Source organism: Monodelphis domestica, chromosome 3, assembly GCF_027887165.1.
Source record: "Monodelphis domestica isolate mMonDom1 chromosome 3, mMonDom1.pri, whole genome shotgun sequence".
In the NCBI taxonomy this organism is placed as follows: domain Eukaryota; kingdom Metazoa; phylum Chordata; class Mammalia; order Didelphimorphia; family Didelphidae; genus Monodelphis; species Monodelphis domestica.
The window spans coordinates 111,883,527-112,408,019 of record NC_077229.1 but is presented as its reverse complement, the minus strand read 5'-3'; the positions used below and the strand labels follow the sequence as shown (position 1 = coordinate 112,408,019).

The window sequence follows — 524,493 nt, the reverse complement described above, 5'->3', positions numbered from 1 at the left end:
TACCCATTCTAAAGGCTAATTAACTGGTTGATAATCAATGAGAGTTTATAAACCCACCTAGAACTCTTGAGGGCAGAAGGAGCTACTTTTGGGGTGACTGATGTCCAAGCCAATGACCCTTAGGGAATCCCCTCCAAAGCAGGTGCTACATAATGAGTTTAAAAGACTTCTGAAAGTCTGTGAAAGAGTTAATTCTCCTGATGTGTTTGAATGGTTTAAAGGGAAAAGATAGGATTTTATTTTTTCCAATTTCACCAACAGATCAGACACAATCCAAGTTGATTGCCTTGAAGTTTTCTATCTTTGAAAGACTTTGTGAATTTCATTAACTTAATGTTAAGATGGCTGCTCCTTTAATGAGGTAGGTTTTAATTAGGTGAGCTTCTGAGTAAAGAGAACAGGTTAATAAGAACATTCTTGCCTAAGTGTCTAAAAGGATATTGCTTTAGTGAAGAAGCTGCAGTCATTTGGCAAGGTCTTGCTCATAGGAAGGAGCTGCCAGTTGGATCTGTTCTTAATCTGATTTCACTATGGGCAGGACAAGTCACTAGAAAAGAACAGCTGATAAATTATTTGACAATACCTAGAATTTAGAGTGTCTGAATAATTAAGAGGCGAGGCATACTGGGACACAAAGCATTGCATTTGGAATCTGAAGAGCTGGGTTGGAATCTTGGCTACAGTACTGGCTTATTACCTCTTCGACCTTGAGTAATTCGACTAACTGAATATTTATGAAGTGCTTTCTATATGCCAGGCGCTGTCCCCCCAAAAGAAAAGCCATACCATGCCCCCTGGGAGCTTCCATTTTGAGGAGTTGTTGCTGCTATTATGGTTGGTGAAAATGTATTCATTTCTCTCACCTTGACTATGAGTTGCCAAGACTAAGAAGGCCGGAATCTTATCTAAACTCTGTATTTCATCCAGGTCAAGGCATAGATTCCTACACACAGTCACCTAAGACATGTTTGTTGAACTAAATTGAATTAAGTAAGGGAGACTAGGCTTTGTAATTGATCCTTCTCAGTCTTCCAGCAGTACCCATTTTTGAGATGGTGGCTTAGGTTTAGGAGTACATTTATTTGTGACTATAGAACAGTCTTTCCTCCCCTCTCTGTCTAAAAGGCAACTAACTGATCTGTGCTAGTAAAGAATGATCCCTTCATCTTGGCTTCCTTCAGAACTATGCTGAGTTAATTGGCTTAGATATAACCTAAGCTGTCCAGAACTATTTCCAAAGTGTAGCAAGGGCTGTTAGACTAAATGGGATGATTAGAGTTGAGTGGTTATTAATAACACCTCTATAGTTCTTTGTATAGAGGTAGCACAAGGGACTGAGCGCTTGACCTGGAGTTAGAAAGATCTGAGTTCAAATTCTGACTTCAGTTACTTAATAGCTGTGTAACTATGGGCAAGTCACTTAATCTATTTACCTCCATCTCCTCATTTGTAATATGAGAACAATTAGAAACCTACCTCCAGGGTTATTGTGAGGATTGTCAACCTGAAATCTGGAGACCCCAAGTTTGACCCTGTCCCCAAAGAACTCACCCTCAGGGAAGTTCCAGACTCCCCTATTTCAGACAGAACAATAGACCTAAAGGTACACCTAATCAAATGTTTGATTTTTTTTTTTGTGCCAGTAGTTTCTCCCTTTGTAAAAAGTCCTCTCCCAGGTAGCCCAGCCCTGGGCTGGATCTTTCCCTTAAACCTGTCTGGACCTCTCATTTCCTTGTAGCCATGGTAATGCCAATCAATCATACTTCCCTGTCTCTATTTCCCCAAATGGTATATAAATCCCCCAAGTTCTATTGTTCTTTGGAAAATCATCTAGCAAGGTGCATTCTCCCAGGATTCTTCCCAGAGCCCCAGGGTGTTGACTTTTTCCCAGGGTGTATAGTTTTTGGTGCTTGGCTCTGTGATAGTGGCCCATACTGGACTATCTCTTTCCTGATTAAAGACTTGGTTTTTCTGACTACTTTAGTAGTTCCTAGTTATTTCCAAGTTAACTGGATCAAATGACATAATATTTGCAAAGCACTTTGTAAGCCTTAAATTGCTATATAAATGCTAATTTTTATTATCTTAACAACGAGAAACAATATAAGAAATTGAGTCTGAGAAAGGTTAAGAGATTTGCTCTAGGTCATACAGCTAGCAGATGTCTGAGGCAGAATTTGAATTCAGGTCTTCTTGGACAACAGGGTGAACTCTAATTACCATTGGGCTAAATTAAGGATTCCAAGAAGAAAGTGAGTTTTGAGATTATATTCTATCTGGCTGTTTGGATATGAGAAGTGAGGGAGAGGGAAGAATCAAAGGTAACCCCCAAGTTTTCAGTGTGGAATATTGGGTGAATAACCCCAGAGAGAAGATATTTACAGGGCAAGGTTTCCGAAGTGTTTAGATAGAAACTACTCCTTAAATTTGTCCTACCCCTGTATCCCATTTTGTGTGATGGAGGGGGACAGAAGTAAAAAGGTGTGGTGTGTGAGGGGAGGTCCCTCCCTCTCTCTGGGTTAGGGCTGCAGTGAAAGATGGTCTTGAGTGGGAGCTCTGGTACCTGCTGTGCACTCTAAGGTTTTGGGGTGACTTTGGTGGGTTTCCTGATTCAGCTTAGGAATTTAGCTAGGTAATATTTTCTGACTCCTTCTATATTTCCTCCTTTTTGCTTTATCTCCATTTTGATGAAAACATTAATTGTTAAGAGCTGCTAACAGACTCCTGACTTGAGAGTTAATTTTATACACAGTGACCACAATCTTTTTTAAAATTAATATTACATTTAATAATTTTACTTTCATTTATTACAGAAGGGAGAAATGTGTGAAGACTTGAGCAGTAAGCAGATCTGACTTTCCACTTCACAGAATAATAACAAATGAGGGCAGTTTGATTAGGAGGAACCAGGTGGTAGAGGGCCATGAAGTCTATGCTCTGAAGAATTTGTCTCATTAGCTTTTATCTGTAAGCCCCTGTGCAGTGAGTGACTTGGGAGGAATGTTGACTAGAAAAAACCACAGAATTATTGAATAGTCAAAATAACTCTTTAACCAAGGGCAAAAGGGGTTCAGCACTAGTAGGCTTCAACACAGAGCTGCACACTACATACGACTGCACAGAGTCCGAGGATTGAACTCTGGTTGCTCTGGTCACTGACCCCTGGGTGTGCCACCGCTCAAGATGGACTCCAGGGAACAAAAGAATTTGGTGAACTTATATACCATTTGGGGAATTCAGGGGCAGGGAAAGATGATTAACATCACTATATCTACAAAGAAAATGGAAGTGTTAAAACTACATTGACAGGATATAATCCAACTTGGGAAATGAATCATAGCTAGTATGAATCTTAAAATTGCTCAGACTATACTTTAGAAGATTTGGTTAAGCTATTCCCCTATTGTAACAATGGAGGTACTTGGTCAGGAATGTCTTGAGAACTTTTAAAATTACTCCACCCTGCTCAGATAGTGCCTTAGGGGAAGATAAAGTTGTAAACTCCTGATTGAACAATGAAAGTCCCTAACTCATACTTATAGTAAAGCTAGAACCTTAAGCTAGGTCTATTTTTAGATCTAATACAAAAAGGTGCTAACTACCTATAAAGGTCAAATTAATCACTAAAAGGTCAAGCAACTTACAAAAGGCAAGCTTAACAAAAGAGGTGTGAAGTACTCAGTAGATTTTATCTACCCAGAGAAGGTGAGATCAAAAGAAGATGTGAACTAAGAATGGGCAGTCCTGGGAAAAAGTGTCTATCTGTGATTGGTAGATGTGAGAATTTAGGGGAGGTGACATAAGAGAAAATTTCTTTAAAAGGAAAAGGATTGAACTCAGTGGAGGAGTTCAGGAGTTCAGTGGAGGACTGGAGCTTGCTTGAGATGATCTTGTGGTGAGTGATAAAGACTGATTCGCTCTCCCTTAGGCTCAGGTCTAGGTCATTTGGCCTAGGCCCTTTCTACTATTCTCTCTCTTTCTCTCTCTCTCTCTTTCTCTCTCTCTCTCTCCTCTTCCCTTAATTCCTTCATTTGTATTAATTAAAATCTCCATAAAATCCAGCTGACTTGGGTATTTTCATACTTGGGAATTTTTCCATGGTGACCACTTAATTTTAGATTTTAAATCAAGACACTAAAAATTATCTTTACAGTTCGGCCAAAACCTTTACAGTTTTGGCAATTCATAGTCTTGGAAAACCACATTTTAATGGTTACACTAGAGGCTAGAGTATAAGAGAAGGGGCTACTTACCATGGATACTTAAGGATGGTTTCTGCCCAGGTGTGGTTCTTCTTGCGAAAGGATGGGATACAATAGGGGAGACTACTTAAAACACAGAGGGTCCTTAGCATGTGCTTAGTCCCACTCAACTAGGATTGTCATTCCCCTGAGGGTCCCCCACTCAGTCTGAAACTGCTAGCCTGGGATTCCCTTCAGGGTAGATTCCCAAGGGAAAAGGGAACAAGTACAACTTTGGGGTCTCCAACCTATAAGCTAGTCCTGAAACTTGGGGTTCATCAGATCCTACTAGGCCACTAGTTTGGGATTCCTAGATTCCATGTTGACAAGAGGGACTATGGGAAATGATGGTAATAAAGCATTCTTTCTCCTTATGAAAAGCCCTACTTTTCCTTTTATCTGTACTTATTAAATAAGTTTATTAAATCACTTGATTTTTTAATGTATCTGTGATTTTAAAATAAATCTGACTTTTAAAAAAAGGTTGAGGCACCCACACAGATACAAAGGTCAGATAAAAAATTGGTTCTGACTTCAGAGAATTTACTTTTGTACTTTAAAACAATATCTTCTTTCTATTGGTGTTATATTTTTCATTGCTTCATATATTTCTATATTCTTACCATCAAAAAACAGGCTCTTTGTTCTATGGAGATGGGGAAACCATGATGTGCTGCTAATATCTCAAAAAAAGAACACTAGCCTCTTACTCCAAGGCTAACTGGAGGCACCATTTAACAGTAGTCTCTGTAGGCCTCTAGGCCTGTAGGCCTCTAACTGGCCCTTTAGCCTGGGACTATAGAGCCAAGGATATTTAAGAGGGAGAGCTAGGTGGACCTTTTCATGGAAGAGAATGTGACATTGGAGCTGTCAACATGGAACCTAGAAACCTCAAACTTGTAGCCTAGTAAGATCTGATGAACCCCACATTTTAGGACAAGCTTGTATGTTGGAGACCCCAAAGTTTGTACTTGTTCTCTGTTCCCATGAAAATCCACCCTGAAGGGAATTTCAAGCTAGCAGTTTCAGACTGAATAATGGGCCCTAAGGCAGGGGTCCCCAAAAAAAAAAGGCCACATGAGGCCTCCTGAGGCCATTTATCCAGCCTCCACTGCACTTACTGAAGGGGCACTTCTTTCATTGATGGTCAGTGAGAGGAGAACTCTATGTGGTGGCACCGCAAAGCATGGCTTCACTCTTATACAGTACTACTTCCGGTGACATAATCCTTTGTGTGGTGCCATATTCTGAGAATAACTGAAAGAGAATGAGGCGCTGCGCAAAGGATTATGGGCAAGGTGTGACAGGCCCATCACAGCCAGCACTGCCGCCTCCGCTGTCCCAGACAGGGACATACAGATTTGTTCACAGTTTTGTTTTGTTTTTTATAGTCTGACCCTCCAATGGTCTGAGGGACAGTGAACTGGCCCCCTGTCTAAAAAGTTTGGGGACCCCTGGTCTAAGGTAAAGACAATCCACTTGAGGTGGAAGCTAAGCTCATGACAAGTGATTTCTTGTTTCCAGAAGGCTCTCCCAGTATATCACACCCTCATTTTGGAACTTGGGACCTTCAGCTTACAAGACTGCCTACTGCACTAAAGAGTTAGTTGGTTTGTGCTTAACATCCACCTCAAGTGATTGTTTTAGCGTCCATTATTCAGTCTGAAACTGCTAGCCTGGGATTCCCTTCAGGGTGGATTCTCATGGGAACAGGGAACAAGGACAAGCTTTGGGGTCTCCAACCTATGATCTAGTCCTAAAACTTGGGGTTCATCAGAGCTTACTAGGCTACATACAGGTTTGGGGTTTCTCGATTCCATGTTGACAGAGTGAATAATCCTTGGACTAGAAAAGGCAAAAAGCGGCCCCTAAGGAGAAACCCAAGAGAAATTGAGTGCTAATAAGAGAGTCCCTGGTTGCCTTAAAGAATGGCATCCCAGGACACTGAGAGAACTAGAAGATGGAATGGTATTCTTTGAAAGATTATGGGGAACAAAAGAAGTGGCATAGAACTGGAGAAGTGAACATATTGTCCTAATTTTCCAAGAAAAGGGGAGAAAGTAGAATCTAAAAACTAAAGACCAGTGAGTTGGACTTAAACTCCTGACAAGGAGATCCAAGATCGTTAGTGTCAATGTGGGAATCTAGAGATCCCCAGTTTATTTAGTTGGGAGGTAGAAACCCCAGGTTTTGACCTTGTCACAGGAGAGTTTTCCCCCTGAGGGAAGGTCCTACTTTGCCAGACAATAGACATCCACTTCAGCTTTAGCAGGAGGTAGCCCATCAGTCTCCAAGCTGAAGGTCCTCGGTTCGATCCTTGGAAGGAGGGTGTGATATACTGGGAAAGGTTTCTGGTGACAAAAGAGCTACTTGACTTCAGATGGGGTCTACCTCCCACCTGAAGTGGATGTGGGACCTTCCCTCAGGGTGAAACTCTCCTGTGACAAGGTCAAAACCTGGAGTTTCTACTTTCAAACTAAATGAACTGGGGATCTCTAGATTTCCACGTTGACATTAGTGAATACTTGGAAAAAGAGTAGTGATTACAGAGTCAGCATGGCTGATTCATCAAGAACTGGTCTTGCCAGATGTCCCTCATTTTCTCTTCCCTCCCCCAACAAAATTAATTTATTATGTTTTTAAAGAGTGTCTCACTGTATAGAGGACAGTGGACATTTTCTCCCATAATTTTGTGCAGCTTGGACTACAGTGATGGAATTGCCTCTGCCTTATAGCTTCAGATTAACATCCTCAGGTCATAACAGTAAGTCTTCCCAAAAGGAGCCTTCTGAGAAAATAAGCTCTTTCCTCCATTCATGTTCCTTTCCTTTTATAGCATATACCAACAGTCTAACTAGGAAGAGTAAATTGGGGCACAAGGAGGGAATCCACCAGCAAGCCCACAGCTGTTGACAGTTGGAGAAAAGTACAAAAGGAGAGAGCAGATTCTGGCAAAGAATCCAATGGCAGCCTGGGAATAACTCTTCATTTCACTCATGGTGAGAACCCATCTTTCCAGTGCATAGGTTTGAAAAGGTAGGTCAATGAATTACAGAGCCTCAAAGAAATGATGCTACTCAAAAGTTGAGAAATAAGACTCACAAAGAATCCTAGGCAGCTTTTCTCTTAGTAAATAATTATTATGGAGTCACATAGTAATTGCTTTTTTCCAGTGAATTATACCATAGACCTCAGGGTAAGTTCTTGGATGTGTGACTAGGGTAGCAGCAGAATGAGCCATCAACTCTTGAGTAGTCTCCTTGACAACCCTGCCAAAGCTGGAAGGGACATCTTTCAGGGCACAAGGGAGTGCGAGTCTTTGTTTTAACTCCTCAGGCCTGTCACATTCCTGGTATCAATGCAAAACTTGATAGTGGATCACAATTCTGTGGTTCAAGAATACTGACAGGAAAGTAAGCTTTTGAATAGCTCACACTCTTCTATTGATGTTCATAATATGCTGGGCCTAACAAAAATGTCAGGGAGTTGATAGGTTCGTCCAAAAAATGTTTCTTCTTAGAGTTGGAGAAAGATATAGATTCTACCCATATGAGCACCTTCACATACATAAGTAGTGATGAAGGAGATGAAGCTATACCTATCTGGCCTCCTCTGCCATGATGTCACTCATGGATGGATGGGAGGGATGGATGGATGACTGGATGGATTAATGGACAGATTGACTGAGCCACCATGAACTTGCCCTGTTCTAAATTTCTCATTAGAGCTAGTGGCTTTGTCTCTCAATTCACTTTATAGGTTTTTCACAAGAATGCTGGAGGTATCATTTACTTGGATTTGAGCAACACATTTGACAAAGCCTCAGGCTATCCTTTTGGAAGATATGGATGAATGTGGAATTAGAAGATAGCAGATTAGGAAAGTAATGACTAAATTCTCAAGGGGCAGTATTTAGTATTTCTCAATTTATAAATTATTTATTAATCAGCCCCTCACGAAAATCTAAACTAGCTAGTAGACTCTCTCCATAATGTGAATGAATGCCAGGCAAAAGAGTCCTGGGGAAAATGAGAGTGGCTGGGCAAAAGAAAGCTAGCGAACTCTGATGCATGTCTTATATCCCCTTTGTGACCTCATTTTCTCAGTCCTACCCCAGGACATCCCAAGACATCTCTGATTGGCAAACAGCCACAGAGAAGGTAGACTGAGACACCCTAACTCCTCCCTCACTACTTCATCACCAGAAGAGGAACCATCTTCTTTCCTCCTAGGTCACAGCAGTCCAAAATGGCAGGTACAGCTCTGACTTCCTTGCCCAAGAGAAATAAAGAACAGGAAGGTCAAATGGAAAAACATGCTCTAAACTTCTAGTAATAATGAGATATCTGCAAATTAAAGCAGCTTTGGGGTTCCACTTCCCACTCTTCAGATTGGCAAAGATGAAAAAAATGAAAATGACAATCACTTATTATTATGATGACAGATAAAGCAATTAGTAAACACTTGTTATATATCAGGTACCTGCTAAGTGTTGTGGATGCATAAAAGTAAGATGCTCTCTGCCCTCTAATAAGGCAAGGCTACATATAAAGAAGAGCTGTCATGGGTAGGAGAAAGACATATATGGTGTTGAGTGGATGCAGAAGCCAATTAGAGTTTGTATTAGCAAACATATATAATTTACATATCTTAGACAAATTGTAAACAATGAGGAGTTTGTGGTTTTGTATATATTTTTTTGCATTTGTTGTTTGCAACAATTAACGTTTTGCATCAAATGTTTTTTGTTGGTGATGATGGTTACTAAGCATATAATAAAAAATAGGGAAAACTTAAAAAAGGGGGGGGGCTGATGGAGTGGAGATCATGGATTATCATGGGGATTTTAAAAATACAAATAGTCCATTATAGTACTATATTGGTCCAAAAAAAAGGTAAAATAAGAGTTCAAGATACATATTAACTTCCTCCATTACTTATAAGTTCTCTAAGAGAATTTTGTAGTGCCAATATCCATATCAAAGAAATTAAAGACAACTAACATACAAAAAGAAAAAATCCAGGGGGCAGCTGGGTAGCTCAGTGTATTGAGAGCCAGGCCTAGACCCTAGGTTCAAATCTGGCCTCAAATACTTCCCAGCTGTGTGACCCTGGGCAAGTCACTTGACCCCCATTGCCTAGCGCTTACCACTCTTCTGCCTTGGAGCCAATACATAGTATTTACTCTAAGATGGAAGGTAAGGGTTTTTATTAAAGAGAAAAAAAAAGGAAAAGAGAAAATCCAGAGTCAAGGGATGGAGACTTTACATTTCTCTCTAATTAGTTTCATCTTAGATTCAACATAATGTTCTAGACCAATAGTTCTCAATGTGTAGTCCAGGAGTCTTGAGATGCTTTTCAGATCAAAACTATTTTCATGATTTTACTTTCTTTTATGGTGATTTCTTATATGATAAATATTAAATTAATAACTATAATCTACATAAATAAAAACTCTTTGGGAGATCCTCACTAATTTGTAAGAAAATTAAAAGGGTTTCCAAACAGAGATTAAGAACCCTCATTCCAATCTTTCAAGGTCTTTTTGGATCGTGACTTTGTAACTGAGTACATTAGCTATCCCTCTGGTCTAAGAAACCCGCAAATTTTGATAACCAGGATCTACATTTGACTTTATGCAAGCCATTGATAAAAAAATGTAAAATAGCATAGGGCCAAGAACACATTCCTGGAGACCTTCCATCCAGTTGACATTTAACCATTAAAAAAAATATTCTTTGAAGGGGGGCAACTGAATGGTTCAGTGGACCGAGAGCCAGGGCTGGAGATGGGAGGTCCTGGGTTCAAATATACCCTCAGATACTTCCTAGCTGTGTGACCCTGAACAAGTCACTTAACTGCCATTGCCTAGTCCTTATTGCTCTTCTGCTTTGAAACAGATATAAAGTACTGATTCTAAGATGGAAAGTGATACATAGTATCCATTCTAAGAGAAAATAAGGGTTTCAAAACACAAACAAAACCCCATCTATTCGAGTCTGTTTTGAATCTAATTGTGTAATCTAGCCCAAACCTATTCATCTTATTTTTTCAAGAGTTTTATGAATTACTTAATCAAACATCTTGTTAAAAATCTATAGCATTCATTTAATGTCCTAGACTAGTAACTCTCACAAAAGGATATAAAGCTAGTCAGACATAGTATCTTATTGAAGAAACCTTTGGATGGATAGATACAAAGATGAAAATTAAACAGTTTCTGACTTTAAGGAGCTTACATTATATCAGGAGAAATAATATGTATATGCATAAGTTAATAGAGAGTAAATAGGAAATGCATTTAGGGGCAGCTAGGTGACTCTGTGGATAGAGTACCCAAGCCTGGAGTCAGGAAGTCCTGAGTTCAAATCTGTCTCTGATGCTTCTAGCTGTGTGACCTTGGGCAAATCTCTTATCCTCATTTGCCTAGCCCTTGCTCCTCTGTCTTAGAGTTGTTAAGAAAAAAAGTAAGACATGATTAGAGAAATGCAAACAAAACTGAGGTACACCTGATATCTATCAGATTGGCCAATATGACAGTAAAGGAAAATGAAAGATTTTGGAGGGGATATGGCAAAATTGGGATACTAATGCATTGTTGGTAGAATTGCAAACTAATACAACCATTCTGGAGGGAAATTTGGAACTATGCCCAATGGGCTATAAAACTGTGCATACTCTTTGATGCTGTAATACCACTGGGTCTGTATCCTAAAGAGATAATTAAAAAAAGGGGAAAGGACCTACTTGTATAAAAATATTTATAGAAGCTCTTTTTGTGATGGCAAAGCATTGGAATTTGAGATGTCCATCAATTGGAGAATGACTGAACAGATTGTAGTATGTGATGGTGTTAAAATACTGTTGTACATTAAGAAATGATAAGCAGGATGATTTCAGAAAAATCTGGAAAGATCTACATGAATTGATGCAGAGTGAAAAAAGCAGAACCAGGATAACATTGTACACAGTAACAACAATATTGTATGATGATCAGCTATGAAAGACTTAGAAACTCTCAGCAATACCATGATCTGGGACAATTCTGAAGGACTTAAGACAAAGAATTACCATTACCAGGGAAAGAACTGTTGTAGTTGAATGGATGCAGATCAAAGCATACTATCTTTTTTTTTCTTTATAACTATTGAAGTAAACCCAAGTTTATTACAGGAAACCTCTGTTTTGGTGTCCTAGATAGTATGTTTTTTAAAATTAATAAAAAAATAATAAAAATATATTTTAATATTTATTTATATATGATTAAAACTATAAATTATAAAATAAAATTCTAAAAATATAAAATAATATAAAAATATAATTAAACATAATTTTTAAAAGTTTTAATTAAAAAAAAACTTTCCCCATGGTTACATGATTCTTCTTGTCTCCCTCCCCTTTTCTGTCCCTCCTCCCAGATATGACCAGCAATTTCACTGGGTTATAAACATATTATCACTCAAATCCCATTTCCATATTATTCATTTTTTTCATAAAGTAATCTTTTAAAACCCAAACTCTAAATTCTATACCCATATAAACAAGTGATAAATCATATATTTTCTTCTGGGTCTCTACTCCCACAGTTCTTTCTCCACATGAGGATAGCATACTTTCTCCTAAGTCCCTCAGCACTGTCCTGTATCATTGCATTGCAAAGCATATTATCCTTCACGTTAGTTTATTTATGGTTTTATTTTTGGGTTTTGATTTTATATGAGTATTCCCTTACAACAATGACCAATGTGAAAGTACATTTTGCATGATAATACATGCATAACCCAGTTCAAATTACTTTCCCTCTCCATGAAGAGGAAAGGAAGAAAGGGACGAAGACAATTTGGATCTTATAATTTCAGAAAACATACATGGAAAATTGTTATTACATATAATTGGGAAAACAAAACATTTTTGAATAAAATTATAATAAAATAAAAAGGAAAGTCAAGGTTTCAAAAAAAGTCACTTCACATTAATTTTGGTATGTGGGATTTAGGAGGTGGGGGACCAGGAAGAATGATGTGAGCTGAGCTTTAAAGAGATCTATCTTAAATAAGAAGCAGATGTGAGCAATACATTCTGCTTTCCAGCTATGGGGAGAATGGCTTGTATGAAATACATGACAAGAGGAGATATAATATCACATGAATAGGCAGGCTGGTTTGGCTGGTCATACAGATAGTTTCTATTTACTCCTAGAAATAATTAGAAGAAAATTTATTGGACAAGGGAGTGACATGGTTTGATGGAGGCTTTAGGGATTTCATTCTAAGAAGTAGTTGAAAGAAGGATTGGAATTGGGGGGTGTGGTGAACATTTATTAGCTGAGACACCACAAAATAAAACAAAGTCTCCAAGCCAAAAAGAAATAGATTTGGGGGTAGCTGGGTGGCTCAGTGGATCGAGAACCAAGCCAAGAGATGGGAGGGCCTGGGTTCAAATTTGACCTCAGACACTTCCTAGCTGTGTGACCCTGGGCAAGTCACCTAAGGCCCATTTCCTAGCCCTTAACCACTCTTCTGCCTTGGAACCAATACACAGTATTGATTCTACAATGGAAGGTAAAGGTTTAAAAAAAAAAGAAATGGGTTTATTGAGAGAGGGGCAGTTTCACAATAAAGCCAGACTCCGGTCCAGACTGAGACCCTGAAACTTGTGAGTGGCCTCCTTATATACCCCAAAACTTATACTAAAGATACAATAATTTTTCAGTTATGATTATAGTTCCCCAAGAATACAGACGTCTCTACATATATCTCTATAGATCCTCAAGCATCAAACAAAATCAGATAACATGGGTATATTTGAACTACAACTTTACATAATAGAGCAAAGAGAGGAAAAATGACAGAAAACTATGCCTGCTGTGTGATTTTTCTACATGATTCTTTCAGATTTATGCTTACAAAAATGCCTACATGATTAAGATACAGAAAATACTTCAGATAAAATATCTTGATTATTTTTAGAAAGTTTAAGATCTATGATCACAGAATAACCAAATTGGGGAAAACTGCTGATACTGATGTAATCATGAGGCGGGTAGAGGGTTTCATGTTCACAGCAGTAAGATTTGAGGCAGGGAGAATCAATGAATCAATGCAGGAATCAATGAACAAAGATTTATTAAGGGCTTACTATGTACAAGGAGGCATTGTCTTAGGTGAGAGGGATTAGAAAACAAGAGAAATTTTCCCTGTGTTCAAGGAACTTACATTCAATCAGGTGAGATCCATATAGTTATAATATTAACAGCTGCATGGTAATTGGGAATGAGGAGGACACTAGTATGGGGGAGATTCGTGTAATGATAATAATAGCTAATATTTATATATTTACTACTCTATCCAGCCACTGCTAAGCATGTTACAGATATCTCATCTGATCCTCACAATAACCTTGGAGGGAGGTGCGATTATTGTTCTTATTTTACAGAGGAGGAAACCAAGGCAAACAGCAGTTCAGTGACTTAGGATGGTCACACAGCTAGGAAGTATCCGAGGCCACATTTAAACACAGGTGCTCTGTGTTCCATGTCACCTAACTGCAAGGACTGCCCAAAAGAGACCTAGTACATGCAATCTTCTTTGAAGTGCCAAACCACACAGATGCTTGGAATTGGGGTTTCTGGAAACGCCACCTGATGAAATTGTGATTCTATGTGTAAAAGTTAAATTGGTTTTTCTACTAAATGTATTATATTTTTATGAGGTTTATTAAGATTTTTAGAAATCAAGGATAAAGAAATACAAAATAAGAAAAGCATATGCCTAGGGCACATTAGCCCATTCACAACCTATATCACTACATATTGCCTGTCCGGTAGAGAGACGCGTGTGCTTAGAAGTGGGAGAAGAGAGCTCAATAGGCGTTACAGCCAGTTTAAATACAAATTGTGTTCTCACACTCAGGTGAGGACTCAGGTGAGATTATAGGGAATTCTGGGAAGTACCAAGGACTTCTGGGGATTGAAGCCTGGGGTTCAAAATCTCCATTTTTACATATGTCAGATTACTGCCATTTTTACATATGTCAGATTACTGCTTGATAATGAAAAGCTTTTAAAATGACTTTGAAACTAGACTTTCATATGCACAAACAGGGCTCCTCTGGAGGGAATTTGAGCTCTGTGCCTGGGGGTTTCCAAGAGAGGAAGAATTATTGTACACCTCAGTGTAGTGGGAGGAAGTGGCTATTGGGTTGGCGGCTCTATCTCCCCATGTGGGCTGCCTTGTGGCCTGTGAATATTTGGCTCTTCTTGTTTTATGTCAATAAGCATTCATTAGTTCCCTATTATGCATCAGGCACTATGCTAAGCTGGGGATACTAGAAAAAGTAGTTCCTGTCCTCCAGGAGTTCACAGTTTAATGTGAGATAGAACATGTAAACTACTTGTTTTTTTTAAAAAAAACTCTTACCATCTATCTTAGAATCAAAGGCAGAATAAATGTAAGGGCTAGGTAATGGGACTTAAGAGACTTGCCCAGGGTCACACAGTTAGAAAGTGTCTCAGATTAGATTTGAACCCAGGAGCTCTTAACTGCAGACCTGGCTTTCAATCCACTGAGCCACCTAGTTATTCCCCATGTAAACTACTCTGTACAGGCAATTTTGTGATAACAGAAGAAAGGTATTAACATTAAGGGGGGATTAGGAAAGGCTTCTCCTTGAAGTGAGATTTTAGCTATGCCTTGAAGGAAGCCAGAAAACCAGGAGACTCTTCCTGTTGTGTGTGTGTACATTTTTTGTGCTTTGAATCTGCTTATAACTCCTCAGGAAATATTCCTCTGTAAAGACAAATTGATATTGATTGTTGATGATATCAGAGATATCAGCTGGTTGAGTTATCCTTGGGAGTTTTTAATTGGCAATGACAAACAATAGGATAATAATCAGAAGCAAATGATACTGCAGAGAACAGCTGCACTAGAACTCCACAACCCTTCTGGTAGAATCCTAGAACCTTAAAGAGAGATAGAAGCAGTAATAGGCTTTGCTCTTGGCACTTAAACCGCCAGGGCTGGTGTAGATTAGAAGATCAACGTCAAAGTGGCATCACATTAGGAAAGGCTTCCAGTAGAAAGATGCATGAGCTGAATCTTGAAGGAAACTAGGAGTTCTAAGAAGCAGAGTCAATCAACATATATTATTAAGCACAGGGACTATTCTAAATCTGGGGATACAAAAGGAGGCAAAAAATAGTCCCTGCCCTCATGGAGCTTGTTATCTAAAGGGAGAAACAATAGAAATCAAATACAAGTATCCCTTCCACATTATAACTTTCCCCATCATGATTTTAATATATTGTGGGTCAGCATAAGAAATTAAATGGGGATTTGGGGGAGTTTTGTGAAAGCTGCAGAGGACACAGGATGGCCAACAGACAACAAAGTAACAGTTTAGAAACTCAGAAATGCAGAATATATACAGTATTGTATAGCATCAACATATTTTATCTTTTAATTTGATACGGTTCATTTTAATTTAATATTACAAATATACACAATTTATTTTTTAGAGTTAAAATAAATTTATAAAGTTTTCAAAAATAATGTGAAAGCCAGCAAATGACACACAAAGGCTAGAAATGTAGAAATGTCTTAATATTCACCTACATATAGTCAAGTGATGGTGAACCTTTTAGAGACCTTAAAGACTGAGTGCCCAAACTATAACTCTCAGGCTCATAAACTATGAGGAGCCCCCTGCCTTACCCTAGATAGGGGAGGGAGGAAGTGCACCCATTGGGCTGCTGAGCAGAGGGGCAGGTGATGTGGGAAATATTGTCAAGTGTGTGTGAAGAGGGGGAAGGGAGCAGTCTCTTCTGGCATGCTTCAGCACACTTGCCATAGGTTTGCCAACACAGATATAGCCTATGATCAAATACTTAACCCAAATTTTACAATAAGATTCCATAAACATCCCATAAAAGAAAAAGAAAAAAAGTCAGACATCTTCTCTGGTATGAAAAGAGGGCCAAAAAATTTTACAAATCTTTTCCAGATTGAGATGGTGCTGCACTCTGAAACCTGGAGGCTTAGAAGGGATACCTATATGTACAAAGTAAAAACAGGATATATAGGAAATAATTAACAAAGAGAAGGCATTGCATTTAAGAGGGGTTGGGGAAGGCTTCCTGTATAAGATGGAATTTTAGTTGTGATTCAAAGAATCCCAGGGAAGTCAATGGTGAGAGTTGAGCATTCCAGACTTGGGAGATAGCCAGAGAAAATGGTGGGAGTTGAGAGTGAGTGTCTTGTTTGTGGAGGCCAGTGTCACTGGGTTAAAGAAAGATACATGTGGTAGATTAAGGTGTAAGGACTAGGAAGGCAGAATTCATATCTGTTCTTTGAAGTCAGAATATTTGTAGTTTATTATTATAATATTATTATTGACATGGCCAGCTGAGCTTTTGGAAAATAATTCTGGCATGGGTGTGGAAAAAGACTTAGAATGGGATGAGATTTATGTCTGAGAGACCAATGAGGAGGCTCCTATAGTAGTAAGAGCTGAGAGGGGTCTGAACTCCTTAGGGACAAAGAGAAGGAGATGGATATGAGATATGCAAAGGTAGGACTGATAAGACTTAGCAACACAAGATTAGCTCAAAGCGATGGCATTTACTAAGATAGCACAGAAAAAGCATTCACTTATGACATTCCACGCCCTTAAATCCAGAGGGCTCTCTCTCACAAATACATCTGTGTCTGTGAGCACAGACTTGGAGGAGGATGATAGTGAGACCCATAGAAGGAACATGTGGTCACCAACTCATGGCTCTGATAGCTCAGGGGCTCCGTCTTCTTTCTCTCCTCCTGGTAGCCTCACCTGGCTCCTCCGTGGGCACAGCCTATCTCCCAGGTGGGTCTCTTCTCTCTAGACTGACTCTTAATTGACAGGAGTAGTTTTCTCACATCCATTGTCTGGTCTCTGCTTTGCTGACACCTGCTCTTTGAGGCTGCCACACTCAACTCCTTCCCTCTGTGTCTATCTGTCTGGCTTGTGTGTCTGTTCTCTGCTGAATGTGGTATCACCCGACCTATAGGGCTTTAGCTCTGCCACCTTGGCCAATGGGGATGGGGGAAGATGGGGAAAGGGGGCTGGCTGTGTTCTCAAAGAGGTATAGAGGCCACACTCTATGAAGGGGCTCCAGGCCTCACCAGAGGCAGCTGGCTTAAAAGTTATCTTTTAAAAAGCCAAACCAGGCAATTCCCAAAGGCTAGGTGCTCCTTCTAACATTCCCCTCCTCACTTGCCTACTTCCAGGTGATAGCAAAGGGTTCACATCTTGTCACCACATTCACACTGGGGCATTGAAGGCAAGATTAATGTCTGCACCCTCTTGGTTCATGTTCAATGTTGGGACCAAATGGGGCATTTGGAAGTCACTGAACATTTACCAAAGGAGCAGGTTCCCTTTGTCCAAACAGGGCAAGGACATGCAACAAATACAAGTGATCTTTAGCTTCTGGCCTCTAGGACCCCCTTGTCTCCATGCGAAGAGAGTGGTTGAGTATCAGGGTCTGTTAACTCACAGGCAACTACCAAGTGTGAAAGACCCAATTTGGCTGGGACTTGTATGTCTCTTGAACAGGAAGCTTCCTCCGGGGAAGCCGGGGTTAAAGGAAGCTGCATCAGGAAAATGTTGATCTTCTCTCAGTCCCTGTCATCTGTTTACCTGCCCTTTTACTTGTCATTCCAGATCTTTACACTTAGTTAAACATCTGTATCTGTAGTAAGTTGGTGAGAGCCCACCTCTCCCTTCCTTTTTACCTGCCCCCCCACCTCACCCCATGTGCATTTCATAGATCCGCTTTATCGCCTAGTTTTTAACCTATTTGCTCTTTTATGATGAGTGGCAGAAATGGTAGTTGTAATAGCTTGTATTGTTATTTAAAGATAGTGTAAATTTCTTTTTGTGGCTGATGGCTCTGTTGACCATCTCCCTCTGCTGGATACCCTTTTCTCCCCAGGATTTTTGCTACACTTTGTCACAGTTCTCTTCCTGTCAGAATGTTCCTTCTCAGTCTCCTTTTCCAGCTTATCACTAACTCCCAGAGCTTTGTGTTGAACTCCAATCTTTTTTTTTTTAAAACCTTTACGTGCCATATTAGATTCAATACTGTGTATTGGTTCCAAGTAAGAAGAGTGATAAGGGTTAGGCAATGAGGGTTAAGTGACTTGCCCAGGGTCACACAGCTGGGAAGTGTCTGAGGCCACATTTTAACCCGGGACCTCTAGATCTGGCTCTCAATCCACTGAGCCACCTTGCTGCCCCAAATTTCAGTCTTAAAATGGAATCTCATAAAAAATATACTCTACTTGGTTTTAGAATACCTATGTTAAGAAACCTTGGGCAAATTCCTGTTCTGTTTCTTCATTATAAAATGAAGAGGTTGAAGTGTAAAAGGAGGGGCTAACCTTCTGAGTTCTCTTCTGGATTTAGGTCTATGATTTCCAGTTGCCTGCTTGACATCTCCAACTGCTATATGTGAGGCATTACAAAATCAATATGCTCCAAACAGAACTCATTATTTTTGTTTCTAAACCCAACCTTTGTCTTCACTTCCCTATTTTTGTGGAGGACAATATCATTCATCTCTCAGGTTCATGATGGAGGAATTATTTGATTTCTTTCTGCCTCAGTTTCCTTTTCTTTAAAATGGGGATAATAATAGCACCTATTTCCCAGTAAGATAGTGTTTATAAAGTTCTTTGCATACTTTAAAGTACAATGCAAATGTTAGTTTAAATCTCAAGTTTAAGTCACCACTCCTAATCCTTCTTAAATTCTAGACACAACCAGCTCACATCTCTTATATCCATTCCCTTTTCTCTACTTATCTGGATTAATGCAAAAGCCTTCTCATTTTTCTGCTTGTCTCCAGTCTGTACCTTCTCCAATCTATCCCCTACATGGATTCCAAATTAGTATTCCTAAAGGGCAGGACTGACCATATTATGCCACTACTCAAGAAGTTTCTGTTGCTCTTCATTGACCTCAAGTCAACAAGCATTTATTCTTCATTTGTGTGCCAGGAACTGTGCCAAGTTGTGAGGTTACAGAGAAAGGTAAAAATAGTCTGGCCATCCAGCAGTTCATATTCTAGTGGGTGAGACAACATACAAACAACTATGTATGTAGAGGATATATACAAAGAAAACTGAAGGTAGTTTCAGAGGGAAGGCATTAGTGCTAAGGGGTAATGGAAAGTATCTCTTGTAGAAGATGAGAAATACCAATTTCTTGGGCATTTAAAGTCCTTCATAGCATCTGGTTCCCAACTCTTTTTTTCAGGCAGATTATACATTGTTCTCCTTTGCCCACTGCATATTGAGCCAAGCTAGGCTTCCATATGTAAAAATAAAAATGGCGAGCTAAATAAATATAGATGGAAAACAGTTCAAAACTGTTCAAAAGTGTTTGGATACTTTTGATAAGTGCAATCAAAAGTATCCTCAGTGATGAAGTGAAGCTCAAATGTGAACTTCCCTTCAGGGCCAGGATCAAGGACACTAAAGAGGCTCTTATTATAAACATAAAATATTTATTGAAACATATAAGGTTAAATAAAGGATTTCTAATTCTAAGGGATTTTAAATCCACCCAAATAAACTCCCTGGTTCCATAAGGAATCACTTCTCCTGTATTTCACAGGCTACATTAATCCTTCCTGATCTGACTAACCCAAATTTATACTATCTAAACAAAACTACCACCATTATCCTTATAAATCTTAACTTCGCCTTCAAATTAAAAAATAGCAAAGGCTAGCTGGTTGAGTCTCAACAAGAATCAAGTCTTAACAGACTCAGAGTCCAAACCAAAGACCAGGTGTTGGTTTTTTGTTTGTTTGTTTGTTTGTTTGTTTTGTTTTTGTTTTTTGGTCTTCTCAGAGTTAAGCAATCTATAAAAACCACAATAGATATTCAATAGTGTTTCCCAAATTGGGAAAGGAAAACACTGAGCTCCTTCATATCTTTCCCTCAGACAGAGAGAGAGGCAAAGATGTTACCTCTTCCTGCCCTGAGAGAGAGTCTATTTGCTTGCCTGTATTATGAGACTATAGGGATTATCTCCTTGCTACAGAGCCAGAGCAGAAAATCTTGCAAGGCCAACATTCCAGAACTCTTAGGAACTGAGGAACTGTTTACACAGACAGTTTCTGGGAGCAGTTGGCTTCTCTGGAATAGAGAAAGTTGTTGGTGTTAGTATTCTCTGAAGGAGATTTTGAAGCTGCCAGGAGACTGGACTTTACTTTAATCAAAATCATCTTAAGGAAGTGGTATAGATAGTGGATAATATTACTCCGGTGGACGGTGTGTGTTATACCATCATTCCCTTCCTGATCCTGTGTAGTTCTGCAATGCTGCTCTTCCTCCTGGGACTTCTGCCAGACCCAAAGAGGACTCCAGTTTGTGAGACTATTTTGGCCCTTATCCTTGCTCCTATCAGCTCCTCCACTGACTTTTGTGGGTTAAGATTAGATTTTCCAAATCCCCTTCCCTTGACTCTCTTAGCTTAATAAATAGTTAATTAGTTATAATTACTTGTTCTACCTAGTATTTTAATCATAATTATTTCAGTTGGCAAGTCATTGGTCAAATCTACAAAAATTGGCCTAGACCAGGGTAGTTGAGAAAGGTCTGTGAGGTTGGCAGTTAGTATGTCTTGCAAAATTCTATTCTCCTTTTCAGCACCTGGTTGCTCTCCAAGGTCCTGGAACATGGAAGTTATTTACTCCTGAGGATTTAAAAACTATTAAGCTTAGAACTCCTCATTATTTTGATGAACCCAATAAAGTAATAAAGGAATTTCAGAGGGCAATTGAGATCTTTGACCTGGACCACATTGATTTTTTCTTACTGATGAAGAAATCATTTACTAAGAGAGAGAGGAACCAATTTATTGAAGAGACCAGAAATAATCCACCTATAGGCCCATGGCCTAGAGATTTTGAGGGCATAGATATGAATTTGGTCCCTGATTATAGACGGATGAAACAAGCAAGGAGAACAATAATAGAAGTAATGAAAAGGCATTCCAAATGCCCAAATGCATGGCCAAAATTTGAAAGTATAAGGCAGAAACAAGATGAAACACCAACTAGCTTCCTAGAAAGAATTACAGATGCTGCAGAATTAAACTTAGGACTGGATGTGTTGGCTGAAGACACAATTGCCCTCATCAAAAGCCTATTTGTTAAAAATGCCTGTCCCAAGATAAAGCAATTTTTTAAGAACAATTGCCCTGACTGGGAAGAGATGAGTTTGGAAGAGTTAAAGAGAAAAGCAACTTATTTCTGTTTAGATGATGAGCATAGATCATATGAAGACAAAGATACAGTAATTGAAGATTTGAGAAAGAAATTATGGGATGCTAAAAGTAAAGCTAGAGATAGTGAGATCAAAGAGATAAAAGCAGTGGCAGTATATATCCCTGTAGAATGTAAACTTCTTTTGAGGTCAGGGACAGTTTTTATATTGTTTTTGTATCTCCAGTGAAATATCTTCTCCAACATTGTACAAAAGAACAAATAATTTCTAAAAGACTGATTGGTACATACTAAATGCTTAATACTTTTTGTCTTCATAGAGAATGTCCATATCCTTCATGAAACTTTCCTAAATTAACTCAGATAATTCTGAAACTCATTATAAATTCTTTCTCACCCTTTCCCTTCAATATGCGTTTATTTATTATTTTTTTCATGAGTTCATACTTTAATTGGGATAAACAGCAGATAAAAGGAAATTTAACTGCAGGGCAGATGGTAAGTCCTGGTAGTCTTCCATTTTACTAGAGGGGAATAGAATTGGAGAGTCTCATCTCATCCAAACCATGTGAGCCAGAAGATCTGATCAATATGCTTTTAAGAATATGTTAATAATAGTTTTTCCTGTCTGATCTACCATCATCGTGGATGTGGATTATGTTTTTTTAAGCTGTGTCCCAAGAATCTTATTGTTAAGTCATTTTAGTCATGTCTGATTCTTTGTGATCCCATCTGGGATTTTTTTGGCATAGATACTGGAGTGGTTTGCCATTTCCTTCTCCAGTTCATTTTACAGCTGAGGAAATAGAAGCAAACAGGGTCACACAGCTAGCAAACATCCAAGGCTGGATTTTAACTCAGCTCTTCCTGACTCCACGAGTGCCTGGCACTCTATCCACTGTGCCACCTGTGTGTCCTCACAAGCATCTAATGAGCTTTTATTGAACTCTGTGGTATTCCTAGAAATGCTTGGAGACAGATCAACTATAAGGAACTTTAGGGTATCCCTTTTAGTGTTCTCTAAGGTGTTTCATTTTTATATGCTTGACACATACAGGACAATTTACTGCTCTATTATCAAGCTGGTCTTGCATTACCATTAGTAAATCTTGTTCCAAGGTACTAATTGGTCCCCAAGTGTCATGAGGCAACTTGACTGATGGTCAATGGTATTCTATTTCTGCCTTAGTCCTGGAAGTCATTTTCATTTTAGGTTCACCCTGACCAGTTCCATCTTTAGTCAGAACCCATTTCCTGTCCACTGGCTTTATCCACAGAAGCTTTGGAAGGCTTGATGATTGCTGTTAAAATGAATGGACCATAATATGAAACTCAAAGCTTTTTTCTCATAAGATCATAAGGATCTAGGTTGTTTGTAATAGGACCTATTGTTTCAGATTTCAGTCCTGTTTTCTAGTCTTTTGACTGCCTCTTTAAATTCTTATAATTTAAAAAAATTCTGCTTTAAGGTGGTTGTTGAGTTATAATTATGTTAGCCTTTTATATTCTAAGGCACGAGCCAGAAAAATATGTTTCCATCCAAGGGCTTAACAAATAAAAGACCATCGGTCAATACAAAGCCCTGGGGTACCATCCAAGCTCGGGGTTAACAAAGAAAAGGATGACAACATATTAACTCCCCACAGAAAGTTGAAATCGAGAGGATTAACCTGCTCATTTGAGTTGGGTATTGCTTAGTATTGAATTTAGTCTTCCTTTCAAGTTAAGATGGATGAAGGACCAGTACCTGATTTCTTGAAAAGTTCCTAGTGCTCAGTTTAACATTATTTGGAGGTTAGAGTTCAGCACTTCATATGTTACAGGGCCAGCAGAGTAAAGATGAACCTGTCTTAGAGGTTTCTCTCCTTCCCTGAACTCCCACCTGAAAATAAATTCCTCCTCAAATTTCCCTGTGGTATTTGCCTAGATCTCTCCTTGCCCTCCCTCACATCCAACACTTAGTTTTATAATAGTTTAATAATTATGTACATTTTTCTTTTGTTCCTATCCCCAAAACGTAAGCTCCATAAAGGAAGGACTGTGTCATTTAAAAATATTTATATTCTTAGTGCAACAAAGTCTGCCCTCTGTACGGAAAATCCTATGTAGAGTTTGTTGCATGGAATTAATCCCAAGCTTCCCGCAGTCTGGAGGAGACTTTGAAAGTTCCCTCCATTTCAAGGTAAATCTAAAGGTCTCAGGCACTCTGTTTGTGCTGGAACAATGTTTTGGAGTCGGTGAATCATCTGATGACTAGGAACATCTTAGCTGTTAATCTTCTTTATGGTGAATGATGGCGGTATTTTAAAAAGTACTTATTGGCATTTTTATTTGCTCAGAGCCTGAGATCTATTATTTTTGGCCTTATTTATTTTAGGCTCTGTCATCCATAATTCAAGTAGAGTCTGCGCCTTGATCTTTGGCAAGGACCAATCCCACCCAAGAGAGGGAACCCAGAACACTCTCCTTTATTTTGTTTTGTAGTTGTCTGTGCATTCATTGTATCTCCCTACTGGACACTGAGCTCTATGAGAAGAAGTGAACTTGGGACCTGGTTTCTACAATGTATTCTAAGTGTAGTTTTGGTAATGAAAGCTGTTGGAACTGGTGAGGAAAAGGACGAGGCAATGGCAAGGAATATTTAAAAGGTTGAGGTGGAGGGCAATTACCAATAATACCAAAATAGGGCTTGATCTTTTTTTACACATGTAAAACCCAGTGGAATTGGAAAGAACATGAATCATGTAACCATGGAAATATATTCTAAATCAATTAGTTAAATAAAAAATTTTCAATTAAAAAAAGGTTGAGGTGGGGGGCAGCTGGGTGGCTTAGTGGACTGAGACTCAGGCCCAGAGATGGGAGGTCCTGGGTTCAAATGTTGCCTCAGACACTTCCTAGCTGTGTGACCCTAGGTCACTTAACCTCCATTGCCTAGCCTTTACCACTCTTCTGCCTTAGAACCAAACACAGTATTGAATCCAAGATAGAAGGTAAGGGTTTAAAAAAAAAAGGTTGAGGTAGGTTGAATATATTCGAACTAAGATCATATATTTTAATAATCCTCATAGTTTTATAGATGGGGAAGCCACTTAACATTTGTTTGCCACAGGCAATTGTAAAGTGAGGATAATAGCATTTATTTACTAGAGTTGTCATGAGGATTCAATGACACATTTATAAAAGTGCTCAGCGAATAGTAAATCCTTTAATGTGTTTTCTTCCTTCTTTTGAGGGCAAGAACCTTCCTAATTTTGACTTTATATCCATGTGTGCCAGGAATATAGTAGGTGCCTAATAAATGTTTGTTGGTTCTCAAAAAATACCGCTTGTTCTCTCAGTCTCCTGCTTCAGAATTCTAGAACATTAGAATACCTATTTCTATGATTGCCTAGATCCCACTGCTTAGCCTTGATTCTTCACCCTTATTTACCCCCACATACCTAATCTTGTCTTTTTCTCTAACGTTTTTAACTAAACTAATTTAACTATATTAATTTATGACTTTTTTGTCCACATCAGTATACACTTATTCTTTACTGATTTCTCCATCTTGGAGGAATGAAATGATCATATCATGATTTTTAAATAATAAATTTATAATAATAATTTAATTCATCTCTTCTCTCCATATACATAGCCACTGCCTGAAATCAGGCCCTCATCACCTCTTGCCTGGGTCACCTAATCATTCTTCCTAGTGTAAAGATTAAAATTTAGGCAGGTAGAGGCAGGTAGAAATTAGTTTCTCTCTGCAAGGAGTATTATATTCTATGAGGTTTATTAAAGGATTAAAGAAAATACAGGATAAGAAAAAACCTGTGCCTAGGCCAGAGGCCTAGACAAGACCTCACCTACATTATGGAAAGAGCCACCTCTGCCACAAAACAGAAGTCCAAGAGCCAGAAAAAGCCTTTGTAATCAGCTTAAATACCTTCTCGATCTCGCCCACCTCAGAATTCCATGGGATTACAAAGCATTTTGGGGAAGTGGAGCAAGGGCTTGTGGGGATTGAAGTCCAGAGTTCAAATCTCAATTTTACACTAGCTCAGGTATCTGTTTTACAGATTCTATATATGGCCACCAAAGTGATTATTTAGTGGTTCCCATTTACTACCAGAATCAAACCTAAATGCTTAAGTTTGTCATTTAAAACTCTTCATACATAACCTGGCTCCTCTCTACCTTTTTCAGTCTACTTTCACGTTATACCCTGTATGGCCAATTGCTGTTTTTCATACCTTATGCCCAATTTTCCATCTCAGTATCTTTGCACTGGAATATCTCTGCCTCTTGGAATCCCTAGGACCTTTCAAGACTGCTGACAAAACCACTTCCTGCAAGTGCCTCTAATTGCTCATACCTTCCCTCTCAAAACTATCTTGTATTCATTTCATGTATGTTCTGTATGTACATACATACTTTATAAATATATGTTCTATGTGTCTATTTTTACATGATATCTCTATTAAGAATGTGAGCCCTGGTGTCCATTAATTGGTAAATGGCTAAACGAGTTATGGTTTGTGAGTGCAATGGAATATTACTGACCCATAAGAAATACAAATGAAAGGGAGATTTGGGAAGATTTGTATGAACTGATGCAGAATGAAGTGAATAAAATCAAGAGAAACAATTTTTACAATAACTTCATAGCAGCTTTGAAAGACTGAAGAATTCTGTTTAACAACCAACTGTGAATTCCAGAGGAAGGACACCATCCATTTCTTGACAAAGAGATGACAGACTCAGGGTGCAGGATACAGGATTTATTTTGGACATGACTAAAGCAGGAATTTGTTTTGATTGACTATGCATATTTCAAAGGTGAGAAAATAATGCTTGTTAATTGAATAACAGTTCAGAAAAGAATGTTAGCTCCTTGAGAGCAGGATTGAGGTAGAGAGAAGTTAGAAAAGGAAGGAAAGAAATATCAGTAGAGAAGAAGAGAATGACTTTTTGTTTTATTAGCTATCCCGAAGGATTAATATAGTTTTAATTAGGCACTGAATCAAAATTTGTTGAAATGAATTGAAAAGACACACTTTTGAAGTATTAAGGAATATTGATCGATTAAGAGTAAACAAGGTTTTCTATTAAATTCTTATGATGTTTATCTACACTGGAAAGGACAGAACAAAAATGACATAGAGGGAGTTGATGAGATAGTCAGAGTACCTAACCTCGATGTTAGCAAACCTTTGGATAAAGTATCTCATGGAGAATATGAAGAAATGTGGACAATAATCTAATCAGGTGGATTCAGAACTGGTTGGGCAGAATCAAAGGGCGACAGTTGTTAATGGTTCAGTGTCAATAATGTTATATCAGATCTCCAATGGAGCACCTCAGGGGTCTGTCCTAGGCCCTGAATGATTATTATCAGATAAATGATTGGAATAATTATTATCAGATAAGTTATTGGAATAATTATTTATATCAGATCAATTATTGGAATAATTATCAGATAAATTATTGGAATAATTATTTATATCAGATCAATTATTGGAATAGTTATTATCAGATAAATTATTAGCATATTATCAGATAAGTCATCAGAATAATTATCAGATAAAAATGCTCATGGTATGCTCATGAAATATGCAGATGACCTGAAGCAGAAGGGGGTCACTAACACAGTGGAATATGGAGTCAGGATCTAAAGGGATTTTGATAGGCTAGATCGTGGGGCTGAATCTGATCTGAGGAAATTCAACAGGAATGAATGTAAAGTCTTGCCCTTGGTTACCACCAATTAAACAATAAAAGTTTATTAAGTGCTCATATGCCAGGCACTGTGCTAAGTACCGGAGTTACAAAGAAAAAGCAAAAAACAATCCCTGCCTTCCCAGAGCCTACATCAGAAAGGGAAAGACAACACACACATCTAGGTAGAAATTGGTATGTATAAAAAAGATAAAAGCAGAGCAGATTGAAGGGAGCTTTAGAGGGAAAAAACACTAGCAGCTGGGGAGTGGGATGGGGACCAGGAGAAGCTTCCTTTAGGAGATAATGCTTGAAACAAAACTTAAGGAAAGTTTTTGGGGAGAGCATTCCAGGCAAGGGGGACAGCCAGGGCAAAGCGCGCTGGAGAGGAGAGATTCAGCTGTGGGCGAACCATAGGTAGGTCAGTACTTGTTTGGGGCAGAAGGGGTGGGAAGGAGATTACTGAGCGGGGAGTGTGGTCAGACCTATATCTCAGGAAAATCCTGTTGGCAGCTCTATGGAGGGTGGATGAGAGTGATTTAGGGTAGGGAGAACAATCAGGATGTTGGACTAGTTCAGGTGGGAACTGAGAAGGGCCTGAACTGTAAGTGGAGAGAAGGGAGGACGGGGCATCTGTCTGCATCTGAGGAGTGAGGAAGAGAGGAGTCAGAGACGACACTGGCTGGTGCCCTGGGTGGTAAGGGGGAAGTTCTGAGGAGTGCAGGGTTTCATGGGAAAGAATGGGGGCTATTTCTGACCCGCGGGATTTGAGGTGCCGACAGGACGTCCAAGCATGGCACAGGCAGTCGATGATAACCCACTGATCTTAGTTGTGGATAAACTGACCTGGGAGTGAGTCTGTTTGCCCAGAGACAAGCCTGGTCGGCCTGGGAGGTACCCGAGTTGGGGAGGTGAGTGGCTATTGGCCTGCCAGCTACCCTTACCCAGCCAAGTGCTGGCTTCTGCTGCTGTCACATCTGCTCCCTCCCTGCCCTTCTCCTGGGAGCTGATTGGTCCCTGTGGTGCCGCACTCCATTAGCTAAATTAATTGAGAGCTCCTGCAGTCCCCCGAGCGAGCGAGCGCTGCCTTTCAGGATTTGGAGCCTGCAAACTTGGCGCCACGCAACAACAGTCAGTCCCTGTGTTTCTGTGTGAAGGCGAGGTGCCAAGCGTGTGGGTAATGCAGATGTCATTTCCATTTGGCTCTCCCTATTTACATTGGAAGGAACTGCAGAACCTCCGAGTGGAGCGGAGCGGGGAGGGGCCTCGGATCATCCAGTCCAGCTCCTGCCTGGAGGGAGGAGGAGGAGGAGCCTGCGGGGAATCCTCGGCGAGGGAACTTGTATTGATGGAGTTACCGCTGGGTGTTCGGTCCTGCAGGGGGCCGGGAGGGGATTCAGAGGAAGTGTGAGACTTGGCATAGAGCATCTAGGCTCCAGTTATACAATTTGGACAGGCAGACAAGGCTTTCCTAACCTTCATCGGTCTACATAGACTTCTGTTTTGTTCTCCAATGGCATGTTTGGAACCAGAACCCTTGACCACTGGGGTGACTATTTTAGACATCATTTACTACCAGTCTTCTCTCTCTAGCAATTCCTTTCTGTGTGCATACGAATGAGTATGTATTGCATGTACATATGTGGTTTTTTAACCCCTACCTTCTGTCTTAGAATCAATTCTGTGTATCAGTTCCAAGGCAGGAGAGAGGTAAGGGCTAGGCAATGGGGGGTAAGTGACTTGTCCAGGGTCACACAATTTGAATGTCTTTAGGCCTGCTTCTCAATCCACTGAGTCACCCAGGTGCCCCTTACATCTACATAGTAACACACATACATGTAGCTAGCTAGGTGGTATAGTGGAGGGAAGAGTACTGGAATGGTAATTAGGAAACCTGAGTAGAAATTCAGCCTCAGATTACTCACTAGCTATATAACCTTGAGTAAATCATTTAACTTCTGCTGTCTCAGTTTCCTCATCTGTAAAAATGAGGATTATGATAGCACCTCCTTCTCAGAGTTATGAAGACCAAATGAGAGATATTTGCAAAACACTTGGCAAACTTTAAAGGGCTATATAAATGCTAGCTGTTATTATTAAACAAACACATGTGCATGAAATCAAATACAAAACTCAGGAGAGACAGGCTGGAGTAGAGGATAGAGAGCTGACCTTGGAACCAAGAAGACCTAGGTTCACATTCTGTTATTAAAATATATGGTGGGACAGCTAGGTAACATAGTAGTGTCAGGCAAGGAATGGGAGGAACTAGGTTCAAATACTTCCTAGCTGTGTGACCTTGGGCAAGTCATTTAGCCCCAGCTGCTTAGCCCTTGCTGGTCTTCAGTCTTATAATTGATACTAAGGGTTAAAAAATAAATACTGGTAGTGCCACCCTGTGCATCACCAAACTTCTCAGTGCTCTAGGAAACTCTCTGGCATTATATATTGAAAAGAGAGCACTGAATGACAATGAAAGGAGTTTGCTCATCCAGGGTTTACCTCTACAACAGAAATCAGTCTAACCCACTTCCCTTAGCCTTCCATCATGGTGCACATCATGCTCTACAGGTATTGAAACCATTCAGAGAAACGACTATCAATAATCCGAGGCCTCTTTCCCAGAGTATTAAATGTTTCTGCATGATCCCAGCAACTAGGACAAGAGATACAGTGAATGGTCAGCTCAAGGATGCAGAATTTGGCGTCCAACAAGGGCAGTTTCCTGAGACTAGCTCAAATAGAAGGGGCAGCCTTGGGAAGCAGAGTTCCTCGTGACTAGAAGTGTTTAAGCTACTTGTCAAGGAAGTTGGGAAGCAGGTTTTATTTTCATGCCAGAGTTGGATTAACTGATCACTGAGGCTCCTTCCAAGTCTGAGATACTATGAAGTAGCAGACTGTATAGACTTGCATTTGCACCATAGGCACACCATCCTTAAGATGATATGCTGGGGCAGAATCCTGGGCAGAAGACAAGAGACCTGGTTCTAGTACTGCCTCTGCCCCATACATTTGATCTGAGAACTTGATCAAATAAGCTTCTCTTTCTTTATTGACAGAAAGGGAGGTTGCAGGGAAGACCTTGAAGTCCCGCCCAGTTCTGTGGGATCAACAGTCTTGACAGACGGTCATCTGATGTGGTTTCTGGACCCCTAGACATTCTGGGGTCACCTCAACTACATTTTCTTCCTTTTTTAAAAATTAGATTTTATTTTGTTTCTTCCATATTACATGTAAAAACAGTTCCCAATATTTTTTCAGAGAATGTTGATTCTCAAATTCTCTCCCTCCCTATTAATTCCCCATATTAATCCTTTTGTGAAAGGAAACTCAACTAGAAAAAAAATGAAGAAGGAAAGCGAGAAAGGTTTGCTTTGGTCTGGATTCAGACTCTAGCAGTCCTTCTCTGGAAGCAGATGGCATTTTAAATCATGAATCCTTTGGGATAGTTTTGGATCACTGTACTGCTAAGAATAGTTATTATGGCTGTTCATTGTACAGTATTCCTGTCATGGTACAATGTTCTCCTGGTTCTGATTATTTTATCTCAGCTTCAATTTGTGTAAGCCTTTCCGGGTTTTTCTGAGCTCTTCCTGCTTATCATTCCTTATAGTATAATAATATTCTATTATAATCGTATACTATAACGTACTCAGCTATTTCTCAATCGATAGGTACTCCCACATTTTCAATTCTTTCCTCCCCCATAAGACCTACTTTAAATATTTTTGAACATATAGATCACCCTCCCACACACACCCCATCTTTTTTTGTGATACAAAACTAGCAGTATCACTGGGTCAAAGGGTATGTATGCACTGTTTTATAGTCCTTTGGGTATCGGTTCAATTTACTTTCCAGAATGACTGAATAAGTTCACAACTGCCCCAACCGTGCATTTGTGTCTCAACTTCCCCATATCTCCTCCAAGTTTTGTCATTTTCCTTTTCTGTCAGAATTGCCAATCTGACAGGTATGGGGTGTTACCTCAGTTGCTTTATTTTGCATTTCTCTAATTAATAATGATTTAGAGATTTTTTTGCACAACTATAGAGCTTTAATTACGTTGTCTGAGAACTGCCAGTTCATATCCCTTGATCATTTATCAACTGGGGAATGACTTGTATTCTTATATATTCAATTAATTTCTCTATGTACTTGAGAAAACAGATCTTTATTAGAGACTTGTAAGAAAAATTTTCACCATTGTGATTACTCTGTATTACTTTTCATCCTATTCACCACTGTTTAGTTTTTGACCTCCATCTCCCCCAATTTACTCTTTTTCTATCAGCCCCAACCCTTTCTATTATCCCCTTCCCCTCCTACTTTCCTATAGGGTAAGATAGCTTTCTATACCCAATTGATTATGTATGTTCTTCCCTTATTAAGTCAATTCCAATAAGGATAAGGTAGTGCTCTTTTTTGCCTAATAATTTGCTCCATTGTTTTTTCTTTCCCTCTCCTCCCAATGCATTCCTCTTTCTCATGCCTTAATTTTATTTTATTTTCAGAGCATCTCATTATGTTCAGCTCACACCCTCACCTTCGGTCTATGCATATTCCTTCTAATTGCTCTAATAATGACAAAGTTCTTTGGAGTTATAAGAATCACCTCCCCATGTAGGGATGTACACAGTTTAACCTTATTGGATGTCTTTTGATTTCTCCTTCCTGTTTACCTGTTTATGATTTTCTTGAGTCTTGTATTTGAAAGTCAAATTTTCCATTTTCATCAGGAATGTTTAAAAGTTCTCTATTTCATTAAATATCAATTTTTTTCCCTTGAAGCATTATGCTCAATTTTACTGGGTGATTCTTGGTTGAAGTCCTTAACTCCTTTACCCTCTGGAGTACCATATTCCAGGTCCTCTGATCCTTTAATGTAGAAGCTGCTAAATCATGTATTATCCTGATTGTGACTCCATGATATTTTAATTGTTTCTTTTTGGCAGCTTATAATATTTCCTCCTTGACCAAGAAATTCTGGAATTTGGCTATATTATTCCTGGGAGTTATCATTTTGGGATCTTTTTCAGGAGGTAACTGGTGGATTCTTTTAATTTCTATTTTGCCCTTTGGTTCTAGAATATCAGGGCTGTTTTCCTTGATGATTTCTCAAAAGATAATGTCTTGGCTCTGCCTCTCTCTCTTTTAATCATGGCTTTCAGGTAGTCTAATAAATCTTAGATTATCTGTCCTGGATTTATTTTCTTTTTTTCCCCCCTGGATTTATTTTCTAAGTCAGTTGTTTTCCAATGACAAATTACACATTTTTCTATTTTTGTATTCTTTTTACTATCATTATTTCTCAATATCTCATGGATTCATTAGCTTCCATTTGCCCAATTCCAATTTTTAAAGCATGATTTTCTTGAGTGAGCTTTTGCATCTTCTTTTCCATTTGGCAACTTCTACTTTGTAAAGAGTTCCTTTTCTCAATGAACTTTTGTACCTCTTTTCCTATAGGACCAATTCTCTATTTCAAGAAGTTCTTCCATGCATTTTATTTTTGTATATCTTTTTCCATTTGGCCAATTGTGCTTTTTAGAAGAGTTCTTCTCTTCAATGGATTTTGGTATCTCTTTTACCAATTGGCCTATTCTTTTTTTTTTTAAAGGAATTAATTTGTTTGTTTTTGCTTCTTTTGCTAAGCTGTTGACTCTTTCCCCCCACTATTTCCTGTATCACTCATTTCTTTTCCCAATTTTCCTTCAACTTCTCATATTTGATTTTTAAAATCCCTTTTGAGCGCCACCATTAATTTTTTTGGGGGTTTGAGAGCAATGTTTTTCTTAGACAGTTGGGTGCAGCAGTATTGACTTTGTTGTCTTCTTTTGAGTTTACATTTTGATCCTCCCTGTCAGCAAAATGGCTTTCTATGTTGCTTCTTTCTTTCTTTTTTTAAGTTTGCTCATTTCCCAGCCTTTTTCTTTTTCTTTTTTTTTATTTAAAAAGCTGCTTAAATTGGGTTGTGTAACTGTGAAGGAAGCAGTATCCCAGGCTTCAGATTCTATGCACAGCTGCCTTCAGAGATAGCTCTGGGGATCTATCTGTTTTTAGTTCTTCCAAGGTATGTGAGGAGAGGTGGGTTTAATATTCTCTTGGCTCATGCTCTGGTCTGTGAATAACTCCAAGCACTCTTTCCCTCCTTGGAACTATAGCCAGGGTCTCCTGCAGCTGCAAATGCTGGTGGAGGCTAATGCTCTTTCTCACCCTGTCTATGATCTGCTTCTCTGTGTGGATAATGTGACAGGAGTCTTGCCCCCAGAGCCAGCAAGCACAGAGACCCCTATAATGTTCTTGTGAGCAGTTAGTTATCCACCCTTCCTCGACTCCCCTTAACGTTTCTAGCTGAGAGCTTTGGAAGCTGCTGCTGCTGCTGCTGCTTCAGCTGTTTCCAAGGCTTGTTGTCCTATGGTGGGGTCTGCCCTGGTGAGTTCCACCTCTGCCCAGGTGCGCTGGATACCTTGTGCTGGCCTTCTAAGTTGTTTTGGGCTAAAAGATTACCTTGTCTTATTGTGTGTTATATTTTTCCAGGATTCATTCTGAGGCACTATATTATAGCTTTCTTTTTTGTTTTTTAAACCCTTACCTTCCGTCTTGGAGTCAATACTGTGTATTGGTTCCAAGGCAGAAGTGGTAAGGGCTAGGCAATGGGGGTCAAGTGACTTGCCCAGGGTCACACAGCTGGGAAGTGTTTGAGCCCAGATTTGAACCCAGGACCTTTAATCTGTGGGCCTGGCTCTCAGTCCACTGAGCCACCCAGCTGCCCCCTATATTATTGCTTTCTGGTAGAGATCAGATGGATCCATGTACCTTCTCTGCCATCTTGGCTCTGCCTCCTCTTACGTATATTTTCCTAAAATGTGGCACCCACCATTGGACAACATATTTCACATGTAGTATGAATTGAAGCCTAAGATCTATTTTGGCAGCTATGTTATGCTGTTGGTTTTATAGCTTGCGAACTGGGTCTCTGGGTGCTTTTTACCTGAAATGTCTGCCATTGTTTTGTTTATGTAGTTAATTAAAAAAACCCCAAACCCAGGACTTTATGTTCTACTCTTCTGTTATTAGTTCATTTTATCTTTTTGATTTACGCATACAAAATCAGTCTTTTGAAATATCTTTGATTCCTGGTTGTCATTGAATGTATCAATCCTTCCTTTCAGACTTGTCATCTGAAAAAATCAGTGTCTACTTTTGGCCTTCTTCCATGCCTTGATAAGAATGTTGAAGAGGACAGTGCCAAGGCAGGCCACCCTCCCAAGTCCACCTCCAGGTTGCCATGGGTTCATTTAACAATACTTTTGGGGTGTGGTTGTTTAGCTCATTATGATGCTAACCTATCGGTTTGCCCATGGTGGAATTACAGAAATGTAGAGATGAAAAAAGACATTAGAATTCATTTAGTCTAACTACTCCTTTAATTATTTAAATTTAAAAAATTTAAATTTAAAAACTTTAAATATTTTGAGTGATGGGGAACTCACTACTGTAAAAGGCATCTCATTTCATTTTTTGTCAATTAAATATTAAGAAAAATTTTTTTTGTTGAGCCCTAATCTGTTTGACTGTAATTTCCCATTTATTGATCCTACTCCGAAATGCAGCAGCCAAGAGTGACTTTGAAGTCTCTTCTGTCTGACAGCCCTTGCAGAGTGAATATGGTTGCTTAAAGTTTAACCATGTTGGACATCCCGACTTCTCCTCACCATTCTTGAAATATGTTACACTAACATCAGGTCTGCCTTCTAATTTGAAGTCCACAATGATATTATGAGGTCCACTGTGCCAGCAGGATCTTCATTTACTGAGGAGGAAGGATGTTCAGAGGTGAAGCAACTTGTGCAAGTTGCTGCCAGCAATGCCACGATTCAAACCCAGGCTAGAAGGGTTGAAGTTAGTGAATTGTATCATGTTCTCCTACCAATTTTTTTTTTAAAGCCTTCCCTTCTATCTTAGTATCAATTCTAAGAAAGAAGAAGGAGGCCTAGGCAATGGAGGTTAAGTGACTGGCCCAGGGTCACATGGCTAGGAAGTGTCTGAGACCAGGCTCGAACCCAGGACGTCTGGATTCCAGGCCTCGTGTTCCATTTACTGAGCTCCCTGGCTGTGAGGTATTTGAAGGCGAGGCCTATTTTACAGCATTAGACAATTGTCACTAAATGTCCTTTCAGCCACATCATTCTATGAGTGAAAAATGATCAATCAGTGGCCTCCACAATGGCCAAACCCGCAGGGTAGATGAACGCGAGGGCACAGCGCTTTCATTTGTTATCCCCTATTTTTGTGTGTCAGCTCGTTCTCCAGAAGCAACATCATCGTTCCATCCCCAGATGTGGTTTCATACATCTGAAACATCCTGGCTCTTTTCTTTCTTGAATTTACAGAAAGTCCCATGAAATGGAGGCCAGGATGTTCCTGGAAAAATGTCAAATCATGATGTAAGCTCACCATTTTCAAGTAATTTATTACCTTTTGAAAATAAACAAAGGGTAAATTAAACTCCTCTCGGATTTCGGTAACGCCAGGCTGCTGTTCCCAATTGTGAATCCCTCCGGATAGTCATCCACTCGTTGGTTTCCTCAACTCCCATGATTGGTGCTCGGTCCAGGCAGGCCCAGCTCTTCCTGCAAGATGATGAGGATGAGGAGGAAAGGGCTACAAAACGCCAGGCCTGCATTAGCCTTGAGAAGGATAGTGGGGCGACGATGCCACGTCAGAAGAGCACAGCGCGGATGTCACCGAATGCTAGATACTGATTTGGGTTCTTTGAATTGTGCCAAGAGAGAACTATCCACGGAGTAAAAACTTTACTAAGACAATGCAATTCACAAAGTGAAAAGCAGCATATTCATAAACCTGTTTTTTTCCCCTTTGTTTAGTCAGATCTGAACCCAAAGTCCTCTTTTTAAGGAAATTTTGGTGACTGGTTATCAACGAGAGGATTTGTGGAAATAAGTTTTAAGGCGAAGTCTAAAAGATGAGTTGGCTTTGGGATAAATACATGGATACCATTTAAAAAATGAAACCAGACTTGCAGGGATCCAGGAGAAAAAAACACCATTCATAAGCAAAGGATAAACTATGGGAGTGGAAACACCGAGAAAAAGCAACTTCCTGAATACAGAGGTTGAGGGGACATGACAGAGGAGAGACTCTAAATGAACACTCTAATGCAAATACTATCAACAAAGCAATGGGTTCAAATCAAGAAAACATCTAATGCCCAGTGGACTTACCCGTCGGCTATGGGGGGTGGGGGGGGGGGAAAGAAAATGATCTATGTCTTTAACAAATAATGCTTGGAAATGATCAAATAAAATATATTAAAAAAAAAAATGAAACCAGGCAGGCCAATCTCTTTTTAATGTTTTCAGGGCACGGAGCATTGGGAAGAAGTTTTAGCACAAAACGTCTCATTAGAGAAAGAAGTTCCTTATTTATAGAATAAAACTTCAGGGAATGAGTGTCTTGGTCAAGAAGTGAAGAGGGCAGGGAGAGGATGTTTTAGGGTGATCATTCCTAGAAGCAGAGCTCTCAGTCGGCAGGGTCTAAGAAGAAAGGATTGGGAAATATTTGGAAGTAAGGGCAAGAATCCAAATTTTATGTTAACAAATCACTAAAGGAACATTCAGGCACAGTGCCATGGTTTGAGTTTTAAACAGGGAGAGAACATAGGAATTTAGCCCATGATCCTTATGAAAAGAGTTAAAGTCAAGGAGAATGATGAAGGGATAAGAATGAAGGTCAGAAACAGAGTCAAAGCGGGCCAAGTGTGGAATTTTTAAATGCAGCAACAAAATATAAGCATTTAATGGCTGTCTGAAGGCATATGAGACTCTCTAGGAGCCAGGGATCCTCATCTTAACGACGAAATGGAGAAGTCAGAAAAGAAACACACATTTTATAGTTGTTTAAAAAGAGAAGCAGTGAACCATAATGTTGGAATCTATTTCCTTTAAGAGGAAACTGCTAACGTGTTCGTTAAAGAGTATGTGTCACTGGAAAGGATTCTGCCGTATTTTTCGTATCTGGATGAAAGCCTTTCCTTTCTCTTAGGAAGAACCCTTTTTATTTAGTCGCTCTCCATCCTGTGGCCATGCTCTTATGGTTCACTTAGATGTAGCAGTCTCTGATTCTAGAATCACAGGAATTAAGTGGAGATCATCTGGTCAAAATCTCTCATTTTACAGGGAAACAGAGGCCCATAGAAAGAAAATAGGTGGTTTGACCAAGATCACCAAGCTAGTAAATAGAAGAACAAGGACTTGAAGGGGATCTTCTTACTCTAAATTCAAGGCTGTCTTCCTAAATGCTGGGCTATTGTGACCTGACCCACCTCCATCCAGTGTTAGCCCTGGTGATTTTAATATTAACAATATCTTCCCCCACCCCACCAAAAAACCCTAGTTCTCATGGAAATATCTTGCTTGACTAGAGCTTTATTCACCCATTGTTAACCAAAGTTTCCTAAAGTTAACTGGAGGACTATTTTTGAATTTGATGACATAGTAAACAAAAATATTTAAAGCAGTTTCCCTTTCCAAGGCAAGATCTTTAAGAATGCCCCGAGGGGAAAACGGAACATGAGCCTTCTTAAAAAATGAAGAAGTATCTGCACTGAGGAGCAGAACCAAAAGAAAAGAAATTACACCATGCACTTCACTGGTAACACCTTTTTAATAGGTCAAAGTAACTGTACAGTTCATTATATTCTTCCTGAGAATAATTTATTTCCCCCAACAAACTAAAGGGAGTGTGTTTTTTCATTATTATTTAACAGAAAGGATGGAATAACTCGAAAACAAAGGAAAACACAACCACTCTATGGGAGTGCTTTCCCCAGAAGGAGGACACACAATGATGGGTTAGTTAACTACAGCGGCTTTTTAAAATATTCAACATGGCTTTAATCTTTCTTTATAAATTATATAAAAATGGGGAACAGGGATGGGTACAGAACCTCTTTTCCAAATGCACTTTAAGTGTGCTCTGGTACAAAGCAGCATTTCTGCTTTCATGGAAAATAACATTGCTACAAAAAACTGGCACATTATTCTGGTGAAAAAAGAGAAGAGTTTTTTCAGTTGTGTTCTATAGCTACTTTCCGACCAAATGCTTCACACATCCACATGAAAGGAAAAGGCAGGAAAGATGGAAAGAACTTTAGTTTGTTCTGAAATGACTGAAGTCTTCAAAATATAGCTTTGATTTTCTTTCTCTGTAAATTGGGATTAACATATTGCAACTTAAAGTATTTCAATTTTAAAAATTCCAGTCTGGATAATATCTGTACTGTAGGCAAAAGAATTCTCAGCCCTTTGGGTTTCCCAGAATTCTCCACTTGACAATACTTTTTCTTTTTTTCTTTTTTCCAATCTACAGCTTGTACAGGCCAAGCTATAAAATTTTAATCCCTCGACCCCTCTGGGCCACACACATCCTCTAGAATGGTATGGAAAATGAAACTGTTCTTTGTGAGTCTTACCAGCTTCTGCTGTATAAACTTCATTCTCAAAAAGTCCCATTTCTGGATCCCAGGACATTTGAACATCATGATCAAAAAGAAAAAGGAAAAAAAAAGAAAAAAGAAAAAAATTCCACGGTTAAACTTGAATTGAGCAACAGTTTTCTACCAGCTGTCATTCTACAAGACGGAGCAGGAGTTGGTGGCAACCCAAGGAACACACAGGATTCATCTTCGCTGCTGGTGGAAGGCTGGACAACATCTTCAAAGAGTGAGACGGAGACGAGGCTCATTAATGCTCTCAGTGCGGCCTGGCCTGGCCCAGCATTTTCAGTCTGGCTTGATCAATGACGTCTAGTAAGTTTTTGGCATCTACGGCCAGCGCGTGGGCGGCAGTGAGCATTTGCTTTTTGTATTCCTGCTGGAGGCTGGTCATGACGTATTGTTGGGCCAGTTTCATCTTGTTGATCAGCTCACCCAAGTCCGAGTTCAGCAGCTTTTGGGCCATCTCAATCTGGGAGGACAAGAAACTCGGGTCAAGATGGCACAGATGGCAAACGGCAATCATTTAGTGATTTCTCTTTGGATGGGCTTAAAATGAACAGGAGCCCCTCTGGGAAGGGACTCCCTGAGCCCTTTTCGCATACTCTTCCCTCCTGCAGGGCCACTTCCCAGCCCTGAGGGTCCTGTGATTTTTCTTTCTTGCCCATCTCAAAAAGCACCTCACCTGCTCCCCAATAAATTGACCACGAGATGCTAATGTTATTACGGGTCTCCCCACCGCAGGCATTCACAAAGCAGCCTGAACGCCCCAGCCTCTTCTCATCGCGCCCACAAGCCCCCCAACTCCTAACCCACACGGCATCTTTCTGTGGGCCTGGCCTCGGCCTCCTCTCCATCTCGCCACGCTGGCCAGGGGAGGACTCTGAGATCTGTGAAGGTCTAAAAAATTGGAACTTTTTCATCAGGGTTCTGAGGACACTGAATCAAGAGAAAAGGGTGCACTGGAGGATCAGCAGATTGAAGGGTTTCAAAGGAGCCCCGCAAAATAGTTCTCCCATTCCTGGGGGAACAGCTCGAGGACCAGAGCAGAAGAGTTTCTAGAGGCTGTGCTCCCCCTTTGTCCCAAGGGCTTGAAAAACTTGAATCCATTTCCCCACAAACTCTCTATGCACTTTTATTCTTTAAACCCTTCTTTACCTTCTGACTTAGAACCAATATTAAGTGTTGGCCCCAACGCAGAAGAGGGGTGAGGGCTAGGCAATAAGGGTAAAGTGACTTGCCCAGGGTCACAGAGCTAAGAAGTGGCTGAGGTCAAATTTGAACCCAGGACCTCCTGTCTCCAGGCCTGACTCTCTATTCATGGTACCACTCCGCCACCCCTCTGTGCACTTTTGTGAAAGAGTTTGGAGACTTTTTTGGGGACAGGTAGAGGGGTGGGAGGGGAGGATGTTTGTATGGAATAGCCTCATAAACATCTAACTCATAATAGTAATTGCAGCCATTGCAGCCATTGCTCATGAAGAGCAGGGCTAGGAAAAACAGCTCCGAGGATGGAGCCCTGTTCAGAGCTAGGGGACAGGCGGACCCAGCGAGGCCACCACGTGCGGGACGGCAGAGCCTGTTCCCACTTCTCCTCCGGGTCCCGCTCTCAGGGCCCACCCAAGAGTCTTCTTCAGAGTTCACGTTAAGGACGGCTCTCGAGACACCACACTAGACTTAGCCTCCCATACACGTTCTCCTGAGTACCTTCTGTGCACAAGGGCAGCTTTAGGAGAATCTTCATGGAACAAAGAGCCGTAGGAAAGGCAAGGGAACGGGGCCCCCTTAGTGAGGACTAGAGCCCGAGCGAGACGCACATCATGTTAGCAGAAAAGAGCATCAGGACTCCCATTCACAGGCCGAGTGACTCCAGGTGAGTCCCTGATGCTCTGATGGCTCCAAATGAGGCTACATGGAGAGCGGAGAGCACGTCCTTTGGAAACACCCAAGGAGTATTTATTAACTAATGTTGGTTATCCATATTTGGGGTGAGATGATGAAGAGTGATGGGAAGGGAACTGATGTTATCAGGGAAGAGACTTCTCCAAGTGAATGATCAGAGGTCTCTTCCAATTCTGGGATTCCTCAATCCCAAGAATTTAGTCCAGCACCTTATTAGGGAGTAGAAGGTGCAAGGCCCTAAGCTTTCCAGGAACTCAAGCCAAACAGGCACACCCATTCTCAAGGGCATTTTGTCCCCCCCCCCCCCCCCCAGTGTTATTTATTGCCCTTAAAGTTTTGAGGGCTTGGCAGCACAGGAATGTGCCTGGCTCACTAGGTAGAGAGAGATTGCTCAATTTAAGCCAGTTCAAATGCAGATGGGAAGGCTGTAAATAGGAAATAGGGAGAAATTTTTGTGCACTGTAATGTTTTTTCTTGTGATTCTCTAACTTATTTCATCAAGACAAAAAGATGTGTGGAAGTCTTTCAAACGATTCCTGTCGTCTCTCCTAGTCTTATATCACTCTTTATCTGAGAATGCTAGTATTTTATTAGGTTCAAGTAACTAACAGCAAAATCAGAACAGGCAAAGAAAATAAAAATAAAAAGAGCGCCTCCTTTACATGGCACTTAGAGGTCTGCAAAGTGCTTTAACTATAGTATTTCTTTCATTTTCACAATTGTCAGTGCTACAGCTAATACCAACCCCATTTTACAGAAGGAGATAATGAGGTACAGAGGGATCAACAGACTTGCCCAGTATCACATGGCTAGGAAGTGTCAGGGGGAAAGATCTAAATTCAGGTGCTTTCCCCCCCTCCAAAACTCTCTCTGCCATGCCTTTCAGTTTGTGGAGAAGCTAACCAGGGATGGCTCCTTTCAATGTAAGGTCAGGATCCTGAGAAGTGACCGGCACGTTAGACTTTGCCTTACCTCTCTGTGAGTGCTTGCTGGGAGCACAGGAATGGTTTCATCCACTGTTGCTAGCAATGTTCTTAGGGCCAAACCAACTTCCTAATAGACAATAATCACAAGAAGCAGCGAAATTAAAGCATCAACAGGAACAGGACAATAACTCAATGATCTGTTTCTTGTTTTTCTTTTTTTAATTGCCTGCATTTCACTCCACTTTAGGAGCTTCCTTCTCTTCACTACCATCCTGTTGGTTATGGGAGATAAAGGCTAGAGGTCATTTACAGATAAGAAAACAGAAACCTAGAGAAACTGAATTCAGTAGCTCTTGTCACTTTACTCATTTATGACACAAGCAGGGCTGAAACCCAACCAAGTCTTCTGACCCTACACCTAGTGCTTTTAAATCAAGCAGAAATATACCCACCCTAATTAGTGCTAATACTTCCTAACAACTCAAAATACCATCTTCATACCTAATCTTATTTAAAAAGCAGTTCATTTTTAAGTTAGAAATATTCAAATAAAACAAAAATTCTTACATATAATCAGTTTTAATTATTCATAATCTTAGATAATAAATCCTTTAGAATTGCATTTAACAGAACAATAATAACATCCTGTTTTGTTCCTCGCTTATTATTTTCTGAGGCATTTTAATTTTCATCCTTTCTTATGGCCTAAAAACAAACTTATTAAAATTGGTTGGAAAGTGTTATTATTCCCATTGAACAGATAAAGCAAGTGACAATCAACAATACAAGACAGTGTAAAGAAAGGGCAAAAGAACCAAATTAACTAAGTCCTTAAACTGCAGTAATGTTTCTTTAAAATGTATTTGTTAAGCTAGGAAAGAAAATTATCTAAATGATGAAGTCCTGTAGAAAAGTGGAAAGGATGCCATAAAAAACCATGACTAATAATTGTGTCTACCATGCATCTTTCCATTTTTTACACAATACTAGTTTTTCTATTGATCTGAAAGTAGAACTGCCATAGTGCAGCTTGAACCTTTTCTAGAAAAAAGTCCCCAAACCATCTACCAAGAAACATATCAGCACAGTGCTTTTTGTTGATTATCAGAATGTGTTACAAACATATGTATAACATTGATCGATATTATGTAATTAGAATTGACTCCCTAGGACTTCAATTCCCAGCATCCTACTTTTCTTCTCACGTTAAGTGCTGATGTAGGGAGAATTCTGTGTAGCCCTACCTCTCTCTTCCCCTGATCGTGTAGGTGGTGTGAGGTGAATGGCAGAAGAATTTACTCACATGGTCTTATTTTTGTTAGATAATTAGGTTTTTATTCCTTCTACTTCAAGTGATTATTAATAAACTTTGTAAAATTAATACTTGGAATTATTGGACATTAATTTAAATTTTATAATATGTAAATAATGTGGGTTTTTTTTTTACCTTTACCATAGGAACATATTCCTCTGGAGGCGCGGGCTGGATTTTGCTGGACATTTCTATTACAGCTTTCACCAGGCCAGTTACATTCTCATAGACTTTGTCATTGGAGCGGTCCAGATTGGCAGTAGGAGGGGGGCTGATTTCCTGGGGCTGCAGCTGAGGAGGAAAGGCAGTGATTTCTTGTTTCTCCAGCAGAGGGGGTCACATCACTTTTATTAAATCAAGATAGACTTTCAACAGAGCTCAAAGCAGACAAGAACATGAGCACATTTGGTTTAATGCACTGGGCATTTGGTTTGAAGATGACACTGAAAGCAACTGATCTAGACCATACACAATGGAGTTTGCATTTTCTGACTTTGAGCTCAGTTAATGAAAGAAATGACAATCACATAAGCTGTAAAAAACTCAAGGGTCATTCAAAGAGGTGATCTAGGATGCCCAACAAAACAATTGATTTGAAGAGATTTGGCACATTTTATTTCTCTCTCAGGAGACATCAGATTACAGATAGGTTCGATTTAGTGGGCTGACTTTCTACTCCCAGAATCTTTCTGGGTCTGCTTAAGTGGTAGAGTCACAAATTGAGCTCTACTGCCCCCCTGGTCTGTAGCTAAATGTAAGGAATTTGATGCAGGGGGAATGACATATTCAAAGGTGATTTGAAGAAGTTTTCTTTAAGAGAGGATTATTTATTTCAGAGAATGACAGAATGTTAGAGCTGGAAGCAGAAACCATCTAGTTTAATCTCCTTATTATATATAAGGAAAAAAGCTGTGAGAACATAAGCAACATGTCCAAAGTCAAATACATCCAGGACCTGAACTTGGGTTTCTTGACTTCAAGACTAATGTTCTGTCTCCAGAGAGCTTTGAAAGTTATCCAGTTTATTAAAAATAACAGTATGCTAAAAATGACTAAAGGGAGAGAACATAAAGTTTGGAGTTATACCACCCAGGCTGGAATCCCAGCTCTGCTATTTTCCACTGTGTCATTTTGGGCAGATCCTTTCCCTTCTCTGAGCCTCAGTTTATTCATTTGTAAAATGGGGGAAGGAGTAGAGGAGACTTTAGAAGTAAACTAGTTCAACCCTATCATTATATAGATGAGGAAACTAAGGCCCTGGGAGGTGGAGGACTTTTCTATATTCATAGACCCGTGGAGTTGGAATTCAAACTCAGGTTCCCTAACTCCTGCATGATCATGCAGGGTTCCTTCAATCTTGAAATGCAGTGTAATGATCTCATATACGAGCACTGCAAAATTGACAAAGTGAATGCACCATGTCCCCTTCTGTAAATCTCCAAAAGTAACTAATTCCATTTGATAAGGTATTTAATCTACCACAAATAGGATGATATGTTTTTAAATGCCACCACCCAAGAACCACATGTACATATAAATTTATTCATGAAACTGTTTCCAATCGTACCCCTGTGAATGAATGTCTTTGATTATTTGGATGTGTTATGCCAATAGAGCATAAATTTTGTTCTTGGCTGTAGGCAGTGTTGCTATGAAATATAAGAGGACAAGAGGGGTTCAGTTATTGCAAAAATGCCTGGATTTCATTTCTGGGAAAATGCAAACATTGATTTTGGCTATGCTGTAAGTGAAAGGCTGTGAATTTAGAGTGTGTTTCCATGATCAAGGAAAAGAAATGTAATACTTGTTTCTTCCTTATAATGGGTTACAGAATTGCATGCAAAGAGAACATGGATATGACAGAAGAGAAGAGCAGACATACAGATACATAATGTGCTTACCCTCCATGGCTATTGTTGAACGGAAGGTGAGGAAAAGTTAAAGGAGTTTACAGACGAAGGGGAAAAAAGAAAAAAAATATTAATAAATGTAGCAGAAAACAACCCCACAACAAAACATGTGCAGGACAAAAAAGGAGCTAGTTCAAAGAGCCTGCAACATAGATGCATTTCATGATTCTCCTGTATATTAGATGCTGTTCTGTTGGTTATGGAAGCATGGTGCCTGTGAAATCTGTTCCAGTATATCAGCAGATTAAGTCAAAGAGGTTTGCCATGCATCCCATGCTTACTTGGTATAAAGTAAACAGCGAAAAAAACATGCAAAGCTGGAGAGCAACAAATCAATCTGGCAAAAAGAAAAGGTCAACAGAGTTAGGCATCTTTTCAAAGTAGGAAGTATTGTACAACTTGATACTGATGAAACCAACTGAATGCCTAAACATTCAGAAAAAAAACTTGGTAACCCTTGTAGGAGCTTACAAAACCCCATTTAAAACTGGATTTATTTACTCAATCATTCATTAATTCGATTGACCAACATTAAGCCTTGATGATGGGTAATGCCTATTTGTTAAACACTGATGGAGATGGACTGATAAGAGATGGTTCCTGGTTTCATAAATGCAACTGGCTATATTCCTAGAGTCAAGTCTCCTGATGAGGATATTTAACTTCTTTCAGAGTGATTTCAACGATTGGGTTCTATAACCTTAAAAAGGAAGTTGCCATTACTCCTCGCAACAGAATTTATTTTTTCATTTGTTATTTCTACAATGAAATACAACGACTATGCTGCTGTAACGAAATAGACCAGAGTAAATTAATGTAGAAAGAATTCTCCCTTCTGCAGGTTATTTTGCAAAGTGAAATTTCTGGTGCATGAATCTCAGAGATTCCTAACTTAAAAGAGTTAAAAATTTCTTCCACACAAAGAGAGAGGAACAAATTTCTACTAGTCCAATTTCTAAGTGTTGCTTCCATCTAGCTATTACAAACTGTGCACTGTGGACCACAGAATGGGCTTTTTGTTTTTAGTTGGTAGTAATGTTTGCCCAAGTAAAGTGGCATTAATGTCCAGTGTAATTTGTATAGCTTTCTGATGAGGGTGCAAGTTTCTACAGAAAAACAGATCATTTCTGGGAAGGACTAGTCAAATGTACAAGAATGTATGTACATATTGAGAGAGGGAAGGTGGTATTTGTTTGCATGAAGCCTGAAGTTTTTATTCCTTTGGGGTCTGATCAGTAGTTGGCCACTATGTGATGAGACTTCTCCATGGTGACCCATGACTAGCAGGACAGTCCTTGAAGGACTGCAAGGGGAGGGGTATGCATTTGTATGAAATCTAAAGATAATTCCTGACATTAAATTCTACTTCACCAGTGATGGGGAAATTCTGGAAATCAAAGTCGTAGGCTGTAACGTATGTTCTTATTGGATTCTGTACTTTCTGAGGGTCGGCAACTTGGAAAATTCCTGGTTGCATTTTACTATGAACTACTACACTGCACACACATAGCTATCTTTACTTGTACTGATGTGAGATACAAATCATTTCAAAATCAAAGAATCAAGTCCTCAAAGAAGAAACCAGAAAGATTTGGGGCTCATAACTATTTGAGTGAATGTACCATTTCCAAATTTCTGAGCTAAGTAGCTACTTATGAAAATTTCACTTTCTTTTTCAGGTCAGTATCTGAATTTGGACTAACACAAAATGGGGTCTAAGAGACAAATGATCATTTATGCTTGTGAAAATGATTCATTACTCAAAAATTCATACCACCTATGTTTTAAACAATCATCTTATTTTCTTAATAAGGTTTATTGTTAACTTAGAAAATTATGCATCAGGACCTCTTCTGGTATCTCATCATGGAACAGAAGAGACACTGGGCTCTCAAGCGCTATTGCTGGTAGAATAAAAAAGCATGTCTTACCAAATGAAAAATCCTTGAGCACTGGTGGATTAGTGTATCTGTCTTCTGAGAACTAGTATAGTTAATTTTGGGGCCTAACCCAATTACTTATGAAATGTATAGGAACCAATGTCAGAGGAAAAAGCACTTAATTAAACAGATTTCAAAGTAATCATGTAACAGTTAAATAACCTTTTTCATGGATCTTATTTGTATTATGACTTGTGAAAACACAGAATCCTAGTTGCAGATTTATTACTAAAGTTATTTTTCCCTTTAAGTAAGAGTTCACTGAATTGGATCATTATGGCTTGTTACAATAACCATCAAAAATATCTCATTGCTTTTGCTTTTTTGATGACCTTTTATTAAAAGAATTATACTTGCATGGATGACAGACTGCCACTTCAGAGCTTTGGTTAAAGATACAAAAGTCCAAGACTGTCTTTGCTAACTAATGACACCAGAAACTCAATTTTAAGCTATAAAAACCCCAAAGAACTCTGAATATCCAGCTTAAAATAAATGTCTGTATGTATCACTTCCAAATAAAAGATGTGTTAGGAATTTTTATTTGTTTACATGCTGAATACCTGAAGAACTGACATGGTTAATATATATATTTCTTTATTTTAACAAGTGGTACTTTGACTTTAAATAGAAAAATAATTTGAGTTTCTTGGATTCATGGAGTCAGTAAGCCTAGAGAATGTCTCAGGCATTTCAGTTTGTTCTTTAAGACTAGAAGAAGCTAAGTTGGCTCTGCATTTTAATGAATAAACAAACTGACTCACTGGGAAAGGAGAGAGATGCTCTCAGAGAAACTACAATATACCAATCACATTAAACCATAAAACATATAATATTTTAAAATGTTTATCCTCCATTGGACAAATGCTTAATTAAAATGTTGTCAGAGTTGGAGTCAATGAGCTGCTTATCTCACAAAACTATAATCATTACTCCCCCCCGCCCCCCTCTTTCAGCACTGACTTAAGGAATGAATGTCTCAGATACAACCCTGGCTTTTATATGCCTATGACTGGCATTTAAGGCCCTTCATGATAAGCTACTATTTTACCTTTTTAACCTTCTCTTCTATGGATATTAACTCCCCATGTTCTAGCCAATCTGAACCATGTTCTGCTCACCAAATGCATTTTGTTGCATTTTTAAATATTTCCCTCTTTGCTAATGCTGCTTCTTAGGCCTGGCATATCCTTCTGACCCATATTCCCATTCTTCTTCCTTGCCTATGGAATTCCTATCTACTGAAAGCCAATTAAAATGCTACTTCCTTCTAGAAATTTTATTGGATCTATTTTCTTCCTCCTACTAGAAGTAATGAGCTTCCCATTCACATCTGACATGGTGCTGTATTTTGGAAATCTCTACTACACTTATCCTATAATATTGTGTCTAGCTTGATGTCTTCTCTCCCCATTGTACTATGAGCTTAAGAATGGCCTGTCTCTCAGCTGAACTCGATACCTTTGTGTGCTCTGCACACAGAGAACACTTGAGAAATGTTTGATGGCTGTATCATAAATGTGATATGGACCAGAAACTCCATTCTGTAGTGTGGACTGGATATATCATAAAGGTCTGGAGAGACCTACCTTCACTCCCTCATTATAGCTATCCACGGGGCTGCTGAGGCTGGCGAGGCTTCCCAGATGGCTGGGTGCTCCTGGGCGAGGGGGTTTCTTTGGTGGAGCGGCATGATCTAGTTAGATGAAATGATTTATGATTATATATATCTATAAATCCCATAAGATGAGAAAACAAAGATGTTTGTGATATATGCCAGTGGTGGAAGTACCCATATTGAGGAGATCATGCATCCACAGCAGTACATCTGAATAAAAGCCAGCGCTAGCCACACACTGGAATGTATTACAATCTGAAACTGATCTTGGGGATGACATTCTGTTGAGGTGTTTGTTCTCTATGTGCAGCACCGACACTGATTACATTTTTTGATTAAGATTTTTTAAGGTTCTTATGAGTACTAGTGAGGAGGGGAATCTTATGAACTATTAGATCTGCTAAGGGACTTGTGGAAAGGGGAGGAAAGCAGAGCTAGGGCATTTAAAACCTTGACATCAGTCTATCAGATAATACCCTGCCCATTTTCTAGAAACCTTGTATGGAAGGTTAATTACATTTCCCAAGCTTATAAAAAATATATGAAAATATATCTGACCTTACCTGGCTTACCCACAGGCTGATATATGTGCTGGTTACCAGTCTGTGGAAAAGAAAAGGTTCAGTGCACATTTTGTTTACAATGTATAAATCCACTAAAAAGTCACAAAAAGGGCCAGCAAGGTTGCACAGTGGATAGAGCTGGGCCTAGAAGTGGGGGTTCTGAGTTTAAATCTGTCCTCAGACACTTCTCAGCTGTGTGACCCTGAACAGGTCACTTAACCCTAACTGCCTACCCCTTACCACTCTTCTGCCATGAAACCAAGATTTAGTATTCATTCTAAGATAAGGGTAAGGGTTTAAAAAACGTCACAAAAAGCCTAGAGTTTGGAAGTGGGGAACTGATCTGGAGATCAAAGATTCGGAGCTGAAAGATGTCGGAGTCCAACTCTCTCTTGGTGAGAGGAAGAAACTGAAGTCTAGAGAGATTAAATGACTTACCCAGAGTCATGCCACTACTCTGTAGCAATATCTGAACCCATATTTTCCTGACTTTGGTACGGTTACAGTATGTGGACATTTTATGGAGAAGCATCCCAGGTGTACCTCCTTAAGGGTGGCAGGGGTGCCTGCCTATGCCAGTGCCTTGCTTCCAATCTAGTGACTGGCTAACTAGCACTTGGGAGAATGGACCCACTGGAAAAGTCACTTGTTTCTGTGTCTATGAAAGTAATGTGAGAGACCATTTTTTTTTCTCTCTTCAGGACTATTTCTTCTGTTTTCTTTGAGCTTTTCTTTAGGAATACCACAAGGTGAAGGGGAGAAGGGATTTTCATCCCTTTTCTTCCCTCCCCTCACCAGTCTGTCATGTCTGAGAGTTGCATGTGCTGGCTCATAGCCCCTGAGTAAAGATCAGAGACTAGTATTCCAGAGAACAAGAGTTACTACTCAAAAAAGCCCCTGCCTATAATTTCAACAGGTTGAATGGAAAATTCAACAAAATGATCCAGAACTTTCCTAATTAACTCTCTTATATCCTTTAAAAAATTATGGGGGGGGGGAGAGGAGCTGGGTAGCTCAGTGGATTGAGAACCAGGCCTAAAGGCGGGAGGTCCTAGGTTCAAATCCTAGCTGTGTGACCCTGGTCAATCACTTAACCCCCATTGCCTAGCCCTTACCACTCTTCTGCCTTTCCAAGACAGAAGGTAAGGGTTAAAAAAAATTATCCTAATTTGCTTCCCAAACATTAAGTGTACAGGTTCTTTATTCATCATTAAATCAAATTATGGCATTTACTTGTACTGAGGTCTAGTAGACTCAGTTCTCGATTATGTGGCAGGCACAAGAAAATCAATGTCCAAACAACCCAGGACCTTCATTCTGGGGTAGAGCTGTCCTACTTAAATGTGCCCCTCTGGAGGAAGCACTGACACCCTAGGGTTGTTATGAGGATCAAATGAAATAATATTTGTAAATTACTTAGCACAATGTCTAGCACAGAATCGGTACCCAGCCATACTCTTTTTTTGGCCTCCTTTCCAACTGCTAATATGCTTATTTGTGAGCTTTACAACTTTTTGTGCTATAGGAAAAATTGTCTTCCTAAAAATATAAGGAAGTCTTATATGTACATAGAGGCAAGAGCTGAATCAATTAATTCTTCGGAAAACAAAATTTAATTCAAGACAGTTACTATGTATCACCGATTCCTCAAAGCTTTAAGAATAGCAATTCTGCATAATGAGGTTCCTGATAGCAAACTAATTCATAAAGATCTAATGCCTTTATAATTTCTTCACTGGTATAGGACTGATTATTAAGACATTTTGAAATACATTGGACACCTACTTTAGCCTCCCATATGAAGAATAAAAACAAAACCAAAATTTTATGAAAGAAACTTAAAAATTCTGAGTCAGCATTTCACAGGTGAGTTATTATTTAAAATTAGTTAAAGACAATGGCTCTTCTGTCCTTTCAGGTAAAACATCTGTAAAAGAGCTCTTAAGTGATATTCCTAAAAAATTTCATATCGTCTTTTCTCATCTTCAGTACCTTTACTGTGTTTCTTATTAAATAGACAAATAAGTGGATTTAAATCAGCCCCTTTGAACCTAAAACCTTTTTTATGTTGTAAATATAGAATTGTCGTTTAGTTGTTTTTCTGTCAAGCCCAACTCTTTATGATCCATTTGGAGGTTTCTTGACAAGGATACTGGAGTGTTTTGCCATTTTCTTCTCCAGCTCATTTTACAGATGAGTCAAACACTTAAGTGCCTTGTCCAGGGTCACACAGCTTGTAAGTGTCTGAGGCTACATTTGAACACAGGAAGATGAGTCTTCCTGTCTCAAGGCAGAGGGCTCTATCCATTGTGCCACTTGGACAATTCAGTTGACATCTTTTAAAATCCATATTATTTTCTTTATGCACACACAACAGTGTAATTACTTGCTTTAATCAACTGTTAGTAGCTTGTAGATTGTGCCAGTTGGATTTGGAATCTGAGGATCTATGTTGGCCAATGAAGCAGTCAGTCAGCATTTTATTTTGGAAGTATATTCATGGAAACACAAAGTAAGAAGGGAATCTTAGAGAGAATCCAGTCATTCTTACTGAAAATATGAATCTGGTTTACAATAAACCTTACAAGGGATTATTCAGTCTTTACTTTTACTGATTGACCAGGAACTCACTAATCTAATTTCTGGGCATCTCTCATTTGTTAATGAAACAAACCTGCCTTTCTAAACTTTCTCTTATTTGTCCTTTCTGTTCTCTGTGGCCAAAATAAATCCCTTCCCTTTTCCACATGAGTATACTTCATATAATGGAAATTATCAATTCTGTTTTCTCTACAAGTGAGCTACATTAGCCTGTTTACTATGCCCTGAATATGACACTTGACACTTCCAACTCCAAGTCTTTTCACTGGCCGTCCTTCATTAATGGAATGCTCTCTTTTTTCTCTATTGCCTCTTGGCTTCCCTGACTTTCATGAAGAGTTAGATGAAATGCCACATTCTGCAATAGGCCTCTCATGGTTCTCTCAACAGCTACTGCCTTTTTACTTCCCATTTACATTTACTGTCTGTATGTCTATATGCTGTTATTCGTATGTTGTGTCCTTCATTACAATGGGAGGTCCTTGAGGGCAGTTATTATGTTTGGGCTTTCTTTATATTCCCAGAATTTAGCACGAGGTAAGCATTTAATAAATGCTTGTTCGGACTGATCTCAAATCAGTGGAATATAAAGAGACTAAGATGGGGAGAAGATATACTGAGGGAAAGTGAAGTCACAGGACAAATACATAAGAAACATCACAATATCCTATTAAAATGCTCAGTGGCAAATAACATTACTTTATGGCAATCTGCTTTTGTTTGTTGTGCTGTAATTACAATAGAGCAGTTTTTAAAAAGCTGCAGGTTGGATTAAAGTTGCTCAGTAATAATGGTTAAAAGTAATTCAATAAAAATGTATATATATATATATATGTATATATATGCATATAAATATGTTTGTCCAAGTACATTGATTTATTTTGACTCCAATATCTTCTTTGGGACTCTGAGTAGAGCACAGATCTCTAAAGCAATTACTGGACCAGAGCAAGGCAAATTTGCTTTCTTATTAGAAAGGATGCATGTGTACAGTTGACTATGCATCTGTTTATGGAAATGAACAATCTTTCATTACTAGAAAAATCAGTATTTCTACCAGATGAGAAGCATATTTGAAATTACCTCAAAACTTTTCCCATAAGGAGAATTTTAGTTATATTTGAGGAATTCCAAGAAGGAAAAATACAATGTGAATAAATTTTATTTTTGATGCTGTTTCTACATAAAATCAAAATGCTAGAAGCTCTTATGATTTCACAGAAACCGGAAATTTGAGTAAATGCAATACAACTTTCTACACAAAATTAGGAATTACATGCAGAGTGCATATTTTGTTAAGGCACAAAGAAATCAGCTTGTTGTTTCTGTTAAAAGGCTCTCATGTTAATATACTGCCAACTACATTTCTTTAGTTTTGTATGAAAATTCTAGGTTCAATTATTTTGTCCACAGAAGAAACTTGCATTCCAAAACATGTATGTTTGTGGCCTCATATTACAAATCCTGACAATGTTGGAAACTTTATGTGGCAAACTTTGATCCACGTTTATAAAAACTAGAAATTTAAAAAATAAGTCAAAGGCTCTCCTTGTATTTGCTTACCGGACCCTGAAGACTTCCATCTTCTCTGTCAATGCTGCCTCGAGAGAGCCTCACATCAGGTTTCTAAAGGAAGAGAAACCCCCAACAGTTTCACTTTCTGTTTTACAAACCATTATGCAAAATTGAAATAAATACCTGTGTATTAAATGCTCCTTGAGTCAGGAAAATAAACTTGTGAACCAAATTCGCTAAACTTGCCCAGTTTCAGAAATATACTCAAAATGCAGCAATATAAACATTGCAAAGTGCCCTTATCACTGCCTGCTCAGGCATGCTGACAAAAATGCTGACTATATCATTGTCCCAACACAACATCATGGGGAAACTGTCATTTTATTTCACTTAGTGGCAGTCAAGCACTTTCACAAGGGATGTGTTTTCTCTTTAACAAGAGAAAAAAATTTCAGTTTAAGATTAGATATATGGCACATTCATTGCTGTTCCTATCTAGGAGTAAGCTTAAGTGAACTTGTTTTGGTAAAATGGCAAATGGGGCCAATTTCATTGAAAATTACACCCAGAATCCAGAAAGCTCATAAAAAAGCTGGAATTAATCTTGCTCTAGGTTCTTCAAATAAACAAGCTTTACATTAGCAGAGTGAACAAGTTAGTTTACATAACATTTTAGGGAAGGAGGAAGCACAAGGCTGACTAAAAACACAAAAACATATAATTAAAGAAAAGCTATAACAAAACCATTTCTGGGAAAATGGGATCTAGGCTTGGAGCACACACAAGAAAAGCACAGGTGTTCAGAGTTGGAAGAGACCTTAAGAACCATCTATTTCAATCTCTACCCAAAGAAAGATCTCCACTATAGTATATTTGACCAACAATCACATGGTCTCTGTGGGAAGACTCATAATGGGGCAAACTGACTTAGCCAGTTAGTAAGCATTTATTAATGCCTTATATCTGCCAGGCACTGTACTAAGCCCTGGAGATACAAAGAGAGGCCTGCTTTCAAGGAGCTCACTATCTACATGAAAACAAACATGTAAAAACAAGACACAGACAGGATAAACAACTGAAAGTATCAATAGAGGGAAGGCATCACTAAGGGACATAAGAAAAGATTTTAAGAGATGGAATTTTGCCTGGGACTTGAAAGAAGCCTGTAAAGCTAGAGGTGGAGATGAAGAGAACATTGCAAATCTAGGGGACAATCAGAGAAAATGCCAAGAATCAAGAGATGGAGTGTCTTGTCTGTGGAACAGCCAGCAGGCTAGTAGTACATCACTGAATGGAAAAACACACTAGATGGTAGTTGGGTTTATGAAGCCTAGAAAGGCAGGGGAACTAAATTATGAAGGGCTTTGAACACAAAATAGAGTATGATCTAGTTCAGCGGTTCTCAATCTTTCAATTTGTAGCAATGAGAATACATAATGCACATCAGGTATTTACATTCCGAATCATAATTGTAGCAAAATTACAATTTTGAAGTGGCCACCAAAATAAGTTTTTGGTTTGGGGTCACTGCAACATGAGGAACTGTATTGCAGGGTCATGGCATTAGAAAGGTTGAGAACTAGTTCATCTTAAAGGTGATAGGAAGTCACAGGAATTTAGTGAGTGTGGGGATGACACAATGACATCCTGGGGCAATCTATATCACTTCTGAATTGCTTGAATCAATCTTAGTTCTGTTCTCTGAGGCTAAGCAGAAAAGTAAATTCAATTCAATTTCCAAATGACCACCCTTCAAGTATTTAAAAAGAGCTATCCAGTCTTCCCTGAGTGTTTTGATCTCCAGGTTAACCAGGTATAGCCTAGTTATTCAACTAGTTCTCTTTGTGCCATCTCAGAATTCCCCTCCATTCTAGTTGCAATCCTTTGTACTAACTAATCAATGTCCTTCCTAACTGTGGCACATAGAACCCAAATCAATGTTTTGGATGGAATATAACTAGGGCAGTTTTACCTTCCTCCTGGAGACTATACTTCTTAATGTGGCCTAATATCACGAGAGGATTTTAGTTCTGGAAGGTATCAAAGACGCGTCTTTTTATTTGTGTGTTAGAGGCTTCTAATTTTGGTGTTTAAAAAAAAATTGACATTTTGACCAGAGTTAGTGTAATTTTGAATACTGATTTCCTTGATCAAATTTATTTTGTTTCTTTTTTTAGTGTATTATCTTTAATGGTTATGATTATGAATATTAAATTGATAAGCAGGAGTCAGAAGACCTAGCTTTGATCTGGCTCTTTCATTTGCTACCTTCTTTGGGTTTTAATTTGTTCAACAATAAAACTGGAATGCCAATCCTTCTAATGCTTACCTCAGAGGGCAGCTGTGTACATGAAGTGAAATAATCTGATACAAATGAAATATAATAGTTTAAAGTAACCTATAACTGTAATGTACTAAATAATTGACATACTAATTTGACTTAAATTTCGATCACTAAAAAAGTGAATCACTCAAACAACTGAATGGACATGGTAGGTGTATAAAGGAAAATGGAGACTCAAGGATGACAAACTGTGAACTTGGTGACTAGAATGATAATTTTATCCTTCAAAAGGTGGAAGACCAAGAAGGGGAAATCATATTCAGGATCTGATTCTGCCAAACAAGGAAGATGAGATTTCAAAGGGTTCTGAGGAAGGATAGGTATGATCTTATGGACTAAAATTCCAAAGGAAAATTTATCCTAAGAGGGATGGAAGCTCTCAACAATGAGGTTCTAAAGATAAAGAATAAATTCTGATAAGGAGCAAAACCAGAAATGATCTGAAAAGAATGACGCGGATACACTGAGAACTCGCTAATCAATTAAGATAAGAAAAAAAATGGTATGTACAGAAGACAGAAACCAGGATTTGTAAAAGAAGATGGATATACAAGTGTTGCATGATTCTACGAAATTGTATGAGGAGTGCTAAAGCTCAGAATCAACTGAGGCTGGTGAGGAAAGCTAAAAACTAAAAAAGTTATATTGAAGAAACATGTTTAATGGAATGATGATAATGCATAATTGAGACAAGGCAGAACTAGTCAAATTCAACTTTACATTTGTTTTTTTTTCCTGCAGAGAGTAACCTTTGTATTGGAATGGTCAGAACAAAAATGGCTAATAGGGAGGTGATAGTCAAGAGAAATATAGACAGTAAGAAAGGGCTGATGCCCTGATCCAGAAGGCTGATAATTGATCTAGTGGATTAGAACAATGGGCTTGAAGTAAGGTAGACCCAAGTTTGAATCCTGCCTCAGATTCTTATTAGTTGTTTAAGTCTGGGCAAGTGACTTAACTTTCTCAGCTTTTTTCTTCATTTGTAAAATGAAGCTTATAATAACACTAACCTAATGAGGTTATGAGAACCTTATAGCACTATATAAATGCAAGCTATTATTACTGATATATTCATATCGCCTGGCCCATGCAAACTGTATTTTACTTTCTTGAGAGAAATGGCAGATATGATTTCAACTTGAGCCACTTCTAGTGTTCTTTAAACATTTACTGAGAGTGGAAAAGGTGTTATTCACAATGGTGAAAGGCAAATGTGATCTAGATTTTCAAGAAGTGAAAAGAACAGAGTTTATAAACTATAATCCATTGAAATTGTTACCCTAATTGAAAATGTTACCCTAAAAAAGAACTACATTTCCAGGGAGGCCATTGATTTCCTGTCATTACATACTTCCTGTAGACAGGGAATAAATATTCAGTGGGCAGTCCTGCTCCTCCTCTTTGGCTTTTAGCCAGCGTGGTGATGGTGGTGAATAGGTATTTTGAAAATGGCTAATCAGTCATGGGCATGTGGCCTTTATTTTGTATCCTCTTTATTTCTTGATTTCTAATGATCATTAATAAATCTCCTAAGATATAATATTTTTATTATTAAGATTAAATTTAAAACTTTACACCAGTGAAATGGATTTCAATTCATGGGAAAAACTTTAGAGCATATTATAAAATTATGATGAGCAACTTTCTTGAAAATGAGTGGTGGTCCCTGTAAATGCCAAAACTGTAAGGATAATTTTAGTGTTTTGACTTAAAACCTAAGTAAGTGGTCGCCATGGGAAATTCCCAAATATGAAAATACCCAAGTCAGCTGGGATTTATGAAAATTTTAATTAATAAAAGAGAGAGAGAGAGAGAGAGAGAGAGAGAGAGAGAGAGAGAGAGAGAGAGAGAGAGAGAGAGAGAGAGAGAGAGAGAGAGAGAGAGAGAGAATTAATACTGCCCTGGCTCAGGCTGAGCCAAGTAGTAGAAAAGTAGTAGGCTGAGCCTAAGGGAGAGCGAGTCAATCTTTATCACTCACCACAAGACTGTCTCCAAGCTGGGTTCTTCCACTCCGAACTGAAATTACTCTCCAAACTGAATTCAATTGTAACTGAATTCAATTGTCCCTGAACTGTTCCTTCACCTTCTTTTAAAGAGATTTTTCTGTTATGTCTCCTCCCCTAAATTTTCATGTCTACTAATCACAGTAGACGCTTTTTTCCAGGACTGCCCATTCTTAGTTTTCACCTTCTCTGGTTGGAGTAAATCTTCTGAGTACTTCATACCTCTTTGTTAAACTTTCCTTTTGTAAGTTACTTGACCTTTTTAGGTACTAATTTAACCTTTACAGGTACTTAACACTTTTTTGTATTAGATATAAAAATAGATTTAGCTTAAGGTTCTAGCTTTACTATAATGTATGAGCTGGGGACTTTCATTGTTCAATCAGGAGTTTACAACTTTATCTTCCCCTAAAGCACTGTCTGAGTAGGGTGGAGTAATTTCCAAGTTCACATCCCAAATTTAGTGTGGCATTAGCAAAAACATGCCATGCTAACACTGATACTAATCTTATCTAATCATATTCTTCTATGACAGGCTTACCAGATTTAATTAATGTTGGTTTACTTTACCTAGTTTTTAATGATCATTTGATAGTCACTTGGGCCATTTTTGTGGAAATGATAGAGAAATTTGGGATACAAATGGTAAAATTAGGTGGATTTAAAGTCAGTTGAATGGCATGACCTCAAAAATATTAATATTTCAATGTCAATTTGGAAGGTCTTCAGTGGAGTACCTCTAGTATCTGTGATGTTTCCATTCTATTTAACCTCAATCAATCAATAAACATTTATTAAGCATGCAGTATATGTCAGGTATTGTGCTTCTTGAGGGAAAGAGGAAGCCAGTGGAGTTTGGGTAAAGGGGTAATATGATCAGACATGTGTTCTAGGAAAATCACTTTAGTCCTGAATGGATAAAAGTAGCTGGCATAATTATGAAATTAGCAAACGATACAACATTAGAATGAATATTAATATCTCAATGTAGATAACTACCAGATTTCTGAATCCATCACTAATCTCTCTCTTGATCACCAGATGATCTTGCATCAGCTATTATCATACATCCTAACTGGGTGTTCCTTAAGGCTCTGTCAGGAGGATATTCTCTTCTCTCTTAACTTTTTTTTTCTCTTCTCCTCCTATAATTCTCTCTATGACCCTGCTAGCCCCAAAAGGTTTAATTATCATCTCTATATAGATGACTCACATATCTTTACATCCAGACTCAGTCTTCTTTCCTGAATTTCAGTTCTGTATAAGCAGCTGCTTACTAGGCATTTCAAACTAGATATCTCAACAACATTTTATACAACTCAATGTTTCCAAGAGAGAACTTATTTTCTTTTCCCTCAAACCCACCTCTCTACTAAATTTCACTATTTTTGTTGAAGGCATATCCATTCTTCTAGTCTCCTAGGTTGACTTCAGTGTTATCCTTCACTCTCACATCATGAATCCAATCAGTTGCCAAATCTTGACGTTTCTTCCTTTATAACATCTCTTCCATCTAACCACATCTCTCTACTCATACAGTTACCATCTTAGGCCAGGCCCTTATCACCCCTTGTCCAGATTACAATGGTTACCTAACTGGTGTAATTTCTTCAAATATCTCCCTAATTCTATCTATCTTCCACATATATGTCAGTTTCCTGAAATACAGATATGACCAAATCATTCCCTTACTCAATAAACTCCAGTGTCTCCTTAGCATCTCTAGGACAACTCCATTTAGCTTTAAAAATCCCTGCATAGTTCGGCCCCAAACTCTCTCTTGCTTCATTATACATTGCTTCCTTTCTCACATTCTATGTTTTGGTCAAACTACCCTTTTCTCTGGTTCTCAATCCCTATTTCTTCTCTGAGTTTTTGCACTGATTGTCCTTCATGCTTGGAATTTCTTCCTTCCTCATGTCTGCCTCAGATTATTTTCTTGCTTCAATATTTGGCTCAACTTTATATATATATATATATATAGTCCTTCTGGATCCACCCTATTTTAAGTATCTAAATATCCTTTCTAACTACCTGGCATATATTTTGTATCTGGTATGTTTATATCTATCTATCCATCTATATATCTACCTATATATACACACACACATAGACAGACATACACAGAGTATACATACTTATCTTCCCTGAAAGAATGTGCAGAGATTGTTTCATTTTTTTGTCTTTGTATTCTCAGGCCTATTGCTTGGTAACAGCCCACAGAACATTTCCAACTAAATGTCCCATATTCAGCGTAACAAAGAGAAGGCTATCAATCCCTTCCTCCCAAACAAACAAGCACAAATCCTCTCCTAATTTCTCTCTCTTCACAGAAGTTACAACCACCTCCAGTCACCAAGGTTCACAATGTCAGTCAATCTTGACTGCTTACTTTCCCTCACTCCCATGCCCAAACAGTTGCCAAATCTTGATGATTCCATCTCCACACTTCTTGCTTTCATTTACCTCTTTCCAATCACATGGCCACTTTTCAATTTCAGGCTCTTATCACCTTATGACTGTATGAGATCAAATACCTCTAATTTGGATGCCAGGGTTCTAGTTTTCCTTCTTTAGTTCTTCCTCCATATTTATAACTGACAGCTTAGAGTTGACAAAATAATCTTCCTAAATCATAGGACTTGCCATGTTGTGTCCCTAACTGAAGACTTTCGTTGGCTTCCTATTGTTTTACTTTGTTTTTTTATTGTTTGATTCTGGTTTACATTTCCTAGTTTTTTAAATATTATTCCTTTTTGTCATCTTGTGCTTTTGGCTTAGGCTGTCTTCCATGACTAGAATAAATTTCCTCCTATAACTCTTAGAATTCCTCCCTTCATTTTAAGACTCAGTTCATGTACTGCCTCCTAGAGACTGCTAGGTGGCGTAGTATATTTACTGGGCCTGAAGTCATAAAGATGAAGTCAAATCCATCATCAGACACTTATTGTTTGACGTTGGGCAAGCCTTTTAAGTATTCTGTGTTTCAATTTCCTTTACTGCAAAATGGTAGGGGTCAGATGAGATATTTGTAAAGTAATTAGCACAATACTTGGCACAGAGTTGGCACGTAGTAAATGCTTATTTTCTTTGATCCTAAAGGAAGCCTTTCCTCTTTCTCCTCAAATTATGCATACTTTTAAAATGTATTTTTTCCTTAAGTTTAATTTAATTTTTCCAATGAGCAGAAACCGACTATTTTCTCCTTTCTTCAAGTTCCAGCTATAATCCCATTTTTTTACAAAGAGACTTTCCCAAATCTTCTAGTGTCTTTTTTCTGTTGATATTTCCTATTTACCAGTTTATAGCTTGTTTGTACCTATTTGCTTGCTTGATGCCTTCCTCATTAGATTGTGAGCTCCTTGGGAGCTATCTTTTGCCTTTTTCACAGGTACTTAATGAATATTGACTGACTCAAATATAGTGGAACAAAACAAATTACTCCTTTGGCATCCCCTCATGTCCCCATATTTCATAATCTGCACCTTGGGCCTATCACCTTTCTGTCAGGAAATGGAGAGTATGTTTCACCATGAGTCTTCTGAAGTCAAGGTCACTCACTGCACTTAACTAGCGTTCTTAAGTCTTTCAAAGTTGTTTTTCTTAACAATGTTAGCTCTTTCTCTTAGTTCTGTTCTACCTTTTATATGTTTTATCCTTCTAGTGAAATGCAGCTTCCTTGAAGGTGAAGACTTTTCTGTTTTGTCTTTGTATCCCAGCACAATACCTTGTGCACAGTAGGTGCTACTTAAATGCCAGCTGGGCAGCAGTAGTAGATAAGCTAAGCTAGTAATTAGAAAGTAGCATGGCTGTGCTTCCCCACAATTATTCCACAAGTGCATCTAGGAAATCCATCAGACCAATTCATGATTGGGAAATTCAAGGAAAAATACAGTTGGTCATTTTTCCAGTCCAGGTTGGCAAAGGGAGACAGAGAGGTCTATAGACACTGGGGAATGGGTATGGCCAAGAGGGGCTTAGTGTGGCACTCCATGTAGGAACTGTCCTGGGGAATACCTGTGGTTGCACACCAGGGCAAGAAGTGAGTGGGCAAGACGGGACTCGGCCCTGTACAGGAAGGAGGAATAGGTAATGGCTGGTACCTGATGCTCACTCCCTACTGCTAGGTCACAGATCCAGGGAAGAAGGTGCAAAGTAATTGCACCTGGGGATGCTGGTCCAGGACAGGGAGGGGGCCAGCCATAGGCTGTGCACTGAGCTAGACCTAAGTACAGAAGCAAGTAACAGCTGTGTGGCTTTGCTCCTAGGAGAGAAAGAAGGTCTCAGAAACAGTCCTCAGACCAGACTGAAGCCTTTGGCAGAATAAGAAAGACCAGACAAAAGGGGTGTCTGCACAACTTTCTATCTGGCTAACAGTGGCTGATTCAAGTCTACTGGCATTTGAAACAGGGGAAAGGTCCTAGTTATGTTGTTTAGGCTCAAACCTACATCAGCTAGATTTCCAGTTGGCCAGTGGCATCTTGGATAGAGCATTATGCTTGGAGTCAGGAAGACATGAAGTCAAGTCCAATCTCAGACACTAATGTGTGACTCTAGGAAAGTTACTTATTTCTGGTTATCTTAGTTTCTTCAAATATAAAATTGGACTAATAATAACACTTACCTCTTAGATTTCTGAGGATAAGATAATATTTGTAAAAAGTGCTTAGTACAAGGGGCAGCAAAAAGGCTCAGTAGTTACAAGAGCCAGACCTGGAGACAGGAGGTCTTGGGTTCAAAGCTAGACTCAGATACTTCCTAGCTATGGGACCCTGGGCAAGTCACTTAACCCCAATTTCTCACCCGTACCACTCTTCTGCCTTTGAACCAATACACAGTATTGATTCTAAGATGGAAGGTAAGGGTTACCAAAAAAAAAAAAGTGCTTAGTACAGTACCTCTCACATAGCAGGAAGTAAAAAATGCTTTCCCCCCCAACTATTATTTTCTACATAAGACCTAAAGTTTAGCACTAAAGCTCTTTTGGATCAAACTGCTCTGGCAACACTAAAAGCTTGTAGGTCTCTAGCCTGAGCTGTCTCTAAGATCCTAGACTAATATAACACTCAATATCCCAAGAAAACATCAACAAGAACCAAAAGGACACAGAACAGGACCACTTCTCTTCTCCAGAAATGCACAGAATCTGGCCCTGAAACAGTCTGTCAGGAAGCAGAACTGGAAGAATGATCAAACAAATATGAGGATAACAAGGATGCTCAAGAAACAAACAAAAAAGAACAAGAAAATGATTCCAAAATATCTACAAGCAAAACGTTAAAGAAAAACATAGCATGGACATACGTTCAATTAGAATTCCTAGAAGAGATGAGTCGAGTGTTTAAAAATGTTTTTAAAGTGTTAAAAATTATTTTACAAATAAAAAGAGACCACTAGTGGAAACAATTGAAAAAAAAAATAAGTGCTTTAGAGTACAAGGAGAAAAAAATGAAAAAGAAAAGCTGTGGAAGAAATAATTGGAAAGAGAATTAACAGTTTGGCAACATGGTATAAAACCTTACCAAATAATTGGAATCCTTGAAAATTAGAATGAAATAAATATCACTTGGGTCAAAAAGCTGATAAAATAGAAGAAACTATTTTATATATAAAACAACTAGCCTAGAAAACAGATCAAGGAGAGGTAATTTAAGAATCACTGGATTGCCTGAAAGTCATGACAATAAAAAGCCTATATATCATTATTTCAAGAAATTCTAAAACGATTCAGACCTCTAAGAACTAGAAGAAAAGATTAAAAAATAGAAAGAATCTACTACTGAAAGAAATTCCCAAATGAAAACTCCCCAAAACATTATAGCTAAAATTCAGAACTTTTTAGGTAGCTAAAAAGAATTTAAGAAGCAAGAAGCCATAGTGGAGGTAGTTGGTGGTGATAGAATACTAGGTCTAAGAGTTAGGAAGTTCTAAAACACATTTATTAGCTATGTGACCTAAATCACTTAATCTTTCTGTCTCAGTTTTGCCATCTGTAAAATGGGGATAATAATTGCACCTACCTCCTAGGGTTGTTATGAAGATCAAATAATACAATAATTGTAAAGTACTTAGCACAGTGGCTGGCTCAAATTAAGTGTTATGTAAATGTTAGCTATAATTATTATATAACAAAATTTAGTAGATAACACTATAAAGGAGAAGAGAACCTGAAATACAATATCCCCAAAGCCTAACAATATAAATTTAGAGTCAAGAATAATTTACCACAAAAAAATGAGTACAATTCTAGAAGGGAAAATAGACCTTTAATGAAATTAGAAGACTTCCAAGCATTCCTGATGAAAAGATCAGATTTTTCACAGAAACTGAAAAATACAACCACAGGAGTTATAATAAAAACAAAAAGGCAAATAAGAATGAGCAATCATAAGGGACTAATCTAGGATAAACTATTGACTTTTTTAAATGGGTGAGAAAATAGCCTTCCTAAAATATGGTACCCAGGACTTGTGTGTGTGTGTGTGTGTATATATATATATTAAAAAAAAACAAGAAAATAAGATCATCTCTCTTAAGGCAGCCTGTAATCACATTGATTTTCTTGGCTATTGCCCAATAGAATTGGTTCGTATAAAGCTTTTGGTATACTTTTTAAAAGTCATCTTTTTCAAAGATATTGATTGCTGCCTAGTCATGCCTCTTCTATCTTGTGAAGGTGATTTATTACATTCAAGTTTAAGATTTTACAGGAAAGGGATTAAGATTTTCATTTTATTAGATACAGACTGATGTTCTACCCTATTAAAGATCTGTCTAACTCCTAATTGTGATTCAGGATATTAACAATTCAATCCAAGCCAACAAACATTTTTTAAACTTCATTTTTTTCAATGACTACCTTCTCTCCTTCCTATTTTCTCCCCTCCTAGTAAAAAACAAAATAAAACAAAACTTTTGTAATATATATTCTTAATTAAGCAAAACAGATTCCCACAATGGCAATGTCAGCTAGCTCTGAATTTGGGCCCTCCCACTTTTGCCCAGATGGAGCTGCCTCCCCCAGGATAGTCTTTGAAATGGTCCTATTATTTGTATTCACACTGTATATTTAAATTGGGTTTTTATGTAATTTTATTTTATTTATTTTTTATATTTTATTTTATATATTTTATATAATTATAATTGTAAATAGTGTAAATTCAAATATATTTCAGGGATGCATTATTAGGTGGGTAGCAAATTTCATCATGAATCTTGTAGAATCATGGCTAGTGACTGAACTGATCAGTTTTTCTATTCCAGCTTTATCAAGAGAAAAGGGTGGTTAAAGGAGTATGTTTAGTACATATGTTCTAAGTTTAATGCAATTTTTGCTCCAATGTCCTCTTTCAGGATCAGAGGATACAGAGTATAATCTTCTTATGTATCCAAATTATGTGAGGTAATTGCCCTTATCCTCTCCTTTTCTCCCCTTAGTGTATTACTTCTCTCTTCCCCCTTTTCTTCTTTAAAAATCATCAAAACATAGCAAAACTGCTCCCAGGCCCTCTGTTTTATTAGACTCCCTCTATGAAACCCGATGATGATAAGTTCAGATGAGACAAAATTGCTCATCTCAAGAAGCTAAATGCTAAATGGAATTGCTGATATCTTGGATGACAATCAAGATTTAAATAAACTGTGAACAGGGTAGAACAATGGGCTGAATCTACTAAGATGAAAATCTATCTCCCCTGTAAATTCTTACATTTGGTTGAAATAAATCATCTTTACAAGACCGAGAGAGAAGAGGCATAGCTAGACAGCAGTTTCTCTGAAGAGGTTTGGGCCTTTTAAAAAGTGTACCAAAAGCTCTATGTGAACCAATAGTATGATAATAGTAGCCAAGAAAGTCAATGTACTCTTAAGAAATGCTGTGTCCAGGACAAGAAAGGTGATCATCCTTTTTCCTTCTGCTATGGCACAACCATTGTGGAATATTTTAGCAAGGGTACTGATAAATTTGAGAGAGTTCTGAGGAAGGCATTCATGATGATAAAGAGCCTGAAGATCATGCCATATGAGGAATACTTAAAGGAAAGAAAGATGTTTATTCTGGAGAACAGAATAATGAAGAGGGGCACAATTAGGTATTTTCAAGTATTTCAAGGGTGACCCCATGGAAAAGCATTCAGAATTATTCTGCTTGGCCCCACAGTCTGAACTGGGAGTAATGGGTAAAAGTCACAAAGAAGCAAGTTTAAGCTTTCTATGAGAAAAACTTTAACAACCATTGTCAACCAAAAGTAGAACAGATTACTTGGGAAATAGTGGGTTTCCTCCTCTCTGGAATATTCAAGTGAAGACTTGAGGATTATTTGTTGGATATAGTGGAGAAGATTCTTGTTCAGGTATGAGCTTGACTAGAGGACTTCTGAGGTCCTAGCAACTCTGTGATTCTGGGAAGTGTGTAGCTGGATATACTTTATCTTAAGTTTTAACCTAATATATTTGACAGTGTGCTTAAAAGACTCTTGTTGATGCCCTTATTCTTATTGTTAATATTAACTTAATGTGTGCACACTCATTTCTTGCAGATGTGGCAATGGTAAGTTGGGCTGTATATACATATGGTTTACATAATTTGAGACAATAAGGATGATCTAGTGTGAATAGAAAGACTAAGTGAACCAATGATAAAGCATGATACATTTTTTTTTTTGGAGAAATGTGTCAGCAGCAGACAGACAAAACAGGTGTGAATCAGCAATGGGGTGGGGTTCATTTGAAGCTTGTGAACAATGACAGATCTTACGGGAAAGTAGATCCTGAGGAATTTCATTCTTCAAATAGCAGAGGAAACGAAGTCTTCTCTTTTCTCCTCTTTTTTTTAAAAAGAAGTTCAAAAAAGGCTTTACTACAAAGTACTACAGAGGAAAGATAAAACTCACTTAAATCAGTATAAATTAAAAAGAAGAAAGTCACATTGTTACATTTTTGCTCAGTCTCTCCTATACTTCTAGGCAAATGCCCTGGGAATCCAGGTTAGTTCGGCCTCATTCCCTGACTCTTCCAGATTTTATTCCCAAAGTTCAGGCACCAGAAATTATTTTGAATATCAGTGCCAGGTTAATTACTTCATTTTGGCGATAGATGTTCAGCCCTTCTAGAATTCACATTCCTTTAACAATTAAAAACCTCTTTTTCAAACAAAATACTCTCATTTCTTTTAATCAATCCTCACATGGCATATTCTTTAATCTTTTCACCAACTTGTTTGTCCACTTTTGGAAACATTCTAGTTTGACTATGTCTTTCCTTAAATATGGTTCCCAGAACAGACCAGAATATTCTTAGGTGTGGCTGGACCTGGGTTGAGTATGCAGGAACTATTATCACCTTTATCTGGACACATTAATAGTTTTCAACAATGGGCAGCCAGATGGCACAGTGGAGAGAATTCTGGGCCTGGAGTCAGGAAGACTGATCTTCCTAAATTTAAATCCAGCCTCAAGACACTTACTATCTATATGACTCTGGGCAAGTCACTGCACTGTCTGCCTCAGTATCTTTATTAATGAAATGGGCTAGAGATGGCAAACCACTCCATTAATTTTGCCAAAAAAACTTCTAATGCAGTCATGAAGAGTCAGACATGCTGAAAAACAACTGAACAAAAATTACAACACAGGCTAACAGAATATTAGAGTTTTTTTTATCATATTACATTGTTGACTCAAATTATGTTCAAAATGCATATCCTGATGATTTCCAAAGTAAATTTATAATCATGTTTTCTCCTTCAGATTTTTTGTAATGACTTTTAGAATCAACTTTAGAATTGGACATTTATTCTTGTTAAATTCCATTTTATTTGATATTGCCCATTGTTCTAGTTTGTCCCATATATTTTTTTGGATCTTGAAGGTTTATCCCTTCAAACTTTTTAGCATGATCGATTTGGGCAAAAATGCCAACTATGCCCGGAACCAAATAATTTCATCTGTTTCTGAACCCTTTCAACAACATTGTTATTTAGCTCAAATCTATATATCTTATCCAAAAGTACAAGTTTGTAATTTGTAAAATCTAAGTATATTTATATACGACATTCTCCTAACTACTAGTCTGGTGGTCAGTCAAATAAGCAAGGAACGAAGCCTGGTATGACTTGTTCTTGATGAATCTATCTTCTTTTTTTTGGATCATCATTTTACTTTCTAAGCACTCACAAATAGTCCCTTTAGTAATATGTTCTAGAATTTTGCCAGAATAAGGAGAAATAAGGTTTGGAACTGAATGGTGCTCCTGTCCTTTCTTTGATTTTTCTCATGCTTACAGCACAATTATTGCTTTCCTGCTCCCTCATCATCATTTATTCACATACTCGGCTCCTTCTGAAACAATACTTACACTTTTTTGTTACACTCTTGCATCAGTCAATCAACATTTATTAAGTGCCTATCATTAAATCTTAAGTTTTGCCAATACAGAAAAGGCTAAAGATAGTCCCTACCCTTGAGAGGCTCACAATCTAATGGAGGACACAACATATATACAAATGGAGAAGAACAAGCAAAGTGCAGGGAAAATGGGAAATATTCAGAACAGGCAAGGCACTAGAATTAAGTGGGGCTGGGAAAGCTTCTTGTAGAAGGTATTTTTTTTAAAAAAATGTTTTGAACTAGCCTAAGAGATTCAGCTTAATTGCTGATGAGGCAATGTTAGTTTAGCTCCTAGGTACTATAGTAGAGTACTTATCCTAGAAGTAGAAAGACTTGAATTCAAATCTGGTTTGACTTTGGGCATAAGAGTTAAATGTTTAAGCTTCAGTTTCTTCAGCTGTAAAAGGAGGATAATTGTACCACCAACTTCCCAGGGTTGTTTGGAAAAATGAGATACTTGTAAGAAAAACTCTTAGCACAGGGCTCAGCAGATAGGATGTATTTAATAAATGCTTGTTTTCTTTCTTCCTTAGATACTTGCCTTATACATACCTTTTTTTTTTTAATTGGTTCCAAGTATTGGTTCCAAGGAAGAAGAGCAGTAAGGGCTAGGCAACTGGGGTTAAGTGATTGACTCAAGGTCACACAGGAAGTGTCCGAGGCCATATTTAAACCCAGGACTTCTTGTCTCCAGTCCTGGCTCTTTACCCATTGTGCCACCTAGCCATCCCTATATGTGTTTCTTAAAATCAATGACTTTGTTGTATATCTACCATTTGTTTCTAAGCAACTCTTTGGCCTATGTGTCTTATGAATTTCTTATGTTAAATGCCTCTTTCCTGGGTCAAATTGCCCTGAAATAATAGGTTCTTGGATCAAATCTATCTTTTTTCTGATATATTCAAAGCTTTCTCTCTCAAAAATCAAAGCAGAGGAAAGAATGGTACAAAATTCTTATTACCAACATTTTGAATAAAACATTAGCAAAGAGATAAGAGAAACATATGAGAAAGATTATACACTATGATCAAATTGTATCTATACCAAGATTACAAGACTGGCTCAAATGCAGGTAAATTATTAACATAATAGATCATATTAATAATAAGAATAACAAAAAATCATTCAATTTTTATCAACAGATGCAGAAAAAGCTTTTGACAAGAAAGAATATCTAATCTTGTTAAAATAGAAACACAGAAATAACAAGATCTTTCCTTAATATATGTACACAGATACAGATAGATATGATAATGATAATTATCTATGTAGATAGCTGTCATATGTAAAACCAAAAACTCCCATTATATGTGATAGGCATAAACTAGAGGCTTTTCTAATATGATCAAAGGCAAAACAAGGATGCTCATTATTACCACTAAATGCCAGTTACAGCAATAAGATAAGAAAAAGAAACTGAGCAGGTGATATTTTGGTTTAGTCCCTCCAGAACCAGAGGACTGGAGAAGAGCAATCAGTCAACAAGGAAGAGTGGGGATCTGAACTCTCAATCTCTTGGGGCCCTCAGTCTCTGGAAAAAAATGCCACAGAACCTATAGTATTCACTCTATCCTGTGTCACCCAACAGAAAATATAATACCATGGTTCTCTACTCTGCTTCACTAACTATTTTGTTAGAAATAACCCATAACCTTCCTATAATCATCAGACACCAGAGCACAGATGTTACCTAGTGATAGAGACAAGGTCAAAAAGGAGCCAAATGTAAGTTGTGCTTTCTGGGGGTACATTATCCCCAAACATTAAGGTATAAAGCAATAGAAGAGACGTCAGGTCTCTTACAGAAACAGATGCCAACTGAGTGACCTGTTGGCTCAATTCCTTCTTCCTGGCATTTAGAGCCAGAATAGATTGAACCTGTTCTGTGTCAACATAAGATCTTGGATGGTAGTAATCCCAGGCAATTGATAATTCCCTCTTTCTATGAGGAGCAAATTCCCATCACCAGGTCTTCTTTGATTCACATTTGCAACTGGCTGAAGCAAAATCTTCCTTTTTCCTTTCCTTAGCCTCTCAGCCTCATTAGGCTCAGCCTTATCTCGGCCAGGTACTGACCTCTGACAGTTCTTTCCACTCTGCTTTCTGGAATCATTGATAAACTGTTAATACATTTCATTTTATCTTAGATCACTTTGTCTTTCTACATATAGTCACAGAAATCTGGTTCTGTTCAGAACATAGTGCAGGTATCCCTTCCACATCACAATTTCCCCCACTATAGATTTTAATATAATACAGGTTGGCATAAGAAATTAATTGGGAATTTGGGGGTTTTGCAGAGGCCACAGATGACATGTGAAGGCCAACATGACACAGAAAAGTTTAAGAAATTCATAAATTCTTAAAATATATTTATAGTATTGTGTCATTAACATATTTTATTTTTTAAAATCACAAATATACATAATTTCTTTTACTATAAACATTCCATAAAAGAAAAAGAAAAAATTCAGACTTCTTTTCTGGTCTGAAAGGAGGGCCCAAATATTTTATGTGCATTTTCTAGATTGTGGGGTTGCTACACCCCCTATTTCCCATAAGGAGGAAAGTGTACTTGTTTAAATTTCAGTCTCTGAAGGTAGTGATGTGGCACAGTGGTTAGAGTGATGGTCTCAGAGTCAGGAAGATTTGAGTTCAAATCCAGTTTTGGGAAATACTTATGTGTCCCTGGGTACAACACTTAACCTTTGTCTGCCTCAGTTTCCTCATGTGTAAAATGGGAATTATAAGAAGCACCTACTCTAAAGGAGTATGGTGAAGATAGAATGAAATAATATTTGTAAATACTATACATATGCTAGCTAACAGTGGTTACTAGGTGAAGCACTGTATACATTGAGCCAGGAGTTAGGAATTCTCGAGTTCAAATCCAGCCTCAGACACTTACTAATTATATGATTCTGGGCAAGTCATTTAATCTGTCTTGGTTTCTTCAATTAAGGCATTAATCTCTCCTGGTTCTTCTCCTATTTGACTGATCCCCTTCTTAGTCTCTTGTTGGATTTTCATCTAAGTTGAGTGGGTGTCCCATAGTGTTTTGTCCTTGCCATATTATTTCATCTGCTTTCATGCATTTAATCAATATCTCAATGCTGATGATTCTCAAATCTACATATTGAGCCCTCTCTGCTGATCTGTAATCCTCTATCTCCAAATGTCTTTTAGACATCTCAGTCCAGATGTCCTAAACTTAATCTGTCCAAAATGGCATTATCTTTTCTCTTAAACGCTGTCCTCTTCCTAACATTCTAATTGTTGGGAGGGCAGCTGATCATCAGGATAGCAATCGAGGTGTTATCCTCCACTCTTCACTCACTCTTGCCTCCTTATAACCATTCTGTTGCCAAGGCCTGTTGATTTTCCTCTGTAACATCTTCCTATTTACCACTTTCTTCCTCTCTTCCCCCAGGTCCAGGCTCTCACCACTGCGCCCCTATTCTGCTACAACAGCTTCTAGTGGTTTCCCTGCTAACTGACCTTTCCTCATTCCAGGATACCTTCCATATGGCCATGAGAGTGATTTTCCTAAAGTTCAAGTGTGGCCCTTCCTACTCAATAAATTTTAGTGGACTCTAATCATCTCTAGGGTGCAATCTAAAATTCTGTTTGATCTTTAAAGTGTTTCATAGCCTGCCCTCACTCCCCAACTCCATTCTTCTATCCAGTGACATTGACCTGGCTATTCTTTTCACAACACACAAATGACTATAGGCATTTTCTTTATTTCTTTTAAAATAAACAAAACTCTTACCTTCTGTCTTAGAAGTGATGCTAAGTATGGCTCCAAGGTGGAGTTAAGTGATTTGCCCAGGGTCACATAGTTAGGAAGTGTCTGAGGACAAATTTGAACCCAGGACCTCCTGTCTCTAATCCACTGAGCCACCTAGCTGTCCTGACTATAGATATTTTACCTCCATGCCTGGAATGTTTTTTTCTCTTGGTTTCCTTCAACTTTCATATAAAACTTTACCTTTTACAGTAGAAATCCTTACCTTAATCTCCCTTAGTTCTAGTGCCCTTCTTTTGATTATTTCCACTTTATCTTCTGTAAAGCTTGATTATTCAGTTGTTTGAATGCCATTTCCCTCATTAGCCTGGGAGTTCCTTGAGAGCAGTTTTTATCACCAGTGCTAAAGCACAATTCATGGCACAAAGTAGGTACTAACTAAATATTTACTGACTAATATTTATACAGAGTAGTGTCAAGGTAACTTCATTACTTCTTTCCTAATTAGTCATGGCATTGAATTCTTCATTGAAGGTCAGATCTATGGTATAGTTTGAATAAAGATGACTTAGGATACTAGAGGATGCAAAGTATTAGAGATATAGAGTACAGCTGGGAAAGTGGGTCAGAAGTATCATAGAAAAATTGGGGTTTGAGCAAATTTTTTTGAGAATGAGGGAAATAAAGAATAAGAAGAACTTTATAAGTAGTCTACGAAGTTGAGAGGTAATATAGTATACTGGAAAGAATGCTGAATCTGCAATCAGAAGGTCTGAGTTTGAGTTTTGGCTCAGCACATTGTCTTGGGACACGTCTCCTTCTTTGGACCTCCATTTGTGCATCTATAAAGTGAGGGACTTGGATTATCTTTCAGATGCCTTTTCCAACTCTAAATCTGCCATCCAATGATTATTCCACTCCCCCCTCAAGCCCCCAATTTAATAGAAGAGTATACTGGAGTCCAGAGAGAAAAACTGACTTATATTTAGTTATCCATAGCTATTCAGTGGTCAAGCTAAAACAAGGACTTGTATCTAATGACTCTAACTCTTATACTTATTAGCACTCTAGGAAATTGTAAGGAAATGGAACAGATATGGGTATAGAGTGTGAAGATTAAATTTAACTCTCCCCTGATTATATCAATGAAATTAATTAACTCTCCTCTGATTGTGAAGATATAATTGTAACCCTTGCCTATTTTTTAGATTTAATCACCCAAAGTGTAAACACTCTACTTACAGTAGTAGGGAGATCTGCCCATTTTTTAAGATTTAATCACCAAAGGTATAAACACTCCATTTCATACATTAAGTGGGAGATCTGTGACCCAGGTGTGAAATAGTGGATGATGAATCAAAATCAACTGACTGCCCCATGGCAGTCCTAAAAGCAAAAGTGTCAACTGTGATTGGTAGATGTAAAAATCAGGGGAAGTGATACAAAAGCAAGTGTCTTTAAAAGGGAGTGACAACTTCCTGAGTGTAGTTCTACTGGAGACTTCTTCATTCTTTAGAGTGGAGGTTGTAGGAGAAATCTGCTGACTGAACCTGAGACCCTGTTCCTGATGAGACTATTGGACTGATATGTGGTGAGTGAAAGAGCTGACTACTTTCGTGGATTTCTTGGAAGAAACTAGCTTCAGGAGAGACTAGCCTCTTGAGAGACTTTTTCCCCAGGTCCCGAGGCCAGCTAAGAACCAACTCTCCCTGCACAGGTTGGGCTAGGGGTCAGAAGTAAATTCTTAGTGCTTAGGCTAGATCTCTTACCCTATCTTCTCTCTGATTTTCCTTACTTCACTCTTTCTACATTTTATAAATAAATTGTAAATAAATCTTTTTGGAATTAATATAAATTCCTGGTGACCACACTCTTAAATAATCTAGTCCAACCTTTTGAAAATTAACCCCTTTACCCCCTTACATGAGGCAGTCTTGGAATGTTTGCGCAGAGTTTAGAAACTGAATAGATTTAGACCCTGACTTGTGCTTTAATTGGATTCTAAGGGATAAGAGGGGTATGGTCAAAATAACCAGATGATGAGGTAGCTTTGGCAATGGCACTGAGGATTTAATACATGGGCTGGTGATGGAGGGGGTTGCTAGTAAGAAAAAAATTTTTCTATGATTAGTTCACAAGCATTCCTTGAATGCCTATTTTGTTCAAAAGGACTTCATGAATTAGGCACTGGTGAAAAGAAAAAAAAATAAATTCTGGCTACAGGGATGGGGAGAAAAGGAGAAAGAGTCTGAGATGGATATTTGTTGGGAAGGAGAAAGCAGCAGGATCTGGCGACAGCTAGTCGTGAACTCAAGAATAGAACCCAAACCCTCTTACTACCAGCTTTCTGGCACTCATTCTAACTCCCTGTCTCTTGGCATACATCTTTCATTCACACTGGTTTTGTCTGCTTGGTGTGGAAAATGCCTGTATATTTCCATTCCAAGAACATATAAAGCAAATCTATTTAAAAGAAGAGGCATATCTCAGGCAAAAATAAAACTCTATTTTAAGCAAAGTAATACATTAAAGAATGACATTAAAAATAAGATAAGCAAGCTATGTATGTTATTTTTCTCTAGCTATGACTGGGAGGAAATGAGAGCCTATATTTAGTTTTTTGTTCAAAATGATGCTATTATGAACTGAGCTTATTAGAGAGAAGTACACAGAAAGCCCAAGGTAGTAATGGGAAAGAAATTGTATGGTCTAGGAATCGGGTCTGAATCCTGCCTTTAGTAAATACTAGTTGTATGACACTGAGTTTTCTGAGCCTTATTTTGTTATCTATAAATTGGGGATAGAAAAGTTACATTACTTATATTATAGTTATGTAAGGAAAACTTTATTAATCTTAAGTCCTATATAAATATGAGGTATTCATTTTATTCTTTATTAGACCTAATAAGAATATGATAGGGCAGCACCCCATTTTCTCACCACTGAACCAAGAAACCATAAAGTCAACATTACTGGAGAATCCAAGCTATTCAAAATACACCTATCTCCGGGGAGATTATTTTAAAGTTTTAAATCCTAATTTTCTCACATTTTCACATATCATTCTATTCAGTAACTTTGGAAGACTGTTATAGTTACAGAACAAAATTCTTGAGCACTGATGGTATTTCCTTTAAGGTTGAAAATGATCCTTGAACATGCTGTATTGAGATCATCCAAATGCTAATTCCCACAGGAATTTGCATTTAGGAGTCAACTGGAGCAATGAGGCTGCTTTATGCATCTGTTATAGTGTTAGACATATAATATGAAAGGCTTATAGTAAAGTCTGGGTTCAAGTCACTGATGTGGTCTTGTCTACCAGCAACAAAATGACTCACATTTGTTTAACTCTCATAAGTTTTATCAAATATTTCTGATGACAAAACTTCATTTGACTGAAGAGGAAACCAGAGGGGTTAAACTGGTTGTACTTGAAAGAGTAAGATAATGGAGCTGGAGAATGAACCTGGTTGAGCACTATTTTTACCATATCATATGCTTTCTAAACCCCAGTTTCCCCTTCTATATGATATCTTTAATTCTGACTTGTTAAGAAATAAAATACTTAAAAGGAAAATTCAGTCCCATGTACTGTTGTCTGCCCATCTTCTCAGGAGGGAAAGAGAATTCTTTATTCTCTTTGTCTATTTTGCGTTAACACTAACTTAAGTACCCCTACTTAATACCTCACCAGACTGTGAAGTGTGAATCAGACTTTCTTTTAGTACCCCTCCTTAGTACCTCACCAGACACTAAATAAGAGTATTCAAGTGGATAACAACTCAATCAGTCAGGAAACTGTGAATCCTTTTGAAAAGAGTTTACACCTCCAGAGGATGAGAAGTGAATCCTGCAAGACACTGCCCCTATGGGCAGTGCTAGACAATTTGAAAGCTGTGATTGGACTCTGTGAGGAGGGGAAGGGACAAGAAGTCACTATAAAAGCCCTGAATTTCTGGGGCTAGAGGTTGGCTTCAGGGGTCATCCTTGACAGGTTTTTGTCTTCAGCTTGAATTGCCTCTTAGAAGGGAACTTGGGTGAGTAAATAGTTGGCTTTCTTTTCCTGACTTCTGGAGAGAGATTAATTCCACTCAAGGGTTAACAAGTTGTGCCAGGCTGAGTCGAGCACCAGAATAATATTTAGTGTGATATCTTCTCTACCCTCTTTTTGCATTTCTCAACTTTCTCAACTCTCTCCACCTATTTTGTAAATAAAAACTATTGAAAGTCATTTTGACTTGAGCTTTAATATTTTAAATCAGTGATCACAATATTATTTCTGTTTTTCATATATTTTATTCAAACCCTAAATTTTAATTCCTTAAGACAGCAAGAGGATTGATTTAAATAAAGGTTGGCAAAACATTGTGAAATATCAAAAATATATACAGACATGAAGAGATCTTATTGTTGCTCCTCACAACCAATGGAATAGGGCTTTGTCTAGCCAAAATGGGTTATGCTGATCCTATACCCTTCTACCTCTGGGCATTTGTGCTATCCATTTTATGCCTTCCTTTTTTTTGAAATCCTTCTTCTTTAAAGCCCCTCTCAGTTGCTAGTCCTTTTTCCCTCTTCAGTTAATTTTTCCTTTGCTCTTATCAGATTTTACCTTCTAACATCAACCCATTAACTAACAAGGATGTACTGTGTACCTATTATATGTAAGGCACTATTCTAGATGCCAGGAATATGAATACAATAAATGAAATAATCTTTACTTACAAAAAAACTTGGCATATGTTGAATAAATACAAAGTGTAGTTAAATAGAAAACTGGTTGAGAGGGAGGTCAATGACAATTAAGGGGATAAAGTAATATTTCATAGAGAAGTTAGTGTTTGAATTGCATCTTGAGGGAAGAGAAGAATAAATCTATGAGTGAGTCTATTCCAGTAAGGGAGTCTACTCCAGGAATGGAGAAATTAAATGGTGTACCAACAGCAAGGAACAGAAAGAAGGTCAGTTTGAATAAATCACTTAAGGTGAGAGTTGGTAATATATAATGAGACTTGAAAGACAAGTTTTTTTTTTAAACCCTAACTTTATCCTCCTATTTTAGTATCAATTCTAGGCCAGAAACTGGCAAGGACTAAGCAAAAGGGACTAAGTGATTTGCCCAGTCACACAGATGAGAAATGTCTGAGCTCAGATTTAAACCCTTGTCCTCCTGACTCCAGTCTTGCCATTCTATACACTGTGCTACCTACCTGCCTCTATGAAGAGCTTTAAAATCTAAGTAGGATAGTTTTTCTACTTGATCCTAGAGGTAACAAGGAAGTCATTGGAGGTTACTGAGTGGGATAGTGAGTTGATTAGATTTGTGCTTAAGAAAAATCAGATGGACTAGAGTGAGAGAGACTTGGGGCAGGGAGAGTAAAGAGGAAATCATGGCAAAATAGACAAGAGGCAATGAGGATCTGAACAAACATGTTAGTTGTTTAAGTAGTTTTGTACAGTAGAGAAAGAAGTTGAGCTCACTTGAGGAAAGAGCACTGGACCTGGAGTTAGAGGATCCAAGTGTGAATGCCACTCTGAAAAGCTGTGGGACCCAGTGTGAATTTTAGTTTTACTCCATCCTGCTTAGTCTTTAGAATTCTAGCAACCAGGAATGTATACACCCTCACTTAAGGATGACGTGTGGGGGAGGAAGGTCTATGACTCATGTGTGCTAGCAAGTGACAAATCAGAAACAACTGACTGATCCCCTGGACGGTCCTAAGCCAAGTTTAATCCACCATTGGTACATGTTAGACACAGGAAGTGATGTAAAGAATTGCCTTTATATTTCCCATCACTTCCTAGGAGAGGGACCCTTTTGCAGACTTGGCTGTGGAAATTGACCCTGGAGTAGCTCAGTGTGAGACTTCAGACTGCTTTCCTTTAGACAGTCACGTGATAAGGCTGACTTCCCTTTTCCTTGGCTTTCTGGAGAGGCCCCTTGGCCAAGGCCTCTGAACTCCTGCTTGGCTCAGATCAGGCCAGAGTAGATCAATTCCCTTTTCCCTCTCTCTCTCATTCTTAATTTTTTCCTTCTATTGTAAATAAACCACAATAAAATTCCATTCTGACTTGAGTATTTCATTGGGATTTAGAATTTAAATCCCTGGCGACCAACAAAAAATATATTTAGTCTCAACCCTAAATTTACCCCTTATACCAGGAAAAACCAATTCTTATCTCTGAGCCTCAGTTTCATCATTTGTAAAATGAGGAGGTTAAACTTGATGACCTTTGTTTATCTATTTATTACAAATTTCATGTAATAACAATTTCCACGTAAGTTTTTCAAAGTTAAATGATTCAAATTGTCTCCCTCCATTCTTTTTCTTCACCCCCCCCTCCCTCCTTCCTGGAGCTGGCAGGTGATTCAATCTGGGTTATGCGTGTATTATCATGCAAAATATATTTCCATATTATTAATTTATGTAAGTCAATAATCTTATAAAACCAAAATCCTAAACATATACCCAAATAAACTAGTGATAAATGATATGCTTTCATTCAATGGCCTTTAGGGCCCTAAATTTCTAATTCTAATAATCTACAAATCTGTTCTATGCAGCTATGACTCTGATGGCATTTTTAGATAGGTGAGAAACCCAGCCTAAATATTACCAAAATCCCTTTAAAGGAGGAAATGCAACATGCTGAAAACTACTTTTGAAAGTCCATTAAATGAAGATTATCAACTCGTACAAGATGCCGAACAATCTATTATGTTGCATAGCTAGTTCAGTCTGTGGAATTCGATTTGATAACAATCCAAAAATGAACCAAATTCATTTCATTTCAGAAACATTTTTAAGTGTCAAACCAACTGTGTACAGAACTCTCTGCTAGGTGGTGGACAATGCTAATGATTGCTTTAGATCAAAGATAACTATGAAGATGGAGGCCATGAATCAGCCTGTACTGTGGAAATGCTACACAAAACCAAGGATTTCCATTGTCAGCAGAGATGTGTAAAAATGTTCACCATATTCGACTTTCTGATTAACAATTCATGGATCGATATAGAAGAAAACAAATTAAAAAGTCCAGGATGTGTCCTGAGAGGCTGGCTAAGTTTGGTGCCATTTTGATATCAAGCTTTTAAAAGAAATAAAGATCTATAAAACAGTATCTAACATTCTATTTCAGTTCTTAACCTTTTTTTTCCCATTGATTCCTTTAGAGGTCTGGTGAAGCCTACAGATTCATTAGAATAGTGTTTTTAAATGAAATAAAATGCATGCTGTTATAAAGGAAATCAATTATATTGAAATATAGTTCTCTAAGGTAAAAAACAAGTTCACTCAATGTGGGCTTAATACAAGCTTATTATATATATAATAGAAGGCCTAGAAATGTCAAGGTATATCAAGAAGTTTAATATTGTTTAATATTATCTCTAAAATATAATCAGTTATTAATACAATATCCTTTTATACTGTATAAATCTATAATTTTTATAGTGAAGGTACTTACTGATGTAGACTACAGTCCCAGAATCAATCAACTGCTCAATCAACAATCATTTAATTAGCCCTACTATGAGCCAGGCATTATGATTGAGGACATAAATACAAAAGATAGTCCTTTTCTCAAGGATCTTACAGTTCACTAAGGCATATAACATATACACAAAGAAGTAAATACAGGATGAATACCAAATAAATACAAAGAGCCTATTGAAGGGGGAGAACTAACAATTAGGAACATCAAGGAAGGACTACTGAAAGTACGGTCCCTTAAGCTGTGCTTTGTAGGGAGGTAGGGGTTCCAGTGTGACAGAGGCTGGCACTAAAGAAAAAGTGCCAGGCTGAAGGGTGTGTGGATCTGATCACCTCGACAGGGGAGGGGCCCCAGGAGGTTGGAATCTTGAGGAAGCAAAAAGTTTCTTCTGAAGAGCAGTTGGTCTCTCAGTCTGGAGAAGCTGAAGAGGGAGGGGTGAATAAGATTTTTCTCCTGAGGGTTACCACTTTTTCCTGCTTGTGACTGGAAATCCTTCCCCCCAACATTTCCCAATTGAAAAGACTATTGAAGAGAAACCTGAGAAAGGCATTTTGAATCTGTCAGACTACCTCAGCTCCTGGTGCCCTGGGTCTGAACTTATATTCCTATGTGGTTGATTGTAGAGGTTAATGATATTTTAGTCTAGGCTTGAGATGGAGATTTGTATATATGATTACCATCTGTGTTGGGCATTATTCTGTTTCGGTTTCACTGTTGTTCTCGCTGTCTCTATTCAGTATCTCTCTTTCTTCCTGTGCATTTTTGTTGGATTCATGGGTAGGGCCCCTTAAGCTGTGTTTTGTAGGGAGGTAGGGGTTCCAGGAGAAAGTGGTAAGGAGGGTCAAGGAGATTCTGTGCAAGGAGATGGAGATGGAACGTCATGATCAACACATGGCAAATAAATCAATTTGACTGGAGTGTAAAATATATAAAGGAAAGTAATATGGATTCAGACTGAAATATGGTAGGCTTGAGACACTGTGAAGATCTTTAAATGCCAGATAGAAAAGTTCATATTTTATCTCAAGAGCAATGAAGCATCTTAAATAGGGGAGGGACATGGTTAGACCTTTGTGTTCCTTTAACAACTATTTGGAGGGTAGACTAGAGGAAGGAGAGTCTAAAGACAGAGGGTATAATTGTTATAATAGTCAGAAAGCTACTGAAATAGTTGAGGTGAGAGGTAAAGAGGGGTTGAATCATGAGGGTCATGTTTGGAACTTTCTCCATCTCTCCCTCTTGACTTTCCTGGCTTCCTTCAGTGAGACAAAGGGGGAGAGAGATGAAAGGAGAACATGAAAATGGAGAGAGAAGGGGGGGGGGGGAGAGACAGAAAGATAAGAGAGAGGAGAGGGGGAAGGAATGAGTATTAAGATAAAAGAATATTCAGGACAGAGCCTTAGGGGTTCATGGATGATGCATTCACAAAGTAGACTAAAAAAATTAAGTTTAAATATAGGAAATGGGTCATCATAGAACAGTATTACAAAACCCAAGGGTTAAGAATATAGAGAAGGAAGACATTAGTCAATACTGTCAAACAGTACAGTGGAATTAAAAAGGAAAAGGTCTGGGAAAAGGCCACTGGATTTAGTAATAGAGATCATTACAAAAGCCATTTTCTAATAGAGAAATGGTTAAAGGATATTAACATAGTTTTCATAATACAAATAAATTACCATATCGAGGGTTACTTCAAAGGAAAATCAAAACTATCCTGAGGTTTTATCATCTCACGCTCAGAAAAACTGGTAAAGACAAGAGAGGAACATGCAGCATTGAAGGGATTAGGAAGAGAAAGACAGGTATATTAATGTCTTGTTGGAGCTGTGAAAGGGATGAAAGTATTCTGGAAGCAATTTGGAATTATGTAAATATAGTGACTTTGACCCAGAAATTCCATTGCTAGGCATATCCCTCAAGTTGGTTGTGAATGAAAAGAATGGTTTCATATAACACCAAAATATTTATAATGGCATTCTTTGTGATAGCAAAGACCTGGAAACAAAGTAGATGCTCATCAATCAGGGACTGGCTAAACAAATTGTGGCACATGGAAATGGTAAATATGACAACAGAGAAACAGGTAAAGACTTTTATGAGTTGATTCAGAGACATAAGCAAAACCAGGAAAGAAATAGACACAATGACTACAATGATATAAATGGAAAGATCAACTACCATAAATCAAAGTAAACAATATTATGAAATTATAAAGTTCAAGCTTGACTGCAAAGAGATATAACAAGACTCTTTTCCCCACTATTTTGAAGAGGTAGAGGTTCATGAATATAGAACATAGCATACAATATCAGATTCTTGAAATGTATTGAGTGATTTTAAATATATTTTTCCTTCTTTTATTCCTTAAATTAAAAAGTTATATCAAAGATATTATTATGTCTTTGGATATATCGATACATTAATATATCATTGGAGACTTTGAAAAGAGCAATATTGTTCTAATGATGAGGACAGAAGTTGAACTGAAAAGTGTTGAAAAGTGAATGGGAGCTGAGAAATTGGAAACAATGAGAGTTAACTTTTTCTAGCAGTATGATTGTGGAAGGCAGTTGATAAAAATATAATCTTGAAGAGATGGTATGATTAAATGAGGTTTTGTTTTTGCTTTTGTTTTTTAAACCCTTACCTTCCATCTTGGAGTCAATACTGTGTATTGGCTCCAAGGCAGAAGAGCGGTAAGGGCTAGGCAATGGGGGTCAAGTGACTTGCCCAGGGTCACACAGCTAGGAAGTGTCTGAGGCCAGATTTGAACCTAGGACCTCTCATCTCTAGGCCTGGCTCTCAATCCACTGAGCAACCCAGCTGCCCCCCAAATGAGGTTTTTTAAAAGATGAGGCTGATCTAGGAATTTTTGGAGGCAGCAGGAAGGGAGCAAGTAGATAATCAAAGGTTGAAAATTAGAAAGGGAAAAATGATCAATGCAAGTCCCTTGCATTGAGGAGATGCTAAAGGATAGGATCAAGGACACAATCAAGTTCACAAGAAGGGCCATGTCATTCTTCAAGATTGGGAAAAAGAGGAAAAATAGAATTGTTAGAGTTACTTTAAGGGTGTCCTGTGTAGAGGGAGCTTGAGAGAGATATAGACTTAATTTTATCAGTGAAATATGTTTTTTTCCTTTTTGGGTTAAATCAACTATTCCAAACTAATGGAAAGAGTAGTATTTTGATTAGTAGCATTATTTCTTTTATTTCTTTTTTCTTTTAATCCATATACTAACTACACGAAAGGTTATCTATTACCAAAAAGCAATATTTGACTGCCTTATCAGAAAAAAGGAAGGGGGTCAAAGGACAGGGCTACACTAGGCAGCTTGAAAGCTTTTCCAGGGATGACATTCTTAAGAGTTTCTGTGGCTAAAAAATTCATTACCTTGTAGCCAACCTGGTAGTAACTTTTTACAAACTTAGCCAGGTCAGGATTCAGACAAGGAACATACAGTCCAAGGTTGAGTGTATATCTGGAGCATTTACATTTGGAAAGGCTAGTCAGAGACTTGTGCTGAAAACCCAGTCAACTAAGTCATAGTGAGGATTACTTTAGGTTTTAGGTATGCAGGAAATAGATAACAGCGGAATCTCCAAGCATAAATGCAAAGAATCTTAGATTTGTAAAGATGTTATCTAGTTCCACCCTTTCCTGAAACCTGAATCACCTATACAACATTCTCTCCAAACTTTAACTTCTGCTTTAATAATTTTGGTGAAAGTGAACTTTCTATAAATAGAGACAGTTTTGCTTGGAAGTTCTTCCTTAAATAGAGTTGAAATCTGTCTCACTGTAATGTTTTTTCTCTGATCCTAGTTCTGTCCTCTGGGCCCAATCAAGGATGTCTAATTCTTCTATTCAGGTAGTAGGGAGGGTCACAGGATAATAAGACATAGAGCTGAAGGACCTTGGAAGTCATGGAGTCCTTCACTTACAGAAGAGGAAAGTGAGACCAGAGAAGTTAAGTGATTTGCCCAGAATCATACAGCTAATACAGGTGTCTGAAGTGGGATTTAAACTCAGATCTTTTTGCTTTCTAGTCCAGCACTCTATAGAACAGTGCCTGTTAGATGTGCAGACTGTAATGGAAATGAAGAAGAGAATCAGACAAAGTGCTTTAGGAAACTATGAGGTATAATATAAATATGAACTATTATTATTAACAGCTTGTAAAAAGATGGCAGGTTTGGTGCAGAGTTTATCTGCACAGGGGAACAGGGTGCCCACAGCTCTTGCAGATTTCACTAGTATGGGTACCCCCTTATACTAAAGCAGATTTACCTCCTCTGTGCCTTAGTAGAAGGTTGTTTTTTTTATGAATTGCTGTGGACCCTCAAAAATTTATCATCTGGTGAGGTGTCTCTTGAAATTTTAGCTAGACTGGACTTTGAATAATAGAAGAGCAAAATCACTTGGGCAGATTTGTAAAGAATGGATCTGAGTGAGGAAAGACGAGCAAGATGACCAATTATGCGAGATTTCAAAAGTTTAGGCAAGAAAATGATATGGGCTGGAACTAAGGTACATATTGATGGTATGAGGGAAAAAAATGAAAAGATCTGCCAACTGGCTATGATTAATGCAATGAGTGAGAGTGAGAAACTGAGGATGACATTAGGGTGTGAGCTAAGAGACCAGGAGGATAGTAGCACCCTTGAGAGAGAGAGAGAGAGAGAGAGAGAGAGAGAGAGTGAGAGAGAGAGAGAGGGAAGTTCATAAAAGAGGTGTTAGAGCATGAATGATAATTAGGATTTTTAAAAAACATATTAAGCTTGAGATTCCTACAGGACATTCAGGTTGAAAAATTCACTAAGTAACTATAATGTGGGCTGGGGGCTCAAAAGAGAACCAGAGACTAACTAAACAGATTTGGGAATCAATTATCTGTATTGAGATGATAATTGAATCCAGAGGAGCTGATGAGATTCCTAACTGAGATAGTATAACAAGAAACAGAAACAAGGACTTTGTTAGGGTGGCGGCTTGAAGTACTCAGAAGAGCTGGACATAGATGAAGGTCCAAAATAAAATAGAGTAATAATGAGGCAGGTAAGAAGGTAGAGCATTGTCACAGAAACTTAGAGAGAAAAAAGAATCCAGGAGGTTGTCAACAGTGTCAAATTGTTAGGGAAGATGAAGACTGAGAAAAACAAGAAACAAGAAAAACAAAATCAAGAAAGGAAATATGGGCAAACTCAAAATGTCTAAAAGTGAACTCTTCTTTCTTTTTCTAATGCACCTCTCTTTAGAAGTTCCCTGTTCTGTTGATGGCACTGCCATCCTGACATTAATCCAAGTTTGCAACCTCAAAGCCATCTTCTGCTTTTCACTCTCACTTACCCCATATAGTTAATCTGTTGTTAAATCTTGCCATTTCTTTTTCCACAACATCTCTCTCCTATGTCTCTTTCCCTCTAATCACACAGCCAATGCCACTCCTCAGGCCTTGTTATGTCTAGCCTGGGCTATTGAAATATTCTTTTAATTCACCTCCCTGTTCCAGGGATTGACTCTTCTTATTCCACAGTCAAATATTTGCCAAATTTTGTTTTTTCTAATTCCAAATTTTTTATATTCATTCCACTCACAAGTCACTATTTTAGCTTGGGCCCACATCACTTCTCATTTGGACTATCATAACTGTTTCAGAAGTAGTCCTTCCCATTACCCTCAGAGTCACTCAGTAATGGGATTTTCCTAAGCCTTGAATCTGAACATGCCACTCTTCCATTCAATGTACTCTAGGGCCTAGTACTCCTAGGATCAAATATAGACTACTCTATTTGGCATTTAAAACACTTTGCAAATGGTCCCCAGCCTATCTTTGCAAATTTATTATACAATATTCCCCTCCCCACATTGCAGGATTCAGCCAAGTTACACTACATATTTTTCTTGATACACAACATTTCATCTTCTCTTTATTTCTTTGCAGTTTTTTATACTTAGAACACACTCCCTTCCCCACCTCGCCTTCAGTATCATCTTCTACAGGATGTCACTCCTGAACCTCCCTACTGTTAGTGCACAATTCTACATATATACTGCATGTAAGTACATGTGTATCTATAAGCTCCTTGACAGCAGGGACTGTTTTGCTTCTGTTTCTCTATTTGACATATTTGACATAATGCCTTATACATGAAGAATGTTTAATAAATGTTTACTGAGTCAAACTAAATTGGTTTTGTTTAACTGTTTTTCCTTTGTCATAAGAGGGTTAAGTGGAGAAGAAATATATCAGGGAAATAAATGACATACCCCCCCCCCCCAATCAATGACTTAAAAAAAGTAATTCAAAAAATAATGAATTTCACCTAACAATATAATACATCGGTTCACAAAATTAATATTTGTGTCACAATTTTATCAGTGTTTCAAAATGTAAATACATTAAAAAAAAAAGAAAAAGAAAGTTCAAAATGAACATGGAGAAGAGGAGATAGGGAGGTACCATAAAATGTCTTAAAAGGAAAGAGAAGAGTCTTTACTGGCAAAATTTTGGGAATAAATTTCTAAAAAGAAGCTTTGTGAATATATAGAAAAGGAAGTAGTGGTACAAATAACTTGCGTACCTTCATTATAGCCATGTCAGGCAAATCTCATTTGCTTTTCTAATAGGATATATTTTACCTAGATTTTAGCATTTGGAAAAAAAAAGTCTCTTCTGTTGTGATCAAGGGCCAGAGATATGAACTAGGTGAGGAGGGTATAGCTATATAGAAGTTTATCTGGAAAAACTTAGGGGTCCAATGGAATGTAAGCTCATTATGAGTCAACGGAATGACATGGCAACCCCTGCAAAAAAGCTAATGTGATCTTGGGCTATGATTGTGAACAGAATGAGGGAAATGATAATCTCACTGAATTATATGGCAACTAGAATACTGTGCTGAGTTCTGTGTGCCATATTTTAAGAAGGATATTAACAACATGGAAACAATTCAGGGGAAGGCAACCAGGATAGACAAAGGTCTTGAGATAATGCCATGTGAGGATCAGTTGAAGAAAGTGTAATTATATAACTGGGAGTATCTATCAAATATAAGGTAGTCCTCCTTAAATATATGCAGGGCTGTTATGTAGAATAGAGATTAGATGTGTTCTAAATTCTCTGTTGAATTAATAAGCCTCACAGAATCTCAAAATTGGATGGGATCTCAGAGGTCATTTATTACAACTGAAAAGGCATTCCTATGACAACATCCATGACAAATGGTCATCTAGCCTATTTTTGAAGACTTCCAGTGATGAGCAAACCACTATTTCCAAGGCACTTGCAGAGAACTTGAAAGTTTTAGGAAGTGCTTCCTTCCTCTAAGAAGGAATCTGCAATTTTTGCCCCTTACTCTCAGTTCTGCTTTCTGGGGCCAAGCACAAGAGAGATCATATCCTTCAAAAATATAAGAATCTACAACTATTGGACAGGGTTTTCAAAATGGCGAGGTATAGTTCTTTGAATATAATTACCAAAAATCTTTCCTCCTTCTCAAGCCAACGTTGATCTTCTTCCATTTCTTGCTGCTGCCGTATCAACCTCTCTTCCATAAGATGTGCTGGAAGGACTTGGCTTAATCCCCTCATGTCCAATGTGGTAGAGTCCTGAATGATGAGAAAAAACAAAGCCCATACCTTTATTATACCAATATGTTCTCTGTACCACTGGCATATTTTTCTGAATGAATTTCAATTAGTTGAAGCAAACGAAACCTTGGATAGACACACATTTGTGTTAGGATCTAACTCCAAAGAGAGGATAATAAATTGTGAATAAAAAAAACAATTTGATGGCAGACATAGGCAATATTCCATAACTTAAAGAAATACTTAAAATCAACTTTCTGAGTTAACAATAAGTCTTAATTTCTTCAGTGAACTAGAGAGGAATTGAACATAAAAATCCTGCCCCTCCAAATTGTTTTATTTTGAGCAATCCATTTAATCTTCCTGAGCCTCATTTTTCTCTTCTGCACAGTGGGGACAGTTTTCCCTGCTGTACCTTTTTCATAGGATACTGTTAAGATCAAATGAGAAGTATTTTGTAATGTCAAGGGATTATATAATGGTAAACTTTTATTTCAAAGGCTGATTTAAAATATTTTGTAGTTCTATAAGTCAAATAACAACTGAAAAGGAAAATCATAATAGGGAGATGAATGGATCCTGTATAACTGAAAATCTGTTAATCTAAAAAAAAGAACTACATTTCCCAGGATCCCACTGACTTCCTGTCCTTATGTACTTCTTGTAGACAGGGGATATTAGGCAAGGATGTGAAGGGTCCCAGCTCTTTACTTTTGGTCCTGAGCTTGGTGGTGGTAAGGCTAGTCAGCCATGGGCACATGGTCATTATTTTGTATCTTCTTTATTTCTGGATTTCTAATGATCATTAATAAATCTCTTAAAATATAATATTTTTATTATTAGAGATGTAACTTTAACTTTTACAATTCTCCTGATAAGTTACAATCTTTCTTCAGACCTCACATAGCATCTGTCGATACACTTTAAATGTAATGTTCTACATATTTTACCTATCTTTGTTTTGGCTTTATCTCCTTACTAGATCAAAATCTCTGTGAGGGCAGACACTATGTCTTCTCTTGTGCCCTGAACAGAAAGAATGGCTAATAAATACTTGTTGAATGAACAAAGAGGACCAGGCCAGAGAAGCTATAAAATCTTGGGAAGAAAAAAATGCTTCCTGTCATACAGTATAAATAAAGCAGGACTGTCTGCTTTAGATATAATAGGAATCATAAGTCTAGCACTGAGTCTTCCTAATATGCCAATTTCCTGTAGCTATGGGGGTTTTGGGTTTTATTTATATGCCAACTATCATCAACGTGGTGTTTTCCTCTCCAGGAAAATAAATGAGAGATTACAGAATCTCCCACTTGATATTTCTATAAACACTTTTCACAGAACCTTAGAATCAATCTTTGGTTTTGTGCAGAACACTGAATAGACAGCACAGAGAAAAAAATGTTTTTCTGCATATGTAGGAATAGGCCAGATACAGAACACTGCAGAATTTTCAGTCTGAAAATGATCTCAGTTAAACTTCTGTTTTAATAAATTGGACTTTTAATATTGTACAAGAAATAACAAAGATTGTAAATTTTAGATTTACTCCACCCTGCTTAGTCTTTAGAATTCTAGCAACCAGGAATGTATACACCCCCCACTTAAGGATTAAGTGTAGGGGAGGAAGGTCTATTATCTGTGTGTGTGTGCTAGCAATTGACAAATCAGAAACAACTGACTGACCCCCTGGACTATCCTAGGCCAAGTTTAAGCCACCATTGGTACATGTGAGACACAGGAAGTGATGTAAAGAACTGCCTTTATATTTCCTGTCACTTCCTGTGAGGGGAGCTTTTGCGGACTTGAGCAGTGGAATTTGACTTGGAGGAGCTCTGAAGCATGAGTCTAGGTGAGATTGCTTCCCTTAGGCGACTGCGTGGTGAGTGTTAAGGCTGACTTCCCTTTCCCTTGACCCTTCTGAAGGTTCCAGTTTCCAAAGAGGCCCCTCATCTTGGAGGAGGCCTCCTAGCTGAAAGCCGAGCTAGATTTAATCTTCTGGGAAGGCCCCTTGGCCAAGGCCTCTGAACTCCCCCTGGCTCAGGCCAGGCCAGGCCAGAGTAGATCTTTACCTCTTTCCTTTTTTCTTCTTCTTAAAGTCTTTCTTCCATTGTAAATAAACCACCATAAAATCCCATCTGACTTGAGTATTTGATTGGGATTTTGAATTTAAATCCCTGGTGACCACTAAATAATATATTCAGTCTTAACCCTAAATTTTACCCTTAACAATATGAAGAAATTAGAAGAATTCAGAGAAGTATGAAAGGATATATGAAGCACAGTGAAATAAATAATACAAGGAAAATAATATACATAATGGCTACAATAATGGAAACAAGAACAATAAATTTTTCTAAAATTAAACACTAAAGTTTGAGGAAAATAGAAAAATGCATCTATCTTCATTGTAGTAAACGGGAGACAATGGATATGGAATTTATAGTTACATATGGCTGATGGGTTGATTGGTTTTGCTGGCCTGCTTTTCTCTTCATTTTTAAATCTTTCTTACAAAGGATGTTTCACTAGAGAGAACTGTGATGTATTGCAAAATGATACAAAAGCAAAAATCATTAATAAGAACTAAAAAAAGAAACATTGATTTCTTAAGAAAATCTGATTACTCTAAATGAACACTATAATGCAAATTCCAACAACAGGGAAATGGGTTCGAGTCAAGAACACATGTGATAACCAGTGGAATCATGCGTGAGAGGGAAAGGCGGGGGGGGGGGGGGGGGGGGAAGAAAACGATCTTTGTTTCCAGTGAATAATGTATGAAAACGACCAAATAAAATAATGTTTAAAAAAAAAAAAGAAAATCTGATTTACCTCCATGTTGGGCTGCCACATTGATACCTCTTGAGGTCGATGGTTCCAAGACTCTGTTTGATCCAACAGAGATGCCTGACCAGGATAAATGCTACCAGCCATGGCTGTTATTCCATGAGAACCAGGATAGCCAGAGACCTGTGAGTGAATTATATATGACAGTTTAAAATTTCTGAGGATCTTGATCGAGTAGCTTTGGTTCATGTAAGGAAGAAAGTAGAAGAAAAAATGAGGCCTATAAACAACCAGATAAGAAATAATTTATTATGGAACTATAAAAAAAAAGTTTTTATTCAAAAGGTGAGAACAATATATTCCTCAGATAGACAGAGGTACAGGATATACAAATATGGCTGTGAACCTTAAAAATTTCCCAGACCCTACTTCATAAGGCTGGGTTAAGACCATTTCCCATTTGGGCAGTGAAGGTACTTGATCAGGAATGTGAGAACTCTACTTCACCATACTTAAGCATGCCCTAGGGGAGGATAAAGTTGTAAACTCTTTGCTGAACAATGAAAAGTACTTAAACCCATACTTATAGTAAGACAAAAAAGTTCTTAAGCCATGCCTATTTTTGGATATAATACAAAGGGGTGCTAAGTACCTATTAAGGTCAGGCAACTTGTGAACTTACAAGGAGCAAAGAGGTGAAAACTTACTCAGAGATTCTAGTCTACTCAGGTGTGAATTACTCAAAAGATTAGTCTTCTTAGGTGTAAACTAAGAATTGTCTGTCCTTTGAAAAACGTCTACTGTGATTGGTAGATGAGAGAACTTAGGGGAGGTGACATAGGAGAAAATTCCCTTCATAAGGAGAGAAAAAGCTGAGTCTCAGAACAGTCAGAAGAATCCCTCTCTGGAGAAGGATGGTTGGCTGAACTGGTGTCTAGAATCCTTGCTTGGACAGATCTTATGGTGAGTGATTAAGGACTGACTGATTTCTCTCTAAAGACTCAGGTCTAGGCCATGTTGGCTTAAGGCCCTTCAAACTTATTCCTTTTTCTCTCTTTCTTTAATTCCTCATTGTATTATTAGTTAAATTCTCTATGAAACCCAGTTGACTTGGATATATTGATAATTGGGAATATTTCCCTGGCAATCACATTATATTTGATTTGAAACAAGACACTGTAGTGAAAACATATTTTCTGTGGTCACAATTTACTCATCCACTCTTTATAGTTATCACAATTTATATCTTCCACTATTTTAATCATTACAGTTTACTACCTCAACCATTTTAATTATTACATGGCTAAACAACATCTGGCTGCCGGCACCTCCCCCATAACTCTAGGATAAAGACTTTACTAGGACAAAGACTTTAACGTAGGATCACAGAATTACAGAATTAGTCCACATGTTCAATCTCCTTGTTTTATGGATGAGGAAATGGAGGTACAGAAAAGTTAAGTGACTTGTCCTGTGTCAGAATTTGAACTCAGGTCTTCTTGACTTCAAATTCAGTGTTCTATAGTTTCTAGGTAGACAAGAACCTAGACTGACCCCAAAGCTTGAATAAGTACTAATCATGAAGCAGTGCACATTGAATATCATAGATTTGGAGGAGGTCAATCTAAAGCAGAGGAGGAAAAAGACTATACAGTTTCTTTCCCACAAAGGGCACCAAAAAGAGAAAGAATATAATTGATATTTTATATGCTGCTTTAATTCCCAGTTCTTCATCTAACTGCCTGCAGGAACTTAGGCAAATCACAAATCTCAATTTTCCTCATTTATAAAATAAAGAACATTTACATCATAGGTTTGTGAGGATCAAATTAAATAAAATATGTAAAATGTTTCCTACTCACAAAATTATAAAATATCAACTATTGTGATAATTACCATTCCTTAGACTGGTGCTGTCAAATAAGATGTAACCACAGAAATAGAAAGACCAAAATGCTAGGATTGAGTGAAATAATATGTGCCTAGACTATATTTCTCCAATTAAACCAAATTGTCTTTAGGGTTCATGGGAATTTGTTATATTCCTTTCAGTCTCTTTTCATTATTTCCTACCCAAATTTCTAATGGGTTTGAATTCAATTATGCTTCTAAGATGGGCCAATAGTCTTAATTTTATAGAAATCAAGATATAACTTAAGTGGAAACATCTTAATGATAACTAATACTTCCAGGATGCTACTTCTTCCTAATCACCATCATCATCACTATTCATATCTATATCTATTTTTTCCCCAAGAAGGAACCTCTTGCTGCTAGAGAAATTTTAGATACTTTTACAGTAAAGAAGCTGTCAATGTTTTATGGCAACATTCCAAGTAACACAAATAACTATGGGAAAAGACTTAAACAGCTATTATTCGTTCTAAAAAAGAATATGAAATGCCCCAAAGAAATCTCCTACTTATAAAAATAAAATAAAAATGTTCTCAGGAAATTCACATACCATGCTATGCCTTAGCCTTAAGGGCTTCCCTGCTTCTTTTGGATTTTTTTTTTTTTTTGGTGAAACCCTTACCTTCTGTCTTAGAATCAATACTGTGTATTGGTTAGACAATGGAGGTTAAGTAACATGTCCAGGGTCACACAGCTAGGAAGTGTCAGAGGCCAGATTTGAACCTAGGACCTCTATCTTTAGACCTGGCTCTCAATCCCCTGAGCTACCTAGCTGCCCCCTTTGAACTATTGATAATACTTATTGTCTGGAGCACTCATTTGATAATTAACATTCTGTCCCTGTGAAAGTACTAATGCTGAGGTGTTAACTTAATTTTTCAAATGCTTGTGTCTTATTTCTTTGTAAACCCTAAAAAGCAAGAGAAATATGTACTAGTATTGCTTCTTTAACTAACCTTATTCTTTTATAAGAAACAGCTCTTAAAATAGTTGAGGTCATTTAAAATTTTGCTTCTACTTTCCAAAATGTGAAGATTCCCAATATAGGAGCATCTTCAAGTCTGATGTATCCACTTATTCTTTTGCCTTTCTTCAATTTTGAACTCCTTACTTTTTCAGTCTCCCAGGTTTTTAGTGTTCTCACCACCATGTTTACATGTTGAATTCCTATTTCCCTCCCCTTTACTGGAATGCAAATTCCTGAAAGACAGGAACAACTTGTTTGTTGTTTTGTATTCCCAATACTTAATAAATGTTTGTTGAATTGAACTGAATTATCCAAGTTATCCAAAGAAACAGTGTTTAGAACCGGCCCTAGAAATGATAACTGTGAAGTTGTATAACCTTCTAAGTGTGGAACTCATCATCTTTCCTATTCACTTAATAGTGTAACAGTGAAAATTTAGAGACCCTAAGTTCAAATCCAGTTTTGTACCATTTAATTCAACAAAAATTTATTAAATGTCTTTTATGTTCAAGGCACTGTGCTAGGGTTACCGTTACAACAATGAAAATGAAACAATTATTGTACCTGAGAAGTTTACATTTTACCTACTAGATATGTGACCCTGACAGACCATTTTACCTCTAAGAGTATCAGTTTTCTGAAATGCAATTAAGATTTCTGTCAGCTCTAGATCTTTTAATCCTATGATTCCATTTGGTAGAGTCTCTCACATGAGATGGTACAAAAATACTGAAAATCAATATGGAGTATGTTCAACAAACATTTCTTCCTTGTCTATGTGGTAAGGCACTTTAAGAGAGTAGGGATTGACTCTTCAGAAAGTCATACTGACTTTTAAGTAGTATGGCTCCTCTGGGTGATCAGGCAAATGAATCTGTAATTTACTTTGATCATTATTCTCTTTTTCTTCCCAAGATGGATATTACATCTGTCCTTTTCTAATCTCAAGAAATTTTTCTTGCTTGTGACTTCTAAAAAGTAAAGGCCAGCCAAATCATTGGCTATCCTATGGTTTCTGTGATCAGATCTTGTTGATTTGGATACAACTATTATTCATTAAACCTATTCTTTGATTTATTTTAACTTTGGCTATTTACCCTTCCACCTGAACTTGACAATTTTTTTTTAACCCATCTCTTCTATCTTATAATCAATATTATGTATTAGTTCCAAGGCAGACTTACTGTTAGGGCTAGTCAATGGGGGTTAAATCACTTGCCCAGGGTCATATACCTAGGAAATATATGAAGCCAGATTTGAATCCTGGACTTGAGGCCTGGCTCTCTATCCACTGAACCACCTATCTACCTCCCAGAACTTACTCTTAAGGAAAGTATATACTAAAGTGAATGTCTTTTATGACTATGAAAAATATAAGGAAGGTGAAAGATGCATTTAACATTTTAAATAGGATCCAGGTAACTTAGAAACCTAGAAAAAATAAACAAAGATATAATAAAAGAATATATATATATATATATGTGTGTGTACATATATATATATACATATATATATATGTATATATATATATATATATATATATATATACACATACACCCCTCTAAACAGAATTTTCTTTAAACATAAGAGATATAAGATGATATTCTTCATTCTTTTACCTGGTAATGATTGGCTTGTACCATATGTTGTGGACTAGGATAAAAGCCTTCACTGGATCTTGGACTAGGATAACCAGGTCGGCTGGGCTGTGAACAAATTATAAACAGTAGTAAATAGATAAATATTTTAGTTACTTTAATAGTCTATTTCTAATTAAATACCATTTACCATATTGTAAAAAATATGCCTCTCTAATTTAAGGGAGTCAACATGGTATAGGGCAGTGTTGGGGAAGCCGTGCACAGCTGGTACTCAGGGAGCTGCTCCATTTTCCCCCCTTCCTAGCACCAGAGGACATTTTTCGCATGCCCCATTTCTCTTTCCAGCTGCCCAAAGCAAGCACTTTCTCCCTCAACTCTCTACCTGGTAATCTGGGGGCTTACCGCCCTCTGGGCACTCAAACTGCCAGCAAGGGATAGGAGCACTTGGCATAGAATCATGAGATCTGGATTTGATAGCCCTATTACTCTGACCTGGTGAAAGATACTTCCTTTCTTTGTCTCAGTTAATTTTTTAAAAAAAATCTACAAAATGGGGAGAAAATTCTTTGATTACTCCTATAGGGAAAAGATCATGGACATAAAGGGCTTTGCAAAACTGAGATTTTTTTTGTATCCTCAGGATCTAGAAGAGTGCTAGGTACATAGAAAGTATTTAAAAACACATGCTGAATAAATGAAATAATATAACTAGATGAAAGACTGTCAGATTATTTAATATGATGAATGACAGGAGAAAGAGTCAGTAAGTCAGAGTTTTAATTCTGGTTCAATCATTGAGCAACCTTCAGTTTGGTGGTTTTGCCTCTAAAGGTCTTAATTAAAGAAATGTGAGTGAAATGTAAAATGAAAGAGTTTAAATAATTTTAAATATCCTTTTCCTTTCAAACATTTTATAATCTAGTTAGGGAATTTATATTGAAATTCAAGTTAAAGAACCAGAAGGAATACTCTAAGCCGGAGCAGAAAAAGATGAAAGGTGACAAGTAAATAGGGTCCATTGACTCTGAGGTGAGAATAAAAGAAATGGGTTTTAAGTGCAACAGGAAGGAAAGTTTTATGAGGGAGGATTTCTAAATGGTAACTGTTACTGGACATTGGAAAGCGTTATCAGATGGTTGGACTACGCCTTTTCCTACTCTGTGTACTGAGGCATTCTAGTAGCACTGAAATATTAATGTAAGAAGTTATAGGAAGGCCAGTTTCAATTCAATATAAAAAATGTAACAATTCAGTTTTTAAAAAATGGGACAGGCTATCTCTGGGGTAAGCTACATATCCTGTACTTTCTGACCTCTGTGTATTTGTGTATACTATTTCCCCATGCCTGGAACATATTCTTCTTATTTCTACCTGTTGAAACACATGTTGAAATACTTCAAACCTCAGCTCAGTGACAGCTCAGTTACCATTTCTTCCATTAAGACTTCCCTGATCCCAACTTCCCTAGGTGAAAGTGGTCTTTCCTTTGCCATGGTTATATTTTACTATATGTCCTTTTAATTTGTATGCAAATCGTATCCCAATTATTTGATTTTTAAGCTCCTTGAATGTATGGACTATGAAAATTTTTCATCTTGTATCTTTTTGATATAATCAGGTACTTTGCATATAACAGGAACTTAATAAATATTTAAGGAATCACATTCACAGGGATACCATTCTTTAGCTGAGAATTAGATTATATGATTTCTATGATACCTTCTAATTTAAGATTCTATGAATCACTGGCTAATGTAATACTGACAAAATAGGAAACATTTATTAGGGCAAATGCTCCTGAAACCCTACTGGTGAAAAGATGGCACATCCACAAACTGGCATTGTTCAAATGGGAACATCTGGGACACAGATTTGTCTATCTTTTGGCTTAAGTTTAAAAGGCTGATTTTTTCCCCTCCTAGTATATAAAATATACCACATAATAAATGTTTTCTGCCTACCAAATTGAAAATTGAAAAAAAATGAAAAAAAAAATGAAGAAAAAAAATAATCCAACTTCTTTTATAAGAGTTCTAGAATGGAACTTTAGAGATCTTGTAGTATTAAGAACATCATTTTACAGAACAAAAGTACAGAGAGGAAGTGATTTGTCCAAGGTCATCCAGCTAGCTAGTGGCAGAATCAGGATACAGAGGATCAATCTTGTGAATTGTTTGGAGATTGGAGGTGGAAAGATAATACTTCAGGCTAATGTCTTGAAAAATTGTTTCTAAAAAGTGGTAGTACTGTCATGCTCCCAGTTACCCAAGTTTGCAACTTAGATGTCTTCCATGATTCTTTACTACCACCCTCCCCCAAGCCATATCCAATCTATTGCCAAGAGCTATTGATTTTTCTTTCAAAATATTAAAGTGCTTAGCTTAGCATTGTGCCTAGAAAATTGTAGATGCTTAATAAATGCTTATTCCCACCCTTCCATTCTCCATGACATCTCTCAAATATGCCTTCTTCTCTCCTCTAATACTTCCCCTTATCACTGCACATCTAGACTATTGCAGTTTCATCATAGTTGGTTCTTGAATGCAAGTTTCTCCTCTCTTTGGGCCATCTTCTATTAACTTGTCAAATTAATCTTCCCAAGGTGTAGGTGAAATTATGTTATCCCCCTATTCAATAAACTCCAATGGCTTCTTAGCATCTTCAGCATCAAATAAAAAATCTTCCTTTGGTATTCAAAGCCCTTTTTAATCTGGCTTCTTCCTACTTATTATTCCAGTCTTCTTACATTTTACTCACTCTCCCATTCCCCTTACCCCAGCTCAACATAGTCTGTGATCCAGTGACACTGGCTTTCTGGCTGTCCTTTGCATAAGACACTCACTCTCCCAATTCTAAGCATTTTTAATGGCTGCCCTTCATGCTAGAAATTCTCTCCCTCTTTTATGTGTCCTTGGTGTCTTCAAGTACCGGATTAAATCCCACTTTCCTAATCCTCCTTAAAAATGTGCTTTGCTGATTATCTTAAATCTATCCTACTTATGTCTAGTTTGTACATAGTTATTTGTATGCTGTTTCATTAGAATGTGAATTCCTTTCTACTCTTTTTTGTTCTGTTCCTTCACAGTAGGTACTTAATGGGGTGGGAGGAAGGTAACTAGCATTTGAATAGCATCAACTATGTGCCAGGGACTGTACTAAGGGCTTTATAAGTATTACCTCATCTGATTAATAAAATGCTTGTTTGCCATGGCTTGGTGGAAACAGTATGACAAAATCTGTACAAAAAACTAAAAGCAAACATTATCAAAAACATATTATTAAAGTAGGAATGCTGTTGGAGGGCCATTTTTCTCCATCCTTTTTTGAATCTGAATGGAGGATTCATTTTTCCTACTTTTTGTAAATTCTCCTTCCTTCCATTCATTCATGATATTTAGGTCTAGAAGCTGCAATGGAACTGAAATTTGGCTGTGATAAGAAGCTCTTGGGAAGAAATATTGGAATTGAAAAGGGCCTGTGAGATACCACTTCATACAGAGAGGACAGCAGTTGTCATCCAATTTCAGAGTAATTTAATAACTTTCTGAGGTGGAAAAGTCTGTAAACATGAAAATAGAGGGAATCTGTCTGTGAGAATGCTTATTGAGAAGATAAAAACATGGGCTGACTCCTGAATTGCAAAAACATTCAATAATGTGATGGTGGCTTGTTTAGAATTTGCCATGTCTCTCTACTTAAACCATCTGGAAGATGTAGAAGAAAAAAAGACTGCCTTTGGTATCAGAGAAAGCAATGACAATGATAATAGCGTTTATATAACACCTCCTATGTGTCAGGTAGGCACTGTGGTAAGTGCTTTACAAATTTATCTTATTTGAATCTCATAATAATTCTGAGAAGCATGTGCTAATATTTCACATTTGAGGAAACTGAGAAAGACAAAGGTTAAATGAATTAGCCAAGGTCACACAGATACTTCCGAGGCAGAATTTAAACTTTGGTTCAAATCTTAATTTCTAATATACAACCTATATAGAGTGCGAGAAGTCACTTTGGGTGTTGGCCTAGAGAAGGTCCCTTCCAGCTTTAAATCCAGTGGCTAGCTAATAGGAATTGTGTATCTTAGGGGGAAAAATATGACCAGACAGACACAGCCTAAGAATTTTATAGGCAGGAAATTAAGGTAAATTTTGTCACAGAATTAAGGTTATCTCTATTTCTGGAACAAAAAAATGTAGTTTTGCATTCCTGTTTAATCTCTCAGTGACTCAGTTTTTCCATATGTAAATTGGGACTTGCAGGGATATTGGATGGACCAAATGAAGTAATGTGCTCTGTAAATAGAAAGTGTTCTATGAATGGCAGTTATTATTTCTGTCTCATTTCACAATGAGACTTCATTATACTGGTGAAATCAGAATGGTCATCACCCCATTCAAGAAAAGTTTTTTTAACTTTAAGATTTTTAAGTATAAATTACTTAACGTAAATGTTTTTTTCTAAACTTTGACACCAAAAAGGGGCATTTCCATACACACAGAACATGAAAATAGAATTCACTATGAAATTCTGAACAATTATAATACTTGATATAAAAAGTATATAATAAATTCTATATATTTAAAAACTGTTCTGTGTGTTCTCCCTTCTGAACTTTTTTTCTGTTCCCTTTGGGATATTAAAATACTGCAATAGAACTCATAGCATCTCCCTTTAATTTGACTAAGAGAAAAGAACCACCAAAAAACCCTTACAAGAAAGAAGTATAGCTAATTCTGTTCACAAGTGAGGAAGGGGTCTTGATCTGCACTTGGTTATGACTGATCCCTTGCCATGAGTTGCTTTCCCTTAGCTCCTTGAATAAGCCATTTGAAAATAACTGACCGTGAGTAAAATTAATGACTATAAGGAAAGATGGGGAGCTGGGTTGAGGAAATCGGGGTCCCTGATTTCTAACCCCAGAAGGTTTTTGGCTCTGGCAGCTGAAAAGCTAAATCCAGAATTTCACTTCCCCTTCCCCCTATCTCTCACTCTTAATTTAGTACTTATAGGGCCAAGGAATAAACAGGGAAGGTGCAATAGGCTAAGGGAGGGTCTGGCCTTCTCTGGCCAAGAGTCCAAGGTCCAAAGAGACTTGACTCTCTAATTAGATATTGTCCAAAGTACTATGATGGTGAAATACTCTTCAGGAGAAATCTTGGAGTTGGATACTTGGAGATCTTTGGTCAGGCTCTTGGCAAATCTCTGGTAAGGCGAGATGCTTCTGTCCACCTTAAGATCTCCACTTCAAAAGCCCAGAGTTCCTCTCAGAGCTCTCCCAGGTTAACCACCTTCTCCCATGATCCTCTGTTACCAATGGTCTCTTGCTGTCAATCACCTCTTCTTTCAATGTTCCATCTTTTCCTTTGCAAGCTGACCTTACAGGGTTATTTTTTGTGGTGTTGTGGTTTTTGTTTTTGTTTTTTGCTTTTCCCCTTTTAAGGACCATTCAGAACAGGAAGTTTGCTTTGCTTGTGGCCATTCCCTTCCTCCTACTTAATTTCCTCCTTTCACTCTAACTAGTACACCCCAATCCTTGCCTTCCCCCCTACTAATTATGGGGTTTTTGTATAAGTGTTCATCCATTTATGAGTGGAGTTTATATTCTTCTTATGTGTCCCCAATATGAGAAATAGCAATTCTCATTCCATTCTTCTTTCTACACAGAGAAATTCCTCCTTTTACTCTCTCTTCTCTACCCCCTTTAAACACTCAGGGTAGATACATCCTAACCCCAGGACTCATGTCATTGAATTTCCTTACTCTTTTTTTTTTAAACCCTTACCTCCTGTCTTAGAATAGATAACTTATTATCAGTTCCAAAATAGAATGGCAATATGGGGTAGGCAACTGGGGCTAAATGACATGCCCAGGGTCACATAGCTAGAAAGTATCAGAATCTACTTTGGAACCTGATACTTCCTGTCTCCAGACCTGGTGTTCTATCCACTGTGCTACCTAGTTGTTCCTTCCTTAATGTCTTTTAGATGTCAGTCATTAAACATTTATTAATCACCTACTATGTGTCCTGCACTATGAGATTGGTTTTAAGGGATGGGGTGGCTTGATAGCATAGTGGATAGAACACTGGACTTCGAGTCTAAAGGATCTGGGTAGGCTCAGATGCTTTCTAACTGTGTGACCCTGGGCAAATCACTGAACTCCAATTGGCTCGCCCTTACTACTCTTTTGTCTTAGAATTGATACTAAAATAGAAGCTGAGTTTTTAAAAAAAGTTTTAAGGAGATACTTGTTTCTTCTACTTTTAGAACTAGATCCTAACCTCCTACCAATTGTTGAATCACATTTACCTTTTTAGGTTTCTCTAGACAATTGTGTTTGTATTTTAAAGTTCCTATTTATCTCTAGTCTTTTCATCAGAATGGTCTTTATGTCCTAAATGGATTCATATAGGATTATATTCAACTTCGGAGGGTAGGTCTTTCTTGGCTATGTAATTATATCTCTTTGGTCTTCTGGAAAATTCTATCCTATGATCTCCTCTGGTTTTAAGAAGTTTCCAATGATAAGATGACTTTTTTTTTGGGGGGGGGGTTCTTGGTACTAAACTATTTCTGGATATCTGCTGTAAAAATTTTTTTTTTAATATGAGTTCTAAATTTTGGCTCTAATATCTCTGGGACTTTTTCTTTTGGACATTATTGGTGAGTTCTTTCTATCTTTACTTTGCCCTGTGGTTCTAATAGATTGGGATAAATTTAATTTATGATTTCTTGAAGTGTATATAGGCTTTTTGTTTTCTTAAATCATGGTGGGGAGTCCTTTGACTCAAATTCTCCCTGACTTGTTTTATAGGTCAGTTGTTTCTGATATATATTAAAATTTCTTCTCCTCCCCACCCCCATTCTATTGATTTTTTCTACTACTTGTTGTCTCATGGAGTTACTGATTTCTGGTCTATTCGGTTATCCAGGGAGGCTATGATCTGGCTGGGTAAGTTTATTACTTTGTCTTTATTCTTCCAGTCCTTTCCTACAAAGTTTTTATTTAAAACCCTTAAAAAAAACTTGTTTCATTTCTTCTAGGTATCCAACAGTCTTTGGGGAAAATGCATCCTTTTCCTTTGAATCTTTGCTTGCACTTGTTAGGAAGCTATAGTTTTTGGGGATCTTCAGATTTGCAATAATTTTGATAACGGTAGGTGTTTTCTTAAGATTTCCTGAAATGGGACTTTGGGATAAGACCAAACTTATCTACTGATAGCTGTGCTTTCAGTATGAATTTTTGCCCTGATGGGATTTTGGTCTCTCCCCAAGTTATCAGGGTTCTTATGGTGATCTTTACTCTCTGGGCTTAGATAATTTGTCTGGAAACTAATGGCAATGTGGAAGGCACCTTGATGTCCTTGGGTTAGGTCTGTAGATTCTCATTCTGAGCACTGCTCTTTCACTCCAGCACTTCAAAGTTTCCTACCTTGGGGACTTCTTCTAACTCCTTTTGCCTCTGGACACGGAAACTTACAGTCTATACAAGTCACTGGTAATAAATGTTTATTTATATCCCATACTTAGCATAGGGCATAGTGAATAACAGACACTTCATAAATGTTTATGGACCATGTCTATGACTATTTAGTCTAGCCAGGAGGCTATTCTACTTTGAAGCCCCCCTTGCTATTGTATTCATCATCCCAGCTGACCTCTTCTATAGTTCTAGGATGGAAGAAATAATTTATTACAGTTTCTCAATATATTCCTTCATCATGGTTTGTTCTGATGCCAACTCAGGGTTTTGTTGGAGTAAGTATGAGAGCTGGGCAGTCTAAATCCTGTTCAGGAGACATTTTGTGATATGATAAATGATAAACATTCACATGGCACTTTGTGGTTTAACAAAGTACTTTATATATAGTATCTCATTTGATCTTCTCAACAATCCTATGATGTAGGTAATGTTGTTATCCCCATTGCACAGATGAAGAAATTGAGGTAGAGGATGTCAAAGTGGCTTGCCCACAGTCAAACAATGTATTAGTGGCAGGATTGGAATCCAGGTATTCCTGCTTCTAGGAAGGAAATCTCCATGATGGTCTTATTGTATATGACAGTCTTATCCTGACAAGAAATGGTCTCTGGGTACACAAAGGCTATACAATCCTGAGGCACAGACTCTGGTAAATTCTCCCTACAGGAAGGGTACAGTGATAGACTGACTACATATCCATTATTCAAGAACAGGTCTAGTTTAAGTTCAGAGAAGCTCATTACAGTCAAGCTGTAGGGTAATGGATTTTTCAGTCATATAATTTTCAAAGATCCTAAATTAAAGATGAGTTGTAATATGTGTTGGTGAAGGGAGCACTCATTCCAAAAAAACTACAGATCCTTCAAGCTCTGAAGTACTAAGAAACAAAAATCTAACTGATCACATTTTACAGCAATTTTAGAAAAACAAAAACTAGCCTAACAAATTGCAAAAACCTAAAAACAGTTGAGAATTTATTCAACATAATGTTCCTGAATCCAGTGATTTTTAAGTTAATAACATATTAGACAAGGAGCTCATTCATCATCAAGGAAATGTCCTGTACTGTAGGTCTACATGCAGAGGGACATGCTAAGTACTATTCTTAATAATACAAAATAGTAATAGTAGTTAATGTTTTATATGGTGCTTACTATGAACTAGGAACTGGGTTAAGAAATTTTTTCTTATGCTGTCACTACAATTTAAAATGAGAAAAATATTTTCTGTTGGATTTTACTGTATAATAATGCCACAGATAAACAAATTGATCCCCCAGGGAAGGGAAGTTACTGTCCAATATCCCCCAACTGCAATTCAGGTCTCCTGGCTCCCAAAGCATCACTCTAGTTGTTTTTGATGGCCATATTGCAATAAACCAGGGATTTTAATAAGAAAACGAACAAAGAAGGCTATCATATGTCTGTGAATTCCCATTCCTCCAGTTTACTAAAGCAATCCTAATTTCCAAGCAATCTTTGTTAGTCAACTATTACTAAACAAAGGTTTAATTTACACCTTTACAAAGTGACATACTTGCTCTAGCAATTCTACCATTAAAGATTCTAGTTTAATCATATGGTAAGGTATCATCAGAAAGGCAAAGGATACAGTAAGCAAAACCATCATTATGGCAGTTTTCCCATAAATTGTAAATATGTTCTATTGAGTACCAATTACTTGGCTTGGTCTATCACCTAATCAGTTTGATCAAATAGCTAGTTTTGGATACATCTCTGAGTGGTTAGTGCAAATAGATTTACACTTTTTAAACTAAGGCAATGTTTCTAAAAGTAAATTCCCTGTTTCCCTTCCCATCCCTTTTTCAAGGGGTCCAGGTCAAAACTGTTTTATACTAAGATATTTTTATTTTTAGAATTTCAACATGGTAAATACTAATAGATATAACCTATACATCCTGAGACCAAAAAGTCTGAGGGGACTGCTTGACTAAGTTAGTATCTAAGTCCATAAGAGAAGGCAGCAGGTAGCACCTAATTTCATTTCAACGTATTTGTACTTTGGAAAAAACAACTTAACAAAAAGACATGCATCGGATTAACTAGGTTTTCAAAGAAAAAAAGGGATCTATTGGACAGGAATGTAAAGTTATTTTCAAAATACAGTATAATATAATGAATGCTTTTCCAGTCTGACCCCACCTTCTACTGTAAGCTTGAATTTACTGATTAGTGGAATCCCTGACAACCGTAATTTGCTAAGGACAAAAATGTTTGTTATGAGCCAGGTTCTTCTATTTCAAGTTTCACAGATGAAGAGGAGGGAAAGCAAGCTAAGTCACAAAGAAACAAAAAAGTTTTGTAGCCCTGATTTTAGGGTTGAGACAACACCTATCAGAAAGCTGTCTATTGACATATTTATGGATGCTGATAAGGCTAAAATGGGAAATAATTAGTAGGCATGGCAATTTGTATTGTGAGAACAAAAAAGATCTAATATAATCTCTATAGTAAAAAACATGATCCTCTCACTTTTCTGCAAAGATAACACTAAAGCATTGTTGACATCTTTAAATGACATACAAAAAAGCTTTCAATAATCAATAAGTAATGACTACCTTGGGAGGAGCTTCGTCTGAGCCTCCTGAATCCCAGGACACAGTGACCTGTCTTCTTGATTCCATTCTCATTCGTTCTTCTTGCTGAAGCTTCTCCTCCTCCAGTATTGTACTAAGGAGACAATAAACGGAGTTAAGGAGAACTGACATTTGTATGTTAGTGCACTCTAAACCCCACCCTGAAAACCTCCTTAAGACAGTTCCCTCAATGCCAGTATGCTCAAAGTAGTTGAGGGAAAAAATTAGCAAGGTATTTTTTAACAATGGACCAGTAAGGAGAGGGTTTCAAACCAATCACGTTTTGATTGTGAACTATTTCAGTTTTAAATGGGAGATTTCACTTAAAGCATAGGCATGGGGGTAAGCAAGAGCAGACAAACCAGATGGCAGTGAGCAGGGTTTGGGGGAGGGGAAGTAAAGAATAACAAAATCTCTGCATTTAAAAATTCATTTTGTGCTTATGGCAAAGTATAATTACCCCGAGAAATCCCAAGAAGCAATTTATCAAGTAGATACATGTCTAGAACCACATATTCTTCATATGGAAAAAGTCCAAACTTTTACAAAACTCAGAAAGGTAAAAATAAAATCATTAGTACACTATGGGGACCCACGGTTAAGTTTCATTTAATTGGCCAAATCTGAACTTGACAAATATCTAAGTACAGTTTTTTAGCTACATTTCAGTATAGCAATTCCCTTAATAGACGAATAAAGAAATATGCAATAATTTCAATGGAGTTTTAGACAAATAGATAATAAAACTTTGTTTTTTAAATTGGAAGAAAAAACAGTAAATAATGCAGCAAGTTACTTACCAAATTCTAGAAAGCTATTACAGTACATTTTTGAAGTTCAACATTATACTACCACTTCCTCCCTGTTCTGCTATGCAGATTATTAATCTTGGCTCTCTGCCATTATTTAAATTACTTAGATGCAGTAGAAGTTACAAATCTAGTAGATTCCCATAGTGTAGGAATTCTTTGGAGTTCTCAACAAAGGCAGAGCTAGGCAAAACCTACACTACAATGGTAAACAGTCCATTTCCTACATATCTTAACACCAGCATGGTAGGGTTCTAATAATGAAGCTCATTGAAAGTTTATAACTTCCCAGTTTATTGCACGAAACAACTACTCAGAATTACTCATGCAGAGTGAGCTCAGTTGTACCAGAGCCTCTTCTAATCTGGGAATTTGCCTGACTGTTTCCAAAATACATTCCTGCTTGACTCTGCTCTGCTGTTTCTCTCATAGACAAATGCACATAGTCATCTTTTTAAACTGGGGGAAAAAAAAGGCAAAAGAACAAACCAGCTTTATTAAAACTTACCATGGAAAGGGCAAACCATGGTACAGCTATAAAACATATATATATTTTCCCAAAAGAAAAAGGAAAGACCATATTTTATTAAAAGTGATCATAAATCTCATAATATCAAAATATTATTCAACTATCAACTACAACTACTCCAGAGGAAACTTCATCCAAAGTATCCCAAACATTATTTTGTCTCCCTGTTTCTGCCTGAGGAGTCTATCAGTAGAAAAACAAATATAGCTGGGATACTTTTTTAGAAATTTAAGAGTTTAACAGCAACCTCAGACTTTTAATAGAAAGTTGTAGTCTATCACAACAGTTAAAGAAACTATTAATGACCAAAAAGCACAAGGAAATGAATTTTTATTAATAAGGATGCCATGAGTTCTGCATAAAAATAGAATCTATTGTATATTTTAAGATGTTTCCAATAAAGTGATCTTTTGCTACAGGGGGCTGGTTGTCCAGGGCTAATAATTGCTCAGAAAATAGTCTTGATTGTACTGCTGTTATGCAGGGCACCACACAGATCATTATGGGAAATTAGAGAGAAAGTAGAACTTGATGGGAGTTTACGCCTGAAGAGGACATAACCCCTACCTCTTCTCCAGTCCACCATATACACTGTGAGGCATAAATGTGAAAATATATCCTCCACTAAAAGTTTTTTTTTTAATACCACATGATGGTATAGAAGTGATCCTGGGTTATTGAAGGCTAGATCCAGTAGTCTACAAATTCTAACAGTGTCTATGAAACTTCAAAGGCTTCCAGGTACAGGCCAGGAGGCAGACTGTAGGTGTATAAGTCCAAGCCTAAGCTCAACTAGTTTTAGAAATGCTCATCACCAGAAGGTTGCATAATTCATTATTTAGGCCACAATAAATCAAGTAATGACATGACAAACCAATGATAGAATCCATACCATTACAACTTATCAAAATCTATTAGATATAAAATAATTAGAATCACAGATTCTTGGTTAGAAAGGTTATTAGTATAAGAAGCTAGTCTAACCGTTTCTTGATGCATAAATTGCCTTTTCAAAATCCCAGAAAAGTTGTAATCAAGACAGCTCATTTGTAGTAATAGAGAACTCACTACCAAACCAGGTAGTTAATTTAACTCTAGGACAACTCGGAGTGTCAGAAATATTTTTCCTTAAGTTGGAAGTCTGTTTCTTCTACTTCTTACTCAACAGCCCTTCAAATATATAAAATGGTTAACTGATCACATCCTCCTAAAGTCTTATTTTTTCCCCCAGACAAACAATTCTAAGCTCTCTAACATGGTTGCTAGTTCCTTCACCATTACAGTCTTCTTCTTTGGGAAGAATTTCAGTTTAATCAGTGTTTTAAAGGGGATGTCCAGAATTCTATATAATACCCCATGTGTGGTATATTCAGCACAGAAATGGAACTATCATCTTATGGCCCACAGTGTGATGACTGTGGCTACAGCTTGGGTTCAAATACCATGTCAAATACTCACTAGCTACTAATCCTGATCAAGGCACTTCTTGGTTATGATCAGTTTTTTAACCATGAAACAAGGATAATATCTTTACTAGTTAACTCAAGAGGATTATTGAGAGGACTGAATGTTTACCAAGCTATTTTTAATATCAATTTAATTACCATTATCTCATTTTCCTTTGTTTCACACAGTCCAGATAGAAAAGAGTCAAAGATAAATATTGTTATTATTCTTTTACATTTCATATTTTGTGAACTACTAGCCAAGTGGATAAAATGACTATTTTAGTGGTACTACTTATATTAATGCAGCCCTCAAATCCTATTAGCTTTCTTTGGTATAGCTACTATACACTTTTGACTTAAGGAACTTGCAATCATCTAAATTGTGAAGTTTTTTTCAAATCAACTCTGTTAATTCATATCTCTCAAATTTCACTAACCCACAATTAAAATAGTTTGTATTCTGAGCCTCCCTTCCATCTCCAATCTCCAATCTCTTTCATTCCTCTGGTCAGGTAGTGCTACACAAAAACCTACTCCAGAGTCACATTATAGAATGGAAAAAATACTAGGTTTTTAAAGGTTATGCCAATAGAGTATTAGCTCTTAAAAGTCTCAAAAGGCTTCAAGCATAATCAAAATGTCAGTTTGCTTTCTGAGGATCAGACTACTTAGGTTTAGAGAGGCTTATCACCAAAGAAGCTGACTACTAAGTGATATATTTTTTGTTCATAAAACAAAAAGAAAAGAAAATTAAGAAATGGCCCTTATTCCCATTTGGCTTTTGTGGAAACAGTGACAAGAATTTTGAAAAAGGAAGCAGAGAGTACTGATCCACACTCTAATTTTAAGTCTTTATGAGATTACACATATATGGAGGATATCCCTGAAAAAGGAATGAGAAAGGGATGGGTAGCTTTCCATAAATCATATTCAACAGGTGACTATATCTTTAAAGCTATATATTTGTGAAAAGTAAAGAGGAAACAAAATTCCACTGTTATTGACTGAACAAATTAGGTCAGAGATCATAGAGAATAAGAATTCAGAGGTGGGAGAAGCCTTGGAGATTATTTAGTTCAGTTCTCAGTGAGGTTAAGGATTTTTTCAAATTCACAATCTAGTTAGTTAGTGATAGAGCCAGTATTGTAACTCAGATGGCCCTTTCTGAGCCCAAGTTAATTTTTACCTTCTTTATTTGGAACCTGATCTTAAAGACACTTTGATTGCAGGGAATTATTATACCAAAGAGACAAAAGAGAACAGCCAGATTTGGGGCTTAATGATATGTAGGCATTGTTGTGGGGTGTAAGAAATATCACTATCCTTAGGCATTGACCCTTCTTTCCAATAGACTGCCCCAAGACCAAGATTCTCCATTATACATGAATGATGTATGTTTGAAAAGAGAACACTTAAGATACTCCTTGTTCTGCTTGGTACCAGAGAGCAAAACTATATTAATGGGTAGAAGTTGAAGAAAGATTTATATTTGATATAAGGAAAGATTTTCCAATATTCAGGGCTATACAAAAATGTTAATGCTCCATTTCCCATTCCCTCCTCCTAAAGGAAAATTTCGATGGAGTTCTTTTACCAAAGATGGAGAACCAGCTGTCAGATGTTTTAGAGGGAGACCTATTCAGATATAGATTGGACTTGATGAACTGAGTTCCTTTGATTTTACTCTATAATCTTATTGGGTCTATAATGTCCATAAACAATATATATGCTATAATACATATATTCATGTTAAGTGTTGATAAGAGTTGTAAAATTGGTAAAATTATTTTGGAAAGCATTCTGGCAAAAGATAATAGGGATGTAAAATTGACCATATTCTTTGACCCCACTACTAGTTTTTTTCCTAAGGATTTTATTAAAGGAGCAGAAAAAAAGAACTATTTATACTGCATTATATTATAAGTATAAATTAACAGCATTATTTGTAATATTGTATCAATACAATCTATATCTATATCTGTACCTATATCAATACAAAAGCATATTTCTGTGGCAGAGGAAATTATAAGAATATAAAGAAATAAGTTGTAATGATAATGAAAAAAGCAGCAGCATACAAACTGATTATATAAAAATAAGGACAATAAATTCTGATAAATACAAAGATGATACAGAGATCAGAAGCGAACAGTCAAGCAAATGCAAGATTGTTTTATTAAAAGTAAACAAGTATTTTTTTACCTCAAGACTGTAAAGTTTTCAGTATTTTATTTTTGTTATTTATTTTGTTAGATTTTTATTGTCCTAAACTATTATTTTATTATAAAACTAAATTACTTTAGAATTTTAAACAAATACATGTTGAACTGAACAATTCTAATGTAAGAACTCAATGAAATCTGGTAAAGAGTAACCCCATTTGTTTAGGTCTTTCATTCTTTGTGTTTCTTACTTACTACTCTCTTACCAAAAATAAGATGTAAAATGCCTCTGAGAAATTTTAATCTATGCTGGACAGGAAAGAATATAAATAACCCACAAAAATGTCTTTGTTTTTGCATTGGGAAGACCATGCCATAGATGGAGTAAAGAGTACATGGAGAGATATTCCCGACCTTTTCCTCTCTCCAGCTGCTGAAGAACCTAAAGCAGTTACTTAGAATGTGCAGATGGCCACAAGGGTCAGATTTAAGCATACTTTCTCAAACTACAAGTATTTTTAGCAACAATAAGTTCAGAAAATATTTCTATTCCAAAGTTTTTGCTGCAGAATAATGAAGCCACATATTCTAGAATGGAGGAGGGGTTCCCATGAATTTCCCCCCTCTTCTTAAATTTCCTTAGTTCAGTCAATAAAAAACACACTGTATGAAGGGTTTTTTTTTTCCTTCAACAACTGTTAGAACATTTGGAAGGTTTTTTTGTAGGATTGTACAATATATACCCATGAGTCACAGATGAAGCAAAGAATAAAGGGGTGAGGAAAATAATTGTGTGTTTTTTTAAAATGCTGCTCTCAGTAAAACAAAATAAACCCAATTATTCATAGCACAAAGGAGGTAATGCAAATGAATTAGATATTTCAAGTAAAACACAAACCCTGAATTCTGTAGCAATAAAATATCTATATGATTTTATTCTCCTATAACATAAGAGACTAATGTATTTTTGTTGCTTTAGCAACAATGGGAGTTTTTATCATAAGCTATTTTGAAGGAGAATTAGTAGTTATTAAAGCGGTGCTATGATAATTCTTTTGTTTCCAAAAGCATTGTTTGAGATATAAATTCAGAAAAAAATATTTTATTACAAAGAAAATGAATCATGCTGTTTTAGGTAGTAAGTCTTGAATGTAAACATAAAGGCTGATAATTGTAGAATGGGCTTAAGAGGTCTGATTCATACATAAAAAATGTCAAGAGTTCTAAGTGCCCTTAAAGATCAATGATACAATAAAATGGGAGTTCAAGTCACTCAATTGACAGATGAGTCAACTAAATCTGAATGGGTTAAGTGATGTATTTATGCATGTATGTGGTCAATAATAGCACTAGTCTTGAATCCAAGTCTCCTGACTCTCAAATCTAGGGGATGAATGAAAGAACTTTGCTGTCTCACATCACCATTCCAGAAAATTCAATATATAGCCCCCAAATACAAACTGTAAAGAAATCATTCAATACTCCAAAGGTTATTTTGGGAGATATAATTTTAAGTTTGGTTTTGCCACTACCTTTCTTTGCTGACACAGCAAAACCTTCATATCTATAGGTCTCAGTTTCCTTGTCAATAAAACAAGGAAGTTAAATCAAATTAGGAGTTGTTTGCTCTAGAGTCCAGGGGTTGATGAAGAAAGTTTGGGGGGTCTGTAAACTTGAAAGGGAAAAAAAAACCATCTTAATTTTCACTAACATTTGGTTTTCTTTGTAATCCTACATGCTTCCTTTTGTGTATTTAATTATATTATTCTGAGAAATGGTCTATAGGTGTTACTAGCCTGATAAAGGGGTCCATCACACATGAAAAGGTAAAGAATCCCTAAGTTAGATGATCTCTAAGATCTTTTTAATCAATAAGTCTGGACCAATAAAACTTTCTAATCAATGAATTAATAATAAATATTTATTAAGTGCCAACTATGTGCCAAGCACCATGCTAACTGCTGGGGAAACAGAAAAAGCAAAAGAGAAGCCCCCTCTCTCCCAAGTAGCTTAGAATCTAATGAGGAAATCACAAGAAGAAAAAATATGTACAAGGAAATCATTAACAGAGGGAAGGCATTAGAATAAAGAGGAGTTTGGAAAGGTTTCCTATAAAAGATGAGATTTTAGAAGGAACTTAAAGGAAGCCATAAAAGTCAGTAGTTGGAGTTGAGGAGATAGAGCATTCTAAGCACAGGGGACAACCAGAAAAAATGCCTGTAGTCATGAGACAGAATGTTTTGTTCCAGGAACACCCAGGAGCCAGTGTCATTAAAAAGTACATGTTGAGGAGTAAAGTATTAAAAGACTAGAAAGGTTGATGGGGTCTAAGTTATGAAGGTTTTAAATACAAAACAGAGCATTTTATATTTGATTCTGGAGATGATAGGGAACCACTGGAGTTTACTGAGAAGAGAGTGACATGGTAGGATTTGCATGTTAGGAAAATTACTTTGGTAGCTGAATGAAAAGTAGAGGGGGGAAAAACTTGAGGCAAACAGACCCACAGGACACTATAGCAACAGTTCAAGAGTGAGGGGATGAAAACCAGTACCAGCATGCTGGCAGTATCAGAAGAGAGAAGGAAGTGTATTTAAGAGATGTTACAGAGTTGAAATTAATAGGCTTTGGCAACTGACTGGATTTTGGGGATGACAGTGAGGAACCCAGAAACAGGGAAGATAGGTGGGTGGGAGGGGGTTAGGAGGAAAGATAAGGACTTCTGTTTTAGACATATTTAGCTTAAGATATTTCCTGTACATTCAGCTTGAGATGTTTGAAAGGTCAAGAAAGATTACTGGTTGAAATGCCACTGCATCTGGAATGTGAAATGAGAATTTTAACTCTGCAAATGAAAGTGAGGTAATAATAAAATCTTCTTTGGAGCACATAATTAGTAAAGGCTAATAGCTTCTAAAACTGGTCTGGAAAGTATCCAGAAAAAATAGCATGAATGAAATTTGGGGAGGGGGGGGGAAGGGAAGCAAAAAAAAAAAAAACAACAATGATGGTAATGAGGAAGTAGGGAAACTTGTTTGAACAAGGTTGTGGGAATACCAGTTTTGAAACATGATCTTTTATTACTACCCAGCATTGTCTCATCATAATAGAATTGGGCTTTCTAAAGAAATAATGGGTATCTATGCAGAGTGGATGAGGTTGGAGATGGCATAGCCAGAAGCTGCTACCTGAAATCTGGAATTCACTTTTTCATTCAGTATTTTGAACTGCATATTTAGTTTTCTAAAAATAATGCCAAAATTACATTTTTTCTCTTTTCTGTACAGTGGAAATTATTTGACATTATAAAGAAAGGGTAACTAATACCATAATATCCAGCCTAGAACCTTGGTAAAAGTGAGATCCTTGAATGGATGCTTCATTCTTGGAAAAGATATTCCTAGTACTGGTGGAAAAGCACTGAGCATTGGAAGAACTCAGTTTAATAGTCAGTTTCATTTCATATTGATAATAATGCATAGTTGTAATACTTTCAGATTTGCAAAACATATCCCCCCACAACAACCCTGTGCAGTCTGTAGTACAAGTTTCAACAATTTTATTTTTACAGATGAAGAAACGGCTTAAGGCTGAAAGAAGTAATAGGTTTTCAGGATCTTAGACATCATTTTGCTCATGGTCATACAGCTAAAGGTCAATGTGAGATTCTTGGTAGGATTTGTTTTTACATTTGTTGGCTTTGTATTTTTTAAAAATTGCATTCCCAATTCATTGAACTGCACTTTTTACTTTTGCTGATGAAAATTGTTTAGAGATAAAATTTTCTCTTAAGAGTTACTTTGGCTAGATCTCCAAAATTTGGTATACTATCCCATCGTTAAAATTTATCATGAATGAAATTACCAATTGTTTCTATGATTTATTATTGACATAAATTCTTTAGGGTTACATTATTTAGTCTCTAATTTTTAATCCTTAAAAAAAACCCTTACCTTCTCTTAGAATCAACAGTATTGATTCTAAGGCAGAAGAGCATTAAGGGCTAGGCAACTGAGATTAAATGACTTGCCTAGGGTCACAAAGCTAGGAAGTGGTTGAGGCCAAATTTGAACTCAGGTTGTCTTGATTTCAGGCATGGCACTCTATCCACTGTATTACCTAGTTATCCCTGATTTTTAATCTTTTGTTTTAATAACGTCTAGCATTTATATAGCATTTAAAGGTTTGCAAAGTGTTTTACAAGCATTATCTCATTTTATCTGCATAATAAACTTGTGATGTGGTAATACGGTTATCTCCATTTTGCAGATGAGATAAATCAAGTTAACTGACTTGTTTAGGGTCACACAGATAGTATTCCTGAGGCAGTAATCAAACTTAGGTCTTCTCCTCCATCCACAGTGTTATCAACGGTCCTTTATTGAATATAATATTGATTGCATTGTAGTTTGTAAAGGATGTTTTTTTTTAATACTTGTTTTCTTGGTTTTTAAGTTTTTATGACAATGCTCTTTTCAGTTTTTGTAAAGATGCTATGTTAAATGAGAGTTATATATTCTTTGTATTCCCATAAAAATCAGTGGAAAAAATTATGTTTCTTTATCTAACATATCTCTACTTCCATAAAATTCTATTAAAGTACTATGTGAATTTTTATGTTTCAAGTGTTTCTAGACAATAGAATATGGTTGCATTCTACTTTTTTTTTTTTAATCCTTACCGTCTGTCTTAGAATCCTGTGTATTGGTTCCAAGGTAGAAGAATGGTAAGGGCTAGGCAATGGGGGGTAAGTGACTTGCCCAGGGTCACATAGTTAGGAAGTGCCTGAGGCAAAATTTGAACCTAGGACCCCCATCTCTAGGCTTGGTTCTTAACCCACTGAGCCATCTAGTTAGTTAGCTCCTGCATTTTGCTTTTTAATCCTTTTTCCTATCCTCTATTTTTGTGAGTTCACTGCTATCACATTTATGATCATCAACTGTGATTTTTTTCCATCTTATACGGTTATATTTTCCTCTTGAGAAGTGTTTCATCAGTAAAAGTTACCTTTTTCTAATCTTTGGTACTCCTGTATTTGTACTGTCTTACCCACAACAAGCATTTTCTTTATACCAATGATTAGCAGTTGTTTTCCACAACTCCCACTAATTTTCTCACAGTTCATCCAATAAAGGTCAATTCACAGCAATAGTAACCAGTTCTTGGAGTTAATTTCCATCTTTTATTCTCTTTTCCTTTTTGATCCTATTTGACTATATACTTGAAATGACTGACTTCCTCACACCAAGGTCAGACATTCTGAGTGAGTCCAGTATGCATGAACATATGACCACAACTGTTATAAATCAAAACCGTATCGAAATGTGTATGCCATTGCATTGGCTCACACAGATCAGACAGCTAATAAATTCCTTTTCATTAACTGACAAGATGAAGAGCAATTGGTGAACTGACAGGTGAAGTGAATTTTTCATCAGTTGAAAATCTGTACCTAAAGAATGGTGATTACTAGAGCAACAGCAACTAAGAGCAGTGGTGTAAAACTCACATAGAAACAGATCCCAGAGGCAGTATGTTGACTCGGAAAATGACAAATTAATATTATCTATGTTGCATTGTATTTTTATTTATTTTGTTAAACATTTCTCAATTATGCCTTAATTTAGTTCAGTTCTCAAAACACTTTTAATTTAAAAAAAAAAAAGCCTCTAGTGGAGTACTACAGGGCTCTCTAGCTGGCTGTGTTCTGTTCAATAATTTTATTAATGGCTTGACAGAAGCTTACTTATCAAATTAGCAGATTTAGGTAATTTAGCTAAATCTTAAATTTAGCTTAAAAATTAGCACAACCTTAAAAGGAATAGCTAACATCATGGGTTATAAAATACAAATCCAGAAAAATCTTAATGGGTTAGTATGAGAGGTTGAACTGGCTCGTTATTGCTCTGTCATCTCCAATTCCTCACTCTGATTCACACAACACATCTCATTTGTTGCCTAATATTGTTTTCTCTACAGTTACATTTTCCACACAAGTCATCTCTTTATTCACATAGCTGTAACCTTGCTTCAAGGCCTCATCAGCTCACACTAGACTCTTGAAACAGCTTTCTAACTCATCTCCCTGCCTCAGGTTTTTTCCCTACTCCAATCCATCCTTCGCTGCTAAGGTGATCTTTCTTTCTTAAAACCCTTTCTTTCTATCTTAGAATTGATACTAACTAACTAACTAACTAACTAACTAACTAAGTACTGGTTCCAAGGCAAGAACAGTAGGGGTTAGGCATTGAGGGTTATGTGATCTGCCTTGAGCTCACACAGATGGGAAGTGCCTGAATATAGATTTGAACCCAGGACCTTCTGTCTCCCAGCCTGGTTCTCTATTCACTGGGCCACCCAGCTACCCTCAAAATGATTTTACTAAAGCTTAAGTTTGACCGTATCACTTCCCTGCCCAATGAATTCTAGACTCTGTTACCTCCTTTCCATAAACTTCTGTTTGGCATCAAAAGCCAGCCCCTTCCTAACTCTTCCAGTTTTCTTACACTTCACTCTCCTCCAAGCATTCCATGATTTAGCAAGAGTAGGCTATCTGTAGTCCTTCCAACACATCATCCATCTCTGGCCTCTATGCTTTTGTACCCAAGCCAGGAATTCCCTGCCCCATCGCTTCTCTTAATTTTGGTTTACTGAAAAAACAAAACAAAACAAAACAAAAACCTCAGTTCTAGTCTCACCTTTTAGAGGACTTTTCTGGACCCCCTCCACCCCCAGCTGCTGATGCCTCTCAGATGGCTTCTGTTTACTCTGTATATATCTTGTACAGTGTTGTTGTTCAGTCATTTCAGTCATGTCTGACTACTGACCCTATTTGGAGTTTTCTTGGCAAAGATACCTGAGTGGTTTGCCACTTCCTTCTCCAGCTCATTTTACAAATAAGTAAATGGAGACAAACAGAATTAGTGACTGGCCCAGGGTCACACCACTAGTGTCTGAAGCTGGATTTGAATTCAAGTCTTCCTGACCCCAGGCCTGGCCTTCAATCCACTTTGCCACATAGCTCTATGTACCCTAGTGATTTACAGGTAGCCTTTCTCATTAGAATGTAAGGTCCTTGAAAACAGATATTGCTTTTGACTTCTCTCAGGGCTTCGTTTAGTACCTAGTAATAGTAGGAAATGGATGCTTGTGGTCTATGGTGAATACTTAAATGTAAATTTGATCTTGGGATGACTATTAAACTGAGGGTAGCATTTACATCTTAATGTTTAAATAGTAAAAGGAATTTATAGTTTAGGGGTACCATTGCCATGAAAACTGTCAGATGAATATAAGATGCTTAGAGAAAAAAGATTATGTTTTATTTTACATAAAACGAATGGGGAAATCAGGCCATATGAGAGATGAATTAAGGAACCAGGTTCGGGCTGAAGAAGCCATAATGTTTAACTTTTTGATGAACTCTTTGATGGGCTCTCAAATGGAAAAGGGACTAGACCTATGCTGCTTGGCTTCAGAGAGAAGTGAGAGGAAAATTTAGGTTTGGAGCAAGGAAAAATGTCCCAACAATCTGGGTTTTCAAAAGGGGAATTGGTGGGGCAGCTGGGTGGCACAGTGGATTGAGAACCAGGCCCAGAGACAGGAGGTCCTGGGTTCAAATCTGGATGTAGACACTTCCTAGCTGTGTGACCCTAGGCAAGTCACTTAACCCCCCATTGCTATCCCTTACCAACTCTTCTAAGAGTGAGGTTAAAAAAAAAAAAAGGAATAGGCTGTTTTCAGATTTCTCTTTACTGGATGTCTCTCAGAAGAAACCATATAGCCACAGGATAAGTATATTGTAGAATATTCTTGTTCAGGTTTAGAGTGAACTGGATAATCACTAGGTCCCTTCTAACTCTGGGATTTCTGCAACATGAGAACTCATTAGGATCACAAGAAAAGGGAACAGACAAGCATGATGACTAAGGAAGAATTCTGACACCACCTTGGGAAGGAATTTTGGATGCATATACAAAACCACTTTTCAAAAAACAGAATAAAACAAGCAACTTCATGCCACCGATCAAACTTTGAACTACTAGTTTAAGACCAAATTATAACCTTAAATAGGGGATCAAAATTGTTTTTGAAAAACAGGATAAGAATTGGTTCCCAGATTGTAAAAAAAAAATTTGGGTTCCACTACCAGGAATTTGTAACAACAAAAGGGGCCTATTTGTATTAAGACATTTATAGTGATAAGGCAGCAAGATATTGTAGAAAGAGAATTACCTTTAAAATAAAAGAGAACCTTGGTTTTCAAATCTAGCTCTGTCAATTATCATCATACGACTTGTATAAAAATATAAAGGAGATGATATGACCATTAAGATAGAAAGATGAAAAAGGCTAATGAAATAAGCAGAGCTAAGATGACCCTATTACACATTTACTATAATTAAGTGAAATAATCTGAAGGATCATAATAGATTGAAGTATTTGTCACAGATGCTTTCATTTTTGTAAAAATTAATGTTTTCATAAAAGTTGATTATAAAGGCACCACAATCCTTTAATGCCTGAGATTCATGATTTTGTTGGCATAGGTACTCTCTCTACTAGCACACACTGAAGGTCCTCCATGCCTTTGGAGAAATTAATCAATAGACAAACATTTATTCAGTTCTTAGTGTCAGGTACTGTGCACCACACTGAAGATATAAAAAGACAAAAGCAAAACTGACTTGAACCTCAAGGAGCTTATATTCTAATAGGGAAGACTGCATGTACAAACAGAAGATTTAGCTTGAGCTTAATGTAGAAGAAAGGGAAGGATTCCAAGAGGTGATTGTGAGAAGGGAGAGAATTCATCTTAAACTCAACATGTCCAAGCCCACCACTCTTCATGAGTTGCTGCAACTGAAGTTCACCACCCTAGAGATTTAGGTATTTTGTTCCTTAGACAGGAGATATGCAATACACAGGTGAAGTCACATTCAAAATCTTTTTTAGCTTCCTAAGACATGCCAGAGCTTGTATTCCTCTGGTATAGGCTTCAAGAACCCAGGGGTATCTCTTTATATTGAGAAGGCATTGGTGCATGACTTGAAGGATATGATTAAACTTATTTTGATACTTTGACTAATCTATGATCTCATCATTGTGGGTGCTCCCTCCAAAGAAGCAAATCACAACTTATTCATACCTGTAGAAAATTTAATTTGTATGTAAATACTTCATAGGGGATCTACTCAAAAGTGCAGGTGGCATTCCTTGGGGTATCGACATCAAATGGGTACTAATAGGGCCTATAAATTAGGTTAGTCTCTCACTCTACCTACAGGACTGTCCTGTCTAATCTGTTTTTTTTTCCCCAAATGAAAGTCCTCTAAATTTATCAAGCCAGTTATCATGTCCTACCTAAGACTCCTTCTCTGGACTGAAAACATTCTTAATTACCTAAAATCATCCTCATATGTCATGCTTTTGAGGTTCTACACCATCTTAGATGTTCTTCAATTTATTAGTAGACTTGAAAACAAAACAAAACAACTCTTACCTTCCACCTTAGAATCAATACTGTATATTGGTTCCAAGGCAGAAGAATGGTAAGGACTGGGCAATGGGGATTAAGTGAGTCGTCCAGGGTCACACAGCTAGTTAGTGTGTGAGGCCAGATTTGAAACCAGGACCTCTCTAGGCCTGGCTCTCAATCCACTGAGCTACCCACCCACCTGCCCCCTAGACAAAAAATGGCACCCACAACTGAATGCAACATCACTAATCTTAAACCAGGGGAGAATGCAACAGGATGATTACCTTCCTAAACCTCAATGTTTTGCTTTGCTAAATGCAACCTAAGACTGCATTAGCTTTTTTGGCTACTACATTGTATTGCTGATACATAAGGAGTCTGTAGTCCACTAAAAGTCCCAGATCTTTGCTAACTTGATAGGTGTAAAATAACACTTTTGGGTAATTTTAGTCTGTATTCTCTGATTATTAGTAATCCTAAACAATTTTCCAGGCTACTGATAGTACATTTTCCTCTTTGAAGAACATGTATGTCCTTTGACCAGAAAAAGAGAATAGGGAAAATTGATCACAAGTCTAACATAAAGGTCTAACATGTAGCAATAGTTTCAGACTTGGTTTAAATTGCCCTAGAAGATAGAATTTAAAGCAGTCCTATTCTGATCGAGTCTATTTCTTTAGGTGTATTTCTGCTTACTGGAATAATTTTTGGCTATTTCTTTCATATTAATTAACTTTTATAATTCCAGAGTATTTTATTTTTACACTGTTGCATTTTATATCTTTGAGAATCCTGTGAGATATGTATAGAATACAAATATTATTATACTCATTTTATAGTTAAGTAAATTGGGATATAGGGAAGTTAACTGACGTCCCCGGTCATAAAGATTGCATAAAATAGAGTTGGGCCTTGAGATTTATGTCATAACTTTTTAAATCCAATTGTTACTATTGTTTCCCTCACTATGCTCTGGCTGGATGCTAAGTTATTTTACCTCTTATAGTGTCTTTAGAAATAATTAGGTTTACTTGTTTCATGGGTAAAACCTAGAAAAGCTAAGTTACTTGTCTCAGGTAATTCTGGTTTCCTAATAACCAGGTCAATGGTCTTTTATTATTTTTATCTCTACTTTTATGTATTGATATTCACTTAAAAAAATCCTTACCTTCTGTCTTAGAATCGATAGTTTCAAGAACCATTAGAATTGATAGGCTCCAAGGCAAAAGAGCAGTAAGAGCTAGGCTAAGGTGGCTAAGTGACTTGCCCAACTAGAAAGTATCAGAGGCCAAATTTGAACCCAACCGGGACTCTGTCCCCTGAACCACCTAGTTGCTCAGTTTTTCATGACCTTCCAACATATATGGAAAGATTTATCTTGGTAGAATCTTTGCATAATATGAAATGAATTTTTTAAAAAAATGAAATGAAGTTTTATCTTTGCATATTTATAATGCAAGATTTACAAATGAAAAAATAAAGTTTAGCTTTATAATATACAGTTTTACTTATATAGCCACATATATTGTTCTTTTAATGAAAAATCAACATTCTCTAAATCTTGAGCTGTTTAATGACTTAAGATGAATAAATAATAAGTTTTATGTTTCCTTTATCCCAGGTCAGCTAAGAATACATTTCTCAATTCCTTTGTTCTTAAAACTATTCATTATTTAATCCTTTGAGATCTCATTCATTTTTAACACTGACTTTGGCTACAATTTGTCTTTCAGTAATATTTGAAGAAAGTGGGTTTCATGATGAAGCTTGTTAAACAATTCCATAAGAATAGTAATGTGGTCATACTTTCGGTAGGTGATTTCCTCATGACTCAGATTGTCTTCTTTACATCCTGTTTTATGTTTGTAAGGTATGAATTGTTTTTAACAGCTTAACTTTGAGTTATCTGTTATGAAGTAAAAAATAAGTATTAGTGAGGTTTCTTGAGGTATTGATCACTAAGTCTCTTGAGTATTTTTGTATTTGCATTGTATCATTGCCAAATAATTCTTGTTAGGTGGCTAGGTTTTCATAATGCTGTGGTAGGTGCTACATAAAGCATGTTAACCAATGGAATCATTGTCTTTAGAGTTATAGAATTCTAAAACTGAAAGGGATCGCAGTGATTCTAGAACCCAGTCTCTCATAGACAAAGGACTTGGGCTTAAATATTGCTAATTTACTTATTGCCTGTCTGGCTTTGGAAAAGGCTCTGATTCTCTCTGTACTTCAATTTCTCATATCTAAAACAAAGGTCTAGGAGTAAATGATCTTAACACTTCTTTTCACTTCTAAATTTTGATTTTATGTTCTTAATAATCTAAAATATAATGCAAGTATAATATTATTGAATTTAATAGGTATAAATGCAAAGTCACACAAATGGCTTAAGAAAAAAGATTAATAAATATAAGATTGGGGAAGGAATGGCTATTTAAAAGTACATCTGAAAAAGTCCTGAGTTTAGTGGATATGTTCATTATGGAATAAGTAGTACAATATGGCAGCCAAAAAAAGCTAATGTAAATTTAGGGTGCATTAAATAAGGCAAAATATCCAGGTTAGGATGAGAATAGTCCTTTTGCATTCAGCCCTGATTAAATTATATCTGATTATAGTGTTTAGTTCTGGATGCCACATTTCAAGAACTCTGATATCAAATGCATCCAAGATGATAAATGGCCTCCAAAAAACATCAGTTTAAGGAACTAAGAATGTTTAAATCTGGAGAAGAAAAGGCTTAGGATAGCTGTCTTCAAGTATTTGAAAGGCTGTCATGTGGAAGAGGGATTAGAGTTGTTCAATCAAAGAGGAAAGAAATAGGAAGAATATGTAAAAATTTTAACGAAATCAGATCAGGCTTGTGTAAAGGGAAAAAATTTGCCTTATAATTAGAGCTATCCAAAAATAGAATGAACTGCCTTGGAGCTAATGCGTCTGTCCTTATTGTAGGTCCATAAGCAGAGTGCAACTCTAATGGGCTAATAAACCATACTGCTTAATTTTAAAAAAATATTTTTATTTATTTTATTTGCCTAAAAGATTATCTTGTTGGGAATTCACACAAAGCAAGTTCTAATCCAGAAGTCAGAGGAAGCAACACAATGACACTTTCAAGGTCTCTATGAAGAACTCTGGTATTGATTGTGAGGCATTGGAGACACTGGCACAGGACTGTCTAGGATGGTGTGCCCACATCAAAGAAGGCACTATGCCTTATGGGCAAAGAAGAATTTCAGTTGCTCAAAAGAACACTGCACATTGAGCTTGACATAGTTGCAATTTTGGTCCTCTGAGGACAAAGGACAATGGCCAACCAACTGGGTCTACCAGCAAGGACTGAATGATCCCTTTTTCAAGAGGCTATAGAGAGGATTCTTATTTAGGCAAAGGTTTGATTTTGATGGCCTGGGAGGAACACTCCAACTCTGAAATTCTGTGAATCTATAAATCTGTGAGATGACCAAGAGTTTTCAAAAGCAATGCGATCAAATTATTTCTGTAAGGTTTTCCCACAAATTCAAAATGCTGAGAACATGAGTTTGCCAGTAGAATATGATGAACTATTTGGTTATGAAAATTCACGAAATAGAAACTTTAAAAAAATGGCTCTTAGTGCTGGCCAGTCCTCTTCTCTTTCTCGAGTGATGGTGAGAGTGCATGCTAAGAATTACAATATTAAGATAACCTATAAACATTATCCCATTGACACTTGAAGGATGAAACACTTGTTTAATGGCCATGCTGATATACTACTGGAGGAATCTCATCTTAGCAAAAATAATAGGTTATATATGAAGTCAGAAGTCATAAGAATGTTATGGGTAAATAAAAGAGTGAGTGCTCAGAGATTCTTCTGTGAGAAACAACAAAATGGGCATTATTGGTTTTATTGGAAATTTATAGGAATATAAAATAAAATATCATAGGATACTTGGTATCTAACATTATAGGAGGGGCTCAAGCACAAAAGCAAAAAGAATATGATGATAGCTATAATCTATCAAAATTTGTTGAAAATGTTGAAGAAGAGAAAAACCTAAAAATAATTCATTAATAATGTCTAAAAAACAAACAACGCCCCCCAAAACCCCAACCTTTTACACTTTGAAACTTTAATGCAAATGTAGGCATAAGGAAAAGTCAGCAAAAATGTTGAAAATTAGAGTCAGGACTAATGAAGGAAAGAGGTCAAAGTCCTAGAGAACCTCAGTGGAACAAATATCTCCTATTAAGGGTAAAGTTCTCTAGATGTTCCTGTTTGAAGATAATATTGTGCTAATTTCATCAAGTTTAGAAACATCACTTTGGTTCTTAAACAATCTAGAGTCTTTAGAAGTGATTCTATTCAGTTCGATTCCATTCAACAAGCATTTATTTAGCATTCTGAAGGCACCAAGTGTTATGTAAGGAGCTGGAAATACCAAGTCAAAAAAAGGAAAGAAACCAATCCCACCCCCAAGGAGTTTATACTCTCCTAGGGAATACAACATGCATACAAAATAAGTGTAAGGTAATTTTTCTGAGGCACTAACAACTGGTGGCATTAGGAAAAAACCTCATGGAATAAGTGGCCCCTAAATAAGATAAATCTCTAAGGAAGATACAGGTTCTGAGAAGAGAGGAGTGAGGAACAAGGCAAGGCACATGAAGAACAAAGAGAATGTCATACAGAAAGATCAGCAACAGGCCAGTAGAACTGGAAAGTAGAATAAATGAGGGGGAGAAATGATTAATGATCCTAGAAAGTAATGTGGGAGGCTGACCATAAAGTACTTTCATCAGGGAAGATTTAAAAAAAAAATCCTAGATGGACATAATATGTTTTAGCTACAGAATTAACAGGATTCTACAACAGATAGTATACATAGGTGGTGAGAGAGAGTGAGAAATTGAGGATAACTCGCATTTTCAAATCTGGGTGCCTAGTAGAATGGCAGTGAAATTAATAGAAAATAGGACAGTCAAGAGGAGGGGAGGGTATAGGGTAAATAATAATGAATCCATTTTTGGACATATTGCACTTGAGATGTAAATGAGATATTCAGAAAGATATGTGAAGCAAGTAAATGGAGATGAGGAAATGGAGCTTAGGAGGGATGAGGTCTTGGATATACAGATTAGGAATCATGTACAAAGAGATAACAAAGCCCTGGGAACTGATGTGACCACCAAAGAGCCCATGACGGAATCTGAGGTATAACCATGCATAGTAGATAAGATATGGTTTATGATCCTCCAAAAAAGAAAGAAGTATTTACCTCCAACAAGCAGGAATAGAAACACAATTGAACAGTGTCATGAAAATATAGGGAGGAGATTTCTTCAAGAAGGGTATGGCCAATAGTGTTTAATATTGCCAAGAGGTAGAGGATGATTACAAAGAAGGTTACTGGATTTAGTAATCAAGAGAGCACTACTAACTTTGGAGAAAACATAAATGTATAAATCTGTATGCATGTATGTGTACATGACAATGAACTACCCCAAAACTGAACAGAAGGAGGAAAATGTGCTGGATTGCAAATATAAAGGTATATGGTCAATTACTCTAAGCTTCTCTAGTAATGAAAGACCTGTTTTTAAAGATGTTTTTCTGGGGATTATCTGTTATAGTAAACCACGTGATATCACAGCCTCTGAAGGAACCAAAGGAAAATGGAAAGACATATGGTGGATGTAAATAGGTATGTAAAAATCATATTAGAAATGATGAAATAAATGTATGGAACAATGCAAAAAATACCATTACAGAGATGTAAGAATATATAATTGAATGAAGGGGGTAATCTGTTTGTAGAACAAGAGGAAGGATTATCTAATGAAGAACCAGTATGCAGCATTCACACACTCAAACCATGGCACCCCCAGATCCATAATGAGGTGTTGACGAGGCCTAGTTTGGGGTCAGAGATGTAGTGTAAACTGATGAGGGGACCTGTGCCTGGGGGTGGAGTTCTGCCTTGGATGATCGCCAACAAAGTAGCAGGTTCAAAAGTAAGTAGTAGCATCAATGAGTCTCAAGCTGCAGAGGAATAACCAAAGTAGCAAATCTAGGCCTAATTCCTAGTTGATTGACAGTGTTTGAGCCAAAAAAAACAATTGGTTGTTGCATAGACCCAAATTCAGGTCAGGAACTTTCAGATCTCAGACATGGAGGACAATAATTAAACTTTATCTTGGCTCAGACCATGTAGGAGTCCTGAAAGTTACTGCATTATGCCTGAGATCCTGAAACAAGACAATACTCCATTCCCTGGTGAAGATTGGATTTAGCTCTCCCCTGATTGTAACAATGAAGATACTAGCTCTTCCTTCATTGTGAAGATTAAATTGTAATCTCCTGATTATAACAATGAAGGTATTTAGCTCTTTCTTTATTGGGAAGATTGAATTGTAATCCACAATCTATTTTTAGATTTAATCTACAAAAAGTGATAACTCAGTATTTTAAGTAGACCTACCCATTTTAACTACAAAAAGGTGTTAAGTAACTACAAAAGGTGAACTAATCAAAAAAGGTAACCCAAAAGGTATAATCTAACCAAAGAGAGTGTGAACTAAAGAGTGGGCAGTCCCGGGGAAAAAAGTGCCTGCTGTGATATTGGTAGACATGAAATTGAGGGGAGGTGACACAAGAGAAAAAGATGTTTAAAAAGAGGATGAGAGGCCAGAAGAAGATAAACTGACATACTCAATTTGATATTCGATTCTAGGAGATCGAAGAGCTCTCTGATTCGGAGGAGAGACTGGAAGACAGACACCCAGACTGCTTATCCTTTTAGATGGTCACTGTTGGCGAGTGAAAGTCTGACTTAGTGACCCTATGTTTCTCTCTCTCTGTCTCTGTCTCTGTCTCTGTGTGTGTGTGTGTGTGTGTATATCTTCCCTCTATTGTAAATAAACTACCATAAATTCCATTTACTTTTATTCATTTTGGGATTTAGAAATTAAATCCCTGATGATCACCCAATTAATATATTTCAGTCTCAACCACAATTAAATTTAATACCCCCAAGAAGGAACAGGACCAGTCCAGACCTTCCATTCACAGAGCTCTGCCCTAGCTTCAAGTCAGAAGTCAGCTATCCCTTGTTAAGGTTCTCATAAGGTTCCCATATTAAGGGAAGAATGGAAAAAGAGGGGAAAAATATACTGAGAGGTGGGGAGAAGAGAAAGGAAGGCCAGAGAAAATCATTCTATATAATCAGGATGTGCAAATAGATATTTATACAATGAAGAGTTAGGGGTAGGAAAAGCAGCTGACATCTGAACTGGTTAAAGGAGAGAAGAATATATACATGTAGTTGGGTCCCCAAATACATCAGTTTTGGGAATGGGAGAAGGGAGACTTAGTGAGAGGGTACTTTATGGGCTTTGGGCTAATAAGCTTTGAGCAAAACAAACTAAGAATGAGCAGCTGATTTTCATAACCCTTTTTGGGGTGGCAAAAAAAGCAAAGAATTCCTCATAAGTTGGGGAATAACAGAACAAATTATGGTATATAAATTGATAGATGAAATCCTACTGTGCTATAAGAAATGATGAATAAGATGGTTCCAGAGAAATCTGGGAAGACATATATAAACTGATGCAGTGTGGTGAACAGAATAAAAAGACAATAACAATATGATAAAGACAAACAACTTTTGAAAGAATGAGCAGCTCTTATTGGTGTAAATTAATCATGATTCTAGAGGACAAGTGATGAAGCATGATACCTACCTCTTGATAGAGAGGTAAAGTGCAGAATAAGACAAAAATCATTGTGAAAATTTGTTTTACTTGACTATGTATATTGGTATACACTGGTTTTGTTTTTCTTTTGTTCTCACTGTGGAGGGGAAAGGGGGAGGCAGTGGATTTTTTCTGTTTTAAAAAAGATAAAATATACTGGAAAAAAAACACCACCATATACCCTACCTGAGCTGTGCTTTGAGTTCAGTAAACCTGGGTCGTCTGCTGGGATCATATGCCCAGCATTTTGTCATAAGGCTGTAGAGGGTAGGAGGGCAATTTGGAGGCATTGGTAACCGTTCACCATTCTCAATTCGACCAATTACATCATTGTTCTTCACTCCTTGGAAAGGCTTTACACCATGCATCAAAATTTCCCACATGCATACACCTGTGAAGCAGAAGGAAAACAAAACAAAAGAAGCAAATTAATTTTAGTTTCCAATAAACTTAAATGTGCTTAAAAAAAATACAGAGTACATAACACAGCAATCTCAAATTATAAAAACGCAACATTCAAAATGACCTCTTAAGGGCATAGGTTAATGGGAAAATATATGGCATTTTACAATCAGTGGCAATATTTAGTAAGTACCTATGTGTAAGATACAGTTGTAAGACAACTAGCACACCATAATGATTAAGACTCAATTCCATCTTTCACAGAGTGTAGAAGTTTGTAGGGAAGAGATTCACTGTGATATATGCCAATGTTTAAGGAAATGTGCTATAATAAGGGGGTAAAGACCATTAGACATGATATCCTGTGTTCCTGGATTGTCAAATTTGGACATAAAAAGAACACCTTTTCCTACACATATATATATATTTTTCCTCAGAGATCCAAAGGCATTTGATTGGAGTTTATAGTGCCATACATTCTTATTTCTGTGGACTCTTCTAAGGTTTTTGGGAGATGCCTTGGAGAGGTGCCATGGTCTATTGTGTCAGAGATCAGAAAACTTGGATTTGAATTTAATCCCTATTACTTTTTGTACAGGGTACAAGTTATTATAAATCTCTAGGCTGCTTCCTTTTTTATAAACTGAGTGGAGCTGGTCTTGATATCTCTATGGCTCTTCTCAGCTCTAAACCCTATGATCTTATAAGTAATTGTATTGAGAATTCAAACATCATCAAGTTTTCCACTGAGCTCTGTCTCAATGTTTGACCTAAGGTAAAAAATTCTTTCCAGTACACTTTAAATAAAGCAAGTAGTTTTTCTTAAATAGTTTGATTATTGGAAAGTGTGTTGGATGGGGCATCAGGGAATCCAGTTTCAAATCCTGGCTCTATTATTTACTCCCTATAGTCTTCAGCACATTACTTCTAAAGGGCTCCTCCATAATATGCAAAGGATGGACAAGGTGGCCGTGGAGTTTCCTTTCAAATCAAAATCTTTGAGATTTGAATGTATCTAGCATCATTTCATGATCTATGAATTCTGGGAGAAAAGTGAAGGAACTGAAGAAATAATATTGTCTTATAGAAGACAGAAAATGCAATATAATTGGATGATAGATTATAATAACTGTATATAAGTTCAGGAAATCTCTGAAGAATATTGAATATATTTCAGGAAGGAAAGTTAATAACTTTCCTATCACAAAGTTTTAAAGCCACTGTCTTTGAATATGACTTAGAATAAGGTTTTAATGATCAATTTTGATACATATGGAAAATGAGCTACAGACCCATTGACATGTTAAATTTGGTTGGCCTTGAAATCTACTCTTTTGACATTTAAAATCAATTAAGCAAACATTTATGACTTCCTTCTATATGATTGTTTTTGATAAATACTGCATCCTAAGTCTTCTTCAGTTTCTTGACTAAGTAAGAGGGCATTTCATATGATAATACAACATTAAAGACTGGAAAAAAACCTTGGAGATCAAATTCAACTTTAAAGAAGTAAAAATACAAAAAGTAATTAGAGGCATAATAAATCTCTTTCTACTATATCATCTGATCATGGATTTATCCAAGACACGTAAATGACATAATACCTGGACCTTAGATGGGAAGAGAAGGTAATGGTAGCATATATATTAAAATCAAATGATGTCAATGTCTTTCTGGGCAACTTAGTGGCACTGTGAATAAAAGTGCTGGGCCTGGAGCAAGGAAGACTGATCTACTTGAGTTCAAATTTGGCCTCAGACAGACACTTACTACTTGTGTGACCCTAGGGAAGACACTTAATTCTGTTTGCCTCAGCTTCTACATCTGTAAAATGAGCTGGAGAATGAAATGGAAAACCATTTCAGTATGATAGGTTGATGTATGTGATGATAGGCTGAAACCTCAGTTTATATTTATTTATTGAAACCTTAGTTTTTGATTGAGAGGTAGACTGATTTTAATGAGGTTTTCCTTCATTTTTATTCTGTGTATGTCTTTTGTTTTTTAAAAGTGTTTCTTGTAAGCAAAGTATGCTGCAGGGTACTATTTTTTAAGCCAATCTTTCACTTATTCATTTATTATATTATTTAATCTATACACATTTAAAATTGTGTTAAGTTTATATTTTCCTCTACTGTTCCTAATACTGTTTATTCCCCCCTCAAGGTATGATTTTATTCCTTCAAATTTCTACTTAAGTAAACAAAAAGTGTGAAAGTTAAATTTGACTTTAACATATTGTTTTTAATTTTCTTTTTATTTTTTATTTGAGATCTCTTCCACAAAATAGCTAATATGAAAAAATGTTTTACATGATTGCATATGTAAAATCTGTATCAGATTGCTTATTGTCTCAGAGAGGTGAGGATAGGGATAAAGAAGGAGGATCTGAAGGGAGAAAATCTGGAACTCAAAACTTAAAGATGAATGTCAAAAAATTATTTTTACATGTAATAGGGGAAAATAAAATATTATTAAAAAGTAATGAAGTAGGTACAGAGGCTGGCATATCAATACATGTTAAATGTAAATATTCTACACATGGTTTTCCTCTAAGAATGTAGTTTAATGTTATAATCAAACCCTATGATGACTTGAGATGCAAATGATCATTATATTATACCTGTGTGCATAATTGCCCCCATTATGTTATTTTTTTTTCTGAAACATGTTAAGAGCAGCTATGAGGCACAGTGGATAGAGAATGGGATTTGGAGATAGGAAGGTCTGAATATGAATCTTGCTTCTATGTGACTCTGGTAAAGTTACTTAACCTTTGCCTGCCTCAGTTTCCTCATCTATAAAATGAGGATAATAATAACATCTACCTCTCAGGGTTATTAAGATCAAATGAGTTCGAATTTGGAAAATACTTTGGAAACCCTAAAGTGCTATATAAATGCTAGTCATTATTAGTAGGTGGGATATACCTAAATAATTTTTAGAGAAACATAGTAAAATATAATAAGCACAGATTCCCATATCCATTTGTGAACTGTTAGTCAAATTCCCAAATAAAAGGTTTTTATAAAAAATGTTTTCTTCCCCGGAAATCCAATTTAAAAAATACTTCTTTACCTTTAATCTCATTATTTTTAAAAGTAATCAGTGAATGATTTTTCATCAAGAATGAGGAGAAAAAAATAAAAATCCACACAATTTGGAAATCATCTTCTCGGAATACTTTAAAATAATCTAAAACAACAAATGCAAAAATATATACAACTAAAAAAGCTAATCTGGCATGTCAAATATTAAGCAGCTAGAAATAACTCAATGAGTACAGACTAAAGCTAGTAATAGTTTGCTCCTAGGACATGCAGGCTTAAAAAGATCAGTAGTAAATCAACACTTACCAAACATCCACACATCACTCGCTGAGGTAAAACGTCTAAAGTTGATTGACTCTGGAGCCATCCATTTAATAGGTAATTTTCCTTTGGAAGCTACAAGAAAAAGAACTTTCATTTTAAAAATGAAAAACTTCCTATTTTGCATGCTTGAGAATATTACAGTCCTCTCTAGATTAGGAATTCTTAAATGTTTTTTGTGCCATGGATCCTGTTGGCACTCTGGTGAAGTCTATGGACCTCTTCTCAATGATATACATCTCTAGATGTACTGTGAATAAAATTTTTAAAAACTCATTATATCATTTGGTCTTTGGTGTCTCTTAAGAGATGGAACCACTTATTTAATTGTCTTGAGACAATTTACCTAGAGAGGTCTATCAATCTCTTGTCTATGAAGTGGAATCTGAAAGAAAAGTCTAAGCAGAGTAATGATAACATATGCTTCCTTGTGGGAAAAATAGGCAAAATATAGAGATGGAGGCCATGGTGGCAACAACTGACTAGGCGATTTAACACATAAAATTTCAACACTAATTAGTATATCCTGAATTATTGGCTGGACTGGAATTGAGTCACCTTTGTTGATTATATACTTTTACCTTTGTGTGAATAAGAGAAAAGGGAAAGGGCAGTAGTGATATGGAAGGAATTATAATCTTTATTCTCACCAACTAATCAAGGAATCAATAAACATTTATCAAATGCTTAGTATGCCCCAGAGATTATACTAAACTCCTAAGAGTAGAAAGAAATAGCTCCAGCCCTAAAGGCATTTACCTTTTAAAGGGGGAGATAACATGGATGTAAAAAGTTATATATGAAGTATTATAGTAGATGGGACCAAAAAAGGTCTCCTGAAGAAGGTAGTATTTGAACTTAGAGGAAGCTAGGAATGTTAAGATATTTGGAAATTAGGAGGAAGAACATACCAGGTAAGAAGAGTCAGTACAATGGTACTGAGATGAAAGTGGTATGCCATTTATGAGAAACAAAAAGTAGCTACTATACTACAAAGAGGAAAAGTAATTTGTAAGAAGTTTGGGCAAGGAGAAAGGGTCTATATTATAAAGAGTTTTAAGAGACACACAGAGAAGTTTCTCTATGATTCCAGAAGTAACAAAAAAGAGAGACAATGGATTTTATTTTGCAGAGGTTGATAGAGTCAGATGTACACTTTAGGAAAACCTCTTAGAAAGCTGTGTAGAGGAAGACTAAATAGAGCAGGAAAAACATGAAGCAGAGAGATCAATGAAAAGGTTACTGCAACAAGCCAGGTATAAGGTGATGGATCTGCCAGGGTGGGGTCAAAGTGATTTAAAAGAGATATATATGAGATCTGAAGGCAAGACTTGGCACCAGGTTGGAAGTGTTAGGTGTGTGAGTAAGGTGTTAAGGATGACACTATATGTACACAGCAGTATGCACATCTTCTCCCTTACTAGACTATGAACTCCCTGAGGGCCAGGATTGTTTTTGCCTTCTTTGTATCAAGAGCTTTATACAATGCCTAGGCTGTGTTATCTGATTGTATTTTTTAGAATCTCTCATATTTCATGGACTGACTTTGGTAGACTCTTAGGCCAAAGAATTCTAGTTATATTTTCAAGGAATGCTTCAAAATCTCTCCTCTCAAAATGTTAATGTTTTAGGATGTTTATCTTCCCCATGATAATTTTCACATCATTATCACAATCTCTTAGAAAATTCTGACCACTTCTCTTTTTCCTTGATATTCTTTTCTATACATTTATGGGCCTCTCTACTTTATTTTCAAGGCACACTTGCTACCTACCACAAACCTGTGGTAGATGGTTTGCTGGATATTTCCTCCCAGAACCTCAATTTTATTTTTAAAAATTCAAAAAATTAATTAATTAAGAATATTTTCCCATGGTTACATGATTCATATTCTTTCTCTCCCCTCCTCCCACCATCCCTTTTGTAGCTAACAAGCAATTCCACTGGGTTTTACAAGTATCATTGATCAAGACCTATTTCCATATTAATAACATTTGCACTAGGGTGATCATTTAGAGTCTACGTCCCCAATCATATCCCCATTGAACCATGTAATCAAGCAGTTGTTTTTCTTCTGTGTTTCTACTCCCACAATTCTTTCTCTGGATGTGGATAACATTCTTTCTCATAAATCCCTCAGAATTGTCCTGGATCATTGCATTGCTACTGGTAGAAGTCTATTACATTTGATTATGCCATAATGTATCAATCTCTGTGTACAATGTTCTCCTGCCAGAACCTCAATTTTAAAGAAGAGCCCAGACCAGTCACAATTCATTCTCAGGACTTCATCACTATGCCAGTGAGCAGGTTACCCCACATATTCCTCCCTGCTTTTCAGCATCCAAATATATATGGCCTCACATTTGAACATAATCTCCTTGAGGGCAGAGACTTTTTGTTTGTATTTTTATCTTCAGCACTTAGTACAGCACCTGACAAAGTAAGGGCTTAATAAACACTTGCTGTCTTGACATTTGTGAGCAATTTTCTTATATCTTTAATTTTACTTTAAGCCTTCTTAATCAGATCAGTTTCCAGGCAAAATAATTCTTCCTAGGTTTTGTTAGAGTATATATTTCCCCATCTGCTTACTTCTCTATGGGTCCTAAAGGTAAACATCTCCAAAGTATTAGCACCAGTTCCACAATGGTTCTCTTAATTTACCATGTCACATTTTCTACTCTCCAATCTACTTATATAAATTTAGATTCTCTGTGTTTTGGTACAGTAGGTTTTTTTAAAATTTTAATTTTTTTAAACAAATTATTTAATTGATTGATTAACAGTCTAGTTTTTGATGCACTTTCTGCTTTAAAATAATACTTTATTGTCTCTGTTAAGTCAGAAAGTAGAGAAGCATTTCTCTAGTAGGAAAACTAACCTTCACTTTGTACATGTATAAATGATTTGAAATAGCAAAAAGCACACTTTATGTTACTGACATTCTTAAATTCTTTCTATTTTTGATTGCTAACATTTTGGCACAAAGTTATTCTCACTTGATCTGACCATTCTTGTTGGCTCTCATTCTATCTCTCCCCATTTTCTCTATTAAGCACCTTGAGAAGGCTGTTTACACTAGGTGCCTCTACTGCTTTTTCTGTCAAACTCTTTTAATCTCGTTCCTGATCCCACCATTCAACCAAAATGCCTCTGCATTTAGGTTTTAAATCTCATTCATTCTCTTTGACTCCTTTCTTATACTTAAACCAGATAGCTACTCTATGGCCAGACTTTGTTTCTGTCTTCACAGGCACTACTAGACATTGCCTTCTCACTACTCCTACTCGGGTACTGTTCCTCATCATCTAACACATGGACTACAGTGACGGACTTCCCATTGCTTTTCCTGTTTCAAGACTGTACTCCAGCCTAATCTTTACTTTGCCATGATCCCAACCTGGTAAACTTCAATGACTCTCTATTACTTCGATAATCAAATACAAATTGCTCAGTTTGGAATTAAAACTTCTTTATAATCCATTAGTCTTAAGTCTGCGACTCCTACAAAGAGTCTGTCACGCAGCTACTGGCCTACCTGCTACTCCAAGCATGCCCTTAATGGTCTTTTTGCTGGCTGACCCTCATACCTGGAATGCTCTCCTTTCTTACCTCCTAGGAGAAGAGAGTTCCTGGTTCCCTTCAAGATTTAGCTAAAATGTTGTATTACAAAAAAGGCTTTACCCAGCTCCATCTATAGATTGTGTCTTCTTTCTGACATAAGTTTTCTACAGATGTAATAGTTTCTAGGTTGTCTGACTGATTGGATTTTCTAAGGTCCTTGATAGTAGGGACCATGGCTTTGCCTTTCTTTTTCTCTCCAGTGCCTAGTATGTGCTTGATGTTAAGTGCTTGGGGATAATGGTACCTCCCTCCCAGGCTTGTTGTGAGGATCAAATGAGATCATATTTGTAAAGCACTTGGAATAGTTACTGGCACACAGTAGCATAAATTCAGTGGTGATGATGTCTTTAAGGTTTGCATTTTACATAGGATAGGAAGTTTGTGTGTAGATGTGTGTGTATATGTATGTATGTATGTATGTATGTATGTATGTATATATAAATTATAGATATTTTCATTGTTAAGTAGGATATGAGAAAGAATAATTATAAAGTAGGTAAAATAATGCCATGAGCCAAATCAAGAAATGAAGGTCACTACTTAGTGTTACTCTGATAACAATAATAAAAACACTATCTAACATTTATGTAGCACTTATTGTGTGCCAAGTACTCTACAAAGCACTTTATAATTATTATATCAATTGTCATTGTCATCACCTACCTCAAAATAACCCTGGGAGGTAGGTGCAGACATCATTCCTACATCAGATTGAATGTAAATCACACTGATTTAATGAAACTTTACTAATGGAAAAATTACCAATAATTATATAAAATTATCATATTTGAAACACTAATTTAGTTGGGAGAAACATTTTTTTCCTGATTTATCTTTATTTCATGTTTCTTATTAGTAATTACTCTGAAACTTATCTTTTCTGGTCATATCTACCACATCCTCTCATTTCTCCATCCTAGGAACATTTTATCCCAAATTAAACATAAAATTGCTTTAAATGGGCCAGGTTAATATATGCTTTGAGAAAAAATTTATTTTACCAACACTTCCCTATTTTCCTATGTATAAAAGAGTGGTGATATCTTCCTTCTCTCTCTTATTTCAGATATGATTTTTTAGTTTCAACTGCATCTTCCTACCCAACTTTGCCATTTTTTTTTTAAACTTGGTCTGTGATTTCACTGATACTGGGAACTCTTGATAAGCAGAAAACTCTGTCATCTCTATTTCAGGGTTGGCAGCCACCTCAGTCTGTGTGAGAAATAAATATAAAGTTTTCCATTCTTCCCTCCTCCTTAGGCTATTTCTAACTCATGCCACCCAAAATTCTGAAATTCATTACCTGTCTTCCCCTCCCTGGCCTTTCTTTGTGCTCTGGAGATTCCATGGCACCCTCTCTGGAACTGGGAATAGCATCATTAAGAATGATCTATTTGTCCAAATGGCAAGTGGAGCCCATGGGAAAAAGTGCCAACTTTGTATGATGAGATAGATATTGAATGGGAGTTGAGTGAGTGCTCTAAGGCCATTAGCTGAACAATGCATTTGTATAAGGCAGATTTGGGAACTTCGTTTTGTTCAGACCAAGTCATTATTAGTGCACAATGAGCACTAGCATTACCACTATTGGACAAATTTCTAGACATGAAGGGATACTATTTGTCGTACAGTTTAACTAGACATATGGTGAAATGTACAAGGAGAAAAATTTTGGCTTAATATTAGCAATGACTTCCTAACAATTAAACTGGATGCAAAATGGAGCTGCCACTGATATGGTGGACAGTTCTCTGGCACTGGAAGTGTAGAAGTAGAAACTGGGTAATGATCTCTTGTCAGCTGGGACGTTGTAAATAAGATGCATATTTTAGGGAAAGAACAAACTCAGTGACCTCTGAGTTCAATTCCAAGATCCCAAGTGAATTCAGCTGGCCTTTATACAAAACTGAGAATTATGGAAATTTTTCTCATGTACAGATGGGAAATTTTAAATACATCAATTCAAAGTTCAAATAATATTTTAAGATAACTTGAAAATATAAAGCATTCAATAATGAGGAAAATTTATGTGCCAATACTTAAAAAATTGCAAGTGGGCCAAGTTTGGTGTAAGAAAGGATTAATCAAAAGCTTTAATGTATTTCATCTCTAATTCACAAATTTAATTCTACTGGTAATTATAGTGGTTGTGAAAATGACTTGGGAAAAGGCTCAGAACAGAATTTTAATTCTTCTGGCCTTAAATTTTCTATGGTGATTTTAAGGCTTTTATTAATTTAAGAGAATTTTTAAAGCTGTTTTTAAACTTGTCAAAACATTTAGGTGTGTCAAAATATGTATTTTTTAAAGATACAGATATTTTTTGTTTGCTAGTAGTTCAAATCAATTATGCAAAATTATAAAAAGTTCTAGAGTTCCTATATGCTCAATCTCATTTCTTACCTTTGTAGTAAGTACTATCTTCCATATATCGAGACAAACCAAAATCTCCTAATTTTACACAGTCAGCTGATGATACCAGCACATTTCTAGCAGCAATATCCCTGAGAAAGAAAGATTGAAATGAGAAGTTATGCTATAAGAAAAATCGAGATTCAGTCTATAATTATACATAAATACAAGAAAGAATCATGGATTATTAGAGTTGGTGGTAATGGTGACAAATCTTATAGGTAATTTAATTCAAAACTTTCTGTTTACAGATGAGGAAACTGAGGCCCAGAGAGATTTAGGTGACTTGACCAGTGACACAAAGGTAGTAAATAGCAATACTAAGGTTTGAAGTCAGGCCACCTGACTTCAAGACTTAAAACTTTTTCTATTTTGTCCCTTTTTATATATATATGATATTTATACCTCATTACATATATATTTGTGTATATATGTGTATATATGTGTGTGTGTATATATATATGTATATATATATATGGTAAGATAGGTTTGACAGCGTAGGTATTGTTAAAAAAGGACGTATGTAACATAGCATATAACCTTTTAGCAACTTTTATACAAACTAGCTTCTAAAATTCCCCTTTAAAAATGAAAAAAAATCTCTTCATATAGTCAACATATATTAGGAACATGTTTCTCCTTTCTCAAAAGCAGGATGCCTGGTATAGTGGGAAAAACATCATTAAAGTTAGGACTACATTCTGTATCTGCCAATCATTAGTTATATATAAGGCTTGGTAAGTCACTTACTTTCCCTTTATCTAAACTAGTTTCTTCATCTGTAAAATGGGAACAAGAATCCTTTTATTAACTGTCATAGGGTTCTTATGAAGATAAAATGAGATATTAAAACATAATATAAATCTGAGTTAAGATCACATTCTCCACAATACTGATGACAGTAGTTGTTGGAAAAGAATATATAATTAGTAGCTGATTAAAAAAAAACAACTAAACATTTTTCCTTTAAATTAAGAGGCTCTTTCACTAGTTAGTTTCTGAATAGACTGCTGAACTGCTAGTGTTTGAGGCTTAGACCCAATTTCTCCCTCCTCTTTACATTCCTCATTCTTAGCAAATCCTTAACACTGCAAAGAAATGAACAGCTATAACTTTGTTACTAAACACTAAAAGAATTAACTTCAACCTATATAATAAAGAGGTCCAGAATATAAATTCAGCATGATCCCAGCAGATGTCACCCTTAACACAGTGGATTTAATTTTACACTCTTTTACACTTAGTATACACTTAACTCTCTACTCTGTTTACCTTTTTATAGAAAGAAAATTTGCATAGGATTCTTTTTTAAATTTATTTGAAAAAATAAGCTCTAAATAAATGAATATCTAATTCAGTATAGTTCTATTTCACAGCCACAAGAAACATATTAAAATGGAATGCAAGTCTTGAGGAAAAAAGTGAACCTCATTTCCAGTACTTCTTTTTTTTTCCTGTAATACCCATAAGATTTAAAGTGAATATGTCATTCAGCATTACTTAAAAGTGGGAAACAAGCATTAAAAGTTGTACAAATTTAAGAGTTTTTTTTTGTTTGTTTCTCTTACCTATGCACAAATCTTTTACTTTCTAGGTAGGCAAGGGCTGTACTAAGCTGGTAAGCATATAGAATCAAAGATGCCAGATCCAAACTGTATTTTCTCACTTGTAGAAATGACCTCAGCTTTCAGAGCAATGATTAAAAAAAAACACACACACACACATAAGACAAAATTATCAGAAACAATCAAGAGAAGACTCTAATAAATGGCTATATTCATCAGTGTACTGCACATTTCAATGGCATTTTGTACAATTTCAGAATGTGATTTTTTTAAATAAAGGTACTACTACTACTATATTCAAGTGAAATTATATTGATTTACTAAAAATACAGAAACAACAAATGGAAGAATATATTTGAGTAAAGCAATAAAGTTCAAGATATATATAAGCAATATCAGACTAAAAGAGGTAGAGCAAAATGAGAACATACAGTTCATACAAATTTGACATCTCAACTAAGACATTTGGGTATAGAAATTAAAATTTGGCATTTTCTTGTCTCCCTCGAGTCATTATTGTAACTTTAAAATGCAAAGAATTCATGCTTTCATTGGTAGGGTCTTCTCTTTCCTAACACATAGAAATGTCATTTATAATTCTGTAGGCTATCTAAATGAATTGATATGGCTGAAAAACATTCATTCTCCAGTGACCAAGTTTCTGGTGATGAACCTCTCTGAGCTGAGCAAGGGTGGTCTTTGCACTAAAGACATATGCCAGCAGGTCCTGAGTATATATCTTTAAAGTCCTTTCAAGTTGGCAGAATCTGCCAGAACTGATACTCAGGGAACAAAAATCCATGGTCGATTCTACATCATAATGATATATTATAGTAAGACAGGTGGAAGAGATTGTTGAATTTATGTTTTCCTATCATATATAATGTGAATTAAACCCACAATATAATTCTATAGAATTCTATGCAAACTAACACCAGATGGCTTGTGTTTAAAAGTCAAAAAAATTATTTCTTTGCAAAACAATGAAGCACAAATTAAACATTTTCTTTCCTACTATGTACTAGGAACCCATTTATGAGGAAATATGACTTCTAATTAAGTTGTATCCAAGTACAACTTTAGGGAAAAGATAATGATGGAAAAATAGCTGTCAGGGAAGCCAAATTAATCTCACTATCCCTTGGCTCATAATTTGGAGTTTACTGAATCTTAATTTAAACAAAATTCCAATGATATATATTATTGTCTCAGAGGATACAATATTAAGAACAAATTAGAATGACAAAAGAGCTTCAATGGCCAGGTACTCTGACAACAGCAATGCCAACTGATGGTCAGAGAGCAAAAGGCGAAAAACTCAACATTATGGCAAGTGCTGGCCATAATGGTGATTTTGTTATTAAACATTCTTTCTTAGCATCTTGTTTATACAAAAGGTAATATAATATTTTAAAAAGATTTCCATCAAAAATGGATAAAATTACAGAAATGCTGATATTTCAATAGAAAGGTTGGTTAGCTGGAAATTATCATGAAAAATAGAATCTTATTATCAAAGATACAGGATAAAATATTTTACTCTATTAAAATGTTAATAAAATAAGTGGCATTCATGTAGACTTTAATTAAAAAACTTTTTTTTTTTAAACCCTTACCTTCCTTGGGGGCAGCTGGGTAGCTCAGTGGATTGAGAGCCAGGTCTAGAGATGGGAGGTCCTAGGTTCAAATGTTGCCTCAGACACTTCCCAGCTGTGTGACCCTGGGCAAGTCATTTGACCCCCATTGCCTAGCCTTTATCACTCTTCTGCCTTGGAGCCAATACACACTACTGACTCCAAGACGGAAGGTAAGGGTTTAAAAAAACAAACAAAAAACCCCTTACCTTCCATTTCAGAATCAATACTGTATATTGGTTCCAAGGCAGAAGAGTGGTAAGGGCTAGGCAATGGGGGTCAAGTGACTTGCCCAGGGTCACACAGCTAGGAAATGTCTGAGGCCATATTTGAAACTAGGACCTCTGGTATCTAGGCCTGGTTCTCAATCCACTCAGCCACCCAGCTGTCCCCTACATAAGACTTTAAGATGTTTTCAAAATACTTTAATTCTATTTGTTTAGAAAATTTGTCAAATGGAAGAATAGTCTAACAAGGACATCTTGTCCTTATTCAGTGAAAGGCTGCCACAAAGTGATGAGAATCTATTTGATTCACACATAAATTTATCCCACTTTCCCATTCCAATTATGTTAATTTAATTTAATTTAATTTAATTAATTCTCCCTGCAGACTCATCAAAGTCATGACCTATTCAGCATCAATATAGTGGGTCAGTAGGTAAAATGGTATCTAAATCTCAAATTTTCTATTTAGTTTTATGCAAATAAAAATTATGAGGGAAGACTTAACTGTTAACTAAAGAGAATTTTATTTATTATTTCTCATTACAATAAACTACAGAAGACAGGCTAAGTATCCAGTGAGAGTAATAACATCATTATGGACTGTTTCATTCAAATAAAGTTCATTTACTGAAATAAGTTACTACTGAGATTGTTTATGAAATACTAGAAAGAAATGAAAGGTAACATTAGAAAATTTATAGTACCTCCCCTAGTGTGCAGAGCTCCATGATTATCCAGACAGGATTTTCTGTTATAACTCCAATCAACTTCACAATATGTGGATGGTCAAACTGACGCATTGTTACTAGGGAAAAAAAATCCAACAATGCAGTTTTTCATAATCGCTCCTTTAAAAACCAAACATCATTTGCAAAATAGTACTTTTATGTACTACATGTAGTATAGTTATGAATCCAACTCCATGGGCTTTCTTTGCCCCATGATATGGCGATAGCTATTTCACAAATGCATACATACAGCTCACATATAGTGCTTATTAGTAGTAGTAAAATGTCAAGTAATAACTCACTTGGCCTTGACTTCAGTAAGGGAATCATTCTACTCCTATTTAATCTTTTTTTTTTTTTAAACCCTTACCTTCTGTCTTGGAGTCAATACTGTGTATTGGCTCCAAGGCAGAAGAGTGGTAAGGGCTAGGCAACGGGGGCCAAGTGACTTGCCCCGGGTCACAGAGCTGGGAAGTGTCTGAGGCCAGATTTGAACCTAGGACCTCCCATCTCTAGGCCCGGCTCTTAATCCACTGAGCTACCCAGCTGCCCCCTACTCCTATTTAATCTTGACTTGCCCATTTTGAAATCTTCCTGCCTTTCCTTAAGCCTCTCCTGGCACCTAGTTCCCTTGCACTTTCAGCTGAATATTGAAGACCCTTACTTCCTTAGAGGAAATGAAGGCCTTTGCAGACCTTCTCAAATCACTAATCTGTCCCTTTCCTCTACTATCAGGAGATTCTAGTTTCTGATGAAGAAGTGATTCTTCTCCTTTCTAAAGCCAGACCTCTATATGTAACCTTGATCCCATCATCTTGCTCAGCAGATTTCCCCCATGCAATACTCCTATTAGCTTCTTTCCCTTTTGCTTAAAAGCATCTCAGATCTTCCCAATCATTAAAAAACCTTCACTATATCCAATCTTGGTCACCAGAAAATGTCCTATATTTCTCTCCATTCACCTGAAATTGCTATCGGTAAGGTTGCAGTCCTCTTAAATTGTTAAATCTCATGGCTCTTTCTCAATCTTCATCCTTTCTGACCTCTCCATAGGACAATGTTGATCTCCTCCTTTGGATAGTTTCCTCTCTGGATTTTTGTGACACTGCTCTCCCTTGAATCTTTTGTTCCCCTGTATGTCTTCTCCCTCACTGGATCGTTATCCATGCCACCCATGCAAAACTGCAAGTACCCCCTGAAGGTTCTATCCTGGGCCTACTTCTCTTTTCTCTCTTAACTGTCTCATCTGGTGATCTCCTCAGCTCCCATGGGTTAAATTATTATCTCAGGCAGATCTGTATGCCTAGCCTTAGTGGACTCTGGCACTTCAGTAACTCATCACATCTGACTAATGCATGCTGCCAACTACGTCAAACTCAACATTTTGAGAAGAGATTTTACCATTTTCTAATCTGTTCCCTGTTCTTAATTTCCTCCTTCTTGTTGAAAGCATAGCCATGCTCACGCTTTACCACTTTGGTGTCATCTTTAACTCGTCCCTCTCAACTACACAACACACGGAAGTCCATTGCCAAATCTGGATGTTTCTACTGTTACATCTCTAATATAGGGCCCCTTTTCTTAACACATTATCACCACCTTCATTCAAGCACTTAAAATCTCTTGCCTGAACTATTTATTGCAAGAACACTGTAATTGCTCTCTCCACCTCAAGACTATCCCCACCACAATCTAGGGGTGCTCTGTTACCTCCAGGAACAAATATAAATTCCTCACTTTTGCCATTTAAAGCAATTTTTCATCTAAAGCCAAGTTGCTTCAGGTTTTAAAGGTTGAAAATAATATTTTATATTTGATATTGACAGTAACCGACTAACTATAGTTTACTGAGTCAGGGAGGTGAGCAGTGAGGCTTGTGCTATGGATCAGTTTGACAGCTTACTAGTGTGGGAGAGCCCAGAGGCCTAGACCAACCAAAAGGCTTTTGCAGGCCAGCTGTGAGATGAGAGATGGTGCTGTGGATCAGAGGAGAGAAGAGGGTGTCTAAGAAGAATATTATAAAGTAAGGATTGACAGTATTTGGCAGTTCATTGGATGTGGAAAGCGAGAATGAAATTCCTATCAATTATAGTTATCCAAAGATGGAATGGACAGCTTTGTAAGTCTGTGAGTTGTCCTTCCCTGGAGGTCTTCAGGCAAAGCTTATTATTATAGATATTGTAGAGAAGGCTATTCAGAAATGAATTATGATTAGATTATATAGAAAATCCCTTCTAAAGCTGAAATTCAGTTTGTATTTTAAGGCATATAGATATAATAATTCATGTCAATATATTCTCTTTGAAAAATAACTATATTGATTAAATAGCTAGCATTTATATGGCGCATACTATGTGCCAGGCACTGTGATAAGTGCTTTAAAAAAATAGTATCTCATTTGATCTTCACAAAAATTCTGGGAGGTAGATGCTGTTATTGTTTCATTTTACATTTATGGAGACTATGGCAAATAGAGATTAAGTGACTTGACCAAGGTCATACAACTGGTGTCTGAAGTAGGCCTTAAACTCAGTTCTTTCTGACTTAAGGACCAGTGCTCTATTCAGTGTGCCTACTATATTCCAGACAAATAAGTTTTTAAAAAATTGTTATTAGAATAAAGAGTAGGTAGGATTTAAAGTGAGGAAAACTAATAAAGCTATAGTAAAGCAGACATAGTAACTAAAAAGGAATCAGAAGACCTGGGTTCTTAATCTTAGCTGGACTAACATATGGCACAACTGTAATCATTATTTCAGCTTTCTGTGTTTCAGTTTTCTCCTCCTATCTGACCTCCTTCAGGTCAGATAAGACAATCAAAAACTCTGACCTCTGTATTTTTTTTTTAAATTTTAAACATTATTTTATTTGGTCATTTACAAACATTATTCACTGGAAACAAAGATAATTTTCTTTTCCTCCCCGACCCCCCTCCCACCACCTTTCCCTCTCCCATAGCCGACACACGATTCCACTGGTTATCACATGTATTCTTGACTTGAACCCATTTCCCTGTTGTTGGTATTTGCATTAGAGTGTTCATTTAGTCTCTCCTCAGTCATATCCCCTCAACCCCTGTAGTCCAGCAGTTGCTTTTCATGGGTGTTTTTACTCCCAGTTTATCCTCTGCTTGTGGATAGTGTTTTTTAGATCCCTGCAGATTGTTCAGGGACATTGCATTGATACTAATGGAGAAGTCCACTACCTTCGATTGTACCGCAGTGTATCAGTCTCTGTGTACAATGTTTTCCTGGTTCTGCTCCTTTCGCTCTGCATCACTTCTGGAGGTTGTTCCAGTCTCCATGGAATTCCTCCACTTTATTATTCCTTTTAGCACAATAGTATTCCATCACCAACAGATACCACAATTTGTTCCGCCATTCCCCAATTGATGGGCATCCCCTCGTTTTCCAATTTTTGGCCACCACAAAAAGTGCAGCTATGAATATTCTTGTACAAGTCTTTTTCCTTATTATCTCTTTGGGGTACAGACCCAGTAGTGCTATGGCTGGGTCAAAGGGCAGACAGTCTTTTATCGCCCTTTGGGCATAGTTCCAAATTGCCCTCCAGAATGGCTGGATCAATTCAAACTCCACCAGCAATGAATTAATGTCCCCACTTTGCCACATCCCCTCCAGCATTCATTACTTTCCATAGCTGTCATGTTAGCCAATCTGCTAGGTGTGAGGTGATACCTCAGAGTTGTTTTGATTTGCATCTCTCTGATTATAAGAGATGTAGAGCATTTTTTCATGTGCGTATTAATAGTTTTGATTTCTTTGGCTGAAAACTGCCTGTTCATGTCCCTTGCCCATTTATCAATTGGAGAATGGCTTGATTTTTTGTACAATTGATTTAGTTCTTTGTAAATTTGAGTAATTAAACCTTTGTCAGAGGTTTTTATGAAGATTGTTTCCCAATCTGTTGCTACCCTTCTGATTTTGGTCACATTGGTTTTGTTTGTACAAAAACTTTTTAATTTGATGTATTCCAGATTATTTATTTTGCATTTTGTAACTCTTTCTAATTCTTGCTTGGTTTTGAAGTCTTTCCCTTCCCACAGATCTGACATGTATGCTATTCTGTGTTCGCCTAATTTTCTTATAGTTTCCTTCTTTATGTTCAAGTCATTCACTCATTTTGAATTTATCTTGGTGTAGGGTGTGAGGTGTTGATCTGACCTCTGTATTTTAAAGAAACAGAACACCCAGATTATAGAAATTTTTTTTTAGTGCAGAGGCTTGGGACCAGACTCTAGTTCTTAAGTGATGGATTTGTGAATATTCACAGAATTTATAGTTAGAAGATGCTACTTATTTCTCAGAGTTTTCAGCATGCTGGATTCCTAAACTATCTGAGCGAAGTGGCAGTTTGTGTGCAGAACAACTGATATGTTGAATAAACAATAGTCTTATTCAACAACTATTTGCCGAGTGCCTACTTTGTGACAGACCATGCTAGAGGAGGTGAAGGATATAAAGATAGATAAGTCTAATTTCTTGCCCAGAAAAACCCAAATTGATTACAGAGATAACTCTAAGGGGGAAAACTGTAACACTGAAGTACCACATAAAGGACACTGAATGTCATTTAAGTGTGATATGAGTTTGGAGGGAGGCGACTGTTCATTTTTATGGCAAGAAGTAATGGATGATCTGAGGTAGGACTTGCTATCTACTAGTGCTAATTCCCCTGGTAGTTAATATATTTGCTATCCCCATATTTCTCACTGCCTATGCACCAACATTATCTTTCTGAAACTGTTGTTTCACTTGAAGTTGTGTTTTTTACAGAATCAATTTAAAAATAGGAAAAGTATACCCACTAATGATTTTCATGTGTTCTGAAAACCATGTTAAAATAGTGTTTCCAAAAAAAAAATCACTGCTGCAAAATATCATCTTGTTTTTGTTTCCTTTGTTTTGTTTTGTTTTTCAATCTCAGGATAGGACAAAACTTTCAAATTATATGACTTTATAATTTTGGAATTACAGTATGCGATAAATTTGGACTTAATTTAGTGGTCACTTATCAGTTCTGATTAGGATGATAGGATTTTGACTATATATCACCTAATTCACATCACTGTTACTTAACTAAAGAAGAAGAATGAGGTCTAGATGTGAAACAACATGTTCATGATAATATAGGTAATATAGGTAGTAGGGAAGCTGGGATTTGACCCAAAAGCACTGACTCCAAAATCCATTACTCTTCCTACTACAACACATCTACATTTCTGCATTCAACCTTCTAGTGTCTCTACCAGTGTCTCCCAGTGTCTTCTAGTTTCTCTAACATTAGCTAATAAAACAAAGCACTAAAACTGGTGTGCATTCAATACCATTAATGACCCAAATACAAAAGATGGCAAGAAAAAGCAATAATTTAAGAAGGCTAATACAGTAGAAGGAACTTGGAATAAAAGAAAACATAGGCCAAGGTCCCTAAAAGTTAGGACTAATATCACAACCTCTCCTGCTTTCTTTTTTTCAGTCAATTAGGCATGTGACAAATGTTATAAAATTAAGAAACATTCCTTAGTTGACATTCAAGGTCTTCTAAAAACTGGCTTTAAATCATCTCTGCAGCCACATGGCACAGTAGATAGAGGTGGATCTGGAGGCAAGAAAGCTTGAGTTCAAATCTTACCTCAGTCACTGAGAAGCTGTGAAACCCCAGGCAAGTCATTTATCTTGCCTGTCTCAGTTAATGGTTAACTCAGTTAACAACATTAACTTGTCTGCCTCAGTTTCCTTACTTATTAAAGGAGGAATAATAATGGCATCTACTTTTGAGAGTCTCTATGAAGATCAAATGAGAAAATATTTGTAAAACACTTAGCAAACTTTAAAGTGCTACATAAATGTTGATGATGATAATGGTGGTGGTTTCCATCTTGTTATCTATGCTTTAGCTAAACAGCATTTTAAATGGTCCTGAACATGTTATATAATTTCCTTCTTCCAGAAATTTCTCTCACTATACCATATTCTTGGCATACTTCCTGTTTGCCACAGGGATCAGGGAGCATGGGGTAATTAGAAGAGTAATGGATTTAGATTCAGAAAACCTGGGTTTCACTTCTTGTGTGTCTTGCTCTTTTTACCTCTTTGGACCTCGTTTTCCTCACTTTTAACATAAGGAACATGGAATAGAAGAGTCAAGTCTCTTACAGCTCCAAATCGTACAACTTGTACTGTGGAGATGCTTTATATTTTGTACAAGCTCAAATATACTCCCCAGCTCAAGAATCACCTCTCTGAGAATTTCCATTATCTTCCAGTGAGAAATGACTGGTCACTAACTTAAACAAGACTAAAATTCAAAGGGCACTTTTTAGCTTAATCATTTTTTTAAAAAACCCATATCTTCTGTTTTAGAATCAATACTATATATTGGTTCCAAGGCAGAAGAGTGGTAAGGGCTAGGCAATGGGGGTCAAGTGACTTGCCCAGGGTCACACAGCTGGGAAGTGTCTGAGGCCAGATTTGAACCTAGGAACTCCCATCTCTAGACCTGGCTCTCAATCCACTGAGCCACCCAGCTATCCCCAACATAAACCCTTCTTGACTCTATCACCACCACTTACTCATTGCTCCTTAAACTTCTATTTTTTGCCCTGTCTCGGGCACCCAGCTGCTCCCTAGCCTAATTGTTTTCAATGTCCTAGACATGTATCAGGGCAGACAATGTTGGGGCATTTTGAAAGTTACCTTTTTTTATGAACAAACAAGCAAATACCTATCCTACAGAGTTTGAGTATATTCCTAATGAAAGGGATTATTTAAATGTAAAACAAGTTCTCCATTATTACTTTTTATTTCACTGTTCTGAAGTATTAGTCTATTTTGGATTTTTAAATTTGTCTATTTTGGATATTCCCGAGTTTGGCATTCAAAATTTTCTAAAATTTGGCTCTATATCATCTTTGTAGCTGGAGAGTACAGTTGATGAGGGCTGGATCTGCAGTCAGGAAGGCCCGAGTTTAAAACTTGCCTCAAGAAATTAATAGCTATGAGATTCTAGGCAAATTTAAATGAAATATGGAAATGGCCATCAAAGGAAAAAAGCAAACATAGCCATCCCCCAACACATTATGACAAGTATCTTAGTAAAAGTTGTACAATTTTCCAATAAAATATTTTAATTAAAAGGACTACAAATTCGTATATATATCTTATGATTGTATACTCTGCCAACAAAAAGCATCATATAAAATAATTAAGATTAGGTACTTGGACTCTCTGAAGGAGAAATTCTATTTACTTTAAATATCACATGTATCTTAATTAACTGAAAAAAAAATCAACAATTCTATGCTTGTACCAGCATAGCAAGATAATAAACAATAATGTCTTATCCAAGAGAAGTAAAAATATGCTCTTTAATCAATAAAAAGACCACTTTAATTTTATAAAAATCAAAAAGAAATTAAAACTACTTACAGGCTTCTTGAAGAAATTTTTCTCTCACACTGTCTGAGGTACAGTTTTTACATGTTTTAATTGCAACTGCCATTGCTGGATTCTCCTGTGGAATTTACATAAAAACACAGAAGTTTTCTATATTACTTATGTGTATATTTATAAACATTATATATTGCTTTGCTATGAGAAAATTAGCAAGTTAGAATCACAATTGTATTTTATTTTGTTGATTGATCAAAGAGTGGAAATGTACTTTTGTAGGTCATCTAGTACAATTTTCCACCTAATGCACGTAAACCTTAAAATTGCTTAGACTTATGAATGTTGGAAATTTCACCATTGGGAAATTTCATACTTGGAAAAATTTCCTACTGATAGTAAGAACTCTATTGGAATGTGAAACCCCTTGGCATGGGAGGATCCTTCTCTTCCCTACTTAAGACTACTTTAGGACAGAAACTTTTTGCTAAACAATGGAAAGGGCTTTGACCTATGCTTAAGCATAGAACAGGAAGTTCTTTGAGTCATGATTGATTTTAGAATTGATACAATAGAGATACTTGGAATGACAGAACCAGGTCTTGGAAACTACAATCTCTACCCTACTCAGAGTAACAGGATTTAGGAAGGACTGCAACAAAGATCAAGATTTAATTATTTGAGAATATGACCTTCAACAGACATGTGCAAAGGGTAGAGACCTCTGGGCAGTCCTGGTTTAAGTTAGAGCCACCATTGGCACAGGGGAGACACATCGACAGGGATTGGTAGATGTGAGAACTGAGGGGAGGGGACTTAGATGGTGTCCTTAAAGATAGCAGGCTCTGAAAGAGGAGGGGAAGAGGTTGCTCTGAAGGAGAACTCAGGAGGTTGCTCTGAAGGAGCACTGAGGAGGTTTTTTGCTCTGAAGGAGGTCTGAGAGGAGAGAGGTCCTGGAGGGAGAGCTCCTGGAGAGGTCTTGAAGGAGGCTGTGGAAGGAGAACTCAGGAGGAGTCAGGAGGAGAATTCTCTGGAAACATTTCTTGAAAGGAGGCTCTCTTGAAGGTGGAGCCTGAGGTTGGCATGAGAAGCCTTACCTAGAGAGATCTTGGGTGAGTGATAAAAACAACTGACTGATTTATCTCTTAGGACTGAGGTCTAGGCCTTATTGGCTTGAGGCCCTTCATTCTTATTCTTTTCTTACTTTCTCTCTTTTTCTATTGATTGATCAGTGTATTATAAATTAAATTTCTCTATAAAACCCAGTTGGCTTAGGCATATTCATAAATTGGGAATATATTCCCTGGCGACCATCTTATATTTATATAAAACCAAGACACAGTAGAAAACATTTCAGCGGTCATAATTGATATATATATTTCCCTTGCTCCTAAACATTTTAATTATCACAGTTTATGGCTGACCACAAATTTGGTGAGAAAACCCTCAAAATATTTCTGTGAAATCTCTTTCCTTTATTTTTTTTGCTTTATTACTTGCATATCAGTCAGTTTTGTTTTCTTTTTTTTTTTAACTTGACTTCAAATTTACAGCTGCAAGAACGGGTGAGTAAAAAACCTTTTTTCTCCTTCAATTAAGCTGTTTTAAATCTCAGCAACAGGACCCTAAAGTCCTGGCTGGAAGAGCTGTTTCTAAATATCCTTTCCCTTAAGGAACAACTTCCTAAAATAGAAAAAAAAACAAAAAAGCAAAAAAAAAACCCTGTGGAAAGTTTGTTGCTTTGCCCTGCTCCCCACGTGTTTTGTGAAGACTGTTAGAGAAATAATTACAAAATATATATATAAAAATGAGTACTACATTCTTTGACATTTATATGGCAGCTGAAGAATTAGGGGCATTGAGGAATGCAGGATACCTCCAAATTTTTATATTAATAGGTACTGTCATTTTTGTACTCCTCAATACTATATTTAGAGATGCTAAAATAAAAAATATTGAGGATAAAATAGAAAATATTGAGGATAAAAGAGAAAAAATTGAGGATAAAATGCAAGCCCAATTAGAAGGTCTAAAATGTTTCTTACAGGATCAATTGGCAAACACCCACTCTACCAGAAACAGACCTGTTTCTGAACCTTTGAATGAGGAAATTTCCTTCCTTGAAATAGAGATGGAAAACACCTTCCTTATAGCCCAGTTAACAGACTGCTTCTCTCATGTAGTGCAAATCTTGACTGAATTTAATCCCCAAAACCCTTCCCCTGCAATCCCAGTTTCTCATGTTCCCTCTCCTACAGAAAACCAAATTCCAACACAAAGGAGATCTTGTCCTCCTAGAGAAACCTGTCCTTGTCAAACTCACCCACAGGTACAAAATTCAACTAGAGACCTGTTTCCTCTAAGAGAAGTACCTGAAATAGGACGGAATGGGGATGTGGTGACTTTAAGACATAGGATACCGTTTACACCCCAAGAAATAAATGAATTTACACGAAATATCCCCACATATGAACAAGATCCTTTTCTAGTAGCAAAAAAGATGGGAGACATATTTTTTCAGTATAATCCGTCTTACAAGGACGTTGAGAACTTGCTACAGGCTTTTTTAACTGAACGTGAAAAAAATAAAATAATTGCTCATGTCAACAAAACCCGGGGGCGTAATGCAGCACATTGCCCATCTCAGGATCCCGAATGGGACTATAACAATCCTGAGGATTATCTACAACTATACCATTGTAGAGAGGCCATCCTCACAGCAATGAAGGAATGTGCAGACAGTACAGATAAGTGGATGGAACTGGAAAAAATTAAGCAAAAGGAGGAAGAAACACCCTCCAGATTCATGGATAGAATAATCGAGTTTGGGGACAGATACTTAGATTGGGACCTAACTAAAGAGAGTAGCTTAAGACAAGTTAGAAGGATCTTTGTAAATAACTCTTGCAAAGCAATTAAGAATTATTTTAGAACACAATGCCCAAGATGGTCAGATATGGACCTTGAAGAATTGCGAAAAACAGCTATATATGTTTTAAAGGTAAACAAAGAAAAGGAGGAAGAAAATAATGATGACATGGAGGAAATGAAGAAAAAAATGAGATATTTAATAGATAGGATAACTAAATTAGAAAGTGGGCATGATAATGAACCAACGACAACTGCCCCTCTCCAGAAATCTAATTATCAATCCATTACTTGCCACTTCTGTGAGAAGAAGGTCCACAAAATGATGGAATGTAGAACCTTTCTTAAGATGATTGGAAGGAATACACAATTTAATAATAGCTTTAGAAATAATAACTATAGAAATGATGATAATGATCATAGAAACCAGAATTCTAGAAATTATAATAATAATGACTATGGAAATAACTATAATGAATATAGAAATAAGAACTTCAGAAACCAGAATTATAGAAATAGGAATTGGGAAAATAATGACAATGCTCCAAATGAAGAAAATTATAATGATAATGAACAACAACAATATATGAGAAATGGCGCTCGTCCAAAAAATACTCGAGGTACTAATGACCCTCAGAGAAGTGCCCTTCAGGTGGGTGCCCAAGGAATAACCCAAACACAATGATGGTGTCTGGGGGGGGGGGGCTGGGACACAGGAATCAGAGGATACAACCTTTGATTTCCCGGACCCTGATGTCCTACTACCCATTGTCCCTATCCACTGCCCTCCCCATACTAATGAACCCCATGTTACCTTAAAGGTAGGTAACACCTATTATGATTGTCTATTAGACACAGGAGCTTCCTGGTCTGTATTAAAGAGAACACCTGATTTATAATGTTATTCTGTTGGCTCAGAGAATGTAATGGGAGTATCAGGAATAACCCAAAGAGTTAAAAGACTTCCTCCTAGAATGGTGTCTGTAGGACCCCTACAGGTACAACACTCCTTCCTTTTGATGCCTGACTCCCCTTTAAATTTGCTGGGGAGGGCCCTTCTATGCAAACTCAGAGCCACAACAACCTGCTCCCCAGATGGCTCATTATCATTAGAAGTACCAGAGGAATCTTTAAATTTACTCCCTGTACTTCTCTCTGAAAACCAGGAGGCAAAAGAGCCTTCCACTTTTGAAATACCTAAAGATATACCGGAGTCTCTTTGGGCCACATCTTCTTCCGATGTAGGCTTACTTAAATCTGCTTTTTCCTGAGCACATAAAAACTAAATCTAGTACACCTCCTTCTATCCCTCAGTATCCCCTCTCAAAGGAGGCAATTGAGGGTATTACAACAGTTATTAACTCATTAATAGAACAGGGAATAATAGTCCCTTGCAAATCTGAATACAACACGCCCATCCTGCCAGTTAAAAAACCAAAAAGAGGGCCCGATGGCAAGCACCTCTATAGATTCGTACAGGACCTAAGGGCAGTGAATAATCACATTATAAAGAGACACTCCGTAGTTTCTAACATACATACATTTATTTCATTTATTCCTAGCACAGCTACATACTTTACAGTAGTAGAGTTGTGTTCAGCTTTCTTTTCCATACCTATACATGAGAACTCCAGGCATATTTTTGCTTTCACCTGGAAGGGCTCACAATATACCTGGTGTCGGCTGCCTCGAAAGTCCAAGCTTATTTGAGCAAATTTTGAGCCAAGACACAGACAATATAACATTTAAAAATAGCAAATTAATCAAATATGTAGATGATCTACTCTTGGCTTCAACAGATGCAAAAACATGTCAAGAAGATAGCAAATACCTTCTTTTCAAATTGCACAAAAGAGGACATAAAATCTCTAAGGATAAAGTTCAGTGGTGTCTCCAAAAAGTAGAATATTTGGGATTCATCTTGACTGCGGGTGCTCGTTATATTTCTCCAAAATGAATTGAGAATATTCAAAAATTGAGTGCTCCTACCACTAAGAAACAGCTGAGAGCAATTTTAGGAGCAACAGGGTTTTGCAGACAATGGATTCCTTGCTATGGGGAAATTACTAAACCCCTTATAGCATTAACAAAGGATTTGGTTCCTGAACCCCTCAAATTAGAGCCTTAACACTTGTCAGCTCTATCAGATCTGAAAAAGGCTATCATGTCTGCCCCTGCTCTAGGCATCCCAGATTACAACAAGCCATTTACTTTATATGTGCATGAGCGAAGAGGAGTAGCCTCTGGTGTGTTAACTAAGACTTTGGGACCTTCTCAGTGCCCAATTGCTTATTATTCTGCCCAACAAGACCCAGTAGCAGCAGGAGCACCACCATGCCTTAGAGGAGTAGCTGCTACAGCCTTACTAGTAACAAAAACCGTTGATTTAGTATTGGGATGTCCATTAACAATAATGTGCCCACATGAGATAGAAGCATTATTGATAAAACATAGAACACAGGCATTCTCAGATCAGAGAATTACAAGGTATGAAATAACCTTATTAAATAGGGAAAATATTACCTTGAAACGCTGTTCAACTCTTAACCCTGCCACCTTGCTTCCAGATTTACCTACTTCAGGAGAACCATTACATAACTGTGAAACATTAGTGTCCATGGCAGAAAAGCCTCGAGATAATCTCTTGGACATTCCCTTAGACAATGCAGATCTGATTTTATTTACCGATGGTTCCTCTTTTATGAGGGATGGCATACGTTACACTGGAGCTGCCGTAGTCTCAGAATTTGCCACTGAATGGTCAGCTTCACTACCTTCTAACATTAGCGCTCAAGGAGCAGAACACATAGCCCTAAAACAAGCTTGTATAACTGCCAAGGATGAAAAGTCAACAATTTATACGGATTCTAGATATGCTTTTGGCATTTGTCACTCAGTCGGGATGCTATGGCTCCAGAGAGGATTTTTAACCTCAGCTGGAAAATCCATAGCTAATGCAGAAATTATTAATGAAGTTCTTTCTGCTCTCAAACTGCCTAAAGCCCTAGCTGTAGTTCATTGCTCTGCCCATACAGGTGGCTCTGACCCTGTCTCTAGAGGAAATGATCGAGCAGATGCAGCTGCAAAACTAGCAGCCGTAGAAGGACCTGGATTAATTTTAACATTAACAACCACTGATAATTTAAATTTATCACTTTCCTATAATGAAAAGGAAGTGGAAAAATGGAAACAAAAATTTAAAGCAAAACAGATTAATGGAGTATGGGTGTCATCTGAAGGAAAACCCCTGCTCCCTAGAAGTTTCTATAACCAAATTTGCCAATCTATTCATAAAAATGGTCATTTTGGCACCCAGGGCATCGTGGACTCTGTCAAGAGAGTATGGATAGCCCCTGGTATAACTACTATAGCCTCTAAAGTATGTTCAGCCTGCTCCATTTGCCAGGCATATAACCAACATGCATATCGTGGAAAAGCCTTTGGGGGACATCCTCTGGCTTACACACCTTTTGAACATCTACAGATAGATTTCATAACGATGCCAAAGGCTGGACGTTATAAATTTTGTCTAGTAATTGTAGATCAACTAACCAGATGGCCGGAAGCATTTCCTACGACCCGAGCCACAGCAGATTTTGTTGCAAAGATACTTTTAAAGGAAATTATTCCTCGTTTTGGCCTGCCAGCATGTATTGACTCCGATAGAGGGAGTCATTTTACCGATTCTGTCTTAAACCAAATATATTTTTGCTTGGGGATAACTCCAAAATTCCATGTTCCATATCACCCCCAGAGCTCAGGCCAAGTGGAGAGGATGAATAAAGAACTTAAGACTATGATTAGCAAATTATGCACTGAGACCCATTTAAAATGGCCTGAAATTCTCCCTCTGGCCCTATTTTATCTTAGAAGCACTAAGGAGGAGACTTACATATTTCACCATTTGAGATGCTTTTTGGACATCCGCCTATACAGGCTAAGCCTTTCTCCCCGGCTTATACATCGCTATTAGGGGGAGATATTACTATTGCTTCCTATATACAGGAGTTACAGCACAAACTACATGAACTTCATGAATCCGGAGCTGCAGTACAAGCTGGACCATTAGACTTTTCTCTGCATGACCTGAACCCAGGAGATAAAGTTTATATCAAGAATTTCAAGCGAACTGGAGCAACTCAACCTTCATGGGAAGGACCATTCCAAATATTATTAACTACTCCAACATCTATAAAGATTGGAGAAAGGGACTCTTGGATTCACTGCTCACATGTGAAGAAAGCATCTTCTGCTGAGACTGATTGACTCTATCCTATCATATGAATTGTGACTATATCTTATCATATGAATTGGAGATAATAATCCATAGACAAATGAATGCTGTTTTTTCAAGAACACATTGAATTACTGATTTTCTTTCTTAATTTTATTATTTCTTTTCTTTTCTTTTTTGATCAGAATATTTGATTTTTTTTCATTTTTTGTACTGAAGGTACACATAATTAATATTAATATTATTTTTTCCTGCAGTAATACAAGTTAATATATATACTCTTGCTATAATATCAATATATGCCTAAAAGCTTTAAACTATGGGAACCTGCCATTTATTGATAAAATATTATAGGACTGTGATTAATGTTTGTGTCTGATTCCAGGAAAAGGGATAAAAACAAGGAGCACAGACTAAACCTGAATAGTGCCAATAGAGCACACGAGAAATATTAAAGTGAGACTTGAGGTTGCGACGCTTAACTTATGTTTAAGTCGTAGGACTTCCTTGTATCTACACTCTTTATGAAGTACTCAAACAAGTACAAAGCTTGACTATCATGCTGGCTCCCTATATCTCTGAGAATAAAAAAAAATCAGACGAGGGAATGACCCCATCAAAATAGAATTCTAATTTTTTTCTTTCTTATATTATGGCAACTTCCTGTAGTCTTGGCTACAAATGGCTAAGTGAAATATTACTGCATTCTGTCCTACATACTTGTGGGATAGAAATTACTTTAAACTGGACCTATACAAGGCCTATTTTGAATTTTCCTTATGTTTTTGATTATTTTTCTATTCTTTTGATAATTGATACATACACCCCCATAACTGAACATTGCATTCTGAGCTAAACGATATTTTTTTAATACTTACTTCAGGGGGGATTGTATTTTAATTTAAAATCTAAGAATTTTTTTTATTTTTGAATTTTTTTTGTTTGAGATTGTATTTTTATAAAAATCCAAGAATTTTGAATTTTGTTTAAGATTTTACTGTTATAAAAAATCAAAGATTTTGATTCTATCTGAGAAAAGATCTTCAAGAAAGAAGCTTGAAAATTTTATAACCAGAGAATGAACTGTTGCAGAAAGATGCCGAAAACCTACACTTCATCAAGAAGATCAAGAATGAACTTTGGATATGATTGATAGGACTGAACTTTTGATTGAACATTTATTGTAATTGTACACATTTATGCCAAAAGGGACTGCCCCTAATTTGGCTTTCTGTCAATGCGCCTAGCAAAACATTGGTTTTGCTTTCTTTTCTTTTCTATTTCCTCTCTCACTATTCTAACTTCTCTTAGAAAATTGAATATTGTGTATATCTATAGTTAGAAGTGCATTTAGAACTACAAAATGATTATGTTAAATGATCAATGGGGAGACTAGTCTCCCAATGATCATCAGGGGGTATTGTAAACCTTAAAATTGCTTAAACTTATGAATGTTGGAAATTTCACCATTGGGAAATTTCATACTTGGAAAAATTTCCTACTGATAGTAAGAACTCTATTGGAATGTGAAACCCCTTGGCATGGGAGGATCCTTCTCCTCCCTACTTAAGACTACTTTAGGACAGAAACTTTTTGTTAAACAATGGAAAGGGCTTTGACCTATGCTTAAGCATAGAATAGGAAGTTCTTTGAGTCATGATTGATTTTAGAATTGATACAATAGATACTTGGAATGACAGAACCAGGTCTTTGAACTTACAATCTCCACCCTACTCAGTCTAACAGGATTTAGGAAGGGCTGCAGCAAGGATCAAGATTTAATTATTTGAGAATATGACCTTCAACAGACATGTGCAAAGGGGCAGACCTCTGGGCGGTCCTGGGTTAAGCTAGAGCCACCATTGGCATAGGGGAGACATCGACAGTGATTGGTAGATGTGAGAACTGAGGGGAGGGGACTTAGAGGGTTTCCTTAAAGATAGCGGGGTCTAAGGAGAGAAGGAGGAGGTTTTGCTCTGAGCGAGGTGGCTCTGAAGGAGGACTGAGGAGGTTGTTCTGTGGGAGGACCAGAAGAGAAGGCTGGCTCTGAAGGAGGAGAATTCTCTGGAAACATTTCTTGAAAGGAGGCTCTCTTGAAGGTGGAGCCTGAGGTTGGCATGAGAAGCCTTACCTAGAGAGATCTTGGGTGAGTGATAAAACCAACTGACTGATTTATTCATTCTTATTCCTTTCTTACTTTCTCTCTTTTTCTATTGATTAATCAGTGTATTATAAATTAAATTTCTCTATAAAACCCAGTTGGCTTGGGCATATAAATTGGGAATATATTCCCTGGCGACCATCTTATATTTATATAAAACCAAGACACAGTAGAAAACATATTTCAGAGGTCATAATTGATATATATATTTCCCTTGCTCCCAAACATTTTAATTATCACATGCAGAAATGTCAACTTTGAGGATTCTTGAGATGTAAACATTCACTTATGATTGTACACCTTTATCTAAAAGGTGCTTGCTGCCACATGAGACAACCCAGTCCATTTTCTGAATAGCTATCAGCTTTACAAGTTTTCCCTTGAACTAGGCTGAAATCTGCTTCATTATGATTCCACTTGTCTTTGACCTGTCTTCTGAGAGCTAGGCAGAATTATTCTAATCTCTTTTCCTCTGAAAATGATATCTTGCTTAACTTATTATAAATCTTTTCTACTGCAAGCTTGACAATCAATAAATGTACATTTTGATATACAAATAAGAGGCATGGAAAATTCTTACATACAGTTTATAAGTTTTCTTTAAAAAAGCATACGTAAAATTAAATTTAAGGTGATAATAAAATTGCCTTTTTGTTTTGTGCCCTTTTGTACTTTTTCTTCAGTGCATTTCTTTTTCTCTCTTTTTAAAACCCTCACCTTCTGTCTCAGAACCAATACTGTACATTAGTTCTAAAGTAGAAGAACCTTAAGGGTGAAGGAATGGAGGGTTAAGTGATGTGCCCAGGGTCACATGGCTAGGAAGTGTCTGAAGCCACATTTGAACTCAGGACCATCTGTCTCTGGGCCTTACTCTATTTGCTGAATACTTAGTGCTTACTTCAGTTCATTTCTTTAAAAAAGTTTTGTTGTTTTGCCTATTTATCACTAGTTACCAACATTATACTCCCAATATGCTCCTTATTGAGGAGGGCCTTCCTTTTTAATAAATAATCTCCTTTACATATGACAGTCCTTCAAATACACAGATAATGATCACAATTTTTTTTTCTATATTGTCCCTTTTCCAGGCTAACCATTGATTCTTTTAATCAACCTTTGTATGGTATGGTTTTGACCATCCTCCTCTGGATATAATCCAGTTTTCTAAGTATGCCTCTTGTATTCCTACTCATCCTTTTGAGGCCAATCAAGCATCACTTACTCTAGGAAACATTCCCTGATTCTTCTCTTTCTCAAGATGGTATCTACACTCCTTCTAAGCTATAATAGCACTTTGTTACTCTGATGCAATTATGTAATACTGAGTGCCATCAGTATTTCTGACTTAATTCCCCTATTACTCAGACAGTTCTTTAAGGGAAAAAATTATGTTTTAGCTCTTATTACCTAAACTTTGTATATCTCCAGCATCTAGCACAATAACCTATACACAGTATGTGCTTTATAAATGTGTTTCATTTGTATTGAGGTAAGTTAGTATTGGTGCACAATATTGCTATTTCCTATAGTAACATCTTCTTGAGGTTAATAAAACTAAAATCACTAAGGAATACTATTGAGCTCTAACAAATGTAAAAGATAAAAATTTCTTTGTAGCACTACTCTTAACCCTAAAAAATGACTAATTTTACATTTTACAATAATGGAATAATCTCTTATAGGCCCCATTAGAATTAGATATATTGAAGAAAAATATGGATGCTACAGTTGAAAAATGAAAATTAATTGACTTCTCTGGGGCCATGATTTTGGGAAAGACTATAATCATGCTCCATACCTACCTGTATTCCCTCCTCATCTATTACAATGCCCTTATGGGTTTCATTCTACCCCCAAACCCCTCGACCCTTCTTTCTGGCACTTCTACTTACTCCTCCCTTCCCCCACAGTGCTTGAAAGTTTATACTTGTATATCATCTTATGCAAGCTCCCCCCAAAACCCAAGTCCTTAGTCTGCTTCTTTGCTGCTTCATCATTCATGTCACAAAATCCTATGAGTGAATATACCTCTCAAGGCTCATGCAATAACAAAATTACTTGTTCAGTGATAATCCAAATATTCTCCCCTTCTTGTTGCTGGATTTTATTATATAAGCATAGCTAATTAATATGCAAAGCTATTTCCCTTCTCCTTTTGCCTCTTTTCTTTCTTTGCATTAAGGAATACTCATGCATTTATCATAGGAATCATCCCAACTTGCATCCTCAATTTAGGTCCTTTTACTTAATCTTTTTTGCTCTCTAAATTTTGGGCACTTCTCTAGGAACATTTAAGCCCATTGATTTTACTACTAGGTTTTCTCTCTTCTTAGAAATTTTTCCTACATTATAACATTTTCCTTTGATATATAGCTTGGTAGATATGCATTACACAATTGCCTTTCTTCCTTTGACTGAGCCTCTATGCTGGTACCTCACTTAAATACCCTCACCCCAACATCTATCTCTGTCTTTCTGTCCCTTTTCTTTGTCAGTCAGTCAGTCAGTCTCTCTGTCTATCTGTATACAATATGTTTTGCCAATGAAGGGAAGCTCCTCAAAGGAAGGGAATTAATTTTTGTAGCCTCTGTGACTAGCTCAGAATTTAGTAGTTTTCAAAAATGCTTGTTGATTGACAAAACATAGCTAGATCCTCTTTTACTGTATTCTCATTAATAATGAGTTAACTCCAGGGGGCAACTGGGTAGCTCAGTGAATTGAGAGTCAGACCTAGAGATGGGAAGTCCTAGGTGCAACATCTGACCTTGGACACTTCCCAGCTGTGTGATCCTGGGCAAGTCACTTAACCCCCATTGCCTAGCCCTTAGCACTCTTCAGCCTTGGAATCAACACACAGTATTGATTCTAAGACAGAAGTTAAGGGTTTATTAAAAAAAAATTAGTTAACTCCAGAACAACCTTTTTATTCTATCCTTTGTTTGGGCTTGGGAGCAGGTCTAGTTGTCTGGAGTGTGCTTGCTAGGATTTACATGTATGATGGTGGCAATTAGTCAGTACTTGGTATTGGTGGCAATGATAGTGGGCCCCTTCTTCACAATGACTGCTCTCTTAAATGTGGTTATGGAGCCTAGGCTGAAAGCAGGAATTAGTGGTTTGAGTATTATAGTTATTCCTAACACTCTTGGCTTAAGAGTCCTTGGCTATTTCCTGTGGAGTCTAACAGGAGTGGTGGTGATTTGACTTCAGTAGCATACTCTACCTCTTGCTTTTCTCCTAGGGTACCTTGCTACTTTAGTTATATCTGATAGAATAGCGGTGATAGCTAAAGATATGTGCTTGAATGGCAAAGGAAAAATAATGGAGAAAGAAGAGAAGGTCAAAGACAGAATCTAGGAGGACATCCACTTTGAGGGGGCAGGAAGAAAATGCAGTCACGGTGATTTTGAAGGAACAGTTAGGGGCAGGAAAGAAACCAGGAAAATGGAGCAACTCAAGAAATAATGCAAGAAGCATTCCATGATTCCCTCTTACTACAAACATAAATTCTTTAAAGGCAGGGGTTGGTTTGTTTTTGTCTTTGAACCTCCACTGCTTGGAATACAGAAAGTAATTAGAAATGTTTCAAGGAGTGGGAGTGATTAATAGTTTCAAATACTACAGTGGTCAAGAAGGATGAAGACAGAGAAAAAATGTCACAGTGGGTTTCTTGGAGATACACAGAAAAAAGCTTAGGTCTTGTTGGTTGGTATTAATTGTACTTCTAGATGTAAAAAAATACAAATTTTATTCCCTTAAAATAACATCCAGAAAAATTAGAAATATTCCTAGAAATCCTAGATGCAGTAAGATATATTTTTGTTTATTCATTCAGTCATGTCTGACTCTTCGTGATCCTGTTTGTGGTTTTCTTGTCAAGATACTGGAGTGGTTTGCCATTTCCTTCTCCAGTTTAGTTTATAGATGAGGAACTGAGGCAAATAAGGTTAAGTGACTTTCCAGGGTAAGTGTCTGAGGCCAGATTTGAACTCATGAAAACCAGTCTTCCTGATTATAAGCTCAGTGCTCTATTCACTGTGCCAGCTATCTGGCCTGTAGATATATTTGAGAACATTTAAGCTTCTAACAATACAACTTGATATTATCTTAGTTATATACAATAAAATTTATGACATTAAATTGTTTTCCTAGAATTATTGAAACTTAACATATTATATGAGCTCTATCGTCTTTGTTTCTACCCTAGTACATCTCTGGTACATGTATCTCTTTCTCCTCTGACACTGCTGCCACCCTGGTTGCAAGCCCTCATCACCTTTAATCTGGAAAACTGCAAATAACTCCACACTCCAGTTTATCCTTATTGTTAAGCTGTCAAATTGATCTTCCTAAGAACAAGTCTGACATGTCAACTCTCTTTCCTCCTTTTAATATATTACAGTGGGTCTTATCTTTAAGTTCAAATATGAAATACAGTTTGGCTTTCAAAACTCTTGTAATCTGGCCACTTCCTAACTTTCCAATTTTCTGACACATTGCTACTCGTTATAAGCTATTCAAATTCAGCAACACTGGCTTCCTTGTTTTTCATAGGAGACACTTGATTTTCACTTGTCTGGAATTCTCTCTTTTCATTTCTGCCTCTTGATAACTCTGGCTTTAAGTTTCTGCCAAAGATTCACCTTTCAAAAAAATCCTCTTCGATTTTGTGCCTTTCCTTTCAAATTACCTTGAACTTATTTACAATTATCATGTTTGTACATATCTCTTTGCATTTTATCTCTCTTTTAGATTGTGATTACCTTAAGAGTATGGATTATATTTTTTCTTTGTTTTTCCTGTATCCCCAGGGTGTAGGACATCTCTTGAAAATAGTATAAATTTAATAAATGCTTGTTGATTTGACTTGGAAAAGAGCTTTAAAAAGTCCATCCATATAAGTCATGCCATTTCCTAGCTAATAAAACAAAATTCAATAACGATGTAACACATGCAAGATCATGAAAACTAGCTGGTGGTTTAAGGCAGAAAAGGTTTGTCAAAAATTCCAAGAAACTTACAGGACTCATGTAAACTCCTTGATGCACATCTCCAAACTGGCCTTCTCCAATACAGCGTCCAAGTTCTATCCTTTCTCTTTGTATCTCATAATCCCTGGCTGTAAAAGACAATCCATAAGTGGCAAGGTATTTGACAACATCATTTCTGGTGTGGAAAGAATAATAATTAAAACATCTCATTTTGATGTAATATAATATATAAATAAAATCTTAATTTGTGGCACACCAATCTATGGAAATGTTTTCTATATAGTGGAATCCTCTTAAACACACAGTTTGAAAGGAAAAAGCTGCTAATGCTGATCAGTTGCAAAGAAATATTCAGTGGTGATAATGCCATAAAAATTAATTAGGATTAAGGTGAATTTACATATATTTCACCAGTTACTTAAATTTTCTTTCTCCGATGTGGAAAAGATTTTCGGAATCATCCTCAAATGGGTGATCATAATACATCATGGAGAAAAAACCCTTAAACTATATTTTCTGAATAGTTGCTCAAAATAAAACTTAGATGCTTGATGAATATTAGTATTGCTATTCATATATTTTCCCTATAGTCAAAATTTACTTAACACAACTATATTATAAAAAAGGAGTTTATTATTCTTACAGAAATATGTAATATAACTCATAATTTGAAAGTTTAAGAGCTTTCCACTTAATGATATCATATTCTACATTACCCACTGAGCTAAAAATAATTTTAAAGAGGTTGTCTCTAAAAATCAATTCTAAAACCAGATGAATGAAAAATTAAGGTTTATAACATAAAATAAATATTTTTGAAGATGTTATACTAATATGTAATTACTCCAAATTAGCAAATTAAGTTATTGAGATTTACATAATATAAACTATTTAGTAGGAATGGGTAGGCTCAGAGAAACTTAATTCAAGGAATTCAACAACTAGATTCCAATATATTGATTTAAATGCAATTATTTCAGTTAAGAAAAACTCTGAAATGTATCTCAAAATCTCCATATATATTCAGATATAGATATCTACACCTCCCATTAGTCTAAATACTATTACCGATGGGATAAATATATTTTTAAGCTATCTTAAGAACTCATTCATATCATTGTATACCTAGAGAAATATTGACCTAGAATTTATGTTTTAAGAAACAACACATTTTCCTCTTTAAAATAATTTTAGCTAGTAGTAAATCCATTGATTTAACTATGTAATTAAACCAATGAACGTAAAAATTTGAAAATAAAATAAAGAGTTGTAAATGGAAACATCCCATGTCACTCCACAGGTTGCAAATGCAGGCAAACACAATTATTTTAAGGGAATCCTGTTACCTTCATCTATTCCATAGCTTTCTGTAGTGCAATTAAGAGAGAAAAAAGTTGAAGACCTTGCTTAGAAATATCTAATATTAATTACATCAATTACAAGAAATGTAGAAAGTTTGTCTAAACAAAGTTTACTAATGAAATATCTTGAGATAATGACATTAAAATGAAAAAACTTACCAAGTAAAACAAAAATGCACATATACATATAGAATGCATTCATAAAACAACATAAGCTTTTACAAATATTTTAGAATTACATAACCACCCTGCAAATCACTAAATCACTTACATACTTTGACCCAGGGATAAGACTATTAGTATAAAGCCCAAAGGAGATAAAAGATATTCCCCATTTGTACAGAAATATTTATAGCAGTTATTGGTTTTTAACAATGGCTGAAAAAATTATGATATGTGCATGAAATGGAATAGTATTATAAAAAATGATGAAAGGGATGGAATTCAGAGATCTAGAAACACTTATGTGAAGTGAGTAGAACCAGGAAAACAATTTATACAATGACTACAACATTATAAAAAGAAGCAATTTTCAAAGGCTTACGGATTTTAATCAACCCAAATAATTTAAGAGGATGCCAGGGGACAGATGATTAAACATGCCTCCCTATTCTTGATAGAGAAATGATAGAATAAATGTAAAGAATAAGACATAATTTTTTTAAAGCCTTACCTTCTGTTCTAGAATCAATACCGAGAATTGGTTCTAAGGCAGAAGAGCAGTAAAGGGATAGGCAATTGGGGTTAAGTGACCTGGCCAGGGTCACTCAACTAGGAAATGTTTGGAGCCACATTTGAACTCAGGACCTCTTGTCTCTAGGCTTGGCTCTCTATTTCTGCTGAGCCACTTACCTGCCCCAAGACATATTTTTTTAATACATTTATGTGTGAATTTTAAATCATTCATGCAGTTAATTTGTTACAAAGGGTAATTTAAAAAGAAGTGGGAGAAAAGAACTGAGGCAGTCAAAAGTGATAGAAATGACAAAGAAAAAAAATATCAATTAAGCAAAAAAGAAAGCAAAGAAAACAGAAGTTCAAAGGAAGATGGAACAGGCAGAGCAATTTTGAAATTTAACAGGGGGAATTTAAAAAAAGGAAAAAAGATGGCCATACTAGAGATTTACAGATTCACATGTAATGCACTTTCCCCATGCTTTGTATACATGAAAATATTTATTTTGTTTTTTAATAAGAATTAATTTAATAAGAATTTAGGAATAAAAAATAAAAAATAATAAGAAAATAATTTAATAAGAATTTAGAAATAAAAAAATTTTTTAAAGGAAATTTGAGCTTAAAAAGGGTAGGCCACCAATTTTAATGAAATATCACTTTGAAACAAGATATATTAATTTTTAACTTATTTTTATAAAATTAGATTTTGAACTTCCAGGAAAAAAATGCCTTGAAAGAATCAATATTTTTAACTGTTCAGTTGGAAACACATACCTTAAACTTTAGTATTAAACTCTTGATACTTAATGGAGATTAGACAATTAATGGACATACATAAATAAATGAATTTTAACTAATAAAATTTTCATGACATCTTGTATTATTGACCTTAATGAAAGAAAAAGAAAACCATGATTCCATCAAAAAGAGTCTAAACATTACACTAGTCTCCATGATTTTTTGGGGGATTTTGGGGGGAAGGTAAGGGTGAGACAACATTTTGTCTTCCTAGCTTTCTCAGGATGGAAGGACAATAGTCTCATATGAGCTGAATCCCAATGCTGGTCAGTATAGAAGTTTAAACTTGCTCCTTTTTGGCCCTGGCTGGTTCCCCACACCTCTATTTAGATAGCAATTTGTGCTGTCTCTCCTAATCCCCCAAATTAGTGCTAGATGAAGTATTGACATTAAATCAACTTTAGCTCTATGGCAACTCAAAATTCCTGAGGAATCTATCATCTGCCTCCTAGAGCAACAAGGGTTACAGGTGTGTACCACCATGCTCAGCCTCCATCAAAAGTTAGGTTACAGAGAAGGGCTCAAAAGTGTTTGGTAGATGTTCTATTAAGGATTTATGGGAAGACAGACTAGAATGATAAAGGTTGAGAATGTATGAATGCACTGCAGCCTAGGATTACTTGATCCTAGATATTGAAAAGAACTATGAATACTAAGCAAAATTATCAGATTACAGTCTTGACTCTAGATCCTTTCCCTCTAGCCTCTAAATAGAGGATCTACCAAGAATTAAAAACACTAAAAGGCAGACAGGGGAATCAGTGTGCATGATCTAGAATGTTAGATAAAGAGCTTTCCCATCAGAACTAATCCTAGAATTCTTTAGCAGTAACTGCTGATTAGATGTCTATTTTAAATTTAGGGTATAGAACTGTTCAAAATATGGAGAAGCAAGACCTTAATATTTGAAACATTTATTTTTTAAATGTGTATCTAAGACACATCAAGTCAAATACAATATCGATTTCTTAGAACTCATTTTCCTGAAAGTAATGGAGATCTCTTTTGGAAATAAATCTGAATGTTTTAAGGAAATAAAAGTGAAGGGTATGGTCAGTATAAATTTGGGACTATTGGGTTCTCAACATATGACAGAACTATTGATTACAAGTTGTCACCTTGAAAGAAACAAATAATTTGTTTACTATTTTCTCAAGTGTAAGGTTCAGGCTTTATTATATTTAAACTAAAGGGATATGTTTCTACTTAATCCAATATTGTATTACTGAGGGCTATTAATTTTCAATTTGTGTGTGTATAGTGACTCTTAGATTAATTAAATTATTCAATTAATTTAAATATGAAGTTGGTATTTCAAGTAATGAAATTTCAAACAGTACTCTATTTTGTATATAGAGGGAGAAATACCATGACTCTGATTTAAAATGTGTTGTATTTTAGTCAAGGTACTCAGACTGGCCTTTTATTTCTTTGGAAATGGAACCTGACAAATGTTACACAACATAAAATTATTTAAGTTGAAAAGTATAACTCTGTTAAGTGACATAGGACTAAGATAATTTTCTACTTGAATACATTACATGAAACTTAAAATTCAAAATAATATTTGTGAAATATAAATAAGTAAAAAAGACAAAGGCAAAAGTTTAAAAATTCAGATACTTACTTGAGGGCATTGTATAAGTATCTTCTTCATCTATAATCTCAGCATAGTCATCTGTTTCTGTAAGCAAGAAATCAAACATTCAGAAAGAGAAAAAATTTAAACTTATGCCATAAAATTAGAATTAGAAAGCAGGAAATAATTTGCTTAAATCTCCTGCTTTGTTCCACTCTGGTGAAATGCACTTAAAACAATGTGACTCAACATTTGCTCATGTTTGAGTCACTCATGGAAAAAAAATCCTAACAACACTGTTCACTATGGTATAGTACACAGACTTGTTTATCGGGGAGCAAAACAAGAGGAAAAATGGAGAAAGTTCTTTGAAAAGAAAGGCTAAAGGACTCTATATGATTCATAGAAACCAAATTTACTCTAACTAAAGAATCTTTGCTCTTCTAAAAGACACTTTATAACTCCTCTATGAATTCAATTGGGAAATCCTGAATAAGACTTCTACCAAAAGAGGTATATTTGCCTTGTTATATATACCTGCTCTAAATCTAATTTTTAAAAAATCACAACTGACAAAAAATTAGAAATATCAACTAAGAATGGATGAACAAATTATAGCAAATGATAGTGATGAAATACTACTGAGCTATAAGATATGATAAGCCAGATGATCTCTAAAAAATCTGGTAAGAATTATATAAACTGATGTAGAGTGAAGTGACTAGAACTAGAACAATACATATAGTAATAGCAGTATTGTAACAATAATCAAATGTGAAAATATAGTAACTATGATCAATATGATTTATTATAATTCCAAAAGACTGATGATAAAAAATGCTGTCTACCTCTAAGAGAAAACTGATGGACTCAGAGTACAGACTGAAGCATGTATGTTTTTCTTTTTCTTGCTCCCCCTCCCCAGAATTTGGATAATATGGAAATGTTTTATATGCATATATATGGTTTAATCATATTTCTTGTCTTCTCAGTGGGCCAAAAGGAGAGGGAGAGAGAGAATTTGGAACTGAAAATAAAAATGTAAAACAAAGAACCAAACTACATCTCTATGATACTGATCTAGTCTCTTGAGTGTAGAGAACATGATTGCAAGTAAACTCAGGGGAATTTAAATGATTTTCATTTTCTTGGACAAGAAGAGACTCTGTATGGAATTATTGTACACATAATTTGTATATACATGTGTGTGTATATATATATACATATATATAATATACATATATATATATATATATATGTATATACATCCACCCGCCCACCCATCCATCTTATCTATTTATCTAGGTGCATGAATATATGGATATATTTTTCCATATTTCCTTGTTATTGAGGAACTATCCCTTAATAAGAGTCCCTGTTATTTTCCCTTATGATGACAGAACATTCAAAGAGGAAAATATCTACAGTGTTAACTTACACAGAATGGACTTATTAAGCATTTTGGGGGGTGGGTTGGAGACTATTGCTAATGGAAACTCTATCAATGAAAGCAGAAGCTTCAATTATTTCCTATTATATTTTTCTTCAAAGAACCTATGATTGTTTTCTCAGTTCTGGGTGCCACATTTTAGGAAATTCATTGATATGCAATACAATATTTAGAGGATAGTGAAGGGCTTTGAGAATTTAATGCATGAAGATAGAGGGTAAAGAAGATGTTTAGCTTGATTATAGTTTTGCAGCATAATAAAACTCAGGCAAATGTGAGAAAACTGATTTAGCTTTGGTTCATAGAGCAGAACTAGGAGCAAGAAATAGTGGGAAAGACAGAATTAGGATTAATACAAGGAAAAACTTAACAAATAAGAGCTATCCAAAAGTAACGGGCTCCTTTAACCCTGCAAAGTCATAATCATACAAATTTCTAGCATATGGGGAAATTATATGGATTTATATAATTTCTGAGTATTTTTTAAGATACAGTCCCAAGTATTTTATAGCTTCTGTAGTTATTTTGAATGGAATTTCTCTTTCTAGCTGATCTTTGGGAGTTTTGTTGGTAATATAAAGGAAAATTAATGATATATATGGATTTATTTTATATATTTCAACTTTATAAATTTATTGTTTTGATTATTTTTTGGTTATCCTTTTGGGGTTTCCTAAATAAATCATACTGCCCTTAAAAAGCAGTAATATCATCTCCCCTTGTGTTAACAATACAGTGAATAAGCCTAATCTTGTGAAAACTCACTTTACAAAACATGACATTTTCCAGTCTGCTAAGTAAAAATTCTTTTGGGGATGATGTATAAAGGATTTTTATTCAGGTACAGTTTGGAGAAGATGGTTTTAGAAGTTCTTTCCAGCTCCTGAAATTCTCTGATTATTATTATATTAAATTATTATCAAATACTTCCACTCAAAAAACACCCCCAAACAACATTTGGGACATGAACTTCTTAAAGTACTTATATATCAGAGAATATATTCTTGCAGAGCACAAGCTCAGGCAGATTCTACCATGTTGGAAGATCTTTGTGATTTAGTGGGTCTGCTGTACAGACACCAGTCTAAGTATGGAGAGGCTCATCACCAGTAAGCTGGCTACTTGATATTGAAGTCTCTGGCCATGACAACTCATGAAACAAAGTAAACTATTAAATGGCTATTAATACTGTATTGTTCCTTTTGACTTTGGCAGTGAGAATAGAAGAAAATATTATAGCTTTAAATTAAGCCTCAGAATGTTCAGGGACCTAGTGAACATATTTACTGAATTATCTAAATTCAGCAAATCAAACATCATTTATTAAGCCCTGTTATCTGCCAGGCACTATGCTAAGTGCTGAGGATACAAATAAAGGCAAAAACAGTCTCTACCCTCAAGAAGCTCTAATGGAGAGGACAACATGCAAACAACTGTATTCATACAAACTAAACACAGTATCAATGAGAGGTAATATCAGTGAAGGCTCAATTAAAAGCTTCTTGTAGAAAGTGGATTTGGGCTGAGTTTGGAAGAGAATTTCAGGCATAAAGAATAGCCAATGTCTTCTAGATTTTGGAGATAGTGTCATATGTGAGGAATAGCAAGAATGCAAGTATTTTTGGATTATGTGGATGGAAGAATGGTATAAGAAGACTAGAAAGGCAGGAAGAAGCCAGGATGAGAAGGTCTTTAACGACTTTAACAATTATAGCTATAAATAAAGCAAAACAAAAAGAAGGAAGTTGTGATAAAAATCCTCAAAATAAAATCAACATATATTTTGATATTTATGGCTTTAATGTATTAGTTGAAATAGGTTGGAATAGCAAAAAATACATTGGAAAATATGTACCAGGAATAAGGAATGAGAGATGAAAGAACAGCTGTTATATAAGTGCTTCACAGTTATATATAATGAATATTTTCTTTAAGACAAGAATTGGAAGGCACTCAGTATTGGAAAGGCTGAATATCATGAAAAATGAAATTGATTCTGTTAATGGACTCTGATATGGGAGTCATTCTTCAATCAATTGTCAGACCTCCAACATACAGGATCAAAGATGAAAAGTTGCATAAAATTATAATAAAGAAAGATGGTATATATTTAAAATAAGCAAAATCATACCTAATTACTGATAAAAGGGGTATATATATATATGGAAGAAATAAATAATAATAATTTCAAGTTTAACTGATGCAAATCAATTATCACAACAAAAAGGACTAAGAGCTTTAAAAGTGACTCAATAAACACTTATTTGACTTGTCAAATATAAAGCTATGAGGGCAGCTGGGTAGCTCAGTGGATTGAGAGCCAGGCCTAGAGATGGGAGGTCCTGGGTTCAAATGTGGACTCAGACACTTCCTAGCTGTGTGATCCTGGGCAAGTCAGTTAACCTCCATTGCCTAACCCTTACCACTCTTCTGCCTCGGAACCAATACTAAGTATTGATTCCAAGATGGAAGATAAGGGTTTAAAACAAAAAAACAAAAACAAGTAACAAAATCAGGAATAAAAGTATCAAAGTAAATAAAATCCAAAGGAAACTCAAAAGCAGAGGATGTCTATAATGGGGGCAGCTGGGTCGCTCAGTGGATTGAGAGCCAGGCCTAGAGATGGGAGGTCCTAGGTTCAAATCTGGCCTCAGACACTTCCCAGCTGTGTGACCCTGGGCAAGTCACTTGACCCCCATTGCCTAGCCCTTACCACTCTTCTGCCTTGGAGCCAATACACAGTATTGACTTCAAGACGGATAAGGGTTTAAAAAAAAAAAGAAAGAAAACTATGGTAGCCAATGGCAAGACAAGCTTCAACTATAAGCCCATATGTAAAATCTAATAGGGTAGGATGGTATGAGATAATTAAGAGTATCACCTCATAGAACAGAGAGATCATGGAGGGCCAAACACCTTTATCAAAAGCTTAATAAGGGGGTCAACTAAAAAAAAGGCATACAAAGGATGAAAATGAAAGGAACAAAAGAAAAACAGAAAGATGGAAGGATCTGAAAAGATCTTTATAAAACTTCCTGCTCACCCAAACTCCCCAACAACCTGTCAAAGATAGTAAAACCACCACACCAAATTCTTGGCATTTTCATCAGCTGTCCCTGATGCCTAGAATGCTTGACTTCATTGAATTCTTTCAACTCTCAATAAACCACCTTTTTTCTATACCTCTTATACCTCTAGTGCCTTCCTTCTCTTGATTATCTCCGTTTATCCTGAATTTAGCTTGCCTGTACATAGTTGTTGGAGTGTTTTCTCTGCCATTTGATTGTGAACTCTTCAAAAGCAAGGACTATCTTTCTTAGTGTAGTGTCTGGTACACAGCAGGTGCTTAAAAATGTATTATGTATTGGTTAAATGTACTATGTATTGGTTCCAAGGCAGAAGAGTGGTAAAGGCAAGGCAATGGGGGTTAAGTCACTTGCCCAGGGTCACATAGCTAGGAAATGTCTGAGGCCAGATTTGAACTCAAGATGACCCCCTACCCCTAGTCTCTGAGCCTGGCTCTCAATATACTGAGCCACCCAGCTGCCCCCTCAATGCTTAATTCTTCTTTTTAAAACCCTGCCATTCAAATTTATTTTCCTTTGTTATATTTTTCATGAATACGAATAGTAATCTCTTCTCTCTACATTTACTTCTTTGAATTTGTGTTAGGGCATTTAAATGATCAATTTGTTGGAATACAATAATTGGCACCCTGGAGAGAGTGCCAGCCCTGGTATCAGGAAGACTCATTTACCCAAGTGAATATCTGGTCTCAGACATTTAATAGCTGTGTGAGAAATTGCTGAAATTGCACTTCATATTGGTGGTGGAAGTAGAAGTGAAATCCAAGTATTTTATCTCCTATCTAATGCTCCTTATAGTATTCTACATATCAGAGATGACTGCAAACCTTAGGTCCCCAAAGTTGCTTTCTAATCACTTGTAAATCCTGGAGTGTTCTATGTTGATTTACCACTTGGACATTTCTCAGCTATTAACAAACAAGAGGTGAGTCCTATGGGCAAATACTCAAGATTTTGACTGCTATCTTCTACAATGACCAAACTGAGTGTTTAACTTTTAATACTCTTTTCTTAAAGAACCTAAAATAATCAAGACAGAGTGAAAATAAGATGGTAAATATACACTAGGCTGACATGGAGAATTGTATCATTCTAATCTGGAAAAATATTTACATGACCAGCCTCATTTATTTCAACTCAATTAACAAATTCACCTGAGACCCTACAGAAATGCAACTATTAAGAAGTTCAGTGAATAAAATGCTTATATCACGTTGACATGTAATATTAATCACTTTTTGGTAGATTAGTCTATTTAGATAAATATAGTCAGGAAACTGAGATTTAAATGTGAGCCTCCAATATCTAATAGCAATCTGATCATGAGCAAGTAACTTAATTGCCTTTCTGAAGATGACAATAACTCACAAGATTGTGAAGTGCTTTGTAAAATCTTAATGCATTATATAAACACAAACTGTTTTTTCAGTAGCATCTCCAATTTAATAACTTCTAATTCAATGCTGTTTTTTTTACTATCAAAAGTATATTTAATTATAGGAGGAGGCAGTAAAGTATATAGAAAGATCATTTTACTAGCAGTCAGGAAAACTAGTTTCTAGAAATGTTCCACTATTACTTATGTGACCTTGGGCTAGTCTTTCCAAGTCTCAGTCTCTTCATTAGGTAAAAGGGGGAGAATAATTATACTAAACTATTGTACCTACAGGAAAGAGGGTGGTAGAATGGAAAAGAAGTAGGTTTTTGGAACCAGAAGGCTAGAGTTGAGATTTCCCTACAGATTCTTAATACTTGTGTGCTCTTGGGCAAGTCATTTAACTTTCCAAGTCTTATAAATCTGCCTCAGTGTCCCTAAGACTAAATGTTGCATGAGAGCCCTTTCAGGTTTAGCTCCTAAGGCATATAACTAAAATCTTAGAGACTTGTGATGATAAGATTAGAAAACAAGTAGAAAATCATAAAAATGTCTTTAAGTACATGAAATAGGAAAAAGGCACTAATTGTCTTCTCTATCAAAGCAGCATTATATTTCATCACAGAAACATTTTGTAATAATAGAATTGTTCCAACTTAAAGTTGTAGCCTTTGTATGAATTAAAAAAATTTTTTTCCAAGCATGAACAGAAAAATGGTGTTTTTAAAAAAACAAAATTTGTGTACATGGGCATTATAATCAATTACACATTTACAGAGGTGACAGATTATGATAGTGATGCTTTTCTTATTATATCTCAAAGTAAATCAATGGGTTCATGAACTCGGATTGGGGGAAAAAAATCATCTTTATTTTTCTACGAATCTCTAATAAAAATTTAACATTGTTTCAAATTTCGAATTAAAAAAAAAAACAAAACACAACAAAATACATTGGTCTGAGAAGGGAGCCACGGGTTTTACCAGATTGTCAAAGGGATTCATGACACAAAAAAAGTTGAAGAACCCTTTGAACTAAATAAAAAGACTTTTTTTTCCACAGCCACAACTGTTTAGGATTATTATGACACCTCCTTTAAATACTCTTAAATTGATCATGAGCCCTTCCTGTTTTAAACACATCATACAAATGTTGGTAAAACTTTTTCAATATGCATTAGTTCTTTAATAAAGATAGAAAAGAAATGTTATTCCTGTTGCCATTTAATTATAATTTACAAATTTTTAATTCTTTCAAATTTACATTATATCTGGACCACTAAATGATGCATATTACCAGATGAGAAAAGTGACAAAATGTTACTCCAAAAAATGATGTCATTTTGAGGAGTAATTATCTCTCATATATATTGTTTAGTCTTTTAATTTTTGTTTTTTACTATTAGTCTAGTGTTACAAAGTCAATACTATTAAAATGTTATTATTATAATAGATTGCATTTATATAATACTTCACAGTTTTTAAGTGAATAGCTCATGCTGGGACTATTAAAAAACTAAAAGGATTAGAAGAGAGGATCCAGTGATTTGGGTAGTTCCTATAAGAAAATTAAGGGAAGGTAGGGACAAAAATTGTATAAAATGAGATTAGGTGGAGTGAGCTCAGTACTCCTAGAAGAAATAGCCACAAGGAAATCATCTTAGTTTGAATTACCAGGGTAATTATGATGTGCTGTGACTCAGAATTAAAAATATAATCAGACCAGTTTTACAGATGAGGAAAAGGAGTCTCAAAGAGATTAAATGATTTGTCTAGAAGCATTCAACTACTAAATGACAGAAGAGACCTGAAGCCAAGTCTTCTGATTCCTAGGCCAGAGCTCTTAACATTGTACCCTATATTTAATTATATTTTCATGTTCTCTTCTCATGCATTCTTCTAATATCCATAGACTGCCAGGAATTTAAGGGCTTGGAATTTAAACTTGATATATGGCATGAATTTCATTCATATTAAAATTTTTTCTAATTTAAAATAAAATAAATGTAAATATTTTCACAAGGATTTTGTAAAACCTTAAAATCCTACAACATTAATGCAAATGCATGCAACTTGGATTTCTTACTGAATTACAACAGAAATCACTACTTCAAATAATTAAGTGTCAAACTTTCCTTAAAGTCACAAGCTTTATATATATACATATATATAAAGGCTCATTGTTGAAAAACATTTTATCTGTGTGATTTGAGGCTGAAGCACATTCTGCCTTTTAAATCCTTTGCTCTGGGCTTAAGCCAACCTCTGAAAAGTATTAGTAAAGTTTCATAAGCCATATTAGTAACACAAATGTGAAAATGCATATTACCGTCCCCACTAATTTCATCTGCAGATCCAGGTGGCATGCAGAGAGAGAGAGAGAGAGAGAAAGAAAGAGAGAGGGAGAGAGAGAGGGAGAGAGAGAGGGAGAGGGGGAAAACAGGGAAGGAAGGGGAAGCAGGAAAGAGAAAAGGAAAGAAAGGGAAAAATTCACTATTAAAATCACAAGTAAATCAAGAGTAGAAAATCCCAGCTTTTAAAAAACGACCAGCTCAAGAGATATAAAATTGAGTGCAGCATTTAACTATCTTAAAAGAAAAATTTTTTTCCCTATCTCCATATTAATCTTCCATGTCCTATTCAGGAGGAGTAATCTTTGGATAAGATAGGTGACATTTATTCTAGTAACTTGGGAACATATACTGGGCTACATGAATTCAGAGTTAGATTATGCAACATTATGCAGTGGAAATGTTAAATTTAAACCAATCCTTTAACTACAAAATAAAATGACCTTGAAAGTTTTCCATGGTTAGATGCCTTAGATATACCCCCCTTTTAATGGAATTTATTCTTTTATTGTTAATTTACTACTTTTAAACTACTTGAAACAAGCAGACTATTCATTAAAATGTATTTTAAGTAATAACCAACAAAAATAAGTCCACAGGAATCCCATTCAAATGAATCACTGATATTCTGAATAGAGTATCCTGGCAGCAGGCCAGTTGATGTAGAATAACCTCTTCAGACATTCTACTTTAAGCCTTGCTTACAAGTAGAAACTGTTGTTTAAATGAATAGTGTTTGGTGAAATTCATATACCAACTATTATAAAAAAACCTTTCCTAGGCCATAAAACTGAACAGATATCATTAAATTTGTCTATATCCTCAGCATCACTCAATATTCATTACAAAGAATGAAAAGCAGTCTATTTGAATTCACTGCAACCATTCTATTTCATTCATCTGCATGCTTTTTTAGGGAATTATGAATGAAAAAAACCTGCAGTGCTCCTAAGGAAATGCTGGGGTCACATAAACTCCAAAAGTACTTTTTGAATTAACATGCATTTAAAAAAAACCCAAATCAAAACTCCTGTAAATTGCAGCCAAGAAGATTATGAGGCAGGGCTCCTACAGCACAATTCTCCAATAGAAGGTAGCGCATAAGCAATTACTGAATACTACTGCTCTAGTAGCCAGGTTTGGAGCAATGTAAACAAACAGTGACAAGGTTTGTTTATTTGAAGGGTTTGAGGACTAAGATAGTCCCAGCAAATATCAGTGCAATACCCGTGGGTGGAGGCTCATGGGAACAGAAGACCAAGGGAAGAAAGCGCTTGGTTTTCTTAACTTTATGCTGACAGTGACTGACTCCTTCTTGGCAAAAAAAAGAAGAAAAGAGAAAAATAGAAACATTATTTTTAAAGTAAAAGAAAATTTATAATACTTTTTAAACACAATGTACAAATACTTAGGTATAAAGATAAAATATTTGCTTTAGGTTAGCAGCACATGTGGTTTCCCATTCTACTGTACTTTTGCCACACTAGTACTTCAACACTTTAACCATCTATTTATTGGTGTTTTATGTATTAATGGAGAATGATGACAGATAAAATACTCATAGATCTAGAGTTATAAGGGATTTCTGACACCATCTAGTCCAACTCCTTCATTTTACAGATGAAGAAACTAAGGCCAGGGAGTTAAACTGCCTTGCCCATTGGAAACATAGGTAAAATAGTAAGTACTCAGGGTGGAATTTGAATCCAGAGCCTCTGAATTCAGTCAGTGCTCCATCTATTTGTTTCACCAAGTCACCTCTCTTCATTAGCAGGGGAGCTACTCTTGACCTGTTAAAAAGCACATTTCCCCCATACCTATTCTGATCTCTCATCTTGAAATAAAAAGTTTGAGACTTGAGGCTGAAAAATTTATCAGTGAAGTCAATGAGTTAATAAGTCCTCTGAATTTAGCTCATCTGTCCTTAAGATGAGGATCATCAAAAAAAAAAAATCATAGGCAAGCCACTCCTCTATTCAATTAATGCAAAGAGATCCCTCTTAAAGCTAGGATCAGATTTAAACCTTGCTTGGCATTTAAATTCATCAGAATTTGACTTTAACAAAACTTTCAAGAGTTATCTCTTTACAGAGTTTATAATCTAGCTAAGTTGTCATTCTTACAGGAGGTCCCAATTCTCATTACTGTAACTGCACTGGCTGTCCTTCATGCCTGCAATATGCTCCTTTCACCTTTGCCTCTAGAATTTCTAGTTTCCTTCATACTCAGCTCAAGCTCTACCATCTAATTAAAGCCTTTATTTCCTTCCCCTAATCCCCTCAGCTAGCGCTTAAAAAACCCCCAACAAAACCCTAACCTTCCATTTTAGAATAAATTTTCAGAAAATTACATAGCTAGCTCTGTCATGGATAGACTGGAGAGAGAGGAAAAACTAAAGACAAGAAAAAGAAACAAAATGTTAATCTAACTTCCAAAGGGCATCTCCTGCAAGGTGTTTTTTTTTTTTAATTTTATAGTATTTTATTTGATCATTTCCATGCATTTTTCATTAAAGACAAAGATCATTTTCTTTTCCTCCCTCCCCCCCCCCCCCCCCCCCCCGTGGCCAACGCGTGATTCCACTGGGTATCACATGTGTTCTTGATTCGAACCCATTGCCATGTTGTTAGTATTTGCATTAGAGTGTTTGTTTAGAGTCTCTCCTCTGTCATGTCCCCTCAGCCATCTGCAAGGTGTTCTTGGAGGTGAAGTGGATAGTCTAATGGAAGGGTAATGACAGAATTTTCCTCCTGAGCTGCTACTATACTACATGTATCTTGTAGCCATAAGATTATAACTTTCCTGAGTCTGGTTCAGGAGATGATAGGAATATGGAGAGGTGTGATGGTGTTAAAAGACAAGGTCTAGCATTGGTTATTGAATTCATTTTACTTCCATACATTTGGGACAGATATAGGGCTTTGGTCCCTACTATGGAAAACTCTGATCTAGAAAACTTCTTCAAATTATAGCTTCAATTTTTAGCAATAAGTGAAGACTGGCAGAGATTTGTTCAAAACAAACATTTTGTATCTACTTTGTTAACGAAAGGGTATTTTTTAAAAATGGCATCTAAGTCAAGGATTATAACAATAATTTAAAAGTGGTTTTAATTTTTGAAGCCAACTTTTGGTCTTCTCAGCTGAAATTACATTGCAACCTTTATTTTTATCTGAATATTTAAAAAACCATTCTAAGTCTAGATGAAATCTCAGATAAGAACTTCTCAAGCAAAGAATAGTGGCTCAGCTAACAAATTAGGGAAAATATACTGAATTTTGGAAACTATTTCTTTATGTCTTTGTAAGTTGTTGCATCAAGAAGCTCACTCAGGTAGTTTTGAAATTATTGTTTATATCAAAAGAATCATTTTAAAGAAATAAACTAAAAATATTTATGGAGAGGCACTTTGGCACAGTGGCCATGGTTTTGGATTTGAAGTCAGACAAACAGGTTTAGAATCCTAGTTCTTTCACTTGCTATGACTTACTGTTACTTTTGTGACCTTTATAAAGTCATTTTTTTTTCCTCCTGACCTCTTCGAAGACTTCTGAGGTCCTTTGCTGCTCTAAATTGATGATCTTATCTATTTGGCCTTGAGAAAACCAATTACTCTGAGAGTTACCTTCTTCATCTATAAAACAAAGGATTTGGGCAAAAACCAAAAAACAAATCTTAAATTGAACAATGTGCAGTAATACTGTCCAAGCTAAGCACTGAAGGAGATAAGGAAATGTACCACACTCCCTTCTTTCCAGAGATGGGGTACTATGTGCTTGCCAAACTGCATATTTTGTCAGGCTCAGATATATTGGTTGTTTTGTTGAATTGCTTTTTTTCTCTCTTTCTCCTTTCCTCCTTCATTACAAAAGGTGACTGCTTTAAAATGGGAAAGAGGAAGAAGAGAAAAATATGTATAAAATCTGTATAGAAATAAGCGTGACAGGCAAACAAAAATATAATACATTTTAAAACAAAATTATGGGGTTGGGTTGTATGATGTTTAAGACTTTTATGCTATAAAAGTTTTGATAGTACACAAGTCTCAGAACTTTTCAATGAAAAAAAAGTTTTAGTAAAAAAACCTCCAAAGTCCACTGAACAACTAAAATTGGGGATTGCAAAAAGCTACTGAATTGGAACAAACAGAACACTGTCTTCAGAATATTTCAAGGGTTTAACCAAGATTCAGCTATCCTCAGATCTAGATAGATTTAAATATTCTTTTAGTTTAAGAACTTTTATAAAAACAACATTTATAAATACATCTACTCTGTAATTAGTGGGCTTTTAGTATCTGGGATTTGTTCCAAAAATCAACAAATCACTGCAAAGGATCAATATGACAATGTCAAAGTGACTCTTCTTTCCTCATGGTATCATTAGAGCTGCCAAATAACAGAATTTAAGGTATCAAAGGAAGGAAGGAAAAATATAGAACTGTCAAGAAGATCCTTTTAAGGGGGCAGCTGGGTAGCTCAGTGGATTGAGAGTCAGGCCTAGAGACGGGAGGTCCTAGGTTCAAATCTGGCCTCAGCCACTTCCTAGCTGTGTGACCCTGGGCAAGTCACTTGACCCCCATTGCCTAGCCCTTACCACTCTTCTGCCTTGGAGCCAATAGACAGTATTGATTCCAAGATGGAAGGTAAGGGTTTAAAAAAAAAAAAGAAGTGGGACTCGAAATCCTAGACCAGTTCTTTCTGCATGGTGCCCAGGAACCTCTCTACTGGGAACTTTCCTTCCTTTGTCTTTTTTCTTTATCCCTTCCTGCCCAGAAATGATTTGTACAATTCCTAAAATGGCTTGGATGAGATGGCAGTGACAACTCTATTCTTTCCAATGACGGAAGGTTTCTAGGTCTGCACATCTGCCCTGTCTTTGGGCTCTGTAGAACCTCTACTCACTGTTACTTGACCTACTGACATAACCTAAAAGTATCTAAGCCTAGCCACCTGCCCTATTCATGTACCATAGGACTTGCAGTCTTTTTGTCTGTTCTACAGCTGAACTTATGCTGTCTCTTCCAAATTAAATTGTAAACACTTTGGGAGTCAGGCTAATCTAAGTTTTTCTGTCTCTCTCCATAGCACTTAGCATAGTATTTGACATATAGTAAGTATTTAATAAATGCTTTTCATTCATTAATTCACTCTGTAATAAGATGTAAAAATATACACGCAAAAAGATACATACACCCAAAATTTAAAAATGCTGTTAACATATAAAGTCCATAGTGAATTTAAAAGCACTTCAATGAACTCTCTCTAAGTTGAACATAATTTTTACACATAATATTTCATATGTCATAAAGTTAAGTTTTTAGCTAGGAGACAGAAAATACTTATCCCATACAACCATCAAAATGATAACTAGAACATAATTCAGACACAAGAAATTCCTTCAGTCTTAAATACAGGGAAAATATTGAGTTTTAGCACTGGAAACACAACAGTTGGACACTTGGTACATGAGATCTTAGGGCAATTTTTACTTAACTTTTGGTCTTCAGATTCCCCATCTGTCTCTTAGGTCTATAATCCTATGACTATATGACTATGAAAACTGAGGTGGATAGGCTAAATAATTTCTGAAGTTCCTTCTACCTTCAACATTTATAATTTAGTATACTTTGAAAGTATAAAATATAAACAATGTATTTGAGCTACTTTATAACTTCCTTAAAATTAATACTTTAAAACAAAAGCTGTAAGATATTGTAACTTCTAAGAAATCATATGTATGTGAGATTTCACAAAAGCTTGTCACAAGGGCTCCAACAGACTAAAGATAAGTAAGATGATATAAAAATATTTCCACCCTCCCCCAGCTACAGGAGAAAAATAGATAGAATCTTAAAGTATCTGAAGGTGCAGAAGAAAAAAAAAACATTCAAACTTTATTATTATCAAAAAAAGATGTCCACAAGAATACTGACAATTACTGGTCAGTTGTCCCCTTTTATCTAAAGGATCAATTACATAATCCTCAGTTAAGTTTTCAAAGAACTCCATGGTCTGGCCCCCTCATATTTATCTAACCATCTTTCACATATTCTATGATTCAGTGACCCTGGCGCCTTTGCTGTTTCTTAAACAATACACTTGAATCTGACTCCAGGCATTTTCAGTAGTATCTCCCATCCCTAAAATGCTCTCCCTCCTTGTCTTCAACTCCTGGCTTCTGCACTTCAAAATGCTTACTGATTGACCTTATTTAAGACCCTTTGATCCTAAATATCAGGCAAGTCATAAAATAGGGAGATATAGGCTTGCAAAAGGTGAAGATAAAAAAATCAAAACTGAAGAAAGATCTCCTATACAGTGAAGTCCTTTGGATATTCCCATTTGTAGATGACATTGTGTTAGGTCATTATAGAACTACATGGAAGTGATCTGTAACCATTTAAAAGAAATTGGCCTGAATATCAATGCATGAAAAAAAACAAAACCAAGTGTGAAGTATGTTTAGTGTTCATATGTACTAGGCTAAAAAAATCTATTGGTCCATTAGTTTATATACTGGGGGCATACAGTACAAATAAACAGTGAATTGTCTTACAGTTAATTTGAAGAGAGTGGGCTATATTGCTTTCAGGAAATTTCAATGTTTCTTTAATGACTCTAAATGTCACCATGAAACAATGGCCCTTCTTTTAGTATTCTCATGTTATGGTTTGGCTGAAGGCTCAAAAGAATTAAAAATGAATATCATATAGAGAACAATGCAGAGATGCATAGTAGGTATGAGTGATACAAAACAAATGGAAAAAACTTTGCTGAAGAATGGGAAAGATTATTGGAATAAAATTGGAAAAATTTGTAAAAAAATACAACCAAAACTTAAGATAAGCTGGTCAAGTAGTAAAAGTGAGTTTTAGTTATGAGGCCCAATTATTCCACTTGTATGCTACTAAAGTCAGGAAAAATGGAGGAGGACATTCAGCACGAAGGGCAAATATTGATTGGCTGTAATCTTCCTTATTGGAGGTGTAATAGTGGGACTGAAAGAGGGGACCTCAAAATGCTAGGAACAGGAAACCAGCTGCTGGAGAGGGCTGATTAATGTGTAGCCACTTCCTCCTTCCCCACTAAGCTTAATGGAGTCTGGACCTGACCAAGAGTGAGTCAACCCCTTTCAACCTTCTTCTGTATGTTGACAATCTTCCCTCCTATTACAAACTTCAGAGATAGTCTTTGGTATACTAAATAGCTAATTTATTTCTTGGGAAAGAAAGATAAAAGGGGAAAAGGTAGGACAGAGGGACTGGAGAGACCCTATTCCTATCTTTTCTATAGTTATATTTGATGGGAGACCAAACTATATTTCAAGGGTGAAATGATGATTCAGGATGACCTTCAATAAAAAAAGAAACACTTTTCTTCAGCAATAACCAGGTAAGGAAAAGGTATATGGAAAACCTACTCTGCTCCCTAGTTCTGGCCAGAGTCCCCGGTTGAGAGAGTAAGTCAGTGAGAGAAGTGAGAGACCAGACCTAGTTCTGGCCAACAGTTTTTCTCCTTTGGAATTCCATGGAATTCTCTTCCCCTGCTGGCTCATGACTGTTCCATCTGCTTCTCTTGGGTCCATTTTGATTACATTTCAGGTTTTACTATGCTTTTTGCCATTCTTCCTTGATTACAGAGGGAATATCCAAATCAATGAGATTATCAATTTGATTAGCACATAAAGTCCCATATTTTAGTTAGAAGGGAACCTGGAGATCATGTAGCCCAAACCTTTTTAGTTTATAAATGGATCACAGAATTTGAGAAATGAAAGAATGTCAGTGGCCATACAGTCCAAATCAACTATGAAAAGAATAACTATTACAACATATTAAAGAAGTGGTAATACAGTCTTTTCTCAACCTCAAAAGAGGGGCACTCATCCACCTCTTGGAGGAGTCTATTCCACTTTTGGATACTTCTAATCATTAGAAAGTTTTTCTTGACATCAAGCATAAATCTGTCTCCTTGCAACTTTAACTCATGGCTCTTGGTTTATTTTGCAGGACCAAACTGAACAAGTATAATCCCTCCTTGACTGCCACGTCACACTGCTATGTGAATGGCATGCCATGAAACACCTAGATCTTTCTCAGAACTACTATTAGGATTAATTAAGCCATGGGGCTAATGAGGACCATTTGGAGTAATTGGGATCTTAGCAGGTAAGGACAGGGTAAAGAATAGTGGGTAAGGTTTCTTTAAGGCCAGACAGAATCTTGTGAAGGTAGCTGTTTAGAATTCTGGGTAGCCTGAGTCAGATGGTTTTCCAATTGCCAACAGACTCCTGGAAGTTTTTCCTCTAGAAGAAGTGCTGGTATTTCTGTTCCCTAGAACACTGAAAAAACCCAGTGGCAGGTGAAGGGGAACAAGTTAGCATTTCTGGAATAAGTTTGTGGGGGAAATCAAGAGGAAACAGAAAGAGAGAAACATATTTCTCTCTTTGAAATATATTTGAAACATATATTTGAAATATATTTATTTCAAACACTGACCTTTGGGCAAGAAATGGACTAAGGGATATACCATAAAATTGATAAAGGAGTTAGTTTTGTCACATGGCAATAGTGAAGGATAGCAGACTGAAAGAATGAATGCTGCTCTGGTATATCTGAAATGTTATAAGAACTAAAGGTGAAGTTTCTACAGCACTTTGGTAAAAATTATTTGTGGAGAATGGATCTTTTAATTTATTAATTTAAAAGCTTTTACCTTCTGTCTGTAGTAAGCAAATCTCCTTGATGCAAAATTATTCTGCAAAATGATTGGCAGGGACATGTGACAAAGAATCACATGAGAGACTAGGTCAAGATTCTAAGGGGGTCCCAACTGAAACCAACCTTCTGGGTGAAGCTTTGGAAGTTAGCTGTGATTTTCACCTATCTACAAGATTTCTGGCCTTTCTGAGATACCAGCTTGAGAGGAGAAAAACTGCTTGAACTGGCTGTTGGCAGCTAGACTGAAGACCAAAGAAGAACCATCACTTCGCTTCTGGACCTACTTTGGGACTTTACCTCTGGGATCTTGGCTCATTTACTGGACTCAGTTTGTGAGGTTCTGTTTGGGGGATACTTAACTTAGTTAGCCTAGATAAGTTAGCCTATAGGATAGTATTAAGGAAATTAGTTTGAGGATAAGATTAAGAACTTTTCCCTTCACCTTTGTTACCCTCCATCCTCTCCCATTTCCCATCAATAAACTTAAGATATTTAGATGTGTCCCTCTTGTCTCTTTCCCTTAAACAATCACATAAAAACATGTCTTAGAATCAAGACTATGTACTGCTTCCAAGGCATTAAGAGAGGTATGGACCAGGCAATGGGAATTAAGTAGCTTGACCCAAGTCACACAGCTAGGAGGAATCTGAAGTCACATTTGAACCCAGGACATCCCATCACTAGGCTTGGCTCTCTATCTACCGAGCCACCTAGGTGCCCCATCATTTATTTTTACTATATGGGAAACAATGAGCTAAACAAATAGACCTTCATGGAACTTAATTCTAATGAAGAAAAACAATACATGAAAAAGAGCTAAGTAAGAAAGGAGGGTGTATCCCCACAAAGGCAAAGCTAGGGAAGATATCAAGAAGAAATTTGTTAAGTTAATTGATGGGTGAACTGAACACAGCTGGTATTTCCAGAAACAGTGGATAAACAAGGTCAATGAGGGCTCAAGGAGGAGCTATCTCCAAAATATGATGAACATACATAATAATGCCATGGATATGTTGTGAATGGAGTTGATGGGGAGATTTTAAATCCTAAATCCATTGATAAAATTAAGCTAAAACATTTCAAAATTTTGGAAATCTCTGATATAACTACAGTCTGCCGATTTATTTAGGGACTTGATAGTACAAAAAAGTCCTAATCCAGAAAGTTAGAAAAGGGGGTCCTTTCACATATCCTAAAACCACACTTAAAAACCCCCAACGAAACCCTAACCTTCCATTTTAGAATAAATTCTGTACATTGGGTCCAAGGAAGAAGAGCTATAAGGCCTAGGCAATGAGGGTTAAGTGACTTGCCAGGGTCACAGTGAGAAAGTGTTGGAGATCAGATTTAAACCCACAACCTCAGATTTCTAGGCCTGGCTCTTAATCCACTGAACCACCTCACTGCCCCCTAAAACCACACTTCTAAAACAGATCTATTTGAACTTCAAATTCCAGAAACAGAGCACTGTAACTAAGAGAATTTTCAAATCTCATAAGAGCTTAAACACGAATTTTACATATGAGGAAAGTAAGGTTTAGAAAGGGAAATTTATTCAGAGGAAGTAGTTGATGTGGAAAGTGCTCCCTTAAGGTCATGACTTTATAAATCACAATTAATCAGTCTTGTAGTTCCTTAACTTTACTAAATTTGGAAAACACAAAAGACTGCTTGCATCACATGTGCTCAAAGTTCTAATACATGTTCCTTAAGAAAGCTTATTAAAAATTATTAATAATTTTTGAGTCCCATTATTGTAGGATCTAAATGAGCATTTAACCTTCTTCTGGGTCCTGGACCCTTCTGGAAGTCTAGTGAAACCTATGTACCCCATCTAAGAATAATATTTTTAATGTAATTTTGCCTAAAAAAATACATATGATTCCAAAGAAACCAAGGATACTGAAATGTAATTATTGAATTAAAAAAAAGTTCATATACCCTAAATTAAGAACTCCTGGTATTACATTAAAAAAATGTATCTTCAAGTTTGTTTTTATATAGAAACCTTTAACAGGGGATTTAAAAGCACATAAACATAACTGTTGCAACTAAGTATCCACATCAAAGATTATGTATGGAATAAGTACTTTACATTCAAAAGATCAGAAATTTAGAGCTAAAAGTGAGCTAAGAGATGATCTAGATAAAGATTATTTACTACATGCTAGGCACTGCCCATTCAAAGACAAAAACAAAAGAAGTCCCAATCTCAAGAAACTTTCATCCTACTGGGAGTAAACAACATTTATACATATGTAAATAAGAGGTAATTTTGGTTGAGAGGAAGTTCCAAGTGTTGGGGAAATCAGGAAAGCTTGATGTAAAAGGTAGGGAAGCAAGCTAGAGATTCTGAGGCAGAGGTGTGGTGAAAGTTGATTCCAAGCATGGAAAATGTCTATATAGATGCTCAGAGTTGGGAGATGGAGTGTTTTGAAAGAAGTGAAAGCAAGCCATTTTAAAGGACATAAAAGGAAGTGAGGTTCAAAGACAGGTCGGAGCACATTGTGAAAGGCTTTAAGTACAAAATAGCAGAATTTGTATTTGATACTAAAGACAAAAATAAGCCATAGAAATCTTTTGATGGAGTGAGGAGTTCAGATACATGCTTTAAAAATATTAATGTTGACAGGTAGAGGATATTTAAGTGGATTAAGACTTAAGGCCAGGAGAAGAATCAGGTTATAAAAATAGTAGAGAGTTGCTACAGGATTGATCTAGGGTGATAGCTATGTGAATGGAGAGAAGTCAAGTCAGTCAATAAAAACTAAACTGTGCTAAGCATGGAGGCAAAAAGAAGAAAAAGACCATCTTTACTCTCAAGGAGCTTACTCCAAAGGGTGTGGGGGTGGGGAGGAGAAAAAGCAAAGAGATATGCATGAACAAGCTATATATAGGATAAAGAGGAAATAAAAGAGGGAAGGCACCAGAATTAAGAGGGTTTGGGAAGTTTTCCTGAAGAAGATATGAGTTTAGTGGGAATTTGAAAGAAGCCAGAGAAACCAATAGGCAGAGAGATGAGGGAGAATATTCCAGGCACAGAAGACAGCCAATGAAAATTGTGAGGTTGAGGCAGAGATGAGAGACAAAGCATCTTGTCATGAAATAGCAAGAAGGCCAATGTTAATGGATCCAAGAGTTTGTGGTGAGGAGTAAGGTATAAGAAGACTAGAAAGGTAGAACAAGGTAAGTTATGAAAGGCTTTGAATGCCAGAGGAGTTTATATCCTGGAGGTGATGAGAGGAAATGAAGTTAGGTGAATAGTATGGGAGCAGAAAATGAAACAGTTGTATCTGTGCTTTGGGAAATCATTTTGGCAGCTTAAATGGAGGATGGATCGGAATGGGAAGAGACAAGGTAGGCAGACCCACTGGTAGACTATTGCAATAGTCCAAGTGTGAGGTGAGAAGGGCTTGCTCTAGAATTGGATGGTGGTGGTTGTACTTGAAAAGGACCAAAATGATATCACTCTGTTGGGTCAATATACTGGTTTATCAGAACAATATAAACTTGGAAAGCTCTAGTACAGGATGGGTCCCCAAAACACCTATGAATATTTGGGATGGAGATGTTTCTAAATTTGCACATCTCATGTTTCTTTTGAGCTATTGCAATTCTACTTTGCTGAAAGGGCACAGCACCTTTTTTGATGCAGGTACACAATAGTGGATGGTCCAGTGCTGGTGTCTTCCTTGTCTCATAACTGATACCAAAATTCCTCAGAGACCTTGAGATTGTCCTTGTATTGCTTCTTCTGACCTCTGTGTCAGCATATGAATTGTGTGAGTTCTTCGTAATATGGTCTTTGAGGCACATATGCGTTTAGTATCCAAACAACATGGCCAGCCCACTGGAGTTGTGCTCTCTGTGGTAGAGTCTGATTCTTGGTTGTTCAGCTCAATAAAGGACCTCAATATCTAGTACCTTCTCTTGCCAGGTGACCTTCAGAATATTCCTAAAACAATTCAAATGGTAACGATTCAATTTCTGGCATGGTGTTGGTAGACTGCCCAAGTTTCACAGGCTTACAAAAATGAGGCCAACAGAATGTCTCTGTAGACCTTGAGTGTGATAGGCACCCCAATACCTCTTTTCTCCTACACTTTCCTTCAGAGCTTTCCCAAAACACTGAGCTACCTCAGGCAATGCTTATGTCAACCTTATTATCTATGTTTGCATTCCTGGAAAGTACACTGCCAAGGTTAGTGAACTTATTCACAAAATGTCTCCATTTATTGTAATCAATGGTCCCATGTATGAATGATGCAGTGATGGCTTTTAGAAAACCTCTATTCCTTGGTGTTAATTGTCAGGACAAAATTAGCACAAGAAAAGAATTGATTCATATAGTGTTGCATCTCTATTTCAGAAGTCTTCATTGAGTGTATAGCCATCTGCAAACAGAAAGTTGTGTACCATATCTCCTTCCACTTTAGTCTTGGCCTAGAGCAGGGGCCATTTCAAAGGAAAGAAGAGCATGTATTTGAGAGATGCTGCAAAGATAAAATCAATAGGCTTTGGTAACAGATGGGATATGCTGTGTATGTGAGAATGAGGAATCAATGATGACATTAAGACTGCAAGAGAAATAAGGAAATTAGGAGGGGAAGGGGAAACATTTTAGGGGGGAAGAATAATGAGTTCAGTTTTGGACATCCAGTTTGAGATATCTGAGGGGCACTTTGAGATATAAGATTGGAAGTCAGCAAAGAGGTCAATGGGTGTGGCATATGTAGATTTGAAAATCTTAACATAAAGATGGTAATTAAATCTATGGAAGTTGATGAAATCATTAAATGAAGTGGTATAGAGAGAGAAGAGGAGAGGGTCCTATGTAACATCCATGGTTCATGGATATGATTTATATGAAGATACAGCAAAAGATACTGAGTAATAGGAGGACCAAGACAGAATGATGTCCTAAAAACCTAGAGAAGTATAAGAGAATAGTGCACAAGACCAGACAAGATTTGAAAAATACACCATTTAACAATCCTGACTTACAGATATTTTCTGATGGATCCTCTTACATTTATAAAGGGAAAAGAGTTACAGGATCAGCTGTAGTAACAAATGACAGAACACTCTGGCATGCTTCATTACCAAGCCATGTTAGCGCTCAAGGTGCAGAGATAAAAACACTCATAACAGCTTAGGAAAAGATAAGAAAGTCAACATTTTCTGTGATTCTGTATATGCATTTTCTACACTACATTTGTCAGGAGAAATTTGGAAGAATAGAGGATTTGTCACAACATCTGGGAAGAAAATAGCATATGGAAATCTGATATCAAACTTCTTAGATTCAGTGACATCGCCTAAAGAAACTGCAGTAATACAGTGCAGGGTACACTCTTTTGGCAATGATGAAATATCCCAGGGCAACAACAGAGTGGATGTAACAGCGAAATATGCTGCCAGATTTGGTCTCATACATGTGCTGAAATTTGTGCTAGTTGAAAAGCACAATATCACACAAGATTACAACGAAGAGGAAGTGCAGTCATGGAAAAGCCAACTAGGAGCCAAATTGTTAAAAGGAATTTGGATAGCAAGGAGGGAAACCTATTCTACCCAAAAGATTATAACAACACCTCTGCAATGTTATACACTCCAAAGGTCACTATGGAGTAAAAGCATTGTCAGATGAAATTAGAAGATTTTGGGTAGCACCAGGGATATCCATACATGCAATAAGAGTTTGTCAGGCATGTAACCTTTGCAGACAATTCAAACAAGGTTGTTTCAAGAGGAAGGCATTGGGAGGAACACCACTAGCTTACACACCATTCCAATTCTTGCAGATAGATTATATAAAGATGCCTAGTGATAGAGGATACAAATATGCATTAGTGATAGTGGACAGACTTACAAGATGGACAGAAGCATATCTGGCTAAAAAGAACAATACAGCTATGGTAGTGAGAAAATAACTAAAAGAAATAATCCCAAGATATGGCATACCAGACACTATTGACTCAGATAGGGGAACTCATTTTACATCACATATGTTGCAAAAAGTTTATAAGAATCTGGGAACAAAGGGAAGCCTACATGATATATATAGGCCAGAGAATTCAGAGCAAGTAGAAAGAATGAACAAAGAACTAAAAACCACAATAGGGAAACTGTGCACAAACTCAAGTGGATACAAGTTCTTCCTCTTGTGCTATTCTATCTTAGAGGATACTTGCATATTTCCCCTTACGAGATACAGTATGGAGAAGCTTTATAGCATGGAAGGGCTGCTAAACTATCTTATATATCCATGCTAGGAAGAGAATGCCAACTACACACCTATCTGACAGAAATACAAAATAGGCTGGAAGACCTGAGAAGATGGGGATTGTGAGTACAAAGGGTATCACTAGATTTCTCATTACATAACATCAAGCCAGGAGATAAAAGTATACATGAAAAATTTCAGCAAAAAACACCAACAGAACCAAGGTGGAATGGACCATTTGAAGTCACTCTCACTATACCTACTTCCATCAACGTTATGGGAAAAGAACTGTGATACCATGCTTCTCATGCCAAACATCATTATGCTCACATTGACACACCAGAAGATACAACAGAAATCAATCCAGAACCTATGCAAGAAACTCGAGCTGCCTCAGAGGAAACCAGCAGAAAACTTTCACAAAACACATACGTGGACAAAATGCCCCAGAAAAACAGAGACATTGATTGCCCCAGAATACAATCAAGAAACCCACACTCCAAGACAAAATGCAGAAGAAGAAGAAACACTGAGAATAGGAAGTCCAACCGAAAGCGAAAACAAAATAGAATAATACACAATACAAAAAGGACATCAATTCTCCATCTCAAACCTCTGCAAACTCATATCATAAGATAACACACAATCACACATGAAACAACACAGATATGCTCTACAAAATATCTCATTAGCACACACCCAATACAAAAACCACTCTTACTAGCACACAAAAACCAAAACAATTTTACATGCATGCATGATCCCGTATGTTCCAATAATCAGACGAGAGACAACATTCAAGGTGAGACAACTGACAAGATGGGTTGCAGTAAAGGAGAAGAAATCTAGACCTAAGAAAACTCTAATCAACACCAAACACTACAAATGGACTTAAACAACAAGGAACTGACTGTCAATCAAGGGCAATATAGAAAATGAACTTCCATAGAATGGGTCACGTAAGATTAACTGTCATACAAATTAACACCACACTTAGGGAATTGCACACACATGCACATAAAACCTGGCACAATAAGAAAGAAAGTGATCAGATTTATCAGACAACATGTTTAGAGGAAATACCAGATGGTACGTGAGTATATGCATCCACATTACATACTTAGAACATAAACACAATATCATACTGATTTTTAGGGACTATCGTAAATAGGAACAATCCATTACATGAAAAAGAGAAAAAAAAGTACATTTGTAAATAAGCCTCTGCCAGAATTCATATAGGCAAAAAGGGAATAATTTTTTGTCTGGATGACTTCAAAACAGAGCTTATATATGTATGCATTGTATGCAATAATTGTATAGGAAACATACATGTACATGATGTGTATTACTAATATACTAATGGACTGACTTAGAATAGGAAGGAATTAATATATTAACCCATAACAGATAGGGACAAAGGGAAGAAAAGGGAAGTTCTGTACACATAGAAAGTTAGCGTTAGGGAAAGAATGAATCAAACTGTAAATAAGAAAAACAGTATATACATAAACATTATAATTAATACACTTTATATAAGCATAAAAGACATAAGGAATAGAAGAATATACATTCACTTTATAGTTACATAGTACATTGTCATTGCATAACTTTATGCACTGTTGCACATTGTTAGAAATATTGACAACCCCAAATCAAAATTGTTACATTGTTTAAGAACCTTATACCTATATACCCAACCTAAAATTATTTTCCCACAACCCAGATTTAGCATAGGTTTAAGAACAGGACAGAGAAGATTAGGCTAAGATTTTTTATTTTGGGTGGGGGTATAAAGTGGAATTAATAAGTAGAATAGATAGGATATCATAGTAATAGAATAAAGGTAAGTAAGACATTACTGTGTGGAGTCAAGGTGACAACTATGCGGAAAGACAGAAGGAGGAGATGTAAGAGAAGGTTTGACATCTTGGAGAGAAGAGCTGAAGAATCCTACAGCAGTGGGGGATGGGTGGAAAAAGGAACTCAGAACTCTGGAGAGGGAGGAGAGCTGAACTGATCCAGCAGTTAGCCAACTAATTTCTGTCTGGTACTACAGGCCAGACAGGTAGCTACAGCTGGCTCCTTGATCCAGTGATCTTCATTCTGTGATTCCTGACCCACATCACATCAGAAGACAAGCTAATTGGACAGGACTTTGAAAAATAAGCTGTCCAACAAGGAAGATTTCTATCTACCTCCTTTGAATCTGAACTTGGGATACTTCCCTGTGTGGCCAAGAACCAGCGTCCTTTTTATTCTGATCCCAAGTGGGTCAAATGAACCAAACTTGATCTGCTTAACTTTGGGAGGAAAGATATTAGCTAGTTAGTGACCCCTTCTCCCTCTTTCCTTCCTGAACACTAAATCTTTACCCTCCATCTGCCCTGTATCCTTTTCTGTTTCCCTCCAATAAATTTTAGTTAAAGAAAGACTCAAGAACTGACTCAAATATTACTAGAAGGAAACATGAGAGTAAGGGGGAGAGAAGTGACTTTCCCCAAGAAGAAGAGAACTTACCACCATAAGCCTCTTCAATAAGATTCTTCATAGAACCCAGCATGCAAAGCTGAAGGCAACCTTAGAGGGGGTTTGGGGGGAAAGACACTATTCCCTTTATCATCCTTTTCCCTTATCACAAATCTTTCCCATTTTACCCTCTATTACAGAAGATAGCATCATTAACAGTGTCAAAGTCTGCAGAGGGGTCAAGAAAAATGAGGATTAAGAAGGCTATTAGATTTGGTGACTAAGAAGTCACTGGTAACTTTAGAAAGAGCCATTTCAACGAAACAAAGAGAATGGAAGCTAGATTGTAAGATGCTTAGCAATGAGAAGAGAGAAAGCAGAGGCACTTCTTGTAGATGGCCTTTCAATCAAGGACTTTAGCCACTAAGGACGAAAGAGATATAGGACAATAGTTACCGAGGTCAGAAAGATCAAAGTAAGGGATTTTTGGGGAAGGGGGAGAATGGGCAGTGGAGAAGAAGCTTTCAAAGTCTTTTAAAAAAATGCAAATCCTACCTTTCTAATTTTATTACATCTTGTTCTTTCATCAGGAGCTATGTGGCTGATAGGGTGGTAAGCCTGGAGTCAGAAAGACTTGAATTCAAATGTATATTCAGACACTTTTTAGCTATGTGACCATGAACAAGTCATTTGACCTCTGCCTTAAAATAATGGAGAAGGAAATGGCAAATCATTTCAGTATCTGCCAAGAAGACTCCATAGACAGTATTGTTTATTGGGCCATGAAGAGTTGCATATAACTGAATGACAACTTCTATCTCCATACTCTACAATCCAGTGACATTTGCTTCCTTCTTTGTTCCTTTCACAAGATACCCCACGCCTCAAAGTCAAGAGTTTGAGGGTTTCAGAATGACACTAAAATTATACAATGCTCACTAAGAACCAAAGAAACAAAGGATTTGATTGTTTAATGTGGTTTCAGTAGCCATCTAGTCCTATCTATGTATAAAATAATAATTTTACATTGTTATATATTTAGCATTCACTTGAAGATGAGGAACCTTTCCCTCATTACCCCTCCAGGCAGTTTATGATGCTTTTAGATAGTTCTAATAACTAGAAAGTTTTTCTCCTGATATAAGGCCTAAATTTGCCATTTTTTCTCTCATTGTTCTTTGTTTTGCAGGTTCACTGCATTAGTCCTCAACATGATAGCTTTTCATATACCTTAAGATAACTATCAGCAAGACCACAAGCATTTACGAAATGCTTGCTATGTACCAGATATTATATTAAGTGCTAGGAATATACAGGCAGAAAGAATTATAGTCCCTGTCCTCAACGAGCTTAAATTGTAATGAGGAAATGAAATGAGGGTAGGTGACGGAAAGGGTATTCACATAGTGGGAAGAACAGAAAAAGTCCAGTGTGAGGTGTGGAGCCTGGAGAATGTTTTTCCTAAAAATGGAGTGCACTTTTAGTGTAAGAAGACCATAGAGAGAGTGAACTCCCAGGGAGAGGAGGCTTTTGGGTCATAGTAGAGAAAGTCTAGAGAACTGAGAGTGGAAACTGGAAAGGAATGAAGACATGACTGGTTTGGGTGCTCTTCTCTAAAAAAAAAAAAGTTGTAGGAGGAATTAGACAATACAGTGTACTGGTTCTAAGGCAGAAGAGCAGTAAGGACTAGGCAATAGGAGTTAAGTGAGTTGCCCAGGGTTACACAGCTAGGAAGTGTCTGGGGCCAGATTTGACCCACGGATCTCCCATCTCTAGACCTGGTTCTCAACCCACTGAACTATCTAGCTGCCCCCTAAAATTTTTTTTGAGTTCCAAATCTCCCCTTCTCTCCTTGAAAAGGCAGGCAATTTGATATTATACATGTATAGTAATGCAAAACATATTTCCATATTAGATATGTTGCAAAAGAAAAGAAAACAAAGAAAAAACACAAGAATAAAGTTTTTTACAAAAGTGATCTGCATTCAGATTCCATTGGTTCCTTCTCTGGAGGTGGATAGCATTCTATTTCATAAGTCCTTTTTAATTGTCATGGCTCACTGTACTGCTGAGAATAGCTAAATCTTTCACAGTTGATCATTGAACAATACTGTTCTGGTTCTGTTCATTTCAGTTTGCACCAGTTCAAATAAGTCTTCCCAGGAAATAGCAGTCTTAAAATGTGGCACCAAGAAATGAACACAGTGTTGTAGATGAAGTATGGCCAGAGTGGAATAGATAATCACTACTTCATTTTTGGAAGCTATGACTCTCTTAATGCAGATTAAATTCTGTTTTTAAATTAAAAGTTAGTTTTTCTCATGGGCACATAAGATTGCTGAATCATAATAGTAGTATATAAATATAACTATATAAATAATTATATAAAACACATAAAATATAAATAAATAAATAATTATACAGTGCATCAAATTTTATAAAATGTTTTACATATAATGTCATTTGATAATATATAAGCATGCAGACCTTTGAAACCCAAAGATTTTTCTTTTTGGAACTTCAATCAAAACCTACTTCTTTCATTCTATATTTAAAAATTTAATTTAATTTAATTTATTATATATATATTTATGTATAAATATATATAAAATATAAATTTATTATATTTAATTTTTAAAATTCTGTATAAAAATGCATATTTTCCCTACTAAACTGCATCTTACTAGAGTCAGCCAATTGTTCTAATCTGTCACATTACTTTTGGATTCTATGTCCAGTGCTTGTCATTATTCTAGCTTTATATCATTTACAAATTTGATGAAAATGACTTTAACTGAATAACTGATAAAATGTTAAATATAGCACAGGGTCAAAGATAGATCTATTAGTCACTCCACTAGAGACCTCCTGCCACATTATCGCTACATTAACTACTCCTTTGATTCCTGCAATCCAATCAGTCCTGAATTACTCTAATGGTACTCTAGTCTACATTCTTCATCATCTCCTCATGAATAATTGATTTAAAGCCATACAGTCAAACCACCAGAGGAATATTTGATAAAGCTATATAAAATTGCAATGAAATTTATTTTGAAGAACAAATGATCTAGAAAACAAAGGGAGAAGAAAAATGAGGGGACACTTCTAGACCTCAGATTATAAAGCAGCACTCATTAAAACCATTTTAAAATAAAAAAAGTTAAAAAGTAGAAAAGTTAAAAAGGGAACCGACTACACATGAAAGAATCAGAAATAATGGAATTCAGTATCAGTGTAGAATAAACTCCAAAGCACAAATTATCTAGCAATGAATTCCCTATTTTATAAGACCTGTTGGGAAAACTGGAAAGCCATGTGACTTATAACATCTTATACTCTATTTCACCAATAATTTAAAAATCAGTGTGTAACTTGAATTGTAAACACCATGATGTATCAATCTATGAGTAAGCTATACATTCTTAATCAGACAAGAGATAGAAACAATTATAAAAGATAAAATAGTTATTTTTATAATACAAAATTTGAAGGCATTTTTGCAAAGAAAATTCATACAGCTAGGCTAAGAGAAGAAAAAGGTAAATGGAAAATAATCTTTGTATCAAGTATCTTCAACAAGGGTTTGAAAGCTAAGATAAAGACAAGTAAAAAGAGAAAGGTGAGACTAAAAGTCATTCTTTAGTAGATAAGTAGTCAAAAGAAACAATTCTCAAAACATAGTGGTAAATTGTTGACAATCACATAAAAGAAGGTTGCAGAATAATTAATAATAAGGAATTGCAAATAAAAACCAAAATGAATTTTTTACTATTGTAAGCATTATATCTCTTGTTTCACAACATGACAAAATAGGAAATATGTACTGTATGATAATATATGGACAACCCATATAAAATTACTTGTTTTTGTGGGGAAAGAGTAGATTAAGAGGGAAAGGAAAAAAAAAGAGAGAGGGATTAAAAAAATCCTTAACTTCCACATTAGAATCAATATTATGTATTAGTTTCAAGGCAGAAGAACAATAAGGGCTAGATAATAGGAAGTAAGTAATTTGAACAGGGTCATATGGCAAGGAAGTGTCAGGCTAGCTTTGAATCAAGTCAGGATCTCCCATCTCTAGGTCTAAGACATAGATTTCTGTACATAGCTAATGTGAGAATTTATTACATATTTAAAACAAATAATTATATAATATTATTATGTTACATATTATATTATGTAATTTGTTTTACAATAGCTATCTATGCTTTCACACAAACACAAAAAAATCCTTGGGGTTTCATCTCACATCCACAAAACTGGAAAAGATGGTAAAAAAGGGTAAATGTTAGTGTTGAAGGAAGTGTGTTTTTTTTTTTGGTGGAGCTATCAAAGAGGTATAACCATTCTGGAAAGCAATTTGGAATTATGAAAATAAAATGCCTTTGACAAAGAGATTCTACTGCTAGATATTACTGTCTCCCCATACCCTTTCCCTTAGGTCACTGACAAAAAGGCTTACATATATCAAAATATTTATATAAGTACTTTTTGTGGTTGAAAATAATTGGAAAAAAGGAGATACTAATTGTTTGGAGAACAGCTTAACAAATTGTAGCAAGCGAATGTAATGGAATACTTTTGTTTCTAATGAATTGTGAATACAGAGATGAATATATGATAAATTTAGAAAAACATGCAAAGATTTATAGGAACTGTTGCCACTAAAAGAAGCAGAGCTAGGAAAACAAGATGCACAATGACTTCAACAAATCAAGTAAATGGAAAGAAAAACTACCACAAAACAACTGAAACTGAATATTGCTAAATTATAAAGAAAAAGTTTGCTATGGAAAGAGATATGGGAAGATTCTTCCCATATATCTTTTGAGAATTTTATGGTTCACAGGTCTGGGTTGTTGTTTTTTTTTTATTTTTACTGAAATTAGGATGTTTATCCTCAAGTTTTGTAGCAATTTTCTCATCTTTCATAATCTTTTAAATATTACTGATAGCACATCAGTAATTACGTCTGCCAGCTTTTCCAGGAACATAGTTTCTCAGGGTCAGATGATCTGAATTCATTGAGGGCAAAAAGGATACTTTTATCTTGGATGTGAACTTCTGCTAGTCATTTGTGTTCTATCTTTTCTAGTACACAGGTCATTCTCCATGTCAGAGAAAACAGAAGCAAAATAGAAACTGAGCATCTTGTTTCCTCTTCACTGTTGTCTATATCATTGCCCTAGTAGCCACATGAAGGAAAAATCCTTCTTTGGATAATCCTTTTAACTTCCAATAAAACTGTTAAAAATGCTCTTTTTGTTGTCTATAGCTTCCCATTCCCATGATCCCCAGATGCTAGGTAATCAGTAATCTGATGATAAAGTTCAGGTACAAAGATAAGGTTCCCTATCTTCCCCAAACCTGCTAAGAATAAAATAAACAAACAAACAAAACAAATCCTATGAACTCAAGGGCTGGTAACTGGCCATAGTGGTGCTATATTACAAAATTTATGATTATGTCTAGACCAAAGTACAGAGTACTTTCTAAGTCAGTTACATCAGTAGTAGACCAGCAGGGGATGGTCATTGTCAAAATTAGTTTTATGGTTCAAGGTTTTTAATTTTCACAGATCTGTGGAGAAATGCTTAAGACTTAAGTTTATGAAACAATTTGGCTGTCACAGTCCTATACCAGTAACTATTATATTATAGCTTCTCTTTTCTGCAGAAAATCAACAACTGTTATCTTTCCTTTCACTAGTAGCACTTTTCTTAACTAAATAGAGACAGCAATAATCTTAAACCACAGAATAAAATGTGAAATTTAGCTGATTCTAAAATCAGGATATCTTACATTAAACTCACCTGGGATTTATTATTAAAAGTACATAAAAGGTGTTTATGAACTTACAAAACAACAACTAAATCATGATGGTCAAATGACAGTTGTCAATATACATTATTTCAAATGAACATTGATTTATATTAAAGTAAAACTCATAAAATAAAAAATAATAAAATAATGTTTCTGCTACTTTCAGAAACCTATAACCACAATTTTAATTTTTCTTATTTCTCTTGTCTGCTTAAGACATGAATTCTGACTCAAAATTTAAAAATCAAAGTATTCTGATATAAATCAAAATGATTAGTCTTTCAATTGGAAAAACACTTCTGAATTGCATAGCATTTTCTTTACATTTTCAAACCACACATAACCTTGGTTAAAAAGTATATTAGAAAAAAATAAACAATCAAATAAAAAATTAAAAGTATATTCATCAAACAAATCAAATTTAGGAGGAGACTACAGAAATCTATAACATGGCAACTATTTATTGAATTGAATGTTTATTGAATTATTAATAAATTTTACATTTATCAACACTTACCTGATACAGAGACTGTATGTGTCCTTACTCCTTGCTTCTCATTGTTGGCTAGCCTAAAAAAGAGAGGTTCAAATCTTTTGAATACTCTATATTTTTCATAGTCAGACAGACTATGAATTCATTCTAATAGGAAACCCATTGTAATTAGAAAGACTAATTCATTTTTCATAGATATAGAATTATAGAGTGTAGGATATACAAAGAGAAAGAAAAATTTGGATTCTATCACTCAGGTCCACCTGAGTAATTAAAACTTGACTGCTTAAAAAATATTTAGCTCTTAAAACATTCATTAAAACACCTAAATAGTAAGGCAAAAATGTTTGAGTCAACCTTACATAATATTTTAAATGGTATCATGATACAGTTTACAAAATTTAAATGTAATATAGATCTGGATTAAAATGTAAAATTTTATATGAGAATATAAGAATATAATAAAATTGCTTTAAAGCAAAAATGGAAAATTTTAAAATAAAATTGGAAACATTACTGAAATAAGATTAGGCATTCTCAAGCTTGGTATGTTCTTTGAAATTTAAAAGTATGTAACATGGATTAATATTGCCAACATTTATTCCAATAGAGAAAAGTGACTTAAAAACATCTTCTTGCCTGTTACATAATGTGGCCAAAAAAGGAACAGAATTTCCACTTTACATATACAGTCAACATTTTATATATATATTTTTAGAATCAGAGAATGAAAAATTATGAGTTTTATAATGGAAATTCTATCATTTATTAGTAATTCCATTTATTAATTTCCTAAATCACTGTTTTCTTTTTGAAATGAAGGAAGTCAAAAGGGATTGGCAGAACTGTAAAAATGAAATGTTTTCCTGATGTACAACATGGCTGCTAGAAGCGTCATTTTGAAAATTTCAGGTAATTAGCACAAGAAAAAAACACATGTACTTGCTATGATATTACTAAATTTTCTGAGAAGAAATGAGTTGAAAAAAGGTACAAAATTTTAAAGTGCCTACTGAAAAATATTCATCAGAAACTATCCCATATTTAAAATTAACTTGTGGATGCACCTTTCCTTTAAAAAACAAGAATGAAAATATCTAGACATCAAATAATTTTGTTTTGTGGAAAGAACAGTTGATATGAAGTCAGATTACTTGATACTGAATCCTGGCTCTTGATTTTTTATCAAACTGCATCCCTGGGCAAATTGTATTATTTCAACTTCCTCATTTATGAAATGAGATGGGTTTGGATTAGATAATTTCTAATATTACTACATTTATTATACTCTCAAACCATTTGGCCAATTATAATAGGTGAATACAGAACTTTAAAGTTTATAAAACACATTGCTCATAACAAGATTGTGAGGCATTGGGCAAATTCTTATTATCCAATCCTACCTATGAGTTAAGAGAGTTAAAGTCACATACAACTTCTATTCATCTATTGAATGGTATCTTTAAATTGAAGCCTACAACTTACAAATCAGGACATCTGGGCTCATAATTCTAGCTCAGATTTCACTGGCCATGTGAAGGTAGACAAGCCACTTAATCTCTAAACTTCAATTTTCTTGTTGTGCTGACCCTGACATGCTTAATTTTTTTTTTTATAAGTGACTTGGATAAAGATCTAGATTGCATATTTATCAAATCTAGAATATGTACTCTGCCCTGTTTAGACCTGATTTGGAGTACAGTGACAGATTCTGGAAGGCACAGTTTAAGATGGACATGATAAGCTGAGGAGTATCTTACTTGAATGATCAGTGAAGGAACTGGAATCTGTATAGAAGGAGTATGACATACACAGAGAAAGAGCATTTGCTAGGTGCTTACTATGTGTCAGATACTCTGTTATCTTCAAGTATTTGAAGGACTGTCAAGGAAAAGCAGAATTAGACTTGTATTTTACCATGAGCAATGGGAAGAAGTTTCAAAGAGACACACTTTGCAGTTCATGTCACAGAAAATTTCCTAACCATTAGAACTATCTAGGGAGATGGTAGTGTTCCTGTCACTGGAAAACTTCAAGAAAAAAGATATGGTTTGGGGAAATAACTACACCTCCCTGGTGATCCTCATCTTTTGAATGTGTATACCAAAGTTCTGTGCAGGGCTCTCTTTTCTTCCCTCTCTCCAGGTGATCTCATCCATTTCCATGAGTTCAGTTATCTCTGTGCAATTTAGTGGTGCCAAAGTGCAGGACCCAAACTAGATAAAACATGGTTTCTATCTGATTTTAATGTGTGATGTATTCATAAAAGAAATCTAAAAAGATGTGATTTTTGAAGTCAATATTTGGCCCCCAAGGATAATTATGTATGTTTAGTGGCCTGTTTCTATTTGAGTTGGACACCACTGATGTAAATGATTTTCACAACTATATATCCAACTCTAAAACTATCCCATTTTGAATTATCTATATTAGATATTTTAAATTGTACGTCCTTGATGCTTCAACTCAAAATGTCTATAGAGAGGAACTTTTTATCTTTTCCCATAAACATGTTTATTCTTAATTTCTCCCAATTTGAATTTTACTTATATTAGGAGAAAATCCATGCTCTACATCACCAAAATGATATTAATTCTGCTTTGAGCCACTTGGGAGCAATCAAGTGAAATAAAGCACATTGGCTCTGTAATCAGCAGAAGTCCTTGGCCCTTCTCCATATGTGATTTTGGTTAGGTTACTTAATTGGACAAATTTCTTCATCTATAAAATAAGGGTTTGAGTCAGATGGCCTTGAGATCCCTTGCAGCTAATAAACATATGATCCAAAGATTTTTCTTGTTTTTTTTACTCATCATCAGAGATTATCAGAAGCTTCTCCCACCAGGCACTGAACTAAATGTTCTCCAATGTTTGTGATTCTAATTCTGTTCTTTGATTCAATAATACATTTTTCATTTTTTATTGTGCTGCTACAAACTGTTCAACCAAGAACCTGTATTTATCTCTAATATCTCCAATATTCTCCCTTTCTAGTCATAGATAAGTGTGTATGAGGGAAAAAAAAAACAACTTGACTTCTGTCATAAAAGACAAATGAAGGAGATGCAAACATTTACCAAAAAAAGTATCTTTACTTGTTGCTATCTTTTACTAAGGATACATTGCACAATTTTTTACAATCTGGCTTGTTTGCCACTTAGATAAAAACAGTACTTAAAAGGTCCCACTGATGATAGTTCTACTTTAAATTTCTCTGTGTAATATCATACATGGTTGAACAACTCCTTCAAGAAAAATGACCCTACTCGAATTCTTTGTGAATACACTCATCTAGTTTGATACCTCTCAGTCTGTTCTGCCCCAGTCTCACTTAATGTGACATTTTCTCAACAATACATCTTAAGGGGGCAGTTGGGTAGCTCAGTGGATTGAGAGCCAGGCCCAGAGATGGGAGGTTGTAGGTTCAAATCTGGCCTCAGACACTTCCCAGCTATGTGACCCTGGGCAAGTCACTTGACCCCCCATAGCCCTTACCACTCTTCTACCTTGATGGAAGGTAAGAGTTAATAAAAAAAAAGGAAAAAAAAGAATATATCTTAAGTTTTTTGTTTTTTTTCCCCCCCTTAATTCTATCTAGTCATAACAGTGACATGATTTACTCTATTGGCTATAACTATTTGGAACATCTGGATGATTCTCAAATGTTTTATCTTGAACCCCAAGAACTACAATAAATTCAACACCCATTTTTCAGATGGCCTAATCTATATATCTCAGAAGTACTTTAAATATATCTAAAACTGAGATTATCTTTCTCCTAAAATATAACTGTCATTTTTATTTTCATAGTTTTGTTAATTCTCTAACCAACTCACTATTTATATTTAGAAAGTGCTTTGACTTTAAATACTTTTTAAAGCAACATTTAATTGATAAGCTAGATCAATTCCACCTTTTAGCTTCAAACAACAAGACTGATTATCAAACACCTACCACCTATCCAGAATTAGGAAAAGCAGATTGTCAGGGGTTTCAAAGATGAAATCCCAAGGCCTAAAATTCTCTAGAGGAAATTATACTAGAAGAGAAAGTTAGAATTAAGAATGAAATTTTAAGACACTAATACATTTAGTGATGAATAAAAGAGGAGGTATATGATATAGATAGAAATGAAAAGTGAACTTATCAAATGCTTCAGATTTTAAAAGCAAATGCAGTAAACAGGGATAGCTAAGAGAAGGTGGAAAACAAATAAACATGGTTCAAAGGAATCATAATGGAAGTTCCAAATCTAAAGATTAGCTTAGATTTCTCTCCACAAAGCTATAGCTAACAGAATGAATTTTTCTAAACCACATGGGGAAGAAATCAGAAGGTTAAAAAAGACAGAATTTTCTGGAAGACGAGAAAATAAAAACCGACAGGAGGTAGAACTGTTCAAATTATATGACACAGCTCTGCTTTCTCTCCCATCTTGAAAGATCATATTTTAAAAAAAGGGAGGGCTATAGCGCAGGGAGTTGATAGTCTACTTATGGACTTGGCTTGATAAGTAAGGATAAAGTTAGTCAATAAAAGTTTAATAAGAAACAATTATGTGCACATGTGGTGAGAACATGGGTATGGCACATTGCAGATGTTTTTAGACTTTTAAAAAAATATTAATCACTTCCAAGGCAGAAGGGAGGTTAGAGCTAGACTGGCCCAGGGTCACACAGCTAGGAAGTATCTAAGGACACATTTGAACCCAGGACCTCCTGTCTCTAGGCCTGGATTTTTATCCATTGAGTCACCTAGCTGCCCCATGCTTCATGCTGTTATGACTGATTTGATGTACCAAGGCAGGGAAGAAATACTTATCACTTTTTCAGATGACATATGATAAAATAAAAAAAAAATATGAAGTTCTACATTTGTGTTAAAAAAATCAACTTCAAAAGTGTGATTAAAAAAATCACAGTGAGAGAGTAGATGTATGAAAAGGATCTGGAGGTTTTAGTGCACTGATAATAAAGCCAGTAATTATTGCATAAAGTATCATGGTCCCAATAGTACTTTCTTTTGATAGAAGAAATATTTGAAGAAATAGATTGAAAACAGTAAAGTTAATGCAGTTAGTTAAACTAATAGTTTAGGCAAGAGGTGATGAAATTCTGAGTTAAGTGGAGAAGAAAAGGTTTTTGTTTGTTCTTTATTTTAAATAGGATCAATATATTACAGTATGATGTCTTGACATATGTGAAATGGAATTAGTGAGGCAGAATTGCATAAAGTCATCTGTCTTACTCTTTCCTGCAGTCATCCTAGTCCAATGGCAAGAGAAATGTCAAGACAACTGGTGAAGGCCCAGGATGCATTGTATCACTTTGGTATCTTCAATATACGACCAAGCTCTACACACTCCATAGTGCCAACTCTTCACATTCAACCATTCTGCCAGGTAATATCTTCACATGCTTTGGATAGACACTGCCTTACTCACAAAAGGGTTTGAGGTCTACTGAGGCCTCACTGTCTGTAAAGATGGTTTTACCTGGGTGTGGCTACTGTGCATGCTACAGCTTCTTGGAACCACAGAAGCAAGAGTTGGATGAAAGATAAGACACTAAAGGTAGATGAGCAGCCCTAAAAGGGCTTAGCAAACCCTTCCACCATGGGTGCTAATTCTCCTTGAACACCTTATCCACCTGGGGGGAAAAGTACAAAAGTGATAGATACTAGAGAGCTGAAAATGAAAAGACTTGGCAACTGAATAGAAATGAGAAATAAAATATAACAGACAGTCAAGAATTATTTTAAGGTTGCAAGCGGAAAGATGAATATGTTCTCTTCCAAAAATAGGGAAGTTTGGGAGAGGAGTGGGATGGAGAAAATGAATTCCATAATGGACATTAATGAATCTGATGTGCTTAAAAACTTACATTACAGGTATTAAAAAAAAAAAAGGTTTAGTCAATCATTTTGATGCCAAATATACACCCTGAAAAATCATAAATAATAAATGATTAAAATAATACTTACTTTGGTATGGATGGTAAGGCTCGTTCACCTTCTGCAAAAACAAAACAAATAAATAATAAAAAAGAGGTACACAGGTGAGATTAGCTTTTCAGTAAAGATTTTTTTTTCTGCTAAAGATCAACTTCTGGTGCTTACAATGATAACATCAACTGTAATTCCAGTGTTTTAGCAAGACCACTATTGAAAACATCTTGTTTATTAGATTACTTATTTTAGCTTTTCCCAATCTTATTTTCAACTTTCAGAGCTCTGTAATTTTAACTGGCTAGTCATATTTCTTTGAAAGGATCACTTTATTCAAAAGGACAAAGCAAAGAAATATGATCAAAATTCTCTATTTCTATTAAATAACATTTGGTAATTTATTAATTATATAATATTTTCTTCACAGCAATTCTATGAAGCAAATTGTGTAAAAATGCCACCTTTTGCCTTCTAAATTTGAGTCTACTAAAATCTAAAAGGCATCTGCTTTTTGAGAAAATAAGCTTACTTTTTCCAATTATATATAGTTATTCTTCTAATCTTTATTGTACTGGGCATTAAATATGATGAAGAACAAATCATCTGACCCAGGCTAGATCATAAAAACAAGTATAATATTGCTGATTATATACTAGCAATCACTGGGAATAATGATAAAATAATTCATATACAAATAAAATCTAAGAATACCACAAATTTATTTATCCATCACAAAAAAATCTTGGCCAATAGCATAAACCTTCAACCATATGATAAAAATAACACAGTAATGGAATACATTAATGCCAATATTGTACTAATATAACTTTTTCACTTAGGACAGTCTCAGACTGTGCAGATAGCATGAGTTCTCTTAGGAAGTATAATGGTATCACATATACTAACTGGTGAGATGCCTTAATATAGATTCTTATACTAGACAAAAGAAAGGTGATTTACTCTAAATAAATGCCATCACGAGATTCCTTCCTCAAAAACAGATTACTCTATGGATTTACACAGTCTCTTGCACATTGGATGAATTCAAGTATTTACTAAATGAATGAAAAAAATCTCATACTGTGAATCTTAACATTTCTCAGACTTGTGAATCTTAAAAATTCTCAGTCTCTACCTTAGAACATTTGGTTAGGACCATTCCCCATTTTAAAACAATAAAGGGACTTTGGTCAGGAATGTGGGAACTCTAACATTATTCCACCCATACTTAGGCATACTTTAGGGGAAGATAAAGTTGTAAACTACTGATAACAATGAAAAGTCCCCAACCCATACTTAAAGTGAAGCAAGAACCCTTAAACTAGTTCTATTTTTAGATCTAATACAAAGGGGTGCTAAGTACCTATGAAGATCAAATTAATCAGGCAACTTGCAAAGGACAAGATTAGTCTACTCAGGTGTCAATTACTCAATTAAGAATGGTCAGTCCTTTGGAAAACATCTATTGTGACTGGTAGATGTAAAAAGTTAGGGGAGGTGACACAAGAGAAAATTTTCTTTAAAAGGAAGGAGCTGGAGGGCTCTGAAAAAAAAAATGCAGCTTTGGAGCCGAATTGGAGGTCAGGAGTAAGAGGAGACTGCTGGGGCTCTGAACTGAGTGCAGCTTCCTGAGCTAAACTGGAGGGTCTCTCTGAACACTAGTGTTTTGCTTGGAAGGATTTTGTGGTGAGTGGATTAAAGACTGACTGGTCTCTCTCTCTCTTAAGGCTCAGGCCTAGGCCATGTTGGCCTAGGCCCTTCATACTATATTTCTCTTATTCTCTCTCCTTTTCCTTAATTCCTTTTATTTGTATTAATTAAAATCTCCATAAAACCCAGATGATTTGGGTATGTTTAATATTTGGGAATTTCCCCATGGCGACCACATTTATTTTTGATTTTTATAAAATCAAGACATTAAAAATTATCTTTACAGTTTGGAAATTCAAAGTCTTGAAACCATATTTTCACGGTCACAGTTTATGGGAACCACTCTTTTATCTGAAACAATATTAACTGAACTTTAAACAATAACAGTAATGATGGATATGCTGTTTTAAACATTCCTAAATCATTTAGTTGGGGGCAGCTAGGTGGCTCTGTGGATAGAGAGCCAGGCCTGGAGATGGGAGGTTCTGGATTCATAGCTGGTTTCAGATACTTCCTAGCTGTCTGACCCTGAGCAAAACACTTAACTCCCACTGCCTTACCCTTACCTAAGTTGAAATAAGTTTGTTTCTAGCAATAAATAAGATATAACAATAAGGCATCCTAATGTTCCTGACCATTTCAGTTATTTAATTTTCCTGACTCAAATCTCTCCACACTCTAAATCTAGCTCTCTGTATAGATGCCAAAGAGATCTTCCATAAGCACAAATCCTAACACAATACTGGCATTCTCCTACTCAATAAACTTTTAAAGTCCTTCACAACCTGGCAAAGACCTTCATTCTCAGCTTTTTTACTCTTTGCCCACATGGTCCAGCCAACTTTGTCTTTTTGCTATTCCTCACACATGGCACTTGCTCTTCTATTTTCATGCCTATCCTAATCCTTGGAATGCTCTCAGTCTCAATGAAATCTTTTATTTCCTTCCATCAAGACTTACATCAAGCTCTGCCTTCATCAAAGCCTTTTTTGATTCCCCTACTTGCTAGTACCTCTATTTCTTAAACTAGCTTGTATTTTGCATCAATTATGTGTTTGTATAAGTTGTCTATCATGATAGAAATTAAGCTCCTTGAAAGCAGTAACTGTTTCATTTTTGTCTTTTTATCATTGGTATGTCAGAAAGTACCTGGCACATAGTAGATGCTAATTAATATATGCTTATTAAAAAAGAGAATAATTAAACTTATTATTAACAATTATATGCTAATAAGCCTACCTCTGTCATATTTTCTAGCAAATTGTATTTTTTTTCCTCCTTCACTTTCCTCCCTCTAATATTCACCTTCTCCCTATCTATTAGTTCCTTCCTTACAGCCTTCAGTCAAATATCTCCAGCCTAAAAAAAAAAAAATCCCTCATTATATGCTATCATCTAAAGTTATCTTATCTTTTTTTTTCTTCCTCAGCTAAACTCTTTCAAAAAGCTATATACGTTTGCTACTCATTGTCCAACTATAATCAGTCTCCTTTGCTGGATCTTCATCCATGCTCAAGAGAGGGAAAGTGTGTGTGTGTGTGTGTGTGTGTGTGTTGCTATAGAGCTACAGTCTCACACCAAGCACTGTCCTTTGGATATCTCAAACTCTTTGTTCTGTGGGTATTTAAAATGCTACCTATCTAAAGTGAAACTCATTCAACTCATTCTCCCCCCTCACCCATTAATTGCCTTCAAAATATGTATAAGCCTTTCCATCCTTAAAAAACTGATTAAACCTCTACCATCTCCTCAGGTTACAATCCTATAACTCTCCTTTTTCCAGTCAAATTCCCTCAAAAAACCATCTGTACTCTCTGTCTTTACTTCTTTTTCTCTTATGTACTTCTCAGTTCTTTGCAATCTAATTGATAACTTCATGACACAATGAAAACTGTTCTTTGCAAACTTATCAATGATTTCTTAATTGCTGTCTGATGGTCTTTTCTTAGTCCTCATTCTTCCCAACCTTTCTGCTAAATTTGACATTGTTCATTACCTTCTCCTGGATATTGTATCTCTTTTAGATTTTCATGAAACCATGCTTTCCATGATATTGGTCTTTTAATGGTCTGACTACCATTACTCAGTCTCCTTTGCTGATTCATCATTTATAATGCCCAATAATTGTGAAAATTTCCCATGTTGTAGTCACTTTTGTCTTCCCTAACTACAATTTCTCTCACTGTAATTTGATCATCTCCCATGGATTTTGCCATTCTTGTTATGCAGACGACTGTTATATTTATATATTTATCTCCAGTTTCTCCCATGAACTTTTAGCTTAACATCAGCAGTGGATATTTCCAACTCAATTTCCTATAGACATCTTGACTAAAATGATAGAAGGGGTAAAGGACAAATGTTGGAGGGGCCGCAGAAAAATTTGGACACTAATACACTGTTGGTGGAACTGCAAACTGATCCAGCCATTTTGGAGAGCAATATAGAATTATGCACAAAGAGTTATTAAACTGTGTGTAACTTTTACCCAGCAATACCAATTAGGTCTGTTTCCTAAGATAATCAGAGAAAAAGGAAAAGAAAGTATATGTTCTAAAAATTTATAAGAGCTCTTTTTGAAGTGGAAAAGAATTAGAAATTGAGGAGATGCCCATCAAATGTGGAATGGTTGAACAAGCAACAAGGCTAAGAAATATTCCAGCAAGTAAGATGGTGTGATTCTAAGTTCAGTACTTTTGCCATTATCCTACATAATTGTGAAGATTGAATTTAGCTCTTCCCTGATTGTAACAATGAAGGTACTTAGCTCTTCCTTGATTGTGAAGATTGAATTGTAATCCTCTGTCTATTTGTTGATTTAATCCCCAGAAATGTAAACACAGTACTTGAAGTTGCTGTGATTGGTAGAAGGGAAATTTAGGGGAGGTGACACAAGAGAAAAAGATCTTTAAAAAGAGGACCACAGAAGGAATTGGGGAAAGAGATCTCTGACTCAGAGTTGGACTGGAGGAACTAGACCCCTGGAGGCCTCCAGGAAAGGCCCATCGTCTTGAGACTCTTTTCCCCTGGCTGGGGATTAGAATTTCTAACTGGTATCAGAGGAAGCCAGACTGCTTGCTTGCTCTATCTCTTGCTCTAGTGCGTTCTCTCTCCCCCTTTCTCTCTTCCTTAATATCTTCTCTCTATTGTAAATAAACTGCCATAAATTTTATTTACTTTAGTAATTCATTTTGGGACTTAGAAATTAAATCCCTGGCAACCACCTAGTAAATAGTCAGTTCAACCACAATTAAATTTAACACAATGGATTACTTAACTAACTCAATATCATTCTGAAGTTTCAACTTACATATTTTTTTCTTTTAAGAGGCTCAATACATTTGATTAAAATGTGCAGCAAATCATCACCTCTATCTTTAACAAAGGAAATCTTGAGCATCAAGGTCAATCAGTAGGTCAGTAGCAGAACCCACATGGGTAGATAAGCCTTTCTAGTCTCATTTGAACTCTAAACCTTACTGCCTTCCATCTTAAAATCAATACTATGAGGGTCCCACAGCTAGGAAATGTCTGGGGTCAGATCTTAACCCAAGACCTTCCATCTCTAGACCTGGCTCACAATCCACTGAGATACCCAGCTGTCCCACCAAATACTTCATCTGTAAAATGAGAAGATGAATTGAGAACTTATTAAACACTGTCAAGTACTGTGCTAAGCACTATGGGAAGTGGGATAATGGTTTAAATGGAGTTGGCATGATTTCGAACTAGTAGCCAAAATTTATCCTCATGCTAGTTTTTTAATAGGGTTATGAGACAAATGAAATAATAAATGTGAAAATATTTCTTAAACCACAAATCACTCTGTGTATTTGTTTGTGTGTATGCATACATATGTAAATGCACATATATATTTTTCAAGCTGTGTTGTTTTCCTTTTTTTTTTTAAATCATGTTGGTAGAGTGCTAAAAGAGTAGACAGTTATATAACTAGCCATGTATCCATTCCACACTTGTCCACTCACATATTCTTAGAGGACTATAACACATACACAGTTAAACATTCAATATATATGTTATATATTTGTTTTTATACATATATGTGTGTGTGTGTAGATACATATGGAAGTTTGTGGGTATGCAACAAATATAGTTTTTTTTACAAGGAATTATGAATTAGGAGGAATTAGGAATGGTCTCTTGTAGGAAGGGATTCTTGAAGAAAGTTAGGGATCCTAAGAGGTGAAGGTGAGAAGGAAGAGTGTTTGAGAAATGAGGGACAATGGTATGGAGGAAGACGTATAGTAAACAGTCACCAGGTCAGATTAGCTGGAATTTAGAGAGCACGAAGATTAGTGTGAGATCTTTCTACAAAGATAGGCTGTAGCCAGAGTGTAGGAAAACTTTTCATGCCATAAAGGAATTTTTATTTTATCTGAAAGTCACCAAGGAGACAGAAAATGGAACAAAGAGTGACAAGGTATGAATGAAGATGGACATCAGAATATAAAGGGGATTCCTAAGACTATGATAAAAAAGATGAGAGTTACCCAACCACTGGAAATATAATTAATTGTAGGTAGAAGTGCAAAGAAAGAAGTAACTATGAGCCATTTTCATGTGTGAAATCCTATGTATTATTCTTTGGTGTCCTGAAATATTGCCAGAAGAAAAAAAATAAAATTAATTATCAAGTCCTTAGTGGTAAAATAAGAATAATAATAATTCCCAATTCTATAGTGCTCTGCAGTAAATAGAGCATTTTAATTAAAATAATCTAAAAAAATAGAATGTTCACTTTCAAATTAAATCAACCAATGACAATAATTGTAGCTATAACAAAATATTTAAATATATATCTTTATATACACATTAACAGATGACATTAAATTGGTAGGTCAAAACACACAGCTCTCTGAAGAAAGAGTAAGAACTACCAGTTATTGCCTTTACATTTTTCCCAGTCCCTTACATTATATATTTAGTCACTAAACCTTTATTTCTAAGTAGAATAAAAATGATTTTCTTTTAACTTTTGAAATATTTTTGTATGTTTTATGTATTTGTATAACATTCTTAGATAAAGAACTGGCTAAAGCTATGATGAACTATAGCTTCAAATTTGGTACCCTGCCTAGACTTATCTTTTAGAAAAGCTAAAACCTACTGGTATTAACTGTTATATACCTACTGGCATATTTCAAACAGAAAAATAAATAACAAAATAGATATGGTACTGTACCTTTCTGGGGTCTAATGATAAAAGATTGTGTGGCTCCATTAACTAGTCGGCAATATCCATCTATTAAGTCAGCCATATTCTCTGCAATGGTTAAAGATGGGGCTGTCACTGTGAGAGGCTAAAGGGGAGAAAAGAGACATTATTGTTGTTACTCATATTCAAAAGAACAGCTGTGCCATGACATCAGGACTCGGTAGAAATTTCAAAACAGAGTAGAAGCAGTGATCAAACATAATATATTAGAATATATGAATGAAAAAGGAAGTATGACATTTAAGAACACAATTCCTGAAAATGCAAGAGGAAGAAAAATAAAATAAAAAATTCATTTGGTGAAATGTAGAACCATCTCTTAGGAAATGAAAGGCTGAAAATCCTTTTTCTTATACAGAATGTATACAAGTGTAAAGAAAAGAAGTTATGATAAAATAAAAGTAAAAAGTTTTGAGTTTTTAAAAAAGTTTCAAACAATTTAGAGAAAGACAGGGGTCATAATGTGCAAAGTACACCCTGACTGAAGTTATAGACTCTAAACTCACACCTATTCACTATTATTCTATGTATGGCTAAACTCACTTAGCTTTCTGGGGCCTCAATTTCCTTGCATAGGAAGAGGGTTTAGTCTAGATGATCTCTAAGATTCCTGACAGCTTTAAGTTTATGGTCATGTGATACTATGGTCCTAGGCGTTGTTGTTCAGTCATTTCAGTCATGTCCAACTCTGTGATACCCTGAATTTAAATTTTTTTTTTTTAAACCCTTACCTTCCATCTTGGAGTCAATACTGTGTATTGGCTCCAAGGCAGAAGAGTGGTAAGGGCTAGGCAATGGGGGTTAAGTGACTTGCCCAGGGTCACACAGCTGGGAAGTGTCTGAGGCCAGATTTGAACCTGGGACCTCCCATCTCTAGGCCTGGCTCTCAATCCACTGAGCTACCCAGCTGCCCCCCTAAATCTAAATCTTAAATGAACAGGAAATCCCTCCACAGCATACCTGTGTCAGGTGGTCATCTATTAAATTTTGAAACTTGAAGTGGAAGGGAACTCAAACTCTGAGGCAGCTCATACTATTTTTAGGTATTAAGAAACTTTTCCTTACTTCAAGCCTACAGCTTCCTCTTCCTAATTTTCATTCATTGCATGAAACATTAAAGAAAATTCTTTGGTTCTCTTTATTAATTTTTTTCTGAAATATTGTAATGGTATCATTTGGCTCACATTGCTCCATCTTTTCTATAAAGATAGCATTTGTTCTGGCAAACCACAACATTCTCTTAATCTATCAATTTAGTAACCTTGTCAAAAATGGAAATCAAGTTAAAAATGCATGATCTATTCTTGAGGATACAATGGTGGCTCCATGTCTTTGAAGCTATCTTTTCTAGATATTATCTTTGGGATAATAATAATGCCACCTGAAACCATGAAAGGAACTGAAGTCAATAAATTGATCAATAAGTATTTACTAAGTACAGATGTGTCAGGCTCTGTGCTGAGTATTAGAGACATAAGCAAAAATGAAACTCCTCTTCTGTCAAAGAGATTACCTTCTATTGGAGAAGATAATTATATATAAAATAATTACAAGGTCATTAAGGTGACAAGGCCCTAGTGATTGGTGAGGCTTCATGAAGGAGGTAGTACTTGTCTGGTTCCACAAAGAGGTGAGAGGTGCTTTGTGGCAGAGATAAGAGTAGGTCTCTCTCTCCCCCTCTCTCTCTCCTCTCTGTCTCTCTAAATACACCTAATATCTAGTACATCTAGTTCAAAATGAGCAGACAGTAGTTGTTGGTATGGGAATGGAGCACAGAAGAGACTTATGCTAGATACATAAGTGTAATATATAATTTGAATAATATTTTAAAAGACAACTTTATCTGTTGCTTAATCATTTTTCTTATATCTATTCTGGGTGCAATCTATGGGAAATAATATTTTAAAAGTCTTGTATCAAAGGGAAAGTAGATTTACTACCTGTAGCTAATATTTGAAGATTTTATAATTTGTTATAAAAAGTATAAGATACTTCAGCAACTAATTCTTTTTATATAGTTAAATTTTATGTATCAAAATAACCAGAGGAATTCTTATATTTTTAGTCATTTTATCATTGTTCTTAAAGGAAACTTTTTCTCACTAATTTTTGTCTACATTTGCTAATTCAGACCTTACCTGAATTGCTCCCAGTTGTGCCCTACTTCCTCCTCATTTTAGTCTCTCACAAATTTTATTTTCTTTCAATTCTCATGGTCTCTTAGTCAAATTACTTTGTATTTAGTTATCTACACACCCTGCCTTTGTATACAGAGTTGAATGGGAGCTCTCCTTGAGGGCAGGGATTAGTTTTTCTTTATCCTACACTGTCAGTGCCTCCAGCTGGTAATTTGTAAACATTGTTTTTCTTGAATTGGGAGGAAATTTGATATAGTCATCTATATATATGATTTCTATAGTTCCTTACATTTAATTTTATGATCTTATTTTGTCATAAGACAATTTATCTCCTAACAATTACAGTACTTCTAAAGTTCTTAAACTTAAAAAATACCCAACAATACTTTTGTGAGGGACAATTTGAATTGCACACTAACTTGATATGATAAATAAAAAAAAACCCTCTAACTTTCAGTTAATGTCTTAGGTGAAAATTGTTAGTGATCATATGTCTGGGTGGAAAGAATTACCAGTTATATTCTACTGGTCTGTTATCTATTTACAATCAATCAGCAACCACTTGTTCATTCTTCATTTCAGAAAAGGCCCAATGACATCAAGAGATAATATCTTGACATGAATATGAATTGAAATTAGGTGAGGCAGAGTTGTGCAAAGATATCAGCCTCATTCTCTCTTCTAGAATCATCAAAGTCCAGTGGTAAGACAAAAATTAAGATGACTGATGATGGCTCTGATGAAGTAGATGACCTTGGTCTCTTGGATGCTTAACTGTGAGCTCTACAGAAGCCAGAACACCTGTTTCAGCTGCCTTTGTGGTCACTGTGTAAAGGGAATCCCTTGCTCCCAGATCATGAACTTTCTGCTCATTTGAGCCAGCCCATTAGTGACCCGGAGCTAGGGGTTATGGGTTGGGTCAGAGACTTTGATTGGTTCTTGAGATAGTGTAGACCAAGGGAGAGGGAAATGATTGACCTGGAGCAGGAGGTCTATAAAAATGAGACCATAGAGGAGGCTGGGCCTTTTTTTTCTGGAGATTTTTGGCTGGGAGCTTGTCTGCAATTTGGCGCTGGTGGCTGGATCGAAAGACACTCTTATGGGCTGGTAAGATTAGGGTGGCAGGCTAGGAAATATTTTTTTCTATTTCTTTCCCTCCTTATTTCTTTCTTATATATTAAAATTAAATTCTTAAAAGCTACTATCATCTTCATAACTTGAGTTAATTACTTTTATAAACAGCAACCACAATATAATCTTTTTAAAAATTAATATTACATTTCCAAACAAATTTCTAAATGTTAAATTTAGCATATTACATTTGGTATATATTAATTTTTCAATATTACAAATGGAACAAAATGTTCTTATCTGTCCATTCTGCTGGGGAATGTTTTCAAATGCTTGGGCTAGGTATTGGCCTAATTCACTAATGAATATGAGGCCTATCAGTTACCTTCAACCTAGTTTAGTTTGTCTGCTAGAATGGTTTTATTTTTGGACATCAGCAACCAATAGACAGTAGGCAAAGTTCTTTTTTTTTTAATTGCATTATATAATATTTTAGAATTTGTGGTTTTGTGTACTACTTGTAGGACCCTGGTCAAGTACCTTAACCTTTTCATGACTTGGTTACCTTCTGTAATAATGAGCAGGGTTGGACTAGTAGCCACTGAGGTATTTTCCAGTTTTAGATCCATGGAACCTATGGCTCACTATTCTGAACTAAGAAATAATTCAGACAGTAATAAAACTGAAATAAGGAAAGGAGCCTTACATCTAGATCTAGCCTTGTTCTAATTCTCTGATGTTTCACCTTTAAAAATGGATGGATAAAAAGAATTAGAGAATAAGTTGGATCACAATCACAAATTCTATTCTATTCCTATAATAATTATATATATAAGCATAAAAATATACAAGTACATATAATATTTCAAATACAATGTTAATGTTGACTTGTCTTTCATTTCAATGAATACATTCAAATATTTAACTAAATTATATCCTCACATTTTATGTCACTGAAATTCATGGTATCTTTCTTTCATCATGCATTTTCTTAAACAGCTGATATTTAATAAAATGACTATGATCATGTTGGGGATCTGTTAATTTTTTTTTTTAGTTTAATAAGAAGTATTCATATTGCAAGAGATTGGGAACTGTATAGACTAAAGTAGTCTTTATAAAGAGTGGGCAGCGATGAATCCTGAAGTTGGTATTCTATTTCTTTAGTTTCTAACTCTTATTAGCTCTTGGGCTTTGACAAATCACAATCTCTAAGGGCATCAATTTCCTCAAATGTAAAATGGGAATAATAATACTTATAATATACCTGTCTAGAGGGGTTGTTGTAAAAAAATTCCATGTAACAACTAAGGGCTATATGAATTGTGAGTCATGATACTGTCATTAAATTCTTATCTTTGACAAGCATCATTATTAGGGATAAATAATATTTGAAGAATAGACTTGGAGATTATACTTAAGTTAAGAATTTAATGATAGTATCATGACTCACATTCATATAGCCATAATTGTCCCATTTATTGTCTTTTCTTTATTGATAATGTAGTCTCTTACCTCAGGTGCTCCTGCTATTTTGAGTTGCAGCATTCCTTTTCTGTCTTTGTCATCACTGTTTGAATACTGAATGGTCTGAACTTGATTGAAGTCTGCAAGATGTGTAGGCTGTAAAGGTAGAGGCTTTCTAAATACTGCTATACATAATTATTGCATTGTTAAACTGAGATATATGCTGGCTCAAAAACTTCTTTCAATGTTGATTTTTAGAAAGTTAGGGGTGGTGGTGATTTGACCTCATTCTTCTAACAGTCTATCTAGAATTTATTTCACCTCTTATCATTTGTTGATACTATCTTTCTCCCATCACAGTGATGCCTCAGCAAATGAAAAACTGAGATTTAAAAATCAGTAGAAGGTACTGTGTAAAGAACCATTCTTTTTTTTTTTAAACCCTTACCTTCCATCTTGGAGTCAATACTGTGTATTGGCTCCAAGGCAGAAGAGTGGTAAGGGCTAGGCAATGGGGGTTAAGTGACTTGCCCAGGGTCACACAGCTGGGAGGTGTCTCTGAGGTCAGATTTGAACCTAGGACCTCCTGTCTCTCAATCCACTGAGCTACCCAGCTGCCCCCTAAAGAACCATTCTTAAAAAGACAAGTTAACTAATGCTTAAGAGAGTAAATGGCCCTGATGCCAATTCATCTGTCCTTGGAATTAAAGTAAAATAACTGTCTTTACCGTGGTATTAATGACACTAAATGTCATTTCGTATTAATAGTCAAATGATTAATATTAATAGCATAACATTATGCTAAAAATATTAGTTCTTAATATTTAAAACAAATATATCTAATAATATAATTATATAATATTTAAATATTAGTACATAATAATATAAGATGATTTAAAATAATAAGATTATCAAAGTACTTTAAGCTAAAGGGTGAAAGGTTTTAGAGTGGAATGTCTACTAGTGACACTTTCATTTGTAATCATATATTGATCTTCTCTAAACTGAAGTGTCTTAGGACAAGTCAGATTTCAAACAAAAAACTATTGTGGGTCCTCCTTGTGATAAAAAGAAATCAAAAGATATGTATATATTGATATGCACATAAAGATTAGAAGGCAAATAATGGACAAAGAAGAGGTAAGACAAAATCTTTGATGCTGCTAAAGTACTGAACACGTCAAAACCAAAGAGATAACCATTAAAGACAAAGATTCCTATCTGTAATAATGGAAGACCCTTGAATCAATTCTAGTGCACCCTAAACCAGAACTAGGAAATGTTGCTGAAGCTTATCTTTTTTAAAAAATAGTTAACAAAAGGAGATTTAATTAGCTATATTAGGAGAAAGATATTCAACATTCAACTTGGTATACATAAAAAATATTCTGAACTGATTCTGTTGAGCCTGCCTGAGTTCCCCACTGTAGTCTATAAAGCCAAGCATTAAAAGCACCTTGTGGATGTTTTTTACTAAGGTGACCAGGAAATTATTTCAAAAGCTAGTTCTTAAGCAGTCTCAATGCAATCCTTAGGAAAAAACTGGTTTAACTTGCATTAGTGTGAAGGTGAGTGTGTGTTAGGATATTATTCCCACCATACAGTAGGCCTAGATATTAAGGTATGTAAGGGTATCTATTTTTAAATTATATCAAGGGCAGGTCAGCTCTGATGTACTTGGCTTAAGAAGCTTTGATATAGGTACCACTCAAGAAGAAAATGAAGAACTAAAGAAGAAACAAAACAAAATAATCAATGTAATAGTCTCTAACTGGAAACAGGAGAAAGAAGGCCAGAAATTCCAGAATCCAGTATTGATCCAAAGTGGTGATCAGGAGATGGTAGAGACCAGGGATAGAGAGAGTAAGGATCCCATTGATCCTATATAAATGAAGACTTTGAATCTTTGACTTCATTCCCCAGAAATCCTTAGTATTTCCCAAAATTCCCTATAATCTCTCCTGTGTCTCCACTTCAGTGAGATCACGTTATTGGTATTTAACTGGCTGTAACTCCTCCCACTTGGCTTTTTTTTTCTTTCACATGACCAGGCTGAGTTCAAGTACTTCCTTTTACTTTAGATATTATTAATACAACTTTTAAAATATAATACATAATTATTGATTTTTAATTTTAATGTTTACAATCCTCTGGACTCAAGACTCTGACTTTCATTACCTGGAGGGCTTTTTTAATAATATATGTGGATTTGGGTCAGGGAGTGATTTATATGGTTCTTCTTGCTATAACAGGATGGGTGGCCAATGGCAAAATGGTTCCTCTGTCTTTATTTGTTGCAAGTGATTTCTTCTTCACAGGACTGCTAACATATTTTATAATAGTGCAATCTCTATTATAATTATCTTTATAATTAGATAACAACTCCTAAAGGATAGGGACTAACCATGTTAGGTATTTATATCTTCTTACGTTCAGTTTTGCATATGAGACACTTGATAACATATATGATTGAATGAATATCCTGAATCATAATCCATGTATTTCTTGACCTACTCTTACAATGATTATATCCCAAATATACTTGTATTTCAGAAAAAGTGCTTCAAAGTATGAAATAAAAATCCACCATGCCATAATTATGTATAGTATATACAACACCCAAGTTAGAACAAAAAAATCAGAAAAATAGTTGTAGGTTCCAGCATCACCACCGACTAGCTCTGTGACTAGTCAAGTTCAATAGGCTCTCTGAATTTACATTCCTTACCTATAAAATTCAGACAATACCTGTTTTCCTACATAAGTTAGAGAAAATTCTAAATTTCTAAAATTCTAAGTAAATAAATAACAAATTTTCAGAAAATACAGTAATTAACCTAACTATTTCTCATAAAAAATGCATGGGAAGAATCACTGAGCCCACACCGCAACTAAGGAATTTCAGTGACAGTCTCCAATTGTTCTTTATGTCTGTTTCACTGTGCACTGGAAATCTTTCCATGACAAGAATCAATGGCAGAACTACAATTTCTACTAAGAATGACCTTGTTTTTCTTACTTTGACTCAAAGATTAAATTATTCATTCACCTTTGTTGAAGATTAAATAGACAACACAGCGGGCACCCTTTCATGGGCAGTTACAGTGACAAAACAATAGAGAGAGACTTACATTGGAGCCCTTGTCTGTAAGGTAACTGATGCCTTCTTCTGGGCCAATTGCCAGCTCCACAGAAATGATCCAGCTTGACTTTGGGGGGTGAATAGATAAAAATGAGAGGTAGGGAGAAGAATAAGGACAGGATCATTCACAAATGAATAAAGGACATGAAGTAGGTATGTTTATTCACAGTACATGGAGCATTTAAATACATTTTGCCAGTATAAAAGTTAGGTATGTTACAGAATCAGCACTGAATATGGAGCCAGAGGATTTCAGTTTAACTTCTAACTCACAAGACTTATGCAATACTGATAAGTACATTAGCTTAATATGGCCTGAGCTTTTTGATCTATAAAACAAGGAAGTTCATTAAGATGAACTCTGAAAGTCTCTTTGCAGTCTATTTGAAAATAATAAATATCGGGGGCAGCTGCGAGACTGAGAGCCAGGTCTAGAGATGGGAGGTGCTAGGTTCAAATCTATCCTTAGACACTTCCTATCTGTGTGTCACTTGGCCCCCATTTCCTAGGTCCTACTGCTCTTATGCCTTGGAGTCAGTACACAATATTGATTTGAAGACAGAAGGCAAGAGTTTTTATAAATAATAATAATAATATCAAATATGTAAAAGCCACAATGATCCAATGTGGCTTCATACTATCGTAAGATCTTTCATAATTCTCTAAAGAAAAACAGTGACTTTTTTACACTCTGTGTATGTTACGGTAACTTTTTGTTTGTTTTGCTCTAGTCTGAAGCTATGATTTTATTTGCTATAAGGAAGGCATGTTGCTGAAATTCCCTTTCCCAATTCACATCAGCAACAGTAACAGAAATTATGATCTTAAAATATTTGAGAGGGCACTGGAATGTGGGGGTTACATAATGTGCACCAAAAGTGAGATTTAAACCAAGGTTTTTGTGACTCTAAGAAGTAGTTCTATATCTGCTCTGACAACAAATAAGTGCTAAGTAAATACCTTTTTTCCTCAAACAGCATTTCAGTTATGTAATTTCTATTACCTTAATTTGTTTTTTAAAGCAGTTTATTGAGTTTGCTAATCAACTATGTTTATATTTACCCTTATACTTAAAAAAACAAACATACTTTGATGTGTTGAGACTTTGAGGAAACCAGTTAAATGAATAACCCAAATCAAATGAAAACAGAAATGTCAACATAAAAATAATTTCATGAAAAGGGAAATAAAGTTTCATTTCTATCTAGATAGCATCATTGAAAACAATTTTTTTGCCCAACTCATAAGTAAAATCAATACATCTCATGATTAAATATCAAGGCAAAACTTTCAATTAGAAATGAAAGCATTCTCCATAGATAATGTTTTAATATAATTTCATAATAATGCATAAATAAATAATAAACTCTTCACCCTATAATTTTGTTCTACCAACTGTGAAATTAAAACAGAATGTTCAATGCTTATTCTAAGTAATATTTGATCATTTTCAGTTGTGTCTGATTCTTCAACACCTCCAGGACTTTCTTGGCAAAGATAGTGGAGTGGTTTGCCATTTCTTTTTTCAGCTTGACAGATGAGGAAACTGAAGCAAACAGAGTTTTGGGACTTGTTTAAGGTCACATAGCTAGTAAGTTTCTGAGGCCAGATTTGAAGATGCTTCTTTCTGACTCTAGACCAAGTACTCTATCCACTTTGTCAACTAGTCACCCTTCTAAGTAATACTTGAGCCCAAATGTATCTCCTAGCTACTTATTGCCACTCTTAGTACATATACATCAATATCATTCCAATAGAACAAACTGTTTTGCTGTAAATAGTACTTTACTGAATATCATGTTTTCATGGAACCAATTAAGAGGTTGGACAAGGTATGCCTGTGAATATATCGAACTGACTGTAAAAGAAAATGACCTCCCAGTAATATGATTGCCCACTTGGCTTATTCCTTATTACTCACCCCAAGAGCACATTTGAAGCATTCTTTATCAAATCTGTATACAGGAGAGAGAATCTCAAAGAATTTTAGAATACTTTCTTCTCTATTAAGATTGGCAAATTGACGAAATGTTTGCTGTATCAGTTTTCGGAGTGTTTTGGCCTGCATAACAAAATAACACAAAAGGAATTTGTATAAGCAATTTTTAAAAACCACCATCCATTAGATACAGAGGACACCTAAAGGTGCCAATATATTTTTTCCAAATTGTTTATCTCCAATCACTCATCACAAACTGCTTCAAGGATATCTTGACCTGGACTAGCTAACAGTAAATATATCTCTTTCTAATCTAACATAGTGGCAGTTGATAAGAGTAATATTTCTATACTGACAGATGCCCCTTTGAGCTCTATCAGTCTAGGAAGCTCCAAATTAAAAATAAAAAGTCAGTCTATTAAATAATTTGATAATAATAAAGTAATAATTTGAAAGCACTTTAGGCCCCAAACCCTACTCAACACAGAAAATAACTTTTAAAAATCAGTAGTCCTTGGTTTTCACTTATAAAGGATTTAGTTAGTCAGTAAACAAGTTTACAAAGCACTTATTATATGCCAGATCCTCTGATAAACACTAAGGGTACAAAGACAAAAAACATGGTTCCTACTTTTAAGGAGCTCACATTTTAATGTAAGATGACATGCAAATAACAATGTACATAAGAGATATGGAGTAATAACAGATGGAAGCATCTGAGCATCCCCTCTGGCACATGTGCCATAGGTTCGTCTCCACAACCCTAGAGTTTACTGAGTATGAAAATGATATGGTGCTTTAGGAAAATCTCTTGTCCAGCTATATGGAGGATGGATTGGAATAGGAGACACTTGAAACAAGGAGACCAATTTTAAGTTTCATAAGTTCATATGGTAGATGATGACATCCCCGAAGTATGGTGGCTGTGTTATTAGAGAGAAGGGGACAAACATGAGAAATGCGAAGATAGAAAAAAAAAGCATATATGGCAATGCATGGGATATGTGAGGTGAGTGTGAGCGAGAAGACTAGGAAAACATTGAGATTAGGAGCCTAGGTTCCTGGGACAATGATGGTGCCCTTGAAGTAATTCTCTATCAGCAGCTGTGCTTGGTTTCTACTCTAGAGAACATAATTCTCTATCAGCAGCTGTGCTTGGTTTCTACTCTAGAGAACATAATACCTACCTCCTGGATAAGCTGATCACCCAAAATCTAATCACCATTCTGAGTGACTCAGTTTACCTTTTGAACTCCCTCTGCTGCCTCTTTGATGAAAAGGCTGAAAGGTAGGAAAATAAATTCCTCCCAAAGCCTTCCATTATAGGGAACTGAAAATTCACAATATTTCAGGGTACTTTATTCTTCATCAACAATTTTGCTTGGTTTCAGCTGCATGGAACATCATGCCCTACTCCATAAGCTCAGGTATTCTGAGTGTGCTTTCCCCAAATTTTCAGCTTCATTTTTTGTGTTGTCTTCTCCCATTAAATTTTAAGATTCCTTCTTATTTGTATCTCCAGAGCTTGGCATGGAGTCTGACACATAGTAAGCATTTATTAAAATTTTTATTGAGTTGAATTGATGGGGGCTGTAGTTCAGAAAGAAATTAGGGCTAGATACATAGCTCTAGGAAATAGCTACCCCAATTCTATTTAAAATTTGAAGTATGATAACTGAATCAAGGAGAGTTTAAATCATCAAGTAAGATAGTGTAGACTGAATACAGGAGTCAGGTGAGAGCTGGATATATTGATGTGAGATTAACCAGAACAGAGATGATAATAGAATTCTGGTAAACTGATTTGAATTATTGATGAACCTATATGATCACTGAGGGAAATATTATAGAAGAAGAGAATTTGGATCAAGACAGAGCCTTAAGAGATGCCCACAGATAGTAAGTATGCCCTAGATAGAGATCCATCAAAGGAGAATGAACATCACATAGCTAGGAGAACTAAAAGACATCAGTATCATGAAAACCTAATGAGAAGAAAGCAACAATAAAAAGGTGATTAATAGTGTCAGAAATTGCACTGAGGTCATGAAAGTTGAAGACTGAGAAATACTGTTATTCAATTTTATAATTAAGCAATTACTGATCATTTTAGAAAGTGGAGTTTAGAAAGGAAAGCTCTACAAGTTGGGACAGTAAGGAATAAAATCCATCTGGAAGATGTTTCCTCTACTGAGTCTTAATGAAAGAGGTGCTCTACAAGGTAAAGACAAAAAAGAGTGGATTCCAGGAAAGTGAGATGCCCAGTGCAAATGGCAAGGCAGGAAATATTTAGTAAATACTTACTATGTGGCAAGCACTAGATAAGCACTGAAGATTTCAAATAAACAAAAAAAAATCATAGTCTTTGCCCTTGAGGAATGTATATTCTTTTAAAAAACTTATTTTTAAAAGATTGTTTTTCCAATTACATGTAATAACAATTTTCCACATTTGTTTTCTGAAGTTACAAGATCTACATTGTCTCCCACTCTCCCTCTTCCTGGAGATGGTAAGCAATTTGATATGAGTTATACATATGTATTATCATGCAAAATATATTTACATATTGGTCAGTGTTATGAGAGAATACCCATACAAAACTAAAAACAAAAACACAAATAAACTGAAGTAGAAAATCATATGATTTGATCTACATTCAAATTCTTACAGTTCTTTCTCTGGAGGTGCACAACATTGTCATAAAGTCTTTCAGAATTGCCTTAGATCATTGTATTGCTGAGAGTAGCTAAATCTTTCATGGCCGATCATTCTAAAATATTGCTGTTACTGTGTACAAAGTTTTTTTTTTTTCTGGCTCTGCTTATTTCAATCTATATCAGTTCATGTAGATCTTACCATCTTGTTCATAATTTCTTATAGAACAATAGTATTCCATCACCATCCTAACAATTTTTTTTTTGCCATTTCCCAATTGATGGATATCCCCATAATTTCCAATTCTTTGCTACCACAAAAAAGATCTCTTTGGGATAAAGACATAGCAATGGTATCAAAGGGTAAGCACAGTTTTATAGTCTGCTGGGCACAGAGAAATTTATATACTAAGGAGAGCCTTCTCTCTCTTACATACACATAAAAGGAAGCCAAGGTGTCAGTTGCACAGGCTCTAGAAAGAATTCACCAATGAGGAAAGGGAGTCATAGAGGTGAAGTAATGTTCCAGGGTGAGAAGGCATAGTCAAGAGGAGAATTAGAGGGAGACTGAAGATAAAGTGTATGTAGTATGTGATGAAGTACATGTAGTGGTGTGTTACTAATAGAGAGAAGTCTAGTTTAGTAGCAAAGTAATTCACCCTAAAGCTGAAAGGACAGATTAAGACCAAGTTGGGAAGATCTCTGTATGATAACAAAGGAGTTTGTATTTTATCTTAGAGGCAAAAGGAAGCCACTGGAGTTGAGTGAGTAGGGAAGTCACATGGTAAGATACACAGACATCTTATTGATTATAATTCAACACCAGCTCTCACATTCATTTCCTTCTCTGATCATCATGCTAATTAAGGTTCTCACTTCTCTGTACTGCATATAGCAATAATCTCCTAAATGGTCTTTTTGCATTCAGCTTTCTACCTCTCTATATAGCTGTCAAATTGAAATTCCTAAATTACAGGCCTAATCATGTAACATACCCTTCCACCTGTCAATGCTCTAGAAGCCTCAGTGGCTTCCAATTACTTCTAAGATAAAATACAAATTCCTCTATTTTGCATGTAAAGTCCTTTATAATCTAAGAGAAACTATATTCTCAAGTTGATTTCCCATGATTACTTTCTCATAATCTCTACAGTCTAATCAAAATGGTCAATTTGATGTTTCTCATAAATGACATTTCAACTCCTACCTCCATGTCTTTACAAAGGAGTATGATGTTCTTGTATCTCTATGTTAATCCCTGTTCTTACAAGACATCTTTCTTGATTCTCCTCCTTTCTTAGAGTCCTTTCCACCATGATTTCTTTTTTATCTTGTACATATTTTGTGTTTACTTAACTATGTTTACCCACCTAGTGCACCATCTGCAGACAGTATTCTGTAGGAGTGCTTTGTTTTTGTTATTTTAATCCTCATTCAATCAAAAATCCTAATATAATGCATGACTCATGAATACTGAATTAAAATCTAATTGTCAATCAAATGCTCTTTTTACTGTACCACACTGCATGCTATTTGTGAAGGAAGTATTATTCCATTTGAGGCGTGATTGATGAGTAGGATATAGAAAACAGAAGACAAGCTTCCAGGATTGGGGACCAATGGTGAGTAAAAAATATTAATAATTTAAGCAGGAAGTATTTTCAAAGAAGAGAACATGTTCAAGCTGGTCTTTAGTGACAAGCAGTGAAGGGGAGTAATATGGAATTAATTTACAAATGATGGTTTAAATTATACTGGAGAGAGAGACTTAAGTGACTTATTTGGTTGACTATGAAACCACAGTAAATCTTTAAGTAACACCGTAATGTAAGCAGACTTGAGTTTTAGGAGGATTGCTCAAACACTACAAACAAGAATAATCAGGAGTGAGTGGGCATAAAATGAAAGAGAAAAAACAATTAAGAGGTTATGATACTACTCCAAGAAAAAGAAAATAAAGGCTTGATGAAGGCTGATGGTAGTGAGGATGTTATGGAGGTGACAGATGAAAGACACTTTGGAAAAATTAATTAAGACTTACAAAAAATTGATAAGTAGGACAAAGGAGAAGAAGTCAAAGACTACTCCAAAGTAACAAACCTGGAACTGGGAAAAAAATTGTGCAATTAATAGAGATAGAAAAAATAGGAAGAGGGACAAAAATTTAGAAGGACATCTTTAAACAGGCTGAGCTTAGAACACGGTAGATTAATCAAGCAGAAAGCTAGCAATTAGAAATGAATTTTATCTAGCCTTCATTTTCTAGAACAAAACTTCAAAGGAAATTATTCTCATGCATCAAAAATCATTTCAAAGTATCTGCCATCCTTTGTATGAGCTGAGCAGAAAAGAAAGTATTCAAGTTAACCATCAGTACTTACTGAAAATAATCTAGTAGTACAAGAATTGCAATCTCATAGCTGTGTCATTAGAATTACATTATGGGGTAAGAAATAAACAATAGTAGTAAATAGTAGTCACTTGATTAGGAAAGGTCAAATAAGCATAGGTGCTTATTAACCTAAAACCTGGGGCAACCTACAACCTTTAGGGATAACAGTGGTCTTGAATTCAAATCTTACTTCTGAGGGTTACTACTTTTGTGATATGTTAAGTCTAATCCTCCCTGGGCCTCACTTTTGTAACTTGTAAAATGACTTTGAGCAGGATGACATGTAAGGTTCCATCTATCTCTGGTTCTCCAATACTATAATCCTATCAACTTCTGGTGTACTACAAAGAACCTTGGGCTTAAGACAAAAATATTTAGTTTGAAGAACTTTAGTTTCCTGATTAATTATGTGACACTTAGTGATTTACTTAATATTCCAAAGTTGTAAAGATCTAGTGGCTTATACCAATTATCCCTCATGCCTGAAATCCACTTCATTCTTACCTCTATGTAATTAATGCATTCATCTTTCTCCTTTCCAAACTTGTATTTAATTACTTGTGTACACACACACACACACACACACACACACACACACACACACACACACACACTTTATATATAAATATAAATAACATATTCTTATATCTCTCATTATAATCCCATTTGCTGACAAATAAGGAGTTTTATTCCTGGCTGGTGCCAGGAATTTTCAATTTGCCTATCAATTTGCCTGGTTCATAGTAAATGCTTAACAAATACTTGTTGATTGGTTAAAATATATAGATTTTATGGAAATTGTGCAGAAGACACGACTTGGCAGAAGAAAACAAACTTTAAATTTGTAATAGAGTTCAATTTCTCATTGTTCAGGATTAGAATTTTTAAAAAATTCTACAAAGTCTATTGTATTCCATGTGTCACTTCTTGATTACAATACCAATACAATGTCCATATTTTAAAAGATTGGATCTTGCTTTCATTGGATACTTAAGGTCACTAAAAGAGTTTTGCAATTCCCAAAGGGAATTTTGTCAATTCTATTCTTCTTGTTCAATTCTGGGCCCAATCTGTTGTCCATAAGTATATTTTTTTCAGACATACCTACAAATGGAGAAACTCTAAATTTCCCTTTCAAGTGACATATAGGAAACAGAAAGGAAAATAGTAGAATTGAGGGTAAAGAGGTCATCAAAGAACTAAATAAGAAGAAAGGATGGGCTAGTCACATGATAAGAATGAATGAGGACAAATGGAAAGCCAGTGCGCAAAATTGGTATCCTTGCGAAGTCAGGAGAAATTAAGGCAAATCTAGAGCACAAGTGTATGCCTCGCATAGGCAACTGATCAAGGTATTTGGACAAGAGTCGAATAGTGTGAGAAGACATAGATAGGTTGTTGCCTACATCAATAAAGGGAACTTTTGAATAATAACTGAACCATTCAAATGCTTGAATGTTTATTGAAAAATATATTTCCTATGGTCCAGCAAAGAAGATTGTGAAGGAGCCATATTTAGAGGTTGTGAAGAGATACTTTAGCTGCCCTTTTTATGAAGAAAAAAAAAAGGTCCCAGGATTTGTTGTATATGAATACAATAGAATATTATTGCTCCATAAGAAATGATAAAATGGATAATTTCAGAGGAAACTCAGAAGACATCTATGAACTAATGTAAAGTAGGCAGAATGAGAATAAACTACATAAAGATAACATTATTTAAAAAATGCTATGAAAGACTTTACAATTCTGATCAAATCAGTAATAAACCCACAAGTCCAAAAGAATGAAGATGAAACATGCTACTCACTTCATGATTGGGAGGTGATGAAATCAAAATGCATAAAGAGACAATGTGTCCAACATGGCCAATGTGAACAATTGTATTTTAATTATGCATATATATGATGAGGGCTTTTTTAAGTTTCTTCCTTTCTTAAATGATGTGGGAGAGGAAAGCAAGTGGGAGTCAGATTATTAAAAAGGCAAAAAAAAGTAGTTGAAAAAATTTGGGTATCATCAGAGACATGAAAGTTTAGAGAAAAATTTGCTATCACAAAAGCCCATTCAACATTATTATTATGGTTACTTAGATATGAATAATTTTATGTATATAACATTATTTTTATATTTAATATTGGAATGAATGTAATAAAACGGTAATAAATCTTAGGTGGTATGGGGAAGTTCCAGGAATATAGTCTGATTATTAAGTTTTAGAAAACTGAACTGAAAGGGTGGTATAGCAGAGACCAGGCTGGAAGTTGAGAGACCTGGCTCAAGACTCAATTTTGCCACTTTTTTTGCTATGTAGCTTTCTGCAAGTTATCTACCTGTTTTGGATAACAAGTTCCTCATCTAAAAATTATAGTAGTAAAACTAAATGATCTCCAAGGTCTCTTCTAGGTCTAACCAACTACTGGATAAATGTAAACTGTCAATTTACCAGTGACCACGGAGGGTTAATTTTTATATTGCTGTTGAATTCATTTCTGAGGTACTGATTTGATCAACATTTTATTAAGAGTGAATCAAATTTTCTTTGTCTATCAATCAGTAACTTTTAAATTAATCAATCAAAAACTTAAGCACCCCTCCTTAATACTAAGTAAGAGAATTCATGAGTCACTTAATAGAGTAAACTCACACCTACAAAGGCTATTGCCACCCTTCCTTGGGCAGTGCTAGGCAAATTGAAAGACTGATTGTTACTGTAAAGTGGGGAAGAGACAGGAAGTTATGAAGATACTTAGCTATTCCTTTATTATGATGATTAAATTGTAATCCCCTGATTGTAATAATGAAGGTACTTAGCTCTTCCTTTATTGGAATTGAATTGTAATCCACAATCTATTTTTAGATTTTATTAAAAAAAATTTTTTTTAAACCCTTCCCTTCCATCTTGGAGTTAATACTGTGTATTGGCTCCAAGGCAGAAGAGTGGTAAGGGCTAGGCAATGGGAGTCAAGTGACTTGCCCAGGGTCATACAGCTAGGAAGTGGCTGAGGCCACATTTGAACCTAGGACCTCCAATCTCTAGGCCTGGTTTCAATCCACTGAGCTACCCAGCTGCTCCCTATTTTTAGATTTTAATGAGGTGATAACTCAGTATTTTATGTAGAGCTACCCATTTTATTTTATTTTTTTAAATAATATTTTATTTGATCATTTCCAAGCATTATTCATTAAAGGCAAAGATAATTTTCTTCCCCCCCCACCCCCCATAGCTGAAGCATGATTCCACTGGGTATCACATGTGTTCTTGATTCGAACCCATTGTCATGTTGTTAGTATTTGCATTAGAATGTTCGTTTAGAGTCTCTCCTCTCTCATGTCCCCTCAACTGCTGAAGTTGGGCAGTTGCTTTTCCTCTGTGTTTCTACTCCCAGAGTTTGTCCTCTGCTTATGAATAGTGTTTTTTCTCCTAGATCCCTGCAAATTGTTCAGGGACATTACAACACCACTAATGGAGAAGTCCATTACGTTCGATTATACCACAGTGTATTAGTCTCTGTGTACAATGTTCTCCTGGTTCTGCTCCTCTCGCTCTGCATCACTTCCTGGAGGTCGTTCCAGTCTCCATGGAACTCCTCCACTTTATTATTCCTTTTTGCACAATAGTATTCCATCACCAACATATACCACAATTTGTTCAGCCATTCCCCAATTGAAGGGCATCCCCTCGTTTTCCAATTTTTGGCCACCACAAAGAGCGCAGCTATGAATATTTTTGTACAAGTCTTTTTGTCCATTATCTCTTTGGGGTACAAACGCAGCAGTGCTATGGCTGGATCAAAGGGTAGAGCTACCCATTTTAACTATAAAAAGGTGTTAAGTAACTACAAAAGGTGAACTAACCAAGAAAGGTGTTAAGTAACTACAAAAGGTGAACTAATCAAAAAAAGTGTTAAGTAACCCAAAAGGTATAATCTAACCAAAGAAGGTGTGAACTAAAGAGTGGGCAGTCCTGGAGAAAAGCGTCTGCTATGATTGGTAGACATGAAATTTAGGGAAGCTGACACAAGAGAAAAAGATCTTTAAAAAGAGGATCAGAGGCCAGAAGAAGATATTTGATTTGAGATTCGAGTTGGATGGAGGATCTCTGACTTAGATCAGTCTCTTGATATTTGATATATTTGATTTGAGGAGATCGAAGAGCTCTCTGACTTGGAGGAGAGACTGGAAGACAGACACTTGAGGAACAACCAGAAGACAGATAACCAGACTTCTTTCCATTTAGATGGTCGCCATTGGTGACTGAAAGGCTGGCTTAGTGACCCTGCCTTTCTCGGAGATGTAAACCTCTGAAAAAGGCCCATCTTTTTGAGGGCTCTTTTCCCTGATGGGGCCTTAGTATTTCTACCCGGCTCAGAGGAAGCCGGAGTTTCCTTGCTCTCTTTCTCTCATTCCTTAATATCTTCCCTCTATTGTAAATTCATTTTACTTTAGTAATTCATTTTGGTATTTAGAAATTAAATCCCTGGTGACCAAAAATCTTAAATATTCAATTGTCCAACCACAAATAAATTTAACAAAGTGATGTAGAAAAAGGACTATAAAAAGTCCTGAACTTCTTGTCCAAGGACTTTGCCTTTTGGACTTTTCCCCTGGACTTCTTTTAAGAACTTCTCCTTGGGAATTCATCTTTGGACACTCTGTGTTGGTGAGCTGGACTGAAGGAGGAGACGTTCTGTGGATCTTGCATTGGCTTGCTGGGTGAGAAGCTGGTCTTCCATTCCAGGCTTCTGGAGAGATTGGTTCCGGAGAGGCCTTCCTTTCCTGGAAGAGGCTGCGTTGGTGGAACCCTCGCTAAAGACACCACCAAGACTCCTGGCTTAAGAGACTATCACAAATCCATGTGGGGACAAGGGACATGGGAAAGCCCCTGTGGGGCTGAGCCTCAATTCACCAGAGAAGGGCTGGCAGGACTGTTAAAATCTGTCTCTTCAGCTATATTTTTCCACTTTCACTCTTTCCACCTCTTTGTAAATAAAGCTGCTAAAAAGTCATTCTGAAATAAGCTATAGTATTTTTAAATTGGTGACCATAATATTACTTTAGAACTTTCATATTTAGCATAAGATCTAAATTTTAAATTCTTACAATGTAAAGGGTTTCAAGAAGAAATTAAAATTCTATGCCAATCTAAACACATTGTGCTATGTTGTAAATGAGGAAACGGAGTCAAAAAGAGCTAAATAACTGGCACAGGGTCACATAATTATTAAGTATCTGAAGCAGGATTTAACTCTAGGGTTTCCTGACTTCAAGTCCTGTTTATTATGTAATATGAACACAATTATTTTTGTTTTATATGAGGAAGATGATGCCAAAGTAGTTAAAAGAACACATTACTAGTAACAAGTTAAATAAGATTAGAACCTCTTCCTTAGGAACCCAAGTCTCTTCCTCTTACCACTACAAAACCCTACCCTTTTCTTTTCTTTTCTTTTTTTTTTTGATGAACTTTCGTCTTTTAAATTTCAAAACAGTTTGAGAAATGGGTAGGAGATTCATATTTTAGTACTTTAACATTTTAAACTTTTAAGATTAACTAACATGGGCCCTTCCTCAATTGCTTCAAATCACAGTCCCTTTATGTCTTAGTAGGCAGTTTAATGAATTACTATGGTTAAAAAAAATTATCACTTGGTAAAGGCCAATTCTGGTGGTAAGACTTTCTGTAAGATAATTTAAAGATGACAGACACATAATTCATCATTATGTCTCTAATCAAAGTCTTTCTAGCTTGGTAGGATCTGTCAGAATCAATACTTTGTATAGAAAGATTTTAAAAACCCAAAACCACTTATAGACTTAGATGAGACACTGGAAGAGGACTTCTATAGAGTAAGAAATTAATAGCTTTTTCATATTTTCCCTAGTAGTTTCTAAGAACTTATATCACTGTGATAATAAAAGCATTATAATCATAGTAAAATGCTATTATCATTTTATAAAGTCTTTCTATAAAATTCCATTTTTGTATAGTTTGTATAGTCATGGTCAGTAAAGATGAGTCTTGTTCACATAAACATGGAAGGATTCTGTTCTTATCACCTGAGAAAGTGCTTGATGCCCTTGACCTAAGTTAAGACAATTTATAGAAATTAACCCTTTTTACCATCACTCCTAGCCCTCGAATTCATATACATAATGTATCAGTTTGCACTTGAATAAGATTGCCTAAAAAATATGAGAAGTGATCACTCAACCTTTTGTTGACTCTTGAATCAACTCATTACACTTTTGTGTATTTCTAATTCTTAGGAAACTTTTCTTTATATTAAGCCTGAATCTGCCTCTTTGAAAATACACTTTGTGGATATTTCTGATTACTTCTCTTGACTGTGGGCAAGCAGAACAAATGAACAAATAAAATATTTCTTTTCCTTTAGGATCTCCCACAGAAGACCTCTATCTGGTTAGAACATGTCTGTCTTACTTAATATAGTGTCTGGAAGATACTGTGCATTTAATAAATAGTTGCTGATTATTTTATAATCCTATTCATGTAATTTACATTATAGTTAGAATGGACTTCTCACTATCTCTCATTCTGGTCTTACCTTCTTTAATCTTTATGCCTTTGCTCATATCATCTGTTGGTTTTGGAAGGCATTACTCATTTCTTCTCCCCTCTCTTCAATGATCAACTTTAGCACATCCTTTATGAACTTTTGCTTGATATTGTTAGCTTGAGATAAACTACTTAGTCCTATTTCTGCCACTTAATAACTACGTAGCCTTGAAGAGGTATTCCTTCTCCCTAAACCTCAATTTCCTCACCTAAAATCTGAGACCGTTAACCTTGGCTGGCTGTCTTACCTCAGCTCTAGGGGATGTAGCCTTCAGTGTTTTGGGCAGATATAAAATGGTATCCCCTGGCCTAAGCCAGGGCCTAGTAGTCATTAAATAAAGGTTTAAGTGACACAAGGTCTATTGGTAGTTTTTTCTTTTAATAGTCTTAGGAGAAATAAAAATGGAGGAGCCAGAAAATTATATTGGAGAGGTAAGGAAGAAGGGAAGACAAATAACTACTGTATAACAAAGGTGCATAAAATAATGAGCATATGATGACAAATGAAGGAGTGAATCTCACATTTAATTGAATTGGATAAAAGAAGATCTCCTTCAAATATTCACACAGATATTTCAATATAGAAGTTAAATAAAAAAGGAAATAGGAGGGGACAGATGAAAGGAATAATCTATCTAAGAAGGAAGGCAGAATAGGTAAAGGAAAGGGCACAAACAAGACAGATTTGAATGTTTGAGGGAGGATTAAGAGGAGAGGAAGAGAAAGAGTAAAAACCTAGGATTAATGGCCGAGTTGCAACAAAGTGGAAAGTTATATGATCACAAGTGTTAGGCAAGCTTCCTCTCTTCTACCATATTATTTGTAAAGTAGGTAGAAGCAAAGAAATCACAGGGAAGGCTAGAGAAAAACAAAATTAACAATCCTGACTTTGAATGTGAATGGGATCAAATTTTACATAGAAATGAAATGAGGGTCTAGAACAAAATTTATTCTGTTAACAGCTGAATTCAAAACAAGAGGAAGCAATCATGTTTTTGGATAAGGCTATGGTAAATATCAATAAGAAAACAGATAAGTAGAGAAATCATATTAGGCTTAAAGCTGACATATATAATGAATTAAACTCAATACTTAATACATATGTACCTAATATGTGCCAAGTTCATAAAGATAATTCTGGGATCATTGAGGCAAATACAGCCAGAAAAGACAAATTTGCAGATCTGCCTTAAGACTTTGGCAAGGACCAGGTTAATCTTGCAGTTCTACAAATCACTGTTAAAAGGACACCTGGCTATAAAACTTCTTAATTGACTCAGAGCATCCTGACCAGCTAATTCATTATCACAAAACCTTCAGCTATATCTCTAGGGCAAATGGCCTTCATGTATATGTCCAACCATACCCTGGTACCTTTGTACATCTAAAGAATTTCTTATGTCAATGATAAGAGACCAAAGATTTGTAGATGAACTATTTGATGAAGTATATATTGCCCACTTTTCTGTGAGTAGCTGCACTCATTAATCGGCACTGAAGAATGTATTTTATTTTCCTTTGATCATAGAGCGTTGAAACTGTATAAATATCAGAATGAAATATCAATAAATCAGATTGTGTTATATGCATGTAGGACAGTTTCTCTTCTGCCCCCATTACTCTAACTCAGTTGCATCAAAAGCACCATAAGTCTCTAACTCTCTCTGCTCCCTTTCTCATTCTTTCTTATTCTCTGCACTTGAACTCAGCCTGCAACTTTCCTACTGCAACTTCAGGAAGTGTTTCTCTGCAGAACAAAAGAATTTGCTGAAATTTGACACTAGAAGATACCCCAAAGCTTCTGTGGCATGGAGCTTGGTCTGAGTAGGGGGTGATTCCTCATCTCATTGCAGTACCAGAGTGAGTGCCTCTCACCAGAACAGAGCTCTTCCATGCTTCTCCAATGAGCCCTCATAGTCAATGGGGCTCACTCCCCCAAAATACCCCAATGGGTACACTTCGGTGTCTGCCACAAATAGGATATCTAGATACTTAAAAAAAAAAAGTTAGTCAAAATGAGTGGAGCAATAGACAGCAAAAATATAAAAGTGGGAGACCTTAAAGTACTTCTTTCAGAATAAGACAAATCTAACCAAAAGATAAATAAGAAAGATGTTAAGAGCCTGAAGAGAACTTTTGGAAAGTAAGATATGATAGAGTTCTGGCAATTACTTAATGAAAACAGAAAAGAATTTAAAGACTTAGCTGTACCTAGACCAATTATAAAAATTGACCATATGCTGGGATATAAAGAACTCATGAAAAAGAAGAAGATATACTAAAAAATATCATTTACTGAACAAAATGCAATAAAATTATATTTAATAAAGGGCCATTAAAGAAAGAATGAAAAAGTAACTAGAGACCAAACAGCATAAATTAAAAATATCTATGAGTATAAGAACAACTTATAGAAACAAAAGAATGTATCTTTGAAGAAAACAATAAGTCAACATATCAAAAGTGGGAGGCACATAAAAGCAATTCTGAAGGGTACATTTAAATCTTTAAAGGCTTTTACTAACAAGAAAACAACAACAAAAAACACCCAAATCAATAAATTAGGCATAAAACCCCCAAAACTGAAAATAAATAAATCCTCAACTAAATAATAAAATAGAAATTATGAAAAAAAAAGAATAAAAAAATTGGAAGCAGAAAGACCAACGAACTGGTAAATAAAAGGGCTCTTTTTTTTTTTTAAATCCTTACCCTTCCATCTTGGAATCAATACTGTATATTGGTTTTAAGGCAGAAGAGTGGGATGGGGTAGGCAATGGGGGTTAAGTGACTTTTCCAGGGTCACACAACTAGGAAGTGTCTGAGGCCAGATTTGAACCTAGGACCTCCTATCTCTAGGCCTGGCTCTCAATCTACTGAGCTACCCAGCTGCCCCCAAAAGGGCTCATTTTAAGAAATAATACAAGAGAGATAAGCTAAGTTGATTTTTTTTTAAAAAAGAAGGAAAGCAAACTATATTCCAAAAAAAAAGGAGAATTTACAACAATTCAAGAAGAAATAAAGGAAATTCTTTTGCTCAATTATATACTAACAAAACTTTTAACTTAGAGGAAATAGATGAATACTTACAAAAAATATAAAATACCTAAACAAAAGAAGAAATAGATTACTTAACCCAATGGTAGTAGTCTCTCGATATGGAAAACAAACAAACAAACAAACTATGAATGAACTTCAAAAGAAAAAGAGCCCAGGATCAGTTGGATTCACAAATGAATTTTATCAAACATTTAAAAGAAAAGTTAATTCCAATGTAGCTTTAACTCTCAGCAATAAGAAGAAATCACTTTTCCAATCTCTTTCCAAGATACAAATATTGTCATGATATCTAAATCTGAGAGAGACAAAACAAAGAGAACTATAGACCAGTATCTGTAAAGAGTACTAATATAAATATTTGGTCGACCTCTGTGGCCTATAAGTTTGATAGCCTTGGAATGGATAAAGAGTAAAAAAAGATGGGGATCAACTCTTGCCTCTAACACATATTGGTTGTAGGATGCTGAGCAAGTGGAAAGTAAACTACTAACACAGGAAATTATTTAAGATAAGGTACTGAGCAAGTATTTTACTCAGGAGTTCATTACAATGATACTCCTGGGGAAAAAGAAATCTTATATTTACCTACAAATATCTCACTTGATCTTTACAACAAAAATGGTACATGATAAATACTTACAAACTCACTTGTTCATCAATGTGGATATGGCACCCAACTTTTTGCCATTTTCCTCTGAGGTTTTAATTGATTATTTTTCAGTTATCAAGATTTTAAAATTAATCTGCCTTTCCCACTATCTCCCTAATTCTCTCTACCCTACATACATACACATACTGAGCAAATTAAAATTAGAGATCTGAAACATAAAGCTTTCACTATACATGCATAGTATATAAGATCAATTTCCCACATTGGCCATGTTTAAAAAAAAAAATGAACCAAATACGTCATGAATTCTGGGCCACGTCAGATTTGGAATGACTACCCTTTTCTATATAATATCTACTTCATCAATGTCTTTCCTAAAAATGTAGCTCCCAGGACTCAACACAGTACATTAGATATAATCTGAATGGGGTAATGCATAACAAGATGATGCTTTGATTATTTCTGAGAACTATGGGCATCTTAGTGCAGTCTGAAATCCCATTAGATTTTTTGACTTCCATATTACACTACTGATTGAGCTTGCTTTCCATCTAAAATTCTTAGATCTTTTTCAGATTATCTAAAGCCTGACATTTTTTTTTGTCTTATATTAGTGAAGCTGAATTTTAGGTTAACTGTGGTTGAGCAGATAGCATGAAAATATTAATCAAATGTTTCAACAAAACCTAAGCCATCTATATCAATAGCATTCCCTGCATCCATCTGTAACCCTGTCACAGAAGGACATAAAGCCAGTCTGGAATCACCTGTCTGAAATGATGTTGGCTCTTTTGTGATCACAGCTTCTTTTTTTCTGGAATAATAATTCCTTTTATAGTATATTTTGGATTTTTGGTAGGAATCAAAGTCAAATTGTCTGTACTAAAATTTGCAGACTTCATCATAGGTTCATAGATTTAAGGCTTGAAGGTTACTTGAAAGCTATCTAGCCCAATCCCCTGATTTTTTAGATGAGTAAATAGAGATACTCTTCCCTTTTCTTCAAAGAAATAAAACTACTGAAAATTACTTTTTATTAATGGGCCCTTACAATAGAAGACTCTATTTCCTCTCCTCTCATTTTCTTCTTAGCTCCCTAAAATCTAGTGTCTCATCTTATTCTACCAACAAAGTCACAATAATCACAATTGCCAAATACATTGTCCTTTTTACAATTCTCATTCTTCATGACCTCTTTGCAGCCTTTGTTAGTGTAAATCACTCTCTTTTTGACATGCTTTTCTCTCTAAGTTTTTGGGATACCATTCTCCTAATTATTTTTAGTTGTATCCTCATATAGGTAATGATGCCCTCTTAACCATGGGTGTCACAAAGATCTACCTTCTACTGTTTTCTTTATTCTACTTCTTGTGGTGATTTTATCATCCTCCATAGATTTAATACCTATTCTGATGATTTTCAAATCTTTCTATCCTGTTTTAAGTTGTCTGATCTCACATTCCCAACTGTCTTTGAAACATCTCCAATTGGATATCCTATAGCTATCTTGAACTCATTATGTTCAAAATTGAACTCATTTTCCCCCTTAAAACCTTTTTCCCCTTCCTTCCCTATTACTATGTAAGAAAACCCTATCCTCTTAGTCCCCCAGGCTCACAACCTCTGAACAAGCTTCAATTTCTCACTGCATCTTGACTCCCAAATCTAGTTATCAATTACTACATAGTTTCTACCAATACATCTCTCAAATATAACCCCTTTTCCTCTGTTATTGTCAATTCCCTGATGAAAGTCCACATCACCTCACACCTAGACAAATGCAATAGTCTGCTAATAGCATATCTGCCACAAGTTTCTCCCCACCCCAACCCATCCTCTCCATTCAGCCACCAAAATGATTTTCCTAAAGTGCAGGTCCCTATCTCAATCTCAGCTCCCTAATCCAGTGACTCTGGACAAGATCACTCACAAGATCAAGTATAAAATGCTCTGTTTAGCATTTGAAGAAGACCTTTTAACCTATTCTCCCATCTTTCTACTCTATCTCATCCCAACCCCTGGCCTCACATATGCCTCAAATCCACTTACACTAGCCTTCCTGCTGTTTCATGAACAAGATATTCCATTTCTTAGTATCATTCTGATCTGGACATTATCTCTAGATATCCCCCAGACCTAGAATATTCTCTTTCTAAGTAGGCTAAGGCCTACTGTCTGCCTCATTCACTTGTGAGCTTGTTGATAGTACTGAGCATCTTTTATTTTTCTTTGTATCCCTACTGCCTGGCACTTAGTAGATGATTAATAAATGCTTAATGATTGGCTACTGACAAATGGGGTTACTATACCTCTCATGTGGATAGTTCATTAGTTTAAAAAAATGCTGCAAGTCAAAATATTACTATCTCCCTTGGTAACTATGAAAATCAACCCAATTCCAGTAGGATAAGGCACATTTTAGTTTTAAATAATCTTGTTAATTTGCATTTATATACCCCTTTAAGGTTTACAAAGCAATTTATAAATGTTAAATCATTTATCCTTACAATGACCCTGGAAGGTAGATGCTATTATTATCCTCATTTTTAAAGATGAAAAAAAACTGAAGAAGACTGAGGTTAAATGATTTGCCCAGGATTATTATCTGAGGCTATATTTGATCTCAGCCCTCCCTACCTCTATGTCTAGTACTCTAGTCACTTTGCCACATAGTTACCTTAATGAGAGATTATTCTCATAAAAATTTTATAGCTATGTAAAAACAGGATTAAAGTGTCAGCAGGTATTACTATTCTCTGCCATCTTTTTAATTGGAAACAAGAAATCCTAAGCATTTCCCCATGTTTTCCAGATCCTTCTATCCTTCTGATTAATGAGATAATTCAAATCTTTAGTGTATTTGAATATCTGTGTTGAAAAAAAGTCTATGTTTGGCATTCAAAGCCCTTCCTAACATAACTTCACATATACCTTTCCAATCTACTAACCCTTTATTACCACTGATACTCCTATCCCCAATACTTTTCAATTCAGTGACTTTGGCCTCCTGGCTGTTTCTCAAACAAGACACTTTGTCTCTCCAGTATGAGAATTTTCTCTGGCTGTTTGGCTCTCCCTTCTCCATGACAACTATTGACTTCCTTAGTTTTCTTCAAGACTCAACTAAAACCCATTCTCTAAAGGAAGTCTTTACCATTTCTTCTTAATTCTAGAGTCTCCCCTCTCTTAATTATTTCCTCTTTTTTTCTGTAACTTATTTGTACATATTTGTTTACTTGTTGCCTTTTCTTTGTATCCTATCATATTGCACAGTGCCTGACATAATGTAGGTGCTTCATAAATGATTATTGACTGACTTATGTGCTTTGTGTATTTTTAATCTAGACCGGCTGATCTTTTATCGTTTTTGATGACATTTCTTATTTCCTTGCCCATCATTTGGGGAATAGTGAAGTCTAGGACAGGTTCCACTGGTAATTAATGAAGACAAGAATTTGTACACAAATACTTACACAGTTTTTACATCTGCTATTTGTGTCACTTGTCCATTTTCATGCTTAAACAACCTTGATATGACCTGGTTAAAGACCTTATTAAGGTCTTTTGTCAAGTTTTCTTTAAACTCATTTTTAATTCCAATATTTCTTTTTGTTTTATAAGGTAATTTTTACTGATGCATTATATTTTTAATAGCATAATCTTTTTTCTGAGATTTTGCCTACCCCCCAAAATTCTTCCACATAAAGAAAAGAATAAAACAAAGGACCATATCCCATAACACAAATAACAGTTCTCATTTATAGTCCATCAACTCTTTCATGTGAAAAAAGGAAATGTGTTTCATCATCTGTTTCCCAGGACAAGCTTCGGTATTAGGATTAATCTCAGTTTTGGGAGCTAATTTAAATTTGGGGTTTTGGACTATATTTTAAACTAGTATTTTAAGAAATAAAGCTATAGTTGTATAGACATACTTAACATTTTTCTAAATAAATAAGTTATACTAATGACTAAATAAAAATTAAGATGGAAGTAATTTTTATTTTTGCAAAGTTTCTCACATTTTGGGAGGCATATTTGCCTGATTCGATTATGATAAAGGAGACTATAATTACCTTGACAGATTCCAGCAAACTCTTAGGAAAAAATCTCTTTAAACCAACATCCTTTCTGAAATACAAAAAGAAGTACATTAACAAATAATACTACCAAGTGAATCAATAAAATGAAATTCTTTCAAGGAAATTAGAACAATTAGGTGCAAGTAAGGATGAAGATACAATACAATCTTGACTAAACATTAAGTTTGGGGAATTGTAGATTTGATTCTGGTAAAGTTTTTACAACTTATGCAGAGAGAATAGAAAATCCTTCTAAAAAGTTGGCATGCGGGGCAGCTGGGTGGCTCAGTGGATTGAGAGCCAGGCCTAGAGACAGGAGGTCCTAGGTTTAAATCTGACCTCAGACACTTCCCAGCTGTGTGACCCTGGGCAAGTCACTTGACCCCCATTGCCTAGTCCTCACCACTCTTCTGCCTTGGAGCCAATACTGTGTATTGGCTCCAAGACAGTAGGTAAGGTTTAAAAAAAAAAAGTTGGCATGCAATAGAAAATACTATGTTATCAATTCTTGAATAAATATCTTGGAATAAGATTTATCAACATAAATACAATCCCAAGTGCATAACAATGTAGATGTAGCAGACCAGATGAAACTAACAATTGTTTTGTATTCTCACAGAATCACAGATTTCTAGCTGAATGGAACTTTACAGATGATCTGATTCAACCTGTTAATTTTAACAATAAAGAAACTGAAGCCCAGTCCAGGAAGGTGATCTGGTCAGTAATCTAGGGAGTAGAGAGCTGAAACAAAACTTCAAATCCAGTGAATGTTCCATTACATCATACATGTTACTTAAATACAATTTCATTAAAAATAATTTTCTAATATTAGCTTAGATCAAAGCATAAAGCTAAGTAGAGACCATAGGATCTATAGCTTAAAGTGCATTAGATTCCCCCCCCCAAAAAAAAACTGGAGTGAGGCCCTAAAGTATGTTTAGTTAATAGTACTTTGTTCAAAGAGTTAAGTCAATTAGAAGTCATCTCCTCTATGAAGTTAATATTATATTAATATAAAATTGTCTCAAGGACACCTCTATAATAACTTGCCCCCTTTTGCCACTAAATATTCTTGAAAACTTAGGACACAAAAACAGCAAAAAATGGAATCATTTCCCCTCCCATGAACAGCTGTGGTTAGAAAGCCTAAACACTAAAAACCATTACACCACAGGAAGAAAAATAAGTATAATAAAAATAGACTTTAAAATAGTTGCATATCATCTCACTTGACTTTATCAAACCATAAGGCCATCGTTGCTCAGCTACTAGCCACTAGATGGAACCTATTTGCAGGAAAGGAGAATTATTTCCTGTATTAGCTTTTTGCTATTTTTGGATAGGGATAAAAAACAGAATAGGTTATAGGAAAGTAAAAATAGATAAAAGGATTAGTGTCCTACTCAATATTTGCCCCCTCCTTCCACAATGTTCTTTGTAATATCTACTCTATAATTAACAAATTTATTTTTATCTTAAACTTCCTTTATTTGGCACTCTCTGAGACCTGGTTCCCTCCTGATGACAATGCATCCCTTCCATCCTTTGTAGTTCAGGTTACACCTTCACTCACGAAGTCTAACTTTTTGTTTGGGGTTGGTGTGTCAAAACACTCTTTGCTTCTCATACATTCTGACTACACTTCTCCTATCATCACTTAGACAACTCTCCTTTCCTGAGGCTCAACTTATTCAAATTTCTACCTAATCCAGATACTAGTGGCTATTATACATCAACTTTTAAAACATTCTCTTTCCTTCCTCAATAAATCGTTCAATGGATATGGATCATAGTCTTTCTCTAGGATATATGTCATCCTCATGGAAGGGGAATTCAATATCATTTTTGGTGATATCTATATCTATCTATATCTATATCTATATCTATATCTATATATATGGTAAGAGCTATTATTATCCTCATTTTATAGATGAAGGACCTGAATGAAGCAGAGAAAGGTTAGGGACTTGTCCAATTTCATACAGATGCTTCAGGCAGAATTTGAACTCAGGTCTTCCTGATTCCAAGAATAATACTCTTGGCCACCATGCCATTTATCTGCTTCCAAAACAGAATACAAACACCTTAATTCCCATATTTTAAAATCTATGTATGGAATAAAAGATTGATATGTTAATGAACTTACTGTCAACCATTTCATTAAGTCTGAGAATGACAAAAACTCCAAGGATTTATGTAATAAAATAGTGTACTTTTCCATAGCACTTTACTATTAAAAAATAATAACCTTTATCTTCTATCTTAGAATCGATATTGATTCTAAAGCAGAAGAGTGGTAAGGACTAGGCAATTGGAAATAAGATACTAGCCCAGGGTCACACAGTCAGAAAATGCCTGAGGACAGATCTGAATCCAGGTCCTCCTGACAGCAGGCTTGGCTCTCTAACCACTAAGCACCTGCACTTAATCTTAAAAGTGCTTTCTTTACATACTACAACCTTGTGAGGTAGTTATTGTGGGGATAGCAGTCTTCTAAAGATGTATTAACTGGGATTTAATGAAGTAAGTGTGATTTGTTATTACACAGAAATGGCTAGCAGTCATTAAGATTTGCAAAGGGCTTTTATATATCTTCCCTCAATTGATCTTCATGACAATCCTTTAAGATAGGTGTTAATATTATCTCTTACACAAGAGGAAAGTGAGTTTGAGGAAGATTAAATAACTAGCCAGGGTCACATTGCTAGTGTCAGATGCAACATCTGAACTCAGCTATCCCTGACTCCAAGCTTCATGCTCTATTCCTTGTCTTAGCAGCTGCTGTGTCAGAGCCAGATTTTTCCAACTCCAAGTGCTCTTTCCATTATGAGAAAATAGTTTCTCAGTGTTATTTTTTAAACCACTTTTTATTAGTTCATCCACAATATACTTGAACATATAGGTGTTCTTTCTCTGCCATACACTCCATCAATGAAGAAACAGGTATAAATTGTTTAAATAAGTAACCTGAAGCTAGGCAAAGATTCAAAGACAGATCTAGGATTTTGATTATTTTCTATCACTCAATCAACTCATCAATCCAGCATAGGCATCATGGTACAGAACTTTTATAATCTCAGATAATCGCCTAAGGTGCCACATTCAAAATGTTCAGTTGGTGCTTATTATAGATATCTAAATTAAAAGTCTCTCTAAGGAAACAAGGCAAGGCACACATGGAGCTGCCCTGTTTTTAAAGGTCACCTTCATCACTGCTTTAGTAAAGCATGAGGCAGTGTTTTATAATAGACATTGTTCTTTTTAGTAGGTTAGCCATTATAAAAGATAAACTTTCTTTGGGTCAAAGTAACACCCCCCCAAAAAAAATCAGGGTATTCACATAATATAAGAAAACTCAAAATAATACAATCTAATTGTACCAAACTGATAAGTAAAGGGGTGGTTATTCATATTAAAAAATTAAACTTTACTTTAAAAAGCATCCAAAAATAGTTCATATTTACAATGTAAATTACTGACTATAATATAGCAATATTTTCTATGTAGTAGGTGCTTTTAAAAATGTTTGCTGATGACAATTCACATATAACCCAGATCAAATTGCCAGCCAGCACTATGAGGGGGAAATAAAGGAGGGAGGGAGATAAATTTGATCATAAAACTTGGGAGAACTTGTGTGAACCTTTGTTATTACAGGTAAATGGTAAAAAATTAAAAACAACAACAACAACAAAAACCAAAGAAAGTTTGCTGACCTGAACTAATTTTACATGTACCTCATTACCAGTTGATCTCTAAAATTCCTTTTTAGACCCCCAAATTATACAGTCCTGTGACAATTGCTGGGTGGTTAAACTTATAGGTTGTGTTTCAAATGTTCATTTGTTAAGTGGTGGTCTGGACCTCAGAGTGCATTTCTCCCCCTTCTATCACCATAAAAAATATTAGAAATGCAAACACAGACATGTTCATAAAATTAATTTTTGTCCCTTTCCTTAAAAAAACAAAACCAAACCAAACAAAAAACACCAACCCAGCTCAGGGTGAATTAGCCCTGAGCACTTCTGAGTTCCAAATCCCTTAAACATTAAGCTTCTATAAGCTCTAATTCATTAGGTAAAAGGTTCAGACTCTGAGAGCTAAACGGGTCCTATGGTACCACTATTATTATACATAATTAGTTAACATTTACATGCCACATTTTCCTATCAACTGGATCCTTCCCTGATGCCGTTAAGGATACCCTTGTATACCTTATCTTAAAAACAAACCAAAAAATAAATAAAAACAAACCCTCACTTTATCCAACTATCCCTGCCAGCTACGATCCTCTACACTTTACCTTCAGTTAAATTTAACTAAATTCCTTGAAAAAGTTGTCAGTATTAGGTGCCCTCACGAACAACACATTATTTTCAGCAAATAACATGTCTTTTAGGGCCTTTCTTCTTTTACCTCCTTAGGTGAATTCTATTCATAGTACACTTGGCTTCCTTTTCCAATTTCATTACCTAAATGCATAACCTATATTTTCTAACACTGAATTTAATCTGTCAGTTATCTACTTGTTATTTATCTTGAGATCACATATAGATTTGGTTGGATACCATTCAAGTCACTTCACTTTCCAAATCAGTGAAATAGGATAGCCATCTAAAGTAAGCCCTGGAGGACATTCAACTTTGTTATTCTCCTACTGTCATTTACTCTAATGCCGCCAGACAATTCATAATCTAGGTCATTAACCTAACACTGTTTTTTGGATTTTACACAGCAATTCTCTATATGATCCCTCCATATACTATAAGTAAATTACATCCATGGGTTTCTTAACCTTACAATATTGTTCATTATTTTCCTATTTTTGATTTGACTGCTATTAGTTTCATATTAGATGATCCATAGTTTCTCTTCTCATTTTGTTTTCCTCTTAAAAAACAGAAGAGAATATTTATGCCCTTTTTCTGAAAATCTATTGTTTCTACCAAGTGTTCCAATAAGGAATATCCTTTGTTGATTCCTTTGATATTGCTTATCTATCATTTATATTCTTGAAGAAAGGTCTAAAAACTTTTAAATTTCTTATTATTCTAATAAAAATATTTTATTTATCAATAAACATGTGTTAAGTCTGTTTCAGAAAGAACACTAAGATTAATTTCCCTAGTTTATTGTGGGTTCTTTGTCTGTAAACATATCTTACTTAAACTTTTTATCTCCTAGTGAGCACAATACAGTGGATTATGGGACAGCATCAGAGTCAGGAACACTTGGGCTCAAGTTCTGCTGCTGAGGGATACTAGCTGTGTGACCATGGGTAAGTCATGAAACTTCTTAAGTTATAGATGAATTGCTGGTCTGCATCAATGGAAAGAATTAACATAAGAGTGCACTACACTGATAAAATCAGGAAGACAGTATGACTTGTGTTATTGAATCTTGTCATTTTTTTCTTTCTTTCTTTCTTTTAAAAAATTTTTTACCTTCCATTCCAAGATAGAATACCAAAGGCCAGGCAACTGTGCTTAAGTCACTTGCACAGGGTCACACTGCTAGGAAGTATCTGAGGCTAGATTTAAACCCATGTCCTCTTGATTCCAGGCCTGTTCTATCCACTATGCTACCTACCTACTCCCTTCTCATTTTTTCTTGACAATATCTCTCAGATGATTCTTTCTCTCTACTCACACAGTGAGTCAGGCTTTTATTAACTTTCACTGATACTGTTATAATATCCTCCTTATAATTCTCTAAGTCGCTCCTTACTACAATCCATCCTTTACAAAGTTTCCAAAGTGAAATTCTTATGAATGTGTTTAACCACAGAACACCAGGACTCAAACTCCAGTGTTTCCCTATTACTTCTGAGATCAAATATAAAATCCTTGATTTAGTTTTCAAACTCTTCAAAATCTGGTTCCTTGCTATCTTTTCAGTCTTCTTATATTGCTTCCTTTTGTGCATTCTGTAGCCCAGACATAGCGATCTATTTCCTTTTCTTAGAATAAGACACTCCTTTTTCCCTCTTCATGCTTTTACACTGCCTGTATCCTATGCCTGAAATATTCATCTTCCTCAACTATGCCTTTTAGTATCCCTGGCTTTAAGACTTGGTTCAAATCTGACCTCCTCTGCTCCAAAAGCAGGTCATTCTGGGTCCTCCCAGCTGCTAGTAATCTTCTCTACAGCTACCATTTATCCATTCTGCATGTCTATATCTATTTATGTGCATGCTATTTTCACTCTTAAAAGAGAAGCTCTTGGGAACCAGTGATTTTTTTTCTTTGTATTCCTATAATTTAGCATAGTACTGCCAAAGTAAATGCTTAATACATTCTTGTTGATGGATTAATTACCAATAGGAAGAAGTAAGAATTGTGTTAGGCTCCAAAGAACAGAACGCAATTCAAAAGATAGGAGGAGGTGGGGTAGCTAGTTGGCTTAAGTAGATAGAGAGCAAGGTCTGGAAGTGGAAGGTCCTAGATTCAAATGTGACCTCAGACACTTTGGAACTATGTGACCCTGGGCAAGTCACATAATCTCAATTGCCTAGCCCTTACCACTTTTCTGCCTCGAAACCAAAACTCAGTACTGGTTCCAAGACAGAAGGTAAGGGTTAAAAAAAAAAGGTAGGGAAGATGATTAAAATTCCAAATATAGAGAAAACCCTGAAGAAAGGAACATAAGGAAGAGAATATCAGAGCATAATATTGGAAGGAATGAAAGGAATTCATTATGACTGAAGGACAAAGGACCTACTATGGAATATTAAGAAAGCATGGCTGAAAAGACAAAGTTGTACCAGACTTGGGGGAGGAAGGTGGAGGGCCTTAAGTTCCATGCGAAAGGACCCTGTACTTCACTTTGTAGACAACAGAATACACTCAAGATTTTTTGAGCTGAGGAGTGATATGAAAAGATCTTTGCATAAGCAAGATTACTGCTATAGTGGATGAACTGAAGGGAGTAGAAAGACTGAGAAACACAAATGTATTCTAATAGTCAAAGTGAGAGAATGATAGCATCTACTAGAGCAAGGATGGCGAAATTATGGTATGGGTGCCAAAAATGGCATGTCCCCCTCCCCAAGGTCTTTACTAGAAAGGCAAAGGGACTCAGGTGGAGCTGCTCCCCTCCCCCTATCCACTGTGCTTGATGACAACACCTGCCCACCACTCCCACCCAGCAGTCCCAATGGGAGTGCACAGAGGTAAGATGGGCAGCTCATAGGCAGCAGTGCTAGAGGGGAGCAGAGCACTCCGACAACTCTACTCCTCCTCTTCAGACTTGCTGAGGTCATTCCTCACTTCACCCACCCCTCCACCCAGCAGCCCAATTGGAGTGGGGTGTAAGGAATAGGCAGAGCATCAGGGTGGGGCATGGCATACCATCTCTAAAAATGTCCACCATCACTGTACTAGAGTATTGGTAAAATGGAAATAGAGAGGAGTGTACAGATGGTAGACATAACAAACAGAAAAGTATCCCATAAGCCTCATATTGACTCAGTATACCACAAATTAATGTTATCTATAAAGTATTGTATTTTTATTTATTTTGTTAAACATTTCCCAATTATGTTTTAATATGGTTGATATCCCTGCTCAAGGCCAAGGGTCAAGTAAATCAACTTTTTCCTGAGTTAGTAATAGTTTTTACATTTTAAAATGAAGCCAAGATTCAAACATAGCCCTCTACCTAGTTTTTATACTGCCTTTCCTGAAGCAAAAAAATTGTTTTTTGATTGCTTTTTAAAAAAAATAATCATTCTTAGCTTATATAGCCCTTCCTAGCACTGAGAAAGTTTTTGAAAAACAATTCTTATCTCATCTGTTCACAATAAAACTAGCTGTGTGCTAAATGATATAGTTTGCTGATTTCTGCTCTAATCTTTCACATATATACAACTGTACATTTCAAACAGAGATGCCAAATCTGTCAATTAAATGTAAAGACCTGACCTATTCAGGCCCTAAATGGGTCTTCCCTGGCCTAGCAGCCTAGCAAACAAACTTAAGACTATTTGTTAAGCAAGATTTTTTACCATCTGGATCCAAGTTATCTTTTTGCCTTATCTCATCTTTCTTCCCTTTATACCATATTTGTATTCAAGGTAAATGAGTCTAATCATCATCTACTAGATATAGTGCACGGTTTCCTACTTTTATATCTTTAATCATTCAATTCCTTATAATTAGAATATTTGATAGCTGTTCATTCATTTAGTCATTTTAGACTTTGTGACTGCATGGCCAACAGCACATCAGGCCCTCCTAATCTACACTATCATTGCCTAACCCAGTGATGGTGAACCTTTTAGAGGATTTGGGTAATGTGAGAAATGTTTGCAGGTGTGTGTGGAAAGGAGGAAGGAGCCGTCCAGTCCAGTTTCCCTCAGGCTTTCTAGTAATGAACTCTGGTGTTTTGGGGTGATGGCGGGCGTGCCCACAGAGAGGGCTCTGAGTGCCTCCTCTGGCACACATGTCATAGGTTTGCCCTATAACTTTGGCAGCTAAAAGTTTACCTATTCAATTATCACTTTAAATAAATCTTCCTAAATGTTTTCCCGTATCCTAGGACTGTACACCCAAGCTGAATGTGATCTATCACTCCTCTGAACTCCTTTACATTTCTTTTATGCACTTACTATACAGGCAATTTTGCATTTTAGTTAATTCTGTAAATATCTTCACTTCCTTACTAAACAGGGGAATTCCTTAAGGAAGTGGACCACATCTTTTGTCTTTTCCATTTATGTATTTGCTTTAATGTCTAATATGTTCCTTTGGATACAGTGAGTGATTAATATGTTTCCTGAATGATGCACATTACATTATTCTCATGGAAGGGCTAATGAATATTCTGTAGCTCAAAACCTATAATGATGACATGAAAGTTCAATCTTGTTGAGAAAATGAATGATAACTTACTAAGTCATTTAATTGACTATATTCTTATATACCTGGCCTAATTTTATCTGGCCCTAACCTAATTTCTTTTAGGAACTCAACTTGTAATTGTGTGGTGATTTCAGTGGTTACAATTGATAACTTCTTGGCTATATTAACATAAGAATTCAAGACCTAAAATATTATTACAGGAGTAAGATAAATTGAGTAACTTATGCCCCAAAGCATGCTCATTCCTCATTTCAGGTTCTTGACTAAGGAATGTTTAATACTAATTTAAGAGGATTTTATTCCATCTTGGACTGTTATTCTCTGAATTACACTTACTTAAGAATTCAATATAAAATATTTTTCCATTTTCAAAATATGCACATTTTACCTTACATAACCCAAATCATCATACACTCTCTTGAACTAAAATGAAAGAGGCAAAGTAATCTGAAAATCATAAAACTCATAAGATTCAAGGAATTATTATTATTTTGTTTCCCCCTTGCAAAAATAAAAAACTCTAGCTCTAAAAAGGATAGTTCCTAAACCTTTGGAGAATTAGGGCTGTAAAGTTGACCCAGCTTACTGTTTCTATATAAAAGCCAAAGCTATTTAAGTACCTTAATACTATAAAGTATTATTTAACCTCTGGTTTGACTTTTGATATATTTCAAGGACTTAAGCAGTCATGTCTAACAATGGGGGTAGTTAGCATTGACACAGTATTCCATAATAGTTAATATAAACAAACAAAATTGACCTTTTACAATGTAAAATGAATATCATCTGTCTCTTTCAGTATTCATCATCATATGGATGAAATACAAAGCTTCTCACATCTTAAATTTAAGTTTAGATGAGACCCACTTAATTTATACTAATGATATAAATAGGTATACATTAATTTGGATATCAGGAAGTTTTTCTCATTCTATCATATGACAGGTGAATTTTGCTTTCGATGGGAAGAACATACTTATAGACAAACCTATAAATTTTAGAGTTTGTAAAACAGATAATTAAATAATATTCCAAGATAGAATCAATTATGTACAGAAGGTCTCAATGTATTTAAATTGCTGTTATATTTGAAGGACTAGCTAGTTGATTCCAGGAGATAAAATGCACATAAATTACTATAAAATTACTGAATCTTTAACACTTTGATATATTTAATTAAGATCCTTCAACTTTATCACAAATTCACACTGAATTGTAATTCAAATCAAAGCACTATTTTAATGATCAAAAACTGTAGTATGAACAAAAGCCTTCCTCAATTCATTGATCTGATTCTTCTAGGAAAAGAGTAAATATTAAATACTTACTCTAATACTTCATAGTTAGATTTCTTCTCTAGGGCATTTCCCCTCATCTCCCAGTAGGATCTCCTAAAATCATGAAAGACAGATTTACAAAGAATGGTTAGGAGATAAAGCAGTCAAAATACATTATCTTGAAGTATTTTCTTGGATGTCGCTAACAGTTTTTTTAGTTCTGAATAAAGCCAGAAATTAACAATTTAAAGTAAAGCCAATATTGTAAAAACAAACACAATGACAGCTGAGAAACAAGGTTAGTTATAGTTACCTTAAAGGTGAGTTATCCCTTCCCAAAGGGTAAGGAGATATATATATATATATATATGCAGCAGACTGACTGCTGTAACACCATTTAATCGGTACTACCCCTACTCTGTTTAGATCATGCACAACACTGAGAGCCCTTTTATGTTTTCACAGTCTTATCCATTTGGAAAGAGATATAGCATTTCTAATTAAATAGATGATCAGCATAGATGACATAGGTTCTCTTTTAAAGCCACTTTAGAAAAGAGGGTTAAGTGCAACTTGCAAAATATTTTTTATTATATAACATTACACCAAATTAGATAGATTTTTCTGTCATTTTGACATAGTTTTTGTGTAGACATTGTGACACAGGAGTTTCAAGTTTTACTGGCAACCATGGCTTTCAAAAAGATAATTTGCTCTTAAATAAACTCACTTAAGGATTTCCTTGATTGGAAAACAAGTGATCCAAAAAGTATGTGAAATTTTTCAGCAATAAAAAATAATCAAATTGCTCTTGCTTGAAAACTACCCTCATAATATGAAGAAACATAGATATTCTTACAAATTGTTGAATTTTAATTCAGGCCCACATAAAATGTAAAACATTAGAAATAATGGACTAGAATAGCCTTTAAATAGTATATCAATTTACTCTCCTTTAGGCGATACCCTGTTTGAACTTTTAGTTTAAAGTATAGATAAAGAAATATCTTGAAATTTCTCTTTGGAAAAAAATTAATTTATGTGCCCATAAATTTCCCTAAATTACAGAGACTATTATATGACAGTGCTAGTTAATATAAGTGAGATCAAGAGTCAATCATCCAGTTAAGGATTCTATTAAGTGCTTACTATGCAACAGGAACCCTGCAAAGCTCTGTATAAATAAAGACAAAAACACAACATTCTCTGACTTTAGTGAACATAATTTCTAATGGGGGAGACAACATGTAAATATCTCATTATATAGAAGTTATTACAGAGTAGATGGAAGCTAATCTGAAAGATGAAGGCATTCCAAATGCCTCCTATTTTGAATTGGGTCTTGAAGGAAATCAGGAAAAATAAAAGGTGAAAGTGAAGGGGGCAGAGAATTTCAGGCATGAGAGGATAGCCAGTGCAAAAGAATAGTCTGGAGATAGAGAAGGAAGAGTCTTGTTTAAGAAATTTCAAGCAGCAGAAGTAGGGAGGCATTTACAGAGTTCCTACTATGTGTCAGGTATTGTGTGCTAAACACTACAAATATTATCTCTTTTGAACCTCACAATAATCCTGGGAGGAAGATGCTGTTATTATCCATATTTTTTAGTTGAATAAATTGAGGAAACCAGAGGTTGAGCTACTTTCCCAGGGTAATATGTTTAGTGTCTGGGAATGAATTTGAATTCAGGTCTTCCTGACTCCAAGCTCAGCACTTTAGTCACTGCCCTACTTTCTTGCTTCAAAATAGGTCAATTCTCTTTTAAGTGCTGTCTTCCTCCATTAGAATATAAACTTTTTGAAATCTGAGTTTGTTTTTTTTTCATTATATTGTATCCCCAAAGCTTAGCACATAGTAAGCAACTAATAAATCCATGTCTGCACATTAGTTTATTATTGAAAGGAGCAAAATGTAAGAAGACAAAAAAGGTAAGAAGGGGTTAAGCTACAAAGTTGTTGTTTTTTTTTTGGTTTGATTTTGTTTTTTAACCCTTCCCTTCTGCCTTTATTCTAAGGCAGAAGAGTGATAAGGGCTAGGCAATGGGAGTTAAGTGATTTGTGCAGGGTCACACAGCTAAGGAAGTGTCTTGAGGCCAAATTTGAACCCAGGATCTCTGGGCCTGCCAGGAGCCATCAAAGGCCACGCTGTTTGACAAGGTCACATGTGGAAACTAGGGACTGCAAAGTAGCCCCCAGGAAGGATGGAAACATCCACTGAAACCCCCTTAAGTGAGTTTCCTTATTAACATCCCCTTATTATTAGAATTGCTATGATTATTCTAACTTAGCCCCAGGAAAAATAGATGAGAGCAACATGCTTGCAGGGTTAATATAGATGTCCCACTCTGTCCCCCCAGATATTACCAGGAGATCCCACTTACAAAATTAAACCTAAGGATTCTTATATACCCACTTAGATAGGATCCTCTTTTCTAGGCATAAAAACTCCTGGCAAATCTGTGCTCTGAATTCCCCAACCTATATCTGGGTCATGGTGATTCTAGCCTCTGAACCTGCACTTAGCAACAATGTTTTGTTGACTATCTCCTTAGGCTTTGCGCCTGTTGTTAGGTTCTATGGAAATATGTATTTTGAGAATGAAATTGTGTGCCAAGTAGATGTGTGATCATGAGGGTATAAAATAAAACTAAGCTTCAGTCAAAAGGGGAGCAGTTTATCCTGTGAAACCTATGCTGTGGGTTGAATAGAAAGCTGTGTTCCATCCATCATTCCATGGACCCCATCCCACTTCCAAGACCCCATGCCCTGTGGGAGGCTGGACTACCCCATAGCATGGGTCTGGCTCTCAATCCACTGAGCCACCTAGCTGCCCCCACAAAGAGTTTTAAATGCCAAAAAGGGGACTTTATGTTTAATTCTGGAGGCAATATGAAGCCAATGGAGCTCACTAAATAAGGACATGTGACACAAACAGAACTTCTAAAAATTGAGTTGGTAGTTGGGTAAAAGATAGATTAAAATGCGGCAAAAAGAATAATTAAGAGGTTATTGCAGTAGTCCAGGGAAAAGCCCTAAACTAGGAATTGGGAGTGGATTGTAAGAGACAGGGTAGGAGAAATGATAGAACTTGGCAATGGATTTGATGTATTAAGTTAATAAGAATGAGAATTTGAGGGTGACATCAAATTTGCTGGCTTGCGAGGAGTGACAGTAGGATGATGGTGCCCTTGACAATGATAAGGGAAGTTTGGGAATAAAGAGGACATGTGGTGGGGTTTCTGGTGTAAAAATAGACTCGAATCCAGGACTCCAATCCCCAGAATCCTTTGCTCCACTTCCCCAGAGTGCTTTGTAATCACACTGAATTCTCGCCTGGGCGAGAACACAAATGATTATTTAAAGGAGTTCGCCTACTGAGGAGTCTTTTGGACTTCCTTTTTGGAGCAGTCTCGTCTCTTTCATGATGTGAGGTTATCTTGTCTAGGCCTCTGGCCTACGCATGTGTTTTCCTTATTCTGTATTTTCTTTAATCCTTAACCTTTAATAAACCTCTAAAATATGATACTCCTTGCAGAGAGAAACTAATTTCTACCTGCCTCAAAATTCCTAAATTTTAACTATTACACTGGGGGAAGATAGAAAATTCTGTTTTGAACATGTAGAGTTTAGGTTGCCTATGGAACATCTAGTTCAAGCTGTCCATGAAGCAATTAGAAATATAAAAATAAATCAGGAGAAAAGAATATGGCTGGATACAACTGTGAATAATTAATTAAACTCATAGAAACCAGTAAAATCACCAAGATACTATAGAGGGAATCTAGAACAACTCTATTGGGAGATTCATAGTTAGGGGGCAAAAGACAGATGAAGATCCAGCAGAGTAGACCGAAAAAGAGCAGTGAACCAAGAGAGAACCTGGTTTGAACAAAAACTAGAGAGGAAAGAGTATCTGGGAAAAGGTCATTAACAGTGTAAAGTATGGCAGAAGTAATTAAAAGGGCATTCAGTTTTACAATTAAGAGAACAGTCCTACACTAATCTATTTATTCAATTCCATCCCAATAAAATCACAAAATTATTTTGATGAACTAGAAAAAAGACAACAAAATTCATTAGGAAGAACAAAAGTGAAAGAATATCAAAGGAATTAATTAAAAATGTAAAGAAAGGAGGTCTAGCAGTACTAGATTTTAAGCTGTATTATAAAGGAGTAATTATCAAAACCATCTGGTAGTAATTGTTAAGAAGTAGGAAAGTAGATCAGTGGAACAGAATAGACCTACAAGAAATAGAAGAAAAGGATTATAGTAAACTTGTGTTTGACAAAAGTAAAGATCTAAGTTTTTCAGATAAGAAATCACTATTTGGTAAAAACTGTTGAGAAAAGTGGAAGCAATCTGACAGAAACTAGTTATAGACCAATATCTTACACCATTTATAAGATCAAAATGATGATGTAACATAGACATAAAAGTTGATATAACAAAAAATTAGAATAGGGCATGTCCTAGCTATCACATTTGTGTATTAGAGAAGAATTTATAAATAAACAAGACATAGTAAGCATTGAGAGATGTAAAAGGATAATAATGATTACATTAAAGATTTTGTAGAAATAAAAGCTTGCTAACTCCTAAATTCTTGGGGTGTGGTTCTTTGAACTGAAGGTTGATTGAACATTTATTTTGAATGTACCCTCTTATGCCAAAGGGGACTGCTCCCTAATTGGCTTTTGTCACTGGGTTTGTGTTCTCTCTCTCTCTCTCTCTCTCTCTCTCTCTTCTCTCTCTCTCTCTCTCTCTCTCTCTCTCTCTCTCTCTCTCTCTCTCTCTCTCTCTCTCTCTCTCTCTCTCTCTCTCTCTCATCAAACTCAAGATTTAATTTTCTGAGGAGATGGCCTTCAACAGACATGTGCAAAAAAAGGACAGACCTCGGGCCTGTCCTAAGTCAAGCTAAGTACTCACTGGTACAGATGAGATGCAAAAAAGTGATGTACAAATGTCCATATAAGGCACGTTACTTCCTGCCTCTTGCTCTTTCCCTGGAGAGGCAACTCTGGCTGGCAGCGTGATAGGCATTCTGACATCTTGGGAGTGGTGGCAGTTACTGTCTGGGTTTTGGAGGTGAGTTTTGTCCTTGACCTGATTCAGGTTCAGGCATCTCAGCTGAGCCCCTTTTTTGGAATTCAGGTTGATTCCTTCCTCCTTCACACTCCAAACCCTTACTTTCTAGATCTTCTAATCTTCCTGCCCGGGACCAGCCAGGCGGGGGGAGAATCCTTCACCCTTTTCTTCTCCTTTCTTCTTAATTTTCTCTACCATATCAATTAAATCACCATAAAATTTGGCAGTTGACTTGGTTATTTTATTATTTGAGTTTTTCATTAGGATTTTTATAAATAAAATCCTTGGCGACGTAAATTAATTATACATTCAGTCTCAGCCATACTTTTATCCTTTACAGTTGTCAAGATTTGAAGAAAAGCATTATGTTGGGTGAAAAATTTACAGTTGCTCAGAGGTCTTAGGTGTATACGAATACAAGCCATTCCCCAATTGATAAAATGTTCAAAAGATATGAACAGAGAATTTTTGGAGAAGACATCAAAGCTATATATAGCAGTCTGAGGGGGAAGCTGGGTGCCTCAGTAAATTGAGAGCCAGACCTGGAGACAGGAGGTCCTAGGTTCAAATCTGGCCTCAGACACTTCCGAGCTATGTGACCCTGGGCAATCACTTAACCCCCATTGCCTAGCCCTTATTGCTCTTCTGCCTTGGAATCAATATAAAGTATTGATTCTAAAATGGAAGGGCTAAAAAAAAAAAGAGAGAGAGAGAGATGCCGTCTGAGCAGAAGACAGAACTATGGAACTATAACTGTCTTTTTTCTGGCCATTATATTCAATTCAACATGAGGCCACATTAGAGTTCTTGGCTGCTATTAATACACTATTAACTGATACTGTGTTCTTAATATCTCCCAAACTCCAATTTTTTCATTAAATTGATATCATATTATTCATGTTATAATGAGTTTATTTTTTGAACCCAAATATAAGTGATTACATTTATATTGTTCATTTTCATCTTATTCAATTTTTTAAATATTTTGTTAAAGCAAGATCTTTTTTCAACCCTTCCAGATCTGTGTCATAATTTGGTAAACATGCTATTTATACATTTATCTAAAGCATGGATAAATATATTGAACAGCACAGATTCCTGAAGAAATTCACTAGAGAACTCTTTTCAAGTTTACTTGGAATGATTAGAAACTATTATTTTAGTTTGGTCATTCAATCAATAAACATTTATTAAACATACCACTATGTGCCAAATAGTGTTAACATTGGGTTTACAGAAAGGGGAAAAAGATAGTCCAGTTTCAAATCTAGTACTACTGACTCATCTGCATTGCTTAAAGGAAAATTGCAACTACCAGTTCATAAGCACTGTTCAAAAAATAATTTATTAAGACCTTAACATGAGGCATTTTGGCTATAATATAATCATGCCTTCTTTGGTCTAATATGTTCTAGACTTTTGCCAGAAATCAAGTTAAACTCATTGGCTTCTAGTTGGCTACTTTCTGGACTATTCTGTATTTTGTTTTAAATTTAGATGCCATTTCCTTGCTTTCATTTCTGTGGTACTTCTGTACTTCATACTCTTTCAAATAATGAAAACATAAAACTAAGCAATCATAGTTTATTCAGTATCTGAGAATTCGGTTCATCTATGCCACGTGACTATAACTTATCAATGGCAACTCCAAAACCCTCTTATTATCTCTTTCCTCACCACAGATAACAAGCTTCCTATTCACTGGCCATGTGTCTTTTACTTTCCATTTCATTCCCCTTAGCAGGGAAAATAAGCAGAAGAAAAACTGAGCATTTCTGCCTTCTCTTTGTTATCAGTTATTGCTTCATTTATCCCAAGCAGCAATTTTATTTTTTCTTTAAGCCTCTTTTCCACAAATATAGTTAAAGCAGACAAACAAAAAGAAAAACATTTGCAATTTTAGCTTTCCTTGTCAGCCTCACAGAATAAAAGAATATAAGAATTAATCACCAGCCTTTTGAACTTTAGCACTCCTGTCACTTTTTATAGGACTGTGTCATACTCTTGAATGCATTCTCTGAGACTTTTCTTTGTACATGTAACCTTAAAAAACTAAGGTGATTGGTGAATTTCCCATACATTAATGTAGGAATCTTTAGAAAATTCAATTTTTTTTCTCATCAGAAATATTTCCCTTTGTATCTTCAGAGTTTGATGCTTGAGAGTTCATCATTCTTCCTAAAATTACTTCTTCTGAAGAATTTTAGTATATAAGACCCTACTTATTTTTCCTTTCTCCGCTTTCTGCTTTGCCAAAACTGAGAGTTCCACATAGCAAGGTTCTTAATCTTTCTCTTTTTTTATATTTTCTTTATAACAAACTCCAAGACAGCTGTCATTTCTTCACAAGGTCCCCATCATTTGAGCTCAACCAGTTTCTCCTACTCAGTGAGAATCATACCCAGAAGAATAATTTTCCTGGTCAGTTTCCCTTCCCTCTTAAATAATAAAATCACATAAAGCTAGCAAGATATTAGTTTCTGTGCTTTTGACTAAGAGAACTATAGCAGTTGTCAAGTTTCATGCTTCATGTTAGATTGATGATGTTTCAGAAATTCATTTATATCCTCTTTCTTATCCAAGTAGTCTTGAATATTCTCTAATGACAACATAACCTGTTGTCTCCACTGCGCTTCACCAAATGATCTCCATCATCAGGAGATCAACATATCACCAGCATTGCTTCCATATCAGTCAACACAGTCATCATTCAGGAAATAGCTCCTATGGAGAGATGACATCCCTGTCACCACCAACACCATCTACTAATATCAATAAGCAGGCAGGCTGTGAGAATAGGAGGCTCAGCCTAGACCACCTATCCTGATTCTAGCCCACTACTAAAACATTCATGTAGGCAGTTAACCTTTGTTGAGATATGGTCTGGTAACTACCCCAAAGGTATCACACCCTGTTTTCTCAGCAACCATAGCTACTGAAGACCCAAGAAAGAAAGTCCTTAATGCCAATATCCTTGGCACCATTTAAATGTCTGAACATTAGAAAGTGATATGGTCTTATTAATGGAAATGACACTAAAGAAAATGTGTGGAATCTGCAGCCTACAAATCAATGGAGCTTTTCCATCTGGCTTGCTGAAGGAGCTCCCTGAAAGCAGAGGTCTTAATTTTCTATTTATTTTAACTAGTACATGATACAGTGCTTAAAAGCTACTCATTCATCTATGGGGATATTTTCTAGGTTCTTTCTAAAAGTATGTGTTCATATGAATGACCAGAAATGTACAGTTGTCATTAACTTTGAAATCTATACATGACCTAGAAAGACAGAAGACCTCTTTGTAGTTATCATATTGACAAAAGTCTACCCCAATACCTAGCAGTGATGTCCTATTACTCACTGGATCATACATAAACTCCTCTGTTTAGGATTTAAAGCTCTACCAAAATAGAGGCCATCCAATTTGGAACTATGCCCAAAGGGCGACAAAAGAATATCTACCCTTTGACCCAGCCATAGCACTGCTGGGTCTGTACCCCAAAGAGATAATGGACACAAAGACTTGTACAAAAATATTCATAGCTGCGCTCTTTGTGGTGGCCCAAAACTGGAAAACGAGGGGATGCCCATCAATTGGGGAATGGCTGAACAAACTGTGGTATATGTTGGTGATGGAATACTATTGTGCTAAAAGGAATAATAAAGTGGAGGAGTTCCATGGAGACTGGAACAACCTCCAGGAAGTGATGCAGAGCGAGAGGAGCAGAACCAGGAGAACATTGTACACAGAGACTAATACACTGTGGTATAATCGAACGTAATGGACTTCTCCATTAGTGGCGGTGTAATGTCCCTGAACAACTTGCAGGGATCCAGGAGAAAAAAACACCATTCATAAGCAAAGGATAAACTATGGGAGTGGAAACACCGAGAAAAAGCAACTGCCTGAATACTGAGGTTGAGGGGACATGACAGAGGATAGACTCTAAATGAACACTCTAATGCAAATACTATCAACAAAGTAATGGGTTCAAATCAAGAAAACATCTAATGCCCAGTGGACTTATGCGTCGGCTATGGGGGGTGGGGGGGAGGAAAAGAAAATGATCTATGTCTTTAACGAATAATGCTTGGAAATGATCAAATAAAATATATTTTAAAAAAATAGAGGCCATCTTATCTTTTTGCCCTTGTTATTTGTTACTGACCTTCATTCTGTCTACTGTCTACTCAGAAAGGCCAATAAATGCATACTGACTGATTACCCAGCTACCATTATTCCTCTTTTCTTACTCAGATCCTTACTAGAAAAATTCCTCTGATAAGACCTATTGAACCACTTAATCAATTCTTAGTAACCAAGCCATTAATTAATTCTTAAGAACATCCAGTTCCTTCCTCCTTGGGGAAGGACTCCAATTTATTTCATGGCTATGCATGTCCATTGGTCCTTCTTCCTTTCACCTTCTGTGATATTCTTCAGTCTCTGACCTGCTGCTCTAATTGAAAAACATAGCTACAATGTGGTTCAAGAGATAGTGTTGTAATTGGAATAAAAACAAACTGGGTTAAAAATTATCCTTCAAACATTCACTACCTGTGTGATATTGAATAAATTACTTCATTTTTGTGTGCATAGCTTCTTCATCTAGATTGAGTTTAAGACTTCATGATATCTATTTCTTTTTAAATCTATGATCCTGACAATCCAGCTTTCCTATTTGTCTCTTAAAATCCTTTCAGTTAAGTTAAACAATGAAGCACTACTTCTGAATTTTTAAGGTATACTTTATTGTCTTTAATAACTTAAGATGTGTGGGAAGCATTCTATGAATTCTTATCCTTTTTTCTTCTAGGAGAGAAACTTTTACTTTGGGCATTGAGAGCAGTCACATGATAGTGATAGTAGTTAGTATCTAAGGTTACTGCAAAAATCTACATATACTCCATAAAAGTGAGATCATTATTCCAATTAGTTCATGAAATACAGATGAAAACTAGGTGAAATAAAATGTAGGCTCAAAATTTAAAAACAATAACAACTTAAACAGTAAACATTTCCCCCAAATGGATGTTTTTGGAGCTTGTGAGTTCCATACTACATATTACTGTGTTCAAGAAAATGAGATATAACCATGTGTTAGTGCTGCAAAAAGATATACTTATGTAAAAAGTTGGACTATATGCCAAGAAGCAGTTAGGTAGAGCAGTGTATAGAACCTTTGAACTACAGTCAGAAATACAAATTCAAATCTATCTTTGGATACTTATTAGTTCTATGACTCTGGGTAAGTCACTTAAATTCTGCCTCAATTTCTCCATCTCTAAGATAGAGGTGATAATATTAGCACAATACTCCCAAGGCTGTTATCATGATAAAAGTGAAATTATATTGGTAAAGTACTTTGCAAATATTAAAGTCTGATAAAAAATGTTGGCTATTATTAGTTGGCTCTTAATACAGTAAGTAATACCTAATAGGAGCTCAATGCTTACTGACTTAAATTGGCACTTAAGCTGAAATTATGTCTTCAAAAGTTATACTTAAGTACATATCCAATATCTATTTGGTGGATTTATGAAAGTATTTTTTCAAAATAAGCTTTTAACAAATATAAATATTCCCCAGTATTTTCCCCTTGTTATCTCAAAAGTCATCCTATCTAATGGATAGTATTTTTTAAAAGAAAAAAAGCAAGATCGATAGTACATGAAAGTCCCAAAATTTGTGCATTATGCAACAAGTATGGACCTCAAGCCATCTTAGAGGGGTGGATACAATGCCCTCTCATATCTCAAGCCACATTTGTTCTTTTATAATTTCCCAACATCATTTTTGTGTGTGTGGCCATCCTTTCCATTCATATTGTTGTGCTGTTAGTGATCTAATCAGCACCCTTGGGTTCAATAAGCATATCTAAGAAGATGATTCCCAGATATGCATATCTATCCCTAACTTCTCTCCTAAACTCTAGTCTTCCATCACTTAACTTCCTCATGGACATCTCAAAAATGGATGCCCATAAGGATCTCAAACTCAACATATGTAAAAGAGAACTCATTATCTTAGACCCAAACAAGGAAGCTAGTCTACCTGTGGTCCAATGGATTGTTCAGAAGCCAAATTAAAATAATCTTCCAAATCATATTTCAATACTTCCACATATAAGCAGTTCTCAAGGAAGTTAAAAATCAGTTCAGAAACATAATAACAAATAAAAACTGTAGCCAAAAAGATTAAAAATAGTCATCAAGATGGTTTCCTGGGTCTCATGGACTGTTTGCCAGTCCTAAAGATTGCTTTTATAATCTTTTGGAATAAAGGGATAACAGCTGAGTCTCAAACTCATCTATCTGAACAAAGTTAGCCCAAACTATCCCAGGTCTGCACCACAACTTTTCTTACTTTAGTAGTTCCAATAGGTGTTGTGGAAGTGTGGGTGTTAATGCACATCTCCTCAGTTCCACTTGTGTCCTAGCAGACATCTCCCAACTTTCCCTCTTCCTGTGAATGACATCACTATCATCCTAGACATTCAAGTTAAGAGAAAAAAGTTAAGCTTTATAGAAAAAAGAAGAGAATCAGAGGAAGAAGGCAATCTCTGTATCATCCTTAACTCCTCATTAATACTCATATCATATATGCAATCTTTCCCCTCAAGGTTTATAGTGTCTACCTTCATGTCTCTCAAATTCATTTACTTCTCTGTTTTTACAAAGTCACTTCACCATCCCGATACTACCTTTGCTCTGTCAAGAATGCCACTATCCTTCCCCCTTATCACTCAGGCTTGCAAATTAAATATCATCTTGATCTCTTCACTCTCACCTCATATATCTAATCTCTTGCTAAGGTCTATGAAATTTACCTTCATAATGTCTCTTATATATATGTATATGCCCACCTCTCCTTTGACACTGCCACATTTGAGGTGTGGGCCCTCAATACCTCAGGACTAGACGAGTGAAATATATAATAGCCTGCTGTTTGGTATTCCTGCCACAAGTTTCTTCCCATTCCCTTCCATCCTCTATTTCAGTGATGGCAAACCTTTTAGAGATGGAGTTCTGACCCCTCCTTCCCTGACTGTTTGCCATGCTTCTCTCCCCCACCAAGGGCTGAGTGTGATCCGCCTTCCCCCTTACACCACACAAAAGAGAAAGTGCTCCCATTGGGCTGCTGGGCAGAGGAGTGGGTGATGTGAAAAACTGTTATCAGGCACAATGGAGAAGGGAAGGGGAAGGGGAAGCTCCACGAGTCCCTCTGATTTTCTAGTAATGGACTGGGGACAGGGGGTGGAGGGGGAGTGACCCACATATGCCCACAGAGATCACTTTGTATGCCATCTTTGGCACCCATGCAATAGGTTTGCCATAATTGCTCTATTCAACTTTCAAGATGATCTTCCAATTAAGAGTTCTGATTATATTGTCCCTCTGCTCCCCACCTATTCAATAAATGCCAGGGGCTGCCTATCACCTCCAGGATCAAATACAAAATCCTTTGTTGGTGTCCAAAGTCTTTCATAACCTGCCTCCCCACCAACATACAACTTTTCAGTCTTCTTATACTTCTCTATGAACTCTGTGATCCAATGACACTATTGTTCCTCACCTTTGCCACCTGTCTTCCTTTAAGATCCCAGAATTCTACCTTTTGCAGAAGGCTTTTCTTCATCTTCCCCCTTTTTCTCTCAACTCACCCTAACTACCCCATAAAACCTTCCCTCTGAGATGACATTTAGTTTAATATATATATATGTACATATATATGAATATATATAGACACAGACAGAAATATCTTGTGCCTACAATTTTTGCACTTTTTCTTTCCCTTTAGAATGTGATCTCCTTGAGGGAAGGTATTTTTTTTTGCAGTTTTTTGCATCTCCAGTATAAAACACAATGCCCAATATATGGTAAGTGTTTATTGACTGATTAAATGCATTCAATAATCTGTTCATCAAATTATTCCTTCTATTTCAAATTAGTGTTTTATGAACATATTGTGATGACACATAGTACAGCAAAGCGTAAAGAATGCCCTAGGAGTCAAGAAAAACTGGGTTGAAGGCCCTCTTGTAACATAAGCTAACTGTGTGACCATGGGCAAGTCATTTAACTATTTAATACTCCAGGTAATTTTCTAAGATTATAAAGTGTATAATGATTACTGAACTGCAATGGTAAAAAGAATTTCTGCCCAGAAGTTTCCTACACCAAATAAATCACAGGTCCAGAAGAATCCTTTCCCCCTCAAAAAAAAATCCTTGACAAATAGTAAAGAAGAAAAACTCTCAAAATTAATCTAGACATATTTGAAAGAAATCATCTTCCTTCAAAAGATAAATATCCATACAAATAAGTACAGTTTATCAAGCTCACCGTATTTCAAGGCAACCCAACTTCAAAGCAATTTCCTGGTCCACTTGATCAGCTATTTCTAACATATAGTCGTTTTTCACCTAGAACATATGAAGCAAGCATGTGTCATATAAAGAAATAATTCTTTTTAAAACAAAGGATTTTAAAAATGATACTGAGAGTAGATAACTATCTAGCACCACGAAAAAGGGTGATCAATTCAGAAACTTTCTGGGAAAAAGTTATTTATTTACAAAAATTATTCCAATTGATGTCAACTTACAGAAATTTATTGATCACTAATATTGGAAAAGTGAGGAAAATCATGACTGTTCTAACTGGGTCTACCATATAATTATGTTATGTAATGTCAAGTGGGTCCTCACTGTTGCTAGGCAATTCTACTAATAGCTCTCTTATCAAATCATTATCTCACTTTCCACAGTGGCTCTTCCAAACCTTTTCATCCCAACTCAGACTTACCATGGCTCCCTCTTCCCCAACTATCTCAGCTGAGAACCTTGCCTCATATTCTACTGAAAAAATTGAGGCCATCTGCTATGAACTCTCTCTTTGTCCTCTGTAGCTAAACTCTTCAAAACAGGTAGCTACAATGCATGTCTCCACTTTCTCTGCTCTCTTTCTTCTTAACTCCTTACAAGTCAGCTTCAAACCTTTTCATTCCACAGAAACTTCTCTCTCAAGAGATACTAGCGATAAAGTTTCTAAATCAAATGATCTTTAATCAATTCTCCTTCTGCTTTACCTCTCTGCATCCTTTGACACTGTTGATCACTCTTTCCTTTTTGATTCCCTTTTCTCTCCAAGTTTTAGGGACACCATTCTCTCTTGGTTCGCCTCCTACCAATCTAACCATTCCCTCTTTATCTCTTTTGCCTCTTCCATATCATGCTTTCTAGCCATAGGTATCCCATTGTTCTGTCCTGGAACCATTTCTACCTCTTTACTACTTCGTTTGGCATCTCATCACCTCCTATGGATTTAATTACCATCTCTATGCTTATGATTCTCAAATCTACCTATCCTGCCCCAAAATTCTCTGACCTCAAATCTTGAATTTCTAACTGCCTTTCAGACACCTCAAACTAGATGTTCAGTAAATATCTTAAACTTAATACTTCCATAACAGAACTCATTAGCTTTCCCCACAAACTCCCTCCCCCTCCTCCTTTTTTCTATTATGGTCAAGGGCAACATCATCCTGCTGGTCTCTCAGACTAGACACTTTAGTGTCATCCTGGACTCCACATTATTGTTCACCCCTAAATTAAATCTGTTGCCAAGGCCTATTTCCCCTCTGCAACATCTCTTGCATATTTCCCCTTCACTCCTCTGACATTGCCACCTCTCTAGTACAGGCCCACATTTGGACTATTGCAGTTGCCTCCTCACTAGTCTCCATGCCTCAAGTCTTTTCTCCTTTCCAAGCAACCTTCCATTTGCTACCAAAGTGAATTAAAAAAAAAAATACAAGTTCAACCACATTACCTCCCTACCTAATAAATGTCAGTGGTCTCCTATTGCTTCCAGGATCAAATACAAAATGAAGTTTGGCATTCAAAGCCCTTCATAATCTAGCACCCCACCCCCCTTTCCAATTTGCTCACTCTTGACTTCTCAATTGCTGTGTACTCTTTAATCCAGTGATATTGGCTCCCTGGTTGTTTCATGAACAAGATACTCTATCCCTCAATTCTGGGCATTTTTCTTTAAGTTCCAACTAAAACCCCACCTTCAACAAGAAACCATCCCAAACCTTAATTAGTTTCTTCTCTCTCTTGATTATTTCCTATTCATCGTATATATAGGTGGCTTTGTATATTTCTTTGCCTGTTGTCTTCACCCATAGATTGCAAACTTCTTGAAGACAGGAACTGTCTTTTGGTTCTTTTTATATCCTTAGCACTTAGCATACCTGGCACATAGTAGGTGTTTAATAAATGTTTATTGATTCACTGACTATATAGTTTTGCTTAATAACTGATTTCCATGCATTAAAAGCCATAATCATTGAACACCAGCTATGTAGACGTCAGAAAACATCCACTCAAGTTCCTTCATGATATAGACTATGAAACTGAGGCTTAGAAAGGCTAACTGATTTGACCAAAGTCACACAATTAATAAAAGACAGGGCTGGGATTGGACGCAGGCCCTTTGATTCAAAGTTTTCTGCTACTTCTACTATAGCATGCTCTTTCTTCCATAAAGAAGGGATGGTAATTCACTGCCTCACAATGCTAATGTCTATGACAAAGAGCCTATTTATATAACATTTTATAGTTCTAAAGTTTGCTCCCTGATATAAACCACTTCATTTCATCTCCATGATAACTTCATGAGTTAGGCACAGAAAGAACTGTTATCCCCACCAAAGAGGTAAGGAATTGAGAGTCAAGATGGATTGTCTAGGATTACACAAGTATTAAGAGGTAAAGCTAGACCTCAAACCCGTAACACCACACTGTTTTCTGAAATAGAACTAATTAAGATGACTTTAATGTTATGACAAAAAAAATTAGCAAGTCAATTTAAAATTTTAATTTAATTTAAAAAGCAAAATGGTCATACAAACACAACCCAGAAATTATTTTATTGTCATTTATTCTCCATAATTGATTTGTGCAAATTCAAATGTGTTCAAATTCAAATTAATCTCAACATGAATTCCATTTATCTTGAGGTGGTAAGGCTTACTGGTGGAGCTATGAACAGGTATAGTTATTCTGGATGGTAATTTGAAGTAAAGGCATTAGACTGTGTATACTCTTTAACTCAGCACTACCACTATTAGACCTATACTCCAAAGCAATCAAGGAAAACGTAAAAGGACCCGTATGTACAAAGTATTCACAGCGATTCTTTTGGTCATGGACAAGAAATGGAAAATAAGGGACTGCAAATGGCTGAGCAAAAGATGGTATGTGATTGAAATGGAATACTTTTGTTATAAAAAAAGGAGGATGAAAGGGCTAGTTTCAGAAAAACTTGGGAAAACCAGTAGGAACTAATGAAAAGTGAAGTGAGCAGCTTTATACATACTTATTAAATGCCTACCATATGCCAGGCATGCTGCTAAATGCAGAGCCCACAGAAATTGACAAAGGGCAGTGCTTGTCCTTAAGAAACTCATATTCTAATGGGAAGAAAACAAGTAAACATGTGAAAGGCATTAGAATAATTATAAGAGGGTAAGAAAAATATTCTTGTAGAAGACAGGATTTTAATTGGGACTTAAAGAAATCTAAAAGCCAATAGGAGATGAGAAAAGAGAACATTTCATCGATTGGGGTACAGTCAGAGAAAATGTCCAGAACTAAGACAGGAATTGTCTTTTTTATGGAACAGTCAGAAGATCAGTGTCTCTAGAGTAAAGAATATATGGCATGGAGTAAGAAGAATGGAGAGGTAAGGGAGGGCTAGGTAATGAAGACTTCTGAAAATCAAACACAAGATTTTGTATTTGCTGCTGGAGGTGACACTGTTGGACCTGTTCTTTAAGAAAAACATTTTATTGGCTGAATAGGCAATAGATTAGAGTAGGAGGAAAGTTAAGGAAGATAGATCCACTAGCAGGCTATATCATTAGTCCAGGCCAGAGGTAATGAAGATCTGCCCAATGGTAGCAGCAATGTCAGAGGACATAAGAGGGCATATTTGAGAGATGCTTCAAAGGTAAACTGACAGGCCTTGGGAACAGACTGGATCTGGGGAGTAAAGCAAAAGTGATGAACTGAGAGTAATACTTTAGGGTACAAGTCTGAGGTACTGAGAAGATGGTGAGGTTCTCAACAATAACAGGAAATTTTGGACAGTAATAGGATAATGTAATAGGACAATTATAATATTGTAAGGTTAAAAAAAAACTTTGAAAGTAATAATCAACTATGAATCCAGAGGATCTCTATGATGAACATCCTATCAACTTCCTTAAGAAATGGTATTGAAATGTAATTTTGGGTGTGGTAAATGTGGTAATTACTTTGGTTTGACTATAAATATTTGTTACAAGGGTCTTGATTTTCTTCCCCCTTTTCCCCTTTAGAGGAGGGAGGAAAAGATTTCTATTAATTTAATTTAAAAAAACATGTTGACTGAAATGGGTGTGAATATCATAAATTAATATGTTAGTATATATTACTTACTATGAAAGTATGCCTGGAAACAAAGAAAGGCAAGAACAATAAACACAAATTTTACAAAACTGAGTCCTGAGAAATTTCTTGGATAAACATACAAAATTATCTTAGTAAAAAGTTTCACTATCATGTTCAGATATTCCAGCAACTTTATAGTTAATGTTATACGAAGAGCACAGAACATTGGTGTCAAGAGACCTGAGTTCAAATTCAAGACCAGCTTTTTATTAGCAGTCTATTTAGAACTTCAACCTTCCTTACTCCTATGGAAGACATCATCATCCTGCCAGTCACTTATCTTCAAGTTTGGTGTCATCCAGGATTTTGCCCCACTCTCATCTCAACTCCTAACAACCAGCCCCATTATGTTTGTCCCCTTGATGTTTATTATCCAGTCAGCTTGCTGGATTTACTAATTCAATAGTCACATTATCTCTTATATCTATCCCATTTAATAGATCAGGCCTTCATCTTCTCTTTCCTGTTCTGCTGCAAACCTCCTGAACTCTACTTTCTTCTAATAGCTACCCTCTCCCATTTACATGTTTACTTGGTATGGGGGGAAAAGGAGGAATAAGGTGTTGTGTGTGTGAAGAACAGAGGGTTAGCAAGTTCAACTCTATTACAGACAATGAGAGGAAATAATGTCCATTGAGGTGTTGACCTTTATGAGTAGATAGGGAGAATTTTATTCACCCTGGAGTTCTTTACAACCAAAAGAATCATACACAGTTCCAGCCTCTATACATGTCTTTTAACTTTACATTTAAGCCACCTTGATTCTATTCATTTGTTTCTTTGTAAAATGAGGAGGTCTATAAGATCAGACTAATACCTTGAAAAGCCCTTTGAGGCAATCCAGCCCAAACCTCCCAAAACATCAGAGATAGAATAGGAATTCAAGCTCTCCAACTCTAAAGGCATTGCTCAAGACTGACTGAGTTCTTTAGTGTTTACAACCCTTTGTCATTCTTTAAAATTTCCCCACAAGACCTTGGGGAAGTAAATGGTCTAAATAGTGCAGTGAATATATAATATTCACTAAACAGTGCACTAGAGCTGGTAGTTAAGGAAACTCAAACAAATCTGGCCTCAGACAGTTATTAGCTGGGTGATTCTGAGCAACTCCCTTATCCTTTGTATGCCTCAGTTTCCTTGACTGAAAAATAAGGATAAAAGCACCTACCTTCCAAGGTTGTTGTGAAGATCAAATGAGAAAATATTACTAAGAATTCTGCAACCTTTTAAGTGCTACATACATGCTAGCTGTTATTGTTAATGTTATCATCATCTCTATTATAAGCAAAGACACTGAGACTGAAAAAGGTAAACTGACTTGCTCCTAGTCAGTATTGTGATTTTAAAATTTCATCCATCTTGCTTGGTCTAGCATTCAAGAATGTGCACACCCACACTACACGGGTATGTGCTAGCTAATGACAAATCAGAAACATCTAACTGCCCCCTTGGGCTGTCCTAAGCCAACCTTGAGCTACCATTGGCACATGTGAGACATAGGAAGTGAGGTAGAAAACAGCCTCTGGAGTTCTCGTCACTTCCTGAGGAGAGGCTAGATGCCAGTTCGATCCTGGAGCTGGAGCTGGGAGGAGGCCCGCAGACAGCTTTCCTTTAGATCGGTCACGTGAGTGATAAGGACAGACTCCCTTCTCTGCCTTGGCTCTCCAAGGCCTTAAACTCCCGCTTCGCTCAGCCTGAGCCAGAGTGGTTGAGTTAACCTTTTTCCTTCTCTCCCTTTCTCGCTCTCCCTCTAATAATATCTTTTTCCTGTTGTAATTAAATTACCATAAAACTCCATTCTGACTTGAGTGTTTCATTTAGGATTTTTATAAGTGAAATCCTTGGCGACCTATAATTAATGTAATCAGTCTTAAACCCTAAATTTGAATTTAACAGTTAGCAGAAGAAGCAGTATATCATCCCTGGTCCTTCAACTCCAAATCCAATGATTTTTCCATTACACCACAGTACTGATATTGGCAAATGATGACCTCATGAAGACTAAAGGCTAATTGTAATCTAATAAGAAAGGATCTTTCTTAATATTAGTCTAGTTTTAGAAATCTATAACCATTTTCACCCAATGATTACAAATACCTTTTGAACAAAGGCATGAATGTATGAATACATATGCTAGTCTAAGAGTTGATATTCATTATACTAGTAATATCAGACTAAAATCCTTATAGGCCACACATTGCTTTAGAAAACCACAAATTAATTTTTCTATGTTGGATGACACTTTTATTTATTTTGTTAAACATTTTGCAATTATATTTTAATATGATCTGCCCACACTTTGGCAGGAGTCTGACACTTTTATTTTATATTATCTAACTTCAATGAACTAACATTCTAAAAGTTTTCATCTCTTCTCTCCATTCTTATTTTGTAGATGAAACGTTACTACTAATGATTAGATAGATTTAGACAATCACTTATAGGAAACAAAATTTTAAGGAGCCAATAAATTATGCATCTGTTTCTTCAAATGCCAATGAGGTCACACTTCCTCCATTTGTTGCAGTTGGTATTTGACCTACAATAGCAATCTCAAACAATTCTGTGTTAATTATCAAGGCTTTAGAGTTTGTAAGTCAGTTCTCTATAAAGTATTGTGTAGAACAGAATGGATAAAAATTATCCCTTCTGTCAAGATGTTCAAATCTCCAGATGTCTGTTATATATGCTTCTTTTCAAGCTTTTGATTAAGTAAAGTCAAACCACTTTGGATATATCTGGTATTGAATCAATTGGGCATGCTTTTCCAAATGCTAATTATGCAGTTACCATCCCCCTATTTTTCTTTCTACACAGCCATATGGAAGATCGTTTTACAGTTCAATCAGACAGTAATTTGACTACCATTGTTCATTGTTTTTTTTAAATTACATTATTTGCTGTATTCCTGTAATTAAATGACTAATGCGCACAATTCTGATATCTGGATTTTTTTCCCCATTTCATTTTAGATGAATCAGGGAGAGGGCCTAAAAGCAGACTAGCTATCAGTCAGATAGCAAATTGCATATTCCTAACCAGAGATTAAGTAGAGCAGGTCCTTATAATAAATTTTTTGTACTAGTTTATAATATAATTAGAGAATAGTAAGGAAATTTCCCTTTTTCCATTTTTCTCCCATTATTTCCACAGATAACACTGACCTTTTGTTCTTGTACGTAAACTGTATAATTTTATATAACTATGAAGTAACCTATTGGTATTCTTGTATTGTAATAAATCTATATATTCATCTGAGCAGTATAGTCACTTATATTCCAAGTTTGGCTTTATCACATATATTGAATATCTCTAAAATAACTAAATTTTTACTTTATTACTATAAAATTATTTGATCATCATAATTTCTTTCAAACCATATGTTTATGGTTTATGAAGTACTATCCAGATACATGTATAATTTTATAGTTTTTATTTATGAAAGGTTATCCTGTGACTTTGATAAAGCTCATTACAATCTCAATTAAATAAAAAAAAATTTTTTTTCTGAAAAACTCATGAACTGACACAAAAAGAAGCTAGAATAACCTGTAAAACATATATATACTCTGGCAACAACATAAACAGAAAGAACAACAATAAACCTCCCCCTCCTCAGAAATCTGTATACTGATAATGGCTGACCCAAAAGAAGAATTTAGAAAGTAGATTGTCCTTTCCTTATAGTAAAAGTGGGGGAATCTTGTGTGAACCTATTCTTTATAGATTTTGGATATCAGGAATTTATTTTACTTTTTAATCAAAAGAAATATAAGGCCTCACTGAAGCTTAGGTAGTTGGGAAGTGAAATGGTCATACCTGTACATTAGCAGAGCAATTTGGCAGAGAGGGTAGAGAGGGAAAGAGTCAAAGAAGATAGGCAAATTAGGAGACTGACTCAATATTCTCAGCAAGAAATGATAAAGCCCTGAAGTAGGGTGAGGGTCATATAACTTATAAACACTAGCAGACACAATTACTGGTTTTGGATTCTGAAAACTTTCAATAGTTCTGTAACAAAAATTATGTAATAGTGGATGGTTTGCTGGATAAGGGAGATGAATAAAGATATTTTGGAAATAAATGTAATTTTAAAATGAAGAAGCTAATAAAAACATTTCAAAAGCATGTTAGCAATAAGAACAAAACTTAGAGGACTGAAAAATTGTAATCATGTAACAGTATACTGCTTCTGTATTGACCTCAAATGTTATACAGGTCATTGTAGATGGTAGATAAACACATCAGTTAGTTGAAAAAATATTTCTCTATACACAGCAAATTTGTAGTGATAATAAAAAATAGTAAAATTTAATACTTGTGTAGATGTGGAAAGAGGCACAACAATATACCACTGAAGGAGGTACGAACTGGTTTGACCTTTTAGAAGGCAATTATACATTAAGAACTCCAAAAATATTCATACCTTTCAATTCAGTGACCCCACAACCTAAAGAAGTTATTGATAAGAATAAAATAAAATCCATCTGCATAAAAATGTACCTAACATAATTAGTAATAGTTGCTAAAACTAAAAACAAATTATGCTCAACAAGTTGAGAATAGGTGAACAAATTAGAGCACATGTGTGTATTTTCTCTGGCAAGGTATATATTGATAAGACTTAATATTTCTTTTAGTCTGTCTTCTTCCTCACTGCTGAGTGATGTAAGACCTTACATCTTACATCTCCTAGAGAATAGCTGTCCTGATTGGAACTTAGGAAAGGCACAAGGATATGGTTATGGATTATGGAATCAGATTTAGGCTAGTTGCTGAGGAAAGCATTACATAAAGCACATCCAAAAAGAGAATGGCATTAAATTCATTTCTATACTGCCTGTTAGATTTAAGTTGATAAACAAAAATCAGTGACTGGTCAGGAAAAAACTTGTCCAAATTGAAGGTCTGTTTTATAGTCATGTTGGAAAGCTATATGCATTTATTTCAAAGTTGTTGCCAGTCATACATCATTATAACTAGAAGAGACATTAGTGATTATCTAGTCCCATCCTTTTACCCTGACATCAAGGAAATGAAGGCCCATAGGGTTGAAATAAGGAGGCTTTGGTTTCACAACAAGTGACAAGAGCTGGGGTTCAAAATCAGAGGTCAAGAAACCCAGTCCTGTCCTATACTGAGGCAAGAATCTCCTTGACAATAACAGTGCTGGACTAAAGAAGTCTAGGGAGGGTGAAGCCAGTAATTCCCCAAACCACCTATTAGATTTTTTAAAGATTCCAAGGGTTAGGAAGTTTTCTTTCACTTGTAGTTATAATCTACCCTTCTTTCTACAACTTCTACTCCTAGTTCTGCCCTTTGGGATCAGTAACAACAAATCTAATCCCTCTTCTAGAGAACAACTCTCTTTGTTCCTTTTAAGTTCTGGTTCTTTCCATTATATATCACCCTCACTCTTCAAAAAATTTTTTGAAGTATATATGTTTTGGAATCCAAAAGTTTTTTCTTGTCATCTCAATGGTGACAAGTATTTCTCCTTTGAAGGTAGAATTTTTTTCCATAGCCAAAGATCATTCAGAATCAAGGTAAATATAGAGAACAAACTGAGCTAACTCCTATGTTTCATAAGCAGGCTCAAAAGGAAATTTCAAAAGTTTGCCTTCCTTCCCACGTTTTTTTTATAACAGTAATGTCACTAGAATATATATGGTATGACTTCTCAATACCTCTAGCCATACTTCATTATATTCCCTAGTCCTCTCCATACCAACCTGTCCCTTCTTCCCCACTTTCAGTTCTGAAATTAATCAAATCAGGGAGTGTATATAGTTCTAACTAACTAACTAACTAACTAGAAGTCCCCCTGAAAAGTATTTCTCAAACTATTTCCATATGGCTCCACTCACCATCTTTCCTTGCAACTTTCCAAGGTAAAATATTTTTCTTCAGTCACCACTCTACTATGAGTATTCACTTCTGCTATAAGAATGAAAAGCATCCTGTTGAAGGCAGGAACCACTTTCATTTTTTAAAATCAATGTACTCAAGTTGTTTGCATAGTATTTAACAAATAGTATGGGATTATACATTGTCTTACATTCATTTATTTGAGGTGAAGAAAATTTCTTCTTATGAAATAAACAGTGGTATTGCTGTTTGTTTGTTTTAAACTCTTTTAAAAAAGGAATAAAATAACTTTTATTGCTTTATAGCACTATATCACATTACTCTGTCATAATAATAATAGCTCACATGTATATAGCATTTTAATTAAAATTTATTTATAAGCAACAAATATATAAGAATTAATATTTCTTCAGTATTTGAATATTTCTAAATAACTTTATAGTAACTATGTGGCAAATTTATAGATAAGGTGACTTGCTCAAGGTCACAAAGACCAACAGATGAGAACAGAAGTAGATTTTTGAACAAGCCCAATGCTTTCTTTACTATACTAAGTGATCTCTCATAAAGAACTGAAAAAAAAATCCAGAATATAATGATGAAATGCAAAAGGATTAGTAAATATACCTGTAAAATTACTAAACAGTGTACTTTAATATTTAATCCTATAGTTAGAAAACAAGATTCTCTGAAATTATCAGAGAAAATAGGGCAAGCTAGTAACAGTATGACATAATGAAACAAAGTCGACAATTCTACAGTTTGAGGCAAGAATTGGAATTCAGAAAATGAACACTATAGTATGACTTTTGTTAAGCATTTGAAAAATGACTGTTCCTAAAGAAGTTTCCAAAGAAAATAAGCAAAGCAAATTCAAGGCTAAATCTGAACAAAGAAATTATGAAAAGAGTGATGATAGGAACTTTAGAAGTGAGTTAAATCTCTTACAATAACTGGGTAGTTCTTAGAACATGAGAATGAAAGGGACTTTGTAAGCTGTCTAGTTCAATTTTTAGTTGAAGCATTAATTGGTTCATTCTACATCTCTGACGAAAGGTCACATAAACTTCTTTCAATGTAGAGGCAGGTTCTCTGTTCTAGTGACATCACTGATTATACCAATAATTTAAGAAGAATATTGATAAAAGAGATGAATCCAGAAAAAGGCTGCTTTGAAAGGTAAGTTTTCATCATAAGAATTCTTCAAAAAGTGACAGGATTAAACTTTTGCCAGCATCACACTAGTGAAGAGAGTAATTCATACACCTAGTTCTGATGAAATAAAGTACTATTTAGGTATTTTCCAACTGTAAGGCAAATTTCATCTAACTATAAAACTTTTAATAGCCAAGTTCTTTACTTCCAAAAGCTAAGAAATTCTTTAAGAAGTTGGTTTTCCCCCTCTACACCTTGCTCTTGGTTCATAACATTTCAACTACTGAGAGCTAATCTGTTAAAAACTTTATAATGTTTGGTATAAAGAAACTAGGTTACATATGTGATTATAATTATTATAAGCCTTTCCAACTACAAAATTTTGCATGATTATATGCTGTTAAGAAAAGTAGCATGGCATACTAGCTAGAGGCTTTGAAGCTAGAAAGATGTGTTCAAGTTGTGCCTCTGATAACCCATTGATTGTGTGACCATGGAGAAGCCACTTAATTTTATAGTGCTCTAGGCCAAAGGCATCAGTCCCGTGGTTACAACACTCCCAAGTATAGCTCAATTATATTAAAATGTAACTGGAAAATATGTAACTAAACAAATACAAAAAATACAGATAATATTAATATGTAATTTTGTATGTCAGTATGTGACCTGCACAGATCACTGGAAGTAGAGTTTAGTGGCCCTTGTTTCTATTCAAGTTTAATACCACTGCTAGAGGAAATGCTCCAAGACTAGAAATTGTAGAGAAGGTGCCAATCCGGACTGGTAGGAGTTTCCTAACCAAGAATTACTCAAATTAATCCACAGGTTCAAGGTTTATCTCTATGTGGTCACGAGTGCATCTTTAGCAAAATTTAGCTCAGATGATCCTGCAAATCACACCCACAAAAAAAGGATGTCCTGCAAACCACTAATATTTCATCTCATTTTGTTAATTTGGCACCATAAACATACTTGAAGTTGTTTATCAACAGGTTTTTTTACTTAATGGAATTATTGTTATAAATGTGTTACTACTCTCCACCTTTCCTTTGCTATGCTCTCAGCTGGAAACTTCATACTTAATCAGAAACAAAATCAAAGTCACTTTTACATCCCCCTGACATCTTCCTCTGCAGAGTTCTTCTTTTATTCCAGCCTATGAAGACAAAGTGGCCCTTTTATTTAACAAGTCCATCCCCTTCTACATACACTCTTTCTTATCCATTCCATCTTTTCTAGAATATTGTTCCCTCCACTATTCATTCTTTCACTCTAATCTTTAATGTTTACTTATCTATTGGCTTCTTCCTAGCTGTCTACAAGCACAGTCAAACCCCCTCATTATAAAAACAAAACACTTGAACCTATATTATACTCACCAAATATCTCCTTCTACCTTTGCTCCCTTTCTCAAATTTCGTTAAGAAAGCTACCTAAGACTTGATGTCTTTACTTCCTCCCTTTTCACTGTTTTCTAAAGTCTCTGCAAAATGATATATAACCTCAATTAACTGAAAATTTTGCTCTAAAGTTATTAATGATCTCTTAATTGCCACATCAAAAGGTCTTTTCTCAACCTCTTTTCCTTCCAGAACTCTGAAGCATTTGACACTGCTGAACACCTTCTTTACCCCAAGTTTTTGTGGCATTGTTCATTGTATTCCCTTTTCCTTTCTTATCTCTCTTGAGTTTCATTTGCTTAATCATTGTCCACTTTAAGCCAACTCATACACTACTCACAAACCCAAAGGCTCTGCCCTGGGCTTTTCCCCCAACATTCTCTGGCTTGGTAATCTCATCTACTCTACTATTCTACTCATCTATTTAATAGTATTTATTACTATTCTACTCATCTATCTACTCATCTATTTAAGTATTACTTCAATGCAGATGATTCCCATTTCAATATATGTAGCCCTAGTCTCTCTCAATTGTCAATTGTATCTTTCAAATTAGATGTCCCATACATACTTTGAGGGGAATATGTCAAAACAGAATTCATTATCTTTCCTTAAAACCCCCCTTTTCTGAATTTTTCTATTATTGTTAAGTTTAACAATAACCCAGGTTTTCAAACTCAATGCCACACTCAACTCTTCTCTCACTAACTTGAAAAATCCAATTAGTTAGCAAATATTGTAATTTCTCTCTTTAAATCTCAGGTAAGGGAATGAGCATTTATATAGCACCAACTATGTACCAGAAACTGTGCTAAGTCCCTTTAATAAATATTACTTCACCTGTTCCTCACAACAAGTCTAAAATAATTCCATTTTATAGGTGAAGAAATTAAAGCAAAAATATATTAAATGACTTTCCCAGGGTCGTACAGTAAAGTATCTGAGGTTGGACTTGATCTCAAGTCTTCCTAACTCCAGGCCCAGTATTCGATCTACAATGCTACCAGCTTGCCTCAACTCACAAGAGCTATGACGGCAGTTCAGGTCCTAATCACCACTTAGGTGAAATACTACAATAGACTACACCTACCTGATCTCCTTCACTCAATCTGTCCCTCAAAGAGTTACCTGACTGATTTTCCAAGAGTGAGAGTTCGATTCCATCACTCCCTAATTAGTAACTAATATATCCTTTCTAACATACTATCAAATAAAATGTGATGATGGACAAGTCTCTTCACCAATGTCTTCAGTTTCCTCAATTGTAAAACAAGGGCAATAACACTTCCTTCCAGGGAATGTAAATCTTGAAATTTCTCAGACTTGTGAATGTTAAAAATTTCCACATTGAGGAATCCTCCATTGGAACAAATTCCCTACTGGAAACATTCCCCATTTTGATGTCAGAACTTGCCAGGATCAGAAATGGGAGGACCTCTACTCCACCCCTACTTAAGACTGCTTTAGGGGAGAAAACTCCTTGCTATGGGAGGACCTCTACTCCACCCTTAAGACTGCTTTAGGGGAGAAAACTCCTTGCTAAACAATGAAAGTACTTGGACCCATGCTTATAATAAGGCAAGGAGTTCTTTGAGCCATGCCTGTTTTTTAGAATTGATACAATGGGATGCTAGGTACCTAAAAGGGTGGGCAAGTTTTCTCTTAATGAGATTAGTCGACTCATCTGTGTTTTCTCTGGTTCAGACTTACTGAGGGGATTAGTTGACTTATCAGGAATTCAGATGGGCTGTCCTTTAGGAAACATCTACGGTGATTGGTAGATGGAAGAACTTAGGGGAGGTGACATAGGAAAAAAAACCCTATATAAGAAAAGGTATCTCTTGAGCAAAGGAGGCTTGGAGATCCTTGGAGATAGATCCTTTTGGAGGAGGCCCTTTGAAAATCTCTTGAGAAGAAGTCCCTTGGGAGGCTGACTCTGGCTGGAACTCCCTCTGGGGAGACTCTCTTCCCCAGACATCCTTGCTTAAGACAAATCTTGTGGTGAGTGATAAAAGACTGACTGACTGATCTCTCTCTCTTAAGATTCAGGCCTAGGCCATGTTGGCTTAAGGCCCTTCATACTTACTTCCTTTTTCTCTCTTTCCTTTAATTCCTCATTGTATTATTAATTAAATTCTCTATAAAACCCAGTTGACTTGGGCATATTCATAATTTGGGAATATATTCCCTGGCGACCACCTTATATTTGATTTAAAACCAAGACACTGTAGTGAAACCTATTTTCTGTGGTCAAATTTACTCACCCACTCTTATATTTATCACAATTTATATCTTCCACTATTTAACTCATTACAGTTTACAACATCAACCATTTTAATTATCACAGTTTATGGCAGACAACTAATTTTAAATGTAACAGTTTAAGCCATATAGTATTTTAAATCTAACAGGAAGTTGTGATAATCAAATAAAATAATGTTTGCAAAGCACTCAGCACAGTACCTGGCATATAATAGGTATTTAATAAACACTTGTTTCTTTCCTTCCATGATGAAAAATGATCATAATTTGCATCCCTCTAATTATAAGCTTTCTTAATTTCTCATATGGAGACAGATATACTAAAAAGGGCACCACATTTGGAGTGAAAGGGACTGGATTTAAATACCACACCTGTTACTTATGACTTTAAAAATGTTAGATGAAGTCATGTAACCTTACCAGACCTCAGTTTCTTCATCCGTAAACTGAAAAAGCTAAGCTATACAATCTATAGCTCCTTCCAACTCTATATCCTATAACATGCCTAACAGTACATATTATGCATACAGAAGGGGCCAAAGCCTCAACAACCAAATGAAAACAATAATGGCTTCATGTACCTGCTGATAAAAGAAATTCAAAGTTGGCTTGTCTTCTGTAAACTGGTTCAGAAATCCTTTTGGCAAGTAACGAATTCTCAACTCATATCTAGAAGAGTAAAAAAGAACAATCAAGTTAGAAATAAAGATTATGAAAATTAAATCTATAAAAATAATTCATGCAAAATAGGAGTTCATAAACTTTTCTTCAAAACCCTATTAGTAATATATTTTAAGTATTGTTACTCCCATTTTGTAGAGAAGGAAATTGTGGCTTAGAAAGATCAAGAGACTTGCTGAAGGTCTCATAAGTAGAAAGCATTGATTGAAAAGTCAGGACTTACACCCAAATTTCTCTTAACTCCTAACTTGGGATCTGTTATATTATACCAGTGTCTCTCTACTATATTACAGGTACCATATTACTATAATTATGTAATTATCAATATTAAATATATCAATTCTGTATCCTAAGATTGAAATGTAGAATATAGCCATAAGAACTATTCATTTGGTCTAAAGGAGCTATTTTAAACCTTTATAAATTTTAGCTAGAATGGGTTCAATACAGTGAAAAGAAAACTGGTTCTAGAAGCAAAGACCATGAATTCTTAATCATATCTTTATTTTGGGCTTTAATTTCCCTATGAATAAAAGGAGGGATTGGACTATATGACCTCCAAGAAACTGATTTTTTTACTTTGCAACATAGTACAGACTAGGAAAAAATAGATTTGTGAGTTTTAGAGAGGAAGATTTAAAATAATTCTAGGGTTGGAAAAGACATCTGAAATCACAAATGAATGAAAAATGACTTATTAAGTGCTTACAATGGGAAGCACTGTTAGAAGTGTTGGGGATACAGAAAGAAGAGTAAGAGTTATTCTAATAGAGAGAAAATACATGTTAAGTATTTTAGTTCTTAGTGAGATGGGAAGACCTTTGATGTTAATGCATCTTTAGTACTGTTTCCAATAATAAAATTAAATTCATTAAAGATATTGAAATTTTTTCACCACAAGGACTTTGGTAATGCAAAATTTCTGCTCTAGATCTTCAGTAGTTGGGGTGGCTTAGGAAGCAGGGGCTATGTGTGGTACCAGCAACAACAATTGCCAGGCCATATATCCATGAGTGATACTTCCCCTCAACAGTGGCTGAAGGTATGAAGTAGGGGTTGGGGAGGTAGAAGCAGAGTTTGTAATCTTGTGGATATTACTATTCATGGAGCTCTAGGACAAAGAGTCTTGGAATGGCTCTAGTGGAGTATGATGGGAGGTGGTCATCAAAGTAGAAGTGCTGGTTGGGTCTGCCTAGCACATGCTACTTTTTTGACCCTCAGGTAGACTTGCTTCTTCCACTTGACTTGCTTGGCTCTTGATGGTAGTTACTAAGCAGGTGGTGTTGGTGGGAGCCAGAAAAGAGGGCCTCTCCATCACAAAGTTTCTTCCCCTGGATTGCTGCTATAGTAGCCAGGTAGAAGCAGTTCAATCCATAATTAAATAGGAAACCCAAATACAAGTGGCCTCAGAGTATTCAATAAGGCAGTCAAGCAAAATAAAGCACTGAAATTCACACATAGCACAGGGCAAAGACCTGAGTTTTAATACCTCCTCACTAGAAATATGACCCGGGACCAATGATTTAATTTTCTCAAGGCTCAATTTCCTCATCTGCAAAATTGGGGCAATAATAGTACCTATCATATAAAGTGCCATGAAAATTAAAGGGCCATATGTAAACCTGAAAGATGCAAATATAATAAAAATTATTATCCATTTGAAGATGTCTAGTGATAAAAAATTCAAAGGTGGTACATGCCACTTTTGGACAGCTGCCAATCAAATTAGCTTCAATGAATCTACCTTCTCTCATTACATCTAGTTCTGCCCTCTAAAGTCAAGCAGAACATGCCTGATCCCTTTTCTATATGACAGCCTTTATGATACTTGTGGATAACTACTATTTCTCTTCGGAGTCTTTGCTCCTCTACACCAAAAACAAAAATCCAGTTTCTTTAAATGATCTTAAAAAAAAAAAAAAGTTTCCTAGGATTATTTCAGAAAAAAGCTGAAAAGACCTATGTGAACTGATGCAGAATGAAATAAGAAAAGCCCAAAAAAAATGTACTAAGTGACAATAATACTGTACAATGATCAACTGTGAAAGACTTAGCCACCCTTAGCAATATAAGGGTCTAGGACAATTCTGAAGGACTTAAGACAAAGAATGTTATCTATTTTGACAGAAAGAACTATTGTAATCTGAATGCAGAGCCCCTTCTCTATTCCCTCCTGGAGCTGACAAGCAATTCTACTGGGTTATATATGTCTCATTGTTTATAACCTATTTTCCATTTTATTCATATTTGCAGTAGAGTGATCTTTTAACATCAAAACCCTAATCATATCCCCACTGAACTATGTGATTGATCATGTTTTTCTTCTGTGTTTCTGCTCCCACAGTTCTTTCTCTGGATGTGGATGGCGTTCTCTCATAAGTTCCTCTGGATTGTCCTGGGTCATTGCATTGCTGCTAGTAAAAAAGTCTATTACATTCTGTTGTGTCATAATGTATAAGTCGCTGTGTACAATGTTCTCCTGGTTCTGCTTCTTTTGCTCTACATAAATTCCTGGAGGTCGTTCCAGTTCACATGAAAATCCTCCAGTTTATTATTTCTTTGAGTACAATAGTATTCCATCATCATCATAGACCAGAGTTTGTTTAGTCATTCCCCAATTGATGGACATCCCCTCATTTCCAATTTTTTGCTACCACACAGAGTACAATACTTTAGTCTATTTTTATTTGGGGGAGGAGGGTTGGTTTTATGTGAGTATTCTCTTACAACAATGAACAATTCAAAAGTATGTTTTACATGATAATACATGTATAACCCAAATCAAGTAGCTTACCATTTCTGAGAAAAGGAAGAAAGGGAGGGAAAGAGACAATTTGGATCTTATTTTGGATCCGCGCATGTAGAAAATTGTTATTATATGTAATTAGAAAATAAAGTATCTTTTAAAAAAACTGTTTCCTAGCCTTTTAGGACTTTTTTTCTCTAAACATATTCTCATTAATCAAAATTAGGAAACAATCCAAACAATAAGAGCTACATGACCTTGAAAGTGAGTCATCAGCATCTCTTTGTATCTTATCTTTATATATTATAAGAGTTAGTCAAAATGACAACAAAGATTATATTTTCACTCTAAAATTCTACATTTCCTATTTTAGTTAAGATAATTAAAAACAAATTATTTTACTTCACAATATTAACAACCAAAAACCCCTTGACATGTGTTATCAGTTTTCTAGAATGTACTGTAATGTATCCTAACAAATGAGAAACTTAAAAAAATTAAGGCTTCAAGTCACAAAACTATAAGATTAAAAGAAAGAAGAGAATTTGGAAACTGCTTCAACCAATCATGTCATCTTAAAGAGATTGAAGAGCAGAAAGTTAAAGTAACTTGGTCCAACTTGAAGTTCTAAAATGGTCAATAAGGAACAGCTTCCATTAAATAAATTTAAAAGGTATCATTCAGATTCTTTTGTTCATTGGTATTGTTCCTATTAAAAATAGCACGAAAAAATTTGGCTGATTAGTGGTGCTTTTAAAAATGATTATCTAGAAAAATCCAAGCAATGTAAATGAATTAACACAGCTAAAAAACTACCTCAACCAGCAAACACAAGTGAAGAAATATGGCATCCAAGACAAGAAAATATGTGCTGTAAAAAAAGGAGAAAATATACTAAAGCAAACAGAGACAGAAAATGGCAGGTGCACAAGACCAACTAAATACAAAGAAGGTCTATGCTTGAATTGACAGAGTTTGATGAGAGTTGACTGGTTCTCAAAAATGTTTGAAAGGGGGTAAAGTTAAAATTTTTTGGTGAAAAATCTGACTACTGTTATTTTTTAAAAGGCAACTAAGAAAATATCAATTACTAATCTATATACCAGCTCCCCCTCTTTAAAATTTTCATAAAAATAATTTATACATTCAATGTGTGCATTGTTAATTAAGGTTTGAGAAAGAAACAAGCAGTCTTCTACAAATTGGAAACTATATATTTTACAGCTATTTAATTGACTAAAGCACTTAATTCAAAAGATGCTATCTTAGTCTCTCTTTTCAAAACCTGTCTTACATCAATTTGTCAAAATAACAACAGCTAGCATTTAATAAGGCACTTTTAAGGCTTGCAAACCACTGTGCATTTTATCTCATTTGACATGAAATTCTTTAAAAAATATAACCACAAGAGACATTTTGCTTGATATTCCTCTACTTAGGACAGATTGCATAAAACCTCCTAACAATTCAGAGCATCCAAAAGGTAATTCAAAATGTCTCAAAAGAGCCTGACCTATTCTCATAAAAAAAAAAATAAAACATCACATTGCTCCATTATTATCTCTACATTAGATAGACATTGAAAATATATGGTGACTTAGAGGAGGAGGAAAATAGGTTGAGTTGTCTCTATTAGTTAACAGGAATTTATTAAGCACTATTTGCCATGCACTATGCTAAGCAGCATCATAGACACAAAGAAACAAACAAAAAAATAATCCTAAAAGAATTTATATCCTAATGAGGAAGATATACAAAAAAATTCATACAAATAAGATATAAAGAATATAAGTGAAAAGTAATCTCAAATAAGATAGTAATAACAAGAAAGTGAAAAAGTAGAGGAACTGGCTAAAAGTCTCCTGAAAAAAGTGAGATGCGAATATATGCTTGGAAAAATTTGGGAAGTCAGTAAGTAGAAGTGAGGGGGAGCAATCTAGGCATAGCAAAGAGTAAGTTAAAAGACAGCAAATCAGAAGATGCAGTGTTGCAATTGAAAAACAGCAAGAAAATAAGGATAGCTAGATCTAAATACATGAAGGAAAATAAAGAAGACTAGAAAGGTAATAAGGGGTCAAATTGTAACAAGTTTTAAGAGCAAGAGGATTTCATATTTGATCTTGGAGGCAAGAAGGAGTCACTGAGGTTTATTAAATAAGGGAGGTAATACAGTATTTCTAGTGACTATAAAGTTTCTTCCTGACACAAAATGTGTATGTATTTTACAACAGCCAACAGAAATCTCAAACTCATTATCTTTCCCCCAAATCTTAGCCCTCTCCCAAACTTCCTTATTTCATTTGAAAGCAGCACTACTATTCTAGGATCTTTTAAGGGTTTTAAACTTCAGTTTTAGTATTAACTACTCAGTATCCCTCACTCTAAATATCCAATCAGTTGCCAAATCTAATCTTCTAATGTTCTAATCTTTCTCATCTGTTCCCTTCTAATGACTCACATAACATAGTTATGACTATAGTTCAAATACATATCACCTCTCTTGGACAACTATGATATACTCATAACTATCTTCCTGACTGAAGTTATCTCCATGTTCCAATTAATTAAAAAAAAAAAAAACCCAAACCTTCCATCTTGGAATCAATACTGTGTATTGGTTCCAAGGCAGAAGAGAGGTAAGGGCTAGGCAATGGGGATCAAGTGACTTGCCCAGGGTCACACAGCTGAGAAGTATCTGAGGCCACATTTGAACTCAGGACTTCCCATCTCTAGGTCTGGCTCTGAATCCACTGAGCTACCCAGCTGCCCCCAATCCAATTCATTTTAAGGACAATGGTCTATGTAATTATTAAGTATACATCTAACTTTTTTCCTCTTCCACTTAAGTTCCAGAAACTTCCTATTGTATATTGGATTAAATATAATTTTGTTATGACTTATAAAGACTTTCCCAACCTGGATTCAGCATGCTATTCCACTTTCTACTTATATACACATATATAACTACATACACACTATATACACTATATATGTACATACATATATATATATATATATACTATATACACATATAGTCATAAACACATATGCTCATAATTATAGAATTTATAATATAATTTTATATTACTTCTCTTACCTTCATCTATGACTTAATCAAAAGGAACTTCTTGCTATTCTTCATACAGATCACTATATTATCCCAGTGCCCTTGCATTGGTCCTTCCTCCATACTTGGAAGCACTCTCTCCTCATGTCCACTTCATGGAATCTTTTATTTCCATTAAGACTTAGCTAAAGTGTTACCTTCTACATAAATTTTCTTGGTCCTCGTAACTGTTAGTGTCCCTTCCTTCTTAAGCTATTTATTTTGAATATAATTACATGGACATACATATATATGCCCATATAGTTTCCCCTAAAAGAATTAAATTTCCTGGGAGCAGGAGCACCTTCATTTATGTATCCCAAGCAGCGAGTGTAATATGTTACATGATTGACAAAAAAGTGTACAAAGGATAAATGATGGATAATTCAGGAGTTCTGTTAGTATGTATACTTTGTCAAAAGATCTAGAGGGAGACCATCAGCTTTTAAAGATGATCCCCTCTGCACATGAATAATGGGGAGTTAATATCCAAGAGAAATAGCCAGAAAATAAGAGATTTCTAAGATCACCTCCCCCTTGATCAATTCAAGTCACCAGGCACAGAAAAATTAGATCTAAGACAACTAAAAGAACTGATGAATATAAACATTTGGGCATCCGTGATGATCCCTGAAAGATCATGGAGAATGGCAGGAATTGTTTCAGGAATGGGGAATAGCAAATGTCCTTATTTTCAAGAGGTAGAACAGAGGACATCTAAGAAAAAGCTTAACTTCAATCTTTTGCAAAATTCTAAAATTTATTATCAAGGAGATGGCTAGTAAATATCAGAAAAAGAAACCGTGATTGCAAAGAGCCAACATGACTTTTTTAGTTACTCTTATAATACGTTTGTAAGACTAGTATATCAGAAGAATGCTACAGATAAAATTCAAATATGTTTTAAAGCTATTTTATTTCTGAAATATTTCCTGCCACTTCTCCCTTCCAAGTCAAAAAGTCATCCTTTGTAAAAAAAAAAAAGATTTTAAAAGAAAAAAGTTTTACGTTTTTGTAGTTGTTTCTAAACAAGATTTTATCAAAGTATTTGACAAAAACTCTCATGACATCCTTCTGGAAAAGAGAAATGTGATCTGGACAAGAATGAATGAAACATTTATTAAATGCTTATTACATGCAAGAACTGAGAATACAAACTGAAAAGTAAGACAGTCTCTGTTCTCAAAAAACTCAAAGTTTAATAGAGGAGACAACACATATAGAAAGTTTCACCTACAAATTAAATGAAAAGGCTACATGACTCTCGGTTTGTAGTGGCAAAGTAGATGGAATTTCTATCTCCATCTCTTTTAGTGAATCTTCATCCAGATCATACCCTCTAATCATAGGTGTTCCTCAGGGCTCTGTCCTGACCTCACCTATCCTTCCCTTCTCCCTCTTATACTACTACTTGGTGATTTCATCAATACTTGGTGATTTTATCAACAACTAAGCTTTTGGAATCATCAGTAACAATGATAATTAAATCCTATCAATTTTGACCCAATTTTTCGAGTAACCTCTGATCATACACCTCAAACTAGATGTCCTATAGACATCTTAAAACTAAAAATGTCCAAAACCAAATTAATTACCTTTCTCCCTAGTCACTGCTTTGCCTCACACACCTTCCCCTAGTTTTGTGGAGAGAAAAACAACATATTCTCAGTCCCTCAGGAGTACAACATTGGAGTAATCCTAGACTCTACACTATCTCTCACCCTGTCCCAACTCCTATAGTCCAAACAACTTGTCAATTCCAGTTTTGCAATATCTTTCCTATATATCTCCTTCCCTCCTCAAACACTACTACCTCTCCAGTGGCTGTACTTTAGCCTGCCAGTAGGTCTACCTATCTCAAGTGCCTCTCTAGTGCAATCCATTTGCCACTAAAATTTCCCCCCCTAAAATGTGAACCTGACCAGAACAACGAGGAAGAGGGAGGGAGGGAGGGAGGGAGGGAGGGAGAGAGAGAGAGAGAGGGAGGGAGGGAGGGAGGGAGGGAGGGAGAGAGAGAGAGAGAGAGAGAGAGAGAGAGAGAGAGAGAGAGAGAGAGAGAGAGAGAGAGAGAGCGAGCGAGCACGCCAGGGAAAAGGGGAAAGGAGTCTCAAGATGATGGGCCTTTCCCGGAGGCTCACACCTCCAGAAAGGGCAAGAAAGGAAGTCAGCCTTTACAATCACCAAGGTGACCGTCTAAAAGGGAAACAGTCTGAGGTCTCCCACACGAGCTACTTCAGAGTCGAGTTCCACAGCCAAGACCGAGTATGTCTTTGTATGTCTCTGTTTCCAATTTTAAAAACCTTTTGCTCTTGTGTCACTTCCCCTAAATTTTACATCTACCAATCATAGCTGACACTCCACTCCAGGACTGTACACTCTTTCACACGTGGGTCACAGACCTTCCACTCAGTGCATGAAATGGGTGTTCACACCTTTTGTGGTTAAAATCCAAAATGGGTAGATCTCCATACTCAACTTTAAATACTGTGTTTACACTTTGGGAATTAAAATCTAAAAAATTGACAGGGAATTACAATTTAATCTTCACAGTCAAGGAAGTGCTAAGTACCTACATTGTTACAATCAGGAGAGAGCCAAATTCAATCTTCACACAATAAACTCCAGTGGCTTCCTATCACCTTCAGGACCAAATATAAAATGTTCTCTTTGGCATCTAAAACCCTTTATAACCTACCCCACTCCCACCCGACCTTTCCAGTCTTCTAATACTTTAATCCTCAACAGGTATTTTTCAATCCAATGACACTGGTTGTTCAATGAACAAGACATTCCATCTCTCAGCTCCAAGTATTTTCTTTGGCCATCTTCCAAGCCTGGAATATTTTCCTTCCTCCACTTTGACTCCTAACCTCTGTGGCTTACTCCAGTCAGAACTAACATCTCTTGGGGGCAGCTGGGTACCTCAGTGGATTGAGATCCATGCCTAGAGACGGGAGGTCATAGGTTCAAATCTGGCCTCAGATACTTCCTAGCTTTGTGACCCTGGGTAAGTCACTTAACCCCCATTGCCTAGCCCTTACCACTCTTCTGCCTTAGAACCAACACACAGTATTGATTCCCAGACGGAAGGTAAGGGTTTAGATTAAAAAAAAAAAAGAAGAAGAAGAAGAACAAAAAGAACCAACATCTCTTCTACAGGAGACCTTCTCCAACCCATCTTAATTCCTGAGTCTTCTATCTTTTGATTATTTCTAATTTGTCCTATATACATCTCACTTGTACATATTTGTTTGCTTGCCGTATTTCTAATAAGATTTTGAGCTCCTTGAAATTAGGGACTATCTTAAACCTCTTTTAGTGTGTGTATACTCCAATTAGCACAGTTCTTGAAACATAGTAGGCACTTAATAAATGCTTACTGACTGGCTTAATAACTGACAGCAAGACTTCAGAAGGAGTATAGAACAATGGTCAAATCTTAAATGGCTTCAAATATAACTTCATATAAATATCTTTTATCTTTGAAAAATTTTTTTCATTTTTTTCATTGAAAATAAAATTCAAAACAAAGTCTACTAATCTCTCTCCAAACCTAATAGTACCAATACTAATTTCTGCTTGCCTCAGTTTCTTCATATGTAAAATGGGGATAATAAAATTTATCTCCCAGAGTAATTGTGAGCATTAAATTATATAATAATTAAAAGATAGTTTAGCATAATGCCTGGTACTTAGTAAATGCCATATAAATTTTTGTTGTCATCATCATGCTTGGAAACCTCATATACCCTCAAGAGTACAAGAGGTTCCTAGGATCCAGTTGCGAAGAGACACAGCATTGCTCTTTCATTTTGGTTGGGGCGGGAATGGGACAACAACAAAGACAACTCCATCTTACCTATCTCCTTATTCCCTATTATCAGGGACATTAGGTACAAAGCTTGTCCCAGTAAAAAGATTCCAAAATGTGGAGAGTCATTGTTACCAATATGTTTTCCCCCTTTGTCTTAAAGGCAGTATCATGTAGGGGAAGGGAGAATAGATCTTGGATCAGAAAACCTGGTAGGGAAATCACTTAACTTCTCTCGCATTCTGGTTTTCAGTGTCCTCAATCATTTAATGAGGTTTGAAGAAATGACCTCAAAATCCCTTCCTCCTCTAAATATAGAATCCTTTGACAATTAATGCAATACAGAGATAATTTATATTAACTTATACATTATTCTACTGCATGCTTAAAATTTGTGTTCCATCACAACTTTAATAAATTTTATTCTAATAAAATACAAGCAAAAAAAACCACTCTAAACAAACCTGTGTAGGCTATTATCAAAAAACATGTGTTTTGGGGGAGAGATGGGGGTGAAGGGAAGGACTGGACCAGGAAGGACAATGTTTTTTTCTGTCACATTTGTTTTTGTTTTAAAGGAGGCCATTGTTACATAAATTTTGGAAATTGTTATCTTAGAGGAAACAGTGAACTCTGAATATTCCTAAGCAAAGTAATGGCAAAGGCAAGTCTGTGCTTTAGGACTATTAACTCTATTATCAACTCTACAGCTATATGTAATCATGTAAATAAAAAGATGGTTGAGTGCCCCAGTTGATGGGTATCCACTCAATTTTTAGTTCTTTGCCACCACAAAGAGAATAGTTGTAAATATAATTGAATATGTAGGTTTTTTTTTTTTATTTAGCATTTTTCATGGGAGATGGGAGGTCCTAGGTTCAAATCTGGCCTCAAACAATTCCTAGCTGTGTGACCCTGGGCAAGTCACTTTTCTAGATGATAAATGACCATTATGTTACATTTAGTATCACCTCCAACTCTTAAGAGCATTCTCCATGCTTTTGGGTATACCTCCAGAGTCAAGTAGTCTCTAGTGTATATGAACAGGAGGCTAAATAACTAAAACTATACACTCCCACCACTCCAATTAACCTGAAGAATCAGCCAATTAATCCAACAAATGTCAATAGGTATCCTTTGGGTATGACATAATTGTAATTTCTTCCTCTTTATTGAGAACAGTTTTTTTTTTCCTAAAACAAGGTACAAAGATTGTACAAAAAGAAATAATTTCTTATCTATCAAAAAGATTGATCTCATAACCTTACCATCCCTTTTTACTTTCTCCTATATGGTAAAATAGTCCAAAGAACTATCAACAACTTGTGCCAAAGTTAAACATTAATATACGAAGAATGTGGGCATCAAAGGTTCTTGGTAAATATTTATCACAAAACTAAAATTCATTGTTGGTATGGATGCCAATTTTTATTCCCATTTGAGAAGTAATAAAATACTTATTAAAATGTTATTGTTTATAAATTTAAGTGGCTTTCCTCAAATGTCCATATTTGACGACTCCTAAACAAACAAAAATTAAGAACACCTAAAACGTAAAATGATTTCAACAATCATTCTCCATTTTCTTTTTCTTTGTTCTCACTCCTGGTCCCCTACCTCTTTTACACTGAATATATTATAAATTAATATATTTTATATTTTAATATTAGGTAGTGGTAGTCACTCGGTGACCGAGAATGACAATAAACATTGGGTGCTCAGGGAGGGGTAGTATCTCTGGTATGGAGGGCTTGTCATGCCCTCCTAGGGCAGCTCTCCAGCCTCTGACCCTCACCTGACACCCAGCTCTCACGTGTGGCTCCCAGTAGTTGCTAGCATGCGGCAGCGGCCACACCCCGGGCAACGGCTTAGACAGGCCGGCTAAACTTTGTGAGGGTAGCCATCGGGTCGTCGACCCTGGTGAACCAGGGCTTTGCTCACCCAGCATGTGAAGACTGCTTGGGCGGAACAGGCGGAAGAAACCAACAAGAAGGTTCAACAGCTGAGAGGGTGACACAGCAAAGCACTGTGGAGTGCTTAGGGTGTGATGGAGCACAAAAGACAACACGGCCATCCAATGCAGCTGAGGAAGTCTCCAGGTGTAACGACTTTTCGTGCCACTGGACCCAGGCTTCCAACGCCGAGAGAGTGGGACTGTCTCTGTGCACCGACTTTTCCACTTAAATCTCTTAAACACACAAGTATCTTTGTGCACACTCATCTATCCTAAACCCGTCCACCTTCTTCAAGACCTGAGGCGATGGGGGAGTGGCGACGCAACAGGTGGAGGTGACCACTGGCAGTTATATTTTAATATTACACACATACATATATGTATATCTCTGATTTTTATCTGTGTGTGATATAGTTTATCTGTGACTATGTTTAATCCTCTCTGTGGAATATAAAACTGAGGGAGAGTAGTGGTTGTCATTCTTAAGTATTTGTGACCCCAATATTTGATACAGAGCTTTGAACATAATAATTGCTAATTATCCTTTTCTAATAAACCAAGCATCTGATTAAATTATGAAAACAAAGAGTGACAGACTAAGAATCAGAAAGCCTGACTTAAAATATTACCTCTATTGACTTCTATCAGAGTGACCTTGGATAAGTTTATCTCTCTGTGTGTTTTCATTTATAATTAGTGAATCAAAATAGATCCTCCTAATATCTCTTTCAGTTCTAAGTTCATGAGCCTACAAACATAAACATAAGTAATGCTGAAATATTTTTTACTAATGTGGATCACAATATAGAAAAATAACTGATAAAAATGCACTTTTCATCAGTTTTAATGAGTAATATTTAAAACAACATTCATTATAATATTGCACACAATAAATCTCATACTATAAATATCAGATGGTAAATAATATAAATTAAAAATTTTTTTAAAGTGAAAAAGTGAAGTGCCATTTTAGGAAGGAAAAAGCCAACCACCAAACCAGGCTTTCAATCACTGACTTGCTTTAAGACAGTGTTCTCATCTCAGTATTGATGGTTATTTTCCCCTTTGAAAAAGACACCTTTCTTCTACATTTTTTCCCCCAAAGAACTGGAAAAATATCCTCTTTGGCTTGTGAGGAACTGCTGACTAACATTTAACAACAGAGCGCTAAGGAGTAGAATGTGAGCTTCATCTTGATAGCAACTGAAATGCTCTTGTTTATTTGAATAGAAAGTCAGTAATTTGCATAAGACCTAAATACTCTGATTCTCAGAATCTAACTGATATTAATTCTCCTAAAATTGGCTCTCAAATCTCAGAATTTAGAATTCCGGATAGTTTTCAAAATATACACACATACATATGTATGTATATTTAGTAAAATCTCATTTATCTCACATTATTGGGGTGAGAGGGAAGGTTGCTTACCATGAAGTTAACTAAAACTTTGTTTAAAAACTTTCAACAAGTATTACTGGAAATCCTTCTAAAGTATAGTAAACACTATCCTTTCCTATCTTGAATATAATTTAACCTTTTCTTGAACACTAAGAGACAGCATCATACATATCAGTTATATGGCCTCAAAGACCAAAAAAAAGAGGAAAACAACAACACTAGGGGGTATACATGTATGCATGGTAATTTTTATTATTTTAAAAACTAAATATCTGTAAAAATGAGAAAATTGTCATTCGATAGAAACTGCTCATCTCAAACTTACCAACATTCTAGCCTTTTCTTAATCCTTATCCCTCTTGGCCCCACCATTTGATTCTGATGACCACAATCTCCTTTGGGATCTGGATTTCTGTTATTTTTTCTTTCTCTAAGCCTGTCTGGTTGCTAGTTTCCAATGTCCTTTGCTGCATCATTGTCCATATCATACCCTAACTTGTTAGGGTATTCTGAGAGTCTGCCTGAGGCCTTTTTCTTCTTACTCAACAACTTCAACAGTTTCTACACGTTTAATTTTCATGTCAGTATGGATGACTCCCAGATATATTTGATCAATTCTCATATCTCTTGATATCCAGTATTGTATTACCAACTACTTATTGGACATTTTGAGACTGATGTCCTGTAGGTATATCTCAATTCAATATAATCAAAATATAAACTCATTATTGCTCTCCAAAGTCTCAAACTCCTTCTGCCCACCTCCCTAATTCATTTCTAAACTTCCTCTTTTCTGTCAAGGATGCCATCCTTCTACCAGTCACTCGGGTTTGAAACCCTGGAATCATGCTTGAATTCATTTTCCATAATTTTATACATCCAATTAATCACCAAATTTTGCCAATTTCATATATATAACATCTCTGTGCTAGTCTTCTTCTCTCCATTTACATCATTCTTCATTAGCATCCATCTCAAGGTTGTTGTGAAAATCAAGTAAGATATTTGTAAAAACTCTTAGCACAATATCTGTGACACCATAGGCATTATATAAATGCTTATTCTCTCCCTTTTCTTCACAACTACCTTACTTCAAGTAATCATTACCTCTTGCTTTATTGTCAACTGTTTCATAATAGGTTTTCTTACTTCAAGTTTTTTCCCACTTTAATTTGTCCTCCAAGTCATGTCAAATCAAGGATAAATGATTACATGTGCTATGTGTTAGGCACTGAGCAATATGCTGGAGACATATAGAAATGGGATGGGGGAAGAAATAAATAGTCCCTACTAAGAAGATCACAATCAAAAGAGAAAGTCAACAATGCAAACTACTATGTACAAATGAGATATAGTCAAAATACATTGGAGATCATCTCTTGAGGGAAAGCATTAACATTAAAAGTGACCTGGGGCATGGTCTGGAGTCCAGAGGACCTGGGTTCAAATTTAACTTTCAGATACTTCCTAGTTTGTGACCTTTGGCAAGTAACTTAACCCTGATTGCCTAGACACTAAGACAGAAGAGAAGGGTTAGTGACTGGGGCAAGATTCTTATATAAGGTAGGATTTCAGCTAAGATTTGAAGGAAGGCAAGGAAGGTAGGAAGAGAAGAGGGAGAGAATTCCAGGCAGCAGGGGATAGTCAATTAAAATGCAGGGTGAGGAGAGTGTAAAAAACAGGAAAAAGGATAATATAACTGGATTATAGAATATATAAAGGGGAATAATGCTCAAGAAGAATGGAAAGTGGGAGCAGCTGGGTGGCTCAGTGGATTGAGAGCCAGGTCTAGAAAGGGGAGGTCCTAGGTTCAAATCTGGCCTCAGACACTTCCCAGCTGTGTGACCCTGGGCAAGTCACTTAACCCCCATTGCCTAGTCCTTACCACTCTTCTGCCTTGGAGCCAATACACAGTATTGATTCCAAGATGAAAGGAGAGAAAGAAGATGAAGAATGGAAAGTTAGAAAAGTTCTGAAGGGCTTTAAAAGTCAAGCAGAGGATTCCTGCTCAGTAGAGGACCTCCTTCCTCTTGGGGAGATACCCTTGCCTGCAGTACAGTGGCAGCCCCCATGTAGCTATGTAACTTCCTCACCAAGGACCAGTTCTAAGTGCTGCCAGCCAGGCCCTGGGAATTCTGTTTAAGAGGTATTTTTTGTTTTATTTTCTCAGGCAACTCTTTTCTGTACTCTCATCTCCAGTTTGCCTTTCCAAGTGGGGGCAAAATATGAAAACTTAAGAATAACTGGGGGGGGGGGAGTTTGCCAAGTTCCTAAGATTCAATTTGGATGGAGCTCAGAATAATTTGCAGAACATTTTATAGAGATTTTTTTAAAATCAGACTTTAATTTGCATGGCAGATTCATAGCAATTTGCATCTTTCATTTTCCAGATAATCTGGAAATTAGCATTTGATCATTTTTTTAAACAAGTATAGAGATTTTGTTTATTTCCAATTTATTAATGTATTGTTACTGTGCTTTGTGTTAATTTACAGAGGCTTTTAAACAGCCCTGTAGGGGAATGTGCTGAGGAAATTAAGTGAATAAATAAATACCAGTTCCCACAAAAAAAAAGAAAAGGTAACTAAAAGGAACAATTGAAGTTTACTGAATAGTGTTTGTCTGGCCATAGACTTAATACATTTATGACAATGTATTAATAGGCATGAGAAAGAAAGGAAGATGCGAGAGAGAGAGAGAGAGAGAGAGAGAGAGAGAGAGAGAGAGAGAGAGAGAGAGAGAGAGAGAGAGAGAGAGAGAGAGAGAGAGAGAGAGAGAGAGAGAGAGAGAGAGAGATTGAGATTTTGGAAAAATATAACTCTAATATAGCTCCCCCATTTTGCTACTTGTCCTCCATCAACTTCTGACAGCACCCCCACAGAAGTAAAAAACAGGTTGACTGCTTCCTTGTCACCATTCACATACTCTCCTCATTCTGCCCTCTACATTGGATTTCACGCTGACCTGCAGGGGATGCCAGACAAGCACTGCAGGGGATACCAGAAAAGCAGGCAGTTGCCAGGGCAACCCGGGGTGTGTGTGTGTAAATCTTCTTACAACAGGATTAAATTTTAGGAATATCAATTTAATAGTTAAGCAAAAGATAGACTGGAGTGGGAAGAGACTTGAGGAAGGAAGTCCAACCAGAAAGCTACTACAATGTTCAGGTGTGAGAGGAGGGTCTGCATCAAGGTGGTGGCAGTATCAGAGGAGAGATGGGGACATGCACTAAGGATATTACAAAGGTGAAGTAGACAGGACTTAGCAATAGTTTGGACAGGAGCAAAGAAAATAGTGAGTGAAAGATGATAGATACAATGTGAGTCTGGGTGACTGGAAGTTATGTTGATGCCCTCAATAATTAAAGGGAGTTAGGAAGAGGGGAGGAGATTTGGTGGCAAAGATAATGAATCCAGTTTTGGACATGTGGTATTTAAGTTGTCTATAGAACATCTAGTTCGAGATATCCAGTTGGATATCAACAGGCAGTTAGGAGCTGGAGGTCAGAAGTTATGGTTGAATAAATAGATCTGAGAGATGATTCTATCTCCACATATAGTGGATAAATGTGATTTTCAAAGAGCACAAGTCTGACTAAGGCACTTCTCTACTAAATGAATTCCAATTTCTAAACTTTTCTATTGTCTTTAGAAGCAAACATGAAATATTCTGATTGGTATTTAAAATCTTCAACAACCTGGTTCCCCTCTATTGTTAAAGCCATAACACTTCCCACTTCATTCTTTACTATCCTTCTTCCTATTTATTTCATGTCATTTCATCTATCTCTATATTTTTTCACAGGTTGTTTCCATGCCTGGAATGCACTTCTACACTTCTAATTCTCACATGAGTACTTCTCTGACTTAAATAAATTCCAGAAGTTCCCCATCCCCCCTCCAAAAAAATCACCTTATATTTATTTTGTATTGATTTCTATGTGCATATGTAATCTTTTTTTGACAGAACTTGAACTCCTTGAGAGGGTTTGCTTTCTTTGAGTCTTTTCATCCCCAACAATTAGCACACAGTTGCTGTCTAATGAGTTCTTATTGATTAACTGAATGATAAATTCTACGTTACATATCAGCCTCCATACCTAAAATACAATTTCTTCTAACTCCAACTTTTTGTATCATTCCCATTCTTCAAGGTCCAGCCCATGTGCTTCCTCCTCTACTAATTCTTCCAGCTATAAATCCCCCCACTACTTTTATCTCTTAGGCAATTGTGTTTGATCTCTATTATGTACTTAACATTTGTCTAACCACCATTTCAGTTATTTTTTTATTTATTTCATTCTACCAAAACATAATACATATGCTATGAACTGAGTTAAAAAACAAAGTTTAAATTTGACAATACCTATCATCATGGAACTTAAAATTAAGATGATAACATGCAAATATATAGAATACATAATTTTACATAAGTATATGAGAGACTTCTAAGTTGAAGATGCATAGTAGGAAAGTCCCCTGGTATACTGTAAACATAAGCCCCCTCAAGGTAGAAGCTAGTTATTCATCAATCCAACTAGAGTTTTATTTTGATTTTTTATCTTGGAGGGAAGGTGACCATTTGTTCTCAAAGACTAAGACCCAAAGGCATAGGTTTTGAGAGACCATATTAGAAAAGTCTATGTTAGAAAACTAGTCAAACTAAGCTGAGACAGGCTCATTGACAAGCTGTCCTAAAAGGTGAGGCAACACTCAATGGAAATTAAGAACCTGCAGGAAGGTTATCTATGTTGATAGATGTTACCAATGAGAAAAATTATAGATTTTTGAAGAATGAAAAGAAAATAAGCATTACCAACTCTAAAGCCTGTAAACAATTGGCCAAATGGAATCTTGAGAAAAAGAGGGAGAAAGAATGTTTTTATAATTCATATCACTGTAGCTCCAGCTTAATCAGTGCTATTTGCAAGGTTGTGTCTCAGTCACCTTCTAAGTGTAATTCTCTATATAAATACTAAATGCAGTTGCATTCTTTTTAGTCTGTGCCATACTTTATTTACTAGGTACAATGAGGTAAAGCAAAGAGTTTGTTACACCAGTAAGAGAATTAGGTAGCCCCCTTGTGGGTCTATGAAAAAGAGAACAGCAACACAGAATAATTGATCAAGAAGAATCCATTGTGTGCAGTGATCTTGAACAACTTGGAGGAATCTATGAGAAAAACCACTATCCACATTCAGAGGAAAAACTGTGGCAGTAAAAACACCAAAGAAAAACAACTGCTTGAATACATGGGTTGAAGGGATATAATTGAGGATATAGACTCTAAATGAACATCCCAGTGCAAACATCAACAACATGGAAATAGGTTCTGATCAAGGACACATGTAATACCCAGTGGAATTGTGTATCAGCTGTGGAAAGGGTGGGTGGAGGGTAGGGAGGGAAATATTGTGATTATTGTAACCAAGGAATAATGCTCTAAATTGACTAAATAATTTAATTTAAAATAAAAAAAAAGAAGAATCCATTGTGAGGTATTTCTAGAAAAGAGACTGAAATCAAAGTAACAAAGGCTATCTGGCTCCTATATACATTTTAAAACACAAAGTGAACTGGTATCACATCAAAAAGGAAAGTTTAATCTTACTTCCACTCCTCCGGTGGGTGGGCTAGTTCATATTTTTCCCTCACATTGGAAACACCCATATCCAAATGTAGCCAGTGAACTTCCTCCGAACGAAGATGACTGAGTCGAAATCCGTAACAGGCCACATGCTTTACTTTGTGACTGTCCACTATCTTCTGAATGATGCCCTGAAATATGACCCCCACAAAAAGAAAGTACATTTATTACAAACATTTATTACATGTTCCATATTTATATTTTAAAGCCAGACATTAGAAATATTATCATTATACAGCTAAAGAATCATACTTATGTTTTGTTAGCAATTTTCATTTCCCTTTTTGTAATGTTTGGGAAAGCAAAATCCATCTAGATACTTAAGTTCATATTGCCAAATTATTTTAAGTGAAAACTAAACATGATATGCATATACTGTGGAGAAAAGAATGCTGGTCTTGCACCTTTGTATTTTTAGTCATTAAAAAACAAAATCCATTGTTGACATTGTCATTTAAGTGAATTAGTAAATATTTTAGAAGATACTGATGTTTTTCAAATACAAAGCTACTTACTGAAATAATATTAAAATAATGGTAATACTTATAAGCCAGTGAACTAATAAACTTGAAGAAATTTTTAATTTGTTAATTCTAACACATCTGTGGTACTTAAAGTTCCTTCTTTGCAGGATCTAATATGTTCAGCCCTAGGCTAAAAGTTGTGGGAGATAAAAGGATAAATAAGATATAGCCTCTGCCCTTAAATGCTTAAAGTCTGTTAGGGAAGATAAAACTTTCGCAAATGAAAAATATTAGCAATCCTGGTGGGATATAGCATGTAGAATAGGCAATAAGTACTGTCAGAATTTAGAGAAGGAAAAAATCTCAATGAGCTCAAGTGCAGAGGAGGACTTAAAAAAAAAGAGATGAATCTTAAGGATGCCTAAGGATCTACCTGACTTGAGATGGGTGTTTAATTTTAGTTTATTTACTCTCTAAGGGGGGGGGGGTATTCTAAGAACCTCATTGTTTCTCCATTCCCATTTGATATAGCAACATTCTGAATTGATTAAAAAAAAACTTGTTATGCAAACAAAAGTGATACTTTAAAAGCGACTATTATACTAAACTGTCAGGAAAACTTCTTCCTCTAAATTATAAACTACAATGATAATTAAATCATTTCCTTATTCCTTTCAACATTTATAAAGACACTAAAAATTAGAGCAAAATATCTAATTTCAACAACTTTCTGTCCTTATCTCAATCTTCTCACTGCAACCCATCCTATACTGCCAAAAATTTTTTCCTAAAGTAGATTTGATCATATTTTATCTGATTTTATAAACTCTACTGGCTACTATTACTTCCAGAATTATCAACTCCTTTTGCCTTTTGAAGCTCTTCATAACCTGACCTCTTTCCTACTCTATAGCCTATATCCACAACAAGAGATCATTAAGCCTTTGCTTGAAGACCTCTGTTGAGAGAGAACCTACTACCATCACTTCCAATTTCTGGTCACTCTAATTGTTAGGAAAATTTTAAAAATCAAGACCTCTTCCTATTTTACAAATTTTGTCTCCCCTCCCCATACCCTACAACCCAGATAATACTGACCTACTTAAAGTTCTTCTCACAAGATATGTTATCACTGTAAATCTGTGCTGTGTTTCAGCACAAAAAGCAGTGTATATTAATTAATATATTTACAACTCTGAGATCTTGTGATTTTTAAAAGTTCTAAGTTATTAATCAATAAGTTTTTATTATTAAATATTTCAATAATTTGTAGGGCATTCTGCTAAGTGCTGAGCATACAAAGAAGTCAAAACAATCCCAGACTTCAAGGGGCTTAAATTCATATAGCAAAAAGAATATGCCCATAAGTAGCTGTATAGAAGATATATGTGTACACACACACATACACACACACACACACACACACAATGGAAATCAATGCCAGAGCAGACAGAAGGCACTAGAAGCTGTGAGAGTGTGATAAGGCCTTCTCTATAAGGTGTCATTTGAGTTGTTGTTTTAAGGAACCCAGGAATTTTAGAAGTGAAGATGAAGATAGTGTGATTCTGTCTAATTCTGTTGCTTTCCTGGGCTTAATAACATTTTTTGTTATCATATCCATAGTTTGACACAAAACTACTTACTGAAATACTCATTCTTCTTTTCACTAACCCTGAGTGACTTTGGGTAAATGACAACCTCCTTGTGGCTCAATTTCATAGTCTATAAAATGAAGGGGTTGGAATAGGTGATAACGAATGTTTTTTTCAGTTTTGAAAAAAAATCTATATTTCAACTTCTGAGTCTAGGATACACTTCTCTTTGTATTCCTTCATGAAAATAAAAATATTTTGTTTATCTCTCTTAATTTAAGAGATGGCATGACTGATTATATAGAAACACCAAAACCAAGCATGCTGTTAAAAGAGGAACAAAACCATTATGTTTTAAGACAATTTTCCTTGTATTTTATAGCTAGTAATGATATTACAGTTTAACTTCCATATTACTGAAACATTTTATAATGTGTTAAACACATAAACTGAATGGAAACTTTTCAAAGATATGTGAATTCTTTGGTGGGAGTACCAACAAAAATTACAACTGAGCCTTACTGACAATCTTAAGAAAACTATAGCAAAGAAATATTTTTTCAATCATACTTCCAGTTATGTGCCCCTTTATGCATTGCTGGGAATCAACTTTAAAACTTTTTGTATCTGAGGACCTGCGAAGTCTTACATTCTATTGGCCTAGCCTTCAAAATCACCAGATCATTTCCTATCAAGTTGAGGCATTAGAGCAGAATTCTGATATTTAGTATTATATTTTATTTCAATACATTACGTATAACCTCTATATTCAGAAAAAATAATTTCAAATAGGCATGGAAAGTTCAAGTCCAGATTCTTAGGTTAGCAACTACAATTATGAGGGGTGTGGGGGGGAGTCAGTTGGGAAAAAGATAAGGTATCAAGTATATGAGAAAAAAGCCTTCAAGAAAGTGTTTCAAATAAATATTGATAATAGAAAAGTAAATCAAAACAACTATGAAGTTTCATCTGACACACCACAAATGAGCAAAGATGACCAAATATAAGGAGGGTCAGTACGGTGGAGGTGCTGTGTAAAGGCATGTACACTAAATTGTTATTGGAGCTATGAAATGTTTCATTTATTCTAACACTGAAGACAATGCCTAAAGTGTACAAGCCCTCTGACATAGGGATTCTATATCTATATATTTTCCCCCCAGAAGGTCAATAACAACAACAAAAAAAGCCAAATAAAAATCTAGATGTTTTTAGCAACACTCTTTATAGTAGCAAAAACAGGAGGAAAAAAGGATGATGCTCATTGACTGGGGAATGGCAAAGCAAATAGAAATAACAAATGTTATGAAATTACAATGACCAAAGTTAGCTCATGGAAGACTAAAGACGAAGAATGTCAAATCTTTTCTATATGTTGGTCAGTTTTGGTGAACATAGTTGTCTTTCATCTTTTTTTTTTTTACACATAAAGAATTTCTCTCTGTTAGGAAGAATGAGAAAGGATATGTTTGGAAATGTAGGTGATAATGAAAAAAGATGTCAATAAAAAATTTCATTTTTAAAAACTCCATTGCCTGGTTAAATAACCTAAATAGATGTTTTTTATTGTTTTTATTTTTTTCTTGCTCCATAAGCTCCAAAAGTGATTGTCAATCTTTATCTGAGGTGGTAGTTGCCCAGTAGTGGAAAATAGTTATGCTTCCTTCTTACATGGTACAAAACCTCTGTTGACCTATTACATATGTGTGTGTGTCTGTGTGTGTGTGTGTCAGAGGAATTTAATTCTCTTCTTATAATTTGTTTTCCATATTGGTTTTAATAAAAAAGGAAATAAACACAAATAATGAAGTAATCATACATCTCCTCACTTCCCACTTAGAAGCACTACCTCAAGGTCTATTCTCTTTCAACTTTATTTGGTGTGTAATCTTCCCCCAGCTTTTTAGGACCAATCTGTGGTAGGGCTTTCTGAGCTCATATTGGTTTGATAAGTTAAAGTCAGACCCCAAGATAATGTCATTTTGGTTTTCCTCTGGGATACTATCACCAACCAAACTCCTTGAGGTCAGGGATTGTCTTTCTTTTTTGTATTTGTGGTTGGCATAGTACCTGGATACATAATATGGGCTTAACAAATACTTACTGACTACCAAGATTCAGATCAGTAAATCAGGGTTTAATAATGGGTGTAAACAAACAAAGGTCCAAGAAATGCAAAAAAACCCTAGAATTTAGACATCTGTGAAAAATGGAAAATATATTACACCACTTAAATTGGATGATTCAAAATTTTCAAACTGTTCAAAGTAAGTCTAGAAGATTCTTATCTAATAGACACACCATTGGATGCAAAGGAAAATGTAGGTCACCTAAGAGAAAGTTCACTTATTTCAACTGATCCTGTAGGAATGTAGTACAAGGAGTTATTGTGCACTAGTGGTTATCATATTAAAAAGCCATTCTTTTAAGAACATTTATTAAGCAGTTACTATTTGAAAGGAGTCCACAATCTAATAGGGAAGCCAAAAAGCAAATAAATATTTCTAATTAAGATATATATAAATATAATAAATATAAATATAAGATATATAAAAATAATGAACAGAGGGAAAGCACCAGGATTAAGAGAGCTTGAAAAAGGCTTCCTGTAGAAGACAGCATCTTATTAGGAGACTTGATGGAACTCAGGGAAGATAGGAAGCAGAGATGAGGAGGGAAACAAATTCTAAGATTTGGGGACAGCCAGAGAAAATGCCTAGAACTATGACATGGGGAAAGGTAAGAGTTCTACATCATGAAGATCAACAAATTTCAAACAGAGGATTTCACATGTGATTCTGAAAGCAAAAAGAAACCACTGAAGTTTACTCAGTAAGGGTGTGACATGCATTTTAGAACTTGTACTTTAGGAAAATAAGTTTGGCAGCTAAATGGAAGATTGAAATGAGAGACCTGAGGCAAGTGGTCTCACCAGTAGGCTATTGCAATAGTCCAAGCAAAAGGTGATGAAGTGGTGGCTGTATCAGAGAAGGGGGTATACATGAGAGATGTTGCAAAGATGAAATGCAGAGGCCTTGACAACAAATTAGATTGGGGAGGGGGTGGTTACTAGAGTCCAGAATGACCCTCATATTTTGAGGATGGAAGAATGGGAAGATTCTTCTACAATAATAGGGAAGTTTGAAGGGTGGGAGGAAGATTTAAGAGGAAAGATAATAAATTCAGCTTTGATGTGTTGCATTTGGAGATAAGAGATTGAAGGTCAGTAGAAAGATTAGAACAGTATAGGCAAATTTTATAATCATTAGCATAAAAATGATCATTAAATCCATAGGAACTTGTTAAGAAAATACAAGAAATAGCACGGAGAGAAAAGAGAAGAGGACTCAGGACAGAGCACTGGGGGAACACGTGATTAAAAGGTATGATATGGAAAAGGATCCAATAAGAGACTGAGAAGAAGCAGTTGGTCTGAAAGGCAAGAGTAGCAAGAGAGCAGGGTCCTTAAACCTAGAGAGAAAAGAGGAGTATTAAGGAGAAGAAAATAATCAACAGTATCAAAGGCTGTTGAAACATCAAAGAGAATGAGTATTGAGAAAAGAGATCACTGGAAACTGAAGAGAGAATTGGTTGGTGGAATAATGACATAGGAAAGTAGATTGTTAGGAGGTTAAGAAGAAAGGGAGAAGAGAAATCGAAGGCACCTTTTATCAATTTCAAAGAATTCAGTAAAAAGGGCAGAAGAGAGTACAGATGGAAGATCAAGTGAGATGCAGGTTGATGTGGTAGACAAAAGCATATTTGTACACAATAGTGAAGCAGTCAGTAGACAAGAAGATATTAAAGATGAGTGAGGATGCCAGAAGGGGCAATCTGTTAGAGAAGATAAGAAGAAAGTATTGTACAGGTAGAGGAGAGGGCATTGGTAAGAAGGCCTCTTCTTTATTTAAGAGGGGGGTGAAGGAGGATATAGTGGCAGAAGGCATTTGAAACAAATGAGATGAGGAAGAGGTAAGAAAAGAGAGATTAAGGCAGATGGCCTAAATTTCTTTTCCCTCTAAAATATGAGGTAAACTTTTCAGTTTAGCAGGTAGGGGTTGATGGGAAGTTTAAGAAGAAAAAAAGATGTGGAACAGCTGCTATTGAGAATGTGAAACTGAGGTACTAAGGGAGTTGTAAAAAGACTGCCTATGGAGTGAGGGTTCAACTGAAGTTAGGGAACAGAAATCTCTAATGGATCCAATGAGAATAGTTAGGTGATTTTCCTCATCTTCATTCAAGTAGTATATGTATAGGTCCAAAAGTAGGAGATGGTGAAAGTTATCCAAAGCTGAAGTATGGTGGCGTTCAATGAGTGATATCATAAGTGGGTAAGATTCAAGAGAAGAAGCGTGTAGAGTAGAATAGTACACCAAAGGGTTAAGATGGGGAAAAGAGGAGAGAATGTCAAGTTAAAAGGAGATGATTTAGGAGAGAACTGAAAAAAATCAAAAGATTGTCAGTCATAATCAAGATGAGAACAAAGAGTAGGATGTGGTAAGGGAAGGTAAAGGGAAAGGTGGAAAACCCATAGATTATGGTCAGGTAAAGAGATTTCAGGATTCTTGGAGATGGTGCATTAAGGAGAGACAGGAGATCATCAATATCTTTGTGTGTGACTGAGATGGGATGGAGTAGAAGGTCATGGGAAATTAGTAAATTGAGGAACTGAGTTACATGGGAATTGGAAAGAGATATCAATATGTATGCTCAAATCTCTTAGTATAAAAGCATGAATTAGGGAGAGAAAAATTATGAGTCATGTGTTGAACTTTATGAGGAAATAATAGAGGTCTTATTTAAAATAATTTCCCAATGCATAAAGTACCTGGGTTTCAGCTTACCATGGTGTATGAAGGTCTACAGCATAATATTTGCTAAGAAAAAAGCTTTGGATTTATATAAGGAAAGTATTCTTATTTCCTGAACTTAAAAAAAAAAGGACATTCCTACACAGATACACACAAATAAATGTAAAAACTGAATGCTATATAATTATTATGTAAAATTAGACCCAAGATACTTTTCTCACTTCTTTTCAAAGATGGAGCACATGACATATATTGTAAAACTAAGTTCACATATTGGTTAATTTTTCAGAACTGCTTTTAATATGTTTTATTTGTTACTTTTTATAAGAAATAAATAGTTGTGGTGGGAAAGAATATGGGAATACACTTAGAAATAAATTAAAATAGACTCAGAAATAAGTAAAAATTTCAAATAAAAAATGCACTTTCTATAATTCAAATATATTCATGCTTGACAAAATTCAGAATTCTCTTCCTTGAGCTATCAATACGAAGAAAGTCTCCATTTACACTAAAATATTTATAGTAGCCACCTTTTGTGGTAGCAAACCTGGAAACAGAGAAGAGGTCTATCAATTAGGAAATGGATAAACAAACTATTGCACATGAATATCCTGGATTATTACTGAATACTAAGAAATACATTTATGATCAATTCAGAGAAGCATGAAAGGATCTAAACGAAATGATGCCAAGTAAAGCACATAAAGGCAAGAAAACTATCGACATAATGACTAATAACATGTGGAAAGAATAACCACACACCAAAAAATCAAAAGTATGTGTAACAGAATTATAAAGATTAGGCAGGACTCAATGAAGAGATATAAGAAGCTATCTACAACCTCACTCCTTTGTGAAGCTAGAGGCCTACAGGTTATATTTTGTACATATTTTCAGACTTCTTTCATTGCCTTGTCACTTGTGCTTACTTTTTCCCTCTTAAAAAATACAGTATATTACATGAGATCACTTGCTGGGAGGGGGAAAAGGGGAAAGATACCGGGAAGAATTCTGATGATGAAAGAAATTAAAGGCATTGGGGTAGCTAAGTAGTTCAGTGGACAGAGAGCCAGGCCCAAACACAGGCACGATCCTAGGTTCAAATTTGGCCTTAGACATCCTAGTGATGTGATCCTGGGAAAGTCACTTAATTCAAATTGCCTAGTCCTTAATTAGTATCAATTCTAAGACAGAAGGTTAAAAAAAAAAATAGAAGACATTGATAAACATTTATTAATTTAAAAAAAAAAGGAATTACTTTCCTTGGCTACTGGGATCCAGACAAAATGGGTACTTTCTTATGAGATTTCATTACTTTCCATTTTACTAATTCCTCCTAGTTGACAAAATTCCATTTAAAGTGTAAATTCCCTCTATTACTTCCTCTTCCTTTCAAGAAATGAAACTGTCACAGATTATGGATTGGAAAAGACCTTCCCAACCATACAGCCCAGATTTTACCTGGCCCATAATCCTTTCTACATTATTTGATAAGTGGTCATACAATATACTTGAAAACTTCTAGTGACATAAAACCCACAACCTCATAGTAATTCACTTTCTTTTTGGTCAGCTCTAATTATCATAATATATAATTAGGTGGCACAGAAGATAGAGAGTGCCCAGTCCTGGAGTCAAGAAATCTTCGGTTTAAATTTCACCTTAAGTCACTTACCAGCTGTGTGACCCCAGACAAGTAATTTTATGCCTCAATTTCCTCAATTATAAAATAAGGATCATACCAACTTCTCAGGGTTGTTGTAAGGATCAAATGAGATAATATTTGTAAAGCACAGAGCAGACTGCCTGGCACATAGTAAGCACTTAATATTGCTTGTTTCCTTCCTTCTCTTTTTTTTTCTGCAGCTCATATTCTTTGCTCTTAGTTGTGCCCTCTGGATTTAAGAGAACAAGTATAATATCTCTCCTACATCATAGTTTTAAAGACATTTATCATATACTATACTCCAATCAGCTCTCCAATTAACTATACTCAGCTCCTTCAAACAATCCTCTTAAGAAATGATCTCCAGGCCTTTCACTATCCTAGCCTTTTACCCTGAAAAAGTCATTTGTTTATCTCTCCTAAAATGTGTTAATAATAATGATAATAATATCTAATATTGTTATAGCACTTTAAGATTTGGCAAATACTTTATATCATCTTACAGGATTCTCATAACAACCCTGGGAGATAGGTACTATTATTATTTTTATTATACAGATGATGAAACTGAGGCTAAAGAAGGTGAGATCACTTGCCATGGGGCATACAGATAATCTGACTTGAGATTTTAACTCAAGACCTTCCTGATTACTGATGTAGTCAGATCTTAATTTCAGGAAGATCCTTTTGCCAGATGAAAGGAGGATGGCATGGAGTAGTGAGACTTGAGGCAGGGAGAACAACCAGCAAACTATTGAAATAGTCCAGGTAGGACAAGAAGGGGGACCCTCACCAGGGTAGTTACAGTATTACAGGAGTGAAATGGCTTATATATGAGAAATGTTGCAAAGGTAGAAACAATAGGAATTGATAAGTGCTTCGATATGAGAGGTGAGTGAGGATTCAGGGATGGCACATAGACTATGAGCTTGGGTGACTGATAGGCCTATAACACTCTTGAGAGTCAGCGGGAAATAATAAAGAAGAGAAGGTTTGAGGGAGAAAGGTAATTGGTCCAGTTTTGTACATGTTGAGTTTAAGATGTCTATACGACATTCCATTTGAGATATCACAGTTTTTCTTATTTAATTGAAAACAAAGGAAATAAAATCTTTTTGGTTTTTCCATTATAATTTCCATTCATATCACATGAAAATTATGATTGTAGAGTTGTAAAATGAATTGTTTTACCCACAAATTGGGGGAAATACTACTGATAAACATTATAATACAGATAGTAATTTATTACATACCTTCTGAATGTTCAACTTTTAAAAAAATTGATAAGATTTTGCTTCTATTATATTCATACTGTTAAATTATCTATAACATCAAAAAATTTGCTAAAACTTTAAAAATCATCAGGTTTACTATTTTATAGTACTGCTGATGAAAACCATCAAGACCTAAGTTCAAGTCCTCTCTGATACATACTGGCTGACCTTATTTAGAGCACTCAATGCTCAAAGCTAGTGGTACCAAACTCTAACAGAAAAGGGATCTTTGCAGGTTGCATAATGACTTAGAAAAAATCACATTACACATGTCCTATTATATTTTTATTTAGTTTGTTAAATATTTCTCAATTAATATTTTCAGCTAGTTGATGCATTGCTGCAGAGTTCCTGTGTATCTGACACCTATGCTCCACGAAACTCTTCCAGATTCTAAGTAGACTTTCACTGGTAGAGGGAGTTTCCCCATGTGTAAGCTCCATACATCAGTATAATTATAGGTCCAATCCCTATCCTTTACACACATACACACACACACACACACACACACACACACACACACACACACACACACACCAAAAAAGGAAAAGTATATCAAAAACTTAGCTGGGATAATAAGACAACTTAATGTCTTTTATTTTTTTAAAGTGATATTATTTAAATTTTTGCTCTATATGATTCACACCATGTGTTACATAGTTTAAAATAAAAATTTAACATTTGTGCTATTGTTGACAATCTTTGTCATTTTAAATTTAAAATTTTTTGCACTGATTTTTTTGGTATTACATTCAGTTTATCTGATGGAAAATTTTACTTACCCTAACATCAGTGGCATCTCCATGCCTGATAATACTGGCCCATGTGGTTGGCTCACTACTGTTTTCGAAATAATGAAAGACTTTTAATACTCGCTCCATTGCCCCAGGAGAACGCTCCATCCCAGTACTGAGGTGTGTCTTTGTACTTGAAGTTGGGGCGTGATTCAAGTTTGGATCAAGGTAAGCAGCTGCCATGGTTTTGCTAGATGCTAGGTATCTGTCATATTCTGCAGAAAAAGGAAATAAAAGAATACATAAATTCTAGAGCATTATGAATAAAATTCAAATATTTAATTGGAATTTGTATATAAGTACATATGTAAAAGCTGTTTTAATGATTTCATTTTCTATTTTCTTAATGTATCAAAAAAGTAAATATATAAAAAATACCAAAAAAGTAATCAATTGTCAACAGTAGTAGGGGGTTGTTAAAAAAACTTACTTTTTTTTTTAATTTCCAAAGACAATTGCTATGAACAAGATCTATTATCTAAATGATTAATGACCTCTTTAGAGGATATAGATTTCTGAATAACAGCTTAAAATATGGGAGTAGCTAGCTCTTGGCCATGACTGAAATATTCTCAGCATAAGTTGTTAACAATAAATTTGTCTAAAGTGATACATATTTAATGAAAGGACTTTAGACTCAAAGTGATAGGGGGAGGGAAAAGAAAACTACTTATATTAATTCCAAGCTAGATATCTTAAAGATCAATCACAATTCAGGAAGAAGACCGGAAATAACAAATTTATCCAGAAATTCTTAAGACATATAAATAAGACAATAAAATAGCCAGCAAATAAAATCCATGGGAACAAATATGTATACACAATTATGCCAACTATGGGCAAGATCCTCATGCAAGGAAGGAGGTAATGGGACTTTGCAAACATCACTAAGAATTAAGGAATATGACTAAAATATGGCTTTGGCTATAACTTAATCAAAAAGAACAGGTCATATAAAAACAAAGAGGAAGAAAGGTAAGAGGTGGGAAAAACAGAATAGTATTTCCTTTAGATCCTTTTACAATCTGGATTCCATCTACTTTTCAGGCTTGTACAATATTAATCCTTTTCATGTACTCTGCAACCAAACTCGCCTATTTTTTGTTCATATCTCACATACATGTTTTTGACTAGATGCAAATTGAACTCTGCCCAAAGCCAACCCTGAATTACTTCCATCTCCTTTGCTCATATTAGGTACCATGATTAAGTCCATTAAATTTTTATGTTATGCAATTTCAAATGTGTCCTACTTAAGCAAGACATATTTTTTACTCCTTAATATTTTATTTGCTATTCTATGCTTCCCAGAAACATATTCTTTACCACTCTCTTAGCTGAAGTCTTCGCTCTGAAAGTTAATCCATACTCCCCTGCTCAACTCACCTACACAGGTGTTTTCCCTTATTAGCCCTTCCTTCATTACAGTCTCACATGAAGAAGTGGTCCTTTCTCCTCACAACAGCCAATTTCTCCACAAACACCTTTGATTGATCTCGTTCCCCTTGGACTTCTCCAGAAGATTTCTCCCATTATTATTCCTGTTGTGTCTCTTCAAGCTTTCCCATCTACTGGCTCCTTTCCAGAAAGACATACCAGTTTCTCATCCAACTTTAAAAAGAATTTCACTTAATACGGCTATGGTCCTTTATCCCTCCTCCCTTTCATAGCTAGGCACTCTTAAAGGCCTCCACTTTCTTCTCTCTCATTCCCTTCTAAACCCTCTACAGTTTAGCTTTGAAAATTCTCATTTAACTGAAAATAATCTTTGTGAAGATGTATGAAATATAAGATATATAACTGGCAATTCTAAAGACATTTTCTCAATTCTCATCATTCTTATAGTATTTAAAACTGTTTATCATTTTCTCCTTCTGGATATTCCTCTTGCTGCCTGTTTTTTAGTGCTCTGCTTTCCCTTGGTCCTTTTGCTACCTGTCCAGCAGGTTTTCATCAGTCTCTTTTGCTGACCTTTCATGCAGTCATGCCAGCTAATTGTGAGGATTCCCTTAAAGCTCTATCCTTGGCTTATATTATACTCTACAATATCATTAGCTTGATGATCTCATTAGCTCTCTAGGGGTCAATTATCATTTTCATGCAGATGATTACCCATTTTATAAATTCAGTCCTAGTTTCTCTCTGAGCTATGGTCATATATCATCAGAAGTCTTTTTGGATATCTGGAAATGGATAATAACAAAAAGGATTTACCACATGCCAAACAGTATCATTCCCACTTGTCCAGAAGAAATTACAGCTCAGAAAAATTGAAAAGATTAATATATATTCTCTATTTTTCCACTCCTCCAATCAAACTGCTGAAGTGATCTTTTTGAGTCACAGGTCAGACCACATTATCTTTTCCCCCTATTTAGTAAATTTGAGCAGTTCTCTATTACCTATAGGATCAAAAAAACAATAATCCTTTTTTAGTTCTTAAAGCCCTTTATAATCTATTGTGAATCTTGAAATTTCTCAGACTTGTGAATGTTAAAAAATTCCCCATTGGGGAATTCTCCATTGGGACAACTCCCTATTAGGGATCATTCCCCATCTAAAATGTGAGAACTCTACTTGGATCAGAAATGGGAGGACCTCTACTCCACCATACTTAGGACTGCTTTAGGGGAGAAAACTCCTTGCTGAACAATGAGAAATGCTTACACCCATACTTAAGCCATGCCTATTTTTAGAATTAATACAATAGGGTGCTAAGTACCTATAAAGGTCAGGCAACTTGTGAATTTACAAGGAGCAAAGAGGTGAAAACTTATTCAGAAGTTTTTTCTGGTTCAAACTTACTAAAGGGATTAGTCAACTCAGCTGTGAATTCAGAATGGGTTGTCCTTTGGAAAACGTCTACTGTGATTGGTAGATGGAAGAACTTAGGGGAGGTGACATAGGAGAAAACTCCCTATATAAAAAAAAGGGGTCTCTTGAGAGACAGGCTCTAAGGAGGGTCTCTTGAGAAGAATCTCTTGAAGGACAATCTCTAAGGAGGTCTCTCAGGGGAGGCTGACTCTGACTGGAACTCCCTCTGGGGAGACTATGTCCCCCAGAATCCTTGCTTGAACAGATCTTATGGTGAGTGATAACTGACTGACTGATCTTTTCTTTTAGGACTTAGGCCTGGGTTGGCCAGGGCTACCCTGGGCCGGTCTATCCTTTTCTCATTAATTCCCTTTCTCTCTCCTTCTCTCTTTCTTTTATTCCTCATTGTATTATTAATTAAAATCTCTATAAAACCCAGTTGACTTGGGTATATTCATAATTGGGAATATTTCCCTGACGACCACCTTATATTTGATTTAAAACAAGACACTGTAGTGAAAACATTTTCTGCGGTCAAAATTTACTCACCCACTCTTATATCTATCATAATTTATATCTTCCACTATTTAACTCTTACAGTTAATGCCACAACCATTTTAACTATTACAATTTAGGCATCCCACTCTTTTAAATATTACAGTTTAAGGCACCCACTCTTTTAAATACCACACTAGTCCCCCTTCCTACCTTTCTAATCTTCTGATATATCTTATACCCTCCACCTCCCCACTCTGCAAATTGGTGAAACAGGCTTCCTTTTTGAATTATTTTCTTTCCTTCTTCCCTCCCTCTCTTCCCCTTACTTCCTGCCTTAGACCTGATACAAAGTATAGGTTCCAAAGTGGAAGAAAAATAAGGCAACTGGGGTTAAGTTACTTGCTAAGAGTTAGCTGGCTAGGAGTATCTGAGGTCACATTTGAACCCAAGATCTCATCTCTAGACCTGACTCTTTAACTGCTGAGTCACCTAGCTGCCCCTTATTGACTTCATCCATCCATCCATCCATCCATCCATCCATCCATCCATCTTGCCTGCCTTCCTTCCTTCCTTCCTTCCTTCCTTCCTTCCTTCCTTCCTTCCTTCCTTCCTTCCTTCCTTCCTTCCTCCCTCCCTCCCTTCCTTCTCTTCTTCCTTCTTCTTCTTTTAAACCCTTACCTTCCGTCTTAGAATCAATACTGTGTATTGGTCCTAAGGTAGAAGAGTGGTAAGGGCCAGGCAATAGCAGTCAAGTGATTGCCTAGGGTCACAGAGCTAGAAGTATCTGAGGCCAAATTTGAACCCAGGGCCTCCCATCTCTGGGCTTGGCTCTCAATCTACTGAGCCACCCAGCTGCCCCCTGTTGATTTATTTTTTAAAAAGGTCTGAGCACTTTTCATTATATAAGAAAGTGTACTTTTGGCCTTTATAAGCATTAAATAAGTTAGTTATTGTATATTACTATGTAATATTATATTGTTCATATCTTCCTATGTGGATTCCAGGCTTAGAACTAAAAAACAATTATTAAAAAGGTAAATCAACTATGAAAATTCTTAGCAGTTTAAGATAAAAACTCAAAGTCAAAAAATAATCTAAAATCATTATTGAATGAAAAGGATACAAATATCATCCATGGGAAAAGTCTGACCACAATAATGACTGACTACTACTATTTCTGAAATATTACTCTAAGGTCTGTCAAGTAATTAAGACTAAGTTACTTAAATAAACTAAAGCTGATAGCATTATTTTAGGGTTTGCCAAATTTACATCATTTGATATGTCCATAATAAAACTATGGTGTGGTATTGTTATTTTCCATAGATACAGATGGAAAAAAAAATAAGAGGCTGAGAAAAGGTAAGTGACTTTCTCAGGATCAATAAGATAGTAAATGATGGAGGGGATGGATTTGAAAACAGTTTTTACTGACTCTGAGTGCAGGACTTTATCCATTATACCACACTGTCTTGATAAGAAAAAGAAGCTATGCTCACAAAAGGCCAGTACAGTTCATAAAGGAGTCACAAAGGACCTGTGATGGAAAAATTGATATCCACTTCCAAAAAGAAAGAGATCTGATTAACTGAGTAGATTGAAGAACACTTTTAAAACTTATTTCTCTCTCTCTCTCTTTTTTTTGGCATATGTAGGTCTCTTTTGCAATGTGTCTAATATGCAAATGTTTTGCATGACCATACATGTATAATCAATATCATATCACTTGCCTTCTCAATGGGTAGAGGAGGAACAGAAAGAAGGGAAAGAATGGAATTCATTTTTTTAATGTTAAAATTCTTTCTCCTCTAATTGCAAAATATTTAATGAAATTAAAAAATATGTATTTAAAATGAGCAAGTCATGAGAGACTCTATTTCCTTTATTTCCTCAATTTCTAGAGATAGACTATTTCCTTTTGAATAGTCACTACACTAGTATCTTTAGGAAAATTTTGTGATTATAGTTCCCCTACCTGAACCACACAGAGAATTTGCTGAACACTCTCATGTCAATATTGGAATGATGTGGAAGACAGTGGAACTAGTTAAATGACTATTTATATTATATTATATATATATATTATATATATAATATATTTATTTTATAGTCATTGAATAGTCTTATGGCTCAAATTAAACCTAGAAAAGCCCTAGGGTTATGGCCATATTCTGGTATAAAGATTTTTTTTAAAATAAAACCTTTACCAATACTGTGTATTGGCTCCAAGGCAGAAGAGTGGTAAGGGCTAGGCTATGGGGGTCAAGTGACTTGCCCAGGGTCACACAGCTAGGAAGTGCCTGAGGCCAGATTTGAACCTAGGACCTCCTGTCTCTAGGCCTGGCTCTGAATCCACTGAGCTACCCAGCTGCCCCCATAAAGATTTTTTTTAACCAATTACATGTGATAATAAATTCCCACATAAGTTTTCCAAAATTAAATGATCCAAATAGTCTCCCTTCCTCCAGGAACTGGCAAGCAATTCAATTTGGGCTATACATGTATTATCATGCAAACATTTTCACATTGTTCATTTTGGTAAGAGAATAATCATATAAAACCAAAACCCCAAAATAAAATTATTCTGTTATAGCCCTTTAGGCATAGTTCCAAATTGTCTTCCAGAATGGTTGGATCAGTTCATAACAATCGACAAATGCATTAGCATCCCAATTTTGCCACAATCCTTCCAACATTTATCACTTTACTGTCATACTAATCTGACAGGTAAGAGGAGATACCTTAGAATTGTTTTAATTTGCAATTCTCTAATCAAGAGTGATTTAGAACATTGTAATCTGATCATCAATAGCTTTGATTTCTTTGTCTGGCAACTGCTTATTTGTCAATTGGGAAAAGACTTGTGTTCTTATAAATCTGACTTAGTTCTCTATAAATTTGAGAAATTACATCTTTATCTGAGAAATTTGTTGTAAATTTCCCCCAGTTTGTTGTTTCCCTTCTAATTTGCTTACATTGTTTTTTTGTTGTTCAAAACCTTTTTAATTCAATAGTCAAAATTCTTTAGTTTACATCTTGTAATGTTCTCTATCTATCTCATCCATTCATCCTTATAGCATATTTATCAAATTAGCAGGTGATGACATAACGGTCACCATAATGGCCAGAGATGTTCAAAATATAGAATTTCAGAATCTGGAGCTAAAAAGATATTGACAGGATAGAATATTAGACAAAGGGGGCACCTGGGTAGCTCAGTGGATTGAGAGCCAGTCCTAGAGACAGGAGGTCCTAGGTTCAAATCTGGCCTCAGACACTTCCCAGCTGTGTGACCCTGGGCAAGTCACTTGACCCCCATTGCCTAGTCCTTACCACTCTTCTGCCTTGGAACCAATACACACTATTGACTCCAAGACGGAAGGTAAGGGTTTAAAAAAAAAAGAATATTAGACAAAAATAAAATGCCACTTACAGTAATACAAATGTAATGTTTTATACTTGAGTTTAAAATAGCAACTTCACAAAAACAAGATGGAAGAGCTTGGATAGACAAGAATGTATGAAAAAGTCTAAAATCTACTGTTATAGGGATGGGGATAGAGCCTGGACGGGTGATTTCATTAATATAAGGAAACTCCCTCTACCAATTTAAGTAATAGATAACTTGTCTGCAACCTATCGTCTTGCCGAGTTATTTAAGGCACCAAGAAGTTAAATGAACTATTCAAAGTAACAAAACTTTTTAACTCTGTGAAAGGAAAGATTTGAATCCCAGGTCTCTGGACTGTGAGGCCAGCTTTCTTATACCACATAACCAAAAGCAAAATAAAATTAAAACTATACTAAGTTATGTAGTGTCTGAGATCAAGGAAAGGATAATCTGACTGTTGAGAAAAGGTGTGCATACCATGCTATTTCTAGGCATCCCATTTTAAAGGAAGGCAATGTAAAAATGAACAAAATACAGGGCAAGACAAATAGGGAAGAACTTCTAAATCATGCCAAATAGGGATCAGTTGGAGGAAATGTAGATGCTTTGCTTGGAAAGAAGATTTTAGGACTGATCACATCTAAATGATCACAGAAAACAAAACTAGGAGGAATGAGTTGAAGTAGAATAGATACAGATTTAGTCTATGAACAGAGCTATGTACAAACAAAACGGAATCCTTTGTTAGTTTCCTTAACTGGAGTTCTTTAGATCAAGGCTGGATGATCACATGTTTTGTATAGGTAGCAGAAATGCTTCTTTAGGAACAGATTGAACTAGATTAGTTGTAAGGGCCTTTCTACCTCTGAGCTTTTGTAATTCTTTATATTAACATCTAGCATTTGTATGAAATGAGTTTTCCAAAAGACTTCAAGTCTATTTATTATTTTGTTTAAGATAACCTAATCTCAACAAAATATACTAGCATCTAATCCAATTAACATTACTTCATTATTTCATTCATCTATGTACTCTATTCCACTGACAAAGATATATAGTAACTCGTCTAAACCTTAGGATATCATCCTGATGTGTTGTAAAAGCTGAACATTTTCATCTTTTGTGTTGAAAAATCTCTGAAATATTTGTGCTTGTCCTTATATAACAAAGAGCCTACCATAATGGCTATATAGCCTTCTCAGTTTGAGCAGGACCAAACAAAGATTATTTATTGTCAACACAGATTTCAAGAACAAAAGATCACACAGAACAATGAGTTATCAAGGTAGAACACAGAGGATATCAATAATTAGGCCATTTTAGTAAGTACAGATAGACCAAAGAATATTCTTTTCCATTATATGCCATTTGTACATGGGCTTGACTCTGGCAAAAGTGGTTCTGGGTTCCATAGTAATTATTATACACTAAAAAGTAATAAATTTAGCTACCAAAATTTTCAGGTCCTAGTAATTCAAATCTATAATCAGAAAACATTAATCTTGTGTAAAAGGAAGGTAGTAACCTAGATAACCTTTAAGGACCCTTCCACCTCTGACATTCAATTACTACTGAAGCTGTTTCCAACTATAATATCCTCTCTAAAAAAATTCCTGATTTTTTTTCTACAACTTATGCTGTATTTTTTGCCCTCTCTACTTGCTCAAGCTCCAAGAAGATAATTCTCACTAATCTTGTTTCTTTAAAACAGCTCCTTTCCATTAGTTTTGTGTCAGAGCCACACCTAAATTCAAAACCTTGAGTGGCTCCTCAAATATTGACCAATCAAATTTCAAAGGCCTTTTATTTGGCCTCTACAGTTTGGCTACAATTTACCTTTTTCAGTCAGCTTTTATAGTTGTAAATAGGAAATTCCCCTTTCCACTAGGAGTACCTGGCATGGGGCCCAGAAGTCAGGATGGTGTGAGGGAAATCATTGGGTAGATTAGGTCAAGAGGGCAGCAATGGAGTCAGAGTCCCAAGACATGGGGCAGGGCAAGTTCCTCTGGCACTGCAACTCCCCCCCACCCCCCAGGTGGTGCAGACAAAATAGTATGCCATGTGTGGTTGTTTCTTGAGAATTCTAGAGTTAGTGGGTTGAAAATAGGTTTGATAAACTGAGGCAAGAGCGAATTTCGGCCTCTTCACTTTCTTGTTGGTTGCTGCTATCTGAGCATGGTTAGGGATCCTCATGGCAGCCGCAAGCTAAATGGAGCAAAAAGGAAAGTACCCTAGAAATCTCTTTCTATTTCTCATCTTTTTTCTATATAAGTAATTTCTAATAAAATTATTAATTTATAGTCAGTCTCTTAATTTTAATTCTTAAATAGTAAAATTCTTCACCAAACCTAACCTATACTTATGCCAAATCAAATACTTAATTGTACCTTCTCCAAACATATCTCCTGAGTTTCCCACTTTCATGTTTTTTTCCACAGTGTTATTCAGTCATAAACTAGACTGGATAAATGGACTGGTTAAGTCCTAAGACATCATATATATCCCAAGCCTTTCATTTTATGTCTCTGGAAACTGAGCACATGAGGGGTGAGGTGCTTTGCTCATGACTCAAGTTAAAGAACAGAACCAGGATAAGAATCCAGATCCTCTGGTATAAAATTAAGTGCTCTTTTTTACTCTTTTAGATTGCTTATGCCTGGGATGTTTTTTCAGGCTCCCATTTTTTGGAAGTTGTTAATATTCCTGAAATCAGATCTTAAATACAACTGATTTTGTTTAAGCATTCTTTGGTCCTCTCCCACTGCCAAACAGGTCAGATTTGCTTACATTTTTTTCCTATTTTATTGTCAACTTATGCTTAAATGTACTATGATGTAAATAGAACTATGTCCTATATTTCATCTCAGTATTAATCTTTATTTTTATCTATTAATCATTGAATCTCCCTTGGTACCTACTACAGTGCATAGCATAGACCAGTAGTAAATGTTAGTTGAATGAAATAAGTTTCCCATCTACTCAATGATTAACTCTAAATCACTAAGGAAAAATAATTGCAAAACACATACACCTTTGAGTATATAACCAGACTAGTATTTCTCTTTTATCAAAAACATGAAGAGAATAAAATAACCTTGAGTAATTTTTACCTTATTTTGCTATTTTTCTGTTAATTCATTTATGTTTTAGTGTTCTGAAAAAGATATGGCTGAAGTTTATCTCTTTGTGGATCTCTTCTCGAATAAACACTGAAAAGAATACAGGAATAGCCTTCCTTGAGCAGAACGGTTTTTAAAAACTAGTCAAGATAATACCAGGAAGCTATAGTTTTGACTGAGTGAACAAAGAAAAAACACGTCACATTTTTTAAGGGTGTTATAATCTTCAAGCAATTTGGAGTCAAAGTGTTTAAACAATGTATGAGATCGTGGCAATAAGGCTCTAAAAATCAAATCTAGTGTCAAAAATATACTGTTACAGAAATTACAACATAAAATGTAAATGTATATTTACACACATACGTATACGGGTCCAAATAAACATTTACAAGAAAATAAAGCTGCCAAAGAAAACTAACAATTTTATCGAATATATTTGATGCACAAAAAACAAAACCAATTCTTCTATCATGTCATAATGATGAAACATGTAATTTGTGGGGTACTATCTAACTATTTCCAGGGATAGCAGGTGGTAATCAATTTAAAAGCCTTCAGCTGTAGAGAATACTCTTACAAACTACAAAATAGCTTATTACTATCCACACCTGTTTATCAAAATTTTTATAAAGCACAGCCCAAAATAACCCATTCAAATTCAGAGAAGCATAGATGATAGCTTACTCCCACCTGCATTAAAATACAGGCTTGAAAGCCTTATATCAGTGTATATTTTAACAAAGCCTTATAATGAAATAGTTCACTTGGAGTTTCAATAGGCAACCAGAAATTCAACAGCTTTTAATTAGTATTTGTTAAAATATGTAAATGAGATAAGAGCCAAAAGAACACAAAAACTAATTTAAAATGAAGAGAAAAAAGACACAGGAACTCTTTTCCTCTAGGAATACTAAAAATACTAATTATGGCTTAATGACTCAAATGTCTAATCCAAGAAGGCAGGATTATCTTTTTTATGGTAATATAGTTTCTGATAACCATTAAACAGGGGCCATATATCCTACCCATGCTCACCATTTTATTTTGTAAAATCTTTTGGGGAAATAGGGTTTCCCTGGAGCAGTCAAAAAAGTCTAGTACAATTTTCATGACTCCCACACCAAGAAATGACATTTCCAAACCTGTACTCTCTCAAAAGTTCATTTTTAACATCCTGATCAACATCACATAAGTGTTCTGCGGATATTTTAAGCTGGTTTTCATAGCACTCTTTTCTCCTGAATGTTCTCTAATCTGTCTGATTATTCCCAAATCTCCTAGAATGGTATATCTCCCATATCACATCTCTTAACTGTGGGCATTCCTCAAAAGACTCTACATTACTCTGGACCATCTTTTGTTAAGAAACAAAGCATAAGAAGACTATATAGAAAAATTTGTTTTTATTTTGAGGGTAAAGGAAGAAAGAAAGCAAAGGAAGACAGTTAAGAAATTCCTAACATAGATTTTTAAAAAAGCAAATTCAGTAGTATATAAAAGGAATTAATTTTGGAAACACTTCTACAATTTTCATTTAATAGAAAGGTTCAGTTCCATATTTATATAATTGGCTATATCAGGCTCCTTTGAAATTAAGTCATAAAAATACTAAGTTATGCTAGACTATTATTCCTTATCATACTTTTTCTAAATGCTTTCTATTGATTTCAATTCTAAAGATATAACAAGGTTATATTTTAATTCACATTTATTCTGTGAAAAATGTTGAGATTAAACATCATTTATCAGTTATAAGATATAAACTGCACAGAATGAACAGAAATATCATTTTAGAACATGTATATTTATTATACTCCATTGCATCTTAATGTATTTCCTTAAAAAAAAAAATTGTTGTAACCTACTCATGTCTGTCCATCTTCTGTGACTCTCATCTACATGCTCCCTAATTCATAAAAAGGCATACAACCAGTAAGCCAGAGGTTTTAAAATTTTTTCTTGATATCATGATGATACAAATATAGCATGAGGGTGACCCATTTGTTATCCATGCGGCTGATGTCACAACTAGACTATCTTTTTTTGATTGTGCAATTCTCTGATAACAAGCTTTACATAGCAAATTATATAATTCTCTAAAATGTGTGGAAATCTCTTCATACCCACCCAAGTGTTTCTCTACAGCCCTTTGGAAAATATTCAACTTCAATTCTTCAGACACCACAGTATTCAATTAATTTCAGCTGTTGCCATCAGAACAATTGTATTTAAAAATATGAACACTAGCTTCAAAGATAAATTAGGGATCACTAAAAGAAATTTGCAAACTCCTCAAAGCAATCCAGTCTGCTCTCTCCTGTTCAATTCTGTTCCCAGTTCAAAGTCAATAGACCATTGAAACATGGATCTTTTTTCTATTAAGAGGGTTCCTATCATGAAGATAACTCTTCTTGATGAAAGGCAAAGCAAATGACGGACACATGCACTTGAAGAACTTGTGGATATCTCTAACTTACCATGTCTAAAAGCAGACTCACAAATCCCACCCCCAAATCTATCCCACAATCAAATTCTGCTATTTCTATCACAATGCTATAATCTGTTTTTGAACACACAAGTTCATAACTTTAAAGTAATTTTTTTACTTTTCTTTAATTCTCACCCAACATCCAATGAGTTCTCAAGTCTTATTGGTTCTTTCTTTTCACAACTATTTACCTAATTAAAGTCCTCATCAACTTAGTCCTACTCTAAGGCAGTAACCTTCTAATTGGCTCCCTGACTCCATTCCTTCTATATCCCATACAACTATTAGTTGATATTTCCAAAATACAGATGTGATTATATTATTCCCCTACTCAAAAAATCTTCATTAACTACTGAATGCCTCTAACATCAAATTAAAAAAATTGAAGGGGTATCCTTCAATTAAGTAACAGCTGAACAAATTATATTATATGAATATGATAGATTATTGTGTGTGCTTTTTGAAATGATAAAAGGCAGGTTTCAAAGAAATCTGGGAAGATTTGTACAATGCAATGACCAGGGGAACACTTTATACAATAGAAATATGGTAAAAACAAACAACTTTGAAAGGATTTTTGGGAACTCTGATCAAGACAATGACCAACCATGATTCCAGAAGACTCATGATGAAACAGACTACCTTCCTCAAGACAGAGAAATAACAGACCCAAGAATACAGAATGTGTTCTGTGTTAGTTTTTATTTAGTTTTTTTTTTTCCTTAATGGGGGACTGGGGAGAAGGAAACATGAACAATGTAGGAATTTATTTTTCTTGCATATACATGTTTCTGACTGGTTTTGCTTTTCACATATTCTCAGTGTAGTTGGGGATAGGAAGTAAGGGAAGAATCAGGACATTGAAACAAAATTAAATAAATGTTAAAACCTTATCAAATAATAGATAATTTAAGACAGTGAATAAATCATAAATGAAATCCCAAAGGAAAAGAATCTATGGATTAGATGGACTTATAAGCAAATTCTATTTTTAAAAAACTGATTCTAGTATTTCACAAAAAAGCTTAGGAAAATGCAAAAGAAGAGACCCAACCAAATTTCTTTTATGATATAAGCTGTCTCAGTATAGGAAAAATAAAAAAAGAGAAAGAAAAATATGGACTGAAGTACCTAATAAACACTGATGCAAAAACTTTAAAAAATACATATTAGCAAAAAGGCTACAACATAACACAAAGATTATACACAAACCAGATCTGACCTATACCAGGAATGTAAAGCTGGTTAAATATTAGGAAAACTATCGATATAATAGAGCATATTAACAACAAAAGCAATAAAAATGCTATGATCATAGCAAGGATATTCATTATCACCATCACTATTTGATATGCTGCTAGAATAGCTATAGCAGTAAAATAAGGAAAAATTGATGGAATAAATACGTGACTAGGAAACAAAACTAATGAGTTTTGAAAATTGCATAAAGCAAAGTCAACTAAAAATTAAAACTATATGGTACTGGCTAAAACAGAAAAGTAGATTGGTGGAAGAGAAAAGATATAAAACAAATAATTGTAAAAGATTATAGTAATTTTGTGTTTGACATATGAATCTTAAAAATTCTCAGACCCTACTTCAGAACACTTGCTTAAGACCATTCCCCATTTAAACAATGATGGTACTTGATCAGGAATGTGGGAACTCTACTTCACCCATACGTAAGCATACTTTAGGGGAAAATAAAGTTGTAAACTCTTTACTGAACAATGAAAAAATAGTGAGGCAAAAGCCTTAAGCTAAGTCTATTTTTAGGAAGGTGCTAAGTACCTATGAAGGTCAGGCAACTTGCAAACTTGCAAGTTGCAAAGAGGTGTGAACTTACTCAGAAGTTTTAATCTTCCCAGAAAAGTTTAGTCTACTCAGGTGTGAATTACTCAGAAGTTTTAGTCTACCCAGAGAAGTTGAGAACCAAAGAAGGTGTGAATTAAGAATGGTCAGTCCTTTGGAAAAACGTCTACTGTGATAGGGAGATGTGAGAACTTAGGGGAGGTGACACAGGAGAAAATTCTCTTTAAAAGGAGCTAAAATGATGTCTCTGAGAGATTCAGCTTGCAAAAGCTGAATTGGAGAGAGGCAGCTTGCCAGAGCTGCCTTGAAGGGCTTGGTGGCTGAACTTTAGTTCAGCTTTGCAGAAGCTGAACTGGTGGGTCTCTCTGAACACTAGAATCTTGCTTGGGACAAATCTTGTGGTGAGTGGATAAAAGACTGACTGATCTCTCTCTTAAGGCTTAAGCCTTAAGGCTGGCCTAAGCTGGTCTAGCCCTTTTCCTACTATTCCCTCTTACTCTGTTTCTCTCCCTTTCTTTAATTCCTTATTTGTATTAATTAAAATCTCCATAAAAACCCAGCTGTCTTGGGTATATTTCATATTTGGGAATTTTTCCCTGGCGACCACTTTATTTTTAATATAAAAAACATCTTTGTGGTCACAGTTTAAGGCAAACACTCTTTTATCTGTAACAGACAAAAGTAAAGAGCTAAGTTTGAGGGATAAGAATTCACTTTTTGGTGAAAACTGTTGGGAAAATTAGAAAGCAGTCTGGCAGAAACAAGATATTGACTAATAGCCTATACCCATATTGGCGAACCTATGGCACATGTGCCAAGGGAGCTGTTCCCCTCTCCCTCTCCACACAGGCCTGAAGACATTTCTCACATCACCCTCTCCTCTGCCCAGCAGTTCAGTGGGAGTTCTCCCTTCCTCTCCTGTCTGAGATAAGGCAAAGGGAGGGAGGGTGGGCTCACATGCTGTGTGAGGGAGTGGCATAGACAGTTGCCTGTTTAGTCTGTGAAGGTGATTCCTGTAGTGGGGCTGGAGAGGAGCTAGGTTTGAGCTTACAGCTTACAGCATGGCACAGAGTTGGAGGGGAGCCAAGTGCTTAGGCCACTCCCCCCCCCCCAAGTTCCTCTCATCACCTTCCAATGGGAGCATTTTTCCTCCCTTCTCTATCTGGGTGGGGTAATGAGGGACAAGATTAGGGGGCAGGATACAGCACTCATTCTGGTGGGGTGGGGTGGAGTGGATCATCATTGGGTTAGAAGGAGAGGGAGTAATTCTTAACAGTTGCAAGCAGAGACACTTAGGGGAGGGAAGGAGAGAGAGGAATTTCCCTAAGTACCGTAGGAATAACTGAAAGAAATGGGATTTTTTTTTTTAATAAAGAGCTCTAGAGTAAAAGAGTTGAAAGATAGTAAGTCACTTAGAAGATAAAACAATAAACCTGTCCCAAATAATGGGCTCACTCAAAAAAATAAACCAAACAGATAGCTATGACTGACACACAGCAGGAAAAATAAGAACAAAACCAAAAGACAAAAACAGAAGATAATTTAAGATATCTGATATCAAAAAACAATTGACCAGGAAAAAGAGGTAAAGGAGAAATAATATAAGAACTATTGGACTTCTAAGAAACCATGATTCTTCTCACACACCACTGCATATTACATTTCAAGACATCTTAAGTGAAACTTACTCATATGTATTAGAACTAGAGGACAAAGTAAAAATAAAACTCACCTATCACTTCCTAAAATATCCAAAAAGGGAAAAGTTCAAGGAATCTAACAGCAAAAACCCAGAGCTCCCACAATAAAAGAAAAAATACTGCATTCATTAAGAGCAATTAAACTATCTAGGAGGGAGTCACAATCACACAGATTTGTAACCTTTTACTAAAAATAAGATCTTAGAATACAATATTCTAAAAGGCAAAAGAGAGAGCTTTACAAGCAAGAATTTACCCTAAAAACTTGAGTATATTCTTACTGAATTATAAACAATTTATATTAAAATAGAGGATTTTGAAAAACCTATTTTAGTTTAGCATTTCTGATGAAAATACTAGAGATGAGAAAGGACTCATAATATACAAATACAGGAGTATAAAGAAACTTGGAAAAGAAAATTTATTGGAACAATTAGAAGGGCCAACATTCTAATAGGTGAAGAAACAAATGCCCTTTGAGAAGCTTGGTTTCTTTAAAGGAAATCAAAGATGTAATATTTTTAAAAAGTAGAAGACTAAGGGTGGATTGGTACTATTCAAAGAATTTTAAGAGTGGAAAGAGAAGGAAGGATAAAAGAAATACAATAATGTAGAAAGGAGGGAAGGAAAGAGAAAAAACTTGCTATTTACCTCCATAAAACATACTAATTTGAAGGGATGGGAGGATTGTGTGAAATTATGTAAACTTCTTTCTTCCTTGAAATGGATAAAAGATATTTTAAAAGAAACACACAAACATATATATACACATAAAGACACTGAATTTATTATAAACGCAACAAACTCAAAAGTGACTAGGTGGGGAAGGTTAAAAGGTAACATAATACTAAAAATGGAATGTTAACAAGCAAGAGAATATTCCTGATCATTAAGGAGTAAAAGAAAAAATATATTGAGAAGAATCTGGAAACAGGTTTTCCAATCAATTGTTTAATGACTTACTAAATGGAATGGAATACTATTGTGCTATAAGAAAGGATGAAAGGGACGGTTCCAGAGAAATCGAGGAACACTATGAATTGTTGCAGAATGAAGTGAGCAGAACCAAGAGAATAATTTATACAATAACAATAACACTATAAAGACAAACAACTTTGAAGTACTTTAAAATTCTGATGAATCAAAATTCAGTGATTCCAGGGTACCGATGATGAGAAGTGCTCCTCATCTCCTGAGAGGTAATATACTCAGGATACAGAATGAGAAATATATTGTTTTGATATGGTATATGTTATGAGAATTATTTTTTTCCTTTTCCTCCCTCTCCCCTCATAATTCAAGAATGGAGGAACAAGAAGAAAAAAAAATATAGATTTTTGTTCATTTTTAAAGTTATTTTAAAATAAGTAAAATACATAAGAGATCAGAAAAGAATACCAAAGAAATAATAAACAAACAGGGTAGTTTTAAAATTAGTGTTTAGATTTTTTGTATACTTTTAAAAAGCAAGTAGCACATGAAATAAATTCACAGATTCATATACAATCCTCTTTTTGTGTTCTATGATGTATATAGACTTGCTCTTCTAAAAAGGTGGATTTTTTTTTTTTAACCCTTAACTTCCATCTTAGAATCAATACTATGTATTGGTTCCAAGGCAGAAGAATTACAAGAGCTAGGCAATAGGTGTCAAGTGAACTGCCCAAGCTCATAGAGCTGGAAAGTTTATTAAAAGGCTATTTTGATAGTTTGGGTCAAACACACTCAGAACCTGAACTAGACTGGTAACTGAGTGGAGATGAGACTTAGATCTAAGAAATGCAAAAATCTTAATAGGCTTTCTATTCTATACACTACTGGAGTTATTTGCTATTCTTTAAATGACAGCTAGATTGTGAGGGTTAGATCTCAACTTCTTATATCTTCTGATTCTCTATGGAACTATAGCTATGGATTTTTTTTTTAATCCATGTGAAAGAATTACATGAGCTATTTGGTATCCTAGCACCAACTATCTTGGTTTCCATGTGATTCGGTATCACATTGGCCAGTATAAAATTCTTTAGGCAGTATTGCTGTCTTTTAAGTTACTTTTTTCTGGCCTCAGCTCATCTCCTTGAATCCATCTTATTCTCTGAGTTCAGATTAGAGTACCCTGGATACTCCCATATGAAAGAAATTTCCATTAGCAAGACAGGAGAGGAACGATGATGTCATCAACTTTCTTCCTGCTCTACTGTTAAATATCAAACTCTTTGTCCTCACTCTAAAAGGCTTCATAAGTAATTTATTTTATATAGCAAACTACCCTCCTACTCCATGTAAAACAATCTGGTTTACTTTAAAACACTGTATAACTTTTTAAAGAAAGTAATTACTCAAAGTGAAAGACATGTGCAAACATCCAGCTATGCCACTATGCGAATGCTTATGACAGCATCAAACTATCACATTGGTCAAATAAGAGGTGCCAAGAAGTGAAAATAAAAGATAAAAAATAAAAATAAGCATTTTGTGACAGAATTTAAGAGGAAGTCTGAAAAAACAAACAAACCCCAACCATCCTTGTGATGAGTAGGAACACACTTTTCCTTTTCTATATACATTTCCTTTTCTTTCCCCTTTTCTCAAAATGTAGAAATTTGTGTCTGATAATCTACCTATCAATATAGGCTTTCATTTAATAAATGCATACATTTAAGTCATAATGATTAATATTAATTTCAAAATAAAATATGATATACTTCTGTCATTTTAAGAAATGATTCTAGTCAAAGATATTATCTGTGAGATTTTAGCTGTAAAACTTATTATGTCATTTACAGGCTAGAACGGGCATAATATGCACCAGTATCAAATGGATTAAGAAGCATATTATAACATGACAAAAAATTTCCTTCTAATGGGCTACTTCAAGAAGTTATCAAGATTGAGGGCATTTAGGTGTCTCAGTGGACTGAGAATCAGACACAGAGACAGGAGGTCCTGGGTTCAAATGTGACCTCAGATACTGCTTAGCTTTATGACCCTGGGAAAGTCACTTAACCCCCAATGCTTAGCCTTTATCCCGCCTTTCTACTTTAGAAGTACTGATTCTAAGACTGACAGCAAGGATTTTAAAAAATACACTCCTGAAAAAAATAAGGTTTGGTAAATAAATCAGAAAACTCAAAGCTCATGGTTGGGTTGAACTCATACAGTAAAAAATGATACCTACTATCTAATTAAGCAGTAATATCAGAAGTATTTACTACTGGTTAAAAAATAGAAAGGTAGATCAGTGGAATAGGCTAAATAAAGAAGAATCGGAAATAGTAGAACCCAATAATGTAAGAATAAAAGTTAATTTGGGGAATAACTGCCTATTTGACGAGAAGTTAAGAAAACTGAAAAAGCAGTTTGACAGAAATGAGGTTCAGAACATCTTATACTATATACGAACAATAAGCCCAAACTAAGTATGTGACCTAAATACAAAAAATTTCTACGTTTAAAAAAAAAAATCTGAAGAAAACCACCATAGATACCTTACCTAAAACAAGGGGCCAAATTCTTAACCAATCAACAGATAGATATTATCACACAGAATGATAGAGGCATTTTGATAACATTTAATTGAAAAGCTTTTGTATTAATAAAATTAGTGCAGTTAGGAAGATTTAGTGCCCAATGGGTCAAAAATCTTTATATCAAATATCTCTGGTGTATTTGTGTATACAGTCCCTTGCTATATTGTGGTTCACTTATCAGGCTCCACTGTATTGTGGGATTTTAAAATATCTAATTTTGCATCATGGCTTTTCACTATATTGTAGAATTTTGCAGATGAATACCATAAGCGATTGTACATGGAACACTATTGGCTGATGGAGTGAAAGGTGACCAACCACAGTGCTATGTTCTGTATCATAGGTGCTGACTGGCTCAGGGACTGTACTTAGGAGATTTTCTCCTATTGTGGAGGTATCTGGAACTTAACTCCCATGATAGGTGAGGGATCACAGTATTTCAAAAGGCTTAGAGCAGTTTTAAACTATTAAATCTTAAAATTGCACTGATATTTTTGTACATTCTGTATGTACACATATATTTATACATACATGCATGTATGCATATTGTATATGTACAAATATATGGGGAGAATAAGCATTTATATATTTCCTACTATGTACCAGAGTATTTTATGAATATTATTTGATCCACACAACAACCCTGGGAGGTATCTAATATTATTTCTATTTTACAACAGATAAAACTGAGGCTAAGTTAATTGAGTTATGTGCCTTGCCCAGGATTACACAGCTAGTGTCTGAGGTTGGATTTTACCTCCAGTCTTCTTGACTCCAGGCCAGAGCTCTATCCACTTGGCTGACTATTTTGTATAGATTAGATAGGTATATATACATACACACATGCACATACATATAGACATGACATGTATCATATACATGTAAAGATATATCTAACACAATTCCTCATGGAAAGGTGACCAAGGAATTTTGTTAACAGTTTTTACAAGAATGGCAAGAATAGAAACAAGTATATGAAAGGTTGTTACAAATTGCTAATAAATAAGAAGATAAATGCTTAAGGAATTGTAGAAAGACAGGCACCTTGCACTGTTGATAATGCTGTGAAATGATTCAATCATTCTGAAAAGCAATCCTGAATAATACTAAGAAAGTGATTAAAATGATTCAAAATATAATGTTAGACATATACTTCAAGGAGGCAAAAGATCCCATATAAATAAATGAAGGTATTTATTGCAGCACTTTTTGTAAAAGTAAAGAAGTAGAAACAAAAGTACATTTGGATTACTGAGGCAAATTAAGTATGTGAATACTATAAACTAGTATACTATGTGATGATGAATAAAAGACTTCAGTCAAGCATGGGATGTCTTCTATAAACTTAATGACTAAACTTGGGTCCAAAGAGATGAGAAAATATATCTCAGTTCCTTTCTTTACAGAGGCAGAGGAATATAGCTGTGAAATATTGTATATACTGTCAAATGAGGTATAAGTGTTGCTGATCTCTTTTTTTCTCTTTTTCTAAGGGATGGCTCTGAGTAGAAGGGAATAGGAATGGAGCAGGTATTTTGGGAAATCAAGATGATGTCCAAAAGAAAAGACAATAATAAAAAATGTATTTTGGAAGAAACAATAGGGCCTATTTAAAGGAAGTTAAACTCTAAATAAGTGAAAAATGTTTGCAATAGATATCTCATCTATAATGCTGTTGCTATGGAACAAATCCCTCAAGTTCCAAGTTATTTCAACCAAAGTCATATTTAGGGTAGATGGGGAATGAAGTGAAATTAAATAGGGAATACCTGTGATTATCTGTCATAATCATGTATATCTGCGCTGACAGTTACTGCCAAGTAAGTAAAGCTTCACTCTTCTGGTAAACCTTAGGCTTCCACATTACAAAAGCTCAGAGAGGAATGCAAGTTTTGAGAAATATATTTGTATTGGCCACTTTCCCAGCCTGCTGAGTTTTTTCAGTGTTACTCTGAGTGATGAAATAACAAGCTCTCAACGGAACAGTATGTCCAAGGAAGCTTAGATCTGCTCTTTTGGTGACCAGTCCTTTTTACTATCAGCCATGTAAATCAGTTTTTCCTATTACTTGAAGGAAGCCATGCAAATAATGTATTTATGGGAGAGCAGAATATTCTTTTAGATTTCTTTTCCTGTACTTCCTGATGCAAAAGTCCCAGAAATGACATGTAAGCAAGTCATTGTCAGAAGACCAAAGCTGTAATGAAGATTTGTGGCATATGACAATCTTCAGCCTCATGTATGAATTAGATGCCTTTGAAGATCCACCAAATCTAACAAAGAGAAGAGAGCAAATGGGGAGGAGTGACAGCCCATCACACTAGTTTGAAGCAACATAGCCAAGCCTATCCATCAAGCAAAAATTTATAAAGGCTATACATGCCTGGTAGACAACAAGATAGGAAAAGAATGAAATTATCTCTACTCATAATAAGCATTCTAATAAAAATGGATATATAAAGAATACATTCTAATAGAAAAGACAAATACATATAAACAGCAAGATTATAAAGTTAATAAAAAGAAATTATCATACTACATACACATATTTCATCTAAGTAATTTGGGGAAGAAAGCAGTTAGTTGGGAGAGGTAAGAAAAGGCTGAAGAAAGTAGTGCCTGAGCTGCATTTCCAAGGAGGAGGAATTCTATGACTCAGAGTAATGAGGAAGATGTGAGGGCTGGCCAGTACAAAGGGAGAATGACAAGAAATGAAGTCTCATGTATGAGAAACAGAGGAAAAGGCAAGTTTAACAGGTTATCAATTTGGAAGATAATCAAGGAACATTTATTAAACACCTACTATTTGTCAGATGCAAATACATGGCACAATGGATAGAGCACACAGGGTCTAGAGTCAGGAAGATCCGAGTTATAATCCAGCTTCAACACTTTCTAGCTCTGCGACCCTCAACAAGATGCTTAACCTTGTTTGCCCTCAATTTGTTCAGCTGTCATAAAAGCTGGAGAAGGAAATGACAAACCACTCCATTATCTCTGCTAAAAAAAGCCCAAATGGTATCATGAAGAACTGGACTTGACTGAAACAACTGCACAACAAATTTGTCAGATGCTGTGATAAAGTGTGGATTGTGAATAAGAACTTTAAATTACTCCACCCTGCTTAGATCTTATTTTATGGTGAAGATAAAATTGTAATCCCTGATTGAACAATGAAGGTACTTACTTCTTATGTTATAGTGAATCTAGAACTTTAAGCTAAGTCTATTTTAAGATCTTAATACAAAAAGGTGTTTAGTAACTATAAAGGTTAAATTAATCACAAAAAGGTTAAGTAACTAACAAAAGGTGAACTTAACAAAGAAGTGTTAAGTAACTCAAAAGATATAATCTAATCAAAGAAGATCAGAACTAAAGAATGGGCAGTCCTGGAGGAAAGCCTCTGATGCAATTGGTAGATGTAAAAATTTAGAGGAGGGGGACATGAGATCTTGAACTCCCCCTGGCAGAGGCCAGGCGGGAGAAATCCTATATCCTCTTCCCTCTTTCTCCTTAAATCATTCCCTCTATATTAATTAAAATTACCGGGGGCAGCTGGGTAGCTCAGTGGATTGAGAGCCAGTCCTAGAGATGGGAGGTCCTAGGTTCAAATCTGACCTCAGACACTTCCCAGCTGTGTGACCCTGGGCAAGTCACTTGACCCCCATTGCCTAGCCCTTACCACTCTTCTGCCTTGGAGCCAATACAAAGTATTGACTCCAAGACAGAAGGTAAGGGTTTAAAAAAAAAAATTACCATAAAATTCCAGACTGACTTGGGTATTTTATTTGGGATTTTCCCTGGCGACCAATTAATTTAGATTTTAAATCACAACCCTTAAATTATCTTTATAGGATACAAGTTTCTGAAAATATTGTAATTTTTTAAGTCAATTTATCTTTTTTACTGTTACCATGAATTTACTGAGCATCATCTTAAGAATTCATAATATTGGGGGCAGCTGGGTAGCTCAGTGGAATGAGAGCCAGACCTAGAGATGGGAGGTCCCTAGGTTCAAATCTGGCCTCAGACACTTCCCAGCTATGTGACCCCAGGCAAGTCACTTAACCCCCATTGCCTAGCCCTTACCACTCTTCTGCCTTGGAGCCAATACACAGTATTGATTCCAAGATGGAAGGTAAGGGTTTAAAAACAAAAAAGAATTCATAATATCATAGACTCTAAAAGTTGGATCAGACATCTAAGGTTATCTAGTATAACTCATACTTTTAACAGGAATCACCTCTACAACATATGGAACAGATAATCATCAAATCTTCTCACGATAGTCCATTCCAATTTTCAAGCTGCCTATGTCTTTGAAATTTCAAGGAGAATAGAGAAAGGAGAAGGAATTATATAGTGATTTAAGTTTACAAAGTGCTATACAAATATTATTTCATTATAATCTTGTAAGAATGTTGGAATTGCTGAGGACAGGATAGGATGAGAAGGGAAGGGATATATTTGTTAAGAATCTTCTATGGATTAGGGTCTATGTTAAGCACTTTATGAATATCTTATTTTCCATTAAGTGTCTGAGGCTGAATTTTAACTCAGGACCTCCTGACTCCACAACAGGCACTCTATCCATTATGCTACCTACCTGCTAATAGTAATGACCTCTGGAGTGTGAATTTTTTAGTAGGTCTTATATAATTTCTAAGTAGCCTGCATAATAAAATGATTTTTTTTTAAAGTCAAGTATTCTGACTGAGATAAACTAAAGTTTTCCTCATATTCATCCAATCAATTTACATTAATTACATAAACGGGCTAATTCAAAAGAGTTCTTAAAGAAAATCAATTCCAGAAAGTGTTTGGTGTTTTGTAAAAAATGAATTAAAGAGGTTGCCTTCTCTCCTCAAGTTATTTTTATTTCAGGGTAGACTTGATCAAAATGATAAAAATTCCAAGTAAATCATAACTTCACATTTAGAATTTTATCAGATCCCATCTTTCAACAACTTTAATACGGTGACTATTATAGCCATCAAATTATAATCACAATGAATTACTGATACCACTGTACACATTTCTAGCTACATACTTGATAAATGGAATTGGCTCCTTGACTGATGGAAAAATTCTCTAGTCTTTCTAAACCAACACTGAAATTCCCAATGAGCAAAAACATCAAGAGCAAACAAGATAGTGGAGCCACACTGGTTGCCAAACCAGAAATAATTGGTCAAGAAGTGACTCTAGCACTCCACTGCTAGAATTGGCATCAGGTAAATGTTTGAAAATGATAATAATTTATATGGCACTTCACAAAAATCTTACAAAGCAGGGGTTACAAGCATTATTATATCCATTTTATAACAGGGAAGATTAAGACTCAGCCAAATCACCCACAGTCACAAAGCTGGTAATTATCAAGGTCAGGGCTTGAACTCCAGAAATCTGAAACAAGGAGCAGGACTCTTTCAACTCTTTCCCACTCCCTTGATAGTCAAGAAGAAGAAAACAGTCTAAACAGATTGTTGATATATTGCTGACCTTATAAAGCAAATGTTTTTGATGAAATTCATACATTATGAGATTTCTTCCATTGTAATCTAGAAATATTTTTAAAATCTCCTGTTAACTTTTTCATATATTTAGGCTAAACTACTAAATTGAAAGCTTCTTAAAGTCAGGGACCATATTTTAACTTGCATTTATGTCATTCTTACCACCAAGCACAATGCCTTGAATATAGCAGATACTGTATCTATTTAGATGCTATAAACATCTGTTGATATGAAGCACTTAGCTGAATTGTCAGGAGTCTAAAACCAGTGATATGATGACAAATCTGTCTTCTGTTTTGGCCAATCATTATTACTATTGCAACTCTGATTTTTCAAGCTGTCTTGACAAGCAGATGAATTATGTCAAGTTCATTTCATAGAAGGTCATCTACTACACACACACAGAATCATGTGCCTTTAAGTTGCAGTGTCAACATAAGTTTTGAGTATCCACTATGTGCCATGATACACATGATAAAGCCAAATAAATGAAACTTTCAAATATCAAAAAGTGTATTAAGAACTCTGGAAGGAAAAAGAAAAGAAGCAAAGGCTAATAGAATTGTTAGGGCTAGAAATGTAAGGGGTTAATCTAAAAAGTTAGACTGGATTATTTAAGAGTAGGGTTGCCAGGAATTTTAATCAATTCCAAAATGATTTTTTTAGCAATTTATTTTAAAAATATAGAAAAAGTGAAAGTAAGAAAATCAGAGAGAGGATAGGGTAAGATATTTAACCTACACATTAGGCATTTTGCTCGAACCCCTGGCTCATCCCAGGCAAGGCTAATTAATCCTTAGCTGGAGGAGCCTCAGCCTTGAGCAGAGGACCTTGGGGATGCAGGAAGCCTCTCTCAAGAGGGGAGGCCTCTCCTGAGGCTAGCCTCTTCAAAAAATCCAGGAAAGGAGTCAGCCTTTTTCCCTTACCCCATGTGGTAGTTCTAAGGAAGAAGTCCAAGAGCAGTCTGAAGTCTCAAGCTGGAACTCCTTCAAGATCAAGTTCAAGGCAAAAGACTACTTCACAGGAAGTTCTTGGCATTTTAAAAGACTATTTCTTTTTGTTACTTCCTGTGACTTCCTTCAATTTTACGTGTACCAATTACAGCTAAAGCTTTGCTTAGGACTGCTCAGGTGACAGTCAGTTGATTCTGATTCATCACACACTGTCACCAAGCAGCAGTGCCCACCCCCCCCACCCCCGTAAGTGGAGTGTATACACTTCTGGTGATTAAATCTAAATATAGGCAGGGGAGAGTTAATCCCATATTCACAGAACAGAAAGTGAATAACCCTATTCAAGTAACAAGATATCCTGAAGAAAAAAACAGAGCAACTAGAATTTAATGATTCCATTAGATGAGAAATGTTCAAAATAAAAAAAAATTTGGAAAAAAAAGAAAATAACTATGTAAAAGTGAACTAAAAATAAATCCATCAGAATTTAAGGACCATTGTGCTCTTTGAAAATTATGACCAAATAAAAGTTCTAATTCATATTTCAGGAAATCAAAAATCTACATCTATTAGAAAAAGAGGGCAAACCGTCCATTGGGGAATGGCTGAATAAGTTATGGAATATGAATGGGGTATATTATTATGCTATAAGAAATAATGAAAGGAAGAATATCAGAGAAAGCTGGGAATAATTTTATGAACCAATGCAAAGTGAAGTACATAGAACTAGGAGAATAATCTATACAGTAAGAACAATATTATAAAAATGAACAACTCTGAAAGACTAGAGAATTCTGATTAATATAATGATCAACCACCATTCCAGAAGACACATGATGAAACATGTTACCCATTTCCTGACAGAAGGATGATAGACTTAGAGAACTGACTGAGGCACACATTATTTCTTAGATACATTCAATGTAGAGATTTGTCCTGCTTTACTGTACATATTTTTAGAAATATGTTCTTTATTTTTTCAGTTTGGGAGGAAAGGAGAGATGGCGAGGATGTGGAGGCAAATTTTAGTTATTGAAAAAAAATTGAAAGGAAAAAAGGATGGGAATAAGCATTTATTAAAAGCATCTATTATGTACCAGGCATTGTGCTAAGCTCTTTACTAATATCATCTCATTTAATCCTTACAATAACACTCAGAAATGGCTACTATTAATATCCTTATTGATTGAGGAATTGTTGAGGAAACTGAGGCAGAGGCTAAGTGACTTAGAATCCACTAATTTACCACTTGAAAGAAACCTCAAATTTAAAACATCCAGGTACATCAAAAGACCAAAAAAGTGGAGGCAACTGGGTAGCTCAGTGGATTGAGAGCCAGGCCTAGAGATGGGAGGTCCTAGGTTCAAATCTGGCCTCAGACACTTCCCAGCTGTGTGACCCTGGGCAAGTCACTTGACCCCCATTGCCTAGCCCTTACCACTCTTCTGCCTTGGAGCCACTACACAATATTGATTCCAAGATGAAAGGTAAGGGTTTTAATTTAAAAAAAAGGCCAAGAATGTGTACAACTTTCAAATTTTAGAAAATACTGTAATCAGCCTGAAGAAAAAGTTAGAAGTACCAAAGAACAATAGTTATGATTATACTAAAGACACATCACACCACAAGCATCATAAAAGTGAAAAAACATTTTGGAATAAATACTTCATAATCAAAAGATAAAGGCTTACCAGGAAGAATGTTACCCCAGCAAAAGAGAGTAAAATTGAGTGGGTAGGGAGAAATGGACCTTTAATAAAATTGAGGACTTTCAAACATTTCTGGTGAAAGGCTATATAGCTAAGCAGAAACTTTTAAATGCAAACACAGAAGATCAGAGAAATTTACAAAGATATGTGTGAATAATTAAAGGATACTAAATCATGATAAGTTTCTATTCTAATAGAAGGAAAGAGAGAAGTGTATGTAGAAATCTCAGTCTAGGTGGATACAGAGAGAGAATTTAAGTAACATCCATAGACTGAGTTCATTTTGTTTGTTTGTTTGTTTCTGTTTTCCTTGGTTTTAAGAGAGGAAAAAAGGGGAGGTATGGAAAAGGAATTTACTATTTCACCTAATTGTAATACACAAAAGAAAATATATAAACATGAAAAAAGAGCTGATGATTGAATATACACACAAAGGTTTTAATGTAGAAACTAAAGAAATATCAGCAGATAGGAAAAGGAAATACAGGGAACTAACAGTCATAAGCTGTCTATGCCAGCTTCTGAGGGTAGATCATAACGGAAGGGTCAAATTAAGAGAAAGGTCATATAAGAACTAGAGATCAGAAACTGGTGAAAAGAGTAGCAGTAAAAGAGAAGAAATAGCCTACTTCAATGCTGAGAAAACTACTTTCCCCCCATTTCTTCCTCTTTTGCAAAAAGGTCAAGTGGAAAAGAATACTCAGATATGGTGAAATAAAAGAGACTAGGACAGCAGAAAATATCAGAAAGCAGAAGCCAACAATATGTTGTTTACAAGAAACACCCTTAAAATATTAGGACTGAACCAGAATTAAGATGAGGGGTTGGAACAGAATTTATGATACACTGGGCAAACTCAAAAAAAGCAGGCATAAAAATAATTTTAGAAAAGGTGACTAACTGTATAAACAGACATGGTTAAGAGTTAAGTAGAGTAGCTATATTATGCTTAGACTCAAAACAAATAATTCAGTATCAATACTGAATCTGTATATAACCAACTGCTTTACCTCTAAATACTTAAAATTAATTTAATTAAAGGAAGAAATTAACAGCAAAACATTCATAGATGGAGATCTCAACTTGCTAATTTTAGAACTAGACAATCTAAAAATTATAGACAATAAGTTAATGACTTGAATTCTATAAAAGTTAGGTGTAATTATGTTGGCAATTAGGGAAGGGGAAATTAGGATTATGAATGGAAGTGCTTATCTTTAGTTTTCCAGGAAAAAGGGGAAATGGTACCTTTACAAAAACTCATCTACTCAGCATGAAAAACCTTAAATGCATATGCAAATAAACAAGAATTTAAATATAACCTGTAATGATCAAACAATAAAAAAATATAATAATTAAAACACATTTGAAGAAAAAAGTTAAAACTAATGGACAACTAAATAACTTAATCCTTAAGAATTTGTGGGTCAAAAAACGAATTATAAAAACAATAGTTTCATGAAAGAAGTTAACAGAAATAAACATAAAAACAAAACTTTTGAGAAGAAGCCAAAGCAGTAGAGGGGAAATGTGTATATATAAAATTTTTCATCAACAAAAGAAAAAAATCATCATCATCATCATCATCAACAAAAGAAAAAATAGATCAATAAATTGGGGATAAAACTAAAAACAATAAATTTTTAATTCTCAGTTAAACAACAAATAAAAATTTGAAAAATCAAAGATTCTGTGAAAACAAAGGAAATTTGAAATTGATACATAAAACTTTCTAGTTTCAAGTACTATCTAATCTGATAAAGAAATGAAGAAAATGAAGTTACCAGTATCAAAAATGAAAAAGGAGTATAGGATAAAGGAAATTATTAGAAATCCCTTTGACCAGTTATATGCCAACAAAATTGGCTATTTAAATGAAATGGGCAAATATTTACAAAAATGTAAAATTACTAAATTGAAAACAAGAAATTAAAAATGTAAACAATCTAATCTAAAATGAATCAAACAGTCCATGAATAACCCTCAAAAGGAAAAATAATCCAGAAGCAAGGGAATTTATAAGTGAATTTTATCAAGTATTCAAAGAACAAGTAATTACAAAAAAAAATTACAAAAATAAAGAAAGAATAAAGCGATTCTATCTAAGGCCTAGGTGGTTCAGGGGACTGAAAGCCAGACATAGAGTGGGGAGGTCCTGGGTTCAAATTTGACCTCAGACACTTGCTAGCTGGGTGGGTGGGCAAGTACTTAAGGAGTTAAAACAGACACACACACACACACTCTCACTCTCTCTCTCTCTCTCTCTCTCTCTTTCTCTCTCATACACACACACAGACTGTCTCTCTCTGAACAAGGGATCTATAATGGAGGGAAGAAGAGGCACATCAATATTTTCTAATGAGCAAAAAAATAAAAAATATAAGATTTTTGCTAGTACTTACATAGCACTTTTAAGTTTTGTATTTTACACATTATCTCATTTGCATAGCAACCTTGTGCAGAAGGTGCTATTATTATCCCCTTCTTACAGATGAGGAAACTGAAAGGGTGAACAGTTATGTGACTTACTAAGGGTCACACAACTAGTAAATATCTGAAGTACATATGACTCCACATTCAGCATTTTATCATCATACCCCAGAGCTGCCACAGAGACAGGAATGAAGAGGCTGGACAACATATAAAAAGAGATGATAAGCTGTAATCTGAGTGTAATTTTATGAGTAATGTAGGATCTGACAAAGACAGATGGGTTGGGAAAGAATTAATAGGTTGCTATCTGCTTCCTGACTGAATCACTGGAAGCCAAAGTCATGTTGATAAGAGATCAAGGAAGCAATGAAGTACTGGAGAAGGTTATTAACAACCTAAAAGTTAGATCTATACACTTCTGATACAATAGGGGAAAGCAGTAAAGGAATTATTTTATGACCAAGTAATGAAGGAGCAGAATATTGTGAATCAATATGGCATTGTGGACAGTGATCTGACTTTAGTCAGAAAACCTAGCTTCTCTGATATACTAACTGTGGGAACACTTTTTCAACCCTACTTTTCTTATTTGTAAAATAAGGATAACAATATCTGTAGTAATTACATGGTTGTCGTGAGGCTGAAAAGAAAAAAATGTGAGTAAAATTCCTGTAATGTGCTAAAGAAATCTCAGTGTCATGCATTCATTTTTGCTCCAGCTTCATATCTATTTTATAGAGGTCAGAAAAGAATCTTTTCCCCTGAAAGGGTGAGCTGTGCCAAATTCATCCTGCCTGCCCAGAGATAGAGGAAAGCAGATACTATTTTTCATACTTGCTAAAATGTTGCTTAATTATTATTCTTCTCTCATAATTTTTGGTTACCAGGATTTTGGGTAACCATTAAAAGCTATATTCCTTTCTAATTGTTTATAGCATACACTTCCTTCCAATAGAATAAGAAATTCTTGCTTCACATTCTCCAAAAGACCTAGTAAAAAAATTCCAAAAAGCAGATTATTTCTTGTGAAAAATCGCAAAAGGATCATTGTGGGAGGATTTAGGAGCTTTTTCTTCAGGAGTCCCAGTGATCAGAATTGAGTGAAATCAGTCTTTTTTTTTTTTAATCACAATAGTGCCTGAGGCCCAAGGAATACCAGGGAAAGATAAAGAGAACTAAGTTAAGCCAAGTCTTAACTGATATGGATATCAAAGGGAGTTTGCCTATTGCCCCCAACTTTTGAAGCATAATAAATGTTTATTGACTATTGATAAGCCCTGTGCCCTAATATCTACCTGAAACTGTTCTATAGGTATAATAACAGAATTGACTATAACTTCTGTAACATACATACCCACTAAAAAAACCTTGTGTTTCCTTAAGACTTCCATTTTGTATGGTTCTTCTCTGGCATTGGGAAATTTGACAACTACCAAACGGGGAGGAGGAGGGAGGGAGAGAGGGAGAGAGGGAGAGAGGGAGAGAGGGAGAGAGGGAGAGAGGGAGAGAGAGAGAGAGAGAGAGAGAGAGAGAGACAGAGACAGAGAGAGAGAGAGAGAGAGAGAGAGAGAGAGAGAGAGAGAGAGAGAGAGAGAGAGAGAGAGAGAGTGTGTGGTGTGTGTGTGTGTAAGCACACACATACCCACACTGCCCCTCTCCCTCTTCCTCTCTAAAAGGAGGCACAGGGAGAGAGTGCCAGGCTTGGAATCCAGAAGACATCTTCCTGAGTTCAAATTCAGCCTCAGACACTAGCTATGTGACCCCGGACAAGTCACTTAGCCCTCTTTGCCTCAGTTTCCTAATCTGTAAAATGAGGAGGAGAAGGAAATGGCAAATAACTCCAAGATCTTTGCCCAAACAGATAGGGTCACAAAATTTTGAAAATGAATGGAAAACAACACACATACTTTACACAATGATTAAAAACTTTACAGATCTTGTTCTGCAAGTGTGTATGTATGTATTTGCATGATCGTATTTATAAGTATACAAAGGTGTTTATGTATTTCTGTTGTCAATGTGAATATTTGATGACTCAATTTACCTCTGCACTTTGAGAAACCCCAGTACTAAGCACATCTATTTTGTTTCAAAGTTTAAGAACATGTTTTTTTGAAAGGTTTCTGTATTGGGTAAAAGTTTCCTTTCTGGAAGTCCAGATCCTGAGTTTGACTTTTGCCTTTAATTTGTTACAGCTAACCAGTCCCTCATACCATAGCTATTGACTGTAAAGAGATTTACGTACCTGTTTGTGATTAGTCTTTGTAGGTTTCCCAAAAGGTATAAAGAGACTATCAGGTTCAGTATCTCTTTGGAGTTGACACTTAGCACAGCGCGTTTTCTCCCAGGGCAGAAAAAGTATCTAGTGTGTTCTCTCCCAGAGTGGAGTGGGCATTTAGCACAGTGTTCTCTCCCAGCGGAGTTGGCACTGAGTTGTGTCTTCTCCCAGGGATAAGGTTCCCAGAGGCCCGGAGCCTTTGGTTCTGTGTGGTGGCCAAAATGATGAGCCTATCCCTTTTTCCTGATTAAAGAGTGAGTTTTCTAACTACTGGTAGTTATTTCTGTAAAGGTGGTTTAAGTCACCCTAATACATCTGGCCCTGATCAGGTGACAATATATCTTAATGAAATCAATCAATTCAAAAATAAAAAGTTAAAAAAGAGAGTTTGTATTTGAGGAAACTAGATCATCCTATGCAGGTTTAATCTATATATAACACAGAAGATCATTTCAAAACCAAACTTGTCTGAGCACATGGCATAGGAAATATTTGAGTAAATACAAAAGAGAACTTTCCAACTAGATCCCTCGGAAGGAATAAATCGAAGAAACAGAATCTAGTGTTATCATCTTTTACTCTCTACATGTAACCTAACTAAAAATGGAGTTAATGAACTTTGGAGGTCCAAATCTTCCCTTCTCATAACCATCCTAGAAGCATCTATGGATCAGCTGACTGCAGTGTCTGCATCAGAAGCCAAGGACAAATTTACTGCAGAATCAAGAGTCTACAAAGAGCCCAGCAGAAAAGTTCTATCATACCTCAAGGAAGCATTTTGGCAACTCCAGCAAAAGGGTTTCCCAGAGCTCTGAATTCAATCCTTTGCCGTTGGTACTTTAAGCTTGAGCCCACTTTCCCCTGGATAATGTATGTACTGGTAGGAAAGGTGCTCTTAATTTGGAAGGGAGGAGTGTATGTTTTGTACCCACTATATGATCAAGGGAAACAACTATAAAACCTACCTAAGTCTAGCTGGTTAATTGTTATCAGCAGGTAACAATGGTAAGAAGAACACAGGTGGGGTTCATGATTACACTCACAATCCCTCAGGCTACCCCTTGAATCCTTAGTGGAAGATATAGCTGTCTTTTGAGGATTCTAGAAAATACCAGCTGTTTAACTCTGGGTAAGTCATTTAACTCCTCATTACTATGGGCAACCCTCTGGAAATTACATGTAGTAAAATACCAAATGGCATTTTTTGGAAGAGTTTTCTCATCTAGGAGTTTCCTGTTCCAATATTATCATAGGTTGAGTACATATTCTGATCCCTTAACTTCATCTTATTAAATTTGGCTGATCATTCTAGTCCTGGTTAGTTCTTTTTGAACCTTGTCATATAACTTCAATGATACCTCTTTCTTCTGGCTTTCTCTGTCATTGATAAATTTGTTAAACATGCTATCTATGCCTATACAGCCCTCATAAATATGCACTGAGGGTCTACTAAGTGTAGAGTACTAAATATTCAGAGGAAAAGGTGAAAAAGGGGAAATCTGATGTTAAAAACTTTTTATTATATTCTTTCCCTTCAATCTTTTCAAAACTAGTTCATATTTTCCATTAAAGGCAGAAAAAATTTTTTTTGAGGTTCTTAAAGTTCATCTGTTAAGAGAAAAATATGACACACAGAGATTTCCTCTAAATGGCATTATGTCCTTATTAATGTCTGTTAGATTAAAAGTAATATCTCCAATTTCTTATTTTCCATAAGGTTTATTAATAATCACTTGAAATGGGGGAGGGGAATGAAACTTTCATTACACATCTATAATTATCTCTTAAGAGCCTAAATCCTTAAAAAGGTGAAACAACTTTACATTCCTCTCAAAAGTAATAACATACGTTTCCTAACCTCCAAAAGCAAGCTGATGTATGTTCATTATGACAAGTCACATTTTTCAAATATTAGAAATTCAAAACTATCTTCTAAAATATGCCAGGAATTGTTATGATTTAAACAGTGAAAATGTATTTTCAATAGTAACATCCCACTTCCATCCGCTATACCCCTCATGGGTATAGGTAACCCCTCTTAGGCTGTATTTTACCAGATACAACACTGAAAAGGTAGTTCCCAGGGTATGAGTCTGAAAATTATTCACAAAAAATTCATTATGTAAAGATGAAGAAAAATTCAAATGATAACCTGTCAAATGCTACTAGATCAACATGATTTAAAAGTACTTTAATTTTAAAGAATAAGAACCATTCCAGCTGAGATTTTGCCTTAAACATTTTGAACTCCCCTAATAAGTATTTTAAGTCTTTTCTTAAAGTGGAGTTTTGCTACTTTTCTAAGATGTTAATAATACGATCAAAAGTTTTGTTAATGAGAATACTGACTCTAAATCAGTTTCCATCCTATTATACAGTCTTAAAAATCTTTTCATTTCTCTTTACCTAAAAGTTACATTTGGAAAAGGCCAGTTCTACAAATTTCCAACCACCTCTTTGTCCTTACTAGACAGGCAGGAATCAAACCAGTGCTGGAACAGATTTATGTATGTTCTGTTGTCCTGGTTCAAGGCAGTAAAATGAGAAGGGCAAAAGGAAGTTTACTAGAACTGTATATGTTATGTGATCACTGTGGAAGCAGTGTGATTAACCTCCAAGAAAGGGGAGGGGCTGACAGAAGCCTTGCATTGTCAGAGCCACCACCAGTGACCAATCCAAAAGTAGCACTAACCTAATTCAAGAGACAGAGCCAGACCTACAACTGAAAATGCAGGTCTGCCAAATGTCCTGAACTAGAAACAATCTCAAAGTTTTATTTTATTTATTTATTTTGGAGTCTGCTTTTCCCCAAAAATGTTTTCCATTTAAAAAATGATTCCTGTCTTTGAAAGTTAACTAGGTCAGACTCAAATCAGTGTCTTTTTAGAAGCAAGCAGGAAGGCTCACTCTTTCCTACTTCTAAAAGTTTGGTATGAATTTCCAACAGCACCCAGAGTTAAAAAGAAACCTAGCATTTGGTAAAACTAGTTCAAATTTTGGGCCTGCTTCATATGTGTTTTAAGAATCTAGCCTCTGTCACAATTCAAAATTGCTTAATATCACTAAGCAGAATGCTCTTAAACAATATGTAAGAATTATGCAAATACAAAGTCTGCAAAAAGTACCATAGTTTTGACAAGTGGAACCCCTCAGGCCTCTAAGCAGACTATGAGTCTTACTGAACCACAGAGTAAATGATAATGTAAAGCATTTTTTAAAAAACAATACTCGAAACTTCAGTTATGCTATCTTTTTTTAAAAATTAAAGTTCCTTTTCTTTTATGCTCAATAATTAACCCAATGTAATTTTTAATTTGCATATTAGATATTGCTTCTTATTCATGTAGTATGTTAACTCCAAAATCAAATGTGTTTAAAATTTTTAAAAGCCAGACAAATTTCGACATCCAAATAGATAAAAATTACTATTGGATAAATTAGAAGCATCAAAAGAAAAATTAATGGTTAGGAGCTAATATTTTAACAACCTATTTGGAGGATAGCTTTCTTCTAAACTAAAAGGTAAGTGAAATCACTCTATAGCTCTACATATAACACTGCAGCAGGGTTTATCCCAGTGCAACATCTTTTAAAAATCCAACTTGAAATGAGGTTGACTTAATATTAAGTATTTACATGTTTAAAATTGTTATAAATATTAATTAAATACTCAACAGAGGACCACCTTTTCTAAAACAAATAATTTAAACAAATAAAGTAAAACAGCTATATTTTCCTATCTTAGGAGGGTTTTCTACTTATTCCCAGGGCATGGCATTTCCTCTGTAATATTTTAGAGAAACATGTCCCAAATACTGCCAGGAACACAACCAGGGAACTTATTATTTCCTTGAAATTAATTTAGATTTTTAAACAAGGTGAAATTTTTTAGGAAAGCAGTTACTGTAATTTCTGACTCGGGAACTATGAATCCATTTTTTTTTTTATTTTTTTGCATAAAACGGAGTACAAAGTATATTTTATCTGGAATTCCCAACCACTAAGGGATACCAACTTTAAAACCAGAAGAGAAAAAATAATTAGGAAAATAAGTTTTCATACGATTTTAATTTAGTCACTTTTTCTTGAGAACTTTCATGGACAAAATAAAAAATTAGCAGTATTACAGTGATAAAACTGATATGACAAAAGAAAAAGTACAAAAGCTAAAAAAATAAATGTTTACTCATTTAAATATTTTAGTAACTATGAAAGACTAGTCAGTTAGTTGTGATTATAATTGTGAATTTCTTTCAACCATTTATTTTTTTCCATTTGAGATAACAATTTATTGAAAAGAAAAACCTTATTAGTCTCCTGGCAACAAAATACAATTTTGAAACAATAAAATACAATAAAATTTAAAATTATTTATACCTTTAGCCCAACATATTGGAAATGGGCTACAGCCGCTTTTCTCCATATAGATAGCACCTGCTGGTTTCAGGGCCGGTTGGCCAGCCAGTTCCAACAACATACACACAATTGTATAGAGATCAAGCCAGGATTCAGCATACAAAGTCCCAATTCAGTGCTCCAATAGTATTTGCTCCTGTCGGGGGGGGGGCTGGAAAGCTAATCACTTGAACGCATTCAATCCACAAGCAAGGCTAAGCTTCCCCTACATTTGTTCCTGTTTGGATAGTTTGCATCGAAATTTGGTAGGTATCACTTCTGTAACATTTTCCAGCAGCAGGAAGAATTGCTTTTCAATTACAGAATCTTCTCATGCGTCCGCAATTTGAAACACAGACCATTCTTGCCAGAGTGAGCTACTGAACAGAATGCAACCAGCTAGTAATGTGACCGTGTGGGTCTGTATTCCTAGATTCATTCAGGAAGGGAGGGAGGGAAAGGGGAAGGAGGAAAAAAGGGGAGGGAGGAGAGAGAGAAGGAGATTAGAAAGCACCTTATTAATATGCTAATCTCACCCTCCAGTTCAATTCACCCAGCAGACTCCTGTTTACAAAACTGACAGCCTATTCCAAAATTGACTGAGCTGCAAATCAAGCTTGACCCAGGTCAGGTTTGTATATGGCTCTTTAAGTCATTTTTTTTTAATTGTTGTTTTCAAATTCTTGCCTCTAGCATTTTACCAAACCATTTGGATATTAACGGAGTTAAAAGAATTACCCAGATCAAAAATCTCAAAAAGGACAAAAAAACCACTAAAGATTTCTAATACTAAATATTTTCTGTCAAATTAACACCTTCCCTATAAACGTAGTTCAACAAAAACTCGTAAAAGCAAAAGGCTATGGCAGCTACATTCTTACTGAATTAACCTAGAGAATACTGATGGACAGGAGACATACGTTCTCCAATCTCCTAAAGCAAAATATGATTAAAAGATGAAGAGCAAAATATCCTCATAATCAGTACCACAGCTAGCTCCCCACCTAACATAAAGACAACTTACTTTTTTCCATTCAAAGTGGGAAAAGACAAAGGTCATCTTAACTATCTAAAAACATTCCACTTCAGTTTTAAGAGAATAAATAATTAGGAATCTCATGTCCTCATTCTTTAGGTTTATGTGATACAAAGTCATAGTATCTATATTAAAATTTTGCCTAATACTCAGAGAATCAGTGTAATTATTTTTGTGTAGCATAAGCCTACAAATTAGACTGCCTTTGTATTCAGGAATATAGTTCTCTAGGTGCTTAAGCAAGTCACAAAATCTTTCATTTCAGTAATATCTCTGTATCAAGGTATCACAGTAAAAGCACTGTCAAAATGAAAAAAGGAGAAAGCCAGTTATTTTGTTTATGCCTTAACCACTTGATCTCTTAAAAGAAAATACAGATAATAATCAAGAGGACTATAAAAGAATAAATTCATTAACCTTTGCAAAGTATATTGAAAACAAAGCATTTAGCACAAATTCTGCCTGGAACAGAGGATGCTCACAAGGTTGCCTAACATCTGCTTTATTTAAAAATGTGCATGATTAAAATCACCACTCTTGGCCATGGTTTTGTCCTAGCTGACCCACTGTGCCTTCAAGGCAACCGACACCAGTAAGAGTTTCAAGTGACCTCTAATGGCCCAATGAAAAGGGACCATTTGTCAGTCTGAATTCTGACTTCTGACCTCAGGCAACTATAGTGAGTGGCTACAGAAAAACAGCAGGCCAGGAATAAAGTAGAAGAAATAAGCAGATGGGTCTACTAGAGTAGACTTTATCAGGCTTCTTTTACTGGTAAGTAAGGAGAGAAGGGGGATAAGTTCTGGTCTACAAAAAGCCTTTCCCAATGACAGAAGAATAAAGTACTGAGCAATGGTGCAGAATGGGACAGCTGAACTAGCCCAATGAGAACAGCCTGATATCCAAGTCAAACTGTTACCTGGGCACGGTTCTGATAAACCAGGCCACAGTGAACCTAATTTGGAGGTAATTTAGGTCCTGTAGTTAGAGGGGCCCCACAGAGTTGGCCCCAGTTGGCTAGGAACCAATCAACTGGGTCCCCTGCTGAAATTGCCTAATGCCCCAAGGTATTTAAAACAAAACAAAAGGCAGTAAAATGACTGGAAAGGCAGGTTTGCACTCTCATATATATATATATATATATATATATATATATATACCACAATGTCCAAAAAAAGAAAAAAGTCTTAGGTTTTTTTTTTTTAAGAAGTTCAAAACCACATTAAGACTTTCCCTTTTGTATTAAGAGTCTTACCTAAGCCAGGTACAATACAAAACACATAGCTAGCTTTGGCTCAGCCCTTGCTTCTCTTAAATATCTGTCCTTTTTCCTTTCCTTTTTTTCTGGTCTTATCTTTATTCCCCAGGAATATACAAGTAAACAGAAAAATTCAAAGCATACTAGAAAAAAGGCAAAAAAAAAATAATCATCTGTATTAGAGGTGTCAAACTCAAAAAGAAATCAGTCACTAATCCATACATGAGGATCGAGGAGACAACATAGTGAATTGGTTTAAAAATGTATTATTTATGTTTAATTGCATTTTTATTTGTTTTATTAAATATTTTAAAATTATGGTAGGGTTTTTTTAAACCCTTACCTTTCCTCTTGGAATCAGTACTGTGTATTGGTTCCAAGGCAGAAGAGTGGTACGGGCTAGGCAATGGAGGTCAAGTGACTTGCCCAGGGTCACACAGCTAAGTTAAATTATATTTTAAACTAGCTTTGCCCACAAACAAAAGTGTTGTGGGGTTGCCACTTCTGCTCTACATAGTAAACATTTAATAAATACTTATTGATTAATTCACGAAGTAGAATAAATGCTGAAGTTAAATGTTTACATTCTCTGAAAAAGCTTATACCCTTTCTTTCTTTGTTTCTTTTTTTTTTTTAAATTAAACCCTTACCTTCCATCTTGGAGTCAATATCGTGTATTGGTTCCAAAGCAGAAGAGTGGTAAGGGCTAGGCAATGAGGGTTATGTGACTTGCCCAGGGTCACACAGCTAGGAAGTGTCTGAGGCCAGATTTGAACCATCTCTAGGCCTGGTTCTCAATGCACTGAGCCACCCAGCTGCCCCCCTTAATTTCTATCAGTTCTTGGAGCAAAGCATTTTTTTTTTAAGAAATCCAAGTTCAACTCCAACCTCAGAAATTTATTAGCAGTGTGACTCTGGGAAAGTCATTTAATTTCTATCCCAGTTTATTCAACTGTATAAGAATAATAATAGCACTGACTGGTTTTTGTAAAGATAAAATGAGATAATAATTTGTGAAGCAGCCAGCAGTGTCTGGTACAGAGGAGGTACTAAATAAATGGTTGTTCCCTTCCTCATAATGCAAAAGACTAATTTTCAGAGTTGAAAAAGATTTCTAAATAAAGGTGGATAGAATACTGAATATGGTATAGCATCCAAATTTCTAAAGGAGAAATGGAAGTTGAAGGAGGAAAGAGATAGCAAAACTATACTAGTGGGAGACTTGAACCTACCTCTATCAAATCTAGATAAACCAAACCAAAAAATAAGAAAGAGGTAAGAGATGTGAATGAAATCTTAGAAAATTAGAGTTAATAGATACAGGGAGAAAAATAAATAGGGACAAAAAAGAATACACCTTTTCAGCAGCACATGGTACAGTCACAAAGATTGACCAGGTACTAAGGCATAAAAACATGTCAAACAAGGGCAAAAGAGCAGAAATAATAAATGCAACCTTTTCAGATCATAATGCAATAAAAATAATAATTAGTAAGGGTACATGAAGAGGCAAATCAAAAATAAATTGGAAATTAAATAATATGATTCTCCAAAATTGGTTAAAGAACAATCATAGAAACAATTAATAATTTCATTGAAGAAATTGACAATGATAAAACATCCTTTCAAAATCTATGGGACGCAGCCAAAGCAGTATTAAGGGAGAAATTCATATCTTTGAGTTCATATACATTAGTGAGGACAGAAGTCAAAAAATTGGACATGCAAATTAACAAATTAGAAAGTGAACAAATTAAAAATCCCCAGATGAAAACTAAATTAGAGATCCTAAAAATTAAAAGAGAAATTAATAAAATTGAAAGTAAAAGAACTATTGAATTAATAATCAAGACTAGAAGCTGGTATTCTGAAAAAAAAGATAGACAAAGTACTAGTCAACCTAATAAAAAAAGTAAAGAAAAAAATAAAATTTACAGTATCCAAGATAGAAGGGAGACCTCACCTCTAATGAAGAGGAAATCAAGGCAATCATTAAAAACTATTTTGCCCTATTATATGGCAATAAATATGGCCATCTAGGTGATATAGATGAATATTTACAAAAATATAAATTGCCTAAATTAATAGAAGAAGAAATAGAATACTTAAATAACCCTATATCAGAAAAAGAAATTGAACAAGCCATCAAAGAACTCTTTAAGAAAAAAAAACGTCAGGGCCTGATGGATTCACAAGTGAATTCTATCAAACATTCAAAGAACAATTAATCCCAATACAATACAAATGATTTGACATAATAAGCAAAGAAGGAGTTCTACCAAATTCCTCTTATGACACAAATATGGTACTAATTCCAAAGCCAGGTAGATTAAAAAACAGAGAAAGAAAACTACAGACCAATCTCCTTAATGTACGTACATGCAAAAATCTTAAATGGAACACTAGCAAAAAGACTCCAGCAAGTGATCATGAGGGTTTTTCATTATGATCAAGTAAGATTTATACCAGAAATGCAAGGATGGTTCAATATTAAGAAAACCATTCACAAAATTGACCCTATCAACAAGCAAACCAACAAAAATCACATTATTATCTCAACAGATGCAGAAAAAGCCTTTGATAAAATACAACACCCATTCCTATTGAAAACACCAGTAAGTATAGGAATAGAAGGGCCTTTCCTAAAAATAATAAACAGTATATATCTAAAACCATCAGCAAGCATCACCTGCAATGGGGATAAATTAGAAGCATTCCCAATAAGATCAGGAGTGAAATAAGGATGCCCATTATCACCTTATTATTTAACATTGTATTAGAAACAGTAGCAGTAGCAATTAGAGGGGAAAAAAAAGAAATTGAAGGTATTAAAATTGGCAATGAGGAGACCAAGCTATCACTCTTTGCAGATTATATGATGCTCTACTTAAAGACTCCTAGAAAATCAACTAAAAAGGTAGTAGAAATAATCAACAACTTTAGCAAAGTTGAAGGATACAAAATAAACCCACATAAAATATCTTCATTTCTATATACTTCCAACTCATCCCAGCAGCTAGAGTTAGAAAGAGAAATTCCCTTTAAAATCACCATAGACAATATAAAATACTTTAGGAATCTATCTGCCAAGACAAACACAGGAACTATATGAACACAACTACAAAACACTCTCCACACAATTAAAACTAGATCTAAATAATTGGAAAAACATTAATTACTTATGGGAAGGATGAGCTAACATAATAAAAATGACAATCCTAGCCAAACTTATTTACTTATTTATGCCATGCCCATCAAACTACCAAAAAACTTTTTTACTAAATTAGAAAAAACAATAACAAAGTTTATTTAGAAAAACAAAAAATCAAGAATATCAAGGGAAATGATGAAAAAAATGTGAAGGAAGGTGGCCTAACAGTACCAGACCTTAAAATATACTATGAAGTAGTGGTCATCAAAATAATATGGTACTGGCTAAGAGAAAGAAGGGAGGACCAGTGGAATAGACTTGGGATAAATGACCTCAGTAAGACAGTCCATGATAAACCAAAAGATCCCAGCTTTTGAGACAAAAATCCACTATTTGACAAAAACTGCTGGGAAAATTAGAAAACAGTATGGGAAAGATTAGGTTTAGATCAACATCACACACCCGGCACCAAGATAAACTCAGAATGGGTGAATGACTTGAACATAAAGAAGGAAACTCTAAGTAAATTAGGTGAACACAGAATCGTATATTTCTCAGGTCTTTGGGAAAGGAAAGATTTTAAGACCAAGCAAGAGTTAGAAGGGAAGCAACATATTAGGAAACAATCTTTATAACAAAAACCTCTGACAAAAGTCTAATCAGTCAAATTTATAAGGACCTAAATCAATTGTACAAAAAATCAAGCCATTCCCCAATTGACAAATGGGCAAGGGACATGAATAGACAATTTTCAGTCAAAGAAATCAAAACTATTAACAAGCACATGAAGAAGTGTTCTAAATCTCTTATAATCAGAGAGATGCAAATCAAAACAACTCTGAGGTATCACCTCACACCTAGCAGATTGGTTAACATGACAGCAAAGAAAAGTAATAAATGTTGGAGGGAATGTGGCACAATTGGAACATTAATGAATTGCTGGTGGGGTTGTGAATTAATCCAACCATGCTAGAAGGTAATTTGGAACTATGCTCAAAGGGTGCTAAAAGACTGCCCTTTGATCCAGGCATAGCACTGCTGGGTTTGTACCCCAAAGAGATAATAACGAAAAAGACTTATACAAGAATATTCATAGCTGCGCTCTTTGTGGTGGCCAAAAATTGGAAAATGAGGGGATGCCCTCCAATTGGGGAATGGCCAAACAAATTGTGATGTATGCTGGTGATGGAATTCTATTGTGCTCAAAGGAATAATGAACTGGAGGAATTCCATGTGATCTGGAATGACCTCCAGGAATTGATGCAGAGTGAAAGGAGCAGAACCAAGAGAACAATGTACACAGAGACTGATAGATACACTGTGGTAAAATCAAATGTAATGGACTTCTCAACTAGTAGCAATGCAATGATCCAGAACTATTTGGAGGGACATATGAGAAAGAATACTATCTATATCCAGAGGAAGAACTGTGGGGAAAAAACACAGAAGAAAAACAACTGCTTGATCACATGGGTCAATGGGGATATGATTGAGGAAGTAGACTAAAAGATCACCCTAGTGCAAATATTAATAATATGGAAATAGGCCTTGATCAATGACACATGTTAAACCCAGTGGAATTGTGCATCGGGTGGGGGGAAGGGAGAGAAAGAACATGAGTCTTGTAACCATGGAAAAATATTCTAAATCATCTAATTAAATAAAAATGTCAAAAAAAATACTGAATATGTAACAAGAACAAAAAAGGATTGCATTTAATCAGAAGAGCTGGTTTTGCATCTAGGCTTTATTACTTAGTTAACTGTGCGGCCTTAGACAAGACACTCCATCCCAAAGAATCTAGAAAATACTGATTTATAAGTAAGACTATCTCCCACATTCATTTTTAAGAAAATATTTTGCAAACTACACAGTATTACAGAAACATGCAATTACATGTATAGTGCATGCTTTTACATATATGATGATCTTAAATGAACCCAGAAAGAAATGGCAGCTATTCCCATTTTATAGATGAGGATGTCAGCAGGGCTTACTAAAGGGCTACCAGCAAGTCAAAACATTCACACATGATATGAGCACACACAATCCCTTACTATGTTGTCTTTTAAAATTAAAAAAAAAGAAAGGAAAAGAAAAGAAAAGAAAAGAAAAGAAAAGAAAAGAAAAGAAAAGAAAAGAAAAGAAAATGAAAGGAAAAAAGAAAAATGAAAGACTGAAAACAGTGAGGATGCTTTATTTATAATGCCAGAGTTAACTATCCATTAGTATGCCTAAATTCAAATGAACTAAATTCAAATCCACCTGGGTTCTTTTTTGAGTAGGAAAAGAAGAATGTCCTTCCATTTTCCTTGGCACTTTTATCAGCACTGATGTTATTTTCCTAATATTAACAATGTCACAAGGTTACCTTCTTTAAGACCCCCCCCTCTGCCCCCAAAAAAGCATACCAGATGATATTGGAGGTCAGTTGGCTAAAAACAAAGATGAAAGGAATAGATTGCAGGGAAAGAGAACATTATTAATGAGAATAGAAATTAAAAATACATTTCATGATGGTATTTATGGATAACTGACAGTTAAGTAGGCACTTTGACAGTAGTCACACAGGTTCAATTCAGTTTCTGAATTCATTTCAATTTTATGCAACTCAAAGCACTAAAATCAAATCAGTAAATGAGTCCTTACAAAATAGGACAAAATGGGAATATATACTTCCAATGAAATAAATAGATAGCAGCTTTTATTTATGAAGCCATATTTCTGTCAATGGTACTGTAATTCATTCAATATCCTAGGCTAGAAATTTGGATCTCTTGGAAGTCCTCTTCCTTGCACAACTACTCTTCCCCGTCTTTTCATGATACTTCATGAATGTGCCTTACCTGTTGTACTAATGTTCTTTATAAGAAACTGTTACTTTGTGAAAATCATTTGCTTTGAGAAAATGAATCATGGCCAAGTTTGAAAAGGAAATGGATCTCATTTTTTGGTGAGAAACCTTTGTATTCTTCCTTTCCTTAGCTGACACAATGTGTCAATGATTATAAGCTATATATTTTTGATTTTTAAAATATTTTATTGCTGTTTTTCTTTGACAATATAGTATGAATATGATATAGTATGAGTTTTATTTTTTCTCTCCTTTTTGTATTTGAAGCACATGCCAACAATATTGAGATTTTTCTATAATTTTTTGATTTTACAGTAATATAAGTTTAAAATACATTTGTTCAAATATTAATGCATACCCAAAAAGCTTTAGACTACAAAAATTATGCCATTTATTGTTTTTCTTAAAAATTATGGGGCTTTGCTTAATGATTCTGTCTGATTCCAGGAGAAGGGAATACAAAAAGAGCCACTGCACAGTGCCAAGAAGCACAAGGTCAAAAAGGACCAAACCAATCCATGTAGGATTTATGTCTAAGCCAATAGGAAAGGACTTGTACCTAGTGTGAGACTCGAGGTTGCAGTGTTTGACATATGTTAAGACGCAGGACACCTTGCATCCACACTCTTTGTGAAATACTCACACACAAGTACTAAAGTTGTAAAAGTTAAAATTAAATCTCAATAATAATATTATATTTTAAGAGATTTATTAATGATCATTAGAAATCAAGGAATAAAGAAGATAAAAAATAAAGACCACATGGCCATGGCTGGTTAGCCATTTTTTAGTCAACCCCACTCACCACCATCAATGCTGATTCTACATCAGAGAGGAGCCTCCAAAGCCCATGCCCTTTATCCTCTGTCTACAGGAAGTACATAATGAAAGGAAGCCAGTGGGCTCTTAAGATATGTAGTTCTTTTTTAGGGTAACAGATTTTCAGTCATACATTTCCCCCTGAGACCTGCAGAAGACTAGTTTCTCCAGTGGGTCTTCTAAACATACCAACTTTGAAATTGTAATAATTCGAGGATAAGAGGAAAAGAGAACAAAACCAATAATTGCTAGGTGCATTGACAGAAGGTCAGGTAGGGCAGTCCCCTTTTGGCATAAGAGTATACATTCAAATTAAATGTTCAATCAACCTTCAGTTCTATCAACCACACCCAAAGTTCATTCTGGATCTTCTTGATGTAGCTTGTGGTCTATGGAGGCATCTTCATGGTGCCTTCTAAGAAGAGTTCATTTTCTGGATTTGAAGAGGTAGCATTTTAATTACTCTCAAGAAGAATTTAAAATTTGCAATTTAAAATAATCATACATTCCCTCCTGAAGAGGGTGTTGAAAAACCGTGGGATCACTTAGGGATGCATGGCTGAGTTATGAGGTATATGAATCAATTGTCAAGAGAAATAAAAAATATTTTTAAAAATCTAAATTAAAAAAAAATAAGTTCTGGATGAAATATAGACTATCAAAGTCTTATGTGTAACAATTCTAAGTAAAGGAAAAATAAATCCATAACAGGTCCTTGAATCAAGCCCAATTAAAGTGATTTAAGCAATTATGATTTACCAATCAGTAGCCAGGACTATAGAAAGTTTGCCACACCATGAAAGACAGAAAAGAGACTAGATTATAGGAGCCAGGTAGGAGCCAAATTTGAGATACTTGGTTGAATGTGGGACAAGGAAGACTTGCCTTTAACACATGTTAAATAGCTGCAACCTTGAACCTCAAACAAGTTCAAGTCCTCTTTTCTTGGCTCAAAATTTTCATGAATCGCATTGGGATTGGATGGTCTCTTTGACCTTGTGCTCAATTGGCACTATGCAGTTTAGCTTGGTTTTTGTATTCTCTTGTCCTGGAATCAGACAGAATCATTAAGCAAAGTTCAATAATTTTTTTAAATCAATCAGTGGCATCATTTTTATAGTCTAAAGCTTTTTGGGTATGCAGTGACATCATTGCAAATATATTTTAAACTTATATTACTCTAAAATCAAAAAAGTTAAAGAACATCAATACTGGTGACATGTGCTTCAAATACAAAAAGCAAAGAAAAATAAAACTGAAATAGTATATTGCCCATGCAAGCAAAAATAATACTAAAAGTTTTTTTTTAATAAAAAAAATATATATAACTTAAAATCATTGACATACTGTGTCAGCTAAGGAAATGTAGAATACAAGGTTTCTCACCAAAAAGAAGATCCATTTCCTCTTCATACCTGGCCATGATCCACTGGGAGTGCAAAGCAAATGATTTTCACAAAGTAACAGTTTTTAAAAAATTTTACCTTTTAAAAATATACCTCATAATCAGCCATGCATCCCTAAGTGATCCCTGCGGTTTTCAACACCCTCTTCAGGGGGGAATGTATGATTATTTTAAATTGCAAATTTTAAATTCTTCTTGAGAGTAATTTTAGGATAAGAAACATGCTACCTCTCCAAATCCAGAAAATGAATTCTTAGAAGGCACCACGAAGATGTCTCCATAGACCACACACTGCACCAGAAGATCCAGAGTGAACTTTGGGATGTGGTGATTTGAACTCTGTGAGGTTGAATGCATTTGTTTTGTATGTATACTGTTATGCCAAAGGGGACTATCCTCTGACTGGCTTTTTGTCAATGCACTCAGCAATCATTGGTTTTGTTCTCTTTTCCTTTTATCCTCCAAATTATTGTAATTTAAAAGTTGGTTATGTTTACAAGATCCATTGGAGAGACTACTCTTCCACAGATCTCAGTTGGGAATGTATCATTGAAAATCTGTTACCCTAAAAAAGAACTACATTTCCTGGGAGTCCATTGACATCCTGTGCTTATGTACTTCCTGTAGTCAGGGGATATTAGGTGGGGACATGGAGGGTCCCTGGCTTTTTTTGGCCCTGTTGGTGAGCTTGGTGGTGGTTAGGTGGGCGCCTGAACTGGTTGATCAGCCATGGGCACGTAGTCTTTATTTTGTATCCCTTTTATTCCTTTATTTCTAATGATCATTGATAAATCTCCTAAAGTATAATATTTTTATTATTGAGATTTAATTTTAACTTTTACAGTAGAAATGTGAGGGCTCCCAGAAATTTCATCAATTCTAAAGAGATTTATTTTAACAATTTATTTTAAAAATATAGAAAGAGTGAAAGTAAGAAAATCAGAGAGAGGATAGGGTAAGATATCTAACCTACCCACTAAGTATTTTGCTCCAGCCTTGGCTCAACCCAGGCAGGGCTAGTGAGTCCTTAGCTGGAGGGGCCTCGACCTTGAGCTGAGGACCTGGGGATGTAGGGAGTCTCTCTCAAGAGGGTAGGTCTCTCCTGAGACTAGTCCCTTCAGAAATTCAAGGAAAAGGAGTCAGCCTTCTTCACTCACCACATGTCAGTCCAAAGGAAAAGATTTAAGAACAGTCACACCAAGTCCAAGGTCTTAGGTCCAGAAAGCAGATTCTTCACCAGCCTCCAACTTGAACTCAGAACTCCAGAAGAACTCTCCACAGGAAGTCGTAACTTCTTTTTTAAAGACACTTCTTTTTGCGTCACTTCCTGTGACTACCTTCCATTTCACATGTACCAATTATTGCTAAAGCTTTGTTTAGGACTGCCCAGGGGGCAATCAGTAGATTCTGATTCATCACCCACTATTGCACACATGGGTCACAGATCTCTCCTACTCAAGTAAGTAGAGCGTATATGGTTTTGGTGATTAAATCTAAAAATGGGCAGGGGAGAGTTAATTTAATCTTCACAATCCGGGGAGAGTTATTTTAATCCTTGCAATTCCAAAGGCATATTCAATCAGAACTCTGGATTTTAACTCTACTACATCATCACTCTCCTCTCCATTTGAATTGCTACCAACCCTAATAAGTTATTATCAGCTTTCACCTGAACTTATAACCTCCTAAATTAGTCTCTTTTTCTAGTCTCATTCCTCTCTGATATTAGTACAGTGCCTGAAACCCAGAAAATGCTAAATAGATCCTTTATCTAAGTGCTTTCATCTATTTATCCAAACTATCATTGGCACAGCAAGCAAAATAATGTTTCTAATAATGAGACCAGTTTCCTATTTAAAAATAAGAGGGGACAGCTGGGTAGCTCAGTGGATTGAGAGCCAGACCTAGAGATGGGAGGTCCTAGGTTCAAATCTGGCCTCAGACAATTTCCAACTGTGTGACCCTGGCAAGTCACTTAACCCCCATTGCCTAGCTCTTACCACTCTTCTGCCTAGGAACCAATACACAGTATTGATTCCAAGATGGAAGGCAAGAGTTTTAAAAAATTAAATTAAATTAAAATAAAAAGCAAAAGTAAAAATTCAGTGGCTTTCTATTTCTTAGGGTATGAGATATAAAATTCTTAGTGTGATAATGAAGGTATCAATGCCACAATCTGGCATCAGTATCCCTTTAAGCTTGATTTCACATGATTCCCTTTCATATTTTAGCTAAACTAAAATACTAGCTGTTCCTCAATATTTTCTAGCACTGTTAAACTGATAAAAAATGACCATAGGCATCATAAGATTTAATGAAATAGACCCTTGACTATAATATGGAAGAATCATGATAGAGAGACCTGATGAAGATCAGTGGAGGTACAAACAAAAGTAATATCAGAATTTAATACCGATCAGCTGAACATAAAGAAAAAATATGTAAATTCAAAAAACAATCACATGACTGGCACTATATAATAGCTATAATGGGGAAACTTCAGTTATCAATTATTTTAGAACTCTAAGCTAAAAAAACAAAGCAAATGAAAATTCTGTGGCTTTCCTTAATTATAACTTTATCCTTCAAATATCAGAGAAAGCAATGCAAGGAACTATCTTTCTTAAGTTTATACCAATCAGGAAGACTTTGTTATATAAACTGAAAAGATGAGAATCTTGGGAACAAATGAATAATCCATATTGAATTTATAAAAGGAAAAGAAAGTTATATATTGTTTGATATTCACTTTAGGTAACAGGAGGGTGAATTTCAAGTAGTTCAATAAAAGGAAGAAAGGAGCTCATGGACTAATAGCTATACAAAGGAAATTATCCCAACAGGAATGGGCAGCTCAAAAGAATCAATTGAAAATACTATTAAGAAATACTTCTGAGGAAGAAGAAAAGGGGGAGTTACTTGAAGAAACAGAAGGAAATGAAACATTCAGCTTTAAGAAGACATGTAGCAGAGACTTAAGTGCAAGTAGCTGAAGATAAACAAAAATGGGCCCAATATACATAATGACAGGTCTGCCACAGTACAGATAAAGCTTAAACTGATAAAGAAACTAAAGACAACAAAAAGAACTGCAGGTAGGGATTTTGTAAGATGTATCAAGGGAAAAGAGGAAGACCAAAGAAAGGACAGGACCACTATTTAATGTGGATAAAATGATCAGTTATCACTCTCATTTCATCTGCCAAGGGGAATAATATTCCAATTGAAAAGGAGAGACTATAATAGATAATAAGACACCAATATCCAAATAATGTAGGAAAATAATAAGATATAACAATGCCCTAGATGAGATTAAAGTTACCAGGCTTATAAAAATTATTCACCACCGGAGTCCTGAAAAAAATCAATGATGTGATTCGTGATCCCTTGTGAGTAAACATTCAGAACTGTTAAAGGCCTGGAGAAAATAAAATATTACCTTTTATTAAAAAAAAAAAAAAGGGACGCAATCAGGGTATGCAACCCAAAGGCCAGTGAATTTTATTCTTTCCTAAATTTTAGCAGATAATAATAAAAGAAAAGGCAAATAGTTTTCTCAGTCTTCATCCTTTTTGACCTCTCAAAGGCACCTAGAAAGGCAATCTCATCTTTTCTGTGATCATCTTAACTTACATAAAAACTTTTAAAATGTTTTTCTTAGCTTTCTTCACCAGCATCAATTTATTCTGAGCTTTAGCACTGCCCAGGTAATTCATACAAGACTATGCTAAACTTTTATATTTATCCTTCATATTTTCCCTTGCTTCTATCTTCTATACAAGTCTTTTAAGAAATTGAACTTGCTTGATTAACCTGTGCGCCCACATGCTATCTATTTGGATTACAACTTATATTCTTCTTCAGCAGAAATATTTCTTGTTATACCTTTAGAGTTTCATTAAGAACTTCTGATGTACACTGTGAATTTACTTTCCCAGTAGAATTTCAATCTACAGGATTCTACCTATATTTTCTTTGAATACTTGGAAGTTATTCTCTAAAATTCAAGAATTCAAATTATTCATTGATTTCATTGTTTCTTCACCTAAAGCTTCTATCATTACCAACAAACAACACAATGAAATAATTTTTCTCTACATTTTTCATTGAAATGAATAAAATGAGCCTTATCAATAGTGGCATTCTTATTAAAATCTAAACTAAAAGAAAAAGAAAGTTTCATCTAAATGGAAAAATAACTCATAGTTTTCCCAATAAAGGAGTTTGCAGAACTGAGTTAAATGTACATCCCAAATACCTCATCTCACATTTTACAGAAAATTTGGTAATTTCACATTGCAGTGCCCCCTGATGACCATAAGCAATAAGGACAACACAATGATAATTGTAGCTTTTGCACCAAAATCTGTAATGATGGAAGAAACAGGTAAATTTTATGAAGAAACATAAAATTTCCCCACTACGTGACTTCAAATGAAATGTGAGCAAAAACGAGGACAGCAAAATATTGGTTTTATTTTATGTAACTAAAGAGGTTGAGAAAGCCTGCAGACTACTTAGAAGTTTTAGGCGTATATATCAAGAATAAGGGAAAGGGAAGAGAATAAACATTTATAGCACTGTGTACCTACCAATCACTATGCTAAGCACTTTTATAAATATTATCTCATTTGATCTTCATAGCTGCCCTGTGAAGTAGGTGATATTCATATCCTCATTTTAGAGGCAGTTAGGTTGGCTCAGTGGATAAAGAGACAGGCCTGGAGAATAGAGGTCCTGGGCTCAAATCTGGCCTCAGATACTTCCTAGCTATGAGACCCTAGGCAAGTCACTTAATCCCAATTGCCCAGCCCTTACCACTCTTATGCCTTGAAATCGACACTTAATATTGATTCTAACACAGAAAATAAGGGTTTACATATTCTCATTTTATAGTTGAAGAAACTGAGGCAAAGACTTCCCCAGAGTCACATAGTTAATAGTGTTAGTGGTTAGATTTGAAGTCAGGTCTTCCTGACTCTAGTCACAGTTCTCTATCCACTGTACAACCAGCTGCCTCTAAAGAATGTATAAGAAAAAAGTTGAAAGGTACTATATAAAATGAACACTAAATATCCCAAAAATGTATATATGTATACGTATACACTTAACAGGCAAGAGATAACCGATTATCAAAATCTGTGTATAATCAGATCACTGATTTCTTAGAATAAAGGGAAAAATCAACACAACCCTAGAAGGATAGAGATAAGAAGAAACGATAATATATAATTATATCTCCAACCTGATCTATTTGAAAAAGCAAATGATATCCAAAGGGGGAAGTCAATACTATCACCATTTCCTAGAGAAATAAAACAAATAGAAAGCAATCTATGATGAGAAGGCCAAAAACAAAACAAAAAACCTCTGGCTCCAAAAGAAGGCCAGAACTAAGGTGATGAATGGAGAGAAGGGGTCATATACAAGATATGTTGTAAAGGTAAGTCTGGACAATGGATTAGATAGATATGGTGAGAAAGAGGAATTCTTTTCCTACAACTAAAAAAATTTATTTAATTAATTAATTTAGAGGGTTTTTCCATAGTTACATGATTCATGTTCTTTCCCTCCCCATCTGACCCAACCCCCATAGCCAATAGGCAATTCCACTGGGTTTTACATGTGTCATTGATCAATACCTACTTCCATATTATTAATATTTGCATTAGGATGATCGTTTAGAGTCTACATCCCCAATCATATCTCCATTGACCGATGTTTTTCTTCTGTGTTTCTATTTCCACAGTGCTTTCATTGGATATAAATAACGTTGAGAAAGAGGAATTCTAAAAAATGTGGAGGTTATAAACTGAAACACTAAAAGGGTGGCAGGGTTTTCAATTAAAAAAAATTGGAAAAGAGGAAGGTTTAGGGAGAAAGATCATAAACTGTTTTAGACAGGCTGAGTGTTTAGACAGGCTGAGTGTAAGATGTTCTGAACACTTGGTATGAAATGTGAAAATGAAGGTCATGGAAGAGATTAGAGCTAGATAAAGAGATCTGGGAGTCATCTGTATCAAGATAGTCAAACCCTGAAATGCTGACGAGGCTATGAAGAGAATACAGAAAAAGAAGAGAAGATGGCTTAGGACAAGAGCCTATGGGGGGACAGCTGGATAGCTCAGTGGACTGAGAATCAAGCCCAGAGAGGGGAGGTCCTAGGATCAAATCTGGCCTTAGACACTTCCTAGCTGCATGACTCTGGACAACTCACTTAACCCCCATTGCCTAGTCTTTACCACTATTCTGCCTTAGAACCAATACAGAATATTGATTCTAAGGTGGAAGGTAAGGGTTTTTATTTAAAAAAAAAAAAAGAGCCTTGGGGAACACCCACAGTTAGGATGCAGGCTATGGATGATGAGCCAGCAAAGCCGACTGAAGAGATATTAGACAGGTAGGAGGCAAACAGAGAGAAACATGGTGAGAGAGAGAGAGGGCGGGGAAGAGGGTTAGAGGGAAGGACAGGAAGACAAAGAGGGAGGAAGGGGAGGGGAGAAGGGAAAGAGGGGGGAAGAGAGATTAAAAACCTAGAGATGAAAAAGTATATAGAAGAGAGGAATGGTTAACAGTGTTAAATGTAGCAAGCAGCTCATGAAAAAAAAAGACTATCAGATTTATTTGGTAGTTAGGAGGTCACTATTAAGTTTGGGGATAGCAGTTTTAGATAAGTGATAAGGCTAAAAGCCATACTGCAAAGGGCTAAAGAATTATTTAACTGTGTATATATTGTAGCATTATCTCTAGTAGAATGAGTTTTCCAAGAGTAGATTTTTTAAAAGTATTTTTCCCTAGCTACTAGAACAGTATATGTACACACGGTATATGCTCAACATAGCCTTGTTGTATATCACAGAGACTAACAAGCAATATATACCAAGATAAAGTCAAACTGGATCTATAATTTAGAAATAAAGGGTAATACTATAAAAAATAGGGGAGCACAGAAAGAATTTACCTGTTGGACCAATGGATAAGGAAAGAATTTATGACCAGACAAGACAGAGAACATTTTGAGACGTAAAATGAATAATCTTGATTGCATTAAATTAAAAAGGTTCTACACAAATAAAGTCAATGCAATCAAGACTAGAAGGGAAACAAAAAACTGAGAAAAATTTTTATAGCAAGGTCTCTGACAAAGATATCAACTCTCAACTGTATAGAGAATTAACTTATTATAAGAATAAAAATAATTTCCCAAATGATAAATGGTCAAAGGATATGAATATGCAATTCTCAGATGAAGAAATTAAAACTATCTATAGTCATATGAAAAAAAATATTCCAATCACTACTGACTATAAAGAAATGCATATTTAAAGATTTGAAATGTGAAAATAGATCTTGGAATTCAATAACCATGGATTGTAGAAACTAAGGAAAAATGTTACTTTTCATCGGTTTTTAAAGAATCATTATTAATGGCAGTGAAGGGAAATATTTGCCAAGTGTTTCAAAATCTTTAAATAGGAGAATTTTAGAAATGAAAGGAAGATCAAAAGGATCTAGTCCTATGTTGTTGAATTATGGCATATGTGTTGAAGCATGCTGAAGGGAGCTGTTCCTTTACCCCTCTCCATGCATGCCTGAGGATATTTCTCATATCACCCACCCCTTTGCCCAGGAGCCTAATGAAAGCACTTCTCCCCTCCCCTGTCTGGGGTAAAGTAGGGGCTTACATGTGATGTGAGGGTTGCAGTTTGGACACTCAGTCTCTAAAAGGTTCAACATCACTGATCTAGTCTAACTACTATCTGGACAAGATCCTACTCTACAACATCCCAAAGAAAAGGTCATCTGGCCTCTAATAGAAGATCAAAGGAAGGGGAAATTCATCAATTCACATCCTAAAATGCAAAAAGACACTTCTTTGTTTCAATTTTTTATCTCAGTCTATATAATCAAAATAAGATTATAACACAAGTTTGATAAACCATTTCACCAACCACTATATTTCAGAAATATTATTTGGTTCACAAATGTAAAGAACTCAAAGTCATATAAAATTCTACAAGTAAATGGAATTTAGAAAAACATCAGAAAACTAATTTTCAAAATTTCATCTCACATTTTCGAGAAAACTATAGGCAGAAATTAGGATTCAGAGACTTCAAAGATCAAGAGCTCTGTGAAAAATTAAGACTCACCTATACCCCTTTTTGGGGGGTACCCTAAGATTAACTATGGATTTTTAAAAGGGTGAGTTCTGATATTGTTTGAAGTCACCCTCTGATTGAATTAAGTGCAGCTTGCCTCCACCCGCTGACTGAATTAAGATGGGGAGGAAGGGGGAGAAGAAATGTATTGTCTGAAGCCACATTAAAGATCTCCTGACTTCTGGTCTCTGGAAGACCTCTGTCTCTTGTCCCTCATGAATGGTGTCCAGAAGACCCACCTCTTAACCAGAGTGAGATTTGAGTCCTCCAACTGGAGAGGCTTGGAAAGGGAGCATAAATTTGAGTCTCAAGAGGAGGTGGGGAGGGGATTTTTTCCCAGGGAATCCAGAGGGAGAAGGTGTGAGTAGGCCCTGCTTGCAGCTCTTGAAGGAGGCTTATTAATGGAACAACTAGACACATTCTTTCTCTAGCCTGCTTTTTATTATTTAATAAATATTTCTAAATTAAGGCTCAATCTTTCACCAATGCACTAATGACCAATTAATTTTTAAACCCACAATTCCCCTCTTTGACGCTTTGAGAAAATTCCCTCAATGGTGGGAATTGTCATGGGATAGTCAAGCATTCATGCAATTTACCCTATTATGGAAAAAGCAACACTTACAAAAGCAAGTAAGAGCAGATTAAAAAACGCTTGATTCATCCTTCTCAAAGCAACTCTCTACTGCTTGCTTTCAATACTGTCAAAAGACAACTACAAGGGTTGTTAATATTAATAGTGTCCTTGGAGTCCTAATAATGGAGTCCTCTAACCTTGAGTTGTTATCTGGGTTTTTGGGGGGACATTTTTGGAACAAGCTGAATTCTTTGGTCACTTATCTTAAAAGGCATCTAGAAGATCTGCTTCTCTAGTTTTGAGTATGCTGATGAGTAGTAACACTAAATACAATTTTAAGAAAGAATCTAAGTTGTGTTTATGGAGGAAAATAATTAATGAAATCACATAAATTTGCTATTGAAAGGAAAAAAGGAGCATAGGTATGACAATATCAAAGTTACAGGCTGACTTGACATAAGCTGAAACAAGAAGAAAATCTCCTTTAGCTCTTTTTGATTGCAGGTAAGGGATATAAGTCAAGTTTATAGGAATGTCATACATAAGGTTTCAAAACCATACTCAGATAGATAGGAAAATTCCATGGTCGGAAAGGAAGCAGCTCAATTGGAAACTGGGTCAAGACTTTCCTACCTTTCACCTTCACATGGTCATCGTCTCAACTTTCTCCCAAAGACAAACATTTGCTTGGAGCAGTCCTCAGACGATAGTATGTACTGTTCATCTGAATGGTGGGTCATTGTTTTATGTTCTTAATTATTCTGAATTCAAAACTCAGGAACTATATGACTAAAAGTCCCATGGAAGGTGTCACCAATTCTAAGGGTGACATGGAATTCTCTAGTACAGAGTCAAAGATAGGAATAACTGATAGCTGGTTCAGCAAAGACAAAAGGATCAGTGTCAGAATCTGTATGTTGTCCTGTGCACCTTCATGCAGTGGTCCTTTCTGGAATTCTCTTAAAACCTGTGCTCTTTGCCAGGCCTAGGGACAGGAGGTCCTAGGTTCAAATCTGGCCTCAGACACTTCCCACCTATGTGACCCTGGGCAAGTCACTTGACCCCCATTGCCTAGCCCTTACCACTCTTCTGCCTTGGAACCAATACACAGTATTGACTCCAATACAGAAGGTAAGGGTTTAAAAAAATAAATGTGCTCTTTGCATACTGTAAATCCTGCCTACTGTTGAGCAGGTCCAAGCTAGGTATGCTTTATGACAATACAAGCATTCATGCATTTCATGATTTCCTGATAAAGTACAGAAAAGGGGCTGGAGCTAGTTAGGCAATGATCAAGACAGATTGAATTTTTTTGCTGAGACTGTCCCTTCTCATGATCTGTATTTCTTTCTTTTCTGCATCCCTTCTTTCATAAACATACTGGGCAATGGCTTTGAGCTCACCTGCATTCTTCTCATGCCACCCAGAACAACTTTTATGAAAATATTGCCATATACAGTCTGGTTAAAACTGATTAACAAAGGCAATATTTATAATTCTTGAATCACAGGGTTAATTGGGTCCAACTTCACAAAGTGTTTGGTACTTTATTATAACCTGCCATGAAATCAGAAAAGGGTCTCATTTGTCTCTTGAAATTTATTCCAATTATCAAGACAAACAGCCTCCATAGCAGAAGGGGGAGGTACAGAGATAGAAGATGGAGTAGAAGAGGTAGAAGATAAAGCATAGAGAGAGAAGAGGAACATGTAGAAAATAGTAGGCAAAATCCATCAGACAAGAGCTTGTCAAAATTCTCAACAATTCCTTTGTTCTAGGTGAGACTGTACAATAGCCAAATCAATGTAAAATAATCAAAAGTACCAAACTGAGACCAAAATATTCCAGTCTTAAGACCAGATCACATAATTTTAATAGCACATTTTTTGGTCATCTCTGATTGAACTGGCAGTTTCCTCTGCTTCCAACATATAAGGAATTTTTCTAGAGGGGACACTTTTTGAATGTTATTATGCCCCATAACTTCTCCTGCAGCTTCCCAAAGGAGAGTGTATTATCTCTGACAAATTCCTAAAAGGAATATCCTCAAAAGCACTTTTGCCAGACTCTCCTCAAAATCTCTGCCATAACATCCTTGAGCAAATCTCAAAAGGGAATTTCCATGAGAATGCTCTCATTGGAATTTCCAGAAAATGTCTTTCACAAGAAACCTTGTAAAACGAGTCCCCAAGAATATTTTGGAGGGCATTCCTGAAGTGTCAGTCATCCAGAATATCTTTCAAGGAACTCAGAAATTTGTTCTGATTAGCTAACTGAAAATGGGATCTTCCTCTAAACTGTGAAAGTACCCTCAATTTCAGCTGGAGAGCAACTTGGCAATATGCAGCATAAGAGAAGATGTTACTGATTACAAAATTTACTTTTTTTTTTTTAATTGAGCCTTATCTCTTTTACTTCCCTTTTGGCCAGAGTTTAGAAATTCAACAAAAGGAAAAAGTTACTTGATAGTGGATATTTTTCTATCTCTTTTAGAAACTTCAAACCATTGTACATCTACAATTTTGAGACCTTTTGTCAAATCTTAAATTCTTTTGTATAGTAGTTATTTAGATGTCATGTCTCAAAACTTTTCTTTTATGTAGGAAAAACTCTCCTATCTATAAGAGGGACTTCTGTTTTCTTTGTTTCTTGGAGAAGTAGTTCCACTCCTTCCTTCTGAAGGAGCTGCTCAATTTGCAACAAGGATTCTCCTGTTTATAGCAGAGTTTGATTTCTACCTGTGCATAGTTGTGCATTCAGGGGCTTACCTTGGTTCAGAAAAAATTTGGGTTAGGTCCAAGATGGGAGCCCATCCTCTGGGAAAGACCTTCAAGAAGAATTCTTCTGGGAGGCAGTCCCAGAGACTGGAGGTCCTCACTTGGGTCCCAGAGGTGCCAATTGTCACCATGAAAATCTGTGATAAAAAGAAACTGAGGCAATAAAGTTTTTAGCATATTCAATCTATTCAATATTGACAAAGCTAACAATTGCCAAAAACTGGGATCCAAGGTTCCTCAGTAACCACAAACAAAACTGATAGGCAAAGCAACTCTTTTCTAGTATTTACATGATTACTACATAGACATGTTTTACTTCTGATTGACTGGTGCTGCTTACATCAGCTCTTCAACATACTATCACTAATATATTCTTGAAAGTTATATTGTAATCAAACGTCCTATCATCAGATTGATTCAAATCCCCTAGAAATTCTTGTGGTTGGGGATTTCTAAGGCAGAAATGGAACACTTATGGTTTATATACTAGTACTTAGGAATGGGTTCAGAACCTCTGGGAGGGCAGCTAGGTAGCAAAGTGGATAGAGTGCCAGGCCTAGAGTCAGAAAGATTCATCTTCCTGAGTTCAAATCTGGCCTCAGATAATTGCAGATAATTACTAGCTGTGTTATGGGGTGTTCAGGGAGGGGTAGTATCTCTGGTATGGAGGGCTTGTTGTGCCCTTCTAGGGCAGCTCTCCAGCCTCTGACCCTCACCTGACACCCAGCTCTCACTTGTGGCTCCCAGTAGCTGCTAGCATGTGGCAGAGGCCACACCTCGGGCAATGGCTTCGACAGGCCGGCTAAACCTTGTGAGAGTAGCCATCAGGTCGTAGACCCCTGGTGAACCAGGGCCTTGCTCAACCAGCATGTGAAGACTGCTTTGGCTGGACAGGCGGAAGAAACCAATAAGAAGGTTCAACGGCTGAAATGGCAACACAGCAAAGCACTGTGGAGTGCTTAGGGCGTGATGGAGCACAAAGGACAACATGGCCACCCAATGCAGCTGAGGAAGTCTCCAGGTGTAACGACTTTTTGTGCCACTGGACCCAGGCTTCCAACGCCAAGAGAGTGGGACTGTCTCTGTGTATCAACTTTTCCACTTAAATCTCCTTCACGCACAAGTGTCTTTGTGTACACTCATCTATCATAGATGAAAACACACAAAGACAATCGTCATCCTCAGTTACCGAGAGACTACTAATACGCAAGACAAGTCACTCCAATCATTTGCCTCAACTTTCTCACTTGTTAAATGACCTGGAGAAAAAAATAGCAAAATGGCACTCCACTATCTTTGCCAAAAAACAACAACAAAACAAAAACACAACCCAAAACAAATGGGATTAAGAAGAATGAAAATGACCGAACAACAAAAATTAGAACCTTTGTCATTCAAAAGCACTGAGAAAAGAGGAATTTGGAATGAGGCATCTGAAGTTGTTTTCTTCTGTTACCAATGACAGGCAACTCATAGGATATAGGTGCTGAGATATCAGAGTGGAGTAGGCAAACTCATACAATGAAGGAGCCCAACCAATACACAGTAGCTTCATCAAGCCCAATGAAAAAATGGAAAACTTATGACTCAGCTCACCATGACTAATAGCGAATCAATATTAATGTTCAATCAATTTTCAATTCCATAAAAGTACTCAATATATATTTCTGAATGTAAAGAATACTGAATATTAATTTCTCTTGTTCACCAGATATCATCTACATAAAAAAACAACAACTTGATAAATCACCATCATCATTACCTAAGGCCTCCTAAAACTCAAGAGCTCCACAATTCTTAATTATTACCTATAAAGCACATGTTAATATCAATTTTGCTCTAGAACTTGATATCAAGAAACAGAGCAATATCTTATACTACTAACCTAATTCCTCTCCCCTTATTTATATCCCCTGAGAAAGAGGCTTAGTTTGGTTTCTCTTCTATCTAAACACTGTCACAAAGTGGTTTCATTCTATATTTTTATCAGCTTTTAATGTAAGATATATATCTTCCAGAACAGTTTTTTTTGGGTTGTGTTGCTATGCTTATGATTCACATAAGTTCGTGTACATAAACCCATAAACATATACATAAAAGCACACATATATACACTCAAACAGAAAATTTTGGAGTGAGAAGGAAAATCAGTGACCCTCCAGTCCAACTCCTATCTGAAAAAGAGTTCCCTCTATAACTTTAAGTACCCTTAACAACATCCACTGGAATATCTTTAATCAGAGGGAAACCACTGTCTTTCAAGTTAACCTGTTCTACTTCTGGGTAGTCCTAATTGTTAGAAATCATTCACTTCAGACTTCCGGTCAAGATGGCGGCTTAGAGAAAGCTAAAGTTCAGATCTCCGGAAAACCCTTCCCGACCGATCTCAAACTATAAGCTCCTGAGGCACCGAAATTCAAAGCGATCAACAGCATAGACCCTGGGAATCCTCCTCCTGGACCTGGACCCGGATCAAAAGGTATGGCCCCCCTCAAAAGCCAGAACCCGAGATCACTTGGACCTAAGGGGTAGGAGCGCAGAGTCCAAGGCTCTGGGAAGCCGCAGCCCCCCCCCCCCCCCCCCCCCCCCCCCGCAGAGGGCAGGCTTGTCTGAAACAACAGCAACACTCAGGGCGGGCAAGACAGCCTCATGGGCTGGATCCTGCTATCCAAGTCTCAGTGAAAGTCACTGCCCTCGGAGCTCCGGGAAGCCGCAGCCCATCCCCCCGCAGGCCGATGAAACAGCCTCATGGCCAGCTATTCTGAAGGCAACTTCCGGAAAGCAACCCGACCCAGAGAGCCGGGGGAGAGTGTGGCCTCCTGGTCCGACCCTTCCACTCCAGTTCCAGTGAGGCATATTCAGTTTAACCCAGGGAAACCTCATAGAACCGACAATCTGCCCAGGACTAAAGCCTCTGAACACCAGACAGAGATAAGAAAAGCTAATCCTCACCATTCAGAGATGGCAAACTCCACAGAAGCACAGAAGCCCCAAAATACCAAGAAAAACAAGAAGAAAGGGGTGACTTTGGACACATTCTATGGAGCCAAAATACAAAATACAGAGGAGATAGAAAAAGATATACAAGAAAATGCTCCAAAATCTTCCAAAGGGAATGGAAACTCTCCACAAACCTATGAAGAATTTGAATCAGAAATGACCAAAAAGATGGAAGCCTTCTGGGAGGAAAAGTTGGAAATAATGCAAAAGAAATTCACACATCTACAAAACTGGTGTGATGAAACTGAAAAGGAAAACCAGGCTTTAAAGGCCAGAATCAGGCAGCTGGAAGACAACGATTGTGTAAAAGAGCAAGAATTAATAAAGCAAAGCCAAAATACCAAGAAATTAGAAGAGAACATAAAATATCTCACCAACAAGGTGACAGATCTGGAAAATAGAGGGAGAAGAGATAATTTAAGAATAATTGGACTCCCAGAAAAGCCAGAAATAAACACCAAACTCGACATCGTGATACAAGATATAATCAAAGAAAATTGCCCAGAGATTCTAGAACAAGGGGGTAATACAGCCACTGAAAGAGCTCACAGAACACCTTCTACACTAAACCCCCAAAAGACAACTCCCAGGAATGTAATTGACAAATTCCAAAGCTCTCAAACAAAAGAAAAAATCTTACAGGAAGCCAGAAAAAGACAATTTAGATATAAAGGAATGCCAATCAGGCTCACACAAGACCTTGCAAGTTCTACTCTGAATGATCGTAAGGCATGGAACATGATCTTCAGAAAGGCAAGAGAGCTGGGTCTCCAACCAAGAATCAACTACCCAGCAAAACTGACTATATACTTCCAAGGGAAAGTATGGGCATTCAACAAAATAGAAGACTTCCAACTTTTTGCAAAGAAAAGACCAGAGCTCTGTGGAAAGTTTGATACTGAAAATCAAAGAGCAAGGAATACCTGAAAAGGTAAATATTAAGGAAAGGGGAAAAATGTTATCTTCTTCTTTTACTCAAACTCTCTTCTATAAGGACTACATTTCTATCAATCTATGTATACTAACATGTGGGGAAAATGTAATGTATAAATAGGGGGTAAAGAAAGACCAAATAGAATAATCTTTCTCACACAAAGATTCACATGGGAAGGGGAGGGGAAGAAAACTCCTATAAGAAGGAGAGGAAGAGAGGGTTTTTTTTTTTTTTACTTAAACCTTAATCTCAGGGAAATCAACTCTGAGAGGGAAAAACATCCAGATCCATTGGGATCTTGAATTCTATCTTACCCAACAAGGGTAGGGAGAAGGGAAAACCAAGGGGGGGAGGGGGAGAGGGAGAACAAAAAGGGAGGGAAAGAGAGGGAGGAGGGGGAGGGAACAAAAAGGGAGGGACTAAAAAGGGAAACATCAAGGGAGGGGACAAGGGGGACTGATTCAAAGTAAATCACTGGACTAAAAGGTAGAGCTGAAGAAGAAAAGGTTAGAATTAGGGAAGGCTATCAAAATGCCAGGGAGTCCACAAATGACAATCATAACTTTGAACGTGAATGGGATGAACTCACCCGTAAAACATAGACGAATAGCAGAATGGATTAGAATCCAAAACCCTACCATATGTTGTCTTCAAGAAACACACATGAGGCGGGTTGACACCCACAAGGTCAGAATTAAAGGATGGAGTAAGACCTTCTGGGCCTCAACTGATAGAAAGAAGGCAGGAGTGGTAATCATGATATCTGATAAAGCCAATGCAAAAATAGACCTGATCAAAACGGATAGGGAAGGTAATTATATTTTGTTAAAAGGGACTCTAGACAATGAGGAAATATCATTAATCAACATGTATGCACCAAATAATATAGCACCCAAATTTCTAATGGAGAAACTAGGAGAATTGAAGGAAGAAATAGACAATAAAACCATACTAGTGGGAGACTTAAACCAACCATTATCAAATTTAGATAAATCAAATCAAAAAATAAATAAGAAAGAGGTAAAAGAAGTGAATGAAATCTTAGAAAAATTAGAATTAATAGACATATGGAGAAAAATAAATAGGGATAAAAAGGAATACACCTTCTCGGCACCACATGGCACATTCACAAAGATTGACCATACATTAGGTCACAGAAACATAGCACACAAATGCAGAAAAGCAGAAATAATGAATGCAGCCTTCTCAGATCACAAGGCTAAAAATAATGATTAGTAATGGTACATGGAAAACCAAATCTAAAACCAATTGGAAATTAAACAATATGATATTCCAAAACCGTTTAGTTAAAGAAGAAATCATAGAAATAATTAATAATTTCATCGAGGAAAATGACAATGGCAAAACATCCTTTCAAACCTTTTGGGATGCAGCCAAAGCGGTAATCAGAGGTAAATTCATATCCCTGAATGCTTATATTAACAAACAAGGGAGAGCAGAGATCAATCAATTGGAAATGCAAATGAAAAAACTCGAAAGTGATCAAATTAAAACCCCCCAGCAGAAAACCAAACTAGAAATCGTAAAAATTAAGGGAGAAATTAATAAAATCGAAAGTGATAGAACTATTGATTTAATAAATAAGACAAGAAGCTGGTACTTTGAAAAAACAAACAAAATAGACAAAGTACTGGTCAATCTAATTAAAAAAAGGAAGGAAGAAAAGCAAATTAACAGCATTAAAGATGAAAAGGGGGACAGCACCTCCGATGAAGATGAAATTAAGGCAATCATTAGAAATTACTTTGCCCAATTATATGGCAATAAATACACCAATTTAGGAGAAATGGATGAATATATACAAAAATACAAACTGCCTAGACTAACAGAAGAGGAAATAGAATTCTTAAATAATCCCATATCAGAAATGGAAATTCAACAAGCCATCAAAGAACTTCCTAAGAAAAAATCCCCAGGGCCTGATGGATTCACCAGTGAATTCTATCAAACATTCAGAGAACAGTTAATCCCAATACTATACAAACTATTTGACATAATAAGCAAAGAGTGAGTTCTACCAAACTCCTTTTACGACACAAACATGGTACTAATTCCAAAACCAGGAAGGTCAAAAACAGAGAAAGAAAACTATAGGCCAATCTCCTTAATGAATATAGATGAAAAAATCTTAAATAGGATACTAGCAAAAAGACTCCAGCAAGTGATCAGAAGGATCATTCACCATGATCAAGTAGGATTCATACCAGGGATGGAGGGCTGGTTCAACATTAGGAAAACCATCCACATAATTGACCACATCAACAAGCAAACCAGCAAGAACCACATGATTATCTCAATAGATGCAGAAAAAGCCTTTGATAAAATACAACACCCATTCCTATTAAAAACACTAGAAAGCATAGGAATAGAAGGGTCATTCCTAAAAATAATAAACAGTATATATCTAAAACCATCAGCTAATATAATCTGCAATGGGGATAAACTAGATGCATTCCCAATAAGATCAGGAGTGAAACAAGGATGTCCATTATCACCTCTACTATTTGACATTGTACTAGAAACACTAGCAGTAGCAATTAGAGAAGAAAAAGAAATTGAAGGCATCAAAATAGGCAAGGAGGAGACCAAGTTATCACTATTTGCAGATAACATGATGGTCTACTTAAAGAATCCTAGAGATTCAACCAAAAATCTAATTGAAATAATCAACAACTTTAGCAAAGTTGCAGGATACAAAATAAACCCACATAAATCATCAGCTTTTCTATATATCTCCAACACAGCTCAGCAGCAAGAACTAGAAAGAGAAATCCCATTCAAAATCACCTTAGACAAAATAAAATACCTAGGAATCTACCTCCCAAGACAAACACAGGAACTATATGAACACAACTACAAAACACTCGCCACACAACTAAAACTAGACTTGAGCAATTGGAAAAACATTACCTGCTCATGGGTAGGACGAGCCAATATAATAAAAATGACCATCCTACCCAAACTTATTTATTTATTTAGTGCCATACCCATTGAACTCCCAAAATATTTCTTTACTGATTCAGAAAAAACCATAACAAAATTCATTTGGAATAACAAAAGATCAAGGATATCCAGGGAAATCATGAAAAAAAACACATATGATGGGGGCCTTGCAGTCCCTGACCTTAAACTATATTACAAAGCAGCAGTCATCAAAAGAATTTGGTACTGGCTAAGAAACAGAAAGGAAGATCAGTGGAATAGACTGGGGGAAAGCGACCTCAGCAAGACAGTATACGATAAACCCAAAGATCCCAGCTTTTGGGACAAAAATCCACTATTCGACAAAAACTGCTGGGAAAATTGGAAGACAGTGTGGGAGAGACTAGGAATAGATCAACACCTCACACCCTACACCAAGATAAATTCAAAATGGGTGAGTGACTTAAACATAAAGAAGGAAACCATAAGTAAATTGGGTAAACACAGAATAGTATACATGTCAGACCTTTGGGAGGGGAAAGGCTTTAAAATCAAGCAAGACATAGAAAGAATCACAAAATGTAAAATAAATAATTTTGACTACATCAAATTAAAAAGCTTTTGCACAAACAAAACCAATGTAACTAAAATCAGAGGGGAAACAACAAACTGGGAAAAAATCTTCATAGAAACCTCTGACAAAGGTTTAATTACTCATATTTATAAAGAGCTAAATCAATTGTACAAAAAATCAAGCCATTCTCCAATTGATAAATGGGCAAGGGACATGGATAGGCAGTTCTCAGATAAAGAAATCAAAACTATTAACAAGCACATGAAGAAGTGTTCTAAATCTCTTATAATCAGAGAGATGCAAATCAAAACAACTCTGAGGTATCACCTCACACCTAGCAGACTGGCTAACATAACAGCAAAGGAAAGTAATGAATGCTGGAGGGGATGTGGCAAAGTAGGGACATTAATTCATTGCTGGTGGAGTTGTGAACTGATCCAACCATTCTGGAGGGCAATTTGGAACTATGCCCAAAGGGCGACAAAAGAATGTCTACCCTTTGATCCAGCCATAGCACTGCTGGGTCTGTACCCCAAAGAGATAATGGACAAAAAGACTTGTACAAAAATATTCATAGCTGCGCTCTTGGTGGTGGCCCAAAACTGGAAAACGAGGGGATGCCCATCAATTGGGGAATGGCTGAGCAAATTGTGGTATATGTTGGTGATGGAATACTATTGTGCTAAAAGGAATAATAAAGTGGAGGAGTTCCATGGAGACTGGAACAACCTCCAGGAAGTGATGCAGAGCGAGAGGAGCAGAACCAGGAGAACATTGTACACAGAGACTAATACACTGTGGTATAATCGAACGTAATGGACGTCTCCATTAATGGCGGTGTAATGTCCCTGAACAATTTGCAGGCATCCAGGAGAAAAAAACACTATTCATAAGCAAAGGATAAATTATGGGAGTGGAAACACCGAGGAAAAGCAACTGCCAGAATACAGCGGTTGAGGGGACATAATAGAGGAGAGACTCTAAATGAACACTCTAATGCAAATATTATCAACAAAGCAATGGGTTCAAATCAAGAAAACATGTAATGCCCAGTGGATTTACGCGTCGGCTATGGGGGGTGGGTGGGAGGAAAAGAAAATGATCTATGTCTTTAACAAATAATGCTTGGAAATGATCAAATAAAATATATTAAAAAAAAAAAAGAAATCATTCACTTATACCATACCTAAATTTGCCCTTTTGCAATTTTTATTCTATAGTCATAATGTGCCTATAATGACCAAGCAGAATAGCAAGTTAGTTCCCTCTTCCACACAACAGACCTTTAAATATTTGAATATAACTATCAGTTTAATTCAATTCAATATTGAATATTAATCCAATTCAATATTCAGAGCACTATTTTGGTACTGGGGATACAAATTTTTAAAAATTCAATCTATTTCAGGAAATGCATATTCTAGAAACAGCCAGGTACCACAGGAAAAAAAGCACCAGGCCTGGAACTTGGAGAACCTAGGTTCAAATCCAACCCCAGACAGTTCCCAGCTGTGTGGCCCTAAGCAAGCCAAATATCCTCTCTGTGTCTCAGATTTCTCAAATGTAAACTAAGGATAACAATAATAATAATAACATCTACTCCCAGAGTGGTCATAAGAATCAAATAAACTATAATTTATAAAGTTTTTATCAGCACAGTGCCTTATACATAGTAAGAGCTTAATGGATGCTGGTTCCCTGTCCCTTCCCTTTTCCTAAACATTCATAATGTGCTTTCAATCAGTTATTTTATATTATGAACTTGAAGCCTTTAATTACTCTGGTGACCCTCCTATGGATACTTTTTTTTTTAATCCTTACCTTCCATCTTAAAATCAAAATTGTGTATTGGTTCCAAGGCAGAAGAGTGGTAAGAGCTAGGTAATGGGAATTAAGTGATTTGCCAGGGCCACATAACTAGGAACCAGATTTGAACCCAAGACTTCCTGCTTCTGGGCCTGGCTCTCAAACCACCAAGCCATCTATCTGGATGCTCTTATGGATACTCTGAAGTTCATCAATATGCTTCCAGGAAAAAAAAAAAAAGAGGTGCTCAAAAAGAAATCTAATACTCCGAATCTGAGTAGTGGGATATGAATCCCTTCCTTAATCATCAACAGCACTCCTCTCTTTAAATGTACCCTTATATTTTCATTAGTTTCTTTTGGATACTATATCTCACTACAATGTCAAATTAAAAAGTTTAATTCAAGGTCTTTCAAATTATAAATCAAGTTATAGATAGGCAACTAACCTCATCTCTTATTTTTCCTTTTAAAACTCCAGGTAAAGAACAGAATTTGGGAACTTAGAAGTAGTTCCCTGGCAGATTCCTTGTACAAAAGTCACTCTGTAGTCAATACTGAGAAGAATTAAGTTGGGGGTGGGGGGCGCACACATGAACAGCATTAACATGATTACTACATAGACATGTTTTACTTCTGATTGACTGGTGCTGCTTATATCAGCTCTTCAACATACTATCACTAATATATTCTCAAAAGTTATATTGTGGGCAAATATCTTATCATCAGATTGACTCAACTTCCCTGGAAATTCTTGTAGTTGGGGATTTCTAAGGCAGAGATAGGATACTTATGGTTTATATGCTAGCACTTAGGAATGGGTTCAGAACCTTTGGGAGGGCAGCTAGGTAGCACAGTGCCTCCTCATGCCTGGAGTGCTCCAATCAAAGAGGCTTGGGAAAGGGACTTCATGAGGAGTTATACAAAAACTGGAGTATGGGGAAGAAGTAGGCATTCTTTTCCCTTAGATTCCTAGAATAAGTAGGTGTTGAGTAGGTTTGCTATCAGCTACCACCTGCTGGGAGAGTTAGGGGACAGTAAGGAAGCTGCTAGTCATATGTGGCTGGTGCCTTCTTTTTCACTGGCTCAATTTTTATTATTTAATAAATAATATAAATTAAGATACAGGCTCCCAAGAATTTAATTATAACACTCCAGACAGCATTCCATCTCCACAACTGTATCTGCACATGCAGTTTACAAAATATAAGCTGTCTGAAGGCTAGTGCTCTCTCAGAGTCTCAGCACTACTAGTGCTATAGTGTTTGTACTACCAGTGCCTAGCCTAATAGGACAATGCCTAGTTCATAGGATAAGAACCAAGACTAGATCTTCAATTTTACTGTCTTGGGATACTTCCAGATGAGGAAACCCAACCAAGGCAAATCAACACCTTCTTTGTAACTCATAGTCTTAGTAAATATGTCTAGATCTTAGTGAATGCTTATTAAATGCTTGTGGAATGACTGGTTCTCATCAATCCCCACCTTTTAAATGGTCAATTGTGTCTGTGTCTATGTGGTAATCTTTTGATTCCATTCAAAATTAAGATGATAAAATAAATTATCATAGGAATGGAGATATAGAATATAGAATAGATTTCCTTAATTTAAAAATAAGGAAACCGAGGCTCAAAAAGGTAAAATAATTTTCAAACAAATTATTAAAAAGTCCCCTAATTAATCTTTCTGCCTCTGGTCTCTTCACTTACCAATTCATATTCCATACAACTAAAATATTATCTTTAAAGCACACACCTAACCATATCATGTCCCTGCTCAAAAAATTTCAATGGCAACCATAAGGGAAAAAAAATTGAAAACAAGGAAGAAAAGTGGATCAACTAAACAAACATATATCTTGGATAATTATCTCAACCTAAAACCTGATAGTTTAAGAGTACCAAGAGATAACACTAAAGGAAAGACTTTTCTTCATTTTATACTTTATATAGTTTTAAGAGCAAAGATCATTGCCCCTGAAATTCCCCATTCTGGAAGAGATAATTTACTCAACATTAGAGTAAAACCTAGAACAGAGCTGACCTGACTGATAAATGGACTAACTACCTCAAACATGCCTCAGGATATTATTTATTGCAAGTCAGGTCCCAGACCACCAGGTTTGACCAAGGAAGATAGTAATTCATGTATTACATTCTCTCTACTGATCAGATCAGGGACTGACAATCAAATTAGCATTACCAATGCCTCTATAAAAGGTAAGAAAATCAATTGTACTAGAGCTCCATTCAGAAACCAGAGGACTAAGTCTAAATAGGATGAATCTCCTGAGGACCATTTCCAATCCCAACATACCTAACCATGTCAGTTCCATCCCTCCAGTGCCCCTATTCCACTCTAAACTAGCTAACCTATCCTTGTGATATGCTTGTTGCTCCCCTGTTAAGAAATAATACTTTGTATTAGGAATGCATCCATCCATTGTCATCTTCCATTCCCCAAACTTTATATATGTATTTATTTTTTTGTTATGTTATATGATGTTTATCTCCCTAAAACATTCTCATAAATTTGGATTCACATGTGAAGTCCAGGTAACTAGGTCTGGCATTTCTATTATATTAATGTCTGCAAGCCACTTAACATATACTATTTCACTTGAGTCTTGAAATAAACTCAAGAAATGTAGGAATTTCTGTAGGTTATTTCAATTTTTCAGACTTAAAAAACAGATTTCTAGCAGTGAAGTAATTTCTCCATGGTCACATGAGAAGAACTGATTCTAAGATAAGCATCATCCACCATGTCATGATAAATCTCTATTTTCAAAGGTGACATAAACAAACATTTTAAGGTTGTTTATATAATTTCTTATTTATAATTGGTTGACTTTCTAGAAATAGAAAGGATTTTAACCCTCAACTTTTAAATACAGTATGAATGTTATGAATGTTCATTAGAGGCCACAGAGCAAAAGAACAATGGATCAAGGCTCTGGAGATCCAAGCTTAAGTTCCAACTAGATCAATGCCCAACCATGTTACTATAGACAAGTTACTTGACTCTACGCCTGTTTTTGTAAAATGGGAGTAATAATTCTTGGCTCCCACACCTACTCAAATGTAAATATGTACTCAAACTCATGTAAAAAAAGCAATTAGAAAAGTAAAGTGTTCCATATAGATGGAACTTTCCTTCATTTAATATGAAATACAAAGAATCACCACACATATTTGTTAATTACTCATTGGTAATATCATTAGTTGTGTAATATTTATAAAGTTACTCATAAGAACTCTTCTAAATCTAATATTCTATAATTTTGTAAACCTGTGAAAAGTGTAAAGATTGTTTCTACCCTCTTTAGTTTAAACAACTAGATGGGATCATTAACAGGCCAAGACTAAGAGAGATACTATGTAGATAGAAGATTATTCAGATTCTAAGATAAGGGTAAATAGAGAGATGTCATTTCCACCAAAAGTGTACATTTTATTGTTCATAAAACTACTGGGGAGTGACTATCCAGATTTTCATTTCTCGACAGGAAGTGGATTATTTAGAAAAAGTAGTAATTAAAAGATTTAAGGATTTTAAACAACTTGGAGAGTGAAAAGGACCATCAAAAATAAATCTTCACAGAAGAATCAAAGAAAGCAACATTTAACAATGAAATAAAGGAGAAAAGCATCATTTCTAAGCATCTAAAGAGCTTTATCAATTGCTTTACAATTCTAATTCAAAGTATAAAAAGCGAACAGACCTTTCTGAATTAAGTCACAAAAGACATTTTAAAAATGTCATTCTTACCTTTTAGAAAGTAATATCTTGAAATATCTGTAAAAAAAACAAAGACCAAGTTGTTCATCTCAGAATTAACTATTCAATTTTTTACTGTTTTAAGTTTTATTCCAATGATTATCCATACTCAGCAAATTTTTATGAAAGACTGAATTTGTACCACATGAGAAATTAACAAATATTTGATTTGTATAAATGCTGACATGAAAAACTTTTTTTTAAAAAACTGCAACTTGTGGCTAGTTTTGTGGCAAAATTAAACTGTTCTGAACATCTCCTTGGCAAGAATTTTTACTTCTTCAGTATAAATCTGATGTTTTTTACTTTGGAATAAATATGGGTTGTAATTCAACAGAATCCTTAAAAGTTTTCTTAAACATTCTACATGCAAGATACTGTGACAGGAACTGAGGATACAAAGTAATGTACAACACAGACTTTGGTACAAAGATGGGACAGGACAGATCAAATAACTGATTGCAGGGAGCAGCTGGGTAGCTCAGTAGATTAAGAGCCAGGCCTAGAGATAGGAGGTCCTAGGTTCAAATCTGGCCTCAGACACTTCCCAGCTGTGTGTCCCTGGGCAAGTCACTTGACCCCTATTGCCTAACCTTTACCACTCTTCTGCCTTGGAACCAATACACAGAATTGGTAAGGTAAGGGTTTAAAAAAAAATAACTGATTGCAAGTGTCAGTTAAGTTTAAAAGACACAACCAAAGTATAAAGTACAAAGAGAATTTGTATAAGAAATGATTTCAACATTTTGGCAGTAGAGCAATCTCCATGGACAAGGGGACATCTTACTTAAATTCTAAAAGGAAGGGAAATCATCCCTATGTACTGATGACATAAGGGTTTTACTTAGAAAATCCTAGGGAATCATAAAAGATACTGATACAAAATTAATAGTGCTAGCCAAGGTGCAAGCTATTAAATACCCCACAAAAATTAATATTTTTGAAAAATATTTTGAAAAATCATAATAAAATGCAAGATACAATCATAAAAAATAATTCTATTATTACTATTTTTGATGTTCAGATCTCCGGAAAACCCTTCCCAACCAATCTCAAACTATAAGCTCCTAAGGCGCCAAAATTCAAAACGATCAACAGCATAGACCCTGGGAATCCTCCTCCTGGAACTGGACCCGGATCAAAAGGTACAGCCCCCCTCAAAAGCCAGAACCCGAGATCACTCGGACCTAAGGGGTAGGAGCCCAGAGTCCAAGGCTCCAGGAAGCCGCGGCCCCACCCCCCGCAGAGAGCAGGGTCATCTGAAACAACACCAACCCTCAGGGCGGGCAAGACAGCCTCACCGGCTGGATCCTTCTATCCAAGTCTCAGTGAAAGTCATTGCCCTCAGAGCTCCGGGAAGCCGAGGCTCCTTCCCCCGCAGAGAGCAGGGTCATCTGAAACAACAGTAACCCTCCGGGCTGGCAAGACAGCCTCACGGCCAGCTATTCTGAAGGCAACTTCCGGAAAGCAACCCAACCCAGTGGAGGGGGCACATTAGTAGCAGGGAAACAGAGAGAACCGGGGGAGAGTGTGGCCCCCTGGTCCGACCCTTCCATTCCAGTTCCAGTGAAAGTCATTGCCTTAAGGCATACACAGTTTAACCCAGGGAAAGCTCACAGAACCGACAATCTGCCCAGGACTAAAGCCTCTGAACACCAGACAGAGATAAGAAAAGCTAATCCTCCCCATTCAGAGATGGCAAACTCCACAGAAGCACAGAAGCCCCAAAATACCAAGAAAAATAAGAAGAAAGGGGCAACTTTGGACACATTCTATGGAGCCAAAATACAAAATACAGAGGAGATAAAAGACGATACACAAAAAAATGCTCCGAAACCTTGCAAAGGAAATGGAAACTCTCCACAAACCCATGAAGAATTTGAATCAGAAATGACCAAAAAGATGGAAGCCTTCTGGGAGGAAAAGTGGGAAATAATGCAAAAGAAATTCATGCATCTACAAAACCGGTGTGACCAAACTGAAAAGGAAAACCAGGCTTTAAAGGCCAGAATCAGGCAACTGGAAGACAACGATCAGGTAAAAGAGCAAGAATCAATAAAGCAAAGCCAAAATACCAAGAAATTAGAAGAGAACATAAAATATCTCACCAACAAGGTGACAGATCTGGAAAATAGAGGGAGAAGAGATAATTTAAGAATAATTGGACTCCCAGAAAAGCCAGAAATAAACACCAAACTCGACATCGTGATACAAGATATAATCAAAGAAAATTGCCCAGAGATTCTAGAACAAGGGGGTAATACAGCCACTGAAAGAGCTCACAGAACACCTTCTACACTAAACCCCCAAAAGACAACTCCCAGGAATGTAATTGACAAATTCCAAAGTTCTCAAACAAAAGAAAAAATCTTACAGGAAGCCAGAAAAAGACAATTTAGATATAAAGGAATGCCAATCAGGCTCACACAAGACCTTGCAAGTTCTACTCTGAATGATCGTAAGGCATGGAACATGATCTTCAGAAAGGCAAGAGAGCTGGGTCTTCAACCAAGAATCAGCTACCCAGCAAAACTGACTATATACTTCCAAGGGAAAGTATGGGCATTCAACAAAATAGAAGACTTCCAACTTTTTGCAAAGAAAAGACCAGAGCTCTGTGGAAAGTTTGATACCGAAAATCAAAGAGCAAGGAATACCTGAAAAGGTAAATATTAAGGAAAGGGGAAAGGAGAAAAATGTTATCTTCTTCTTTTACTCAAGCTCTCTTCTATAAGGACTACATTTCTATCAATCTATGTATACTAACATGTGGGGAAAATGTAATGTATAAATAGGGGGTAAAGAAAGACCAAACAGAATAATCTTTCTCACACAAAGATTCACATGGGAAGGGGAGGGGAAGAAAACTCCTATAAGAAGGAGAGGAAGAGAGGGTTTCTTACTTAAACCTTAATCTCAGGGAAATCAACTCTGAGAGGGAAAAACATCCAGATCCATTGGGATCTTGAATTCAATCTTACCCAACAAGGGTAGGGAGAAGGGAAAACCAAGGGGGAATGGGGGGAGGGAAAACAAAAAGGGAGGGAAAGAGAGGGAGGAGGGGGAGGGAACAAAAAGGGAGGGACTAAAAAGGGAAACATCAAGGGAGAGGACAAGGGGGACTGATTCAAAGTAAATCACTGGACTAAAAGGTAGAGCCGAAGAAGAAAAGGTTAGAATTAGGGAAGGATATCAAAATGCCAGGGAGTCCACAAATGACAATCATAACTTTGAACGTGAATGGGATGAACTCACCCATAAAACGCAGACAAATAGCAGAATGGATGAGAATCCAAAACCCTACCATATGTTGTCTTCAAGAAACACATAATTACAAAAATATAAATTGCCTAGACTAACAGAAGAAGAAATAGTTTTCTTAAATAATCCCATATCAGAAAAAGAAATCCAACAGGCCATCAAAGACTTCCTAAGAAAAAATCCCCAGGGCCTGATGGATTCACCAGTAAATTCTATCAAACATTCAGAGAACAGTTAATCGCAATACTATACAAACTATTTGACATAATAAGCAAAAAGGGAGTTCTACCAAACTCCTTTTATGACACAAACATGGTACTAATTCCAAAGCCAGGCAGGCCAAAAACAGAGAAAGAAAATTATAGACCAATCTCCCTAATGAATATAGATGAAAAAATCTTAAATAGGATACTATCAAAAAGACTCCAGCAAGTGATCAGAAGGGTCATCCACCATGATCAAGTAGGATTTATACCTGGGATGCAGGGCTGGTTCAACATTAGGAAACCTATCCACATAATTGACCACATCAACAAGCAAACCAGCAAGAACCACATGATTATCTCAATAGATGCAGAAAAAGCCTTTGATAAAATACAATACCCATTGCTACTAAAAACACTAGAAAGCATAGGAATAGAAGGGCCATTCCTAAAAATAATAAACAGTATATATCTAAAAACATCAACTAATATCATCTGCAATGGGGATAAACTAAATCCATTCCCATTAAGATCAGGAGTGAAACAAGGATGTCCATTATAACCTCTACTATTTGACATTGTACTAGAAACACTAGCAGTAGCAATTAGAGAAGAAAAAGAAATTGAAGGCATCAAAATAGGCAAGGAGGAGACCAAGTTATCACTATTTGCAGATAACATGATGGTCTACTTAAAGAATCCTAGAGATTCAACCAAAAAGCTAATTGAAATAATCAACAACTTTAGCAAAGTTGCAGGATACAAAATAAACCCACATAAATCATCACCTTTTCTATATATCTCCAACACAGCTCAGCAGCAAGAACTAGAAAGAGAAATCCCATTCAAAATCACCTTAGACAAAATAAAATACCTAGGAATCTACCTCCCAAGACAAACACAGGAACTATATGAACACAACTACAAAACACTCGCCACACAACTAAAACTAGACTTGAGCAATTGGAAAAACATTAACTGCTCATGGATAGGACGAGCCAATATAACAAAAATGACCATCCTACCCAAACTTATTTATCTATTTAGAGCCATACCCATTGAACTACCAAAATACTTCTTCACTGATTTAGAAAAAACCATAACAAAATTCATTTGGAATAACAAAAGATCAAGGATATCCAGGGAAATCATGAAAAAAACACATATGATGGGGGCCTTACAGTCCCTGACCTAAAACTATATTACAAAGCAGCAGTCATCAAAACAATTTGGTACTGGCTAGGAAACAGAAAGGAAGATCAGTGGAATAGACTGGGGGAAAGCGACCTCAGCAAGACAGTATACGATAAACCCAAAGATCCCAGCTTTTGGGACAAAAATCCACTATTCGACAAAAACTGCTGGGAAAATTGGAAGACAGTGTGGGAGAGACTAGGAATAGATCAACACCTCACACCCTACACCAAGATAAATTCAAAATGGGTGAGTGACTTAAACATAAAGAAGGAAACCATAAGTAAATTGGGTAAACACAGAATAGTATACATGTCAGACCTTTGGGAGGGGAAAGGCCTTAAAACCAAGCAAGACATAGAAAGAATCACAAAATGTAAAATAAATAATTTTGACTACATCAAATTAAAAAGCTTTTGCACAAACAAAACCAGTATAACTAAAATCAGAGGGGAAACAACAAACTGGGAAAAAATCTTCATAGAAACCTCTGACAAAGGTTTAATTACTCATATTTATAAAGAGCTAAATCAATTGTACAAAAAATCAAGCCATTCTCCAATTGATAAATGGGCAAGGGACATGGATAGGCAGTTCTCAGATAAAGAAATCAAAACTATTAACAAGCACATGAAGAAGTGTTCTAAATCTCTTATAATCAGAGAGATGCAAATCAAAACAACTCTGAGGTATCACCTCACACCTAGCAGACTGGCTAACATAACAGCAAAGGAAAGTAATGAATGCTGGAGGGGATGTGGCAAAGTAGGGACATTAATTCATTGCTGGTGGAGTTGTGAACTGATCCAACCATTCTGGAGGGCAATTTGGAACTATGCCCAAAGGGCGACAAAAGAATGTCTACCATTTGATCCAGCCATAGCACTGCTGGGTCTGTACCCCAAAGAGATAATGGACAAAAAGACTTGTACAAAAATATTCATAGCTGCGCTCTTGGTGGTGGCCCAAAACTGGAAAACGAGGGGATGCCCATCAATTGGGGAATGGCTGAGCAAATTGTGGTATATGTTGGTGATGGAATACTATTGTGCTAAAAGGAATAATAAAGTGGAGGAGTTCCATGGAGACTGGAACAACCTCCAGGAAGTGATGCAGAGCGAGAGGAGCAGAACCAGGAGAACATTGTACACAGAGACTAATACACTGTGGTATAATCGAACGTAATGGACTTCTCCATAAATGACGGTGTAATGTCCCTGAACAATTTGCAGGGATCCAGGAGAAAAAAACACCATTCATAAGCAAAGGATAAACTATGGGAGTGGAAACACCGAGGAAAAGTAACTGCCTGAATACAGAGGTTGAGGGGACATGACAGAGGAGAGACTCTAAATGAACACTCTAATGCAAATACTATCAACAAAGCAATGGGTTCAAATCAAGAAAACATCTAATGCCCAGTGGACTTACGTGTCAGCTATGGGGGGTGGGGGTGTGGGGGGGGAGGAAAAGAAAATGATCTATGTCTTTAATGAATAATGTTTGGAAATGATCAAATAAAATATAAAAAAAAGATACAGAAATAAATCAATGGAACAACTAAACAGAGGAAACAAAACAATTCGATAATTTAATATTCAATAAACTGGAAATACATTTTTAGGAGCTTCCTAGTAAATACAAAATTATTGGAAAACTGTAGTTAAAAGAAACTAGGCTCAGGCCACTATCTTATATCATATTATTCATTAAGTTCAAATTAGATTTGTGAACTTAAAGATCATACCATAAAAAAATTAAAGCGCATAGATCTTTCACAGGTATAGAGTTGTATTTTTTAAAAAAACAGGGGATAGAAGATATTGCAAAAGACAAAATAATACTGTGTACATGTAATTGAAAAGCTTCTGCACACATAAACACAAAAGCCCTAATGCATCTAAGTTAAGGAGGGGAAGCAACTCAAATAAGGGTAAGAAAATCTTTCTATAAAATTTCTCTGAATGTGATATCCAAGATATATAGACAAACCACACACAGATACCAAAGGACAAACGGACAGACAGATATACACACAAACCTACCTCTTTTGCTTAAAGCCTTACTTTCTGAAAACTGTGTGTGTTTGAATGCAACATATATTAAGAAGCACTTACTTTGTGCAAAGCACTGTGCTTAGCCCTAAGGATACAAAAGAAAAGGCATTACCAGCTCTCAAAAAGTTCACATTCTAATACAGGGGACAACATATATGGAAAGTTTAAGCTGCAAGTCATATGGAAAAGATATTTAGGGTGCACCAGCAAAATAGGTGGTCATACTTCTTAATATCATTTCCACTGAAAAATCATAACAATTTCTAATGTACTATTTGACAATACCAAAGGGTAGGGTGGCAAGAACTTTCTTTTTTGGCACCAAAGTAGTGCTATTGTGAAGATTGGGTTTAGCTATCTCCTGATTGTAACAATGACGGTATGTAGCTCTTCCTTTATTGGGAAGATTGAATTGTAATCCACAATCTATTTTTAGATTTTAATACCCAAAAGGTGGTAACTCCACTACAAAAGGTTAAGTAACCAAAAAAGGTATAATCTAATCAAAGAAGTGTGTGAACTAAGGAGTGGGCAGTCCTGGAGAGGAGCACCTACTGTGATTGGTAGACGTGAAATTTAGGGGAGGTGACACAAGAGAAAAAGATCTTTAAAAAGAGGACCAGAGGCCATAAAAAGATACTTGATTTGAGTTAGATTGAAGAACTCTCACTTGGAGGAGAGACTGGAAGACAGAAACTCCAACTTGGCTGTGGAACTGGACCCCTAGAAGAGCTCGTGCAGGATACCTCAGACTGCTTTCTTTTTAAATGGTCACCGTTGGTGAGTGAAAGGCTGACTTAGTAACCCTGCCTTGTTGTCTGTCTGTCTGTCTGTCTGTCTGTCTGTCTGTGTGTGTCTCTCTCTGTCCGTGTCTCTCTCTCTCATTCCTTAATATCTTCTCTCTATTGTAAATAAACTACCATAAATTTACATTTTACTTTAATAATTTATTTTTTGGGATTTAGAAATTAAATCCCTGGTGACCACCTAATTAATATATTCAAGTCCAACCACAAATACATTTAACATTATAGTACACAGAGCACTGGACCTGGAATCAGGAAGACTGGATCTCAAATCTAGCATCAGACACTTAGTAGCTATGTTACCATGGTCAAGTCACTTACCCTCTTCTTGCCTCCATTCTCTCTTCTATAAAATGAGGATAATACTAGCACCTAACTCCCAGGATTGTTGTAAAAGAGTATCTGCAAAGTGCCTGGTACATAGTAAGTGTTATGGAACTGTCAGCAATTATTATTACTATTACTTTCTACATATGTAGGAGCTATAGCTATAATATCTACAGGTGCAACTCCAAGCCTGAATCTCCAGAAAGGTTGCTTCCTAGAATTAATGCTGAGGACTCTGGGTTGTAAATATTGCTATTTTCAAGGTACATAGTGTAAACCTTAAAATTCCTTAGACTTATAAATGTTGGAAATTTCACCATTGGGAAATTTCATACTTGGAAAATTTCTTACTGATGGTCTATTGGAATGTGAACCCCACTGGCATGGGAGGTTCCTCCTCCTCCCTTCTTAAGATTACTTTAGGACAGAAACCTTTTGCTGAACAATGGAAAGGACTTTGACCTATGCTTAAGCATAGAACAGGAATTTCTTTGAGTCATGATTGATTTTAGAATTGATACAATGGAGATACTTGGAATCAATCTCCACCCTACTCAGTCCTAACAGGATTGAGGAAGGGCTGCAGCATAGATCAAAATTTAATTATTCCAATCTCTATCCTACTCAGGTTAACAGGATTTAGGAAGGGCTGTAGCAAAGGATCAAAGATTTAATTATTTGAAAATATGACCTTCAACAGACAAGTGCAAAGCCAGAGACCTCTGGGCGATCCTGGGTTAAGCTAGAGCCTCCATTGGCATAGAGAAATTGATGGACAGTGATTGGTAGATGTGAAAACAGAGGGGAGGGAACTTGGATGGTTTCCTTAAAGATAGAGGGGTCTGAAGACTCAGGGTGGTGGTTGAGGAGTTTGTCTGAGTGGTTGGAGTGTGCTTTGAGAAGCTTGCTCTGAAGGAAGCTGAAGGTGGGGGCTTCTGAGACTGTTTCTCCATTTTGGTCACATGAGTAATAGGGACTGATCTCTTTTCTTTGCCCCAGCTATCTAAGGGCTTGGGCCTTTTGGCCCAGCCTAAACAGAAGGGGTATTTAAGCCCTATTCCCTTCTCTCCCCTTTCTCTCTCCCTCTCTCTCTCTATCTCTAATTCCTTTCTTCCTCTTGTTTTGTAATTAAACTCCATAAAAGGTTGACTGCTGACTTGAGTTTTCATTTAGGAATTACATAGCTGAATTCCTTGGTGACCTTAAATTAATATATATCAGTCTTTTAAAGTGATTTCCTTGTCACAATAGTTTGAGGGTCTGGATTGCCAATTGGTAGTCGTTGGTCAAGTTAGTAATGAATAGGGAATCCTTCCTCCACAATGATTTATCCTCTCAATAATGGTTGTGGGAGGTAGGTGTGATAGAGACATGAGAGAGAGAAACTTTGCAGGACTTGTGGACCAAGATGCAAGAGAAGATTTCAATGTAATGTCCCCAGGTTGGTGGCAGTTTGAGCTGACAGGGGGGAGGGGCTTTTGGACTTTGTCTCTGACTGGGAGACAGATTCTCTCTCCCTGGAGGTTTGAAGCTGGGTGAAAGACTTTTGTGAGGCTGATTTGATTTTTTTGTTTTCCCTAACTCTGAGCAGTGGAAGCTAACCAGGGCAAAAGCTTTTGAGTTGGTGGTCTCACCACCAAGAGAGTTGAGCTGGCCAGGAGAAAAGGAGAGACTTTGAACTTTGTTTCTTTCTGGGGTTAAACTGAGAGATCTGGCTGATTTGTGAAGAAAGAAGATTCTGAACTGCTATTGTCCTCCATCTTTCTAACTGTCTAAGAGTCACATTTCTGACTCCCCAAACCCTCAATTTTATATCATTTAGATTAGGGAAATTCCTCATCCCTCTTACCTCAGTTTCCCATCCTGTTATCCTAATAAACTCCTTGACTGAGAAAGCAACTAGAGTATCTTTATAGTTCACTCAGGAGAGGAGGGAAGGAGCCAAAGGCTTCAAGGAAGATTGGGGAGGTGAGGGAGGCAAGGGAAGTAGGGAGGGAGGAAGGAGGTTAGGAAGTAGGTTGATCCATCAACAATCAGTAGGGTGATCAATAAGGCAGAAACCCCAGGGCAAACCCCAGAGTAAACCCCAAAGCAGTCCTCAGTGTACCAGCATTCCTGTGTGGTAGCATCCCTGTACCTCAGCATTTCTCTGTTCTACCTCCATTACCAATAAGCAGCATCAGGTCCCTATAGGCAGCCCTCTCTAGTCACAGCCAGCCAGCGAACAACAGTCATTGCTGAAGAAACAGGTTCCCCTAAGTTTATCTTCTCTATTTCAACAAGTAACAGTTTCCAGTCAACTTACCTCTTTATTTCATAGGCTGGAAGCACATCAGATGATGAGTCAATATTAGTCAATAAATTGCCAGGCATTGTGCTAAGTACTAGGGATACAAAAAGAGTCAAAAGACAGTCCTGTGCTCAAAGAATTGGAGGAAACCTAATGTTGGATATTATTTATTAGCAAAATTTTTATGAAACCATTCCCTCAAACTCCAGCTTCTGAACATCAGTCTGTTTCTCTAGGAACGGTTGGATGAAAAGGTAATCACTCCCAGGCCCCAAAGCTTTTAACTGGGTAAAGACCCCTGGCTTTTGTTAAGGCAAAATGGAAACCTCAACTCTTTCTTTATCTATAAACAAGAATCTACCTTCCATGTACATGTATAGAGGTACTTAAGACAAATGAGGCCCACTGAGGAAAAGCAGTCAGAAAAGACATGCCTGTAAGTTTAAGATTCTTGGCAAAGCCAGTCTCATAGCTACAGCTATTCTTTAGGCTATAACTTAGATAAGAAAGGATTCCTCCTCCAATCTGGTCATTATCAAACCTTGGGTCTTTCCTCATTCTGAAGAGCAAAGAAGTCTTTGTAATATCATGACTGAAAGTATCAAACCTTCCTTTCCCTCAAATATGCAGGATAGATTAGCTGTTACTCTTTCTCAATTTGCTTACATTTGTATAGCAACCCTGGTAACTTTCTTAAGTCATTTCATAAACAATATTTCCTGGGAAAGTTCACACACACACACACACACACACACACACACACACACACACACACCCAGAATGATGTACTGTTTAGCATTTTACTCTCTATAAAAGTCTTCCTTTTTTGTCACAATAAACAGTGCATGGACATCATGTCTCCCAGTCTGGCCCTAGCTTCACTTATCTCTGCTTATCTCTCCTCTTCTCTCATCTCCTCTTCTCTCTGTTTCTGCCTCTCTATCCTCCCACTTTCTCAATGATGGAACCCTGGCCCTCATCTCACAATGCTCCCAACACATATACTCTTTTAACCTTGCTAGACATATGATCTACATTTGGGGTGACATGATCTACAATATTTAGTCAATGAAAAACTGAGACAACTTGTGTTTTTCTACCTTAGTGAAGCTATTGGGATCCACCTACTTGAAAAGTAATACTTCCCCCTCCCTGTAGTGAGAGGAATTAAAATTTTTAAGTCCACTTACTCTTTTAAAATATCCATTAAACAGAACTGGGAGAGGACAAATAATGTGCTGTCAGGCCAATCAAAAGGAAAATAAAACTTTGTTAAAAGGCTCTGTCAACTTCCTGTTCCTTATCTTTCCTTGAAGAATCACATGTGATTGACCTATTCTTTATTAAGAGACTGCATACTCCTATTAATAAACAATGTTATACTTAAGAGAAATGTCCTCATATCATTTATTAATTAAAATTCCAAGCACTATAAGTTCATAATCTAATGGGGGAGACAACCAAATATGTACAAACTATAGATAGACAGGATAAATAAGAAATAAATTTAAGAGAAGGAAAGCACTAGAATTAAGAGGACATGTAAAAGACTTTCTATAAAAGATGGTATTTTAATTGGGTCTTAAAGGAAAGTAGGGAAGCTAATGGGGTAGATGTGAGGAGGTAGAACATTGCAGGCATGGAGATATCCAGAGAAAATGCCTGTAGCTAATGGATAGAGTTGTTCATTAAACAGCAAAGAGGCTAGTAAGAGCTTTATTAACACTATTTTTCACAAGGCTCTTAGATTCTTGGTCCTGGGCTGTACCCATAAGGACCTGAGGATAGATAGTTGTCAAGGTAGTGGTGGTGGCTGAAAGTGCCTGGCACATCCTGCCTGAAGATATGTATGTGGTAAGGGTTAACAAGTTTCTAATAGTTTTTGTGATGTTTATAATTGCTATGGAACACAGGAATCCATCTGATAATGCAATGGTAATGCCTTGGAAATAACTGCAATGTTTCTGACCACAAGAAAAGGTAAGCATGCCTTGAACCAGTAGCTTTCCCTTTATCTTGAGTCCCATCCTGAGGATATACCAAAAGGTTAACAACAGTATAGCTCATGTGCTGGGCAAAAATTTCCCACATTGCTTAATCCTAAAAAGACCTCCTTCCCTCTTTCCTGAAACACTATAAAAAGATCTGTAACCTCCAGTCTCTCAAGCACTTGGGTCTATCCCTCCCACATGTACTTTCTTTGAATTCTCTCTCTATGGAAAATAAAACTTCTTTGCTATAGAAAAACTTTTCTCTTTGGTTAATTTAGAATGAATAATTGTGGCTCTTGGCTAAATGGTTAACATATGTATATGTATGTATGTTTTGTCTATCTGCATCTATCTGTTAATGAAAGCCACTGTCAAATAGATAGTGGACCAAAGATAGGAATAGGTTTTTTCTTGCAAACTCTTAATGATGTATGAAAATATACTCCAAATCACTAATTCAAATCAAAACAAGTCTCAGGTTTTACTTCATAAGCATATTTACAAATATGACAAAGCACAGTTAATATTGTGGGATTTTAGGACTATCAGTATACCATCACATCTTCATGAATAAGAACAATCAGTTTGGGTAGGAATTATGCAAATAAAGACTAAAATGTCATTTTTACAGAGAATATCCTTTGACTTCAACATCTTACTACTGGTTGCTACTGATTAAGAGATCATTAATAAGAAGAAAGCTTCTATATATACCAAAAAATTTATGGCAGCACTTTTTGTGGTGACAAAAATCTGAAAATGAAGTAGATGCCCAGAGATTATGAAATGACTAAATAAATTATAGCACATGACCATAATGAAATCTTGCTTTTATGAATATGATTACTACAGAAACCAAGAGCATGTACTTACCATGAACTGATACAGAGTAAAGCAAGAAAAGCCAAGACCCGATATTTGCCATATTCTTGGCAAAGATTCTGGAGCAGTTTGCCATTTCCTTCTCTAGTTCATTTTATAGATAAGGAAAATGAGGCAAACAGGATTAAGTGACTAGCACATGGTCACTAGCACAGTATATGAGGTCATTCTTGAACACTGGCTTTCCTTACTCCAAGCCCCAGGCTATACATTCACTGCACCACCTTACTTCCCACTCAATGGCAACAACAATGTAAATGGGGAAAACAACAAGGAAATAACTGAAAGATATACTGCAGAATTTAGGAAGAATAGCAAGGCCACACTTCAAAAAGGAATTGTGAGAAGATTCTCTCCTACATCCTTTGTAGAGGTATAGGATCCACAGATGTAAAATGTTATATAATGAATTCAAAAACTTTTCTCTATATTGATTGGTTTTGCTAAAAAAAAAAATTTCCCTCTTTTTTTCTTTTTAAAAAATTTCTTTGTTAAATTGGGTGGCCCTCAGTGAGGCAGATGGTAGGTAGTGTGTAAAAACAATAAAATTTATTTTTTAAGAAAAACAACAAGCATTTATTTAGCATATACACATCAAGCACTGTACTAGGTCCTAGGGATACGAGTTTAAAAACTGAAAAAGTTGCTGCTCACAAGAAGCTTACATTTTAATGGAGGAGACAAGCACATATCTATATCTCTCTCTATATGATATATAAAGTGGACACAGACATATAGTGCAGCTAAGTAGTGCTATGCATTGGCCCTGGAGTCAGGAAAACCTGAGTTTAAATCCAGCCTCAGACACTGTGTGTCCCTGGGCAAATGATTTAACCCTGCTTACCTCAGTTCCTTACATATAAAATGGAGGCCCACTGGAAAAGATAATGGTAAACCACAATAGCATTTTTGCCAAGAAATACCCATGAATTTTGTCCATAAAGTATAGTCAGAAACAACTAAACAAAAACTATATATCAAATACTTAAATACCAAGTAGATTAGGAGATAGGAGACTAGTAGTTGGTAGTTAAATGAAGCTTCCTGCACAAGATGGTATTTGAGCTCCAAGCATCTACCACCATCAAGGATCTCAAACTAATAAATCCTAAGACTCAGGGGAGGAGAGGTAGTAGATAGCTTTTATCCAAGAGTGCTCAGATAAACCAGAGTTCCAGAGATTAGGGAACCAAGCCCCAACGCCTAGGAACATGCTCCAAGTTTAGAGTCTATTCCGAGCATGACTACCATCTTTAAATAGTCTATATAGTTGGTACTCAGTATAAACTCAATATAGTCTTGAATGTTCAAGACACAAAAGTGACTGAATTTAATTTTAATGGCATAGCAAATAAATTATAATAAAGAAATAATATGTTTATCAGAATTTTAGATTACCTGACAGTTGATAAATATTCAGAAAGAATAGATTATAAGATGATACATTCTGTATTCACCATGCTATAAAAACATATAAAGGCTACCCTTTGATCCAGCCATAGCACTGCTGAGTCTGTACCCCAAAGAGATAATGGACAAAAAGACTTGTACAAAAATATTCATAGCTGCGCTCTTGGTGGTGGCCAAAAACTGGAAAACGAGGGGATGCCCATCAATTGGGGAATGGCGGAACAAATTGTGGTATATGTTGGTGATGGAATACTATTGTGCTAAAAGGAATAATAAAGTAGAGGAATTCCATGGAGACTGGAACGACCTCCAGGAAGTGATGCAGAGTGAGAGGAGCAGAACCAGGAGAACATTGTACACAGAGACTAATACACTGTGGTATAATTGAACGTAATGGACTTCTCCATTAGTGGCGGTGTAATGTCCCTGAACAATCTGCAGGGATCTAGGAGAAGAACACTATCCATAAGCAGAGGGTAAACTGTGGGCGTAGAAACACCAAGGAAAAGCAACTGCCTGAGGGGGCATGTCAGAGGAGAGACTCTAAAGGAACACTCTAATGCAAATACTAACAACATGGCAATGGGTTCGAATTAAGAACACATGTGATACCCAGTGGAATCACTCGTCGGCTATGGGGGCGGGGGAGGGAGGAAAAGAAAATGATCTTTGTCTCTAATGAATAATGCTTGGAAATGATCAAATAAAATATTATTTTAAAAAACACATAAAGGAAAAAGAAAAATTAAATCATCTGAATATTTTGTATCTGTACAAAGATTCCAACATTTTAATGTTTTATTGCACAAATACTTAGCTTTCTCATATGGTAATGTAGTTTGGTTCAACAGAAAAGCATCAAAGTCAAGAAATTCTCAGTTAAAATCTAGGCTTCAACATATGTGATCCTGAGCAAGTTTTTTAAACTTGCTATTTAACATAAAGTGAATAAATGCAAAGTAGTTTAAGGAAGAAATCAGCAATTAAGGGGATCAGGAAAAGGTTCATGAAGAGAAAATAAAATTGGTAACACTATTTTTTGGGAGAAAGCAAATTATATTAAGAGTATTTAATATTTAAGAAGATTAAATACAGTTGGTTAGAGTAAAAAGAGTTCTGGGTAAGAGTACAAAAGGACTAGAGACTTGTGAAAGCACTGGTTAATCAGGATTTCTAACTCAAATAAAATTGAATACATTCATATCATTAAAGTAGAAATAGTAGAGCCCATATATAGAACATAAAAATATAACATGCTAACGAATTTAAACAAATACTCTTGATTCTAAGGGTTAAATCTGACCATATTTTCTAAGACAAAATTAACAATCTGTAACATGTGTATGTTTTTGCTAAAGTGTAGTTTTCTAACTAAACTTTGCAAAGTGAATAAATTTTCGACTAATAGGAATCATCCAGGAGCCACTTTAAAGCAGGGATAATAAGCAAAAGACAACTTCACCTATCCAAGTCTTAGAAAGAAGAAAAACATTTGGTCAATCAAGTATTCCTTCTGTGTCTCCTACACCACACACAGCCCCACACACCTTCTCTATGCTAGATAGCCAAATGGAAAAAATGGGGAAAGAGCATAAGATTCAGAGTTTTAAGAGGTTTAGAGATCAAATCCAATACCCCTAACTTGGGCAGAGAAGTAAAATTACAATGGTAAAAAAAAAAGAACAAATTCATTATTCTTTCCACTATTTCACACAGCCTAATCAGCTATAAAAACCATGTCTAAAAGAAAAGAGGATCTTTTGACATTTTCCACTTGGAATACATTTCATTTCACTACACTGATCTTGTCCATCTATTTCCATTGCTTCCTAAATTCATAGAGAAAAAAAAGTCTTTGATTAATTTTAGAAGCATGAAGGCTCTCATTTAGCATTTATAATTCCAAACATTCTCAAGTGAAAAATGAAAAGGAAATTAATGGGATAAGAAACTACTTTTGCACTTTAACATTTCATCACATTTATCGACTTCTAAATGTAGTTTTCAAAATAAAGGTGAAAGAGAGAACAAACTTCAAGCTTGCTTCACAAAAAATGATCACAGTTGAAGCCAAGAGACTTGCCTTTAATGAACTATCTAAAACTTAAAAGATTTGGTCATATGTTTTAAGATAATAAGAACACAGTAAAAAGTTAGATATTCATACAAATTTAGCAAATTTGTGCTTGTCTTTTTTTCTTTAAAGTCCTTATCTTCCATCTTAGACTCAATACTGTGTATTAGTTCCAAGAGTGATAAAGTCTAGGCAACTGAGGTTAAGTGACTTGCCCAGGGTCATACAGCTAGGAAGTGTCTGAGGTCACATTTTAACTTAGGACTTCTCCTCTCTAGGCCTGGCTCTCAGTCCAGTGACCCACCCAGCTGCTCCCAGTGCTTAAATCTTTATGTTATATATGCAATTGTTCAAATCAATTAAAAGGATAGTAAGTTACCAATTCAAAAGATCCCATTAGTAAGTTACCAGTTCAAAAAGATCTATAAGACACTAAATTTTAGATCAACATAATTCCTTACAGCAAACAATTTATAAAATGTTAAGTCATTAAGGTTTTGTTTTTGTTTTTCAAAGTATATTACTTTGAAATTTTTGTATATTATTAATACAAAATACAAATACTCTATTTCTCCAAGGTCAAAAGTAAAAAACAACTCAGGAATATTTTATAATATTTAAAATATGAACTATCAGAATAAACTTAAAACTTAATTCTGAAGCAAACATTTCTGAAATGATCCCCATAACTTTCAGATAAATAAAGACTAAATGAATTATGGGGCACCAGTGCAAGATAGGGATTGTCTGAATGGCATTCATACCTAATCTATGTACTTTCTAATTTGTTTTACACTATATTAGATATGTTTTAAAAATATAACTTAGTAACAGAAATATTTTTATGTATTATAAAAGCATACTTTCATCAAATGTTTTCAAATCCTAGTGGTATCTTTGAGATTTTAAGAAAAAGTAAAGGGTTTTTGATGTGATTTTAAGTATTCGTAATTACCTCCTTTCTGAAATCAGTTAAATTGGTAATAATTTTTCATATAAAATATAAAAACTTCAAAATTTTAAAGTATGTGTAACTAAATGCCTTATTATTTAGATGTAGAAAAGTAAGGTTAATTCTAACTCTTGGTTCACAGGAATTAACAAATTTAGATTTCTCCTTTATGATAAAACAGTTCTCCAAAGAAGTATTTTTTTACATTAGATCTGGAATTGGACACCCTCACATATAAAATTAAAACTATATTCATTAAAACATGGAAAATAATCAGAAAAGAAAAAAGTCTATTGACACTATTTTTTATGATTGATTTTTAAATGTGATTATGCTATCTTGTTCCCAAAATAATGCCACAATGAGTGAAATCCTCTCAAAAAAAAAAAGCAAAAATTAGTCAAAGGTTTTTGGACCCTCTTACTTACCACAGTATAATTTTTCCATGTAGATTTCTACACAAATGATTTCTTCAGTGCAATAATTTTTCATGTAATCTTCCTGTAAATATCTCAGTATTTAGCTAACATTTATTATATTTCAAAAATTTATTACAGAAAGCAATATAGCTGCATCCTCTCATTGTAGTCTATCATGATCTACAGCAAAACCAGCCTCTTTTGTCTCCTTTCATTCAAAGTCAGGCATAGCAAACAAAAGGCATTCATCACTAAGTCCATTAGGTTCAGTTGATGAGACAGTTCTGCACTGCCAGATGGGTAAATGTGTTTTCCTAAATCTGGCAGCAGCCACAATAAATCCTAAAACAAGAAGAGCCATAATGATCAATGTTGTAATCACATACTCAAATTTTAGTAAAACCACTAACACACCTTAACTCATTGGCTTAACAAAGATAATACTTTTATAAAAAAAGCTATCCATAAGGCTACCCATTACTTTTCCTTATTCTTCAAACACTCATCCCTTCTATGCCTATAGAAATAGGGAAAGAAGAAGTGAGAAAGGAGAATACATTGTTAGGCAATCAGTAAGCTTTTGTTTATTCAATTTAAACTATATAAATGTCCTTAATAATCTCACAATCACTTAATCCATATAAAAACAATTATTTTTTTGTTTTCTGAAATAGTTCTCTATCTGAATACTGTATTTCCATACTCCTCTCACCCTAAGACTTAAAAGTACTAGAAATGAAAGAATATCTATCTAAAAATGTAACACTAAATTCTATTTGCATCTTGAATTACTAGTTCAGCAACTTTTGAAGAAATCTTTAAATGCAAAGAATATAACTATAACTAGCAATAGTGATTTCATTATAGAAAAAGGAAAGGGTCTAGAACTATCTTATGATAAAAGCTCAATATATTAAAGCTAACTGTACTTGAGATTTTCCTATACTATAGATCAAGTCACGTTTCAGGAGAGAAAGGTGACTTGATTAGATCTGAAAGACTCCACACTCATAGAGGTATCCTCTACCAGAATGGTAGAGGAAAGATAACCTTCATTTCATAAAATCTTAGAAAACAAAATTTTAAAGCTGAAAAAAAAAATTAGAAATCATCAAATCTAACTCCTAATCCTAAAGCATAAATTCTCTCCATTACTCATCCAGCCTCCACTTGAATATTTCATGAGAGTTCACTATCTCCTAAGGTAGCCCCTTTCATTTCCTGACAGTGCTAATTGTTGAGATGCCATTTCTATTTGAGCTGAACTCTTAAAGAGAGTCTCTTCCAGGAGGGCTCTCCTCTCCTAATTTCTTGATTAAATTTTGCCTTTTTAGTTTGGGCCTTTCCATTCAATGGATGTCTACTTTCCTCTCCTGAAACATCCAAAATTGGATGAGCTATATTTTAAGGTAACTTCACCTTTAAATCTATGATCCTTTTAAATAAACCTCTATATAACTTCCACCCACTGATCCTACTGTTCTTTGAGACCAATAAAATTTAGAATATAATCCTTTTACCATTATACTTCATATCTAAAAATCTCTAATATGTTTCTGGTTCACCATCCCACCAAAGTCTTCTCTTTTGTAAGACAAGAAATTCTTAACAAGGTTCCTCAGATATCCATAGCAGTGTTCTAAAGCTATGCCAAGGAGTCCTGTATAATATCTAACCTGAACAGCCACTAGACAGTTATCATTAATATTCCCAAACACTTGTGTATTCTATTGGCCTTAACCTTCAGAGAAAGCAAAACAAGATTTAATAAAAAAGAAAAAGATGGGGGCAGCTGGGTAGCTCAGTGGATTGAGAGCCAGGCCTAGAGATGGGAGGTCCTAGTGGCCTCAGACACTTCCCAGCTGTGTGACCCTGGGTAAGTCACCTGACCTCCATTGCCTAGCCCTTACCACTCTTCTGCCTTGGAACCAACACACAGTATTGACTCCAAGAAGGAAGGTAAGGGTTTAAAAAAAAAAGAAAGAAAAGAAAAATAGCCCATTAATAGACTAAAACTATTTAAAATGAAGATTACATATTTGTAAATTTACATCATGTAAACTGATTTTTAAAAGTACTTTAAAAGTCAGAAGTTTTTGTATCCAAGGGGATGGGTCAGGATGATCAAAATTTAACATTTAATTTAAAATGTGAAAGAGAGATTCAAAAGTTTATTGTGATATTATAAGGAATTTTAGAAAGGTAGTAGGTATCATGCTAGGACCTAGAGAAACCCAGATGCCCTGCTCATACCTCAGGAAAACTTAAATTTGCATCATTAATAGGCAGAATAAGGCAGACCACCTATAGCCCCCAACAGTCAACCCATGAATTTATGGATAGATCATCAGACTTCTGTGATTAAAATAGGTAAATCAAAAGGCCAAGATAAATAGTCCCAAAGCAACTAGAAAGATCCAGAACCCAGAAATGGTCCCATTGAAGAAGGTAGCCCTAGGCAAAGACCCGTCCAGGAAAACAGAAGTGAGACATGCACCAACATACACCAAAAGCAGACTGAAGGAGCCTTGGGCAGAGCCTAATACCAGGGGGATCCCGGAAGCAGGGTGTATGGCAAGGACTGAGTAGAGCCCTGAGTAGAGAGCAGCAGCAACCCCTTAGCCCAAAGACAAAGTTACTCTAAATAGCCCAAGAATTCCTTGAAGTAGCATCTTCACCACCACACTTAGGACTCTGCAGGGCTTTCCCATTCCATTCACTTTATTTAAGAGCAGAGCCTGACTAAAGTACAGCTCCCAGGCCCTCTTCCCACAACCTTAACACTAAGGTGGCTGTGATGAATATACCTAAGGAAAACACCAAATACAGTGAGGAAAATATCTTAGGCCAGTGATGGTGAACCTATGACACAGGTGCCAAAGATGATATACAGAGCACTCTCTTGTGGGCACCTGGGCTTCCCTCCCCCCCAACAATCCCCCCAGTTCAATACTAGAAAGGCAGAGGGACTTGGATGGAGCTGTTCTCCCACCCCCCCATGACTTTTTTTTCACTTCACCTGCCCCTCTGCCCAGTAGCCCAATGAGAGTGCACAGTGGGTAAGGTGGGAGGCTCACAGGAGGCAGAGCACTTGGGCCACTCCCCTCCCCCTCTCCACACATGCCTCCCATCACCCACCCCTCTGTTCTGTAGCCCATTTGGAGTGCTTCCTCCCTCCCCAATCTGGGGTAATGGGGGGGAGGGGTGGCACAGCACTAAATCTAGGGATGGGGTGGGGGCAGGGCCTGGCATTCCATCTCTAAAAGGTTCACTATTACTGCCTTAGGCTAAGAGATGCCAAGGAGGTAAATTCCAAGGAAGAGAATGACCTAACATGTCCAACAAAAACTTCACAGAAAAAAACCCCAAACATAAGGACTATGAGTTAATTGAAAAAAAAAAGAAAATAATACAAAATGGAAACACATAAAATGCAAAATACTAAAAGCTAGTGCGAAAAGGCAAAAAATCCCTGATAAACTTATAACAGATGGTGAAGAACCTAACCTAAGAACCAAATGTCCTGAAAATTAAAATAAGCTAATCAGAAAGATTGAATGTATCAAGAAATATTAAAAGAAAATTATAAAATTGAGAGGAAAAGAAGAAAATATGAAAAATATAATATCAAAACCAACTAACTAAAGAACAGGTAAAAGAAACAAAAGAATCAAAAAGTAGCAAGAGCTAGGGTTAAGTGACATGTCCAAGGTCACATGGCTAGGAAGTGTCTGAAACCAGGTCCACCCAACTCCAGGCCTGATGCTCTATCTACACAGTGCTACCTACCTGGTCCCTACTTTTGTAACTATTTTATTGTTTCAAAAGTTTTTCAAAAGTTTGTATTTTGTATTTTACATTCTGAATTTCTGTAATTGTATGTTTTGCACTTGCTTTGGTGCAAGTATGTTTTCATTTTTTATTTATTTTCACTGAAGTTTTCTTTTCTTTGATTTATATCCCTAGTGCAGATTAGCATTGATAAGGTGCAGCAATAAGAATAGGATAAGATAAATTTAAGATTAAGACTATTTGGGGGGGGGTATATAATAACCATAAGGTTAGGTATAGTTTCAGAATTACATAGAATAGCAAGCATATGCTCGAAGGGGGGAAATTATAAGGATGATATTAGAAATTAGGTCTTGTTATATTAGTTTAGAGATAAGAAGTAGAGAAGCTGGCTTGAGAAAGAATTGGAGTTTGAAGCAGATCTAAGAGAGTGTCAGTTTCAAATGTTGACAGTTTAATGGTTTTTCTGTGACAGTTACACACTCTGGGTGTGGCAGTTACTCTGAGAGAGGAGTTACCTCCTGGGAGATAGTGAGGAGTTACTCTCTCTCTCTCTCAGAGTTCTAACTTGATTCTTGTTGAGACAACCAGCTAGCCTTTGTTATTTTTATAATGTGAAGACGAAGTTAAGAATTATAAGGATAATAGTAGTAGTTTATTTTAGCAAAAATTTGGGTTTGTCAGATCAGGAAGGATTAGTGTAGCCTGTGAAAACAGGAGAAGCAGTTCCTTGTGGAACCAGGGAGTTTTATTTGGGTGGAGTTAGAATCCCTTAGAGTTAGAAATCCTTTTATCCTTATATATTTCAATAATTTTTTTTTTTTTTTTATAATCAGAGTCTCTTTAGCGTTCTTGTGCCTGGCCCTGAAGAGAAGTTCATTTATGAGCTTCACTTTACTGATATAAACTGAAAATACTTTGTAAGCACAGCAAGTTGAGTATCAAAATCAGTTTATGAACTCACAATCGATTAATTGCCCATTAGTTTTACAGTTTGCCTTTTATTTTTACACTACTCCCCTATACCTCCCATTCCTTTTTAAAGCCAAGATAACATGCTACTGCTCCCAGATGTTGAGCAAGACACCAGCAATTTATAAGACAGACTGTGTAGAAAGGAAATAACATTCTTCACCAAATTCATGTCAGCCTTTTCAGCAATTAAACAAGGTAGTTTTTAATAGTCATATTCGAGAGACTGCTTTATTTTGGCATGTTCTAAGATCTGTGTGAAGTAGCCTTGATAACCCTCCCATAAAAAGAAGCAGAAAATTACTGTCAACCCGTCTAAATTTATCATTATTATCCACTGTTATATGACTGTTCAATGAAAAAATTTATTAATATTAACTCCAAAGGATTAATCTTATAAATAGAAGAGAGGTCCTTCCAATAGAATATAAGTTCCCTGAAGATAAGTACTATTAGATATTTTTGTTTATGTCTTCCCAGTGCCAGAGACATATATGACACACTTAATGAATGCTTGCTGAATTGGACTGAAAATATACAGGCTTAAAATTAGGAATTTCATATTATTAATCAACAAGCACTTATTAAGTACCTACCAATGTGCAGATCATTATGCTAGGCACTGGGGAAACAAAAACAAAAAACAGCCCTTGTTCTCAAGGAACCCACATTCTCTCCAGAGAGAAAACATGCAACCATCTATGTATGGAGGAATTTCCTTCTACCAATGCAAATCAGTGTTTTCTCTGAAATTTAGAGTCTTAGAGTTCCCTGAGGCCAATAAGAGGTTGAAATAAGTTGCCCAGGATCAAACAGCCCAAGTGCCAAGACTTTAACTTCAAGGGAGAAACTGAATCAAAGACCTTTCTCCACTATTCCAGGCTGCCTCTCATGCATGTAACCTCTGTATAAATGCAAGAAATAAATAGAAGCAGTTTAGAGATATAGGCCACTAGCAATTTTTTTTTTTCTGGAGGGACAGTGGGTGTTAGGAAAAGGCTTCTTGTATTAAGTAGGCTCTTGTAGTGAGGAGGGAATACATTCCAGATACTAACAACTACATAGGAATGGGGTTGGTGATGAAACACTTTTTGTGAAGAACAGAAAGGCCAGTCTGGCTGAAATATATGAGGAGGTAGGGTAATTTATAATAAATGAGTTTATATATAGACTGACAATCAATAGACCCTCTAAGCAGCTAGAAATTGCAGCTGCTTTGAATTAAGCAAATAAACCAATAGTAGTACCCTGATTGGTTTTTAAAACAACAGAAAAGCAATTTTTACCCCATTCCAAGATCTCAATTGAAATTTTATAGACCCAAAGGATTTTTCCAAAGTAGAAAAACACTACTTAATTAAAATTTATACAGATTATGTTTTTTGTCTCCCATCTTTTCCACAACTAGCCTTGGGAGGAAACTCCATGAATAATTTACCTTTTAAAATATTTGTATAGTTACGAGAGGGGGTATTAAGATTTGCCACAAATTAAATTTCTTGATGAAGTTTTACATTATGTTACATAAAATTTTAAAAACCAAAGCTAACACAAGAATTTACTTAAAAAATTTTTAATCTGCATAATTTAATTTATACCAGGTTTTGCTTAAAACTCTGATTTTGGTTTTTATAAAACGCAACTCACTATTCTACCTATGACAGTATTACCAAGTAAAGTCAATGGATTTCTTACCCTGTTTCATATCTTGTGCTTAATATTATAAAGTGAGTTTTAATTTAGGATAGCCCAAATTATTCCAATTAATTCATCCAAATGTTTATGAAGCACACACAATGTTCCTGGCTCTATATGAGATCTTGAGAACTGTAGAGATAAAGAGAAATTGTTCCAGCATTCTAGGAGCTTGAAATCAATTTGAAAGAAAAGATATATACACATATAAAATAAATACATGAAAAATATAGACAAAGTAAATATAATGTAATCTTGAAGAAAAGGGTATGAAACCAGGAAGATCAAGAATGATCTCACCATAGGACAGGATTTCTGAAGGATTCTGTGAAAGGTGAAAGAAGAGTTCTAGACCTGAAAGTTGGCTGATTCAAAGGCATAAAAATAAGAAAGGAATACTGTGAATATTGTGTATGCATATCACTTTGCCTAGAATAGAGAAGAGTTAAAAGGAAGTTATGTGGGATGTGCCTAGAAAGGTGGTGTGGACTTAGATAGCAAAGGGTTTTAGTTGCTAGAGGAGTTTGTGCTTTTATCCTTAAGGAGCTAAAGAGGCTCATGAGTTTCTTGAGCAAGGGAATGACTTGATCAAATCTGTGATTTATAAGCATAACTTTGACAGCTATAAGAGAGGATGGAATGGAAAAGGAAAAAAGAGTGGGGCAAGGAAGCTGATTAAGAAGCTTTTGTAATTGTTCAGGCCACAGATATAAGGACCAGAACCAGGGAAATCACCATGTGAGTGAACAGAAGAGAAAGAATGTGAGACATAGTGGAGATAGAATCATCAGGACTTGGGAAACATGATAGCCTTGACAGAAACTGCTGTTTGCCCTTCATTTTGAAGAGAACCAGTGACATCATAGGATGAAGTCTTGACTTGAGCATGAATTGGATTTAAGTGAAACATAATTGCACTGTCAGTCTCTCTTTCAGAGTTATCAAAGTCCAGTGGCAAGACAAAAGTTGGGGCAATTGTTACGGCCTAGGATACAATGGATGACATTGGCATCTTTGATGTCTGATCAAGTCACAGATACTTGTTTCAGCCACCTTCATGGCCATTGGTACAAACTGTTCTCATTCTTCCATTTTACCAGGAGTAGCATCTTGCTTGGGGTAGTCATTCCTCTAACCCACCAATAGGCTTGAGTCCCATCAGTTACTCTCAACCTGGTTTAACTTGTCCACTACAACTTCTTGGAGCCATAGGTGAGAGTTGGGTGAAAAGTAGACCCCAAAGATGGACAAACAGCCTTGAAAAGAGTTTGAGAAGCCCTTACACCAGAGATACTACCAGTATATCTCATACACCAGAGAAACCTACAAGACATTCAGTTGGAAATGTCCAGTAAATAGTGATATAAGACAGGAGCTTAAAAAGAGGCTAGAGATGAATATATAGAACCTGGGTATCATCTGCATAGTGAAGATAACTTAATCCAAGGGAGCTAAAGAGATCACTGGGAAGGAAAGTACATAAAAAGAAGAAATGAGTCCAGGACAGAGCCTTAAGATACACAAATTGCTAAGTATAGAATATGCATGGTGATTTAGAAAAGGAGATGAAAAAGAATAGCCAGACAAGTAGGAGAAAAATTAAATGTGACAAATAGAGTGTGGAGCTGTGCAAGGCAAAGGAGATAAAAGAAAAAGAAAACAGGTCTGGATCTCAATAGGGTATCTTATACAGGGAACATCAAGTAGGCCAGTGGGTCTCTAGGCTAAAAATAAGTGCCTGTGGAGTTTTAACATTAGCAGCCAAAAGCAAGAAAGGTTGGAACCAGACTGTGAGGGCTTCCCATGCCAGGCAGAGGTAGTAGAAAGCAGGACAACAAACATCCCCCTATAGCTGCTCTAAAAAGATGCAGACACACCAGACAGATTCATGATGGGAAATTTCAAGAAGTCACAGTGAAATAATTTTTCTAGCTCAAGTAGTATGTATATAGGGAGACAGCAAATGGACCCTGGAGTCAATGCCTATCCAGGAGCACCTAGGAGGAGGCAGCTGTGTACCAAGAGAGAAAGAGGTTCCATTCCCATCTCTGGGCACCTCAACAGAGGCAGGCAGCAAATGGAAGTTTTGTCACTGTCTAGTTCCAGGTCACAGATTCTGGATGGAGGGGATAGGAAATGGGATTAGGCTTTGGGCTATATACTGAGAGAGAGGAGTAGTTTCAGAAAGAAACAACAGAAATGAAGCTCATATGATAGGAGCAAAGACATGTCTTCATTCCAGTCTCTAGTTGTCTGTCTTCTAGTATGAAGCCTGCAGAGGAATAATGAAGGCAGGAATCCCAGATCAAAGAGCCTGCAGCTCTGCCACTCTGAACCAAAAGTTTCCTTGGTTAGTATAAACTGAATTCAGCAACAGTCTACTGTTGCTCAGACTCAAAACCAGGTCAGGAACTTTCAAAGCTTATACTAGGGTGATTACATTTAGACTATACTCTAAATTTTACCACTTTGGGAACACTGAAAAGTTACAAGTCCTGAGCCTGAGTTATTCCTAAAATCCTGTAACAATACAATCCTCATATTCCCAAGAAAGCAGCAACAGGACAAACTCAGATATTCCCTACAAGAGTGGTAGAGCCCAGCCCTAACATTAAGTCCAAAGCTAGGCAGTAGGTTGGAAAAATAAACAAACAAAAATAATCCTACCACAAAAATCTATTGAAATGGCAGGGAAGCTCAAAGCAGATCCAGAAGAGAATGATTCCAAAACACAAGCAGAGCCTGGGGAAAGGGGAAAAAAAACAAACCACAGAACAAAAAAACACTGACAAAAAACAACAACAAAAAAAAAAACAAATTCAACTATGATTCTTTGAAGAGATGAAGCAATAATTTTTAAAAGGGCTAAAAACATTTTTAATAAAATGAGAATGCTAGAGAAAAATACTGAAAAAAAGGAGCAGTTAAGAATAAAGACTGAGGAAAGGATTTAACAACTTGGTATAGGAGGTACAAAACCTTGCCCAAGCAAAAAGTCCCTGAAAATTAAAATAGAACAAAATAGAAGACAGTGACTTCATGAAATATTAAGAAATACTGAAACAAAGTCAAAAGACTAAAAAAGAAAAAATTTTGGCCATTTATTACCTCCTAGCAAAAACTACTAACTTGAAAACATTTTGAAGGAAAGAAATTTAAGAATGATTGGACCATCTGAATGTCATGACTTAAATAAGATCCAAGGTATCCTATGTCAAGAAATCTTAAAACTTCATAGATCCCTTAGAACCAGAGGACAAAATAGAAATGGAAATTATCTACCAGTCATCCAAAAGGAAAACTACCAGGAATATAATAGACAAAATCTAGAGCTTCTGGGTCCAAGAAAAAAAAAGGCAGGCAGAAAGAAACAGTCAGTCTCATACATTATTTAGTAGCCACAGCTTTTTTGTAATACATTGTTACCTAACAAAACTGGCTATAATCCTACAAAGGAAAAAAATATATCTTTAATGAAAGAGGACTTCCAAGCATTCCTGATAAAAAAAAATAAACAGATCTGTGTGTGTAGATATTTTTAAATTCAGATAGGAATTAGGAGAAACATAAATAGGTAAATACAGTGATAAAGAATTAAACAAAGATCAAGTATTTATATTCTAATATGGGGGGCTAATATGTGCCTCTACTGAACCCTATAATTTTCAGGGGCCAAAGAGGGATTCTAATTAGACTGAAAGCCTAGAAGTAGTTCTGCTAGGTCTTGACCATCTTAAAATAAGAATGGGTAGGAAGTGAAAGAGGAATATACTTGGAGAAAGTAGAAGAAGAGGCAATAATGTCCATTAGGGAAAATTCTCTCACATAAGTAGACCTCTATACAAACATGAGGAGGATTTAGAGGAAGCAACTGATACTTGAACCTCATTCTCATCTGAACTGGTCAAAGGAAAGAATACATAGTAATCACCTCCCCATCCACCTCTCTCACACACACACACACACACACACACACACACACACACACACACACACACACATAAATACACACACTCAATAAAAAAAGGAAATAGAGAAAGAAAATGGTTAGAGTGGGGATGAGGGAAGAAGGGGGAATTACATAAAAATGAAAGGATCAGTCCAAAGGAAAACTCTAAACATGTACAAAAATATTTATGACTATTTTTGAGATGGCAAAGACAGGGAAATGCCCATGAATTGTGAAATAGGTGAACAAGTTGGAATACAATATTGTACAATGTAAATGTGATGGAATACTATTATGAAAAATGGCATAATAAATGATGGAAAAAAAAACTAGGAAGACTTAAATATAATCAGGGGAACAAAACTAGGAGAACAATCTAATGAAAACAATATGATAAAGACAAACAATTTTCAAAGAATTAAGAACTCTGATCAGTGTAAACACCAACTGTAATTTCAAAGGATTACATGCTAGCCACCTTCTGGTAGAAAAGAGCATGCTGGAGTACAGAAGGAGATCAAGTTTTCTTGGACAAGGCTAATGTAGAAATTTGTTTTACTTGACTATGTGTATGTAAGAGGGATCTTGTGTTCCTTTTGTTCTCCATGGGGCAGGAGGACTAAACTGGGAGGGAGAAATGGAAGTTTTTTTGTTTACTGAAAATAATTATTTGTTTATTGAAAATAATAATTATGATTATGATGACAAAAAAATGCCAAAGAAAGTAAGGATCCACTGCAGTTTTTTGAGGAGAATCATGACATAACGAGGCCTGCATTTTCATAAAATGAAATATAGAGAAGATGTTAGAAGGCAGGGATATCAGTTAGGAGATATATTCATTATTAGGAGAGAAGAATCTGGATGATAATCCAACAAAGAATGAAGTAGCTAGATATTCAGGAGGAGAGCCAAGAAAGATCACTGGCAAGAAAATCCATAGAAGAAAGAATATCCAGAAAGAGAGGATGATTAATGTATATCAAAAAGGATGAAAATTAAGAAAAGGTTTTCAATTGAAAAGATTTTCAATTATGAGATCAGTAGTAACTGAAGAAAAGTTTTGTTGAATAATGAGAACAGAATCTTGTAAGGATGATATTAGAAAATAAGTATTGTTTTATTAGTTTAGAGATAAGTAAAGTGGCTGGCTTGAGAAAAGAACTGGAGTTTGAAGCAGAGCTGAGAGAGCATGTTAATTTCAGATGTGACAGTTATAACCGATTTTTCTTTGTCAATTACTCTCGCAGGCAGTTGGGAATTGCTATCTGGCAATTGACAGAGACATACACTCTCAGAGTCTCTCTCAGCTGGCTGGTCAGGAGGTAACATCTTTGCTTCTCTCTCTCTGTCTGAGGGAAAGATCTGAAGAAGCTCAGTGTTTTCCTTTCCCAACTTGTGAAACACTATTGAATATCTGTTGTGGTTTTATAGATTGTTTAACTCTGAGAAAACCAAGGAAAACCTGGTCTTTGGTTTGGACTCTGAGACTCAGAGTCCTAACTTGATTCTTGTTGAGACTTAACCAGCTAGCCTTTGCTATTTTTTTTTAATTTGAAGGCAAAGTTAAGATTTATAAGTATAATAGTGGTAGTTTTTATTTAGATAGTATAAATTTGGGTTAGTCAGATCAGGGAGAATTAGTGTAGCCTGTGAAACACAGGAGAAGTGGTTCCTTGCGGAACCAGGGAATTTATTTGGGTGGATTTAGAATCCTTTAGAATTAAAAATCCTTTATTTATTCTTATATATTTCAATAAACATTTTATTTTTATAATAAGAGTCTCTTTAGCATCCTTGCGCCTGGTACTGAAAGGAAGTTCACATTTGAGCTTCACTTCATCACTGAGGATACTTTTGATTACCTCTATCAAAAGTATCCAAACAGTTTGGACCTGATTGGTGAGTTGAACAGTTTTGAACAGTTTTCCATCTATATTTTAGGTAGCTCACTATTTTATTTTTTATTTTTACAATTTAGAGAATGAAAAGTGTGCAAAAAAGTAAAAGCAATGAACACAGATGGCTTTTTCTATGGATCTGTTGTGAAAAAGAACAAAGTATTATATTTGGATAAATTTTTTTTAACATTAAGATGACCTGAGCAAGTCTGTATATGCTTATTACAACCTATTCACATCTTTTTATCTTATATGATGCTTATACATGTCCTATCATAAATCTTTCCAAGATCTACCTACTACATTCAGGCTTCCTCAAGTTCTTTTTACATTTCATGAACACCAATATAAGATTCATACTAATCATCTACTATCTACAAATTCTCATTGGTAATCTACTATGATTTTACTTACACCTATCATACATTTCTTCATTACCCATTAGATCACCAAAAATGTATTTCCTCAGAGAATCCTATGATTCCCATTCATTCAGATTCATCAGAAGAATTTCTGGGGAGAGGAATGAGAATCTGGGACCTCATCTGGCATAGTGAATAATGCCAAATGTGTAAACTCCCTTAGCCAATGCAGATTAGCCACTAGTCTATAAAAGTCTTAGATGGTTTCCAGGAGCAGTCAATTGATATGTTCACAATGTGTGATCTTGGAGTTAGGAAGACCAGGATTCAAAAGCTACATCTGACATATAATATCACTCATGCTGCCTCTCTATGAGAAATTCATATTTTGTTTTGTTTTTAAGCAAATGTGATGGGTTAATTAATGGACCAGCTCAAGATAACTGAAAGTACGGAGGCAGTTCTGTAATGCAATCTAGTTTTCTTCTTAATTGATAGGAATAACAGACCTCAGAGGGAAGACCCTAATGTCGTGGGGGAAAGGAGACAATCAGGAAAAGCCTCCTGACTTACTATCTATCACCTAACCAGACAAAGGAGGGTAGAACATAAGACACCAAGAGTCTGGCATAAATAAAAGTCAGATTAAACAGGGTAACAGACAGAAACAATTAGTAAAGGGATTTTAAAAGGAGGCTAGAATGAGGGGGGAAATGTTTAAGAAAGGGTAAAAAAAACCTATAATCAAGGTAGGAGTTGAACACATTCTTTCTCAATATCTTCTTTTGAGAGGTTAAGAAGTAGGAGTTTAAGAGGACAGGATAGAGGTAAAAATGACATTAAGAATGCTGACTATAAACATAAATAGGATGTGGTCACTTATAAAATAGAAGAGGATTAGTAAAATGGATTAGAAAGTAGAATCCCACCATGTCATTTCTAGTAAACACATTTGAAACAAAGATCTACACAGGAAAAAAAGGGGGCTGGAGAAGAATGTATTATGTTTCAAATGAACTCAAAAAGAAAAAACAAAAAACTGAGACAGCAATCATTTCCCACAAGGTATATTTAAAATAAATATGATTAAAAGATAAAAATGCAAACTACTTAACTAATGGAAACCACGGCTTAAGGACACCAGAGTCAAAGAATTTATAACAACTTAATATAGATCAGATAACATTTAAGTACAACTATTATAGGATTCTTTCCCCCCATAATATGTACTAACTTCATTCCTCCCTTTTGATATTCATCACCACATGAAAGCTTTTCCTATAGCAAACTTGTACTAATTGCACCTTATAGATATATATATGATGAATTCAATATATATGTATATATTTATACACGTATATATCTTTCAATTCAATTCAGCTAGTGTTAACTAAAATCTATGTACCTAACACACTGGGAAAATACAAGAGAAGTACTGACAAACTCTACAAGTAACGAAGTTAAATATCCTGGACAAGTGAATGACCCTTTGTACACCATCTCTACCTCCCTCTATATCCCAAAGTCACTCATATCACAGCCGGGTTGGCTGAATAACCAAACTGTCCAAAATCAATTTTACCACCTGATAACAAGAACAAAGAAATAACCAGTAAAATATTTTTTAACATTTCCTTAGTTCTCCTTGGTTTATATCAGATAGGAATTTCTTGTTCTTTCCTGCCCCTGTGCTCTTCACTGTGATCAGCTAATATTCCCTCTTCAGATGAGTAAATCTCCTTCATACTTTTATGGGTACCATCTTCTCTATTTCCCTTGTTCCTCTTATCTTTACCTAGCCCAAGGCTCAGATCTTTTTTTTTTTATCTCTATCCCATTTGTGTGCCAAAGCACTTTAATAAAAGAATGAATCTGTCTAGATTTTCTTAGAAACGAAATTTAAGAAAAATGTTTCAAAAAGACCACACACTCAACCAAAAGCCCTGAAAGGGCTGAATTCATTGAAACCCTTACCCAAGGTCCCTGAGGTTCAATGAGTTGGAAAAAGTAACAAGATAAGTATCAAATTTCCAAATGAGCCCAGGATGACTTTCTGAGATACTATATTGTGACAGAAAACAATTGTGAAAGGATTAAGAAACAAGATCCACACAATAATCTATTAACTCCAGAAAAGTGATGCTGCAATGCTTTCAACAGGCACTAGGTGGCAAAATGGATAGTGCCAGGCCTGGAGTCAGAAAGAATCAATCAAATTCCACTGCAGACACAAATTAGCTGTGTGACCCTGGGCAAGGCACTTCACCCCATTTGTCTGTTTCCTCATATGTAAAATGAGCTGGAGAAAGAAATGGCAAACCACTCTAGTATCTCTATCAAAAAACAAACAAACAAAACCCAAAAGAAGTCACAGAGAGTTGCAAAAGTAAAAAAAAAATGAACAACAAAAAAAGTTTCTGATCTGTAAAGGTATAAGGGTCATGACATCTTCCAAAGTAGTCCATGTGTGGAAGTGTTTTGCAAAAGTTTATTTTGCACTTCCACCCAGATTAGGGAGAGCTTTTAATTGGGGGTAGGAATATAAAAGGGAAATAAAAGTTATACTTTAAAAAGTAAAAATGAACATCAATGCATTTTAAAAATTAACAGAAGAGAATAAGACAAAGAAGCAGGGCAGTGTTAGAACTATAATGCTCAATTTCAAATATAAAAGGTGTCCCAAAAATCTCAGTACAGTTGTAAGTTTCAACAACATAAAACTGCATTTTTGGAATTTTTGGAATATTCTGTACTTTTATAAAGTCGTAGAAAGAAAACTCTTGATTTAATATGAAGTCTTCTTTCTGATCCTTTTATAGAGAAATATTCATGCTTAAATTTGTCAACTTTATAATTATAAAGACTATTAAATTATCAGATGGGATGAAGTAAACTATTTTACAACAGTTTATAGATGGGTCAAATTTAATATATGAATTTATAAATATAAATGTTAAGAGATCATATGAAAATATGAAATCACAATTTTGGTGGAGCCCAAATTCAGTGAGTGAAAGCATGGCAGCAAAAAAAAAAGGATAATATTATTACTAGAAGCATAAAGGAGAAAAAGATAGCTGGCTTCCAAATAAGAAAGACTAAGGTTCAAACACATTTCTGATACACACTAGTTGGGGAACCCCAAACAAGTAAGTAACTATATAAAAATTTATAGCTCTTTTTGAGGTGGCAAAGAATGGGAATCAGAGGAAATGCTCATAAATTGAGGAATGGCTGAAAAAATTAGGGTATAGAAATGTGACTGAATATTCCCATAGGCCCAAATAGCATATCTATGCAAGTGATTTCCAGAACAATATATCAATTCATCACCAAGTAATCAACCTTCTCTGCAGTTAGTTAGTTTGATCCCTGGAAAATAGACTGCCTCAGTCTTTGGGGGGGATGTACCATACGCATCTAAATCAATATATCCAAAACAATTTCTTATCTTTCCCCATCATAAGAACCCATGTTCTAATTTCCCTATATCTGTTGAGGACACCAGCATTCTACCAGACACATAAGTTCTTAAAATTTGAAGTCATCTCAATTCTTTATTCTCTCTTATTCTCCCATTTGCAATCAGTTGCCACTGTCTATACACAATATCTTCCATCAATCTCATACACTTCTCTCCACACATAGAGCTACCACCATATTTCAGATCATTATCATAGGATCATGCATAGATTTAGAGATAAATGAGTATAGACTGGAAGTGAACCAGTGAAGAGAAATCCAAGCTCCTGATTCACAGGAAGGAAAGCCAAATAAAATGGCCTGCTGTTCATCTCCTATCTCTGTGCCTTACAAAAGTGACACATACTACCACCTCCAAACCTGGAGTGCTCTCTCTCTTCTCACTTTCTCTTATTAGAATCCCTAGCTTTCTTTAAGGTTTAGTTAAGGCTGTCAGCTCCTCTATAAGCCCTTTCATGATCTTAGAACTCACCAAATCTAAGCATTCTCTCTGGCAGAAATAACAACAACTATAAAACTATGGCTTGGGCACTGTGTATTGGAAAATGCAGTTGATATTTTTAAAAATCACTAAAAACTTAAGATAAATAAGCCTATGATATTCTACCCAATGAATTTACTTATTTATATACATACACATACCCTTTTCCCTCATTCATAAAAGGACTGCTTAAAGTTTGCCTTTATATGTGTGTGTGTGTGTGTGTGTGTGTGTGTGTGTGTGTATATCACAAACATGCAGCATCTGCTTACTAAATAGTTGGTGAACTTAATTTAAATTACTCTAATCTCTTAACTAAAAAAAAAATACTTAAAAAAAAACCCCTTACCTTCCACCTTAGAATCAGTACTATGTTTTGGTTCTAAGGCAGAAGAATGGTAAGGGTTAGGCAATGGGGGTTAAGTGACTTGCCCAGAGTCACATAGCTAGGAAGTGTCTGAGGCCAGATTTGAACCTGGGACCTCCTGTCTCTAAATACACTGAGCTACCCAGCTGCTCCCAAAACTATATTTTAATCCCAGAAAACAAGCATAATTCAGAGTTTAAAAAGTAAGAAATGATAGGACACTAGGAAATATTACTCTTTCATTTCTTTTCATTTCATTCTTTACCTTTTTTTTCCCTTTCAGTTAAACTAGTAGAAATTCAGGTGACTTAGGTAAAAAGGAGATTGTACCTCCTTTCATTTCCTTAAATCTGACATAACTACAGGAGCAACAAGGAGAAAATGCAAAAAAAATATTCCCCATGGAAAACAAATACATTGACACATTGTTAATAGGTCTAAGAACTGGGCCAGGCCTGTTAGAAAACAATTTAGAATCATGCCCATAAAGTTATTACACTGTGCATACCCTTTGACCCAAAGATAATACTAGAAGCCCTATGCTCCAAAGAGGTGAAAGAAAGTTTTTTTTTTTATATGTAAAAACATTTTTCATGGTGGCAAAGAACTAGAAATTAAAGGTATGCTATCAAATGAAAAACAGCTAAATAAGTTGTGGTATATAAATGATATTAAATTGTATGAACTGATACAGAGCAAAGTAAGAAAAACCAAGAGAAAATTATACAGTGATAATTACTGTAAAGATAAATAATTTTGAAAGCATTAGGAGTTTTGATTAACAGTGATGAACCATAATGCCAGAAGACTTGTGATGGCAGGTGGAAGAGAGAAGGTAGGTAGCTACTGATTTTAATCTTTTTTTTAAGTCCCATGTAGGTCACTGGACAGATTACTTGGTTGTTCTCCAAATATCATAAAATTAAATATTCTCAGCCTGTTTCTGAAGAAAAGTCATAAAGAACTATCATGAAAGTCTATTCAGTCTTTTCTTAATGTGAACCAAGAACACCGATGACTCAGTTCCATTATGATTTGTCACTTGATAAGAACTGTTATTTTTTTCATGAGGAGATCTCCCAGGTTTTCATAACCTAAGATGCTATAACTTGACTATACAGTATTAAAAGAACTACAAAAATGAGTGCTAGCAATTCAGTAGGTGGCACTGTTTCCTTTCACAGAAAATCCTATCTATCTTTCTCAAGTGCCTTTCTAGCACTGCTGTTCTAAGTGGAAGAATACTTCAAGGATAAGAAATTTCATTAAAATATAGCTATTTCTCCACACCTCACTAGACTTCTTTCATGAGTTGCTACTACTAAAAGAAAAAAAGTCATCACTAGTTGGGGAGAGGAGACCTTTTTCTTGACTGCTGACAAGGGAAGGCTGCATTTCCTCCAGAAGCAGTGTTTCCACAAGGCTGGGGTCTCCACAAACACCGAGTTCCTAGATGATAATTTCTCCAGCTTCCAAATTTAGTCAATCAAACCTATGACTATCATTTTATATATAGTTTTTGGTCATAAATTTTTCCAAACTTAGCAAGGTAGGTCCACAGATGATGATAATAGTAATCTATTGGTTTAACTTTAAAGAAGATGGTCAGTTTTATACCACTTTAAGTCATCAGAGAATTTACTAGGAAAAAAAATCACAGAATCTTAAAATCATGGCATTTTAGCATTAGATGGAACTTTTGAGATCATCTAATTCTGTCAATAAGTGTTGAATGAAATAATTATACACCACCATCCACTAAATTCTGAGAAATCGACAAGAAGCAATGCAGCTGCACAGAAAGAATTTGGCCTGGGATGTTTTAGATACCTCCAAATTATGGCTCTCAAACCAGTTTATATGTCTTTTTAAATGTCTTGATGATCTCTGACTTAGGAAAATAATCTTTTCAGTATGCAGCTTAAAAAAGAAGTGCCATTCTAATTCAACTCAAACATTAAGAGCCTATTTCTATGTAAGGTACTTTAATAAATCTTGACTGATTCCCCCCTAACCCTTTTTGGTCTGGTCCTATGACTGTGCAATGACATAGCTGCCTAGGAAGAAATTGCTTTTAAAGTATTTAGCCAATGTTCTGCCTGGCAACAATGAAAAAGCTAGATCATCAGAAATGGCATCTGAAATCAGTTCTTCCTGACTGCTAGGTTGGCACTCTATCAGATAGATTGTTGTTCACTAGTACAACTATTATTCCAGAAAGTAGTAGGTAGTGTGGTATACTGGACAGAGTGCTGAGTAGAAGTTCTGGCATTGCAGATCTCAACTTAATATAAGGAAGAACCTCCTAGGAATAATAACTACACAAAGACAACAATTCATATCAAGAACCACTTATTAAGCATGCATGATATGCCAAGCACTGGGCTAACCTGCAGATACAAAAAAAAAAACCAACAAAAAAAAGCCTGGCAAATGATAGTCCCTGCTTACAAGGAATTCATCATCTAATGGGGAAGACAATAAGCAAACAGCTATGCTAGTTTATGCTAGTTTATGCTAGCATGCTAGTTTAATAAAAATTTTATTTGTACATAGTTGTTTGCTGAAAATTTCCAAGAAGCCATTAGCTTTACAGGGTTAAATGTCCACACACAGCATTTCACAATGAAATGGCTCATTTTTGTTTCCTATCACTCCACTGATAAGGTTACTACATATGGCATACATAATAACAATCTTGTGCAAAGAGAAAAATGACAAAAGAGAAAATGGTTTGGGATAGTGATCGCATCTCTTTAGGGAGATGAAACTCTGTCATACACAGGATGCTTTTAGTTTTATGACTAGATAAATAAAAGAAAGAAATCATCAGTCTTTAATACTTCCCCTCTCTTTATAGCCTTTGGTAAAGGATTCTTACAGAAGGTGGGATTTTAGCTGAGACCTGTAAGATGCCAAGGAAACCAAGAAAGTGATAAAGAGAATGAAAAGAATTCCAGTCATGGGATAGAGCCTGTGAAAATGAATAGCTGGCAGATGGAATGCCATGTGTAAGGAATAGCAAGAAGAACAGTGTTGCTGGATTATAAAGTACATGGAAGGAGATATAAGACTGGAAAGATTGAAAGGAAACAGGCTACAAAGGGATTTAAAAACCAAACAGGATTTTCTCTTTGATCCTGGAGCCACAGAGTTAACCGAATAGAGTGGGTTCATGATCAGACTTGTACTTTTGGAAAATCTATTTAACAACAGAGTAGAGGATGAACTCAAGTAGGAAAAAGACTTGAGCCAGGGAGACCAGAAGGTTATTGTAATAGCCCAGGTTTATCTAAGAGATATTACAAAGACAGAAATAACAGGTTTTGGTAAATGACTCTATATATATGGGATAAGAGAATGAAGAAACAAGGATAACACCTAGTCCATGGACCTTGGTAACCAAGAGGACAGTTATTTAGGGGACCTTGATCACAAGGACAGTCTAAGCTCTGGTTCCCCCTGGGGTCAGGGTGAGAGTCAGCAATTAAGGTAAGTAAGTGAATGTCCCCTGGGTGGCCCTAGAGAAGGAGGAAGAGGCAGAAGAATGTCACTACACTGGCATGATGTGTGAAAGCTAGTGGGCTGGGAAAGGCTTTCGAAATCCAAGTAGTGAGAACTCTGGGCTGTGTCTCTTCATTTTCACAATTGAAATATGAGAGCCTCACTGCTGCTGTGGTGGATGTAGGGTTTTAGCTATCCAAATGGAGAATTGATTCTATTCAGGCTAACCTTTCCTTAAGGGAAATATCTATATCTCCTCCCTCTCTCATCTCTCATTTTCTCTTTGTATTAATAAAAGCTTATAACTCTGGCCAGACCCCTTTTTATTCTTAACAGTGGTATCCTCAACAATAATAAGGAAGTTTGGAAAAGAGAAGGATTTTAGAGGAAAGAGAATCAGTTTCATTTGGAGATAGTGAATTTAATATGTATACAGGTTATCCTGTTCAAAATATCTAATAGGTAGGTGGAGATATGAGAATGAAGGTCAGGAGAAAGGTTAGGGCTGGGTTAGCAAATTTGAGAATCCTCTGCATAGAAATAATTATTGAATCCTTGGGGGCAGATGAAATCATCAAGTGAAATAGTAAAAAGGGAGAAAAGGATCCAGTGAAGAGCTTTAGGGGACAGCCATGGTTAGTTCACATGACACAGATGAAAATCTTGCAAAAGAGGCCAAGAAGGAGCAATGGCCATTAGATCTGACAATTAAGAAATCATCAGTAACTGTGGAAAGAGCAGTTTGAGAGGAATGATCAGGTAAGAAGTCAGAATACAGTTAAGAAGAGAGTGAGAGGAAAGGAAGTAAAGGTAATCAATAAAGATGGCCTTATCTCAAAGAATTTAGCTATAAAAGGCAGAACCATATAGCTAGTAGGATATAGGACCAGAACTAGTGGTCCAACAAGATCAAGTGGAGATTTTTTTGTGGATGTGGAAAATGTGGGCATGTTTGTATGGAGCAGGAGAGCAGCCAGTAGAAAGGTAAAGTTTAAAGATTAGTGAAAGTAGAAATGACAGAGGTAACAATCTTTTGGAGAAGATAGATGGAGTGGGATCATTTGTGCATATATTTTGTCTTGGCAAGAAGAATGGCATTCTCTTTATGGGAGAGAGAAGTAAAGAAGGATATGAGAAGGAAAAGGCAGTTGAATGGTGTGAAATGAGAGGAAGGAGCACTCCATGAATGGCTTCATTTTGTTCAGTAAAATATGAGGGTAAGTTCTCAGATGAAAGGACAGAGGAAGGAGAGTCATGGGTGATTTGAGGAAAAATGAAAAGATTTGGAACAGCCACTGTGGGAAGTGAGAAGGAGAAGGCTTAGAGAAAAAAATTAAGGAGGTATAAAAGGATAGCTTTGCCATACTGAGGGCCCAATTAAGATACTGTAACATAAATTTGTACTGGACTAAATCAATATGGTTTTGTAATTTTCTCTTGCTCCATTCTGTAGCACATGAATAGTAGTGAAGGAGACAGATGGTGCTCTCAAATAGGAGGGTTTTATTTTATAAGTGAGGTTCCTATTAGCAGAAATTATAAAGGCCTGTATGAATGATTATATCTTTGAGCTGTTGTTCAAGGAAAGCTAGTAGTTGTGACTCTGGATCTACCTTCCTTCTCTGAAGCTATAGAGAATGTCTTCTCACTTCTCAACAATGATATTCATTCAAGCATTTGAAAATTCAATAACAAATTCAACAAATATTTAGCATATACTGAGGCACTATGTTAGGTGATAGGGATATAGATACAAAAACTAATCATCCTCTGTCATCTAAGAATTTACATTTTATTCAGGACAGAGAATATAAAATGAATACAGTAGGGCCTCCATATCTACTGATTCTGTATCCACTGTATCAGTTACCCAGTTTGGAGGAGTGGATAAAATGGTAGAAGAAGAAACACTCTCAACTCACCCAAACCCATCTCTAAACATCCAAATGGTGATGGCCTGGAATGCAGTAGATGACATTTTCATCTCTGATGTCTAACCAATCTCTGAGAGCTCAACTTTTTCAACCTGCTTCAACTACTTTCATGGTCATTGGAACCATAAAGGTGAATGAGCAGTCCTGAAAAGGACCCTCACACCACAGATGGGACCTCTTCCTTGAATACCCATACACCCTGAGAAAATATAGTATCATATAATAATATAGAATGTACTTTCTTATATTAATGTGTTTACTATTATATTACTGTACTTAAATTACTAATTAAACTTTATCATGTGTATGTATGTACAAGAAAATCACATAATATATAGTTAGTAGGCATCTGCTACTATATTCACAGTTTCAGACATCTGTGGTAGTAGTAGTAGTAGTAGTAGTAGTAGTCTCTCGGTAACTGAGGATGACGATTGGCTTTGTGTATTTTTGTGCACAAAGACACCTGTGCATAAAGATTTAAGTGGAAAAGTCGATGCACAGAGACAGTCCCACTCTCTTGGTGTTGGAAGCCTGGGTCCAGTGGCACAAAAAGTCGTTACACCTGGAGACTTCCTCAGCTGCATTGGGTGGCCGTGTTGTCTTTTGTGCTCCATCACGCCCTAAGCACTCCACAGTGCCTTGCTGCGTCGCCATCTCAGCCGTTGAACCTTCTTGTTGGTTTCTTCCGCCTGTTCGGCCAAAGCAGTCTTCACATGCTGGGTGAGCAAAGTCTTAGTTCCCCAGGGGTCTACGACCTGATGGCTACCCTCACAAGGTTTAGCTGCCCTGTCGAAGCCGTTGCCCGGGGTGTGGCCGCTGCCGCATGCTAGCAGCTACTGGGAGCCAACAAGTGAGAGCTGGGTGTCAGGTGAGGGTCAGAGGCTGGAGAGCTGCCCTAGGAGGGCACAACAAGCCTTCCATACCAAAGATATTACTCCTCCCTAAGCACCCCATACACCCATACTACCACATCTGTGGTAGTTCTTGGACTATAACCCCTGAAGACACTGAGGCCCTACTGTACAAGTAAATACAAAGTACATATAAAATATACAAATAATTTCAAGAGAAAAAGGATGCTAAAAATACAGGGAAACATGAAAAGGACCCCCCTACAGAAGATGATACTAGTTATGCTTAGAAAGGAGTTAAGAAGTAGAGGCAGGGCAGAAATACATTCTAGATGTGGGGACCACTTGTACAAAATCACAAAGGTAGAAGACAGAATATCAAGCACAAGGAATAGCTGAAAGGCCCCAGGTCTAGATTTAAGAGACTATGAAGGAAAATTAAATGAAGTAGGTAGGCTAAATGACAGTATAATTAGATAGAAAAATCAAAGTCAAAGAGCAATTTTTTTAATGGTTCTATGTTAACATATTAGTATAAATCCAGTGAAATGACCCAGGGTTCTGTGCTAGAAACTATAATATTAAATATTTTTATCATTACTTGAATAAATGTACACATAGCACATTTATCAAATATGTAGCATTCAGGGTTAGCACTTCAGAATTATCCTCAAATCCTTACTGTCCTTCACCCTTCCAACCCCCATAGACCAAGTCAAATTGCCACAATGTCACAATTGCTCTCTGTTCTCTAATCACAAGGTTCAGATCTTCATCACCTCTCACCTAACCTATAGCAATAGCCTACAAACAGAACTCAGTATATACTTCTTTCTAGTCTCTCCCCTCTCCATTCTAACCTCCACACAAATGGCCTTCTAACCTCCACACAAATGGCCAAAAAACCACAAACAACAAAAACTTCCTAAATCACAGGATTCATTCCATGCCGTTCCCTTTTTTCGGAAACAATAACTTCAATACAATCCAGCTTGTCAGAGTAAGTGTAAAATATTTAACAGGGTATTTAAATACCTGCCTGCCCTAGTGAATTGGCTTATTCCAATACCACAAATCACAAATGTATTAAGTTATTTTTATGCCACTAGTATGTTATTGGGGTGTATTTAAGGGTTACTTATAGACGGTAATAGATTAGTAATATTTGAAACTGTACATATATCAAGGTGGCAAGGAAACTGGTGTCAGCTCATCCAAGCATAGCTTTAAACAGTATGCCATAGCTATAGAATTCTAGGAAGGAGTAGGAGTTAGCTCCTCATACAGTGACTTGAAATGGACTAGCCTCTTTTAAGTGAGAGTAGACATATGACTCAAAAAGAAGAGGGACACGATGATAAGCTAAATGGTTAGACAGAAGAAATTGTGACTGTAAACTACAGGTCTGTCTTCGTAGGCTCCTGTGATGGAAGGGACAGAAGCTCAATCTACACAGCTGAACAGATCAGCAGCTCTACTTTTAAATAAAAATATTTATTAGACACCAAAGCTAAGTGTCTTAAAAATATATACATCTGATTTAGCAAAGCATTTGACAGATTCATGATACTTACAGACAAGGCAAAATAGCATAAACTAGTTAGTGGTATATATAGATGCAATCATACATAGTAGAACAACTATACCCAAAGAGTATCAATAAACTGATTGATGTCAACCTGAATGGAGATCTCTAGTGAAGTACTAACAGGGTTTTTGTCTTGGCTCTATCAGAGACAGCATATTTATCAGTGACTTCATAAACACATTTAAGTCACCATATTTGAATCAAGGAGCTCTCAATTAAGGATATTTTATTAATGTCTAAAGTAGGTATTATTATTGTTAGCAACATAAGATTATTTGCCTTTTAAGATTTAAGTCCTATGAAATGTGCTTTTTCAATTGTTTTGATATTACCATATCCCTAAGAGGAACAGAAAATGATTAAAAAATCTGTATAAGGAATAAGTATACTCACAGAAGGAAAGTCACAGGATCACTATGTTGGAAGGAAAACTGATAAGAAAATCTCCTAGTTTCCTTTTTTCTTTTCCATAGTAGTCTGTAAGAACCTGCCAAGAAAAGAGTACATGCATATTAATATAACCTTTTAAAATAATTTGAAAAATTAAATATTAAAATATTAAATAGCTCTAACATATTTAACACCTATCTTAAACTTAGTCAACATTAATTATTTGATAGATTCAGCATATACACTTTGCACTGGTAAAAGGCATTGTAGTGAAGAATAACAGAAAAAAATCTTTGACTTCAAATGGCTTGCAATCTTGTTGGAAGTATACATACATACATGGATCAATTAAAGATAACCCTTAAACAACAAATCAAAAAAAGTAAACTAAAGCAACAGAATAGTACACAGCACTCAAGGTGGCAAGTAAAGAAGTAAATAGGTAAGCTTCCATAGAATGCTTCCTAAAAAAAGAAAACCTAGAAAATGCATGTTAAGGTGAAAGATGTGCATAGATAGAAAGAGGAACCAACACATAAAAGCAGAGAAACAAAAGCAAGTCATCTGTGGAAGACACTAAACAAATTAGATAAATTCATAGATCAAGTTGTTTACTTTGAAGAGTAAGAGCAGAAAGGTGTTGGCTGAGTAAAGGCCTTAAAAAAATAATAATAATAATTCTGGGAGACACTGCCAGCTTATGTGATCAAGAAAAAGAAATCAGTAGAAACAAAATAGTCAAAAAGATAAAATGAAAATGAAGAGAGCACAACTGAGAAAAGATTATTTTATCCAAAATCATACCCAAAGCAAAATATGTACTTAAGAAATGTCAAGTCTCATCCAATTCCATCCAAAGTATTATGTTCAGTTCTGAACACAGCTTAAGACGTGTGTTAAATACCCAGAAAGTATCACATCTTCATATTCATTTCTTTTTTTAAAGAATTTTATTTTTATTAATGCTTTTCATTTTTACATCCCATTTACTCTCCCATCCCCCTGCTTCTGCTACTTAATGAGACATCCCTTGTAACAAAGATTTTTAAAAGGTAGAGTGATGAATAATTGTTAATAGAATAGGTGAATAGCAAAACAATGAACATATCAACTGTGTAAAACAACATATGCAATTCTATACTCATAGACCACTAGCATCTCTACTTTATAAATTTCCAGCTAATTTTTTTTAACCAATATTTTCAGTACTCAGGATAAGGTTAGATACTGCTAAAGAAGAGGAGGCTATGATAAAATTATCTAATAACTATCCTTTCCCATACCCAATATCCTCACCATCTCAACTAAATTTCAGAGGTAATAATGAATCATGTTTGGTCATAAAACTAAATGAGAAATCCTGCCTGTGGCACTTGAGTCCACTGTAGTTTTCAAGTATGTCAAACTTATGACAAATATGTTTCTTTAAGTAAAGAATGTGTCCTCTCATAGGCCTTAAAGGACAGATGAAAAAGCAAGCGAGCCTATTGCCTTGTATTTATCATCAATGAATTAAGTAAATGAAGAGAAATACCAAACAAAACAACATAACTTGGTATTTTAAATATTTTAACTGATCTAGCTGGAAAATGCCCTGAACTTGTAAGTAAGTAAAGAAATCAAACACTACATCAATTATATATTTTTTTCCTTGCAAAGTTTAGCAAATGCTAATCACTTACCACCAGGTAGAGCTAAAAAAATCACGTAAGTTAGCCAACACCTAATCTCCTTGGTCAAGTAGTCAAAGGCAACTGCTTTAAAATTTTAAATGTATTTGCAATATTTTATTATTTTAAATTTTATTTATTTTAAGAGCATCTTCCCATGGTTACATGATTCATAGTCCTTCCTCCCTCTCCTCCCTCCCCCACCCCATAACCAATGAGCAAATTCAACTGGGTTTCACATATTTGCAATCATTTATGGAGAAAGACAGTGCAAGACTATAATAACAGCTTACAAGACATGAAGCAAAGGAAGAAAAAATATATTTAAAAGAAAACTTGGTGAGTGACCCAACTAAAGCAAAGTTATACTGAGGGTTTTTAAGAGGAAATTAAGCCAACAAGGAAGAGGCAAAAAAAAATGTAAATGACCTATTAGGATTTGTATAACAAACATTTAGACTAACAGTCCCAATCTCAGATATGCTGTGTGATCCAATAGAAATGGCACTGAAAAGATGCACCAGACTAAATATACAGAGATCTGTGCTGGAAACGACAATTTTGAGTATGCCAAAGGACTGATCTCAGGATACCTAAAAGAAAGGAAGATAACAAACGTGTAGGGGGGAAAATCTCCTTAGATTTAATTACTTATTTAAAAAAATGTACCTTAAAGAATATCAATGACTACAAAAAGCATTTACTTGCTTCCCCACTTACATAAAATTTTTAGTAAAATGGTCTACAAATGCATCACTTGATGAAGTTATAAGGAAATAAAGGCAGAATTTCACAAACTATACTCCAAAGTAAATGACATCTTTACAATCACACAATTGAATGAAAAATGCAAAAAATATAAGGACCTAGTGTTTACGGTTTGTTCCATTTTGTCTTTGCACCCCAGCATCAAGCATAGTTCCTAACACAAAAATTAGCACTTAAATGATAGAGCATTGGGCTTAATTTACTAAGACAAAATTCAATGGGGATAAATTAAGTCTTTACACTGTAGAATAAGTTAAAAATCAATTTCACAAGCAGAAGAATGAAGAGGCATGGGCCTCAGTAGTTCTGAAAAAGATCTGGGGATTTTAACAGACTGCAAGCTCCACGCCATAGGACAATTGAAGAAGACACGGATCTGAAGACATGACAAGCCTTTTTTCCAATTTTGAATAAGAATGCTTCCCTTTTTTTTTTGTTTTTAAAGACTTTATTCATTCAACCCCTATACTCCATTTCCCTCAAACTCCCCCCAAAATCTGTCTCAGCCTTCTTTGTTGACTATTCCTGATTTATCTTATATACAGTTTGATTGTACATATAGCTGTTTGCATATTGTCTTCTCCATGAGACTGTGAGCTCTTTGAGGGCAGGAGCTGTCATTTGCCTTTCTGTGTATCCCCAACACTTTGTACAGTATCTGCCACATAGTAGAGGCGTACTAAATGTTCACTGACTGACAGACCTGCATACATCCTATGTATTCAACTAATTTTCTTGACATCTGCTTGTTTCTTGCCTTTGCATAAGTTTTTTTCTTTTCCTGTCTACACAAAGTTCTTATCTTCAAAATCCAATTTTATTTCATTCAAGAAACATCACGCTAAAACCAGCTTTATATTATTCAGTCCTTTACCTCTCCCTGAGTAATGATCATTTTAAACCGCTTTCAAGTCACTTAACCTCCCTTGGCATAAAGTTTCACCTGTAAAATTAAGATCAACAACTATCTAGTCTCTGAAATCCCTTCAAGCTTTATATCTATGATCCTACATTTTTCTAAATCGATTGTAACTTCTTTGACGGAAAAGTATAGATACCCTGCAAGATTTTTGATCCAACAACATCCCAGCTTCTAGCTTTGCTATGCTCCCTTACTTGCACCAAAAGTAACACATTTAACATCTTGAATTCACTAGGAAAAGTGCAGAATGAATCTTAGACAATTATAGAAAGGCTTCACACACAGAAAATAAGAATGGTTTATAAGAGCTCTACAAATAAAGATTCTATGCCTAATCCCCATGTTAATGCTGAGAAGCTCAGAAAACATTAAGTTGAGAATCTGAGTTAGCACTGTATTATAACTCTATTATAATAGAGTTAACTAGGCACAGGAGCAAAAATCAAAAGACTTTCTGAAATAAAAGACATAAAAAGCAAGTAGGCTATGTGGCTGATAAAATTTGCAACTACTGCCACCATTCAAACTGTTGAATCCATGATCTAATTGAGTATTAAACACCAAAGAAGTATTAAACACTGAAACATTTGTAGGAGTCAGGTGTAACTAAAGCTCCCAAGTTCAGAGTCCTCTACCCAAAACTCAAGGGCTGAACCAAGGCTCTATTATCTAAGTGGTACAGTGACCAGAGGGGATGTGGCAAAATTGGGACACTAATACATTGCTAACAGAGTTGTGAATTGATCCAGCCATTCTGGAAGGCAATTTGGAATTATGCCCAAAGAGCTTTAAATGACTGTCTGCCCTTTGATCCAGCCAGACCACTTCTGGGTTTGTATCCCAAAGAGATAATAAGGAAAAATATGTGTACAAAAATATTCATAGCCATGCTCTTTGTGGTGGCAAAAAATTGGAAAATGATGGGATGTTCTTCGATTGGGGAATGGCTAAACAAATTGTGGTATCTGTTGGTGATGGAATACTATTGTGCTCAAAGGAATAATGAACTGGGGGAATTCCATGTAAACCGGAACGACCTCCAGAAATTGAAGCAGAATGAAAGGAGCAGAACCAGGAGAACGTTGTACACAGAGGCTGATACATGGTGGCACAATCTAATGTAATGAACTTCCCTACTAGCAGCAATGCAATGATCCAGGACAATTCTGAGGGACTTATGAGAAAGAACGCCATCCACATCAAGAGAAAGAACTGTGGGAGCAGAAACAGAGAAGAAAGACATTTCCTTGATCACATGGTTCATGATTGGGGTTGTAAATGATCACTCTACTGCAAATATTAATAATATGGATATAGGTCTTGATCAATGATACTTGTAAAACCCAGTTGAATTGCATGTTGGCTACAGGAGGGGGAAGGAGGCGGGAAAGGAAGAATATAAATCACCTAACTATGGGAAAATACTCTTAATTAATTTAAATTTTTTTAATTAAAAAGTGGTACAGTGACCAGAACTTTGGGTCTGGAGTCAGGATGCCCTAAGTTCATATATGGAAGGAGGTGGAGAAAAAGGAAGGAGGGAGGAGAGACAAGAGCTGGCATTTATATAGTACCTACTATGTGCTAAACTCTTTACAAATATTATCTCAATTGATCTTCATAACAACCCTACTAGGTAGGTGTTATTATTTTCTTCATTTTACAACTGAAGAAAGAAAACTTAAATGATTTTCCAGGGACACAAGACTAGGAATTATCTGAGGCTGGACTTGGGAACTCAGGTCTTCCTGACTCCATGCCTAGCATACAAAGTAGCTGCCTCAATATGACAGACAAGGAAAATGACAAATGTTAGAAGGGATGAGGAAAAATCGGAATACTAATATGCTGTTGGTGGAGTTGCAATCTGATCCAACTATTATGGAGAGCAATTTGGAACTATACTCAAAGGACTCCAAAAACTGTGCCTACCCTTTGACCTACTAATACCATTACTAGGTCTATATTACAAAGAGACTTTTTTTAAAAAGGAAAAGGGACCTATTTGTAGAAAAATATTTATTTTTTAACTCTTTTTGTGGTAGCAAAGAATTGGAAATCATGGGATTGTCTACCAATTGGGGAATAGCTTAGCAAGATGTGGTATATGATAGTAATGGAATACTACTGTGCTATAAGTGTACAATTGGAAATCTTGTGCCTTTGAACTACATTTCCCAGGAGCCCAATGACTTCCTGTTGTTCCGGGCTGATGTAGACAGGAGAATAAATAAGGTGGTCTTCCAAGGCTAGCTCTCTTTCCTTCATAGATCGGGACACTGGTGGAATAGGCTGTTTGAACAGCTTCATTTGTAATATCTGTTAATAGATATTATTTGTAAAGCACTTATCACTGAGCCTGGCACATACATGGTAGATACCTAATAAATATTTGTTACTTTCACTTCTCCTTCCCTCCAAATCCCTCACAGTAGACTAGCAAGAGTATTGACTCTGGAGTTCTCTCAAATTGAAAATATATAGTTTATCTTGAATCTGATTCTATGCAATCTACCCAGTCTGCCTCATTGGTGCCTCCCTATCTATGCTTTACATTGAATCAGGAAACAGGAGCATAGCACAGTAAAAAGAGCTCTAAATGTGTAGTGAGGACCCACGTTCTAGTTTTGGTTCTGTAACATAATCACCTGTGTGACCACTGGCAAACTTAACCACTCTGGGCTCTAGCTCCTCATTTATAAAATAAGGAACTTTGACTACATGGTCCATGAGGTTCCATCTAGCTCTAAATCGGATCTTATGATCCCTTGAGGGGTTGATTGCATGGGAGAAAGAAAGGCAAGGACAGAATTATACAGTGACATAAATTACATAGGCAGTGAAAACATGACCAAGAAATTCAGTCTGTCAATAGGCACAGTAGCAAGAAAAAGTATAATTTATATAAATACCTAATAATAACAAATACTTATATAGTGACAGAAAATTAGTATAGCAATAGAAAGCTGGCTTTTTGAGTCAAAAAGATCTGGATTCCAAGTAAATACAAAAATATAAACTACTTGAAGAAAAAGGTCATATTTGACAAGAACTGCTGGAAAAAATTCATCATGACATAATACCTGATTTAAAATTCATTTAAACTAATTTTTTTTATTTATTTGGTGAAATCATGGTAATTCCTGGTCTGTGGGACAACCAATCTGATTTATTTACTGAGATAGCCTTGGCTGGGGAAATAAATATGCATACAATGGCATCAATGGTCAGCATATTTGTTCTCTAGTCAAGTAGAACTTGGAAAAATCGATTATACTGCTGATGTAGTTTGTGGTTTCTATTATAAAAAATTGTCATGCATATGAACAAAGATTTTTAGTTCTTCAATTTTTTTAAAAAATTAAGTTTAATTATTTAATTACTTTAGAATATTTTTCTATGGTTACATGATTCATGTTCTTTGCCTCCCCCCCCTTTTCCCACTCCCCTCCAATAGCCAATGAGCAATTCCACTGGGTTTTACATGTGTCATTGATCAAGACCTATTTCCATATTATTATTTGCCCTAGAGTGACTTTTTCAAGTTTACATCCCCAATCATATCCCTTTCAAACCATGTGATCAAGCAAATGTTTTTCTTCTGTGTCTCTGCTACCACAAATCTTTCTCTGGATAGTTCCTGAAATTTTAAAAGAGATCTTAGTTCTCAAAAATCAGCTAAAGCTCTTCTCTTCAGGTACCTACAATTATCTTTCCATATTTTGCCATTTTGCTCCAACACACCACTGTCCTTCAGATTTTTATTATGTTTAGCAATGAAGAATTGTTCAATCCATATTTGACAACCTTTTCAAACCATGAAAGACAGAGTAAGGACCTGCAGTGTTTGTGGTTTTTAATGAATTAAAGGACTACTACAATCCATTGACGTCATTTGGCTAGAGGAACTGAATTAGGAATTTTGGTAAAGTTGGAAAGAAAAATCTCCTTGAAACAGAATTGCCTGAAAACCACTCTTAGTTGTTAGTGTCACCTAAGAATGTAAGAAATTAGGAATTTGACAGTGAGAGAGCCCAGTGTATGCCTTCACACTATACCTTCTCGTAATCTAATTCACAGACTATGTATGGTGATTTTCAATTCCAATTTGATCTCTCCCCATCCTCCTCACATCCAATGCATTGTTTCCTTTGTATCTTAACTGCGATTTAATCAGTGTTCTTTTTTTTTTTTTAAGCCCTTACCTTCTGTCTTAGAATCAACACTTTATATTGGTTCTAAGGCAAAAAAGTGGCATGGGCTAAAGTGATGGAGGACTTGCCTAGAGTCACACAGCAGGGAAGTACCTGAGGTTAGAACACAATTTCTCCTGTCTCTAGGTCTGGCTCTCAATCCACTGAACCATCTAGCTGCCCCCTAATCAATGTATTATTAGAAAAGGCAAGCTATTTATAATGCCATACTAATAAAGACAATTTTGGGAAAGCAAATCTACTGCAGAAGAGGTATGTATATAGTAAAATCTTCAAATGTCAAAGGTGAGAATGACTGATTAATTGCCATTTTGTAAAATCTTAGTAGCTAGTTTCCATTCCCAAGAGTAACTGAGTTTTGTTTTGTTTTGTTTTTGGTTGTTAAAGAATTCCTAAAATTATAAAACCTTCACTATCAATGTGATGAAATTTTGTTCTCTTTCTTAATGTATGTGGAAACCATCTCCAAGCATCAAGTCAGGTCTGGTAAATGGTGCTGTCATTTGTCATCAGAGGACCTGGATTTGAGCTCCTGCTCTACACAGTAACTATATGATGTTGAGCCTATTCCTTCTCCAAACTGAGCCTCAGATTCCTAATCTGTAAAGTGAGACTGTGTTGAATGATATCACCTCTCAGATGCCCTTCCCAGGTATGAACCCATAATTCTATATAGATGAAGACATCTAAGTGGCACAGTGGATAAAGCATTTGGTCTGGAGTCTGAGTTCAAATGCAGCCTCAGGCACTCACTATATAATCCTAGACAAGTCACTTAATCTGTTTATTACAACTTCTTCAACTTTAAAGTGGGTATAGCAGTCCCAAAGGCTGTTAATGAGGATCAAATGAGAGAATTTTATAAAAGTTCTTATCATGGTACTTGGCACCTAGTAAGTATACTATCATTATTATTACACAGATGGCAAACATCCAATCTAAAACTGAAACAAGCAACCATAAAACACCAGGTTTCAGAGCATGCCTGTGTCACACCATTTTAACTTAACCTTTCATGATATCATGTATTCCAGCAACTGACAGTCTAAAACTATCTTCATGTAGTTATGAAGATTTGAAAAACAGTAGCCTCTCCCCTAACGTTTTTTTCAATCCTTTGTAATCTGGTTTCCAACTTTATCATTCAATTGAAACTGCTCTCTCCAAAGTAACTAATGATTTAATTGTCCAATCTGATGTTCTTTTTTTCAATCATGCACCATTCTTCTTGGTGGTCTCTTTGACATTGCTGACCATATTTTAGCATATTTTCCTGAGACTACTCTCTTCAATCTCTTCCTGAGTCTGACTGTTACTTAGTTTCAGTATGATGATAATGATGAAAATAACATTTATATAGCATGCACTATGCTAATCATCAAACCTAACCCAATCCCTAACTATTTCTGACTTGGGGACCTACCCCAAATCTTTGTCTAAGGTCCTCTTCTATTCTCATTCACCATCCTCTTGATGATCTCGTTAGCTATAGCTATATAGAGTTTAAATACCATCTCCCTGATATATAGGCTGTATTCAGTACTAGTTTCTCTAGTGCATTGTCAACTAGCTATTAGACACTTTGAACTGAATGACCTAAAAGCAGCTCAAACTTAACATGGCAAACAGAATTCATCATTTTGCCCCATACACCTATCCCTTTAATGTAATTCCTTATTTCTAGCTACTCATCATAGCAATCACAAACATCTGACACCATATATCTGGTCTTGTTATTTTTACCACATCTCATCATCTCTCTACTTATATAGCTGTTACCCTAATTTAGACTGTTATGACTTCTTGTCTGGAATATTTTAATAGTCTCCTTAATGTTCTCCCTGCCTCTGTTTTCTCCTCTATCCAAATTATATTATAGAAAAGTTGCCAGATTTTCCTAAGGCATTGATCTGACATCATCACTCCCCTACTACTCAATTAATTCCAATGGCTCCTTATTACAAGTAGGGTTAAAGACAAATTTCATTATTTGCCATTTAGAACCTTTTTACAACCTGGCTTCAATTAAGTTGAACTTTATTTATTTCCCACTTTATTTATACTCATTCCCTCCCTTTAAACTTGACAGTAGTCAAATTGGCCTTCCTGTTCCTTATACATATCACCCTATCTCCCAACTTTGAACTGTTGTATTGGTTGTCCTCCATGCCTGAAATGTAACTTCCCTTCTTCCTGATGCATTTTAGAATCTTTAGTGTATTTCCAAGATCAAGCATCACCTATTATATGAGCCATTTTTGCTTCCCCAAACTGCTAGGATCTTTCTTTAAATAAATAAAGTATTTATTTAAACATTTGGACTAAGTTTGTTATTTCAATGGTGTGGAGAATTGCCAGATGAGAAAACTTAAGAGAAAATCAGATGGCATCATCATTGCTCAACTTTTAGTATTAGTAAGTTGCCTGGAATATTGATGCCAAACTCAAACAGAACAGAGCCACTAAATCCTACAGTAGCATTTTGATTAGAAAATAACATAATAATATTCTATTGTATTTTTATTTATTTTGTTAATTATTTCCCAATTACATTTTAATCTCATTCCCAGTGATTGCTTGACATCTCTGGCCTAGAATACTAACAGGCTGAATGACTTACCCAGACATACAGCCACTACATGTCAGAGGCAAGTCTTGAAACCAGGTCTTCCTGGCTCCTAGGTCAACTCCCTAACCACTATACCAAATAGTCGCCCATTTATGTATTTATATTGCATGTATTTGTTTATAATTATGTATTTGAATTTTATGTCCCTTGGCAGAACATGAACTCCTTCACTGCAGACAGTGATTCTTTTTTTGCCTAGATCATAGTACCTGGATCACAATAAGGATTGTTGTTTTTTTTTTTTGCCTTTGTATCACCAGTGTCTGACATGTAGCAAGCACATAACACTTTTTGATTGATCAATTTTTCATTTAAAATGCTGTAAAGGGCAAAAAGGCCTCCAACGTCCCACTTTACAGAATATAATTGATTACAGAATGTTCTAAAAATTTATTTGATATCATCTAGAAGAGTTCTTTCTCTTTAATGGCAAAAATGAAAATTAAAACATGATGCTAGGTCTATTGATGAAGATAGCTTTATTTTTTCATTTATTTTTTCTGGTCCATCTTTTAATTTTTTTGGAAAAATTCCTCATTTTTTGGACTAAGCTGAAATTACTAATATGCCATTCTTATGTTTCAATGACAAAGTGGAAAAAATAATGAGCCTCCCCTAAAAATACTGAAAACGAACAAAAACAAACCAGAAAATCCCATCAAGCTAAATATGAATATTAGGGTTAACAGTTAAACAAAGAAATTTAAGTGCTATTATTTAAAAATCATAAGTGAAAAAGGTGGTATAAAAACCAAAAAACACTATTTAAGACTTGGATTCACTATTTAGAAACTACACACATGGATAATTGGTTGGAAAATAGAAAAAGAAAGGCATTTTGAGTTCTAGCTGCTACTGATGCCTGTAATTTCTTCCTTCCTTCCTTCCTTCCTTCCTTCCTTCCTTCCTTCCTTCCTTCCTTCCTTCCTTCCTTCCTTCCTTCCTTCCTTCCTTCCTTCCTTCCTTTTTTATTTGGTCAATTTCAAACATTATTCCTTGATTACAAAAATCATATTCTATTCCTCCCTCCCCTCCTCCCCCTTCCCATAGCCAATGCACAATTCCACTAGGTATTACATGTGTCCTTGATCAGAACCTATTTCCATGCTGTTGATGTTTGCACTAGGATGTTCATTTAGGGTTTATATCCCCAATCATATCCCCCTTGACTCATGTAATCAAGCAGTTGTTTTTCTTCAGTGTTACTACTCCCAGTTTTTCCTCTGAATATGGATAATGTTCTTTCTCATAGATCCCTTCAGGTTGTTCATGATCACTGCATTGCCACTAATGGAGAAAGTCCATTACATTCGATTGTACCACAGTGTACAATCAGTCTCTGTGTACAATGTTCTCCTGGTTCTGCTCCTTTCGCTTTGCATCACTTCCTAGAGGTTGTTCCATTTCCCATGGAATTCCTCCAGTTTATTATTCCTTTGAGCACAATAGAATTCCATCACCAACATATACCACAATTTGTTCAGCCATTACCCAATTGAAGGGCATCCCCTCATTTTCCAATTTTTTGCTACCAGAAAGAGTGCAGCTATGAATATTCTTGTATAAGTCTTTTTCCCTATTATCTCTTTGGGGTACAAACCCAGCAGTGCTATGGCTGGATCAAAGAGCAGACAGTCTTTTATCGCCCTTTGGGCATAGTTCCAAATTGCCCTCCAGAATGGTTGGATCAATTCACAACTCCACCAGCAATGAATTAATGTCCCAACTTTGCCACATCCCCTCCAGCATTCATTTCTTTCTGTTGCTGTCCAATCTGCTAGGTGTGAGGTGATATCTCAGAGTTGTTTTGATTTGCATTTCTCTGATTTTAAGAATTTTAAAACACTTTTTCGTGTGTTTATTAATAGTTTTGATTTCTTTGACTAAAAATTGCCTATTCATGTCCCTTGCCCATTTATCAATTGGAGAATGGCTTGTTTTTTGTACAATTGATTTAGCTCTTTGTAAATTTGAGTAATCAGACCTTTGTCAGAGGTTTTAGTTATGAAGATTGTTTCCCAATTTGTTACTTCCCTTCTAATTTTGGTTACATTGGTTTTGTTTGTATAAAACCTTTTTAATTTGATGTAATCAAAATTATTTATTTTACATTTTGTGACTTTTTCTAAGTCTTGCTTGGTTTTAAAATCTTTCCTTTCCCAAAGGTCTGACATGCATACTATTCTGTGTTCACATAATTTAGTACTAGTCGTCTCTCAGTAACCGAGGATGACGATTGTCTTTGTGTGCTTTCATCTGTGATGTAGATGAGTGTGCACAAAAACACTTGTGCATGAAGAAGATTTAAGTGGAAAAGTCAATGCACAGAGACAGTCCCACTCTCTTGGCGTTGGAAGCCTGGGTCCATTGGCAGGAAAAGTCGTTACACCTGGAGACTTCCTCAGCTGCATTGGATGGCCATGCTGTCCTTTGTGCTCCAACACACCCTAAGCACTCCACAGTGCCTTGCTGTATTGCCATCTCAGCCACTGAACCTTCTTATTGGTTTCTTCCGTCTGTTCAGCCGAAGCAGTCTTCACATGCTGGGTGAGCAAAGCTTTGGTTCACCAGGGGTCGACGACCCAATGGCTACCCTCACAAGGTTTAGCCAGCCTGTCAAAGCCATTGCCTGGGGTGTGGCCACTGCCATGCTAGCAGCTACTAGGAGCCACAAGCGAGAGCTGGGTGTCAGGTGAGGGTCAGAGGCTGGAGAGCTGCCCTAAGAGGGCATGACAAGCCCTCCATACCAGAGATACTAACCCTCCCTGAACACCCCATACACATAGTAAGCACTATATAAATGATAACTATTGCTATTATTATTTTTATAATATTGATATCATTGTAAAAATTGTCCTGGCTCCACATCAGTTTATAAGTTTTTCTATGCCTTTTCTAAATCACATATCTCCTTATTTCTTACAACATAATATTCCACTACATTCATATGCTAAAATGTATTGTCATTCCTAAATTGATTCCCTTAGTTTCCAGTCCTTTGTGTGAATTTCAAAACTAATCAACCCTGTTCAAACCATTCTCTAGAGGATGGGATTTGGCTATTTCCTGATCAATAACAATAGAGATACTTGGAATGACAGAATCAGGCCTTGGAAACTACAATCTCCACCCTACTCAAGGTAACAGGATTTAGAAAGGGCTGCAGCAAAGCTCAAGATTTAATTATTTGAGAATATGGCCTTCAACAGACATGTGCAAAGGGGGCAGACCTCTGGGCGGTCCTGGGTTAAGCTAGAGCCACCATTGGCACAGGGGAGACACAGGAAGTGAGGTAGAGGAGAGTTGAGGAGTACTGGAACTTCCTGGGTGGAGGAGAGTGTGGTTGTGAGAGCCTGGTGCTTGGAGTGGAGGCCCTCAGACTGTTTCTCCATTTTGGTCACGTGAGTGATAGGGACTGATCTCTTTTCTTTGCCTCGGCTATCCAAGGCCTTGGGCCTTTGGCCCAGCCTAAGCAGAGTGGGTATTTAAGCCCTATTCTTTTCCCTTCCCTTCCCTTCCCTCCCCTCCCCCTCCCCTCCCCCTCCCCTCCCTTCCCCTCCCTCCCCTTCCTTTCCCTTCTCTTTTCTGTCTCTCTCTAATACCTTTCTTCCTCCTTTTTGTAATTAAAAACTCCATAAAAGGTTGACTGCTGACTTGAGTTTTCATTTAGGAATTACATAGCTGAATTCCTTGGCGACCTTAAATTAATATATATCAGTCTTTTAAAGTGATTTGCATATCACATTTGTCACCAGATAAAGAGTTGCTATCAATATTTCTGAACATAGAGGACTCTTCCTTATTTCTTAGTTCTAACTCTTTTGGGCTTAAGACTAACATAAATCCTATGCAAGCCAAAAGAATTGACCATGAAGACACAATACACAGAGAAAATAACTTAAAGATCACCAGTCTAAAAAAAAAAGACAAATCAAAAAATCTAAATAACATAAGGCAAGAAATAATACAAGAAAACCCAGAACTTCTGAATATGGAAGACAAAACACCAATTGAGAAAATAAAAAGACAGCTTTGAGGGAAAGACTAATCATACTTCAAATTTAAGATATAGAGCCAGTTAGTCAGCAAAGAAGTATTTGTTAAGTGCTTTACTGCAGACACAGTATCAAGCTAAGTTCTAAGGATACAAATAATGGCAAATATATTTCCTGTTCTCAAAGATTCACATACTCATGACAGAGACAACATTCAAACAGTTATCTACATATAAAAGACATACAGAATAAACTGGAAGCAATCTCAGAGGGAAACCATTAGTATTAAGGGGGAATCATGAGTAAGAATTCTAACAGGTGAGATTTTATGTGAGGCTGAAATAAATGAGGAAGGCTCATTTCTGAAAGCAGAGGTGAGGAGGGGAAGAATTCCAGGATAGAGAGATAGTCAGTGAAAATGTACCAGAGTCAAAAGAGAGAGAAGGGCTACTTTTCAGCAAAGTCAGTGTCACTGGACTGTAGAAATCATGGAGAGGAGTGAAGTGTGAGAAGACTGGAAAGGTAGAAAGGTGTCAGGCTCTGAAAGGGTTTGAAAGTCAGAGGGAATGCTCATCAGTTGGGAAATGGTTGAACAAGTGTTCATGGTATGTGATTGTGATAGAATACACTATTATGCTATAAGAAATGATGAACAGATGGTTTCAGAAAAACCTGGAAAGCCTTTTACGAACTAATACAAAGTGAAGTGAGCAAAACCAAGACGATGAGATGAAAATAGATATGGTCAAGTCTACAGACAGGAAAATCAATCTGATAGTCTGGCATGCTAAGACAGAGGTAGGGAAATCAACTGATCAGACTAATGCAATAATCCAGGTATGAAGTGATGAGAACCTGAACCAGAATGGTGGCAGTGTTGGAAGAGAGAAGAGAATAAATATCCAAGAGATGTAGAGTCCATGAGATGGTGCAACAGATTGGATAGTTGGGAAGAAAAAGTGAATAGCAGAGTAGAAAACCTAACTTGCAACCTCTGTGGTTAAATTTAACTATTTCAAAGAGAAATAGCAAGAGCTGCAAGAAACCATGAGCATGACCAAATAACAAAATATTCTAGTCATGAGAAATCCAAGGTTAACAGAATATTACATTCCAAGAAAGTAAAGAAATTAAAGCTGCAATCCTAAATGATATACCCTGCAAACTTGAGCATAATAATCATTTTTAAAAGATGGATGTTCAACCAAAGAGGGGCATTTAAGGCATTCTAGGGGTGGGCGTGTGGAGGCACTTTGAAATAAAAGTGGTGATTGTCAGCAAGTCTAGTTTCACTATAGTCGGTCTTCAGACCTTAATGTTGAAGGAACCAATAGGTTTCAAAGGTGCTGCATATCTTAAATTAAGCTGTCAACATGGAATCTAGAAGTCTCCAAAATTGTGGCTTAGAAAAGATTTAGTGATTCTCCAGTTTATTTAGCTCAGAGGTGAAAGCCTCAGGTTTAGAATATGTTCCTGGGAGAATCCACAATCCACTTCAAATGGGGACTAAATCCAAGCCAAAGTCCAGTGACTCTTCTAGTCTCCGGAAGCCTCTCCCAATATATCACACCCTCCTTCAGAACTCAAGACTTTCAGCTTGACGTGCTGCCTATAGGGCCAGTCACTTGACTTTGGCTTGGGTACCATTTTTGATATGAATAAAAATCATCTACCTAAAAACAAAAGCTAGCATTATTTGCAATAGGAAAACAAAAAAATTCCAGTAAATACAGTAATAAAGCAAGGATATATATAACCTGTTCCCCAACACTATCATTTGACAATTCTAAAAATATCAGAAAGTAATGACAAGAAAAAGCATAAATGCCAGCAAAAAAGACAATTTTATCCTTATTTGTAGATGATATGGTAATGAGAAATGAGGTAATGAGAAAACCTCAGAGAGGCAGCAAAGAAACTAAGATAATTATTAGCCTCTGTAAAGTAGCAGGACACAAGATGAATCCACAAAAATCATCAGTATTTCCAGAAAACTGTAATTACTATGATCATACTTAGCCTCAGAGAAGAACTGAGACTATATATCTACTTCCTGTCATTTAAAGAAGTTGAGAACTATGCATTAAGAATATTTTATATACTATACTTCAAGATAAAGTTGATGAATTAGTTAATTTTACTACAATGCTTTTATTCCCTTTCTTTTTTACTCTGTTAAAATGGATCTGGGCAGAAGAGATCTATTAAAAAATAAATATGATATAAAAACAAAAGGCATCAATAAAATTGCATAAAATATAAAAACTAAAATAACAACAATGGAAGTACTCTGACATATCCTGACAAGCAAGCAAGCAAGTCACTTTTCTCTCAGTATCTCCAGTCAAACCTATAAAACTAAATAAAATCAAAGCCAATGATGCAGCTTCATGTTGGTAGAAGAGGAATTCCTACACCAATGATATTCAGGTCCAAAAAAGATGTAATTATTCTTCAGTCCAGAACAGTCTCCATATAGTTCTGCATGTAGGCAGAGAAATAGAACAAATAAGTGATTTTCAATTTGTGTTACATAAAAAACAAATATTCTTTGAATTAAGACATAACCATAGTAGTCATTTAATTTATGCCTGATTCATTACCTGAAAGCCACCCAAACAACAGACATGGGGATTTCAAGTTAGGGAAAACAAGAGGTTTACAATCTTAAAAAGTTTGTAAAACACTAATCAAGTCTGGAGTCAAGGTGAAATTCAAAACCACTAGAAATATACAAGATAGTATGAGATAATAGGGAAAAAAAAACACTGTACTAAAAGTGAGGCTTAGATTTTAGGCCTAGTTTAGAAAAGTTGGGGGGATACAAGATACAATCTGAAGAGATTAATACAAAATATATTTTAAAAAGAGAGGAGGAACTTGCAACTGAGAATAGATCTAAGACATACTTTGGAACTAGGTTCTGCTGACTTGGGGGAAGTTAGACTGGTCAGGCCTAGAGTCAAGAAGGTTCATCTTCTTAAATTCAAATCTAGCCTCTGACACCCACTAGCTGTGTGACCCTGGGCAAGTCACTTAACCTTGTTTGTCTCAGATTTGTCATCTGTAAAATGAGCAGAAGAAGGAAATGGCAAACCACACTAGTATCTTTGCCAAGAAAACCCCAAATGTGGTCACTTAGAGTAGAACAAGACTATAGCCACAACAGGCTGATTCAAACCACTATACCACACTACTATAATTTGTTCTCATTTCAACACCTGTGAAATAATAATGGAAGTTGATGGGAAAATGAGATTACAGTCAACTTCAAGAACACATTTAATCTAAAAACTCAATTCCTAAAATTTTGTTGTATCTAACTTAATCTTCATCTGCAGATTCACTATCAACAGCATGTTCTATGGGTAACACAGCTAGGAAAATCTGAGACTGGATTTAAACTTGAGAGCTTTCTGGCTCTAAATTCAGTCAGTGCCCTATTGACTATGCCATGCAGCCTCTCTTCCCACTACAACTGCCAGGGGGCAAAGAGCCTTGACCTTCCAACTAGAGTCCACAGATATTTCTAAATGTTCTCTATTTTTGTTCTGCTCCCTGAGATTCTTTTGAAATTCAAATGTCCACAAGCCAGAGAACTCAGTCCCATAGTCCCTGCAAACTACCTGTAAAGACACATCATGGACAAAGCCAAGTCTTCATACAGTCTCAAGTTTATGAGAATAGAAACTTTTTATAAAATCTTCTTTATCAATAACTATATTTTAAATTAATTTTATTATTAATATTCAAATGTTTACAAAACCAAACAAAACATGCATTTCCACATGTAAAGATATTATATTCACCTAGCAAATTGGCCAATATGACAGCACAGGAAAATAATAAAGGAGAGGATGTGGCAAAATTGGGTCACTAATATATTGCTGGTGGAATTGTGCATTGATCCAACAATTCTGGAAGGCAATTTGGAACTATGCCCAAAGGGCTTTAAAAGAATGCATACCTTTGATCCAGCAATATCATTACTAGGTTTGTATCCCAAAGAGATTTTTTTTAAATGGGGATGGACATTTTGTGGTAGCAAAAAAAAATGGAAATGAGATGTCCCTCAATTGGGGAATGACTTAACAAATTGCAGTATATGATAGTGATGGAATTCTATTGTGCTATAAGGAATGATGAACTGAATGATTTCTTTAAAAACTAGGAAGACCCACATGAACTGATGTGGAGTGAAATAAGCAGAACCAGGAGAACATTATACACAGTAATTGAAACATTGTGTGATGATCAAATGGATAGACTTTGCTACTAATAGCAATACAATGATCCAGGACAATTCTGAGGGACTTATGAGAAAGAGTGCTATCCACAGCTAAAGAAAGAAGTGTGGAAGTAGAAATACAGAAGAAAACATATGATTTATCACTTGTTAATATGGGACTATGATTTGGGGTTTTGGTTTTTCAAAAGATTACTCTTTTAAGGAGCAGCTGGGTAGCTGGGTAGCTGTGAACCAGGTCTAGAGACGGGAGGTCCTAGGTTCAAATCTGACCTCAGACACTTCTCAGTTGTGTGACCCTGGGAAAGTCACTTAACCCCCATTGCCTAGCCCTTACCACTCTTCTGCCTTGGAAACAATACACAGCATTGATTCCAAGATGGAAGGCATAGGTTTTTTTTTTTTAAGTACTCTTTTATAAAGATGAATAATATAGAAATAAGTTTTGAGTGATAATACATGTATAACCCAGTGAAATTGCTTGTCAACACCAGGAGGGGGGAGGGAAAAGGGGAGGGAGACAACATGAATCATGTAACCAAGGAAAAAAAAATTCAAGAATTACATTAATGAAATCACAAATCTCCTATATGTTTAATATACCTTTCTTCATATCTACATAATAGATCCCATCCACAAGTGTCCCAACCTCTCCCATTCTTTCCTCACTTCACATAGGATATCATCAAGTAGGCTAACATATTTATATAAATTAAGTCTTTTGTGTTTTATCTTTCTGCTCAGATCTTTCTTTCCAGAAAGATTACCTTTCTGGAGATAATCTCAATTTAGTTCTGTGGCTGTTTATTATATTCTCCTGGCACTATTCATTTCACTGTTCATCATCTGGTATAATTCTTTCCAGGTTTTTTAAAAATCAGTTTGTTCATCATTTCTAACAGCACAGTAGTATTCCAACACAATTAATTATATACAACAATTTGTTTAGCTATTCCCCACCTGACAGGCATCCCCTCAGTTTCCAATTCTTTGCCACCACAAAGAGAGCTGCTATAAATATTTTGGAAAATATGGATTCTTTTCCTCTTTCCCTAATCTCCTTAGAAAATAGACAGGATATATAGTTTTGTAAGTCTGAGTGTAATTCCACATTTCTCTCCAAAATATTTGGATCAGTTCACAGCTCTACCAACATGCATTAGTGTCCCCATTTTCCCACATTCTCTCCAACATTTATCACTTTGCCCTTTTGTAATTTTAGGCAATCTGGTGAGTGTGAGGTGATACCTCTGAGTTGTTCTAGTTTACATTTCTCTAAACAGTAGTAATTTGGGGCATTTTTTCATATATGGCTTTGATTTCTTCATCTCTTCCCTGTTCATAGCTTTTGCTCCTTTATCAAGTGGAGGATGGCCCTTATTCTTATAAATTTGACAAAGTTAACTACATATTTTAGAAATGAAACCTCTGAGAGGTTATGAAAATTTCCCCCAATTTTCTACTTTCATTCTAATCTTGGCAGAGATTATTTGTTCCAAAACTTTTCAATTTAATATATCCAAAATTATCCTTTTTACATCTCACAATGCTCTCCCCATCTCTTGTTGACTCAAATTTCTCTCCTATCCATAAATCTTATAGGTAGTATGTTTCCTGTTCTAATTTACTTATGGCATCTCTTTTTATATCTGGATAATGTATCCATTTTAGTGAATGGTGTATATTGGTCTATACCTAATTTCTGTCAAATTAGTTTCTAGTTATCCCAGCAATTTTCCCCAAAAAGTGACTTATCTCAAAATTCTGGATCTATGGTTTTGTCAATTATCTGATTACCATAATCTTTTACTGCTATCCATTGTATGTCTGTTCTTTTCTGCTGGTCATCTTTCTATTTCTTAATCAGTACCAGAGAGTTTTGATAATTACTGCTCTAGAATACAATTAAAATCTAGTACTACTAGATCACTTTCCTTTACATTTTTTTCATTAATTCCTTTGATAGGCTTGATCTTTTATTCACCCAAATGAATTTTTTGTTATTTTTTTCTAACTCAATAATTTTTTTGGTAATTTAATCAGGATGGCATTAAATAAATAAGTTTAGGTAGTTTTGTCATTTTAATTATTTTGTTCCTGCCCATCCATGAGCAATTACTATTTTTCTATTTATTTAGATCTGACTTTGTGTAATAAGTATTTTATTATAATGTTCATGTAGTTCCTGGGTTTAAATTTCCAGGTATTTTATTCCATCTGTGGTTACTTTAAATTTAGTATCTCTTTTCATCTCTTCTGGCAGGACTTTGTCAGTATTATATAAAAATGCTTGTGATTTATGTGGATTTTTAAAATATCCTACTACTTTGTTAAAATTATCTATTGTTTCAACTAACTTTTTAGTTGATTTTCTGGGATTTCTTATATATATAATCATCATATCATCAGTAAACAGAGATAGTTTTATTACTTTTTTGCTCACACTGACCACTTTTATTTCTTTTTCTTCTTTTATTGCTATTGCTAGCATTTCTAATACTATGTTAAATGATATTGGGGATTACAGGTATCCTTGGTTCATTCCTGATCTTATTGGGAAGGCTTCTAGCTTCTCCCCATTACAGATAATACTTGATGAGTAACATTTTTCCCAGAAAAAGGTAACAGGGGGGGCAGCTGGGTAGCTCAGTGGATTGAGAGCTAGCCCTAGAGACCGGAGGTCCTAGGTTCAAATCTGACCTCAGACACTTCCCAGCTGTGTGACCCTGGGCAAGTCACTTGACCCCCATTGCCTAGCCCTTACCACTCTTCTGCCTTGGAGTCAATACACAGTATTGACTCCGGGACAGAAGGTAAGGGTTTTAAAAATAAAAATTAAAAAAAAAGAAAGAAAAGAAAAAGGTAACAGGAAACAATTTCTTCTTCTTTGTAAAACATTTATTACAACATAAAGAACTTCAAAAAAATCACATTTAATTTGATTCAGTAAAGAAATAGTAACCTGGGGCAATAAAGAACAAAAAAATTCTCCCACTAATACTTAAAGGGATAAAATAATGCAACACTGTAAATTTGGTTTTTTCCTTGCAATAATTCTAAAAGGAATCCTTTGCACCCTCTAGCTTTTAAAGGGACATATTACTTCTGTCAATAGTATTATTTTCAAATGAAAACCACTTTTTTTATTTGCTACATTTATTGAATCACATATTCTAAAATGTGTGTATCCAATTTAATTAACTGTATTGAGAAAACACAAATATAGAGGTAATGAGCAAAAGCAAAAGGTTTTAAAGACCCTAGTTCATTGTTTTCCATGACCTGGAAGATTTTAGACTAGTGCAAGACAGTGATGGAACAAACAAAAATTAAATCAAAATAATAGTAATAGCTGGTGTTTATAAAGTACTTTTAAGATTTGACAAGTGCTTGTCACATACTATCTCATTTTGGTCATCCCAACAATACAATAAGGTAGGCTTATCTCTATTTTAGAGATGATAAAACTGAAAATTGACAGATTTACACTGTTCCATAACTAAGCATCCAAGACAGGATTTGAATCCATTATCTCTCCTGACACCAAATCAATAATAAATTACTTCAAAGGCCTCCTAATTGATCTCTGCCTCAAGTATCTTTGCAATTCCAGTTCATTCTATATAATTCTTTCTTTCCACAAATGCTTCCTGTAATCTACAATATTCTTTCTTTGAAAGAATACCAGCATTCTACATCAAACATACAATAACTGTCACCAGGTCAAAATGTGGATCACTTAAATGAACAAGTAAAATACTCAGTGAGAATCTTTCTCATAGTGTCTTCTTAAAATACTTGGTGAATGAATTGAACAATGCCCAAACAGGTTAAGAGATCTATGAATATAAAATATTCCAAGTAAAAATAGTATCATTCTTTCTTATGCTTTCCACGCTAATACATAATATCAATATTTAGAAGTACACCAATTCTGAAACCAATTCCTAATCATTTGTATGCCTCCTTCCCTACAAACAGAAGGGTCAGGTAGTATAGTATAAAGCAATGTTGTTCAGTGCAGTGATCATTGGACTTGGGAGCCATAAAACCTAGGTTGGAATTCTGGTTCTGACATTATTGAAAGTAGCCTAATAGCCATCTAAATTTCTTCATCTGTAAAATGAATGAGGATGGATCAGATGCTCCCACTAGTCTATTCTTACTCTTCATTACTACATAATTAACCACAAAATCATAAAAAAAAATGCCTTTGCCATACATTTTATTATATAATTTATAGTTTACTTCAATGGTGGTCAATTCCTCTTGCATCATTTCAATTATGCTCTAGCCTACTTCTAAATTACATCTATCATGCATCTCTCCATTATCCTTTGGGTCATACACAAATATGAATCTTCAGATGTCGAAGTTGACACTAACCTTACGGTGTCTCAAATTCAAAATCTCAGAATTAATCTAAGATTCCTTTTTCTCCCTCACCTGTTTGATCAACTGTACAAATTTTACCACTTTCTACTATCTCTTGCAACCAAATCCTTCTCAACTCACAAAGCTACCACCTTAATTCTAAACTTCATCACCTCTCACCTACATTATTTTAAAGATTTCTTAACTGATCTCACTACCTCTCAACTAAATTATTTCAAAGGCTTCCTAATGGGTCTCTCTGTCAAGAATCTTTGCACTTTCAGTTCATTCTATATACTACTGCCAAAATAATTTTCTTTAACATGTTATTCCCCTACTCAGCTAACTACAGTGGCTTCCTTAGCCTCTAAGATAAAATATAAAATTTCCATCATCTCCTCTCTCACTAATCTTCAATTTCTCCTCCATTGGCTGCTTGCTTATTCACTACAATCACACCTCCATCTCACTTATCCTCCAAAAACCTTTACTTGATTTGTCTATCCCCACTAGTTATTATATCTCTCTTTCAATTTTGTGGCTAGACCTTTTATTTTCCCTTTTGAATTATTTAGTCAATTTAAAGCATTACTCCTTGGTTACAAGAATCATATTATTTCCCTCCCTCTCTCCCATTTCCCCCACCCTCCCCACAGCAGATGCACAATTTTATTGGGTATTACATGTGTCCTTGATCAGAACCTATTTCCATGTTGTTGGTGTTTGCATTAGGATGTTCATTTACGAGTCTACATCCCCTCAACCCACATATTCAAGCAGTTGTTTTTCCTCTGTTTCTATTCCCAAAGTTTTCCCTCTGAATGGGAATGTTTTTTCTCATAGATCCCTCCAAGTTGTTCGGGATCACTGCATTGCCACTAATGGAGAAAGTCCATTACATTTGATTGTACCACAGTGTATCGGTCTCTGTGTACATGTTCTCCTGGTTCTGCTCCTTTTGCTCTGCATCAATTCCTGGAGGTCATTCCAGTTTCCATGGAATACCTCCCATTTATTATTCCTTTGAGCACAATAGTATTTCATCACCAACATATACCACAATTTGTTCAGCCATTCCCCAATTGGAGGGCATACCCTTATTTTCCAATTTTTTGTGTGGCTAGACTTCTTAAGTCATCTATATTAAGTGCCTCCACTTCCTTTCCTCACTATCTTTTCTCTGCAGTCTGGCTTCTGACCTCATCATTTACCTTTAACTGTTCTCTCCAAAGTTATCAAAGATATAATTGTCAAACCTAATTAACTTTTCTCAATTCTCATGCTTTCTCAACCTCTGCAGCCTTTGATACTGTTGATTACAACAGCTAGACAGGGTTCTTTGAGGGCAGGATCTGTTATTTGCTTCTTTTTGGATTCCCAGTGCTTAGCAATGCCTGGCACACAGTAGGCTCTTAATAAAAGCTTAAGACCCATTTTATTTGGTGATCTTATCAACTCCTATAGATTCAATGGTGAACCCTATGTTGATGGTTCTCAGATTTATTCAGGCCTAAAGTCCCTCCAAATCCACCTCTCCCTAGCTTTTCTATTACTTTCAAGAATGCCACTATCCTCCAAGTCATACAGGATCTAAACCCTGCTATCATCCTTGACTTCCCCATTCCCTCATATCCATACTGTTGCCAAATCTTGTCATTCTATCTTTGTAAACAGTTCTTGCATGTGCTATCTTACCTCCTCTGATACTGCCAACATCCTGGTATAGGCTCTCATCACCTCATACCCGAACAATTCCATAATTTTGTTATTTTAGCCAATTAGTTGTGTCCAACTCTTCATGACCTTATTTGGTGTTTTCTTAACAAAGAAACTAGAGGGATTTGCCATTTCCTTCTCATGTTCATTTTAAAGATGTAGTGAGGCAATCAGGGTTAAATGACTTGCCCAAAGTCACACAGCCAGAATGTCTTGAGGCCAGATTTTTAATTCAGGTCTTCCTGACTCTAGGTCCATCACTCTTATCTATTATCTAGCTACCCTATACAATAAGAGCCTTCTGGTTATTCTCCCTGCCTCATGTCTTTCTCCACTACAGTTCATCTTCTACAGTTATTAAATTGTTCTTCCTCAGGCATATGTCACTAACCTATTTAATAAATTCAAGTAGCTCCCCATTACTTCCATGATCAAATATAAAATCCTCTGGTTTTTAAAATCCTTCTGATACCTGGCCCCTTTCTCTCTCTTCAGATTTAGAATACCTTAATCTTTAATTACATTCTACAATCCAGTGTGATAAAGGTCTCCCAGGAGTTCCAACAATTCATTCAATGGCTGGATTGGCTGTAGTCCCCTGTGCATAAAAAGCTCTCCCTCTCCTTCTTTGTCTCCTGGCTTATTTAAATCTAGCTAAAATCTATCTCCTTTAAGAAACTTTTCTGGGCACATCTTCTCTGTTAAGTATCTCCATTCCATCCTGTATGTTATCTCCACAATTAGAAGTTGCTTTTGGACGGGGATTGTTTTCTTTGTATTTGTATCATCAGAGCCTAGCACAGACCTTGGCATTAACAGATTGATGGTGTTCTAAGACTCACAGAGCTTCACAGCACATTTATGCTAGAAAGATGAGACTTTGCAACAGAAAAACTTAGTATTGTTGAAATATTGTGCAGTCTCTCAAATATAATCCAACCTTTCTCCTATTTAATTCCGAGTGCTACTTACTGTCGGCCTCTTGAGTTCATTCAAGATATAAGTATAGATACACAAGCTTAAAGAACTAGACACTTATGTGCATGTCAGCTTAAACAATTGGTATTTTTCCATCCATTTAGTTTGCCCTATATGGATGGTTCTTATAGTGATCTCTTTTGGGTAATCACAGATCTTACTGAGGAAATCTTGTGGTGAGCTTAGCCACTGTGTGAAGCTAAGGGAGAATCTTCCAACAGCTGCCTACAGGATAAATTGGAAAAGAGAGGTTCTGATATGAGGGAATATACTGTTTTTCATTTATTCAAGAAGCAGCTTTAGTTTAAAAGAATATTGGACTTAGAAGACTTAAGTTCGGGTGCTGAATACAACTGTTATATCATCTATAAAAAGCAAATGGCAGGTATCTCCAGTATAGAGGTCTCTTTGGACCTTACCTGGGCAGTATTCCATGATACCAGCTAATTCTTTTGATAAATATGCATCTCCTTGTTTTACACCTCCCTTCAAGTTAATCATCAAAAAAATCACCTAAAGGAGTTATTTCTGTGGTTGGAATTATCAATAACTCTTATGTGGTGCTACTACATGCATGGAGAACTGTGTTGGAGAAGAGCCTTTAAATATTCAAAGCTAGAGAGATTGTGGGAAGACTAATACACTGCTGGGGCAACTATGAATTGGTCTAATTGTTCTGGAAAACAAATTGGAACTATGCTTAGAAAAGCAAGTAAATTCAATATTGACTCAAGACATGCCAGTAGTGGGTAAAAACTCCAAAGACAGAGGGAAAGATCCCATACATAACAAAGAACTCATAGCAATACTTTCGGTAGCAATAATAAACTAGAAACAAAGCAGGTAGCATTGTATAGGGCTGAAAATAAGTGGTGGAGGAATATAATAAACTATTAGGAACAGTAGAAAAAGCATTAGTTCTCTAGTCAGAGAATCTAGGTAGAATCCTATCACTGAAGCTTACTACTTGATGTGACCACAAGATAATTATTCAACCTGGGCCTCAATTTCCCCATCTATAAATGAGAGGATTATACTTATTCTGATTCTAAGTCCAGTTTGTTGACCACTATCACAAACTATGCTTCTTTTTCACCTAATCATTTTCCTTCTCCTTTCCCTTTCTTCTCTTAAGATTATCATGGAGAGAAAACTACTAGTGCTCATAGACATAATAGCTTAGCTACTGTTGTAAACCTAAGGAATCTTTTCAACAGTTGGCCATAGGATGAATTAGAAAAGAGAGGTTCTAGATAAGAGAAGATACTGTTTCATTTATTCAGGAGCCAGTGTTGGTATAAAATAACAAATACTGGACTCAAGACCTAAAAATCAATCCTGAACTGAGACATTTCCTGGCTATGTGCCTCTGGTTCCTTCATCTATAAAAGGGGAAAAACAATTCTAATCATACTTGCACTACCTAACTCACTAGTTTGTGAGCAATTATGTGAATTATTCATTCAAATGTGAGTGACAAATATATGTGAAAATGAAGGAAAAATATATAGAAATAATAAGCAGGGTTTGTCAAAAAACTTGAAATGAAAAGCAAACTTTCTGAGTCTGAGGTTAATATTGCCACTGAAAGTAAAAGAAAAAAGTGAAAGAGACTGGGAGTGAGACATGTAAGGAGATACACGCTATAGATACCCAAAGCCCATTCCAAACTGCAGAAACAATGGAGATTCTAAGGCATTAGAAAAAATTTTGTAAACATTACTATGTGTTATTTATTATTAATTTAAATGTGAAGTAGTAAGGACCTAAATTAAGTTAGTGACTGCACCCTACAGAAAAGCTATTTTTGAACTCTGCCTTTGTACTACTTACTAGATGACATAGATATCATGCTTAAACAAATTTAATTATATTTGACTTTTTTCATCACAAGAAATATTTTTCAAAATTCTTCACAGAACTCAACAACCAAAACAATCACTTTTTAAGAAGCCTCAAAATAGCTACTAACCTATGATTTTGTTTCTTTTTAAAAGGAGCCAAGATTTGAGAAAGCACAACAATGTTAAACAGCTTAATTAACAAATGCCACTGGATAGATAGCAGCTGTAGTCACAGCATGGACTCCTGTCTTGTCATCTGAGCTAAAAGGAACTGACAGTTGAGGTAGTTACCGGCTTTTTGCTTGTTTAGAGAAGAACAAAAACCGAACAGTGGTAGTATATTTTAAGAATCTTTGCCTCTAAAGTGAAGCGAAACGTGTAAAAATGATTAAATCATTCATGTCTTTAGTAGAATTTTACAATTAATACATATTGTTTAATCAGCTGGGTACCAAAAAAGGTTCAAAGTTAGGACAACCACAGCACTCAAATCCAACTTTAAATGAGCTCATTTATATAATAATAGCTAGCATTTTTCAGTATTTTCAAGTTTTCAAAGCACTTGACATATTTTCCCATATCTCACAACATATGTAAATATCTCTGAGATTAGCAGATTTCAATTTGGTTTTTAAAAATTGTTTTATTCAGGCAAATATCCCAAGTTTACATTTCTTTGTCATCATAAAAGCTAAGTACACTGACAGAAACAGATTTTTATTGCTATCTGGATTGTAAAAATCAATACAGCACAGCAAAGCAAACTACATTTTATTCTGTCTCAGTGCAGACTATAGAAACTGCCCACTGCGATTTTTTAGTCTATAGAGGGGCACTGTCTAGTGGTAAGGATATAGGATATTCATCAGGAATCTTGGACTTCTAGCATCTTCACTGACCTATTGAATGATTCTGTGAAAGTCACTTCTCTATTGTGGGTCCTCAATTTCCCTTCTCTTTATCTGTTTTTAAGTAAAATCAGTACCTTTATAAATTGGCTTAAGACTCACCCTTCAAGTACTTATATCATTAATATTGCCCCCAACATATCAGGAAACCTTATTCCAAAGCTTCCATCTATGTATCCATTTAAATCCCTGGTACAAAGGAGACTGTATATTTTATTGAGTCCTTACTGCTGTGGCAACAAAATGAAGCAACAAAAAAACCCAACACATATTATTACACAACATTCTTCTTATCCTGCTAAAAAAGAAGTTTCAGTCATCTGGAGAAGAAAAAGAGCATTCCATTCACCTACATTCCAGGGATGAGTGTTCTTAACCTTTTCTGTCATGGAGCCCCTGTGCCAATCTGGTGAAACCTACACACTCCCTTTTCAGAATATGATTTTTAAATGCATACGGTAAAATAACTAGAATTACAAAGAAAACTAGTTTTATTAAAATAGTTATAATTTTTTAAAGGTTGTTCATGGTCCTCCTGATTTGGAAAGAAAACTGTGATTGCTGAATGTTTGAGTTGCCTTTTTCACCATATTACTTCAATTTACTTATGCAATTTTTGCTTCTAGAACAATTGTCCTTAACCATTCCCCCCTTTATTACAGACCATTTTTAGGAGTCGTAGAAGAGAGTAATCTACAGCAGTGTCCTGTAAGAATGTTAAAGTATATACCTTCATTCCCACTCATAAAAAAGGCTCTTTTCCACATATTTAGGAAAAGGTTGATTTATGTATCTTTTAGTCTACATTCCTTTCAAATTGTAACTTTATTTCCATATGTGTAAAAGTAAATAAAGAGATGAATACTGAAAATTTCCAAATTTTATTGCCATTTTAGAATATATTTCTTTCACTTGTGACTAAATTTACCCATTTTTCCACTGAAGAACATATTTTGTTCTTAAAATAATCACTGATACCTCTTGGACCATACTTTTAAAATCACTAAATTCAAAAATCATTTACTTTATTTTGGAACATATTCAATTTAGTCATAATTATATGAAATATAGCAATTGAGCTTTCATTCTTTTGAATAGTAGTACTTTATCCCTGTTTCCAAAATTGCAGAAGAATCTAGCACAACAGAGCAGCAAATACTTCTGTTACGAGTACTGTTTTTTGTCTCTTTCTACAGGTATAACCATGTTCAGTCTCTGAATGTGCTACTGCCATGAAATATGCAAGAACAATAATGGAGCACCATGAAAATATGGAAAAAGGAACTCCTAACAAAGTCTGAATGCTTACTTATCTTGCTATTTGAGATAGAAGTTCATCTATCCTACCAATAAAGCATGCTCAAAGATTTTCATAGATTACTTTTCCAATTTTTGAGAAAAGATATTTGAAGTTGAGAACCATCAGTGTAAAAGAGTTAACAATTCATTCAAAGAGCTCTAATGTCACTTCCCCAAATTTGAGCAGGAATAAGTGTTCCAATAACATTTCTTACTTTCTTCATTACCCTTCAGATGCTTTCATTGCCCTTTTAGAAATATGTAGTTGAAATCTGGAACAATAAGAAAAGTCAGTTAACTGTTCATAAACTTTTAACCCAAAGTTGAGCATTTACCCTAAGGAGGTCAGACAGTCTCTCTACCTCTCTCTGTATATGTTATCTATGTTCGCATACATGTGATTACATATACAGACAGAAAACTTCCATCTCTCTCACACGTGAGCACACATGTGCACCAAAGTACTCACAGCAACACATTTTGTGATAGCAAAAAAACTGTTCAAAAATTTAAAAAAAAACTGTTCAACCAACTGATAACATGATTATCACAAGAAACAATAAGTATCAAGAATCAAAGAAACAAAGAAATAGTTTGTAAACTAATGAAGAGAGAAGCAGAACCAGGAGAATATATACAGGCTATAATCATATAAAAATAATAATAAATGCTCAAACAAAGCTCATAATGGCTAATCTTAACCATTAAAATATAAGTTTCTTGAGAGGAAAGACTGTTTAAGTCTTCAGGACAGTGCCTGGAACAGAGCAGGCAATTTACAAATACTTGTTCATTAACTGATCCCAGGAACAAAATAAGAAAATGCACTTCCCCCTTAACAGAAAAGTGAATGACCATGGGAATAGAATCTTGTGAACATTAAAGGTGTCAAACTTGCAGGCTGAACTAGTTTAAAATATAATTGGAAGATATTTAGCCAAATTAATAAAAAAAATATAGATAATGTTAATTTGTGGTTTTCTAAGTCAATATACAGCTACTGGGGATCCATTTCTATTTGAGTTTTATAACCAAACTATTAAGACAGCATGATACTTCACTGTGTTGGTTTATTGTCCTTTACTGTTTATCTTTGTTATGAGGAGGTCTGATTCAGGAATGAAAGGATAATACCCACATATCCAGAAATGATTTCAATGTAAAAGAAAAGGCACCAATAAAACATATTTTTAATAGGCTTAGATGTTGGGAAAGGCAAAAGAGAAAGGGAAGAGCTCTACTACTTCTACTAATTTCAAGAGGAAAAAATTTAACAACTCTTTTAGAGCCTAATTAATATATGTCAACTAGTCTTTGTATTCAGATTAAAATAACTTCTAAATTTTATATTATTGTAACTAATTATTAATTTATGGCTTTATCATCTTTGACCTGAACAATAAGTTTGCCAGGCTGGTATAAGAATTTATACTGGCCAAGGCAATTCATTTTACTGTAAAATGTCTGCAATCAGAATTGATAGAAATGAAATGCCACACTGAAAAACTCACAGAAACTTAAGATATGTTTATTTACATTAGCTTTTCTTCCCAAGAATATCAATAACCTGTTCAGGACATTTTTATTTGATTCCACAAGTTTCTACCTTCATAGCACATCGCTTTCTGTCTTCTGGAACTGCTACTCTAATGCATTCTACCATCCCACTTTAAAGTCCTTTATAACCTGGCTCCTTTCTATCTTTCCAGTCATTTTACAATTTAGTCTCCTCCACAAATTCTGCAATCCAGTAACACTGGCCACCTTACTGTTTCTTGCATACAATATTCCATATCCTGGCTCAGGCATTTTCACTGGCCCCATATTTGCCTCCTAACTTCCTGGCCTCCATTCAAATCTTAGCTTTCGTCTCACCTTCTGAAGGAAACCTTTCCAATTTCTCCTTAATCTTAGAGCCTTCCCTCTGAGAACACCCCAAATTACATAGTATATATATATATATATATATATATATAATTTATGCATCCATTGTTACATTTTGTCTCCCTTATCAGACTGTGAATTGCTTGAGCAGGGACTCATTTTTGCCTTTCTCTGGATCCCTAATATTTAGCACAGTACTTGGCACACAGGGAAATTAATAAATAGCTTATTAATAGGTTCATAATTTAAACTACTCCACCAGTAGCCCTTTTCAGTTTTTCAAAACATATTCCCTGAGTTTACTATATTTTTACATGAATCATAAGATCACAGCATTAGAGATGAATAAGACCTTAGAGATCATCTAGTATGTCTCCAGTATAACGTAAATTTGGGGCAGGGATTGTTTTAAGTCTTTTTATCCTTAGTGTTTTACAAATAAAAGACATTAAAAGAATTTGAACTTAATGAGAGCACAAGTTCAGATAAGTGATTTGTCCAAAATTACATTAGATATAACAAATTTGGGATTAAAAACCAGATCTACTAATGTCAATGCACTATGCCATCCAATCTCAGAGCCACATGCATCTTAAATAGTTGTTGCAATTTGCCAGATATATACTGCCTGTTACAGTCAATTATAGTAACAGTACATAGTTATCTATTAACCTGAAAACTATGTGCACCCAAGAGTCACATGGAACAGAAACCACACAATTTTCCCACAAAGTTACCACATAATAAGTGCTCAGTAAACACCTTTTAAAAAGCTGTCAGATTTTCAAATTAATCTCCAGTAACACTGAGATTGCAGGAGGAGAGAAGGGAAGAGTAGCTAAGTGGTGTAAGTAAAATAGTTAATCATCAAGATACCAGGAATAATTCAAAATCAACTAGACTTTAAAAGAATTAAGTGTCAAATGCAAAATACAGTTTGGAGGACAAACCACTTTGTGTCAAATCTAAGACTTTTCTCAAACAGGGATAAGAGACAACAGGAAATCACCCTATCCTGATGGGTGAGCCCTAATCCAGAAATGGGATTAGTTCAAATTATTAGGTACCAGGTTGCCATGACTGGTAAACATTCTAGATGTAAAGGTTTTTAGATTTACCCATTAATTAGTATTCTACAGCCTGTAACAAACTAGATCAGAATTCATTCCATCCACATTAATACAGGAATCTCACTTTCCCTGGCTCCCCAGGGATGGCCAAATCCTGCAAATATATGCACCTATCTCTCCGCAAATGAGCCATAGCACACAGCCAAAACAACCCTTAGAAGTTGTTTAAGCATGGAATCAATCTCTCACCACTTAAGTTTCTGCTTCTGGAAAACCAGTCAAAAGGAAAAGTACATTTCACTGGCTTGAGCTAATGATTCAAAGATATGAAGACAATCGATACAAAGTGCTGCCTCATTAACTAACCTGGTAGACTGACCTATTTACCTGACATTAGCTTACAAATTTAGCTAATTTTTCTCTCCTGAAAGAGACCACTAGAGAACACTGATGGCTTCAGTACTAAACTCTGGTTCTGTCTGCTAAAAACCACACAAATCTAGCTGCAAACAACAATGTCAAGTTTAAACTTTTAGTTTAAAATTCAAGCCAGGGTTTCACAAAATTGAATCTTTCTGTTGAAAAATACACTTAGAATGCATTAGTTCAACTCTGTAATCCTCACTCCTCTCATATTTCCTTAGCCTAGAATTCTGAAAAATCATAAATTCCAATTCAAATCACAATTTTAGGACTTCTGAGCTTCAATCCAAATTCTTGGTCAAGCAGAACTCAGCTAAACCTTCACGTTTATGAATGATTTTAAAACCTTACCCTGCATTTATTTTTGAACATTCAAGGAGTTGGACTTTCTCTGTGACTTTAGGATTAATGTTACTAAGAAACATGTCAGATAAGCATAAGTGCCAGATATTGTGCTAAACTGAATTAGATTTTCTCCAATTAAAAAAATCATTTATCCTAATAAAGGTATTTTAGCTTATTACTTTAAAACAAGTTCTATTTAGTATTATGGCAACAATTTTTTTAAAGCACTATCAAATGTGAGCTGGCATTATTTTGCTACTTACACAGCAGCACCCCAAAGATGGCTGCTCTTTTGAATAGTTTTAGGACATAATATTAAAAAAAAAAAACAACCTTCTAGACTACCCAGTGTGTTCTACTGGTTGGAAAAAAAATAAGAACTTTAATTAGAGATTTCTGATTTAGTCTTGGGAGGTTAAGGAGGGAAATGGGGGAGAAACTCTGCCACTCATTGTTTTATATGAACTTGAGCAAGTCTCTGAGTCTTTAATGTTTCAATAAGCTTTAGTGAACCAAATTTATAAAACAACAATAAAATGGGTAATAACTGCAAAAAGACAATAACACTAATTTTTCTTGATCCAATGCTGATGAATCAGGTAGGAAGAGCTTAAAATGATGGAAAAACTAAGTCATACTCTTGTATGTCACATGTGATTTTGAATAAAAGGATTTGTTTCTAAGGCAAAAATAAGAATTTATGTGATTGTAAAACCCAGTGGAGGGGCAGCTAGGTAGCTCGGTGGATTGAGAGTCAGGCCTAGAAATGGGAGGTCCTAGGTTCAAATCAGACCTCAGACACTTCCCAGCTGTGGGACCTGGGGCAAGTCACTTAACCCCCATTGCTGCCTAGCCCTTACCACTCTTCTGCCTTGGAACCAATACACAGTATTGATTCCAAGACGGAATGGTATGGGTTTAAAAAACAAACAAACAAAAAAACCAGTGCAACTGCTCCTTGGGAGGGGAGCTGGAGGAGGGGACGGAAAAAACAAATCATGTAACCATGGAAAAATATTCTAAATCAATTAATTAAATGAAAGTTTTAATATAAAAAAATTACACCCCCCCAAAAGAATTTATGTGATGCTAAACTATTGAACCATATGTATGAAGTATGTATGATTGTGAAAAATCAAGCACAATGGAAGAATAGGGATCAGTAGGTAGTCATAGTGATGCAAAAAAGGAACACAAATGAAACATTTCTTTAAAATACACAGAAGAGACTGAAGTTTAAATAGGAACACAGAAGAGACAAGAGTAGTTTTGTTATGTTACACATTTTTTAAAAAAACTACATGTAACAAAAATTCAGTTTCATATAGTCCTCTTTGCTGTTGAATATTAAAACCATCATGTATAATATTTAAGTTCAGACATAATAAGAAATCCCCCTAACTAAACAGTAAAGTGTGATTATCGCTTAATAAACAACAATTGACAAACATAACCCTCACAGATCACATTTAGAGTCCTTTATCTATCAACTAGATGATGATGTAATAGTGTAATAGAAAGAATAGTAAATTTGGACTTGAGAAGTAAAGAATATTTTGGTTTTGTGGCCTTGTATTCCCAGCACTTAAAATAGGCCTTGCTAACAGGTACTTAATAAAAACTTGAATTGAATCCCACACTACACTTGCTAGTTGTTTGAGTGTGATTAAAACTAGTTGTTTAAATGAGAGTTGTCATTTTACTTTTCTGAGACTCCATATCATCTATAAAACAGGGACAACATTGATACTACCTATCTCAGAATGGTGGCACAATGTTTATATTAAACCTGAAAAATCGATGATTAAATGGGATTAACCCTACCTTCACAAAAGACAGAAACTGAAAATGAGAGAGGTTAAACAATTTACACACAACCCTAATAAATGGCGCAGGAGCAATCAAGCATTCACTTTGCCATCTCAGGCTAACTGAAAATAAGATGTTAGATTATACAACCTTATGGAAAACTATTAAGTACTCTAGGATTTTTAAACTTTAATGTGGGGTTTAGTTTGTTATCACAAAATGACAATGGTATTTGTCAAGGTTACATATATTGTTCAGTTCCAGGTGAGGGTGACTTGGTTGTCAAACGAATTTCCCCTTGACTATCTCTTTTCATAGAAGAAAATTTAAGGAAAAGGCCAAATATTGGTTCAAAAAAAGAGAGGAAGCAATAATGGGCCTGAATAATCATGCTTAGTATAAAAGTCAAAGGCACTTTCAAATGTCACTTGTTGAGCTTTGTCAAGTATAGCAGCATCAAAACACTAAAAATTCAGTGAAATTCAGTGGCTTTTACAAATGAATTTAAATTTAAAAAAGAATTTAATTGCCTGATATCTGTCCATTATTACTTTTCAGTCAGATTCTATAACAGTACAGCCCTGATGTGGAACTGAAATTAAAACCTGAAAGATGATTTTAGCATTCAAAGATTTTTCTTGATTCTTGAATAACATATTTGAATGCATAATTATGCACCAATGCACCAATTATGGAGCACATGCTTTTACATTATTTACAGTTCTCAGTGAATACATATATTTCTTCAAAACTTTATTACTATTTTAGAATCTTTTTTTTTTAAACCTTCCCTTCCATCTTGGAATCAATACTGTGTATTGGTTCCAAGGCAGAAGAGTGGTAAGGACTAGGCGATGGCAATTAAGTGACTTACCCAGGGTCACACAGGTAGGAAGTGTCTGAGGCCATTAGAACCTTTTGATAAAGGTATGAACTACGGAAAGTGGGATCTAAAAAGACTTTTAAAAAATCAGTTAACCATTAAAAAAAGTATAACTGCAGCTAGACCTTTATCTTCCTTTACTAATAAATGCTGTATACATACAAGTAAAAACAACTGAATTGATCATTGGAGTTTGAAATGAATCATTGGAGTTTGAAACAAGTAAGAAATATAATTTAATATTTTTCTAAATTCACGTTTACTTTTGGCAGTTTACATAATTACAGTAAAAAAATCAATCAAAATATTTATTAAATATCTATGTTCCAGACACTATTGGCTATTCAAACACAAAGAATAAAATAATTCCTATCTACAAGCTTATGTTCTAAAACAGAATGTCCACAGAAATATGTCACCTTTTGCACTTAAGTTTTAAGCAAATATCCTTCTGAGTCACTCTTTTCTAACTTTTTAACAAATATTGTTGAATATTTTCAGATGATGTAGTCATTTAGAAATCTTAAAAAGGAATTCCACAATCTTCAAAAAGTTAAAGCAAGAATAGTCTCCTCTGATCACCTGTAGTTATAAAGGTAAGAGCCAAAAAGGGAATGATGGATGATACTTAATTTTTTCTTCACCATATTAAAAAAAAATTTTTATTTCAAGATTTCAGCAAGACACAGGCAGAAACACATATCTATGTAATTACAGTTGTAGATACAGTGATCAAAAAGCAATTAAACTATATAGAGTGTAATTTTCTTACAACTTAAAAAGCTAATTTTTCTAACCTTTTTGCAACGTAGTTAAATTGTAACAGTACAAATATCCTTCAGACATTAATAAGCTTAATTCCCAAGAACACCACTATACAACACTATACTATCTACACACTAAATTCAGGCATATTTTCCTGTCGAAAAAGCTTTTAAATGATCTATATTGAGCAACTCTTTGCCTTTGTTTTTTGCTTTCCCCATACAAATATCATCACCATTTTCATTTGTTTTCTCATTCTTACTTAACTCATAATATACTGTTCACTAAAATTTGAAATAAGTTATCTACAAGAACTCTTAAATGCTACCTCCAGGAAAGGAAATTCTTCCCCATCATCCTTTGCTCCAAATTAATATTCGACACGAATTTATTTGTTTGAAATTATTCAAGTACTTATTACATTGTAAATTTACATAAACACCCTGCATATCTTAAAGCACTATTATGTCGGTTATTATTATATATGTTTATCTATGGCCTTTCTGCCTTTGGACATTTATTATACAACTACCATTTATGTATAGATAGAACTCTTATGTGTGAGTCCCTTTGAGGGCTAGACCATACCATTTACTAATATGATAAATTTGTTATGCTAGTTGATAAGATACAAATATTCTCATAAGAGAGTATGAATTCTCTTGATGTAGAATCTTAAGAAAATTTAATACACAGATTGAAAATGGGCAATTATCTACGGCTTAAAACAATACCACTCAGTTGCTTTTACTCCAAAAATACAATTTCACATATTCAAAAAGAGCAAAATTAATTCCACAGATTTCAACTAATGAAGATCATTTTAAAACACAGGTCTGAATTGTGAAAACGGTCCTCATGAATACATTTCATTTCTCTAAAGAGTTTAATGTATTTGAATAACAGACAGCAGCTGATCTTACAATTAAGTAAGTTTTTGGATGAAAAACCATGCAATATAGTAAAACAAAAACTCAAATGTACTTCAATAAAAATCAAACTAGAAAAACAAGCTTATTTTCATTTAAATTTTCATTTATTTTTCCTTTACTTTTTATATTCTTATAGAAAGGATGATCTATCAAAATATTGATTTTGTGGTGTTATAAATTACCCCAAGTGCTTTAAAATAAACTGTTTAAAGGGTTTGGTTTTGAAGCAGATTTCAGAAAGGTCCAATCTATTTTACCTATTATGAGAATATGTTTTCTGAGTTGAATTCCCACCGATAGTGAATCTCAAATACAAATTCCCAACTTCATACTGACTTCAACCATAGCATGCATTTACTACAGTACTACTGCCCTGGTCAGACAGCCAAAAAGGCAGCTGAAGGCTGAGTATGCAAGAAGACTGTTGAAAAGGATCACAACATATACTTTCATTGGTGCCCAAAGTTGGAAAAACTTGTAATTAATCGGCACCAAATCAGGAATTCTCAAAGGGTTTTTTGTGTATGTCATGGATCCTTTTGGTAGTTTAGTTAAATCTATGGACCCCCTTTTCTCAGAATGTTTCTTAATGCAAAAAACAAGAACAACAAAAAAAGAACAAAACAAACCATAAGACTATAAAGGAAAGCAACTATATTAAAACATAGGTGTCAAAATATTTTTTAAATAAGTTTCTAGACCTCAGGTTAAGAACCCTTGTGGTAAGCCAAAAAAAAAATTGTTTTTAATACATTCTTCTGAAGAAAAGTTACAAATGGAATCAAGGCAGAAACAGCTAAAACTACTTTTTCCACATAAAAGTGCAGTTAAGGTTGAACCAGAGAAGGAAGGCAAAGTTACTTAGAAAGAATTCTAATTATCTTAAAATTATTTCATGGGAAAGCTGCAGGGAAAACTCACAATAGATTAATAAAAACCTGTTTAGAGTGAGAGGATGTGATAGGACTTTCCTCTCCGGTTCCTATTTGGTTATTAGAAATAGCAGAGGGAGGACCCCTCCAGAGTGGTTCAAGACAATCACACAAACCAATCCAAGTCGTCCTTTTACTTTCTACGACAAAACCTAGCCTTTTCTCTCCACCTCTGGGTGGCAATTTCGGTCCCAGAACCTGATCAAGCTAACAGTATACAAAATTTGAACTTATTTCTTCAATTTATTTAATCACGGGACCAATCATCTCAAGCATCCCAATGGAGTGACCCTTTCTTTCTTTCCTCCCCACCTCTTTTGTTTCGAAGGCATTCTCACCATTCAACTCCAGCAGAGGCCCGTCCTGTCCTACCACATCCTGTGGGATTCAAATCCACAAGGCTCCTCAGACTAGTTCCCTGATTCCCTTCTTTAGTTGCAATCACAAAACTATCACCTCAACCGCCAAAAACCTAACCTGACCCCTTCACACCCCAACCCTCCAAGCTTCTTTAATGTTTTCCGAGCCCCCAACCCCAACTCCTTTCCAGAAACGGAAGGGGGTGGGTGGGAAGGTGGGGAGAGGAGTGGCTAATGCTCAGCCCCTACGTTCCTCTCCCAATCCCCCGGGCCTAAACCCACCTCCATCAAACAACCAATTCAAGGATAGAATTCTAGGTAGAACCAGCCTGCTGCCACTGCCTCCCCACCTCCAGCAAGGAACCACACTCGCCAGAAAGGAGGGAGACCTGAGGAGGAGGGAAATGGGGAGAAAGGAGACTCACTCTTTCATGAGTCTATGAATTAGAGGGGGGGGGGGGGAAGAAAAAGGAAGAGGTGCCAGATAAAAAGGGGAGGTGGAGTGGGGGAGCCTGATAAAAAGGGGAGATTGGGGGGTGGGGCTCTTTCTATGAACTGGAGAAGGGAAAAGGAGTCGAGAAGGAAGGTGGAAGAAAGGGAGAGAAGGGGGAAAGAGGTGAAAAAAAGAGAAAGATGGAAGGAGAGGTAGAGGAGGAAAGAAGTAGGGAGAATTTAAGGTCGGGCATAGGGGGGGAGAGGTGGAGAGATGGGAAGAGTAAAGAGTTGGAGGAGAGAGGTAAGGGGGAGGGGATGAAGGGGAGGAAGAGTCAGGGAAGAGAGGTGGAAGGGATGGAGTGAAGAGATGGGGAGGATAGAAGGAAAGGGTGGAGAAGAGAAAAGAAAGGGTACAGAGGGAGGAAAGGATGGGGAGGGAAGAAGTGAAGGAAATTGGGGGAATGGGATGGGGAGAAGAGAAGTAGAGGAGAAAGGAGAGAACGGAGGGAGGATCGATTGAGAGGAGATGAGAAGGAAAGAGGTGGAGGGGATTAGGGGAGGAGAAATGGGGAGAGGTAGAGGGGAGGAAGTCGGAGGAAAGAAGGAATGGGGAGTGGGCTGGGAAAAGCGCGGAGGGGATGGCAGGAGAGGCAGTTGGAGCACCAAGGGCCGGCGGCCCTCTCTCTCCGCCTCTCACCGTGGCACACGCTGCCACCGGTGCTCCTGGCTCCCCGCCGCTCAGCTAGAGGAGGAGGAGGAAGACCAGGCGGCGGCGGCTCCCGGAGTCAGATCCTCCCTTACCCAGTGTTACGCCCGCCAGCCCTCCGCTCGTCCCTCCCGGGCAAGGAGAGAAAGGCGGAAAGCAGAAGCGCCCCCGCCCCGCCCCGCCCCGCACGGCCCCGGCCCGAGCTCCCGGCACTGTCTCCGCTTGGCTCCGCGGGCTGGGCTCGAGCCGGCCCCGGCCCCCGCCCCCACCCCTGAAGTAGCCTCGGGCTGGCCTCGAGGGCCCGCCCGCCGGCGTCTCCCCCCTCCCCCGTCCCCAGCCCAAGGTTCTCCAGCTCCCTCCGCCCGGCCCTCCCCGCACGCCCCGGGGCACACTCACACTCGCTGCCGTTCGCCCGGGTCAGGGGCTCCCAAGCTTCCGACTCCAGACCAGAACCAGCCGGGGGCTCACGGGGCATGCGCCGAGCGGCTCGCGCATGCCCGATATTCCCCCCGCTTCCCGTCTCCCGCCCCTCTTCCCCCCTTGTTGTAATCCTGGATTGGGATCGCCCTTTCCAGGGTTTGGGAATGGCCGTGGTTAGGGGGAAGGGAGGAAGAGTAAGGGAGGAACGAGGAGGGAGAAGGGGGTGGAGGGTAGACCCCAAGGGAGACGGGTCGAGTTTTCGTTTTGGTAGAGAATTAAACCTTGTAAAGCTAGCAATGCCTAGGCATGAAAGGAAGGACTCCGAGAGACGTTAGCATAGTTCATAAAATTTGGGAATTGCTGAGCCGTTAGGAAGGACCTTAGTAGAGTGTCAGCGGTAGTTGACTGGGCCTTGGAACAAAAAATGCCAAGACTGGAAGCGACCCCAGAACATAAAATGTCAACGGCAATAAAAACCTTAAGAATCTAGAACATCAAAACTGGAACCGGCCTTAGAACAAAACATGTCAAAACTGAAGGAGACCTTAGAGCACAGAATGTCTGGAGTGTTGTAAGAACCTTAGAATCTAAAATGTCAGAATTGGAAGGGATACAATGTAAGAAGTAAAAAGGGAGAAGGAAGGGAAGGAAACAAACATTTATAAGAAGGCTCTTTACAAATAGTATATCATTTAATCCTTGCAACAACCCTAAAAGGTAGGTGCCATGATTAACCTATTTTACAAATGAGAAAACTGAAGTTATCAAGGGTTAAGGGCAATTGTCCAGAATCATACAGCTATCACCTCTCTAATGCCAATTTTGAATTCAGATCTTCCTGACCCCAAGTCCAAGGTTCTGTTTTCCACTGTGCCATCCAGCACCCTAGAATTCAGAAGTTGAAAAGACCTTATGATATCAAATATCAGAAATGGAAAGAACTTCCTAGTATAGAACGTCAGAGATACAAAAGACTTTAGAACAAAAAGATGTCCAAATTGGAAGTGATCTTAAAACATAGAATGGCAGAGCCAGGAGGGACTTTGGAACACACAATGCCAGAGGATAGAAGGGATCTTAAAGCATAGAACATTAAAATTCAGAGAGATCTTAGAACAGAGAATCTTGGAGGAGAAATACCTTAGAACGTAGAATATCAAAACTAGAAGGTACCTTAGAAAATAGATTATCAGGGGGAAAAGCTAAGTGTCTCAGTAACAGGAGGTCCTAAATTCAAATCTGGCTTCAGACATTTTATAGCTTGTGTGACCCTGGACAAATCACTTAACCCTCATTGCCTAGCCCTTACCACTTTTCTGCCTTAGAATTAATTCTAAGACATAAAGGAAGGGTTGTGGTTTGGGGTTCTTTTTGTTGTTGTTGATTGCTTTATAAAAGAAAGTAGATTATCAGAGGTCAGCAGAAAGTACCTGGAACATAGAATGTTAAGAGTTGGAAGGAACCCTTAAAGATCAACTAGTCTAAGCCCCTTGTTTATGTTGGAAGATTTGAAAAAATAGGTTTGTAAAATCTACTGTGGGAAATAGAAATAGTCAATAAAAAATGAATTAAAGTGGTATTGCTTTATTTATTATAGTATTGTCAACAGATAAGGAGATATATATAACCTTGGATCATAAGTCAGAGATACAGATGTACCCCTAATTTCTGTGAGATTGGAGGGGAGCTCACTTCACAATTCAGCTGATAGAAATTTTGTGAGGGTAAAAGTTGTTTTTATCTTTTTATTCCCATTACCTAAAATGGTGCTTAATGCATAAATTACTTAATAAATCAATTAAGTTTCCCAGTGTCTCAGTTTTCTTATCTCTGAAGTGAAAAGAGAAGCTAGGAAAAAGATATATACCTATGGACTATTGAAATAGAAGTTTTCTATGCCATGGTCTCTTCTTTTTTCACTTAGAGTTTGGCCAGGAGACTTCCCTCCCCTTAAAGACAATCATCTTTGTTCCCACAAACAGTAATAATAATGGTACTTCATTGAAATATAGTATAGAAATTGCCCTGACTTCTCATAGGGATTTGAATGAGGTCCAAGCTCTAGCAGGTTCTATCTATATTTTAGAATGGATTCAGCATAGACTGAGTGGTTGAATAACCTAAATTTAGAGAGGATCGTCACTGGGCTGACTATACAGTGAAAAATTTTCAGCCATAGTAACCCGTAAAGACCAATATAGAGAGCATGAATATGGAATCACAGGTCCCTAAAGTGTAAGAAAGACGTGATCAGGTGATTCCCACAGGAACCTCAAGGATTTCAGAGATTGGGACTATTTTATTAATAGTTCACTGAGAGTTCAATTGGCCTACTTTACCTACCTAAAATTTACAGGCCAGAGGGATGAAAGAGGGAAAGCAAGAGATTTTCTTCCTTTATATCCCTCCCAACTGAAGGAGCAGTAATGTTGATGTACAGAAGCACATGGCTAAGAGCAATAAAAATGAGCTCCATTTCATGGCCAATTTCTGCTTTTAAATTTCATTTTCTGAGCACATATGAGAGACTAAGAGTATCAGGGAATGCACTTTCAACTGTCAAGATATTGCATATTTGTTCCAGTGATTTTCTAGAACTATAGAGAAGTTGTGAGTGAGAGCTCAGATGTGTATTCTTTCTGTTACTCTGCCATTTTGGCTCCATATCTATACCTTATATTTTAAAGAAGAGTACAAGTGGAGTGGTGTGATACCTTAAGATAAATGCCTGTGAGATGTGTTTCTTTATAAATTGAAGGTTTCTGGCAACCATGTATCAAAAAAGTCTATTGGCATAATTTTTCCAACAGCATGTGCTCACATTGTGTCTTTGTGTCACACACATTTTGGTAATTCTCACAATATTTCAAACTTTTTCATTATTATTATTATTTCTGTAATGGTGATCTGTGATGCAAGAGGTAGAAATGTGAGGGTTTTTTTTTTTTATGAAAGGTTGTATTGGATTGTTTAAGAATAGGGTCACCAGGGATTTAATTAATTCCAAAGAGATTTATTTTAACAATTTATTTATAAAATATAGAAAGAGTGAAAGTAAGAAAAATCAGAGAGTGGATAGGGTAAGATTTCTGGGCTATACACTAAATATATTTAGGACCTGAGGATGCAGGAAGCCTCTCTCAAGAGGATAGGTCTCTCCTGAGGCTAGTCTCTTCAGAAAATCCAGAAAAGGAAGTCAGTGTTTCACTCACCATGTGTGATCATTTCTTTTCATCGGGGTGTATGGGGTGCTCAGGGAGGAGTAATATCTTTGGTATGGAGGGCTTGTTGTGCCCTCCTAGGGCAGCTCTCCAGCCTCTGACCCTCACCTGACCCCCAGCTCTCACTTGTGGCTCCCAGTAGCTGCTAGCATGCGCCAGCGGCCACACCCCGGGCAACGGCTTAGACCGGCTGGCTAAACCTTGTGAGGGTAGCCATCAGGTCCTCGACCCTGGTGAACCAAGGCTTTGCTCACCCAGCATGTGAAGACTGCTTCGGCTGAACAGATAGAAGAAACCAATAAGAAGGTTCAACGGCTGAGATGGCGATGCAGCAAGGCACTGTGGATTGCTTAGGGTGTGTTGGAGCACAAAGGACAGCATGGCCATCCAATGCAGCTGAGGAAGTCTCCAGACGTAAGACTTTTCCTGCCAATGGACCCAGGCTTCCAACGCCAAGAGAGTGGAGTGGGACTGTCTCTGTGTATCGGTTTTTCCACTTAAATCTCCTTCACGCACAAGTGTTTTTTGTGCACACTCATCTACATCACAGATGAAAGCTCACAAAGACAATTGTCATCCTTGGTCACCGAGAGACTACAAACTGAACTGAAATGAACTCTTTTCATCACTTCCTGTGACTTCCTTCCATTAACATGAACCAATTATAGCTAAAGCTATGCTTAGAACTGCTCAGAGGACAGTCAGTCTATTCTGATTCCTCACCCACTGTGACCACACAGCACAGACCTCCTCCACTCAAGTGTGAGTGGGGTGTATACACTTTTGATGATTAAATCTAAAAATGGGCAGGAGAGAGTTAATTTAATCTTTACAGCGATTAGTGATCTTTGATGTTACTATTGTAACTGTTTGGGGGAACCTAAACCATTTCCATGATCTCAAACTTAATAAAAAATGTGTGTTTTAATTGTTCTATCAACAGTTTCTTTCTTCTTGGGCTTCCCTTCTTCTTGAGACACAATAATAAATAAAGTTGGCCAATTAATAACCCTATAATGACCTTTAAGTGTTCAAGTGAAAGTAAGAGACAATGGATGTTCTTTGTTGTCTTATTTTAAGAAACTGACAGAACTACTCCTACCTACAGCAACCACTACTCTGATCAACATTTCAGTTCAATAATTATTCTTCTTGGAAATAAAGCAAAAGCAAAATAGGAGTATTTTAGGTCTGTATTCTCTTTGCCATCTCTTTTCATTGTCCTATATATCCTGTGTAGCAAGCCTATGCCTTCTTTGATACTCCTTTCCTCAGAATAGCTTCTTTGTGCTGAATATGCCTTCCCAAACTAAGCTCATTATGAACTTTTAGCACTAAAGTATTTAAAAATTAAGCTATATACATTATTTTAGGCATATTATCACACACTTAATAAATTATAGTGTAGTGTAAGCACAACTTTTATATGCAGTGGGAAGCCAGAAAATTCATTTGACTAGCTTTATTATCATATTCACTTTATTGTAGTAGTCTGGAACTGAACCTGCAGTATCTGTGAGGTATGCCTGTACTGATTTCAGTCAAAATCATAAAAATATTTTTATTGTGCAAAGAAAACAAAATATGGACAATGAGGAAAATAACATGGAATTTATTATATATTTTTAAAATTTTAGAATTTTGAAGTAGTGATTTATAGTTTCTTATAAAAATTTTTAATGTTTTTCTGTGTGAAGGCAAATGCTTGTTTTGGGTGTTTAAGTTCAGAATTTAAAATACGTTAAATATATATATATACACATATGAAGAAACATAGGAACCCAAGGGGATAAGCATAGTGGAAAGCATTTGAGTGAAGATCAACAGAAGCAGTATCTATTAGACCCCTGGTATAAAAGTAGGGAATAGACGAATAGTTTAGAAAACATACCACAAACCTTTTACAGAGAAATGGTACAATACCTAAGGGAGAATTCTATCATTTACACATACTCAAGTTATCTCTATGCAAAAAAAAAAAAGCAGTTTTAAGAATTTCTAGTATTGCCTTACTGGTGATAGAATCTTTCAGTAGGAGAAAGGAGTAATAAAAGTAACTGGATTTTGTTTTTGTTTTTTTACTAAATGGAAACAGATTGGGGAAATAAAAGCTATAAGACTAGAAAAGAAATGGCCCTAATGAAATTTTTAATAGGTAAGAAGAGGACAGCTAAATATAATTTAACATGCACCTTATATTTAGGGAGGGCAAAATTTAATTTTGAATTCACCCCACAGGGTAAAATTCAATAGCAGATGTTAGCTAAAGAGGTATGAAATATTCTCAAGAATAAAATTCTAATGACACAAAGGGCAGGAAAAGGGGAAGTTTTCTTAAGACTCATGAGGAGGCATAGGAAACCCATCCAGATTTTATAGGCAGCTGGGTGATTTACAGTGGATTAATTCGACTTGGAGTCAGGGAGACATGAATCTGAATTTAGACTGATATACTAGGTAGGAATACCCTAAATAAGTCACTTAACCTCTTTGCCTTAGTTTCCTCGTCTGTAAAATGAAGATAATAATAACATCTACTTCTTAAGATTATTGTAAGGAACAAATAAAGTGCTTTGCAAATCTCAAAGCATTATATAAATGCTTGCTAGTATTATTATGTACACATATAGCTATTTCTAAAAAAGACTCAAAGTGATTTGAAGAGAAGACACTAGCAAATGAGAGGATGGGGATCGAGGATGAAAAATGGAAGTAAGGGAAAATAACAGGATGACTTAAAATGCATCACATGTTTCTAAAAAAATAACATGAGTGGTGCTAAAGTTCATAATGAACTGAGATTAGTAAGGCATACTTAGCACAAAGAAGCTATTCTGATGAAAAGAGGAGTATCAAAGAAGGCATAGGCTTGCTACACAGGATATATAAAACAATGAAAAGAGATGACAAAAAGAATACAGACCTAAAACTCTCCTATTTTGCTTCTGTTTTTATTTCTAAGAGGAATAATCATTGAACTGGAATGCATGGAACAAATAGATCTAATAAATTGTTGATATTCAAGGTTAGTAGGGAGATAGGGAATGCAAAGTATTCTTTATAAGTTTAAGTCAATAGGCCTGATTGATTTAAACTCTTTTTAACCACCAGGTGGCATTGCTAGCCAATAACCTGATCCTGTTGAGCCAAAAAAAAAAATAATAGGGTTTGGAGAGACCCTTGGGAGATGATTTTCATGTACTTTGATCTCTTACCAGAAGTGCTAAGAAAGTACTTCATATGCTTCAAAGAAAGTGGGTAAACATTTATCTTATCATCCTGCCTCTCTCTGAGGGTCCCTGTATAATCACAAAATAAATGGCATGTATTTTAATGGATTTACAAAAATAAAATTACCTCTGAGCCCCCATACTATTGCAAAAACTCACTTCCTCCTTGAACTTGCTATATTGTACTGAACCGTAGCCATGTGAGTTTGACACAATGAAGTCATTCCCCACCAAGCCAAACAGAATATCCTGACAGAACTGAATGTAGTTATTTTACTCTTAGCATAGAGAAAGGGCAATAAACAATAAAGAATTAAAAAAAAAAACCTATTGAAGGCTTTTTCCTGTTCCTCTTCTCCCAGGACCAAGCAGTTTTCAAATAGTATATATGTTATTCTGAACCTAAGATTTCAAGAATTGCACAGTTCAGTTTGTTTAGTTTCCTTTAGCAATATTTCCTGACAGGAGACAGAGGAATACACAATAGTTTGAAACTGATGTTCATTGAATAAAAATAGTTTTTAGATGAAGATCCAGGGATTCTGAACTCATAGAATGGGTATGAATTCAGGATCACTAGCAGAGGCTTCCAACTAGATCTTGATACAGGGGGACAATGGGAGTGGACCCAACAGCTAGCTTCAACAAGGAAAAGCCTGCCACTGCAATTCTGTGATGCTCTCTCTCCCAGACTTTGACACAACCTCCTTCTCCTGCCATTGAATCTTGTCACTTCCTATTCTATGCCTCCCATGTTGTTCCTCTTTCCTGTAACCAAAGCCTTACCATTTTGCAATTGGAGAAGGGTAGGCAAAAGAAGGGAGATCCTTTACTAGAGACAGGAATAAATGATACATGTGATTTTGGAGCAAAATTATTTTTTAGAGAATGAGAGAGGTGCTTTGATACCAGGAAAAAGCAAATATTGTCCTTATTGTTTCAAAGAAGAAAAGAGAGCAGAGTATACAAACCAGAGACCAGCAAGCTTTCCTTTGATTTCTGGGGGAGGGGGGAATCCAGAATTTATTATTAAATAGATGGTTAGTAAATAGTTAAAAAAAGGAAATGGTGATTATAGAGGGATAGCATGTCTCCCTCTCCAAAGTAGCTAAAACTCAGTTGCCAGCTATACAAAAGAACTACTCTGATCATTTGAATTACTCCAGTTCTCAAAAAACTCATGTTTGTTTGCAGGGAAGGTCACCACACAAAGGACAATATGACAATGGATGTTGTCTAGGGATTATTGAAGCCACCTTCTACTGGTTCATGAGAACATATTGTTAAATTTTTAACACGTGCATTTATATGTCAAAAATCACCAAACATTACAAATTAGGACAAGTTATTTGTTGTTGTTATTGATTATATAGATGTTTTAAAGTGATAGAGAAGATATTAATAATCAGGAACTCTCTGCATGCCTCCCTCTCTTCCCCAGCTAGTTGTTAAGCATTTACCAGCAGAGACCTGGTGGAGTCCCACTGAAAGAGGGTTTCTTCAGCACTTTTCCCTCCTGAAGGAAGGTGGCAGAAAAGACAGACTCCTTCACCCTCTGCTCTTTATACTCCTCCCCACCAATGTCCTGAGGGTGACTGTGGCCCAAGGAATTCAACTATAGAAGATAAAACAAGCTGAGATGAGGGGATTGATGGGCTTTATGCACAAGAAATGTGCTTCCACTCCCTCCAAGACTCCTATTTTCTTAGTTTTGGATCCCAGGGGAAAAACTCCAAGATAGTTATGGGTCTTATGAACTTGCTAGTGGTCACATAGCTAGTAAGTATCAGAACATGGATTAATATCTGGGTTTTCTGACTTCAGATCCAGAACTCTTTCTCTACATCATGATGCTGTCATCCATGACCCAGCACTTCTATCATCTTCTATTTCTCCTTCATAGTCAAACTGTCTGAGAAAGCTATCTACAATTGGGTCCTCCATTTCTCTCAAGCTCTTCTAACAACACTACAGTCTGGCTTTTATCATCATCATTCAATTGAAGCAGCTCTCTCCAAAATCACCAGTGAACTCAGCATTGCCAGTCCAATTGCCCTTTCTCAGTCCTCGATCTTTCTGGAGCCTTTGACACTGGGTGATCATCCTCTTCTATGGGATATTCTCTTCTCTCTAGCTCTTAGTGTGGTATCTGATGCATAGTAGGCACTGGTTTTCCTCATGCCTAACCTGACAACTCCTCAGACTCCTTTGCTGGATTCCTATCAACCCATAGGCATCCTTCAGGGTTCTGCCCTGGGCCCCTCTTCTCCCTCTATATTACTTCATTTTGTGATCTCATCAGCTCTCCTGGACTTAATTACCAACTCTATGCTAATGATTCTCAAATCTACTTTTCCGGCCAAACTCTCTACTGATCTCTCCAATCTTGCATCTCCACCTGTCTTTCAGACATCCTGAAATGGATGTCTAATAGACATCTTAAACTAAACATGTCCTAAACAGAATTCATTAGCTTTCTCCAAAAACCCCTCCTACCTTCCTGATTAAGGTGGGCACCACCATCCTCCTATCCCTCAGGTCACAGCCTAGGAAGCATCCTGGACTCCTCACTATTTCTTACCTCCCTTATTTAAGTTATTATCAAGGATTATTGATTTCACCTTTGCAACATCCCTAGAATGTTCCCCTTTCTCTCTTCTGATACTGTCACTACTCTACAGCAGGCTCTCCCCACCTCATGTCTGAAAGCTTGCCATAGCCTGCTGATGTGTCTGCTGGTTTCAAGTCTCTTCCCACTCCATTTCATCCTCCATTCAGCCATCAAAGTGATTTTCCTGAAGTGCAGGTCCAAATCATGTCAAATCCACCCCTATTTTCTCTTTCCTGCCCCCACCCTTTATCAATAGACTCCAGTGTCCATCACCCCAGTATCAAATACAAAATCCTTAGTTTGGTATTCAGGGTCCATCAAAGCCTAGGCTTCTCTTACCTTTCCAGTCTTCTTACACCTCATTCCCACTACTTACTCTTTGATCTAGTCACACCCTTAGCTGTTCTATGAACAAGACACTCTATCTCCCTACTCTGGGTATTTTATCTAGCTGTCCCTGTCACCTGGAACATTATTCCTGGTTTCCTTTAAGTCCTAACTAAAATTCCATCTTTTACATCTTTTAGCCTTTCCCAATCTCTCAATTCCAGTGTCTTGTCTTTATTATTTCCTATTGATCTTGTATCTATCTGTAGCTTGCTCTATATATGTATATGTCTATGTATATATATATATATATTTGTGCATATTACATATATATGTATATATTCATGTTTGTGTTGTCTCTCTCATGAGAATATAAGCTCCTGGAGGGCAGGAACTATCTTTTGCCTCTTTTAGTATCCTCAAGTGCTTAGCACAATGCCTGGCACATAGTAGGTGCTTAATAAATATTGATTGATTGCTCACTTTTTATATGTTTTATGACCTTGAGCAATTCATTAAATCCCTCTAGCGCTCAATCTTATTCCCATTTATATGAGTTAGATAAGCACTAAGGACATTTCAGCTCTAAATTCTTTGCTCTTATTTTTCTAGATCAGATTTCTCCATCCTAAAGTCTTAAGTAGTGAATAGGTGAAATAGCATGGTCCATACTCAGGAATCATAGTCAAGACTGAAAAGAGGAATATTGTTCCAGATCTTCTTTTCATCTTCTAACTCAAGTTGTTGCCTCAGTCCATTTTTTGCAATTTGAAACAAGTGAGGAGTTGACAGTTATCCCATCAGACATATTGCCTTTTTATATTATTGTTAGTCTTTATATTTAACTGCTCTGTTCCTCCTGTAATTTCATTTATGCTTTGGCTTGAGGTAAATTTTTTTCATCTTATTTGGTTTGATGCCACTGTATTTCATTAGGATTGTGAGAGAGCCCCTTTTTAAAAGCTCTTTAAGCCAAAGCAAGTGGTATTTTATAACCTTCAACAGATAATTAATGCATGTGACAAGCCACAGGCATTTAACAGACTTTAGCAACAGTTGAGGGAGGAGCTTATAAGCACTGAGCCACAAATAAATTACTAAAGAAATAAAGAAAGAAAAGGCTCAAATGTATCTACCTTCTTGGGGGAGTTATAGCACTTTGCCACTTGTGATTCAGTATGTCTTGGTTTGTATAGCCCTAAGTTAAGGATGGGAAAATGGAGGCATCCTATCATTCATTTGACACATATTTATCATGTTCATTATGTGCTTGGAGCACTGTTAACTCGTGCTGGAAAATATGCAAAACTTATCTGAAACAGTCCTGTCTTCATGGAACCTATAATCTATCAAGGGGACAAGTCAGCAGAAATGTTTATGATACATAATATTACTTGATAAGTGCATCAGAATGGTGCAAAGTGCTATGTGAGATTTAAGGGTGAAGATCATTATTGACTGAAGAGTCTGGGAAGTTTTACTAGAAGTATCATTTGAGTTGGACTTCAAAGGACAGGCTGGAAATCAAAGGATAATTAGATATGAGAGAACAACCTAAATAAAAGCATGGAGGTGGGAAATCATGGGTTCTATCCAGGGAACAGAATGAAGTACAATTTGGATGGGGCATATAAGAATTGAAATAACGTTGGAATGGACTAATGTTTGGTCAAAAAAAAAAAAGCGCAAACCCATAGGAATAAAAAGATTTTTAGTATCCCCAAGGGACTTAATAGATTATATACTCCGAGAATCCTATGTTGTAGGACAGCTAGGTGGCTCAGTGGATTGAGAGCCAGGTCTAGAGACAGGAGTTCATAAGTTCAAATCTGACCTCAGATACCTCCTAGTTCTATAACCCTGGGCAAGTCACTTAACCCCCATTACCTACCTAGCCCTTACTGCTCTTCTGCCTTAGAACCAATATACAGTATTCATTCTAAGATGGAAGGTAAGAGTTTAAAAAAAAAAGAATCCTATGTTACAGAGAAAGAAATTGAGGCCAGCAGGTGACTTTTTCAAGGTAACATAACCAGTTAGTAGCAGGACTAAAATGAGAATCAGACTTTTTCACTGTACAACAATGCCTTCACTCCCTCCTCATTGTCTTTTGCCTCAGTCTCCTCTCTACTCAGATGGCCAATATCCTAATTCATGTTTTCATCACTTCTCAACTGAACTATCAAAGTAGCCTTCTAGTTGGATTCCCTGCTTTACATTTCTGCCTTTTCCAATCCATCCACCAGAAAGCTACCAAGGTAATATTTCTAAAGCAAAGGCTTGATCACATCATTCCCCTGCTCAAAAAGCTCCATTAGCCCTCCACTGCCTCTAGTAACAATAGACTCCTCTGAGTCACAGATTAAGACCTTCACAATCAAACCCCAACTGATCTTCCAAAATGGATAACTCTACCTCACTGCCCTCCATTCAGCCAACCCATCCTATTTGCTGTTCCTCATATATTCCTTTCCATCTCTGTCCTCAAGGCTTTGGCACAGACTATCCTCAAGCCTGGAATGTTCTCTCCCCATACTTCTGTCTCTTAGAAACACTAGTCCCCTTCAAATCTCAGTTCAAATTCTGCTTCTTTTAAGAGACTTGTCCCGATTCCCCCCATTATGAGTACTCTGCCTGATCCTTGTGAATTTATATTGTGTATATCCTGTATTTATTTCTCTGTGAACATGTGTCTTCCAGCAGAACATAAGCTCTTTGTAGGCAAGGACTAGTCATTTCTACCTTAGAATTCCCCAGCGCCTAAAGAGCCTGGGCCAGTGTAGATGCTATTGATTGTTGCCATTCATGATTGATGTCATTTTGCCTATAATGACAATCTAGGCCAATATTTCCTAGGACTATACAAACTTAGAGCTGGAAAAGACCTTAGAGACCCTAAGTTTAAAGAGGATCAAAATGAAATCCAAGAGAACCAGCCTGAAGTTATATCTTGGAAGTGACCACACTGGATCTAGATCCACATTCTCCTGAGTCTCAGCACCATGTACTCTTTACTGACTAAGAGACAGTAAGCTAGGAACAAAAGAATAGACTTTAAGCCATAGCTCACCCTGCTTTTCATGGTTTGTCCTAGATCCTCCCTGTTTCAGGTCTTTGCTAGTACTAATTTCATTTTTTCATTATGATAAAATGAAACTTTGTCATAAAAAGGAGTCTTGGTTTGGTTTTCCCCAAAGTCACAGTTCCAGAAAACAATATGAACTTCATATAAGACTAGCTTAAAGTCTTTTGAAAAAATATTTGGTCCTCTGGAAAACTTAATGGAATAGTACTATGAAACTATTGAATTTTGGAGATACTATTTAACCAGCCACACTTGCCCTGCCTTTATAGTAGTAGAATTATAATAGCTATGAAAGATAACTAGCATTTATATATCACATTAAGGTTTGCAAAGTACTTTACAACCTTATCTCATTTGATCATACAACTACCCTATAAGGCAGATGTCATTATCTCCATTTTACAGATGAGAAAATTAAGGGTAACAGGTTGTGAGGGGCAGAATATAAGGGGTTAATATAAAAGATTGGACTAGATTATTTAAGAGTAGGGTTTCCAGGAGTTTTAACCTATTCCAAAATGAAATTTTTAGCAATTTATTTATAAAATATAGAAAGAGTGAAAGTAAGAAAATCAGAGAGAGGATAAGGTAAGATATCCTACACATTAAGTATTTTGCTCCAAACTGTATAATTGAAAATCTGTTACCCTAAAAAAAAAGAACTACATTTCCCAGGAGCCCACCAACTTCCTGTCCTTATGTACTTCCTGTAGACAGGGGATATTAGGCAGGGATGTGGAGGATCCTGCCTCTTTACTTCCTGTCCCAAGCTTGATGGTGGTAAGGTGGGCTTTTGAACTGGCTGGTCAGTCATAGGCATGTGGTCTTTATTTTGTATCCTCTTTATTCCTTAATTTTTAATGATCATATTAAATGATTTATTAAAAATCCCTTAAAATATAACATTTTTATTATTGAGACTAATTTTAACTTTTACAGTTTTCGGCAACCATGAAGGAATTTATTATGCCTGGCTCAACCCAGGCAGGGCTACTTTGTCCTTAGCTGGAGGGACCTCAGCCTTGAGCTGAGGACCTGGGGATGCTCAAAGTCTGTCTCAAGATGGGAGGCCTCTCCTGAGGCTAGTCCCTTCAGAAAATCCAGGAAAGGAGTCAGTCTTTTTCACTTACCCTATGTGGTAGTTCTAAGGGAGAAGTCCAAGAGCAGTCCAAGGTCTCAAGCTAGAACTCCTTCAAGATCAATTTGAAGGTGAAAAACATCTTCACAGGAAGTTCTTGGCATTTTTAAAGTCCATTCCTTTTCATCACTTCCTGTGACTTCCTTCTATTTTATGTGTACCAATTACAATTAAAGCAGTCAGTTGATTCTGATTCATGACCCACTATCACACATGTGGGTCACAGACCTCCCCCACTCAAGTGTAAGTGGGAGTGTATACAGTTCTGGAGATTAAATCTAAAAATGGGCAGGGGGAAGTTAATCTCATCTTCACAGGGCTAAATGACCTGCCCAGAATCAAACAGCTCATCTGAGGTCAGATTTGAATTCAAGTTTTTATATTGACAAATCCAGCATTCTATCTACTGGGCCACAAATAATTATATAGTATTATATGGAGGAAAAAGTGCTACTTTCACAGCCGGCCCAAGGTCTGAATCAGATTAAAATTGGGAAATATTTAACAAAATAAGTAAAAAAAAAATACAATATAGATAATGCCCGTTTGTCCCCAGTTTTCTAAGTCAATATGCAGGTCCAGATATTGGTTTCTATTTGAGTTTGACACCACTGATAGAGAAAGTCACAGAATATTAGATCTGGAAGGTACCTTAAAAGTGAGATGGAATGGAAAGAAGAACTGGATCTGGATTAGAGGTGATCTCTAATATCAATCAATCCATTTTTTAAGTGCCTACCATGTGCCATGGGGAGTGTGTGGCTATTCAAGGAGGACCAGAACTTCCAGTATAGAACTTGCCAAATCCTTTTCAGGCTGCTCATCTACCTTTTGTACCCACCTGGAACTCTGAGACTTTAGGAGGCTGTAGAAGCCATATCCCCATAAACTATCTAGGCAGATAATCTAAACCAGATTGAGGGTAACTGGCAGGCCTCAAAGCCACCAGTGATTTAGGGAAATGCCTACCCCCAAGGTATATGAAGATTCCCCCAGTGAAATGGGCAAATGAGAATAATTCATTCCAAAGGCCATGAGGCAGGAAAAGCAGTCACTGTGGAACACTTAGAGCTTGATCAGCCATTGGAGATGCCAAGGTCATCCGCTGCATCCTGGACCATTGCCAGTTTTATCGTCTTTTAGTTTGCCACTGGTCTTCCATGAAAGAGAGAATGAAGTTATCTACTTTGTGCAACTCTGACTCACTTAAATCCAATTCATGCACATGTCAAGACATCACCCTGTGATTTCATTCATCGTCTTTGGAAAATTAAGGACAAACAAACAAATAAAACCATATACCAGGTACTCTGCCAGGTGCTAGGGATACAGAAATAAAAATGAGGCATTCCTTGTATGCAAGACATTTACATTCTGGGAGGGGAAGATGGGATGGAAGAAGGAAAGGAACATGTGAGATAACATACATACATATATTCATAAATACATATATACACATGTATGCATAATGTATTCAAATGGTATCATATTAGTATGGTAGAATACGTGTTGAATTTAGAGTCAAAGGGACCTGAGTTCCAATTTCAATAGCTCTATGACTTGCTATTTGTATGACTTTGGGCAAGTCACTTAACTCCTTTGATTTTCTGTTCTTCATCCGTAAAACAATGAAACTATACAAGATAACCTCTAAGGTCCCCTCTAACTCTAAATCTATGGACCTATGATCTACAATCCAAACTTTTATTAGGGAGAGTATTGACAACTGGGAGGAAAGGCTTCATGTAGAAGAAAGTAATATTTGAACTGAGAAGTTAACAAGGGATTATAAGAGGCAGAGAAAGAGAGGGCATGCCAAGCATAGGGAAGAGTACAGAGAATGGAGATGGGAGGGGTGCCACATGAAAGCAACAGCCAGAGGACTAATCTGTCTGGACGGCAAGAGTGCAGGAAGGAGAAGGACACATAACAGGAAAAGGGGTTGGACCAAGTTGTGAAGGGCACTAAATGCCAAACAGAAGAATTATATACTTGATACTAAAGACAATAGAGGGCCAGTACTTGTAAGTTTTCATGCTGGACTTTGAATACGGCTCTTCTGACTCCAAAAGCCAGTGTCCTTTTAATCATAGTGTGTTCCATAAACTTTGAAGATAAAAATATATTAATGAAAATGTATTTATTAATTCACAGGCTTGTTTTGAAATATAAGCATAGTGCCAAGTTTGTAAGAGTCAAGTAAATTCTGTTTTCTTCAAAGTGATCACCATATCATCTTAGAATCATAACTATATAGGGGGCAGTTGGGTGGCTCAGTGTATTGAGAGCCAGATCTAGAGATGGGAGGTTCTAGGTTCAAATCTGGCCTCAGACACCTCCTAGCTGTGTGATCCTGGGCAAGTCACTTAACCCCCCTTGCCTAGCTCTTACCACTCTTCTGCCTTGGAATCAATACATAGTATTGATTCTAAGACAGAATGTACAGGTTAAAAAAAAAGAATCATAGCTATACAGCTAGAAGGGACCTCAAAGATCCTTTAGTCAACTCAAAAAACTTAGACATGACAGAAATGCCACAATGGTAAGCATTTATTAAACTCCTACTATATGCTAGGTCTATGCTAGGCAAAGGGAATATAAAGATAAAAGTGAAAACCTCCCCTGCCTTCAAGAAGCTTACAGTCTAGTGGTGGGAGACAACATATTCATGTTTAGCAACACTTAAAAATAGAAAATAGAAAAGGATTTGACGTGTTTTGAAATGGAAGGAAGTCCAAATCTCAGCTCACACTGTCCCACTACCATGCCTTCTTCCTTCCTTCCCACTTCTTCCTTCCTCTCAACTCAGAATCATGGAGAAAGAAGGGATCCCATTTCTTCCTTCCTCTCAACTCAGAATCATGGAGAGAGAAGGGATCCAGAAATGTTTAATATAGTAGGTGACACTTGAGATGAGTTTTGAAAGAAACTAGGAATTGAAAGAAAGGCAGAAGTGAGGAGTAAGTACATTCTAGGAATAGGGAACAGTCAGTGCAAAGGAGAGGAGTTGTGAGAAGTACTGGGTATGAGAAACAGCAAGAAGGCCAGTTTGGTCAGGCCACAGCATACATGGAAGGAAATAGTGTAAAGTAAGATAGAGAGATGTTATATACACCTGGGAGTTGTGGGAAGGGAATTTCCCTCCCCATTATGTTGCTTTGTTTGACATCATCAATCAGTGACCTGGAAATTTACTATTGAGATGTGCAGGTATAGACAAACCATCAGAGAAAGGAAGTTGAAACCAACAAGACGGGAAACTGATCCCACAGGCACTGCCCCGACCCCGGGCAGTGCCAGGCAAATTAAGGAACTATGATTGGTTCCTGAGATGTGCTGTGCTGTGGGAGAGCTCACAGATGGAGAAAACTATTTATAAGGCGAGACCAGGAGTCTGCTCACTCTCTTCTGGCTGGAGCTTGGAACCTGAAGGAACCCCTGTTGGTGGTGAGCTTCAATCCATCCAGCGGCAAATAGGGTAGTAAGCTAAGCTACTCTCTACCTCTTTCCTACATTTCCCTCTCTTTACTATCACTACTTTGTTGTAATAAAGCTACTAAAGCACTAGCAGCCTCATGATTTAATTTTAACTATTACAGAGCCAAGGAAAAGAATTGAGAGTTCAGCCATTTGCAGATCCTGCCAGTTCTAAAAGAACTGTATGGCATCAAAATTCAAATCAATGAAAAGAGCACTATACTACACAGTCAAGAGACCTGAGTTCTAATATTGACTATCCCATTAATCCAAATTCACATCCAAGCTTGTCTTCATATTTTACTTTGGGGTTTATAAAGTGTCTGACTTATGACAAACTTCTGAAATAGAAATACAATTATTATTATCATCCCTATTTTACAGATGCAGAATCTGAAGAACAGGGTAATTAAATCATTGGCCTAAGAACTGGAAACTAGTAAGAGACAAAGATTGGGATCTGAGCCCTGATCTCTTGATGTGTGACATAAGGTAGGTCATTCCCTTCCCAAGGCCTCCATTTCTCTTCCATAAAATGTTGGAGGTTAGACTAAATGATCTCTAAGGTCTCCTTTGATCTAACATTTTATAAATATCAGCAAAGAATAAGGTTTAGTCAGTTATAGGCTACTGATAACAAATCATTTGAATTATTTTGCAAACAATACCTAAAGAGAATTCTTTCCTCCCCATCCCCCATCAGATTGACTTACAGTTGCATTTATATTTCTAGAACAAACAAATTGCCAAGGCCTGGGTATTAAAAACCAGCTGACATTTCACATAGATAATCCTAGCGCCCTTGGGCCATAAAGGGACCTGTATGAGCAAAATACAAAGGCAATTCATCCTGTCAGAAGCAGACTTGACAAATGAATGCTTGTCGTGGACAACAGAAATAAAAAAGATGCCAACTTAGAATAATCGCAAGGGACAAGGCATCTACACAAAGAGAGATGGCGGTCTAGTGAAGAGTGAGAAGAGGTATGAAATACCCAGGGGCTGCACAACTGTGGCATTTCAGCCACAGGAAAGACTCCCTGCTGAAAATGGGGGGCAGGGCCCTCTAATTTAATACTGAAACTGTTTACATTTCTTGGTAAGGGAGGCAGATCACAAAAAACAGAATCTTTCTAGAAGGGATATGTCATTACACATTTCCTTTATTTCAATGATGTGACAAATAGAAACTTCACATGCAAATAAAGCAGTCAGTTATATTTAGTCTCCTAAGAAACCTGCTTTATAACTTTGGTATGCTTATGTATGATGCCTTGCACAGAAAGAGCATTCTCTACACCTGACACCTTTTTCCAGTCCAGGAATAAATCAAGAACTATTTTTGGAGGGCTTACTTGCAGAGGTAGTGTGGTACAGTAGGAAAAGCCCATGAGTTTGAACACAAAATCCTGGGTTCAAAGTCCAATGGTGCCCAAAGCAACAGAACCGGGTCTAGTAGCTACATAACATAGTACATAAAACATCTCTCCTGAGTCAGTTTCCAAATCTGTGCTTCTGGGCTTGAGGGAGTGGATGGTCCCATTCAAGAAAACATGCAAGTGATTAATCTCAGTTTGGAACAAAAAATACATATGCAAAGTTGATTTCATTTGGTACCAGGGTGCTTGAAAAATGTGGAGAATCCAAAGGCTCAGAGAAACAAGAAGAGGAGTTACTAGGGTAGGGATTGAAGGTCAAAAAACCCATATGAGATCAAGATGCCAAAATGGGAGGACTATCAGGGATTTTTAACCATTTTTCTAGCCGAGTTGAACAATAAACATTTCTTAAGCACCGAAAATGTACAAGGCACTGTGGATCCAAAGAAAAAAATGAGACAGTATTTGTCCTTAAAGAGCTCATGTTAGATTTGATCAGGTCTCCCATAACTATGGGCTTTTGATTATAAGTTCTTCCCTGACTCCTAGGTCATGGCTATGGGTGAGTTTTGCTTCTTTTCAACACAAGTCTAACACTCTACCCATTGAACCACCTACTAAAAGAATATAGTTTTATTTTACCCTCTCAACACTAGGAGGTAGGAGGTACTACTGACTTGTCCATGTCACAGAGCTAATAAGTAACTGAGGTAAAATTTGAATTTAGGTCTCCTTAAAATTCTCCAGAGAAAATCTACCCAAAAATTTGGAAACCATATTTTATGGACATCTGTGCAACTATCCATACACTATCTATCATGCTGGCTACGTGACCAACCTAGCTTTATTCAGCTCTTTTTCTGGTCACTCGTATCCCTGATGATGTCATAAAAGTCTTTGATTCTCTTTTGAGAGAACTTGAAAATATTTCTAAACTTGATTGTTTATATGCATGCAAGTAGCCGAGTTATATCTTTGCTCTTTATTTCTGACCTGTGCTTTTTGTTTACAGAATCATACTTGGAAGATTCTCTGTAAACTGCCGAATTTCTATGCAAGTTGAATAAGAACCTAAGATTCGGTATATTAGCAGGAATAGCATTAGTTACAGTATAGATTCATTGTACAAGCGTGATTAAACCTGCAAAGCATTTTATTGATGAAGATGATAGTCCTATTTTCAGAAAGGGAAATGCCAGGGAGAAAAGAGATAAGAACTGTTAGCTTCTGGGAAGACTCTTATTTCAGCTGCAGTATGCTAAGCAGCCATTAAACAGTGAATAGAAAGAAGACAGAGGAGACAGGTCATGCTGAAGCATGCGTGGGTGGTTCAGCATTGGCCTGTATTCCTGGAGACGGAAATGACTAATCCAATATCAAAATACATGTACTACTGCTAACAAATCTAATAAACACATGAAAACAAACAACAATCAGAAATATGTCTATAAACAAAAGCTAGTAGAAAAATAATCATACCACAGAGGCTGAGAAAAGGAAAGAGCAGAATTCCTAGACTATAGTATTTTAAAAGGAGAGCAGGGGCAGCTAATGGCTCAAAAGATAGAGAGCCAGGACTGGAGACAAGAGGTCCTGGGTTCAAATTTGACCTCGGATACTTCCTAGCTGTGTGATCTTGGACAAGTCTCTTAACCCCAATTGCCTAGCCCTTACTGCTCTTCTGCCTTGGAATTATTACTTAGTATTGATTCTAAGACAGATGGTAATGGGGGGAAAAGGAAGAAAAAATTGCCAAATAGTTTTAATGTACCTACTGATGCACATACAACTGAGACTATGGCTGGAGTGTGTGTGTGTGTGTGTGTGTGTGTGTGTGTGTGTGTGTGTGTGTGACTGGACAAGACTCTTAACTCCCTTAAACTTTGATCTGATCATCTTTAAAATGGAGATGATAATCCTACCTGAATCATTCATCTTGTAGGGTTGGGTTTTTTTGAGACTAAACTGGTATCTTTGTGTATCACATGGCTCAGGATCCCTCAAAGAGTGGGCTCAGATGGTCCAAGTTTGATCCTGGGTTCTGACCTCAAGAAGGTTTTGATTTGTTTCCCTTTTCCTGGTTTTGCTCCAGTAAAATGCCTTGAATATACTCATGGTCCACCAAATTTGAGTAATTGCTTCTCTAACTCCCACTCCAAGCACTAAGTTCATATTGGAAATAAGACAATTTTTATTTTATCTCACAGAAAATATAGAAGTTGCAAAGAACTCATGGAAATCCTTTAACAGATACAGAAAACCTATAGAGAACTCGGGTAACATTTCCTATTCCTTTTCCTTCTCTTCCCCCATCTTTATCCCCCTGCAAAGAGAACTAAACTTGAATTTTTCATCATGGCAACTGTTTGTCATACTGGTGGGTCCCTTTTTTTCCCCCAGAAAATTCTACACAACTGCCCCTTCAATTTATAGTATCCATCTATGCTCCAGATTTCCCCTTCAAGGTAAGTATGTTTTGGAAGCTACTAGTCAATTAATCCCCTTCTCATTGGACTGTTATTGTTTCTCACTGGCTGTGTTCTCCCAGTAAGATAATGCACAACAATGATGCTGATGGTACTCTTTCTTTAAGGAACATGCTGTAATTAGAAATAATTTTCTCTCTAGAGCAGTGATGTGGAACCTTTTAGAGATGGAGTGTTGGGCCCTGCCCTCACTCCACCCCCCCAGAGTCTGAGTGCCCCACCATTCCCTCCCTTATACCAGGACAGGGGAGGGAGGAAACACTCGTTGGGCTGCTGGGTAGAGGGGTAGGTGATGAGAGGTGCCTGTGGAGAGGAGAGTGACTCCAGTACTCTGCTCCCCTCCAGCTATGTACCATGCTATGAGCTATGTTCCCCTCAAATCTAGATCCTACTACCACAGGAATCACTTTGATCACAGACTCAGTAGGCTTCTGTCTGCACTGTACCCTCATTTAACATGTAAGCCCCTCACCACCTCAATGTCTTACCCCAGACAGGAGAGGAAGCACTCCCATTCAATGCTGGGCAGAGGGGCAGAAGAAGTGAGGAATGTCCTCAGGTGCATGGAGAGAGGGAGAGGAACAGCTTTACCTAGACCCTCTGGCTTTCTAGTAAGGAACTCTGGCAGGCATCTGCAGGCTTGTATACAGACAGGGCTCTGTGTGCCCTTTTTGGCATGCTTGCTACAGGTTCACCATCATGACTCCAGATGGTCTAAACCCCCATAAACTTGAATTTGGTAATTCCTGAATTTAGAATTACCCATGAGGCAATTCCCAAAAGCTACACCAGAAATCTCTCTTCTCTTGCTAAAAAGTTAGATTGGGGGATCTTGTTGCTTAGGGAATTCAAAATTCTCCCCTTTCCTTCTCATACCTAGCAGGAAGCCTATACCATACTCTCAGGGTGTAAACAAGTATGTCCACCTCTGCCATGCACTTCTTTTTTTTTTTTCTTTTAAACTCTTACCTTCTATCTTAGAATTGATACTGAATATTGGTTCTAAGACAGAAGAATGGTAAGGGCTAGGCAATTGGGGTGAAGTGACTTGGCCAGGGTCATACTAGGAAGCATCTGACACTACATTTGAACCCAGGATCTCCCATCTTCTTGCTTAGTGTTGTCCACTGAGCCACTTAGTTGCCCCTGCCATGTACTTTTGTTACAAGTTATCATCAACTACCATTGGGACTAAGAAACTTTCATCAGCACAGATTACCACCCCTTGTACCCCACACCTTCACAGAATACAAATCTATTCTGATGCAAACTAATGTTTGCTCAAAGTTAAGAGAGAAAGAAAGAGAGAAAGAGGAAACAAGAGGAAGGGGGGGGGGAGAGGAAAGTGAAGAAAGAACGAGAAAGAGGAGAAAGAAGGGGAGAAAGGGAAGGTAGAGCAAGTTCATCTTTTAGGTCACTTTGTAAAAACCCTATCTTTCTGTACTAAGTATCAATTCCAAGGCAGAAGAGCAGGAAGTGCTAAGTCACTGGGGGTAAGTGACTTGCCCAGGATGTATCTGAGGTTTGATTTGAACCTAGGACCTCCTGCCTCTAGGTCTGGTTCTCTAAACACTGAGTTACCTAACTGCCCCTCTTCATAAGAATCTATTCACCAGAGCTTTAGACAGACAATCACAGAATTGGCCAAGAGGTAGTTACAGTTCCTGTTGATCAGTTAGAAGAATTCCCTATATCCAGTGGGCATAGACACCCCCAAACCAAAGACAGAATCGTGTAGTCCCATCACTCTGATTGAGTGTTGGAAATATGGCTATCATGTCAGAGGTCTCAAAGTTTAGGTTCAGTTTTGGGGACTAAATGAAGCATTTGCAAGTCATTGATTATTTAACAAAAGGAAGTTTATTTTGCTTTTGTCACACAGCAAGAGTATGCAACAAAGACACAGTGGCCTTTAGCTTCTCTGGATCCTTAGCTCTACAAGGCAACATTGCTGGCCTGTACATCATCAGGATGCAGCAATTTGTACAGTCTTGGACACTAACCAAGTCCCAAGGGCCTAGACTCCATGTAGCTGGCACTTTTTATGCCCTCAGGTGACCTGGAATCTGTATCAGAGAAACTGAAGCCAATCAGGGTCCAGGAGCAGCTTTGTCTTCTTTTAGGTAAAGCCTCCACATATTGCAGTGAAGGAAAAAAGCTGCTTCAGGAAAACACTGGTCCTGTCACATTGGGGAAGCCATTAAACTAGTCAGACACTTCCTTGATCAACCTAGTTAGTATAGAGAAAGGGCTTTGGAAACTATAAATCATTATTAATTGTTAATTTTTAAATGGTTTTAAAAGATTGCACACATCTTAAATTGGTTACATTTACATTTTGACACCATCTTCATTCCTTCAGTAGCTGTAGAGACAACTGAGCTTTGCCCCTAGTTAGAAAGAATAATTAGTTAAACTAGGAAACTACCAGATGGCTCATTTCCTTCCACATCCTCCCTTCCCTCTGGTGACAACACATCAGATGAGCTGGTTGCTGTCAGGCAGTACCCTCCACAGAAACAGCCTGGCAGTATTTCAGAGACTCCCCTATAGGACACAGTGTCTAGACTAGAGCATCTCAATCTCCTCTTCACAGGTCAATGTCTCAGGGTATTCCTTCCCAATCAAGTGGGAATAGGGAGTAAGTGAATAAGCATTAATATAATGTTTACTATGTGCCAGGCACTCAGCTATGCAGGGTACAAATATGATCTCTTTTGATCCCCACAACAACCCTGCAAGGTATGAAATATTATTATCCCCATTTTATAGTTAAGAAAATTGAGGCAGAGATTAAATGTCTTGCCAAGGATCACACAACTAAAAAGTTTTTAGGGCTAGATTTGAGTTCAGATCTTATAATTCAGCACTGTATCCACTGTACCCTCTAGCAATAAGATAAATGAATTCATTTTAATTACTTCTTGTACTATTTTTATTTTTGCTGTTGATTTGCAGTTTCCCCCAAATGCCAAAATAGCTAAATGCAAAATCTCTGTGTATAACCCATATTTCTGTAGTGTCCTGAGGCCTATAAAGTTCTTGGCCTCAACCCTATGAAGTAGGCAAGGCAGTGTTTATTTCCCATTTTACTAATGAAGAACTGAAAGCTGAGAATGGTAATGTGACTAATCTAAGTTCTAATATAGGTAGTAGGTATAGGAACTGGGAATCAGATCCAGGTCTCATTTGACTCTGAGTTCAGTGCTCTCCCCATTATATAAGGCTATTTCTGAAAAATTAAGCATAAATGAATAAAACATTTATTAAACATTTACTATATGCAAAGCACTATGCTAAAAGTTGAGGATACAAACAGGGAAGTAAAACCATCCTTGCCCTTAAGGTGCTCACATTCTAGCTAAGGAGATAATATAGATGGAAGGTTCAGAGGCAAATGAGATAGAAAGGTCTCATGATCCTTTGGGTACAGAAGTGATTAGTCAGCCAGTTACCATTTATTAAGTGACTACTAAGTGCCAGGTACTGGGGATGCAAAAAGGCAAAAAATAATCCTTCCCTCAAGGAGCTGAGAATCTAAGGAGAGAGATAATAAGTGAACAAATATATATAAATGAGTTATATACAAAATAAATAGGAAATAATTAATAGAGAGAAGGAATCTGAACTAAGAAGAATTAGAGAAGGTTACCTATAGAAAATGATACCTTAATTCTCTTTTAAAGGAAGCCAGAGAAGGCAATAGGCAGAGATGATCAGGAAAAGAATTTTGGGGTTGGGGAAACAGAGAAAATACTCAAGGCTGAGAGATACATTATGAGGTTTATGGATCAGGAAGGAGGCCAGGGTCACTGAATCAATGAGAACATGGGGGTAAGGTGTAAGAAGACTGGACATCTAGGAAGATTTCTGGTTATAAGGTCTTTAAAAACCAAAGGATTTTCTATTTGATCTTGGAGGTGATAGGGAGGAACTGGAATTTATGGAGTAGAAGGATTCAAGGATCTTCTAACTATACCATCATATTATCTGCAAAGAATGATAGTTTTGTTTGCTCATTATCTATTTTAATTCTTTCAATTCCTTTTTCTTCTCCCATTACTATAGCTAGCATTTTTAGTACAAATAATAGTAGTGATAATGGGCATCCTAGTTTTACCACTGATCTTATTAGGAATGCTTCCAGTTTAATGCTTGCTGTAGGTTTTAAATAGATACTACTTATCATTTGAAGGAAAATTCTATTTAAATGATGCTTTCTAGTGTTTTTAATAGGAATGACATATTTTGTCAAAAGATTTTTCTGCTATCAAGATAAACACATGATTCCATTTTATGAGTGAATTCATCCCATTCACATTCACATTTATGATTCCTAACTGTGTATTTCCCTTCATCCTATTTTCCTATTTCTTCTTTCTCTCTCTTGTACTTTGTCCTTTCTCAAAAGTCAGTTTTGCTACTGATAACTGCCACCTTTAATCTGCCATCCTTTCTGTTAATACCCCTCTTCTTTTATCTCTTTCTCCTCCTACTTCCCCACAGAACAAGATACATTTCTATACCCAACTGAATGTGTATGTTGTTTCCTCTTTGAGCCATTTCCAGAGAAAGTAAGATTTAAGTGTTGCCCATCACCTTGTCCATTTCCCCCTTCATTGTAAAAGCTCTTCCTTTCCTGTCTCTTTTAGATGAGGTAATTTCCCCCCATTCTTCCTCTCCTTTCCTCCTTCTCTCATTGCATCCCTCTCTCTAACCATTTCATTTTATTTTTTTTAAATCATCCCATCACACAACTTATACTCATGGTCTCTATGTATACTCCTTCTAACTGTCCTGATAGTAATAAAGTTCATAGAGTAATAGGTATGTTCTTCCCATATAGGAATGAAAATAGTTTAACCCTACTAAATCCCTTATGGTTTCTGTTTTGTGTTTGCTTTTTTATGCTTCTCTTGATTCTTGTATGTGAAAGTAAAAAATTCTATTTACTTTTGGACTTTTCATCCTGAATGCTTGAAAGTTCTCTATTTCATTAAAGATCCATTCCCTACCACCTCCCACAAAAAAATTATATGCAGTTTTGCTGGGTAGGTTACTCTTAACTATAACCCTAGCTCCTTCTGAGGCATTGTCCCAAGCTTCATGTTCTTCATGTTACTGTTTTCAGAGCTAGTTCTGGGGGTCTGTAAGTTTTCAGTGTTTGCAAGGTAGGAAAGGTGTGGTTTTACCAAGAAAGAGGTCCTTCTGGCCATAAAGGTCCTTTGGAGACTATAGAGTGTGGTGGTCTACTCAGTAGGTCCTTGAGCAGTTTCTGTGCCCAGAACAATAACAGCTATAATAGCTCATATTTGTGTAGTCTGTTACAAAACACCTATCTCAACAATCCTGTGAGTATGCAATGCTAATATAATTATCTCTATTTTACAGATGTAGAAGACGAAGTTCAGAAATACTGACTTACCCAGGGTCACACAACTAATGAATGGCAGACCAGAGACCTAAAGTCAGTTCCAGAATTCTTTCTGTTGCTTTGTTGCCCTATGCTTCTTTGTATCTACACTGGCGGTTCTCAAATTGTTATATGTAATAACCCCTTTTAAAATTTCAAATATTTCAAGGACCCCTGCCACAATAGTAGTATTATTAGTATCCATTGATCGAGAAAATATATTCTGACTAAAAACAACTGTGAGTTCAGTAATGCTTTTAAAAGAATCTGGGGAGTTTTTTAATCACGAGCATCACAAATGCATACACATACATTTAAAAATAGTAATACATATACGTGGGAGGCATAATATATTGATTCCATCTGCAGAAGTTATGCTTGCTTATTTCTATTCACAAAGCCATTACATTAACTCCATGACTGCCTTTGAGGCCCTGGGCCCAGAAGTTTCACAATAAAAACAACAATAACTACAATAATGGTAGCTAGCATTTATACAAAGCCTTCAGATTATTGTGGTGCTTTACATAAACTGTCTCATTTGATTCTCATAATAATCCTGGTTGGTTGGTGCTGATCCAGATAAAAATTGAACAGATGTAGGGGGTCATGGAAGAGCTTTGAGTTGAGGTGGGAGGGTGTGCTATAAATTTTTAAGGCAATCATTTATACCTCAGAAATCATCAAACATTATAAATTAGGACTTGATTTATTTTTTTTGTTTATCTTTAGACTTAAGAAAGTGATAGAGAAAATTTTAATAACATTGATTAAATTTAAGGATTTTGTGGGTGTATTTTTTATGGTGAGCCAGTTGTTAAACATTTATCATACCACTAAATTGGAGGCACTTTTGGAGTTCCCTTCAATTAAACCCTGATTCCCCTACTTAGCTTCCTCACCCTTTACCCCTGACTCTTACTATAGTATATGCTAATATTTATATAGCTTTTTGAAGTTTACAAAACACTTCACATGCCTTATTGAATTCAAACCTTACAGCAACCCTCATATTTGGATACTATAATGTCCATTTTATAAATGAGAAAACTGAGGCTCAGAAACATTAAGTGATTTGACCAGAACCACATAGCTAGTAAGTATAGCATGTAGGATTTAAACCCAGGTCTTCTTTGGAGTGCTGAGTATTACGTTATTCCAGGAACTTGGGACTTGAAAGTTTTCAGTGATTCCAAAGGGATCTGATGCAGGGCAAAGTCTGATTGCTGTCTACCACGCCACATTCCCACACACCCCCTGCCCAAACCAGGTCTGAATTCTGCAAGTTGCTGGGCCAGATTTGGTCTGTGCAAGAGGAAATTGCTTCTGAACTCAACCAATATCAGCCAGCTGGAAAGCTCTGTTGGTTCAAAGTGTCAAATTGCAGGTTCCCTTCTGGTGTGGGTTTCCTGCCTTGCTTATTTTTCTATAGGCCAGGATAGAATCTGGAAGTAAGATGCTGGAAGCATTCTGGGGAAGGCAACCCCACCAATGCCTGACTAACACATCCTTCTTCTCATTAAATCCTGGATCTTCTGCTCAGGATTAGGTAACAAACAACACAATAGCCAGTTGGCACTAATTCCCATTGCCGTGTCCCTGTGTGAGTTGGAGGTACCCCCATATAGGTCAGGTTCCTCCTTTTGTTCTGCCATGCAATCTTTCCCTAAGGTGATAGAGTGCTATAAGCTGGGTAAGTTCCTGCCCCAACCATGACCTCAGTCCTCTCTTTCTGTCTCTCTGTTCCTATCTGGGCTGAACAAAGGAATCACTTTGTATTTTTTCTGAAATTCTCCATCAGGATTTGGTGCATTTTATAGATCTCTTTGGAGGAGTTCTCAATGGGAGCCCTGCTACATTAATTCCTTCTACTTTCATCAAACCCAGGTCTTTCTGACTCAAAGTCTAGCACTCTATCCACTGGGATAGGCTGCCCTTTCCACAAAATACTGTTTTGACCTTTGAGAGAAAGAAGGGGAGGATATGAATAGGAACACGTAGGAGAGGACTCATTCATGGAAGAGCAAAATTAAAGCAATAAATGATAACCATAGCCATGCTTTGTCTCAGGACACTCCTCAGCTATCCCAAGCCTGGCTCAGCTGACAGCTTTCATACACAAACAGCCTTTTCTCTTGAATGTATAGTCTGTTCTCAGAGAGGAATCACAATGAACAGATCAAAAGTGTACCAAGCTAGGCCTGGAAACCACAATTTATTTTGCTTCATTTGAACAAATAACAGAATGACCTTCATGGGTTCTGCTCTTCTGTGACCACTACCTGCCTCCTGTAGCTGTAGCATACACATCTTGGCAGATGGGCAAAACCAATTTGAGGGTAACTGATGGGTCACAAACCCATTGGTGAGTTGAAGGAGTGTCTACCCCAAGCAGGTAAAGACTTCCCCCTGGCCATATGGTCAGAGAGAACAATTTGTTCCAATGGCCATGAAGGTGGTTCAATCTGGAGCTGTGGAGAGCTTGGAACTTGATCAGAGACCAAAGATGCCAAAGTCATCTGCTGCATCACGAGCCATCAGAGTCACCCTGACTTTTGCCTTGCCACTGGACTTTAATGACTCTAGAAGAGAGAGTGAGGCTGACAACTTTGTGCAAATCCCATTCGAAAAATCTTGCATTTGAATGCAAGGCATCACCATATGATTTCACTAGACCTCTTGAAAACAAAGAATAAACAACAACCTGCCTCTAGCTAGGGTTTAGGATCTCCTAAGAGTTGTGGGAATCTGTTTGGTATAGTAAAACAATATCTGAACAGAAGCCAGAGGTCCTGCATTGCAACTGTGGTTCTAGTACTCTTAGACATGTATTCCTGTTGATTGAATTCCCCTGGGTTCCAATCCTGTTACTCTGTCACTGACTAGCTATGTAATCTTGGAGCTGCATTTTCCTTGGTTGTAATCTGAAAGCTTCAGTCCAAGTGATCTCTAAGTTTATGGGCTTCATTTTCAAGTCTCTTTATGTACAATGAATGCTGGATCTCCCCCCTCTCTCGTTGGCAGGTCACATTCCTCTTTAACTGTAGCACCATGGACAGAGGGGGAAGGAAGAAAGAACCCCAGGTGTTTTAGAGAAACACAGGATGTCAGATGATCTAATCTAGATCAACTCTTCATTTGATAAATGGGGAAATTGAGGGACAATGTGGGGAAAACACTGTATTTAAAGTTGAAGGACTTCAAATCCACTGACTCTTGCCCTTACAATCTGTAACCTTAGGCTGTCACTTAATCTCTTTGAAGTCCAGTAGCCTTATCTATAAAATGATGAGGTTATTATACGAAATGATTTCTAAAATTCCTTCTACTCCTAAATCTCAGGAGGATACATTCTACCATAGATCAGGAAATGTTGATTGACTGGCTGACTTCACAGATAAACTCTTAGGAAAAGCCATCTATTTTTGTTGTCTCCACTGCCTCTCTTCATACTTTTTCAGTTCCTTACATCTGTCTCTTTCTTTCCTTTCATAGAATCACCTTTCATTTTGGTCCTCTTCATCTATCACTTGAACTCCTGTAATAGCCTCCTAATTGGGCTTTTTGCCTCAAGTCTTTATTCTCTTTAATCTATTCTTCACACCACTGTAAAACTGATATTCCTAAAGTACAAATACAAACCTGTGACTTCTCTGCTCAAAAATAGCTCACTATAGCCTCTAAGATAAAATACAATTTGCTCTGTTTGGCAGTTAAAGGCCTTCACAATCAGTCTCTAGTCTTCCTGTCTAGAATTTTTTCACATATCACTCTCCTTCCTATACTTTCTATCCTATCCAAACTGGTCTGCTTGCTGTTCCTCATACATAATACTCTATTTCCTCTCTTTATACAGTCGCCTCAAGGCTAGAATGCTCTCCCACATGATTCATGCTCCTTAAAATGTTCTTCAAAGTTCAACCCAACTGCTACATCAGGGCTTTCCTGAGCTCCCCTCATTCTAGTGCTCTGCCCTCTGAAATTACTTTATGTTTACTTCCTATTTTGTTTTTACACATATGTATATGAACCTTTTCCCTCACCCCCTCAAAAAAGAACATAACCTTCTTGAGGGCTGGACCTGTTTCATTTTTGTTTCTATATCCCCAAGTCTACAACATAGTGCTGGACACAAAGCAGATACTCTATTAATGTTTCTTGAAAAAACCAGGCTGGTGATTGATGAAGGAGAAGAGAGGTAACAAGAAAGGACTTAGAAAATGGTAAATTATTTTACTGGTAAGGCAAGGAGAATTCTGGAACTTTGCCATCAACTAGCACAGGGTAGATAAAAATGATAATAATAATTTTATCAACAATAAACTTTAATGTTTGTAAGCTTTATGTATATCCATTTATTTTATCCTCATGACATTGCTATAAGGTAGGTATTATTTTTGTTTCCATCTTATGGATAGGGAAACTGAGGCAAAAAATTTAAATTGCTCAAGGTCACATAGCTAATAGTTTTTGAAGCAGGACTCAAATTTAGGACTTCCTGACTCCAAATCCCACACTCTTCATAATGTAATGTAGCTGATTTCACAAAGAATCAAAGAATCCTTGAGATCTTCCTTGCCTTGCTTGAGAAACTTGTTAAGTGAGAGGTACTATAGTAAATGTTAGAGTTTCAAAGATAAGCAAATTTCAGTCTTTATCCTTATCCACAAATCCCTATCCCAGGATCTTATAATGAAATAGAGAAAACATAACATAAACACAAATTGATATGATACCACTTGCAAGGGAAGGAGAAGCAGACCTTAGAGCGAGATTTCTTAATCTTGTTAAGACTACTTTGGCCATCTGCTGAAGCCTACAAACCCCTTCTTAGAAAAATATTTTTAAATGCATAAAATAAAATACATGGATTTATAAGGGAAATCAATTACATTGAAATGCAGTTATCAAAATCCTTTTAAATCACAGTTTAAGAACCCCTGCCTTAGAGTGTGCTCAGATTTGCTCATCCTGATGGATTATAAAGAACATTTGCAATATTCTCTGCTTGCTGCCAATCTAACATGTGGCATTTGGGAAGCTGGTTTTGGCCACGATGAATCAACATTAGCACAACATGAAGATAAAAAGGGTTCTGGCTCCCTGAGGAGCTGGACGGACTGATGACTCAGGAGAGGCTGAGCTGGAACTAAGTGTGCAGGCACAAGGTCCAAGTGGATGAGTTCTCACTCTTTTTTTCTGGCAGCTTTCAAGTGAGGACTGCTGTGAGCTGTCCCATGAGGGAAGGGCAGCTGCCCTATCCTCTGCCCTGTAGCTGTATATCCGTGAGCATATGTCGTCTGGTTCTTTTGTGTTTGTGTTTTCCTGATTTTAGGTGAATGAATGCCCAGGCAACCTGAATCTGGGAAATCCATCAAAGCCATCAGAGCTTGCCCTAGAGGTCAGGGCTGAATGGCAGCTGAAGAGTCCATTAAGGGTTGTGGGATACCAGAGGCTCTACAGTAGGAGCAGAGGTCTCCAGGAACAAAGAGAAAAAGCCAGTAGGGAAGACTTCTATTAGAGATGCTGGGACTCTGTCGGAGAAACTCCATTAGAGTAATGGAGCAACTTGTGCACAGCACATGCCATGCACAGAAGAGAATTTGGTGGAGACTCTATGAAGGAAGAAAAAGACCTTTGGGGCCAAGAGATAGGAAGTATCCCCTTGGCCCATGTGATTTTTAGACATGAGGGGCATATAGGTGGTAGAGTGGATAAAGTATCAGGCGTAGAGGCAGGATGGTCTGAATTCAAATCCTGCCTCAGATACTTAGCAGTTGTGTGGCCCTAGGTACCTTAATCTCTGTTTGCCTCAGTTTTCTCATCTGTAAAATGGGAATAATAATAATAATACCTCCCTCAAAAGTTGTTGTGAGGATCAAAAGAGATTAATTATATGTGAAATTAATTATAAATATATATATATACATAATTATATATAATCTATGTGCCCGGCATATGGCAAGTGACACATAATTATTGTTATCATTATTATTAATTATACATGTAACTCAAACACGTTACTTTAAGTTTGAATATATTTTCACTAGGGATTGTGAACATGCAAGGGAAGAATTTTCCTTTGTGGTTGGGGAGATTGCTTTGTGACTACTGTTCTTATACTTTCTTAGTAAATACCTTTTTCTAGAAAGCAATAGAGTTCTACTGGTTGATTGATATTGAGGGCACACTGGAGGGGGGCTTTTAAACTAGTATTAGAACCCACAAACACTTAAGAGTACCCCAGAAATAGCATTCTATCTTTTGCTAGCTCAGTCCATTGTGAAAGAGCCCAGAGATAATGCTACATAGTCATTATATATAAATCCATAAGAAATACAATAATAATAATAAAGAACATTTAGAAATTCCTCTAAGATCTGAAAATACTACCTTGTCTTCTATAACAACAAGGCATGGAGGGAAGCTATTTTTGTTTTATAGATGAGGAAACCAAAGCAGAGAGGTTAATTAATTTGTCTAGACTCTCAAAGCTAGTAAATATCTGAGGCTGGATTTGAATTGAGGTCTCCAGGATGACAGCTCTAGTACTTCACCCACCAGTAACTCCTCTTTAGCCTCTTCTTTTTTTTTTTTAAACTGTTACCTTCTGTCTTGGAGTCATTACTGTGTATTGGCTCCAAGGCAGAAGAGTGGTAAGGGCCAGGCAATATGGGTTAAATGGCTTGCCCAGGGTCACACAGCTGGGAAGTGTCTGAGGCCAGATTTGTCTTTAGCCTCTTCTAATTAATAGAAAGTATTAATTGATCAGGAGACAAATTATTTCCATTTTTAGGTGGACAAGGAAAACTTCATAAAGGTTGAGCTGAGACTTGAGGAATGAGTAGACTTTCCACAGGCAGAGAGAGGGATTCAAGAGAGTGTGCCAGATGGAAGGAATGCTGTGATTAAAAGTCCTTAAAGGGCATTGTTCAGGAAAGAGTGAATAGTCAAATTTGGCTGTAGTACAGAATATCAGTAAGTAAATAGTGGTGGCAGAGGAAGTTTCATTTTTGTCTTTGTATCCATCTTCAGTGCCTAGCACAGTGCTTAGTCGATTTGTTAATTGATTAAGTTGGGGTCAGAAGGATAGATTAAGAAGAGACAGCGAGATCGTCTTTTCTCCTATTTGTCCTTACCTCTTGACTGCCACACTCAAATCCCTAATCATTGCCTGCTGCATGTCTCCAACAACCTTGGTAAACATACATGTCATTTCTATATCATGTTAGATTTTACAAAGTGCTTTTCCCCATAACAATACTTTGAAGTCAGCAATGTAAAGATTACTATGTCCATTTTACAGAAGATAGAATTGAGATTGAAAGAGGACAAATAATAACCTCCAGGGTCAAACAACTGACAGCAGAAGAGCCAGGATTTAAATTCATGTCTCCTAATTCCAACTATCTACTTTCCACTATGCCACAGAAACCTTGCTTCCACAGTCTCCTGTTGATTCAAGACACCTATAACTTTATTGGTACCCAGAGAATACCAAGTCTACCCCCACCATTTGACAAGGAATGGTAACCCCACTGCAAATACACACACAATGAGGAGTGCCTTTTATGCTCTTTGTCCAGGGTACCATTACAGCCACCAAAGTTCAGAAGTTGTCATCTTTACTATCATCCATCCCATATATCCAATTAGTTGCAAGATCTTATTGGTTCTATTTCTACAACATCTCCTGAATTTCTTCCTTCCTCACCACTCACACAGCCACCATACTCATTCAGACCCTCATTGCCTCTTTTGGACTATTACAATAGTATCTTTTTTGGTTTTCCTGATTCAATCCTTTTCCCACTCCAATCCATCCTCCACATAGCTGCCAAAGTGATTCTCCTAAGGAATACATATCTAACTATATCACTCTACTACTCAAAAAACTCCCATGACTCCCTATTATCTCTGGATCAAATATATGTAACCCCAAGGTTCCTATATGTCCAGCCCAGAGAGCGCTTCTATAGAAACAAGAGATGCTAAACCACTTTTTATTTGATGTTATATATAAATTCTTCCTCTGTTTGTCCTATAAAATTCTTCCCAATCTGGCCCCTTCCTACTTTTCCTGTTTTATTGCCTATTCCTGCTCTTCGTGCACTCTGATCCACCTAGAATTTCCTACTTGCTGTTTTGCATATCCAATACTCCATCTTTTCTCTTTGTGCCTTTGCACTGGCTATTCTCCCATCGTGAAATGCCCTCCCTCCCCGTTTTGACTTCTTAAAATCTCTGGTTTCCTTAACAACTTGTCTCAAGTACCTCCTTTCACAGGAAACCTTTCTTGTACTCCACCACCTGCTAGCGCCCTCTCAAAACTCTCAAAATTGTGCTCATTATGTAAGTATTCTGTATATTTTATATCAATATCTATATATGAATGTATACACACATTTTGTCACTCTAATTAAAATGTAAGTCTCTTGAGAGCAGGTTGTGTTTTATTTTTGCCTTTGTAATCCCAGCATTCAACACAGGATCTAGCACATAATACCAGCTTAATAAATGCTTGTGGATTGATTGATTTCCCCACATGCAAGAATTCCTGGTTACAGCCCTGATACCACACTGCTTCCCCCATCCAACCCAGAATTAAAAATAATCTTCTTTAAGTATCTGTAAGGTCTCTTCCAGCTCTAGACCTTATTATTCTATGATCATTTTGACCTTATTACTCCCCTTTGGATGCCATAATGGTTTCCAAATGGCACTCAAATAAAATGACAATTCCTAATAGTTCCCTCTGAGACTTTCCAGCTGCAGCCACTGATGCCTTTTAGTCTCACTTAGGATTCTTCCCATTTTGCTTATGACCCTCCTATACTTCAGAGGAAAAGCTCTATTTACCTTCTCCAGAAACCCTTTCCCAATTCTGGTAGCTCTCATCTCTCCTCAGATGTCATATAAACCCTTGATTATGCTTATGCATAAGGTAGTTATGTTGTACTACAAAAAGAGCAAGTCTTAGAGTTAGAATGGACCTGGATTCAAATCTTGTTTCTGATATTTACCCATATGAACCAGGTGGGGCAACATATTTAAACTCTCTGAGCTTCTGCTTTATATGTGGGGATAACAACAACTGACAATAAAGTGCAAAACACTTTACAGTAGAATCTCACTTGAACTTCCAACAATCTTGTGAAATAGATGCTAAAAGAATAATTAGGCCTGTTTTTACAAAGAAAGGACCTGAGGCTCAGGATGTTCAAGTGACATTGATGGGGAGCCAGCTACTAAGTGTCAGAGGCAGGTCTTTTCAATTCCAGTTATTAGCACTCTATCCACAATGCTGGTAGAATAAGATCTATGATGTTCCCTGTTTAACAGGGTTGTGATGGGAAAGGGGCTTATATCATTGCCCACATACTTTCTATAGAAATTCTACTTATTCAGTGCAATGATCCAGGACAGTCGTAAGGGACTTCTGGGAAAGAACACTATCCACATCGAGAGAAAGAACTGTGGGAGTAGAAATGCAAGAGGAAAACATGTGATTTATCACTTGTTTATATGGGTATAGGATTTGGGGTTTTGGTTTTTAAAAGATTACTCTAATACAAAAAGAAATAATATGGAAATGGATTTTGAGTGATAATATATGTATAATTCAGTAGAGTTACTTGTTGACTCTGGGAGGGGGGAGGGAAAGGGGGAAGGAGACAACATAAATCACGTAACCATGGAAAAATACTTAACAATAAATAAATCAAATAAGTAAATTCTAGTTATTTGGGTGGGCATTTTGGGTGACTTCAGTGCCAGTAAGTGCCAGGTTCGAATTCTGATTCTGAATCATACATATACATACATATATATTTATATACCCATATATAATGCTTTGAGGTTTACAAAGCACTTTACACATGTTAAGTTGTGCTGACTGTGTGACCCTAGGCAAATCCCTTAAAGGATCTGCTCCCACAGGTCAGTCTCTGCCAAGGAAGTGATGACTTTTATTAGTAGAAGGGATTCCTCCTAACAATGAAATCACAGGTTGAGTCACTATTATTATTATATATTTTATATTATTATATATTATCTGTACAATTCTATTGTCACATATTCTATATTATTCTATATTATCAGTATAATTATTGTATATTATTATATTATTATTATTTATTGTCTGTACAATTCTAAGGGGTTATCTCCATGTTTCTTGTATTTCCCCTTATCTTTGTTCAAATGTATTGTATTGGTACTTGAACACAATGAAAGTGGTATGTTGGGAATGATTCACATTGTGTGTAAATCAGCTCCTGTACATGTTAACCACCAGTGATGGCTTGTATACAAGAAAGACCATCAATGATTTTCATGACAAGAAAAAGAGAGAGGCCGGTCATCTACTGAGATAGAGACAGAAACAAAAATAATGATAAATACCGAGAGAAAGAGTAGAAGGAAAGAGAAAGGGAGTGTGTGTGAGAGAGAGACACATACAGAGACATAGAGACCACACAGAGACAGAGGGAGGGAGAGGAAAGGAAAGAGAAAAAGAGAAACAGAGAAAGAGGGAGAGAGAAGAATAGAGAGAGAGACACAGAAAGGGAATGTTTATATGAGACAGATACACAAAGAGAGACAGAGATAGACATACAAAGACAGAAAGGAGAGATACAGAAATACAGAGTCAGAGACTCAGAGAGAGAGATAGGAGGAAGGAAAGAGAGAAACAAAGAGAGAGAGAATGTGTGTGCATGTGTACAAGAAAGAGACAGAAACAGAGGACAGATGAACAGAAAGTCCTAGAATTATATATCCACAAAAGATTAAAAGAAATTGAGAAAGTCCTCCAGGGTATTTCATCCTTTTAGAGGGCTTATATTTTCTTTAAAATAACAAGAATTGTACAGAATGAGACTACATGTTTTGCAATGGGAACGTACTGCAATTTGCCCTGGTGGAGGGACTACACTGGTAAGATGCTTTGTATATATTGAAATATTGACAGATATGTGTTCTTTCTTCCCATTTAATTGTAAACACTTCCAATTGTTTCTTCTCTTTATTTAGAACAAGGGTTATCTAATTATGTCCCCATTACCCCCACTGTCACTCAAAAAACACCACCCAAAAGCAGTTGGAAGCCAGCTAGATTTGGCCTGTAGGCCACTTTAGTTGGTTGACCCCTGATTTAGCATCCTGGAACCAAAGCACCATATAACTATAGAAAATTAACTCTGGAAGAAAATTTAGAGATGATCCAATGGTTTTTTCCCTAATCCAAACCACACCATTTGTTTTTACTTTATCTCTCTCATCTAGAGCAATACTAAGATCTGTATTTTCATTTGCCTTCACAAAGATTTGATCCTAGCATATATTTAACTTAACAGACACAAAGAGTTGATTAACATGCCTGGAGGTGGGGGAGAGCTGCAAATTGGCCAGTGCGGTCCTAGTTCAAGATCTCAATCTAGCTTAGTTCCCTCCATTTTACAGATAAGGAAAGGAGAGAAAAACCTGTAAATGGTCATGTACTAGAAGGGTTCTGCCCTCTTCCCAAATTTTATTCATAGTAGATTGATCAATAAGTAAGCATTTATTAAATGCTAATTATGTGCCAGGCACTGTGCTTACTATGTATTAAGAGTAGAAAGAAAAGCAAAAAAACTAAACAAAAGAAAAATAGCTCCTGCCCTTAAAGAGCAAAAATTCTAATGGTTCTAATGGAGGAGACCACAGGAAAATAAGTAGGAATGTCGGATGGCGAATGGAGTATTCAGAGAAGACTAGTTCCTCTGGTGTGAGGGCTTGCCAAGCCCTTTTCAGGGCTGCTTTCCATCTTTTGTTTCCATCTGCAACCCAGCTCTCATCTGTGGCTCCAAGAAGCTGTAGCATACTGTAAACCTTAAAATTCCTTAGACTTATAAATGTTGGAAATTTCACCATTGGAAAATTTCATACTTGGAAAATTTCTTACTGATAGTCTATTGGAATGTGAACCCCATTGGCATGGGAGGTTCCTCCTCCTCCCTTCTTAAGATTACTTTAGGACAGAAACCTTTTGCTGAACAATGGAAAGGACTTTGACCTATGCTTAAGCATAGAACAGGAATTTCTTTGAGTCATGATTGATTTTAGAATTGATACAATGGAGATACTTGGAATCAATCTCCACCCTACTCAGTCCTAACAGGATTGAGGAAGGGCTGCAGCAAAGGATCAAAGATTTAATTATTTGAAAATATGACCTTCAACAGATATGTGCAAAGCCAGAGACCTCTGGGCGGTCCTGGGTTAAGCTAGAGCCTCCATTGGCACAGGGAAATTGATGGACAGTGATTGGTAGATGTGAGAACTGAGGGGAGGGAACTTGGATGGTTTCCTTAAAGATAGAGGGGTCTGAAGATGGAAGGGAGTGGTTGAGGAGTTTGTCTGGGTGGTTGGAGTGTGCTCTGAGAAGCTTTCTCTGAAGGAAGCTGAAGGTGGGGGCCTCTGAGACTGTTTCTCCATTTTGGTCACGTGAGTAATAGGGACTGATCTCCTTTCTTTGCCCCAGCTATCTAAGGGCTTGGGCCTTTTGGCCCAGCCTAAACAGAGGGGGTATTTAAGCCCTATTCCCTTCTCTCCCCTTTCTCTCTCCCTCTCTCTCTCTATCTCTAATTCCTTTCTTCCTCCTGTTTGTAATTAAACTCCATAAAAGGTTGACGGCTGATTTGAGTTTTCATTTAGGAATTACATAGCTGAATTCCTTGGCGACCTTAAATTAATATATATCAGTCTTTTAAAGTGATTTCCTTGTCACAATACACAGTGGCCACACCCTGGTTAAACTGTCTTGGCAAGTGGACTACACTAGGTTGAAGGTAAATGACAGGCTTCAGTTAGGGGGCATCTACTGCAGGCAAATGAAGACATTTTTCTACAGAAGCTGCCAATGAGAACAATTTGTCCAAAGACCATGAAGGCAACTGAAGCAGGTGCTATGGAACACTTAGAGCTTGGTCAGACATCAAAGATGCCGAAGTAATTTACTGTCTCCTGGGCCATTAACAATGGTCCTGACTTTTGTCTTGCCACTGAACTTGTATGACTGGAAGAGAGAGTGAGGCTGATGACTTTGTGCAACTCTCCCTCACTTAAATCCAATTTATGCATGAATCAAAAGACACTACCATGACATCATTTTAGTCTTCTTCCAGGAAGGACAACCAAGTAGGTACATACAAAGTACAGACAGAAGGTAATTTGAAAAGGGACAATGTTAAATGTAGCTAGGGGTGGGATGGGGTGGTTGGGATCAAGGCTGGAATCTACTTCCTATAGAGGTACTTGAGTTGAGAGTCTTTTTAAAAAATATATTTATTTATTTTTAAACTCTTCCCTTCTATCTTAGAATCAGTGCTGTGTATTGGTTCTAAGGAAGAAGAGCAGTAAGGGCTAGGCAAGAGGGGTTAAATAACTTGCCCAGGATCACAGTTAGGAAGTGTCTGAGGTCAGATTTGAACTCTGGACCTTCTGTCTCTGGGCCTGGCTCTCAATCCACTGGGCCACCCAGATGCCCCTTTGAGTTGAGTTTTGAAGGAAATCAAGAAAACTAAAGGAGAGATGAGGGGACTTAAAGTCACATTCCAAGAGCTTACTTGATCCTGGGAGTTCTTAAACCTTTTTATATCATTGATCCCTTTGGTAGTCTGAAATCTATAGATTGAAAATATGGACTGAGGAAATATGAAGTCTGTCGACCCCTTCTTAGAATAATGTTTTAAAATGCAAGTAAATGAATTATATTAAAATAGTTATCAAAATATTTTTTAAAATGTTCTCAGTTACAAATCTCTTTAGACTGAGACCAGTTCTCATCAGCATCAAACTTCCCTAGAAAATTCACCTCCCCAAGCAATTCCTCAACCTTTTATATCCAATTCAGAGACTAGCATAGTTTAGTTAAAGTCTCCTCAAAGGGTCTGCTGTTTGCCTGAGAACAGACAAATAGGATTCATTTCATTGGAGCAGTCCTTGGAGACTTTGATGGATGAATATAAACTCACACAACAAGTTAGAAAGGTTCAGAATTTAGGAATTTTTTAGGCTAAGTATTGTCCAGGTCTCATGGACCTGCACATGCTTCGAATACATAGAATTATGTTGGTTTTCTACTGCAAGAATCTGAGACAAGAAGCCAGATTTAAATCACTATTCAGGGTCAGGCTAGTGACTATTAATGATTGGCTTAGGGGTTGGAGGTTTACCTTGGTAAGGGTAATTATTGATGAGAACACACTCCAATTGCACTGTTTCCATTGCTACTATTTTTCAAGTCAATCAAATAAGGATTCATTAATCATTTATTATGTGTAAGAAGCCAAGGTCATCCACTGCATTTGAGCCATCACCAGTTGCCTTGACTTTTTCTTGCCACTGGACTTCTATGGCTCTGGAGGAGAGAGTGAGGGCTCTAACTTTGTCCAACTCTGCCTCAATTAAACCCAGTTTATGCTCTAGTCAAAAGACATCACTGGTGATGCCATTTTGGTCCTCTTTGAGTACAACTAACCAACCTACCAGTCATGTGCAAGGTAATGTGCTAATTACTGGGGACACAAATGTTGGAAAGATGGTCCTTGCCCTCTAAGAGCTTACATTTCATTGGAAGAAGAAGGAAGCTGAGGAACAAGAGGTGGGTGGTAGAGTGGGGAAGGAAGGTATCTGAAAAGAGATGTAATGAAGAGTGAGGGGTAGAACATGGAAAGGAATGAAGGAGGGAATGTGGCTGGCCTCAACACTGTCCTTAAAATGGAGCTTCCTGGAGGACCTAACCAAGGCAATCTTCCACCAGGTATTTGTACTCTGTTCTTGCTGGGTCCCAGTATGGTAGCCAGCTCTGAGGATGTAGTTACAGTGAATGGGTTTCTTTTATCATGTTTGGGTAGGACTGTTCTCTGAATGAGAGTGGAACTAAGTGGTCAGACTTGGCTACATTGTGTTGTTGACATGGGAGCTCATTCTGAACTAGGTTTTATAACTTTTTACAATACCCAGTACAGAGGTCTGCTCATCCTGAGTGTTCAATAAACATAGTTAACTGATTGAAGGGTCATTTTATAAGATCACAGGATTTTGTAACCAGAATTTAAGATATAATCTAGACTAACAACCCCATTTTACAGATAAGGAAATTGGGGTCTCTCAAACTGGAGATCTTTTGCAGGAAAAACTAAACTCCAAGTAATGAAATGGACTTTGCACAGGGAATCTAAGTGTGAGAAATAAAATACTTTTATTTCTTAGTGGGGGGAAAATCTGTTGAGGAATGCTTTTCTAACCTTGAACCACTGCTGGGCCCACAGGGACTGGATTACTGAGCCTAATCTAAGTTCTGTGCTGTTTTCTAACCAAGCCTGAAGTCTGGACTAGGTTCCGTAGGTCCTGGGGGAGTCTACCTCTAAAAAAAAATAAAGAGTTAGACTTCCTTTTCTCACATTCTTGGACTCATTAAGTCCCCTACTCTGGTGCTCCAGGGATATTTGTAAGGCATTCAATGTATAAAATATGGGGCAACTCATTAATTCCTACATACTAAATGTGAAAGGCACACACTATTTGTTTAATGGCATGACTTAAACAGGTCCCAGTAACTTAACATATAACTCCTGTTCCAATTTTCTGAGAAGCTAACAGAAAAAAAAAACAACTTTAAAATAAAATATACAGGAATGCTTATTGGGTGTTTAACTTTTTACCTCAGCTAGAAAGTTCTGAACTTCTGACACACCATTGCTGGTAAAACAGACAGGTTTGGACAACCAACCCTCTAGTCAGAAGCTTTCCTCTCTGATTCAGAAACTTCCCTTCTTGTTAGGCTGTTCATGTAATTGCCACTAGTATTTCTCAATGGGACCCAAGACCTCTGGACCTTTTAAAATCACCAAGCTTGGGCTTGTTGACTTTGAGGATGAAGCTCAAGTCACCAATTGACGAAAACATAAAATGGAAAAGGCATCCATGAGACCAAGTACAAACTTGTTTAGTTGGGTCCATGCTTCATGTGGGCCTGAGGTTGGGGGAAAGAAGATAGCCCATCTTCCTATCCACTACACAGAACTCTAGAGCTGTGTTGGCAAAGCTGTGGCATGGGTGCTGGGGGTGGAGGAACACAGAGGGGGCTGCTCAGTTCCCCTCTTTCCACAGTGCCTGAGGACATTTTTTGCATGCCTGCCTCTTTGTCCAGCCACCCAATGCAAGTACTTCCTCCCTCCACTATCTGGGGTAATGCAGGGGGCTCACAGGCATCTTGAAGTTGTAATTTAGGCATGTGATCTCAAAAACGTTTACCAGTGCTGGCCAATATGCTACATAAGAAAGTAAAAAAAAAAAAGTTTAAATTGGAAGCAGTCTCTTCTTTTAACTGGAGAAGATTTTTATCCCTGCCCCCCTATCCCCTACTGTCTAGAAGTGAAAGGAGGGCCAATGGGCCACTCAGGACTTGTCACATCATATGATAATTCCAAGTCCCCTCAGCACTGGGCTATCACATGCTTGCAGTACATTCATGAAGTGGGAAACTCAATAGAATAGTTCTTGATAGACTTTTTTATTTTTCTTGATGAATCATAAGACTCAGAACTTGCAAGAAAACTTGCTCAGCTTCCTCATTTTGCAAGGAAAGAAAACTAAGGTAAAAAGCTTTATTCAAGGAGTAAGAGCAGAAAATGGGTAGCAGCAAAAGGATTCAAACTCAAGTTTTCTGGCTCCATTCCAGTATCCATATCCAGCCAAGAAAACCCCCAAAGAAGTCCCCGAGAGTCAGACATGACTAAAACAGCTCAACAACAACAAATCTGTCTCCAAATCTACTTCCTTTCCCCCTGTTGTTCACAAATTAAATTGGCATTCAAATAACCTGTTTACATGTAAATAATGACCCCAAAGGGTTTATGGAAACTGCAACTCTCATTTCAGGCATCACGTTTAAATTTCTCTGGGGATATCATTAGTTGCTGATTTGCTAACAGACAAATGTGCTCACTCAGCATTGAGCATTGGCTGGCTAAGATGCAAAAGTTTAGTCTGTTAGCTGAGACTTCTGGGGTCATGGCAGCTCAGCTGTCTCTAAAGTCTCTCCAGGAAAAAAAAAAAAAAAGAAGCCTTCTATGGAATAGTCTCCCTGGACTAACAAAGAACAGATGAGAGGGACAGATGATCAGCAAACCTGATACTTTAATATTTCCAAGATTTGTGATTTTACAAGGAGGGTGTGTGTGACTCGGTTTACAACACTACTATAGGAAGGAGTCAGTTTCAAGGGTTTCTGTGCATCCCCCCACTGCCAATCATTACCAGGTAGCCAACCCTTTCTGCCCTTAGCTAGGCTGGTTCTCCTAGTTGATCAGGCTTGTTTTCTAACTGCTCCCACAAAACATCAAGGGAGAGCAATTGATCTATGTGGTAAAAAGGCAGCAGCTTCCCTAGTACCAGAGGGCAGATTTCCTATAGCAACCTTCTAAAAGCTCTGGGCTTCAAGACTCTTTCCCTCTCAGATCTATCCTACCCACAGAAGCCAAAGCAATATTCCTAAACCTAAATGGTTTAGGCACCTGATGGTGCCACTCCCCAGTTTGAAAAGTTCCAGTTCTTCCCTATTGCCTCTAGGATAAAGCATTAACTCCTCTCTAGCCTTTTATACTCTGGCTTCAGTCTAGTTTTCCAGGCTTAATACACACTCAATGTTGAAGTCAAACTCATATACAACATTCTATCTCCCATTCCTCTGCCTTTGAACAGGTTATTTCCCATGCCTGGAAAACTACCAGTCCTGCTTCCAGCCATCATTTGGGAAAATAGGGTCCAGCCATCCCCACCAACTGTCAACCAACTGCCATATAGAGGGAAGACAAGCCAACAAACTAACTAAGCACAGACATCTCTATTGAAGACCTAAAAAAGAAAGTTCTTACTACTGTCAACATGAAATCTAGAAACCCCAAACTTGTAGCCTAGTAAGATCTGATGAACCCCAAGTTTTAGGACTAGCTTGTAAGTTGGAGACCCCAAAAGTTGTCCTTGTTCCCTGTTCTCATGAAAATCCACCCTGAAGGGAATCTCAGGTTAGCAGTTTCAGACTTAATAATGGGAAAGGGGAGACCCTTTCCCAAGAAGACCCACACCTGGGTAGGGACCATCCTTTAGTATCCATTGTAAGCAGCCCCTTCCCTTAGACCCTAGCCTCTATCTATGATTCTTTTCCCAAGCTTGATTGTATTCTGTCAGTATAGTTTGAACACTCCATTTTCTTTGTAGCTATAGTGATGCCAATCATCTTTCCTTACCCCTGGATTTTCCCCCAAATGGTATATAAATTCTCCAAATTATTTTGTTCCTTGGAGTTTTCAATCTAGCTTGGTTGGCTCTCCCAGGGGTCAATGTCCAGAGCATCATCTAGAGTTTGTGGTTGTTAGCGGCAGTTCTATGTGGAGGCCTACTATTACACTAAACCCCTTTTCCTTGATTAAAGACCATTTAATAGTTCTCTGTTTTTTCCAAGTCAACAACTATAGGCACCTTGAGAGAAGGGATCACTTTGGTTTTGTATTTGTATCTTCAGTGCCTGGCACAAAGCAAATATTCAATAATTGGATAATTGAAAACTTTCCATTTGTCATTTGATGCCTTCAAGGTATTCAATTGGTATAGGGCCATGTTGGCAAACCTATGGCACATGAGTCAGAGAGGGCTGTTCCCTTCCCCCTCTCCATGCATGCCTGAGGATATTTCTCCCCATCACCCACCCCTCTGCCCAGCAACCCAATGGGAGCACTTCCTTCCTCCCCTATTGGGGTTAAGAGGGAGGGCTCAGATGTGTGTGAGGGTTGCAGTTTGGGCACTTGAGCTCTACAAGGTTTGACATGGGCATTGTACTCCCAGAAACTCAGGCAAACTATTATCAGGGAAATTCCTTTGCTCCCTTACATCCTAGTGACTTCTAACCCAAAACATCTAATATCTCCTATAAAACCCTGAGATTACCCTCTTTGATCCTCCTTTAGATTTAAGATGGACAGAGAGAAGCACCTCCCGGCTACACCTCGATACTATTGGGCTGTATCTCAGACATCTGTCTGTTCCTTAAAACTAAAGAATCTTTTATGAGGGCCATTCCCTATGTCTCCAGGCAGACAACCAAACCCCTGACCAAATGCCTTCTCTAGAGTCACGGCCACACCATGACACAGCATTTGTTGTAAAGAGTATAAAATCCCCAGAATTGATGTTGTCTGGGGGACAGCTTTTCCATCCATGCTGTCCTCCCAAGGAGCAGCCATTCCATCTTGCTATTCCACCTGTACTATCCTCCTGGCCATTCTCAACATTACTTTCTAAATTAATAAATTTCTCTTTTTATTTTTAAGCTAAGTTTTGGAGTCTTGCATTCTTGCAGAAAGGTATCCTTCCCAAACCCCAGCAGTGCACCTCTTCATCCCTACAACAGGTTCACCATCACTGGCATAGAGAAATAGAATGAGAATTTCTCTCTACCCCTTTCCAGTGACTCATGGATGGAAATTCTTGTTGTTGTTCAATTGTGTCTGACTTTTCATGACCCCATTTGGGCTTCTCTTGGCAAAGATTCTGGAATGGTTTGTCATTTCCTTCTCTGGATCATTTTATAGATGAGAAACTGAGGCAAACAGGGTTAAGCTACTTGCCCAAGATCACACAACTAGTAAATGTCTGAGATTAGATTTAAACTCAGGTCTTTCTGTCTCTAGGCCTAATGCTCTATCCACTGAGTCACTTACTTTCCCTCATGGAGTAAAGAGACAGTTTCAAATCCTGAATAGAAGACAGGTCCCTCTTGATTGAATGATGCAGTCCTCACAGAGTAATATGGATTCCACTAAGGAGATGATTTTTTTTTTGTATTCACTCAAAGAGACTCATATTCCCCTTATTCTAAATAAAACTACTTTTGTTTACAGAGCTTCCTGTGTCAGAAGGTAGAGTTTGAAGGTATAGCTGAAGTATTGGGAAGACAAGTATGCAACAGATGACTGAAAGCATATGGCCTCATTGGCAGGAAGTAATCTCCTAGAATTTATTTTATTTATTTTTCCTTTCTTCTCTTTTGACTATGATTGAGATAAATAGCCATGAGCTAAACCCTAGGCCTTCTCTTGCCTTTCTATGGCCCTGGACAGCTTTGAGTCTCTATCCCTCCAAATCTTGCATCCTGTCTTGGATCTTCTCTGACTTGGAGGTGAAGCGAGGGACAGAGGCCTGAGCTTGGCATCTCCTTTTTCATCTCTCTCTGGTAGGAGTTGAGAAGTCCATGTGCCATTCTATTCTCTAAGAAGGCCTCATTGACTGAATACAGGTATTGATTGTTATTCATCATATTTATACAAATAATTTGCATGTTATATATTTGGAACTATTGCTGGAAATGTTATTTTTCATTACATAGTAATCATTTTTAATTGACTGGCATTTTTATTTCTGAGCTAAGAACTCCCCTAGAGTCTGTCTATCTTCTGATCATCCTCATTGATCTCTAGAGCAAAATATTGTAGTTATTTTGTGAGATTCAGGTGTGCAGTTATGTTAGGGGCAAGAACAAAAGTTCTTAGGAACCCTTATACCTTTGCAAATGTTAGAGTACAGACATTTTTACAACAGGACAAAATTGGAGAGTTTTGTTAACAGTGGGGCTAAGGGAAAATTTCATGTTATAGTCAGTGATGGTGAACCTCTTAGAGATGCCCCCTCAAGCCACCTGTGAGGCCCCCACAGTACCCCAGACAGGGGAGGGAGGAAGTGCTCAAATTGTGATGCTGGGCAGAGGGCATGACGTGAAAAATATCCTCAGGGGCAGTGGAGAAGGGGAATGGAATAGCTCCCTCCAGCACACAGAAGAACTCATGCCATGGGATCACCACCATGATATTACAAGTAGGACTGAAAGTTGCTAGAGGTGGTAAGATACAGCTTCTGCCCAAGGGATAGGTAATGATGCTGCTGCTGCTGCAATAATTGCATCTTTCTTATCCCTTCCCTAAATTCACTTGTGGTCTGGGGACTCCGCGGTGTACTTGAGACATTATCAGGAGTCCACAAGGCACAAACTATTTTCATAATAATACTAAGATGTTTTCATTTCTAAAATGGAATCAGTATACAAAACCTACTTAAACAAAGTTCTTGGGAAGAGATCCTCAATTATTGTTTAGAACGTAAAAGGGTCCTGAGATTTAAAAGTTTAAGAACCATTGCCTTGGGCATTTGTCTATTAGAGGTCACAGTCACAGTACTCTAGCAGATAGAAGTTATGGGATCCTGGCCGACCTAGGTTGCGGGATGTTTGCAAAAACCTTCTCTTTCATCTTGGTGGAACCTGCTAGAGCTTATACTCTGCTGACATAATTTTCAAGAACCCAGACTCTCTCCTACACTATAATGAGGCAGAAATGGAAGACATCTGTGAAAAGAATGAATAAAGAAGAACATATTAAGTTAATATTTATCTTTTCTAGTCATACAGAAAATGATACCTTCTAATCACTTATTTCCTTTTTGCTGTTTTCAACCTTCATTAATATCAATTACTATTTATGGAGTTTTTAACAGTTTGGAACTAGAGCTTGTGTCGGGGTTTGGGTGAGGGTGTGGAGATCCAGAAACCATCACAATGCTAAAAATGATAGAAACTACTACAATGATAGAAATCACAATATATAAGGACAGGCAGAAATATGGAGTGAGAGACTGAATGGAAGAAACTATGCTTCTTACCTTATCTTTATATTCTTGCCTATAGGAGTTTGACTCAAGCCCTGAGACATGAATATACCTGCCTCTGTCAGGAATATCTGTGCCCAGACAACCATCTCTTTCTAATGAAATTCTACCCATTCTTCAAAACCTTAACCTCTTTAAATTCCTCCTCTATCAGGAAACCTTTATAGATCTCCTTAGTCTCCAGGGACTTCTTGTTCCTCTTTAATGATGACAATGACAACAGCAATAATAACTAGCATTTATATAGTGACACCCATGTGCCAAGTATTATCTTCATTTTGTGGATGAGGAACCTGAGGCAAACAGGAGCTATCTGCCCAGGGTCAAACAGCTACTAAGTCTGTATATATTGTAAAAATAAATGAGCAAACTGTAAGATTAATAGGAAATGAATTGATTATTGATTTATAAATTGATTTAGATACTCTGCTTGTTGTACTCACAAAGTATCCTCAGCTTTTATAAGTGAAGTGAAGCTCACAAGTGAACTTCTCTTCAGGGCCAGGTACAAGGATGCCAAGGAGACTCTTGTTATAAAACAATAAACTATTTATTGAGAGTATAAGGATAAAATCAAAAAAACATTTCTAACTCTAAGGGATTCTAACTCCACCCAAATAAAACTCCCTGGTTCTGCAAGGAACCACTTCTTCTGTGTCCACAGGCTACACTGATCCTTCTGATCTGACTAACCCAAATTTTTACTATTCTAAATAAACTAACACTATTATCCTTATAATTCTTAACTTCATCTCTAAGTTGTAAAAATAACAAAGGCTAGTTGGCTGAGTCTCAGCAAGAACCAAGTTAGGACTCTGAGAGAGAGAGAGAGAGAGAGAGAGAGAGAGAGAGAGAGAGAGAGAGAGAGAGAGAGAGAGAAACTCCTTACTACCTCCCAGAGAGTAACTCCCAACTTCCTTAGAGTAACTGCCATACCCAGAGTGTGTAACTATCACAGAAAAACCACTAAACTGTCAACATTTGAAACTGACACTCTGTCTTATATCTGCTTCAAACTCCAATTCTTTCTCAGGTCAGCTTCTCTACTTCTTATCTCTAAACTAATATAACAAGACTTAATTTCTAATATCATCCTTATAATTTATATATACATATGTGTATATATATATATGTAATATAGTATCCCATAGCAGGATTACCAAGGAGACCAATTATGTTGTAATATAGTTATCAAAATATTGAAAAAATGAATTTATAAGCCATTTGAACATGGGCAACTAGGTGGCACAATAGGTAGAGGGCTGGACTTGGAATCAGGAGGACTTTAGTTCAAATCTAACCTAAGATACTTATTAGCTATGTGATCCTTAACTTTTGCCTGCCTAAATTTCCTTAACTATAAAAATAGGAATAATAATAGTAATAATAACAGTAGCTACCTCTCAAGCATGTTGTGAGGATTGAATGAGATTTTTCTAAAGCACTAAGCACAGAGCCTGGAACATGGTAGGAGTTTAAGAAATTCTTGCTTGCTTTCCTTCTTTCTTTCCACAGGTTAAGAACTTCTGCCCTGATTGTCAAGTATTATGCCTAACATACAATGGGGAGTCAATAAATATTTATAGCTTATTAGTTCATCCCATGAAAATTTGATCTTTGTTAATAATATATATTGTCTGTAACCTGATATTACTATAGACAATAGAATCACAAAATAATAAAATTATTCTTTGCCTTGGAGCCTTCATTGCCTAACTGGTTAAATAGGTCATATGACCCACTATACCAAGTCAGTCCTAGCCCAGCTTCACCTTTCTCTTTGACCATTTTTTTCCCTATCTTCCCTCACTGTCATTATATTCTGTGTACCATTGCAATTTGAATCCAAGTTCAAATCTTCCTCAGACATTTACTAGCTGGATGATCCTGAACAAGTCACTGAGCCTCTTTGACCCTCAGTTTCCTAATCTGTAAAATGGAGATAATGATAATACCTGCCTTCCAGGGTTATTATAAAAATAAGATAAGATAGCATGTGAGTCCCTTTGTAAACTTAAAACACTATGTTAAGGCTAGCTCTTATTAGTATTACTGCTATTTTTCTACTGTTCTTTGTATATCTTTTATCCCTTATCCCATGCTTTCTAGCTCTGAAACTGGATCAAATCAGTGCTTCCATTGCTACTGGAAAGAGTGTTTCCCTTAGCTCCCTTTTTGTCATCTTTGGTAAGCCAGGCATTTAGCTGGTCTATGACATGGTTTGATAGCAAACCTGCACAGCTAGCCTGAGCTGATAAGGAAATTTCCCCAGTGGATGGCCTAAGGGACAAGGCCCTTCTGATAATCTGATAATGATAATAACCTCTGTGGTCTTCAGTCTACACTGCCTCCATCCACATATTTGTGACATTGCCTAAAGAAAGCAACCATCTGATCTCATATTTAGATTTTCAGGGTTTCCCGGAGCTCAGATCTTCCTTAGACACTTACTAGTTGTGTGACCCAGCTCCACTAAGGCAATTGACCCGAACCAGGAAAATCTGACCCTTGAAGTCCAAAAAAGAAAGGAAAATCTAGGAGTCTAGTTTGCAAGCATACTATGGCCAGCAAAGCAGGCAATGGCTTAAGCAGATGCTGGCTAAACATAGGCAGAACACATTCACCTCCATCTGCTGCTGGTGTGACTTATGTCCAGTGGTTAATTGCCCTCTTGCCCAGAAGAGAGAGTCCTAAGGATAAGGTGGTGGAAGAAGGATCCCAACCCAACAACTGTCCCGACGAAACTAGAGGCTGAGGTTGGGAGTTACCATATTATGAGGCTGCCATTTTTTTTTATCCAAGTCAAGGAGACAAAAACATTTCTAATCATCCTCATTGATTGGTGACTTCAATCATTCAATAAACATTTATTAATTGTCAATTACATGCCAGGCGTTGTGCTAAGTGCTGAGGTTACAAAGAAAGACAAAAGACAGTCCAGTTCGGTTTGGGAGAAGAGGAGGGGAAGAATATTGATGGTATGATAACTGATGAACTGTGCAAGACAGGAATTGACTTAAAGTGCAGCTGGCAAAAATTGAATTTCCCCCTCTGTGGAGAATCTGGGGAATGCTTGAGAACTCTCAGATGGGTGACCATCTGGAGAGGAAAAGCCTCTATGAGATGGATCTAGGATAGGGGTTCTTGAACAATATTTGAATGAGAAAAAAAATGAGCCTTTATTTCAATAACTGGTTTCCTTTGTAATTCTATGTATTGAATTGCATTAAATGCAATCCTATGTATCATATGCATTTAAAAGCATTGTTTTAAGGAGTCCTTAGACTTTATCAGACTGCCAGAGAGATCTGTGACTCACAAAATACAGTAGTTAAGAAACTGCCTAATGTAGGGTCTGTCCAACTATCCCTTGAGAGCTCCTCAGATATGACAGAATGAAGTTCCAGTCCCATGAGGGATGCCTGTAGCCAGGGACACAGAGCAGGCTTTGAAGACAATAGACGGCCTCGGAGGGCCAGGTTCACTTTGCTTCTTGTAAAGCAACTGTAGGATGGGACACTTAAGATCCTAAGTGCTCTGTTAATGTAGAACAGATCTGGACCTGAGCTGATAAGGAAATTTCCCCTGATGGATAGCCTAAGGTACCAGTAACTTCTGGAGACAAGTCCCTGTTGTTTCCCAAGCCAGACATTCCTCCTGTGGAAATGTTGTCCCCAGAACCCCTCCCCCATCTGAGTGTAAATGCCTTGAGGGTAGGGGCTAACTTGATTTTGTATGTCTCCAGCACTTAGCACGGTGCTTGGCACATAGTGAGCATTTAAATGCTTTTTAAAAAAAAATTCATTCATTCACTCATTCAAAAACTTATTTCAGAACTGGAAAGAGTCCAGGGGTCATTCAGACCAAGTTCTTGGTGAAGAATGGAATATAGTTTCTAAAACATCCCTGACAATTCTTTGCCTAAACTCTGTGCCTGAATCATCAGTCAATCAACAAACATTTATTAAGCATCTTCTATGTGTCAGTCCCTGCATTCAACAAAGGAGACCCATTCCTTGGCTTTGCACAGGACAAGGAGCTTCCTAGCTCCCTTGGCAATTCTAGAGGGCTCTCAGTTAATAAAATCCAGGGGCTCCCATCACCAGCAGGATTAAATATAAAATCCTCTGTTTGACATTTAAAGTCCTTCATAATCTGGTCCCTTCCTACCTTTCCAGGCTTCTTAACCCTTCTTCCCCTGTGTACTCAATGATCCCATCTTTGCTCTTCTTCCCACAAGACATTCCATCTTCGGGCTCTCCACGTTTCCTCTGACTGTCCTCCATGTCTAAAATGCTCTCCTTCCTCATCTCTAACTCCTGGCGCCCCTGGCTTCCTTTAAGTCCTATTTAAAATCTCATCTTCAATAAGAAGTCTTTCCTGATCCCCCTTAATGCTAATATTTCCTCCTGTTTTTATCTTCAATTTATCCTGTATATAGTTAGCACAGAGTCTCCCTCATTAGATTGTGAGCATCTTGAGAGCAAGGATTGACTTTTGTCTTTCTTTGTATCCCCAGCACTAAGCTCAGTGCCTACCATATGGTAGACCCTTAATAAACACGTACTGAGGGGGCAGATAGGTGGCACAGTGTCTAGAGAGCCAGACCTGGAGTCAGGAGGACCTGGATTCAAATCTGACTTCAAACACTTCCTAGACTTGTGACCCTGGTCAAGTCACTTAACCCTGTTTGCCTAACTCTTACTAGTGTGTTTTAGAGTAGTTACTAAGAGAAAGTAAGGTTTTAAAAAAGCAAACAGCACTTACTGACTCATTCTAATTGTTCATAAGTTCTTCTTTTTGTCCATCCGAGATCTGCCTCCCTGTAACTTCCACCCATTTTCCTTAGTTCTGCTTTCTGAGGCCAAATGGAACACGTTAAATCTCGATTCCACATGGCTTCCCTGGCCAAAGTCCGGCAGCTTGGAATCTGACCACATCCTCTGCTTTTCCTGCCAAAAGGTGGCTAAGGCCAAATAATTGCCTGGTCCAATAAGAGCTCCAATGAATTCACTCTACCTCGTGGGGCTGTTTTATTCTCCTACTAGATGGCAAACTCCATGAGGGCAGAGGCTGTACTTTGTCAATTTGGGGGTCTCCAACCCTTCCCCATAAAGAGTTGATTAATGTTTGCTGAATTGGAAATCCTAGATGGGCTGTTATTTATCACTGATTTAAAATAAGGGTCTACACCAAGTCCCACACCTTCATTATAGACTTTATTATTGGTGGGTTATTACGATGTTGGAAATTCAGAGGTCCATTTTGACTCTAAGCTTTTCTTCTTCTCTGCATGGATGTAACTGGGGGGAGACAGCAAAGCCACAGGTGCCCTGATCTTGGTAACGGAACACTGTTTTGAGCCTTATCTCTATGAAACAAGGATTTCCCTGGCCCCCATTATTTGAAAGCGGATACTACATTTCATCCCTCCCCCAGGGTTCTCTGATATCCTAAAGGGGGTTTGGGAGAGTCTAGGCTCTCTGTCATTTGCTCCAGCCCCAACTGATGTATTCCTCAAAATATAGGGAGAGGTTCCTTGTATCCTAATTTCATTTAATCACTAATAGTCAGATATGATTTTATAAAGGAATATTTGTGGCGCAGTGGATAGAGCAGTAGACCTTGAGCTAGCAAAACCTCAGTTCAAATTAAATCCCAGACATTCTTTAGCCATGTGACCCTGGACAAGTCTCTTAACCCTGTTTGCCTCAGTTTCCTCATCTGTCAAATGAGCTGGAAAAGGAAATGACAAACCACTCTGGTATCTTTGCCAAAAACAACCCAAATGAAGCCACAAAGGGTCAGACACTACTGAACTGACTGAACAACAACATTTACTTTAAAGATATAATAACAAAAAAATAAGCATACTCTGTAATGCCAAGGGGCATAATTCTCCACTCTACTACCTCAGTCTCTAGACGGGGGAATTAGGTGCACAGTTTAGCTCAGTTCCAACACAGTCCAGTTCCTAGTTTCAAATAAATCTCAGCTTTGGGCTCAAGTCCCAGGCACCCTGGCTACTCTGTTGGGGCTGGCTGCATGTCTGGTCTGGAGTCTTGGCTGCAAAGTCAACGCGGCTCTGTTCTGCGTCTGGTGAGGATTCCTCCTCCTGTACCTGAAACTCAGAGGAACAAAGAGCCACTCTGGCCCAGGTTCTCAGGATTGCAGTGCCTAAAGGGCACATGGGAAAAACATGGCTGACTTTTCCCTGGTTTGGTTCTGTTCATGGGGCTCAAATTCCCCCTGTCAGGAGCAGGGCAGGAAAGTGAGTGTGTCTCCATCTCACAGTTTTAAAAGATGCCAGCTCTTCTGGCTAAACAGTCAATTGTCCTAGAGACAGGAAGTCCTAGGTTCAAATCTGACCTCAGACCCTTCCTAGCTGTGTGACCCTGGGCAAGTCACTTGACCCCCATTGCCTAGCCCTTACCGCTCTTCTGCCTTGGAACCAATACAAAGTATTGAATCTAAGATGAAAGGTAAGGGTTCAAAAAAAACAACAGCCAATTAAAAGTGGCCATCCCCACCCACAGGGTAGGATGCAGGATGTCTTCTCCCAGAAGGTACCTCCAGATTAGATGATCTGGGTATGCTCCAAAGCATCTGTTAATCTGACATTTATTAGCAATGTAACTTGGGACAAGTTAGGCTCACTATGCCTCAGTTTCCTTATTTGTAAAACTATAAATGTATTTCCTATAATGCCAACCTCAAAGGGTTTTGAGGAAAGAGGAGAAAGTAGTTTGTAAACATCGAATTGCTCTAAAAACCAGAGTTATTATTGATCCAGCAGGGCTAGGTAGCAGCCAAAAATGCTAAAGGGGTCTAAGGCTACATGGATATGGGGTTCAGGTGATACAAGATATCCCAAAAGTCTTGGTGCAGCTAAAGCTTTCACAGTATAATATGCCTTAGTAGCATATGCCATTAATATTAATTTGATTAATGAATTTATTACCTTATTCTAGTAAAGTCTAAAATTGCACTAAGACTTTTGGGATAGCCGGTGTAATACTGGCTAACATATTTGAAATGTTATCACTCTATAATGATAGAATAGAATTATATAATAATACATAAATAAACATAATTATTTTCATCAACAATGACATAAGATATTGTGCCAGCAACCAAACAGGGACTTTATTAGTTCCAAGTGACAAACAATAGAATATTATTATCTCAAATAGACATACTGGTTCATACATATGTCCATATATATACCATACAGACATATTGGCTCATTTGATCTTCACAGATGCTATTATTATTCCCATTTAGCAGATGAGAAAACAGAGGCTGAGAGAGGATAACTGATTTACTTAGGATCATAGTGAGAATTTCCACAGCGTGAAAGAGAAGAAAGACCCAGTCAAAAGAAAGATGAGACAGAAGAACTTTGTTGGGAGTCCAAGCTCTGACATATACAACTGTGTGACTCCCAGCAAGTCTCTTACCCTATCTCAGCTTCAGTTTCATCCTCTGTAAAATGGGCTTCTTTAAAAATGGCTTGTCCTTTCTACCTTACAGTGTTGCGACCAAAGCATACTGTAAACTCTGAAGTGTTGTAGAAAATAGGTGGTCTTATTATCTCATCACTCAGATAAAATTCCTCCTCCTCCAGGAAGTCTTCCTTACCTGCCTCAGCCTGTGACTTCTCTTTCCTCTTAACCTGACAGTCCTTTGTCTGTGCCTCTTTTCCCAATAATAATGACTTCCATTTCTCCCATTTCAGGTTTTCGGAACACTTTGCTACTAAAACCCAGTGAAGTGAATAGTACACGGTTTGTTACCCCTATTTTGCAGACAAGGGGATTGGAGTTCAAAGAGCAAAGGGATTTTTTTCCATGGACACACAGCTTAGTGAATGTGGAAATGGGGAGTCATGTCAACTGCCAAAGGGTACTTTCTCTTTCTCTTCTACCATGTTGCTAATATGTAAACGTTCTTCCTTTTGAAGTTGTTTAAACACAGACACACCCCAAGTCTTGTGAGTCTGTTGTTATAATTGTGTGCTCCGGAATTTAAAGTTAAGAAATAATTCTTTCTCTCACCTTTCAAAATGGACAATTCTTTTAGAATTGACCATATTCCAAAGTTGAGAATCCTACCTTTTGTTCATGTATTTGCAACTTCTCTTCAGTTACGGTGGATCTTTAAATGCTTTCTAAAAAAATAAAATAAAAATAATCCCTCAAAATTTTTTTAGCTTTGTAGCTTGTGTCTGGGTCTTTTCCTCCCTAGAGATCTGTCTCTTGCTTTAGCTAAGCCTTTGGGGTAGGGAGGAAGGGGCTGGGCTCTCTGTGGTATTCTGGATTCTCTCTTAATTCCTTCTTTCCCTTCCCTTTTCAGACAATCTTCCTATCACCTTCTGTACACACTGCGGAACTAGGAAAATGATAATCCAGCCCCCAAACCCCCACAATACCATGGCAACGGCAGCTCCATAACAACAGGAGAAGCAGCCAAAGTGGTAGTTGCCAACCCAGGATGCCTCCCATCTGCAGAGGACAAACCCACCAAAGGGCTCCGATTTTGAGAGCGGGTGTTAGCCGAGCGCCCTCATATTCTAGAGGTGACATTTAAAGAGCATCAGCATGCATTTTCCTGCCTCATTTGGGACCAAATGCCCAAACTTAAGAGCAGAGACCAGTAACCTAGGATTTGATTCAAAGCCTGAGCATTTAATAGCAGAAAAAATACAGCATAGAATAGGTCAGACCTAATCCACCAGCAGGGTGGTAGAACAGTATCATCTGGATGGAAAATAGTTCCCTTTGTTTAGCAATCCTTTTCAATAGAATGGGCTGTCTCTAGCGTCTATTAGATTGCAGGAGTATTTGGGATATTCAGGGAAGACTGGCAGCGCCTGCAATGTGAGGGATTGTTAAGACCTTTACAGGGCTGCCCACCCACCTTTGGTGCTTGCCTTTCATCCAACTCTCACCTCTGATTCCAAGAAGCTAGAGCAGGTACAGAGGCTACACCCCAGTAAAACCATCTGAGTTAAACCAGGTTGAGAGTTACCCAAAGGACTTTGGCTAAATTATGGAGATGCCCACTCAAGCATGTGAGGACCTTCCCCAACCAATGGGCAGATGAGAACAATTTGTTCCAATGGCCATGAAGGCAGTTGAAGCAGGCATGGTGGAACCCTTAGAAGTGGGGCAGACATTCAAGATTCAAAGCCCTCCACCATATCCATGACTATCTAGTCATCCTGACTTTTGGTTTGCCACTGGACTTCAATGACTCTGGAAGAGGGAGAGAGGCTGATGACTTTGTGAAACTGTCTCACTTCAGTCTCATTTATCCACAAATCAACCCTCTGATGTCAATAGTCATCTTTGGGAATGAAGGATGAACAACAATTAGACTGTAAGCTCCATGAGGTCAGGTCTCAGATTTAATCTAAGGTTTTTTTAATCTTCTGAGTCCTTTCTACACAATATCTGACCTTCAACCTTCATGTTCTCCTCAATTCCTTACCCTTACTCACTTCACCTCTCTAATCACTTGCCAAGTCTTGTCATTTTTCTACCCATACATCATCTCTCCATTATGTCCCCTTCTCTCCACTCACACAGTCACAACCTTGGCTCATACTTTTATCATCCTTCACCTGGACTAGAAGAAGGGAAGGGAATAGATATTTATAGAATGTCTGCTATGTGTTAAGCACCATGCACTTTACAAATAGTATTTTGCCATTTTGACTATTGCAAAAGCTTTTCTTATTACTGGTCTTCCTACTTTGGGTTTCTCCCCTATTTTAATCCATCCTCCACTCAGCTGCCAGAATGACTTTTCTACATTCTAGATCTGACCATGTCACCCCCCCCCCACTTAATGAGCTCTAGTGATTCCCTATTAGGATCAAATGTTCAGTCCCCTATACTTGGCATGAAATAACATTAAGTAGCCCTTCCCTACTTTCTAGCTTCTTTATACCTTACTTTGTTCCACAAACTCTACAATCCAGCAAGGTTGGCCTACAAGGTCCTGTGTGTGGCTTTGTGCTGGCTCTCCCCCATCTCTGGAATGCTCTGCCTTCCCATTTCCAAACTCCTATTTTTCCCTTGTTTCCTTCATGACTCAATTAAAATCCGATCTTTTGTAGGAGGTCTTTCCCAGCTGCTAGTGTCTCCCCTGTCTGATTACTTTCATTACTCATATTTTACAGGTACTTTATTATTTATATGTTGTCTTCCCCATTAGAATGTAAGCTCCTTTTTCTTGTCTTTGTATTGCTAGCCTTTAGTATAGTGTCTTACACTATAAATAAATTTATAAATTCTTGCTGATCAACACAGTTGCCAATAAATGTCTATTGAATGAACAAATCAGGGAAAGAGAACAATTATGTAATGAGTAGCCAAGTCATTGGCCCAGGTTCCTAAGGGCAATCTGTGGAGCAGGTGAGACTTAGATAGCGGTGAAGGAGGACTTTGGAATCTCACTTGGGCTGACCCATTCATGAGGAGGCAGCTTTCAATTTCATTGAGGTCCAGGTGCAGAGTTCACTTCCGGGTTAGTCACATTGGAGGAGGAATGGTTTCCATGTTCCCCAACTTCTAAGAAGAGGTGGGAGGCACAATGGAGTCATACAGTCATGAGGGAAGGTACAGCCTTGGTCATCTTCTTCTCTCCAGGGACACAAGTCTGAACCCCAGGAGATAGGTGTGATGATTAGGATATGGAATCGAGGCAATATGGTAGATATGGGGCCAATGAAGTATTACCAAGGGAAAGAGGTTGCACACCCTCCTCCTCCTTCTCCCAGATATTGGGCATCCTGGTATAAAGCCTTGGACAATTCACTCTACTGTTTGATAAATCTCATGGAAAACATAATGATTTTCCTTAAGCACATATCTGTTTGTGCCACATTTTATTCAGCAAATTCCAGTGTCTTCTCATTTGTCTCCAGGTTCAAATATAACATTATTTAAATATTTTAAAAAAAAAACAACCTTACCTTCTCTCTTAGAATTGACACTAAGTATTGGTTCTAAGGCAGAAGACAGTAAGGGCTAGGCAACTGGGGGTAAGTGACTTGCCCAAGGTCATATATCCAAGAAGTGTCTGAGGTCAGATTTGAACCCATTTTTTGTCAACTATTAAAGCCCTTTAAGGCTTGGCCCCAACCTACAATGGGACCAAACTAGCCTTCTCTCTGTTCCTCTCACACACAGCAAGCACTCTGTTTCCTGTCTTCAATACTTCACACTGGCTTTTCTCCATGACCAGGATGCATTCCCTCTTCAACTCGGCTTCATAAAATTCTTCCCTCTCCTCAATTCACTCATCAACTGAAGTATTGCCTTCTTCACAAAGCCTTTCCTGATCCTCTCAACTACTAGTGCCCTATTTCCCTGATTATTTTGTGTTGATTTCCATTTGTTCTTTTTATATTTATTCCACAAATACTTATAAACATAATTGCCTCCCAGATGGAATGTAAATTCCTTGAGATTCCTCCCAGTGCTGAGCACAGTGCCCCAAACCTAATAGGCACTTAATAAATGCTTGTTGATTAATGGAGAATATCATTAAACATTGCACAGAAAAGGAGGAAGTTGATGGGGTGTGATCATGCGTTTGGAGTACTTATACTGCTGACTTCATAGGGCATTATTTTATTTGTCTTACTTTCCTGTGCTCATGATTCTGTGCTCATGCCTTTAGAGTTTAATTAGATTTCTTCAAGGGTCTTTCTTCAGAAGGACTACTAGGTCTGAGTCATAGGTTTCTACTTAATAGAACTGAGTTCTGAGCACTGAGACTCCTTACTAAAGAAAGGTGAATAAATAATGGGAAGAGGCTAGAACTGAGCAGCTAATAGATGAGTAAATGGGAAGAAGACCAAGACTCAGACTAATCATAGAAAGACAGAATCTGGTAATTATGAGCCATCTAGTCTTGGTTGGTTGATTGGTTGTTGAGTATGACAAAATTATGTCACTGGGTGAGATATCTTTTGACTCTCAAATAAATTGGATCTAAAGGAGGCAGAGTTGTACAAAGGTAACAGCATCACTCCCTCTTCTAGAGCCATCAAAGTCCAGTAACGAGACTGGTGATGGCTCAGGATGCAGTGAATGAACTTGGTTTCTTGGATGTCTAACCAACCTCTGAGCACTCCATAGTGCCTATTTCAACCACCTTCATGGCTATTGGAGCACATTGTTCTCATCTTCCCTTTCTGCAGGGGCAAGTCTTCACATGCTAGGAGTAAACACTCTCTCTGCCTCCTACAAATCACTGACTAGTAGGAGATCTGTCCATTGTCCTCACCCCAATTTAGTTCACCTACCAAGAGTTTACTGGAGTGTGTCTGCTGTGTCTGCTACTGCTTTTTGGAGCCACAGATGAGAGGTGGGTGGCAGTTGGACACTAATGGAGGAAAGTGGCCCTGAAAAGAGCTAGGCAGACCCTCACATCAGAGGTACTAGTCTTCCTTGAACATCCCATATAGCCACCATCTAGTCTAAACCCTACAT

The 524,493-nt window shown here is 36.3% G+C and overlaps 1 protein-coding gene, 3 long non-coding RNA genes and 1 pseudogene across 16 annotated transcripts; 3 read left to right on the top strand and 2 right to left on the bottom strand.

The window, feature by feature from the left end:
* Positions 1–6,978: 6,978 nt before the first annotated feature.
* On the bottom strand, positions 6,979–7,497 carry LOC100619513 (mitochondrial carrier homolog 2-like; annotated as a pseudogene).
* A 30,395-nt stretch (positions 7,498–37,892) lies between these two features.
* PTK2 (protein tyrosine kinase 2) lies at positions 37,893–463,974 on the bottom strand. 13 transcript variants are annotated; one of them, XM_056823023.1, is made up of 37 exons: positions 463,841–463,916; positions 423,342–423,435; positions 380,192–380,218; positions 345,106–345,552; positions 308,476–308,702; positions 297,848–298,014; positions 279,123–279,210; positions 263,700–263,779; positions 250,321–250,383; positions 240,123–240,177; positions 220,733–220,873; positions 218,801–218,878; positions 215,718–215,825; positions 210,961–211,078; positions 204,144–204,174; positions 198,186–198,238; positions 175,653–175,736; positions 174,404–174,421; positions 166,213–166,269; positions 163,095–163,115; positions 161,779–161,876; positions 147,537–147,621; positions 140,065–140,165; positions 137,503–137,618; positions 135,926–136,026; positions 129,881–129,970; positions 126,306–126,510; positions 103,939–104,050; positions 93,894–93,980; positions 89,439–89,576; positions 86,490–86,621; positions 53,076–53,138; positions 48,912–48,951; positions 48,320–48,426; positions 43,016–43,171; positions 41,615–41,695; positions 37,893–39,212 (listed from the first exon to the last, which is right to left on the bottom strand). In XM_056823023.1, exons 4-37 carry the CDS (start codon positions 345,203–345,205, stop codon positions 39,000–39,002), a joined length of 3,414 nt encoding a protein of 1,137 aa, XP_056679001.1. In that variant the 5' UTR covers positions 345,206–345,552; positions 380,192–380,218; positions 423,342–423,435; positions 463,841–463,916; the 3' UTR covers positions 37,893–38,999. The 13 variants fall into 13 exon arrangements, with proteins under 13 accessions (XP_056679001.1, XP_056678990.1, XP_056678997.1 ...); XM_056823012.1 differs by lacking the exon at positions 175,653–175,736 and adding an exon at positions 367,154–367,299 and having other exon boundaries at positions 463,841–463,905; XM_056823019.1 differs by lacking the exons at positions 175,653–175,736; positions 345,106–345,552 and adding an exon at positions 367,154–367,299 and having other exon boundaries at positions 463,841–463,974.
* On the top strand, positions 88,316–125,296 carry LOC130458323 (uncharacterized). Its single transcript, XR_008917483.1, has 3 exons — positions 88,316–88,455; positions 123,999–124,069; positions 125,099–125,296. It is a non-coding gene; the product is annotated as an uncharacterized LOC130458323 (long non-coding RNA).
* On the top strand, positions 181,169–183,642 carry LOC103093183 (uncharacterized). The gene is made up of 2 exons (XR_465507.2): positions 181,169–181,819; positions 182,437–183,642. It is a non-coding gene; the product is annotated as an uncharacterized LOC103093183 (long non-coding RNA).
* LOC103092779 (uncharacterized) lies at positions 422,169–452,972 on the top strand. The gene is made up of 3 exons (XR_001629217.2): positions 422,169–422,360; positions 450,848–450,977; positions 452,799–452,972. It is a non-coding gene; the product is annotated as an uncharacterized LOC103092779 (long non-coding RNA).
* Positions 463,975–524,493: the final 60,519 nt, after the last annotated feature.

Excerpts from the sequence above, each read along its gene's own strand:
- PTK2 (XM_056823023.1), bottom strand. The coding sequence starts at position 345,205 with ATGTTGTTGGAACTGGCTGGCCAACCGGCCCTGAAACCAGCAGGTGCT. Across the intron at positions 308,703-345,105 it reads TCCAATATGTTGGGCTAAAG|AATATGACAGATACCTAGCA; the intron begins GTATAAATAATT and ends CTTTTTCTGCAG. Across the intron at positions 93,981-103,938 it reads CAGACGAAGCTCCTCCCAAG|CCCAGCCGACCTGGTTATCC; the intron begins GTAGTCATTACT and ends ATTTGTTCACAG.